Source organism: Bacillus rossius, chromosome 3, assembly GCF_032445375.1.
Source record: "Bacillus rossius redtenbacheri isolate Brsri chromosome 3, Brsri_v3, whole genome shotgun sequence".
NCBI lineage: Eukaryota > Metazoa > Arthropoda > Insecta > Phasmatodea > Bacillidae > Bacillus > Bacillus rossius.
The window spans coordinates 105046908-105545304 of NC_086332.1; the positions used below are offsets into that span (position 1 = coordinate 105046908).

The 498397-nt window shown below is 38.7% G+C and overlaps 2 protein-coding genes across 3 annotated transcripts; both read left to right on the top strand.

Moving 5' to 3' along the window:
* Positions 1-44075: 44075 nt before the first annotated feature.
* LOC134531104 (eukaryotic translation initiation factor 5B) lies at positions 44076-386908 on the top strand. Its single transcript, XM_063366652.1, has 23 exons — positions 44076-44277; positions 52223-52297; positions 55111-55282; positions 57273-57965; positions 58702-58849; positions 60786-61000; positions 62788-63034; positions 63387-63548; positions 78266-78495; positions 97381-97465; positions 102173-102306; positions 107633-107850; positions 108434-108557; positions 112680-112847; positions 143997-144173; positions 145703-145784; positions 157547-157728; positions 259817-259893; positions 261128-261335; positions 262697-262792; positions 327472-327633; positions 382635-382755; positions 386566-386908. Exons 1-22 carry the CDS (start codon positions 44231-44233, stop codon positions 382740-382742), a joined length of 3810 nt encoding a protein of 1269 aa, XP_063222722.1. The 5' UTR covers positions 44076-44230; the 3' UTR covers positions 382743-382755; positions 386566-386908.
* On the top strand, positions 283797-291304 carry LOC134531105 (uncharacterized). Of its 2 annotated transcripts, XM_063366653.1 has the most exons (4): positions 283797-283920; positions 284286-284712; positions 285499-285672; positions 288419-291304. In XM_063366653.1, exons 2-4 carry the CDS (start codon positions 284497-284499, stop codon positions 290345-290347), a joined length of 2319 nt encoding a protein of 772 aa, XP_063222723.1. In that variant the 5' UTR covers positions 283797-283920; positions 284286-284496; the 3' UTR covers positions 290348-291304. The 2 variants fall into 2 exon arrangements, with proteins under 2 accessions (XP_063222723.1, XP_063222725.1); XM_063366655.1 differs by lacking the exons at positions 283797-283920; positions 284286-284712; positions 285499-285672 and adding an exon at positions 285681-286472.
* Positions 386909-498397: the final 111489 nt, after the last annotated feature.

The following is a 498397-nucleotide window of genomic DNA, read 5'->3' on the forward strand; positions in this document are numbered from 1 at the left end:
GCGGGGGCGGGTCGCCGGTGAAGCGGGTTGAGATCTGATCTATGATTCATTCATTACATGTGTCGGACACACTATAATGTTCCATTTTTATCTAGAATTTTGCGCACCAACTATTTTTTAATATTTATTTAAAAGAAAAACTGCGAAATCACTGACAGAGCTCTTTATAACGTTTGTTTGTTTACATACGAACAGCAACATCGCATCACGCCGCGCCGCCCGGCGCGCGCGTGCCGAGTTGAGCGGCACTCCTTATTATGTTAAATACTCATACAAAATCTTTTGTTTCACGCGTCGGCCCGTGTCGATGCCTCTCTTTCGCACTCATTGAATTTAGTACTACGCATTGTACTGTAAAGTTTGACCTTAACCCAGGGCAAACCAAACAACTTCCGCAAACCGGGACACAGTAAAACTCATATATTGCCCCGTACCGCGAGCGCAGGTAAACCCAAAAAAATATTAAAACCCAAACTAATAGCAGGCCTAAAAAATACTAATAAGGTTGCGAACAGTGAGAGGAGGCAGCAAGTTAAAAAGACACAAAATTTATATGACAACATTTAATATATATATATCATAAAATCGTTTCATCACAAATCGGTGCATCCATCATAAAATACATACCCTATTACTACTTATAAAAATAGCTATATAATAATACTAAAAAAATACTTTAACAATTCCCCCGAAAAATTATAATTTGATCATATACTTCGGAGCTCCGAAAATTAAATATAATTACCAAAAAGGCGTTAAAAATATATAAGAACATAACTCCGATAGACTATCAAACTTGACTATATTGTCGATTGAACAAGAATTGGCTGCTAATATTGATTTTGACAAAGTTATTTCTGACTTCGCTGCTCATAAGGCCCGTGGAATCCGCTTGTAAAACAGCTCATCCTATTTTAACTTCAATAAAAGGTACCTCATTGCATGTGAAATTTAATTTTAATTAAGCACCTATAGAATGGGGGCGGCAAAATGGGTTTCCCGCCCCAGGCGCCGAGATGGCACGCTACGCCACTGTGTAGTAGGTCCTTGGCTCCAATTCACAAACATGGGTACTAAAACGTTCAGGACATCAATTTGCATTAAAAACCTTCTCTAAGACGCCTTTCTGCCTGGAAATCCGCACATTTTGGATCCTACATCTTTAAATCGAATGCCCCACTCATTAATGCCGCACATTTCGCTATGCACGTCATCTTGGTTGTGTATGACATCATCGTTGCACTTTTCGTTACGGATGCCATCTTAAATTCTCTTAGGTTGCAATTTTCGTTATGGTTCCCATCTTGAATTCTAATAACATGTCCGACATCTTGGATTTAATTTCAAAGCAATTTTTTCGTTTGTGACATGTCAGCCATCTTGTTTTCGTCTGCTAGTGGCCGCCATCTTGGATTTTTGTTCTGCTGAAGGCCGCCAATTTTGATACCAACATATCTGTTTCTGCTGTTTACTCATCACATAAGGTCGATGTTCCATTACCTTCCAGAGCTATTATGGGAAGCGCTGTGATTCGAACCATCGAAGCTCTGACCTCTATGTTGGAAAACATATGCCTTTAAACGCATGGCCATCGAGACATTTTCCAGACTGAGAATTAAATAATGTATATAAAAAAATTCGGACTTGTATTTTTTTTAATTTGAAGGAATAATAGAATCGACTGTTCAAGACAGAAACGTCATCTGGTTTTCAGTACTCATTACCAGGAGCGCTGGTTAACACACATGCGTCTGCTAGAGAGTGCTGTCGCCATTTTGTTTTCAGTACTTGTTACTAGGAGCGCTAGTGTCACATGGTACACATGCCACCTGCTAGAGTGTATTGCCATCATATTAGTTTAATTTTTATCCGCTAGAGATTAGTAATTATTTATTATTACTGTGGTGTCCCCCATCTTGACATTCGACTGCCATCTTGAAAATCCATAATTTTTATGCTAGAAATTCGGGAAAAATTTCGAAAGTTAATGAAATTAGTTTGCAGATAATATACTGATTGATTCAATTAGTTACTGTCCATGGTTCAATCCTTGTTCAATGCAAAAAATAATTTTAATTAAATATCACATCAATGTAACATAAAAGTGATAGGTTCGAAAAAAAAACTTTTTTTACAAATACAATTTATTACATAGATCCTATACTATTACAGGAACACTTGATAAAGTTAGCAATTCAATAAACATTTAGTTCCGCATTGGCTTGAACTGGTTTATTTTTAGCTCCAATCGGTTTACTAAAGACAGAGACCAGCCAGATCCTTTGCATACATTGTCTTTTTCTTCCTGACAGAGTTTATCGATAATGTGTTTAACAGACTGCTTCACATCGTCGAAATTGTAAATGAGAGTATTCACTGTCTTGAATGCACACTACTTCACTTTGTCCTCGAACGGATATGGTTTGCCATTTACACAGTCCAACAAAAAGTTATATCTTTAAGGTCCGTATGTAGCTACTTCATCAGTAAGATGAATGATATTGTTCTGTCTGGTATCGTCAAGAAAAGTACAAATGTCTTTCGACTCACTAAACGTATTTAGATAATAGTAGTATTTCAATGTTCCACGAAATACAGATTTCACAAGTGAAATCCGTTATCATTTATCTGTATTGCACCAAGCACAGTCTGAGGCTTACATTCATGTCCAGGCCTCATCACATTCGGTTGCTGAACAATATGTTTTTGTGCTTGTACGCATACGAGTCTCCAATATAAAGCGAGGAGTCGAAATGTCTGCAGGTAGTTCATCAGTACGCATCCAGACTTCACCTTTGCATTTTTTCGCATGCCGTTGCAAACTGTCAATACTTGTAAACCAAACATGGCACTCATCGCAGCAAAATATCGTACGAGAAGGACTCTTTACACATTTGCTCCTCTCATATCTTCGTGCATCATGGGAAAATGCGAATGTCATATCAGAGTAGCTTCAAAGATGTCTAGTTGATAAAGATGAACCATTCAAACCCAAACCAGAAGATGTTGCTGCAGTTGTATCAATTCCCGGCGTACTCTTAAGCGAATCTATCAATCGCTGTTGCAGCGAAACCTTTACTTTCTGCCACGCAGCAGGACCTTTACATGTCTTCAAGCGTCTTTTCAACTTATGACACGCAAATTGCTTGCGACATTGGTTACAGTCAAACATTTTGCGAGGAGGATTCTTAGCACATTCTCTCTTCTCGTGTCGTCGAGCATTGCTTTTGTTTGAGAAAATCTTGTCACAGTAACGGCATCGATGCTCAATAGTTGTTGACGAATCACCAACCCTTGAAGTCTCCATCGAGAACCATAAGTCGTTCATCGTGGTTTCCCCTGCAGCCAGCACTGTAGTCATTAAGCTCTCTTCTGCTGGTGGTACCACAACTGTTGAAGTCTCCTCTAGTGTTGTCGTCGACTTTGCCAACAGGATCTGCGCTACCGTCGAACTCCCTGACGCCAGGGTTCCCGTAGACGATGGTACAACCTCCATCAAGTTCGACGTTAAAGACAGTAAAGATGCCGTAGAGTTTACAAGAACAGGTAATTACACAACTTATGCATGGGCGTCTCTGGCAAATAAATTTTGGTGGGGACATAAAAATTTTTTTTAATGCTGCCTCTGTCAAGTTTCAGTTTGAACCATAAATTTTTGTTCATGCGACAATCTGTGGTAAAGTCATGTCGTAGCTGTTTATAAATTGAATTCTGTACTCAGATAACAAACTTAGAGGAATAATAAACTCAAATACGTATCACATCTACTGACAGGCACTACTGAATTGTGTTAACATATATCACTTCACTTACCTATTTTGACATGCTGATTGGACCAAAGATTGTCACTGGCTGCAATAAATCTTGCTTATAACTCTTCCCGGTTGAAAAGGTCTAGCAAATCTTGGTGTTTGTGGCAGATGATAACATTATTTAAACGTTTTTGAGTCATGCTGTTTCTTAAATATGTTTTTAGTCTTCGTAGGGAGCTAAAACTCCGTTCAGCTTCGCATGAAGAAGTAGGTACCACAATCAAGAGGCGCACTAAGTTTTCAACATTCTTAAACCTAGCCCTAACTTCTGGCGACATTTTTCGTAATATATTACGAACATCACTGACACACGAAACACCATACTTCTGTAGAAACATTTTCACCTAAACTGAAAACTATGTGACATCTATTTCTGAATAATTTTGAAGTAGACTGGTAAGGTTTTATCGTCCATACTTGATAACAATGTATCTTCTAATTTCCGAAGGCGCAAGAGATCGACCTGAGCAAATGTCGATTCTAGACCTTTCAGAGCTGCATCAATCATGGTCAAATATTCTTTCCTGTAATAAACATTGATATCTTCAGGAACCCAATCTTCTCCCGAACCTATGTACTTTCTTGGTATTCTCTTCATTCTTGGCAATGAAATGGGATTCAAATTATATTGTTCTATTTTTTCATTCGCTCCTTGCATTATTTCCTCAAAACTTGCTTCGTTGCGAAGGTTTTGAATACTTTCTGAAACAATTTAAACAGCCTTAATCAATCCTGATATAGTTTGCTGCCGACTTTGAAATGACTTATTCAGAAACTCCAACATGTCAATTATTTTCTTCTCTAATAATAGACCCAATGTGGTTGTGCCGCATTCGAAGTGAGCCAATAGACCAGGAGCACTTGTAAGCTGCTTTTCGGTTTCAGAAATTTCTTGTAATTTTTCTAGTATAATGTCATATTTATCTAAAATTTCTCGAATTCGGTTACCTTTATACAACCATCTTGTAGGGCAGAGCAGTTTTAATTTACTGATATTACCTATTGGACCTTCAGATTTAGATTCAACTACAGAAACAAACCTTCCTTGTGCTTTAAATGAGTGAGAAAACAAGACACCTAACTCATGAGCCCATTGCATTGCATTTTTAGAACAGGCAGAGACTTTGCAACTTTCCCTTATCACCATATTCACACAATGAGCACCACAATGTACAAATAGTGATAATGGCTGCCTCGTTTTAATTACCGATTGCACTCCATTATATATACCGCTCATATTGGCAGCCCCATCATACGTCTGTCCCCGGAGCATACTGACAGGTAGATTTAGTCTAGTTATTATGTCCAATATAGCAGATGCTATAGCCCTACCTGTTGTGTATGTTGTGCTGTAAAGTCCCAGAAAACTTTCATGTGGTTCAAGATCCGCGTCCACCCAACGAATGCAAATACTTAATTGCTCAATACCACTTATATCGCGGGTACCGTCGGAGATTACGGAAAATATTGGAATTCTTGTGAACGAACACTGTTACAAATACACCTAACAATTTCATTTGCCATCATACTAAGCATCTCATTCTGAATTTCTCCAGAAGTAAACTTCTCTCTCTGTTTATTAATCCACCCTTTCAGATCAGGGACATCCTCTGATCGCAGATTTAATAAGCACCGTAGGTTTCCACTGTCCGACACATGGCCCTTTTATTGCCAAACCTTGCCTCCCTAAAAATCTTATAGAGCTCAATATTTTTTGAAGGCATTCTTTAGCTATTTTCTGTTCTTGTTAGTAGTATAGGAATGACGGTCCGAGATCAGGCTCCAGGGTGTGGTGCCTGAGGTGCCGACCGCCATATTGGATTGTGACGTCACGGCGGCCATCTTGGATGGTTGTGACCTTGACCTTTGACCTTGACCCCGGCGGCCATTTTGGATCCGCCATCTTGGATCCGCCATTTTGGATGACGTAATTGTGTGTTCTCGAAAATTCCGGCAATGTGTTATCCGCCATTTTGAATTATGACGTCACCGTTGCAATTTTCGCTACGGTCGCCATCTTTAACTTTTTTATTTATTATCCGATTTTAACGGAAAAAAATTAAAAATTATAAAAAAATTCACTTAATAAAATTTTAATAAAATATTTATAAAAAATATACTTTTACGACACAGAGTTCAGAGTCCTCGGTTCGAACCCGACGAGTGCAAAAAAATAAAAATGGCGACCGATCCTTCCCCCGTGGTGGGTGCTGGCAGACTGACCCCCACCACTTATGTCAAAGTATATATCTTCACCTAGTATGACGTCATGACCGCCATCTTGAAAATCCGTAACTTTTATGTTAGAAAAACGGGAATTTTTTTTAAAATCATTAAAAAAATTAACTAATCATTTTAACCATCATCTCTGAAAAAAAATCGTTGGTAGAAATTACTATGAGTGGTAATTATTTTAGTCGAAGTGATAATTTAATAATACACGTAAAAATTATCTTGAATTTTTTTTATGTGTAAACAAATCATTGATAGGATGGATTTGTATGTAGAACTGGTGGTATACCACATCTCTTGAAGAACACTGCATGGTATATAATGAAAGACTCTTGGGCTCAAGAAACTAAACTATAGGTGGAAAGGATGATGCGGTTCCTAAGATTAAATGTAAGAAACTTTATTGATTTTTTTTTCTATATACGAAGATTATTTAATTGTGTTTGGGATGATGGGTTGAAGGATTAAATAATAAAACTGGACACATAGGCTTTTAAAGAAAATGAGAATGGAGCTAACCATGTCTAGAAAACATTAGAGAATATTGTAAAGCTCACAAGATCATAGATTGTGGTACGTCTCTGACAACAGAAATGTGGAAACGATATCATAAAATGAGTGATATTGATGCAGCTCCTGGTATTATAACTGGTAGCTATGGTGATGATGCCTTTACGTCTGTGATAGTGACACGGACGCGAAGATTTTAAGACTACTAATAATAACATATATGTAAAGACGATGGAAGCCGTAGCACGCGAGACCAAATTGATCATCGAGAGTCAATCCAAATGATTGGAGAATAGGCTAAAACTTCTACTTGGTTCGCAAAATGTTGAAAATGTATACATCCTCAAAGAAACTTGAACTAAGAAATGCAGGGTTTATAGAATGGAACCAACTTTTTTTTTATCAGATGTATATTATTGGGAATAAATATACAATTTAATATGGGTTTTATTAGATCTCATTCTTACGTACGTACTTTCATGCTCTTGGCGTCTACAGTGTTCATAAAGTATATTAATTATTTACGTACCTGGTTCTTCGTTTACCATGTATATTTTGCATTTTTAAATTCGAATTTGTTAACGATCAATGGCTGAAATGATGTGCGTTATAAACTATAAGTCCTTCTATAACTGGTGTGATTTATAACACTGTGTAATTTTAAGGATAGTATGACCAATAGGATGTTAATATGATGTGACATTGGCTTGGTACTTCGCTTGAATGAAATTTAAATGTTAACTTTGTGATGAAAGCTGCTAGTGCGTGCATTGCGTGTTAATTTCATTTGTCGAATTTGCTTCCAAATGTGTTACCTTATTTTGGTATGCTTCTTTTTTAAATGATGTTTGAACTCGAGTATTATAGTAATTGGTTCTTGATTTGACTAGCGTATTATTCCAACCGGTGCATGTATATAAGCGAGTCCTAGACAGAAGGTCGCTCAGTTGTTACTGTCGTCGACGGTGTAAGGATCCCCTATTTTGATTAATCTGGTGCATAAATCGCGCAATTGCTTGTTTTTGTGAACTCGATGGCATCTTTACCGACTTTAACGTCGAACTCGGATGTTGTACCATCGTCTACGGGAACCCTGACGTCAGCTACGGTGGAGAAGGTACAGATCCCGTCGGCAACGACGACGTCATACAAGAGGAAACTTCAACAGTCGCGATACCGTCAGCAGAAGAGACTTTAATGCCGGTGGTGCTGACTACACAGGAAAACTCGACGAACTGTGTTTCGCCCTCGATGGAAACTTCAATGGATGGTGATTCGACAAAGACTAACGAACATCGGTGCTGTTACTGTGACAAGATTTTCTCAAACAGCAGCAATGCTCGACGACACGAGAAGAGAGAATGTGTTAAGAATCCTCCTCGCAAAATGTTTGTTTGTGAGAAATGCCATAAGCAAATTGCCAGAAAAGATAATATGAAAACGCACATGAAGACATGTAAAGGTCCTGCTGTGAGGCAGAAAGTAAAGGTTTCGGTGCAACAACGATGCATTGATGTTCTTAAGAGCATGCCTGGAGATGTCGTAACTGCGGCAACGTCAGTATCTGGATCGGGTCTGAAAGGCTCGTCTTCATCATCCCGGTATCCTTGCAGCTACTGTGATATGTCGTTCGCCTTTGCTCATGTAGCACGAAGACATGAACGGAGTAAATGCAGGAAGAATCCTTCTCGTATAAAGTTTCGCTGTGATGGGTGTCATGTTTGGTTTACACGTATTGATAGTTTGCGACGACATGCGAAAAAATGCATCGGTAAAGTCCGCGTGTCCACTGAAGAACTACCTGTAGAAATTTCGACTCCTCGCTTTATATTGGAGACTCGTAAGCGTACAAGCAAGAAAACCTATGTGCAGCAACCGATTGCTATAACGTCTGAACATGAAAATAAACCTAAGACTGTGTTCTGCGCATTACAAGTGAATGATAATGGGTTCTACTTGGCGCAGTCTGCATTTCGTGGAACATTGAAAGACTACTACTATCTAAATACGTTAGGCGAGTCGAAAGACATTTGTAATTTTCTTGATGATATCAGAGAGGACACAATCAATCAGCTTACTGATGACGTAGCAACAAACGGACCATTAAAATATAACTTGTGGTTGGACTGTATATATGGAAAGCCGTATCCATTCGAAGACGAAGTGAAGAAGATTGCATTCAAGACATCGGCTGCAGTAATTTACAATTCTGACGATGTGAAGCAAACTGTTGAAAACGGTATCCAGAAACTCTGTCAAGAAGAGGAGGACTATGTCTGTAAAGGTTTTGGCTGGACTCTTTCTAGTATAAACCGATTGGAGCTGAGAATTAGTCATTTCACGCCTATGCGGACCTAAATGATTAAAATATTACTGACCTTCGCAAGTGGTCCTGTAGTAAAGTGTAAATTATGTAATAAAGTTTATTTTGTGAAAGAACTTGTGCTGATTTATTTCTCGAACCTGCCACTATTATGTTGAATTTTTGTTATGTTTAATTTTTTTAAATCTTAATTCCGAATCGTACCAAGGGCCTTAGTCAATCTAATTACTCATTTTATTGGTTGTAAATTTATTTAGTTAATTTTGAACTGTTTCACGAGTTATAGCTAAATAATTACGAATTTCCAATATGGTGGTCTTGATGTCTGATAGGATGATGGTAGTAGAGGATTTAAAGTCTCTTTAAGAATGTTGAACTTGGTTTATTGAAATTATTATTTTTTTACATACAATTAAACTATATTGCATCGATAAAGTATCGATCTAGGGACAGCAACTGAACGAATCAATATGTAAATTGATGAGTGATTTTTTTGATGAATTTTGGAATTTTTACCGAATTTCTAGCTAAATAATTACACGATTCCAAGATGGCTGCCGTAACGAAACATGCAACAGTAATGGCATTCAATATGGCGGTCATAACGTAAAGTGTAACGACGACATTGTACTCAACCAAGATGGCGGGCGTAACGAAACATGCTACAATTATATAATCCAAGATGGTGATCGTAACGATATGTGCAACAGTGGTTTTTAAGTATTATTTTATTTAATTTTTATTATTTTATTCGATTAGTTAATTTTTTTAATGATTTTTAAAAATTTTCCCGTTTTTCTAACATAAAAATTACGGATTTTCAAGATGGCGGTCATGACGTCATACTAGGTGAAGATATATATACTTTGACATAAGTGGTGGGGGTCAGTCTGCCAGCACCCACCACGGGGGAAGGATCGGTCGCCATTTTTATTTTTTTGCACTCGTCGGGTTCGAACCGAGGACTCTGAACTCTGTGTCGTAAAAGTATATTTTTTATAAATATTTTATTAAAATTTTATTAAGTGAATTTTTTTATAATTTTTAAATTTTTTTCGTTAAAATTGGATAATAAATAAAAAAGTTAAAGATTGCAACGGTGACGTCATAATTCAAAATGGCGGATAACACATCGCCGGAATTTTCGAGAACACACAATTACGTCATCCAAAATGGCGGATCCAAAATGGCCGCCGGGGTCAAGGTCAAAGGTCAAGGTCACAACCATCCCAGATGGCCGCCGTGACGTCACAATCCAATATGGCGGTCGGCACCTCAGGCACCACACCCTGGAGCCTAATCTCGGACCGTCATTCCTATACTACTCTTGTTGCTTAACAGAACTCAGTTGCATTTCGATAGGCTGACTTAACTAATGATAACTTAAAACATCTTGTTTATGAGAATCAGATTTTTCGTGAGCTCGAAATCTTTCCAGAGCTTTCTTCCAATTCTTGAAACCGTTCGTTGTGAATGAATTATCCATTTTCTTCACAAGTATTTTGTCTGGATTTAAATGGCAATATCGATTGCAGTAGAAACAAAAAATACCATTTATGTTTCGTTCAATACTTAGCCATTTGAAGTCTTTAAACCACGAATCTGAAACTGCAGGGTTCGTCCTTTTAGGTTTTGAACAGGAAAGTTCACTGGCAGTTGAAGTGGTTGATTTGGAAACAAATTCTTATCTGCATCATTTAAAGTAACACTAGAGCCAGCACTTTCAGGAATACGCACTGAAGTTCGTACTTCAACATTACTTTCATATTCATTTAAATGTGTACTTGTTGATTCTTCCTCACATTTACGCTTCTTAATTTTAATAACGAACTTATCCATGTTTTCATTAATATATATAACACCTAAATTCGCGAGTAACTAAAACCAGAACCACTCCTACAGTTGGAAGTTTTGGAACTGGCATATTGATATGTGTGTAGGCGTGTGTGTATGAGCGGTGTACTATTACTGGAAATGATGTTACTGGTGTGTAGGTACTTGATTACGACTCCACGTTGAGGTAGAAAAATTTCTCTCTGTACTGACATTGAATATGGTACTGATACTCGTTGTATTTAGATCTATTACTGTTATAATTATAGTTGGGCGCCGTTTTTCTTCTGTTCTATCGGTACAGATTTACTTATAGTGTTGTACTGTGATCGTATCAAGATCACCAGGGGATAACATCCATAAAATTGATACAGCTGATATAAATTGCTAATAAATACAAATCTGAGATAGGTTGAGAATATAATAAAATATGTTAATGGTGTGGAAAAGGTATAGGTAATATATATATATATATATATATATATATATATATATACTGTAGTAAAAAGGTCTTGATGGTTTGGGGCACAGGACTCAAACACATTTAATATAATGATAACACTACACTTACACATGCATATACGCTTACAATGACTGAAGAACTAATGTATACACAAGAACACAGGCGTTGATGTAGTTTGCTTTGGATTGACAAAAATTAAAATAAAAAATATGATGGTTGTTTAGTGTGATTAAGGCAGACCTGGTGATGTGTAACTGGATCAAATTGACAGGAGATACGGTGCGATAGATCATTTCAAAAGTTATTTACTTGCGTTCGAAATTAAAATAGGTCCAGAAAAAGATTAACTCAGCTTTAAATATTTCTTAATTTATCTTTATGCAGTTGTATCACAATTAATTATTATAATGTACCACAGCTAGTTAGTTCAGGGTGAACGATGATTACTTGACAAAACAGACCTCTGGTATATTATTCCAACTTACGATGTCCTCGAAATATTAATTAAAAAACTATAACTGATTTAATTACAATTATCTTCGATATGTAGCACAGCTAGTAATGCAAAACAAAGTTACCACAAAGTTACTAAATTGGTAAGTGGCATTACTAAGAGAAGCGTGGCTTTAATGGCGATGGCTTAGGCTTCCATCGAAATATTGAAATAATTATGTACAACATAGTTACTTCTTGCCACATTTACTCACGGCACGCCTTAGTATAGTGTAGATTCTGATGCACAATATATTATCACAACACGTAATAAATAATTTATATAATATCAAAATTTCTACACGGCGGCGTCGGGCTAAGCCTTACGATGTACGCCTCAGACATTTCTTTCTTCTATTCTAATACTTCCTCCCTGTTGAACAAAAGTCTTATTGTTAACTTAAAATCTGGTTGCTGATTGGCTGCTGTAAGAACATAACAGGAGGCCTTCGTACATATGTAAGCAGCAAGATACAGGTACCTAAGTGATAATAATTAATAAACTTACAATAAATGACAGTTAAATAACAAAATAACATAAAATAATTTAAAATAAATCAGTTCAGGATAGATTTCAACATTATGTGATGTAAATGCCGTAATGTATATTGTTGATGTAATATAAATAAGAGTTTAGATTGTTCGTGGCTGGATCTCGTAGAAACATATTTTACAATAGCTATAAATTAACTCTTACATTACAATACTAATATCTTAACATCTAACAATTAATTTCTCAATAATAAGTAAACAAAATCTGAACGAAAACCATGTTATCGTACAGCGGATTGAAGGGCGTCGGTACATGTTACTGGAACGTATAGATAACGATAGCAGCATCTCATGTTCTTATTGGCTTTCAAAGTGCCGCCCGTCGAACATTATACTCCTGAGATACGCAGTTATTCTCCTACGTGTTAGGTTTTTTTTTCGAAGAACGCATTTCTAAGAAAAGAAGGGAAAATGACTTACTTTTTCAATCATATGCTTTGTGTGTAGATATTAGCTGACACATGATATACTAATTTATTTCATTAATGTAATCACAAGTATTTTATAAAAATTAAAATACTATAAAACTACTGATTGTACTAAAAATATTGGGGGGACGTGTCCCCCGCGTCCCCCCCCCATTCCCCCCCCCCCCTTCCCCGCCAAAGACGCCCGTGAACTTATGCACGAGATGAGACAAACTAGGTGATACTTACACCGCCGCAGCCAGTAACAAACTGTAAGTCCCGCCGCCGCCGCCGCCGATCCATGATATTGCCATCCGGGGCAGTTAGTGTGTGCGAGACCAGAAACCGAAGTTTCTATAACTCGCTTAGTGCATTGTAAATCAGGTGCACCCCACACTTTTGTAGAATCACTTGGATCAACGGGTGGGGCGCGTGTCTTGTGGGATAAGTTTGGCACACGGGCCTGTGTGTGCGCTGGTAGGTTGTGTAATGCTATATAAATTACGTGTACCTAATTCGGCGGGGGAGAGAAGCTCCCCACCAGCTAGATCGGCTAACTGGCGTGGTGTAGTGTCGTGTTGGTGTGCAATAGAGGCTTGTCGGTGTGCTGTAATTTCAAGTGACCTAGTTAAATTCGGGTGTGGCGTGTAGTGTAAAGCTGTGCAAGCCGCTCCTACGAACCCCTGGGAACACAGAAACATGCTAGGGTAGTTAGCCCATCATTGCATGTAACAACAGGTAGTTCAGGCCGTCACTCGCACAGGCATATCATCGTGTGGTCGTGTTGGTGATACGGTAAAAGAAATTACATAGATTAGTAAACCACTGGCCGCCTGAAGGACCCAACTATTGCGTTTGCCGTCTGGGGACTCGTTTATATACACGCAACCGGTCAAATAATAATATGCAAATCAAAACACGGTTCATTTACATTAACACACTAGTCAAAACACCATTTAAATAAGAAGCACATTTGGAAACAAATTTGACAAAAGAAACGGGCACGCAATTCACGCACTGGACATGCAATGACTATGAAATGACCACGCAATGTACACACCGAACACGCAATGCCCACTCCGAACACATAATGTATAAACAGGAAACCCATTTAACGAAAAAGACGCACATTTGGACGAAAATTGGACAAAAAAAAAAAGCACATTTAACGAAAAGGACACACATTTGGACGAAAATTATACAAAAAGGAAGCACAGTTAACGAAAAGGACGCATATTCGAACGTAAATTCGAGTAAAAGGAATTACATTTTAAAAAAAAAGGACGTACATGTGCACAAAACATTCAAATCAGTATGTGGCGATCGTCAAATTTACGATAGGAGTAGTATATGAATGGGGCTCCTGGGATAGGGTCCAGGGTGTGGAGCCAGTGGAGCCGACCGCCATCTTGGATTCTGACGTCACGGCAGCCATCTTAGATGAGTGGGACCTTGATCTTTGACCTTGACCTTGACCCCGGCGGTCATTTTGGATCCGCAATCTTGAATCCGTCATTTTGGATGACGTCATTTTGTTTTCTCGAACATTCAGGAATTTTATTTTCTGCCATTTTGAATTATGACGTCACCGTTGCAATTTCCGTTATGTCCACCATCTTTAAAATCTTTATTTATTATCCGATTTTAATGAAAAAACGTTAAAATTTATAAAAAAATCAATTAATAAAATTTAATAAAAAAATTTAAAAACATACATTTACGACATGGAGCTCAGAGTCCTCGGTTCTAACCCGGTGAGGGAAAAAAAATGGCGACCGATCATTCCCTCACAGTGGCTGCTGGCAGACTGACCCCCACCACTTTTTTCATAGCATATATATCATCAGGTATTATGATGTCATGTCCGCCATCTTGAAAATCCGTAATTTTTATGCTATAGATTCGGGAAAAATTCCAAAATTCATTAAATAAATTTTTAATTAATATTCTGATTGATTCGATCGATTCATGTCCTTCGTTCAATCCCTGGATGATGCAAAACATTGAATTTTATATAAAAACTAGCTGACCTGGCAAACGTTGTTTTGCCATATAAATTACTAGCTGCCCGACCCGGCTTCGCACGGCTATACTAATGGGAAAAAATTAAGCCACATCTCCCTTTTACAGTAATGGTAAATTAAAAAAAATTCAGTGAAAATTTATTACAATGCTGTATAATGTACCGGAGAGAAAATGAATAGCACCGATGGTTTCCCGACTCGTGCACTCAATGTACAACTGATGTACCCGTACTTCGCTATGGCAGTCTACAGGCAGATCACTCTTGCGCCGCTCATTATACATGCCCCTCCTTGTGGGTACGACACTGCCGCGCGATGCCCGTTGCCATGGAGACGCAGAAGGCATGAACAATGCAAAATCCTGTTCTCATGCAGACAAAGTACCCACTGTTGCCTGGTTTTAACCACCCATGGGATCTAATTTTCGGAAAATGTCATCCTGCGTAACTCGAGAAAAATTATTGTGTACAAGAGTATGTAGTAAACTACATTTCTATATCCTAAGTGAAAACTTTTAGCACCAAATGGGAAGTGTTTTACTTAAATTAGGACAGTTGTGTTAACGTTGGATCGTGTTGGATGGGAATTCGAGCTCTTGGAGTGTGTATTTACATGAAATGTCGTCTTGTTCATCATATGGGTGCACGAACAGGAGTGCAAAGAAGGGGGCCGAACAGCTGAAAGTAGAAAAATAGGAGAAAATAACTTTTCACAAGTAAGTTTAATCATTGTCCTCAAGTGTTCATGTTAGGTAAAAACATGCCTCTTGGTTGGGCCTAGTATAAATATATTTTAATACTGGATACAGAATATATACATACACATTTTTGGCAAAATAGAAGTAGGCCTACTTTTAAAATCATGGTCATGTAGTTTTGCATTTCTATTTTTGTCGTTTTGCATCACAATTTTGATAATAAACGAGATATAGAAGTATGTAGGCCTAGTTTATGTTTCATTAGAAGTGTACTATAGATGACAGTCTTATTGTCATTACATTAATATGAGCCAACCAAGTTAATTTAACATATTTTACAGACCTAACCAGAAATTTTTTTATTCTGTATTCAGTTGTAACATTTGTTTAGAAAAAAAGCTACAGTTTGGGTTTTATTGATATCTAACAAAACCATTTGCAACAAACTATTCTTGATCTTCATGCAAATAAGTATTAACAATGTCATTTAACCTATCAAGATCGAATAGTATGAACATTTATAAGATTGGTAATAGAATAAATAATATGACTTGATATCACATTCCTTGGAAGATCATTAATTGTGTTGTTTAACAGCAAGGGCGCTAAACATCCTTGTAGTTTACCATACGTTAAATGTTCTGTCTCAGGTCTTTTATCATTTATAGTGCTTCTCCCGTAGAACATACCACTCCCTTACAGTTCTCACAAGCATATTATATACAAGCATGTTATATTGAATACCGTGTCATTTATCATTATGGTGACTAACAAAGGTCCCAACACACTTCCTTGCGGTACTCCTGGAAAGTCCCCAATTCATCTCACCAACGACTTATCCTCTAGCAGATCATCTACCTTCCTCATCAACATCGCATGAGACACCTTGTCAAACACCTTTTCAAAGTCTATGAAGCACGCATCTACCGGTACCTGCTTCCCCTCATCAACTTTCTGCACAATATCCTCTAAAAAAAACCTGCCAACTGAGTCACACATGAATAAGCCTTTTCTGAAACTATGTTGGTACTCCTGAAGCCAATTACTCTCATTCATAATGTTAACCACATACTGCACCACTAATCTCTCCTTTACCTTCCCCATACATAATATGAGACTCTCAGGTCTGTAACTTCCAGGCCTTCCTTTATCCTCATTCCATTATGTTCCCTAAATAATCATGTTTTGCCTGCTTTATTTTACTTTCTAGCTCCCTTCCCATCTGCTTCATACATTCCCTGGCTGTTGTCCTACCACTACTTTTCCACTTTGCATGTTTTTTTCTACATTTCCTATACAATCTATACATAATTGCTTTCATAATCTTCCAGCATACTCTTAATCAGTGCATCAATTGAACTTGCACCCTTTCTAAGACAAAACCTTTCAGCAAAGATATCATTTTTGGTTTGAAAATAATTGTATAGGCTTACCCCTTTGTCGATGATAGTTTTCAACAGTTTTAGAGAAAATAGGAAATAGATTACTTTGGTAGGTCTGCTAGCATTTTTTGAAAGCTAGCATTACATAGAGTTGAAACTACCAGTATTGACCATTTTAATTTTTTTTCAAGAAAACAAATTTTTGTCCCTTTAATTTTTAAATGCACATTTTATCTTGAAATCTCGACATTCTTTGTGTAAAGCTGGTTGGTGGCCCTTACTTACTGTTGCTAACAAGTGCAATGGTATCTTTTCGAGTTTCCGAAAGACTTGGAGAAGCGACAGCAGTGGATAAAAGCTGTGCGAAGGGAAAACTGGGAACCATCATTTGGGAGTGTTTTATGCTCTTCTCACTTTGCTGACGAGTGTTTCGACAGGACATATCTGTGCTATGAGAGACTATGGGAGAATGCTCTTCAAACTATATTTCCTGCTTTTCCACCTCACTTGCAAAAGGTTCTGTAGCAACTGCTTTTACTGTACCTACCTATGTGTTGTTGAAATTGCTTCCTTTACAATTTTGCTTCAGCAGTTCTGACAACTTAAATCAATATTTTGCTTGTATGGCCCTACTTATCGATACAAAAAATTATTTTATGCAACAATTTTTTTATTGTAATGATGGGATCATAATTTAATGAGCAGTTTCAATGTTTTGGGGTTTAGGTAACTAACTTAAGGAAATGTATTTTTGGTGACTACACCAGTTGTCGTAATGATGAAGTAAATATTAAAAACGTACATAGATTATATCAAATGAAAGTTTCTTGTATGTTAATATATAAACTTAGAATGCAAATTTAAATATATGTTAAAGAGGTAAAACCTAAGAGATACTTCTTGCATTTATTTATAATAATAGTTTTACACTCACAATTCCCTCACAGTCTTTACCATAATAGACTGTTTACCCCTCTCCGTACTCTTCCATACCTTTAAAAATTAAACCTAGGTATAGAAACAAATTTCAAAAACTTCAGTAAGAACAGACATACTATTATCAACAAATAATGTAGATTAGTTGTAACAAAAATAATTCCAATACCTTCTACAATTTTTTTGCAGGAATTACCAAATTTGCATCTGAAATCACGAACTTGGTGTTTGATACTAAGTAACACAATAGAATAATTAATGTATTGTCTACTGTATTTGGAAATTCCACTTCAGCACTAGACCACAGCTAGTATCAAATAATTGTAACCTATTTTAAAGGTATCTAGAACAGTATTTAGTATAGTAGCCTTCTGTAGTTTTTAATTCTCTCTAACATCAGAATTTTTAATAAGTTGTCGATCGTGTCCTGCAATTGGCCTCGGCCCCCTTGTACGAGTGCTACATGCTCATCCCTGAAACAAACATGGCTGCCCCGACACCACAGGGTATTTTTTACCTAATCTCTATGCCTAAGCTAGTTATCCTGTAAGATGGTGATCCACCCGACGCCAATAGATGGTGCCTGCTGCAGAATGTAAATAAGTGGGATTCATTGTGGCATTACTCAGAGAAGGAGCGGGCTTCCTCTCGTGTTGGGAGCATCCCGAGAGTCAGGAATTAGCATATGATCAGGACAGTCAGTGACATCTTATAGAGCATGCTGCAAAGGCTAAATCTGTAAATATTGACTGTAATGATAATGTAACCGACTTGTCTATAAGCTTGACTTGACTGTACCAGTCAAAGATTCTTATTGCAGAGAAACCTGGAAAAATACAGCAGGTATCTAGAAATGAATGAATTACCTCACCCTCTCAGCAATAACAACAAGATGTCACTTTACACAGTCAATGTCAAAGACCACACCTACCTATTTGACACACTGACAAAACAGGCTACCAGCCCTCCACATTCCTCCGCCCAAAGAAAAATGCGATTGGGTGGTCATTAAGCGGCTACCCCTCGCCACCACATCCGACGAGCTGGAGGAGCAGCTTCTCCACGACGGCTACCCGGTATCCGCAGATGTAACACTGCGGATGGGGGCCAATGCCGACATCAAGCCATTCTTGGTGTCGACACACCACACGGGAGAGGCTCCCCAGCTACTGCAAATCAGGAATCTTGGCGGCTGGGTGGTCAAGGTGGAGCGGTACCGCGGGTCCAGCCGGGTCCCGCAGTGCTACTACTGCCGGACGCCCGGCCACCCCTCCTACCGCTGCGAGCGCGAAGCCCAGTGCTTCAAGTGTGCCAGGCCGCACTGGTCCTGGGAATGTACTGCTGGCCCGAGAAGAGGAAGTGCTGCCTCTGCGGGGGCCCTCACATCGCCACCTCACCTGACTGACCCAACCTGATTGCATACACCAAATGCCACCCCCCCACACCAGATGACTGACGCACCTGTTCCCACCCCAACTGCCCCACCACCCAACACCTCATCTGCTTGCTCCTTCCCTCCCATCAAGGGAAATGTCTGGTCCAAACCTCCCACAATCACAAACCCACCCCTCCCACCACCAAGGTCCACCAATCCACCAACAATCAACTCCACCACAACCAGCACTGAACACACCTCCCTCACCGACACGGTCCATGAAATCTTCTCCTTTATCAAAACAGCCCTACCCACAATCCACCGCACCATGACAGCACTCTCCCTTGCCACCACTCCTGCAGAAAAGTTCGAAGTCCTACTTCAAGCATTGTTATCCTTCTTCGAATGAATCCCCCCTCCCCTCAAACTCATTATATGGAACTCCTCCCTCCTTCCCAAGCTCCCTGACCTCCTTAATCTCCTCCAAACCCACTCCCCCGATGTCGTGTTCCTTTCAGAGACCTGGCTGTCCCCCACCGACCAGCTACAGATCCCCGGCTATGCCATCCACCGCGCTGACCGAGACGGAAGGGGCGGGGGCGTGATACTGCTGCTCCGCACCGAATTCTCCCACCACCGCCGACACATCCAAATCTCCCCCGCGACTGAGGCGGTCGCTGTGCGACTGCACAGAGGTCCTTACGCCCTTACCCTAATATCCCTCTATCTCCCCCCACAACACCCTTTACCCACGGAGGACATTGTTGCCCTCGGCGGGCTGGACGCTCATGTCGTGCTTGCCGGGGACTTCAATGCCACCTATCCCTTCTGGGGCTGCATGACCGCTAACCGGCGTGGCAGCTCACTCCGTCAACTCCTCAGAACCTCGCACCTCTCCCTTCATGCTCCCCCACCCCCACCTTTTACCCTGCACAACAAAACCGACACCCCAGCATCATCGACTTCGCCTTCTCCTCGGCTCTCCCCCTCATCACAGACCTACGCACCATCACCTCTGGCACCTCAGACCACATTCCAGTCATCGGCTCCCTCCACTACCTCCCACACACAGACCCCCACCTCCCCCACTTTGACTTCCCGAAAGCCGACTGGTTCGCCTTCCAGAATACCCTCTCAGACTCCCTTGACTTTTCCCTCCCCTTTAACTCCCCAGCAGATATTGACACCAATACCACCATCCTCTCCCAAGTGATATCTGCCGCAGCTCACTCACATGTCCCTCTGGTCCTGCCATGCTCACTCATCATTCCCTTCCCCAAAACCATCCGAGATGCCCTGTCCCTCCGAAACCACTTCCGTGCTCGCTGGCAGGACAACCGGTCCCCGTACAGTAGGAGGGTCTACCTCTTGCTGTGGGGCTGGTGCCGTCGGTTGACGGCGGGGTGGAGGGCAGGAAACACAGCGCCTTGCCTCCCTTTCCGCGACCACCGGATCCCTCTAGTCCTACCTGAGATGCCTCAAGGCCACCCCCTCCACCATCCCACCCACAACCACTCCCAGGGGAGTTGCGGAGACTGCCCAGGAGAGATCCGAGGCTGTGGCCGCATACCTCCAAACCACCTTTCCTTCAGCCACAAACACCTCCCTGTCCTCTGACTCCTCTGATGATGAGGCCCCACACCTCTCCAACCACACTACCCTCCCTATCCTACCAGATGCCCCACCCTTCCCCCTGGTCACACCCAGGGAACTCAAAAATATCATAGCCCACTTCCGCCTCACAGCAGCCCCTGGATCTGACTCAATCCCCACACCCCTCCTGCGCCAACTTCCACGGAAAGCCCTCGTCTTCCTGACCAAACTCCTGAACTATATGTTCCTTCGCTGTCATTTCCCCTCATCATGGAAAACAGCCATCGTATGCCCCATTCCGAAGCATAACAAACCACCCACTCTCCCCTCATCCTACCGTCCGATATCTCTCCTCCCCATTCTCTCCAAGGTCGCTGAGAAGGCCATCCTACAGCGTCTCCTCCCCACCATCGCCTCCCACAACCTCCTACCTAACCACCAGTTCGGCTTCCACCCCCATCACTCCACCTCCCACACTATTGCCCGGGTGGAGCTCCTGGTGGTACAGGGTTGTGCCAGGAGACAACACACGGGCATGGTGCTCATTGACCTGGTCCGAGCCTTCGACTCGGTCCTGCACGCCCAACTCATTCGCCGTCTCACAGCCACTGCAATCCCCCCTCACCTGGCCCGTCTCCTCTGCTCCTTCCTGGAGGACAGATCCTTCCGGGTGAGAGTAGAGGGTGTCCTCTCCAACCCAAGATCCATCCAAGCCAGCATCCCCCAATGAGCCATTCTAAGTCCCCTTCTCTTCACCCTCCACATCGCCGACTTAACCCCCCCTCCAGGCACCTACCTAGTCCAGTACGCGGACGACACCTGTCTCCTGGCCTCGTCCATCTCTGAGCAGATGCTCGGGGACCGCCTCAGCCGCGGCCTCACCTCCCTGAACACCCAGTTCCTGGCTCACGGCATCGGCATCAACCACACCAAAACAGACTCAATCCTCTTCTCCCGCTACCACTCACGCCAAGACCATCCCCAAGAATTCTCAACCACCCAATCCCCTGGTCACCCACAGTCCGCTACCTGGGAGTCACACTGGATGCCTCCTTCACCCTCCTACCACACCTCAACAATGCCACAACCAAAGCCTGTGCTGTCATGGGGCAACTTGCCCTAATCCTACGACCCACCTCTGGAACCTGCCTCCACAACCGAGTCACGGTCTACCGGTCACATGTCATCTCCCACCTCACATACGCCTGCCCCATGTGGGCTCACTCCTCCCTCTTCAACCTCCGACATATCACCCGAGCATATTTCCTAGGCACAAGACTCATCCTTGGACTACCCCGTGCCACACTCAGACAAGAACTCCTAAGGCAAACCCAACTCCCTCACATCCATGAAATCATCCACAAAACTACCACCAAATTCCTTTCCAAATGACTCATCGTCGATCCACCCCCCCCCCCCCAGATGCTCAACACCCTAGATGCCCCCTCTTCACGACCGACTATCTACAGGAAGAGGCCTCCGCAGACGAAGATGAGGATGCCGCCGGAGGGGCCGGCGGATAACACGGGGGACCAGCACACCTACAAGATGCACTGCAGGACTACGCACGCCACAAATGCCCCCCATCTACACTTGACCACCCCAACGCACTCACCGATCTGGACACCGACCGGCTGAGCGGGCCTAGGCGAAATGGGCCTGCTCACACCCACTATAACAGACATCATCACCAGCACATCACCATCACACACATGAATCATCGGCCCCCTAGGACCTTGTCGTCGGGAGGGGCCTCACCCAGTGTATATTATATTGTATTGTATTTTTCTATTTAATCAATATACTCATCCAGTGTTTCCAATCATGTACCTTGCTGACTCAAATAAAGATGAGTGATTTTTTGGCGGGGTGGACCCCCTGGGGGGGGTCCCCCATTAAAAAAGAACTTTCTGCTCTCCTCTTCTCTCATCTCATTCTTTCCCTCTCTTCTTCCTCTGGAGCGGCCTGCGGGATTACGCTCTATCATCCCTCTCCTCCTGGAGTGGCCTTTCGAGGATTATGCTCTATGACTCTCCTCCTGGAGTGGCCTTTCGAGGATTACGCTCTTGGACTTTTCTCCTGGAGCATCCTTCCGAGGATTACACTTTAGGACCTTTCTCCTTCCTCGTTCCCTCGCCCAGCAAGAGGGCAGGATGCAGGCATCTCAGAAAAGCACCAACATCCGAGAGACAAGGAGCAGCTGCCAGCATACCAGCGGGCTTTTCATCCCACCTCAAATCACTCCAGCACTGGACGCTGTTGCCGGGACACGTCAAAGTAAATGAGTGTATGTATACGCAAATAATTACTTTTAAGAGAACATGTATAGTTAACAATTCAGAAATAATGCTATATTTGTAAAGTATCTATTAATATGTTTATGTATGTTATAGTAGTGAGTAAAAGTTGGCTTAGGTCTACTACATGTTTTTCTTCCAGTTCAATGACGCAAGTAATATTGTAGATTGTGTAACTTCTGTAATTATATGAGTACTATTGTCAATTTTGTAACATCTGTAATTATACAAGTTCTTGTATTTACTGGGAAAAAAATCGTGTGTACATTTGTGTACTATAATATCATAGCTGATTTGTATGTCTGGACGTTCAAAAATTATAAATTAAATTTATGTGGAAAGTTGACAATGTACTGACGTCGTCCGGCCGAAGGCCACCCTAAAGCCCGACCTGCAACCCCCAGTATCCGACCCCACTAATGAAACGCACCCCTAGCCATGGCCCACCCGAGTCAGGCGAGCACCGGAACAAAAGGTAGAATTAAAGACCATTCCCTAATCTACCAGACACCACAATTCCTGTACATTATAAATTCAACGTAATTTAATGATAACATCACTTTTAATTAAAAACCCCATGCAAAGGAAGTGCGACGTAGGAGTGCCCGGGTCACTCACGTGTGGATTTTTATTAATACATTTGTGAGTACTCCCCTTGCGGCCTTCAGCCTAAATTAAATAAAGTAGTGTGTGACTTAATTATAACCGCCCCAATTTTGGTGTATCATTCGCCACTGGAGCAGTCAACAAGTGACTAACAGTCTCCAGTGTGTCTCACATTATTTAAACGTAATTAATGTAAACTTGTTCAATCCAATTCCTAAAACGTATCTGTGTATTAGATTAATTTTATTATTTATGTGTGAATTTAGAGCCACTTTCAATCTCTTTTTAATTTAATAATTTCCGAATAACAGAACTTTATAAACTTTAGCGTGAGAGGGCCAGACACCAGTACCGAGCGACTCGCGGACCGGGACGGACGTGCGTCCCACGGGGAGCCTTCAACCATTGTCTTCACCGATTTCATTCCTGGTAATTATAGTCACTCTCCAAAACCTTTTTGTAATTTATTAACTCCCCGTGTGCGCCCGGTCCTTTTACAGTGTAGGACCTATCCCAGCCGCTTAAACGTAAACTCCCCGCACAACGCATTACGCGTGGCAGTGCAGCATATGGCGCAGGCCGACTCCCGCAATCGCAGACGTTTGGTTAATCACCGAAGTGCACATGCACCGGCCACAGCGACTTAAAAACTTTTAACGAATTTCATAGCGAGCCGCGGTCCACACAGGTGGGCCCGGGCGTCGCCGTTCGCAATTTATGGGATTGCCCAACTCCAATTTTGAATAAGTCTCATTTTTATTCCCATGCCTTACCCGGGACTCGAACCCAGAACCTCTCCCACCATAAGCCGGTGTGCATCCGACTACGCTACGGAGGTCGGCTGCCGATTTACAACACTCCGCTCGTCCGTCATAATATTTCTCCATGTCAATGCTGACAACTGTTGAGAAAACTTAACAATTTGGGGGGAAAATTATCATATGTAATTGTATTACTTAAACAATTATGTAAAATAAGTACTTGAAACTCATTAAACTCAGAGTGTTTTTTTTTTCGGTATGTATTTTCACTTTTCCAAAGTTACCATACGTAATTATAATACTTCCGTGACTCCCCCCCTCAACCACGACTGGCGTGAGGACTTAATATTAGTGAAGGCGCATCAGAGCGCCCAGTGTCAACCTAGTGCAATTTGTGTAGGGAAAAATAGTGAAACTGTAACTGCCAATTTCAATTAAACGTTCACTCCGCACACTCCGTGCGCGATGTGTATACGACAATGCAAACCAGACTCATGTATGTTATTTTGTGAACTTCCCCCAATCCAGTTAGAGATCAGCGTCCTATGCTGTGTAGGGCCAGTAGTGTATCAATAACCAGGGATCCCTCACACCACGACCACCGCCACCGTTCCTAGCGGGCCACGCAGGGACATTCGCACCCACCGACCCACCTCGTGGTTAGCCACAGAGTTAGCCTGGCGCCCTCCCAGACACGTTTTCCGTAAAACACCAGCCTTCTCACTAGGAACTACGCCGGACCTCGAACACGAGAACCCGGACGACGGCAGTACTGTCTGTCATTAGATATGGTTTATCATAGGCGTACCCAGGAATTTTTTTCGGGGGGTGTTCTTCCAGATTTCTAAGAAAAACTGCATAAACATAAAAAATTAATTATTTCTTGAGTAAATAAATATAATAGTCTCAAATTTCAATTTTTAACCTGGGCTATTGTTGATATGTAATTTTTCTATCAATTAACTTAAGTAAGTTCACATTACAATATTAAAATACCTACAAAAAAAAACAAAAAGATATATATATGTATAAATTATTAGTTAAATTAACGAATTTACGTACACACTTTACAAACTTATTCCTAATAAGTTGACAGCATTACAATAGAATAATTGCTGTATAATTTGATTGTAAGGGCGTTAGCAACTAAGGCCGGAATTACAATAGCCCGTCCATCCGTCATCCTGTCAATTACGTGACCTGCACCCAATAAGATGGACCGAAAAATGTCATCCACTCGTCCGTCTAAAGCTTGGTAACTTTATACTTTTGACGGGTGAACGGATGAAACTATAACCTCCTAATGTCTTCTAGGTGTTTGCATATAAAATATTATATTAAAATGTATTAAAGTTTGTTTAATTGTTTAGCTGATTCCTTATGTTTAGACACATTTCGAAAGCTCGTTTTTGAAACAAAAATGGTCTAAGTCACGGAAGTATTATAATTACGTATGGTAACTCTGAAAATGTCAAAATACATACAGAAAAAAAATACACTCTGAGTTTAATGAGTTTCAAGTACTTACTTTACATAATTGTTTAAGTAATACAATTACATATGATAATTTTCCCCCCAAATTGTTAAGTTTTCTCAACAGTTGTCAGCATTGACCTGGAGAAATATTATGACGGACGAGCGGAGTGTTGTAAATCGGCAGCCGACCTCCGTAGCGTAGTCGGATGCACACCGGCTTATGGTGGGAGAGGTTCTGGGTTCGAGTCCCGGGTAAGGTATGGGAGTAAAAATGAGACATTCAAAATATACACTTGCGATAAAAGATTATGAAAAAGAATAATGAAATTGATATTTCTGGCTAAAGGGATACCGCTCAAGGCCAAAATCCAAGCAGTGAAGTGAAGTAAAGTTGTATGTCGCTTGGCGGCTGACGGACGAACGGATAATGGACGGATGCGACGGGCTGTTGTAATTCAGGCTTTACAATTCAAGTGTAGCAAAACAGAATTAAATCTTTATATATAAAAATCTCATGTCACGATGTTTGTCCAGGCTAATTTCCGAAACTACTGTATTGATTTTAATGAAATTTCGCACAAATATTTGTAACTTTGTCCAACTTTATATATAGGCTACATTTTATTTCGATTAATGACAGCGTTTTCCGAAAATCATATCCCAAGGGTGGTTAAGCACTGGCAACAGTGGGTACCCCATCTCCATTACAACGGGATTTTGCATTGTTGATGCCTTCTGCGTCTTCATGGCAACGGGCATAGCTTAGATCGATTTTTTTTCAATTCGAGGCATATTTATGTATAGATTTAATTATTATTTTATGTAAAATTATTTAAATTTAAAAATGTATTAGTGCGAAATACCACTGACTGACTCATTACGATTGACTTGAAATCTTTCAACCGATTGAAACTTAGCATAGTTACTCATTTTGTGATGTATGTAGACGCTCACTAAGATATGATTTTCCGAAAATCAGCTCCGAAAGGGAGTTTTGGGGGTGTAAAATATCAAAATTCCAGTATTTGGTAGAAAATCACCATGGCAACGGCTGTTGCTTTGTTGATGCTTCATTCGTCTCTATGGCAACAACTAATTCACTGTTAGTGCAGTCCTCGTCACTGTTGAAATTTTACGGAGACTTTAAATATCAAAAATTGCCTTTTTTTTTCAATTTTATATCCTACAGACTTGAACTTGACAGTGATGTTCCTCATGTTATGCAGGATGACGTTTTCCGAAAATCAACTCCCAAGGGTGGTTAAGCCCGCGCAACAGTGGGACAGCGGGATTTTGCATTGTTTATGCCTTCTGCGTCTCCATGGAAACGAGCATTGCTTTGATTTTTTTTTCCATTCGAGGTGCGGCAGTGGCGTACCCACAAGGAGGGGCATGTATAATGAGTGGCGCATGTGTTCTGCCTGTAGACTGCCGTAGCGAAGTACGGGTACATCAGTTGTACGTTGCGTGCTCGAGAATCGGGAAACCATCGGTGCTACTCGTTTTATCTCTGGTATATTACAAAGCATTGTAATAAATTTTTGTCGAAATTAATTGCATTTTATTGAAGTATCGTGAAGGGGTAGGGAGTGGTCCACTTCTCTTTACCTCAATTACATTGACAAATAGATAAATACCAAAAAAGCATTGGCCCTAGTAATAGGGTCAGGTAGAGTGCCAGACGTGTTGTGCGGAAAGTTAAGCCAAAAACCCCAATTGAGAAAAGCATTAATATCGTGGCAGAAATACACAACTTTATTATCATTTAACTCAAGCCCCATATGAATATGGAGGAACAACACATGACAAGTGAACTGCCAATAAAGAGGGAGCAATGTCAAGTACAAATTACGTAAGTACACGTGATCAATACAAGTAGTCAATATACAATTTACGTGCTATCGTTATTAAAATTCATACAAGAAATTACAGAGAAAATGCTGTCTGTCCGGACGTGAGAGGTGCGTCGGAGAAAATGGCATACGCCCCAACAGAAAATGGGTCAGAAGCAAGTAACAAGCTCGAAGTGAGCACAAGGCAAACAAGAAGGCCGGGAAAAATTTAACCTTAACAAAACACATGGAATCGAAGAGAATATAAAAAAAAATAACTAAGGAAAGCCAAATAATGCAATTTAGGTAAAACACACTGGCAATGCAAACCAGATAATTACGAAATAGAGTCAGTGTCCTGCAAGCATTACTTTACGAGCCCAAAAGAAAAAGAAGGCAAACATGGGCGCAGAAGGCAAACTACTGAACTATCAAGAAAAAAAAAATAAGACACCGACCAGAAGGCACATCCTAGCCATGCGTAGCATGGCGCAACACCGAAGCACCCCTCATGGCGATCGCTCCCGGAACAGAACAGAACGAGCAAATGAGAAACAGCCCTATATATAAAAAATCCAGATGGTGCTAGTGTTGCATTCAGTAGGCCTGGAAGGAGGTGCCTACGTCACGCGGACATCAGAAGGGATGGCGGGAGGGGGTTTTAAGGGGAACGAGGGAAGGGGAGGAGCCGGCGGGAATCTGAATGCCGGCGCGCACGTTGTATTATTTTAATTATTATTACTGTAATTGGGATATTTAGTCTCATTTTGTCCCCAATAGTATAGCCTTGCGAAGCTGGGTCGGGCAGCTAGTATATATTATATATATTATATATATAATTATATTGTTCTATTACAATAATCGCTAAAAACACCTACACATTGAGTTGAGGCCATTAAGCTACTGACTCAAACACAACTTCACACCACGTTGCACTCAACGAGGTCCCTTTCATCTGAGGCGAGAAATTTACATTTCTGCTTTTCAATGTTTGTAACAGTCATTTAAAATTACGCACCTTGCGATAATCAAACTTTTTTCTTCGTGTTATATACGTACAGATGTACAGTATTTAAATGAAAGTACCTGACTTGTCAAAACGACCAAAAAATGTCCTACCCCCCCCCCCCCCCCCCCACTTTTAAATAGTTTTATAGAGTTTTGTATGAAATTAGGTCGCAATCACTAGGTACTGTTACTCAATGCCCAATTCTACTAAGCAAATCTAAAACATAATCAAAGTAGAGTTGAACTGATTATTCCATAGACCAATCACCGCGATTTGAGAATTTGGACTGACCTATCATGAACCAACCACTGCAATTCAAATTTGTTTACGTTTACTTACCAATTGGGCTGCTTGATGACGTTATTTCTCTCGTTGCTCTGTGTTTAGAAATTGAGCTCGAATAACAAGAGTGTTCATAATTTTCTTGCCTTATTTCGGGGGGAATGGGGAGGGTTGAACCACCAAAACACCCCCCCTCCCCTTCCCGGGTAACCCTATGGTAACGAGTACTAATTGTTATAGTAACGAATACATACGGGTACACTTTTTTTCGTTACTTTTACACCTCTACCATAGAGGTAATATTACCTCTATGATATAAACAGGTCTGGCAACTTGCATTCATTTACTGTTGGTTTAATGAAGCTCGCGGTGGTCTGAGAACTAACGGCGCTTGTATTAGTTAAACCCAAAATTAACATTGTGTTAAATTAAACTTTCATTAAAAATATTATATCATTCCTTATTTCACCTTAATATTTGAAAAAACATTTTCATTTGTTTGGGTGCTTGGTAAATGCCTAGTCTGTACTAATACCTTAAATTGTTTCCGAATTTGTTAGTTAAGTGGAAGGGATGTTTCAAGAACATATTTTAAAATGTTATCAAGTTGCGGGCGTGGTGCAATGGTCAAGCTCTTGGCCTGGCCATCGGCCCACTCGGTTTCAATACCCACTGGTACTTTTTTACATTTTCATTTTTTTACTAAATTATATTATTAAGTACTTTAATTAGATATATTTAAACATTCAAATGTATATATTTGATACCAGACGCTGGTGCTCCCTCTGGGTCGCACAGACCGTTATGTCCCAACAACACTTACTCGTAAGTGCAACGAACACACCCGCACGTGATGTCCACCGTGTGAGTTAAAGTGCGCCGCGACGAACAGTAAGTCGACTACAGTGCCCGGCCGGGTGTGGCAATGCGCTAGTGTGTAAATTAAATAAGTAATTCCTTTTTTAAAAACCAAAATAATAACAATTAAAAGATACTAAAATAATATGAGAATCATGTGCGATTGTAAAATATTTATGTAATATCAAATTTAACAGCTAAGTCCAAAACTGGTTGGGGCTGTTTTCCCGCGCTACCTGCATCTAGACGCGAGGTCGTGCGGCGCTCTAGCGCCAGTTGCCTTCTGGCGCTCGCCAGGGACGATCGCTCCGCACCCTTCGCGCAGACATCATCGCACCAAAACCAGCATCAAGGCGACATGACGTAAGAACATCATAAGTAAGGACTTTTGTATTCGCAATCCAGCCACGTCACGGCGATCGGCGCTCCTTCCCTTCCTACTTCCCCCCCCCCCCCCCCTTCTCTGCGTCTAGTGCTGTGTTTGACTTCCCCTCGTGAGGTGTCCGCGCATGCGCGTGGCGCCCTCTTTCTTACTTAAAACTAGATGTATTGCCTTGAAGGCTCTTCTTGTTCGTTAGCACACAGTCGGTGCTGGTCGTGCGGTGCTGAATTAAGCATGTAGTCTGTTAATTGCTTTAGAGAGAGAGTGTGACAGCGGGGAGAATGCACGTAAGTGTTTTGTAAGGTGGTGACCCTTACTATCATGTAATCGGTACTTGGTAATAGCTGTACTATAAATTCTTATTTCGGCCGTCACCTTCTAAATTCTACTTGGCATTTCTTTTTTTTACCTTGCTCGTTTTTGTATTAATACCACGTATAGTTTGTTTGACGTTTCTCCCCGTCATGTCTTCACTCTTGTTTTTACGTAATGTATTTAATGTATTAATTTGTGAGTTTTCTTTTTATCATGCTTTACAGTAAGCTTTATACCGCCTAGTGTAGGTCAGGCCGCGGTCGCCTGCATGTTCATTTAACGTTTTTTGTATTCTCTAATGAGGCATTTGACTGTATTAACGACATTCATTATCCCTGTGTGTAAGCGTTATATTAATTGTAAAACTTCTATCCATCAAGTATCTATCAAGTTTCTATCATGTATTCTATCAAGTATTTAATCTTAAAGAAAACTTAGATATGCGTTCACGTATTTTGCCGTGGCATTTGTACCGCTGCTTTTTCTTGCTATCAGTATTAATAAATATTCAGTATTACTTTTGTATGTGAAAGAATGATGAATTTGTACAAGGATTTACGTGAGGCTTTTGCCCAGGATTAAACGAAATGTATTAATTTCATTACTTGCTAATTTAACCTTTGCATCCATCCTTGGCTATAATTTATTAGATTGAACACTGTTTACTCAGCTTAATTTATTTTAGTATTTTTAAGGATAGTGCTACACGCAGTTGAAGGTTCACGTGAATGTACTTCACCTGTTGACACTTTCCTATGAAGCTCATGGAAGCTTTCAAGGTTCATAGTTTATTTGACATTATTATATTTCATTTGTGTTACAAATTCACAATCCAGCCACGTCACAGCAGTCATCAGTAACAGTCACGTCTCGCAGTATATTTTCACGTATATCTAAACGTATTTGTAATCCATCACGAACTTTGACTTATAAATATATGTAGTTGCATTCCTGTTTAAGAAATGTTGATCGTGTACGTTTGACATTTCGTATTCAATTTCAGTCATAACATAAATTTAGTTGCTACTTTTCAGTGCTGCAGTTGACTTATCCCCAACTAGGGGACATGACTGGAAGTCTCAGGTGGGGGTGAAACCCTCCCTGGGCGAAGAGTGCTGACACGTCGTCGCCGAACAGCTCCTGCAGGCGGGTAGCCCACCTGGCTGAGGGGCTGCGGCTGCGGGTCTTCGGGTCGGCTATCAGCATTCCAAGGGGGGAAGGGGGGAGGGGGAAAGGCAGGAATCCTAGAGCGAGCTCCCAAAGGTCGCTCCAGGGGAAGGGAATCTGGAGCGAGCTCCCGGATGCTGCTCCAGAGGGAGGGGAGGGGAAAGGATTCTAGAGTGAGCTCCCAAAGGCCACTCCAGAGGAAGGGGGGGGGAGAACTAGAGGTGGGTCGCAGAGTATCAATCACCTACTTTGTAACTGATACACGCCTGTATCGAGTACTGCAAACATGCAGTACACTATTCAAGTATAGAATTCACTTGGAACAACACTACGGCCAATGTGGGCAGAACCCGATCGCAGATGGCGGTCACTTGGGCGGAGCTTGTGAAAGGGGAGGGAGCGGCACGACGAAAAAGGGATAAAGAAGGGAAATAATGTAGGGGAGGAAGCGCAGGGGAAGGCATTGAAGGAGAAGCCTAAGATGTACATCAAGTTCTGTCCCTGCCCGAACACGCACGAATATTCACCTTCGGCCAACCTCGGGTTTATTTATATATTTATTTTAATATCCTGCGCAAAAATAAAACAAATCCTGAGGTTGGCCGAAGGTGAATATTCGGGCGTGTTTGGGCAGGGACAGAACTTGATGTACATCTTAGGCTTCTCATCAAAGTACGCTCAGTGCGCGGTGCGTGCTCCTTGCAAATATTGAAGACTCCGATTACGAAAGGCGTGGAAAGAGAACACCGATACCTTTTTTCGACTACGAAGAATGTAGAATGAGAAATCTGATACCTTTCTACGACTACGATTAATGTAGAATGAGAAAACGGATACTTTTTTACACTGGTGATGACGGCACGGAGGATGTGTAAGGGTGGTTCTGAAATTAAAGAGAATTTGAGGAGGCGAAAAAAAAATAAAAAATATAAATAGATAAAAAAATTGAAATTTTACTCTTATAATGTTATTTACATGTATAATAATCTAGCACTTCAGAAAAAGGTCAAGGAAACATATTTAAAATAAAACAACAGTTTTCTCATTTTCCTGAACATGGAGGTTACATTTCAAGCCACGGAGGTTACAAGTGACACTTTAAATGATAATATAGCAGTATTAAATAAAACAAAATAAGTAACTTAAAACTGTAACAAAGTCATATTCAAGTTAAAAGATAATTACATATGAATAACTTTTTATAAGCCTATTAAACACGAGAAATATCTATTTTTAAAGTACTATTTTATATTTTGCTAAATTTCAGGAAACTAATAACGACATCTCTTGTTCAGAATTAGTTGTTACAATTATAAAATTATAGATTTAGTTACAACATTAAAAACATCATATTTTGGTGGAAACATAAATCTATATCTTGTCCAAATTTCCTTAAAAAACTAATAGTACCAGGTATGGGCCCCGGGGAAGGAAGGAGGGCAAGGGTCATTGCTGGTAAATGAACATTTACATTTTACAATTTTAAATTTAAACGTTATATTTTTCATCTTGGAACGAGCCATGACTCATTTCCCGCTCCCTGGGCACACACCTGACAGTAATTAGTTTAAACATATGTCTACAGTGGCTATTAAAGTAAGAATATCAAAACAGTTTATCTGCAGTTTTACTGCAACTGATTGATAAATTAGATTATAAATCTATAAATAATTAGGCCTATAACATAACTTTCTGTAACCTCCATTGTTAACTGTAACCTCCATGGTTAACACAACCCATGGAGGTTACAAATAAGTAGGATTGCCATGCTTAAAAACCACGGTCTAAGAAGGGGAGGTCTGGACACTCGCCAGATAAAAGTGACCACTTACTGTCTCCATAGTTCGTTCGACGTCCGCTATTCAACTCTAGCGCTAGGTGTCTTGCGGTGGAAATATATCATTAGGCGTTATGATGATTTTGTCAATTCTCGTGAAAAACAAACAAGAGGTAAATAATATACGATACAACGATAGTTTAAAATCATCTCATCGCCGGAGGACGCACAGTAACGTGATAATCGGGCATAGGGCCACATTTCCGCAACCTAATTTGTTAATGTCTATAAAACTTTAAAAAATACACTCGTTTAAAAAGGTAATTTTTATGCAAATTACTGGAAATATCGCAATGCCGTTTTGCAGAATGATCAGGAATCATGTAAGGAAGTAAAATAAGTTTTGTTTTTACTTATTTTATTTCCATGGTGGCCCTATACTCCATAATTACAAACGTAGAGAGTTACGACAGTATTTGATGCACTGCAATGAATTTTAATATAATTACACTATATTTTAACATTTAAAATTAAAGGCTGAATCAAATTACATAACTTGGCTGATTTACGTATTTGAATAACAATACCAAACCTGCATTTTCAATACATTATTTGCTACACAAATAAGTGCCATCGTCAATGTTTCGTGTCTCATGTCAAGTGTTGACGCTTCAGCTTGGGTGCATAGTAGGGACGTATTTTTTTTAATTCTTTTTATTTACATTGCCTTACAATATCCAAATAAAAAATATATACGTTTTTATAAGTTGTCGAAAACAAACAAGACGCACATACACAGCAAACAAAAATAATTATGATAGCCGCATGAATGCACAGGTATTGTAATGTAAATTACAAACTGCTATTACTCCTAAACGAGTTTGAATTCCGTATCTGCGCCTTTTAAGATAACAAAGGAAAGTTTAAAGCACTGAATAAAAGTATTTTGGGATTTTTATAATTTTTTTAAGGAAGAGATCGCACTCGTTTTGCAAATTTTGTATTTTAATAAAAAATGGTGTATTGTCAAACTACTTACAAACAGGTATTATCAGGGTTGTGCTGGTCATTAATAAAATTCGACATCATACATTCCATTTTTAAAAAAGTTGGGCCTATACAAAAATAAGTAATCTTTAGACTACATTCATACAAATAATAAAAATTAACTTACTATTCCAATGACGTTTCCGAACTGATCTTTGTGTTCCTTTTTTTGTGAGAATGTCGTCTTCCACAAAATGTTTTTCGCATACATAATGGGATCTTTTAAGTACAAACTTGTCTCATGGAATTGCTTTCTGCCACAATTGCCTAACATTGTCATCATTGGGAACTCGGAATATTGCAACTTTCTCGTCCGACTTTGCCTGATAATTTGTTTTGCACCCAGGTGCAACACAAAGTTTAGGCATTTTCACAATTAAAATAATATACGCTTATTCTCTTTACTAACAATCAATGCTCCTTGCTCACAATGAAGTTCCCGCCAATGCCAATGTGGAAACTATACTTCGTAACCTAATTGACCTAATTTATGAAATAATTCCCAAACTTATAAAAAATAAACACATCCAATTTAATACTGTATCGATATCTGGAGATTAATGCATTTTAAACATTTAAATGAAAATTTAAATGATTATTATGTTGAGTTGTTCATAACAACAAAGCTTAAAATACCACCGCAGAACAACCAGCGCTACACGTCAGATGGTGGAGCGGAGCGGAACTACGGAGACATTAGGTGTGCCACTTTTGCATGCTGGCCTGATTGAGGTGTGTCCAGACCTCCCCTTCTTAGACCGTGTTAAAAACTAACCTAAAAGATTGAGAATTAACTGCCTTTGTTTTTAGAGAGAAAAATAGCTATTTAATAAGAGTTAATTAAAAAAGTATGTTTAACACTATACCTATAAGGAATAATGTTAGTAAACACATGGAGGTTACATGAACAAAAAGAACTCACTTGGTTTTCAAGAATTGAAAGGCTTTTTTCACAAACAAAATAAAACTACACACATCCAACATCATCACCAGACAAAATGGCTAACGTGAGATTCACTTCACCTCTGATAAAGAAGACAGTGCTGCTATCTAGTGGGATTTAAATCAAGTTTAAGTTATTCCACAGCAGTTACCTCAGCACTCCGTAGACAACTTTAATGTTTAAAATTAAGCAATTAAATAAACTAAAATTGTTATTTCTTTGTGAATAGTAAATTAGTTATACAAAAAATAATAAATAAATAATGTTTAATCAAGAGTTTTACACAAAAACATTATTAATCAGGTTTATTTCTATAGTTAACACTAAAAAATGTGGGTGGGGACATTCCATGGAGGTACATTTCGCATATATAGATTTTTTTTAAAATATAAATTTAAATAAATATGTGAAATAAAAACTGCAAACATTACATATCAACTTTCTCCTACTGAATACCAGCTTCCTCATTTAAAATAATAATTGTTAAGCCAATAATATCCCTGGGATAAAAAATTCCCCTTAATTTCAGAACCACCCGTAACCTGTAACGAGAATGCTGATACCTTGTTGCTTCCTGGGATCACTACTGCTTAGCCGATACAGAAGTATTAGCTACTTGTAATCAGTAACTGGATGGAACAACCCACCTCTAGTTCATGCAATTCCCCTGCTGTCAGAGGAAAAAACTAGAGCTGTAGCAAACCGTATGTATTCGTTACTGAGTAACGGGTGCGCCGTCTAGTAACGAGTAACGAAACGTTACACACGGCTGCATTTCGTTACTCGCATTTTTCGTATGTTTCACGCATGTGCGCGCATATTCGATTAATTTACGTTACAAAGAACGATGTTTATTTATTAAGTAAAGTATAATTTGAAAATTCGTCGTCCAAATTTTTTACTGTTTATTAAAGGAATTGTGTGTGTAGACAAAGTTTAAGCTTGGAACAGAAACAATGTAAGAAAGTTTTTTTTACAAATTAGAAATATGTATGTTTTTGTTTTTTACTATCGCGAATTTTCACTTTTTTTTTTATTATCTTAAAAGAGATAGTATAATAAAATCGCTCTAATCAGATTTAATTGTTTCTTGGTTAACAAAAACTGTTAATTATCAAATATACGACTCGATTCGTTCCTGCAATATAACATAGCATGTTATGCGGTATCAGAAGTAACGAGTAACGATACGATAGTAACGAATACATACGGGTACACTTTTTTTCGTTACATTTACACCTCTAGAAAAAACCGAGCAGTCAGCTTGTTCCCCCAATGATGTGCACACCACGAGAACTACCGAGCGAGCCAAGTCAATCTTTTTTTTTTTTCCTAGCCTAAGTTAATTCTAAGTGTAGGGGAGGGTCCAGGTTAGGGGAGGACCTAGGTGTGTCTCAGGCCGAAGCCTATACACTCTACCATGCGGGTTTTTAACCATGCGGGAGAAGGGCGCGTGCATCGTGTGCTTATTGGGGTTTACTGGCCAGCCATGGCTGCAATTGGCGCCATGACTGACGCCCCATTTGTCGCCTAGCTTAAAAGCTAGCTAATGTGACCCAGGTAAAACCTGCATAGACACAGGGAAATCCCTGGGCCGGTTCATGCGGGGATCAAATAACATGCATTAAGCAAGCAGGTAACTACTGGACAAGAGGGAAGAAGGGTCCAGGTAAGAAGAGTTGGAGGGGCTGAAAAATCAACCATGCTGGAGTTGGGTGCTTGGGCCTTGCGGCCCGAATTTAAAGGTTGGGAACTCCTGGGTTATTACTAACCAGGGGCGCATGCGCCCCCAGGGGCGGGCGACTTCACTCGTCGACCCAGCCACAGCTGCCCAGGCAGCCACAGTTAAGACAGAAGTGGGCAGTCGAGCCAGTAAACCGGCTCGAACTGCGGGCGCACGGAGCGAAAGGCAGCCTGACGCTGCACCATCTTCATCTTCCTTCTTCAGGTTAACAGCAGTACTTTTCAAGCCAGGGTGGGGGGAGGGAACCAACCTCACCACCCAAAATCCCCGAGACGGTTGAAGGTCGCGCCGCTCGAGGCTACTACTGCCAGACCTACAGTAGCCCCAGCTGAAGGTTCCTAATGTCTTCCTTCAGAGTTCCGATGCATTTCAATTCCGTTGCGCGCGCAGCAGTTCACAGCTCCGCAAGTTTAGCCCGCAGTTTGTCTACACTTCGCTACTATGGCACATCGAGCTCCCCTGCGGTGTCTTCGCCGACGAAGCTGCTTCCTGCCGCACGCCGAGCTACATTCAGGCTACCTTTCACCCCGATAGCCGTAATAACGACTCCACAGGCCGGCCATTGGTCTGCGGACTGCTTGGTTATTCACAGCCACCCCAGCGAGATTGCAACTCTCGAGCTGGGCTCCCGTATCCGCCACCCGCGGGACGCGGTCGGTAGCAGTTGGCACTGCTAGGCCGCCCCCAGCACGAAACAAATCCCCCGCGCACTACCAGCCTTCGGTTACCCAATAGGGCGCAGGGAACTCCCAGCCAACAGCCCGCGAGAGAGATGCGCACGCCTCGAGAGACGACCACCGACCAAGTCAATCTCGCCGCCGATCCATCATATTGCCATCCGAGGCAGGTAGTGTGTGCTAGACCAGAAACCGAAGTTTCTATAACTCGCTTAGTGCATTGTAAATCAGGTGCACCCCACACTTTTGTAGAATCACTTGGATCAACGGGCGGGGCGCGTGTCTTGTTGGATAAGTTTGGCACACGGGCCTGTGTGTGCGCTGGTAGGTTGTGAAATGCTAGAAAAGTTACGTGTACCTAATTCGGTGGGGGAAAGAAGCTCCCCACCAGCTAGATCGGCTAACTGGCGTGTTGTAGTGTCGTGTTGGTGTGCAATAGAGGCTTATCGGTGTGCTGTAATTTCAAGTGACCTAGTTAAATTCGGGTGTGGCGTGTAGTGTAAAGCTGTGCAAGCCGCTCCTACGAACCCCTGGGAACACAGAAACATGCTAGGGTAGTTAGCCCATTATTGCATGTAACAACAGGTAGTTCAGGCCGTCACTCGCACAGGCATATCATCGTGTGGTCGTGTTGGTGATACGGTAAAAGAAATTACATAGATTAGTAAACCACTGGCCGCCTGAAGGACCGAACTATTGCATTCCAATATAGTTCGGTCAAAGTTAGGCTAAACCAGTATTGCTGTAGCTAGCCCCCAGGCTGTTGTCTTCTAAACCTGAAAAATAGAAAGTGAAATTAATAAATGAAGGTCGTCCTATTCTATTATTGTTCGAGCAGAGAGATGCCCTCGTCCAGTATTTTTTTTATAATATTTTTTTTATTTTTTTTATTTTCATCCTTTTTTATTATTATTATTATTTTTAAATCTAGACTTAAAGCTACTGTACATGCCCCCAGAGCCCTGCCCTGACAGGCATGCATGCCTCTTGGCCCGGATCCCCAGCGAGGGCTGGGTCAGCTCCCTCTACCAGTTCACCTGCATGATTCTGCCTTGACAAGGTGCTACGACGTGTATGTGGATTGTCGCGCGTGTTGTAGTGGTGTGACTACAATGTTACGTACTCCGGGGAAGGGAAAATAAATATTTATTAGGTGATGATAGATTTACGGAACTAGCTTTGTTAATTCAAAATCCCATGCCTTCCGAAACGCGGCCGGCACTGGAGGTGAAGTCTGCCAGGCGGGTCTCGCCCTTCAGGCATAGGGAATCAACCCTGGCAACACAGGCAGTGAACCCGAGGGGGTTGTACATACACCTGCGTGCTTCAGACCATTTTGAATTAGCTAGGAGAGAGATTTGCAGAGAAGTTAAGAGAATTAATTGGCTATTATTAAGTGGTGAGGTAGGAGTGTATTTTATTATTATGATTCAAAATCCCATGCCTTTCCGAAACGCGGCCGGCACTGAAGGTGAAGCCTACCAGGCGGGTCGCGCCCTTCAGGCATAGGGAGTCAGCCCTAACAACACAGGCAGTGAACCCGAGGGTATTGTACATACACTTACGTGCTTCGGACCATTTTGAATCGAAAGAGGTGCAGTTAGTTATGCTGAAGTTATTGTAACTTGTATTTATTATTATTTTTTAAATATAATTTTATTATTATATATACAAATTATAATTATTCCACAATTCAAAATCCCATGCCTTTCCGAAACGCGGCCGGCACTGGAGGTGAAGCCTACCAGGCGGGTCGCGCCTTCAGGCATAGGGAGTCAGCCCTAACAACACAGGCAGTGAACCCGAGGGGGTTGTACATACACCTGTGTGCTTCGGACCATTTTGAATTGTATAGGCAGTGTAAACTTTAATGATAAACTGTAGGCTCCGCGCGGTGTGAACACGCCCGGAGCTGGAGTGCGACTGCCTTGGGGTCGGGCGGAAAAACAGTTTTGTTTGGAGGCCCTCAGCGCCCCGACCAATCAGAGAGCTTCTAGGCCTGTGATTGGCCGGGGCCCCGCAGGCCCCCGCACGAGGTGTTCGGAGAGCTATTTTATGTAATTTTAAAGTTTTTGAAGACTTTTTAAAAACTGAATCCATGTCGCTTTTGTTTTTAATATTTATTGTTTTAATTTAAACGAGGTTTTTTTATGTTTACGTTGCTTGGACGGGTCGTAAATCGCTATTGAATTTATCAGTGCGTTTTCGTGCTATGGTAAATCTAGATACATTTTATTATTATTCTTTGATATTATTTCGCGGATGTACGGGATTTTAAGTGCGTTGTGAATAGTTTCGTTACTCGTAAATCTATTGCAATCTAAAATGGCCCTTAGGAAATTATTCTGTTTAACTTGTAGCCGATTTATATGGTGATTTGCAGCATAGCCCCAGACCTCGCATCCATATAGCAACTGCGGGCGTACAATTTGAGTGTAAAGTTGGAGTTTTTTTCTTGTGTGGTAAATTAGGTGCTTTTAACATTGGATACAGGCTTCTTAAGAAGTCAATCTCGTTTTTTTTTTCCTAACCTAACTAATTACTAAGTGTATTTGGGAGGGGTCTGGGTAGGGAAGACTCTAAGTGCGTCTCAGGCCGAAGCCTATACGCTCTAAGCATGCAGGTTATGAACCATGCAGGAGAGGAACCATAACTTTATACCAAGCTTATATACAATTCCCCATATAATAATTACTGATACAAGAGAGACACATTACAAAAAAAGGTCATCATCTGTCACCCAGCAACCAAGGTCATTATTTAACAATTCAGACCACATAGCCCTGTCAAGCATTTAACATTGTACATCAACTATACAATGTATACACACTGTAACAAATGGCAATAACGATTGGTTCTATCTAGGTATTGACGCCACTCCCACTGCCTGGTTAAGTTTTTAATTAAATATTAGCTTTTGAAAGGATCTCAGGGGTTTTAACGGGGGTTCGGCCTCGTGACTGCAGGCAGGAGCGCGTCGTGGTTCGGAACTTACCTGGGCTGTTCAGGCCACCCAGGACGCCTTGTAAATGATTGGTAAACGAATTACAAAACACTGAACTTTATTCAGCATTGATACACTGATTGGTCCCAGTACTGGCCGCGTCCGTTGTCGGACCGCTGTGACACGCGTATCAATGAATGTAAACGGTGCGCGCGACCAGGGTAGGTTGCAAAGTATTATCACCGAGCTGAAATGGTGGACACTCGTCCCTATGAAAGATTCGACAGAGAATTACGGAACTGGTGTTGCAACAACTTATGCAGATGCATTAACACGTAGAGAAAATCCTATGTTCAGGATGGTTTGCAGTCTAGCCTATGACGAATTATTACTGCCTTTAAAATTACGTAGTCACGCCAACGGGAGACGTTCACGTTAAAGTTTCTTGGAATGAAAAGTTATTCACTTAAAGTACACGTTACAAATTACACTGTTAGAACGGAGAAAGTTATGAGACAAAAGTTAGTCAGTAGTATTCTCAACACTCGTTACAAAGAACCCGCGATGATGATAATTAATTGGCTAAGAAGCCGAAACTGCATACCACTATTACGCTGTCCTTAAACTGGACATGGAATTACGTATAAAAGTAAATTTCCCTGTTGGGATGAATTTAATAAGTTAAGAGTCGCACAAAATATCGTGCGACTGGGTTGGGGTCGGCGCCGAGCTGATTAAAAGATTTACAAAAACTTACACTATTGCTGAAATGTTGAAGAGAGGCTAAAGTTGATGGCCCGACGTTCGCGGAGCGCCCGACCCCTGAGAGCTCCCGACGGTAACTGCGCGCGAGACCGCCCTGCGGCCTCGCACCTAAACACGTGGAACGCGGGAAAACCGACCCGGCCAGTTTTGGACTTGAAGACAAGTTACACAACATATGCTTATAAGACAATTAGACATAATTTCCCTTACATGAATCCTCTTTTAAATTGTTATTAATTTAGTTGTTTTAATTTAACAAAATCATTATGTGATTAATTAGGCGCATTGCCACACCCGGCCGGGCGCTGACGTCGCTCTGGTGTTCGTTGCGGTGCACTTTCACACACTCCGCGGTCATCACGCTTGGGCGTGTTCGATGCACTTCGGGGCAAGTGTTGTTGTGACATAACGACCTTTGCGGACCAGAGGGAGCACCGGCGGTTGGCGTCAGTATGGTTGTGGTACCAATCATCGCCTAGACCACAAGGCTTGTGGAGAGAAGCCTGTGGGACACTGCTTGCTTTGGAGAGGCGGCCATGTTGGTATCAAAATTTTTTCTCTGCCTTGAATGTCGGCTAAGGCCATAATGGTGGACATGACACAGAGTTTCGCCGCGGCCTTAGTTTGTCAGTGCCGGCCTCATGATAGAACTTCTACACGCGTTTGCCGCCTAACCTGTTCGCGCACAAAGTCGGTGTATTAATCCGACCGTGTAGAGATGGTCTGACAACAGACTCGGCCAGGGTTGGACCAGCAAGTGTATCAACCTTAATAAAGTGCAGTGTCTTTTCAGTCAGTTTCCTTTTATTTCAAAGTGTCCTGGGTGGCCTGAATGGCCCAGGTAGTTCACGTGGACGACGCACTCCTGCCTGCAGCCACGAGGTTGAATCCCCCTTTTTTTTTCCCCTGAGATCATTTTCAATTTAATATTTATTCAAAACTTAATCAGGCAGCGGGAGTGGCGCCATATTTTAAATTTATACTGACGTCGACCCAAGTGTCTCCTCGGCTCCCTCAGGCCGTTATGCCTCGTCAACGTCCTCCCTGTGTGTCCCCAGTGGAGTGCGACGGCCAGGGACGCACCCGCGTGCGCCCTAGCATGCCAGTGAGGGTTATGTCTGTGTATATATAGATTTGCAAACGATCAAGGGTCGTAAATGTAATTAACTTATTTTATTTATTAATTATTGTGCAAGTTCGCTGTGTAATTAATGTCTCGTGTATGTCTTTGTAAATAATTCAATAACTGTTCTGAAGGGTTTCGCCGTAGTATGTAATTGCAGCCTGGCGCGCCGCGGGACGGAGCTCTCTCCCACGCCGGCCGATTTTCCCCTCCCTCCCCGCCACCCGCGGGCGCCGGCCCGCGGGCGAGCGGGGAGAGGCAGTCGCGTCCTGGTCTCGAGCGGAGACAGACGTGTTCGTTGCTCCGCGAGCCGCGCACGTTGCACTCGGGATTGAACATTCGCTCAGTCCGCAGTTGGTCATGGCAGCTGAGCTGCCACCGCGAATCAGTTTAGCATTGTTAACTTACGAGTCATCGGGAGACGTGTCTAGCGGGCAGTTTCTACAACGCGAACGTGGTGCTACGAGTCTCTGAACTTTTCGCCGTCCACGGAACATTACGTAACGGGCCGCGTACGTACAGCGCTCCGTCTTCGGGCCCTCTCTCACTGGGTCAGCTTAGCATTAATAAACTTTACGATTCGCGCCGAAACGTATTTGAGAACCGCTCAGTCATCAGGGAGTCCGTGTCGCCGTGGTAGGGCACTTGTTCCGCGACGGTTCCGCCAGGCTGCGGCAGGTCTTTATAAGCGTTAATAAAAGACGGCTCGTGAAATTCGTTAATGCCGTGTTCTGCTTGCGACAACCTACCAACATTCCTCGCAATCACTTCACTCTCCCTCCAGGTCCCGCCTTTCCCGGTCCCGGCCACGTTGGCCTGGACCCACACCTCTCCGACGAGGGCAGTACGGGCATAACAGGACATTTATTTCAACGGGAAAACGGGGACCAGAAGCCGAGGGACGTCAATACATTTAATGATACAGTTTTAAGTGTATGATCTGTAGAGTGGGAGTTCCGTTTTTATTTAAAATCTCACACAATTTTTGTAATTTAACTTTTTTTAACATATTTATGTTATGTGATTAATCGTTCAATATTGTAAGAAAATTTGAAATTAAAAAAAAAAAAACCGTACCAGTAGGTATGAAACCCTAGCTGGCAGATTGCTAGGTCAAACGGTTGACCTCTGCGTCACACCTCATAATTGATTATACTTTAAAATATATTCTTTAAGTTTCCCTTTCACTTAACTAACAAATTCGGAAGAATTTTAATGCGTTGGTACAGATTAGGCATTTACCAAACACCCAAACGAATGAATAATAACAATCTGGGAGAAAATTTCAAAAATTGAAACGTAATTAGGAATAATATAATAGTTTATAAGAAACTCTTATTTAACACACTGTTACTGCTGGATTCAACTACTAATAGCGCCGTTAGTTCGTAGGTCGCCACGAGCTTCACTAAGTTGTCGATACACGCCAAGGCAAGGCTAGGGAGTTACCAGATATATCTATATTACCGTGATCTCCATCATATGGTCGGTCGGTGACTTGTTTTAGAATCACGCATTGAAAATAAACACAGTAGTTTGATTTGTTTTAATGCTTAAGTGAACTGCAATTTGTTAACGAAGCTTGTGTTTTATCATGGGAAAAACAAAGAAAGGAAAAAGAGAGACTAAAGACGGAGATGTGTAAGTGAAAACTATTGCAATCTGGACCTTGCGGCCTGCTGATTTATGAATTCAAAGTTATGAATTTCGTTATTGTTTTTGGTTTCTTGCCATAGTACCAAATCATCTATGCCATTATTTTGTGATTGCATTTATCTATTAAGTCTTGACTGCTTTATTTTTGCAAGTAAAATTTAGGTTAGAAAAACAATTTTGATTCCAGGTTTAGTTGTATTGAGTGTCTGGGTGCCACAGCAGAAGCGCGGCTTTTCACAAAAAAAGAACAAATTTTTTTAAAACACTGTTTCTTAACATTACAAGAGTGTCTATTCACCACCTCTTACATATTTTCAAGTTCGCTCTAGAATCTAAGAAATGCAGTTGTCAGTAGGGCCATGAAGGGGAAGGAAATTTTGTGGTAAAATTAGTTCAACTGAGATGTGGAAAATTAAAAAAAAAGTTAAAACTCTCCGAAAGTGGACAGATCCTTATTTTATTTCTAATCATTGTGCGGAGGTGCATTCTGATATTTCAAGAACTTTACATAATTAACCAGTTTAACATTCGCCTGTGCAGTAATGTGTTTGTCGCCATGCTTGAGTCTCCACTGTACTTGAATACAACTTGCCTCAATAATGACAGGGCCCTTAAAATCCGAACCTGTCGCGTAGTGACAGTTATCAAGTGATGTAACAAAGATAGGTATACACTTTTTGCAATTTTCTAATCAATATTTTTCTTCTTTTTAATGTCTACCTCACAGTTTCCTTCGACTTCATGGCCATGTCACTAGCAAGTGTCTGAGAACTAGTACATGTGTGTGCTCAAAAGCACTTTTGGTAAATATTTACTTGGGCGGTATTTCCGAAAAAAAATGTTAAAAATCCGAAAATACCTTTATTTTATGCTCTTCAACTTCCTCTTTTCATTAAAAGTGGCGGAGGTAAGAAATTCCAAATACTTTAGGAGATATCGAATTTTTAAATTTCATCATATGTAGTTGAGCGGTATTTGCAAAAAAAAATGTTAAAAATCCGAAAATACCTTTATCATATGCTCTTCAACTTCCTCTTTTCATTAAAAGCGGCGGAGATAAGAAATTCCAAATACTTTAGGAGATATCGAATTTTTTATTTTTGCAATACAAGACCTGTGGAAACATTCGAGCGGCGCCATTTTTGTTATTTTTCCGTGTTCGTGAATACGTGAATCATGAATACGTAATTAATAAAATGGTTGATTAGGTCAGGTCAGTTACATTATTAATACTTTCAAATAAAGCCGACATTAAAAATTATTTTGTGAATTAATTTTAATGGCTGTTTAGTTTTAAAATATTTATAATGTAACTGACCTGACCAACAAACCCGGACAGAGGGTGAACAGTAAACTAAAATGGTCGATTAGGTCAGGTCAGTTACATTATAAATACTTTCAAACTAAGGTGATATTAAAAATAATGTGAATTAATTTTAATTATTCTTTAGTTTTAATTATTTATAATGTAACTGACCTTACCTAACAAACCCGTAACAAAGGATGTACAGTAACAACTCACGTAAATTTTTTTGTTACTTATTACTTGCGCAACAATATCAAAATAACAAATAAGACTTTAAAATTAGAAACGTTAAAAACTCACCTAAGTTGGAGGCGGTAATTAAACACCGTTTTAAACAATAATTGAACTAAATAATCACGTATTAGTTCATTTGAATTCTGGCCTATCACGAACAATCACGTGACATCATTATCCAATAAAAAAAAACAGATACTCGTACGTAAACAAGAAACAATGGTGCACCCACGCCACAGGAATGCGCTGGTTTTGTGCTGAAATTTAAAAATTCGATATCTCCTAAAGTATTTGGAATTTCTAATCTCCGCCGCTTTTAATGAAAAGAGGAAGTTGAAGAGCATATAATAAAGGTATTTTCGGATTTTTAACATTTTTTTTCGCAAATACCGCTCAACTACATATGAAGAAATTTAAAAATTCGTTATCTCCTAAAGTATTTCGAATTTCTAATCTCCGCCGCTTTTAATGAAAAGAGGAAGTTGAAGAGCATAAAATAAAGGTATTTTCGGATTTTTAACATTTTTTTTCGGAAATACCGCCCAAGTAAATAAATACCGCACTTTTTTTTTTGTGTTAAAAAACTGTCAAATGAGGACACAGTTTTACAGGGTTTTTTCTCTGAGCACTACAGACATTAAATCAAGCCCATCCAGAATACTGTGCAACAGAACTTAATGAATCAACCAAAGAACTTTCAAAAATAAACAGAATGCAAAAATTTATGTTAAAGCTTAAAAATTATTCGTTTCTATTTAAAGAAAATTTAAGTGTTTGTTAAAATAGTCTAATCAAAAACTCATGCAACAAGTTCTACATGCAAAAGTTTACGATAAAAAAGATGAAAATTAAAGTAACTCTTCCGGGGTCAGTTTTGAAATAAATTATTCTTTTAACACCGAACACAATTAAGCTGTTTGTTTACCAATGAAAGCTAAAAAAAGAAACAAACAAAAATTATCAGTGCTGTATCAGAACTGTTTGAAGATGTGTGCTATGTTCGTTAAAAACATGAGTTGGATATTTCAGACCAGTGTTATTAAGTTTAATTTAATATAAACCAGACAGTGTTTACATAATTAAATAAAGAGGGCTACCTATTGTTTATATTATTGTAGGAATTAAATTTAGTTCAGAGTTATTTCTGTAACTAAAACTTCATTTAATAAATTGTGAAAAATGTTCGTATAATGGGCATAAATTACAAAAATTTTTCAACATTTCAACTTCAGTGTTTTTCACAATTGGAAGGCTCATTGATCCTGGTGGAAGCCACTTGCCAGAACACCAGCCAAGCGCGTGCTAGTGCCTGGGAGATGGCCACAGCAAAGGCATGCAAAACACATGCATTTCAATATTTTAACATACGTGTGAAATACGTTAATCATTTTGGAGAGAAATTGTGTTCATATTGTTGCTATGTTCTTTTTATTATTTGTAATTTTATTATTGCATAATGCCCTTTTAACAATCTTTTTGACTACCTACTCTGCTTATTCTGATTTTCTCAAATTAACCATTCTAAATAAAATAAAAACATTTTTTTTTAATATACTAACTGGCATTAGTATATGTTAAAATTGTTCATAAAAAATCCTCAATATTAGAATATTTGTTACTCTGGGCAATTGCAAATTTCATAAAAACTGAAATATTTTTGTTATATTCAAATTAATATGTTTAGAATAATAAGTTCACATATTTTATTTAAAGATTACAAGTTAGCATAAAATAAGCTTTACTTAACTCGACACATTTGTGAGCTTGCTTGCGTGAATATTGAAAGAATTGCAATTTCTGTTCACTATTCTTAAAAGAAATAAATAGCTCCAAAACTTAAAAATTTAATAAGTTTACCATTCAAGAAGATTTCATAGAAATAGGTATGTATTTTATTTTATGATATGGTATGCACAAAAAATTGTGCAAAAAAACTGATGAGTTAAGTACAATCATAATTTTAAAAATTCAGATAATTTGTCATAATAAATGTAGGTTATTTGACCTTATCTTTGATCTAGGATCATAGTAAACTACGGCAGTGTAAAAGAAATCAATACCTACAAAAGTTGAGAAACAGAAACACGAGGAAAAGATTACAAATTTTCGACTATTTCAGAGGCACTTTATATACTCTTCATGAATCATATTAATGCTTGTTAGGAAAAAGCATGTAAAAATTTGGTATAATCCTATCCTAATATATTAAATGAGAAATTTTTTTGTTACTAAATCACAAAGGGTTTTCTCAATACTGCCATAAACCCCTACAACAGAATCGTAGAAGTACCTTAATACCCATTATATTTCGCCTTCTCCCACACACCAGTCACTTCATCTGCATTGCTCTGGTTTCTGCCAGTCCACGTTTATAACAATTGCTCAGCTCACCACAACAGGCCTTACAACCTACTAACAATATTTACACACACACACACTACTTCCACTTCTACTATTAGAACAGTACACAACACCTCCTCATTCTTTAAGTTATTCAACAACATAGCTTGCCGTTGTATCACATGTCTGCAAAATGTTCTCTTCCTACACTGAACCTCCCTTGCTAGATGAAACATCGGTACGTACTTGATCCTGGACTCACAACTTGACTTGTCTCTTTCTTGTCTAGCACTGGTGGCTGCTGTCTGGTTCTCTTGCTTGTCCATCCCATGATGCTTATCATCGTTGAACCCTGCTGAATGTCAGTCTGCTTGTACGTTCTCCATGACTGGCCGTCCACCTCCTAAATCTTCCAGGCCCTGAATCAAAGCACACCCTAGTCACACCAAAGTGCCTACTGGTACTCTTTTGTCCTTGTTGTGGGATAGTCATTCCTTTTCTATGTTAAAGTTGGTCTACATATGTGCTGCCTGTATGATTCTCCATCATAATCTGCTATTTCATATATTAGTCTCCCTCAAACAGCCTTCACAACTCCGGACAGCCACTTTTCGTTCTCACTATAGCTATGGAATAGCACTGGATCATTAATGTGGAACTGTGGCAAAAGCCTCTGGTAATAGCTGGGGATGAATGACCTGTCTGTTCGCAGCAGCCTTCCCATTAACATTTCAGCTGGAGTGGTTTGTGTTCCAGAACTCTCTGTTCTGCAAAGTGCAAAAAGGGTATTGGCTTGTCTTGTCTGCCAATCTTCGTTACACAGATTCTTCAACCTCCCTTTAACTGTCTGCAACATGCGCTCAACGTGCCCGTTACTTTATGGGTGGAATGGTGTTGATTGGACAAGTCTGATGCCATTTTGTTTTGCAAACAATCTCATTTATAGCGATACAAAATCTGTACCATTGTCTGACACTATACACTCCAGAATGCCATGAACACTAAATATTCATGTTACTGTGTTATCACTGCAGCATATGACAATGATGACACCTCAGGCCATTTTGAGTATGCACCCACAAGTATCAAAAAACCTTTCCTTCAAAGGGTCCAAAGAAATCTTTGTGTATGGGCCAGTACAGCACCCAGCCCATATTCTGAAGCAGACTTCTTTGCATCATAATGCATGAGCTCTGCCTCTGACTGCAGAAGTTCTTTAGCTGCCCTGGAACCCTTGTCACATCCTTGTGTCCATTCCCACACTTTTCCGTGGTTCAGCAGCCAATGTAAAGGTTCCAATATACTTGTTTTGCCTGGTAAAGTTCAGGTTGAAGAAAGTCTGTATTTCTTTCTTAGAGGTAGGCTCTGGAGCCTTGTGGATTGCTTTCACTTTATTATCCATCTGGTATATACGAGTACTATTTACTGTGTAACCTAAAAATGTTACAGAAGTGGATGCAAAAACATACTTAGGTTGCTAAAGCCGTACCCGTGCTTCCTCAGTTCGTTGTAGCGTCTGTTTCACACTGTAGCCAGTGCTCTTCATTTGGTCTTGTAACTAGTATATCGTCCAGCAAGACCAACCCCAGTAATGACATGTACTGTCAGCAAGGTTAACATGAAACGCAAAAAATAGCTGGCGCATTACAAACCCCAAAATGTAATCATTTTACCTTAAATAACCTTTTCGTGGTATACACAAACTCTGGGTCATATAACCCTGCTCCACTTTTGAATTTTTATATGAATTTGTCTACTGCTTTAGGGTCCGCTGAAAGTTTCTCGCCACTTAAATCTAACTCTTGAATACCTTGTCTTGCCTTGAAGTTCTGTAGCCACCCATTACTTGCTTTAAATGAAGATGAAGTGTCAATTTTCCTGGCTAACAGTTTTCCTTTTACACAAATAATCGGCCCAGAAAGAGGGTTGCCCAATGCTTGCTGCTGCAAAAACCACTTGAAACGTGCTCATCAAGAACTTGTTTTCTGCTGTTTTCATTGCTTTTCTAGATGAACTACCATCTACATTCTCAAGGACAGACACAAGGTTTAAAATTGAAGATTTGTTTGTTTTAATGTCCAAAATTTTTGCTGTTCCAACGCCAAACTCCTTACTTGTCAGTCTTTCCTTTATCCACATGTTGAAGGATTTTTATTTTGTCAACCAATGATAACACAACACGTTTTCTTTTAGATGACATTATGAATAGAAAAATAAAGCAAAAACGACATGGAAGATGGAACGAATAGGGACAAACTAGTCTGGGTGAAGGACACAGACAAACATATTGGCAACTGGCACTGACAAAATAAACAGTGCTCGCTTGCTGGATGACTCATTGTATGCATATGTAGGAGCCGGTATAGTACACTCACTTTGAGGAGAGTCCAACAAAGCGCTCATAACTGATCGTACAGTAACAACTAATAACTGTCAAACAAAACTACATATCTCGTTGGTTTAATAATATTAAGTTTTTTCTCAAAGCAATCCGGATAGTTGGCAATCCAAATAGCTTGAGTACGGATAATAGGAGTTCTGCTGTATCTTTAAAACTTACAAGTCTGTTCCAAGACTCTTTAAATGTATTTTTTTTTTTAAATATTTATTTTTTTTAAATTTTGCTTATTCCAACTTTGCTATTTGTTTAACAATAATGTTACTCAGCTGATATGTAGTAACTTAATTCCATTTTGATTGCTTCTTTGTGAGTATAGATTAGAGCAGCAAAATGCAACTTCTTAAACTAATGGAAGCCACGAGCAGCCCAGACATTGGTTTTGCATCCAGGAAATGGATGTAAACAATTAGTGAAGAGCATCTGTAAGGTTTATTGAAAAGCTCAAGGCTGTCAGCTCAGTAGCTTGAGTGACTGGATGTGCACTGTTGTCAAGGAATGATCTGCTGTTAAGTAATAATTGATAGTTAATGTGTCTATATCATTCCTGGTATTTTGATAATTTTTAAGGAGCAGAGGCCAAGAAATTATGACATCACGATGCTCATCATGTGCCATGTCACCTGTACTGGCAACGCTCTAAATTATTTTGCTTTTTATGCTACTATAGGACTTAACTACCAATTATCTGCGAAATTAAGTGGCAGGGCCACCGCGGATAGTGAAAATTGTGGATAATCCGCAAAAGAGCCGAAAATGGGAAACAAAAATGGAAACATTAATTTCAACTTAAAAATCTAAACATTTATGTACAGTAAAAGTTACAATTAAAGTACAAATTTTTTAATGATGCTATAATTTTAGTATTTTACTGAGTAATTAACATACAATACATTTCAGTAATGTAAACATAAAAGTGTTCAACCATACGACTAGAAACAAAGTGCGACAGAGACAAAAATAGCAATGCATGCCAGCTTACTGAGTGAGTTCCGAGAAGGCCTGTGGCATTTTACTGTATACTGCACACAATACACTCGTCAGTAGAGTTAAAATTTGCTCACTTGTAATAAAATACAGATTTACATATGTGCTGTATTTTTTCGTAGCATGCGCGGATAATCCGCACCGCGGATCATCCGCCCGCGGATAATAGGGAGTTTACTGTACCTAATTTTAAATTTACTAGTGGAAAGGAAGCACCACAAAACTTTATTGTAGGCCTCAATATTATATTCAGTTACATTCAAGTGGTATATTTTCAGATAGAGCAAAATGAAGTTAATGTGCCTTTGAATGGCAGGAATGTAGGTATGTTTATAGTGTAAAATTTTAAAATTTCTTGTTTGATTTTTTTTTTATAGATATGTCAATCTTCTTTTCATTGGAAAATATACTTCAAATAAATATAGCAGTTTCCTGTTAAACTTGTATTTCATATACTCTGCAGCAAATCTGGACACAAGACACTCATGATGTACTTGTGTTCCGTCGCTACTAAATATTAGTTGCGTTAAAGATAAATGTCACATCCCTGCTGGTGAGGATAATCCACGATTGATTGTAAAGCTTTGGAAAGACAGCAGGTGTCCTGTTGAAGCTCACCTGGTTTTACCTGTGTTTCATGAAGGCTGTGCTTTTTTATTTTGCAGAGATGACGACCTGGAGGTGGAAACCTCTGTCGCCAATGACCTAGCTCCAGACAAGGACAAGAAAGGAAAGACGAGGTACGGACCATTCCCATTCCGCTGTTCCTTATTTGTTACCACATATTGTATCCATCTTTATGTCAGAAAATTGTTACTCATGTAACATTAAAGAATATGCTCACTTAGGCTTATGCATATTTTAAAAAAAATAAAGTATGAAATATTTGAAATTCTATTATGCATCATGTTTAACATGTGCAGCATAAGTAGTAAAGTTTTCGAAAAACAATATTCCTGTAAGAAATACATTAATGCTACGTGTACATGCTTATGTACTTGTGCAGTAACATACTTTTGCTATCACATGCATACTCCTGCTCTCACATACTTGCTCACTTGCTCACCTGCATACATTCTCAACCAGCATAATTTCTCAATTTACATACTTGCTCACTCTTATACTTATGTACTTGCATACAGGTACACATTCTTATATACATGTATACATTTACACTTGCTTACTTGCACACGTGATTCAAATATTTGTGTACCCTACAAATTTGCTATCTCTCTTATATGTGAAGTTTCACTTCTGACATGTGGTGGCCACTCACTAATTTTTGCATGTGAGAGACATGGCAGATCTTCCGGTGAGCTGGTCAGTTTTCTCGGGCTTCTGCCGTTTCCCTATGGTGTTTTCCACCAGCACTGGCACCCCTCTTGGCCTGTGATGGGCCAGATGACGTCCAGGAGCTAAGCCATAATCATCGATTCCTAGATGGCTGGAACTGTTAGGTGTCAGGTGCTGGCGTTGTGGAGGGTTCTTCAATGTGAGTCAGTGCTGACAGCATGACAGCATGCTTCTGGCAAGGTTCCAGACAGAGCCAGAGGATGGCTGAACATACTGTTAGGCCCCAGGGCACGAGCGAGGCTGTTGTTTGGACCCTAGTTCCTTGCGAACTGATAGCCAGTACATTATTGTAATTAAGATTGTGTAAATAAGTGCAAGGTAATAAGATAGCATGGACTGTTCATTCAGCAAATGTTTAACCTCCTTGAACCAAGGTAAACATTGGTGGTTCATTGATTTATGATGGGAAAAATCAGTTTCATTTCCCTTCTCCTTTCAAACACGAAATAACTATTCTTTATTGTAGGGCACAGTAAATATCTCTGTCTCTGGCAATAATGTTTAATCATGAAAGTAATGATAACTGGCAGGCACTTTGATTTTTTTTTTTTTTCCAGTTTTATCGAAAATAGAAACTAACAAACATTTAAGGAGGACATTAAATATAATGTTTTTTTATTTATTCTAATAATTTCCTCGTAGACAACAGAAATCATAGACAAGCTCACATTAGTGTTTCCTTCTTTGAAATGTAGTTCTTAAGGTCAGTTGTGTGATATTCCTTATACAGGTTTCTTATTGCACCAGTTTTGTTTGTATACCATTATGTAGAAGTTTGTCGTATGTCATTGTCAAACTAAATTAAAAAGTAAATTTTATTACTGATGGTTGCATCAATGTTTCAAGATAGAGCTTAAATATAAGTTTATTATGTGAAGGAGGGAGGGGGGTGATAATGCAGATAATATATGTATTCTTTTTTAACAACATATGTTGGTATTCCTTTTATATTTATAGTAATCCTTTTTAATGCTAGGTTTGCAAGTATTGTAGCCCTTTCATATTGATCCATTTAACTAATTGTTTATTTCTGTGGACGTAATATTATAATATAATTTCATGCAGTATTTGGCAGATGGGATTGTATCTCTGTGATCCTTACTTTCTTGTTTTATTTATTTATTTTATTATTTATATATTCTGTTGAGTCTTTGATTATCATAGGTACCATAAGACTATCCAAAAGCCTATGACTTTGTCTCTGATAGAGCTGATGGGTAGTATGGTGATACCACAGTACTGAAATTTTGTTTTGATGCATGCCACTTTCTGTTCATTCATTGGCCTGTAGCCCACTTTGAAAGGATTTGGAAGCAGTAACACATCCCAGGGTTGATGCTGGCTTTTAATAATAAATTAAACTATTTGTGTCAAATAATGTATTTTGTAAATGCTATTTGGTTTAAGGCCTTGTGCTTGAAGCATACTGACATAAATGCATGGGAAGATAATTTTTTTTTAGAGTAGGAGCTAAATTAATGTTTTGGTTACTGATTACTTCTGGTTCAAGACCTTGGCGATTGCGACGATAAATGGTCTCCATGAATTTGCATACAGGATTGGTCATCAAAATGGGATGAATAATCTAGTACATCATTTGCTACCTTGATGTGTCTTTAGATGCAGTTTTAATGATAAATATTTTACTTATTTTTTATTGTGTTCTTATAGGTGGCTAATAAACTTAATTAATGTAGCTTATATTTAAAAATGACATTCATCCATGCATTTCCAGGGATTCGGCTCAGGCCGTTCTTGCGTGAAAGTTGACTGGTTAATCAATTGTGCCATGAGAAGTACCTGCTACATAGGGCATGCCTGTAGTATTTATGTGAAACGCTTCAAATTGTTGTGCAAATGCTAAGAAACTTGCAGTGACGAATTTCAGTAGTGAATTCCAGTGGTGTTGGTGGTGGTTAGAGGACCTGAGTTCAACTCCAGGTGTTATTCATCCGTATTTCAGATTTACTTACTTTCCCGAAGTTGCTCCAGGCAAACGCTAGAATTATTTTCTTACCACAGGCCATGACAGATTCCTTATCAACTTTCTCTGCTCTGTGCTCTTTGAGTATGTGTGTCCTTCCCTAAAGACCTTGTTGTTGGCAAGAGTAAAGACCAGATAAAGAAAAAAATTGAACAAAATTTTTTCCTGTGTTCATTTATGTTTGGAAAATGTTAATAATTTTAATTTATTTTATAGAAAGAAAATTGTTGATGACACCAAGGTGGAAAGTAGTGACGATGAGAGTGATGAGATAGTTAAAGAAAAAAAAGGCAAAGGAAAGACTGAAAAAAAAATGGAAGATAAATTATCAGAACAATTGGAAGATCTTACAATTGATACAGGAACAAAGAAGACAAGATCTAGCAAGGTGGGTGTACTATGTGCGATTTTAGTTTGCCTACTGTCTCTTTAATAAATTTGTAAGATAATCTTGTATTATTGCTAACTTTTACCTTGCCAAAAGACTATTGTATATTGTAAACTTCTTCTGTTGATGTCTGAATCAACGTGTATGTAAAGCTGATATTATTAGTTCTATTCTTTATGATAACTTGGGTTGCTTGTATTATTTGGCATTTGTTTAAAGTTGATTTATTTTATGGAAGTACATTCATTAATATGTATTCTTTAACCAGGGTTATTTTCAACTAAGCTATTGAACTTTTTTTTTTGTTTTCTTTTCCATATTTTGCACTTCTACTGTGCTGCATTCTCTTGGACAGGAAAAAATTTGAATCTGTTTTTTTTCTCTTACAGTAGCTATTATTAATATAATTTTGTGCTTAGTTTCAGATTGTTTAGTAGACGTACTGTTAGAATTATGTAACTGATGACTTAGTAATTGATAATGAAAAGTTATAAAGTTTTAATTTTTGTTAAAAACATTAATGGTATGTTGTTATGATATAAATGTTAAGTCAGAATTTCAACTGTGTGTGCTAATATTTAATATACATAACCATAATAATACACGTCCAGCAACAACATATCAGCTGATATATTTTTTACTATCATTTAAGTGTCTATATTCTGCTACTTTTGGTTACAATTAATGCCGGCCAGATTTCACTGTAGTGAAACAGAAAATGCCTGACCCAATATAGAATTTTTCACAAGTAGGAAATTTTCTGATTTCAGGGCTGTTATATATATCTACCTGCATACACATTCCTTTGGTGTGTTGCAGCATCTTTCCAAGACTAGAATGTGTGAAGTAGATGAGGTGTTCTAGATATGAGTAGATGATACAATTAGCATAGGATAGGGGAATGTGGAATGCTACTATTATATGCTTAATGCCTGATATAAATTTGTTACATTCTGGTCAATAATTCTCAAACTTCATTATCCAATTGATGTCCATTACATTTTATTCATTTTTTATTTTTCAGTTGTTTGAACCACCTATTTTTGCCACTGATTTTGTTATTATTTTTGTCTAAATACTTAAGATATATAAATTATGGCACAGAATTGTATTGCTAAGTTATTCACGTTGTTGCTGGTCTGTATTTAAGTATAATCATTACACATTTGTTCTCCCTCCCTTTTTTCCTCTAATAATTACTTCAAAAAAATTACATTGCCAGTAAATTTTCAAAAGAAAAAAAATCAATCATTCAAAAAGTACAAAATCACCCTTTTATTTTTTGACTGCATGTACTGGATACTGTGGGGATTCTGAAAAAAAATATTTTAATTGCTTGATATTTATTACTTATACTTAAAAAAACTCAAATATTTGTATTTCTTGCAAAATAATTTTTTTTGTAATTAATTGTTTTGCTTGGTTTTTTAATACATACAGTGGAGTCCAGCTAATCTGAAACTCTGGTTAATCCATAAATGTTTAGGATAGAAAAAAATGTATACTAAATTAATTAATTTTTGATGTCTTGATCTAATTATTTACATGTTTAGTGATTTTGTGCTTGAAAATTTTTATAAATTGTGCTTATAGAGATGAAGTTTACTACATGCTGTTGCATTACGGCAATTATTCTACTAATTCAAAAATACGGTAATCCAAATAGGACTTTGCCCCAATTAGTTCAAATTAACGGACTCCACTATTCATATAAAAGATCAAAAAATTAGTGTTTGCTTAACATTTAAATGAGTTATATAGCTTGAAAATGAGGTAATTGTGATCAGTGAGCAAAGTTTGTTTAAAATTTAAAGGATTAAATTAATTCTCATTTGTTTATTTTGAATAAAAAAAATTTAAATAAGAATATATGTAAGTGTTATTTGAGGCAGTCTTATAGGAAACTTTTTTTTAACAATATCTGTGTTTTTTTCGAAGTTCATGGTTTCAGATTAATTTATGTAAAATAACCCGCATGTTTGTTTTATAGAAAAATAAAACGAAAGCAGCAGAAGAGTCAAGTGAGGAGGAACAGATGGAGCGTGCCCCTGTGAAAGGAAAAAAGAAAGCTAACTTTGAGCTGGTGGTGCAAGACAGTGATAGTGAAGAAAATGATAAAGTGGTTTCCCGGACTAAACCGTCAAAAGTTTCTGTTGTCAAAAACAAGGGTTTCTCATTGCTTGAAGTGGACGGGGACAGTTCAGATTCAGACGTGCAAATGAAAGATACAAGTGACGAAGATCTAGAAACTAAACCGACGCGTCCGGAAAGCAAAAAGGGTGGTGGTGAAAGGACAGACAAAAAAGAGGAGAAGGGGGGCAAAAAGGGCAAAAAAGGGAAGAAGAAAAAGCAGGATGATGATGATGAAGACATCGAAAAAGTTCTGGCCGAGCTGGAAATGGAATATTCGGGGATCAAGAAAGAAGAGGCCCCGGTTGCAAATGAGGTGAAGGAAGTCCCAGAAGTTGTAGCTGAAGAAGATAATAAGAAGGATAAAAAGAAAGCTAAAAAGAAGGGTTTGAAAGCAGAAGGTGATACTGCGGAAGGTGGTGAAGAGGTTCAGAACACAGCCAAGTTAGTGGTTGATGGAGAGGAGTTGGAAGGCACAGTGAAAACCGCTGCTCAGAAGAAGAAAGAGAAAAAAGAGAGGGATAAGCAGAAAAAGCAGTCTCAGAAAACACAGGTGAGTTAGATTGTGACCTTAATTTCAAAACAGGATCTTTTCGTAAAATTGCTTGTTTTTGCTTCGAGTTGTAGTTTGGTTTTGATAGTGTTCTTAATACATGCTGTCTGAATGAGAAAGTAAAATTTGTACGAATCCTTAAATCTGATAGATTTAAAATAGTAATTTTTTATCATGTTATGTCTACTGTTATACTATTACAATAATGCGAGGTAGTGTGTGTATTCTGTTGTAAAATATTTCTACTTCAAACTTGTTACATGCAGTAATTATCATTTTGATATGGAAATAGTATCCCTCGTGTAAATATGAAAAAACAAAACTAATTTTGATGTTGAAGACATCAGACAAATAAGTTTAGTAAACATTAATAACAGAAGTATCTGTACATTAAAAATGATGATATTACATGATATGATATTTGGTTTTACATTAATTTTAAAGTTTGTGACCAAAATACCACAATTATAAAAAAGTTATATGAAACAAATACAATTATTATAATCATTAATATACACATACATGGAAATTTTCCAATTAAAATGGTCTGGTTAAAGTTCACAGTTATCAGATTGAGTGTTGTAAAAAAATTTAAGAATTTTGTATTGATTGTTTTTAATATTCAGTTACTAGTTATTTTAAGTAAGGAAAGGACAATAATTTTACATTGTTCAGATTGTAATATATATATATATATATAATGTATGTGCATTGTGTTTTATTGTTAATACATCAGGATCCCACAAAGAAAGAGGATAAACCGGAGAGTGAAGGGAAGGCTGACGATGCTCGTGAGCCCGCTGAGAAGACGACGACAGCGGCTGAAGCAGAAAACAGTAAAAAAGAAAATGCTGCGGACGGACAGGAAGAGGGAGCTGCTGAAGGTGTGTTTGCCAACAATCATGGCTTCATTTTGTTTGGATCATATTGAAGTAAAACTTAAGCAGTGGTAACAAGAGTTTGCTCAGGCAATGAAAGAAGGAGACCGGTGAAGCATCTCTCCAAGAAACTGTCATTTCTCCTTAACAGTTAATGTTCTTGAAACATTTACTGTCAAAAATAGTACTATAAACAACAGTTCATACCTGTTCTCTGTATGAGTTAATTTAATTTAGTTGTTATTAATGATGTTTTACATTAAATGTTTCAAGATACAGTCGACTGTTATGGAGAAAAATAAGTGTTATGGTGAAACCAAATTTTTGCGAATGTAATTGTTTTTGGACAGATGAGAAAATTATTTTATATGGAAAACAACTTTTTTTTAAAGGGGATAGATTGTAATTATTATTGATAGATGGCTCGTTCAACCCAAGAATTTTTATCATTTGAAGAACTCAACTTTATAAGTTAAAAGACAATGGTGTTTTAGCAACCATGTAAGACACCAAAATAAACATTGCTGTCGAATGTTCTAAAATATTTATTTTTCATTAGTCTAAAATGTTTAATTTGTTATTTTTATTTTTTAAAAAAAGGAAAACACATTTCAGGTATGATGTAAGCTGGTGTCTTTTAGTTTTTTCAACGTTTTTGTGTCTGATAAAAAGTTAAATTTAAATACATATTTAACTTTCATAAACCATGAAAACAAAAATAACTTTTGACTTTTTATTTTTATGCATACACAATTGCAACTGCACTTGTGTAGCATTAAATACAATGCAATGAATTATTAATGCAATGACTTAATAATGTGACAAATCAACAAATAATATTTTACTTTTCCTCAGTACCTATTTGCCTCCTTCATTGCATAATTATTTCCGACCAAGCGCAAGTGTTCAGCAAACGTTTATATTCCAACATCAAGGATGTCAACAGCAGCTCTGGAGAGAAAAGCCGAAAGCTTTCAGGGCTTGTTTACCTTGCGCCACTAGGATGCGCTAGTAGCAAATGTGCTAGTAGCAAATCATGGCAGACACATTTAGTAAAAAACAGTGTCTGAAATTATGTTAACAGGTTAAATAAACTTTCTAATATTAGAAAATGTTAAATTAATGCTTTTTAAATTCTTATTAGAACTGAAATATATCTCCTTTACCAATAACATTATTAGTTTGTAACTCAGAAATGTTGGTAGCACCTACATACGAAAAAAAGTGTTACGCCCAAGTCCTAAACAATGCAGTACGTGAATTTTAAATTTAATTTTAGTTTGTTTACACTCAATGTTATTTAACATTTCTTTAAACGTACTTAAAATGTATTTAGATACATATTAGTACTGCAAATTACTTTTATGGGAGTGGAGTCTTGATTAAAATACTCCCTTATGGAACAAAAGTATGTGGCTAGCGCTGCTTTGATTAGCGCTCTGTTTTACTGGAATGAATTTGGGTGTTACTTTGAGGAATAGGTGTTAAAGTATTTGTCAAGATAGTCGGGATAAAAAGAATTAAACCCTTTTTTGACATTGCTTTGACCGAGTTTTTCGGTTATCCTCAGGTAATCGGGAGTCTACTGTAAGTCTAATAAGAATATCAAAGATAAATTGCATTCATAGAGTACAATATTATTTAAAAGCAGGTTTAGTAAGCTCCTATATGGCCAGAAAAAATACACTTAACCACTGAGTGCACTTGAAACATGAGCAGCGCAGTGTGTGACCTGTAGATCCACTTGCAAACATCTGAACACAAGTGGCTCAATCACTGCAGAGTTACCAATTACCTATGCTGAACCTAAGAATGTCGGATGGAAGAGTGCCAACTGTACTCTAAGACTAGATTCTGAAATCATTTTCAAATTGTTTGTTAAACCTATAGTGATGCTCAAAGGACATAAGTGTTTTAAACTTTTTCATGCTTTATGCAACAGATGAAGAAGATGATTCTAGCAAAAAGAAGAAAAAGAAGAAAGGAAAACCTGATGAACTAGACAAGGGGAAAGACAAGAAGGGTCCGGGCAAGAAGATGATAGCTGCGATGCAGGAAACATTGAAGAAGCTGCGAGAAGAGGAAGAGAGGTTAGCACGAGAGGAAGAAGAGCGACAGCAAAAACTGGAGGAGGCAGAGAAAGCTCGTCAGGAACAGGTAAGTTATGGCATTTCTGTGATCTCTGAGATTCTTCAGAATTACAGCGTGATAGTAAATAAAATATATATGTGCATAGAGTATCTTGAGTTTCTTCTATTTCAAACCACTTGCACCTTATCTAGAGTGCTTTGGTGTACATGTGCGAAAACATATAATAAGGTGAAATAAACTTGAAATGTGTGTCTCTTATAAATGAGCTTCCACCTGTACAGTTTAAAACCTTGAGTTAGTTTTGATTAACAAAATACCTACCATTTGCTGTATGATCATTAACATTTAATTTGTTGTTTACATAAAGTGAAAAAAAAAAAAATGTACAGAACTGAAAGTACACAAATACTGTTTGGTCCAGTTAATTTTAAGTGGCAAGACCCAAAACACAGAATGATATTTATTCCATCTGTACAAAGAAGCCAATCTAGCCAGCCAAATGTGATCACAATAAGCCATTTAAATGTTAGGTACAATGATCATAGTTTAGAGTGATTATCATTATTATTCTTTATTCCTGTACAAGTTTTACACTACTACTTATATTGCAGTTCAATTTTTAAATAATTTTAGCATTTTAATGTAACTATTTTAAATCTGCACTACTATTGCCATATTTTTCTGATTGGTTTAGTGGTAAGTAGAAAATGTGGTTAACACGGAGAAGTGGCCTGTTGGCTTTGCTCAGTTTACTTCCGGTTTCCCTCCAAGAGCATTCCTGTGCTGTTCTTCTTTGCCTGACTCACCTCATCTGACTCTCACCTCATATGACTCTCACCTCGTCTGGCCCTCACCTCGTTTGTCCCTTAGGCTGCTGGAATGACCCTGTTGAACTGAAGGCGTGGTGTGGTTCCAGATTGGGGCTTCGTTATCTTGTCAATTTGGTTGCTAGTGTGTGGTGTACTATCCTTTTTTGGGCAAGATCCCAATAGTAATGCCTATGGTCATGTACTTTTCACAGAAAGTTCTCGAGACCAACTGTGTATTAAAACACTGTAGCATCGTTGTTTCGTAATTGGTCGAGTTCCTTGGTTACTGTCGATTCAATGCCGGAGCTAACACTTCCTGACTGGCTCGGCCAAATAGGGCAATGGCTTCTCTGCAGATGGCCACCAGTTAAAGGGAAAAAATTGAAAGTTCTGGCATACCTTATTGCAGTCTAATGAGCGATCAGATTTTTACAAGGAAGGTACCAACCCCTACCATTGTCTCATGGTAGGTCACTCAACCTATTAAACCTCGCTGAGGTACAGCACCAGAACATTACAACTTGCACTTTGATAGTAATGTTTTGCCTACAAACTGAGACAGATGATCCCTGCTCTTTTTTTTTCTCTGAAACTCATTCAACAGTCATTTTCACTAATTAGTGTGTATATGTCAGTGTCTCCCACTTAACAGGTGCCTCTTAACGTTTACCCAAATATATGCAGTTTGTAGACAGAAAATACAAGCCAGTAAAATTACTAATCTCCTACCATTTCTTGATCTTTCGAGAAACTTTCCTCTCCAACTCTAAAGAGCGATTAATAATTTTTTTTTGTTAAATTTAATTGAATTGAAAAAATTAATTGTGAATGAGGTATAATTGAACTAAGTTATGAAATATATCTAAAAAAAAAATTGCTTGAATGTTATGTGTGTACGTGTGTACTTGATTAGACTGGTATGAACGATATATGTATCTATAAATAAAGTGAATGATAAATATGAAATGAATTGAAGACAGTAAATGTCGAGGTTACAGCAAGTGAAGCGAAGCACATGAGAATGGTGTGTGGTGTGGGGTGCAGCTGCGGCTGGAGCAGGAGCGCAAGGAGCGCAAGAAACAGAAGGAGCGGGAGAAGAAGGAGCGCCTGAAGGCGGAGGGCAAGCTGCTCACGCCCAAGCAGCGGGCGGAGAGGGCAAGGGCACAGGCCATGCTGGAGGCGCTCAAGGCACAGGGCATCGACATGCCGGGCGTGGGCGAGAAGAAGGCACCCCGGCCGGGGACCAGGGTGCGCCCCGGCAAGGCCAAGCAGCAAGCCAGCGTCGAGCCAGGTCAGTCGCTGACGGGCTCGCTGTTCCGTTGTTCCGTTTTCATACTGTCAGGCCATTATTTTATTGAAACTTGGTCTGTTTTTCTCATGCAGCTTTGCCATGCAAATTTTTCAATACAATTATTGTAGTCCAAATGTAAGAATTTTTTTTTTTTCTACAAAAATTTATGAGCATTGTTTGCTAACCATATACAACACAGTATTAAAGTTTTTGGAAAAATTAGATTAAATTTTTTGAATGAATGTTAAAAATGAATTTAATTGCAAATGCGGTAAATGCATACCCCTAGTTATTTGTAAAGCTTGTTAAGTGTATAGCACAGCTGTTTCCACACGTGTTTCCTTGGCTGCAGAACAAGCCATTGAGGAACAGAAGGTGGAAGTGCAGATAGTCGACTCCGTGCAGAAAGAGCCGGAAGCTCAGGAGCCAAAGGACAGTGGCATCAAGGACAGCTGGGAGGAGGATGAGGCCATCAAGGACAGCTGGGATGCTGAGTCTTCCGGAGCTGAAGATGGTAGGAATGTTTTGATTCTCATGGGTAGTGCCAATGATAAAGGGTGCAGGACGATGTTTCTGGAGCCTGGTTGGGTTTCCAGATTATTTTTATTCATTACCTGAGTGTACCATGATGATAAGGAGGAAATTACTTCCCTTTTGCTTGTAGAATTCATTTGAAACTTTACAAGATACAGTAAAACACCGTTTTAAAGAACTTCATTAGAGCGAACAATTCATTACTACAAACTATGCATTTGGTCCCGTCAGACGTCCATATAACATAACGTAAAAAAAATTTCACTAGTACGAATTTTCTCGCTCAAATTTTAAAAATATTCTATAAATATTCATTTGAAAGTACACTTTTCTGCCCGGCACGGTAAACGACAAACGGATAAAATCATCGCCATTCACCCACAAACTGCCATCTTATTTACAGTAGAATCTCGTTATAGCGAGCACGGTAATAGCGAGAACACGGCTATAACGAGGTATTTTTGAGGAATTTACGGCGTGAGAGCTTGAAGCGCGCTTTTGTTATTTGTCTGCTTTATCTCCACCCCTCTCGCTCGCCATTAGACATCTTGCCGTTGACGCCTGTCACATTCTTCAGCCGTGCAGTCGCCACCTAAGTGCGTGGCTTTAAAAATAGAATCCCGTCCTTTCTTTATTTTATCAAACTTCCGTTAGTTATCTGTAACGTGTGTAGACAAAGTTTGATATTGGAACAGAAACAACGTAATTTTTACAAATTAGAAATATGTATGTTTTTGTTTTTATAATCGCGTATATTTTCACGTTTTTTTTGTTATCTTAAAAGAGATAATATTAAAAAGCCGCTCTAATGAGATTTAATTGTTTCTTGGTTAACAAAAACTATTAATTGTTTATATTCTATTTATTATTATTTACGCGACGTCATACTGTACGCGTACGCAATACGACTGGATTCGTTGCTGCAACATAACATAGCAAATTATGCGGTATCAGAAGTAACGAGTAACGTAACGATAGTAGCGAGTACTAATTGTTATAGTAACGAATACATACGGGTACACATTTTTTCGTTACTTTTACACCTCTAGTAGGCACTACCGTATTTATTTCCCAATCGCTAGGACAGTTTTCTTGTAACTTTTGTTTCGGTCAGTTGTTGGGGTATTTGTCCGGGAAAGGGGTGGTGATGGTTTGAGTTTAATCCCAAATTTATTTTCTAAAAAAGTTGACAGGTTTCTTTAAATGAAAAAGTATAGTTTTCCAGCGACTATTTCATTTGAGGCGTACATGCGTTGCCGCAGCCGCACTCCTGCTATTTTGCAAGGAATTATATCGTCGCGCTACACTAGCACCACCTGTTAGCAACATCCCGAACCAACATGGCCGCCAGCAGACAGCCCGCGTCGGCAATAGATAGCAGGACAATGCTGCGTCGGCCGCGGGCTGAGATGCTATACTTACGTGGCGTGGTAGGGTATTCTGGTTATTTTGACGCAATCAGTGATCGCATCCGTACTTATGGGGTATCGTTTTAAAGAGAATTCACACATCTGCTCACAGAAATTAAGATTTCGTTAATATAACCTGTTATTTTCCAGTTATACAGGTTTAAACACAATTTTTATGCTATTTTCGGTTAATTTTTATTTTTTGTGGGCCAAAATTTGTCCAATTCGGTTATAACGAGGACACGGTTATAGCGAGGATCAAACCCGTAACCGTGACACCTCGCTATAACGGGACTCTAGTGTATTTTGATACGCGCCATAGATGACTGCAATGGACGAGTGTTGAAACTAATGCACAAAATAGGTGTAGCGACTAAAGCGCTGCATTTTGGTGATCGCTGACATTACTCTTTGTTCTATGCTCGCACGACGTGTTTAACCGATGCGAAGTTCTACATCGTACAGTATTGCTTCACACACATCTCTGGTCGTTTCCTTGTTTATTGTTTGAGAAATGTGGCTATACTACGAGTACAGTAGAACCTCGTTAATTTGTGATGGTCGGGACCGTGATAATCACGGATTACCGAATTTCACGGACTAGCGATTAAAAGCCAGGAAGGTCTTGTCAAGCTTCTCAGACACCGGCATGCAGCTGGGTTAAGGCCAAGGTCATATGACGTAACATCTCCCGAGGCTTACTGCGCCTTGGCAGCAGATGGATAAAAAATAGTAAACTCCCCATTATTTGTGTTAATTGGGACCCGCCGATGCCCAGATAATTGAAATCCTATAAAAAAAATAAACCCGGATAATCCGTTCATGGTAAGGGCCGTCTTCGAATTAGTGTCTCAGCTTAAAGAAATACGGCACTGCCTAGCCATTAGTTCACGGTCATTTACAACAGCTGAAAAGAGAAAGATAAGATCGTGCTGACCTTGCACACATAAATTTTGGGTAGGCCCTGCTCCCCCTCCTTCCCTTCGCCCAGCCGAATGCCAGCCAGACACGTCACTCGCCAGGCGCCTGCCGTGCGTTGGCGGTAGGAAAGTAACTCAGCAGCACGTAAAACAACATTCAAACAAATGGGAGACGGGAAGCAGAAGTCAGGACATCCCCCTTTCAGTTTCCATTAAATATTTCAGGAAAGCGTTTATCTTCATTTGGGACTTTTAACAAATGTCAAGTTGGTAACTACAAAATATTGTTCCGTCGGATGTTGAATTTCGTTTTCCGATTTCCGTGGATACATGAATCACTGTACTCACAGATAATGCCTGAATGCCGTAAATCCACCAAGTCGGATTCTACAGCAATTGATGAAGTGACCAGATTCTTACGAGATCCTACAGTTAACCCAGAAATAGACATCCTCGAATACTGGAAAACTCAGTCTGCGTGTTCACCCAGGCTACATAAACTGTCCAAAAAATATTTGTGTTCACCACCTGTGACAGTGTTCTCTGAACGTTTGTTCAGCAGTGCAGGAAACATGTGACCAAAAATGGAATTTTCTTGATCCAGACCGTGTCAAAATCCTTGTTCTTTTAAATAAAAATTTAAAGGGTTAAATAATTCTGCATAATGTTTAATTTTTTCTCTTAACTTATAAATTATTTTATAATTAACCCTTGAAATCTGGATTTGGATTCGAGGGGTGGATTTGAGGTACTGTTTGGGATTCAAATTCAAGATTCGGATTTGGGAAAAATGGGATTCGACCCATCACTAGTTTAATCCGACAGGTTTTAATTTTTCATGATGCCAACAATGTCGTTTTCTCCTGCTATTTACTTCCTATGCTTGTAACTGCAACATTTAATGTTGAACAGTGCCTCCACAGCTCCACAATATGTGCACATATTGCTGCATCCCTCTATGATTTATGGAAACTTTCTTGCGTTAGGTCCGTGAAAAAGCACGCCTCAGAGAATTGGTATATTGAAGTGCTACTTATATACTCTTCCAGTCTAGCGCAAGTTTCTCTGACCGCTGAGAGGTAGAAAAATTAAATACAAGAAGGAGGGGGGGAGAGCAGTGTGTGACTGCCGCTTCTCCAGCTAACTGAGGAAGACCGCTTGGCGACACTGTGCCGTATTGTTTACGGTCCAATAAGCTGAGAGACAGTTCACAAAAACTTCACATGTTTTAGGATTCTTCTGAAGATAAATAAATATATGGTGCGGCCCAAATTCAAGGATGACCCTTACCGTGAAATGGATTGTCCAGATTTTTGCAGCGGATTTAAGTTATATAGGCATCAGTAGAGCCTAATTAACCTGGATAATCAGGAGTATACTATATATGATAATTTTGAAATAATCAATATAAAAACTTTTGTTCTTTAAAATTTTTTACTAATTATATACTGAAATCTACATAGGAAGACATTAACACAGTAAAATCTCTTTTTCTAGAAATTGAAAAGACAGTTATCATGATTTTGGCCCCTAAGGAAATATATTTTGAGCACATTTGAATGATTTTGGTTCTACTTGCACCAAATTTCAACATGATAACCCTGACCAGATAGTAAAATAAACTTCTGTTTAGTAATGTTAATTGGGACCAACCGATACCTGGATAATTGATATCTTGTAAAAAATCCCGAATAATCCGTTTCACAGCAACGACCCCCCTCGAATTTGGATCACCTTATATTTGTCTTCAATAGAATCTAATCACAAGTGAAGTCTTTGTGTACTGTGTCTCAGCTTATTGGAACGTGAACAATATGACACTGTTGCCATGCATTCTTCCTCCGTCTGCTGGAGTAGTGGCAGTCACCTGCTCCCCCTCCCCCATATTTATTTTTCTACCTCTTGGCGGCAAGTTATTTTCCTTCTCAGTTCCTTGTCCTTTCATAAAACTAGCACGCAGAGAAACTTGTGCTGGACTGGAGGAGTATATAAGTAGCACTTCAATACATCAATTCGTGCGAAGTCGTGGTTTCTGTGTGTGTCATGAAATGTTGCAGTTACAGGCGTGGGAAATAAATAGCTCGAGAAAATGGTGTTGGCATCATGAAAAATGAATACCTGTCGTGATAAACACATGAAGATTGCCTCCACGTTGTTAGTTCTCGTTCATTTACAACAGCCGAGGGAGGGAGGGTAAGTTAACTCACAACTGCTCAAGATAAGATCGTACTGATGGTGCACACATAAATTCTGGCTAGGACCCCCCCCCCCCCTCCCCTGTCCCCTCCCCATCAATTAGCCAAATGCTAGCCAGGCAAGTTACTCACCAGGTGCTTGCCGGGCCAGTAGAGCGGAAAATAACATAACGGTACATGAAATAAACGAGACGGAGACTGGAGACGTGAAGGAGAAGTCGGAGCATCCCCTTTGGATTAAAAATGTGACAGCTTCTTACAGTTCGTTATATACACAAATAAAAAGATGTTCTTCCTTATTTCATTCGAGAGTTATATTGTCCGAAAGACGATACAAACGCATCCAATCACTTCCAATGTTTTACTCACTCATTCAACACATATATTCGCCTGTCGAATAATGCTCGCAGCTCGGGTGATGAAAATTAACGAAAACAAACGTAGCTGAAGTCCTTCAGTAAACTCTTACTGTAAGTACATAAAAACAGTGCGACCTCAAACAGGGCCGCACCCAGCGAAACCGAATTTCGCCGCGAGCCAAACACCGACGAAGGTGATCACAATTTATAATTAGAATGGCCGAATAAACATATAAAAACAATTAGGTTAACTGAAACTTGACATGGCTCTGACCACCAACGTTAAATTTTCTATCCTGCTAATTCTCCTACATATTTTTGCGAGAAGCCACCGAACGCGCCCTCCTGGTGCAGCGATCGACGGACAACTGATGAAGTCATGCCACCGTTTCCTCCACGCAGGGAGGAGAAGTCACATGACCTCACCGACCAATCACACGCACGCTTTATTCACACTACCCATCACAAGCCAATAAGAACAAACGACATACATTGAAAACATTTTTCAAGAAAATAATAAATTGGCAATGCATTTATTAAACCCACTAAAATGTTAAGTTTGAATAATGTTTTTTTAAAACCAATTGTTACATATAAAAAAAGTATGAATTTTGTTGCAGAAAATAAATTCAAGTATCTCACTAAATCTTAGCTTCATACACGTTACTTTTTTTCACTAATTATTTTTATGTGAATGAGTCCCATTTAGTGTATATTTATTAATTATTAGTCATGAATTATCAAAAAAAAAAAAAATATTTAATTTAAAATTTTGAATTAAATATCAAATTATTCAGGGTATAAAATATTTTTCGAATACTCGCACACCCCTGGTGACTAGATCGACGAGTAAGCTGCTACTTATTTTAAATGACATGTCTCTATGTGGCAGTACGTACAATACTTTCTGTATCATGGAGTCTGCAAATCCAGTGGTGCTTGGACTGCTGTTGCACTTACCGTATTTATGCAGATATAGGCCGCACCTTTTTTCCAAAATTATGATCCCAAAAATTAGGGTGCGGCCTATTAGTGAGATAAAAATTAAAAAAACATTTTTTCCCAAAAAAAATTTTAAATTTGTCAATATACAATATGATTAAACTAATTTTCAATGCATGAAAGTCTAAAGTATAAACAAATAAGTACTTACATGTAATAAAAAATAAAGACACGACTCACCTACAATGTAAACAAAGAATGGGCCGCTGCCGATCGTCCCTAACCTCTCGTGATGCACCATAGCAGCAGGCTGGCAACTGCCGCTCACAAAATAGTTTTCTTGAACATTAGGTAAAGTAGTATTTACAATTGTAAATACCCCACCTTTTTTTTAACAAAGTTTGGAGCTGAAAATAAAGTAGGTCCGGGTGTTTACACGTAGACGTCATTATTTGCGTGTGTTTTTTTTTTATGCAAATATTTTGACTAGAGATGCATTACTACTGTGAGTTTATAAAAGAAACCATTAAACATTATAAACTTACTTGGAAGTAAAGTAAATAAGCTATAGAAGCAGACCTGCAAGTCCGCTTTGTTTACAAGTGCCGTGCACAGTGCGCTACTGAGTGCCAGGCGAATGTTGTTGCCAGCATCTGATGCGCGCGCAACTACCTAGGTAGCATCTAGGCTCTAACAGGTGGAGTGTGGGGTAAGGTGGTGATTGCGATGTTGCCAAGTGAGTGTTGCCGTAAATAATTTTTAAAATCTGCAGTTGTTGAATAACTACAATACCTACTATAAAGCACAGTGCACATGCTTTTCTTTCTGTATGTATAACAGTAAATCAAAAAGCTGACACTACAAACACTGATGAAATTTACTTACCGTAAAAAGAACACACTACATATACCGTAAATCTTAGGGGAAAAAAAATACTTTACATATACCGTACGTACATCTCTTTGTTAAAAAAATCCAATTTACGCACTCTCACTGTCACTTTCCTCATCATTGTCTTCTTCTGGTTCATTTGGGTCGCCTGCTTCGACTTCTCGCGCATCCCACAATGCGTCATCTTCTGAGCCGTCCATTTCCGACGAGATACCTGTAACCTTGAAACTCTTCTTCACTAAGTCTTCAGAAATGGATCGCCAGGCTGCAAGGATCCACCGACACACTTCTGCCAGCGAAGCTCGTTTCGGACGGCCTGATTTTGTTGTCTAGTGATGGGACCGGATCCATTCGTTGTACAAACGATGCATGTGCACTTTGAAGGGGTGGTTAATGACCACGTCGAGCGGCTGCAGCATGCTTGTCATACCGCCTGGTATAACGGCCAAATCGGTTTTTCCTTCCTGGATCTGCTTCTTTACACCCTCCGTGAGATGGCCTTTGTAGCTGTCCAGAACAAGCAATGATTTCATACGCAAAAGTCCCCCTGGCCGTCGACACCACACACGAGAGCCAGTCCTTGACCAAATCTTCAGACATCCACCCTTTTTCCTGGACCTGCACTATAACTCCCGGTGGAAATTTCTCCTTTGGCAAGGTTTTGCGCTTGAATACTACATATGGTGGTAGTTTTCTGCCATCTGCCGTCACACATAACATGACAGTACATCTTTGCTTGTCTGCTCCAGTACCAAGTATCTTCACCGAGCGAGAACCCGAAGGCGTGACTGTCGTGGCTTCCGGCATATCAAAATATACCGGCGTCTGATCAGCGTTTCCAATTTGCCCTAGTTGGTAGTTGTGTTGCTTTCTCAAATTTATAATAAACCTCTGAAAACTTATCAACTTCTCTTCATAGCTTTCTGGAAGTTTCTGAGCAATGGATGTCCGTCTCCTTAAACTGAGTTCTTTTCTGTCCATAAAACGCCTCGCCCACCCATAACTAACCTTGAATTCGGTGACGGGTATGCCATGTCTTCTTGCGATTCTGCTGCCTTCGAACAGCAACATTTCAGTAGTAACAGCGAAACCATTTTGCCTTGTGCTGAGGACGAACTGGTACAATTTATCTTCCACCTCCGGATATTTCGGCTTCTGTTCTCGTAAGGTACATTTATTTTTTTTTATGCCTTGCAACTTCTCTTTCTGTATCACCCATCTTCTCACGTTCTTCTCGTCCACTCCAAATCTCCTTCCCGCCTCTCTCTTACCGTGCTCCTGTGCATACTGTACCACTTTCAGTTTGAAGTTAGCCTTGTAACTAGCTCTGTCTTTTCCCATCTCCGACACACGCAAAATATAAATAAATATAAATAAATATAAATATTTAACTTTGTAAAAATATGACTGAAATTTCCAGTACACGTTTACGTAGGTAGCTATGCAGCATGACTCTCGTAAACAACGGTGGTAATTACTGGTACGTGGAAACAAGGATGAACAGGGAGGGGAGAAGTGGGCGACACAGATAACGAAACTGAAAGAATGCAAGGGGCGAGGCGGGGGGGGGGGAACTACAAGGTCAACAAAGTCCGCTGCCTGTGTATGGCTACCAAAGCCATGGAGGCGGGGCGAGGGGGCGGGGGAGGAGGAGGATAAACTATACACAGGATGCAGACAAGGTCAAACTCCGCTGTTGCCAGCACGCTCTTATCGATGGCACGTAGTTGCCACGATCGCTCTGTGAATAGGTACGTACTTCGTGATTGCCGCTCATCAGCATTTCAGTGCGGCCTCTTTTTGAGATATTAATTTGTTCTAAGACTTTAATCAAAAATTTAGGGTGCGGCCTGTATCCGGACGCGGCCTATATCTGCATAAATACGGTAGTCTAAATATGGTACAGTAGAATAGAAGGGAACGAAGGATGGGGAAGAGCCATTTGTAGAAAGACTGGACTTGTGTAATTCTCTCATGTAATGCCACTCAGAAATGGTAAATCCTATTTGAATATTTGAATTATCATACCCAAGAGCAAGTTGCCTAACATCTCAAGAAGGTACAAATTTTATGTTCCAATGTGCATTATTGTAAAGCTAACCTCATCTTATATGCCATGTCGTCTTGCATGCCAGAAACTACAGCAGATCAGGCAAGCAAGAAAACTGACTCTTGATTGGGGTGGAGCTCAGCATTATAACTCCTCCAGTTCTATTGACTTTAGAAACATTATGTATTAAAAATGAGAGTTCTGCCTGTAAGAAATAGGTATGTATTAATGACATTTTACTGTGCATACGAGGTGTGGCTATTAAATAATGAGACTGGTACTGTAAAAATGTAATGTTGATTTCATGCATATTTACTTATTATCACCTTCAATATACACCTCTCTTCAATCTCTAAATGCTCCATGCGAATCTTCCATTGTTGGAAACAGTGCTGGAAGTCTTCTTCTGTCAGCTCCTTCAGGACACTTGCCGCTGTTTCTTTCACAGCTTCAACGGACTGAGATCTTGTTCCTTTTAATACAGATTTCACCTTAGGAAACAGATATAAGTTGCACGGTGCAAGATACAGCGTATTAGGGATGTGCGAGTACCCGATATTTTCGGGTATGGTTCGAATCCACAATTACCCAAACCCGGAATCGTTGTACGTACATGGATTCGAACAGTATTATGAATATTCACAAAAGTTATAAATTAAATTAATACGGCTCAAAAATACTAGCAGTGAAAAATAAAATTAGGCTACTATTACGTAAGTATTTATAATATGATGTATCAAAGAATGATATGTAAATGAAATAATTAACACAGTGACATTAAAAGAATTTCGAGATTTCGAGAGCTTCAACTATAATTACGAATTTCGTCATATAGCAAACTATAAACTAAAAACCATTACATACCTACAAGAAAAAAAAGTCTTGGCTATTTATTGGAGAAAAAATGGTTTCGTTTGCTGAAATGTTTATAAAACTGAGATTTCCCTGTGGCGTGCAGTTTATTACGATTGTGTTGAAGAATCGAATATGTTTTGGTTTTCGTATTTTAAAGTGTTTATTATTAATTAAGTTTACATAATTATAAACATTTCAATCTATGTGTAATAAATAATTGCCAGTAGTTCCAGTTAGAAAAAAGAGAACACTCATTATTTTTAAATTAATCAGTTATTTTTAATTATTCTGTGCTTAATATTCGGAATCGGATTCATATCTCAAATATTGCCAGGGATTCGAATCGGATTCAAACCGAACTGAAAATCAAGGATTCGCACATCCCTACAGCATATAAGGCGGATGGTCTAACACTGGGATGCTGTACTTGGCTAGAAACCTCTTGACAGACAAAGTGGAATGAGCCGGCACATTGTCTTGGTGGAGAGCCAATGACTTATCCTTCCACAATTTGGGTCGTGTTTTCCCTTAAACTTTCGTGGAGTTCTGCAAGAACGTGTAGGTAGTAATATTGATAACAGTTTGACCTTCAGGAACCCAGTGAAGGTACATAATCCCATGAATATCAGAAAAAAATCATAATTGCTTTGAATTTTGATTTACTCATTCAAGCTTTTTTGGCTCTCAGTGAACTTGGGGCTCTTCCAGTGCATGGATTGGCACTTCGTTTTAGGGTCATAAGTAAAAAAACCACGGTTCGTCACATGTTATTATTTTTTCCAATAAGTTTGGGTTACCGTATATACTCGTGTATAGCGCGCCCTTTTTTCCCCTCAAGTAAAGGAAAAAAATAAGGATGCGCGCTATACACGGGAAAAAAAAAGTGAGTAGATGCGGCGAGTCGTTAACTGCCGGGTGACGGGTGACGTTTCTGGCCAGCCCCCCACACATACGCACAAGCAACAAGGCCTCTCTTTCACACACACACACACACACACACACGCACACAACCTGGTCTCTCTCACACACACACACACGTGCGCGCGCAAGCTCGCAGGTCTCTTGTTTATTTTTAGACCTCCCCCTCTACAGAAAGCCAAAGCAGCTAGTAAAATAAAAGAGAGAGAGAGAGAGAATGTTGACACCAGTCCCCCCCTTCCACTTCCTTCGCTTTGTCGCAGCTGCTACCGGTGAGTCATCTAGTCGTCCGTGTCACATTCCTGCCTGCCTCCCTCCCTCCCTTCCTCTCCCTTCCTCCCGCCCACGTACCAGTTGTGACGATACAGCGCTTCATTATCTTCCGTCTACACAGCAGAGTTTAAGTATTTTCCTGACGCATCACCACACATCAATTTAAATTATCATTTGTTTCATACGTAATTACTTAACAGGTACCACAAAATGTTAGTACAATTTATTTACGGGAAAAACAATTTTTTTTTCTTTGGAATTTGTTGCAAAAATCGTGGTGCGCGCTATACACGAGGGCGCGCTATACACAAGTAAATACGGTAGTTTCAATGGCATTCAAAGTGCCAGTACAAACATGTTTGCGAGCTTCTTGTTGTTGAAACGTAAGAATTTTAGGAACCTCTTTGGCACACACTTTTGCATTTTGAAATTATGTAAAATTTGCAGTACGGATGCTTTTTCAATTCCTTCAGTTTCAGCAATCTCACAAATACTTAAATGACTGTCAGATCAAACCAGATTACTGATATTTTTCGATATTTTCATCTGTTTTTGACGTGGAAGAGCAATCCGGGCATGAATCATCGTCAACATCGTCTGGGCCATCTTGAAAATGCTTAAACCACTGAAACACCCTTGCATGCAATAAACATTCATTGCCATACATTTCCTTCAATAAATTATAAGTTTCAGTAGCAGATTTTCCAAATTTCATGAGGAATTTCACAACAATTTTTCCGGCGAAACAAAAAAAACAACATCCGGTGCAAACGAAGGCTATACTGATTTCTTTACAGAAGCGAGGGGCACTGTAACCATAGGGAAAGCTTCACACTACACGCTGTCAGTCCCTGGCATCTGGCGCTTGCATCTTTCTTCTGTAGCAGCGTCAGTCTCGTTATTTAATAGCTACACCTTGTAGATATCGCCATGAACATCCTGCATAGCTGTCAAACCCACTACGTTTACTTGGCAGCCATTTTCTTGATTCTAATTTCAAGTTTTTAAAATATGTAGTATGTATTCTCCCTAAAAAGTGTTCTCACATTACAACATTCCCATTGTACTATTTCTTGATAGTGTCCATGATTAAAGTCTTTGTTAATGTTGTGGGTCACTATCCTCACTACCAAGTACCAAGTAGTGACTCATGTCCCCACACCCTACTAGGACAGTTTCTTTCAAAAGTTATGGCCATAGAATTACTAACTGGAGCTGTACTTTCACCATAAGGGTGTGCGCCAAAACATTTACTATATGTTTAATGATTTGAATTTCAACAAACAATTATTGACAGATTTACATTCAAGGAACATAATAGTGGTAGTAGGCTAACTCAATAAAATTCAGAAGTAACTCTTAGAAGCATTTAATTAGAATTAACATATTTGATAAGCATCATTCTCGGAATACAATGGCAGTGAACTGTAAATATATTAAAGGCACAAATGTATGAAAAAATAGCTCTACAACTTAACTTAAATTATGACTACTTAAAATATACATATGTCACACTCGTGACTAAACATTATCTTGACCATTAATAAATATATTTATATATAAAATGCTAGATACCTCATTTGCCAACATGAATGCAAAATATCGGTAAGAATCGCGTGTTCATAAAAGGATAGCCCAATTAAAGATTTTATTACACACACAGTTTAATTGTAAGTGACATAAGTAGTGGCAATAAATAAATCTTCTAAAATGGCAAATTAATTACACTTAAAGAAATGTCTCTTCCCCGTCACTTGTTTTCACGCACCGCACACATCGCTGGGCCGCACCTCTGGCGCAACTCTCGCCGCAGCACCCCTCGTGGACCTCCGCCACGGGACTCCGTCGCCGCACTCCGCTGCCGCCGTCGCACCTCCCCTTCGCCGAGATTCCACTCGACGTCTCGCTCGGAACTCTGCCGCGCCCGCAATACTATCACCCGAAACTGAACTCTTCGCCCTGGAACCTTCGTCCAGGGACTTCGCCGCTCTATCGCCCGGAAACTCTGCCGCGGGAAAACTCCCGACTTCACTGAACTGCCCCTGAGGTCGGCGTCCTCGTTTTATATCACAGACGCCATTTCTATAACTCACGAGCGCGGCTGGGGCCTGTCGTGTCATTCCGCGCCGACTCGACGGCAGAAATTTCTCGAAACACATGTCGGCGGCTTGCGTAACTCCGCAGCTGTCAGGTTTCGGATGTCAAACTATCAGTGCCGCGTGGGAAACGGAGGGAAGGAGGGGGGAATCGGCGACCCAGATGCGCGCTGCATGTCTCATGTTGCAATGGCCACCTGTCAGCCAGCTAGCGCTGCACCTGCGCTCAGCAGCTCTGCTGACGTTCGTAATAATATTATAAACTATGTAAACATTTAACAAAAAATATGTAAGTTATAAAATGTTATATAAGGTTTTAAGCTTTTTGTAATTATTTAAATATACTTGAGTTGTAGAAAATCAACACTACAGTTAATTTTTTATTTATTTTTTAAAATTATTTTAAAAGGAATACAATTTTTATGGCTGGCTAACTTTATTCTTTATCATTTAACTCAGGAGTTTATTATTTAAATGGTTCCGTGCACTGTCTTCTTTGAAACAGGGGAACAATATACAAGTCGGGCTGGAGATTCCAAAATGTTAGTTCATAACGGGGATCCGGCTTTCCGAAGTTTATCGCAAACTGCATATAAATAAGGAGGTGCCGAAGTAGGTTCGCAGTGACAGGGTCACTTGCTTGGTCCGATGCTGCGCTCTCCTCCAGGTTACGTTTGTTAGCAAAGCAAATTGCCTTTAGAAAAATTTCTTCAGAACTTCGACAAACCGCCCAAGGTAAATTTTGGTACAGTTGCCAGGCAAAGCTACTGGCATTGACGTTACAGACACCAACATGAAAGCAATTAACAGCTCACAGTAGCCGCTGATGAAAACCTCGTAGACACTTTCTTGATAATATTCTTCACAGACACCACTCAACACTTGTAATATTTTGTAGCTAGTTTCACTTGAATTGATTTACCTTGGCTGCCGCACGAATTCCCGCAACCTTCACTCCATATTGGCTCCCAGCTGACTGCCAGTCCAACACATTTCACCTCTCTTTTTTCTCTTTCCCTCCTGGCACGCTGCTCACTGTCCAAACACTACACCATCATCCTGCTAATTTAACTTGAAGAAAAATTAAATATTTATATGCCCACTTACAAAATAATAATCCTCCAGATATAACTCAATTAAAAAATCCTCGTAAAACTACAGTTGAATAAAATACTGTTTAAAATACCAAACTGAAACTTTGTTTATCTGCCATATTCTAGCCCTTTTCAGCATGGCTTTCCAAGTTCTTACCAACTGTCACAAATGTCACCTTAAGATTAACCAGTACCCTTAAATAACTACCAATCACTATAAAAAATGTAAAAAAAAATTGTAAATAAATCAGAATAAAAGTAAAAATAAAAAAAAATATAACAAGTCATTGATCTAGGAAGTGACTACGTCAAACTGCTTTGGTGGTATTTATTTTATATGCTATGATAATTACTACTAACCATAGTAGGCAATCCAACTGCAATTTCATTTGAACTTATTTATTGGAATTTAACTGCTATGATTTACATCAAATGTTTTATTGGCATACCTGATAAAGATTATGGGAGGGGATTAAATATTTTATTTAAATTATTTTGAATGGCTTTTTATATTACCTACATATTATGTACATAGTTTTTGCATTTCATGTACAATAATTAACTTTTTTCATTTTGGTGGGCTCAAAAGTGCAAGGTTTTCTGTCCAGTGTAATCAAATAAGTGATTGAACACCTATAACCAGTTAATAGAAATGTTGGCTGAAGCCAACTGTAACTCATGTTTGTTTTCTGTAGACAAGTCTGAGACATCGAAAGGGGGCAGCGACACTGCAAACGTGGTAACAAGGCAGAAGAGTCGGGATGACGAACCAGAGGAGGACCAACGACAAGACGAGAACGCAGGGGACTCCGAAGAGGGTACGGATTCTGAGAACGAGGACAGCGGCAGTGAGAGCGAGGACAGTGAGGATGAGCACAAAACAGATGCTGAGAAGAAGAGGGAGCGTGCATTGGAGAGAATACGGGTATGCTTGTTGTGTCTGCCGGTTTTTCTCACAGCCTAGTGATTTTCATGATGAAGGATTAGTCAATTATTTCAGTAAACATGTCTTTTCAATAATATAATACTTTAGAAAGTTACACATGACTTGACATTGTCACCAGAAATAGCTTAAATTGGTGTTTCATGTCATAAAATTAGAGATGGGCTAAGGCGTAGCTTCAGTTTGACAGTTGAGTTCATCGTACTGTACAGAAAGAGACTCAACAGTAGTTTTCTTAAATCTCTCTGAATATTTTATATGTGAACAAACATAATATCACATACTGCTATTTTTAAAATACTTAACAGTGAAAATTTGTGTTCATATTTTTTTATTTACATTTTCAAACAAATTAGGTAGGTTTCTTAAAGTATGGTTTATTTTACGTACAGCAAAACCCCTTATATACACAAAGAATAAACTGTAATTGGAGAGAAAACTCTAAGAAACTCAACTTATACATACGTTACTTCAACAAATACCTAATCTTTACATTAAAGAAATATTTAATGTATAATAGCCTGCTAAAAGGTATTACTTATCTATACTCAAGCCATTCCCAAAATGCATCGCACAAAAAACAACAAAAAGTTTATATTTACTATTGACTAAAATAATTCTTATTTGTATTATAAGGTTTAATAACAAGGACAAGTGTTTGAAATTTCCGAAAGAGAATATCACATTAGAGCTGTGCCGATACAAATCAGCAAAAGCTGATTTTGCCGATATTTTGTTAAATCTAGGTTTCTGCTGATTCCCAATACGCTTGTTAATTTTCAGCCGATATTATTGTAAAATGAAAGTCTGTCATAACCTAAAAATCCACCAGTAACTCTTTTCACTTTTTGTACTACTACATCAAACTCGCAACATTTCTTAGCTACGTGTGCCAGCCGTACATATCAAACTTAAACATCCTATGTTTAATAACGTTCTTGAATCTAGGACATCATAAGTAAATATATCAACACCACTGTAAAGTTAGATAGAACAAAAACTTGCTTTATTTAGAGCATAGCTACCACTACAAACAACGGAAAATACCACTGCCTGAATTGCAAAGAAATATTCGTAATATTGTGACGGAGACTTTTTTAACTAACTTAACTAAAGATTTTAAAACTGAATAAAAAAAATAATAAAATAATATACTACTTGATATAGCGTAAATCTTTTACTGTTTCCCTTGCAAAGCAACCCCATGAAACACATTTTCGAATAATTGTTTGGTACCGTAAATTTTCGCTGCTGTGTGCGTTAAGATGCATTGGAATTCCCGTTCTTGGATTGTAAACATGAACCAAGTCTCACAATTTTGCACATTAAATTAATTTTTTAAACATTGTATTTTGTTATCAGAATATTTCATAGTTGCTATTATTAAATAATCTTATTTTAAATAATTACTTATTTAATAATTAAATTTTCCAGCCTCCAATAGTAAATTCAAATAATTACTTATTTAATAATTAAATTTTCCAGCCTCCAATAGTAAATTCATGTTTCATTATGCAGTTAACGTGTCGTCAACAATCAAATGAAAACAAGCTAAATTTATAAAAAAAAAAAAAAAAAAAGTTACTTTTTGTTTATGAACTGAAAATGTAGAAAGTTTGTTTTGTGACAAGACTAAACACAATTATATAGTTACGAATATCAGTGTTAGAGAAGTTAATGCAAATAAATTTATTCTGAACAACAGAAACTATGTCTTTTTGCTGCAAAGTACCTGTATGTACCTGCTACTAGTGATACATCTAACAGACTTTTAAGTCTCTTGGACGTGGAATTTTTTATGGCACTAAAAGAAATTTATTGAAAAATTAATGCAGTAAAACCCTCTTAAGAAAATATTGGAAAAACAAACAAAATGTGTTTCTTAAGCAGTGTTGTGACTGAGAGTAGCAGCTCGAATTCCGGTGAGGGTACTGGGGAATAGAAAAACAATTTATTATCTGTTATATTGTAAAATAATATGAAATATTATAATTTTGTAAATTTAAGATCTAAAAAATAGTTTGTAGTAATTCACGTGGACAAGCAAACATGCAGTCTGCAGACTGATGTGTAGAGGATGTTTGTATAAACCTTGCTCAACGTATGCTGACATAAAGGAACCATGCATTAGCAGCCATGTCAATAAACATGTGTACTTGTTCGATGCCCTGTGCATACGGGCGGATGAATCTGCGTGTGTTCCAATGGAACCATGGGAGCTTCGAGAATACGCTGGCCTCGCAAGTGGGGCAACCCTCTGAACTTTGTTTGGTTGCGAGTGGTCGCCAGGAGGAGGCTGGGAGAGGCTAGGGAGAACACTCTGGTTCTGGGCCTGACTGAAAGCAGACATGTGTTGTAGATGTCCTGTAACCATACTGTAGTTAGTAAATTAAACTGAAGAATAAATGAGAGTCTTCAGGTTGATGACAGCATTTACTTCTCGGGGGTACAAATCTCTAAACTTGGCAACGAATCAGATCCGCTTGGTGTTTGAACCCCATGTAGTCCGGCTGCGACCACATTGTAGTTTCAACGGCAGCCGGACACAACAGCAGGAAAACTTATTAAAAGGATAAATAATAAAAATAAATTTTCGTGGGTTAAATAGTTGCGCTGTTCGTAAAATGTGCACTATTAAAGTCTAAATGGAATGCATAGAAGGAAACAATTATTAGTGAAACATATCTGATACAAATCTGGAGAAATCTAGAATTTTATATACTTTGTAATTGTGATATTTTTAGTAAACGTTCAGAAAATGTATTTAGTTGATGCAGAAATGATAAAATAGGAATTTGTTACAAATGAATGATTTCAGCATGTGATGCTATTTCATTCTGTCATTACATTATTCTTTATTTAAAATCTGTGGCTGGGATGTGATCCACAGGGGTGTAACTCCTAAGGCTGGTTGAACAGGTGTTACAGAGGGGCATATGAAGGGAAATACATCTTACCAGGAAAAGGGCTAGTAATGATATAGATATGCCAAGAACAACTTAAGAATGAGAGCGATAACATAACGGTTATTAACTCTATCCTCACCTTGCCCTTGAAGGCTTGTGAGTGAGGGCGAGTTGATAGAACAAAGGAAGTTTTTGTCTTGACTGCTGAATGCCTGATCATCACAGGCCATCGAGATATCTGGTTATCTTTCCATTATGCGTGGCCAAGGACATGCATGTTTGGTTTAATCACATTTTAAACTTTACGTTCCATTTCTAATAAGTTTTACTAACCGCAGTTCTTTTCTTAAAGATTAATAATACATGCGTAAACAAAAGTGAGATATTATTTTTAAAATCGTGTCTGCAATTAAGAAAATAATGACATAATCTCTGCCTCCTGCTGCCGCTCAAATCAGGCCAAGGAACTAAGGTAATAATCTTATACCCTCACCTGCGTTGCCGATCATCAATTTAATAATTATTAAAAAGACTTGGTGAAATGACTAAAAGTTCTTGAATATTTTTGAATGGATATAAAAATTTGTGAATACAATCATTTTCAAAGAAATTCTCAAGTTAAAATTTTCCTGGAATATTTAACTTGCATAAAAGCTCATTTCCCACTGTTAAATAATGTTAAGTAATTTTTCTTGATTTCACGAGAGACAATTTTTTGGGGTCTCTACGTTAGCGGTCATTTAATGTATCATCCTTATAATTTTGTTTACGTTAATATAGGTTAGCGAAAACTAAATTATAAGAATTTAAGAGTACTCTTAACTGTTTCTCAAAATGGTGTACAAATATCCGTATCCACATGAACATAATTATTTTGTACCATACATTATTAAAAAGTAACACGTACGAAATACACGTCTATTATATACCGTCAACCTAGCTGAAAATGGTGCATGACACATGGGAAGTGAAAATAAATGAACAGCAAGTGACAAATATACTCGGACAAAGTGCCATAGTTACCATAAATGGCCAGATATATTTTGAGCAAGTTGATGTTACAGCATTGCTTGACGTGCCGAGCATCCATGTAATTCCAAACCTAAATTTTGTGTGCAAAACAAATGGTCACTATGCTCAGAATGTGTTCGGGCATGTAATGGGTTGAGATTTATGCTATAAAACAAAGATTTTTGGTGTTGATTTAGTGCTTTTTAAGTGGGAAATTCTAATAACCCCAAAGCGTATTAAACTAATGATGTTAAGGTTAATGGCATGGGAAACTTTTGGTCCTATATTAATCTGACGTTTTAAGCAGATAATTTCTTAAGCCGCATCATCTTAAACAGGTTTTACTGTAATGTTTATTGATAAAAATCTAGGAATTCTTTTATTGGTGCAAGTTTAGTTAAATTTTTTCTATAATGAGCCAATGTATGGCTATGTAAATTTTTTTAAATTATTTACATTTGAAAAAAGAAATCCCATTCATTTCATCTTAGGTTATCTTCCTCTTTAATTAATTTTTTTTTACACAAACTAAAATACATGTGCATTTGCATGGCATGCATTTCTTAGAATGAGACATTTGGGTAAGTATGTAAATTTATAAAAATTAATAAAACCTAAATGTGTTTTCCCACGTTTTGGAATCTGTTGGTAAATTAAACAACTCTGGTACTGTCATTTTGGCAAAATTTTCTGTATTGGTACAACTCTACTATACCTCAAACAAATATTTTAATTTTGTGTTTAATTTAAGTTTTAGTTGACTCCATAGTACTAGTCATTAAATATTATGAAACAAAAACATTATATTTATCAACTTAAAATAAACATAACAATAAGAACCGTGTACCAAATGCATGACGGAATTAATGTAGAGTACCGATAACTATCGTTGTAGTACACACTAACCATGAAAGAGTCCGGGCTGTAAAATCTAGTTCACTTTCCATGAGAGAAAGTGCGTGCGCTGAATGCAATCGACGAGCTATCAATATCGTTACTCGACTACATGCACGCACTCTATTCAGGCATTAGCCTAACTAACCATGATGCCAACTGGTGCTTGCTACCTTTTCGTACACTCCATACAGAGGAAATGAAGCAGATAATTGAAAACGTGTCTGAAAGAGAATTAACTCATTGGACAACTTCGTATACCTGTTAATTAAATAAGTGAGCTATAATTTACTAACAAATAAGGGATTTCAACGTCAAATTTTTTTTATTATGGAACAAAGTTTTTGGCTAACTTCGACATGAGAAAGAATAACTTACATTGTACATATTATGGAGAAAATGGAGGGACTGAACCATTTGATCGAATTTGATGGGAAAACGTATTGTGTGAGAACTCTTAAATGAGTTTCACGTAAATAAAAACCAGTTTTTACTTCGTATACGAGATGTAAATAGTGGGAAGAAAGTAACTTCCAGGATGTAATTTGAGAGAAAGTATTGCATTTCATTTCAAGAAAATGTAGTCAATTGTGGGAAAACGTAAATTCTGAGAACGCAAATACAGGGTTTCACTGTATACACTGCCCGCAAAATGTATGTTTCGTTATTTACATCTCAAAACATTATAAATCAACATCAATTTGGTATAAACCTGACAAACAAACTTTAAAAAGAATATACACACACACACACACACACACACACATATATATATATAATTTTTTTTTTTAATTGCAGCATCAATCAGTTGTTTTGATGTTCATTATACTTGTATCTTCATATCTTTGATTATTTATTGAAAATGTGGGTTGGCTTTATTTTTCTTTACAACATAGGCTCCTGGGCATTTGCTTATAGATATTTATTTTTTTCATTTGGAGTTTCATTTGAAAATGGGAATGATGTTGTCACCAGAAAATGGTGGGAAAGAAGGGAGAAATAATGTCAGATTCAACCCTTTCCCCATTGAGTTTATATGTATAATTTCGGTGAAATTTTATGTTTATAGTCCAGTTTTTAAACACATCCATTGTAGTGTTAAAATAAAAGTCTATTAGGTTATTTAAAAGATGCAAAAAATATCATATTGGCTGTAAACTTTTTATTGATAAGATAGTCCTAAATTAAAAAGCATACTATTAAACCTAGATGCAGATAAAATTCTGCTAATTTATTTTACTTCGTACCAATTTGGAGCTACTCTTTCAACATTTACCAAAACATTATCAGTATTAGTAAGTTTCTGCATGCTTTTATTTATTTTGACCCTTAATATTGTAGCGTAATCCATTCTAACATTCTTAATTTTACTCCACATAAAAAAAAACTTCAGCAACCTCTCCAGCTCAATTAAATTTTTTAATACCCGGATAAAAATAATCAAGTTTGGACTTAAGTCTGTGACTGATCTCGGCTCGGCTTGCCTCTACTCAAAAAATTTGTAGACTTGACCATTTCTACTTTCTCCTTTTTACTTTTTAATTTTTTACTTGAGAAACATTAATTTTCAAAAGCAGGCTTTTCCTAAATGTTTGTATAACTATGACACGTATCTTCATGTTTCTTACACGAATTGTTTTTAAAATGTTTGTGATGTACAGAACATGATAATTGATCATTGATAATTATGTTAAAAAAAGGAATTACTAAAGTACTCAAGTTTTTTTGGTACATTATATTCACAAAATGTTAAATTGTCTTAGTTTAAAAAAAAAAAAAAAAACAATTTAGTGAGTATTTTTTATCCTTCTTGCACGTGAACATAAACATTTACTTCAAAACACTTCATGAACCATAGATCCTCATTCCTTAGCATGTGGACCCAGATGATGCCGCGGTGGTGAAGCTGCAGAGCGTCTGGAGTTTTCATGGTAGATTGATTATGTGGGGTTTGCCATTGCCTCCCATGGTACAGAGGTGAAGCTACAACACAGTACCTAGTCCTTAACCCAGAAAGGAAATTTTTCCACTAGTGAAAAATGCCCATATGGACCATAAAATTTTAAAACTCTAATATTTGTTTCGTTCATCAATCAGAAGCTCTAATTACTGAGCCAACTAGATGGTAAAACCTTGGATATAAATATTTGTGTGGGAAAAGTACATAGCACCGGCAGTCCAAGAATTTCACATGCCTTACAACTTTTGTCAGTCTCACAAGGCATTTCATTATATTGTGCATTGAGTGCAAAAAAAAATGCAACATATTTTCACCATTGTTAAAGTTTTGCTTGTGTACCCTTTTATCTCTTGATGTTGGTTATTTATTTTCGTTACATCCTGGACACATGAAATGTGATGAGGCTGTTGACAGGTCATGTCTGCTAGGAAGGAAAAAAAACAATGAAATGCATTGTGCCATGATGTCATCTTTGAACCTGCTTTACAAAGCGAGTGAAGGCAAAAGTGGTGCTACTGGTATCATTCTAAACTGCCTCGGTTTTTTTTCTTCTATATTGTTGCATACCAATGATGAGTAGTGACAAAATACTCATGCTGAATCACTGTTAGGTAGCAAGTTTTATGGTTCAAATTGATTGCGCTTTAATATCTTTTTGCTAGGATTTCTTTAGAATTACGTAAGCTCTGTATTTGCTGTGAATAAGCTACAAAATGGATAATCCACCCGCGGGTAATGGAGAGTTGAGTCATACTGGTATTACATTGACCTGACGATAAAATAGATTTTTAACTGTGCGTCAGCATGCAAAACTAGTGAAAATGTAAAAACAGTTACTCGTAAGGAGCACATGTCATCGCCATCACTAGTACAGTTCAACTCAAAAATCATCAAAGCACTTTAGTAACTGTGTAAAAGCTTACACATTTAGCCTCTTCTCTCTCCCATGTCATCCTTCTTTCCTGCATGAGAGATAAGCTCATGATCAGAGAATTTTCTACTCATCTGAGAAGACCAGATCTGATGTTGCCTGACCCTTTTAGCCTTAAGAATGGATGCAAGCTGGAAAGAGATGACTGAGCATGTTAGGGATTGTGTATACAGAATGGGAGCCCATGTCTGCCACAATTTTCACCTGATGATTTTTTTTAGCTTATGGAGCTTCTGTCAAATGGGGTCTAGAATTGAATCATGCTTTTGTGGACTCACTTAGCTCGTTTTGGATCCATGAATTGAGTCTGAAGCCAGGTCATGGACGTTACATTATAGTAGTCTTCATTTCTCTGTATAAGTATTTTGCATTTTCAGATATTTTGTTACAGTTTTGCAGTACAGCTTCTATTTTGCATTTTTGTCGTAAACATTTTTTGAATTTAGCATTCGTTTACTGGCGTAATTATTATGACATTTGAAATTACCCTTGTAAAATAATAAGTACCGTATTTACTCGCATATAAGTCGCGGCAATTTTACCAGATTTGATGAGAAAAAAATGAAGTGCGACCTATATGTGAAGAAAAAATTTTTTAAAATTTTTGAGAAATTTATTTTTGCAATATTTTGCTTTAAAATGCGAAAAAGAAGTTTATATAGGTATAGGCAAATTTACTTACAATGTACACATACAGTGAAACCCCTTATATACGTTACCGCTATTTACGTTTTCCCGTTATTTGCACTATATTCTTCAGGTCCCGTTTAGTTCCCATTTAGTCCAATACAATACTTTCACGCAAATTACGACTCAAAAATCGAATCCATCCCGCTATTTATGTCACGTAACAACCATAAACAACCAGAAAATACCGTGGGTACTTTAAGAGTAGATAAGATTAGCTAGTAGGCCTAAAAACACTAAAAACATCATGCAAAACGTAACGTTTATAGTCGGCAATAAACATTTTAAATCTCAAAATATACATAGTTTATAACATGAAGAGTTGCTTTTATTTCTAAACATGTAATAATCTAAGCCTAGGCGTGTAAAAGTCCGAGTAATTATAGCAGGAGACAATCTAAAATGCACGAGGGAAAAACGTAAACTCACGAATGTATGAACGTGGCTGATTGTTAATTTCTGATACTGTATTTATGTTACAACTTAGCCGAAATACTGGTACGAGACAAACTTCACAAGATAAAATGAGCGGAGTCTTGGTAACTGTTTTATACGTATTTTATAATTTCGGAAGTATTGTACAGTTGACGCATATTTTTTAAACTAACAATTTATTTCTGGGGATCGTAATTAATTAATTATTGGTATCAAGACATCAAGATGGACCTAAACTTGACACATGTCATGACAGCGAGAAAACTGGTGTGTATACCAATAAACTGGTATTAGAACTGGACAAAATTGGTACACGGGAGGTGGAGCTTGTGCTGAAACATGACTGTCATACGCACAGAAAGTGCTTTCTTTTATTTAAATAACACTTTTTAATTATTATTATTATTTATTAACATTTTATGTTTTGTTCTGTGTTCACGTCTTTGGACGTATCTGCAACTACCATTCTCTATGGTGTAATATAAGTGACGCCGAAGCTCAATTAACAAGACCCCTCTAGAGAACATAGGACCTAAAACGGCAAATTGAACTTTTTATTTAATAATGACATAAGAGATTTTCCATTGTTGTAAAATCCTATTTTAAATTTAAGGAATTGTGATGTATTAATTTGTTTTGTTAATTGTCTGTGAGTGATTTTGAACGTGTAATTAAGTCAACAATTTTAATGATTCAGCCAATCAGCGACGTTGTTACTTAAGATAAGCGTCACTACAGAATTAACAGTAAAGGAGTCTGAAATTAACGGCGATGATGGCTGCATAGGCCGGGTTGAAATTCCCTTAAAAACCAATGAAGATGAATAGCTGGATAGGTCATCCTACAACCAGGATGTTTTGAAACGTCGTTTACATCTTAAGTATATGTTATTTAATTAGGGCACGTCATAACTGACGTGTACTGAGGTGTGTTTTACCGTGAGTAACCAGCGACTCATGATGCTATGCTAACTTAAATGGTTTCTACCTACCTACATCGTGATTTTGCCGACGGACTATCAAATATTACGTTTCATTGTTGAGCTATTCTAAAATCATATTGAGATAAATATTTTTATTAAAACAATCACGCATCCTGTTTTCCATACTTGACTTTTGTTCAATCACCCAGAGGTGAACTGAGACAGATGTCTCGAGATGCTCTACCGCAAATATTCAATGAGTTCAGCCGCGGAAAATAAACACCAATTTTAATAACGAACATTTTAAATAAATATTATTTTCTCACGTAAATAATTTATTATAAATCGAGATTTTCAACAAACATTATTATTTTGAACCATATGAACTTTTGGTTTCATGTTACCATGTGTGCAACCTAACTCCTGTAATTTTATCAAATATAAAACAACATACCACTGGATTGATTAGAAATAAAACATACTTTTATTTAATTAAAGAATATTTATATTAATCGTATGTTTATATGTTGTTATTTTACAGTGTATGTGTATGTGTCCTTCATAATTCTAATTGATTTGTTTGTCTATTCCCATGCCTTGTGAAGGTTTTTATAGTGAGAGAATATTTAATATTTCCCTTGTGTATCATACTACATGATCTTTAAACTATTAAGGAATTTACATAGTGCATAAGGGTGGCGCCCATATCTGAATTCTGAGAATTAGTTAAAGAATATATTTATTTTCCAGAGCCATAACCATCCATAAATAATTATTCATTATTTAAACTTCCATATTTAAATGACAAGTATATATTGTTGTTATGTAACGATACCACACACTATCTGTGTATTTGTGTATATTTATATAACTAGCACACCACAGATAAGTGGCTACCACTACGTGGAGCCCAACACACACTGATTCTGTCACTTGTCTAAGTACAGAAGAGTGGCGCCCAATGTGGGGCCAAACACTACACAGAAGAGTGGCAACCCAACTAGTGGGGCCCGAGTTGTTTATATCAAGGCTAATAGGTTTGTTTACATACAAACAAGTATTTCATTGAACTGTCAAGTAAGCAGGGTATTTGTTGTGATTGTAAATTTTAATTTGTTGGAGGTCAAACACAATGGCTCAGCAAACATATAATTTAAGAAGTAGGGCCAATAGCATATGTGAAGAGTGTCCTAAAAATCACAGCTCTGACAGCGACACATTGTCGGCCATGGAGGAATGTAATTCGCCAGAGACAAGAATAATGGATGTACCCACACGCTTGCACACGCAGCATAGTGAGAGGTTAGGGCGGCCAGTGTCACCTCTTCCCACAGGAGGGGTAACACCAGAACAGGACAAAACAACAACTGCACCGGGAACATCCACATCGAGTCCTGACATGACACTAATGCTACAACAGGTGTTACAACAGCTCGCCAAACAGGCAGAACACACAGAGCAGTCTGAAAACAGGATTATGTCTCGACTAGCCAATCAGTCCGAACACACAGAGCAGTCTGAAAACAGGATTATGTCTCAACTAGCAATACACACCAAGCAGGCAGAGCAGATGGAGACAAAATTAGACCTCACTTGTTCCAGTGTACAGAGTCTAGAACATAGTATAGAGGAGAAGTTAGTGCAGCAACAGAGGGAAATTAACCAGGTCGTGGAGAAGGTGACTCAGACAGTTGAGCGGGTAGGAGAGTTGGAAACGCAACTACTAGCCATTCGTGAGAATGTGACCCTAGAACAACATGGTCTGAGGGAGTTTTGTCAGCGCAGTCAAGTCAGCATGAGGGACGAGCTGCATGGACAGACTCGACGACTCGAGGTCAGGTTGGAGGACATAGAGGTGGCGACCTCTAGTCTACGAGATTGTTTACAGAATCTGACTGTAAGTCAGAGCCCTACACCTGACGCAACTGGTAGGACACGGCGAGAGGCACCTGAAGTACCTCCTACTAGTACATGTAGACCACTGGACACCACACCTGGGTGCAGTTACAGCACCTATCCTACAGAATCACTACCCAGGCAGACTGTAGAGACTAGGGCAGCAGTTGGACCTAGGGCAACTACCACATCAACAGAGCGCCATCTGGACCCGGTAGCTCTGATGCACCATCCAGCAAAGTTGTGGGCAGAGGCCATGCCTACTTTCGCAGGCAGGGCAAATGAGAGTCCTATGAGATTCCTCAGAAAATTCGAGGAATATGTGACTATGTTTAACCTCACCGATGGAGATGTTCTGAAATGTTTGAACAACGCATTGAAAGGTCAGGCATTCTATTGGTGGGAGCTGACCAGCACCAATACACACAGTTTCACTCAATTTAAGGAGCTGTTCAGACTGCAATTCTGGAACATCAGAATCCAGAGTAATCTGAGGGCACAACTCCACACAGAGAAATACGACCCAAGGAAGGGCACATCTCTGGAGGCACATTTGTCTAACATGTATGACAAAACAAGGTATTTGGATCTCCCTATGACCGATGAGGAGTTTGTGGCTGCCATGTTGACACAGCTGCCACTGAAATACCAGAAGCAGTTGTCTGGCCTACACTATCGTGATGTCACTGAGTTTCGTGATCGACTGCTAAACTACGATAAGCTCGAGAAACTGGATCGAGTAGCACCCAGGACAGAGGAGGCAGAACGAGCACCACCTCATCAGAAGCAGCACCAGATCAACCCTTACTGGCAAGGACGTGAGGGTAAGCAGAAACCAGAGCGTCAGGCCGCAGTGAACTACATAAGTTGGCAAGCAAGGGGGGAAGCACCTCGTGGTAACGGTGGGCCCTACCACAACAGATACAAAGGGGCACACTACAACAGGAAGCGTACCTGGTGGCCCAGCAACAAGGGATACCACAGTGGTGAAGAGGGGGCAGAACGAGCCAGGAAGAGTGCCTGTTATGAAGAGAGAAGGCGGTCCTACTCGCCGGACCAACGGCCACCCAGGGAGTCCCACAAATACGGTCGTCGTGCCTCATCCGATGATGAAAGGGAATATCACTACAACCAACACCGTAGGATGAAGGAGAAACAATACCACGACCAGCGTGAAGATTCCCGCCTGCCATACTACCTAAGCCCCAAGACGACAGACAGCGGTGGAGGCAAGCCCCACTACAGCCACCCGTCTGAGCAACCGGCGTCGCCCAACAGGACGTTTCGCCAGAGCCAACAACCTGAAGTGACTAATCAGCATGGAGCACGTCCACGCTATCTGCTGGAAAACCCTGTTGCAGCAGAGTTTAAGTCCGCAGTACAGGAAGCAGCTGGTACCAGTACATGGTACAATAATAACATAAATGTGCCAGACTCGCAGGATGTGCGAGTATCAGCAGGCACATTGTACTAACTGGATAGGTCTTAGGCGATCGACCCTATCTACCTGCCCCGACTGAGTCAAGAGCAAGAGGAGGAAGTGTTACCCACTGGTGAAGAGGTGGAAAAATTTATAAGAAAGAAGCTTACAGCAGAAGCTGCAGTCCGCAAGAGAAGGCACCCCGCATCTAAATTAGCAACCTTCAAAATTGGTGACCTAGTGCTCAAGAAAACTAATCCAGTGAGCAGAGCTTGGGAAAATGTAACTAAGAAATTGTTTTTATTATTTGATGGTCCATATGTTATTACTGGATCCACTCATGAGAATTGCTATGCTTTAGCCGAGCCATCAACAGGCCAGTCAATAGGCCGTTACAACATTGCACAGCTGAGGGAATATAAGAACCCTACCACTGCAAATTAAATGTTGGTCGAAGCACTAATTAATGTTTACCTCATTGTCATGTGAGCGAGTAAGCTGGAGTAACAGCTGAGAGCAGTCTGTATGTGATGGCTAGCACAAGAGCCATGTAATCCCCGTGTTTATGATGTGTTATGTTGTTATGTTTATGGTACGCCAGGAGAGGCGTAATATAGCCGTTGAGTATACCCTTGCGTAAGAGCGGAAGTGTAATTCCCGCCAGTGTCCTGTGACGAGGTGAAGTGACATGCCACCCGCACTGGGATTTTGAGTAGCCGGTGAAGCTATTATGGGTATAAATTATTTATGAAGTATTGGAGTATTTTACGGCTAATGTATTCTTCGATTTGGGTACTGACCCACTAACACTAACACATATTGGGAAGCACTAGACTCGCCCTATTTACTGTGAAGAGCTATGTAATTATCTAGCAAGTAGACAAGAGTGTAACTGTGCTCGACAAAATACATGTGAGATGTTATTTCACCTAGCTGTGTACACATGTGTAAACACTGGCAGGCAAAGCAGTTCTACAAGCACAAAACACTTTGCAACTACAAGCAAAATTATTCTAGGTTACCTTGTTATAGGTTATTCCAGTTGATATTTCGTTGCACTGTAACACTTTTCTTGCAGAGATCACCACAATTTAAGATGAAAATAGATATATTATTTTTGGTTTGATATGAGAATACTAATGAAATTGGAAATAGTATTATTTTTTTTCTGATGTTTTAGGTTGGTATCACTTGTGGATACTGATTAGAAAAGTATGCATCCATTTCGCATACAAAACCAATCTGTTAGTAGTGTTGAATTTAATTAGGCTTTTTTCCTATATTTGTTATTAAAAGAAAGGGGTATGCTGATCTGCTATGAAATGATAACAAGAAAATTTGCAGAAAACATCTATATGAAGTTTTATTTTGAAAAGGACCCTATACAGAAAATTTATAAATTTTCATTATATGAATCACTCGATTCTTCGAAGTTTGTTTATGAATTTTGGTTTCTTTGAAAAAAAAAAAAAAAAAAGAAAAAAAAATCTTGATATAGGCTGACCTGAAAAACACTGTGTAGAATCCTATGTCGCGAGATAACACGCTCTTGCAGTGAGTGTCCACAAGCCTCAAGATAAATCAACTTCAAGTTAAACAATCCTCCAAGCAAAAGAGAAAAATATTCAAGAAAATATAAATTATTTTCAAAATATAAATTCAGCTCTGAGAAAAGAGAAAATGAATAATGTACTACTCAACAGGAGCTGTTGCAAGCTATCCTGAAGAACACATGTTTTGTTTACAATTGATAATATAGCAAGTTGCTATCTACACTGAGGCTAGGAGCCTCAGATACATTACAATGCTCAATTCCTGTAAGGAATATAATTGTGAAAAATGAACGTGAATTTCCGACCCAGCGAAGCCCGCTGCGGGTCGGTAAAACACCATGAAAATGAGAATGAAATGAAAGAGCACCGAACAGCTGATCTGCTCCGATAGTCGCCAGAGTGAAATCGGAGACCACCAGTCAGATAAAAAAATGTTCAAGTTACTCACTCGCCGAGACGACTGGTATAAGATAAGAAAAGAAAAAAAGAAAATACAAGAGAATTCGTCTGTTCCTGTAAGAAAAGAGGCGGATGAAAAGTAAGCAAGAAAAGGAACATATGATGTGATTTCTTTCACACAGCCTTGTTACCTAGCTAAAAATTACTTTGTTTAGCTGAAAACAAATTTTGTTTAAAGAATTTAAAAAACCCTTTTAAAATGTTATTAAAATCAGGCTATCATAATAACATCCTATAACACTGTATATAAATGTAATGTAAATGTTATGTTATGATATTGTGAATTGTAAATTTTATGAATTGTTAATGAAATGTAGCTGTAAGATTACATGAAGTTGATATGTGTAATGGTATTGTGAAACATACAGGCAGCACTAGGCTTAGGCTGCATGCAAATGAACATTGTGAAAATCACATTTTTACAATATGAGAAATGTATTAATTTTTCTAGTTAATTACTGCAAAGTTATGGTAACTTGAATTTAAAACTTTCAAGAAATATGTTATTCATGGTTAATGAGCTTATTGTTAATTAAGCTAATATATTGTTCTTGTTATGAAGTTACAAACCGAGATCTATCTAAATGATTTTATTTACATTTAAGCGTTAATATTTTGAGTATCTTTATTAATCCAGTGGTATGTTAGCGGCAAGAGAAGAAGTTGATAGGCCTGCAGACACTCGTGCTTGCAAGTGCACGATCACACATGTTTTAATTGATAAACTTTGATTTACGAATGAGAGGTTTAAGTTAAGTGAGTGCAGTGATTACACTCAACAATAGGAGCAAACAAAGACGCGAATTCCTTCGGAAGTGTACCTAACAATGACGTGTGCTGCGAACGATGCGCTGGCGCCGCGGTGCTCCGCCGCGTCACGTACTGGGCCATGACCAGGGCGGCAGGTGTCGCGCCGAGACACTACCCCAGCAGGAGCAGGTGGCTGTGACCCCGCTTGCTGATCCGTCGCCGCCGCGCGCCTGTGACGTCAGCCGACGTCTCGCGCTGATTTGGTCGGCAGGGCTGTCCAAGGGCAGCTGAATCACCACCCGGTGATGTAAGGTCCCAGGTTCGCCTTCCACAGGATGCTGCCAGCACCACGGATGGAGGCCGATCCACTGCTACAGTGATGACCTGGATAAAGTCCCATTGTTATGCCACATGTACATTTTTCTCACACATTTCCCTTGTGATTGCGACGAATACTTACTGTAAGTATTATCCTCCGAGTGCCACTGCAACCCAACTTAGTTCCAGGACTGATGATGCTGAGAACTTCAACAAGATTGCAAGTTTTCCCGCGAAAATACACCGAAGACCAGCGCAGGTCTGAACTCTGTGACGGAGTGCCGCGTACTGAGGTGCTAGTTCACGAAGCAGGAGAGGGGTGCGGGACAGGTGTCCTTTCTCGCGCCAAAGTTTTTTTATTCCCCCTCTTTCTTTCGTCGTTTTGTGGTGTCGCGCGAGTCGTTGCCTGGCAACTAACTTTTTTTATTCAACTCGAGCAGCGAGTGTTCAACTGAAAAGCACACCGTGTCTTGTTTAAAAAATTTGAAAACTGCAACACACTATGCTTATCAAGGGCGGCAATTCTGTGCTGAAACATGAATGTCATACGCACAGAAAGTGCTTTCTTTTATTTAAATAACACTTTTTAATTATTATTATTATTTATTAACATTTTATGTTTTGTTCTGTGTTCACGTCTTTGGACGTATCTGCAACTACCATTCTCTATGGTGTAATATAAGTGACGCCGAAGCTCAATTAACAAGACCCCTCTAGAGAACATTGGACCTAAAACGGCAAATTGAACTTTTTATTTAATAATGACATAAGAGATTTTCCATTGTTGTAAAATCCTATTTTAAATTTAAGGAATTGTGATGTATTAATTTGTTTTGTTAATTGTCTGTGAGTGATTTTGAACGTGTAATTAAGTCAACAATTTTAATGATTCAGCCAATCAGCGACGTTGTTACTTAAGATAAGCGTCACTACAGAATTAACAGTAAAGGAGTCTGAAATTAACGGCGATGATGGCTGCATAGGCCGGGTTGAAATTCCCTTAAAAACCAATGAAGATGAATAGCTGGATAGGTCATCCTACAACCAGGATGTTTTGAAACGTCGTTTACATCTTAAGTATATGTTATTTAATTAGGGCACGTCATAACTGACGTGTACTGAGGTGTGTTTTACCGTGAGTAACCAGCGACTCATGATGCTATGCTAACTTAAATGGTTTCTACCTACCTACATCGTGATTTTGCCGACGGACTATCAAATATTACGTTTCATTGTTGAGCTATTCTAAAATCATATTGAGATAAATATTTTTATTAAAACAATCACGCATCCTGTTTTCCATACTTGACTTTTGTTCAATCACCCAGAGGTGAACTGAGACAGATGTCTCGAGATGCTCTACCGCAAATATTCAATGAGTTCAGCCGCGGAAAATAAACACCAATTTTAATAACGAACATTTTAAATAAATATTATTTTCTCACGTAAATAATTTATTATAAATCGAGATTTTCAACAAACATTATTATTTTGAACCATATGAACTTTTGGTTTCATGTTACCATGTGTGCAACCTAACTCCTGTAATTTTATCAAATATAAAACAACATACCACTGGATTGATTAGAAATAAAACATACTTTTATTTAATTAAAGAATATTTATATTAATCGTATGTTTATATGTTGTTATTTTACAGTGTATGTGTATGTGTCCTTCATAATTCTAATTGATTTGTTTGTCTATTCCCATGCCTTGTGAAGGTTTTTATAGTGAGAGAATATTTAATATTTCCCTTGTGTATCATACTACATGATCTTTAAACTATTAAGGAATTTACATAGTGCATAAGGGTGGCGCCCATATCTGAATTCTGAGAATTAGTTAAAGAATATATTTATTTTCCAGAGCCATAACCATCCATAAATAATTATTCATTATTTAAACTTCCATATTTAAATGACAAGTATATATTGTTGTTATGTAACGATACCACACACTATCTGTGTATTTGTGTATATTTATATAACTAGCACACCACAGATAAGTGGCTACCACTACGTGGAGCCCAACACACACTGATTCTGTCACTTGTCTAAGTACAAGCTTATATTTATTTCCGCTAAGCTCGCATCTATTGGCTGGCTGCTGATGCAAGGTCACGAGTCTGGGTGGAGCGTTGAGTGAGTTATACTGCGCATGCGCAGCTCAGTGAACAAAGAGAGCCAGCAGGCGTGCCGTAACAGCAAGCAGCTGTTCGAGTACTATGACCTTTCTCCGCGCACGGCGCACGGCACGGTAATGAATTACCGGTGCGACCTATATGGGGGGAATCTTAAATACCAAATTCAAGACCTCAAATTATGGGTGCGACCTATCTGCGATGGCGACCTATATGCGAGTAAATACGGTATTTTCTTCACTCTGGTTCAAGATTTGAGCCTATTAATTACTTTAATGTAGCGATGTGTAAAATATAAGTAATTAATTGTTTGTCTTGTGATGCCAAAAGTATGGATAAATAGTTCAACATTTAAATATAAGAAAAATTTAAAACTTAAGATGCCATTATTATTCACATTCATTGTTATACTTACTCTGCTGTACAATCAACAAAAGCCATTAAAGTTACAAATGTGCATCCTGATAAATACAGTAATAACAAAATTTGTAACTAGCAGACTTTTCAGGTTGCTTCTAATATTGTACTGATGATGAGGACTCCTTTGAGTAACATTAACGTAATGTCTTGATTCTCCGGCAGAAACGAAGAGAGGTGGCAGAGCTCAACATGACGGTGGAAAACCTGCGAGCGGCCGTGGTGTGTGTTCTGGGTCACGTGGACACAGGTGACTCCCAGTGGTTAAATATGTGTCATTTTGGCAGCAACCAAACCAAAATTATGGTCAAGTGTTAATTGCTTGTTGATACACCAAATTCAATTTATCAGTCATTATTTAGGGTGGCTATCACCAAGAAAAGTGTAAAACGGAGAAAGCTCAGAATTTAAAAAGTCACCTGGAAAACTCTGAATTCTTGAGAAATTAAGAAATTGGTTAGAGATGTTAAAAATACAGAAATTTTATTTGCAAAATTTGTGAGTTTATGATTAGTAGTTACACAGTATTTCATGGGTTGTATGACAGCTGAGGAAGTTAAGTTATTGTCTTATAGGATCACTAATATCCTTTTGTGGTAAATATTGAATATTCTAAATTACATTAAAATACTCAAAGCAATTATAGACTACGTTTTGTAACAATCCCACAGGAACTCTAGGTATGTACTTACATTTTTACAGAATAATTATCCTGTGTTATTTCAGGACATAAAAGTATTGACTATGCTTAAATAAAAAGAAAAAAAAAATCTGTTCAGCAATAGCAGAATGATTTATGTCACTATCCTACAGGAATTACACATTTTTACTGAATGAAAAGTACCATGTGTCCTATTCCAGGAGCTTAAGTAATTATATACCAAATTTTAAAAAAAATCTGTTTGGCCATTAAGGAGCTGAGTGGTAGCAAACAACTCGTACTAATATTATAAATGCAAAAGTTTTTGTGTGTATGAGTACATGTGTGTGCTTGCACGTAGTTGTAGGTGCATGTGTGTGTGTACAAACACACATACATTCACAGAGATATATTGAGAGAGGTAGACATATAGAGATAGATATAGAGATATAGATGGAGAGAAATAGAGATCAACTGGAAATTACGAGAACTAAGGCTAAAGTAAACGTGATGTTAGGCTGCACAATCAACAGATTCAATCATCTACAACAGTGTTGTTTATTTGAGCACCAACATAGTCTAATTATTATGATGACTAATATTACAGAGCATAAATGACTGTTTAACTTTCTTACAACAATTGACCATCATCATTATTTCTCTCATTTACCTATTGCAGTTGGTTGTAATATACCCATGTCTGTAGGCTGACAAGATAGCAACTAAAGCACAAATCTCCTTTAAAGGTCATTAAACGCGTAAAACAAAGCCCTACAAGTAGTGCAGGCGACCTAAATTTTGATTCTGTTACGAACAGTGCACGAACACAGCTGTTGTGCATTGAATATTCGTTAGAGCCGTATAATGCTAATTGCGTCACAGTACAATTCATATTTTATAGTTAGTTACTGTCCACTCGAACATCCAGCCCGATTCTCGGCTAGAGCACTAAAGCGTGCAGGCCTTTCTTTAATAAACTCAGCACTGGTGCTCATCGCCATGCAGTTGCCAATCCGCAGTCCGGGCTCACACAGGCTGCAGGCTGAACTTCATTACATCCCAGGTTGGCCCGGCTAAACAACCCTGAATAATAACAAGACACTTTAATCACTTGAAAAGTTTACATACAATTGTGTTGAACTTTTGTTTTTAAGTTCGTTTTGTTGCCAACATTGAGGATGAATTATTCCTTAGGATAAATAGTTTATATTTAGTTGTATTAAAAATAAGAGTTTTTTAAAGTATTATTTAGTTTTTTTTTACTCCTCAAAAAACAAAAGCAGATCACAACTTTCACAACTCATCCGGACGATGTATCACATATTCACTGTAGCTCGTCGCTCGATCATAAAAAAATTTAAGTCCCTTTTATCTTTTGAGTAAGGGACACTATTCCACGGATATGTCCCGGAAGGGTGACGACAGTCACCCTGGGTCAATGCTGATGCCTGGGGTCACATTTCTAAACAATCAAGTTCAAAAAATATAAACAAAAAAAAGTTAAACTTCGGCCTTGCCCCGACCAGCAGGCATTAAATTATTCCTTCACGACTTCACATGATAATTTGGCGAGTTGCCGACGACATGATCACACTTGGCAACAATTGAGCAACAACTAGTTGAACAACGAAGTTATCTTTCCTTACAAAAGTGAAACAAAGGAGAGGGAACCCCGAGTTTCAACTGACCAATCACAATACAGAACCAGAATCATCACCATATATGGAATAATATGTTGCTGGAATTTTTTTCTGAAAGTTGGAAAGTCACGTCATACCACCTCAAGATTCGTTCTGATTGGCTCGCGATACAGCGCCCAGTGAAAATTCTGGTCTATTGCTGCACAGTTGTGCGCTTAAGTGCTGCGTTTACCCCACCACGCACTAACTTGAGGCGTGAAAAATAACTTACTGGCAACAGAGTGTCGCACTCGTGTCTCGCCAGTGTCTTCCAACGTGAAGAAAACAATAGTAACATAACACATTCTCAGTTAGTGGTTATTAGTAGCAGGTGGCAGGAATCATGTTATGTTACAGCCTGTAGTCATGAACATAGAAAGGAGAAACAACGACCAGCTCCCATGGCTGCCAGGGTAGAACTCGTAGTAGTGAAGTGGGCAGGAGCAATGTGACCAGCTCCAGTGGTTGCCGAGGTAGAACTCCCTTGCAGCGAAACATGGCTCTGCCTCGTTGCGCTGAGGCCAACGGTGGTGCCTCCCCGCGCCTGGGAACAGATCAAATCAGGCCTGATACTTACGGTATACTCACAATGAAAAAGTCAACACTGGTACTTGGTGGCACGAGTTAGCAATGAAATTAAGTAGGCCCGAAAAGATTTTAAATACTATAAACCATATGTAACATGAGCCAAAGAAATTAATTTAAATACAAATAACACTAATCACAACATAAATAAGCAGGAAACGTTGAGGCGTAAGGGGTGCCTCAGTATATATAGTTGTCTTTGAAACACAAAATGGTATGTGGCCTGTTATTTTGTTGTGTACAAACTAAGTCTGAGGGTACATAGGCAGGCCTGTAATTGCGAGGTTAAACTTGAACTTAGTACAATTTTTTTGAAGTTTTTGTGAATGAATAAATTAGAGAAACACAGTTTAAGACACAAATTAATTCTAAATATGTTTAAAAACTGGGAAAACACAAGGAATTTGAAGTATCGTGAAGGGGAAGGGGGGGGGGGGCGGGTCCACTTCACTTTACCTCAGTTACATTAACAAATAGATAAATGACAAAAAAGCATTGGCCCTAGTAATAGGGTCAGGCAGAGTGCCAGACGTGTTAGTCGAAAAGTTAAGCCATATACCCTTAACGAAAAAGCATAAATATCGTGGCAGAAATACACAACTTTATTATTAATTAACTCAAGCCCCATATGAATATGGAGGGATAACACATGACAAGTGAACTGCCAGTAAAGAGGGAGCAATGTTAATTACAAAAAAATTACGTAAATACACGTGATCAATACAAACAGTCAGTATACAATTTACATGCTATCGTTATTTAAAATCCATACAAGAAATTCTGAGAGAATGCTGTCTGTCCGGACGTGAGAGGTGCGACGGAGAAAACGGCATACACCCCAACAGAAAATGGGTCAGAAGCAAGTAACACACTCGAAGTGAGCATAAGGCAAACAAGAAGGCCGGGAAAAGTTTAACCTTAACAAAACACATAGCCTCGAAGAGAATATAAAAAAATAACTAAGGAAAGCCAAATAATGCAATTTAGGTAAAACACACTGGCAATGCAAACCAGATAATTACGAAATAGAGTCAGTGTCCTGCAAGCATTACTTTACGAGCCCAAAAGAAAAAGAAGGCAAACATGGGCGCAGAAGGCAAACTACTGAACTATCAAGAAAAAAAATATATATAAGACACCGACCAGAAAGCACCTCCTAGCACCTCCATGCATAGCATGGCGCAACACCGAAGCACCCCTCATGGCGATCGCTCCCGGAACAGAACAGAACGAGCAAATGAGAAACAGCCCTATATATAAAAAAATCCAGATGCCGCTAGTTTTGCATTCATTAGGCCTGGAAGGAGGTGCCTACCTCACGCGGACTTCAGAAGGGATGGCGGGTGGGGGATTTAAGGGGAACGAGGGAAGGGGAGGAGTCCGCGGGCGTCTGAATGCCGGCGCGCACGTTGCAAATTCCCGCCCCCTGGCGAAGCCTTTCGCAGGACGATGAAGCAGATGAAGGCGATGATACGAGGAGCGACGAGTAGAGTATGTTGTATGTGGATGTTCGTTCTTTGAGATAATTAGTAGAGTGAGTACCAGTTGTAAACACAAGTAAATGTAATTTGAAAAATAGGATCTATATTTATGGGTTTTCGTGCTTCAAAATTTTTGTCATCAACTATCAATGAAATCCATAAATAAATAGGCACTATTGAGTGAAAAATTAGTGTTTACTCTATGTAGTCTCTGTTATGAGTGTTACAACACCTTCAAGATTCGTTTATTTTCAGTTTATATGAAAAGAAACATATAATTTTGTCATTGATGTTTAAGTACAAGTATTATAACTGTTTATTTCCTCTGTACATATTATCGTAGTCATGTAAAGAAATGATGTGTGGGCTGTAATATATCAGTTTCACATTTTTTTCCAAAAGAATGTTTAATACATGTTTACTCCTAAAAAGCAAAACGCACATACTTAATGCAGTTTTTTAATGTTTTGATTTTATATGTAACTATACCTTTTGATTGTAACATCTTGGTACTGTGGTCTTGTGAGCATAACTATGGTAGATGTTTGTTATTTTTTTTTTTTGCCCCTTAGGTAAAACAAAGATCCTAGACAAACTGCGGAGGACGAACGTGCAGGATGGTGAAGCTGGGGGGATAACACAGCAGATTGGAGCGACCAATGTTCCGATTGATGCCATCAAAGAACAAACTAAAATTGTCAAAGAAGTAAGTGAAACTGTACTTTAAGAGACTTTCAAAAACTTCGTTTTATTTGTAGTTGGCGAATATGCAGAAGTGACTTCTTGTGCATCATATCTTAGGAAATGCTTTTAAATTAATCCTTATTTTACACCCTGTTTAATGTTTTTTTTTTATTATTATTCTTTGTCCTGCTAGTTTTATAACATATTGTATACTATTCTACGTATTATTGCAGTATTTCTGCACGTGAAAGTGAGATATATTTTAGTAATTTACCGTGTTTTATCGCATAATCGTCGCACCGTTATTTTAGGACATAAAAATTTGGAGAGAAAAAATTTCTCGCATAAACGTTGCATGATGTTTTTCGATTCCGAGCGCTTTGTGTAGGTAGTTTTCCAGTATAAAACAATGTATTTTAAAGTTGAAATCTAATATTCATTTGGATGTTACCCCATCTTATTTACTTAACAGAAATACGAAGTTGTCTGATGTGAAGATTTTCTTTTATAGATGTTTTCAAACGTTATAACTCTTATCTTTTCGTCTTCGTCGCCGCTGTGTACCTCTTATAAAAATGTAGCCAGCACTAGTTGGTATAATTCATGTTTGGTTATGTTGATTGCCATATAGAGCGTGCGCACGTAGTCGATTATCGATACAGATAGCTCATCGATTGCATGCAACGCGCTTACTCTGTCTGGGGCCGAGTTAACTACATTTGATAGCCCACGCTTTCTCGTGGTGTGTACTACGATATTTATGCGCTCCAACTCACGTTCGTGTCACAGTTTTTGTTTTTCTATTTAAAGTTGAACAAAATGTTTTTTTTGCATTAATTATTACTTTAATTGTTTGGCGTGCTTTTGTATACTCTACTTTTTAAATGAACATACTTTCCTTGAATTAGGTTTTTTTTATGAATAACTTTACCTAACAAAAAATGCATTGTTCACATAATCGTCGCACCCCTACTTTTCAAACTTGATTTTAGTATAAAATGTGTGACGATTATGTGATAAAACATGGTAACTAGCAAAAGTTATTTTGAGTGTTAAAGGAATGTTTAGGAGCGGTATATCTGCCAAAACAGTGTTCCTGACTTTGTCTTGCAGAAATCTGGATCAATTATTGTAGTGTTAATTCACACTATTTCACAAATAATTATTTAATATTTATAACTGATAGGAATCTGATACTCACTGTGATGGAAAAAGATGATGGTGTATTGATTGCAGTCAATAAGCATAAATTTTTATGAGTATAGTCAATGCAGAAGTATGATTACCCTGGAATATAAGCAGTTTGGATCAAAATTAAAACTGCTCCAAACAATTTGTAACTCTGCAATATCTGTCTTCCCCCAAAAACAACTGCTAATATCTATGCTATTTATTTTGAAGCCCCGAGAGAAAAGCTTGCCAATTATCATGATAATCTGATAAAATTCAGTGACTTTAATGTACCTGGTATCACGTGCTCAAATAAAAGCCAAGGTGCAGAATTTACTTGATTTTACTTCAAATATGGGCGTATTACAGTATAATAAAACACTATCCTCAAGAAACCTATTGGACCTCTGTTTTTCAAATCTACCACAATGTGAAGTGCTGAAAGCAACTGAAATTCTTGTTAATGAAGATTTATTCCATCCTACCCAGACTATCAAAACCTTCATTGATGTTACTTCTACGAATAATACTACAGACTTGAACTTTAGGAACTATAAAAATGGAGGTTATCTTGATCTATATAATTCAATAAAAAAATCATAACTGGTCAGAATTCTACAATACTTCTGATGCTGTAACGGTTCGTTACATACAAAAATAAACAGATGTTCAATGCCGATTTTAGTGTTTGTTTTATTTTTTCAAACTAGAACGCACAGACGAATCCAAACACTTTTACAGTTTTACTCACTCGTTCAACACGTAAATCTGCCTGTCGAAAAATGCTCGCAGCCCGGGCGATAAAAATTAATAAAAAAATATAATTTCGCTTAAATCTTTTCAGTATCCAAAATCTGGAATTATACAAAAATCAGTATGGCCTCAAATACGGCCGCACCTGGTGAAAAACCGCGAGCCGCCGAAATGCGGCCTCGCCTGGCAGCGTTCGCCCGACGACTGGCTGAAGTCCTGTCACCGTCTCCTCCACGCAGGGAGGAGAAGTCACATGACCTCACTGACCAATCACACGCACGCTTCATTCACACTTACAGATACAAGCCAATAAGAACACAGAACACATATTGAAAACAGTTTTCTAACCATAGAAACAGGGACTTTACATTCTCTTTCTCTCTCCCACACCGTGAGACAACAGTTATCACACATTTCCCACGACCAGTGGGGAATCCCAGCTTTTATCTCAGTTAGCGGGGAATCACAGTTTCTTTCTCACTCCCACTTACAGGCTTCTCATGCCTCTCTTTTTAATCATCACATCAGACACAGTCCCGTGTTCTAGAATCATTCCACACGTTAATTAAAATTAAGAACAGCAATCCCAACACAAATTACTTGACAAAATTCAACTTATTTAGAAAAACCTGGAAAAGTAGGCCCAAACAGGCAAAAATCTAGTACAACGGCTCATTTGTGAATAATTACATAAAAAATAGTAATGATCAAAAATGTCTAATGAAATACAAAATACCTCCTTAAAACACATAGCAAGTGAAAAATATCAACCTTAAAATATATAACAAATGGTAAAATATCATTAGAAAGACTTTTTAAGAAATATTTACATGCATAAAAATAGTTTAAAAGAAAAAAATATTTAATTAGGAGGGCAGGGTTCTTGCAACGTTACAATGTGAATGCTCTAGTTGAACAGCTAATTGCTTGTGTATCCAACAAAATTAATTAAAAAAAAATAAAACCTCTAATTCTACCTATTGGTTTTCAGGAAAATTAATTTGAGACTTAAAATATTAAAAAAAAAAAAAAAAAAATTAATAATTCTACATAAGATATAAAAACATTCAATATTATACTTACTTTTCATATTACTGTAAAAAAATTGTAATCAAGTGTATAAATGTGAAGTGATATATATATTTACCATCAAATATTTCTGCTCATTATTTTGCAAGTGTCTATATACCTTCCACCAACAACTGTCAATTTACAGAATCAAAAATGAGTCTTGACACTATTCGCTATTCCTGTTTCTTATATTTCTGATCCTTTGGGGCATAAAATATTTAAAATCTACTATCTCAACAGACTCTAATGGCATACCAAATTTCATCTTAAAATTATGTTTTAATCTTTATTTAATATCTGTACTGCAACAAATTTTTAATATAATTTTAAAAAACACAAGTTTTTCCATCTAAATGGAAAATAGCAAAGGTTATTCCAATCCACAAAAATGGAAGCAAATTCAATGTTTTAAATTATAGACCTATCTCATTACGTAATGGTTTTGAAAAAATATTAGGAAAAAAAATATTTTTAAACAATTTAATTCCCTAATAAAAAAACAGATTATTTTTCAATCATCGTACTTTCAGAAATGGTATGAGGGTATGACTACCACCACAAAGTTACTCACTTTCCTCATTCCAATCTACAATAATGTTATCAACAGGGGTCAGTTGATGCCTGTTATTTTGATCTGGCTAAAGCCTTGGACAAAACCACTCTATTTTACTTGTTAAATTATCAAACTTTGGCTTCAGAGATGATTACATATTTGCTTTACTGGCTACTTTGAAGATTTTTTTTTGTATCTACAAACAACCAAAATTCTTCTTTGTATTCTGCTAGTTCTGGTGTTCCTCAAGAAGGTATGCAATCTCCCCTAATATTTAATATGTATATTAATTATATAATTCAGGTTCTTCATCATACTTCGGGTCTCTTGTTTGCTAATGAGCTTAAAACCTACAGAGAAATTAATTCCTTAAATGATTGTTATCTGCTCCAAAGTGACATTACTGAAATTGACCATTGGTGTAAACTCATTCTTGTTTCTCTTAAACTAAAACTAATTATTTCCTTCGCTAAGAAAATAAACCAATTAGGCATTATTATTTACTAGATAACACTCAAATCTCAGTAACCCTTAGTATAAAAAAACTTGGTGTTATCTTGGACTCTAAATTGTTTTCATTTTCATGTCAAGTCTTGTATCCATTTCTCATAGAAGACTAGTTTTAATTAATTATATAACTTTATATGCTTCAAATAATATTGATTCTAGTCTTAAACTTAACCTAGCTTTAGTCAGAAGTAAATTAGAATAATGTTCAGTAATTTGGAATAATATTAATAATTCTGATAGAGAAAAATTAAAATCCATACAAAACAAATTTTTTGAATATTGTAAGTCTAAGATATTATCAGTTACCTAAATTAGTTTCCCTTTCTGATTATAGAACTTATTTAGATTCTCTTTTTGTATACAATTGTTATAATTCAAAACTTATTTGTAAATATTTCCTCGACAATACTGCAATTAGAGTTCCCCAGATTCACAATTGCCTACAATCTATGTTATGCAATCTACTTAACAAAATCAATTTAATTTATAGAGATATTTGTAACATCACTAAATTTTATAAAAAGTTTGTATTTCAATCAAATTAATTAATTTATAATTCTCCTCTTTTTCATTTAATTTTTCTATAATTGCTCTTTTCTGGCTTTTTAATGATAAATTGTATTTTCGTTATTTCATTTATTAGTTTTGTATGTTGTGCTTTATTTTACTTTCATACCCATGTTCATGGTCACATATTGTTATTATAATATGGTCACTGCTTGTGTGTGGTGCCTGTTGTTTGTTGTAACTGCTTGCCTGAGGTGCACATGTGCGAGGTAGTGTCCACTTACACATAGTTGATCTGCCTGTGGGGCCTGGCCACTTTTAGCGCCTGCATTTTTTTGTGTATTATTTGTTTCTTGTTGTATTTTGTAATTTCATCATTTGTATGTGTGTATGTTGTGCCCAAAATCAAAGTTACAAACTGTCTGTGGGCATGTCACAAATATAAAATAAAAATAAAAAAATTAAAAATAATATTGGGACATCTGTTTATTCAACAAGTCATTTGGGAGCAGTATGATTCTGGTCTGTGTGCTATCACAGTACATACTTGATTTGTACAGTAATTAAAGCATATGAAACCATTGAGAAACTTTGTGCATCTCATATTCATGTAATGAACACTTTTGTGAACACATTACAAGCCTTGGCTCTGTGATCCTCCTCAGGACCATTCTGTCACATATATCTCTGAGGCCAGCTTGCGCGTTCATGACGTGAGAACATTGTCTTATTTAATGGACCTGCGAAGGCGTTGCTCGTGTTTTCCTTACGTGATGGTGCTCAGTTTCCAGAGATAGACTTCCGCATCCCGGGCCTGCTCATCATCGACACTCCGGGCCACGAGTCCTTCAGCAACCTGAGGAACCGTGGCTCGTCGCTGTGCGACATCGCCATTCTCGTGGTCGACATCATGCACGGGCTGGAGCCGCAGACCATCGAGTCCATCAGCCTGCTCAAGTCCAAGAAGACACCCTTCGTGGTCGCCCTCAACAAGATTGATAGGTGTGTCCCTCCCTCCCGCTTCTCTGTCTGCCCTCCCTGAGCTACGATTGCAACACTGGGCTGTAACAACAGTGTGTTCATCCACCAAAGCAGTTATGTACATGTACTTGAGGACTGAAGTGTTTCGTTGCCATTGATAGGTTTCCTCTGTTCCTTCACATGGAAAGTACCAATGAAAACTGAATTTCCTCAGACTCAATTCTTCCTCAAAATAAATTCTTTCAATAGCACTAGGAGAACATTAGTTTTCATTTTTAACTAATTTCACAGTGAATGCAATATGGCGTTTGAAACTAAAGAAATGCTACCCCAAGGATTGACTAGATGTATGAGAATTTTTTTTAATGCCTGAAAATAAATGTTGGTTATAGTCATTGATGTGCCTTCCTCGATGCTTGCCTCTCTAATCAGGAGCTGCCTTCCTCACTGTAACATATTATTTTAATTTTTATATAAATCTGATCAATGGTTTTCTTGTTGTATGATTTCTTTTACAGGTGTTAAGTTGACTTTATAGAGTGGTTCTTTTAATAAAGTACTCATTCTATTCTTGTAAGTTGATATGCTTCTACGTGGTTTTTAGGTTGTACGACTGGCAGACCATGAACAGGAAAGATGTACGGGACATCTTAAAGAGCCAGGCTGCAAACACGCAACTTGAATTCCAACAGCGGACCAAGGAAGTCATTGTGCAGTTCGCAGAACAGGTGTTTCTCTTTTCCTAGTTTATTACCTTTGTGTTTTTGACATCTAAACAAGAAAAATAGGCCTACATTAATTTTTGTTGTGGCTCAGATTATATATTTTCAAACTGTTGTTTATCAAGTTCTATTAGCTATTTGCTAGAGCTGGGCAGTATCCTAATGTTTCAGAACAAATTGGTAGGAACAAGATTATATGTTGAAATGCGATAACACAGAAAATCATGTCAATACACCATATAACACTGAAATTCAACTTAATACACCACAAAGCACTGAACTGCAATCAAAATAATAAACCAAAGAAGCATTTTCAATCAAAACTTAACTGTGTTGATAAATATGTAAACTTTTACATATTTTATTCAATGAAAGTAATTTATTTAGCATGAAGTTTGTACCACAATTTATGTAAAAACAAAAAAAGTAGAGCTGTGCCGATACGAATGGGCAGAAGCCAATTTTGTCGATATTTAGTTGATTTGGCGTTTCTTCAGTTTCATGGTAGGCTTGTTAATTTTCCGCCGATATTATTGAAAAATGAAAAGTGCTTGCCATAACCTAAAAATCCACTAGTACCCTTTTCACTTTTCGTACTACTGCATCATTTCTTAGCTACGTGTGCCAAATGTACATATCAAACTTAAACATCCTATGTTTTAATAACTTTCTTGAATCCAATACATTGTTTGTAAATAAATCTATCACCACTACCGGTCAAGTTAGATAATAGAATAAAAACTTGCTTTATTTAGATTATGGCTACCACTAAAAACAACGGATAATAACCAACAGCCTTAACTGTAAAGAAATATTTGTAATATTGTGACGGAAACTTTTTTTAATTAACTTAAGTTAAGTTTTAAAAATTGGATAAAAAATAATAACCAAATAATTAGGGATGTACCGATTCGAATCCCGATCAACTGTAATCGCCCGATAATAGAGAATCGTTAATTAATCTTAATCTGCAATATTTCAACCGATTATTTACACAAAATTGTCAACATTTTCTCATAAGTATTTATCATAATTATCTCTTAGCATTATAAGAAAAACATGCCAATGATGCTAATATATTCTTTTAACGGTATAGTAAACTCTTTTAAGTTTAATTCATGAAACACCGTTCGGACTGTAGGCCTACACACGCGCTGAAAGTTTCAGAAACTTCATTGTCTAATAAATTAAATATACTCTTATTTTATTCAATTTGACGATTTTCTTGTAGCATGTATGGCTAGTATTTCAATTATTGTTAGCTCCATGCATCAAACAACTGCGTTGAGTGCCGCTTGTAATAAAATACAACACATAAAACGATATAAAACACAATAATATTATTTGAACAGCATCATCACAAGATCTACATTTTACATTTAGGTTACGCACGCAGACTTGCCAACCTTTACGATTTTTTCGTAAAATGTACCAATATCACGTCCGTTTTACGATTGTACGAGGATGTCTGCATTTTTTACGAATTTTAAGTACGAGACGTTTATTAAAACTTTAAAACATGTATTTTCCGTCCACCTTAAATGTTTTATTGTATGGTTTGTGAAAGCTGTTGCCGTGTGTTGTTACTGTGGAAATGAGTTCGGTAATTGAGTTATATTATTGGTCGAAGGCCAGCGAACCACGTAATTTTTTGTTCTATTGTATATCTTTCCTTATTGGCCGCCTGAGTTACATTGATGCGCTTACAACCAATCACAAACCAGTTTAAATATAATTTTTAGTTTGGCAAGATGGTGTCGTGCATTAGCGTATGTTGTGATTCTTCAGTTAAAGTTGAGCCAATTTTGAATTGGCACAATGCATCACATGATAAGTATATTCACCTCGCAGTGGCATTGTGAGGGAGAGGGAGATACAGGTGCTGACCCTTTAACTGTCTAGAAGCGTGTCACGATATAATTGCCTCAACCGTTTTGTCAATTATGTAGAAAAATAAGTATGACCCTGTTTAACTTATGTTAGTAAAATTATTGTGTTATATAAATCTTTTTATAGCCCAATGGATGTTGGGAAAAAAAAAGCCCTCATATACATATATCTAATCAGTCTGATCAACAAAACATTTTTCAATCTTAAAATTTTACTGGTTTAAATAATGCATTGCCAAGTTTTTTTTTTATTTTCTTGCATTTTTCTTCACTCTATTATGCATTCAATTAATTTGGATTCCTGTGAATTTGCAGAAAAAGTTTACTTTATGTTCAAATTTGATTTTTTAAATATTACATATTTGTTATTAACTTGGTATTCAATTTGCAGGTCAGTTGGAATAAATAAAACAGCATTTGTAGAAGCCTAATAATTTACAAATTAAAATTTGTGGGACTGTTAATTATTATTAATTTAATTAATTTTATCATTAGAGTAGTAATTTTGTGTTGGTTTGGCCCAGGTGTTGGCAGGCCAGAATGTCTCATGGGCCATGGCTTGGCTGCCAGTTCACTGGTGTTGGTGTGGCCCAGGTGTTGGCAGGCCAGAATGTCTCATGGGCCATGGCTTGGCTGCCAGTTCACTGATGTTGGTGTGGCCCAGGTGTTGGCAGGCCAGAATGTCTCATGGGCCATGGCTTGGCTGCCAGTTCACTGATGTTGGTGTGGCCCAGGTGTTGGCAGGCCAGAATGTCTCATGGGCCATGGCTTGGCTGCCAGTTCACTGATGTTGGTGTGGCCCAGGTGTTGGCAGGCCAGAATGTTTCATGGGCCATGGCTTGGCTGCCAGTTCACTGATGTTGGTGTGGCCCAGGTGTTGGCAGGCCAGAATGTCTCATGGGCCATGGCTTGGCTGCCAGTTCACTGATGTTGGTGTGGCCCAGGTGTTGGCAGGCCACAATGTCCCATGGGCCATGGCTTGGCTGCCAGTTCACTGGTGTTGCTGTGGCCCAGGTGTTGGCAGGCCACAATGTACCATGGGCCATGGCTTGGCTGCCAGTTCACTGGTGTTGGTGTGGCCCAGGTGTTGGCAGGCCAGAATGTCTCATGGGCCATGGCTTGGCTGCCAGTTCACTGGTGTTAGTGTGGCCCAGGTGTTGGCAGGCCAGAATGTCTCATGGGCCATGGCTTGGCTGCCAGTTCACTGATGTTGGTGTGGCCCAGGTGTTGGCAGGCCAGAATGTCTCATGGGCCATGGCTTGGCTGCCAGTTCACTGATGTTGGTGTGGCCCAGGTGTTGGCAGGCCAGAATGTCTCATGGGCCATGGCTTGGCTGCCAGTTCACTGATGTTGGTGTGGCCCAGGTGTTGGCAGGCCACAATGTCCCATGGGCCATGGCTTGGCTGCCAGTTCACTGGTGTTGGTGTGGCCCAGGTGTTGGCAGGCCACAATGTCCCATGGGCCATGGCTTGGCTGCCAGTTCACTGGTGTTGGTGTGGCCCAGGTGTTGGCAGGCCACAATGTACCATGGGCCATGGCTCGGCTGCCAGTTCACTGGTGTTGCTGTGGCCCAGGTGTTGGCAGGCCACAATGTCCCATGGGCCATGGCTTGGCTGCCAGTTCACTGATGTTGGTGTGGCCCAGGTGTTGGCAGGCCACAATGTCCCATGGGCCATGGCTTGGCTGCCAGTTCACTGGTGTTGGTGTGGCCCAGGTGTTGGCAGGCCACAATGTCCCATGGGCCATGGCTTGGCTGCCAGTTCACTGGTGTTGCTGTGGCCCAGGTGTTGGCAGGCCACAATGTACCATGGGCCATGGCTTGGCTGCCAGTTCACTGGTGTTGCTGTGGCCCAGGTGTTGGCAGGCCACAATGTCCCATGGGCCATGGCTTGGCTGCCAGTTCACTGGTGTTGCTGTGGCCCAGGTGTTGGCAGGCCACAATGTCCCATGGGCCATGGCTTGGCTGCCAGTTCACTGGTGTTGGTGTGGCCCAGGTGTTGGCAGGCCACAATGTCCCATGGGCCATGGCTTGGCTGCCAGTTCACTGGTGTTGGTGTGGCCCAGGTGTTGGCAGGCCACAATGTCCCATGGGCCATGGCTCGGCTGCCAGTTCACTGGTGTTGGTGTGGCCCAGGTGTTGGCAGGCCACAATGTCCCATGGGGCATGGCTCGGCTGCCAGTTCACTGGTGTTGGTGTGGGTAGTCATGAGGGAAGCTTGAGTGCTTGGCTTGTCTGTAGGGGCTGAATGCAGCCTTGTTCTACGAGAACCCGGACGTGCGCAGCTATGTGTCGCTCGTGCCAACGAGCGCCATCACGGGTGAGGGCATGGGCAACTTGCTGGCGCTGATCGTCGACTTCTGTCAGAACAAGCTTGCCAAGAGACTGATGTACTCCGAGGAGCTTCAGGTACCAATCATGTGGTTCCTCTCTGATTCCTTTCACATTCCAAGGAGTCAGCTTTAGAGTTACTTTTTTATTTAATGTAGTTACTGTGTTCCAGATACGATTCTTAATAGTGTAATAGATATTGGTACTGGCGCAAGACGTTTTAAAAATGTTTCAGTATAAGTAGTATATATTTTATCCAGATTCTCCACTGAATTAGACTACCTAAATCAGTATTATATAAAAAAGTTATTTTTTTATGGCACCTACAAATTGTTTTATTTGAACCAGAATGCAAATTGCTTTCTGCTGAAAACTTTGCCGTATATAAATAAAATAAGTGCAACTTCTGTAAGTTAAAATGTAAGGGATTCTTCATACATAATTTAAAAAATAATCTTAACATCCTGTTTCCTGCTTAAGGCTGTTCAAGGGTAAAAAAAAGTCTGAAATTTAATATTTACATTGTCCTGTCTGGAAACCATTGATTAAATAGTACATCTGAAATAACACAAAGTAATTAAAAATATATTTATTACTTTTTTTTAATATTTAATCGTTTTGACATTATGTTTCCAAAACGGCAATACCGTCTAGTTTTTAAAGGTGAATTTTTTTTATAATTGAAAAAATTGTATTTCTAATATGCCAAGAAAGTTTTGTGTAGTTTCGAGAAGTCGTTCTCAAGAAAAAAAAATATACTTGTTGGCAAATTTGGTATCGAAAATTAGCAACATTAGTAGTACTCTAAAAACAAAATCAGTTTAATTTCTATCGAATATTACATTTTTAACACATAGCAGCATTCTTCCTGATTACAACGATACCAAGTTTATAGCAATGCGAGCTTTCTATTCATTCCGGTGCTGTTCCAAAGCAGCACGTGCTCATCCTCTTCTGCGACGCGAGAGCTGTCATGGCGAGCGGCCTCTGCGTCGTTGTTACCTACCGGTGAGGTGGCGCTCCTCGCGCCACCTCTTGCAACTGCGTGGGGTATTTGAGAGGTGTCGGGGGCTCGCTTGCTGTATTTATTTTTCGCGGGCTTTTTGAGGTGCAGTGTTGTGATTGCAGTTGTAGCAAATAGCGGTATAGAAAATTAGGCTTTTCGTTGTCCTCGAGGTGTTTAACGATGTCAAAGGCTCGGCGACGGAAGCAATCACGGCCTTACAAACGGAGTAAAAAATCTAAAATCCAACGAGCTCTCTGGAAGAAAAAGAAATTAGCCGAAAATCAATTAACAAGAAACAATGAAGTTACGAGGTAAGTATTTTTTTTCAATCGGCTTAAAAATTACTGCATTATATATACATAATGTGTATTTAACGTGAATATTGTCTTCAACGTACTGGTTATGGCTGAGCATTTATCAGTAAAGGTTTTACTACGATAACAAAGGTTAAATACATACTACCGTATATACTCGTGTATAGCGCGCCCTTTTTTCCCCTCAAGTAAAGGAAAAAAATAAGGATGCGCGCTATACACGGAAAAAAAAATTTTGGGGGGGGGGGGGGAGGCGGGGAGGAGTGGAAGTCGTTAACTGCCGGGTGACGGGTGACGTTTCTGGCCAGCCCCCACACATACGCACAAGCAACAAGGCCTCTGTTTCACACACACACACACACACACACACACACACACACACACACACACGCGCGCGCGCGCAAGCTCGCACATCATGGTCTCTTGTTTATTTTTAGACCTCCCCCCTTTTCAGATAGCCAGCTCAGAAGTAGTAAAAAGAGAGAGAGAGAAAGAGAAGAGAATGTTGTCACCAGTTCCCTCCCCCCCCCTCCCCCCCCCCCGGCCAGCTTCTTCGCTTCCTACATTCCTCACCGGTGAGTCATCAAGTTCTCCGCGCCAGCTTAGCAACGTAGCGCGGCACGCCTCCCTCCCTTCCTTCCTTCCACGTACCAGTTGTGACGATATAGCGCTTCATTATCTTCCGTTTAGACAGCAGAGTTTATGTATTTTCCTGACGCATCACCACACATCAATTTAAATAATCAGGTACCACTAAATGTTAGTAAAATTTATTTATGGGGAAAAAAAAAAATTTCAATTTTTTTTCTTTGGAATTAGTTGCAAAAATCGTGGTGCGCGCTATACACGAGGGCGCGCTATACACGAGTAAATACGGTATTTATTCCTTGAATCGGAAGTTACAGTGTTGATAAAGATATCTGGATTCAAACTCTTTCGTTGCCTCATTTCAACAGTGATGTTATTTATTATTGTATTAATATTTTTAACAATTTTATATATCACCATTTTTAATTGCCTATTTCAGGTAAAAATAGTTTATATATAGTTACAGTCTAGACTTTTTATAGTGTTACAGGCTAGGATGAAATTTAATATGAATTTCGATGCAGGAATAATTCTGCCGATGACAAACCATGGACGAAACCGAATACTCATTTATAGGATTTCTGGATAGATATGTATATCGGTATGCAACGTGATAGAGCTCTTGAATTGTCTCAAATTTTCATGCAGTAAAAAAACGTAATTCCCATTGTAATAAAGCGTAGCTCTTTGTAAAGCGAAATTAGGACAATCAAAGTGAATAATTCAAGAGTACGTCAGAAATTGTTTTTTTTTCATATATTATTTTTTGTAATAATAATGCATCTTAAAATATTGCATACAAATTAATAGGGTTGTGCGAATGTTCGGTATACCGATACCGAAATCGAAATTTTGCTACTTTCATTTTCGATTTCGGTAAGAATTTCATCTGTCGAAGTTCGTTTTTAGCGAAATATTTCGAGCCAAACGAAAGTTCAATAGCTTACCGAAGTTCGTTTGTTCTAGTTGAAAAAGAAATCGTAATTTAATAAAAATGTACAGTAGAATACCGGTACAATAACGTACCTTATTATAAAGTATATTTCACTTAACGAATTTTTTTAAGTGCCCGCCAAAAATCGTATCTTCGCCATGCAAAACGGTTTCAGTTTAAAGTATCATATTTTCACTATAACGTATAAATTCTACTAGTAGCGTGGCATTACTACACCAAAATTTACTTAAACTGGTAAATAAATTTTCAGCTAAATGATTAATGTAGTAGAACAAAGATACACAAATACCACCGCAACGTATTTTCTAACCTCTAAATTCTCAAAACAAAGTTAACAAACAGTTGCGCGCACAACCATAGATTATACCGTACGTAGTATGCGACATGAGCAACACAACACCATTCGATACATCGAAAGACGGAGGTTTGAGAGAAGTATTAATTATTTAGACAAAAGTGTTACGCTACGCTAAAAATACTGTTTGATGTCTGTGCCGGGATTGTTTATTGTTATTGTTGAGTTTATTTTCAGGTTACGTTATTTAGACACCGCATTATATTTGTGCTACAATATGAATGATCCTGGAGATAAAAAGAAACGAAAGCAATTCACGCTTAAGGAAAAAGTGGATATACTCAGAGAACTAGACAAGGGGAAAAAAGCAAGTCGCAGTTGCGAATACATATGGCATTGCGGCTCTCCTGTAGCTATTTATTTATATATTTTTTTCTCTTTGTAAAGATATGTATGCATGTTTCAGTACTAAGTACAAAAACTTGAGGTACCTGTAAGTACTTAGCACTGGGATTCTACTGTAATGTCTTTATATGATTTGCTTGTTATTACTAATAATGTAATAACATATGCAAATCATATAAAGACATTAATTAGAAAAAAGATTTCCATTAAGATTAATTTACGTGGTGATGAAAAAAACTCACGTTAATGAAAATACGGTAAAATCATAATTTGAACAAACATAATACGGTAAAATCATAATTTGAACAAACATGGCAGATAAAGTAAACAAAATTCAACCGTGATTACAGTAGGCCTAGGTATCAAAACAAAATCATGCAATATTTGAAAAATTACCTGATTCATTTGCTTTCAAACAGTAGTGTAGGTACTATATTCGTAAAACATACATTTCAGAACTGTTAGTACACTATTTAGTATTTACCGTATACACATAAACAAAGAACGTACCTACTTTTATTCGCGCACAGCCAAACAAAAACATTGTCGTCTGCTTTATTTAAAATTTACATACTCTGACTGGCATATAAAATCCTCATAATATACAGCCAATTAGACAAAAAGGTCAACAAGTCACTTGGCAGCAACCATTTGTTATGTTTTGTTTTGACCATGTCCCTTGCCTGGTTTACAGCTTCCTGAGCTAGCCATGTGTGACAGTGGTGCAAGATGACGGCCGTTCCGCAGTAGTCACGTGTTTTTTCATCAGTACCATGCACGTGATAAATATATTATCATAGACTGCGACATTACGACTGTAAAGGAAATAGTCTGTGCGCTGAAAGATCTGGATTGATTCTTGAAATTTACGAGTGACATGGGGCTGTGTTGTGTGGTCTAGGGCGGATGTTGACTATATTAAATAGTAATATTTATATATACATCAAAAGGTACAAAAATGATTTATGTAATAGAATTTATTACTGAAGAGCAAATTTTGGGGCACTTTTTTTCTTTGTTAATTAAAAAATTTCGCTTAACTTTCGTTAAGAAAATATTTATCTCATAGAAAAATTCATTTTCGTTTCACTTTCGCGAAACTTGATAAATTTTCTTTCACTTTCATTTTGTGTGGATAAAGTCACTTTCGCACATCCCTACAAATTAATTGTATTGTTGATGCAGAACAATATTTCTGAGCGAAATTGTATGCATTTGTGTTTAAATAATCATGTGTGGCAGTGATGTTTCTATTTCATCACAATTTCTTGACTGCGAACAACTTGTTTCTTGCGTTAGATATAACAAATATTAGTTTTTAAATTACTCTTTCCCAGGGAATTGAATACTCCAGCTATCATGTACGGGAGAGTGCGAGAACAGGATGTTTTGCTTAGATACAGCGATGTGAAAGGCGTAAAAGTTTACCCGTGTGGCATTTTTATTGGTGCTGAGGAACCCTTTAGCTCATCGCACACTACAGCGCGCCGCGCCGCGCCGCGCAGTCCTGAAATAATTCCGGCTCAACACTCGCACACTATAGCGCGCCGCGCAGCCTTGCGGAAATTTCCGATGGTTCTGGAGGGGGTCGCACACTACAGATGCCGTTTTCTGATTCCGCGTACTCAGTTCCTTCAATTGTGACCTACAGTACAGGAGTACCGTGGGGCTAGTTTTGCTTCCGTTTAGTTGTGTTGTTGGTTTTCAGGTTTAGTTTACTATTTAATTTCAAAGTCATGAGCAGTTCTGAGGAGGAAGATATGTTTCTATATTGTTTACTGGAATCGGAAGAAGAAGAGACAGAGGATGATGTGGGTTCACCCGATTAACGAGAAGAGAGATTTGCATGTTTTAGTTTCATATAATTTCATATACAACGTGACCCATCACTAATTTAAATTTTCGAAACTTAGGCAACATTAAATTAAAGGCCACAAAAAGGAGAAGGATAGCTTTTTGACTGATACGTTAGTTTGAGGTTAAACAAAATCTACACTTCTGTTATCTCAAAAACTTTTTGTTTCCCGACCTGTTTATTTAAGTTTGAAAATTGAATCAATGGTTAGCCCATTTATATAGTTAAATCAAAGATGTAAAATAAAGTAATCTATGCTTTAACTTACCTAAAATAGTCTTCTGTGTACACTAGATACTACAGCCCATGTGCAGGTCTCATAAAACCCGGCACCCGAAGGTTATCTCAGCCCATATTATCTTCCTTCTGTCACCAGACACGATAGCGCGCCGCTTGGCGCCTCGCCTCGCCCGCCTCCTTGGCGGAACAATTCCGCTCCGAATTCTCTCGGGAGTTCCGGCGCCGGAATAATTCCGCGGCGGACAGGGCGGCGCGGCGCGCCCAAGTGTGCGCATCGTCATTGCTTTACATGCGAAGAGTTCGGCCGGAATTTTTTCAGGGCGGCGCGGCGTGCTGTAGTGTGCGATGAGCTTTTCTCGCTGCAACACCGGATGGTCTGGTAGAAGATGATGGGTTGGTTGAGGTCAAATGTTTACCATCAGTGAAAGATAAGCTCCTAATGGAAGTTGCTAAGGAGAAAAAATCGTCACTCTGTTTAGAAATTATTAACGGAAAACTTCAACTAAAGAAAACCCACAAATATTATTACCAGGTGCAAGGGCAGCTAAATATCACTGGCAGACGTTATTGCGATTTCATTATTCTCACGGAAAAAGATTTTTACATACAAACTATTGAGAAAGATGAACTCGTTTGGAAGAACGTCATGCTGCCAAAGCTAAAGACATTTTATTTACAATGCATGCTCCCAGAACTGGTAGACAGCAGAATAAAACGAAAAATGAAAGTCAGAGATCCACCTTATGTACTTGAAGCACAGAGAAAAGTTAAAAAAAAAAGAAAGAAAAACTCAATAGTAAAGTTTAAAATTTATTATACATAAATTATCCGAAACTCATAATTAGAAAACCACACGGAACTTAATGCAACCATTATGCTATTAGATCTTTTGTGTAGCATACGGTCACTGCATAATGATATATTATGTACAGTTGCAGGGACACACGTGCCAATTATATGCTGACAATACACCTTCCTCAGATCGAAGTAATAAGAAAATATTATATTAAAAACTATGTCATTAAGGCGCTGTAGTTTTTCATAGAAAGTCATACCGATCACATTTAGAAAGGTTACCCTTGGTTATATATACATATATACACACATACATTTGTGCAAAACTAATTTTTTTTTAATTTTTTTCAAAGATGTGAGAATTTGTGCAGTCATATCATGTACAAATTTATGTAAGCGATTTTCAAAATTACGCAACGTTTGTCCACAAAAATATTTTGCTTGATTTTAACCTATGTTTATATTAAAATTTATGATACTTCATTTGAAATAAAAATTTCAAAATAGGTGAGGTATTGTTATTGATAAAGGTATAGTGGCAAAACATATATTTTTTTGTTGACAAGAGTATGCAATTCCGGCATGCGTACATACCACGAAATCCAGTATTAATATAAAATACTAGCTGACCCGGCAGACTTCGTACTGCCTAATTAAATTGCAATAAAGTCCTGTCAAAATGATTTGTAATGTGACATTTTTTGTTCCTACATATTTTATAGTCGAGGCAAAAAATTCTCCTGAACAGAACCGTCACCCTGGTGATAGGGTGTTGTGAATAAGAAATATAATTAAATAAAACATATAAATAAAAAGATAAATAAAAAATAAGTAATCTCTTTATTGTTAATCATGTGAAACATAATAATTTTTATTTTCATTGTAGTGCATGATTAGATAGGTAATTAGCTTGGTTTGTAGCATTTCGGGTTCTTCTACCTAAATTGATTCGTCTAATAGGAGGCATATCTATATTATAGATTATTTTGTCACATGCAATAATTAGCGATCATAGGTAAATAAACACTGCACAAAACACTATATAGGTAAGAATTTGTTTCGTGTATAAGTTGACAAAAGCAAACTCATTAGGGTAGGTAACCTAAAATCCAAGAAAAAAAAACACTGCCATTGACAGTTTGTTGTTGTTTCAACTTTTTTTTTAAATTTGATATGACTTGGAGTCAAATCCTTCAAGCTGTTTTTAAAATAGGGAAAATGAAATAATAAAAACTTAAACTTATGAAATACTTTTGGTAACGCTGGTTTTGTTTGACTGGTGTAATGACTTGAAAACTGATGCATTTTAAAGTAAAACAAATGAAATAATATCGCGAAGCCGACCAAATTGAACTATTCATTTCGGTTTATTAATTTTTTTTTGTTTATCTGTGCTCCAACGCACACTGTTTTGATAGATATGATTGAACTTTGTACAGAGTTAATGAAGTGCAAATTTACTCTTTGACGTTAGGAACATACCTACATTGTTTAAACAACAATGAGTGCTCGTTTTAGTTAGAAAACGTTTGTATGGAAAAAAGAAAAGGGCTGGTTTTAGGGTTTTTCCGGCAATTATTCGAATTTTTCTCGCCGTAAAAACCATCTTTGAACTTCAACGAACATTTAAAAAAAAAAAAAAAAATTGGCCAAATTGGTCCAGGCATTGTTGAGTTATGCGCTTACCAACACATTTTGCGATTCATTTTTATATTATAAGATGAAACTTTATCGAACATTGTTGTTACAGATAAATTGAGTATTAAAAATAGATCGTTGTAAATTACCATGGAAATTTATTTTTACTGAACGTCATTATTTGGAAATATAATGTGTATGCGCACGTTTTGGACTGCCATTTACTTTTATTTATACATATATTCTTTATATATTATACTTTACATTTTTCTGTGGTGATTTCAAAATTTTATACATTGCAAATCACTACAATGTGCTAAACTCGGCTGTTACTTTTTTTGCTTCTCTGAGTTCTTTTTCTGTAAGCGAAACCGCTGCAGTGTTGTGTGAACGAGATACATTGTTGCAAAATTCCGTTCCTGTTACAAGAATTTTTCAAATTACTTTTAAACATTATAGATTCATTTACTATATTTGCAGTACAGATTATAAACTACTTGGAAGAAACTCTACTTATTTGTATGCATTTTGGTTACAACGGTTTTTTACATTCTTTTTGTTTACATTAAAGCCATAACGATTATTATACATTTTTTGGTACAACGTTTTAGACTGATTTTGTTTTCTTATATTATTTTGAAAGCTTTGTGCCTGTAAGCCAACACTTTAACTGCTGGTGTGAACATTTTATATTGTTATTTTATATACTATGTGTTTGTATATTTTTAATCTGTATAGTTGGTGAAGTTTTGTTCTTATAGTGTGCATGGTCGTATGTGTACTATGTTCATTTTTTTCCCACCAATTACTCTATTAATTCGTCTATTAGTAGGAAGTAATTAACTATCAGTATTTTGTTTTGGTACCTTCTGGTAGTGTTTATGCATGAAAGTGATTTTATGACAAATAAATTCTACTTCAAATACAAGTTATAAAACAATTAACATCTTGTATATGTTCGTAAGTTTGTCAGCAGTGAAAATGTATAGTAAACCATGGTCGATCCGCATTAGATAATTTATTTTTAATCAAACCCATTATATTTTCTTTGACTTAATTGTAATCATAGAAACGTATATCATGAAGTTCCAAGTCATAGTCAAACAATAAATGATACGTTTAACATATTTAACAATTTCCACGATTCGGTGAAACATACCGTGAGTAGTGACAATAAACAATTACGCTTCTTTTCGCAGGCAGAAAAATATATTTTTAGGAATTATTGTATAATTCATTATTATTACTATAATATTAAATTATATTTTCCGAGCAAAAGCAGTTTCTCAATTTATTTAATGTTCACAAATTGACTATATATGTACCTATATGTAAATATGCATGTATATATACTACACACATCATAGATCTATATATAACATATTGATAAACGGTTTTCCATTTGAATTCGAACTAAAATCATCATATACATAACATTAATTGTCTTATTTGTTTTGTCATAAAATATGTAATTTTTTATCTCTTGTTTGTGCCTACTATGCCAGGATAAGATTTCTTGTGTCATGCTGTTCCTTTTTATTGTTTTTTGTTTCGTAGAACAATAAACCAGGAAACAAATAATACTCAATCCGTGTTTTTTAAGCCCTCTTTTGAGCTATGAATTTCGAGGTTTTTGTACGCTGCACTGAAAAAATGTTTGTAGGTAAAGTATAGGTATCTATGTCAAAATTTAGCCAAGAAATGTTTTTTTTTTTTCGTACTGAACTGAAAATCTTGTGAAATATATACAAAAAGAACGTTTTCATAATCAATTGAATCAACGAAACATTTACTTTTCCGTAGACTTGTAGTAAATACAACGCAAAGGTATTTATTGTCGACGCACGTGTTATTAAACTAGCAGTACATAGTGCTATAGCATTGGTTGTTGAAATGGACCCAGTAGCTGATAACCTGTCGCAAGCAGAAGGGTTTTTTCGGAAGTGTTACGGGATATTTCCAGGATACGTCAAACACTGCAGCGCTGGTTTGCTGCCGATGTCACACCTGAATAGATACCTTGTTTGTTATTCATAATACACACAGCATATTCATATTTCGTTTGAGTTATGTGTCGAATGTTTTGTATAGATAATCAAACCTCAATAGTTATTTTGATTCTGATAAAAATATTTTTGGATTAAAAAAAAGCACGTGTAAACTAGCAGGACACCATCAGCATTAAAAATTCACATTCCCATTGTAAGTATAAAATCAATTGCAAGCTAGAAAGGATCAAAACTCAAGCCAGTAGACACTCCCTCAGATATCCCAAGGAGAAAGCGGGCACCTAGTTCCGTGGTCTGTGTTCTCCAGGGCCATTCATGAAACCAGCAAAAGTTATTTATAAGCCAAAAAGTAAAACGATGTAACTATAAATGAATAACTTATTTGACTGCTCACCCCACAACGGCGCCACCAGCTTGACGAGGCGATTACAATGCCATCTCGTGTCGGGCAGTCCTACTAGTTTTAAAACTGCATAAGAATTCTACTATGGCTTGGAGACTTCTATAAGAATTATTTATATTCAATGGCAATACGTAGTATTTTACCATGTCTGCAATTAAAGTGTTACACAGTGACTATGTTATCAGTTAAATGTCACAATTTTAATATCAGTTTCGAAACGTTAATGTATGTAAGCAATAACCCAAATTATTATTTTTCAACCAAAATAATACTCAACAATATACATACGAGCAATGGAGATCATGGGCCTCTCTGGCATACCTATAATATTTGGTGGGGACATCAAATAAATGTATTTAAATGCTAGTCTGGAGCTGCTGTCACTAAGTTCCAGGAACATGAATTTTCTGGGACTCTTCTGTGAGCTCATACAAACACATGCTGGGCATGATCACTCACCAATTTAGTGACAAAATGCAAGTTTTATTTAGCGAAACATAAAAAATTCCACTTGTTTATTTAACAACACTACGGATGTTGACTATTAATATAGTGTGTCTTTTTCCCAATACTATGCTTTGTATGTAGTTTTTTATTTGACACGTAATTAACTACTATATTACATCACTGTAATTACAGGTATTTCATAAATATGAAAAAAAATACAACTTTAGGATGAACTTGGAAATATTGGGGGGGGGGGGGGGGGGGGGGCTTGCCCCCGACCCCCCACCCCCCCCACACCCGCCAGCGACGCCCGTGATGGAGATAGTGTACAATTTGACTGTATACTATGTGGATCTGTCTTAGTGATATTTTAATGGTCTCAGTTGCCAGCTGTCAGGTTTTTATTTTTACAACAAGATTACTGATAACAATAATTACATGATGACGTTTATTTTATTCCAAATTATTTGTACCAGCATGATATACAAAATAAAATATATAGGTGTTAAGATAATTTTATGGAAATACTCCGGTTAACATTTTAATAGTTATTACCATAAAATGTACTCGAAAGTATGATAATATCGTTAGTGGGAGTGGAAGTGTTAAAAAAAAAAAATTATAAAAGTTATTACTACACAAAATGTTTTTCTCTACTCAGTGTCATAAACTTTCACACACTGTAAATAGTTGTTTTATTTTTGTTGGTTGTATAATTGTATAAACGGTTTTGTACTTTTCCCAGAAAAAACAACCATTTAGTCTATATTTATCTTACCAGTTATCCCAAAATAAGCAGGAAACAACTCAGTAGCACAATTTGCAAGTATGATCACCGTTTTCCACGTGCAGCACACCTATCACTGAGGGGAAATGTTGAGTTGTCTGGTGCATTTATTTTTTATTTAAAATATATTTTCTTACTTAAAAAATTTGTCCATATGCCACTCTTTATCAGTGTTGTAGTAACGAATACAAAGAACTTTAATATTTTCAAACCGTCGTTGACGTGAGGGATAACTGAAGAAGACTGGCTCAGACTCACAGCGTTCACCGCATCTCTCAATCACCAAACATCTCAAGTGGTATTTGTCCGGAAACCCGGATTGCCGTGGAGAGATGTTGGCGTGCTATGTGTAACCAAGTGACTGACACATCAATGATATCTATAATTACTTTATTACATTAAATATATAATGTACTTTCGTGTCAGTTTGTGCGCCGGCCTCTAAAAATAGTTATTGCATAAATCGGGTAACGTTAATAAAACATGATTTTTAAAAAAGTCATTAAAAGTATTAGCATCACCCTGCTCACCTAGGCTACATGCGACGGCATCTACAGGGGTCTAGTGGGCTGTGAACTACTTGACAGAATAATTTCAGTCTTGCTGGAGATAAGTTTCGAAACAACGCAGCTTCGGCCATCTCGCCGCATTTTAAATGAGTCTTCTTTTGTTTTCAGAACATGAGGCAAATGACAGTAAAACTCTTTTGGTTTTATAAAGATCTAACAACAGATACTGAATCGATTTATAGCCATTGTAGCTTGCAGGTTTCGTAATGTGTTTCATGTGAATAGTGCAATAAAGTTTACTGGTGGGGAAAATCAAGGAAGTATTAATAAAGTAATTTGATGCAAAAATAGTCACATTGTTAGCCGTGTGATTTAAGTCTTGAATAATGTTTATTCTTAAATATAATGAAACAGTTCAATCTTCCAATCCCCCTTGGACAAGGATAGTATTTTAAAAAAATTATTGCAGCAGGTTTTGTCTTGGCTAATAAAATACAATAATGCATATTGGAAAATGTTACGGCTCTCATTCTGCAATATAAATGTATATTGATTTACTGTATTATTAGATGTAGACAATAAGTAAATAAAAAATTTATGCCTCTATAAATTACATAAGCTTATCTATTGCACAGGCCGAGCGCATGTGGATGAAGCAACATTATAGAAAATCTAGGAAGTATATGCGAAATGGTAACTGTGGCAGTATGCCATTGTCTGCGGAGCAGGAACACGTGTGACGCCGCGCCCTGCTGGCCTGTGAGCCGGGCAGCGAGGACCGTCCGAGCCCGAGCTGTCACATCCTCCCCCTTCCCATAGTCCAAAGGGCGCTCCCACAAGCCAGCGCGACTACCTGCTCCGGCCTTCAAGCAGTTAGGTTTCCCTCCGCTAGGAGTGACACTGTCCATTTTCTTACGCGCGTCGCCTTTCCATTGTTCGGGAGCGGAGCGATACACCCTCCCCCTTTGAAGGCTGTCTCGCCACTGAATGCCTAGCGGCGCGACCCTGAGTCTTATACAGCGCTGTCAGGGTGCTCGGCCATCATTTTTCATGCTATTGTGAGTGATGTATCAGTTTGAAGTCATTCTGAAGTAGGGACGATTTTTGGACCTCTTGAACAGCCTTAAGGCCGTCCCTGGTCCAGCGACTTGATAGGGAATTGTAGGTTAAAAAGTGTTTTCTACATCTTCTACAATTTTTCAGATAAAAATTTCGTACTTGGCTTGTTTGCTGCAGTTTTACAACAGAAATCATCTGTCAGATTAATATTGTAGAAAAAATATTGATAAGTATTTTATTTTACGTTTTTAAAATTAAGGAAAACAGAAAAAGTGGTCTAAAAAACAGGCTGTAAGATATACAAATATTTAGAGTCTGCAAAATTTTTCCTTTTAAAGTAAAGACAAAAAAAGTAAGCGGTGGCATACTGCTAAATTTATTAGAACAAGAAATATTTCGTATTTTGCATTTTCAGCTATTTTTTCTGGCCGCGAGTAGGTTCACTTGCGCCTGTCTTGCGCGCGGGAGCGTGCAGCCGGCTGCCGTGTTGCAATTACTTCGGACCCATCCTCGGCTAACGGAATCTGACCCCACCTCCTCCGTGCCAGTAAATAATCTGAATGGTGCGGAGTACTGTGTCAACGACGAAAAGAAAGCTAAGAACAGTGCTATCAATTCAGAGACGCATGGATGTGCTGCGAAAAGCGAAAGGTTTGAAGAGAAGGTGAACCCAAATTTTTTATAGTTTAAATTATTTCTTCCATTTACTGTAAAGTGTGTTTGGGCAAAAAATATTTTGTGCCATAATGTGCTTTACAAAAACTTCCAATTTTTTCAATTTGAAATGTGATCAAGTGACGCTTTGCAAACTAAACTATCCTGATTCAAGAAATGTGTTTATTTTTATGTAAGTATAAGTTAGGCAAAAAATCCTCAGTTTAAAAGTAAGAGTAAACAAACAGTTCTACGTGGAAAATTAGATTTGGTAAGCATGTAAACAAGTTAATTTTCAACCGACTTAAAAAAAGGAGGTTCTCAATTCGGTTGTATTGTTTTCATTCACGTGAGTATTATACTGTCCAAGCCAAATTGTTAGTTACAATTAGCCAACTTTTAAATTAATTGCTGCTTATAAAAATATTGTGCCTTACAATTCAATATATATTATTTCAGTTCCTATGTGTAAGACTTAAAAAATTAACATGGCTACGTTGGGGAATTAAACCCATATTCAGCGGCAAACTTAATTTCTTAGCACCATTCGTTACTCCGTCAATAATTTTTACTTAATTCGTCTACCCTGAGAATCTCAGTGCACTAGCTCTGAGATCTCTTCCCCCCCCCCCCCCCCCCCCTCATTTTTTGTTGGAGTTCAAGACAATGTGAACCAAAAGTGGAAACTTGAAACTTGTACCTTAGATAGGTTAAATATTTTTTACATATTATGGAACAGCTTAGATCCGCTGTGCGAAAAGTTTCATAATGGATTTCATACTTGCATGCTAAGGTTTACATTAAATAAAAGGCTCAGTAGATTAAGCAGCCAGTAGGTACATATACCATTGTATTATTACATAACATTTTAAGTTGTTCTGGTCTTCGGAGGAGAAAGAATAATTGTAAATTTTTAGACGACTTTCTGAATGTAATTTAAAGATAAATCCCTTTATCAGGCATTATTTTGTTTTTACTTAGGAAGCTACATTGAATGAATACACATAGCAATGAGACAACAGTTTGAAAATCTTATTAGTTGCCTAAAAATGAGTATTTAATTTAATTTTAGTATACCAATATTAGTCACAAAAAAAATGGAAAATGTATTGGGGTGTGCGGTTATTCGTAAACACGAATAGTTGCGCAGTTATTTATGAACTATTCACATTCGGAAGTCGAATATCAAAGATTAAAATTGCTAATATTTACAGGAACATCTGTAGTTGCTGGTTGTTACTCAGGTGAAGCCAAACTTCTCTTTTTTTCATAAGATATTATAGTCGTCATTGCTTATTTGCCGATATACAGTAGACTCTTAATCATACGACACTTCACGATTCCAGGTAAAAGCATCGTTATTGTCATTTGGACTAGTTTTGACCATCCCCGATCTAACCTAATAAAAAATGTTTTTTTCTCTTGAATCCGTATTCAACCTTCTCTAGGACGAAAATAATACACTGTTATATCTAACTATTTATTTCCCTTAGTAGATGGCTGTCTTATGAAAAAAAAACTGATAACCTTACAAGTACATGTAGGACCTGAATTGATACCAAAACAAGCCGTGACACGTGACCGTTCGTCTGGCAGCTAGCATCTACGGGAACAATATCAGCATTCAAATAATGCAGGGTATATTTCACGCAAAGTTACCCAGCACACTGTGTGTATGGCAGTCCTCACCGCCGCTATGTGCCCAGTCGTATTGTGACGCTCCGCCAAAAAGGTTGCTTTTTTCGTTATGATAATAACAATACGTGGAAGTAAAAATGGCAGTTACAGTTATAGACTCTGGTTTCTACCTACTTATTACTTTTTGGTAACCAATGAACGTTTTAAGATAAACACGTTTTAAATAGCGAAACTAAACAGATTGACATACAAACACATTTATAAATATACGCGTTACAATATGATAACACCATCTCTTAGCACTCGCCGCCCACGACCGTGATACCACATTCGTGAAATCTCAGCCTTCACGTGACACTCCTGGAAAGAGATCTACAGAACTATCAGGAGATTGCCGCTACTTTCGGGCAGCTGGAGGAATGTCTGCCTCAAGTGGTGTGGGTATGTACGTGTGAGGACGCTCAGTGACAACACGGAACGAAGCGCTGAATCTCAACAGTAGGCCGTCGACCTTGGGTAGCTAACACAAGCTGGCTGGTAGTAGGGCCTATAGTTCTCTTGAAGAGGATCTCAACACGCGGCACCCATGAGTGCAACAAGTTATTTTCCAGCCTACTTCCTTCAAATTTTACAAATTCTCAACTCCCCCCCCCACCCCTCCGTTATTCATTGCGGTCATGGAATTTGGATTTTAATTTTAATTTTAAAAAGTACAACACTGCACTTTTTAATATTTCTATCTGAGAAATGTGCATATTAATGATGCTTACATTGCTTCAATAGTTAATAAACATGGTACAATTTTCACTTTGTCTGCAAAAGTTAATATGGTATTACTATTTTCACTACATGTGTTCTGTATTGTTATGTATCTATCTAAGTGAAAATGTAAGATAATTTTTTGACCTTGAAATTATTCGCAATAAATTTAAAAAAAAATCCTGTTCGATTCAAAATTTTCGACCACCAAAATACACTATTCGCACAACCCTATAATGTGATAGATTTGTGTAGTGAAATATGTGTACATGTGAATTGCATACGTTTTCTTAACGTTACTACTACGATGATTTTTTTTTAAATTTAGTTTCGGCAAAGACAACTTTCCAAGAAAATGTTAGAGAATGGAAAAAAAACTAGCTATTGCCATAGGGAACGTAGAAAATAATACACCACATATTAGTGTCGTAGGGGACGGCGGCTGGAATAAGAGGACTGACTGACATAGTTTCAATTTAAGTGGAGTGGTGAGTTATCTTCCTGTTTACACCAATGCTTCCTTTATAGTCTGTTGTTCTTAAAATAAAATATTTCAGTACTTACAACATCCAGTCAAAATGTGCATTTTAACATTTTTTTTTTTTTTAAGAATTGCATTATTAGAGCCGAAACAAACCAACTCTTGTACCTGGGAGTGAAAAGGAAGTATTGCTTCGCATGCGAATTTGCAAGACTCAAAGACAAAAAGGTGAATGAACATCTTTGCTTTAAAAACTATAGTGGTCCAAGCACTGTAATGGAACAAATTTAAATAGTAGAAGGGTTCTGCGGGAGTGTTGAGCAGCACTTGTTAAAATACTTATTTTGGTGACGGAGATTCAGTGTTTACTTTAGAATAAAGCAGCGAGTTCCTTACGGAAGGGAAGTCATAAAAATTGAGTGTGCAAACCACATTGTAAAAAAAAACCATTTTCACAAATTTTCCAGAAATATGTCATTTCCACCATCTGCGCGTCGTTTGCTTGAATCAACAATAGTAAGATTAAAATCCGGCGCTAGAAAAGCAATCGAAATTGCTGGAACATCTCTTGTTGGTACATCTATCGTTCGATTAAAACTTGACATGAAAAATGGTCCTCATCATGTATTCGGTTGTCACGAAAACTGCCGTGTAGAATACTGAAAAAGAAAAAAGACTCGTACTTAACAAAAATAAAAATCAGGTTGAGCGATATATGAGTATGTTAGCTAAGTTTTCAGGTGGAAAACGGGTAAACTTTGCTAAAAGAGGCTCTTATCACGCTCGTTGTATGGGAGCTGGACTGGCCCATGTCAGAGGTCCTAGGTGGCACTTCATCCCATGGAAAAACAAATTTGGTCGAAGCCCAGGAAAATACTTCCAAACAGTTTTAAAAATTAACTGTCTCCAGTATGAAGATGGCCCTCCAAATAAAAAGAGACGACTAAACAACACTCCTGGTCCTGATTTGGAGTATGGTCCAAGTGCTGAAGACATTTTGTGTCCTGAAGACGTGTTGAGTCCTGAAAAACTTGATACAAAGATGAAGTTTATCCTGAAAACCTGAATCGGGATGCAACAACATAAAAAAATATTCATGAGTTGGAAAGAAGGAAGTACTGTTGGTCAACACGAGAACACTAAATGGAGGGATGCTTCTATGAACAGACTTACAGCATATAGTTTCGGTTTTGTGGTAAAAAGAACACATAAATCCTGTCACTGTCTAGTAAAATAAATTTTGTATCACAGGGAGATAAATTCCAAAGCCGTTCAGTTTGGACGAGTTAACGAAAAATGTGGCTAAGAATATGTAATCCAAACTAAAAAATGTCGAAGTCGAAGATTGTGACTTTTTTTGTGCACCCAAGCTTTTCATTTCTCGGAATATCTCCAGATGTACTAGTGGCAGACGATGGTTTGCTGGAAGTTAAATGGTTATTTTCAGCTGGTGACGATAAATTAAAGGACTATATTTCAAAAAAGGAAAAAAAAACGTGTATCGAAGAAAAACTTGGAGATTTGCGTCTAAAGAAAACCCACTTTTTTTTTTTTTTTAACCAGATTCAAGGTCAACTTGGCGTCTGCAGTAGAAATTATTACGACTTTGTAGTTCTTACGAAAAATGATTTCCATGTTGAAAGAATTTTGTTCGACAAAGAAATTTGGGAAAAACTCATGCTGTCAAAGCTACAACATTTTTTTGCGGAGTGCTTACTTCCAGAGATAGCAGATCCATTAAATACCCGAAGACTAAATACGCGAGAGCCAGACTTTGTAAAAGAAGCTCAAAAATCACTAAAGAAAAACATAAAACAGATTACTTCAGTTTTGGTTTCCTAAATGTTATGCATGTTTTCTTCTGTTTTTGACACAGTCCTAATATAACAGTGTAGATAATATTATGATCATATTTTGATTGTAAAAGCAATACGATTTTTTTTTAGAATTTAGGTTATCAAAATATATTTTATGTTTATTTGTAGATTAAATTCGAACTTATTATAAATTTATATAGACACCTCTTTTAATAAAGTAATATTATGTGTATCGTAGCAGTGAAAGTGCTTGAAAGACTATAATTTCTCTGTTTAAAAACGTATGTCAACATGTTCATTTCAATCTTTAATGTTATGCTAAATTATATGTAATTAATATATTTATTTAAATAGTACACATATTGTATAACTTTTTTAATGGTGTCTTTCAACGGTATCATTAATGTACATACATAAAAACTATCTTTGTGAACTCTCTGTAAAATTACACAAAAAAATCTGGCCAGAGTATCATTGTTTAATACAGCATTAAATTTTGTATAGTGTTTGTTCCTGTACATTTCAGGATGTATTTAAGACATCACTTTATTAAAGTATTTAGTACAATTAAAATAAGTTATTTCTTATCGAGTGAAAGGTTTTTTAGTCGATTAGAGTTATAAGACTGTGAATTATTTTTTTATTGTTTTCGGTTTATGCTCGAAATTAGACCACAAAATCATACCCGGGCCGAGATTATACATCAGAATCTCTGGCTATAAGCCACTCTTCAAATAGTAACTAAATCCTAAATAAATAAATTGTTTCAGCGAATAAATTGTAGTTGACAACTGTTTAATTGAAAAGGTATGTAAAATAACACGTGCCCATATAACGCGCACAGCATGTGAAGGTCGTGGATCCTGGCGGAGCTGGTGTCTGGCCGCGAGGAAACATATCGGGTGGCAGGGAGGCAGATAACCAAGGCACTGAGACAGCGGCCAGCGCGCGACTGACGACTTGGCAACCCCGCGCGCGGAGTAAGCCTCGCCGCAGCCAAACGCCGCACATTCGCGACACCCGCGCGCTCTATCGGATAACGACTGACAGGACTGGCTCTTGTATCCCGTTAAGGGGCCCGCCTACCTGGTCACACAGACGGTGTGCAGAGCTTCAGGAAAAACAACGCAATTTCAAAACTACTCAAGATATCCGCGTGGGGCCTATTTACGAATAGCATTTAAGAGTTCGCTGAGGACCGAAAAGTACTTTTAATTTCGGATTAAGTTTTTAAACTGTATTTTTAGAAGCGTTAAAATGCCTAAAACGCGTGTTTTCAGAGTAATTTTTAGGCATAAAACAATCAGTACAGATTCTTGAAAGCACTTAAGGGGCTTGCATAACACCTTTATCTTCATTTCTCCGCCATATAATGTTACGGTCACCGCTCAAATTTCACAGTTATCCTGTGACGACGAGACGAATGCGCGCCAGTTCAGAGACTTGCGCTTAGAGGCTATACCGCGCTGGAAGCACCAGCGAGCGTCGCGCTTATCATCCCGCCTCACTAACACACATACACCCCTGACGAGGCGGGCCCCTTAAGATAGGGACAACTTTGTTTGAAAAGAGCAAAGCCTACTGCTTTCAACAGTTCTGGTCCAGTTGATATTCTTATGAGATGTAATGAGGGAGGGAGTATCAGTGAAGTGATATGAGAGTGGAAAACAAAAGAACTTAATAACCTACAAGTGTGTAAGTGATTAGAGTAGCAAATGCAATATTAAGAACCACCATTCAAGACATTCCTTTCTCAATGAAGCATTGAATCAGAGCAACGATCCAGCATTGAGAGATTAGTGACATAACTACATACTTATGGTAATTTTGCTCATAAGACTAGGTCAACTTTCCAGTTATGAAACCTAAAAAGTTTATCTGCACCTTCATGTAAGAGGTGAGACTACTGTCACTTGTCTACCAGCATGCATATAAAAAGTGATAGTATCATGATGACTAATACAAAACTCCAACACTTAGAGGTTCAAAGTATTGCTAGAAGGATAAAGAACATGCTTAAGCTAGTTGGTTCATTCTAAAAATAGTTCTTCCCTATTGTATTTCTTAGTAAAGATAAGGTTTAACCTTGTACAGCAATGCACAAATTCTTAAAACGACTGGTCCTCCCAAGGTTATAAACCAATCCCTCACTTAGCACGTCCTCATATTGCACAAATTCTTTTAGTGTGATGTTAATTTTACTGCCTCAGTCTTCAATAGCGTATCTGTAAATTTCAGTTAGCATGAAATCGCCACAGGCAAATAAAAGTCTGGCATGATGCCACAAAGTCTGTTTCAACTCGGTAAATAACAGATGTACAGTGGCATACATTTAGCCATATGAGGGGGAAGAGATGCGTGCACAGGTGTGACCACGCTTTTGCCTGTTGTACAAACATCAGCTATGGCAAGTTAAGTTGTGGCTGTGGAGTGTAAAGAACCAAATGTTTTTACATCCTCTCATATGCTGCCGTGCTATACCATTGTCGCCTAGCCACAGACTAGGCCATGATTAACTCAGTATAGTCAGTGGCAGGGAACTCGCATGCACAATGCCCATTCGTCTGCAGGTAACTGAGCGTGCGCAAACACCTGCAGTTGACATCTTAGTGGAATCATGGCTTCCAAGTGAGAGCATTATGCATCGTGTTCAAGTATTTGAAACAAAACTAGAAGTATTACGGCATGCAGAATGTCATGAAGGCCACACTTATGTTGGTTGCAGTTTAGTTTTAAGCAATTCAACTGTGCACACCATAGGCGTACCCAGGAATTTTTTTCGGGGGGTGTTCTTCCAGATTTTAAAGAAAAACTGCATAAACACCAAAAATTAATTATTTCTTGTGTAAATAAATAGAATAGTCTCAAATTTCATTTTTTAACCTGGGCTATTGTTGATATGTAATTTGTACGGAATTTTTCTTTCAATTAACTTAAGTAAGTTCACATTACAATATTAAAATACCTACAAAAAAACCCAAAAAGATATATAAATATAAAAAATATATAAATAATTAGTTAACTTAACGAATTTACGTACGCACTTTACAAACTTATTCCTAATAAGTTGACGACATGACAATATAATAATTTCTGTATAATTTGATTGTAAGGGTGTTAGCAACTAAGGCCGGAATTACAATAGCCGTCCATCCGTCATCCGCCTGTCAATTACGTGACCTGCACCCAATAAGATGGACCGAAAAATGTCATCCACTCGTCCGTCTAAAGCTTGGTAACTTTATACTTTTGACGGGTGAACGGATGAGGCTATAACCTCCTAATGTCTTCTAGGTGTTTGCATATAAAATATTATATTAAAATGTATTAAAGTTTGTTTAATTGTTTAGCTGATTCCAAAATCATTTCTTAGCTTACGTTTAGACACATTTCGAAAGCTCATTTTTGAAACAAAAATGGTCTAAGTCACGGAAGTATTATAATTACGTATGGTAACTCTGGAAATGTGAAAATACATACGTTAGGTGCCGAAAAAACACTCTGAGTTTAATGAGTTTTAAGTAGCCTACTTACTTTACATAATCGTTTAAGTAATATAATTACATATGATAATATTTTTCCCCCAAATTGTTAAGTTTTCTCAACAGTTGTCAGCATTGACATGGAGAAATATTATGACGGACGAGCGGAGTGTTGTAAATCGCCAGCCGACCTCCGTAGCGTAGTCGGATGCACACCGGCTTATGGTGGGAGAGGTTCTGGGTTCGAGTCCCGGGTAAGGCATGGGAGTAAAATTAAGACTTATTCCAAAATATACACTTGCGATAAAAGATGATGAAAAAGAATAATGAAATTGATATTTCTGGCTAAACGGATACAGCTCAAGGCCAAAATTCAAGCAGTGAAGTGAAGTGAAGTGAAGTTGTATATCGCTTGGCAGCTGACGGACGAACGGATGACGGACGGATGCGACGGGCTGTTGTAATTCAGGCTTTACAATTCAAGTGTAGCAAAACAGAATTAAATCTTTATATATAAAAATCTCGTGTCACGATGTTTGACTGAGCTAATTTCCGAAACTACTGCCTTGATTTTAATGAAATTTCGCACAAATATTTGTAACTTTGTCCAACTTTATATATAGGCTACATTTTATTTTGATTAATGACAGCGTTTTACGAAAATCAGCTCCCAAGGGTGGTTAAGCACTGGCAACAGTGGGTACTCCAGCTCCATGACAACGGGATTTTGCAATGTTTATGCCTTCTGCGTCTTCATGGCAACGGGCATCGCTTAGATCGATTTTTTTTTTCAATTCGAGGCATATTTCTGTATAGATTTAATTATTATTTTATGTAAAATTATTTGAATTAAAAAATATATTTGTGCGAAATACCACTGACTGACTCATTACGTTTGACTTGAAATCTTTCAACCGATTGAAACTTAGCATAGTTAGCTACTCATTTTGTGATGTATGTAGACATTCACTAAGATATGATTTTCCGAAAATCAGCTTCCAAAGGGAGTTTTGGGGGTGTAAAATATCCAAATTTCAGTTTTTGGTAGAAAATCACCATGGCAACGGCTGTTGCTTTGTTGATGCTTCATTCGTCTCTATGGCAACAACTAATTCACTGTTAGTGCAGTCCTCATCACCGATGAAATTTTACGGGTACTTTAGATATCAAAAATTGCCCTTTTTTAATTTTATATAGACGAACTTGACAGTATAATGTTCCTCATGTTATGCAGGATGACGTTTTCCGAAAATCAACTCCCAATGGTGGTTAAGCCCGGGGAACAATGGGACAGCGGGATTTTGCATTGTTTATTCATTCTGCGTCTCCATGGCAACGAGCATTGCTTTGATTTTTTTTTCCATTCGAGGTGCGGCAGTGGCGTACCCACAAGGAGGGATGAGTTGAGGCCATTAAGCTACTGACTCAAACACAACTTCACACCACGTTGCACTCAACGAGGTCCCTTTCATCTGAGGCGAGAAATTTACATTTCAGCTTTTCAATGTTTGTAACAGTCGTTTAAAATTACGCACCTTGCGATAATCAAACTTTTTTCTTCGTGTTATACGTACAGATGTAGGGGAGACCAGGGCAATATGTTCCCCAGGGGCAAAACGATCACCCTTGGTTTTAAAACCTGTAGTTGCTGCTATCTAGCTGCTAGCATACACACTACTTGTCTTTGATAGAGAAGCACTGTTGTGAGAAGTTTCGTGCATTCCGGATTAACCATGCAGCTGTAGACAACAGAAACCCATTTTATTGGTGAGCTGATCTAAGGTAAGCACACATTTCAATAATTTTTTATTCTTAGCGTATTTGCTTCGTATTGCATTGACTTGTATTGTCAAAACACGCGGGGAATATACATTTAATAGACAATAGTATGAATAAAAAAATCTGTGACGGTTGGATGCAGATGTCCGAATGAAACAAAATGTTGCGCTCCGGGGCAAAACGATCCCGCAGTGGGATCGTTTTACCCCGCGGGGATTATTTTGCCCCTGACATTTAATAGGTTTTACTTGTGTATTGGTTATCTGTCTCTGTGTGTGTACAAAATGAATTACACGTGAGCTACTTGAATATTTATACTTATTACCCATTTTAGAATTGAAATTATCTGTTGTTTTTTTATACAAAGGCTAAAAAATTACTAAAAATAATTTACTGCATTTTTACGATTATAATTAATTTTAAGTTTAAATATTTTAATTTGGTTTCGTATATTTTAGCTTGTCTGCATCAAAGTTTTGTTGTAGTGAGTTAGCAAACTGTAGACCAATGAAATTGTAGAACTAAAAATATTCATTGTTCTTAGAAAATTTAAATAATAACCTTTAAATACGTCAGCCTATAACACTTTTATTACAAATCAATTCCAAAATTTTCTAATTTTTTAATGTTTTGGATATATTGCTAACACATTTATCATAGCATTATTATTATGTTGCATAATGTTTATTTTCAGGATTACATTATGGTGCGTACCTACAAACGCAAAACTACTCGCCAAAGCTGGGGAAGTGAAAACATGTCAAGTGCCATTGAAGCTGTACGAAATGGCTTGGCTGTAAAGATAGCAAGCAAGCGATTTGGTGTCCCCAGAATGTCACTGAAGCGCCGAATCACTGGTAAAAACATTGATGCAACATCAAATAAAAAAATGTTAGGTAGGTTTAGACAAGTTTTTAACGAAGAACAAGAACAAGAGTTGGTGAGTCACATACTTCAGATGGAAAACACAATGTATGGTCTAACTACTCGTGATGTGCGCAAGTTAGCATTTCAGTTGGCAGAAAGGAATTGCATTGTACACCCTTTCAACCGTGAAGAGGGCCTTGCAGGAGAAGACTGGTTACTTGGTTTCCGACGTCGTCATCCAGAATTATCATTAAGGGTTCCTGAATCCACATCTGCTGCCAGAGCACGTGCTTTCAATCGGCCAGTTGTGGAGAAATTCTTTAAACTTCTTGGGGATGTGAACTCAAAGAGACCTTTTCCGCCACATAGAATTTTCAATGTTGATGAAACTTCTATTGGTACTGTTCCAAGTAGAAATTCTGCAGTATTGGCTCAGAAAGGAAAGCGTCATGTTGGTAGGATTGTATCTGCTGAGAGAGGCGAGTCGTCTACAGCTGTTATGTGTGTGTCTGCTAGCGGTGCTCATATTCCCCCCATGATCATATTCCCTCGCCAACGAATGAAGGCGGAGCTGACTGATGGAGCTCCTCCAGGTTCAGTATTTGCATGTAACAGCTCTGGGTGGATGAATTTGGATGTGTTTTCTTCTTGGTTTGATCATTTTGTTCACCATACAAAACCAACCTGTGATGATCCCGTTCTTTTGATTCTGGATGGCCATTTGAGTCACACAAAGAACCTGGATGTCATAGAACTAGCGAGGAAATGTTATGTCACAATCTTTTGCTTACCACCTCACTGTACACACAGGCTCCAACCCCTGGATGTTGCAGTAATGTTTCCACTGAGTGAGTACTACAATGTAGCCCTTCAGAAATGGCTGAACAATCATCCAGGCCGAGTTGTCACCCTATACCAGATAAGTAAATTGTTCGGCGAGGCATATTTGAGAGCATTTACTCCTGTCAATATTATAAATGGTTTTCAGAAGTGTGGAATTTACCCATACGACCCTGATGTGTTCCAAGACTGTGACTTTACACCTGCAGAAACAACAGATCAAACTGAACTTCAACCCTGTAATTCTTCTATGCCTACTTTACCTGTTTCTCGCCCTGAGACCTCTTCTGCAGGTTGTTCACAATATCAGGACATTGCAAGTGCAAATACAGCAGCAGATGGACTGCCTCATAATTTGGTTGATGTCCCTTCATGTAGACCTACTGTACGCTTAAGTGAAGATTGTGCTTATGTGTCGAAAGTGTATTCTGTGGTTGACGAAGGTCAGCCAGGTTCAAGCAAGTGTCAGCATCCTTCAGCATTTACAAATTCACCTCCAGGGGACATCTGTCCACTTCCCAAAATCAGCGGCCCAAGGTGTAACACCACAATAAGACGAAAACGTGGAGCTACAGCAATACTGACAAGCAGTCCCTACAAAAATATGTTAGTGGAAGAAAAGAATAAAAAAGAAGACAAGGAACAAAACCGAATGCTAAAAAAGGGCAGGCCTACTAAGTTTCAGACCAAATCAGTTCTCAAGAAGAAGAATAAGGGAGGCTGTTTACAAAACAGCATCCCTAGTCAGTTTCATGTGGATATGCCACACCAAGATAATAGTGAGGATGACGATGATCCATTATGCATTTACTGCACTGAAGCATTTCTTAAATCTGTAGCAGGTGAGCCTTGGGTGAAGTGTCAGTCGTGCAAACAGTGGGCTCATGTAAATTGTGCAGGCATTGAAGAAGATGATACAGTTTTCTGTTGTGATTATTGTCCCCATTAAAAAGGGAATGTGAGAAGGATTCGTTTAATGGTTAAAACATTATTTTGAAAATGGACTTAACTCTAAAAACCAATATGTCATGCCAGTTCTATGGTGAAAATATATTTTTCTTGATGTTTATCAACATAATTACAAATGTTGTAATATTACTTCATGTCTTTGTTATGCTGCATAATTTGTTAATTTATTTTGGTTTAAATTCACCTGTGTATGTGTAAATTAAGTTAAGGATCATTTTGCCCCATACTCCGGGGCAAAATGAGCTTTTTGCATAATAAGATTTAATCACTCTCAAGGATTTTAGTTTTCATGTCATAAATATTTAAAAAAAATCGTAAGTGTTCATTGATTATGTCTTCATACACAAACAAATCCTCACATTGCTTCATGCACTGATAAATTGGGAATAATGCTTCAAAGCTTAAGGGGATCATATTGCCCTGGTCTCCCCTACATTATTTAAATGAAAGTACCTGACTTGACAAAACGACCAAAAAACGTCCCCTGCCCCCACGTTTTAATAGTTTTATAGAGTTTTGTATGAAATTAGGTCGCAATCACCACTGTTACTCAATACCCAATTCTACTAAGCAAATGTAAAACATAATCAAAGTAGAGTTGAACTGATTATTCCGTAGACCAATCACCGCGATTTGAGAGTTTAGACTGACCTATCATGAACCAACCACTGCAATTCAAATTTGTTTACATTTACTTACCAATTGGGCTGCTTGGTGATGTTTATTCTCTCGTTGCTCTGTGTTTAGAAATTGAGCTCGAATGACATGAGTTTTCATAATTTTCTTGCCTATTTCGGGGGGGGGGGGGGGGGGGGGGGGGGGTTTGAACCCCCAAAACAACCCCCCTGGGTACGCCTATGGTGCACACAATTGTACAAAATAAGCACTCTATCAAACGTTTACTTAAGCCTGATACTGTTGGTTGTACTAGCAGGATTATATTTGATATTAGATACCGGAACAGAAATGAACAGATGATTCACATGGAAAAGGTTGTTAAATGAATGGTGCAATGAAAAAAAAATTCATGGCCCTGATAGGATTGATGTGAACCAAGCAGTGATACCAGAATACACACTTCAATTTTTTGAATAATTAAAATGTAAATATCTGTACATTAATATCGGTTTCACTTCCAGTAAAGGATGGTTTGGAAAGTTTGCGGAAAGTTACGCGACATGGATTAAAGGTCACGCCCAGGCGGGCAAGTCAACCAGCCGACTGACGATAACTATCTCCCGTTACATGGTGTCATATTTGTCATACAAAGTATTTGATGATAGGCTTATAAAGATAAATGGTGTGACATATTTATAGTTGAGTGTTATTCTACCCATTTATATTATGTAAATAATATTTCCCTACACATTTTTGAACACATTAAGTAAATTAGCCTTGCTATTTCAGACCTGCCAACTCTCACGATTTTGGCGTGAGGCTCACGGTTTTAAGGTCCATCTCACGCCCTCACGTCAAAATAGTGTTTCCTCACGATTTTTCGGTGACCCGAGATTTATTTTACTACATAATTATATTGCATCAGCAAGGGGGAATATTAGTGGCAACATAACTGTGAATAAGATGTTCAGGTTGCATTTATTTTGAGGTTCAGCTATGTAAATACTATGATTTATTTGTGTTAACTGTAACAGTATTGTTATATTTGAACCTGTTGCTGATATTTTACACGGCTACGTTTCGCCTCCGGCCAGGCCGTGCCGAGCTCATGCTCTTTGTCTGAGCCGGGCCGTGCTGTTTGGCGTAGCGGAGCCACATACCATGCTCTTGCCGTGTTCAATAGTCGATAGTCGATAGTAAGTGAGTAGTTGGTGTCGAAGTCGAATTTTTATTTTCGTCTTGCGCTGCTCCTTTTGTTGTTTGGCAAATGGCGACGGTGTTTGTTCGTCTAGAGCAACGTGAACATGTCTGATAGAACTTTATGTAAAAGTTACAAAACAAGTTTTACGAAAGCTTACAGTAACGAGTTTCCATCAATACTTGAGTCATGTAAAGGGAGCAATTTCGCGTTTTGTAGCGTGTGCCGTGCTGATTTTTCTATCTCGCATAGTGAAAGAGAAGACATTGTGAAACATGTCGCTACAAAAAAACACAACGAAACTGTGAAGTGTATTGCTTCGAATAAGAAACTAAATTTTGCTGTGAACAGTGATAATAGTGTTACACGAGCAGAATGTTATTTTACATCTTTTTTAGTTGAACATAATTTAACGTTGTCGTGTAGTGATCATGCAGGGCCGCTTTTTAGAAAGATGTTTCCCGATAGTGACATTGCCAAAAAATACGGCTGTGCGAGGACCAAATCTGCAGCAATATTGGGACAAATGGATCAAAGTTCGCATGAGAAACTTGTATCTGTGTTACGTAATACACCATTTTCCATCGCAACCGATGGCAGTAATGAAAGTGATTGCAAACTTTACCCCATTGTGGTTACTTTCCACAGTAAAGACAAGCTCAAAATTCAAAATAGGCTCTTGGCAGTACCAGTTCTCAAAGGCAACTCAACATGAGTAAATATTGGTAATCTTTTACTTGATACCTTAAAAGAAAACAACATCCCGTTTTCAAACTGTTTGGCGCTAAGCGCTGACAATGCGCCAGTGATGATGGGACATAAAAGTGGTGTGGCTGCTGTTATGAAAAGTAAAATCGAAAATTTGATTACTGTTGGTTGTCCATGCCATTTGATAAACTTATGTGCTGAAAAAGCTGCTGCTTGTTTCCATCTAAAGTGGAGGACATTTTGATTGATATATTTTACTACTTGGAAAAGAGTGTAAATAGGAAAGAAAAGCTAAAAGAATTTCAGATGCTGCATGATGTAGACCCTAGGAATGTCCTCAAACATGTGTGTATACGATGGCTTTCATTAGGAAAATGTTTGACAAGGTTGGTAGAACAATGGCAGCCATTAACTAGTTTTTTTTTTAATAGAATGTCGGCCTGAATTTGCAGATGAAAGCAGGAGCACACTTCAGAGCTACAAAATCCCCAAACTAGTTTCAAAAATAGGTGAATGTTCAATTCCATCCCAACAAAGTAGTCAAAATAACCTCACAGTTTTGTCTAGTGCCAAAAACACAGAAAGTAGTAGTAGTACAAACAGTAGCCATGCAGTGTCTTCAAATGATAAAAAAAAAAAAAAAAAAAACATCCTTTCCAAGTTAACTTTTTCCAGTAAAATAGCTTCTAAACCCGACAGTTCAAAGAAGCGCAGTTCTAAAATGGATGTGACCGGCTCAAAGAAAATCAAGTTAACACACAGACCTAAAATGAAAACATCAGTTCCTCAGGTACCAGCAGAAAAAGGTGGACCCATGTCATCCCAACTTACTAGAGAAAAGAGGCTATTCATGTTTTTATCTAGTGATTTTAACAAAGCATTTTGCATGTTTCTCTTAAATGTAATCCCTATGTTCGACAAGACCAATGTACTACTACAGTCGCAAGAATCTCTGATTCAGAAACTGAAATCCACACTTTACGACCTGTTGCGAAACTTGATGTCAAAATTTGTGTGTGCTGATGTAGTAAAATCATCTACTTCTCTTTTGGAGATTGATTATCACACTCATGATAATCAAAAAAAGTATAACAATTTGGTTATTGGTAGTGCGGCATTCAAAATTGTGGGTGGCTTGAGTGTTGAACAGGGCAAATTGTTTTACAGTTCAATTAGGCAGTATTATGTGGCTGCATGTGACTACATAGTACACAAATTTTCTTTAAAAAGTACATTTCTAGCTCATGCAGAAGTAGCATGCATTGAAACCATAAGCCATGCATCATTTTCTAGTGCAAGATATTTTGTTGATAAATTTCCAAATATTATTATTATGGAAGGACAAGATATGGATGCTGCAATTGATGTTTTGGAGTCACAATTTTCTTCATTTCAAATAGAAGATATTCCTGAGGAAATATTGAAGCAGGAAAGAATTGACTCTAAGTGGTCATTGATTGGACAGATGAAGACTACAGATGGGAGTTTGAAGTATGACAAGTTAGCTCGACTTATGCTAGGTATTTTATCCATTCCTCATAGTAACGCTGAGTGTGAGAGGATCTTCAGCCAGGTAAAGAAGACAAACACCCAATTCAGATCGTCATTGTCGGAAAAATCACTTTAAACATTGCTAAAAGTAAAATCTGCACAAGAGGGCGTGTGTTACGTACAACTCTTCGATGAAAAATTTTTGAAGGCTGCAAAATCTGCAACCTATAATTTGTTGAAATAAATTTTGAAGCAGAGACCATGTAACATATGTACAGATATGTCACTTAAATTTAAAGATTCTCATTTGTTGTTTTTTATATCTAACGTGTATTTGTGGGCCTAAAAATTTTTATCGAGGACCTCATGATTTTTTAAATTTGAATGTTGGCAGGTCTGCTATTTATGAAGACCAGTGCTTCAGAATACACAATTTCAGATAACATGAACATTTTTAGGAATGCATTAGTCGTGCTAAGTGAGGAATTGGTGTAGTTATAGTTGATAATTCAGCCTATGTTTCTCTCTTGATATTAAAATCGTGTTTGGACTGCAGTTTATACAGACAGGAGCTTTGCACATGTTGGTAGAAAGACTGCATGAAATTGTGTTGTTGTGTAGGCAACAGTGTTGGAGGTAAAAGCCATCCCAGGTCTGGGGACGACCATCGACGCAATCTTGGTGAACGGGAAGTTGCGTGAAGGAGACACGATGGTTGTGGCTGGCACTGATGGACCTATAGTCACACAGATCAGGTCCCTCCTGATGCCACAGCCACTCAAGGAACTGAGGGTGAAGGTAAGAGGAGTATTGCAGCATGCTTCATAACTTTCTCTGGTAGATTAAATCTCACAAGAGCTGGTGACTTGATGTAAGTTTTTGGACATACGCCATTGCTAAGAACTTTTTCTGTTGAAGAAAAACTAATAAATAAAATAATTAAATAAAAATAAAAATACTCAAAAAAAGATACAAAAAACACACAAAATTAAGCAAATAATTGCTGTTGTCAACAAGGATATGAACACCACAAAATATTCCGAAACAGGAATATGGTCAGCAAACAAAGAAAAAACAAAGAAAAATGTACTAAGAGAACGAAAAAACGAAAAAATCCCCACAAATGATGACAACACAAAAATATTGAAACCCAAAATAATTCAGCACAACAGTTGAAGCGAGACAAAAAACATGACAAAACGAAAAAACAAACAAATACAATAGTTTTACCTAAACAGAAACAAGCGACGTTTCGGGAACTGCTATCTGCTCCCGTCCTCAGGCAGAGACGCACATGGTACGGAAACACACACTGTTTTTTCGTTTTGTCATGTTTTTTGTCTCGCTTCAACTGTTGTGCTGAATTATTTTGGGTTTCAATATTTTTGTGTTGTCATCATTTGTGGGGATTTTTTCGTTTTTTCGTTATCTTAGTACATTTTTCTTTGTTTTTTCTTTGTTTGCTGACCATATTCCTGTTTCGGAATATTTTGTGGTGTTCATATCCTTGTTGACAACAGCAATTATTTGCTTAATTTTGTGTGTTTTTTGTATCTTTTTTTGAGTATTTTTATTTTTATTTAATTATTTTATTTATTAGTTTTTCTTCAACAGAAAAAGTTCTTAGCAATGGCGTATGTCCAAAAACTTACATCAAGTCATGCACTCCCATTGCACAAATCTTTTAAAGATAAGAGCTGGTGAGTTATTGTAATTCTGTGACCAGTAAAATTAATTGTATTTTGTCATTTTGTCATTTGTGAGGAAAAAATTAAGGTTTTCTCGTGAAAATGTTTTAGTGATGTATCAAACCCACTTTTTTCTCAAATCTGAAACTCAAATTTTACTCTTAAAAGAGTGTCCTAAATTTCAGTATGATTCTCAAGTCAGGAATAAATAATACATGAGAAAAAACACAGAAATTTTAATTTTAGAGATGAATTCAAGTCATTTAATTTGTGTATTTGAAATAAAAAAGCATATTTACATTTTAAGATAATAAACCATTTCTTAATATTCGGTTCCTGAAGTACTAAACAAACTTTATTAGAGCATTATAACCAGTTACAGATACAAACATTTCTTAAACAGCTTCTTTAGCTATAAATAATGAAGTCCTTGTCAATTTCACAGATGCTAGTATTTAAAAATTCAATTTTTCTTCTGCAAATATTTTTCTTATATTTTTCCTTGAATATAAATCTTTTGATGACTAAAAATTGTATGGTATTTAAGAATTTGATTGGCTTATCCCTAAAATTTTTGTTTGCTTTTGTGAACCAGCTATTGTGAGGCTAGATAATTATATTCCTCATGTTTGGTTTCAGAATGCGTATGTCGAATACAAAGAAATAAAGGCTGCTCAGGGTGTCAAAATTGCAGCAAAAGATCTGGAAAAGGCCATTGCTGGTGAGTCCTTAAATTACATAGAGTATTGTTCAAATATGTAACTGAATTGAAAAACTTCTGATGTCTTGTAATCAAAATAGATGATAGTCTTCTGCTAACATTCACTGTATGCACACCTGCCTTATAAGATAATGTCAAAACACCATATAATATTGAAATTCAATCTATAGCATGGAAATTAAACAAAAAATATTTTGCTGATATTAGAAAACAATTAATTTAAATTAGCAGATTTCATCTTAATTATCATTGAAAATTGAAACACATGTAATAATTTGTACATATCAAGCATATTTTCATTGATCACCTGCTTCAACAATTTGTGGTAAGGCACTTAAAATGTGTGCATCAAACAATACTATTTTGAGATTTAAACAAACAACCTAGACTCATATTCAAATTTAATATTTATGTTCCTTAGTTCAGGAGAAAGTTACTGGTTTTTAAGTGAAAATATGAAGTTAAGCTTAACATTTGTTCTTTTCATTCAATATTTAAAATTTTATATTATAATTAGTTTCATTGGGAAAATTTTAATATGTTTATTTTTATGGAAGTTGTACATATGTAATTATTGTTACGAGTGGGGAAAAATGGGTTCGTAAGGATAGACCAATTAATTTTTGTACAATTTTAATTACTACTAATATTTACATTACTAATTAAATCACCATACTTAATGTCTGATCATAAATCTCTCGCACTTGAAAATGTCTGTTAACAAATCACCAAGTATCTGTCCAGTCCACAGTTCGCACTCCTCACTGGAGCTAGGCTCAACAGTGGTTCGCCCCTTATCATGCACCTGTCCACACACACAGTCTCACGCCACTCGGTCACACACGCACGGCCCATCGTGTCGTACTGCTCGCAAAGGGGGTTCTCTTTTCTTCTTCACCGAACTTGCACTTCACTCTCTCGCCTGTAGGAACTCTCGGAACTCCCGCGGAGGCCGGCGTTGCCGCTTTTGTACCCTTGGCAGTCATTCTGGAACCAACTGGAGAGGTGGTGACGTTTTACTTCATCCCGGGCCGAATCGATGCTCGTAGCATCCAGAACAACGACGCTTATTCATGCCACTCCGCGCAGTGGACCGCGGAATTCCCAGGCCACTAAGGGTTAGATAACAGCGCTGAGGAAGGATGGCGGGGTGGAAGGCTGCTATGATCCACGAAGGTATGCCTGTAACATTAGTGGCCATGCGGGGCCACCAGGCTGGTCAGGTAACTGACGCATGTCACACCCTTGCCTCCTACGTTCATAACACTATTATAGTGCAATTGTTGTATATGTTACATTTTTTTTGTATCAAAACAAGAAATTATGTTACTGGAACTACTAAACCATTCTAGCTTAGGGAAAAAATACTTGATTGAATGCATGATTTAAATATCTTTCTGATCCTTACATTGTTTTGAATTAACATTGTTTTGAATTTACATTTTCCTTTTTATCGTTGTGTTTCTATTATAATGCTATTATTATGCAATGTAGTGATGTCAAAGTCTTTTTTTTTTTAATGCTCACGATTCTGTAAGTATTGACTAAAGAGAATTGAGGGAGTCAAACTTTTTTTCTTTTGATACTTTGTCAGCTGTTATTTACTAAAAAAAAATTTTCTCTCCAACTTATCTCATTTTTGACACAGTTGTTCACTACCTCGCCCACAGCATCAGATGTGAACAGATAACTAGCTTCTGCTACAGTGTGTCTATTTCTTCCACTAGTTTTCACCCATCGTAAATGACTGCAGACACTGGACAATTTTAAAACTACAGGCGTGCAATGATAATTGTTTTAACACACAAATAATTAGAGGAACTCAATGGATGGAAAACCCTGAAATAGTCATTCACGTAACATACTACACTGTTAATTGATGCTAGGATTATTGATTGTTTTCTATTATTGTTTTAATATGTGCCAGATGTAAAGCTAATCACTCTGTTTTCAGCAGTAGGCATTCTCTCTAGAACCATTCTCATTCTTTTAGCAGATAATAAAAAAATATTAATTCCTGTCACTTGAAAGGGTTTTGAACTGGTGGCTACAGGGTTAGAAGGAAGTGGAAGTGTGGCACCAGTTTAGATCATGTGGTGTTTAACTTTTGTTGAAATTATTATCGTTTTAATTAATTTAGTTTTTTATCCAAGTATTTAAGAAAAAAAAATTCTATTCTTTCATAATGGGTGAAAGATTTAATGTAATTTAATTGACTGTGCTGATTATTCTGTATTCTCAATAGATCAAGAGAGTTTTAGTGATTGCCTTAGCAGTAAATGACATTTTGCAGACAGAAATCACCAGATCACTGCAGTTATGGTAGATATACTTCTATCACCATAACAGCTGCCTGCCTGCTTGATTTCTCCCTCTCTTCGTACCTATCAGATCTTGCAGCTGCTCTCCCTCAGAAATCCAGTTGCCTACTTTTGCTTCTCTTACATTCCTTCTTTCACATGGCAGAAATGAAATCTGCAACAAAAAAAAAACAACGAATTACATTAGTTTCTTGCCCAGTTCTGTACCCCAGGAGGTGCAACACTAGATGGTAGTGTTTAATAATGAGCGAGAGAAGTGCTATGCATAAATATAGTTTTATTTTCAAACTAAATTTGGAACAAACATAAACATTGAGCATGTTCTCTAGTTCATACACTTGGTCTTGTAGTACAGATGTACTCATGAACGACTGACTTTCTGTGAACACAAAATAAGACATACTTACCACACCTGCAAATGTATAATTTAACACTAATTATTTAAAAGGCCTTTGCTTTAAATATTATCTCTACATGACATATTCTGACAACGTAATTAAAGCCATACAATATTGTATTACAGTTTACCTGAACTTAATTAAGACCGAACTGTACTAAATACATCGGCTGTTATAAATGTATACACAGCAAATGAGTTAGTGACAGTGCAAACAATACTGTGTTTTATCGCATAATAGTCAAACATTTTATACAAAAATCAAGTTGGAAAAGTAAGGGTGTGACATTTATGCGCAAAAAAAAAAATTTTTTTGTTAAGTAAAGTTATTCATAAAAACAAAACCCATTCATGGAAAGTACGTTTATTTAAAAGTGGAGTATACAAGAGCATGACAAACAATTTAAATTAATAAGTCGTGGAACAAAACCCTTTTTTCAACTTTAAACAGGAAAACAAAATGTGAATGCGAGGTTGAACTAACACATAACTATCGTCGTGGTACACACCACGAAACAGTGCGGGCCATCAAATGTAGTTAAATCAGCACTCGACAGAGAGCGTGCGTTGCATGCAATCGACGAGAGATCAATATTCGACTACGTGTGCCACTCTATACGGGAATTAACATAACCAAACATGAATGATGCCAACTAGCACTGGCTACATTTATGTAAGTGGTACACCGCAGCGACGCAGACGAACAGATAAAGGTTATAACGTTTGAAAACGTCTTTAAAAGAAATTTTACACATTAAACAACTTCGTATTTCCGTTAAATAAATAAGTGGTAATGTCCAAATTAATATTATATTTCTACTTCAAAATACCTTCACAAAGAGCTCGGAATATAATAGTGGGACCAAAAAACATCATGTGTCGATTATGTGAGAGTTTTTTTAATATAAATTTGGATGCTCCAAAATATAGGTGCGATGATTATGCGATAAAAGAGGGTATTTAAAACTCTTACAAATTTACTTCATTATAAACAATTTTACTAAATTATAATCTCCAATTGATTCCTCGCACCTGAGAAAATTACTTATACGTAGTTAAAATTTCTGCAAATTGCAATCTCAAAAATTATAACATGAAATCTAAGAAAACTTTTAATAGCTTATAACTGCCCTAGCTTATACCCGCTCGAAATAGTTCGTTTAAATGAAAAGTCACATGCCTTCTACTACGTTGTCACAGTTGTGGGGCTGTGCAGGTAAGTCCTCACAGTAAGTGGGGCACTTGCTGGCTTTCTGTACTCGTTCCGCAATTTCCTCGCTGCGTCGACCCCGCTCGTCGCTGCAGCACCCGGACTCTCCTGCTGCGCCTCGGCTGCTGACTCGCTCCACGATCTAGGGGACAGCGAGTAGAACTCGCAGCTGCACAGTCTCCAACTAGTCCAAGTGAATTACCTCGTACATGACGCTCGTGTTCCGTACAGCAGCGAACACAACTCTTTGGAAAGCAACTTGGTTTGTTCGTCACTCGTGCTATATCAATCCTGTGGTTAAGAGAATACCTTAATATTTTAGCCACCCGCACCTTACGCCCGCATACTTTATTTACACAACTGCTCATGTTCCAATGCTAAATGTCACTTAAATTAAATTTTACTCTTTTCCAACAGTCTTGTAGCAACAAACTGTAATACTCTTCATTTGCTTACAAACTCTGTCACTGTTAGCTTGGCTTATTTGCTACCAAGTTCCCAAAGTCTAGACGTACTGCACATATTCCTTGCTGACGTATCTAATACAACTTCACACTTGCGTTGCTCAATACCTCTTCAATACTGATGTGCTCGTTCCAGGTTCTGCCCTCGTCCTTGGCGAAGATGGGCTATGTCCTTGTTGCAAATAAAAATTGGTGTCTTACCAGACGTTGATGGCTTAGTCCAGCAGTCCTCGACGTCCCTTCGTCAGGCAGCATGGCGTCCCGTGGCAGCGGCCAGGTGGCAGTCAGTGCTGTGTGAAGGCAGCTTCGGCAGTAGCTTGTACTCGGTCAACAGGCACTTCTGCTTCTTGGTCTACCAGCAAGCCTCATAACGAACATGTATTTCTATAATATCCCATACAGTAGTCGCTACTTGGCCGGTGCAGGCAGCCAACTTTTGTGTGTAGCAATGGGCCTGCGCGGCAATGGTAGAAGTTTACAGGTGGCCTGGGCCACCAGGCGGCAATGCCAGGCGTGTTGCCTGCCTCCAGGCAGCAAGCAAGGCGGCTAGCCTGCCATCAGGCGGCAATACTCGGCGCACACAAAAATGTATATAAAACGTTGCACACATAACAAGTTCTAGCCTATTTATGTTATGCATTAGGGAGATTGTTATTCAAACTAAAATACATGATCAATAAAACAAAGCCTCACTAATTTATAACTCAAATTTATATTTTAAAATAATTTAATAAAATTAAAAAATTTATAAAAATTTTTTGGGTAGTCTGTCACAATGTCAAGCACTTCAAATCACAACTTTTGTATATGATTTCTTTCCATGCATTTAAAACAAAAAACTTCTGTTACACAGGCATTTTGCTACTCAAAATTATCTTTGACAGTAATAATTATAAAAATAAAATACTGTACTACAGTGCAGAGAATGAGACTTACCAGACTTCAGAACTCCAGGATGACTTGGTGATTTATGCAGCAAACAGCCCATAGGAACACATGCGTGTTTATAAACTTACCCTGGCAAACAAGTACATACAATATGCAGAAGCTATGTTTATTTGTAATAGTTTGTAATTATTATTTTTATATCATTACAATTATTTCAACCACTTGTATCTTTAAAGGTCTTAAAAACGATTCCCTTAGGTATTGGTTAACTGCGAGTAAAAAATATGAAGTTTACCTAATAAATAAGTGATGAACTATGAATTTCAATAAGTATGCTATGAATTTATGTTTAATAATAATATTAAGACATTCACCAACAGAGTTATAAAGGTTTATATTTATATTTAAATTATTTCTTCATGTACTGTGCATTAATTGTTAATGTTGGTTTTTAGAATCAGGTATCGGGGAATAAGTGATAGTAGTATCAGGGTATCGGGAATTGGTATGAGAAGTAGAGGTATCAGAAGAGCTCTAGAACAAATTCATTTTATTTTCATCCTTAATCTCTTATCAAATAATTTTATTTACGTTACTTGCATTATTACCATGAAGTTTCAAGTTCAGCCTTACTAGCAAAGAACAAGAATAACATGTAATTTGGCCAAAGACATTTTAATATTTATCATATATTTAATATAAGTGCATTTATATTTTATAGATTATATTTTCCCCTTACATTTTATTTTTTTAATGATATCTGTGCTTATAATTTCAATAATATTATAACTACCAATCAGCATTTATTTTACGAAATGGTTTTCCATGAGTTTGTGAATTTTAACGTTTTATTACAAGTTTGGTGGACTAGCAGTTGATATGGACAGTATCCAAAGAACTGAAGCAAGTATTCACATTATTTAAGTAATCCAAAATTTGTTTTATTAAGTATTTTCAACCTAAAATATGTAATGTGGTGAACTTGTAAGCCAAACATTGATTCGTCAATTCACTTTAATTGAAGCATAATGATTCACCTGGATTTCAATTTTATGTTCAAAAAATAAACATGAGAGTGTCGCTTTTAGCAACGGACAATTCGGTTTTCGTTTGGAACTTTTGGCAGTTGAATCTTGAACACAATATGGTAGAGAAGTGTTTCTGCATTGTGTCGTAAGGACAAACGTAATTTTATAGCACAACCGTCAAAATACGGATAAAATCTGCTTGCGATTGGTAATCTACTATACATATTCCAAGAAAATAAGACTTGTGTGATGATTGTAATAAGTAACCGTCGTCGACTAATATTAAATCACATATTGAAAATATTATAGAACATATTTTGTTTAGACAATTTCAAATATGTACACCAATCACTCACGTAGCACGTCTTCAAATTGCACAAATTAATTTATGGTGATGTTAATCTTACTGCCCCATTCTTGAATAGCATGTCTGTAATTTCAGTTAGCACAAAATCGCCACAGACGAAAAATAAAGTTGGGTATGCCACCACGAAGTCTGCTTCAACTCTGTAAACAACAGATGTGCTGTGGCATACAGTTAGTTATATGAAGGAGGAAGAGATGCGTGCGCAGGTCTGACTAGGCTACTGGCTGTTATACAAACATCAGCTGTGGCAAGTTCAGTTGCGGCTATAGAATGTAAAGGATCAAATGTTTTTACGTCCTCGCGTATGCCGCCGGGCCGTACTGTTTTTTCTCAGCCACATACCGGGCTGTGATGAACTTCAGCCTAGCTAGTGGCAGGAAACTCACATACATAAACACAACGCAACGTCTGCCGGTAACAGTAGGTGCGCAAGCACCTGTAGTTGGAATCATAATGGAAACATGGCATCCAGGTGAGAGCGTAATGCATCGTGTTCAAGTATTTGAGATAAAAATAGAAGTATTTCTCTGTGCAGAATGTCATGAAGCCAGACTTATGTTGGTCGCACTTAAGTTTTAAGCAAGTCAACTGTTTACACAATCGTACAAAATAACCACTCTAGTAAACGTTTATATAATCCCGATGCTGTTAGTTGTACTATAGCCCGTCCCACTCTTAGATTGCAGTACACGGCTTATGGCGCTCGCTGTTGTCAAATCTCTAACACATTACGAATTTCAGGAGATGCGTGTCTTTGTAATTCGGATCGAACAAGAAGCATTTTAAGAAATCATATCGTAATTTATAATATTTGATACTATTACACATATAAATTTGTAATAATGCCATTTTTATGTAAATTTCAAATAAAAACTACCTATTGTAGACGAAAATTTCTTATAGATTTTTTTATGTATATGTTTATGTATGTATGTGTGTGTATATATATATGTGTGTGTTTGTATATATAAACACACACATAAACATATACATAAAAAAAACTATAAGAAATTTTCGTCTACAATATATATATAAAATTTTCATGGGCCCGATAAATGCCGTATTTTTGGACAAGTTATGACCAAAATGATAAATAAAATATGGTAATGGAAATTCTCGGTCGAGTAAGTTATGGGAAAAATCCGAACAATTGGTTCGAAATGGGGAAGATTTTTTGAAAAACAGAAAAATCGTAACAACTTCCATAATATGAATAATATTGAATCCGTTTTAACGTATGATAACTCTGAGTACCTAATTCCGAAAAATGTTTTCTAAATAAATTTTTGATACGACCAGCCATAACTGCATGGGTTCGAAAAAAAATTTCATCTGACAAAAAAAAGTAACTGCCTTAGTAGACACCTTATCAAATCTGTTTAAATTGTTTGTAAATATCATAATTATTTTCCAAAACTTTGTCTAAAACAATGTTTGATAAGATGCTTGGTGTTGAGAAGGATAGAAAAATAATTCAATATTTTGTACCATGATCGCTATTAAATTCCTTCGTATTTATTTCATACATTTTAAATATTATGTTCAAGAATCGATTAAAATATTTTTGTTGACTAAGGAAGCCATGTATTTGAAATTGCTTGTAGGACAGAACCCCACTTATCTAAACACACGACCCTGTTTCCTCTTACGGCGGCAGCGCGCGCTCCTGTACTGATAAGACACATCTTTAACAGCTATTTCCACGGAAACTGTAGAAGCAATTGAGATGGAACTGCTTTTAAAAACTAATTCAATTCATTGTGAACATTTTTCACGCTTTTGTCCCCCATCTATCTTTAATAGAAAAAAAATTTTCAGCTGGTCAACTTTTTGATGTGTCAGTTTGTGAGAAAATGCATTTCAATATATTAAAAAAATTATTGAAGTGAAACCTGTACAGTTTTTGTCTTAACATTTGTTCGGTGGCATCCTAAGGCATTAATTTATTAATAAAAAAAATCTGAATGAAATACACATGTAGGTTTATTTTTTTTTTGATGTGAAACATATCGGAATACTTCAAAACAGTTCGCAGCGAATAAGTTATGTTTTTTAATTTTTTCGGACACTTAAAATATTGTTAAGTATTCAAAATAAGCATTGCCTGATGCGTATTTCGATGCTATACAATATGAAAAAAAGCTTGGTCCAAATATTAAAATTTTAATTTCGTTTGATATTTGGCAACAACGCACGAAGAAACAAGGACAGTGCTAACGGCAATCGGCGTGTGTTAGAGAGAGAGAGAATGCGCCCATTTACTTCCACACTGCAATCTAAGAGTGGGATGCTCTATAGTGGGAATATATTTGGCATTAATGCCAGTACAGAAATGAACAGATGATTCACGTAGAAAGGAATGTTAATGAATGGTGCAATGAAAAAAAAAATCATGGGCATGATAGGATTGGTGTGAACCAAGCGATAATATGCTAATAAGCACTTTAATTTTTTAAAATTTTAAATTTTAATATGTATCTGTTTCAATGCCAGTAAAGGATGATTTGGACAGTTCGTGGAAAGGTACGTGACATGAGTTTAAATTCACGCTTGGGTGGGCAAGTCAATCAGCCAACTGACTGTAACTATCTCCTGTTACGCAGTGTCATATTTTTCATACAAAGTATTCTGTGTTAGCCTTATAAAGATAAATGTTCTGACATATGTATTTATCGTTGAGTGTTATTCTACACATTTATATTACGTAAAGAATATTTCCCTACACATTTGGGAACACATTATGTAAATTAGCCTTGCTATTTATGGAGACTGCTTCAGAATATGCAATTTTGAATAACACAAACATTTTTAGGAATGCATTAGTCGTGCTAAGTGAGGGATTGGTGTACAGCATACGTCAGTGGAGGTATCGACCTAATACTGAAACTTTACGAAAAGTAACTACAAGTGCCAAATTATAAAGGCAATAATTGTAGCACATAAGGTCAGAAGAGCAACTGAAATCAGAGATTTTGTAGGAGAACCACCGACATGTAGAAAGTGGACAAGAAACGATCCAGTCCACTTCCAAGGGCAACGCCAGCACCATAGTCCAGTTCATGAGGCGGAAGATCAGCAGATCGAGTCTGTAGTTTGGGAGTACAGAGTTCAAGAATGTGGGTTTAGGACTATGAGAATCAAGATCATCAGAGACATTCTTCCCATGGGGTATTCCCAGGATTTAGTTTGGAGGTTGGCCAAACACTGTTTAGTCTACCAGGATAAATAGAAATCTACTAGATATTCACTCTGAAGTTGGTTGTCCTAAAGTAACTATTTGTTCGCTGATATTGTTTTATCATAGTATAAAGTAAACATATTAACATTTTCTTTGTTTACAACAATATTTTATAGATACTATTAAACACAGCTAAAGTTGGAATCACATATTCTAGCTTCAACAAGCACTTTGATTAGTTTGGTAGTTTCTAACCCAAAAATACATTATAGTAGATTATGAAAACACTCAAATGCTTGCCATTACGTTTTACTGTCCTGAATAAGTCTGCCGTCGACATATTAATAATTAAGTATGATATTGGAAACATGTTTTATGTATAATGGTGAAAATTACAGTAATATGTTAAACAAAATTGTATTAAAGAACATTTTGGTACCATATTTGTTAGATAATAAACCATCTTTATAAATACCCAGTATTTAAAAAAATACAACTATAATATCTCGTTGCAATACTCAGAAATTAATTGTTTATCTACATTTTTACATTTGACTATTGTGTGAACATAAGGTGGCACCGTGGCAACAGCGTAAATCCTGCCAATATTGTGGAGAGAGATCCTGGTATCGTGGAGTAAGGAACCAATGGCTGTGGCATCAACAGCATGGCGCTATGCCAGTGACATTCTGCAGCTGCATGTGGTACATTCTTTCAACAAGACAGTGCTCATCTAAAAGTGACACTTTTCCTATGAACTGACTGAGTCATGTGGAGGTTCTCTTTGCCGTTTCCTGATCTGTCCCCTTACTGAATGTTTGTGGGATCAGCTCGGATGTCACACCTTACACCCAATGCCTGTTCGCAGGATATTGAGGACTATAAACAATTGCTGTGGGAGACTTTTACCACAATAGGATTAAATATGCTAATTGACTTATATGCAGCCATTATATCCTACAGACATGAGACTGAAAGTTTGCCCATACTGTCAACATCATTGTCTGTTTAATTTTGTAAGCATCACAATACAGACCTTTCACCACGTGCATTTTCTTTTTTTTCCACCAGAACGTTTTGGTGTTTAAAATGTTTGGTCAGTCATTATAATTGGAGCACAAAGTTATATCTTTAAATTTAAATTTAGATTAGAAGATGTAACATCTTCTGACTAACTTCAAATTCAAGCTATTTGTAACTGGGTCATAATATAAACTGAAGTCTTGAATCATGTACTTACAAGTCGTAGAGCAGGTCATAAGGTCCCAATTAATCAACATTAAAAGTTAGTCCCATTAATTGAAAGTATTTCATGATCAACGTTTAGATATAGTGAATATGGCTTGATTTATAATTAGATGTGATGTTAATAGAGGTTTATCCAATTTAAAAATGACGTATACCATTTAACCAAAACTTAATGCAAGGCAAATAGCAGCAAATTTATACATTCGTCTGTCAATTTAGGATATCAATAAATGTGTTCAAAAATCAGAAAATTTACTCATAGCTTTTACGGGTTGCTACTTTTCAATAAAACCTCAAAAAGACAGGGAATTATAAAATGTTTGGCAACATGTATAATAGGGGTTAAGTAAGAAACTCACATAATACTAAATTGTAATATAAAATGGAGTGTTACATTAATAATTCCTTCAAAACTTTTGACGTATTTTTAACTACAGTGGGTGTCAATAAAGGAATTGGTATCCAAATTATAAAAATTATACTTAAGAAGAGAGAAAAATGTTCAAGTATTTTAAAATAAAACACCTTAATGTTTATAATTTTAGTGAGCAAATTTTGTGGAAATAGTAATTGTTTTGTTTGAAAAAGAGGTTGAAACTAGTGAGTGGAAGGTGCAAGAAGACAGGGTAGTCCTGTAGTGTCCGTGGTTGTGCCTGACCAGGCCTGAACCTGCTGGTGGCCCAGAAGCCCGACGAGGTGGAGATCTTGCGCAGCGAGGTGGGGCGGGAGCTCAAGTCTGCCCTCGGCAACATCAAGCTGCAGGAGCGGGGCGTGTACGTGCAGGCGTCCACGCTGGGCTCGCTCGAGGCACTGCTAGAGTTCCTGCGCACCTCCAAGATACCGGTGAGTGCTCGCTCCTCACCACTGTTCTCCATTCCTACAGTTATCAAGAGTCTCGAAACAACTTCTGTGTTTGAAGTTGTTTTTCTGATACTTTTGTTTACTTACATTAAAATAAGATTCAACATTATAGCAACATTTTTTTTTTTTTTAACAGTGCTCAACGTATGTGTACTGTCACTAAACTCGTGACAATGCTTTTAGGCTTACAGAGGAAGGGTAGTGAGTGTGTAGATTTTAGGCAGGGCTTTCAAAAACATTCATTTATTCTTTTATCTACATAGATAGAGATAGAGGAAATTATATAGAGAGAGGTAGAGGTAGAAAGGAAGATACATATGTAGACAGTAATAGATAGAAATATATTTAATAGAGATGGATGAGTCTGCAAATTTGTGAGTCAAGTCAAGCCGAGTTCAGTAATAATACTTTCGAGTCCAGCCGACTGAAGTTCACACTTCATAATTTTTTAGTTTGAATCAAGTCTTTAAAAATTGAATCAATCTCAAGTACTTGCAGAAATGCAGAAATTTTAGAGAATTGTTTTATTTTTCTTGTGTTTATTAGCATTATATTAAAGTTTATTTATGTCTTCAACAAGTTTATAATTTGTGTCATAGGAATAAGTTAAATTATACTTATTTATTACTACTTTTAAAATTGAATATTTGATTCTCAGTGGATTCTGGAAAACTCAGTACTTATGAAGAAAAATTGTGTGGTGTAGTGAATTAAATAATGAGAAAATAATGATAGTAACTTTAAAATTTTTTTTCTTGTTTTAAATTATTTTAACCCTACAATATTTAGATGGTAATTCTGAAGGAAATCATATTTTCTAAGGTTTTTTTAAATTAACTTCCTGATATATTTTCAAATTGTTTTCTAAGAGTGTGTTGTGATACAGCAAGTAGTCTACCAGCAGTTAATCATTCTAACTAGTGATTAGGTTAAGTTAGCTAAATTATAAAGCAGGGGTCGGCAACGTGTCGATCGCGATCTACTGGTAGATCACGAGAAAATATTTAGTAGATCACGAGCGTTATTGAAAATTCACGATTTTTTCCACCCACTACGAAGCACTGCAAGTCTTAAATGAAATTTAAACATCAAGAATGTAACAATTCTTCAATAGCTGATTGAGGAACAATTAAAAAAAAAAAAAACACTTGGTTCGCGAATGATACCGGTCATTTACAAATATTTTTGAGTAGGTATAAAGCTGTCGCCACCAGTACAACAAAAAAATGTGTTATTTTGCATAACTGTTTTTGTTATGTAACGAAAATATAAACAAACACGATACTCAGTTCAACAGTGTAGCCATCTTGATCTCATCTTATAGCAAATGTCACGCATGTGGGGCTACATTTTGATGTTTTCTACATGCTAACAGAAAGGAAATTATAGTAGCAGAAAATGTATTGAAAGCGAAATAAGAAATACATATTGTGTTTAGGAAGTTATAATAAACTCATTTTCCGAATTAGATATTTTCATGCAATGTACTTAGAGAATTTTTGTGGGTACATATATGTTGGCAATCCTGCCAGAATAAAACGTAGTTTACAAGTCATCCTTGTTTACAACGGTTAATAACCTCAAAACCATCAAGTATGTAACGAAAATAATGTCTTTAATCGTGATGTTTATTTAACGAATGACATTTAAAAATACACAGCCACAGTTTATACATACGTGTATGACGAACCGATGTTAGAAAATAAACGAGATTGTTTTTTGTAAAACCAGAGTCGTCTTGTGATGACACCTCTTATCCCTGATTGTATTACAGCCGTTGATTTATAACGCCAAATACTCTAAACAGGACACAACTGCGTGTAAATATTGTTTTCTGATATTCACGTGACAATTGTTGGCCGTGCAACAACGTTTACTATTACATTTGTTTTAAGCCCGCATTTCTTAATTATTGACTGTGGTGTGATAAGTTAATCACTTGTGATGAGTGCACCAAAGAAACAAAAGACTTACAACTTCCATGCAGAATGGGAGCATGACTTTTTTGTCACCGAAACAAACTGCAAGTGCATTTTTTTTACTGTGAAAAGTAAATATTGCATTCGTGAAAAAGAGTACTGTACAAAGACATTTTGAAACAGTACATTCAAACATAAATAAAGAGTTTCTCCCGAACTCAGAACTGAGGCGAGAGAAAATTAAGAAACTGAAAAATTTGTTGTCATTACAACACATGTTTACGAAAGTGACAGATAAGAGCACAGCAGCCACAAGTGCTTCTTATCACATTTCTTATGTGTTGGCAAAACATAAGAAGCCATTTGAAGACGGGGAGTTAATTAAAGAAGCATTTTTTGAAGCCGGTGATGATCTGTTTGAAAATTTCAAAAACAAATCTGAAATAATGGCAGCTATTCAGTCCCTGCAACTTTCAGCTAGAACTGTCACAAGAAGAGTTGAAAATATGGCAAGTGATGTCATATCTCAAATAAATAAAGATTTGGATGCATGCTGCTACTTCTCTCTCCAGCTGGATGAGTCAAATGATGCAACTGGCATTGCTCAGTTGCCAATATTTGCCCTACTTGTATTCAACGACTTATCAGTCAAAGAAGAATTTTTGAAACTGATTCATTTGAAAGGCCATACTAGAGGTGAAGAAATTTTTTTTGCAGTGAAGCAGTTTCATATATCTGACAAAATTCCAATTCACAAGCTTGTGAGCATTACCACTGATGGAGCGTCTTCCCTTATTGGTTCAAATAATGGCTTTTTGGCTCAGTGTCGAAGAGATAAAAGCTTTCCAAAATTTTTGTCATATCATTGCATCATACATCAGCAATCTCTGTGTGGAAAGTTCTTGAACATGAATGAAACCATGAAAGTAGTTGTGCAGATTGTTAACAAAATACGGGCTTTTCCTCTCCAAAGACGACTCTTCAAAGATTTGTTGGATGAATTACAACTGCATTATGGAGAGCTACTTCTGCATTGTGAGGTGCGTTGGCTGAGTAAGGGCAAAGTTCTTCAACGATTCATTCAACTGCTACCTGCTATTACAGCATTTTTGAAAGCACAGGAACACTCCATGGCAAATCTTGTTGAGGATGCAAGGTGGCTTCATAATTTAGCTTTCTTAGTTGATCTCACAGAAAAACTCAATGATTTGAACATTAAACTTCAAGGGATGGATAGGGAAATGGTTGAAATGATATCTGAAGTAGATTCTTTCATTGAAAAACTTAAAATTTGGTAGAAAAATCTAAGAGGAGGTGATTTAAGGCACTTTCCTACCCTGAAAGCTCAAGTAGAAGCATTGGAGACCCCATATGAAATAGAAGAACATGTAAAACTTTTGTCTCATTTGAAAAATGATTCTGACTCCAGATTTTCAGAATTCAAAACGATTTTTCTGATATCCCAGTTTGTCTCTTTTCCATGGTCAAACCTGAATCTTGAGGAGTGTATTTCCTCACTGGAGACGATGTTCAACTTTGATAGAACAGCTACAGAACTCGAAATTATTACATTGAAAAATGAATTGCGTGTGAAAAGTGTTGCAGAGCCAAAGACCTGTTGGCAAGTCATTCCTCAAGACAAGTATTCAGTGCTCACTGATGTTGAACTTCGAGTGAGAGCCTTGTTTGCTTCAACGTACCTATGCGAGTCTTTATTTTCCAATATGAACTTCATCAAAAATAATTACAGGAGTAGGATAACTGATGAACATTTGGAATCATGCATTCGTCTCAGTGTAACCAGCTATTTACCAAACATCAAAGCTATTGTTAAGTAAAGTTCCTGCCAAGTTTCCCACTAAGTGGAGATATTTTTCAATGTTATTGTAATTTTTAGTGTTTCGTCTATAACTAACAGACCTCATTTAATTCAGTTATTTGTATAATTATTTCTTTATGCACTGTAACCATAAAAAGTAGGGTATTTTAAAACTACCAGGAAAAAACCAAATAGAGTGACTATTTTGTAAATGTGTGAAAGTAAACTTGTTTATGTATAATCGATAAAACAGAACAGTAGATCATTTCAACATGTGGCGACTTAACAGTAGATCACCTACATTTCCAGGTTGCCTACCCCTGTTATAAAGGATGAGAATTGAGTTAGGTTAGCTACATTTAAAATAATTTAAAATATTTTGGAAAGTGGGTTATTAAGTTAAGCTACATTATAAATACTGTAAAATTGTTTGCATATTATGTGAGGTTAGATTAGCTACTTTAAAAATACTATAAAAAATTAAGGACAATTGTTCAAGTTAAAATAGGTACTATCTTTGAAAGATTTGTGCAATGGGAGTGCATGACTTGATGTAGGCTTTTAGACATACGCCATTGCTTAGCACATGTATGTCTGCAGAAGAAAACTACAAAAAAACACAAATGACAAAAAACACAAAGTAAGCAAAAAATTGCTGTTGTCAGGATTTAACGCCACACAATATTCCACAACAGGAATATGGTCAACAAACAAGGAAAAACAAAGAAAAATGGACTAACAGAACAAAAAAAAAACACAAATGATGACAGCACAAAAATTCCGGACCCAAAAAAATTCAACACAACAGTTGAAACGAGACAAAAAAAAACACAGCAAAACGAAAAGACGAAACAAACACAATAGTTTCCCAAAAAAAAAAAAAAAAAAGAAGAGAGAAACGAAAAAAAACCCACAAATGATGACAGCACAAAAAAATATTGAACCCAAAAAATTCAGCACAACAGTCAAAACGAGACAAAAACACGACCAAACGAAAAGACGAAACAAACACAACAGTTTTCTAAAACAGAAACAAGCGACGTTTCGGGAACTGCTATCTGCTCCCGTCCTCAGGCAGAGACGCACATGGTACGGAAACACAGGTGCGACTGAGAAGGGGCTGGAAAAATGAGGGTATTTATCAGAAAATGGACTGCATCTTGCTCAGCCAATGGCAGACAAGCTGACTCCTCATTGGCTGTGCACCATGGAGTTAAAGCGGATTGGTTATTGTAGGTTGAGTATTGGCTATTGTTTTGTGCTGCAGGGATGTTTCTCTATTGATTAAAGGGATCCACATATTTTTTAATTCAATGCTCTGCTGGCTGAAAATATTTTTATTGCTAATAATGAAAGCTGATTCTTTGATTTTCCTTTTTATTTTATCTGGTTCCTGTATGAGTGGTGTGGAGTCTTCCCAGAGAATTTTGTGGCTATTTTCCCATGTATGTTCAGCAAGTCTGGATTTTAGGGTTAACGGAATTTTTGTGCTGTCATCATTTGTGGGGTTTTTTTCGTTCTGTTCGTCCATTTTTCTTTGTTTTTCCTTGTTTGTTGACCATATTCCTGTTGTGGAATATTGTGTGGCGTTAAATCCTGACAACAGCAATTTTTTGCTTACTTTGTGTTTTTTGTCATTTGTGTTTTTTTGTAGTTTTCTTCTGCAGACATACATGTGCTAAGCAATGGCGTATGTCCAAAAGCCTACATCAAGTTAAAATAGGTACCTTTTAAATTTATAGTTCCTAACTAACTTAATTTAATTCTAGTTAAAATGTATCTACCTACACAGTCATTAAAATGGTTAACTACTTGTTTTTTAATGCCTAAGAGTAGAACTCGAAATCATGTCTGGGAGAACAACTAGATTTGAACTTTTACGGACAATTAAATTTTGTCTGTCGAGTTTTTTTTTTCCTTTTTAAGAAACCAATCTTTGAAGAAACTGTTCTTTGTAGAATAATCTAGCAACATTAGTACATACTCAAAAATACATACACTTTTCAGAGTTATTTTTTTAATTTTCCCCCAAAAAATTGCTATCTACGTCTTCAAGTAGTTTTTTTTATACCATTAAATGGACGTGCCTAAAGAATGATTATAAGCTATAACTTTACTGAAATATATAAAAACAAACAGAAAATTAACTTTGTATTAGTTTTCTTTTCTTCTGCCATTTTCTGGTTGGGAAAAAAATGTCCCAACTTCAAAAACAGCAATACTTAGGCATTTTCAAATGTTATGTCAAGCAGAGCTTATCCATATTTTGAAGGTTGTACTATAAAGTTATGTTTGTCCTTGACACAATGCAGAAACACTTCTCTACCATATATCCTGTTCTCATCTCATATTTGGAAATCACCTTGTTTTCGAAGCTTGTATGCTCTTCTGTGGTCATCATATACTCCATGTTTGTCTAAAATAGGAAGTGATCTTAGATCATAAGTTTTCTTATTGGTAAGTTAAGATCATAAATATTTTGAACATATATGTAGTGTTTTAAAATTTTTGAAAGTAAATCAATTATATAAAAAAAGTTATTCTTTGTTATTGATTGCTGGTGGAAGTATGGGTGAAATTGAAGAATTTACGTATCTTTTACATTATGTTTTTAAATTAACCTTTAAATAAATAAAAATGTAGACATTTTAGCTGTGAAAGTGTAGTGACTGCCTTTTATTTTGGTTTGTAAACAGTTAACAATTTTGTTTGAAGTTGTTTATGGCTATGTTAGCCAAGGTTACATTATCCTTCCTTTGATTTCTTGTTTAGAATTAATTTATGTACAGTATTTTTTATAGCTGCCTAAATATATTGAAATTTGCCATAAAGTTACTTGAAGGATAAGTTTAAATAACATAATTTTCATCCTACTTGAGCTAGAGGGTTGGTTAAGATCTCATTTGAAAACTTAAAAATTTTATTTATGATATTGTTACGGATGTAGTGGGAGCGCAACTGCCTAGCAGTCATCTGGCCCAGCAGTTCCCCGGGTGGGACAGGGTGATGTGCCGCTCCTCGCATGCCTCTTCAGATTACAAGATCCTCGCTGCCACCCCCTCCCCCTTCTGGCTTCCCGAGCCTATCCTTCCCTGGCGTTTTATTGTTATTGACCCTTTCAGAATCTGTAGAATTCTAGGCTTGTCGCCTCGGGGGATGGGCGAGGCTTGAGTCATCGGGTCAGGGACACTTGTGATGTAACACGCGGCTTCTGGTTGCTTCCACGTCTGGCCTCCGCGGGTATGAAAGGACCCTGCCTCCGAGCAGAGTGGAGAGAGTGGGAGTGATACTTGCGACACCTGCGCGGTGACTGAAGGCCTGGCCACTGTGGATGAGTCTCTCCGGTAGCGATACCAGCGATGGTGACCCGCGCGAGAGAGCCTCGAGAACCTCTGCGGTAGCCAGTCAGGTGCGACGGTGTGTGTGAGTGGTGCAGGTAGTGGTCTAGGACTGTGGTGTGTGGACAGACTGACAGAAGAGCAAGCAACTGGCGTGCAAGGCCCAGTGTAAAGTGTTACTGTTTGACTGATCAGTGTAAGACTAATTGTAGTGGACAGAGATTTAACTGTGGTTCCTTGTTAAATTTAATTAGTAATGTAAATATTAGTATCGAATAAACTTGTATTTATTTAATTGGGCTATCCTTACAAGCCTGTTTTCCCCACTGGTAACAATATTAATCATGATAGGGTTACAAGCAATCACATTTTCCGGGTAAGAAGTAATTTTTTTAATAAAAATTTTTTTTTCTGTTTATGTGACATTTTTACCAAATAGTGAATTGAAAATTGGATCTATTGAATTCATTTAACAATATTATTTTACTGATAGTGTGTTAATCTATTTTTACCATCAGCATGTAGGTAGTGCCTTTATAATATGTAAATCTAATTTTTTCAAGTGGATGTATTTTATTGTATTAACTACAATTTAAACATGGTTGTATACCGGGGGGGGGGGGGGGGGGGGCAAAGCTTCCCTCACCCCCTCCCCAATCTCTTTCTGAAGCGGAGAAAATAAACAAGGCGCAAAGCTCTGTAGTTATTGTTAAAAAAATATTTTATAAATAATGTTTTTCGTTTTATTGAAAATGAAAATAGACGTGTAGTTTCCCACCTGAGAAGGGTCTATATGGAATGGGGCTGACACTCATAGGATACGGTTTCCCTACTCAAAGGATAGACCAGTCGTTCCGGTGAGCCTGGAGAATGCGTGAGGTGAGATGGTGTATGGAGCAGCCACTGATTGAATTGGTGGGAGAAACGGGAGTACCCCGAGAAAAATCCCAGCCTGCCATGTTTCCCATGTGCCCAGGAATCAAACCAGATTCCCTTGGTCGGAGGCTAGTGTCATATCACTCAACCCCACACCTCCACTCTATGGAAGATGTTGATTCCTGGAAAATACCCCCCCCCCCCCCTTTTTTTTTTGTTTTGAGATGGATATGCCCTTACATTTAAGTGTACCTTTACTTTTATTGTTAGATTATGTGTTACTAGTTGCACATGTGCAAAGCATGTTCCAAGTGTTCTAGAGCAATTACTTAGCATTTATGCATGTTTCACCACTTCTGTCACTTTTGAGTTATTGTTGACAGCCTTACTCCTGATTACTTAAAATTTATTTCTGGATATCCTTGTTAGCAGCTTATAGACTCTTACTGTTGCATAGTTAAATTTTGATATTAGTCTTACTAATGTTCTATAAACATGAGATAGCATTTATATTAGAACAAAATTTAAGGTAGATTTAATATTTATTGTGTGAGTTGAGAAGTTACTTAAATAAAGGGTTGGACCATCATCAAGCACAAAGATCGATTTTTTTTTTGTTACAATTCACTCAGTAAACCATAACATGACCATCACAAGGTGAATTTGAGACTTGAGAGCAGTCATTTGTTAGAAAAGTTCAGTTGAAAAATTAAGCTTGGTGAGAAAATTATTGACAGATGTAGTAAATTACTGTCAAAAACTGAACATATTTCAGACAACTGAGCCTTGCTTAGGTGATTCAGATGATGATCTGTCGCAGGAAATGTGTATTTATACCCCTGAAAGAAAGGAAGACCAGACCTCTATGGTTTCAAAAGAGCTAGTGAAAAATATAGGTCTAATGCCCTGCAAACCAACATAATTTCCAGCAGTGATGAAAAAACTTTCCCTAGTGATGAAATGTATCACCAGTTAAAAAAAAAAAAAAAAAAAGTTTTTTTTCTACCATAAACAAATGTGTTAACATGAAAATACTTATGACATTGTCTTTAAGCTGGACAGTACAGAAAATTCAAGATAATAGGTTTAGCTAATTACACTGCTCATAATGTGAAGAAGCTCCAAGCAGAAAAAAGAGTTATGTATTGCCCTGATCTAAATGTAAGCATAAAACTTACGTATGAAATGAAGTTGTGATGTAGTATATGGAAGTACACTTCAAATCATAATTTTTGTATCTCCACCTTATATTATGATGTATTGCTTTAAAATGATGTTTTTATACTATCCAATTAATTACTGGTTTAAAACTTTCCATATCTAAACAGTATGTCAGTTTAAAATTTAATTTTTTTTTTATATTTTTAAGGATACTATTTATAAAAATTTAAAAAAAAATGTCTTGCTGTAATTTATTGTAACACTATCATTATACATTTCATAAAAACGAAAAATTTGAGTTCTTTCAAATGAGATATTTCCCAGCCTTGTAGCCCAAATGGAATGAAAATTGTAGTGGCATATTTTATCTTATGGCACCTGTAAAGAAAATAAACTACACATCAAGTAATTTTAATGATTAATTTTTTTTACTTACATAATGATAATATTTTATTGGAGAATTCAAATATGTATTATTTTTGGTTGATTTGACGGGAATGACGTACGAGCAAGTAGCCTTCCCGTCATTTGTCTGGAGTGAGATTAGAAACCATGGAATAGCAAAGTAAGGATATTGCCTGGGGTTCTCTGGGATCTGAGTCAGATTATAGTCGTCTATAGTTTTTTTTCAACAATAGACTGTTGGGGAATGTGGTGAATGGCAAACAAAGGTAAGCAGGGTTGTTTATTTTTTATTGTAAACTACATCTCGCCACAGACGAGGCATATTGCTGAAGAACGCGAGTACCGCTGGCTGATTGGACGCGGGGCTCGGCGGGAGGCGGGGCCCGAAGCGCGGACCGCGAGGGCCGGCGGGGGAAGGGGGGGGGGGACACCGGAAGTCGTGAAAGTTATTTCTACATCGACGCCCGCGCAGGAAGCCCTCGGCGGCGTGGGGAGTCGACGGCCACGCCGCGTGTGCCGCAGCGGCCTTGAGCTGCGACCCGCTCAGTCCAAAAAACTTTCTGGTGTGTTATTAGGCATAGGCGACTCTACCGCTGTACTTAAAATTCACCCTTCGGCAATTTTTTTTAGATATTCAAAACCTTTCGTGGAAGCAAAATTCGCCCCCATCCCGATCGAACAGCGTGACCAAGTAGATGTCGTTTTGTTTATTACCTAATATTTATTAGTTAACATGCAGCAATTTAGATGCCTGTCCGCACACAAATCGCACTTTCGTAAGTTCACAATTCACGTCCCCCACTGCAGCTCGACTAGACAGTGGCTCTCTCTACTACTAGTTTCTTACCGCTCCCTTCTGTCGCAACACACTGCCTGCACTACTCACTCGTCCGCGCACACTCGACACCACTTCGATGCACCAATATTCGCACGCGTAACCCGTCGCTCGCAAATAATAATAGCACTATGAACGCACCCGTTTCGCCATCTTCCGAAAACAAAATTCTGATGTTCATTTCAGTAACATGGCGCCCTCCGCGCTGGTGATTCCAGCAGTATACTCGTTTCAAAGTAAAACTAATGCTCGTCGATATTTAAAAATAATTGACACATACCCTTTCCCAGATAAATTACTTCATATGTGACATTCATTATATATATATATATATTTTTTTTTTTGCAGATAACGTTTCTGGTTGGCTGGTCCGTCAAACATTCTGCATGTATCAGAACCAGTATGTACAGTGTACACCATATTTCATGGAAAAATAAGTCATCCCACTTGACTAACAAACATGTCTTCGTTTTTGACGTATTCGGTGCCCTCATAAAGCTACAGCATTATTTTACCAATTTAACTGGATACTTTTTGGCGAGGAAATTTAAACACTATTAACAGTTTGTCACAGAAGGGGCGTGACCTCTCTGATTCCGTACACGAAACATTGAACATGTGAAGATATTGTTTCGAGCGCGAGAGTCAAGACGGAGCTGGCTGGCGGCCCTGCACGGCTACTGGTGTTACGTGCCGTACACTGACGTAAGTCATGCAACGCGTGCCTGGCTGGATTAGAAGGGTCGTCGCTACCCCTGACCCAATCCTCTTCCCGTGCATCGTCCTTCCTCGGTGCTGTTATCTGTCGCTGAACGGACTTGGGAATTCCGCGGCCTGCCGCGCGTAGTAGCGAGAATGGACGCCGCCCTTCTGGACTGTTCGGGCGTCGGGTCGGCCCAGGATGACGCGACTCGTTACAGTCGGTTCGAGAAGGGCGCCTCAAGTTCCTTAAGTAGTGAAGGGAAGTGCGACATCGGCAAAGAGGGTGAGAGACAACCTACCCCCCCCCCCCCCCCCCCCCCCATTTTAAAAGTGACGCGACGCGGAGTTCGACTGAATCGTGAGAGTGCGGTGACTGAGTGGCGCAAGACTGTGAGAGTGGACAGGCGCAAGGTAAGGGACGGACCATTGTTGAGCCTAGCTCCAGTGAGGAAGGAGTATGAACTGCGGAACTCTGTCAGACATTGAGTTACTTGAGAATAAATAATTTTTACGTACCACTGATTTGTGATGAGACATTTTTAAGTACAATTATTTGTTATTAATATAAACATTTGTAATCAATACAACTGTAATAATAACCTTATGAATCCAGTTCTCTCCACATAAGTCGTTACAGTATATATGTAGGCCTATAAGCTATTTTTAAAAATATTTTCAATGCCAATTTAGAAGTAAAAAAAAAAAAGATAGCCCTAGTGACATCTATTTTGGTTTCGAAAATTAAGTTTTGTAGTGAGTGAATTGGTAGGCGTCCATCACCCCCGTATTGTTGAACCCTTTCGCAAATTTATTCAACGATAGAATATTACAAACCATAGCAAATGAAGGCTTACAGAATCATCTTGATGGGTCTTCTGCCACTCAAGTCGAGTGTCGTCCATCACTTCTCGTGTGAAAGAAAAGAATTTTTTTTTAAAGTGCTAACAGACGGGACCAAATTCAATGCAGCTTATTATAATTTATTTTAAAAGTACAGTTGCGTTATTAATAAAACGTTATAAGCCACCAAAATGAAAGCGATGCATTTAGTTTGACAGTCATCAAATCATTGTGCATAATTTTTTACGTGTAGTGACGTAATTTTCTCGAAAAGAATCATAGGTATATCCGTTGTATTTTTATAATAAGCATTCAATGCAACTCTACTCTCTCTCTTCTTTCTCTATCCTCCTTCGTCTCTTTATCCTTCCTACTATTCCCTTTCTCCCCCTCACCCCCCTGTCGACTACCGACTGCCTAAAATAAATGCATTACACCATAAAACTTCCCAGGTTGAAAGCCAGTGTTACCAATTATGCCTTGAATTTAGTAAAAGCCCTTTAATCCGGCACGTTGGCGACCACTGCCGTTCCGGATTAGCGATTTGGCAGGAATATCAAACGTCAATATAATTTTAACTGGAATACCAAATAAAACTTTTACAGTACGGTGATATTTAGAACAAGTCTGTTATGGCTTGCCTAATGTCCAGAAAAATTAAACATGAGCTTTACTGAAAAAAAAAAAAAAAGTCTCTGCAATTGTTAGAGATTGTTGAAAAACTCTAGAACCCGCCCGGGCAAAGACAATCCGAACGCGATTGGCTCTCTCGGTGCCGGATTAGAGAATGTTCCGAACACAAGAATGGTGGGTGAAAGAGAACTGCGTGGCCACGATGTTGGATCTGCAAGCTTGTGTCCACGCACCTGGCTATAGTATGTGACGTCGGCTTTTCACCTTGGCCTTAAAATAATAATAATTATAATGGAATTATTTAGTTATTTAAAAAATGCTTTCAGATAATTACGCGATCCACCAAGGTGGCGTCTTGGATTTGTGTGTGTGTGTAAGAAAGCGTGTATACCTGTATATATAATTACAAAGCAAGCTATCGGTGACGCGCGGCCCGCTGACGTAATGCGTGTAACTAAGGAGTAGCCGGGTCCTCGCCACCCCCCTCCCTCTCCCCGCTCCATCCTTCGTGCTATCTGGAGGTCTCTGCGGGCTTCTTAGAGGCCGCGCGTGGAGTGTCGTGACTCGACTCCAACGCGTTTCTGGATGCTTCGGGCGTCGGAACGACCCCGGAAGACGCGACACGTCACAACCACTCCAGTCCGTCACAGAAAGGCGGCCAACTGGTACAAAAACGGCGACTCCGGCTTCCGCGGCAGTTCCGAAAGGAGTTGCGTGGAGTGAAGTGCGAGTTCGAAGAGGAGGACGAGAAGAGAGACCCCCTCCCCCCCCCCCCCCCCCCTGCGAGTGGCGCGACGTGGAGTTCGACTGGATCGCGAGAGTGCGGCGACTGAGTGGCGCGAGACTGTGTGTGTGTGAACAGGCGCGAGGTAAGGAGCGAACCACTGTTGAGCCTAGCTCCAGTGATGAGTGCGAACTGTGGACTTGACGGATATTTAGTGATTAATGAATATACATTAAGTGTGGTGATTTAATTAGGAATGTAAATATTAGTAGCAAATAAAACTGTATAAAATTAATTGGGCTTTCCTTACAAACTCGTTTTCCTCACTCGTAACAATATAATTGTAGAAAACAGAAAGAGTTATTTATAATTTATTTCAAAATATGGAGTTGTAACTTTACATCGCCGACTTCGTTGCCTGGCGTCGACTCGCAATGTGCGCATACAAATGGACATGGACTGCCTGGAAGTCCGTGGGCCTGTTACAGAAGCTCGGAAATGAGGGTGCTTAAATATCGCACTCTTTAGCTTTAAGCATTCTAATTGTTTGCGTGCCTATTACACACACACACACACACACACACACTCTCTCTCTCTCTCTCTCACTCTCACTCTCACTCACTCACTCACACTCACTCACTCACTCACTCTCTCTCACTCACTCACTCACTCACTCACTCACTCACTCACTCACTCACTCACTCACTCACTGGTGCTTATGCTGCCAGTGTATTTATTTATTTTGTCTTGAGAAATAACATAGCTGTTTTCGTGTGTTGTGTTAAGTAATGTTGTTATTGCCTGTTATCAGCCAGCTGTGCAGCATTTACTTTTAACACGCACGCACGCACGCACGCACGCACGCACGCACGCACGCCCCTTCAAGGAGGCGCAGTCCACGCGGGTGGAGTCGCTAACATATTCCGGCGAGCCTGGAGAATGGATAAGTGATGAAGAAGGGGAGGGGGGCGGCGGAAGTAGCAACACTAGGAGAAAACCCACGCTACTTCACTGTGCACACCGTCCACTAACTTTTCACCTCGTCTGAACCAGGAATCTCACGGATTCCCTTAACCACTAAACCAACCCTCTTACACGTATGTTCCGGTTACAGTGCTATTCGTTTTTTTTTTTTCTCCCTTCCATATATCAGACGTTCAGGGCCACATATTGTTATGGGCCTACCTGGTTTATGAATGTATTTGCAGTGTATTAGATTTCAAAGAAATAGTACCTATTGTTGCCGTTACCATGGGCGACTTCCGGGAAAATTTTTGTATAGTTTTTCTTTTCATGGCCCGTAGACCCTAAAACCATCTTCAACTCAAAAATGTATGTGTGTGTATATATATGTGTGTATATATATCACAATTTTGTGTACACTATAACTGCCGCAATTTTTCACAAATCACTTCCAAACTGATAAAAAAATCTAGTCGTGAAATCTCTCGGTCGAGGTAGTTAATGGGCAATATCCAACAAAACGGGTAGAAACGGGGAAGGTTTTTTATAACTCGTATGAGTTACACCAAAATATTTTGTCTTAACTAACTTTTTGATAACCATACCATAACTGCAAGCGTTTAAAAAAAAAAAGTTTGAGGACAAAAAAAATCGCAGTTCCCTTCGTGGGCACAACATCGAATTCGTACAAATTGTGTGTTAATCTTATAATTTTTATCTAAAACTTTTGTCTGAAACTGTTTTTGGTTATGCGAACCATTTATTGCTGCAAGAGGTTGAAAAATATAGGGGTAGGATTTAAAAAAAAATGTATCAAATCCATTCAAATTGTTTGTAAATCTTATAACTTTTATCTTAAACTTTTGTGGGATACAGAGACGAACCATTTTTGCAGGGAGTTGAAAAAATAAAGGGGTATAATATAAAAGAAATCATAATTTCCGTACCATGTACACTATTAATTTTTTTTATTGTAAAACCTTCAATTATTATCTGAAGTATTTTTTATACGCCCAATCATTATTGCAAGGGGTGGAATAAACAGGGATTGAATGACAAAAAAATTCATAACCATCAAATTCGTTTAAATTGTTTGTAAATATTGTAATTTTTTTTCCTAAAACTTTTCTCTGAAACAATTTTTGATAATACAAACCATTAGTGCAAGGGGTTGAAAAAACCTGGGCTTGTAAATAGAAAACAAATAAAACTTCCTTACCGTGTACTCTATTGAATATATTTTTTTTTACTTTCTACTTTTTAAATATTGGTGAAAACTTTTGCCCACAGTAAATTTTATATCACAAATCATTACTGCAAGGGATGGAAATAACGGGGGTATAAAGACAAAATGTTATTACTTTTTTAATTGATATACTATCAAATCCAGTATAATTTATTGTAAAACTCCTAAACTTTATCATGAACATTTGGCTGGAACATTTTTTGATGAAACGAACTATTAGCGTAAAAACCGGGGTTGAACTAAAGAAAAACTTTATTAGTATAAAATTCAACTGAATTTATTAATAACCATCTTATTATTACCTTAAAACCTGTCCCAAAACAAATTTATACTACCAAGTATTAGTCCAAGGGATGAAAAATAGTGTTCGGAGGCCAACAATAATAGCATTACAATCTTAGTAGGCATAATGTGAAAGTCGTTACGACATTCAATTTTGGATGCAGTAAGTTAAAAACATTAAAAATATTTTTGCTGCAAGGAATGAGAATATGTTAAATGAATCTATTTTGATTATTGGCGAACATATAGGATGTTATGTAGGCTCATTAAGTTCTTAATATGTCCGAAATCTATGTTGACTTGTAGGCTGTGCCAAAAGGGATTTTTTTTATTTCAAGGTTTTATTTTAAAACTTAGACCAAGATATTAACATCAAGCAAACTTCAGGATGGCGTGATGTAAAATTGTCATTTATTTCATATATTATTAATTTATTTCATATATTATTCTTGGAGCTCAAGGACAGGATTAAAATGAGTGACGTTATATATTTATATATACATAGATCTGTATGGATCGATGTAGATGTGTGTGCCTGCGTTTAATATCTGGTCTGCTCATTTCTTTAGCCTGCTTTACAAAGGAAGGTATTTATGTATGTTTGTGTGTGCCTATCACAATCTATCAATTCCCGTTTGATTTATAGGTATAAAATAATTTTTTTTATTTAAGAATAGTTTCATAATATAAATTTGTACATTTCATCATTGTTTATATATGCCAGCATTTTCAAGATATAACCTGAAATTAAGTGTTAGGTTTTTTTTAGGAAAATATGCTATGGAAAGTTTATTTTCATGATAATTGGTTAACTAAATATATTAGTTCGAAACAAGTATTTTTTCTAAATGTTTTTTTATAAAAGTATGTTATTTATTTGTCATCAATTAGGTTTTTTTAATCATGCACATCTGATTATACGTATCATGGTACATATCCTTTTCAGATGTTGTGTTAAATAATAATTTCAGCTAGTAATATGCTACAGCTGAACTCGTTTATAAATAGACTTTACCATCCTTGTAGTCGCAATTACACAGCATACAGAACCCGGTTACGTTTGATTACAATAATTTCTCGTGGGTGCAAGACTTTAAGGAACTTTTTGAAGTATTCAGCAATGTTGTTTCGCTTTATGTGATGCGGCTGAAAGGAAACAGGGATGTAATTGATTTAGTAATATAAATACTGCATCCTATTTCCGGATGGAAGCGTTGAGGAGGGGATGTGTAATCCCCAGTACTTCCTTTTCTCCCCCCCCCCCCCAACCCCTCATTTCTCCAGCGCGTCGGTGGAAATTGGAAAAAAGCGGACTGGCGCGCGATAATGATTTTGAACCCAATATGCCCTCTTCCCCCCACTAAGCCGGGTCGAGTTTTTTCGTTTCGCCATCCCGGCACGCCGCTTGTTGTGGCTTCCTGTTCCAGCGAACCTGTCAGTCCGCCCTTTGAGTCACTCCCAGCTTCCAATGAAGCACTTCCTCCTTAGTCCGCCCCTCCCCTGGCGGCAGGATACAGCTCGTTGCGGGAGCGAGCGTGGCGCTGCGGCTCCCCTGGTGGCGATTTGCCTAACCACAGTCCCTTACAGCTCTACATCACTGCATAACCGCGACGTATGCCTAATTGTATTCCGTCATGTTGCGTTCCAACTGTATGCGTTTTGCCGAGCAGAATTTTGTTTAAAGTCTTTACGCCTAATTTTTTTTTCTGTCGGATTGCATTTCGCCACACGTGTTTCAAACTGCGTTTTGCCTCAATGTTGTTGTTTTTTTTTCACGTTAGTATTGAAAACCACTTGAAATAATTTAAATAAAACTTAGTTGGTTGTATGTTATAATTTGTAATTCTTCGCCTTATTAACAATTGTAAAGATGTATTTTTCATTGCAAAGAAATAATAGAGGAGCTTACACCATCTTATTCCATACAACAGTTTTTGCCTTCCAATATCAAGGGTAACTGACGCTGTTTTATATGATATCATAAACAAACACCTCTCTCCTATCGTGACTGTATGGGTTGTTTCCGCCTAATAGCGCGCGGTAGTTTCATCGGCTGAAACGCCTGGGACATCAGCAAGACTTGTTGCACGCAGAAGTAAACACGATAGTTGCGACGGGGAATCACACACCCATGAAAATGCACAATAGGTGTAACGTTTTATTGATGTGCGTGCATTTGACAATAGTTGATATAAAATACGTTCACGGTGGGTTCGGCAGCGCACCACAAACCTCTACGTTGGGTGGCCCATGGAAACTAAGCGGAACTCCCGCCGTGGTTTTCCAAGCTGGCAGGGTTAACTGTAGCCTGTATTATGCAGAAAAACATTTCATAGTAAATACTGCACGTTTGTTATGTTTGGGGTGCGTCTTTCTTCTGCATGATCCCGATCACTTGTTTGACCTGAGCGACGTATCTTTAGCCATACTTCCCTGGTACTTAAGTTACGAACGCGGGAGAAAAGGCCGTGACGCGCGCCAGGTCCGGAGCGGGCTGGCGGTCCCTCGCACGGCCACTGGCGTCGCGCGTGCATACCTTCGGGGCATTACGCGGCCCGACCGCGCCAGCCCCCCCTACCCCCGTCCCTCCTTACTCGGCGCTGTCATCTATCCCCGAGTGGCCTGGGAATTCCGGCCGCCGCGAGGAGTGGCGTGAACAAGCGCCGCATTTCTGGATGCTTCGAGCTTCGGGTCGGCTCGGCTCGGGATGACGCGACACGTCGCAACCACTCCCGTCCCGTTTGAGAAAGACGGCAAACAGGTATAAATGTGACGACGCCGGCCTCTGCGGTAGTTCCGAGAGTTCCGAGAATGGAGTGAAGTGCGAGTTCGGTGAGTAGTACGGGGAGAGCAGCGCGACGGGAGCGACGGGAGCGACGGGACCATGCGAGTGCGGCTGAGTGGCGCGAGACTGTGTGTGGGACAGATACTAAGTGGTTTGTGAACAGACATTGTGGTTATTTGGTTATTTAATTAGTGGTAAATAAAACTGTATACAAATTAATTATGCTATTCTTGACGAACACGTTTCTCCCACTCGTAACTATGTATATGTGTGTGTGTGTGTGTGTGTGTGTGTGTGCGTGCGTGCGTGCGTGCGTGCGTGCGCGCGCGTGTGTTTATCTTAAATTGCCGGTCCTCGGAAAATACTATGGTCCCGTATAGGTGCGCGCGCGTGCTCGTGTGTAGGTTTATAAGGGGGAGAGATAAAGTGAGCGAATGTGTGAGATGCCAACATTTTTGCTCGAATTCTTGTGGAAGTAGTTTCAACATACTCATCTTTATCGTTATTACTCCTAGACAGTGATCTTCCTCGTGTTTCAGTGGTCAAGTGTGCAAAGTTTTATCACAACCGGATGAATGGTTTAGGAATGGATAAGGGACAAACAAAAAAAAACATTAATGTATATAGCTATCGCAACAGACTAATGTATTTAATATAAAATAGGATATCAACTTATTTATTTGATAACAACTGCGTAAAAAAAATGTACGTAAAATATTTAATGATAATAATAATATGTGCGACATTTGTTTCGTGGAAACACAACCTGAAGTTAAGTTTCTTTAGATCATACCTCAATCAGTTGAAAATACGCATTTAAATCGTTATCACACAATCATATATATCAGTAGTATATAATAGTAGGTAGTGCACAGGAGTCGTAGTGTGGATTGTGGATAAGGTCCTCCAACTTGGACGACCTTGACATTGATCGCCAAATTGGATTCCGCCATTTTGTTTTCTAGAACTTTTCGCATATTGAAATCGAGTGCCCACTCAAAACGTGGAACTTTTTGTTACAGTGACATCATCGAGTGCCCCACTCATAAATGTTGCACTTTTCGTTATGGTAAAACATTAATAAATTATTATATGTAAGCCATTTTGAATTATGATGTCACTGTTGCAATTATCATTACGATAGCCATCTGGTAAATCTGTAATTATTTCGTTTAAAATGAGAAAATTTGTTTAAAATCTATAAAAATATTATTTAAATACAATTTTATGAAAAAATGTATATTTTTTATATCATAATACATTTAACATATGTTACTATACAAGGTAAATTCTGCTGGGTAGATTCAGATGGTTCATTTTAATGCACGAATACTCTTCGAGTCATTAACTCATTACGTGATACAACAACTGTTGGTAAAAAGAGGAACTACTTAGCCATGCATTTTTTTTAATGTAGAGTATAAATAATAAGGTCATTCCAGCAACCGTGGCCAGTTCTAGAAAAATGCAATTGAAAGAAGTTGAAGCCAAAGGCAGTTAGAGCCAAATGCAGTTGGAGCTGTGGGAGTCAAATGCATCGTATCCTACAGTATCCTACTATGGTGTCTTACGATATCATGTGATATCATTCTACGTGTCATCCTATCGTATTCTGTGACCGTATCCCTATGTTGGGATTGTGTCCTACCGTATTCTGCAATAATATCCTACCTAGTTAAATGTTCGTGCAAATGTATGTCCTTTTCGTTAAATGTGCGCTATGAGTCTGCAGTATCGTATCCCTACTGATGTAATCGTATCCTACTGAGTTGAATGTTCATGCAAATTAATTTTTTTTTTTGCTGTGTCCTATATGACGAGTGTATGTCTTTTTCGTTAAATGTGTGTCGTGAAGTCTAATCAGGACTGAATATTTAACGTTTTAGTCTTGTAGTAAGCATAAAATACATATTTAAGCGATTCTTGGTCGTATAGTTAGCTCAAAAACTTGGTCTTTGTATACGACGTTTTTTTTTACCTATATGTTTTTGTAGACATAAAGCTTGCATTCATATAGCCTTGTAAACATGTAGACTTGTAGCCATGTTCGAATTTGATTCGTTAATCTTAAATTCATTTACATTAAGTCTATTATATTAAAATAAAACAAATAAAAACTTTCTATTGTATTGACTCGCGTGTTAATGAAAATGCGTATTGATTTGACTCGCACATAATACCAACGATTGAGTGTATATAAGCACAGCGCAGACAATGGTGGTCCTGAGTTTATTACTGGCTACGACGGTGTAAGTATCGTCTAGTTGTATTGTCTGACATATAAGTCTAGTAGTCGTCTATTATTGTAAACACGATGGCATCGTTACCATCATTAACTCAGAACTCGATGGGAGTTGTACCATCGCCGGTGCATACCCTGATGATGCCGTCAACAACTGCGCAGAACTCGATGGGATGTGTGCCATCGTCGTCGGGGACCCTGATGGCAGCGGCGACGACAGCGACGGAGATTCAGATGGAAGGCAGGGCCGCAACTAGAGTCTCTGGCACCCGGGGCATGAATAAATTCATGCGCCCCCCCCCCCCCCCTCTTTTTTTTGCACATACCACACCAATAAAACGGGGGTCCGGTGGCCCTCCCACGGAAAAATGGCGCTATTTAAGCATTTTCCATACCTACATGTAACAGTTTCTGTGCTACTGTAACTTCCATGCATGAACCCACTATGTCCATAAAGTAGTCCGTATAATCACTAGACTTGTTCATTAAATATGTTGAAACGTTATATTGTAAATCAGATTAGACATTCCTGGCATGCAAGTTAAAAAAACTTTTTACCAGTTACCAGTTGTAGTAGGAATTACAATGCAAGCGATTTCGGCGCCCCCACAGCTTTGCGCCCGGGGCGTATGCCCCGCTTGACACCCCCCCCCCCCCCCTAGTTGCGGCCCTGATGGAAGGAGTAGCATCGACAGCGGAGATCTCGATGGAAATTGTAGCATCGTCACCGATAGCGCTAGAGGAGACTTAAACGTGTGCTAGCTCGTGTTCAGAGGAAACGACTATGTCGTTATATCGACAATGGTGAACCTATCGACGATGGCTACTGGAGGAGCTTCGAGGTCTTCTGAGCACAAATGCCGTCACTGTGGAAAAATGTTCTCGAACAACAGTAATGCTCGTCGACACGAGAAGAGAGAATGTGCTAAGAATCTTTCTCGCGAAATTTTTGGCTGTAAAAACAATGTCGCAAGCAATTGGCCAGAAAAGATAAGTTGGAAGACACTTGAAGACATGCAAAGGCTCTGCTGTGCGGCAGAAAGTATGTAAAGGTTTCGCTGAAACAACGATGCATCGACGAGCTTAAGAGTACACCGGGGATTGTACAACAGCAGCAACATCGTCTGGTTCGGGTTTGAACCGGCGCAATAATCACCACCGGAAAACTTAACAGCATCGTATCACTTGCTACGTTAGCTTATTTCCCGCAGCTCGTCTGCGTATTCACGTAACACAAACGTGACAAAGTCTTCATTATACCGGCACCGATTCCCGACCCGGCGCTCGATACGTGTCTGTAAAACATGGAGCTGCGGCGACCGACATGTCCACTCGACACCAATCACGTCGCGCCCTCTAGCGCCTGGCGTCGCTCTTGTCTTGCAGAGATTAACCATTTTAGGTCTATATAAGATATGTCAAGCCAATTTACCAAACAGAAAATAGTAAAACTAACTTCATAAAAACTATGACAAACATTTTGAAATAATTATTAAACTTTAATCAGGTAGCACAGCATTCTCATAGCTTCTGGAAGTTGTGGCCTTCAGTCGGAGGCTAACAACCAACTCGAAAATTAAAGAGTAAATAAACCATCTAAGAATAGAATCTTAAAAATACAGGTTAAAACATCACAAGCCATTAGCGACCAAATAATTAAATTTAAATAATATGAGTGGCTTAACAAAAATAATGCAATTTTAAAAATCACCTACGGCAATGGAAGTTTGGTACAAACCACATAGTTAATTTCATTTGCAAGCAGTATAAGAGTTATTCCACTGCAAATACTCCAGAGTTGAACGGGACCACTGAGAATTATATATTATCACTATAGGCACAGTCTAGTTTGTCAGTTATATTGAGAATGAAGTTATATTTAAATCTTGACACGACTGAGATACATCCTTATTATACACAACTAATTTACATCAAACTAGTGCGATTAATATAAAAGATATGAATTTCTTTTCGTTCGACACAAACTAGTGAAGAAAATACTGTGATCAGTTCTAGTAATAGTTATAAATAAAATTATATCACTTGGAGAGTTTCCGAAAAAGGTGACAAAATTAAGTCAATTAACGACCAGAACTTTCACACTGGACAAACGTCAGTAGAGGCTCGACTTACGAAGGCGATGGACAGTAACTTACAGTTGGTAGAGTTCATGAAGGTCTCAGTACATTATGGCTTAAATTCATTCCAACTGCGACGAGGTGGGTCTGCACACGGGTAGTCATTTTTCGGATACACCAGCGAAGACGTTCGGTAGCTGGGTTCGTCCTTTGTACGTCGAGGTGATTCAGCACATCGGCGGTCTACCTTCGGGTACGACGGCCACGAATATACGTAGTGTGGATCGTCCTTCCTTCATACGGTTGGGACGGAATCAAAACAACTTCTAGCTCCAGAAACTCAGTAGCTAATTTGGCAACTTGACTTCTTGCAGTCTCTTATCTCTTCTGATGTTGTAGACAACTACTATTAATAATAACTTCAACGATGTTTGGACCGATATTCTATGTAAAATTCAGACTATCGCTCAGTTCGTCTTCGACACTAGATATAATACGTCCTTCACCAGTCAGATCGGAACTGATCTTTTTTTGTTCCAGAACGTTTTTCGTTAGTTGGTCGTCGAAGCCCTTGTTTTCTGTTTTTGAAACATATGACGAAACTGCTGAGGAATAGCTAATGTTTTAAAGAGGACCAATCACAGCAAACCTTACTAATTTGTGACTATTTCACAAGTTCTTCTGCGCCAGTACCGACTTTTATATACTACTTATATCTCATTTTCTCTTGTTAAAATTTTTAGGTTTTGTACGCCTATTGTTTTCGTCTTCGAATATCACCTGACACAGTTCTACGGCTATTCTGCTGTCTGCTAAACTTCGGGTAGGAAGTTAAACGCCCAAAACAGGGGGAGTAATTTTTAACTCTAGGCATCTATCTAAAAACGGGAGTAAATTTTTGGTGAAATGTAATTCGTTACTAAAAATACTTAAGTGTTCTTTGCGCAACTAAAAATCTTAATCGTACGTGGTGAAATTGGCCCCAAGACAAACTGTATGAAAGTCATATATCGGCTCTACAGCTACGTATCCCAGAAATAATTTAAAAAAAATTAAAAAAAAAACTGTTACAAATATATAATCTCGTATACCTACCAAAATAAAATGTATGTCACTCGTTCTGTCAGAGTTCTAGAAAACATGTTGGAGTATAGCTAGTAAAAAACTTTAATTTTTTAGTAAATAATATTGAATGTAATTTCCGAAAGGGTACGGAAATATCCCGGGAGGAGGCGGTCGCTCCAACTGGGGGGGGGGGGGGGGGGGGGGGGGCAGGACGTGTGACGGCGACCGTGTTGAAGGCACGGCTCACGGTAGCCGTGAATAGCTCGCTGCAAGCGTCATAAAGTGGCAGACAGGAATATAATAGATAATTATTATCGTTGGTTATGAAATTAAAACTAGATAATAATGTAAACGAGGTGTTTATTAAAACCTAAAACACATGCAGTACATATAGTTAACTCTCTCCCCACATACGTACTAACTTTTTGATCTGTTTTAACGCGCTTTTTTTAATGCAGTTCCTTTTTTATTATTGTAGACCATAAGTATCACTTTAAAAGGAAGCATTGTAGTATTTACAATTAATTAAAATTGGAAAATATACCATAATTACTAAAATACTGATTTGCAGGTGAATAATATTCACATACATTCAAACTAAACCAGGTTCAGCATTATTTTAGGCATCCGTAATTGCCTGTACAGAATAGTATTTCCCCGAGGAAGTATGCTTATTTTCGGGTTGAAAAGTACTATATGAGCTAACTTTATACCAATTTTTAATCAAAATCGTGTTGGTAGTAAATACATCATTAAGACACTGTAAAAAATTGTTGTACCTTTACAAAAAAAATTCTTGAAAACTCATTTGCCAACGATATTACTTGTAAAACTGCAAGGCAGAGCTTTGTAAAATAACAAATGGTACAAATCGGTGCCTTGCAATTTCCAAGGGCATTTCTTGTAACAGTGCAATTTTTTTACAGTGTACATATTTTTGCAACATAGTAAGATGTTTTAATGTAGTATATTAAAAAAATTCCGTTTGATTAGCTTCAGAGATATGATTATTTATGATAAAACTAACTGCCCGCTATTTCATCTGCTTATCGGTCGAATTTCGGAAAATGAAAAGGACACGCCACGTAAATCTTTGTGTGTGTAATTCATACTTTTTTTCTTATTTCTCCTTTAGTAGATTAGATTAAATTAATTTTTTTAAAAAAACTAAATACACCCATTTTTAAAAAAAATAGGGTTATTTTGGAAAAGGGCAAAGAGAAGCTTGAAAATTGTGTTACTTATTCACAGCAGATTTTTTTTTTTTTTTTTCGTGGATCCTACATTTTGTTGAATACTCCATGATATAAAACATGTCAATAATTACACAGTATACATGTACACATAAGCTCAACCGACAAAAAAATTAGTCACCCTAGTGCGCACGCATAGAGGGGTCGTTAAGCCCGTACAGATGGCGCAGCGATCAACCACGCGCGCTCTGCCTCTACTTGAGCATAAGTCAGTAGTAATCAGTGAGACATTGATGTTTCAAGCGGACAGTGCACGTCAACAGGGGTAGATGTAAGGATGTGACAGAGTGGCTGGTCCATGGCCATACGGCGCGTGAAGTTGCTGGATGTGTTTGTGTTGCGCAGCGGACTGTTCGACGTGTCTACAAATCAGCGGTGCACTGCACGTGGCCACGAAACACGACGTCAAAATCGTGGTCGGAAAAAGATCCTGACTGAGAGGGACCGGAGACGCGTTTCACGAATCAAAACCCGACAGGGATTGCTGCGGTCAGTGAGTGAAGGTCCATCCCAACCTGTTAGCGAGAGAACATTGCGACGGGAACTGCATGCAATGAACGTTTGTAGTCTTGTCACCTCGCAAGAGGCCATAAACATGAACAAGCACATGAAGCTGCGCCTCTTCAGTGACTTCGAACGTGGGCAGTAGCTGACTAGCGGAATGTAATATAGTGTGACGATTTTTTTCCCTGTGTTTCAATGAAGCACGTCGTCGAAGCCAAATGAGGCATTTCAACCTGGATGTGTGCAAGGCCAGGTTTAAGCCGGAGGTGGGTCTGTGATGTTACGGGGGTGTTTCTCGTATCATGGATGAAGCCCGCTCACTGCGGTGACCACTAACATTAACCAGCGTGTTTATTTAAACATTCTGCATGATCATGTGTTGCCTTCCAGTCAACATCTGCATGATGAGTGTACCCCGATTTTTCAAGATGGTAACAGCAAAGTTCATCGGGCTGGACGCATACGTGACTGGTTTTATGAACACTCCCCCACCATATTACATCTCGATTGGCCCGCATTGGAAATCTTGTGGGACATGTTGGAACGGCGGGTGAAACGCCGACGTCAGCATCCCCGCAATTTGTTGGAACTGCGCAATCAAATGCTCAGCGAGTAGCTGAACCTGGACGCGAAGTGCCTGCACGACCTTGTGGACTCACTTGCTGACCGAGCCCGAGCGGTCGTCAAGCCCAGAGGCGGAGTTGCACGGTATTAAATGATCGGTGTAAAGATTTGTCCAGGGGTGAGTAATTTTGTCCTTGAGCTTATGCACTAATATTGATAAAACTTCAACAATACAAGTTGGGGAAAATGCATCTACTTTCTTAAAATATAATACGAAGTACATTTCTTAAAATATATTTGTATCGTATGTAAATAATAAAGGTGTGAATTAAGTCTTGGTCACATTTTTATAAACTAAATTTTAGTACTTTTGAGATTAGTATGTGTTAAATATCATGTAAAATTAACCAGTCCTACTTAGCTACCGTTTATTAAACTAATAAATGTATCGTAGATGTCTACATATATAAAATAGGATGTTGGTATGTATGACGTCGATAAACTCCGACACCGATTGACCGATCGCCATAGAAGGTCGGTGGTCGTCTCTCGGGGCGTGCGCATCTCTCTCGCGGGCTGTTGGCTGGGAGTTCCCTGCGACCTATTGGGTAACCGAAGGCTGGCAGTGCGTGTGGGTTTTGTGTGCGTGCTGGGGGCGGCCTAGCAGCGCCAACTGCTACCGACCGCGTCCCGCGGGTGGCGGATACGGGAGCCCAGCTCGAGAGTTGCAATCTCGCTGGGGTGGCTGTGAATAACCAATAGCAGTCCGCGGACCAATGGCCAGCCTGTGGAGTCGTTATCACGGCTGTCGGGGAGAAAGGTAGCCTGAATGTAGCTCGGCGCGCGGCAGAAAGCAGTTCCGTCGGCGAAGGCACCGCAGGGGAGCTCGATGTGCCCTAGATGCGAAGTGTAGACGAACTGCGGGCTGGAAGTTCTGGAGCTGTGGACTGCCGCGTGCGCAACGGAACTGAACAGCATCGAAATTCTGAAGGAAGAGATGGCGGCGCCTTCAAGTTGGGGCCCTGTTGGAGCCAGTGGTAGCCTGGGCGGCGCGACCTTCAACCGACCCGGGAATTTGGGGGGCAAGAGGGTCCGACTCGCAAGATACTTCATTCGCCTGAACGACTTACCCCCACCCTGGCTTGAAAGGTCGTTGGCTGTTGACTGGAAGAAGGAAGATGAAGATGGCGCAATGTCAGGCTGCCTTTCGCTCCGAGAGCCAGCAGTTCGAGCCGGTTTACTGGCTCGTCTGCCCGCTTCTGTCTTAACTGTGGCTGCCTGGGCAGCTGTGGCTGGGCTGACGTGAAGTCGCCCGCCCCTGGGGGCGCATGCGCCCCTGGGTAATAATAACCCAGGAGCTCCCAACTTTAAATGCGGGCCGCAAGGCCCAAGCACCCAACTCCAGCATGGTTGATTTTTCAGCCCCTCCAACTCTTCTTACCTGGACCCTTCTTCCTCTTGTCCAGTAGTTACCTGCTTGCTTAATGCATGTTATTTGATCCCCGCATGAACCGGCCCAGGGTTTTCCCTGTGTCTATACAGGTTTTACCTGGGTCACATTAGCTAGCTTTTAAGCTAGGCGACCAATGGGGCGTCAGTCATGGTGCCAATCGCAGCCATGGCTGGCCAGTAAACCCCAATAGCACACGATGCACGCGCCCTTGTCCTGCATGGTTAAAAACCCGCATGGTAGAGTGTATAGGCTTCGGCCTGAGACACACTTAGGTCCTCCCCTAACCTGGACCCTCCCCTACACGCTTAGAATTAACTTAGGCTAGGAAAAAAAAAATTTTTAATCGCCATAGAAGTTGGCACTTCGAAGTGTTTTTAATGGAGAAGGTTTTTATGTTATCCATTTTTTTGTCACTTGCCACTAGATGGTGCTGCAGCGCATAAACTTCTAAACCGTTCAACCGATCGCCACGAAAATGGGTATACGTTGATATTTGAACGCGGGTAATACTTTGTGATAAGTCGTCACTAGATGGCGCTGCAGCGCACCAACTTGTAAACTGTTTAACTGATCGCCTTGGGTAAACCGAAAATCATAGGTCATAGACATACAAACAGCAATTGTGACATTTCTTTATGTCAACCATACTGTCATATAGCGCTATCCATTTTGCTTTAATTCGCGGACAATATATCACCCTCTGTTCAGCCCCGGCTATGCCGGGTACTGTAGTTATGGAAATTAGTACGTTGTGATTTTTACTGTCTTTAATATTCAGTAACAACAAAGTGATTGTTTCTGTGATTAGTACTTGGTTAGCTAGTTTAAATTGAATACCTTTTTCAAACGCTTCATAAATTCTAGATTACATACAAACCATCCATTTTAGATATATAGAGGTAAATAAATAACCCATGACAGAACAACGTCTACCGGGTTTGCTTATATATATATAATATTATATATATATATATATATATATATATATATATATATATATATATATATATATATATATATATATATAGTGAGAGTGAGTGTGTGAGTGAGTGTTTGGGTGGTCTAATAAAACCGTGTTATTTTGTAATTTTTTTATATTGGTAAAATGTTTGTATTTGTTATATTTGTGATTTATACGTATATAATGAAGATATTCTTCAAATTGTCTAGTGTTTTCAATATTCTGTGATTTTGGGTGTTATATAGGTATGTAAATATCTATGTTTTTTGATTAGTTTGTTTCCTTATGGATGAATATCACTATTCTTAGAATCTGTAAGTAAGGATTTTTTATTTTTCCTTACAGTTAGTGGTTATTTATCTCGTGTTTTATCATTTTATAACCTTTTAAACTCCTATTAATTATCCTCAAATTTCAGTGCTATACGTCATTACCGATGGATATGAACTTAGTAAATAGTTTTCAATGTTTCTAAATGGACTTATTCTGCCTGTCGTCTTGGTACTTGACATGAGACATTAATACGACTTGCGATGTAGTTGTCATGCACAGTAAAGTGTTGAAAATGAGTTGGTAGTTGTTTCGTTTGTATTATCGATGCCCGTCACACTACCGCTCGATTAATTGGCTTAGTATATGTGATTGTTATTACACAAACAATATTTGGCCTTGATGGGTGATAATGCGGGGTGCTGGCATGATCTCCGAAAGGGAACTCAAAGGAGTAGAATCCTAAATTATTTTATTTCCTTAATTTAGTTTTTTTTACTAATTAATTGAAATGAATTTATTTTATAGTTTTTAGAAAAAATTAAAGGCCAAGTTATATGTTAACCCTAGCATGAACTATGAGCATGTAATCGTCTGATTTATAGGTATGTGGGAAAACCATTTTTTTAAAATTTATTTATGAATGATTACAAAAGTTAAGTTATACACAAAAAAGGCTACCACAGATGATTAATTAGATACTCTATCCAACACTATTACATGCTCATGCTAGGTAGGGTTGACATAAAAAGTGGCCTTTCAGTATCTAAAAACCATTAAATAACAACTTATTATATTTATAACACATATTTGAACTAATCAACGATAGTATATTATTAATTTACTTAAAATAATGTGCAAAAACATTGTTTACGCTCACTTAGTCGACAATCTGACATCGAGATGATATTAGAGTGCAAGTGGTCGCGCAGTTATAAAGTGGTGCACAGTGGAGAAAGACAAATAAGGTATTGCAGTGATGTGACAACGGAGCGAAAAAAAAAAAAAACCTGGTTTTCTTGTGAAATCAACCAAAGCAAGAGTCGGGAGGTACACTGATGTTAGTGAGATATCCATCCATGAATACGAGTAGTAAATAAATAAGACGATAACAGATCTACAAGCAAGTTTATGCCAGCTGTTGTAACCATCATTGCATGAACTAATATCAATTATCTGCGCGTTGTTTTTATGTAGTAAATGAACTGCTAGTGTGTCGCATGCGACGAACGACAGACGCAACACCTGTGTTCGTGCGACGCTGTCGGCGTATAGGGACCCCACGGCCCCGTGTAGGTGTTTCATATTTCACACAATTATATCAATAAAACGTTAATTTTGTCAATCAAACTAAGTTTAATAAAAATTATAAGAATCAACAATTAGTAGTACTAATAGTACTCTGGTAAACAACATAATTTTAAGTAGTTTGGCGTCTTGTTAGGTAACTGCAAAACACAACACATATCTACTTATATGATAAATATAACTTTAATCAAAAATTATTTGTAATTATTCAATTCTCTTTTTGAAACAAATTATCTTAAAAAACAAATGCATACATTGTGTTTTCTCCCAATCTACTTCTTAAATAATTACTTATGTAGCCACCGGCATAATATGCTTTTTCCGCCTCTACACTTGTTGATTTGGGCGTCAATAAATAGTCGTGCATCAAAGTCAAGTGTTTTCCCTTCACTACATCCGTTTCGTGTGCCGCCCTTTCTTTTTTCTTTTTTTTTTTCTTTTTTTCCAAGTCGATGTTTTAATGGTTCCTGTCTGTTTAATGTAGTCTTCATTGTCTTGCTTTATTACGTTTCTAGTTCTTCTTGTAACGTTAAATTATTTTGCAAAGAGTTTATCTGTAATCTGCAGCCGCTACAACTTCTGCTAATTTTTTTTGCACCTTTTATAGCTCTGCATAAAACTTTTTTTTTTCATTTCTTGTTATATATATTTTCTATACAGTGATTTGTTTTGAAATTCGTTTTTTAAGCCAGAGGTCAAACGTTGACTAATTTTAAAAAAAATTGAGAAGACCTGTGGCGTTTTGCTTTCTCGCCGCCTTCAGACTATTTTAAATAATGTCATAAACCTTTTCTTTATTATTCTGACCAATATTCTCCTGATTTGGTTTTGAAAGAGACATACTTGAATATTACCAGCAATTAAAAAAATAGGTTATTTTTTGCACGAATTAATACATTTTATGCGAATAGCTAAGAAAACTATTGTTCTAAAAAGGTACTACAATATAATGAAATTGTCTTAAATTAAGGTAAAGACAGTGATTTTATTAATTTAAGAAAACCAAAGTATATTTTACTTACATGACGACGGATTGTCCGCGAAACCACACACTTGGAGCCGTGAGTCAACTGTCAACTGGCGAGTAGACGGCGGCGCGGGGTGCAAAGCGACGGAGCGGCAACGTCGCACCAAGCAATTGAAAGGGCGGCGAATTTGACTGGATTTTGCGCGATTTGTCGACAGATTCGCGCTTTTGCAAATCGGCAAGCCAGTGCGGGATCCCCCAGGCTTTCATATGAGGCTGTATCCCGCGGACTACTTGCTGGGTTGCACTCCCTAGTGGCGCCCACTGTGGCCGAGTGGTCGTCTCTCCTCGCAGCGACGCGGGTTCGAACAAGGACATTTTTGCCAGTGGAAACGTGGCGGACGTTGCATTGCGCTGGTGGCTTATTCTAGAGCTTCTCTCCCCCACCACTTCCCAGTGCATTCCGCCAAGAATTTATTTTCGCTCTCACAGTGTTAATCTATTAGGCAAAATTAACGTTTGCGATTACCATTTTGCATAAAATGTCTAATAAAATCCACGGGAACTCACATTATAGCTGAATTCGAACCATTTTTTTTAAAAAGTCTGTTTTCTGTCTGCGGGGTTTACCTTTACCTGTGCCGCCATAGACAGTTTCGATGATCGGTGGACTTAGCGGTATTGTTTTACAAGTTGAAGTGATTTCTTTGTTTTGCTGTTTAGATTATCACTATTATCATTATCACCCCTCGTCTCTAATTACTTCGATGTAGATGTGACGTGAAGCCCATTAATTAATTTATTGAAACCTTTGATAATCTGAAAATCATCAAAACTGGTAGTTCTTTTAGAATAACGCCTAACATGGATTGTACTCACCTTATATAATGGTCCAAAATGTCAGGTTATTCACTAATCTCATTGCAGTTGATTAAAGGAAAAACAAATATATGATAAAAAAAAGTGTGAAAATAGGTTTATTTAAATATGATTTTAGGATAGTCAAAATTAAGCACTTAAATTATTGAAAATTAAGTCTATATATTTGCATATCAATACTTACACTTAGCAGAAATTCACCGACTTATTAAAAAACAATTTTAAATAGATGCGTTAATTACGGAATGTGGCCATGATGTCATTCGCCTGCCTCCATCCATGCTGATTTGAACTTGATTGAGCTGGTATGGGCAGAAATCAAATTCTCTTCAACGCTAGATGATAAAAGAAAGTTGTGTGACCATTATTGTTCAACAGCTGTTCTGTGGACAAATCGAAAGAGTGTTGCGGAAGAATTGACATCGACATTTATAAAAAATAATAATATTAAATGTCGGATGTTCAAGTGACAGGGACACTGCAAGCGATACCGACAGTGGGTAAAGCAGTCTTTGGAATTCGGAATAAATGAGTATTTTATTTGTTTGCTACCTTTTTTCCTTGTTTACGCACAGTGGCAATTATCTATGCCTGTTTCAATATTTTGAAGTGGGACATTAATCTATAATGAATTCTAAACCACTTCGATTTAATCTCGACATATATATATTTTTTTAGCCACCTACGCCGTAAATTAGTCCCGGTGCATCTAAGTTTCATCATCTTCAGCCTTTAGAATTATATGTATATAAACAAAATTGAAATTTTTGTGGCCTAAACAATGAATCGATACATACATTTTCAATCAAAACATCAAATAAAATAACACTCTGCCATGAGAGCCATAAACTGTTTGCACTGACTCCATCTGATCCAGAAAAAACATTTTCAAATTTTTGGGACGTGATTAAATAGCCCAGATTGTGGTCAAACGTTGAAATGAAATTCAACAGTTAACGCCGTTGCTTATCGTGCAAGACGGACTCAGGCGAGACGGTTTGGTTTGCCACCCCTCCTTCCCCTCCGTAGTAGGGGAATACTGTTGGTGCGCACAAGGACGTCGGATAAGGTTCTTTTGCTTCTTGCCGCATTAGATGTACCTTAATTTGAAATAATTAAATTTGTATTATATAATGTTAATGCTCCCCGAGTGATAAAGTTTTCAATGCCACTGCGACGGTCACCACCCAGCCCGCCGGATGCACTCGGCCTGGTATCCTCCATGAGCGGATGTGGCCGCAGCCAGCGCGGCGCCGCGCCTCTCGGGCGCCACATCCTCCGAGGCCCCGCCGCGCTGGTTGGGTGGGGGGGGGGGGGAGGAGGGTAGCAGTGACCTTGGAAAGGTTGAAGCTGGGCCGTCTGGAGGGAGTGTGGGCGCGGATTGAGAGAGAAGGAAAGGCAAGCCGGCGGGCGGGTGTTGGACAACAATGCGGCGCACCTGGTAGCAGCCGCGACGGGCACTCGTCGGCGCGGGTCGCGCTAGCAGCGGTCCTGCCATCTTGCATTAGTCCCTTCACGACTGAACATGCTTGTGCGTAAATTACCTTTCACGCCTGAAAGTTTGTCTATTGTTACAAAATTACTCTCCAAATCTATCCTACAGGAACCGTGCATTTTTCCGGAATTAAAAGTAGCCTATATCTCTCTCCGGCCCATGAACTATCTGTATGCCAGAAATCATTTGGATACGTTGCTCCATTGCTGCGTGAAAAGACAGACCAACAAACACACTTTCGCATTTATAGTGTTAGTAAGGATATATAATATATATAGTGTATGCTGTGTGTTCAATGTGTGTACTGTGTTTCCGTTGAGTGTATTGTGTGTCCTTTTTTTTTGTTGAATGTGTGTCGTTTCGTTAAATGTGCGTAGTCGAATCTGTAGTAGCTCTGAATATTTACTGTTCAAAACCACTTGGTCTTGATAAAACATTTTTCAGGGAGGGATTCTTGGTCCTTTAGTAAGCGTAAAATATGTTCCTTTGGTCTAATTGCTTGTGATTGATTTTATCGATACTTTAGGTCTGACAGTTCGGAGGCTTTGTGTTGACTGCTTGAAATGTGTTTAATTTGTTATCAACGAAGAAGGCCTTGTGGTCCGGAGACGTCTGGTCTGTACGCCTGATATTATACATGGCCTGTACTCGTGGTCCGAAGATACTATATGCCTAACATAGTACAAGACCTGGTTGAATAGTATTCCAAGTATCGAAAAATTATACTTCCATGATAGGCACAGCGACAACATATTTATTTCGACGGGCAGTTATCTCGTCTAGAGTCGTTTTTCGCAGAGAGGATGATTAGTAAACTCCACGAAAGTTAATTGAAAACATAATTTAAAATATTTTTTTAAGCTTTAGTTTCTCCTCCCACTGGCCGGGAATCAAACCGAGGAAGGAAATCCATCACTAAATCTTTATTTTAATGAGTAATATTTTAATCAAAATTAGAACAATTTTCCGAATTTCTGGGTCAATAAATACAAATTTACAAGATGGCGGCCAATATGTAATCATCGGCTTACTGGAGGCTGGTAGACTAGGAACCTAAGATGCTTTTATTGAATAAAACAGGTTATGTAAAATTTATTTATTTTGCATCGATCAAGTATTTAACCAAGGACAGGAACTGATCGAATTAATAAGTATATCGATGACAGATTTTTTAAAATGAATTTTGGAATTTTTCCCGAATGTATAGCTAAATAATTACTTATTTCCAAGATGACGCCCAAATTTCAAGATGGTGGGCGCCACAGTAATAAATGATTACTGCACTCTAGCGGGTAAAAATTAAACTAATATGACGGCAGCATCCTATAGCAGACGAAAACAACATGCTGGATCCAAGATGATGGTCTCCAGCAGGCGAAAACAAGATGGCGGACGTGACATTCTAGCTGGCTATATATATATATATATATATATATATATATATATATATATATAGCCAGCTAGAATGTCACGTCCGCCATCTTGTTTTCGCCTGCTGGAGACCATCATCTTGGATCCAGCATGTTGTATATATATATATATATATATATATATATATATATATATATATATATATATATATACCTCGGCATTAGTGGTTGGAGGTCAGTCTGCCGGAGGCTTCTGTGGAGGAAGGATCCGTCGCCATTTTTATTTTTGCCTTACCGAGGATATCATGATTTAATTGCGTTTTTTATTGAAATTTACTAAAAAATATTCCTAGTTACTGGCATTAAAAATACAGATTTTCAATATGGCGGACAGTTGTCAAAATGGTGGAGTAATATTTTATTAATTTTTTTATTATTTAATTTTTTATTAACTTTACAAATTGGTTGTTAATAAAATCAGATAATTACGGATTTTTAAGATGGCGGCCGTAATGTAAATTGCAACGGTTACGTAACAATTTAAAATGGTGGCCATGGCATCCTAATTGTCAAGATCATGACCTCGGCGGCTTATGGCGCCTTGTAGATGTGGACTTTAAGCCTCGTCCAGTTGGTAGCTAGGAATGTATATTCAGTAGCCAGGCACATAATCAGCAGCCAGGTACATTCAGTTTAAGGCCGACATGTCCAGTTATCATCTGGGCTTGTCAATGATCAGGCACGATGCTTAGAGGACTTTTTATTCCACTGGCAATTTTGAGAAAAATTTTCCCTCAAAACAGGAATTTTTCCCTCAAAATATGAAAATTTAATTTTTTTTTTTTTTTTTAAGATTTTTGGTTGAATTTTTTCCTTTAAATTTGGAAATTTTGGTGAATTTTGAGTCATTTTTGGGTCATTTTGGCAAATTTTGAAGGTAAAGGTCAAATGTCAAGGCCATACAAGATGGCCGCCCCGACGTCACTTTCCAATATGGCGGACTTCGGCTCCAGCTCCACACTCCGACTGCAGGCGCAGAAAATACTAAAGCATACTACTACTGTCTGTACCTCTGTCGGATGGTGTCTGTGGGCGCATTGGAGACGAAACAAAGTACCCGGGCCTTAGTAATAGGCATTACAAGAAGATGAAAAAACCAACCGAGCCTTAAAGTCGATTAAAAAACTGAAAACATATTTACCATAACGCCGTAAATACAATTGCTGTAAAGCCTAGTTCCTCGTTGCCAATATTTAATAAACTGCTTACAATTGCTGGAAACTGTGAAGCTGACGAGTTTGCATTTTGCGAATTTGGTAATTTTCTTATGAACTAACAAACAAATTGTTTGCAGCCGGCAAGAAACTGTCGTTAACTGCCAACTAGCCTAATTGTGAAGACTCAGTGTATGTAGTATTGTGTGAGGCTGAATCTATATTTTTAAATAATAAAAAATAAATGAGTTTATCAATTTTAATACTTATTACCAGAACCGGACTTAGTAAGAATTACTTTTCAGCTGTAACAAGTGCATTTTTTGAAGTGTAAACATCTTAGCTCTCGGTATACGGCATTTTTTAGGCGTCATTTCGTAAAAATGGAATGGAATTTGAACAGAAACGTCGGACAAAGATGGCGGAACCACGTGTAGCAACATAAACCCGTATATAGACATTTTCGTACAAATTAGGTTACATACCAAATGTATTGGTGTGCCGAATGAAACTTTATGATAGTTAAACTACCCTGGGATATTTATAATTGTTGCGTGTTTTAGCTCGTGTGTTGTACCAACAATGCTGTTTTGTATGTATGCCAAGCTTTACAAAGTAGGCCTAATCTGAGTTTAAAGAAATCCTTCCTTTATTCTATTTTTATGTCACGAGTAAATTTTATTTATTATTTGTGACTCTGGCATTAATTTGCATGTTTTCATGTATTATTTCATACTTGTCAATTGTTTACATGAAAAGTACTGTGCTTTCATATTTTTCTCTACACAAATATTATATGATTTTGTTTTTCGCTGAACATTGGGACATGTTTGAGTAGAAAGTCGCATGGCATTCAATAACAGAATAAAGCCAACTGTACCAGCACAACTTGCCCACACCATGCGCACCAAAGCATCGTAGCTGTTCCGTAACTACCTGTAGCGCATCAAGTGCACTGACTTTACTTTTTGTTCTTTTAAGCCACCCTGCCTGCACAAGCGCATGAACTGCATCATATCTGTTCCGAAACTACCCGAAGCGCATAAAATTCACCGACTTTGGAAAAAAATTGTAGTAAATAAATAAAAATTAGTCTAACCTATTTGGGTTGGGTTATGTTAGGTTATTACCATCTTGTTAAACAGAATAATAGTTAATTTAAAAAAAAAAGGGGGGGGGGAAGTGTACTGTTTTTCCTTAAAATGAATATTTTTCGTATATTTATCACACTCGGTATTCTTTTAAAAATTCTACGTTAAATTTCGTTTCCGAGTTTCGTATTATAGGTTTATTTGCAACATGAGAACACATGAATCTGCTCGTTACCGAGTTTTGATGTTTACACATCACTGGTAAGTACTGAAAGACTTGCTAGCATTTTTTTTTAAATTTTAGTTACTATCATAGTCCTCGTCTTACGAACTAAATAATTATAGAACCTCTCATACTCGTGGTGTATCTCTAATCCACGATTCCAGAGCTATCAATACGATATTCTTATCTCTCTAACTCAGAGTTGGGCTGTTCGACTCCGGATACTTAAGCCGCATGTTGTCCAGCCGTTCCACATGTCGGCATCGTGGTCAATTCTCGATTCTGCGTTATGGTCATTTCTAAATAGGATGTTGTGCCATTTGTTCTGATATTTTTACGTTGTATTGAGAACATTTGGAGACTACAGTGTAAATTTTTACTTAGGTGTTGTGGTAGCCACACTTTCTTGCCTCTCGGTGTTCGGTCGATTTGCCATTCGGCGTTTTGGTTTCCGGCATACTAGAACATTCGGTGGTGTGATGCATGGCGGTGGCGAAGGTTTGTTGTACTTACTAATATTGATATAAAATCCTAGCATTGTGATTTTTTGCTTACAATTCAACTGTAGAAAAGAATTTTAGCATTTTAAATATTTAAGCAATTTATTTATCGATTAGTATATACCACACAGATACAGTACAGAGTCAAACATTCAGAATTATGTAATGAAAGTTTTTATTTGTATTGAATATTTAGTATTTAGTAAAACGTTAAATACAAACGGTGTATCTGTTAGTACTTCATGAAGTCAAGTGTGTTTGAGGCAATGTAATTAACTACAGTTTATCCGCGCTAGTGTCAACATTACTACTTACTGAACAAACCATAGAGATAATTCGTAAGTTCGGACCTTGATGAGGAGGGACTGTACCATCGTCATTAAAAACTGTGACACAAATACGAGTGGTATACTTGCCGTCATCCACGCTGTCTTGCTAAGGGTTACGCCTACCTTGAGCTGTATTGTTCGTTTGATCAGCAACACGGCCCAGTCAGGGTCGAACAAGTGTTGCGCTTGCCCGCTACGCACGGCCGTGCTGCTGGTTGCGGACGCGGGTTTGGCCAGGCGCCGCTCCCGCGCAGCTTGAGTGAGGCAATGTCTCGGCTGGGAAACAATGCTGACGCGAGACGTAGACCCATCCTCTCTACGTGTGTCAAGTTGGCGACCACACATTGGAATTTCAAGGTCAAAATTTGACACGAATTAGTGCTCAATTTGTGCTAATTTGTGCCGTAGAAATCAGAATTTGTGCTGCATTACGTAAAAAGTTATAGCAAATATTAAGGTGGTCGCCAACTTGACGTCAAGTTGGCGACCACCCAAAGAAAATATCAATTTTTTGGAATGAATTTTATGTCACGAATTAGTGCTCAATTTGTGCTAATTTGTGCCGTAGAAATCAGAATTTGTGCTGCATTACGTAAAAAGTTATAGCAAATATTAAGGTGGTCGCCAACTTGACGTCAAGTTGGCGACCACCCAAAGAAAATATCAATTTTTTGGAATGAATTTTATGTCACGAATTAGTGCTCAATTTGTGCTAATTTGTGCCGCAGAAATCAGAATTTGTGCTGCATTACGTACAAAGTTATAGCATATATTAAGGTGGTCGCCAACTTGACGTCAAGTTGGCGACCACCCAAGGAAAATATTAATTTTTAAAAATAAATTTTATATCACGAATTAGTGCTCAATTTGTGCTGCAAGATGCCAAAATTTTGTGCTTATCGCAACGTAAAATAAAAAGTTATAGCACTTGATATGTTTGAAGCGAATTGACAGCTGGCGACCACACATTGGAATTTCAAGGTCAAAATTTGTCACGAATTAGTGCTCCATTTGTGCTAATTTGTGCCGTAGAAATCAGAGTTTGTGCTGCATTACGTAAAAAGTTATAGCATATAGTAAGTTGGTCGCCAACTTGACGTCAAGTTGGCGACCACTTAAGGAAAATATTAATATTTTGGAATGAATTTGATATCACGAATTAGTGCTCAATTTGTGCTGCCAGATGCCAAAATTTCGAGCTTATCGCAACGTAATTTAAAAAGTTATAGCCCTTGATATGTTTGAAGCGAATTGACAGCTGGCGACCACACATTGGAATTTCAAGGTCAAAATTTGTCACGAATTAGTGCTCCATTTGTGCTAATTTGTGCCGTAGAAAAAAGAGTTTGTGCTGCATTACGTAAAAAGTTATAGCATATAGTAAGTTGGTCGCCAACTTGACGTCAAGTTGGCGACCACCCAAGGAAAATATCAATTTTTTGGAATGAATTTTATATCACGAATTAGTGCTCAATTTGTGCTGCGAGATGCCAAAATTTCGTGCTTATCGCAACGTAAACTAAAAAGTTATAGCACTTGATATGTTTGAAGCGAATTGACAGCTGGCGACCACACATTGGAATTTCAAGGTCAAAATTTGTCACGAATTAGTGCTCCATTTGTGCTAATTTGTGCCGTAGAAATCAGAGTTTGTGCTGCATTACGTAAAAAGTTATAGCATATAGTAAGTTGGTCGCCAACTTGACGTCAAGTTGGCGACCACTTAAGGAAAATATTAATATTTTGGAATGAATTTGATATCACGAATTAGTGCTCAATTTGTGCTGCCAGATGCCAAAATTTCGAGCTTATCGCAACGTAATTTAAAAAGTTATAGCCCTTGATATGTTTGAAGCGAATTGACAGCTGGCGACCACACATTGGAATTTCAAGGTCAAAATTTGTCACGAATTAGTGCTCCATTTGTGCTAATTTGTGCCGTAGAAAAAAGAGTTTGTGCTGCATTACGTAAAAAGTTATAGCATATAGTAAGTTGGTCGCCAACTTGACGTCAAGTTGGCGACCACCCAAGGAAAATATCAATTTTTTGGAATGAATTTTATATCACGAATTAGTGCTCAATTTGTGCTGCGAGATGCCAAAATTTCGTGCTTATCGCAACGTAAACTAAAAAGTTATAGCACTTGATATGTTTGAAGCGAATTGACAGCTGGCGACCACACATTGGAATTTCAAGGTCAAAATTTGTCACGAATTAGTGCTCAATTTGTGCTAATTTGTGCCGTAGAAATCAGAGTTTGTGCTGCATTACGTAAAAAGTTATAGCATATAGTAAGTTGGTCGCCAACTTGACGTCAAGTTGGCGACCACCCAAGGAAAATATCAATTTTTTGGAATGAATTTTATATCACGAATTAGTGCTCAATTTGTGCTGCGAGATGCCAAAATTTCGTGCTTATCGCAACGTAAACTATAAAGTTATAGCACTTGATATGTTTGAAGCGAATTGACAGCTGGCGACCACACATTGGAATTTCAAGGTCCAAATTTGTCACGAATTAGTGCTCAATTTGTGCTAATTTGTGCCGTAGAAATCAGAGTTTTTGCTGCATTACGTAAAAAGTTATAGCATATAGTAAGTTGGTCGCCAACTTGACGTCAAGTTGGCGACCACTTAAGGAAAATATTAATATTTTGGAATGAATTTGATATCACGAATTAGTGCTCAATTTGTGCTGCCAGAAGCCAAAATTTCGAGCTTATCGCAACGTAATTTAAAAAGTTATAGCCCTTGATATGTTTGAAGCTAATTGACAGCTGGCGACCACACATTGGAATTTCAAGGTCAAAATTTGTCACGAATTAGTGCTCCATTTGTGCTAATTTGTGCCGTAAAAATCAGAGTTTGTGCTGCATTACGTAAAAAGTTATAGCATATAGTAAGTTGGTCGCCAACTTGACGTCAAGTTGGCGACCACTTAAGGAAAATATTAATTTTTTGGAATGAATTTGATATCACGAATTAGTGCTCAATTTGTGCTGCCAGAAGCCAAAATTTCGAGCTTATCGCAACGTAATTTAAAAAGTTATAGCCCTTGATATGTTTGAAGCGAATTGACAGCTGGCGACCACACATTGGAATTTCAAGGTCAAAATTTGTCAAAAATTAGTGCTCCATTTGTGCTAATTTGTGCCGTAGAAATCAGAGTTTGTGCTGCATTACGTAAAAAGTTATAGCATATATTAAGGTGGTCGCCAACTTGACGTCAAGTTGGCGACCACCCAAAGAAAATATCAATTTTTTGGAATGAATTTTATGTCACGAATTAGTGCTCAATTTGTGCTAATTTGTGCCGTCGAAATCAGAATTTGTGCTGCATTACGTAAAAAGTTATAGCAAATATTATGGTGGTCGCCAACTTGACGTCAAGTTGGCGACCACCCAATGAAAATATCAATTTTTTGGAATGAATTTTATATCACGAATTAGTGCTCAATTTGTGCTAATTTGTGCCGTAGAAATCAGAGTTTGTGCTGCATTACGTAAAAAGTTATAGCATATAGTAAGTTGGTCGCCAACTTGACGTCAAGTTGGCGACCACCCAAGGAAAATATGAATTTTTTGGAATGAATTTTATATCACGAATTAGTGCTCAATTTGTGCTGCCAGAAGCCAAAATTTCGAGCTTATCGCAACGTAATTTAAAAAGTTATAGCCCTTGATATGTTTGAAGCGAATTGACAGCTGGCGACCACACATTGGAATTTCAAGGTCAAAATTTGTCACGAATTAGTGCTCCATTTGTGCTAATTTGTGCCGTAGAAAAAAGAGTTTGTGCTGCATTACGTAAAAAGTTATAGCATATAGTAAGTTGGTCGCCAACTTGACGTCAAGTTGGCGACCACCCAAGGAAAATATCAATTTTTTGGAATGAATTTTATATCACGAATTAGTGCTCAATTTGTGCTGCGAGATGCCAAAATTTCGTGCTTATCGCAACGTAAACTAAAAAGTTATAGCCCTTGATATGTTTGAAGCGAATTGACAGCTGGCGACCACACATTGGAATTTCAAGGTCAAAATTTGTCACGAATTAGTGCTCCATTTGTGCTAATTTGTGCCGTAGAAATCAGAGTTTGTGCTGCATTACGTAAAAAGTTATATCATATAATAAGTTGGTCGCCAACTTGACGTCAAGTTGGCGACCACCCAAGGAAAATATCAATTTTTTGGAATGAATTTTATATCACGAATTAGTGCTCAATTTGTGCTGCGAGATGCCAAAATTTCGTGCTTATCGCAACGTAAACTAAAAAGTTATAGCACTTGATATGTTTGAAGCGAATTGACAGCTGGCGACCACACATTGGAATTTCAAGGTCAAAATTTGTCACGAATTAGTGCTCAATTTGTGCTAATTTGTGCCGTAGAAATCAGAGTTTGTGCTGCATTACGTAAAAAGTTATAGCATATAGTAAGTTGGTCGCCAACTTGACGTCAAGTTGGCGACCACTTAAGGAAAATATTAATATTTTGGAATGAATTTGATATCACGAATTAGTGCTCAATTTGTGCTGCCAGATGCCAAAATTTCGAGCTTATCGCAACGTAATTTAAAAAGGTTATAGCCTTTGATATGTTTGAAGCGAATTGACAGCTGGCGACCACACATTGGAATTTCAAGGTCAAAATTTGTCACGAATTAGTGCTCAATTTGTGCTAATTTGTGCCGTAAAAATCAGAGTTTGTGCTGCATTACGTAAAAAGTTATAGCATATAGTAAGTTGGTCGCCAACTTGACGTCAAGTTGGCGACCACTTAAGGAAAATATTCATTTGTTGGAATGAATTTTATATCACGAATTAGTGCTCAATTTGTGCTGCCAGATGCCAAAATTTCGAGCTTATCGCAACGTAATTAAAAAAGTTATAGCCCTTGATATGTTTGAAGTGAATTGACAGCTGGCGACCACACATTGGAATTTCAAGGTCAAAATTTGTCACGAATTAGTGCTCAATTTGTGCTAATTTGTGCCGTAGAAATCAGAGTTTGTGCTGCATTACGTAAAAAGTTGTAGCATATAGTAAGTTGGTCGCCAACTTGACGTCAAGTTGGCGACCACTTAAGGAAAATATTAATTTTTTGGAATGAATTTTATATCACGAATTAGTGCTCAATTTGTGCTGCCAGAAGCCAAAATTTCGAGCTTATCGCAACGTAATTTAAAAAGTTATAGCCCTTGATATGTTTGAAGCGAATTGACAGCTGGCGACCACACATTGGAATTTCAAGGTCAAAATTTGTCACGAATTAGTGCTCAATTTGTGCTAATTTGTGCCGTAGAAATCAGAGTTTGTGCTGCATTACGTAAAAAGTTGTAGCATATAGTAAGTTGGTCGCCAACTTGACGTCAAGTTGGCGACCACTTAAGGAAAATATTAATTTTTTGGAATGAATTTTATATCACGAATTAGTGCTCAATTTGTGCTGCGAGATGCCAAAATTTCGTGCTTATCGCAACGTAAACTAAAAAGTTATAGCCCTTGATATGTTTGAAGTGAATTGACAGCTGGCGACCACACATTGGAATTTCAAGGTCAAAATTTGTCACGAATTAGTGCTCCATTTGTGCTAATTTGTGCCGTAGAAATCAGAGTTTGTGCTTCATTACGTAAAACGTTATAGCATATAGTAAGTTGGTCGCCAACTTGACGTCAAGTTGGCGACCACCCAAGGAAAATATCAATTTTTCGAAATGAATTTTTATCACGAATTAGTGCTCAATTTGTGCTGCCAGATGCCAAAATTTCGAGCTTATCGCAACGTAAACCAAAAAGTTATAGCCCTTAATTCGTTTTGCACATGTGTCAAGTTGGCGACCACACATGGGAATTTAAAGTTCAAAATTTGTAAAAAACTACTGCTCAATTAGTGCTATTTTGTGCCATAAAAAAGATAATTTGTGCTCCATTACATAAAAAGTTTTTGCGTATAGTATGTTAGTCAAGTTGGCGACCACCCATTAAAAATATCAATTTTTTTGAAAACACTCTATGCCACGAATTAGTGCTCAATTTGTGCTGCCCGACGCCAAAATTTTGAGATTTGTGCAATGTAAACCTAAACGTTATAGCCCTTAATTCGTTTTGCACATGTGTCATGTTGGCGACCACACATTGGAATTCAAAGTTAAAAATTTGTCAAAAATTAGTGCTCAATTTGTGTTAATTTGTGTCGTAAAAAAGAGAATTTGTGCTGAAATTCATATAAAGTTATAGCCTATAGTATGTTCGTCAATTTGGCGACCACCAATTAAATTATCAATTTTTTTGAAAACACGCTATGCCACTAATTCTTGCTCAATAAGTGTTGATAATTGCCAAAATTTCATTTTTTCAGCTGCATTATATAAAACGTTATAGCATATAGTACGTTCGTCAATTTGGGTACCACCCATTAAAAATTTCAGTTTTTAAAATAATTCTATGTTACGAATTAGTGCTCAATTAGAGCTTATCACATCCAAAATTTCATAATTTGTGCTGCATTACATAACAAGTAATTGCGTATAGTATGTTCGTCAAGTTGGTACCACCTAAGGAAAACCAATTTTTTGAATGAACTTCATGTCACGAATTAGTGCTCAATTTGTTCTGCCATTCACCAAAATTTTGCGATTTGTAAACAAGTAAACCTAAAAGTTATAGCCCTTAATTCTCTTTGTACATGAGTCAAGTTGGCGACCACACATAGGAATTAAATGTTCAAAATTGTCTAAATTAGTGCTCAATTTGTGCTAATTTGTGACGTAAAAAAGAGAATTTTTGATGCGTTACATAAAAAGTTATAGCATATAGTTTATTCGACAAATTGGCGACCACCCATTAAATTATCATTTTTTTTTTAAACATCCTATGCCTAGAACTAGTGCTCAATTATTGCTGATCAAAGCCAATATTTCATAATTTGTGCTGCATTACATAAAATGTTATAGCATATATTATATTCGTCTAGTTGGTGACCACCCATTAAAAATATCTTATTTTACACTATTCGTAATTCAAATTTATTAAAATATATTTTCTATTTTTTTTAGTTTGGTTTTCTATATAAAGCGTGTTTTTGTTTTTGAAACTATTATTTATTACCATATCATTTAGCTGCACTAAATAGTTACTGAACGTTTTTACAGGTTTCTTATCTCGCAGCATGGCACACGTGTGTTCAATAGGCTGAGGGAGTTGTGCTTGGTGTTGGCTTTTATCTGTTTGCACCACAACACTTCTCTGACTTCTACAAAAAATGTCTACCACTGATCGTTCAGGAACTCATTTAGAATCTCCTTTTTGTCTTTAAAATGTCAGGAAAAATATTTTTGTACAGCTAGAATACCTGAACTCCACACTGTGGTTGTTTATAGTTTCATGTGAAACGTTACAGATACCAGAGCTAGGGGTGACAGCAGCAATAAACTACTTCGGTTTGGAAGATAAGGTTATAACTGTAGGGGTCTCTACCCTCACTTTAAACTCACATGTGCTGTCCAAGCTTCTGGGAATAGATGTTCGTTTCTTGCCCTAAATTCCCGTGAAAAATACAGAGTTATGGAAACGCTATCTGCTTCTTTCCCGTCAACAAAGAGCACGATAGACAAAATAACAGGGTATATTCTTTGTTTATTGTGCGCGCCGCTTGTGTGTTAACATCGCCCCATAAATAAAGCTCATTTTGTTGGTATTGGATTTATTCTATATTTGATCATATCTGCTCTGGGATGGTTGTAAAAACGATCATTATTTTATAAATATATACAAGATGTTCTTAATTTAAATACATTAACATTTTTTTTAATGTTTTTAAAGATGATTCATGTTTAAAATTGAGGGAAAGAAATATTTTTTCAAATTAGTTGTATGTAGATCATTAATTCACGGTGTTAAACAACTATGCCTTTATTAACTCCTCATACTCTTCACTGTTAGCTAAGAAATAACTATCTGATATTACGATTGTAAGTCAGTCGTACCTTAAAATCGATTAACATGTATTGTACGCTCTTTAAAGACACGACAATTGAATATACTTTCTAATAATTTTATATAGCCTACGAATTATCTATCTTTATGCACTTCCTTTAATCACACAATCATACTGGAATGCCTTAAGGAACTCCATTGAGAATATAAGAAAAGTACTTGCCACAATTATTTATCATACTTCAGTGTTCTTTAAATGTACTTGTGTAATTCGGGCAGCAATCCTGTATTCACTGCAAGTAAATTTGATTGAGATTGAATACATTACAGTAAAATTTAATCTTCTATTAGTTGTTTTTGTGACAGTTGTAAGTTAGGTTATAACTTCTAAATGTTCGTGGCCAGTGATGGTGGTGGACAGTTGTTTGTAAGTCCGGTTGACTTTCGTTTGTTGGCTATTGCTGGTAGTTAGTTTTAATGTTAAACATATTAAGTTTTGATCATCGGCTATTTCATCGTAACTGCCATTGACATATAAGATGCTGTAGGCTCTTTATGTAGAAAAAAACCACTCTGATATTCGTTTTCCCACCATATTTTGTGTGGGTTGAAATTTTTTTAGTGTTACTTGGGAAGTAAAACGAGTTAAACACTCATATACACTGAGTGAATCTTTCATTCTTTAATTATTTATAGCTTTTTCTATTTCATTATTGTTTTATATAAGTAGTATATAATAGGGGCTCCTGCGCCAGGATTCAGGATGTGGATGGTGCGGATTGTGATTGTCGGTCCGCCATCTTGGATTGTGACGTCACGTCGGCCATCTTGGACGAGCGTAACGGGACACAGCGTAACGGGACACGGTGTAACGGGACATAACACAACGGGACAAGTAGATCACGGCGGCCATTTTGGATCCGCCATCTTGGATCCGCCATCTTGGATGACGTCATTTTGTTTTCTCGAACTTTCCACCATTTTGTTTTCCGCCATCTTGGATTATGACGTCACCGTTGCAATTTCCGTTACGGCCGCCATCTTTAACTTTTTTATTTATTATCCGATTTTAATGAAAATTTTTTTAAATTTATAAAAAAAATTAAATTAATAAAATTTTAATAAAATATTTATAAATATTGAACTTTTTAGACACGGAGTTCGGAGTCCTCGGTTCGAACCCGACGAGGTCAAAAAATTAAAAATGGCGACCGATCCTTCCCCCTGTGGTGGCTGCTGACAGACTGCCCCCCACCACTTTTTTCAAAGCATATATATCGACAGTGAGCATGACGTCATGTCCGCCATCTTGTCTTCGATGTTGGAAACCATCATCATTGTATCGGCGGCGAGAGTGCGCTGACGCCTAGTTAGTTTGATTCTTACCCGCTAGAGTGCAGTAATCATTTATTACTGTGACACCCGCCATCTTGAAATTTGGCCGCCATCTTGAAAATCCGTAATTTTAATGCTAGAGATTCGGGAAAAAGTTCAAAATCCATTAAATAAATTTGTAATCTATATACTGATTGATTAGATCGACTAAGGTCCTTGGTTTGATCCCTGGCCGATACAAAACAACTTTAATTTAAAAAAATACTAAAAAAGTGACAGGATTGAGAAAATAAAAAACACCGCAAGTACTTTTAAAAACTTTTATTACATAAATTCAATACACTACTACAAGCACAAAAAATAATACACAGACATAGAACTAAAGTCTTGTGGATTTCTCGATTCAAACAGTCTTCCTATTGTATGGACTAAGTCCTTTACATGTTCGTAAATGTCTATTCAGTCTATCAGGTCGACATATTGGTACACTACAATTTTCACACAAAACCGAATTATCGACTTCATTAAAAGGACAGTGATATATTTCATGTTGTTTAGCACTTCGAATAGTTGTAAATGTTTTGTTACAAAATATACAGCTTGATTCTGATGAATGTACAGCCAGTCTATTACAATTCCTGAGGTGTCGTTTTAATCTTCCATAGTGTATAAACTTGCTTAAACACCTGTTGCACTGATATTTAATACGATCAGAGTTATTATTACAATTGTGTATTACATAATCACGTAATTTCAAGTTTTTGATCTTCTCACAGTACGTACAGTTGGGCGATGGAACACCGTTGGATGCTCCTTCCTTTATCAATGACACTGGAACTGTTGACAACCATTGTAACACTGCTGTCATGTTAACTTCGGAAGCCTTTGAGGTCTGCTCTGCAGAAGATGTTGCACGCGACGAAATCTCCTGCTGTGCTGAGAGAGCAGGTGTAGCTGTAGACGACGTAGTCATCGTGGTCTGCACTGATGATGGTAGACCTTCGATCCAGGTCGGTGTTGATACTGGTAAAGACGCCATCGAGGTCTCAAGAACAGCTAGTTTTTGGTCTATTATTCAAGTCTAACTACCCGATGCGTTCATCACCGCAGCCAGAGACGGACTAAAGTTCATATCACCAGGGTCTCACTTATATGTTCTCATCAGCTGGTACAACACATGAGTCAAAACAATAACCATGTTCATTATACTTGCACTTAACTGTCTCGGAGCATTTTATATAATGACGATGTAAGCTGTCGAGGCGTGAAATTAGTTTATTACACTTATTGCACTGAAATTGTATTGGTTTCAGTAAATTATTCGGACAACTGCTTCTTTCATGTCTGCGAGCGCTTGAAGTGCTAGTAAATGATGCGCCACAGTATTTGCACTGATGCGAAGTACGCTCTTCATTAATTGAAGTCTCCTCTGCAGTCGGTATCGGGATCTCCGCGACTGTCGACACCGCAGCCACTGAGCTCTCCGCTGTCGTGGTCTCCTCTGCATCCGGTATCGGAATCTCCGACTCCATCATCATTGCTGTCATCGAGGTCCCCGCTGCTGACGGTAAACAGTCTATCCCGGTCTACATAACTAAATCTCACGAAATTGACTGAAGAGAGCAGGTCCGTACTGCACCGCGGTCAGAGGTATATTGAGGGTCCACTCGTCTGAACTTCGCTTATATACCCGCGGTCTACTGGAATACTACATTAGTCAAAATATTGTCTGTAATTAAAATTAATTTTTATTAGGTAGCTAAAAATTGTAGAAATAAAAAACAAACACAAGTTCAGGTTTTACACATTTATTTATAAAAAAATTACACAAATGCATGTTAGGTTAAGGAATTAAGCATTTTCGCAAGCAAAGTCTTTAATGCCGCACGAACTGCCTCTTCGACTCCGGTTCCAACTGGTTCGCAGGTCACGGGATCAGGAACACAGGTTTCCAGCTGGTCATCTTCTGCGATGTCGTCATCTCGAGCGAGACTTGGTCGATGACGTCTGTGACCACGTCTGCGCCTTGGCTCTACTGCAGTGCTTGTTGGGACAGATTCACTGCCTGAACTTCGACGACGTGACGCACGCCGTTTGGAAGTCTGCGTAGAAGCATCACAGGTAGCAAAAGGTTGCAACACGCTCATGTTTGGTGTTACACGTGCAGACGAGGCAACTACCTCAGCGATGCTAGCAGGAAGGATTGTGTGCGGTCTCATGTGATAGACGGCACAGTTTCCAGGTTCGCAACAATCTAATAGCTGCTGAGTCGGTTCGTAGGACACAGGAAAGTGAGCAAACCGCCAATGCTGAGCATCTCCATCACAGGTTTCTGTATATGTACGTAGATACCCGGAATCCCAGTAGCTGTACTCGACACTGCTGAAGCTAGGTCTTGCGCTCACGTACACGTTAGCAGGATGAAACGTAAACATCTTCTTGCAGGTTGAACGTCAACTGAAGGCATGTACGTAGGTACGTCATTTATATATGCAGGCTCCTACTAACACTGTGTGTGCCATTTCTGCATTAACTGCGAGTTTGTACAGGCACAGACACATTCAAACTTGTCACGTAGCTGCACGTCGTATATTGCACTAAGCTTGCGCAGGGAAGGACAGCCATAGTCGGTCTGTAAGTCTACAATTTCAACTGTTCCGTCGTCACATAGATCTCGTAGCCATTTTTTCTGTTCAGGTCCGGCAACGTATATTGTTTCGTTTTGAACTAGTAAATCTTGAAGTGTGTTTTTCACTTGGTGGTATGGGATTTTTCCTTCGTCCCACTCTAGTCCGTGATAATATTTGCATAGCCATTCGTTCGAGCGTTTACTTTTTTCGTCTAGTAGTTTCCAAGGATACGGAGGTCGGAAGCTGCGGGTTCGAGTCTTGTCTCCAGAGGTGACTGCAATTTCTTTGAGAACAAAGCCGTTTTGGCTCTGAAAACCTTGCAGGTTGCAGTACATCTTGTCGCTAGCAATGCTCGATCGTAACTGAATTATTATCGCAAACAAAACAGTATTTAAGTCAGAATTTTCACAAGTTTGTCTCGACAATTGTACGATGCAAGCCGATCGTGAAGTATCAGACAAAAGGCATAGGTGTTTGGTGGAATATTTCCGCTAGTCGTTATCTCGATCCTACAGTCGATGATGTTTGAATTTAATCGATCATCCTGTTTGGAAACGTCAAACACCATTAACGGAGCCTTGTTCTTGAAACTGTCGGGACTCAGTATCGGTGACTGTCTCCGTCCATAGTAAGCTTGCTGAAACTTGGCATACATTTGATATGCGAGAAGAAATCTTCCACTTTCAAAGTCCATGTTCATATCAACGTACGGATAACTTTCGCTGTTTAAAAATATTTTTACATTACGTAATTGACAGTTATCGAATAAGGAACGACTTACTCCTGCATTGAGCTGTCTTCCGGTCTGAAGCCCGACGATGATGTATCTTGGTTTTTCCGTAGCGAAGCTGGACTTTACTATCCAATTGATACGCTGACTATGAGGCAAGCCAGGATAAGTTTCCAGGCTCCAGGATCGGAATGGCACATCGAAGTTCTTACCATTTTCTATGTTCTTCAACATCTTGACTCGTTCAACGGTGCTCACTTGGATGTGGGGCAGCATCCACTCGATAGACTGTAGTGTTAGCGAGACATCTTGAGGGTTTTCTGCAGCGACGACAATTGCATTAATGTGCGTGTTGGCTAGAAGCAGTACGAGCTCTTGTTTCGAATTAATGATTATATGCCTGTAGTCCTCAGCGAATCCAAGAAGCATGGACAGAGGAACACAAACTTCGAACTTTCCTTCGGCATAAATTGGAAGCTTATATTCATCCTCGAGAGCCCAACCGGCCATCTTTGCAGCAGTCAGTTCATTTGGCGTGAGCGAAAGGTAATTTTTCATAGCAGATGTTATGCCTACATCTCTTGTCTGGTCTACCTCGACGCCATTGAGTACATAAGTAATGCGCTCGATGAGGTGAAGAATACCATTGCAGGATATTGACGTCGTTGTCGGATGCGTACCATCCGCCTTTGTAAGCATGCCTCTTATACGTAGAAATGACTGTGAAGGTAAAGTACAAATATCTTGGTGCTGTACAGCAATGCGTACTTCCGATGGAAGTGCGTACGGTCCGAGCAGGAAAGGCTGGTACTCGTGCAATTCCATTTTCGTAATGCTGTCATCAAAAATTACCGGATCTTCCACGTTGAGGATTTCGTCTTCCATATTTATTCGGCACTTGTCCAATACTAAGAAGATACTTTATGTTGTCAGGTGTTAATGCACCGATGTCTGGTAGAGAACTGTTCTTATTCACGTCAATACGACTTCTTTTATAACTGTTCGGTGTTACGAACTTTATGCCCATCGCTTCAAGTGCAGCCGTAATGTAATTTCTTCGTCTTGAAAATTCATCAATCGTCCTCGCTGGTCAACGATTCTGACGACGACTTCGTGTGCACACTTCACGACGACTGGAACGTAAATGATACTTTGCGGTACTTCGACCAGTTTATATCCTGGCGGGACCATCGGCGAAAATTCGTGCAGCATGTTGCTTAGTCTTCCGTTGAGATACGTTCCACTTGCCAAATTACAGTTTATTCTTATGACATTCACAGGCAAAATGTTTACTGCGCGCGTAGATTCGTACGTTCTTCCTGCATCATACACCTTTGATTCGAATCCGAGCATAGAACCTATGGACCCAGGTTTCGTAAAGTCGACAATTTCACTGCATGTTAGAATGCTTTTTTGAGTGTTTGGATTTCCACGCAGTTGAAAGTCTACATCCTGCGGTAACATATCCCTGATGTAATTTGCAATGTCGTCAATTTCGTAAGATCCAACAGGTAACTGTATTTCATGAGCGGTCCCATCGCTTTTCAGGAAGCAGATCTTGCAGTTTTCTTCGTCGATATTCGGTATGGCATTATACGTTTGAAAATCTACGAGTCCGATACACCATTCTCCGTCTAAATCCAGAGGAGGGAAATGAACCGCCCGCAGCTCAGATGCGTGACCTGTCAAGGTAAGTGTTATCGACATGACTAATAAATTATCATCACTGCACAACCTTTAAGTAGCAATTTTTATTTGTCAGCTAAATTATTTTTTTAGTTAAAAAGCGAAGACACAAGTGACCGCAGTTTGTTTGATTAGGCTTCTGTTCCGTTTCGTAATTGTAGAACAATGTAGTGGATCGGCCCAGGTACCGCCTAAGTTCAGGCGGAGGTCTCAAATTACCGAAACTGTCGTAGTAAGTAGCTTTTTTTCCAGACTTTATGTACGCCACCCAGTGCGTGCCGCGACCTGCCGATGTGTCTAAATTAATTATGGCGCGTTCGTGCGTTTTTGGTTTGCTGGGCAAAGTGTCTCGCATAAACACGCCGCGGAAATTTGGTATTTTCAATTTGCGTGCGTACTTTATTAAATCTACGTTGGTGAGCGGACGTTTCGGCAAAGAACTTAGGATTTTCGTTTCTTTTTCATGCCTCGGCCGGCCTTGTGAGGACGTAAGTACAGTCCTGCGCCGTTTTTTTTACCGATGGCAATGGCTTCCATGCTTGCATTATGTCTACGTGCTTCTTTTAACTGCTTTCGCTCATTCTTCGAAGTGTTGACTGCCCGCACTATACCGCTCGTTGCACCGATAAGGCCTCCGAGAGCACCCAATGCAGGCAAAAGCAAAGGAAGAAATCCTCCTATAATCTTCTTGTCGAGAGTCTGTAATTTTTGCTTGGCTTTTTGTATGCCTGCTCCAGTCTTGCGTTTGGTCTTGCGTGAGTTAGTCTTTGACTTGATGGAGCTGGCTCGACGAGCACCCAGTCCTAATTTGGTCTTTGCCTTCATGATTTTAGATACGCCCCAGGCCGCGATTTTTTCTCCTAGACCCGCGTGCGACGATTTACTAATATATTCAGCTTCCTGTGCCAATGTCTCGTCGGCCTGGTGCCTGGATTCTAGATCCTTGCTGAGGGAATACGTAATATCGTGCTGCTTGCACTTTTCGTCGAGAGAATTAATGCCCACGTCACCGCGAGCTAACCTTTTCGCTAGTTTGGTGCCGGGGCCGCAAAATCTGTATCCGGGAATGTGTAGCTCGAATGGCAGATTGTTTATCAGCGAGTTCACGAGTCCTGCACCGCTGTGTTTTTTATTCTTACCTCTTCGAGTCATTACGCGCAACTGACCAGAAAGTATAAATGTGTTTGATTATATACAATTTATTTAGTACAATGCAGGTCGTCAAGCAAGATGTTTGTTTGCCCGTGCGCATTACGCAAAACGATGAAACTAGCGGTCGCGAATCGCGACATGGCTTACTGTTGCCTTCTGCTGTACGATGCATAATGACGGGACCGTCAAACTGTGGCAAGACGTGCGTTCTACTGAGTTTACTGGAGGAACCAAATGGTCTTCGGTTCGAGAACGTTTACTTGTATTCCAAGTCGTTGCAACAGCCAAAGTACCAGCGCCTAGCAACTCTTCTACGCTCGGTGGAAGGACTGGAGTATTTTCCGTTTAGCGATAATATCGATGTGGTGTCTACCGACGAAGCAAAAGCCAATTCCGTGTTTGTTTTCGACGATGTAATGTGCGAGAAGCAGGGTATTATACAAGAGTACTTTTCCATGGGCAGACACGCCAAGGTAGACTGCGTATACCTGTGTCAGACGTACAGTCGTATTCCAAAACATCTCCTACGAGATAATGCGAATGTTATAGTGCTTTTTCGCATGGACGAACTTAATTTACGTCACGCCTACGACGACCACGTAAACACCGACATGTCGTTTCAGGAATTCAAAGACATGTGTTCCTTGTGTTGGAAAGACGAGCACGGATTCATAGTCATCGTAAAGGACTGGCCTCTATATAAGGGCAGGTACAGACGAGGTTTCGATCAGTTTATCGTCAAACATGAGTCATAGCATTTCGAAATTCGGTCGTAGCAGCAGACATACTGTATGCCCCGACTCTGATATCCGCAAATACATTATACTACTGTCTCAAAAAGTAGAAAGTGTGAAAAACGAAATAATAGAGTATCTCGTTGCCATCGACCTGCGTGTGGAACCCTCGGATTCTCGCATTCGCGACATGATCGAAGTATCGAATGCACAAAGACGTGACGATTTGAGGACTTTTCAAAGTAGTCTGAAAGCATCACTATCTCACTTGTCAACTAATTAAGATTTTGCCACACACAAGAAAGAAGTTTCTGCGAATGAATAAAAAAGTATATAAAGAGGACTTGCAATACGTTTTCAGCCAGTACAATGTCAGACCTGGCCAGTGACCTTCATCGAGCTATACAGTCTGTTCGTGAAAAATATTTACTTGCTAGACGAACCAGACTTGCACGTGAGATGGAAAATGAGGAGATATTTAAACCAATCACTAGTCGCCTCGACGAACTTAAAAACATGGAAGAACCAGCTATCATTGTGAAGACAGAAGTTGAAGATGAAATGCCAACTGTAAAGAAGAGAAAGTATGAACCAGATCGAGAAGAAGAAGACTTAACAAGTACAGAGACCATGCACAAGAAAAAAATACCGAAAAAGGGACATCAAGTGAATGCAATGGTCCGACCATACCTGATATCGTTTACGAGTCGGAATAATGACACGACCTACGGAGTGTACAGAAAACATAATAAGTGGTTCCTCGGTGCTAAAGAAATAGACTTTCTACCAGGAAATATCGTTCGCGTAGAAGAGTTCAAAACGCGCGGGACTCCTGGTCTGTACGAATTGCTGTTTCGCAGGGAGCCTAAAGGATATTCTCACAAAGACTTACAAGAGTACAAAAAACTGCTAGAGCTAACCAATGCACATTTTCGCGATAACGATCCAGATAGTGGTGTATATAAAGACGTAGATCATGAAAAAATCGACATTCTCGCTAATCTCTTCAGTGAACTAACAATACATGGCGAAGGTTTAAAAAAGCTAGAAAGTGGTCAGATATTTGACTATGTATATTGGGACGATCCTAATGAATTAGTTGATCGCCTTAGAATTCTACATGCTTCGCTTAGCGTAGGAAACTATTCGCACATCAACGAAATAGTCTCCATACTTGAAGAACTGAGGGAAGCCGGCTACATACAATGAGTCGAACCGGAATCGCTCACGAACTTCATGCTCCTGCTAGACGAAAATACCTTCGTCGCAAAGTCATAGTTCGTGGAATTGATGATTTATTCCAGGCGGACCTTGTTGAGATGATACCGTATTCCCGAATGAATAAAGGTTTCAAGTACATGTTGACAGTCATCGATGTTTATAGCAAGTTCGCTTGGGCTAGACCTGTCAAATCAAAGACTGCAACTGAAGTATCCAAGGCCATGAACAATATTTTGTGTGATGGACGTGTACCGTCGCACCTGCAAACGGACCTCGGGAAAGAATTCTACAATGCAACCTTCAAGGCTTTGATGAAGAAGTATGGCATCAAACACTACTCTACATTTAGTAACGTCAAAGCCTCCGTTGTCGAAAGGTTTAACAGAACTTTGCGTTCCAAGATGTGGCGGCAGTTCACGGCTAACGGGAATTACAAGTGGCTTGACATCTTGTCGAAACTAATAAACGAGTATAATTCCGCGGTGCATTCTACCACGAAAATGAAGCCAAAGGATGTAAGGGACAATCGCCTGCTTCGAACAGTGTTTTCCAACATGAAGAAGAAAGATCCACGAAAGCGTAAAGCTAACGTCGGTGACATTGTGCGAATCTCCAAGCAGAAAGGTATCTTCGAGAAAGGTTTCACTGCGAACTGGAGTCCCGAACTTTTCCGTGTGACACATGTTCGTGAATCAGAGCCTAGGACCTACTACCTCGAAGATTTGGACCACAAACCTATCCGTGGCGGCTTCTATGCCGAAGAGATTCAGCCTACGTTGTATCCTGATATGTACTTGGTGGAGAAGATTATAAAACGAAGAAACGGACTGTCCTACGTCAAGTGGTGGGGCTTTCCACCTCGCTTTAATTCGTGGGTGGCAGATGCAGACATCGAGAAATCCACAAGACTTTAGTTCTATGTCTGTGTATTATTTTTTGTGCTTGTAGTAGTGTATTGAATTTATGTAATAAAAGTTTTTAAAAGTACTTGCGGTGTTTTTTATTTTCTCAATCCTGTCACTTTTTTAGTATTTTTTTAAATTAAAGTTGTTTTGTATCGGCCAGGGATCAAACCAAGGACCTTAGTCGATCTAATCAATCAGTATATAGATTACAAATTTATTTAATGGATTTTGAACTTTTTCCCGAATCTCTAGCATTAAAATTACGGATTTTCAAGATGGCGGCCAAATTTCAAGATGGCGGGTGTCACAGTAATAAATGATTACTGCACTCTAGCGGGTAAGAATCAAACTAACTAGGCGTCAGCGCACTCTCGCCGCCGATACAATGATGATGGTTTCCAACATCGAAGACAAGATGGCGGACATGACGTCATGCTCACTGTCGATATATATGCTTTGAAAAAAGTGGTGGGGGGCAGTCTGTCAGCAGCCACCACAGGGGGAAGGATCGGTCGCCATTTTTAATTTTTTGACCTCGTCGGGTTCGAACCGAGGACTCCGAACTCCGTGTCTAAAAAGTTCAATATTTATAAATATTTTATTAAAATTTTATTAATTTAATTTTTTTTATAAATTTAAAAAAAATTTCATTAAAATCGGATAATAAATAAAAAAGTTAAAGATGGCGGCCGTAACGGAAATTGCAACGGTGACGTCATAATCCAAGATGGCGGAAAACAAAATGGTGGAAAGTTCGAGAAAACAAAATGACGTCATCCAAGATGGCGGATCCAAAATGGCCGCCGTGATCTACTTGTCCCGTTACGTTATGTCCCGTTACACCGTGTCCCGTTACACCGTGTCCCGTTACGCTCGTCCAAGATGGCCGACGTGACGTCACAATCCAAGATGGCGGACCGACAATCACAATCCGCACCATCCACATCCTGAATCCTGGCGCAGGAGCCCCTATTATATACTACTTATATACATATATATGTATGCAAAGTGCGTAATATATTTAGCTATTATTTTTCCAGCGCCATTCAAATGTGCAACGACACCCTTCTCACATCAATAAACATCCGCCAACATACACTTATATCAACATAAAAACCTTCTATGACTTGTGCCGTAGGTTAATGACTTCTAGCCGGAAGAAAATATTATTCTGTTGTTCGTGAGAAACAAAAATGGTTGGAATTATATATCTATAAAATTATTATGCCACATGAACTTATTTTACTTATTACGAAACTACATTCAAAATACTTTTACGAGAAGGAAATGATTATCAGATAAATATTCATATCAGTTGTCTTTATTATATTTACGGAGGCATTTCAGTGGATCTCCGCGCTTGTTGGTACTGAGATAGGCGAGGCTGTTAGTCTTCAGTACGTGGAATCATATTCGTGTCTGTAGAGGCGAGTCCTTAAGGGCCCCGCCTACCTGGGCACACATACGGTGTGCAGAGCTTCAGGAAAAACAACGCGATTTCAAAACTACTCAAGATATCCGAGTGGGGCCTGTTTACGAATAGCATTTAAGAGTTCGCTGAGGCCCGAAAAGTACTTTTAAGTTCGGATTAAGTTTTTAAACTGTATTTTTAGAAGCGTTAAAATGCCTAAAACGCGTGTTTTCAGAGTAATTTTTAGGCATAAAACAATCAGTACAAATTCTTGAAAGCACTTAAGGGGCTTGCATAACACCTTTATCTTCATTTCTCCGCCATATAATGTTACGGTCACCGCTCAAATTTCATAGTTATCCTGTGACGACGAGACGAATGCGCGCCAGTTCAGAGCCTTGCGCTTAGAGGCTATACCGCGCTGGAAGCACCAGCGAGCGTCGCGCTTATCATCCCGCCTCACTAACACACATACACCCCTGACGAGGCGGGCCCCTTAATAAGGCAGTTGCTTCGCTTGCAGGCGGCTACCAATATTACAAGGGAACAGTCCAGTGGCGATATGTGGGTTGATTGAATGTGTAAGCAATGCATTAAACCATTTTAACTTAAATTACTAAATCATTACGAACTTACTACTAGGAGACAGTTCAGAAAACCAACATGCCTAAGGAATAGAGAATTTTGTTTTAGTAAAATGTTTATAATGTTTATTTACTAATTTATCACGAGTGGATGTAAATCCCTGCCATAGTAGATTAAACTCACCCTCAGATTTGATGAGCCTGGTACTGGTGGTGAAACGCTCCGCCAAGATGGACGACGCTCATGTACTTCATTCTCTGTGTCATGAAAGGAAAGCTATGCACTAATGTTTTTAGTTCTAAAAATACCAAACGTAACCCAAGTGTTCAGTCACTACTTATATATAAGCTGATTTCGACGGCCCTGCTTCGCAAACATGTTGATCACATCGTCGTAAAACGTATTATTTTTGTTAGGTCTTACAATACCTTTTTTTTTTCAATTGATAACAAAGACAATGCTGAGACCCTCGATTGCCCTTGAGAGTTACGGAAATACCTGTATATGTTATTATCTTCAGGACAAGGATCTTTCTGCAGATGAAATAGTGGTCGGAATCGTCAACACCAAACAAATGTTTCTATGCATCGGGAAGAGTTTCGTGCAAATCATTCAAGTACAAATATTTATGTAACTCGGCCACGCTGTTCTTGTGAAATTCTTTTGAAGAATAAACCACGGAAAGTTCGCTTCTCAGTCTGGCATAATCGAAGAATTTTCCATAAGAAAATTTTAAGGACTGGAATAGTTTTTCGGGAAATGATCGTGAATAAACAGAAAACTCAATGAAATTGAGCAAACCAATGAAGAAGAGACTGCCAATATCACCAAATCTTTACTTATTTTTTCTTTAATTGTGTCTATGATTTCAAAATATAATCGTCTGTAACAAGTATTCTTGTCATCCGAAATGTCATCTATCTATTCTTTTTTTGGGCTGACTATCTTCTGTCAAGCTACCAAATTATTCTCAATTTTGCACCAGAAATCATCGAAACTATCACGTAGTTTCTCAAGATATTGCTGAAATTGTTCTACCCTTTCAATGCATTTTTAACACCACATAAAATTAAAAAAAAATGTCTAAACCTTGTTCCTGATGCGTTTATAATATCTCGCACTTTAACCACGTTTCAATTATTGACAATCGCTGTACGTTACATGATTAAAACAAGAAAGCTGTTGACAGGACAATCATGGTGCTAAGATCGTCGTAGAGGAGAGTTTCCCCTTTCCCCGCTTCGATAAGCGGTGTCTGAATTTCCAGTCGGCTGATAGTGGCTGCAAGCAGGAAGCTATCTGCTTACAGCGTGCACGGCTGGGTTGACAACTTACAGGCGGATGGTAACGGGATGCCCAGCTGAGCGGACCTCCGCCCTCCCTCTGGCACGCACATTCGAGGGAGGGGGTGACGGTCTGGCCAATAAGAGCTCACAGCTGCCTGTATTCAAGAGGAGAAGTGCTTACAGAGGGGTGTCGCGCTGCTGTAGAGGGGTGAGGGCGAGTAGGCAGCTCGGCCGGCTTCAGCCAGCCTGTAGGGATGCCGTGCGGTTAGGGAGGGGTGTCCACGGTCTAACAATTACAAACAGCGAGGCGTCAATGAGGCGGTATGATAACAGACTGTGTTTTAGCTATTCCAGCATTTATCATTGATAGATGCCACTTCAGAATGCATTACCACATATGTAGGACATTTTCAAACTGTAAGCGCTGCTTACAATGCTTATGTAGAATATTCGCCCCTGAAACAGTCGCTAGTGCAGGCATACCTTATTGCAGTCTAATGAGCGATGAGATATTTTTTTTTATGTGAAAATGCATGCACGTTTGTATAACTTAGCTGTTAATAACATAGTCTGTGTAAATTACATAGACTACGAAGATATATAGATATGAAGTCTCATTCCCAGATTTTATTGGGATGGTGTATTGAAATTTCCGGTGCCCTTCCCACAAGTGAACCCTGTAACCGCTCCTGCGTATCTGAGGTCTAAACTAGTGACAGCGCTAAGAGCCCTTTCACGCTGGATCACTAGTGTCCCATACCGGCGCCATCACCAGTGTCCGGTCCTGCAGGTACATCGCTTGTAATCGGAGCGTTCGCGCTGAGAGACTACAGCTCCCACAGTTCCGACAGCGACGGGCAGTCGCTGATCCAGTTGCATAGTAGTCTCTTGGAGCGTTCGTACTGGTACACACGTGATTCACAGGTGAACTTTGTCTTTCGGGAAAATTTGACTGCCTCTAAGAAGACTCACACCATTAAAGTGATATATGTATATAATGTGTACGTGTGTGAACTGAGATCGTTGTTAAGACCGTTGCATGATTGTATTTTGTTACACAAGCTCGTTTATTTACTTTTTTATATCTCAGTGAATTGACCGATTGGTCCAATCAATGCTGTTTGATGGAGGTTTTATTTTAATGTAAAAATTGGCATCTTTGTTTTGCACAATCAATTGTATCACATTGTAAAAATATCTATAGTTTACCTAATATGTTTGAGTGTAGAGTGGGTAGAGTAAAAATAGTGGACTTAAGAAAGTGTGATTACTTTTTGGACATACATTAAAACTATTGTAATTACATAAAAAGTGTAAATATTAACTTATAAATATATATACATTAAAATAATCTACTCATCCTGTCCGGATCTGTACTTTACACACTCTTAGCAAAAAGTAACATTATTCAGTGGAGAGAAAAAATCCTGTGCATCAAGTTACTTTGCTACTGTTCTGGCACTGTGAAAATATATCAAACTTGTAGAGATTCTTTTATTTCTGGCTATGGTTGGTGAGATGTGCTTTTTCACGCTTCACTGGAGCAATGATAATGAAGCCAATGCTCTACCGAACGTCTATTATTCGCCACATAAACCGAAGTAAAATTGCTGTACCAAACATAAAGGTGAGAAAAATAGCTTGGCATAAAACATTTTTCTGCAAAATATGTGTGCCTCTACTCATAACCTATAGGAGCAAGTTACATAGTGGCATTAATTTTTTTTAAGTGGCCTTCATTAAAATGATGTGGCACAGTGATAACTTAAAATTTATAAATTCCTATATATCATATAAAATTAAAAATCACATGAATATGAACACTTAAAATGATTGTACAACGCTCATATTTCCTATTTTCAAATGAATAAATACATAAACATAAAAAAAATTAATTCTGAACAACACATGATTAATGTTTCTTTAAAACAATTTTTTTACTTTTACTCAATTCTGAAACATTCACTTTTATTCATACCTTACATGATATATGGTTACATAAATTCAAGTCTGTAAAACAAAGCAAAAGAAGCGTGAAAAACAAGTATAATTAAACGTTCTACTATTTTAAAGAAAAGAACTTGACTCATAAAGCTTCTTTTTAACAAGAAAGGTTGTAAAACCTTTCCATGGCCTTTTACCAAGTATTCGAGGTATACTATTTTATAGTATGAAATATTGAATCATATACGTTTTATTTCAGTTTTAATTATTCTTCACTTTAGCGGAATGTGTTAAGTTTCCTCGTAAGTTACATACTTACTAGAAGTATAAATATGTAGGCATGGCGAGATCATAAGTGTAGGCCTATTCAAAAAACTTAAATTTCTTAGGAAAATAGAGATGGCTACCTAGGAAAGATAGTCTTAACAATAAATCGTTAGCCAAGTTTTCATCGGTGTTATTTAAAAGGGCTAGTTAAAGTTATACAAATTAACACATCACTACACATGTAGTATTTTATTTTTAAAAAAGTAATAGCAGTTTCCTTATAAAAAGTAAAATGTATAAAGAGTTTTTCTGTTACATCTTTTGAAATAATAATGTTGCTTAAAATGTTATCAAAAGAAAATCGTTGTTCTTTTTTTTAAGGAAATAAATAGCTGACTTCCTTGCTAGGAGTGCGAATTTTAAATTTTTTACTTCATATTTCAGAACACTTTATGTTCTAAATCATACATTGGGTGTTCAGTGTCCCACACATGACATTGAAAAATAATCTGTAACTTCTCAAAAACCTTTTTACTTTGGTTTTTTTCGTACACTTCATGAAAAAGCAAACCATTTTGAAGATAATTGTAAAAATATCAGATGTTACCGATCTCTTTTAAAATTGCTTATTTATATCCGTTATAAGTTAGAATAAATTGTAGTTAATGCATGTCACGCACGAGATTATTTTTATTTTCCTTATAAAGAAAATAAGGTATTTTATAAAAATCCTTTTATGAAATTACTGCATTGTGAAATATTCCTGTTGGTATTTGATGCTCTAGATAAAATGTAACTAAAAATAGTTCGACTGTCAAAGACGTGACGGTGTCGTTACATTGGCGATTACTACTATCTTCAGTGAACAGTAAGATAATAGCAATAACATTATACTGCCTAAAGTTGTAAGCTAATCTTTTTTCTAATTCTTAATAATAGTTTTCCATTTCTTAAATAAATAGCATTTAAAAGCGAATGATGGAAATGGGCGTATAATAGAAACGTTGATTAATTTGATTAATAAAGATAACAATAATATATAGAGTTACATATAATTTTTTGACGTGACACCGTCTAATAAATCGATGAACGCTGGCTGCACGCACGAAATTGTCCCACTACGGATGTCCCTCCCGCCGCGCGCCGCTTGTCATCACTGGGGCGAAGCCCCTCAGCGCGGGGGAGGTACAAGTCCTGTGAGGGGCTCTTGTCCTCCCTTTTAGTCATCTTACAAGTGCGTGAGGGGTTAGAGGAATATTCCCCCTCCCCCTCTCGTCAGTCAGTGGTTTTTCTGGGTAGCGAGCACACTCCCAGCAGTTATCTAACAGGAGAAAAGTGTTGGCAATTTTCCCCCGGGTTACTTTTTGTTTTTCTCCCCCCCCCCCCCCCCCCCCGCACAATGAGGATGAGGGAGAGTGCAGGATTACCCTCCTGCACATTTTCCCTAAAACAGTCGTAATTTGGAATATTGTGGGTCTTTCGTACGTGAGTTTAAGCATTTAGCCGAAATTATTTGTTGCAAGTTAGTCTGTGATCGTGGAATACGACCATGTCTCCTATATAATAATAAAATTTGGTAGTTAATTTTTAATTAAATAATATATGAATTAATTAATTTGTGTGGAATTTAATTAGTTATTAATGGCCGGACGTTTGTCGAAGTCGGTGCTTCGTCAGGTGTGAAAGGGAATTGGTTCTGGCCAATTATTTGCTCAGTTTTTCTGACTTAACATTAATTTAAACTGCGTGCGGATTTTTAATAAATTTTTAATTCCTGTGTATTTATTACTATAAGTATTAATATTGTGTATGCGAGAAGTACCGCGTGTTTTTGAGTTGAAAAAACTGGCTAGAATTCGTCGAAGTCGGTGCTTCGCTCTGATTGGCTGTGTGTATTTGGCTCCAGCCAATCACAGCTCAGTCCGCTCTGCGGGCTGGCCGCGGTGTTTTCCGTGGATTGATACGCGGTGCGGGATTCCCGTGGCGTAGGAGTAGGTATTTACGGTTATTTCAGGGAATTCACGACCTTACTCGCAGCCCGTGAAGGTTGCCAGGGCCTGAACCAGCAGGAGAGTTTTCATGGAAGGATCAGCGACAGTATTGGCGAGGAGCATGAATGGTTTTAGGTGTGCCATGAAGGAAGCAAAATTGGTTTCGCGAAGGAATTTTAGCAGGTCTTGGAGATCGGAGAGTGCGGACGGAATGCCACCACAGTCGCCGAGAGAGGATGGCCCGGGGGAGTGGCAGGGAGTTTGGGGGGGGGGGGCGGTGTGATCGCCAGTTTTCGTACTATTGTTAGCCACCTGTGCGTAATAAACTGTGGGCCGAACTGGTTTTGTAGGTGGTACTGTTGCGAAAAGTGGGAAGCTGGCTGGCGTGATCTGAGGGACACTGCTTAAGTTTTTCAGCTCGCGAGTTCGCGGAATCCTGTCTGGCCTGGACATGTTTGAGGTACACTGGGCAAAGTTTACAGTTTCCCTCATGTATTCCTTTCCCTTTGCAATTGGCGCAATTTGGGTTTTTGTCAATATTTAGGCAGGCGGCGTGAGTGTGGGGCCCGGCGCAGTGTTTGCATCGTGTCGCCAGGCGGCAGAAGTGCAAAAACTGCCAGCATTTATTGCATTGGGCGACATCAGAAACTCGTTTTTTGTATTGTGTGACAACGACTTTCGTCATATTGATGACAGATAGTGTCGTGAGTGGCGGCAGTGTGTCATTTTTACTTGCAGTTACACAGAAGCGGGGAAGGGGCTCCTCCCAGGAGTGAGTGGGATCGACAGGGTGTGTGGTTCGAGCCTTGAACTGGTATACATCGAGGACTGAGTACCCGCCCGCCTCGAGGTCCTCTTTGATAGCAGCTGTGGGTGTTTGTTTGGCCATTTTTATTACCACTTTTTGTGGCAGCTCTGATGCCGTGCTGAACGTGTAGTACGAAATGGGGGCAGAGTCGAGAAATAGTTTGATCAGTTGGTAGGCCTGCTCGTGCTCGCAAGCGATCTGAAGTCCCTCCCGCACAAGAGCGATTTGTGCGCCGCCAGGGGCCAAGGCTCGCACGCGAGTGACGAGCTGGTTGTAGAGAATGGTATCGGGGATGACCAGCCTCAGAGCATGTTTGTTAATTTTCTTGGCGCGCGGGGTGGCAGGCTGTGCTGCAACGCCCTGTATGCCAGGGGAGGCTGCTGTGTTTTGTGTTGTCACTGTCTGGGTGGTCGATGCAGCTGACACAGGCTCGCGTGTGATAGCGCTGTGTGTGCGAGGCGCTGACTCAAGTACTGACCCTGTCGTGGGGGGGGGGGGGGGGGGGCGCTGTGTCAGCAAGTGGCGCGTAGCGGTTCGAGTTCGAGACCGTGGTCGCCTGCGGAAGTTTCCGCTGCCTTTTTGTTTGCTGTTGCCAGTCTTGGGTTTTCTCGTGTTGCTCCCTCTCCCACCTTGCACGATCCCGCAAAGATGCGCTGTACGATTCAGCTGACACTGTGATGGATTTTACAGAGGACCTAGAAGACCTAGATGCAACAGATTCGCAGTCTGAGTCTGGGTAGTTTGCCGTATCCATGGTTGTATCTGTATTGTCCTGGGAGGAAACGAGTAGAGTCAATGTGCTGAGCTTGTCGGGCTGGAAACTGCCGCCAGGATAGGCTGCACCGGGCGGTATTTGTTCTGGCATGGACCTAGCTGGGAGTCCCTGCTCGTTCATTCCGCTGACCCCCCTCAGGGCCGGTCCAGAGGCTCGGTCGTGGGAGGGGTGGGAAGCCATGGGAGAGTCCTGTGTTCGGTGTTTGCTAGGGGCAGTCTGAAGTAAATGTTGTAGTGCTATCTCGGTGTAAGAGGACTCGCCGCTGATCTAAACGGGCTAGGCTCGAGGTGACCTTTTGGGATTTATAACCTCTTCAGGCCGGCTGTAACTCTTGTGTCCGCGGAGCTAACGAGGCGAAGCGACGCGCAGAGAGGAGGCAGGGCCGCACTCCGACGATGCTCACGACTCGGTAGCTAGGATGGAAGTGGGATGTCCCGCCCACGATTTTTTATTTTTTTTTATTTTTCCTAACCTAAATTAAATCTAAGTGTGTTGGGGAGGGTTCCGGGTTAGGGAGGGAGACAAAGTGCGTCTCAGGACGAAGCCCATACGCTCTAATCATGCAGGGTATTAGCCATGCAGGAGGGGTAGCATGCATCGTGTGCTAGGAGGGGATTGGCCAGCCATGGCAGCGATTGGCGCTATAGCTAACTCCCCTCACTGACTATACTAGGCTAAAACTAGATAAGTTGGGCCCAGGTAAAACCTGCATAGACACAGGGAAAACCCTGGGCTCTGACATGCGGGATGCAAAATTTCATGCATTAATATCAAGCAGGAGGCTTACGGGAAAACAGAAGGATGGATCTGGAAGATGAGTTGGACAGAGTATAAAAGAGTCTACCATGTGGGGGGGTTGGGGGCTTGGACATTGCTGTCCGCATTGTTTTGGGTGGCGCTGGTTGTTTCGGGGGCGACTTTAGTCGTTTCCCGCCAGGCTGCCAGCCAGCCCAAAAATTACGAAGAAGGAAAAATTTAAGTTAATTAATTAATTTAAGCTGTAATTCAAAATCTCATGCCTTTCAGAACACAGCCGGCACTGGAGGTGAGGTCTGCCAGGCGAGCTGTGCCATCAGACATGAGGGTCAGCACTAACACAACAGGTAGAGAACCCCAGGGGGTCAACCATTCACCTGTGTGCTTCGCACTGTTTTGAATTGGCACTGTGTGTCCTTATCGCTGGTGGTGTTGTGGTGTGTTGATTTCGCATGTTTAACGCAAAATGTTGTGTACTTAAAGCTAGATGCCAAAAAAACTAATTTTTTTTGACACCTATAATCTAGATTGTGTGTGTTGTTCAGGGGGCAGGGGAGGAGTTTCGCATGTTTAACGCGAAATTTTTAGTGTGATAAAAGCTAGTAACTAAATCTATCTATGACGAACAGCCAGCAATACAAGTGTATGTGCGAAATTTTCCCACCAGTCCGCACCCACGTAGTTGGGGTCCGGCCTCGGCCGCCGCAGGCAGCAGTGATTGGCCGGCTGCTCGGCCAATCGCGCATCGCTACGGGGGGCGATGCGCGAGGATTGATTTCGGACCGTTTGTATTTTTGTGTTATGTCTGGATCATAATTCCCAAGTGATGAAACATGCGGATTTAAACTGTTAAAACATTTATCGTAAAATGTTTGTGTTGTACGAATGTAAAAGTCTTGCAAAGTTTCCGTTTCCGTTTCGCGATGCAAAGCTTCTACAGGACAATACACTGGGGCGTCTGTAGCGATTCGAAAACATTTGTTTTGAATTCGCTGTAGTTTCGGCAAGTGTGTGCGAGCTGCGGTTGCCCAGACAGGGGCTGCATATGTTATGATGGGGCGGATAAGGGCTTTGTAAAGCAGCAAGCCATTTTTGACTGTGCTGCCGCGTCGCCTACTCATGACTGGGTATAGGGCACTGATTCTAGCCTGCGCTTGCGTTCGTTTGGCGTCTGTGATTGCGCCAAAGCAGTTTCCTGTCCATTTATACGCCTTAATATTTGACTACATCTTTGTGAGGGATGTTTTCGTCAAACAAACTAATGTGTGGCCTGTTTTCGACAGGAGTAATGCGTTTGCGGGTAAACACAATTGCTTCAGACTTAGTTGTATTTACTTTGATTCGCCAGGTCGTGCACCAGTGTTGGAACTCGGTCAGTGCGACTTGTAGTCTGTCTGTGGCTAGCTGGAGGTTGTGAGACCTGCTATACAGCACCGTATCGTCTGCGTAGCAGCCTAGTTTGACGAGGCGGTGTGTGGGGCGTGGCATATCGCTTACGTATATGTTAAATAAGACAGGGCCTAGGATGCTACCTTCTGGTACTCCTGCTCGTATTTGTTTGATGTCTGATAGAGCTCCTTCTGTGAATACTCTGAATGTTCTGTCTGCTAGGTAGGACGCGACTAGCTTGATGTAGCAGTCTGGAAATCCTGTTTGATAGAGTTTACAAATCAGCCCCGCATGAAAAACTCTGTCGAAGGCTTATTCTACATCTATAAACGTTGCGACTACATAATCGTGTGCGTTAAATGCACTTGTTATCTCTTCTGTGAGACGCACTAATTGGTGTACTGTTGAGTGAGTACTGCGGAAGCCGAACTGTTCATTAGGCAGTATGTTGTTATCGCAAATGTATCTGTTGAGACGATTTAGTATAATGCATTCTGCGACTTTCGACACAGTGCTTAAAAGGCTGATTGGTCTGTAGTTTTGTGGTAGTGTTTTGTCTTTACCCGGTTTGTGGAAGACTATAACTTGTGCTTCTTTCCACTGAGAGGGGAAAATATTTAATCGAAACATTGCATTTATGCATTCCGCTAAGTATTCAAGTGTTTCGTTTGTGAGTTGTTTAAGAACAACAGCTTGTATGCCATCGTTTCCAGGAGCTTTGCGCGGCTTCATTTTTCTGATTAGATTGCTCGCTTTATTTCTTGTGCTTGTGTTCGCAAGGGCTCAGAGACTGTGGGCTGTCGCAATTTAACACGAAGTTCGCGGTAAATTTGTGCGGTGAATTGCCTGTCGCAGGGCTGCATATTAGGCTGGAAAGCTGTTTCCAGTGTGTCGGCGAAGGCCTGTGCCTTGTGTTGGGGCTGAAAAACTACGCCGTTGTTTGTTTGTAGGGGCGGGATTTTATCCGTTTTGTTTAGAATTCGTTTAGTCAGGGCCCAGGCACTGTCGTCCTGGGTCTTGAGTTTTGATATTTTTGTTTCCCACTGGCTGCTGCGCCAGACTGAGATTTCGTCGGATATGACTGTTTTGAGTTCATTGATTCGGCGTTTCGTCTGTTGTGTACGGCGCCGCGTGTATTCGCGCCGCAGTCGATTCTTTTGTGCGATCAAGCTGCGGTTGTACTCTGGCAGTTCGTCATGCGCTAATCTAGCCTCCTTTTCAGGGATGCACTGGCTGATACCCTCCTGGATTTTTACAGTTAATTCAGTTATCGCAGAGTCTAGATTTTCACAATTTTCAATATTAATTTCGGCCGCGTCAGGGAGATTAATCATTAAGTAATGTTTAAATCGTTGCAATCTGCGTTCTTGTAATCCCTAACTTTGCGCGGTGGATTTTTATCTACAGTTGCGTCATCGAAGATTAAGTGAACAGGGAAATGATCTGATGACATGTCGTGTACAACCTCGAGTTCGAATCCCGTGTTGACACGCTTATTTAGGGCGATATCTAATATATCGGGTATGCTATTTAGTCTGCCAGAGTCATGTGTTGGCTCTGAGGGAGCATGTACATGATAGTTTTTACTAAGCTGGTGAGTGTAGAGTAATCTGCCGTTCGCTGTAGCGCGCCTGCAGCTCCACTCTATGTGTTTAGCATTTATGTCGCCTACAGCGAGGAAGCTCGGGGCCGCACCATACAGAGCGTCCAGATCCGCCACGCTGAGGGACCTACCAGGGATCGCATACATTGAAATGAGGTTTATTTGTTGGCGGTTAATAGTCAAATTAATACCTATTGCTTCTAAATTTTGAAAATCGGGGAGCTGGCAGGCAGAGTGCCTGATACTGTTGTGTACTGCCAGGGCGACTCCGCCGCCTCTGGCATCGCGGTCGCGCCTGTAGATGACATAATTTAAAATGGTTAGCCTATCAGTCGGTTTTAAGTGCGTTTCACTTATCGCTGCTATTTTTATTTGATATGTATACAGGTGGTTTATTAATTCCGTTAATTTATTTTTAATGCCACGTGCATTCCAGAATAGGAGGGAATTTAACTTAAAATTACTGGCCGAGTTTGTGTTGTGAACCGGGGCCGCATTATTCATCGCCGCCATGGATGGTGTCGGCGAGCGCACACACGCAATCCATGGTTGCACGGATTTTATCGGCCATGGATTTCGCTGGGTCGAGCCAGATTGCCATCAGTTGGCAAAGTGGGCCGATGGCACCGCGCAATTGAGTGTTGGCCCTTAAGGACTTATTGTTCAGGAGGAAGGATTGGACATCCTCCAGGAGTGGCACCTGCGTGTCGGTGGCGGGTGAGGGTGGGGGAGGTGGTGACACAGGTGCTGTGTCAACAACCATGGTCTGGGCAGCTGCTGGTGGCGTCACTCGTCGCGGGGCCGCGGCGGGTTTTTCCTTGGCCGGGGCAGCTGGGGCAGCTGGGGCAGCTGGGGTCGGTTGTTGGTGTTGTTGTTTTTGCTGTTGTTTGCCATTGCCCTTCTTGTGGTCCGTCCAGTTTTTCGTTGGCTGCTTTTGTCGCGGCCTGCGCTGCCAGGGATTGTTGGCGACGACAGGGAAGTCCAGCTCGTTGTAGCTGGGTACACCGTGGTGTGTCAGTGCCTCGAACCTGTTGTTGGTGAACTGCGTGAAGCCCGGAGGCGGGTGGTGCCTCGGGGGGCCCCATGGTTGGGGGCCTGGGGGACCGAAGAAGCCCGGTGGGGGTTGTTGCTGGGGCGCGGGCTGTGTCGCGGCTCGTCTGTTCTCGCGGATGTCGCGGCGAGACTGCTGTTCGCGCGCTTTGCGGACCTGGGGGGGAAGGTGCCTGCGGCTTTCCTCTTTGTAGGCACTGCAGCCCTTGTAGTTGGCGCAGTGCTGCTGCTGGCAGTGTGTTCCTGTTGCCCGGCCAGAGGGCAGTCGGGGGCGCGGTGCGGGCCACTGCACCACCTGCAGACTGGGGCGGCTCTACAGCCCTTGCCGACGTGGTTGAATCGCTGGCAAACACTGCATTGACTAGGGCCTGAGGGGCGGTGGTAGTCGTCGACGCGGATCTGCATGCCAGCAAATTCTGTCAGGGCGCGGATTTTCTCGGCGTCGTACGTCTGCGGCACCTCTATTACGAGCACGTCACATTTTTCGCGTTTCTGCCGGTTTTCAAGAAACCAGAAGTTTTGTACCGGCAAGTTGGCTGCAGCGAATTCCTGCTGTAGGGAGTCGTTGGGCGTGTGGCGGTGCACGCCACGCAACACGAACTTCTGGGGCGTCTCCTCCCGCTGGAGCAGGACGGAGTGCTGAGCGCCGATGACCTGAAGGGCCTTAATGGCGCGGTGGTACTCCGTGATATTGGCCGTATGGACCATGAGCTCATCGCGGCCGCGGTTCTGGCAGACAAACTTCTCTGCCAGGGCTGATTTCAGGGCGTGATAGACCCTCGGATATTGATGCCCGGCATCCAGGAACACAAATAATGGCTTCATTTTGGGAACCTTGGTCGCTGGCGCTGAAGGCGCTTGGGGGGCGGGAGTAGGGGCGGGGCCCTCCTCGTCGCTGTTGTCCGCACTTCTATCGCCGTGGGCACGCTTTGCCCTCTTGTTGGACACTGTGGTCCAGCCTGGCTGCTCGCCACTGCCTGAAGGGCCTTCGTCCATGTCGCTGATGTCACTCAGTCCTAATCGCTCAGTTGCACCCACTGACCACTGCCCGGGGCTAGTTAGCCGTGTTCGTGGCTAGGCTACAGGGGTTCTAACACCCCGTGTGTCGCTGAGTTCGTCGGTCGTCAATACCTTTACCTGTACAGCTACAACTGTTACCGCCTGTGCGCACTAGGCACACAGGCACCTTTATAGACTGTCTGCTGTCGGCTGTGATAGCACTGAGAAGTGCTATCAACAACTAAACAAGCGAGACTGCAGGAGCTGCTCCGGGACACGTCCGTCCACCTCCGCAGCGCAGGTACGCATGCGTGGCATCTCTCTGGTATGTGGCGGACGGTACAGAGAACTCGGCCGGCACGTGGCGGCAAACCAAGGTTATTGTTGTACACCACGCCTCGGGAGTATATTCGCAAGGAAATGACGTTGTTACAAGTACGTATTATTTTAATTACTAGTGTAAATCAGTATATTTAAACAATTTTGTATGAGTATTGTTTTAGCTGTGTAACTAAATATTTATTGCTGGTGTGATACTTTTCACGCTTTAGTTTGACATTGGTAATTATTTGTCATGAGTTATTATTTGATCAACTAAATCACACACCGTATTATAGTTATGAGCCCACGAGCGTGTAAATATTTCGAGTCCAACAGAGAATATGCTAGTTAAAAGAAATTCAAACAAATATCGTGCGTGGAATGATTTAAATTTATACTATCTGTAATCGATATCTCAACATGGCTTCGTGGCCGTGAGGTTAGAATGGCTAATTTACAATCCAAATATTGTCGGTTCGGATCCCGGCAGCTGCGAATTTTTTTTTGTACTTGTAAAATAAATACGGCGCACGCAACATTTCAAAAGTAATAAATATATTTCAATTAATTAATGCAAAAAAGTTAATTTATTAATTAAATTGTAGATTTCATTTCACTCCTTTGTATCCATACAAAATAGTGATAATAGAATAAAAATGATTCAATTTTATTCATAAAAGGTATGCATAGGTAGATTTTATCATACAAAACATAGAAAAATTAAAAAAAATTCTTCCTCAAAGAATATAATATTTTTAATGCCCAAATGGTTTGGTTGCAAAAACCTATTACGGCTCAGTCTCAGGCCGAATATATTTCCTTTTCTTCTGGATCAATCATTTCATCAATGTTTTGTTATAACGTTGTCACGTTAAACTATCGTCCGTAAACCGACTTTACAGACAACCAATTTTTTTTTGGCGCGAAAATTTATAGTTCATACTTGTTCACGTATTTTAGGCATCACGTAAAATATACGTTACACAAAAACTAACAAAATGTTGAAGTTTACTTCGCGTATGACGTCACATCACGACCACCGCCGTCCTACCCCCCCCCCCCCCCTCTTACCTTCTCCTCCCTTGGTTCTCGCCGCCCTTCTCCTTTCTTCCCCCCTCCTGATCAATGCGCTTGCGCGGTGAACCGGGTGATAGGGTATTTAAGCCCCGGAGAGCTTCGAGTTGTCCATAAATAAATAACAAAAAATACTGGACGAGGGCATCTCTCTGCTCGAATAATAATAGAATAGGACGACATTCATTTATTAATTTCATTTTCTATTTTTCAGTTATAGAAGACAACAGCCTGGGGGCTAGCTACAGCAATACTGGTTTAGCCTAACTTTGACCGAACTATATTGGAACGCAATAGTTCGGTCCTTAAGGCGGCCAGTTGTTTACAAATCTATGTATTTTCTTTTACCGTATCACCAACACGACCACACGATGATATGCCTGTGCGAGTGACGGCCTGAACTACCTTGTTACATGCAATAATGGGCTAACTACCCTAGCATGTTTCTGTGTTCCCAGCTTTACACTACACGCCACACCCGAATTTAACTAGGTCACTTGAAATTACAGCACACAGACAAGCCTTATTGCACACCAACACGACACTACATCACGCCAGCTAGCCGATCTAGCTGATGGGGAGCTTCTCTCCCCCGCCGAATTAGGTACACGTAACTTTTCTAGCATTACACAACATACCAGCGCACACACAGGCCCGTGGCCAAACTTATCCAACAAGACACGCGCCCCGCCCGTTGATCCAAGTGATTCTATAAAAGTGTGGGGTGCACCTGATTTACAATGCACTAAGCGAGTTATAGAAACTTCGGTTTCTGGTCTCGCACACACTAACTGCCCCGGATGGCAATGTGATGGATCGGCGGCGAGTCGTCCATGTTAATATTTAAATTTCTTGGGTACGATGCAATATCTTAAAACAATTTGAACTAAAAGTTTCAAACTAGCAATAGTTATAATAAAGGAATAGCCCAGTCAAAATTTGCTAAAATTTCGCTCGTAGTCGAATTAAATCTGATATTTTTGTTACACTTTACACGTATTTAGTAGTGTCCAGGGGAATTAAAACAAAAAGTCCTGATGAATAGGAAGTGAGGTAGAGTCAGAAACTAGAAAGAATTATAGAAAAAAGGCATTTCTTTTTATTTTTAAAGAAATATCTCGTAAATGATTAACCTTAAAAGAACACTTTATTAATAAAAAATGAAAGAGCATTAAAAATCCTATAAAAGATTATTTCACTTTTTTCATATCTCCAAAATTGTTTGAAATGGTCTCACTTAATTTTTTTTTTTTTTTTAAATTTTATCTCAAACATTTTTCCTATAGCCACTGACCTATTTATTTCTGAACCGTGCCTCTCGTATGCCAAATGCTGTCACTTGACTTTATAAGACATGTTTAAGCTAGAGTCCATGATGACCCCAGAATTCAAAATTGTTGCATATCAGGGTCTTTTCTCAAAGAAAAGAACTGATAGTGTTTGGTCAGACAGACCAAAGAACCGACTTAAATTTGTAACATGAAAATTGTTGGGAGCCTCACACGAGGACGAGGATTCACTGATAATTTCTTGAGCGAGTGGACCTTGGGTATGACTGCAACTGCATCTGCTCATCATTGAAGAGTTATGCGGTATTCATTTTATATCTTTGAACAACTTGATTTCTGACAATCTCGAAGAAGTAGGGATGCCACAGATCAATATAAGATCTCTGCTTAGCTAAATAATCACCCACCATTTCCTGGATCACAACAAATCATGTCTATAGCAACTGGACTAGTAGGGGATGCCACAGTTACCTTTTTCAATGCTATAGTAATTGGCAAGCAATCAATACAGAGTAATGTTGGAAAAATTCTAATCAAGTATTGTCACGAAAAGATCAAGCTCTCACTCTGGCGAATATTAGCTACACTATTACTTTCAATTGTAATAGCTCATTTATTTATAATTTGTTAGTTTTCCAGAGGATAACGATAAGTTAAGAAAAATAGGATGACTTGATCATGTATATGCAGTATGAGTTGGCTCCATTTCATTTAGCTCTCTTTGACGAAGCTGGGATACGCAAAACCAAGAAAGCAACCCCGTACATGTTTCATGTGACAAGGGAGAATTTGGACTTGGAGAACGCTGACTTTGTTCTTAATGGTGGATTCTTACTACACAGTCATAGCCGACAAGTGGTACTGATTCATCTATTTGCCCAAAATATGTCAATTACATTATCATTTCCTATTTATCATGACTGTTGATGTGACATTCCGTGCAGACCACTGAACAACTGTAACACAAAATCATAAACATCGGATTGAATTTGAGCACATGATTTACTTTGACTGGGCTAGTGTCTTCCATGCTAATTTTTTTTCTGTATACATAATAAAATATTTTGGAATTTAAATTGTTCATAACTTAGGTAACAACAGTAGAATTAAGCATTTTAAACAGTTTTAGCTACTTAAAAAAAGTACTATGGTGGTTGTGTCGACCAATTTTTACCACGTTTTTGTTTTTATTTTTGTATAAAACTAAAGTTCGAATTTATGTTTTTCTTACACTAATCCACTTACAAAGTACGTTCTGTGGTAAATAAACGCAAAATTTTTCACCTGACCTTTTTTAACAGCGATCATTAAGCTACTATAATCTTAATATTGTAAAGTAATAAACAAAAAAATACTAATGCAGCTGCAGTCTATCTACTCACAAATAATTATTGTTTAGTTATTTATTAAGTACATTTTGCAATCAATCTTAAAATTTTATTTGAAACGCTTGCCAAACAAATGCATTTTATGTGAAACAGACGACGTGTGTAATACTTGGCTAAAACTTTGCGCTTATTGAAATTTACATCGAAAATTAACTAGCGTTCACTCGGTTTTAGTCAAAATGATGAAATTAAAATTATGTGTTTGTTGTAATCTAATTAGTTTTTTTAAGTAATTAAAACGTGGATATTTTAAATATAAAAGAAAAGAAATCTATACTAATTCATATTAAATAATTAGGACCTTCCTCGCATACTCGCGTCAACTTTTTCTTTACACAGTATCTAACTGATACATAATGTAAAACAAAATTGGCAAGTTATAATTAACAACTTCCCTGTCCTTATTCTTAACTGGAAAACGGAACATTAATGTGCCTCGTGAACTGATCCTCGTATTCTGACAGCCCGTGTACGCACATTTCTTACCCGTCAAAATGTTTGGCACTATAAAATTATCAATGCGAAATAAAGTTAAAATAAGTATGTATTTAACTTTTTAATTAAATAATATTTTAAACTCAACACTGACTGTAGGCCTGATACAAAGTTCTTAGCAGCTAATTTTCATGTTACTAGGGTACACAATCCCTCCATACAGTGATCCCAGTAGTGATGGGTCGTTCGTGAACGATTCGTTCGAAAAGAACGAATCTTTGAGAGAACGAAATCTTGCGATTCGTTCGCGATGTAAAGAACCGGCTCACAGACTGGTATTTGAGCTGAAAAGCTGGTCAAAAGTCAAAAATGTCAACTTGAATGATTAGCTTTGGCCTTGGGTCCCAAAACAGGCAGATAAATATGACATCATGTGGCAGTGTCCCCAACTCAGTAGGACTAACCAGACTTCTGTACAAGCAGTTGGAACCCAGCACTCGCGTGGCATGGTTGTCTTTGTTCGCGGCATTACAGTATGCTAACGAAACTGTTTTGTGTTGTTTTCGTGTTATGAGTGGTTTTGGTGAAATAATTTACTATGGATGTGTTTGAGTAAGGTATTTACCTTTTTACTGACCATTTTTTATTTATTTAAAACTGTTATTTTTAATGTTCATGCCATTCTACAAACCTCACAAAAATTACGTAAATTTGTTTCGTGATTTTTACATAAGTGAATGTTTTTAAACATGTTGTACTCATTTATACTACTTCAAAGTTATACTTTATGATACTTCAGAATGTCTATTTTCAGATTGAGAAGTCAAAGTTGTCCCCAATTTTCACAAAAAATAATAATGACCATTAATAGATAAGATTGCGGTTATTCATTTATTTTTATTTTTTGATTATTTTCAGGTTCTCAGGCTTCAGTGATGTCTATGACTCGAAAACAACTACACGAGCTTATAAGAGGAAGTGCAGAAAGGCTCTTTGATGCAAAGCTCAAATAATTAGAAAAAAAATAGCTGAAATTATAAAGTGCCCTTCTGAGAAATTATCGGAATTGACAAACATCATTAACAGTTTTAAGATTGTTTACAGGCGAAAATGGACTGCATGTAACAGTACAGAAAGTCGTTTCTTGGAAAAGGATCGAGACTGGTTAAATGAAGAAGTTTATTTACCTACTGCCGCAGATCCTTTATTAAAAGGGCGACCGAATAAATAATTCGGGGAATCAAGTGATCGATCAAAGCGCCGAAAAACAATAGAACTTAGAAATAATGTTCCTGTAGATGAATTGACTTACGCAGCGCAAATGAGTAATCGTGCGGCAGGCAATAAAGATGTGGTTAAAGTACTTAAACACATAACAAAGTCTCCAACCAGAGCAACAAAGTTTCGTAAAGCAGTCGCTGCTGGTAGTCAATGTACTACTACCAAAAAACACTCGCCGGAAGAGGCTTTGGCAATATTTGTGGAAGCTAACTTATCAACGAGTCAGTACGAAGTTACACATCATGCTAACAAAGATGTGTACCCCTGTTATAAATATGTTCAAAAAGCAAAACAACATTGCTACCCGAAAAAAGATTGTCGGTGAAACGTGTGCTGAAGTAAAATTGCAAGATTTGGTGGATCACACAACAATTATTAGATGCCTAAAGTCATGAAGTAACTAAAGATTTTGTGCTAGTCTTTAAGTGGGGATGTGATGGATCTCAGCAAAGCCAATACAAACAAAAAATTAAACATAATGAAGACAGTTCCCTTGTGCCTTTAAGATTAATGTCTGGTAAAAAGGTCATCTGGCAGAATCCGTGTCCATCGTCACCTAGATTCTGCAGGCCTATTAGAATTAGATTTATTAAAGAGAACAAGGACATCACAAACGAAGAGATTGAATACATAGAAAATCAATCAAAAAATTTGATAGCAACAAATATCAGCAAAAAAATAAAAATAAAACTCTTGTTACTTCCCACAATGGTGGACGGAAAAGTGTGCAACGCAGCCACTCACACTGCTATATATGTGGTAGCACGTCAAAAACTTTTAATGATTTATCAATAAGAAGCACGGAAGATCCGGAGACTTTCAAATTCGGATTATCCATTTTGCACGCTAAGATTCGATTCTTTGAATTCCTTTTACATTTATCGTGTAAGATAAAAGCAGAAGTACACAAAGGTCACGTCACAACTAAAAATGACAAAGAAAAAATAAAAGTCGCCAAAGAATAAATCCAAAAACAATTTAAGGAAAAAATGGGATTGCTGGTTGACGTACTTCAAGTTGGTTATGGCAATACAAATGACGGCAATACATCCCGTAGATTTTTCGGTGACGTTAATGTAGCAGCTGCCATTACAGGGATAGATCTCGAAGTGATTCTCCGATTTAAAATAATATCGGAGGTGATATCTTCGGGTTACGACACAAATGTCGAAAAATTTGGTACATACACAATGGATACTGCAAAGCATTATGTATAATTTTATGCCTGGCAACCTATGACAGTCCACAAGATATTAACTCATGCTCCGAGTATTATATCGCATGCTTTGTTACCAATTGGTCAGTTGTCGGAAGAGGCTGCGAGGAACAAACATTTTCGCCAGTACAGAGAAAGCTTCTCCAGAAAATTTTCCAGAATAGATTGTAATGAGGACGTTTTAAATAGGCTCTTGTTAACTTCGGACCTATTTTTGAGTGGGATTAGATCTAACTTAAAAAGAAAAAGGCAGACAATATAAAAGGAAGCCTTCGTTTTTTTACAACCATCAGCCGGTTCTTTTGATGATAGTGATAATGATGATGAAATGTTGTAAGTTGTATTATTACTTTTGATAACCTGCGTCTGTTTAATATCTATTAATTTATGTACTTTAAAATTAATTTTTTTGGTATACACCCAATCAAACATGAAAGCAGTTTAATTTATATGGGTTTTGCTTGAGTAATCAGCCAAGAGTATCTATATAACTATAACTATCGTGAGTTTATTGATATACATAAAGTTGTATTGTAACTTTTGTTAACCCGTGTCTATTTAATATATATTAGTTTTGCACTTAAAAATTATTTCATTATATATTTTTGTTATACACCCAATCAAGACTGTAGCCAGTATAATTTATATGGTTTGCGCTTGAGTAAACAACTGGGCTATATGTATGTATATAACTATAACTTTATTGATATAAATCGTTTTTAATTGAGTAATTAACACCTGGGCACAAAAACCCAAAAAAATATTTTTGGCCAGCTTTTTAGCTCAAATACCAGTCTGTGCGGCTCTTTGAGAGCCGGTACCTTGAAAGATTCGGAAGAAAGAAAACGCGGAGAGAACGAGAGAACGAGAGAACGAGATTAGAGAACCGGCCACGCGCCCGGTCTGATTCGTTCGTGAAATGATTCATGACGTCAAGAGTCTGAAGAATTAGTAATCACAACGTGCGCATGTTCACAAGAGCAAACGATAACTGATAAAATAAAACAGGGTAACATGAAAAGTATCTATACCTGAAAATGTCAACTGTTAAGTAGTGGTTTAAAATTGCTTTTTCATATTCACATACACAAGTTTGGAAATAAAAAACTAAAAAAAACCGTATGAATTAAAAAATAACAGGGAAAGTAACTACAAATGATCACACTTACCATTTTTGGGTTAATTAATGTACTTCATTTGTTTCTCTTCATACTGAATCGCAGTAGTAGTATTGAATTTTTATCTTTTTTCCCTAAATGTGTTGGTCTACATGTAAACACTTTACTGTCACTAGAGTGTAAATAGCCTATATATTAATATTTGTAACTTAAAAAGTAATAAAATATAAATAATCTTGTTTCATATACGCAACTGTGATTCACTGGCTACGGAAAGCAATGTTCAAATTCAAATACAAAAACACGTACGTAATACTCTAAAGGATGAACGAGTTACGACACCTGATAAAAGAGCCAGATCCCATACACAGAAAAGAACGAATTGACCGAGATGAACGAATCGTTCTGGACGAATCATTTCACGGAACTGATCCAAAAGAACCGATTCGGTCAAAAGATCCGTTCTGCCCATAACTAAAAGACAGTGGTAAGGAATACTTATCGTCAAGGTCGCCGAACTGTGCTGATACCAGCTTCCCGTATATGGGAGGGTGAATGGCTGGTTAACCTAGTACGCCCTAAGACCGCTAGGGGCGTGCGCTGTCGATACCCAGCGATTGAAGCGATCGCAGCGGTGGAGCTTGGAACTACAACAATTCTTCTGAGAAACCGGGCAGAAAAATTAACCTGGGCTCGCGACTTCTATACGTTACATATATTCAATGCTAAAGCTCAAATACCCCTATCAGCACAGAGTTGTTTCTTCTTCTCGTACCGACATAGAAAACATAATACCCAGCTGTTTTACTCGTGGGAAAATAATGGGAATATGGCCTTTATCAAATATACGCTTATTGTTTTTGCACAATAATTATAATTAAACTTATAATAATCTTGCTGTATATAAAGTTTACGTTAAGTTTAATTTTGGCTGTGATTAGCATTAATTGAGCACTAACTCGTTACATTGAATTTTTACAAAATAATTGATATTTTTAACGGGTGGTCCCAAATTGACGAACGTACTATACACTATAACGTTTTAAATAATGCAGCTGAAATTATGAAATTTTTGCTATTATCAGCAACGATTGAGCACTAATTCGAGATATAAAATTGATTTCAGAATATTGATATTTTTAAGAGTGCCGCCAAATTAAAGTTAAGTTGGATAGTTACATACTATATGCTATAACGTTTTATGTAGTGTTGCACAAATTCTGTTAATTACAGCACAAATTAACACAATTGAGCACTATTTTTTGACAAATTTTGAACATTTAATTCCAATGTGTGGTCGCCAACTAGACACATGTGCAAAACGAATTAAGGGCTATAACTTTTTAGTTTACGGTGATATAAACTTACTATATGCTATAACTTTTTACATAATGCAGCACAAACTCTGATTTCTACGGCACAAATTAGCACAAATTGAGCACTAATTCGTGACAAATTTTGACCTTGAAATTCCAAAGTGTGGTCGCCAGCTGTCAATTCGCTTCAAACATATCAAGGGCTATAACTTTTTAAATTACGTTGCGATAAGCTCGAAATTTTGGCATCTGGCAGCACAAATTGAGCACTAATTCGTGATATCAAATTCATTCCAAAATATTAATATTTTCCTTAAGTGGTCGCCAACTTGACGTCAAGTTGGCGACCAACTTACTATATGCTATAACTTTTTACGTAATGCAGCACAAACTCTGATTTCTACGGCACAAATTAGCACAAATGGAGCACTAATTCGTGACAAATTTTGACCTTGAAATTCCAATGTGTGGTCGCCAGCTGTCAATTCGCTTCAAACATATCAAGGGCTATAACTTTTTAAATTACGTTGCGATAAGCTCGAAATTTTGGCATCTGGCAGCACAAATTGAGCACTAATTCGTGATATCAAATTCATTCCAAAATATTAATATTTTCCTTAAGTGGTCGCCAACTTGACGTCAAGTTGGCGACCAACTTACTATATGCTATAACTTTTTACGTAATGCAGCACAAACTCTGATTGCTACGGCACAAATTAGCACAAATTGAGCACTAATTCGTGACAAATTTTGACCTTGAAATTCCAATGTGTGGTCGCCAGCTGTCAATTCGCTTCAAACATATCAAGGGCTATAACTTTTTATATTACGTTGCGATAAGCTCGAAATTTTGGCATCTGGCAGCACAAATTGAGCACTAATTCGTGATATCAAATTCATTCCAAAATATTAATATTTTCCTTAAGTGGTCGCCAACTTGACGTCAAGTTGGCGACCAACTTACTATATGCTATAACTTTTTACGTAATGCAGCACAAACTCTGATTTCTACGGCACAAATTAGCACAAATGGAGCACTAATTCGTGACAAATTTTGACCTTGAAATTCCAATGTGTGGTCGCCAGCTGTCAATTCGCTTCAAACATATCAAGGGCTATAACTTTTTAAATTACGTTGCGATAAGCTCGAAATTTTGGCATCTGGCAGCACAAATTGAGCACTAATTCGTGATATCAAATTCATTCCAAAATATTAATATTTTCCTTAAGTGGTCGCCAACTTGACGTCAAGTTGGCGACCAACTTACTATATGCTATAACTTTTTACGTAATGCAGCACAAACTCTGAATTCTACGGCACAAATTAGCACAAATTGAGCACTAATTCGTGACAAATTTTGACCTTGAAATTCCAAAGTGTGGTCGCCAGCTGTCAATTCGCTTCAAACATATCAAGGGCTATAACTTTTTAAATTACGTTGCGATAAGCTCGAAATTTTGGCATCTGGCAGCACAAATTGAGCACTAATTCGTGATATCAAATTCATTCCAAAATATTAATATTTTCCTTAAGTGGTCGCCAACTTGACGTCAAGTTGGCGACCAACTTACTATATGCTATAACTTTTTACGTAATGCAGCACAAACTCTGATTTCTACGGCACAAATTAGCACAAATTGAGCACTAATTCGTGACAAATTTTGACCTTGAAATTCCAATGTGTGGTCGCCAGCTGTCAATTCGCTTCAAACATATCAAGTGCTATAACTTCTTAGTTTACGTTGCGATAAGCACGAAATTTTGGCATCTCGCAGCACAAATTGAGCACTAATTCGTGATAAAAAATTCATTCCAAAAAATTGATATTTTCCTTGGGTGGTCGCCAACTTGACGTCAAGTTGGCGACCAACATACTATATGCTATAACTTTTTACGTAATGCAGCACAAACTCTTTTTTCTACGGCACAAATTAGCACAAATGGAGCACTAATTCGTGACAAATTTTGACCTTGAAATTCCAATGTGTGGTCGCCAGCTGTCAATTCGCTTCAAACATATCAAGGGCTATAACTTTTTAAATTACGTTGCGATAAGCTCGAAATTTTGGCATCTGGCAGCACAAATTGAGCACTAATTCGTGATTTCAAATTCATTCCAAAATATTAATATTTTCCTTAAGTGGTCGCCAACTTGACGTCAATTTGGCGACCAACTTACTATATGCTATAACTTTTTACGTAATGCAGCACAAACTCTGATTTCTACGGCACAAATTAGCACAAATTGAGCACTAATTCGTGACAAATTTTGACCTTGAAATTCCAAAGTGTGGTCGCCAGCTGTCAATTCGCTTCAAACATATCAAGGGCTATAACTTTTTAAATTACGTTGCGATAAGCTCGAAATTTTGGCATCTGGCAGCACAAATTGAGCACTAATTCGTGATATCAAATTCATTCCAAAATATTAATATTTTCCTTAAGTGGTCGCCAACTTGACGTCAAGTTGGCGACCAACTTACTATATGCTATAACTTTTTACGTAATGCAGCACAAACTCTGATTTCTACGGCACAAATTAGCACAAATTGAGCACTAATTCGTGACAAATTTTGACCTTGAAATTCCAATGTGTGGTCGCCAGCTGTCAATTCGCTTCAAACATATCAAGTGCTATAACTTCTTAGTTTACGTTGCGATAAGCACGAAATTTTGGCATCTCGCAGCACAAATTGAGCACTAATTCGTGATAAAAATTCATTTCGAAAAATTGATATTTTCCTTGGGTGGTCGCCAACTTGACGTCAAGTTGGCGACCAACTTACTATATGCTATAACTTTTTACGTAATGAAGCACAAACTCTGATTTCTACGGCACAAATTAGCACAAATGGAGCACTAATTCGTGACAAATTTTGACCTTGAAATTCCAATGTGTGGTCGCCAGCTGTCAATTCACTTTAAACATATCAAGGGCTATAACTTTTTAAATTACGTTGCGATAAGCTCGAAATTTTGGCTTCTGGCAGCACAAATTGAGCACTAATTCGTGATATCAAATTCATTCCAAAATATTAATATTTTCCTTAAGTGGTCGCCAACTTGACGTCAAGTTGGCGACCAACTTACTATATGCTATAACTTTTTACGTAATGCAGCACAAACTCTGATTTCTACGGCACAAATTAGCACAAATTGAGCACTAATTCGTGACAAATTTGGACCTTGAAATTCCAATGTGTGGTCGCCAGCTGTCAATTCGCTTCAAACATATCAAGTGCTATAACTTTTTAGTTTACGTTGCGATAAGCACGAAATTTTGGCATCTCGCAGCACAAATTGAGCACTAATTCGTGATATAAAATTCATTCCAAAAAATTAATATTTTCCTTAAGTGGTCGCCAACTTGACGTCAAGTTGGCGACCAACTTACTATATGCTACAACATTTTACGTAATGCAGCACAAACTCTGATTTCTACGGCACAAATTAGCACAAATTGAGCACTAATTCGTGACAAATTTTGACCTTGAAATTCCAATGTGTGGTCGCCAGCTGTCAATTCGCTTCAAACATATCAAGGGCTATAACTTTTTAAATTACGTTGCGATAAGCTCGAAATTTTGGCTTCTGGCAGCACAAATTGAGCACTAATTCGTGATATAAAATTCATTCCAAAAAATTAATATTTTCCTTAAGTGGTCGCCAACTTGACGTCAAGTTGGCGACCAACTTACTATATGCTACAACTTTTTACGTAATGCAGCACAAACTCTGATTTCTACGGCACAAATTAGCACAAATTGAGCACTAATTCGTGACAAATTTTGACCTTGAAATTCCAATGTGTGGTCGCCAGCTGTCAATTCACTTCAAACATATCAAGGGCTATAACTTTTTTAATTACGTTGCGATAAGCTCGAAATTTTGGCATCTGGCAGCACAAATTGAGCACTAATTCGTGATATAAAATTCATTCCAACAAATGAATATTTTCCTTAAGTGGTCGCCAACTTGACGTCAAGTTGGCGACCAACTTACTATATGCTATAACTTTTTACGTAATGCAGCACAAACTCTGATTTTTACGGCACAAATTAGCACAAATTGAGCACTAATTCGTGACAAATTTTGACCTTGAAATTCCAATGTGTGGTCGCCAGCTGTCAATTCGCTTCAAACATATCAAAGGCTATAACCTTTTTAAATTACGTTGCGATAAGCTCGAAATTTTGGCATCTGGCAGCACAAATTGAGCACTAATTCGTGATATCAAATTCATTCCAAAATATTAATATTTTCCTTAAATGGTCGCCAACTTGACGTCAAGTTGGCGACCAACTTACTATATGCTATAACTTTTTACGTAATGCAGCACAAACTCTGATTTCTACGGCACAAATTAGCACAAATGGAGCACTAATTCGTGACAAATTTTGACCTTGAAATTCCAATGTGTGGTCGCCAGCTGTCAATTCGCTTCAAACATATCAAGGGCTATAACTTTTTAAATTACGTTGCGATAAGCTCGAAATTTTGGCATCTGGCAGCACAAATTGAGCACTAATTCGTGATATCAAATTCATTCCAAAATATTAATATTTTCCTTAAGTGGTCGCCAACTTGACGTCAAGTTGGCGACCAACTTACTATATGCTATAACTTTTTACGTAATGCAGCACAAACTCTGATTTCTACGGCACAAATTAGCACAAATTGAGCACTAATTCGTGACAAATTTTGACCTTGAAATTCCAATGTGTGGTCGCCAGCTGTCAATTCGCTTCAAACATATCAAGTGCTATAACTTTTTAGTTTACGTTGCGATAAGCACGAAATTTTGGCATCTCGCAGCACAAATTGAGCACTAATTCGTGATATAAAATTCATTCCAAAAAATTGATATTTTCCTTGGGTGGTCGCCAACTTGACGTCAAGTTGGCGACCAACTTATTATATGATATAACTTTTTACGTAATGCAGCACAAACTCTGATTTCTACGGCACAAATTAGCACAAATGGAGCACTAATTCGTGACAAATTTTGACCTTGAAATTCCAATGTGTGGTCGCCAGCTGTCAATTCGCTTCAAACATATCAAGGGCTATAACTTTTTAGTTTACGTTGCGATAAGCACGAAATTTTGGCATCTCGCAGCACAAATTGAGCACTAATTCGTGATATAAAATTCATTCCAAAAAATTGATATTTTCCTTGGGTGGTCGCCAACTTGACGTCAAGTTGGCGACCAACTTACTATATGCTATAACTTTTTACGTAATGCAGCACAAACTCTTTTTTCTACGGCACAAATTAGCACAAATGGAGCACTAATTCGTGACAAATTTTGACCTTGAAATTCCAATGTGTGGTCGCCAGCTGTCAATTCGCTTCAAACATATCAAGGGCTATAACTTTTTAAATTACGTTGCGATAAGCTCGAAATTTTGGCTTCTGGCAGCACAAATTGAGCACTAATTCGTGATATAAAATTCATTCCAAAAAATTCATATTTTCCTTGGGTGGTCGCCAACTTGACGTCAAGTTGGCGACCAACTTACTATATGCTATAACTTTTTACGTAATGCAGCACAAACTCTGATTTCTACGGCACAAATTAGCACAAATTGAGCACTAATTCGTGATATAAAATTCATTCCAAAAAATTGATATTTTCATTGGGTGGTCGCCAACTTGACGTCAAGTTGGCGACCACCTTAATATTTGCTATAACTTTTTACGTAATGCAGCACAAATTCTGATTTCGACGGCACAAATTAGCACAAATTGAGCACTAATTCGTGACATAAAATTCATTCCAAAAAATTGATATTTTCTTTGGGTGGTCGCCAACTTGACGTCAAGTTGGCGACCACCTTAATATATGCTATAACTTTTTACGTAATGCAGCACAAACTCTGATTTCTACGGCACAAATTAGCACAAATGGAGCACTAATTTTTGACAAATTTTGACCTTGAAATTCCAATGTGTGGTCGCCAGCTGTCAATTCGCTTCAAACATATCAAGGGCTATAACTTTTTAGTTTACGTTGCGATAAGCTCGAATTTTTGGCTTCTGGCAGCACAAATTGAGCACTAATTCGTGACATAAAATTCATTTCAAAAAATTGATATTTTCTTTGGGTGGTCGCCAACTTGACGTCAAGTTGGCGACCACCTTAATAAATGCTATAACTTTTTACGTAATGCAGCACAAATTCTGATTTCTACGGCACAAATTAGCACAAATGGAGCACTAATTCGTGACAAATTTTGACCTTGAAATTCCAATGTGTGGTCGCCAGCTGTCAATTCGCTTCAAACATATCAAGGGCTATAACTTTTTAAATTACGTTGCGATAAGCTCGAAATTTTGGCATCTGGCAGCACAAATTGAGCACTAATTCGTGATATCAAATTCATTCCAAAATATTAATATTTTCCTTAAGTGGTCGCCAACTTGACGTCAAGTTGGCGACCAACTTACTATATGCTATAACTTTTTACGTAATGCAGCACAAACTCTGATTTCTACGGCACAAATTAGCACAAATTGAGCACTAATTCGTGACAAATTTTGACCTTGAAATTCCAATGTGTGGTCGCCAGCTGTCAATTCGCTTCAAACATATCAAGTGCTATAACTTTTTAGTTTACGTTGCGATAAGCACGAAATTTTGGCATCTCGCAGCACAAATTGAGCACTAATTCGTGATATAAAATTCATTCCAAAAAATTGATATTTTCCTTGGGTGGTCGCCAACTTGACGTCAAGTTGGCGACCAACTTATTATATGATATAACTTTTTACGTAATGCAGCACAAACTCTGATTTCTACGGCACAAATTAGCACAAATGGAGCACTAATTCGTGACAAATTTTGACCTTGAAATTCCAATGTGTGGTCGCCAGCTGTCAATTCGCTTCAAACATATCAAGGGCTATAACTTTTTAGTTTACGTTGCGATAAGCACGAAATTTTGGCATCTCGCAGCACAAATTGAGCACTAATTCGTGATATAAAATTCATTCCAAAAAATTGATATTTTCCTTGGGTGGTCGCCAACTTGACGTCAAGTTGGCGACCAACTTACTATATGCTATAACTTTTTACGTAATGCAGCACAAACTCTTTTTTCTACGGCACAAATTAGCACAAATGGAGCACTAATTCGTGACAAATTTTGACCTTGAAATTCCAATGTGTGGTCGCCAGCTGTCAATTCGCTTCAAACATATCAAGGGCTATAACTTTTTAAATTACGTTGCGATAAGCTCGAAATTTTGGCTTCTGGCAGCACAAATTGAGCACTAATTCGTGATATAAAATTCATTCCAAAAAATTCATATTTTCCTTGGGTGGTCGCCAACTTGACGTCAAGTTGGCGACCAACTTACTATATGCTATAACTTTTTACGTAATGCAGCACAAACTCTGATTTCTACGGCACAAATTAGCACAAATTGAGCACTAATTCGTGATATAAAATTCATTCCAAAAAATTGATATTTTCATTGGGTGGTCGCCAACTTGACGTCAAGTTGGCGACCACCTTAATATTTGCTATAACTTTTTACGTAATGCAGCACAAATTCTGATTTCGACGGCACAAATTAGCACAAATTGAGCACTAATTCGTGACATAAAATTCATTCCAAAAAATTGATATTTTCTTTGGGTGGTCGCCAACTTGACGTCAAGTTGGCGACCACCTTAATATATGCTATAACTTTTTACGTAATGCAGCACAAACTCTGATTTCTACGGCACAAATTAGCACAAATGGAGCACTAATTTTTGACAAATTTTGACCTTGAAATTCCAATGTGTGGTCGCCAGCTGTCAATTCGCTTCAAACATATCAAGGGCTATAACTTTTTAGTTTACGTTGCGATAAGCTCGAATTTTTGGCTTCTGGCAGCACAAATTGAGCACTAATTCGTGACATAAAATTCATTTCAAAAAATTGATATTTTCTTTGGGTGGTCGCCAACTTGACGTCAAGTTGGCGACCACCTTAATAAATGCTATAACTTTTTACGTAATGCAGCACAAACTCTGATTGCTACGGCACAAATTAGCATAAATTGAGCACTAATTCGTGACAAATTTTGACCTTGAAATTCCAATGTGTGGTCGCCAGCTGTCAATTCGCTTCAAACATATCAAGGGCTATAACTTTTTATATTACGTTGCGATAAGCTCGAAATTTTGGCATCTGGCAGCACAAATTGAGCACTAATTCGTGATATCAAATTCATTCCAAAATATTAATATTTTCCTTAAGTGGTCGCCAACTTGACGTCAAGTTGGCGACCAACTTACTATATGCTATAACTTTTTACGTAATGCAGCACAAACTCTGATTTCTACGGCACAAATTAGCACAAATGGAGCACTAATTCGTGACAAATTTTGACCTTGAAATTCCAATGTGTGGTCGCCAGCTGTCAATTCGCTTCAAACATATCAAGGGCTATAACTTTTTAAATTACGTTGCGATAAGCTCGAAATTTTGGCATCTGGCAGCACAAATTGAGCACTAATTCGTGATATCAAATTCATTCCAAAATATTAATATTTTCCTTAAGTGGTCGCCAACTTGACGTCAAGTTGGCGACCAACTTACTATATGCTATAACTTTTTACGTAATGCAGCACAAACTCTGAATTCTACGGCACAAATTAGCACAAATTGAGCACTAATTCGTGACAAATTTTGACCTTGAAATTCCAAAGTGTGGTCGCCAGCTGTCAATTCGCTTCAAACATATCAAGGGCTATAACTTTTTAAATTACGTTGCGATAAGCTCGAAATTTTGGCATCTGGCAGCACAAATTGAGCACTAATTCGTGATATCAAATTCATTCCAAAATATTAATATTTTCCTTAAGTGGTCGCCAACTTGACGTCAAGTTGGCGACCAACTTACTATATGCTATAACTTTTTACGTAATGCAGCACAAACTCTGATTTCTACGGCACAAATTAGCACAAATTGAGCACTAATTCGTGACAAATTTTGACCTTGAAATTCCAATGTGTGGTCGCCAGCTGTCAATTCGCTTCAAACATATCAAGTGCTATAACTTCTTAGTTTACGTTGCGATAAGCACGAAATTTTGGCATCTCGCAGCACAAATTGAGCACTAATTCGTGATAAAAAATTCATTCCAAAAAATTGATATTTTCCTTGGGTGGTCGCCAACTTGACGTCAAGTTGGCGACCAACATACTATATGCTATAACTTTTTACGTAATGCAGCACAAACTCTTTTTTCTACGGCACAAATTAGCACAAATGGAGCACTAATTCGTGACAAATTTTGACCTTGAAATTCCAATGTGTGGTCGCCAGCTGTCAATTCGCTTCAAACATATCAAGGGCTATAACTTTTTAAATTACGTTGCGATAAGCTCGAAATTTTGGCATCTGGCAGCACAAATTGAGCACTAATTCGTGATTTCAAATTCATTCCAAAATATTAATATTTTCCTTAAGTGGTCGCCAACTTGACGTCAATTTGGCGACCAACTTACTATATGCTATAACTTTTTACGTAATGCAGCACAAACTCTGATTTCTACGGCACAAATTAGCACAAATTGAGCACTAATTCGTGACAAATTTTGACCTTGAAATTCCAAAGTGTGGTCGCCAGCTGTCAATTCGCTTCAAACATATCAAGGGCTATAACTTTTTAAATTACGTTGCGATAAGCTCGAAATTTTGGCATCTGGCAGCACAAATTGAGCACTAATTCGTGATATCAAATTCATTCCAAAATATTAATATTTTCCTTAAGTGGTCGCCAACTTGACGTCAAGTTGGCGACCAACTTACTATATGCTATAACTTTTTACGTAATGCAGCACAAACTCTGATTTCTACGGCACAAATTAGCACAAATTGAGCACTAATTCGTGACAAATTTTGACCTTGAAATTCCAATGTGTGGTCGCCAGCTGTCAATTCGCTTCAAACATATCAAGTGCTATAACTTCTTAGTTTACGTTGCGATAAGCACGAAATTTTGGCATCTCGCAGCACAAATTGAGCACTAATTCGTGATAAAAATTCATTTCGAAAAATTGATATTTTCCTTGGGTGGTCGCCAACTTGACGTCAAGTTGGCGACCAACTTACTATATGCTATAACTTTTTACGTAATGAAGCACAAACTCTGATTTCTACGGCACAAATTAGCACAAATGGAGCACTAATTCGTGACAAATTTTGACCTTGAAATTCCAATGTGTGGTCGCCAGCTGTCAATTCACTTTAAACATATCAAGGGCTATAACTTTTTAAATTACGTTGCGATAAGCTCGAAATTTTGGCTTCTGGCAGCACAAATTGAGCACTAATTCGTGATATCAAATTCATTCCAAAATATTAATATTTTCCTTAAGTGGTCGCCAACTTGACGTCAAGTTGGCGACCAACTTACTATATGCTATAACTTTTTACGTAATGCAGCACAAACTCTGATTTCTACGGCACAAATTAGCACAAATTGAGCACTAATTCGTGACAAATTTGGACCTTGAAATTCCAATGTGTGGTCGCCAGCTGTCAATTCGCTTCAAACATATCAAGTGCTATAACTTTTTAGTTTACGTTGCGATAAGCACGAAATTTTGGCATCTCGCAGCACAAATTGAGCACTAATTCGTGATATAAAATTCATTCCAAAAAATTAATATTTTCCTTAAGTGGTCGCCAACTTGACGTCAAGTTGGCGACCAACTTACTATATGCTACAACATTTTACGTAATGCAGCACAAACTCTGATTTCTACGGCACAAATTAGCACAAATTGAGCACTAATTCGTGACAAATTTTGACCTTGAAATTCCAATGTGTGGTCGCCAGCTGTCAATTCGCTTCAAACATATCAAGGGCTATAACTTTTTAAATTACGTTGCGATAAGCTCGAAATTTTGGCTTCTGGCAGCACAAATTGAGCACTAATTCGTGATATAAAATTCATTCCAAAAAATTAATATTTTCCTTAAGTGGTCGCCAACTTGACGTCAAGTTGGCGACCAACTTACTATATGCTACAACTTTTTACGTAATGCAGCACAAACTCTGATTTCTACGGCACAAATTAGCACAAATTGAGCACTAATTCGTGACAAATTTTGACCTTGAAATTCCAATGTGTGGTCGCCAGCTGTCAATTCACTTCAAACATATCAAGGGCTATAACTTTTTTAATTACGTTGCGATAAGCTCGAAATTTTGGCATCTGGCAGCACAAATTGAGCACTAATTCGTGATATAAAATTCATTCCAACAAATGAATATTTTCCTTAAGTGGTCGCCAACTTGACGTCAAGTTGGCGACCAACTTACTATATGCTATAACTTTTTACGTAATGCAGCACAAACTCTGATTTTTACGGCACAAATTAGCACAAATTGAGCACTAATTCGTGACAAATTTTGACCTTGAAATTCCAATGTGTGGTCGCCAGCTGTCAATTCGCTTCAAACATATCAAAGGCTATAACCTTTTTAAATTACGTTGCGATAAGCTCGAAATTTTGGCATCTGGCAGCACAAATTGAGCACTAATTCGTGATATCAAATTCATTCCAAAATATTAATATTTTCCTTAAATGGTCGCCAACTTGACGTCAAGTTGGCGACCAACTTACTATATGCTATAACTTTTTACGTAATGCAGCACAAACTCTGATTTCTACGGCACAAATTAGCACAAATGGAGCACTAATTCGTGACAAATTTTGACCTTGAAATTCCAATGTGTGGTCGCCAGCTGTCAATTCGCTTCAAACATATCAAGGGCTATAACTTTTTAAATTACGTTGCGATAAGCTCGAAATTTTGGCATCTGGCAGCACAAATTGAGCACTAATTCGTGATATCAAATTCATTCCAAAATATTAATATTTTCCTTAAGTGGTCGCCAACTTGACGTCAAGTTGGCGACCAACTTACTATATGCTATAACTTTTTACGTAATGCAGCACAAACTCTGATTTCTACGGCACAAATTAGCACAAATTGAGCACTAATTCGTGACAAATTTTGACCTTGAAATTCCAATGTGTGGTCGCCAGCTGTCAATTCGCTTCAAACATATCAAGTGCTATAACTTTTTAGTTTACGTTGCGATAAGCACGAAATTTTGGCATCTCGCAGCACAAATTGAGCACTAATTCGTGATATAAAATTCATTCCAAAAAATTGATATTTTCCTTGGGTGGTCGCCAACTTGACGTCAAGTTGGCGACCAACTTATTATATGATATAACTTTTTACGTAATGCAGCACAAACTCTGATTTCTACGGCACAAATTAGCACAAATGGAGCACTAATTCGTGACAAATTTTGACCTTGAAATTCCAATGTGTGGTCGCCAGCTGTCAATTCGCTTCAAACATATCAAGGGCTATAACTTTTTAGTTTACGTTGCGATAAGCACGAAATTTTGGCATCTCGCAGCACAAATTGAGCACTAATTCGTGATATAAAATTCATTCCAAAAAATTGATATTTTCCTTGGGTGGTCGCCAACTTGACGTCAAGTTGGCGACCAACTTACTATATGCTATAACTTTTTACGTAATGCAGCACAAACTCTTTTTTCTACGGCACAAATTAGCACAAATGGAGCACTAATTCGTGACAAATTTTGACCTTGAAATTCCAATGTGTGGTCGCCAGCTGTCAATTCGCTTCAAACATATCAAGGGCTATAACTTTTTAAATTACGTTGCGATAAGCTCGAAATTTTGGCTTCTGGCAGCACAAATTGAGCACTAATTCGTGATATAAAATTCATTCCAAAAAATTCATATTTTCCTTGGGTGGTCGCCAACTTGACGTCAAGTTGGCGACCAACTTACTATATGCTATAACTTTTTACGTAATGCAGCACAAACTCTGATTTCTACGGCACAAATTAGCACAAATTGAGCACTAATTCGTGATATAAAATTCATTCCAAAAAATTGATATTTTCATTGGGTGGTCGCCAACTTGACGTCAAGTTGGCGACCACCTTAATATTTGCTATAACTTTTTACGTAATGCAGCACAAATTCTGATTTCGACGGCACAAATTAGCACAAATTGAGCACTAATTCGTGACATAAAATTCATTCCAAAAAATTGATATTTTCTTTGGGTGGTCGCCAACTTGACGTCAAGTTGGCGACCACCTTAATATATGCTATAACTTTTTACGTAATGCAGCACAAACTCTGATTTCTACGGCACAAATTAGCACAAATGGAGCACTAATTTTTGACAAATTTTGACCTTGAAATTCCAATGTGTGGTCGCCAGCTGTCAATTCGCTTCAAACATATCAAGGGCTATAACTTTTTAGTTTACGTTGCGATAAGCTCGAATTTTTGGCTTCTGGCAGCACAAATTGAGCACTAATTCGTGACATAAAATTCATTTCAAAAAATTGATATTTTCTTTGGGTGGTCGCCAACTTGACGTCAAGTTGGCGACCACCTTAATAAATGCTATAACTTTTTACGTAATGCAGCACAAATTCTGATTTCTACGGCACAAATTAGCACAAATGGAGCACTAATTCGTGACAAATTTTGACCTTGAAATTCCAATGTGTGGTCGCCAGCTGTCAATTCGCTTCAAACATATCAAGGGCTATAACTTTTTAAATTACGTTGCGATAAGCTCGAAATTTTGGCATCTGGCAGCACAAATTGAGCACTAATTCGTGATATCAAATTCATTCCAAAATATTAATATTTTCCTTAAGTGGTCGCCAACTTGACGTCAAGTTGGCGACCAACTTACTATATGCTATAACTTTTTACGTAATGCAGCACAAACTCTGATTTCTACGGCACAAATTAGCACAAATTGAGCACTAATTCGTGACAAATTTTGACCTTGAAATTCCAATGTGTGGTCGCCAGCTGTCAATTCGCTTCAAACATATCAAGTGCTATAACTTTTTAGTTTACGTTGCGATAAGCACGAAATTTTGGCATCTCGCAGCACAAATTGAGCACTAATTCGTGATATAAAATTCATTCCAAAAAATTGATATTTTCCTTGGGTGGTCGCCAACTTGACGTCAAGTTGGCGACCAACTTATTATATGATATAACTTTTTACGTAATGCAGCACAAACTCTGATTTCTACGGCACAAATTAGCACAAATGGAGCACTAATTCGTGACAAATTTTGACCTTGAAATTCCAATGTGTGGTCGCCAGCTGTCAATTCGCTTCAAACATATCAAGGGCTATAACTTTTTAGTTTACGTTGCGATAAGCACGAAATTTTGGCATCTCGCAGCACAAATTGAGCACTAATTCGTGATATAAAATTCATTCCAAAAAATTGATATTTTCCTTGGGTGGTCGCCAACTTGACGTCAAGTTGGCGACCAACTTACTATATGCTATAACTTTTTACGTAATGCAGCACAAACTCTTTTTTCTACGGCACAAATTAGCACAAATGGAGCACTAATTCGTGACAAATTTTGACCTTGAAATTCCAATGTGTGGTCGCCAGCTGTCAATTCGCTTCAAACATATCAAGGGCTATAACTTTTTAAATTACGTTGCGATAAGCTCGAAATTTTGGCTTCTGGCAGCACAAATTGAGCACTAATTCGTGATATAAAATTCATTCCAAAAAATTCATATTTTCCTTGGGTGGTCGCCAACTTGACGTCAAGTTGGCGACCAACTTACTATATGCTATAACTTTTTACGTAATGCAGCACAAACTCTGATTTCTACGGCACAAATTAGCACAAATTGAGCACTAATTCGTGATATAAAATTCATTCCAAAAAATTGATATTTTCATTGGGTGGTCGCCAACTTGACGTCAAGTTGGCGACCACCTTAATATTTGCTATAACTTTTTACGTAATGCAGCACAAATTCTGATTTCGACGGCACAAATTAGCACAAATTGAGCACTAATTCGTGACATAAAATTCATTCCAAAAAATTGATATTTTCTTTGGGTGGTCGCCAACTTGACGTCAAGTTGGCGACCACCTTAATATATGCTATAACTTTTTACGTAATGCAGCACAAACTCTGATTTCTACGGCACAAATTAGCACAAATGGAGCACTAATTTTTGACAAATTTTGACCTTGAAATTCCAATGTGTGGTCGCCAGCTGTCAATTCGCTTCAAACATATCAAGGGCTATAACTTTTTAGTTTACGTTGCGATAAGCTCGAATTTTTGGCTTCTGGCAGCACAAATTGAGCACTAATTCGTGACATAAAATTCATTTCAAAAAATTGATATTTTCTTTGGGTGGTCGCCAACTTGACGTCAAGTTGGCGACCACCTTAATAAATGCTATAACTTTTTACGTAATGCAGCACAAATTCTGATTTCTACGGCACAAATTAGCACAAATTGAGCACTAATTCGTGACAAATTTTGACCTTGAAATTCCAATGTGTGGCCGCCAACTTGACACACGTATCCTCTCTCCCTCGCACATCGACCCTGGCTATCTCTCTTCTAATCTCAGGGCTTCCTTCCTGCACTTGCCGGAGGGTGGGGGGGGGGGGGGGTAGCACGTCTCGCTGCTTCTCGCCCCGCGCAACCGGAAGTGCTACCACCCACGGGTCCGGCGCGCGCGCAGGGGTGGCCAAGCCCTCCGCCTCTACCGCCAGCCGCCAGCGAGCCACACCTCCACCTCTCGCGTTCTATTTCCGCTACTTTGTTTTATTAAAAATCGCAATAACATATGTTAACGATAGTTTTAGGTATGGAAATTCCTGTAAATAATTGTGAGAGAAGCTTCGTCCCGTGCCAACAGGAACAGGACGCAGGGTGTCGTGCAGGTAGTTCTGCTATCCTTACAGCTGAAGGACTGCACTGGGGTTCTCGGCGTCTAGCGCGTGGCTAAGGACGCGCGGGATTGTCGCCTGTGCCCGCGACTCGAGCGAGTTCCCCTTGCGCCAAACATCACAGTAACTCGCCTTTCAGACACAGCTTCATTGTTACAGTCCTACATTTCAAACTGCGGCCGAACGGAATCAAGAAAACACGCTTTCTCTTGGCAGTCGGTCATTTAAGTTATTCAATGTGCGAGCGACTGTCTCCCGTATATTTCCATTCGAAGCATTAGACCGCCAGGTTATTGGGACTTCACCATCACTACCGTGTGATAAGGATGATCGTTTGGAATTTTATTAAGACACTCTAGATTTGAGATAATGCGACACTGTTTCACAACTGTGAGTTGGGAATGCAACTTTTTTAAAAATATTTCACTTGAATCTGTAATTTACTTCAATTTGATTCAGTGACTGAACTCTGCGACGGCATTAATTTCAAATGCGCTAGACATTTACCTGATAGCTAGGGATTGTCCAGACCAGCTGTGTGTTAAAAAAATTGTTAGCATTGTCTCTGTGTTTCGTGGTTCGCTGGGTTTGTTTCAGGTGCATGTATATTGTCAGCACACCAATCATAGCCATCCATAACGGAAACAAACTCGTCCTTAATAGCCCCGCCAAAAAATCAATGGTTTTTTTTTCTTGCAGACGGCCGCCAATTACAAGGGAACAATCACTAGCGTTGGCATACTGTATTGCAGTATAGTTAGCGATCATATTTCGCGCAAAATAAATGCACTTAATGATAGTTCAATGCTGACAAGGTTGCGATTAATAATCTAACAGCAAGGAGGCACCACAATATTGTTCTATAGATAAATTCATTTAATATGTTGTTCCTTGGCAACAAAAAATTGTACTTCAAGTAGGAAATTTAAAGTACTGTAGGTTTATTTTCCCCACTAATTTATATAAAAGATTGAAAAATGAAAAATGTCGGTTTCATAATTATTGAACATAGGCATTTTGGTATTCCACCATGTTGTGCTGTGCTGGGAGACTGGCGGCTGTAAGGCCGTGTGTTGGGCCCTTGTGGTCCTACCCGGCGCTGCTGTGTCCCTCCCGCGCCTGAAGTAGCCCTGTCGGCGGCGGCGCCATTTTCTCCTCCGTATGTATTGCTATCGTGAACATCAAAGGACATACACATCCTGTATGCATTAAAAAATAAAACTTTATAACAGTAAAACTATCCTGTATTACGTTTTTGTTATAATTTAAGGTCATAGCAAGAAATAATGATAACATAAAAATACGGTAGAGTGCTCGCATTCAAAAAGTTAACTTCTAACGCGTGTGCTCAGGTACGCGCGCAATTTTTTTCTTTTCATAATTTCATTAAGCGCGACACAGAGAGGTGGCGAAGCGATAAAACGACGGACTCACGATTGGGAGGAGCCGTGTTCTGTTCCCAGTTCAGCCGCCATAATTACAGTGTTCAGTGTTTCCCCCAAATAACTGCTGACAGTCGCTGGTCTGGTTCCTTGCAGCTGCCGTGCGCTGGGCGACCAAGTCGCGGCGGCCATTGTCTTGGATTTGTAACGCGCTATCGTTTGGTGCGTCCGTCATATCTTGCCTAGGGGTTACCTGCCTTCCCACAAAATAAAACTGAAGATTGGCGTCTCGGTTTTGCTGCGCCGAGTTTGTGCAATCAATGGAATTTTAAACTAATAATTTCCAGCTTTTCAAGAGTATGTCCTACAGACTTGAAACTCGGTAGTGATGTTTCTTATATGATGATGTGTGTACCCCGGGCAACGCCGGGCACTTCAGCTAGTAAATTCATAAAGAACTTCCCTTCTTATCTGCCTCCCTCGGCGACCCTTCTTCTTGTTCTCATCCCCCCCTCCCCCCTCACACTCGTGGTCTCGCGCATGAGGCGCCCGACAACACCTCGCAGCTGCAGCCGAGGGCAACTTCCCCGTGGATCTCAGTCCAAACTGTCACAGAGCATAGTCTGGTTTTTATTATGTCCCGTATGCTTGCAATAGTGATTTAATGACATGAAAGTGCTTGGACCCAAAACACTCAATGAAGAAAACAATGGTGTGTGTCAGTCGCTGAACATGTATCTAACGGATATTAAAGTTACTGCTTCGCTCGCGCATTTTCAGGGTATTGCTAATATTTTACCATTGTAAAAAATATATTATTTATTTCAAATATTTTTACTTAAGAAATTGGCACAATTAATTGGCAGGTGTATACAAGATCAGGTTAATAAGAAAACCGTTTAAGAATTGTAGTTACTAAAGTCGTTGTGCATAAGCCTTTTTAAATTTTTAGTATAGATTAAGTACCTATGTGGTTTTTGTAACATGCTTTTGCACGCGACGTCGTCTGCGTGGACTTGAGAATTGGTTACTGAGGGAAATGAATAAAGGGGGAAAAATAATTATAAAAAAAAGTGGAGTCCTATTTGCACTGCAATTTTGCGCTTCATTGATATGGGTAGAGTCGTGGAATTTATATTATTTCTTACTCTTAATTTAATGCATTGTATATGTTTTTTCAACAAAATTATATAATTTATTATTTTCCGCCAGTGTGTATAAGTTTTGGGCATTCGATACTCTTGAACAGTCAACATAGAACTGACCAAGCGAGAAGCGTGGAGTGCCCAAAAAATTACTTCCACTATTTGTTTGACCCTGGGACTTATTGTCATTTTAAATGTTAACTTTAGCAGGAATTGCAGCTTCTTAAATTGTAATGTGTATTTATTGAATATGATCGGGAAATCAACATGCTCTCTCATTTAGCTACTCCGGTCGGTGAGTTTTTTTTCTTCTCCAGCTCTGTGATGCGTAGCCTGGTACCGTTGCACAATTTAGGAGCATCAAGGCTACGCATCAGCAAAACCGCGAAGCTAACTTTCAGCTCCAGTTTGTGTGAAGGCAAATATTCCTTAGGCAAGACGTGACGGACTCGCCACACTATAACGCGTTAAAATTCAAGGCAACGCCATCTATTGAGGAAACCCAAAACTAAACTGTTATTAGCGCCGTTAGTTCGCTAGCTGCCATGAGTTTCACTAAGCGGGCGGGTCTCGCCAAGAAGGATGGGAATTTGCGAGACCCTACTATGTGACCGTGTGACTGACATAGATAAATAACGCACTCACTGTCTGTCTATGACTTATCTGTGAGTTTCCATTTTAAAACTGATATTACGCCTTTTTCACTCTTAGAGAGTTGAAATTTTCATTATCATGTGATCCAATTATAGCCAGTCGAAATAAAAGCAATCTAAGGCCTTTAATGTAAGCCAGTTGTCAACACTCAATAAATTTCATAGTCCTTTAGTATATATGCAATAATGTGGTTATATTGTTGTATCTCCGGCTCCCGACATCGTAGGGACATAAAATATATACCAGTTTTTAAGTAAAGAAATAAGCTTTTAAACACAAAACGTTTCATCAAAATCGGTCGAGTAGTTTTTGCGTGATGCTCGAACAAACAAACGGACAAATACAGTTTTATAATAGTATCTGTTTGCAACATAACAACACTTTAATCTGTTTGTTACTGAAGTTATATCTTACACATCACTATCAAGTACTGAAAGCCTCGCTCAGAGAATTTACCTTTTTTTATTTATTTACGGTATTTTAAAATCGTATCTTACCTTACATTAGCCGTTATTCAATTACAGCCTGTCGAAATGAAAGCAATCGAAGGCTTATTGTCAATATTCAATAAAAACTCGTAGTATTTTTTGCAAAGATTTCACTGTTTTCAGTTCTAGGTTATATGTGCCGAAGCTAGTTAATTTTATTACCACCACATCCAATATTACACCACACGCTTCGTCAGGTCTCGGTTAGCCAACCTCGAGCTAAATACGGGCCGTAAAAGACATTCGTTTTTCAACCAGAGGTTAGCTTAACTTTCGGTTGGCTATCCTTAAGATTTAACGGAAGATCTTTAAACCGATCCTAAAAGCCAGTGCTACTATTATAACTTAGCGAAAACCAAACAGCTGTATATTAAAGTGCAACTTTAAGTTGGAACAATATATGATAGCGCCTCGTTTGTAAATCTTTATATAGAACCAACAAAATGTTAATTATATTTGACGCCATGTTTGTTTCAACACAATTTTCCTAATAATCTTTAATTTATTTCAAGTGGCTATCGTATTCTAGTGAGATAAAATATGTATCGGTTTTTAAGTCTAATCATAAGCTTTTAAACATAAAAATTTCATAAAAATCGGTCCAGTAAGTTTTGCGTTATGCTCGAACAAGGACGTGACGGACGCACCAAGCAATAACGCATTTCGAATTTCAGGCAACGCCATCTATTGAGTAAGTTCAAAACTAAAATGTTATTAGCGCCGTTATTTCACTAGCGCCGCGAGCTTTACTAAGCGGACGGGTCTCACTAAGGAAGAGGATAGGAGTTATCTATGCAAAAATGTGGTTTTTATGTAATATCTCCGACTCTCGACATCGTAGCAAGATAAAATATATACCAGTTTTTAAGTCAGAAAATAAGCTTTTAAACACAAAAGTTTAATCAAAATCGGTCAAATAGTTATTGCGTGATGCTCGAACAAACAAACAGACAGATACAGTTTTATAATAATTCATATTAACTAGAGAAGTTTGCTGATGCAGTCTGTAGATTTGGCTCTTTGTTCTAAGATTGCGACCACCCAACACTTGCAACCATGACTGCTGGCCACGTAAACACACTGGCGCAGCATGGTTTACTGAAGTAACATCGCTGTACACTATTGTCAGCGCGTGGGTATCTTTACTGTTTTACACCTGCAATGCGTGCTTACGTAATATTTATTCGAGTCTATCTCAGCTTGGCCGGGTGTAGAGCACAGGCAACGCCACGGTGACGCCTGCGCTTGCCGGGGCAAGGTGATTCCACACTGGTTTCAGCGTTTGTAACGTGTACAACCCCGTGGTCTCTCAGAAATTTAACATGGATAATTAATTGAAATTAAATCTACTTTTCTCAGAATTGTTGTAGTTCAGATGCTTGCGGCTGTCAGACATATTTGTTGTTTGGTTACATACGCGCATATTCAGATTCAGCATGGAAACTGAGATTATTTGGGCGTTATTAGGTATAGAGCTTCGCGGAACGGGAAATGGTTTCCACTGTAGTGCATCTGATACAAATTTGTGAGTGTGTGTAGAGTATGAGGAATAGTGTGAACTTGGCCTTAAGTGGAATGTATGGTTTATCTTTGTAAACTTCGGAGTATGTTTGCGCCTCTGATGATAACCCTGGTGTTTCTTTGTGTTGCAGTATTCCAATATTCGCATCGGTCCGGTCGTTAAAAAGGATGTCATGAAAGCATCCACAATGCTGGAACATGACAGTCAGTAAGTTGTTTTTATCTTTTATTAAAATTATTTAATTTCAAGTGTTAATTTTAGTATATTACTTTGATGCATTACTTTTAACATTTTATAGCTTTCCAGTTTTTGTAAATTTGAGTATGTTTATTTTAAAGTATATCCCCCGAACGAGTGCGATTTTCTGAAACCTAACTTCTATCAACGTTTTTAGTTGGATGGCTTCCATCATTCATGAGAGAAATACAGGTAAAGATTCGGATAGCCTAAATTATTTTTATTATTTACAGTGACATATCTTTAATCCGGCATTCAATGGATTGGCATTCTGTAAACCGGCGATCGAGCCGCTCGAGTAGAATGCTTCAGGTGGATTCCGGCTGTTGACCGTCGCCGACATGTCGCATTGTTTCAGTGCAGCGCTTCCTTTTTCTAGCGGGTTGCGTTCACATTTCTACTACCGGCATTCCCGTTAAAACTACTAAAACTTTGATAATACAGAAAAATCGCTAATCCGGCATGGTCTAGGCCTGAACGTGCCGCATTAAGGACCTTTCACAGCAGTGATCAGTTTGGAATGACAAGTTAAGGGGCCCGCCAGATAATGGGTGCATTTGTGTTTGTGAGGCGAAATGATAAGTGCGACGCTAGCTGGTTATTCTAGCGCAGTATCGCCTCTAAGCGCAAGTCTGTAGACTACTGCGCAGTATTTTATGTCGTGCTTAGGGCAACTATAATATTTGAGTAGTAACTATAACATCATATGGAGGGGAAATGAATGTAAATATGTAATTCAAGTCCTTGGAGTTTTTATGCCGAAAAATTATTCTGAAAACACTCATGTTTTAGCCATTTCCACTCTTCTAAAAATACAGTCTAAAACGAAATACGAAAACAGCACTAGTCATTCACTCTCAAGGGTATTGTGAAACCCTGATCGTAGTCAGACCCCACAGGGAACGCAGGGGTGTAGCCGGGGGGGGGGGGGGGGGGGGGTGGTTTAGGGATTCAACCTCCCCCCCCCCCCCCTTAGCACCAAATCTTTAATTAATTTTCTTATTCATCACTCAAACAAATTTCATATTAAAATTAATAAAATATTTACCATTACAATATATAAATTTAAGAACCGAAAACTGCTAAAATAGCACTATTTTACACCTTAAAATCCGAATGTTCCCGGGGGAGGACGACCCCCCCCCCCCCCCTGGCCAGCCACTGCAGGGGAGCCGCGGGAAGAGCTGGACCCCCCTTGCCGCAGGTACGCCACCATCCTGGCCTTCGACGTGAAGGTGGAGCGCGACGCGCAGGAGCTGGCCGACACGCTGGGCGTGAAGATCTTCCAGGCGGACATCATCTACCACCTGTTCGACAAGTTCACGGCGTACCGCGAGGAGCTGCGCCAGCGCAAGCGCGACGAGTTCAAGAGCGTGGCCGTGTTCCCCTGCAAGCTGCGCGTGCTGCCCCAGGTGCCGTGTCTCTAGTATCTTGTGCATAACACCAGACACCCGTATCGATCATTTGGTTTCAAGCAATATGATAACATAGTTCAGCATGATGTGCCAGTTCGAGTTTTTGCACCGGGGAGAACAGCGGCGAGGGTTTTGTGGCGGCCAAGCACAGATCTCCCACTGGTAGGTGATGACTGTGTACGTCAATCTAAGACAACTGAGTCTTATGGGTGCTTTTTTGTGACAGAGTACAGAGGGTAGTGGTTTCAGATTCCTAGTTGATTTTTTTTCTCTCGTACACAACATTTTAAAAATGCTCTGAAAAGTTTTTACGACAAAGGTAAACTTTGATTCATAAAACAGGTTATCCTGATACACTTGTGTTTGGTTGTGAACATTTGAAAGGCCTGTAGTAGGTAGATGGACCGGTTCCCTCGTTCTTTTAACAACCTGCTTGCTGCTCATGGATGTATTATGGAGTAGATGTCTGTTCTGAAGTTGAAGTCACCCTAGTTAACAAAAAAAACCGTAGCAGTATAAAGACTAATGCTACAAGATAGGTAGATTCACAGCTTGAAAGATACTTGCTAGGAAAAATCTTAAAAATGTTTTTCAAAACAAACATTCAAGGAAATAGCATTAAACTTCATTATAACAAAAAAAAAGTTTATTTCTCATTATTAACTTCTTATATCATCATAGCTGGTCTTAATAAGCTCCTAGTTTAAAAGGATTTAAAACAGATTAAAAGTAAAAAGAAAATTAATGAATTGTGATAAAAGCAATAACCACATCTCATTGAAATAATTTTTTACATGGATTTGTTTAGAAACTTGGACCGAGACTTTTGTGGTTTTATTTACAAGTAGTTACCTTTCACTTGACTGAACATCATGCACAAAGCTGGGTGTTTTTTCGTAATGGTAGGTGCAAGAATTATTGGTTTTTCTTGTGAAAAATAATTTATCACCATACCTTCAATAGTGTTCAAGGAATTACAAGAGAAAAATTATTTTTCTCAATTTTTTCACACTTAGGAAGCAAAACTGGTGTGAAGCTCAGGCATATTCATTATTATTTTTACCATTAAAGTATTTATATTTTCTGGTGTTGGCACCCTGAACTCCTATTTTACCTATGGTTGCCTATGGATTTACACCTTTGAACTTAACCATTTTAAAATTTCTCGTTACACCGCAGACATAGCACACACATTTAGTATGTGTTCCCTTCTGTTACCTTTTCATAACGAGTCAGTTCATAATACATTATCAAACTCATTCAGACAAACTGTGGTAGTAACTAATGGCTACATTTATCACTTCTTTGTTCTTTCTTGTAGTAATGAAATGTCTGAATAGTGACTATTGACTTTTCAGTTTGTGTTCAACTCTCGAGACCCCATCGTTGTTGGGGTGATGATTGAGGCGGGCATCGTGCGAGAAGGAACACCCATCTGTGTGCCAAGCAAAGAGGTGAGACACTCAGATTTCTTTTCATAATTTACCCCTTAAGTAGTGTTAAGTTGTATTTGGATTCAGAAACCAAGTTAGTCATTTTGTAACCATTTGTAATTTTATAAAAATTTATTTAGCTTGCCGAATTGTCGTTAAAAATCTTTCTTTTAGCATTTTTGTGTGAAATTTTAATGTTCTCATACTAGTTTCTTCAATAAAATATTTGAAGTACAAGGCACATAACAGATTTTTTCTTATACAGGTATTTCTTAAAGTTGTCTACCTGATAACAGGTATATTAAAAAAAAATTATGTTGATTACATTACTGCACAATTATTTTTGTTAAAAAATTTAGCAACATTGTAGGTATGTGGATAATTTTCAATCCACGAGAAAATGTTATCAATGTTCAAATAGCTAGCCATAATTATGGTTACTATTATTTTATTGCACAGGTGTGTATTGTACCTTCAAAACAAAATATAGTTACATATTCATTAAAAGAAGGTCAAATGTATTTAGACAATTCAGATTTAAGTTAAGCTAATGTTTTTGATGTTATTGATGATTGCTGTCCAAATACGTATCTGATATAGTAGGAGGAGGGAATTTTCATGGAATTCAACCTCATTCATTGGTGGAGGAGGGAACATGGAGCTATAATCAATAACAAAAGAACAGCACTTATTATTTATGAAACAATTTTTTTTTTGTTTTAAGTTTTAATTTAAAAATATTTATAACTACACGGCCTTGATCCTCGTTTTTATTCCCCTTCAGTAGGGAGGGGGGAGGGCACCTGCCCCTTTCCCCCCATACAGGAGTATAATGTTTTATACATACATATCAAAGATGCCTAACCACATCTTAATTTTTTTATATCACTGTTCTGGCATATATGTATTTATTAATATTTCTTATTGATAAATATTGTAGGCATTGTAATATGAAAATAAAAAAATAGTTATCTATTAGTTTATAAAAAATCGAATATAGTTGAATACTTTTGGCCAGTATTTTAAGGGAAGGGGAAAATGTTTTTCTGGCCACCTGTACAGCATCCGCACCTGCTGTCGTGCTGTGGGTACTTGCGCCCTTCTTCCACTCGCGGAGCTACCCGAGCGAGTGGTTTTGAAATATGTCGGCAGCATCCCGCCCGGTCCAGGCGCAACAGCATCCTCTTTTTTTTTCGTCCCCCTCCTTGTCACGCACAAAAGATAACCGAACAGGAAATAAGTCGGTGAGCACCGTGAATGGGAGCGCTGGAGGGGAAGGCGAGCGGGGAATGAACCGGTCCAGAAGAAACGCGCACAAAAAGTACCGGATATTGCATAGTAAGCGGCAAGCACACTGGCCACGCCAGCCCCGCGCTGTGCCCCGGGGCGCTCGGGAGGGGGGAGGGGCATTAGCCCTCATTAGCGGCGGTGCTTCCTCCGGGCGTGTTACATAGTGGCGCCAAGTGTTCATAGCCATAGCATTCTCACAGAAATATGTTTCAAATATTTTTATTTTTTAAATTTCTATATTGCTTCTTTGTAATTCTCTTATATTTAAAGTATTTTTTGTAAACATACATTATTCTTGATATATATATATATATATATATATATATATATATATATATATCATCAGGAGCGTAGCCAGGATTTCTTTTCGGGGGGGGGGGGGTTTACTTACACCCTGCCACGTTACTTTGGAGGGGGGGTCCGGGGGCTATTTAAGCACTTTCGTAATTAAAATATTGGATTTAAATAACATAAATTTGTGTCCCGACTTTAATATTTCGGGGGGTGTTTGGACACCCAAAACACCCCCGCCTGGCTACGCCCCTGATATCATTTCTTCACCACATGACACATATTGTATGCATTGTTCATTCTACAGAGTAAGACGACATTAAGATATGTCTCGTTATTTTAAATAGTAATAAAAAAACAGTGGCTACCCTCATCTGTCTGTTCGCTTACTTCCCCGAAACTACGCAATGGATTTTGATGCAGTTTTCACCAGAGACTTTCCTTTAAATTTTTAATATAAAAAGATGAATTTAGGGAGCTTACATTGCTTATGCTGACTTACACATGACTGACTCATCAAATTAATACACTACAAAATTGTAGGTCTTAAAAAGGACTACAGAAAAGTTTGCTATAGCACAGTCTGTCTGTCTGTCTGTCTTCTAAGGCTGAATCACAGCAACAATTTTTTCTTTCAAAATTGGTTAAAATATATTAAGTTATTTGCTAAACTATTTTGACCGGCATAGTACATATTAATCCTTATCAAATTAAATACATTATTTACCGGAAACATTATTTTTTAGATCAAAAGTGTCCTTTACACCATATCATATGCAATCCATCACCTGTGCCTTTTTTATTTCATATTTGACTTATAAGTTCTTACTTATTAAATCTTAGTGATGTCAGTTTAGTAGATAGCATTCGTGCGAAGCTGAGCGGGTTGCTAACTAATTCGTGTGTGTCAAGCCCTCGGATTAGTTTCAAATATAATATTTGGCCTCCGAAAAAAGTGAAGTTGGCCATTACTGAGGTAAGGATTTAGGTTACAATTTCGGTAAGACAGGCTGCACACCTCGACTGGACGAACTGCTCGCCTGGCTGTCTTCACACGCTGCTTGCCCTGGTTTTGGAGCTCTTGCACGCTGCAATGAATAAATGAATGTAGAGTACACCAACTAGGGCTTAACGTGTCGGGGATGTCGGGGTCTTCAGAGTTGGTGAGGGGTGGTGGGGTGGGAATGAAGCACACCGAGGAAACCACGGGCTCGTTTCCTTCACCCGCGCACACGTACTGCGTCTGTGCTCGTGGGCTAAATACCGGGCCCCCAGGAATTATATTAGACCATCTTTTTTTTTTTTGGGGGGGGGGGGGGGAAGCAAGTGCTTCAAAATCGTAATTATGAAACGGAAATAAATGTAATCCATTGGGCTGGCCAGGAAATCCCACAGATTCTGGCCCCTGTTTGTGCTTCTCGTGATTTACCATTAATAAAGTCTTATATTGAAGAGTCTTATTGGTTATATCTTATATTTGTGACACTTCTATGGTTCAAGTATTCGCCAAAATCTCCATTTAAGAATTCAGGGCATTGCTGTAGGGGAAACGCAGCTTCGTTCTTACCAGCTGGTGGGAAATTATAACACAAAACAAACTGCCAAATCTTTGCTTTTAGGTAGATTTCAAAGAAATACTAAATGTTGTATCCGTTACCACTGTGCCACTTTCGGAAAATTTTTATATAGTTTTCCGTTTCATGGTCTATAGACCACAAAACCATCGTCAACTCAAACATTTTTATATATCACAATTTTGTGAACACTATAACTATCACAATTTTTCACAAATCACTTCCAAAATGATAAAAAATATCTAGTCATGAAAAATCTCGGTTGAGTTCATTAATGGGCAATATCCGACCAAAGGAGTATAAATGGGGAAGGTTTTTTGAAAATCAGAAAAATATCTATTTTCCGATAATACGGAATATGTCACATCCGTTTGAAAGTATTATAACTCGCAGGAGTAATACCAAAATCTGTCTAAAAAAAAATTTGATACGACCAACTATAACTGCAAGAGGTTAAAAAAACAAGGGTTGAAGGACAAAAAAAAATAAACTCCCTTTATAGGCACAACATCTAATTCGTACAAATTGTGTATTAAACTTATAATTTTTATCTAAAACTTTGTCTGAAACAATTTTTGATTAGATGAACCAAGGCTGCAGGGGGGTGAAAAAATGAGGGGTTTAATTTTAAAAAAATTCAAAACTCACTTAGTAGGTACACTATCATATCCGTTTAAATTTTTGTAATATTTTTTAATTTTTATCTAAAAGTTTGGTGTGAAACCAGTGTTGTAGGTGGTTGAGAGAATGAAGGGATAGAATTTTAAAGAATTACCAAGGCGTGTCCGGATTCCGTACCGGCGGGGTAGAACCTGGTAGTACTTTCTTAGGTGGCAGGCAATCTTTGCAGTGACCGATAGATTTTCTCCAGGTACTGCCGTTTTCCTCATCCGTTCATTCCGTCAACGCCTTGTTGGCATCTTCGTTTGTAATGACGACGAGACGTTCAACCGAATCCTTTTTATTTCATTTTAATGTCAGTAACATTGTTTGCTAAACTTTGGGAAGTGTAAATGTGGGACTGTGAAAATATTTTTTTTTTTATTATTTACTATGTACTTTAGGCCAAAGGATGCATCAACGATTGAAGCAGTTTCATCTGAGAACAAGTTTGACTAGTTTGGCAGTTTGAAATGTTGCTGTTTCGAAGAATCTGGAACGCGACCGGCACGAGACACGCGTGCGCATGAACAGGAAATGCGGGGGGGGGGACATACGACACGTGACCGGAAGCACGGGATGCCCGCCATCTTGATGAAGTCGCAGCTTTGCGCGGGAGCCGAGGGAGGGGGAGGGGGAGGGCGCGGCGTGGCCCCCGCGGACCGCGACAACACCTAGCACGTCACTTGCTCCTCTCGGGGCCGATCCAACGTCCGCCGCCATCCTGGTGATCTGGCACAGTATTTTTACAACTGGGAGCCGTCATTACTGAAGGATGTTCTGGTCAATCAGGATGCATCGGCTTTGTATGTGTTGAATGGTGCCGAACAAGATTATGATCAAACAAAGAATTCTAGCTATTACTTAATCTGTAGCTAAGGTCTCTGTTAATATTATTGGGGGTTATATAATTTTTTTACGATCAATCTATGGTTGTAGTTTACAATGATTTGAGCTTGGTCAAAGTTGATTGTATGTCCTGTTTCGTTGTAGTGCTGTGCTACGGCTGAGCATTTTCTGTTTTGTTTTATGTCTACTAAATTATCTTTTGACAAATAGAGATTTTTCTGCCATTTGTCCTACATGGTTCTTGTTACAGAAGCAAGGCACATTATAAACCCTGAAAGGTTCTTAGACAGTGCTTTGTTTTTCACAGTGCCTAAAAATACACGGCTTTTGGGCTGTTTTGATGTTGTATTTTATAGTACTTTGGCTATTCTTTCTGTAGTCTCGTTGATGTATAGTAGATGTGTAAAATGTTCTATGTTGTCCTAGTTTTCACTATTACACTTCCTTTGTTTTCTCTTCATGACGGTGAATATCTTTGTCTCTGTACAACTATTATATTCCAGAGACTTTTTTACATACTGCAATGCCTTCTTTATACTGGATGAGTCACAGATGTTCTTTGCTGTACAGATCATTGTGGAGATGATTGCTTTCTTGTGGGCTAGTGATGGTGGGAGCTTGCATTGAGGTATGTCAGTGCAGGAAACCCACCATTATTAATATATTACTACAAGTAAGTAGATACGTTTAATAGGTATAAGGGCACCGGTTCATAGGTCGGGATTCTGGTATTCGCGGTGGCCATCTTGGATTACGTCACTTCCAGGGGGTTATCTTGAATGACATTGACCTTTAACCCCAGAGGCCATCTTGGATTCCGTCCGCCATTTTGTTTTCCAGGACATTCCACCATTGTGATTTTGATGACACGCCCGCCATCTTGAAAATACGTAATTATTAACTTAAAAATTTGGTAAAAATTAAAATTCATAAAAGCGATTATATAATAAATAATATTTTGATAAAAAAACACAATGACATCATCGAAAGTCTCACTCCTGTACATTGCACTTTCCGTTACGATGAATTCATTATCGAGTGCCCAACTGCTGTGTGTTAACACTTTTAATTAAGATGAAATCATCGAACCCCACTCCTGTGCGTTGAACAACATCTGCTGGAGGCAGCCATCTAAGGCGACGCTAGGCGAGACGATGCTAAGCAAGGCGATTCTTGGCTAGGTGATGCTAAGCTAGGCAGTGCTAGGAGAGGCGACGCTAGACGAGGCTACGCAAGTGATGATTGGTTAGGCGAGACGAGGCTAATCAATGTGATGCTAGGCTAGGCTAGGAAGGTGACGCTAAGGTAGGTGAAGCGTCGCTAAGATAGGCAAGGCTAGGTGATGCTAGGCGAGGCGAAGCTAGGTTAGGCGACGCTAGGTGAGGCTACACTGGTCTAGGCATGGTTAGGTAAGGTGACGCTAGGCAAGGTGATGCTAGGCTGGCGACGCTTGGCTAGGTGAAGAGACATTTAGCTAGGCTAAGCTTCTATAGGCTAGGAGAGGCAACATTTGGTGAGCCGAGGCAACGTTGGGCTAGGTGATACGAGGCTATACTAGGCGAGTCGACGCTAGGTTAGGCGATGAGATTTTAGGCGGCGAGGCAGCTCTAAGCTAGGCATTGTGACACTAAGCTAGCCGACACTAATCTAGGCGATGTAAAGCTAGACTAGGCGATGCTAGGCAAAGCAACACTAATGTAGGCAAGGGATGCGGAGCTAGGCGATACTAAGCCATGCTAGGCTAGACGATACTAAGCCATGCTAGGTTAGACGAGGTGTTGCTAAGTTTTTTAGGCTAAGCTAAGCGAGGCGACGCTAATCTAGGCGAGGTGACGTTAAGCTAGGTAAGGCTATGTTAGGTGAGGCGACGTTAGACAAGGCTAGGTGAGGCGATGCTATGCTAGGCTATACTAGGCTAGATAAGGTTATGCTAGGTGACGTTAGACTAGTCATGGCAAGGTGAGGGGATGCTAGGATGGGCGAGGCGACGCTAGGTTAGTAAAGGCGATGCTTGGCAAAGAGATGCTAGCCTAGGTGAGACGACATTGAGCTAGGCGAGGCAACGCTATGCTAGGCGATGTTAGGCTAGGTGAAGCTAAGTTAGGCTAGGTGAAGCTTTGATAGGCGAGGCGATGCGATGCGATGCTAGGATAGGTGAGGAGATGCTTAGCTAGGTGAGGCGGCGCTAGGCTTGGTGAGGCAAGGCTAGGCGAGGTTAGGCGATTTGACAATTAGCTAGGGGAGGCGACGCTAGGCTAGGTGAGGCTACTCTAGGCGAGGCTACTCTAGGCGAGGCTACTCTAGGCTAGGTGACGCTAGGCTAGGCGAGGCCAGGCTAGACGAGACTTGCCATCTTGTGTTTCTCAGCCATAGCCATATTGACATTCAGGGAAATTTTCTGTAATATCTTGAAATTAATTTTATTCGTAATTTAGAGTGTCTTTAGTCTTTTGTGGTTGGCTGATGTGTCCTGAAGACGGTTTGATAATTTTCTGAAATTTTTTAAGCCATATTTGGTGATAAAATTTAAATACATGTCAACCTCAAATGATGTAACTATACAAGCTATACATTTCAATGGTTCAGCAGGACTTAAATTAAGTAATTTTACCTCGTGGGATAAAACAAAACAAAAATGAATCAACTTCTGAAAGAAAATGACATATTTCCCTTTCTATGAACATTTTAAAATTTTCGTCGAATCTGATGATTGAAATACTTTTACATTAATCCTCGAATTAAATAGATTGAATTATATAAATATTTTGTGACGCATGATTGAAATAATTTTACATTAATCCTCGAATTAAATAGATAGAATTATATAAATATTTTGTGACGCGACTCCACCTTTTCTGACTTTTTGGCAATTAGCATCGGCATGCAGAGCAGATTTTTTTCTGGCGCGTTTACCCACGTGATTTAGCTTTGGACACGGGTTAAAGTCAGCTTTCCTGGCTTAGTGCAGGTAACTGTTACGTCATGTGCAGGTGCCGACATAAATAATTAGTTATTTCCTGTCGGTGACGTCATGTCGCAGCCTGTTATTAACAACAGACCGAACAAAGTAGGTGGACTATGCAATGCCTATATAATTAACAACGCGAGTGACAGCAGAGGAGGGGTGTGTGCAAGATGGCGTCGATGAGGCCCGGGGCTTGCGCGCCGGTATTGATCGCCGGCGCCGGCCGCAGAACCGACAACCTCGCAGAAGCGCAGTCTGTTTACCTGACGGGTGAACTCGGCACGTCTCTCGCAGAGACTGACACGAACACACGTGTAGTATTATAAATGTTGGAATTATAGCCTGTCTCAAGAACTGTGGCTCGCCATGTTGCCGGGCAGCACGCCCGTGCGTGTCGTGCGCAACTAGAGCCCACGATGAACGCAGCACCTTCGCTTCTGTCTTTTGTACTTACGGTATTGCGATATAACCGGCAAAACCAGCCGATTTAAAACAACAACGCTGCGTTCGTTTACGAACGGTACGTACTTTTTTTTTTTTGCAAAATTTTCAAACGTATAGTTGTGATTTAACGCAAATAATATTTTAAGTCATTAATCGCGAAATAGTCGAGCGGTGACTTCATTGAAGTTTGGATGCACTGAGTGGTAGTTATGACCTGAACGATGTGGCAACTGTCGCCGTGGCGCGCGGTAGTGACAGCGACCACGGCTTGCGCTGTCACGAGCGGCGCGGCAGCGGGTTGGCTGGTGGAGCGCCGCATGTCTGCCGCACACTCAACACTGTACACTGTACACGAGTACAGAGAAGCTTTGGCTTTACCGCTGGTCTTTCTCATTTTCTTCTGATGTTCCGACGGTGAGATGCAAAAATCAGACGAAACAAAGGTAAATTAAAGCAGTTCCTTTCCAAAGTACTATCTAGAGGTCTATCGGCTCCACGAGAGACGACGAGGACGGAGCGTGGGCGAGAGGAGCTGGAGTGAACACGTAGCGGCTCGCTTGTGAGTGATCCAGGAGTGACCCCGGATCGCCTTGGCGGCAGACGAGAGGCCTGGAAGCTCGACCGCCGCGACCCTACGTGGGGCGTGCGAGACGACGATATTTGCTGCCGGAGATGGATATCTACTGGATATTTTTTTTCGTCCGAGCCTGGATTCGGAGATCATTCAAGCCTAGGTCTCTCTCGCAGGCTGGGTCAGTACTAGATACCAGCTAATAGTTTTCTTTGACTCTATATATTTATTCCGTTAGCTCTCTTGCATTTGACGATGGGTCACGAATTTCCTCACCGAATATTTACTAAACGTTATTTTCGAGATGTAATAGTTCGCGCAAGTAAACATAATTATGCACATGTATGTGTTGCGTGACATTTTTTCGCTATTAGATAATATTTAAATATATAGAAAATGAGAGACGAAATGTAAATATGCTAAAGCGCTGTCTGTATAAATCTACAGGAATAGATCTCAGATAATAGCAGTGACAATAAAATGAAAATGGCGAGTGAGACCTGGCCTTGAGGAGTATTGCGCGTACCTGTGCGCATGCGTGTCGGTTAATTGAATTTTAAAGATTATTCACGCCAGTGAAAAGGTTTTAAGACTAGATAACTTGTATTCCAGAATATCTGATTTTAGATGCAGGTGAAACAAGTCTTTTGTTATCTATCGCGTACATTAAACTTGTAAATCACCTTTAAAGCCCTCTCTCTCTGCGCATGAACGACGATAAGCCTGGACGCCTGTTCAGTGTCCAGAGGCGAGGCGCATGAGCTTGTCGGTGTCGCCCCTACGGCCAAGTGTACCATTAGTGTTCTCATGACCATGGCTCGACCACATTCCCGCTGCACTACTGTGTTCATAGCGCTCAATGAATACCATCGAGAACAGTGGGTCCTGTGCAAAGCCGTGCTGGTTATAGTGTGGGTTACTCTGGGCGAGTCACTAGCTACTCGTCCGCATGTGAGCCAGTGGCGGATACAGGAAAATCTCAAGGGGGGGGGGGGGGGGCGCAGGTCTAACTCTTCCACACACTCCCTTGTTACGTCACCTTGGTTGCTTGGATGCAGCCAGAGATCTGTTTCCAAGCTCTATCCGTTTCATTTACGTCTCGCCCGAATATTAAAGGTAAGTGTATGAATGTGTATTGTATAACATCGGCGGCCGGGTGCGCGCCCTCCCCTTGCCGTGAACTATGCTTGGTGCTGGGCTGCCCGGGTCAAGGGGGGGGGGGGCGCGCCCCCTGCGCCCCCCCTATGAATCCGCCACTGAGTCTAGCTCAGCGAGTGTCGGTCACACAGGGCGAGTCAAACTCCTTTACTCGATTGGGGTTGTATTACTTTATAGTTTTTATTTGTTCTTATCCTTCCAGGCTAAATGAAACAATACCAGGTGTTTTATTTGTTGTATTTTAACAATTTGGCTTTTCAATACTATTTTGCTCTTCGATACTCTCAAACTACCAATGAGAAGACAGCAATGGCAAGCAAGTAGCGAGAAGGCTGCGCACGTCTGTGATTTGAATCGCTGGACGTAAGCGAGTGCGAGCGTGCCTGCACCGAACGACGCAGCGAATGCATTCGCAGGCAAGCAGTTAGCTGCGCTGTTAAAAATCACAGTTAATTTACGGACTTTTGTACGAAGAATGTGCCTGAAATAAACGAAGTGTTATCACGCCCCCCCTGAAGCCAAACCACAAGGAGGAGTAGGTAGGTAAAATGAAAATTCCTCAGGATTGGTTACCGTAAAAGATCGCGGAGAGCATTGCAGAGGACAGTCAGGGAAGATAGACTGGTTTCTGTCCTGGCTCCTTTTTGATTCTTTAGAGCACACGATGAACATACCACTTAAACTAAATACTTAGCGTTTAAAAAATTATCTAGAGTTTGTAGTCGCGAGGTGTACCATGCTATTAGCGCAGTGAAAGACGAGTTAAACATTTAATCGAATTTCCAAATGTTTAAGCAGCAAAAACAAAGAATGTTCGAAGTGCGTGGCGCGATGTAGCGATCCATTGTTAAGGCGCGTTTGTTCGTCACCCAAGTTTTCATAATGTGATTACCACGAAAGGCCCAACTCATAGTCGTAGTTTGCCTTGAAATATCACAGCTAGCATATTTTTGAAATAATGTACATTGGTTTAGTTGCTGCTCAGAGTTATTCATTGAATTAATTTTCAATGCATTTCGTACGAGCGATTTAGTTTGCAACTCTTGACGAAATTGTTAGTCCAGTGTAGCAATCCTGTCACTCAAGCCTAGAAAGGTGTTCCTAGACAACGCAGCGAGCTGCTGTACTTTCGACACAATTACACTAGGCCAAACCACAGAGCAGTCAATAGAGCTCGCGTTGGTCTGGCGCTCTGGTTCCCTGCAGTAGAAGGATTGATTACAGTGACCAGTCTCACTTTGCTAGCACACCCAAACCAAATAAATAGAGTGTAATGCATGAGCTATGATGCGGGCACATGGCAAAGTTCAAATTGAGACGTCAGCCAACAATTAGATCCGTGCCACTAAACTTGCTAAAAGTTGTTCGTTAAAATAGCGACGCGAACGTTCAAAATGCAAATGTAAATGTAAATCTTGCTAAATGTTGGTGTGTCCCCCGGGTCACACACGCTGCCTCGCCCGCAGTTCGCAGTCCGCAGTCGGCGCACGCGCGCACCCCCGCGATGTGGCGCAACACAAAACCAGAGGCATGAACTTTCAGTAGCATGGTACACCTGAGCACACTTGCAGTGCCGCTTAACGTGTTCCATAACAGTCCAGCCAGAAATATGCATAGTGCGTCACATGGTGCACTGTGAATACGAACGTAAACTGGAGAGTTAAATACATTAATCAGAAATTGTCTAGCCAAACTTAAATATCTAATGAATAAAATGTTAAGTGTGAAATAAGCATCATAAAAATGATTACAAACAGCTGAACAAACTGTCACCAGAATTAAATGCCATAAATTTATAAGTAATTGTGTCATGAAACAAATTTAGGCGCTCCAAACGCTTCAATATCTTGACTCAAAAAAATATATATATTTAAGTACATGCACGTACCTCCTTCAGCATACTAGATCAGTACCATAAACTATGCCGGAAACCGAATTCCCTAGTTTTGCATTTCGTTGTTATCATAGTAAACATGCACGGGGAAGGAAGAGGAGTTGTTGTTATGCTGCAGACATAAGAGTTTATAAGATTATCCTTATGATATCATTTAGCACCAGTAAATTTACGAATAAATACGTATATTCACAAAGATCCTTGGGACTTGAGTAACGAGTGAACTTCGTTAATTTGAGATAAAATCTTTTAAACATGTGTATCGCGTTCTGGCTTATCTGGACATTATGAAAAATCTACTTGTGGCTGTCATTCCTGTCAGCAACTGCTTAGGATTAAACTTTAAAGCTTAGCACTTTTTTCACGTTTCCCAACTGACAACATACCCCACTATCTTTGATTCCTATATTTTAGCTTTAACTCGCAATACAGATGCCGTGGCTCTATATACCACGGGACCCTAGCTGAAGTGTACATCGGTGGTCCCGCAACTGCAGCTGTCCACACGACTGCCTGCTGGCCCTTGACGTGCCGGGGCCTGTTACTGCCAGACGTGGCCGTGACTGCTGGCGAGGGTCCTGGTTCGATCCCAGCACCCCGGCGGGACTCTCGTTTGGAAGCACTTTCTCTGTGCCCAAGTGCCCTGCTTACACAGCTCCAGAAATAACCACGCGATTGGAAAACTTGCTCAACCTATCCGAGGGGGTACGCGCTGGGGGTGGACGGGTAGTTCTGTTTCCGTGTATCGTTTTTATTATCTTTGAAAGATTTGTGCAATGGGAGTACAGACATACATGTGTTTAGCAATGGCGTATGACCAAAAGCTTACATCAAGTCATATCGTTTTTAAACTGTAAAAAAGGCTAAAAAAAAAAAACGTGTTTCCATTACAAATTGGAGGCACGAAACACCCAGTACAGATTCTTGAAAGCACTCAAGGGACATGCGGCACACCTTTTGTCTTCATTTCTCCGCCACATAATGCTATAGTTGCCACTCAGATCGCATAGTTGCCCAATGCACGACGAGAAATCTGCGCGCCAGTTGAGAGCCTTGCGCTTAGAGGCGACACCGCGCTAGAAGCACCAGCGAGCGTCGCACGTATCATCCCGCCTCACACAGATACACCCCTGACTAGCCACTCACCTCGTTGGCTGGACTGTGCTGCAGCACGGCAGCCGCGGCCTCGTGGTCCGACTGCCGGATCCGGGTGTCGAACCGCGGCCCGCTGGAGTACATGGCATACAATCAAACAGCGTACTCATTGGACCTAAGGTTCCCAAGGACAAGGAAACACCAACATTACAAGATCCGCCTAATCCGATCACGTGCAATCCGGGCGGAAGGTAAACTGCGGCAGCAGCCAATTGACAATAGACACCAACTTATGTAATAATAGTGTGAAGTTCATTGTGGTACCAGGAAAACATTATAATTTTGCTGGTATATATGAATCGGATTGGGGCTACTTATAATTCCGTCAAAGATGCGAGTAGTTTATGATATCGTTGATTTCAGTTTACTTAAGCGTGGTAGCACTCGGCACTAGAACCGTGATATTACTGTTAATTGTTGGTTGAGGGGCTGAGTTAAAATGAATGAGTTTCGGGAGAGTGGAAGCAGTTTCGGCTGTGCTTGTTTGCCAGTGTGGTCGAGTCGCCGGCAGAATCACGCTCAGGTGGCAGCACTGTCGTCACATTAGTACTACATTTACATTATTATTTTGTATTTGGTCGATAATTTTAATACTTATTAATTTTTTTAATTTTGACTATTTGTAGATTTTTCTAAGACTATAAACACAAATTTTTTTTTATCAATTCTAAACACTAATTATTATTGCACAGTTGAAACAATTTGTGACAGTCGGTCACTATATATAACAATACATTTAATTAGATTCTTATGTACGATGGTCAAATACAGCCATCATTGTTTTTTATATTAAATTATATAAAACAACTCATAGCAAAACCGGTTAAGCCAATATGGCGTGCTTCAGTTACTTTTTTTTAAAAGTAAGAATTGAATATTATCACACGATGTTCTTGATAGAATACGACAGTAACGTGTATTCCGGAGCTCTCATTCCAGAATAGTTGTTGTTAATGTTGGGTGGTGCTTGGGCGCGCGGGAACAAGCACGGCGGCAGTAACACTGCGAGGCTGGGGCGGCAGGTAGCGCCTGAATGCCGCGCCGTTGTGCCGCGCTACAAGGCCCGTGCTCTGTTCCCTATCGCCTCGCTTCCGGCGCCCCTCTACCGCCTGCTCCCGCCAGCCTTGCCCGCTCGTCACAGGGGAAGTCTCAATTCCAACCACAAACTTACCACCATCAAGTCAGTTGAAAACATCTATATTATTTATGCAGGGCCGGTGCAAGGTAAATTGGCGCCCTAGGCGAAAAACCTTAATGCCCCCCCTCCCCCCCGGACACCCCAAAAAAATTGTCCTTGCCTCAAAATACATCACGTAAGCCTAATTTTTTGTCAACAATCTAATGTAAGCAGGCTTGTGTTTTTTTTTCTTTTTTTCTTATTACAAATCATAAACAGGTCACCGTGGACTTTAAATTATTACTTATATCAATATAAACATTCCAAACTGTTACAAAAATCCATTTTTATCTAGTTTCAGTAATCGTTAAACATATTATATCAGCTGTTATGTGTCGTGCTGTGCTGCCCCCAGTTACTAGGCGCCCTAGGCGGTTGCCTAGTTCGCCTATATGGACGCGCCGGCCCTGTATTTATGGTCTAAATGTCTGGTATACCTTGGATTTTAGATGTAGTGAATTCCTACAACGACCGTGAATTTTGTCGCAGTCTTAAAATAATTTAAATATAATAATTGTTGATAATAACGCGTCACACATGTTGGGAAAAATAAATTTGCTTCCCCCGAATCATTTCAGTGACTTAAGACAGCGACAAGTTATGTGTTGGTTGTCGAACTTGTTAACTTGTTTCAATTATAAAATTATTTAGACGTTTAGTTTTCTATCTTGTATACTTAAGCTGTTATTTACAATGAAAATGCTGTTCTGCTTCAACTTCAGTAACGTAGGGCTATACCAGGCTTGGGAAGCACTTTATACAAGAAGTCGTATAGATGTTTTTAACTTATTTTTGTGGTGAGGAACGTGCAGACGTAGTGTGTCTGTCGAATTGAGACTCGCGCTGTATAGCGAAACATGGAAACAAAACTTGCATTTAGGAATTAAAATAAGAAACCTTAGCGAGTCGGGCTGTGCCTTGTTCGGGCGAGGCCGCAGCAGGGTGTGCCGCAAGCTGTGTCGTCTTCACGGCAGAGGCGGGCCTCCGGAGCCACGTGCCACGTGCCACCCATTCCTTCCCTCTGTTAGTGAGTACAGGATTACCGAATGTAGGTGATATGGCACAAGAAAAAATGTGTATGTGACAATACTGTATTGTTTTATGTTAACTGAGCTATGGATCGTACACGCGCTATGGAGCCAGGGTCCGAACAGCCTTCAAACGGCGCTAAGCGAGACGTAACTATCAGTCGACATGGGCCCCATTCTATTATGGACAAGATGGCTAGCAGTTTAGTTAATCAAAAAGTAATTGTTAACCAAAAATAATTGAAGTTTATGTATATTTATATTTCACCATTTATTACAAACTTGTATTTTCGCTTATATATATATATATATATATATATATATATATATATATATATATAATTGTCAGCTTTAAGTGCTTAAATATGCGTCAACATTCAAGCAATATACGTGACAGATTATTTTAAATGAGAATAAACTCAAATAATGTTGCTAGTATATATTAAACATAACAAGATTAAATTATTACATAATATTACCACTAAGAATATTCCATTAAATATGGAGAAACAATATCATTTTAAGGATTAAATCAGACAGCAAAAATTTTTAATAGCTGGTGCACAAGAGACTGGCAATGTATACTGCAGAAAATCCTATCAAAAGAGGACCCAGCACTTAACACTGGAGGCGAATATTATACATATTAAAACCACGCTTTCTGTTTACGATACGTGGTAAATACTGAACACTATACATAAATAGTTCGTAAGTAAGGTAATATAAACGGACCCGTAAAATACAAATACAAAAATCGTGACCAAAATTAGTGTTCATTTACTGAGAGGCACAAATTATCGTTTACACAATAAAATATACTAAAAAAAGGCCAAGCCCTAGCAGTCGCCGTGCTCTCCTAGGTCCTAGCAGTCGCCGTGCTCTGCTGGGTCAATGATGTAGCCGTGCTCTGCTGGGTCCATGAGGAAGCCGTGCTCTGCTGGGGCTTAGCAGTCGCCGTACTCAGCTAGTCCCTAGCAGTCGCCGTACTCAGCTAGTCCCTTGCAGTCGCCGTGCTCTGCTGGGTCAATGCTGTAGCCGTGCTCTGCTGGGTCCATGAGGAAGCCGTGCTCTGCTGGGGCTTAGCAGTCGCCGTACTCAGCTAGTCCCTTGCAGTCGCCGTACTCAGCTAGTCCCTTGCAGTCGCCGTACTCAGCTAGTCCCTTGCAGTCGCCGTACTCAGCTAGTCCCTTGCAGTCGCCGTACTCAGCTAGTCCCTTGCAGTCGCCGTACTCAGCTAGTCCCTTGCAGTCGCCGTACTCAGCTAGTCCCTTGCAGTCGCCGTACTCAGCTAGTCCCTTGCAGTCGCCGTGCTCAGCTAGTCCCTTGCAGTCGCCGTACTCAGCTAGTCCCTTGCAGTCGCCGTACTCAGCTAGTCCCTAGCAGTCGCCGTACTCAGCTAGTCCCTTGCAGTCGCCGTGCTCTGCTGGGTCAATGCTGTAGCCGTGCTCTGCTGGGGCTTAGCAGTCGCCGTACTCAGCTAGTCCCTAGCAGTCGCCGTACTCAGCTAGTCCCTTGCAGTCGCCGTACTCAGCTAGTCCCTTGCAGTCGCCGTACTCAGCTAGTCCCTAGCAGTCGCCGTACTCAGCTAGTCCCTTGCAGTCGCCGTGCTCTGCTGGGTCAATGCTGTAGCCGTGCTCTGCTGGGTCCATGAGGAAGCCGTGCTCTGCTGGGGCTTAGCAGTCGCCGTACTCAGCTAGTCCCTTGCAGTCGCCGTACTCAGCTAGTCCCTTGCAGTCGCCGTACTCAGCTAGTCCCTTGCAGTCGCCGTACTCAGCTAGTCCCTTGCAGTCGCCGTACTCAGCTAGTCCCTTGCAGTCGCCGTACTCAGCTAGTCCCTTGCAGTCGCCGTACTCAGCTAGTCCCTTGCAGTCGCCGTACTCAGCTAGTCCCTTGCAGTCGCCGTACTCAGCTAGTCCCTTGCAGTCGCCGTGCTCTGCTGGTCCCTCGCAGTCGCCGTACTCAGCTAGTCCCTTGCAGTCGCCGTGCTCTGCTGGTCCCTCGCAGTCGCCGTACTCAGCTAGTCCCTTGCAGTCGCCGTACTCAGCTAGTCCCTTGCAGTCGCCGTACTCAGCTAGTCCCTTGCAGTCGCCGTGCTCTGCTGGTCCCTCGCAGTCGCCGTACTCAGCTAGTCCCTTGCAGTCGCCGTACTCAGCTAGTCCCTCGCAGTCGCCGTACTCAGCTAGTCCCTTGCAGTCGCCGTACTCAGCTAGTCCCTTGCAGTCGCCGTACTCAGCTAGTCCCTTGCAGTCGCCGTACTCAGCTAGTCCCTTGCAGTCGCCGTGCTCAGCTGGTCCCTTGCAGTCGCCGTGCTCTGCTGGTCCCTTGCAGTCGCCGTACTCAGCTAGTCCCTTGCAGTCGCCGTACTCAGCTAGTCCCTTGCAGTCGCCGTACTCAGCTAGTCCCTTGCAGTCGCCGTACTCAGCTAGTCCCTTGCAGTCGCCGTACTCAGCTAGTCCCTTGCAGTCGCCGTACTCAGCTAGTCCCTTGCAGTCGCCGTGCTCTGCTGGTCCCTCGCAGTGCTGTGCGCTGATGCCTCGCCTGCCTTTCGGCGCTCTCCCCCGATCCCGGACATCTGGTTTCTATGGCGCCCCGTCTTCCCGCTTCCGGTTTTCACCCTGCAGCCGTCACTTCGCGTCCCACAATGTGACGTGGCTCTTCAGCTGTAGACAAGGAACACAACTGTTCGCTTACTTTAAACACTGGATTATAAAATGCGCAATCGCTTATTATTAGGCGTTTTTAAAAACAATTATTGTAGAGGTATTACTTGGTTGTGGAACGTATATCACAGTCTTCGTCGTAAAAGAGGTTATTGCAGTAGGAAAAATAGAAAAGAATCGGTTGTGGCCTATTTTAAAGTGTCGTTGGTGCCTTTTGATAGTTGTTATAAGTATCAATCATTCTTGTTTCATCTGAGCAAGAATGTTTTTTTTTAAGGTTTTTTAAGGTTCTTACAGCCGTATGGTTGGCATTCGCGTGACGCTAACAAATATTGAGTAAAATTAACGTTGTAATTTTTCATATTTTTTTTTTTTTAATAATTTAGATACTCTCCCTAACACCAATTTGACATCTATTGTAAACAATATTTAGAGGTTTAAACTGTTGAATTTTGAAACCAAGATGGCGGGGGTACCAGCATGAACCGCGGGTGTTGCTGGGAGTCTACTGAACGGGTGTGCTGGAGCGTTGTGTTGAAGGGTCAGGCAAGGGAGGGGGGGGGGAGGAAGAAGGGTTGATGTAGGGTGCCGGTGCAACAGATCAGTCCGGACGGCTTGTTTCCGTGAGGCGCTCGGGGATGTGCGCGGCGGCTGGCGGGCAGCGTCAGCGCCCTCGCCGGTGATGGCCATCAGTCCCCGCTGGCTCCTGTCGCTTCTCACCACTTCATGGCATTACAAGTGTCGCTGACCCGAGTTCAGTGGCGTTTACATGGACGTGGGGAAACCTACCCTCGTGGCAATGTTTGCGAGAATCTTAATACTGAAACTACCATTTCCTGTATTATTTATGGGACTGATCTGACCTAACCTAAGGAACGCTCCAAAAAAAAAAAAATTGATCGAGTCTTTCATTACTCGCCAGTGATGTGTAAACATCTAACATCCGTAACGAGCAAAACGTGTGTCCTCGTGTTCACGTTGCAAATAAACGTATTATACGAAACTTAGACACAAACATAGAATGCTTCGATGTAATGCCCAGCGTGATAAATAAAATTATAAATAAAATAGTCGCTTTTCAAATACAAACATTTCTGTATGCGAATCTCACACATGCTTTCTGCACCCGCCGCTAGAATTCGCTGCTTGAATCGTAAACATTGCTTGCTACCATTAAGGGGATTGGTGCACCAGCATCGTATTAAAAAAAACAATATATTTGTTAATGATTCAGCTGCTAGAGAAGATTTGAACCATTCTAGTGTAAAATTAATTTTTTATTTTTCTATTTTAATTAAGTTATTGCTGATTTTCGGGAATTTTTTTAATTCAAGCTTTACTAAAATAACTATAAAGAATTCAGTGGTAAAACTTTTGCAGATAAATCTTCAGACACGGGAGATATGACTGTGACCATTATTTTATCTGTAATCATTATTTATTTAACGTATTTACAATTTGAATTTTAATAAATGAGCTGCTACGAAATTGCGTGATATTCATTTACGAATTTAATAATATTCGCGTTTTCATTTGTAATTCAAACGCCTACATATCTGTCGGCTGAATGATTGACTTTATTTTAGTCTTTGGCTTATTGCAGTCGGACCTAAAGTAAAAACGTAGCTGTAGAAGTTTGAGCAGCGTGCAAGCTCGGATACGAGGAATTATGAAGCGCGCTGGACAGTAGTGACACCTTGCGACAGTTTCCCAAACTTTTTGTAGCCAGTTCTTTCTCCCGTTCCCACCCTGCCTCAGCTGTCTGCTGTTTACGAAGGGGAGACGGGATTTCGCGGGAAACTGATATGAATGTCAACGTACTCATTTTCAGTAGATAAGAGAACGTGTTTGGTCTAGCTCGGCGTGTAATTGGTAATTCTCTGTTATTATTTAGCTCAGTGATTTAGCTAGATGTTTTTTGTTGTAAGCGTGAGATTTATTCAGGAATAAAATGCCAAAGAAACCTCCACCAAGCAGAGTACACAAAAGAACAAAACTATCGAAAGCCATTAGAGCGCTTAGAAAAAAGAATAAAGAAAGGTAAGAGATTATTTTATTATAGCTTTTTTTACCATATATTTATTTTTCAGAGTTGCGTATGTACGACGCGATGGACGCGATGCGACAACAAAAAGATGTGTTAAAGTGTAAACATGTTTTTTTTCCAGCAATGCGTGAACCATTCATAAACTATACTCAACATGTATACGTATAATTACGTTTGAATTTTTTTTATGACAGGCATCAATGTTATTAAGCCACATTAGACTTTTTTCAGAAAAATAAGTGTAGCAGAAAACACTCAACATAGTCTCACACAAAATCAGTTTACATGAATGCAGTTTTAAGAAGTAAGCTACGTAAATAATATTTAAACATTATTTAATATCTGCTGGTAACGTTTCCAAAGTATCAGCTTTGCCTTCATTCACGAACAATATTCGTGAGCTTATTTATTTATTTTGCTGGCGTTTCGTTGGCAACTGTTAGGACTGGAAAATTAGTAAACATTTTTCACCCTATCCTAAGTTAAATCTAAGTGTGCGCGGTTAGATGAGGACATAGATGTGTCTCAGGCTTACGCCTTTACACTCTACTCATGCGGGGTATTAACCATGCGCGTAAGGGCGCGTTGCCAATGACCTGTAGGATAGTCTCAACAATCCTCTACGGACTCGAAAAATGTCACCTGCTCATTGGCTACTTGACTTGTGACAACGGTTTGTTGTAATACCTGTGATTCATTGTTAGAGACCTGCAAAATTCGCGGATTCATTTCGTGATATGCTACAAATCAAATAATTATACCTTAGCGCTGCTTCTACCACTGGTTCACTGTTAATCTGGAGTAATGACGGCCAATTAGAGACCCTCGCTCAAAGAAGTGTCGAATCACAGACACTCAGTCGAGACGACTCACAAGTCAGCAGCCAATGAACAGGTGGCATTTGCCCGAGTGTGTAGAGTGTAGTAGAGTCTATCCTGGAGGTCATAATTTTGCAGGTCTCTATTCATTGTTGATTTTGTTGAGGAGTTTTCAGTGATTCAGAGCCCCCCATTTAACTGTGGCCGAATTGAAGAAACAGTACAAATGTTACATGCTTGAATTCATAGCGAATCGAAACCACAAATATTTACTGATGTAGTGGTTGGTAAAAAAAAATATTATTCGTATCGCGTCCATTGCTTCGCGCCATGTTAGCTCCTATAATATATGGATTTACAAAATATAACGATTCATTTACGACACTTTAGATAAGGTGTGTAGGATTTTAAGAATTCACTTGAATTAATATTTAAGAACATATTTCAGGATAACTTGTGAAGAATCTCGTACAGACGGCACCGGTTGTGATGACTCATTGTTACCAGAGCAGGGGCCATCTCGTGTACACGAAGTGACATGTGAAACCTCAACACAACTCGAAACTCAGTAAGTGTTACATTGAAATGTTTCCGCTACAAATGTTCAGAAATTATAATTTTGAAATCGAGTAGAAATATTCCTGCAATTAGCATTAGGTATATTTTAATAGACATTGAAAGCTAATCATTAAGTAGCTTCAAAATCCAAATACCAGAAGCTAAAAAGGTTTTATCTTGAATGCGTACTGCCTGAAATAGCTGATCCCAGGCATGTCAGAATGCTGCGAGTGGCGATACGTCATTGGTAAATGCCAGGGGGGTGCGTGATTGTACATTTTATTTTGTAATTTTTTTATGAAAAGGTAGGGTATTACATAAATTTAATGTAACTGCATTTTGATATCACCTCATACTGTGTTTATTACTTTGCAGTGAGTACGAGTCTGGAGAAGAAACAATTCCAGATAGTGATGAATGGTTGCCACAACTAACAGTTACAACAGAACCCGCGGTTGTTGAAATCACTGGTCGACGAATAGTAAATATTAGTCACTTACTAAAACAACTAACAGAGCTGGCAAAACATGGCAATGTTTGCACTCAGGGACAATACAAGATTACTTCAGAAAGGAGGGTTGGCGTGATGAGTTACTTATATTACGAGTGTATAATGTGTGAGAAAACTGTGACTGTAACAACAGAAGAAGATACGAGAAAAGAAGAAGTCAACGACGCTTTCGTGTGGGGTGCATTGTCAGTTGGAATTGGCCATTATCAAAGTCAAGAGATGATGGCCATCTTGGACGTTCCCATCATGGATAAGCGAAAATGGCAAAGACATGAAATTCGTATTGAAGAGGTAAGGAATTTTTAAAATCACTTTATGGTTCAAAAAATTGAAATTGGATTTGACACGCATTTAGTAGGTACATAAGTTATATTTTAGCTGAACCTATCGAAATCATCAGTCAATATATTCTCAAACAGAAATGCAAATACCATTATTTGCCCACGATTAGTGATCAAAGGTTGGCTGATAACATGCGTAATCGAATTACTGTTATTTTACGTGAGATAACAGTTAATATTTGACGAAAGTATTGATAATTTTAACGTATTTAAGTAGTAATTGAAAGTATTATTGAGATGCCTTCGTTAAACTAATTCAATTTACAAATAGCCACTAAACCTATAAAGCCGGCACAAAATAACAAAACTAACCTAAATCTTTCCAAACTTTTTGAAAATGGTATCAAATAAAAAAAACATGAGAAGTTTTCTGTACAATAAATAATATAATATAAATTCAAGTAAGAGAAAATTATAAAAAGAATTATAGTAGACCAGGGTCTATTTATGAATCAAATAGTTAGTAATAATTTTAATTTTAGTAACTATAGATAATCCCTTAAAATGTAATTTATAATTTTAATCTTTAATAAAGCTACATTCATTTTTATTTCCAACATATAATTCCCATAATATTTTATATAAATCACGAAATTTAATATCTTTTCACTCCTACAGTGAAAATGCTAACTTATGATATAATGTTAGAACTAATTTTAAATTTTTACCATACAAATAAATGCATTAGCCTAAATGGATAAATAGCTAAATGTAACTCTAATATGTTTCTCATAAGGTCTGGGAAGAAAAACTGGAGACATACATGCAAAAAAATGGAACAGTAGAGAGAAAGAAGGCCTTGGAAAGAGGCCACGTAGACAACGATGGCGTTCCGTACATCTCTGTTTATGTAGACGGTGCATGGTGTAAGCGAACATACGGACATGCTTTCAACGCAGCATCAGGGGTTGTAAGTATTTTTAAGAAGTACTGCACCTAATGTTAGCACTAATTTGGCTCCAGGATTTGAGTGGATGGGAATGTTGCCGAACACAACTCTAGATCGTACAATTATTTTGTAAATTCTTCGTTTTGATTTATTTCAAAATATTTCATACATACCATTTTACAAAATATGTCTACGTATTTTTTTTGAGTTATTTTAATTCAAGTTATATTTTTGGAATCACTTTATCCTGACATAAAACTAGAAAATTGTGAGCTTTTGTAGTAATTAAAGACATAAGCCGAAGACAAGGAGTTAAATACATAGACTTCATACAATTAACTTTATTTGATTTTACATGGGTTCAGGAATGTTTAGTAAGTAATTTTGTGACGTGATATAATTGCTTTTGAAATTTTCTTCAAGTGGATCATTGGAAATCACCTGTAGGTATAGACATTGCAAGTAGAAAATTGCAGTATATAAATATGTACAGGTTAATAAAAGTGTTTTTATTTAACAGTCGAAACTAAACTATCTTCTGTGCTTTAGTACGCGTGCGTGATAAATATAGAGATTCTTCATTCAACAGTTTTCGTGTGGTATAGTTGCAATATCTAAAAATTTATTGTAGAATCATTATAGGGCTATGTGTAATCGAGAAGGTTTATGTTATTTACAACGGTGCTCAATTACTTCAAAATTCATGACAAAAAGCCCATTAGTTTTAAAATGTAATTAAATATGCAACAAACGCTTGAAATGTAGTTACATATGCAACAAAAGTGTGCTATTCACCCATAGTGTCCAAAGCACATAACATGGTTAGTGAATGTTTGGAAAACGATGTAAATTTAAAATTAGTTTATCTTTCTAGTTTATTTATTAGCAAAGTATCGTATATCAATGGTAATTGTTTATATAAAGTGTTGACATGTAGTCTTGTGACAAATCATACACAGAAAAAACTTTATTTTTATTAATAATCTCAATCAGAGATAGTGATGTATAACAAAACTTTGCACACAAAAATATTAAATTCAGTTCCTTATTACGTTTATAGTTGGGAAAAAAATATTTATTTGACGCGACAATCACACCGCTAATTTGTAATTATTAATATCTTTTTTGACAAAATTATTTCTACCATTAACATATTTTTCTTGGGATTGCTCAGTTCTCTGGAACATATGACTATGCCTTCTAAGATTACATTTGACAGCTAATTACAACGCGGTATTTTAATATGTTATTTTTAACAAAACATTTAACTAAATATAGTTACATATTCAAATATGTTTGTTTTGAATTTTAAGAATATATGTTGTTTTGTGCAACAGCCGACCAATCAGGAGGCAGCTTTCAAGTAATAGACTTAATTATAAAAATTTTAATTTATTGTTCTTCTGAGACTCTCAGCCATGTAATGAAAAATTAGTGTGTTTGTATAAAGAAAAATCAGTGAATAGTAGGTATTAGTAATGTTTAGCATCCATCCTATTTATGGAGGATTTTCTGACCTATAAAGCCTAGGTCAATTCCACAAGTAATTGTGTATTATGAGTGAAATGACATCGATATAAAATACGCAATAAGTGTTGGCTTTTACTGAAATAGTAATTACTACGTAAACCTTCACTGCAATACATTTATTGTGTTAAACAGTAATAGCACGAACACCTACGTATTGTTTACATTAATTGAAGCGCAGTAATCTGTGTTCATAGACTTTAAACTTTGGCATGGATGCTACGTAATGACTTAATGAGGAAAAAACTTAATTTTGACTGTTTAGTTTGGATTTCCTCCCCAGTAGTTCAGGGCTCTTGTGACACGCTAAGTCTAACTAGACGGACATATATGAATAAATACCTACATCAAATTTGAAAGCATTCTCCATAGTGCAACAAATATTTGTATCACACGTAGGACACGTAATGTTACAGATCCGTGTAGGTTCTTAACTAAGGAAAGTTTGACCACCAACTAGGTATAGTATCAATTGGGCCAGACGTAATTTTCAAGGCCGATACCAAGAACCTGGTAGTACATCTAACATTTAATTTCTAATAAGTAATAAAGAATTATAATTGTATTGTCTATGTTTTCCTATTGCTTAGTGTAAATTCAGTAGGTCCAATAATATTTTTCAACGCCATATATGTACAACTTGACAATTGTCATATTTAAATAACGTATACAATCACCTTTGTTTACAGAAGTTGCGTTCTCATTATCTCAGTGAAGAGTGACGTTCTGTTCTTTTCCCCCATAATGCTTGTAAGAAGATAATTGCTGCATTTCTAAACAAAGCTAAAACATTGAATTTTACCCCGTTAGATAACCAACACTACATGTTAATTTTGTAGCTTCACTCCATTCAAACAAATATAAATATATTTATACATTCACAAATAACATAATCAATATCCGTCACGTTTGGTTCCAGTGGAACTTGAAAGCTTTAGATTTTGTGTGTGTGTATATACAATATTATTTTTTCATGTCTTTACCAAAAAATAATAATTTTTCAAACACAAAATAAGTGTTATTTGACATAAATATTTCTGTCAAATATTGTATTGTATATTGACATTTTTTAACATTTCAATGTTTTAACTATCATATTGGCAGCTAGTTATTTATGCCTGTGTTAAAATATATATTGTAGTATGGGAGAAGGTTGCGTTTACGAAGTAAACAGTTTATATAATTGTAACTAAGTGATTTAATATTTTATTAAATCATCGGTTATTCTTTTCAATTTCAGGCATGCATAATCGGAGTTGAAACCAATGGATTGCTATTCATTGGAATAAAAAATAAATATTGCTACGTATGTAATCAGACTAAACCAGGAGAAGAAAGTAAACAACATTTGTGTTATAAGAACTTCTCTGGTGCTTCTACTGCGATGGAACAGGAAATTTTAGTGCAAGGATTTTGTGAGAGTGAAAATATGCATGGGTTACGATATAAATTCATAGTAGGAGATGGTGATTCAAGTACCTACGTAAAAATTCAACAAAACGTAAGCTACGGGAGGCATGTTGTGAAAATGGAATGTGCAAATCACGCTGTAAAAAACTACACAGGAAAACTGCATAAAATTGCAAAGGATACAGTTCATCCTATATCGGGACGAAAGTGTCTGTCTCAATTAATTCCACGCCTTACACGAGCAGCGAGATCAGCAATTTCAAGTGCTGGTCGCAGCAACAGCAACAGTGAAATACTTCGTGCAGATCTCAGAAATGGACCTCACCACGTGTTTGGGGACCACAGTAACTGTCGCGATACTTACTGTAGCCGTAAGGATTACAATGAGGAAGATAAAGTGGCCTTGCTATTGCCAACTACTTTATGGCCGGCTCTTCAGATGGCACTAGATCCATTGGTACAAAAAGCTGATAGATTAGTTGGAAACTACACCACAAATCAAGCAGAACGCTTCATGAGCCTTGTATCAAAGTTCTCTGGTGGTAAACGTACAGACGTAGGCAAGAAGGGACGTTACAAACGGTGTTGCTTGGCGTCAGGCTTGTCTCACGTTAAAGGGCCACATTGGCATGCTTCACCACTAAAAAAAATGTTTGGTCGAAGCCCAGGAGCTATATGTAAAAAAGTGTTCAATACACGAGCTAGAGCTTCAGAAAGGGGCATAAAGAGAAAATCAGCACGTCAGAGTTTATTTAAAGACGAGCCTCCCAGAAAACAAAAACGTCTATCTGCCGGAGCAGATTGTAACTATGGTCCTCAGGCAGCTCAACCTGACATAGAACCAGGAGAAATGGAGAGTAGGAAAAGAGCTGTTCTTGATAGGCTTGAAAACGAAGCAGGTACTCCTGAACTGTGCTCCGTATTGGAGAAAAAAACGGTGGGTCAACATGGCAACATCGCGTGGAGAGAAGCGAGGCTTGATCGTCTCACTGCATCACTTTTTATGAAAGTGTGTAAAATGCGTGATGACACATCGTGTCATAACAACGTTGTAGCTGTTGTAAATCCCCGGGAAATTAACACGGATGCTGTGAAATATGGAAGGATTAATGAGCCAACTGCCATTAAAATTTACGAAAGTAAGTTTGGTGACAGAGTAGCGCCATGCGGGCTGTTTGTTGATCCTGAGCACCCATATCTTGGAGCTAGCCCTGATGGTATTATAAGTTCAGATAGAATTATTGAAATAAAATGTCTTCCTTCTCTTAACCAGCTTAAACTAAAAAATCCCTCAGTAACCACTATCCGGGATGCATGTAAGATCAAAAAGATGGCAGTACACTTAAACAGCAAAGGCGAAATCATTTTGGACAAGAAAAGTTCGTATTACTATCAGCTGCAGGGGCAACTCAACATTTGTAGAGTAAGGTACGCTACTCTTGTTTTGTTTTGTGATTTCGACACAGAATTTATTTCTGTGGAACGAGATGTAAATTTTTGGTCAAACGAAATGCTTCCGAAGCTAAAAAGGTTTTATCTTGAATGCGTACTGCCTGAAATAGCTGATCCCAGGCACAGCCGTGGTCTGAGGTGCAGAGATCCAGATTACATCAGAGAAGCACAAGAAAGAAAGAAAATTACCAAGGGAAAAAATTCAGCATCAACTAGAGATTGCAATACGACGTTGCTGCCAGGGACCGGAAAGTTACTTTTAAAAAGTAACTCAGTTACAGTTACAAATACTCCATTGGAAATGTAACCCTGTTACAACTACAAGTTACACTACTGAAAATAAACCAGTTACAGTTACAGTTCTGAGAAAAGTAACTGTAAGTTACTTTAACAGTTACTTTGTGAAAAACTAAAAATGTGATACGTAATATTGTTATAATTAAAAGCTAATAAAACATATTGTGTTTAGTAAAGATATATGTTTGTTTAAACTGAAATTTTTTAAATAGGTCTTAAATTACATTGAGTAATTAGTTTACAGTAAAAAATTGTTCGCAGAACCACATAAGCACTTCACAATAAGGTTATTTTTATCACTCGACCGAAATTCGAAAAAAAATTAGAATATGAAGGCCACTGCAACGAAAATTCTGGACTGCTTTCTCGGCTTCTCGCTTCATTAGATTCTGTCATTGCTTTCGTGCATGTGCACAGGTAGGTTAATTAATTAAACATCACAGCAGTAAATCCGCATGTCGCAAATATTAAATAAATGACAATCAAAATACGAGCGCAGGCTAGCCAACAGCAGTTTTACAAGTACAAGCAATACCATCGCAAATAATATGCTTGTCGGGATTTTCGTTCTGGGTTTGAAAAAAATAACAAATCGTTGTTGCTCAATAAGAAATACATTAAAAAAAATGTAACGTAAGAAGTAACGACAATTATCGTTACTTTAAGGCAGAAAAATGTAATTCAGTTACAGTTACAGTTACTGAAAACTTAATTTATTGCGTTACCACGATCGTTACCATAAAAAGTAACTGTTACAAATAACGTCGTTACTAGTAGCGCGTTACTTCCAGTCCCTGGTTGCTGCCTTAATGTAATGGTGTAAGATATCTCCGTGCATACTATTATTGATTTGTATGTTGTTCCAATAAATCTAGTGAAGGGCACTTTCACACGATTAAACATTGGTTGAAATAACATTCAATTTGTATAAAAGTCTTTTGTTTTCATGTTTTCATGCGGCGCAAAATAATTTTTAAAGCTTATTTTTTCGTGCTCTTTCTGTGTCTATTTTATCATAATACATTTTCAGGGTTATTGGTAATGTATAATTGACCATATTTTTATTCAGCCTCTGATTTGTAATGATTTGGGTATTATTAAGTTACAGTGTTGTTTCCTAGACATGTTTATTTTGTGGTGAAGTATAGACATGTGAACATTGGTATTTCATTGTACGTAAACTGTTTGGTTAAATATTTTAGAACGATGTTTTGTAACTCTTAATTATACTCATTCATGAACTTCAACAAACAATTTTAATTTTGCAATTTTGTTTGTTATTTGTAAAATAAATTGTTAAATTTGATGGTGTTGTAATATTATAAAAGATTGGGAACTGTTTATTTTAGGGCGATTATATTAATAAACTTTCTTTTAAAAACACACATGTTACATCTCTGTAAAAATTAAAATAGCTTTTTGTTTAACAGTGGTTTTGGAAACCTAATTTCAGATTTAACTCTACAATAATACGTTGAAGTATATTTCGAAGAGTCTACCTATTGCAGTGACCATGGTATGCCTTACGGTAAATGTATGCACAGTTTTTCGTTTCATGGTGGCTGTAACCCAAAATCATAGTCAACAAAAACGTTTATATGTATATAAACTTTTATGTTGCCTATACATATAACGTCAACGGATAATATAGCTGCTGTAATTAATACGTCGTTTAGTATATACAGTATAAAATCTATATTCCAAGTTATTTTAATTTATTATTTAACACTTTTGTCTAAATTATTTTTGATACGACTGTTGCAGCACGATGTTAGGGGGGAACAATCATTAATCCGTTAGTAGACTTGCTATAAAATCAAAGTGGTTTTAACCATTCTAAATATTATGTAAAAAGTTTGGCTGACTAAATTTTTGATACCAATCATTGCTGCAAAGGGTGAAAAATAGGGTTTAAGGGACAACAAACATGTATGCTCTTAGTGCGTATAGTGTTAAAACCCTTTATTATTATTTAAACTTTCCAAATATTATCTAAAACTTTCTAAATATCATCCAAAAATTGTGATACGACAAACAAAAACTCATTGCCAGGGGCGGATCCAGAGATGAGTTTTTAGGGAGGAGGAATCGGTCTTGAGATTTGGGGGAAGAGGATCTTGTGTTGACTTCAATGAAAGGTTTTTGGTAACTAAAGTAGGGTACCTCGGACACTACAGTTGCCAAGCATTTACCAACTTCATATTGAAAAATTCTTCCAAAAAAAGAATAAATTTGGAAAGTAAGATCCACTCAACCATAAATAGAAAAAAAACCAAACAAAGTTGCCAACTTCATAGTGATAAATTCCTCGAAAAATGTATAAAATTCTTATTAGTGGTACAAAATATCCTTCCGGTAGATCCTTTTGCAAATATTTTTGTTTTGATATGAATAAACAGTATTGCATTTTTTCTGTAAGGTTTGGCTCTTATTTGGGGGGGGGGGGGATTTTTTCCCCATCCCTCTTCTTCCTCCCCTGATTATTGCTATGGGTGACCAAAATACGCTCGCAGAACAACACATTTATTACACACTTAGTCAATACAATATCGGACATTTCAAAATTTTTGTAAATCTTGTGAATACAACTAAAATTTTGGTCCTAATATGGGGAAAATTATTGAACTTTTATTTTTTGGAAAAATATGAAAGTATTTATAATGCTTTATATACAAATTTTGTGTGTATGTGTTACATATGTATGTATATAAACACACTTCGGAATCTACCGGCGCCTGTAGGCCAAGCCTAACAGGTTAGCCTATGATAAACTAAATGAGCAGTGATTTGATAACTATTTTTTGCATGCACGCTAATGCTAATTTCATCGGTTTGGATATGTATGTGTGTGTGTGTGTGTATATATATATATATAGCAAAATTAATGTTTATAACTGTCTGTTGAATTGTGAATGATTTGAAAATACAAATAAAAATGATATTAATAACAACCTAAATTGTTTCATATAGTTGTGTCATATTGGTTCAAAAATGTATTAAGACTTCGATATTGTTCTGTGTTAACTGGGTACCTCATTTTATAACTCGAAGGCAGTGGCGTAGCGTGCCATCTCGGCGCCTGGGGCGGGAGACCCATTTTGCCGCCCCCATTCTATAGGTGCTTAATTAAAATTAAATTTCACATGCAATGAAGTACCTTTTATTGAAGTTAAAATAGGATGAGCGGTTTTACAAGCGGATTCTACGGGCCTTATGAGCAGCGAAGTCAGAAATAACTTTGTCAAAATCAATATTAGCAGCCAATTCTTGTTCAATCGACAATATAGCCAAGTTTGATAGTCTAGCGGAGCTCATAGTAGATCTGCCAGACCTAGAAGAAAAAAGGCGTCGACCGTTAGAAAATGACTTAACTGAGAAGGGCTTGTAAAACCATAATTTGTAAATTGCTAAATTTTTGGTATATTTATTTACATGTTAAGGTGTGTCAATTTTTTGCTAGATTTCGCCTATGTTAATTGGTATTTACAGCGGTGATACGCCCGGTGCGTATCTATATTTGTATCTGTATTTGTATTAATATGTTATTATATATTTTTAATGCCTTTTTGGTAATTATATTTAATTTTCGTAGCTCCGAAGTATATGATCAAATTATAATTTTTTGGGGGATTTGTTAAAGTATTTTTTTTAGTATTATTATATAGCTATTTTTTATAAGTAGTAATAGGGTATGTATTTTATGATGGATGCGCCGATTTGTGATGAAACGATTTTATGATATATATATATATATTTATTAAATGTTGTCATATAAATTTTGCGTCTTTTTAACTTGCTGCCTCCTCTCACTGTTCGCAACCTTATTAGTATTTTTTAAGCCTGCTATTAGTTTGGGTTTTAATATTTTTTTGGGTTTACCTGCGCTCGCGGTACGGGGCAATATAGGAGTTTTACTGTGTCCCGGTTTGCGGAAGTTGTTTGGTTTGCCCTGGGTTAAGGTCAAACTTTACAGTACAATGCGTAGTACTAAATTCAATGAGTGCGAAAGAGAGGCATCGACACGGGCCGACGCGTGAAACAAAAGATTTTGTATGAGTAATTAACTTAATAAGGAGTGCCGCTCAACTCGGCTCGCGCGCGGCGTGATGCGATGTTGCCGTTCGTATGTCAACAAACAAACGTTATAAAGAGCTCTGTCAGTGATTTCACAGTTTTTTTTTTAAATAAATATTAAAAAATAGTTGGTGCGCAAAATTTTAGATAAAAATGGAACATTATAGTGTGTCTGACACATGTAATGAATGAATCATAGATCAGATCTCAACCCGCTTCACCGGCGACCCGCCCCCACGGGCTGCCGCCCGGGGCGGGCCGCCCCCTCCGCCCCACCCACGCTACGCCACTGCTCGAAGGATAGGAGAGAATAAAATTTTTAGAGTTTATGTCTACGTAAATAGTGATTTTTTTTTAATGTATGGATTGTGGAAATCTGTGTCAAGCAATCTAAATACATGACCTCATTTGGCATGAAAAAAAATTACTCGATCCAATGTTTTTTTGTAAAAAAAAGTAACTACATTTATGAAATATATTATGTAGTATAAAATAAAATAAAGTGTTTTGCAAAAGATATAACATTAAGTAGGACATATGCTTGGTAGATAAAAATAGCATAATAATTGTTAAGGAATTATATTTATTTGCATTGATTACATAACATATTTTGCCAAGTAAACACGAATGTTAGTGTGTTAATGCATAGTATTTGAGTAACAATAACTGACCAGTTTTGATGTCATTTTACAGCAAAAAAATTGTCACAACACTTGCAAATGCTTTATAGTTTTTCATGATAGCTCTTATATGCGAAGTGCAGGGGGAAAATATTGGAAGGGTGTAGAACAAGCCTGGTTGGAAAACAGAATTGCCTATCGCTATTAATTCAACGCCACAATAACATTCGATTCAATATCAACATCTCAGAACTTTACAATAAAATAAAGTTAACTAAGGCAAATATTTCTCGCGCGTCTGGAAATATATTACAACTCCTCGAATTTTAAAGAAAGCTTGTAATATTTCATTAATAATTCTTGTGGGAACTGCATCCTCTGCTAGCCTTCCCTTGTCCTCTCCAGATGTATTACTGTATATTAGCTCCATGGTTCAGACACATGAAAGTCTACGCGGGGAAGGGCGGCTACCTGATCCGAGAATGAAGGATAGGGTGAGATGGGAGGAGAAGATAAGAGCTGGTTATCGCGGTTCGCTTTCCTTCCAAGAAAACCTGTCGGGTGTCCGTGTTGGAGAGAGAAAGAGAGAGAGAAAGGCGATATTTTGGAAGACCTTCGAAAGATTCCCGCTAGATGGCAGGCCTCAGAGCTGCAACATTCGACAACCTCCCCTCACAGAAGCTCTCTCGCCACTAACTTGCCAAATCTCACCCGCTAGCTTATATACGTGCTGGCTGGCCTTACAGTAGTAATAAACAAGCATTTATGAAACACTTAAGCTCATTTCCAACAAATTCTGACGAATGACTGTTTTTTGTCCTGCACCAATCCCCTTAAGCGCAAATAGCTTTTAACAGCACAATACAGGAAATTTTGAACTATTAGAAAGCTATCCGATTAAACCCCAGCTTTGGAACTGATTTTCGACAATAAATTTTATTAAAATACTGCCTACCTTCTTAACATTCACTAAACATTTAATACTATAAGGTTATAGTTCAATTTCTAAGTTATACTTCTATGGAATCTGTAAAATATTAACCTAAAACATATTAAAACACTAAGTATGTGTTTTTTTCCTTAAACGACTGAAATGAGTCCGTAAATACTTCCTACAAACAAACTTAGCATTAATAAACTGATACAATATTATTTTATTATAATTTTTCGGTCGACCTTGCAATCGCCACTAGCAGCTAGAACCCAGAAGCCAAGCAACATCAGACAATGGCCGTGAAAGCCTGCGACCCTTAATGAAGGTTACTATTGCATCCAACACACATTCACAAACATTCGTTTCTGCTTAATTATTACAAGCGTAAAATACTCATTTGACGCGGAACATTCTTTTATAGCCCTGGTAGTGAAATATCTAACACGTAGCTACTGCAGTGACACTCAGACTTACCCGCCGGCTGTGTCCCACCATGCCACGCGTCTGACCGTTCTGTTACAAACAAGCATTGAGGGCCTCGTACCAGCTCAGTTTACCTGTCAGTTTTTCTGTCAGTTAACCTAAGTCCAGATCGGAAGAATAAACTGAACTGTTTCGAGCCAAATAAATCTCAGCTTTTGCCCAGTACCTCAGGTTTTTTCCTTCAGTTGTGTCGATGTTCTCCCGAAAGATACTCTAACATTATTATTTTTTTGTTTAGTGCTTCACAATTGACATGTGGTTCAATTACTTTTAACTTCTCCTCGAGTGTATCGTATGTGACCTTGTTCTGCAAGTCCCGCGGCCCGGCCAGGGATCCGGCTCCCCTTCCACGCGGCCACCGCGGTATGTCCCAGGCACTATGCCTGCTGCGCGGCCTCTGCGCTGCTCGCCGCACGCTTCAGTTGCTAGTTCAGACGTGACGTCACAGACAAACAGCCTGTCTGCCGGTCATAACACTTTGTTAAGTTTGCCTTATTTCAGTTTAGAGTCGCTCATACCTGTGGGTTCAAATAGTTGAAAATGTTTTAGCGTGCTAACTTAATTACTGCGTTAATGCGAATAGCAAATCTAATTCGTATTTCATTTACTCATGTTTATTATATATATATAGGGGGAGAGGGAGAGAGAGAGAGAGAGAGAGAGAGAGAGAGTCACTATGTTATCTATTAAAGAGTTGTCAGAAAATTCTGAACAGGTCTTAAAAAAATGCTTGCATGGGTTCATCAGGTATTTGTAAACTCCCTGTTCAATGTTGGGGCCAATGTTTTTTTTTTTTTTTACAGCGCAGCTTGCACGCGTATATCCATCACTAGTCTTGTTAAGATTTTGGTATGGTGCATTGAAGCATCCAGTTAGTTGTATTTTACTCCGACAGAAAATTGACAAGTTTCAGGTCGTCTTGCATCCTTGATTTAACATCCATGTAGTAATTAAATTTTAAGTAAATAGTGTCTAGCAACATGATGATGCAACTTGAGTGGCCCGCCTTTCTGGCCAGTTTGAAAGCAGACCAATAATAACCTGTTAAATAGAACACTAGCTGTTTTCGTACGTGAAGAAAACGCATTCCAGGCGATGACGGAAGTCAACTTCAGCATTGTTTTGGACTCACAAACGTTCTTGAAGTGACTTCTTTACAGCCAGTAGGGTAACTCGAGACGATGCCAAGTTAGCGTAACGAAAGTGTAACGCTCCGAAGGCAATTTAAATAGCAACATGCAGGAGTGGGGTGTTCAATGGCGATCTACAGCACGCTTGCATTATATCACACTTTCATATTTGCACACTTGCATATTAGGTCACAGTCATACTAGCTCACTCGCATACTAACTCACAAAACATATATGCTCACAAACATACATGCTCACTCGCATACTTTCATAAATTTTCAGCTCTATACTTGCTTATATCTTTATTTGTAAAATTTCATGTATAACACACTCCAATTTTATTTTTTTTACTCCCTGGAACATATATCAAAATAATTTAAGAATTTTGTAAATGTAAAAACCTTATGATTGAATGAATTCAAGCATAATCTGTGTTCTACAGACCACAAAGTGGAAGACGCGCTGTGGAACGAAAGAATGCTCGCTAATTCAGAGCGCTCAGAGGCATTGCAATGGCTAGCATCACCAAGTTTGATCTCATTCGCCCAAAGCAACCTTTCAGCGGGCGGAATGGAAGACTTGAGGTACCCGTCCTCTGACGTCATGGAGTCGCGCGACACACGAGGAGAGGGGAGGAACTGTGGGAAGCGAAGCAGTAGCTTCGCCGCCTAATGCTGCATATGGCCACAAGGAGGCATTTTTTTTTTTTTTTCCGTTCAAGCGTTTTGATAGTGATACAATTACGTTTAGTCCCTCTTTGTAAGATTTCATGCTTTACGCCTAAAATAGCATTTCACGCCCTTAAAAAAAAAACGAATGTTTCGAATAATGAACATTAAAGTTTGCAGGGACGATCGCTCAAGTACAATTCTGGTGCACGTACGTGAGTGTTCTAATCACTTCGTCGCCGCAGATTACGGTAAAGTTGTTTGCTTCGTTAAATTCTTAAATAGTCCATTGAAAAGTTACATTTGGGGTTGCGTTTTTTAGAGGACGCAATTTTATTTTTTTGATGTGTAGGGGGTCAGTGTAAAGCTAAAACCAAGTTTTGGGGGTCGCCACCCTTGTCCCACGGCTGCCATCTTGAAAATAGGGGTTGAAATGGTTTTTACGATATATCTCTTAAACTATTTATTTGTTTAAAAAAAAATTATTTTTTGTTACAAATTAAATTCTCTACAACTTTGGTCAAGTAACTTTTTGTCGTAGAACTATAAATAAAAAAGTTATAAGCGAAAATCTTCAGAAATTCGAGAAAAAAATTTATATTTTTCGATATAACTTTTTTTTTATATACATTTTACGAAAAATTGATATCTGACCATTTTTGTAGATAGTTTTTTGAGGAACAACTTTCATTCGCATCATTTTTTCATTAAGTCAATAGCTAAGGTTTTACAGCGCTCCGAAGTGAGTACTATTTTTCAGTACTCTTAACTATACCTATATTATACGTGTGTACTAATAATATGTCATCAGTTATTGTTTTTTTATTTTGTTATTATAACTTTTTTAATTACAAATTTTGCAATATTATTAATCATTAATTATTGACTCTTTTTCCCCCACCACCCACGAGGTAGAGTCTAGAGGCGCGTTTTTTTTTTACATGGTATCCCCAATAGGCATAATCCACGGTGATTTTCTAAATTAGAACTACTCCGTCCTCAGTCGTTTCGATGGACCAGGCTGCGGCTCAGCATCTGATCGGCTTTCTGAATTAAATACCAGTGGGAGAACTGGAGAAGGAAGGGGTGTTAATGTCGGCGGTTCATCATCAAAGTCATTTTCATTTATTATTTCTGAGAGTTCCATTAAGTTGCTGCAAGTCTCTCCAGAACAATGGAAGCACACTGCAGAACATTTCAGCCCTGCTTTTCGACATCCACACATCGCTCCACAGTTTCCTTTGCATTTGCAAAAGATCAATTTTAGAAGCTCAGGTGGTGCTGGAGGTTTAGAGTTCTGCACTGGCATCAATAATTTTCCACATTTTTTCCAGCCCCAGTCTTCAGGATCATTATAATTACCAAGCCACGACTGGACCTGATGGTAGACTCGGAAAGTATGAAAGCGAGCTGTGTCTTGTGTTGGAGGAAGTGAAGATAAGTTAAATGTACTATTTGTCACTGCCTTGGCGAATACTTTGTATCTTAGCCTGTCAAGAGAATTATCATCTTTATTACCATCGTATAAAGAGATAAAAAAAACGTTCACCAATTACAGTGAGCAAAGCAGGGTCAACTCTCTTGTTGGGAAACAAAGCCGTTCCACTTGCAAACTCTAAATGTTTTTCCAGGTTTTTCACAAATTTCATTTTACCGATATTGTAAGGAGCTGAAGTTGTCACATCCGGAAAAAGCATGAAGAAACAGAAAGTTATCCGCAATGACATTTCCGTACATAAAACCTGACGCACAATATAATTGTTCTGCTGTTCGTCCTTTTGATGGTTTTAAAAAAAATACATTTGCTTGTTTTCTGCCAAGTGCTGTGAGCAATATCAGTATGTCAATATCTTCAGCTACAATAGTAACGGTATTAAATAATGGAGATGCAGCAAGAGCAGTGCGAACGATAAGAGCGTCTGCGTCTGATTCTGCTTGGTCAACAGTGAAACCCATTTCCGAGAATACAGTTTTAAGAAGTATAATAAAGTTAGATTTGTTCTTCTCATTACCAAGAAATTTCTCTTGTGATAATGTCGGTATGGTGTTCTTGTCAAATTTTACTTCTGTCGACTAGTGTTTTTTCGTGCGGCGCAAACGTTCCCAAGACTTTGTTCCTGCGGCATCAGGGTCGTCTGAGTAACCGTCAAACACAATGCTTCCAGAGAACCCGAAGTTTTCTTGTACATATTTGACGTATTTTATCAAATAAATAGTTTAAGAGATATATCAGATTTAAAATTATTTTAAAAATCAATAATTGTTAAATCCTGTTATGGAGTGAAAAAGAGTCAATAATTACTGATTAACAATATTGCAAAATTTTTAATTAAAAAAGTTATAATAACAAAAAGAATAACTGATGACATATTATTAGTACACACGTATAATATAGGTATAGTTAAGAGTACTGAAAAATAGTACTCACTTCGGAGCGCTGTAAAACCTTAGCTATTGACTTAATGAAAAAATGATGCGAATAAAAGTTGTTCCTCAAAAAACGATCTACAAAAATGGTCAGATATCATTTTTTCGTAAAATGATAAAAAAAAAAGTTATATCGAAAAATATAATTTTTTTCTCGAATTTCTGAAGATTTTCGCTTATAACATTTTTATTTATAGTTCTACGACAAAAAGTTACTGGACCAAAGTTGTAGAGAATTTAATTTGCAACAAAAAATAATAACAAATTTTTTTTTATTAAATAAATAGTTTAAGAGATATATCGTAAAAACCATTTCAACCCCTATTTTCAAGATGGCGGCCGTGGGACAAGGGTGGCGACCCCACAAACTTGGTTTTAGCTTTACACTGACCCCCCCTACACATCAAAAAAATAAAATTGCGTCCTCTAAAAAATGCAAGGTAAGGCCTAAAAAATGTAACATTTCAATGGACTATAAAAATATAATACCGTTTCCAGTGCCTTTACATTCACGTCGTCTAGGAAACTAGTGATGTGTCGTTCGTGAACGATTCGTTCGAATTCGTTCAAATCGAAAGAATCTTTGAGCGAACGAAATCGTGAGATACGTTCGTGCTGTAAAGAATCGGTTCTTTGAGAGTCGATTCCTTGAAAGCTGAACACGAGTCGGAATAACGGGACGAGAACCGGCCACGCGGCCAGTCTGATTCGTTCCTTGGATTCGTTCGTGAAATGAATCATCGACATCGAGTGTCAGAGTAAAGCAGTAATTGCTGCGTGAGCGACAGCAAACGATACTTGACGAGTAAAATAGGGTAACATGAAAAGTATCTACACCTGACAATGTCAACGCTTAAGGACTTGGTTCAAAATCACGGTTGTGATTCTGTCCCACTGGAGAACACTAGACGTGTGCGTAGTAAGCCCTAACATAACCTAACCCCCCCTCCCCCCACATAAGTACATAAATGACAAATGTTAATATTTGATATAATTGAGTATCATTTGATTAAGTTTGATCAACCATAAGTACTATTTGATCAATCATATTTTCAGAAATATATCGGTTTATAAAAAAACTAAGTTTGCTTACCCTCCCCCCCCTCCCCCCACATATGTATATAAATGGCAAATGTTAACATTGGTTATGATAGAATATCATTTAATCACGTTTAATCAAACAAAAGTACTATTTTATCTATCATAGTTTCATAGATATATATATATATCGATTTGATAAAAAAAATACTCATTATTTGCGCATCCACGTGACAAGGGTGATTCTCGCACTGATGCCTTCGAAGTGTTGAAAGCTGTTCAAATTTCTTTTCACATAGTTCACACTGATGTGACCCTTCACGTTAAGGTTTTCTTTGTCTTGGACCGGAATTAATTGTAAAATTACATTTAGACCCAGTCTGCGTAAAGTAATGTTAACTTCAAATTGTCTATTACGGCCAGAACATGAAACCATGTTGTTTCGGGAATGTTTTTCACAGAAAAACCCCGAAAAAATCAACTATGTTTTTCTAAATGACAACAACATTTATAAATAAACTTTATTTCGCAATATTATGTCATTGTTTTCTATATGCCAACAACATTTAAAAACAAACTTTATTTCGCGAATTTACAACACCAATAAATATTATAACTAAAGACGAACACGTAACTCACATATTCCTGTTCAAACGTGATCTGCAACATGCCACTCACCACCAACTTTTTTTTCCCATTCCCATTAAGATACGTGCTCTCGTGGCCTCCACCCCATCCCCTCAGAATCTCAGGTCTTCCCATCAACACCCCCCCCCCAACGAGGGCTGGCTCATGTTACGATCCTGTCTAGGCGCGCTAGTGTCGCCACCGCCGCTCAGTTGACAACTGTTGAATTCGAATTAAGGACGTTACTGAGTGAAACTGAAGTTCTCTGCTGACTTTGTGAAGAAGCGTAATTAACATTTTATTTAAAACTGTTCGTAGATCGTATTAGCATATAATGCAAGGTATTTAGAAATTACATTTAACTAAAATGTTTAGGAAATAATTTTACCTGGCAACTGTTTTATTTAAGTTTGTATCTTTCATGCCTTTGCGTTTCTTACCACTTTAAACACGTGTAAGTTGGGTCGGTTTACAATTTGTTTGATAGAAGTACAATTGAGAAGATTTTAAAGCAGCGGAATAACATCGGCTTTTGTATGTTCACGAACAAGTAAGTATTGCCAACAATGTTAACTATTAAAAATAATATGTCAAGTAAGTCATAAGTGATCAAGTTCACTAATGTCATCCCTATTCTAATGTTTTAAGATGTTTTTTTTCTTTTAATGTTTTATTTTATATCTAACTGTCTTATGATTTCCCAAACATTTCACCGAATTAGTGAAATATTGAACTTTGTTTCATACTGTTTACGTTTTAAGTGTATCGTATGAAAACGGTTTTCAAATTTAAAACGCACGTTTACTCTGTAGTAATAATCCATACTAATATAAATTCGAAAGTAGCTTTGTCTCTGTCTGTTTGCTACATGTTCACGGCTAAACGACTGAACCAATCTTAATGATTTTTTGCAAAGTAATATTTCTTCATACGAGGATGTTCACTGTCTGGGTAAAATTTCAATAAAACCAACCCTTACAGCCGAATTAAATTTTTATTGATTAAATTTCGCCATCGCATTGTTGATGATTTTTTCGTCTCGACGTGCTTTTGCATTTTTAATGCCTTCTCCGTCTCCATGGCAACAGGCATTGCATTGCTGTTTTGCTTTTTGTTTTTTTTTTCATTCGAGCCGCAGCAGTGGCGTACCCACGAGGAGGGGCATGTATAATGAGCGGTACGAGAGTGTTCTGCCTGCAGACAGCCGCAGCGAAGCACGGATAAATCAGCTAGTTCGAAATAAATAGCTCAGTCTAAGTATGTTGGCTTAATTTTGAAGGGAAATTTACTTTAACTATTTTTATGTGAAAACTTGTAGAGGAACACTTTTTTTTTATTTTAGCTTTAAATTGTAACACGGCCCCGAAATTTTATTTCTGGAAAATAATTCTTTCAAAGATGATCAGAAAAAAAATTAAATGCCTCAATATTTAAAACAAAATTATAGTCATTGCATTAAAAATTTCACACAAATAATCTATAATGTGTCATCGGGTGACATAAATGAATTCGTCAATAAATTCTTATCAACATATTCAGTTCTAAGTCAATAGTTCCAAATATATTTTAATGTGTTAAGTTTTTAAGTTTTAAGATGCATTGGTTCTGTATGTAAAAAAAACTGGAGTTGTATATGCACACTTTACATCAATTTCTGGTTTAAAACTAATACATTTTAGCCGAATCTGTCTGCACCATATGTAAGATAAAGTCCTACTATTTGTTGAAAATAATCAAAGTTACCTAGAGTCTCTACACATTTAACAATGGAAAAATACTCTACTTATGTTGGTACAGTCTTCTTATAAGTATATATGCATACACTCCCATAGTATGAAGATTATCACATTCGTTTTAACGATTTATGTGTCATAGTAGGAACACCAAAAACGTTTCTAAAATAATTTTTTGATACGAACAACCATAACTGCAGGGGGTGGATGATAAATGGTTTGCAGGACAAAAAATTTCACAACTCCCTTAAAGGCACACCATCGAATCTGTTCAGGTTGTTTGTAAACCTTATGAATATTATCTAAATCTTTATTCAGACACAATTTTTGAAAAGACGAAACATTGCTGCAAGGGGTAGAGGAAAACAGGGGTAGACTTTAAAATAAAATTCATGGTTTATGTAACATATTGTCACGAATTATTAAAACGAAATAATAATCAGCACCCCTCGTGGACCTCCGTCGCCGCACTCCGCCGCCGCCGCCGCCGCCCTTCCCTTCAACGAGGCCGCTCGACGCTTCGCTCGGGACTCTCGCCGCACCCGCGGCACTCTCGCCAACCAACTATCGCCGAGAAACTCCGCCGCACCCGCGACACTAACGCGCAGACTCTCTCGCCCCGGAACTCCGCCGCACCCGCGGCACTATCGCCCGGAAAACTTCCTCTCGGAGGCCAGCGTCCCGGGCTTATATAGGTCCAGGCGCCACTTCTAGAAGTTACGAGCGCGGCTGGGGCCAGTCACGTCATCCCGCGCCGACTCGACGCCAGATTTATCGAGAAAGGCGCCGGGATCTCGCGCGACCGCAGGCGGAATTCCCACAGCTGCCAGGTGTCAGGTTAACAGCGACGCGCGGGGAGCAGTGGGATGGAGGGGGGAAGCGACGACCCTTGTTATCTACCAGTCGCGCGCGGCACGTCTCAGGTTGCGGCGGCCACGTGACGTCAGTGGCTGTGCTGGGCCAAGTGCTGGGCCGCCAGCCAGCTCCGAACATGCGTGCGCCGCGGCCCTGATCACGTTCGTAACAGTAGTATGTACAGCTTTTGCCCGAATTTTTTTTTCATGCGACCAAACATTACTGAAAGGGGTGGAAAATAACAGAGGTTTAAAATATATTATTTTTAAAAGGCAGTCATGGGGACTGCCGAAAGAAGTGAAAACTTAAAACTTTGGAATATCTGTGTTTTCTACATAAAAATATTAGCATATTAAGTACTCGCTTCTCTACTGCAGAGTGATTCTACAATTAAACAATTAAAATAATGATCTAAAACACTGTTTAAACAATACACAATATAAACAAATTAAACTTTCCACGTGGTCAGTTTAACTTCACATACTGCTACTGCTTACTTGCTGCTGCATGTCGATGACGCGAACTCACAAGATTTTACCCATCCAAAAAAAGTCGAACACGCACATGATACAGTGGAGTATACACAAACGTTTGTAGGGACGATCGCTCAAGTACAATTCTGGTGCACGTACGTGAGTGTTCTAATCACTTCGTCGCCGCAGATTACGGAAAAGTTGTTTGCTGCGTTAAATTCTTAAAGTATAATACCGTTCCCAGTGCCTTTACATTCACGTCACCTAGGAAACTAGTGATGTGTCGTTCGTGAACGATTCGTTCAAATTCGTTCAAATCGAAAGAATCTTTGAGCGAACGAAATCGTGCGATACGTTCGTGCGGTAAAGAATCGGTTCTTTTAGAGTCGATTCCTTGGAAGCTGAACACGAGTCGGAATAACGGGACGAGAACCGGCCACGCGGCCAGTCTGATTCGTTCCTTGGATTCGTTCGTGAAATGAATCATCGACATCGGGAGTCAGAGTAAATCAGTAATCGCTGCGTGAGCGACAGCAAACGATACTTGACGAGTAAAATAGGGTAACATGAAAAGTATCTACACCTGACAATGTCAACGGTTAAGGACTTGGTTCAAGGTCACGGTTGTGATTCTGTCCCACTGGAGAACACTAGACGTGTGCGTAGTAAGCCCTAACATAACATAAACACCCCCGCCCCCCACATAACTATATTAATGACAAATGTTAATATTGGAGATGATATAGTATTACTTTATTAAGTTTTATCAACCAACAGTTATATTTGATCAATCATAGTTTCAAAAATATATCGGTTTAAAAAATGAAATTAGTGGTTAGAAACCCCCCCCCCCCCCCCCCCCCCCCCCTCGCCCCCCCCCCCCCACATAAGTATATAAATGACAAATGTTAATATTCGATATGATTGAGTAATATTTGATTAAGTTTGTTCAACCATAAGTACTATTTGATCAATCATATTTTCAGAAATATATCGGTTTATAAAAAAACCCAGTTTACTTACCCTCCCCCCCCTCCCCCCCCCCCCCCCCACATATGTATATAAATGGCAAATGTTAACATTGGTTATGATAGAATATCATTTAATCACGTTTAATCAAACAAAAGTACTATTTTATCTATCATAGTTTCATAGATATATATATATCGATTTGATAAAAAAATACTCATTGTTTGCGCATCCACGTGACAAGGGTGATTCTCGCACTGATGCCTTCGAAGTGTTGAAAGCTGTGCAAATTTCTTTTCACATAGTTCACACTGATGTGACCCTTCACGTCAAGGTTTTCTTTGTCTTGGACCGGAATTAATTATAAAATTACATTTAGACCCAGTCTGCGTAAACTAATGTTAACTTAAAATTGTCTATTACGGCCGGAACATGAAAACATGTTGTTTCGGGAATGTTTATTCACAGAAAAACCCGGAAAAAATCAACTATGTTTTTCTAAATGACAACATTTAGAAACAAACTTTATTTCGCAATATTATGTCATTGTTTTCTATATGTCAATAACATTTAAAAACAAACTTTATTTCGCGAATTTACAACACCAATAAATATTATAACTAAAGACGAACACGTAACTCACATATTCCTGTTCAAACGTGATCTACAACATGTATGTATATATGCGTATACATGTACACAGGCCGCTGCGCGTCGCCAGTCAGGCGCAACACGTCACTAGCATGTCGGTGACGCGAACCCGTAAGTTTTGCCCCTACCGAAAATCGTTCAATATGGCTAAATAAGTTTTCACTTTTAAAAAAAGACTTAGTACACTATCAAATCCGTTCAAATTTTAAGTAAATCTTATAAATATTATCTTAACATTTTTTCAGTTATAATATTTAATATATACAACCATTGTTGCTAAGGGTGGAATAAACAAGGGATAAAGGACAAAAAATAATAATCTCCCTTATTAGATTAACTATAATCTCTATAACAATTGATTTTAACAAGTCTAAAAATTATCTAAAACACTATGAAATACGTTCTTATTTATTTTAAACTTCCAAATCATTGTCTAAAATGTTTTTCTTAGGCAAAATTTTTATGTAGCCAACAATTACTCTAAGGGGTGGAAATAATTTTGACTCGATGAACTACTAACGTAAAAACAGGTGTTCAAAATATCAAACCTCCCTTACTATCAAATTCGTTCCATTTATTATTAACCACCTAAATATTATCTTACATACTATATGAAATGTTGGATGCATTGGCTTAAAAAAAAATTCGGATTATTTTCGCTGCATGGAATATGGAAAAATATTTAATCGACAGTTTTGGAATATTGGATTACAAATATGGTGGTACCAGTGGCGTAACTAAGGTGACTGCCGCCCCTGGCCAGAATTGAAAATAGCGCCCCCTCTTGGATTAAAAGTGAAAGGGGGGAGGGTTCAATAACACGAAACCGTCGCGGCGCCCCCCCCCCCCCCCAACCATTGCTCCGGCGCCCCTGGCGGGGGCTATCCCTGCCACCTGCTTGCTACGCCACTGGATGTTACATAGTACAAACGTTTCACCGGTTATAGAAATACACTGGCTTTACATCATATTCCGTAAAACATAATCTTTAAAAGAAACCAAGGTAGATGGTTATATGTTATTTTCTTTACCGTTGATGGGCATTGTTCAATAAGACATAATATGTTTGTTTGGAAACAGCGTTATGCTCTAAGGCTTGACCAAATACTTTTATTGGTTATAGAGGAAAGTGCCCAAAAGTGGACCCACATTTTGTTTTTTTAATAAAAACACATAGAATACTGTAAAAAAATATGTTTTTAAAGCATGAAATATTTACTTTGTTAGGTTGTAAAGCATTTACATTTGTAATTTTAGAAAATATAATGAAAAATTGCTTTAAAAAAATTATTTACCAAATCCTTACACTTTGACGATCTTAAAAATATTTGCCTAAATTGGACCCCTTGTAAAAACTATCAAAATAACATAGAGTAAAATAACAAATAAGGTATTAAATCAAAGAAAACATAATATCTATAGTTTCAAAATATACGTAATATAAACAGTTACTGATTAAGTTTCAAATAAACCTACAGAGTGTAAATATACAGAAGTTATAAACAGAATTACACCATTTAGCGACAAAAGTCGCAAATATAAACGTCCTGTTCAGCCCCTGCACAATCTATATGGGCCCACAGTAAGCACAAACACACATGACCCAAAGGTTCCCTTTAGAATCCTCCATAAATTTCCTACATACACGAAGCATCATCATCTTTGGATGGGAAGACTCCCGGCAGAATGTCCAATTCGGATCTTCCAGAGGACATGCTGTTTTCATCTTCGGTGTTTGATTCTTTCACATTTCTCTCAAAATTCAAACGCCTTGTCACGAGCACTTTTCATTTTCTTGATGGCTCTGTTCCTGAACCACGTCCCCGGCCACGATTCCTTTTGTGTCCTTGACCATGATTTCGTTCTTGCTGTTCTGCTTCCTTGGCTTCTTTAGCTTTTTTAGCTTCCACTAATTGGGTTTTGTAAGTAGTAGATGTAATGACCGTAGAACTGCAGGCCTTTCGTCCTCTGTTCGAGGTCCTCTTTTAAATTTTTGGGATGGGAGTGATGTCAAATGGGCTTGTCTTAGATGATGTGGAACTCTGAGGATCCAAGTTGTAGCTGATGGCCGCGGAATACAATGACCTGCCAAAGACGTTGATGGTTGACTTGGTTCAAACTCTACAATAATTCGTGGTTCCGCTGTGTTATGTGCTTCTCTGCTCTCTCGATAGCTCTGATTTTCTGCAGTTTGTTTCTTCAACACAGATTCATAGAAACTTGAATCTCGTTTTTTGTTTGCCTCTTCAATGTATTCAGCATCAGAGAACAGCTTCTTGTTCAAGGGGTATATGCCTGTTACTTTAAATCCATTGATTGCTATTTGAGCAGTTCGGCATCTAATATAGGCTTTGCCAAACAATTCCATTACATCAAAAGGACTGACAGCGCGCTCATAGTGCCCTAACCACTTCTTGATTTCCTCACTGTAATAAGCTTTGAAAGGACCCATGAAACTTCTATCCAGCGGTTGTAGTTTGTGCGAGGAGTGAGGCGGCAGCGACAGAATGGTAACATTATTCGCTTTTGCCAAGTCGATCAGATCAATATTCTGTGTGTGGCTAAAGTGGCCATCCAAGAGCAACAGCACAGGTTTTTCATTCGTAGGATGGGCAAACTCGATGAAGTGTCGAAACCACTGAGTGAAGGAGTTGGTTTGAATCCACCCTGAAGGGTGCGCTGCAAAGATTGTTCCTGGTGGAGCACCCTTTTTCAACTGTTCACTCATATTTTTCCTCGGAAAAATTACTAAAGGTGGTACAAATGAGCCACTAGCATTCATACAAGCAGCAATTGTTATAAATGCCCCATATTCTCCTGATGTCAAGGCAGCAACCTGTTTTTTACCCTTAAGACCAATTACTTTTGCTACTTTACTTTGTACCACTGTAATTCCACTCTCATCAACATTGTAAATTCTGTCAGGAGAAAGTTACCTTTCTCATTAATATCTTCCAGAACATTATAGAATTTATCTGTATTTTCTTTGCTGAACCCAAGAGCCCGGCTGTAGGATGTTCCAGTAGGCTTCCTTTCTGACAGTTTGGTTTTGTGGCGTTTAAGAAAAAGTTTTACCCACTTTTTCCCAGCAATTCCGTCTTTGAAATGATGTTCATTGTTATTTCTCTCTGCCAATTGTACAGCCATTCTTCGCAAGTCATTACGAGTAAGTCCAAAAAAAGAAGCTCCCATAGCAAGACAATAATGAACAAGCTCATCTGCAAGATCTTCACCCAAAACTGTAGGTCTGCCTCTTTTTGTCATTACTGCTTCCGCATGTGTACTGTACTTCATGTTGGACAACCTCATTAGTGTGGTTTTCGGAACATTAGACTTTTTACTGGCCTTCTTCCAACCCATCTTCTTTTTCCGAACTGCATCAATAGCTTTAGTCATTTTAGATGGAATCCACTTTCTTTGATCAATTTTCCCCATTATCCTTTTGGAATCTGCAACAGAATTCCAAAAGTATAAGAGTATATACAAATAGAAACCGACATAAGACATGAATATGTAAGGGGTCCGGTTAACGGAACAAGGGGTCCGGTTAACGGAACAAGGGTTCCGGTTTAGGCAAATTAAGGGGGTCCGGTTTGGTAACAAACATTTACAGTACACCTTACCATTAAAAAATGTATATAGGTCCAAAGGCTTACCTGCCAATATCTTGGAGAAATGATTAATTATGTAGCACACTGCAAAAACTTTTTACACTGCCACAACACACAATGGCGGGTGGACACGCTAAAAGTGAATCGAGCAAGGTGTGCGTTCCGCTACAGCATGGCAGAAGCCTGGACTACTGTTTGCACTCGGTACCGCTAGAGTTCAGGAGAATGCAGAGCCAGGAGACCGGGGGTCCTTTTTAGAGGGGGTAGTCCGGTTTTGGGCACTTTCCTCTAATATTAGTGTATTTGTTAGTTGTAGTTATTTTGTTAATTTTGTATTGTTTCTCTTACGCAGCAGTCAACACAATGCCAAGGCCAGCAGTTATATGGAAAGAAGTTCTTTTGGAAGCTGAAATATAATGATTATTTCTCGGAAAATGGGTATTTAAGGACCACTACGTCTCAAATTTGGAAATATGTATGCCAAGACAGTCTTCTACGACTAAACAACAAACCCATCTACAAACCTAAACAACTCCACGACTATGTGCAGCAGAACAGACATAACTTGCTTGACCTGTTGTATGAAAAACTTGGCAAAGAAAAGATCTTGGATGACTCTGAAGCCGATAAAGATGGAGAAGAAGGAAGTTCTGATGCATCATCCAATTTTGAAAGCAAAAAATTACATAAGTACGTTTTTAGGATTCCTTATGAAGATTACTATTCATTCAGGCCTGAAGAAGTGCAATATGCAGAGGGCAACAAATTAAAAAGGAGGGTTCTTAAGGGTCAGATATGGGCTGGAGCTGTGGCAGCACACATTTATGAACAATGTGATATTCCATGCGCAATAAGTTTTAAAAGGTGCAAAGTTCGAGTGAATGATGGTGGTTTGGGGCATTTCATTACAGCACATGCAAGATGCTCCGTGTCCGAATGTGCTATGGTAATGAATATCATTGCAGATGATGAACCCATCATAAATCGCCCATTAATTCTAACCATGACAGTTCCTGATCGCAGAAGTGTACCCCACTGCAAGAAAAGACAGTTGCATGGGACACAGCGAGTCAAATATGGTAACGAAATGTTACAAACAAGAGTGTGTAACTGGCGACGCGAAAAAGACGAACTGATGGAATTTGGAGATCCAGAACCCCCTCTCTTACCATCTCTTAGTACATGCCGAAAGACACGAGAAGAAGCAAAAGAACGTGAATGGATACAGCAACCATTTGCTTTTGGCTAAATAAGTGGTTCAAAGAAGTTAAAACTCCTCGAAATGAGTGTGTAATGGACTTTTCATTTGCATTGTTAGGTGCTGTAGCAAGATCGTTTAGTGACATGAGTTTTAAGTAGATATCTGGAAGAGTGTTTCAATATTGTAATGCACAGAAATAATGTTCTACCAAGATGTTCTATTCGTGATGATGTTGCTCACCTCATTAAAACCGTATGCAGGTGGAAATTTTACCCAACAAATGGAAGACTGGTAAGGAAATTTTACATTCGATGTGGTGTAGCTTTCATGCTCAAAGCCAGTACATTTGAAGAACTCCACAATATTTCTTTGGCGACAATGACTTTGTCATCTTCAGAAACTTGTGGCATTTCTGTGTCAGGAGAAAACGAAATTTCAAACAGTGAAGGAGCAAAGAAGTTTCTTGGTTCTCTGCTATCAACACCAAAGCTAGAAGAAATCATAGCGATTGTAGATTCTTTAGACGAATCGCTGGAAAACTTAATTAGTCCTGATGAAAACATGTGTGAAGAACCCGATGCAATGGGGAAAAGTAACATTACACAGTGGGTGGAAACCATCAAAACTCAAGTTAAAGAGAGCTCACAAAATGCTGGACTGGACCCCAATCCGTACTATTGTCCACAATTTTCGGATAAATTAACTCGATTGCTAAAATATTTCCCACTATGGACTAATGTTATGTCACAAGCATTTCGGTCACCCAACAGAGTTGCCACATCAGCACCAGTTGAAGGGGATTTTTCGTTGCTAAAAAAGGCAATCTTGATGTACGAATCCCCACCTCTTTCCATACCTAAGTTCATTGCAAAGCATATTCAAGCTCTGAGTGGTAGCACGAAAATAGCTCATGCTGAGCAAATAAAATCTTTTGAAAGCAGGTCCAAGCAGAAAGACACTAAAGAGTTCCACACCATTTCAAGTCAGGAGTTGATGTACGTAGAGAAATGGAGTGGTAAAACCAATTCCGAAACAAACTCACCTAAAATGAGTAAGTAATTCATGAACTAATGACCATTTTTAATTTTAATGATTTTATTTTTGAATGCAGTTACATTAGTTGTTTACATACCCTTTTTTTCTGAAATAAAATATGTTTACACGTGGTTAAGTCTTTAAGAATTTGATGTTGAACTTATAATCACAAAAATTCATAGGTTCCAAAAATAAAATTATAAAACATATGAGACATTAAATAATAAAAACGTGACCGGAGAAAAAGGTTAAATAACCTCTTCAAACAATTCTGAAAATTGTTATAAGGTGTGTTAAATATTTATCGTTTAGTTTCGTACACATTACAAGATTGATGATTGAGCTCCTGAAATAATGATTAAAGTACAAATAAATATTGAGTATTTTTCTGGATGGTTATGTATGGATAGCTAAAAATAAGGTATTGAAGAAACACTGTTAAACAAACATATTCCACTTTAAAAAAATTTAAGATATAAAATGAAAGTTAATAATTTATTTAAAAAATCAAAGAGTTCGTAAGAGAAATCAAAGTCGATGTTGAATGGTTTTAAATATCTGGGAAGTAAATAAATACATACATAAAAATTTTATAAATAAATGCTTGCCAATATAAAGTTTGTTGAAATATCATTCGAATCCATTCTTCTGTTAAGGCATTATCATGGAGAACATTAACTACTGGATTTACTAATTTTTGTATGATTTTAATAAATTTGAATTTACAAATTGTAAAGTTATCGGTGAATCTCATTTTGTTTATTTAACATTCAGGATAAGGAGAAAATAAATTGAAGTGTTTTTACTTCAAAAAATGCCTAGCAGTAATCTGAATGTACTTTATTATGCAACTGGTACGTTTACCTTAATTTAAAATTAAGCTATATTACAATAATAAAATTAATGACTCACAATTTGTCTCCTATTGTATTATGTATATATTTTTTAGTTAATACAGTTCCTGCAGATCTAGAACATACGCTACCACTAAAGAAGCGAAGAACGTATCTTGAAGTAGAACCTAACATCCTGCTTCATTTAGATGATCCACTGATGTGCAAGGGCTCTGTGGGTATTCTACAGAATGCCAACTGTTTACGACCTATAAAGATAAGAAGTTCCTTCTACCAATTTAATAACAGCTGCCCATTCGATTCCGTTTCCCACTTGATGGCCTGCATGTCTCTGGATCACGGTGGGTATCGAGAATTCTTAAGAAAATCTGGAAATGCATTCGGAGAATTCGTCGAGTGTTTCCTGATAAATGGAGCAAATTCAAGGACATACCAGAAACGAGTAGAACTTCTCTATCTATACTCCTCATCGCCATCTCGTCTTTGTAAAGCGAAACGTAGGTGATGCCGATGACTCAGTTGGTGCATTTATCGCCAAGGAACTGAATTCCCTGGAAAGTGTTGTTACTTATTGTTGCTGCTGTTTAGAAGGATGTTCAGCAATAAGTCAGGTAAGAATGGATATGTTTTTGAATATAAACTACAACGACATTGCTAGTGGAATCCATAATCTTTATGTTGCGGTGACCAAAGCGATGGTGTATACAAATAAATTATGTAACACTTCACGTAACTTGAAAGTGACAAAAAAAACAATGGATCATGTAATGTTAGAACCCTGTGTAAGAACCTGATACTGGCATTAGGTTGTCTGAAGTTCCTACTTCTCTAGACATTCAGGGCAAATGTTATGTACTAGGAGGTGCTATTGCCCTAGTGGGAGGGAATCACTTTGTATCTTACTGCTTGCGCAAGGACAACTCTTGGGAGCTGTACGACGATCTGACCCAAAAAGTGAAAAAAGTTCGGGATAGCAGTGAGTTTCAAAAACTAGAAGTACTATTCTATGTTTTAAAATAGAAGATGAATATTGTGATAATTTTAAATGAAAGTAAAGGTTAGGCTGATTTTAATTATTTTAAAGTTGTGGCAGCTCGTATTTTAACCTTTAATTTATTTATTTATTTCTACGAGGCATTTCACCCAACGATTCTCCTCTTAACCGACTGTTCTCAAATACCATAGTGCTATCTAAAGTATCATAACCGATGTTAATAAATTAAACCAAAGCTTTCATTTATCAGCAGAGTTTTGAACACTAAAACCTGCCTGTGGTGTTACAATGGGAATGGGCCAGTGTTTATCCGATTAAAATGTTACAGCTCATCCTCATTCATATTTTTTTCCATTAATTGGTTTCAAAAGGAACATTTATTCATAGTTTTATGACCTGAATTTATTCTAAGATCATGAGAAGCAATGGAGGATTAAAGTTAATGTTGGCCAAGGTAGTGCTCATACCTAGAGTGTGGAATCCTATTTCAGTCATTGGGGGGGGGGGGGGGGGGGGAGAGATCATTGAGGCGCAATACTAGGCTGAAAAGCGCATATGTGCCTCGTTTCGGACCCAGTTGTTATTTACATGGTCAATAAAGCTTTCTACCGTACAGCTTAAAGGCTTTAAAAAAGATCTTTACTCTTGAGCAGTTTGCTGGTGTAGAACAAAAGAAACATGATTACTTAAAATTATTATTTAAACATACTGTAACAAAGGTACTTGGGAATGTAGTTGTTAAAACCGCCGCCGGACTCCTCACTGTGTCGCGCGCTCATCACTAGCGATTTCACGCACGCAACCAAAATTTTTAAACGCTATTTGATGATAAAATATACGACGTAATAGCAGCGATCCGAATCACACTGAATTCGTGTTATTGGCTTAGCTAGGTCTATCATAATTCTTAAATAAACAATAAAAAAAGTTTGATAAAAAATACGTTCATGAAAGGGCACTTCTGAAGTATACATTAAGACATAGCTTATAAATCGTGACAGTCGTTATAGTCATTAGTAACTGACGGCAAAAAAAAAATATTATTAGACTACAATTTTCTGCTCATTTCATTTGCAAGCAGAGCATAAATTAGAATAATTGTAGTTCCAAAATTTCGTTGTGGTGAGCTGACTTCATAGGAAAAAAACTTGGTAAACTTGGGGGAAGGTGCTAAAGGGGGTCAACACAACATAGACTTACTTGTGGAGTGAAGAGTGCAGGATCGGGCGGCATCTAGCTGGTATGTATGGCCTCGGTTCTCGTATAAAATTGCTCCTATAAGAGCGACAGTTATAAGCGTGCTAGAGACCCTGGGTTCGAGCCCCCGCCAAGGCATGAATGCCACCCTACATGTGTCTATCAGCTAAAATAACTCTAAAATCATAGACTATGTCAAATAAAAAATTCTTCTAAGCAAAAGTAAATCATTTATGGTGGTTAATAATTTTTTACCAACGAACCAAACCTTAAAAATAACTAAAAAAGGTAGCAAAGTCACTTCTAAAATGAAGACGTAATTTCAGTCACACGTCAGTAGCTCGTTTTTTTTAAATTATTTTTGATTGTATAGATTTTGAAGGAAAAATTTTTAAAATGCAATTTTAAATGTTCAAACCGGAACAATTTCTTGATGATACATTTAAATTAAATAAAAACTATGTATATCAATCTTACAACGCTCCTTTAAAAATTATTGTGCAGTAGTTGCAAAAAAATTATAACTAAGTACATCAGTCTTAATATTTTATAAACTGTAATTTTGTTTTCAGAATTAAAAAAAATGTTTTATACGTTTCATTAAATAATTGAAGAATTTGGAGTCTTAAAAAACATATATTTGAAGTAACTTATTTTTTTTTAATTTACGAATATCACTTTTTATGTATTTATTGTGTAGAAATATTAATAAATTTAGGACGTTCATATTAGCGTCAATTATTTCATTTTTAAAATTAAAAACAAATTGGTCTATTGAGGCCAAAACATGCGCTAAAACATATTTAAACTTCGGAGTCAGCACTTAACCTAATTTACTCTCTGTAATAACATTATTTTAAATAGTTTATCAACTAATTGTGAACTCAGTAAAGAGCTCTACAGGCGCAGGCATATTTATGTACTGTCCACGCAAATGCAGGTTTATATACCCATGTTCTGAAACATTTATGTACAAAGCACCCCATATGTTCTCTGGAATGTTACAGATGAATCGATCGAACATATTTGATGCAGTCAATACTTTTCCGAAATTTAAAATTTACAAGAAGACAAATTACTGAGTTATGTAGTCGATTCCGTGAACACTAGTAGTCGTGTGTGGTTGAACACTCGTTATCACAGACGTATCATCTTCCCGGGCATCGCTTTCTTCTGGTTTTTGGGAAGGAGGGGCAGCACGATACGATACGCGACGTTGCCATGTGACGCTCGCACCTTGTGCCGTAGTTCCACCAGGAGTAAGGAGTCGCTCTTGTGGGCTGTGGGCTACTGAAGGCCGGCAGTTCACCGGCTGCTTGGTGAGCTCTCCGAGGGCAGCTGAGCCAGTGTCTTGTGCGACCGAGCGCGTCCCGCGGGTGGCCGATGCTAATTACTTTGCTGGGTTCACCATGAATATATCGAATACTAGTCCATGGACCGTCTGGAAACCTGAGGGGAAGTGCAGTTCGGTATGGTTGAGAAAAAAATTAATAAATTTGTTAAATACCAAATTACATTGAAATAAAGAAGTAAAACCAAAGGGAAAAATCCAAACAGAATCTATTGTAAATACTCTCCTGAGAGAATAGTCAATTAAAAATTATTTTCATAAAGTATAAAACTTTTATTTTTCAATGCTTTCGTTTTTGGCATGCAATTTTCTTATAACCTCAGTCGTAAACTATTTTTTTAGTGTCCTAATATTACGATAATATCTTACAATCTGCATGGCAATAAATATTTGTTACATTCAGCAAAATCCATGCCGATTGGTTGTAACTAGTGTTGCTGTAATTACATGCATTTTAAATTGTTCTGTATTAGTTTATCATTGGTTTAGAATAATACGTTAATTTGTGCAACAAATTATAATTCTTCAGTGCAATATCTACATATCCAGGTTAAATGTTTTGCCACCAATAAAAAATAAATATCTTTGAGGCATATCGACTCGAGGTTTTTTTAAGACTTGATTTTTATGTTATCAAATCATGCCGTAATAAAAATAAAATAATTTTTTTTTTGTATTTTTTATACAGTAAGTTTTTTTTTCCATTTCATGTTTCTGGGTTAGAATAATATTCTAATTCCTTGCCTAATCTTATATTTTTTACCCAAGTGATATGTAGATTGGGTTGCATGTACTCTGAAACCTTTTTCTTATAACTGTCGGACGTAAAAAAAAGTTTCCATCATTGTTTTAGACATACCTCCATTTTCACAGTCATTCTGCTGGAAAAGTGTCATTCGACTTCTGTTAACGTAGAGATGTTCTCACGTGTATCGTTACATTACTCCTCTCGTGCCGCAGTTTTCCCACCACTTGCCGGACGACATCAAGAAAATACAATTCGCAGTCGCAATCAAAGCAGTTTGTTTTAATTAACATTTCTGTGCTTCTTCAAGAGAAAAGTAGGTTGTTTGTGTTTTACTTCTAATTTTACAGTTTAGAAACAATTAAGAAATTACTGTTCCAGATAAAAAAAATCATTACATAGCTTTAGAAAAAGTCTTATTTCATACTTTTTGACGTGAATACGTCTTTAAAATTGCTTACATAGTGGGAGGCAATTCAAAAAACGAATGATAACAAAGTCGGGGGATACAATTTGTTGTTGCAGCTACATATCTATCGTCTCCATCCAAAATTTAATTACACCACTGGATAGCTAAAGGATCAAAGAATTCGTTACGCTAAGTGAGGACTGTGACGCATCGCGCGCGGAGGAGAGGGAAGCGCCGCCATTTTGAGGTAATTTTGCTGTGTTTCGAGATTTCCATTTAGTATAACTTTTGACTCGGAGAAGCTACGACGTTCGTTTACGTTTCAATCGTCAGTTACATTGGATATATATGGTGTTAAAATAAAAATATATAATAAAATATATATAATGTCGGCCTATACGCTACTTCTTAGTGTTCAAACATGATTATAACATACATAGAATAGCGTATTTTATATTTTGTATAGAAAATATTACATGTTACGTACACGTATCCACGTACAACACACGGCCGTGTCCATGAGACAGTCACCCCCCCCCCCCCTTTTTTTTCTTCTTCAGATTTTAACATGGTCTTCCATGTATTGCATTTTTATATTGTGTGCGCCTGCTTGAATTTCTGGGTACTATTTTGGTAAATTTATTTATTTGTGTTGATTAGTGATCCAAAGTACAGTAACCTTATGGTAGAATTTAAATAACTTTTGGGTATTAAATGCTTATACATATTAAAAAAATTCATCAATTAATGTAATCCATAAAAATACACTTTCATGTATATCTTTTTTTTTTCCTAATAAGGGCGAACAGCGTGCGCTTCGAACGTAATTAACAACATTTATTAACTTATTGAATAGTCTGAAATAAAAAAAAAAGACTGTTCAGTTTACCTATCTGTGTACATGCTTAAAATAGTTGCTCAATTTGTCTCGCTTTGCATGTCTTTTGGATGTTACAGATTTAGAATATAAATTCATACATAAAGAGGTTAAAAATAAGCGGTTACTCATTACTGTTCAAGTCAAATGTCATGGCGACTCGTCCATCTAGTTGCTCACTCATTGGTCAACAGAAAAGCATGTATAATAGTATCTGATATTGTTAACATCTCGGTTGTAAGCAAACCGTTACCAAAATAGCGACGGGACATTGAGTCAAGTTCTCAGATGTGGCAATGAAGTTCCGCCCTCTAAGAAATTAGGTGCAAACTATACAGAGGATTCTGAATAGCATTGGTAGTGAAATGTAGTCGCAGGTGAGTGAGTCTCTAGCCACTATTTTATAAACAAATATTTTATAAACAAAACAATCTTAGACTTCATAAAACAAACCATGGCATTTATTTTATATTCCAGCCTCATGAATCATCAAAAATTGTATAAACACATTTGGCAATCACTGGCTACTCACGCTTGAAGCTTATGGCACCTTCCCTTCCTTCGTTGCGGGTTGTACAGCCACACCAAATCACCCTCCTGAAATCCGGTTGAGTTATCCTTCAGATCGTACCTCATCTTATTTCGATTCGTCTCTAATCTAAGATTTTTGCGGGCTTCTTCATGTATAAGCGCCATTCTCTCTAGAGGATTCACATAATCAGTGTTGCTGTTCGGCTCCCTGCAAGGACGATCGAACTTTACTCCTGTTAATGCTTTGCTACAACCATAGCAATGTGTTCCTCGAGTTATGTTGAACCTCTTCACCATGACATCGTACTGAGGATGTAGGGCTGTAGTCCTGGTTTTATTTATTTCCAACAACCTAAACACCTACTGTAATATTGTCGACTCGAAATTGCGGCCTTGGTCTGAGTTGAGATCAATTGGTACCCGAAATCTGCAAATGAAGTTGTTGACTATTTCATCAGCAATGGTAGTGGCTTCTTGGTTAGGAAGTACATAAACCTTTGGCCACAGTTGAAATAATCCATTGCTACCAGAATATACAAGTCTTTAGTCTTGAGAAAGGTCCAGCTATGTCGATGGCTATCCTCTCAAAGGGGGCCCCTACATTGTAGGCCCTAATTTTCCCACGACTCCGCTGTTGTGGCCCTTTTTTAGCCGAGCATGCTTCCCATTATCTAAACAAAGTCTCCACATCCTGGCGACACCTCAACCAATAGTAGCATTAATATATCTTAGCTAGAGTTTTGTTCATCCCTAGATGACCACCAGAGGTACCATCATGGATTTCTTTTAACACTTCTGCCACTAGACTCTTTGAAAGGGGTGGTTGCATGATAAATACTTTTCCATTTATATTTATCCATGCCCTCATTAGCAGCCTATTCATCCTCCTCAAGGCCTACTGTGCCCAGTAAGCTTTCACAGCCCTTCGGTCACTGGAGATTTCATGCCATATTGGACGTCCAGTACCATTCTCTAGCCAGGTTATAATGGGTGCCAAGTCAAGATCTTGCCGCTGCACTACTTTCAAGTTAGCATTTTCCCATTTATCTTCCCATTAGTTATCGTTGTTTGCCGAACATCTTCGATTTTCTCATTTTTCTCTGCCCTATTGCAATGGTGGCAGTCTACCTTGCAAGGGTTATGGGAGAGGGCATCAGCATTGCTGTAAATTCGGCCTTTCCTGTGTTCTATTCGACAATAATATTGCTGTATCTGTTCATTCCACCTAGCAAGTTGTCCTTCTGGATTCTTGAACTGTAGTAGCCACTTAAGTGCGTGATGGTCAATGCATAAAAGGAATTTTCTCCCATGTAAATATTTGTGGAAATGTTACAGAGACTTCACTACAGCCAAGAGTTGTCTTGTGATGCAATAGTTGTGTTCAGGCTTAGACAAAACTTTGCGTTTGTATGCTATTACTTGTTCATTTCCATCTTGAACCTGGGAAAGTACAGCACCCAACCCATCTCCGCTTGCATTTGTGTCGAGGATATGCTCTCCATGTTGACGGGGGTAGGCAAGTGTGTGGCTAGTATACAAATATTCCTTAAGGCCTTGAAAGGCAGTCTCACATGCTGCAGTCTATATAACTTGTATTTTACCCTCGGTCAGCTGACGCAATGGTTTTGCGATTGTCGAGAACCCTGTCATAAACCACCTATAGTGGGTACAGAGTTCCAAGATAAACCTTAATTCATGCTTATCCTTAGGTTGAGGCCACTCTTTAACAGAACGGATCATTTTAGGATTTGTTCGCACTCAATCCTGCGATACAATATGTCCCAGGAATGTTACCTCATGCTGGAAAAGAAGCATAGATTTCGCAAATGTTTATTTACTGTATTTTCCACCACGATAATGTCGTCCAGGTATACTAGGCATTTTTTCCAAGTCAAATGATGCATCCAAGTTCCATCAATCTTTAAAAAAATTGCAGGAGCATTACATAACCCGAATGGTAACACAGTGAACTGGAACAGCCCACTCCCTGTTGTGGAAGCAGTATTCACATTAACCTTGGGGTGCAGCTCCACTTGCCAGTAACCACTCTTTTGGTCCAGTGTAGAGAAATATTTGGTGCCAGAGAGTGTATCAAGTGTGTCATCGATAGGTAGGAGGGGGTAGCTGCCCTTTGTGGTGACTTCATTCAGCTTCTGGTAGTTCACACAGAACCTCAGTTGGCCATCCTTCTTCGCCACTAAACCCAAGGATCACTAGTGGTTCTATAACACCACCCTCCATACCTGCGATAAACTTCTCTGCTTCTTTCTATTTGGCTAGAGGCAGCCGCCGCATTGCTTTGATTGGCTCCGCATCAATTTTGTGTTGGTAGACCAGGTTTGTTCTACCGAGGTCAGCATCCCCTAAGGAATATACATCCTGGTTGCTTACCAGAAAATCTTTGTCTTCTTCTATTTCTTCATCTGTTAGATTATTTCGGCATCACCTTAGTATATTGTTGCGATCGCGGGTTCATAAAGGATAGCCCAATTAATAGATTTTAATACCACACAGTTTTATTGATGGCCTATACTTATGTCACAAATAATCTTCTGAAATGGCAAATAATCAATTGCACTTCAAAAAATGTTGCTTCCACAGTCACTCAGTTTCCACACACCACACACCTCGCTGGGCCGCCCCTCTGGCGCAACTCTGGGCGCAGCACCCCTCGCGGACCTCCGTCGCGGGACTCCATCGCCGCACTCCACCGCCGCCATCGCACCTCCCTTCGCCGAGGATCCGCCCGATGCCTCGCTCGGAACTTCGCTCGGGACTCCGCCGCGCCCGCGTCACTATCGTCCGGAACTGAACTCTTTGCCCTGGAACTTTTGTCCAGGGACTTCGCCACTCTGCTGCACCCGCGGCACTATCGCCCTGGAAACTCCGCCGCGGGAAAGCTCCCGCCTGAACTCTGACTCCCCCTGAGGCCAGCGTCCTCGTCTTATATACTTATAAGCCCAGGCGCCTTCTCGAACTCACGAGCGCGGCTGGGGACAGTCGCGCCACTCCGCGCCGACCCGACGGCAGAAATCTCTCGAAACACGTGTCGGCGGCTCGAGAAACTACGCAGCTGTCAGGTTTCGGATGTCAGCTAACAGCACCGCGCGGGGAGCTGAGGGCTGGAGGGAGGTGAAGCGGTGACCCAGGTGCGCACGGCACATCTCATGTTATGGCGGCATGTGATGTCAGCCCAGCTAGCTCTGCACCTGCGCGTGATGCGGCCTTGCTCATGTTCGTAACAATATGTTCTATATTTGGCTTCAGTGGTTGCACGGCATGTCATAATGGGTGACGAAGACTCACACTGGCCTACCCAAGAGACTGGTTCACATTAGGTCTCCCTGTTTAAGAACCCTTATTCGAGAATTGAGGTTGGCCACACTGACTGGTACAACCTCGAAAAACATTGCAATGCTTCGGGTGACTAGGAGCTTCTTCAGTCCTAATGTCATATCTGTCTCAATCATGTAGCTCATGTTGCCCCTAGGTCTCCCACAATCCTAGCTACTCTTATCTGCTCATGATTTGCTAGAATTGAAACAGATTCGCTAACTACCACTTTCATTACAGGAACTTTCAATTGGTCGGGGTAAAGAAGGCCACCTCTTCATCTTTAATATGCAGTACTTGTCCTTCCATGTCAATAACGAATCCGTATCGATTAATGATGTCCACTCGTAGAATTACCTCATCGGTGATATAAATAAGAAAGTTCTGTGATCATGTCCATGTTCCAATCCGTACCTCCAAATCCAGCTGTCCATGCACCGGTGAAGTGTTTCCGGTGGCGGTTTTGAGTATATGGGGTGGATGTTATCTTCTTTTCTCTACTTACAATGCGTGTGCCAATTATAGATGCCGATGCCCCTGGGTCAACAGTAAGTAACACTGTCTGCCATTGATCCATCCATTAAGCCACAAATTTTCATGTTCTCTACGAAATACATGTACGGGAAAAACCCTAGGGGTTACCATTTCCTGTAGAGCTGGCATGCGCCCCTCACATCATCTATTGCTCGTTTCTCTGTTGTTCTTCCTGTTTCTTTTCCTGCTGCGATTTCTTTCTACGTGTAGGGCAGTTCCACTGGATGTGTCCTGGTTAATTTGCAGACGAAGCACCGCGGGCATTCTCCTGCTCTTCTGATCTGGTTACCTGAAGTGTCATTCAGCAGCTTCTTCAATGACCTGAGAATATCTACTTCATTAGTGGTGTTTCTGGCATTTGCTCCATCGTAGGTATGCTGTTCAGCTCACCTTGTCAGCTCGCCTTGTCCTGATGGTTGTGTTTCTTGAGGCACTGCGTGCTGCCTCGATTTCCAGGGCATGGAGGAAGGCCTCGCAGGTCTTCTTGTGCTGGGCGAAATGAAGAGTTTGTTGAACCTCCGCATCGCTGAGTCCATCTATAAACGCACTGATAGCTAGCTGCTTGTGTAACTCATTTGGTGCTTCTGAGTAAGGTGCACGAATCCCTCAATGTCGGCATCGAATTCTTGTAGTGTTTCTGAAGATCACTGTTGGCATGTCTTGATTTATGTTCTATACACTTCCCTATGTGTCGGTCGCCATACCTCAGCTCAAGGGCCTCTACTAATATTCCATAGCCTTTCTGTCTTGAAATGGTATGGTCTGCAATAGCTGTAGTGGAGATCCTCTCAGGGCCAAAACGTGTGCCATAGACTTTTCTTCCTCGCCCCATCCATTTACTTGTGCAGCTGCCTCAAACTGTCTTCTGTACACTGTCCACGAAGACTGACCATCGAATGTGGGTGGCTTTAATTTTGTGAGGCTGCTGGAAGTGCCCTCCACCTTAACCTCCTCGGAGTTACTCTTCCAGTTTGCAGCAGCTGTAGCATCCTTATCAACCGACGGCACTCCACGGTCACAGCTTCTACGCGCCGTTCGTTTGCCTTTTCAAGTTGAATTAACTGTTGTTACTGTCGGTGAAGTTGCTGTTCTTGTTGTACGAGTTGCTGTTCTTATTGTTTAAGGTTCTGCTCCAAACTAAGCACTTTACCTTCCAACTGGATGCTGGTTTCATCTATCTTTTTCTTCATTCCTTCTTGTTTCTTCTTGGCCTCTATCTCGGTCTTCATAGCATTTCTTACCTCTTCTTCTTGGCCATTCTTCATTTAATTCATTTCCTTTTGGTTACTCTCGATTTTATTATTCATCGGCCGCCATATTTTTGTCCACATACACTAACAGCCTATCACTACTGTAATATCCTGTACGAGCTAACATAAACCCTTACTAAAAACCAACACTTTTACTACTTCTGCTGCTACTGCTACTACTACTTCACTCAGAACTACAATTCCTAAACTAACCCAATTCTCGAATAGCTAAATTTGTAATAATGTTTTACCTTTTTAATTTTAATAAAAGACACCAAAATGTTATGAGTAAAATGTTGGGAGGAAACTGGGTTTGTAAGGTATAGCCCAAATAATTGGTTCAATTTTATTTATTACTAACGTCTACACCATAAATTTAATTAATGCGCTTAAGATCTCTGTCCACAAAAATTAGTCTAACACTGGTCGTTGGAATATTAACACTTTCCACTGGAGCGTGGCTCGATAATGGCTTGCTCTTCTGTCTGTCTCTCCCCGCTTCCTTCGCACTCTCACCCACACCGCGCCGCAGTACAGTCCCCAACTATCGCTCGTCGCGCCCGACTGGCTCGCCAGGCCTTCACTCGCAGGTATCGCCTCCCGATAGGTCCGGTTCGCTCACAAGGGCCACTTGCCCTCTTCACCCCTCATTGATCGCACAGGTATCTCCAGTATCACTCCCCGAGGTACAGACTCTCTAAGCTCTTCGCTCGGAACTCTCGTGAAGGCCGGCGTCGCTGCTTTTATACTCTTGGAAGACTTTCTGTAACCGACTGGGGTTTGTAAGTGTTGCGTCACCTTGGGCCGACCAAACGCCCGAAAAGTCCAAAAAGGCGGTGTTTATATTCGCGCCACTCCGCGCGGTGGCGGGAAACCTGGAGAATTCCCAGGCCATTAAAAGGGTAATTGGCATTGCAAGAGGTGGGACGGTGCTATGGGAGTGGTATAGGGGGGAAGGTAGCGAGGACCCTCGTAATCGGGCCAAGCACGCGTGGCATGCCAGTGGACGACGCGTGACGCCAGTGACCTTGTGGGGATGCCAGCCAGCTCCGAACCTGGTTCACGTCGCGGTCCTGTCTGCATTCTTAACAGTATGTACTTAAGAATAAAATAAAATATATTTTAGTTCTAAAAATATCTTTATTGTAGAAGGCATACAGGTTTTCTGAAATATTTATTGGTGATTTATATTGCAATCAGGTATATATATTGTTTTTAATAAGCCAACAGTTTCCATATAATCAACACAAACACTAACATTTATACACAAAACGTAAATCAAAACTATGTGCCCTCCTTTAATGTATAGTATTCGTGCGGGATTCCATTAGCTTTTTCCTCTCTACGAAAATAATTATATCCGGTCCTTTCATTCTTTGCTGTGAATAGCAATATGCGTTCACAAACACGTCCTTACTTCGTGTCGCTATACACACATCATTATAATACATAGGAACTTGAAAACTTTACCTTGCTTTTAAGCCTCTTTCTTCCCAAGTAATTGACACAGCTTAATCTTTAATTCAGCTTTGAATGAATTCAAATTAAAAAAAAATGTTCTATGTCAACTCTTTTCATCATAGCTTATTCCATTATTAGTGGATGTTTGTTTACATCCTGTGTCCTACGGTTACAGTGCCGCTTCAACCGGCCGTTACTTGAATTTCTTGACTCCGCCCCATTTTAAGTCGTCCATTGCGTGGGTCATAAATAAATAGTTTGATCCAAACGTTTAAGGGGTTTGCTTACACTTTAAACTGCTAATGATTTGGCCATATTTTGACCACTGAAAATAAGGAAACTCGACCAGGCGGAAATCACGCGTAAAAACAGAAACAAGCCTAGAACATGCCTTAAATGAACTGATTTTTCATGAATCCTCCGGCCCCGTTGTTTTCGTGCGAGCTGAGGCTTCGGAGGTTTCACACTTGTCAGCAGCGACCGAAAAATAAGTTAAAACGAACAGAACGAATAACCGAATGGAACCGAATATGTGTGAAACATGCCCTAGGATTGTTTTGTAAGGGTCGAGGTCGTGGTGGGTTTGGCGCGAAACCTACAAAATGAGGGGGCTCAGGAACATAGTGGTGATAGCGGTGGAGGTCGGGAATTTTCCAGATGGAGTTTGACATACCATAATTTAAACGTTTCAGATTGTAATCTGTAGCTAACTGAAAGCTTTTTTTTTTAATTTTTTTTTTACTTTCATCGCTGTATTCTGGAGCCCCTCAAATATCACCTGTCTAGGTGGAGACTCGCACAAAAATTGTTGATTGTTTTATATAAACTGAACAGAATTAAATGCTGTGACCATATACCCGTTTTTCGACATGGTATTGTGTCGAAAGCTGTTGCCAAGTAGATAATTTCAAATTAACTTATATTCCTGCAAAAAAAATTAGCTTTATTCGCGGGGGTTTTATTTTATAATTTAGTATGTAACACATCTGTGCTAAAACGTGCGAGGAAAGAGAACTGGTCGCCGTGAGCGGACTGAGGCGGGACTCGCGGATGTGCGCGGTGCTTGCAGTTCGTGGACCTGGGCGTGGTGACGAGCATCGAGAACAACCACAAGCCGGTGGAGAGCGCGCGCAAGGGCCAGGAGGTGTGCGTGAAGATCGAGCCGGTGGCCGGCGACTCGCCCAAGATGTTCGGCAGGCACTTCGACGAGAAGGACTTCCTCATCAGCAAGGTGAGTGCGCGTCATAGCAGGGTTCAGCGGGCATGACGAGGATTCCCGTGAGGAGGAGCGGGCACAGCTAAAATACTAAAATAATATTTTTTGTACATCATTTTTTTTCTTTTGGGAATTGGAGGTGGGGGGGGGGGGGGGGTTGGCAGCATGGGGACTTAAAGAAAAAAGTCTTCAAAAATATTATTTTCTTGAATTTAATGATTGTCTGAGATATTATTGTAATGATTCAAATTTGAAACAAAAGTTTTTTTTTTTTAATAAAATTGCGTATTTTCACTAACGAATAAACAAATGTGACCGGTTTCTTTGCTTACGACATTATCAACTTAAAATATAAACTTAAGAGTTTAACCGTGTGTTTTGATTAATGTTATATTTTATATATTCGTTGATAATATCGTGTGTTATAACAGACACCACTTCACAAGTATTTATTTATTAGTGAAAATATGCAATATTTATTTTAAAAATAAATGTTATGAGTTTTTTTATACTTGTTTATTTATTTTATTTATTCGTCATATTTTTACATGTGGCAAATTGGCTTATAATTAACCACACATTAAAATATAATCATATAACGTTTACAAACAAAAATAAACATTAAATAGAAAAACAAAGAAGCGATCACTTAAAATAATGACTAAACTAAGAAAATAGCTAACACTTAAACCGCGAAAAAATTTATAATTAGGTAATTGCTTTTTTTTTTCAGTATGTGCTCTTAAATGGTGGTCTTACAGAAAAAAGCACACGATATAAATATAAAATTAAAAGAAAATATAAATAAAAAATAAACTATCAGTAGTATAGGATAGCCGGAACTGGGACAGGCGCCAGGCGCAGGATTGAAGATTGTTTACATTGTGACGTCACGGCGGCCATCTTGGAGGAGTGTAACGGGACACATCGTAACGGGACAAGTTCGACCTGGAATTTGATCCTCAAAAATCGCCAAAAATGACCAAAATTGGGCAAAAATTGCCCAAAATTCCTCAAAAATCGTCCAAATTTCAATTTTTTTGAAAAAAATTTCCGCCAAAAAATCTCAAATAATTCCACAATTCAAAAATTCGGATTTCGAAAATCCTCAAAAGTCGTTTTGCCCTAGAAAGAACCCAAATTCCTAAAAGAGGCTTAAGCATCCTTGTCTACAGCCTCCGATAAGCCTCTGACGTCATCTAGGATTATGACCGCCATCTTGGATGGTTGTGACCTTGACCTTGACCCCGGCGACCATTTTGGATCAGCCATCTTGGATCCGCCATCTTGGATGACGTCATTGTGTTCTCGAAAATTCCGGCATTGTGTTTTCTGCCATATTGGACGATGACGTCACCGTTGCAATTTACGTTACGGCCGCCATCTTTAACTTTTTTATTTATTATCCGAATTTAATGAAATTTTTTTTTTAAATTATAAAAAAATTTAAATAATAAAATTTTAATAAAAAAATTAAAAAATCATACATTAACGACACGGAGCTCGGAGTCCTCGGTTCGAACCCGTCGAGTACAAAAAAAATTAAAAATGGCGACCGATCCTTCCCCCTAGGTGGGTGCTGGCAGACTGACTCCCACCACTTTTTATCATCATCTAGTATGACGTCATGGCCGCCATCTTGTCTTCGATGCTGGAAGCCATCATCATTGTATCGTCGGCTAGAGTGCGCCGATGACATGTTAGTTTAATTCGTATCCGCTAGAGTGCAGTTATAATTTATTACTGTGACACCCTCCATCTTGTCATTTGGCCGCCATCTTGAAAATCCGTAATTATTTAGCTAGAAATTCGGGAACACTTTCAAAATTCATTAAATAAATCACTCATTAATTTACATATTGATTCGATCGATTCCCGTCCTCGGTTCGATCTTGGATGATGAAAAAAAATTAAATATAACATCAATTTAACATAATAGTAACAGGTTCGAGGAATTAAACACTGCAAGTTCTTTTACAAACATAATATTTATTACATAATTTCTATTCTACTACAGGATCATTTGAGAAAGCCAGCAATCTTATAATCATTTAGTTCCGCAGCGGTGTGAAATGACTAATTCTTAGCTCCAATCGGTTTATACTAGACAGAGTCCAGCCAGAACCTTTACAGACATAGTCCACCTCTTCTTGACAGAGTTTCTGGATACCGTTTTTAACAGTTTGCTTGATATCGTTAGAACTGTAAATTACTGCAGCCGATGTCTTGAATGCACACTTCTTCACTTTGTCATCGAACGGATAAGGCTTTCCATATATACAGTCCAACCACAAGTTATATTTCAAAGGTCCGTTTGTTGCTACATCATCAGTAAGCTGATTGATTATGTCCTCTCTGATATCATCAAGAAAATTACAAATGTCCTTTGACTCACTTAACGTACTTGGATAATAGTAGTCTTTCAATGTTCCACGAAATGCAGACTGCGCCAAGTAGAAGCCATTATCGTTCACTTGTAATGCTCCGAACACAGTCTTAGGTTTATTTTCCTGTTCAGACGTCATACCAATCGGTTGCTGCACATCGGTTTTCTTGCTTGTACGCTCACGAGCCTTCAACCTAAACCGAGGAGTCGAAATTTCTGCAGGTAGTTCAGCAGTAGGCACACGGACTTCACCTTTACAGTTTTTCGCATGTCGTCGCAAATTATCAATTCGAGTAAACCATTCATGACACTCATCACATCGAAACTTCATGCGAGATGGATTCTTCGTGCATTTGCTCCGCTCATGTCTTCGTGCATCATGGGAAAATGCGAACGACGTATCACAGTAGCTGCAAGGATACCGTGGTGATGAAGACGATCCTTTCAGACCCGATCCAGATACAGGCGTTACAACACTAGTACCATTTCCAGGCATTCTCTTATGCACATCGATGCATCGTTGTTGCGACGAAACCTTTACTTTCTGCCGAACAGCAGGGCCTTTGCATGCCTTCATGTGCGTTTTCATATTATCTTTTCTGGCAAACTGCTTATGACATTTCTCACAAACAAACATTTTACGATATAGGTTCTTGACACATTCGCTCCTCTCGTGTCGCCGAGCATTGCTGCTGTTTGAGAAAATCTTGTCGCAATAACAGCACCGATGATCGCTAGTTGTCAAATCAGCATCCATTGAAGTCTCCATCGAGGTCGTATCGTCGATCGTCGTGGTTTCCTGCACATCCAGCTCAGTAGTCATTAAGCTATCTTCTGCTGGTGGTATCACATCTGTTGAAATCTCCTCCAGTGTTGACATCGACGTTGTCAACGGAATCTGCTCCTTCTCCGTCGTAGCTGTCGTCAAGGTTCCCGTAGACGATGGTACAACCTCCATCGAGTTCGTCGTTAAAGTCGGTAAAGATGCCATCGAGTTCGCAAGAACAGGTAATTACATGATTAATGCACCAGAAGAAACAAACTAGGTGATCCTTACACCGACGACGTCAGTAACAAACTGAGCGTCCTGTTGTCTAGGACTCGCTTATATACATGCACCGTATGGAATAAAACGCTAGTCAAATCAAGAACCATTTACAATAATACTAGAGTCAAAACAACATTAAAATAGAAGGACCATCAACGAAAAGGCAGCACATTTGGAAGCACCGACAACGAAACGGCAGCACATTTGGAAGCACCGACAACGAAAAGACAGCACATTTGGAAGCACCGACAACGAAAAGGCAGCACATTTGGAAGCACCGAAAACGAAACGGCAGCACATTTGGAAGCACCGACAACGAAAAGGCAGCACATTTGGAAGCACCGACAACGAAAAGACAGCACATTTGGAAGCACCGACAACGAAAAGGCAGCACATTTGGAAGCACCGACAACGAAACGGCAGCACATTTGGAAGCACCGACAACGAAACGGCAGCACATTTGGAAGCACCGACAACGAAACGGCAGCACATTTGGAAGCACCGACAACGAAAAGGCAGCACATTTGGAAGCACCGACAACGAAACGACAGCACATTTGGAAGCACCGACAACGAAACGGCAGCACATTTGGAAGCACCGACAACGAAACGGCAGCACATTTGGAAGCACCGACAACGAAACGGTAGCACATTTGGAAGCACCGACAACGAAACGGCAGCACATTTGGAAGCACCGACAACGAAACGGCAGCACATTTGGAAGCACCGACAACGAAAAGGCAGCACATTTGGAAGCACCGACAACGAAAAGGCAGCACATTTGGAAGCACCGACAACGAAAAGGCAGCACATTTGGAAGCACCGACAACGAAACGGCAGCACATTTGGAAGCACCGGCAACGAAAAGGCAGCACATTTGGAAGCACCGACAACGAAAAGGCAGCGCATTTGGAAGCACCGACAACGAAAAGGCAGCACCATCATCAAAAAGGCCGCACATTTGTCATTGGCTCCAATATTCATTGGCTCCAATATTCATTGGCTCCATTATTCATTGATTCCATCAGTCTATTGATTCCATCAGTCTAGTGACTCCATCTGTCATTGGCTCCTACAGTCATTGGCTCCTACAGTCATTGGCTCCAACAACTGTCTTTTGTCTCACCAACTCCAAATATATATATTTGGCTAGAATTCTACGAGTCTAAGAGACTATGAGACCACATGGCTACGAGTCTAAAATGATCTAGCTGGTTACGAGTTATACATGGCTTGCGAGGCTACAGAGCTACGAAGTTTCTAGTACACAGGTTTACATGACTGCGAGGATACAGGACCACAAGTCTGCAAGAGTACTTGACTACGAAGGTACTCGTCTACATGACTCCAGTTACCGCATCTGTCTTTGACGGAATTTTCTCTTTTGCTCCAACTGCTCCATCAGCATTATGTTATAAGATTACAAGGCCTCTTGCTTACGTAGCTTCAAGTCTACAAGCCTCCAATGCATCATGACTGCGAGACTACGATCAATGAGGTTACGAGTCTACGCGATTGCGAGTCTTCTAGGTTACATGATCGCGAGGCTATAGGACTACGAAGCTTCTAGAACGCATGGTTACGAGACTGCGAGGCTACAATTCTACGAGGTCCCAAGACATCCAGGCTACGCGACTACGAGCCATGAGGTTACGAGACTACGTGACTACGAATCTTCAAGTTTACGAGACTGCGAGGCTACAGAGCTACGAAGCCTCTAGTACACAGGTTTACGTGTACTAGAGGCTTCGTAGCTCTGTAGCCTCGCAGTCTCGTAAACTTGAAGATTCGTAGTCACGTAGTCTCGTAACCTCATGGCTCGTAGTCGCGTAGCCTGGATGTCTTGGGACCTCGTAGAATTGTAGCCTCGCAGTCTCGTAACCATGCGTTCTAGAAGCTTCGTAGTCCTATAGCCTCGCGATCATGTAACCTAGAAGACTCGCAATCGCGTAGACTCGTAACCTCATTGATCGTAGTCTCGCAGTCATGATGCATTGGAGGCTTGTAGACTTGAAGCTACGTAAGCAAGAGGCCTTGTAATCTTATAACATAATGCTGATGGAGCAGTTGGAGCAAAAGAGAAAATTCCGTCAAAGACAGATGCGGTAACTGGAGTCATGTAGACGAGTACCTTCGTAGTCAAGTACTCTTGCAGACTTGTGGTCCTGTATCCTCGCAGTCATGTAAACCTGTGTACTAGAAACTTCGTAGCTCTGTAGCCTCGCAAGCCATGTATAACTCGTAACCAGCTAGATCATTTTAGACTCGTAGCCATGTGGTCTCATAGTCTCTTAGACTCGTAGAATTCTAGCCAAATATATATATTTGGAGTTGGTGAGACAAAAGACAGTTGTTGGAGCCAATGACTGTTGGAGCCAATGACTGTAGGAGCCAATGACAGATGGAGTCACTAGACTGATGGAATCAATAGACTGATGGAATCAATGAATAATGGAGCCAATGAATATTGGAGCCAATGAATATTGGAGCCAATGACAAATGTGCGGCCTTTTTGATGATGGTGCTGCCTTTTCGTTGTCGGTGCTTCCAAATGCGCTGCCTTTTCGTTGTCGGTGCTTCCAAATGTGCTGCCTTTTCGTTGCCGGTGCTTCCAAATGTGCTGCCGTTTCGTTTTCGGTGCTTCCAAATGTGCTGCCTTTTCGTTGTCGGTGCTTCCAAATGTGCTGCCTTTTCGTTGTCGGTGCTTCCAAATGTGCTGCCTTTTCGTTGTCGGTGCTTCCAAATGTGCTGCCGTTTCGTTGTCGGTGCTTCCAAATGTGCTGCCGTTTCGTTGTCGGTGCTTCCAAATGTGCTACCGTTTCGTTGTCGGTGCTTCCAAATGTGCTGCTGTTTCGTTGTCGGTGCTTCCAAATGTGCTGCCGTTTCGTTGTCGGTGCTTCCAAATGTGCTGTCGTTTCGTTGTCGGTGCTTCCAAATGTGCTGCCTTTTCGTTGTCGGTGCTTCCAAATGTGCTGCCGTTTCGTTGTCGGTGCTTCCAAATGTGCTGCCGTTTCGTTGTCGGTGCTTCCAAATGTGCTGCCGTTTCGTTGTCGGTGCTTCCAAATGTGCTGCCTTTTCGTTGTCGGTGCTTCCAAATGTGCTGTCTTTTCGTTGTCGGTGCTTCCAAATGTGCTGCCTTTTCGTTGTCGGTGCTTCCAAATGTGCTGCCGTTTCGTTTTCGGTGCTTCCAAATGTGCTGCCTTTTCGTTGTCGGTGCTTCCAAATGTGCTGTCTTTTCGTTGTCGGTGCTTCCAAATGTGCTGCCGTTTCGTTGTCGGTGCTTCCAAATGTGCTGCCTTTTCGTTGATGGTCCTTTTATTTTAATGTTGTTTTGACTCTAGTATTATTGTAAATGGTTCTTGATTTGACTAGCGTTTTATTCCATACGGTGCATGTATATAAGCGAGTCCTAGATAACAGGACGCTCAGTTTGTTACTGACGTCGTCGGTGTAAGGATCACCTAGTTTGTTTCTTCTGGTGCATTAATCATGTAATTACCTGTTCTTGCGAACTCGATGGCATCTTTACCGACTTTAACGACGAACTCGATGGAGGTTGTACCATCGTCTACGGGAACCTTGACGACAGCTACGACGGAGAAGGAGCAGATTCCGTTGACAACGTCGATGTCAACACTGGAGGAGATTTCAACAGATGTGATACCACCAGCAGAAGATAGCTTAATGACTACTGAGCTGGATGTGCAGGAAACCACGACGATCGACGATACGACCTCGATGGAGACTTCAATGGATGCTGATTTGACAACTAGCGATCATCGGTGCTGTTATTGCGACAAGATTTTCTCAAACAGCAGCAATGCTCGGCGACACGAGAGGAGCGAATGTGTCAAGAACCTATATCGTAAAATGTTTGTTTGTGAGAAATGTCATAAGCAGTTTGCCAGAAAAGATAATATGAAAACGCACATGAAGGCATGCAAAGGCCCTGCTGTTCGGCAGAAAGTAAAGGTTTCGTCGCAACAACGATGCATCGATGTGCATAAGAGAATGCCTGGAAATGGTACTAGTGTTGTAACGCCTGTATCTGGATCGGGTCTGAAAGGATCGTCTTCATCACCACGGTATCCTTGCAGCTACTGTGATACGTCGTTCGCATTTTCCCATGATGCACGAAGACATGAGCGGAGCAAATGCACGAAGAATCCATCTCGCATGAAGTTTCGATGTGATGAGTGTCATGAATGGTTTACTCGAATTGATAATTTGCGACGACATGCGAAAAACTGTAAAGGTGAAGTCCGTGTGCCTACTGCTGAACTACCTGCAGAAATTTCGACTCCTCGGTTTAGGTTGAAGGCTCGTGAGCGTACAAGCGAGAAAACCGATGTGCAGCAACCGATTGGTATGACGTCTGAACAGGAAAATAAACCTAAGACTGTGTTCGGAGCATTACAAGTGAACGATAATGGCTTCTACTTGGCGCAGTCTGCATTTCGTGGAACATTGAAAGACTACTATTATCCAAGTACGTTAAGTGAGTCAAAGGACATTTGTAATTTTCTTGATGATATCAGAGAGGACATAATCAATCAGCTTACTGATGATGTAGCAACAAACGGACCTTTGAAATATAACTTGTGGTTGGACTGTATATATGGAAAGCCTTATCCGTTCGATGACAAAGTGAAGAAGTGTGCATTCAAGACATCGGCTGCAGTAATTTACAGTTCTAACGATATCAAGCAAACTGTTAAAAACGGTATCCAGAAACTCTGTCAAGAAGAGGTGGACTATGTCTGTAAAGGTTCTGGCTGGACTCTGTCTAGTATAAACCGATTGGAGCTAAGAATTAGTCATTTCACACCGCTGCGGAACTAAATGATTATAAGATTGCTGGCTTTCTCAAATGATCCTGTAGTAGAATAGAAATTATGTAATAAATATTATGTTTGTAAAAGAACTTGCAGTGTTTAATTCCTCGAACCTGTTACTATTATGTTAAATTGATGTTATATTTAATTTTTTTTGCATCATCCAAGATCGAACCGAGGACGGGAATCGATCGAATCAATATGTAAATTAATGAGTGATTTATTTAATGAATTTTGAAAGTGTTCCCGAATTTCTAGCTAAATAATTACGGATTTTCAAGATGGCGGCCAAATGACAAGATGGAGGGTGTCACAGTAATAAATTATAACTGCACTCTAGCGGATACGAATTAAACTAACATGTCATCGGCGCACTCTAGCCGACGATACAATGATGATGGCTTCCAGCATCGAAGACAAGATGGCGGCCATGACGTCATACTAGATGATGATAAGTGGTGGGAGTCAGTCTGCCAGCACCCACCTAGGGGGAAGGATCGGTCGCCATTTTTAATTTTTTTTGTACTCGACGGGTTCGAACCGAGGACTCCGAGCTCCGTGTCGTTAACCCTTTATAGGGCAAAAGGTTGGCAAAAAATATTTTATGTTTATATTCAGGGAACATCTTCATTGCTCCCTAGATCCTCAGACAGATGCTACAGTCGTCCAAGCTACTGTGGCTTTGTATGCTATCTGTTGGTTGCCAGAGGAACTTGGAGGAGCTCAATAAATTATTTTACCACTAACAGTTTAGCTGGTAAAGATGGTGGTAAATATATATACCAGTAACCTATAAAGGGTTTTAATGTATGATTTTTTAATTTTTTTATTAAAATTTTATTATTTAAATTTTTTTATAATTTAAAAAAAATTTCATTAAATTCGGATAATAAATAAAAAAGTTAAAGATGGCGGCCGTAACGTAAATTGCAACGGTGACGTCATCGTCCAATATGGCAGAAAACACAATGCCGGAATTTTCGAGAACACAATGACGTCATCCAAGATGGCGGATCCAAGATGGCTGATCCAAAATGGTCGCCGGGGTCAAGGTCAAAGGTCAAGGTCACAACCATCCAAGATGGCGGTCATAATCCTAGATGACGTCAGAGGCTTATCGGAGGCTGTAGACAAGGATGCTTAAGCCTCTTTTAGGAATTTGGGTTCTTTCTAGGGCAAAACGACTTTTGAGGATTTTCGAAATCCGAATTTTTGAATTGTGGAATTATTTGAGATTTTTTGGCGGAAATTTTTTTCAAAAAAATTGAAATTTGGACGATTTTTGAGGAATTTTGGGCAATTTTTGCCCAATTTTGGTCATTTTTGGCGATTTTTGAGGATCAAATTCCAGGTCGAACTTGTCCCGTTACGATGTGTCCCGTTACACTCCTCCAAGATGGCCGCCGTGACGTCACAATGTAAACAATCTTCAATCCTGCGCCTGGCGCCTGTCCCAGTTCCGGCTATCCTATACTACTACTATCATTTACAAAAATATTTTGTAAACCATACTTTAAAAGTAAAAATTATTTATTAATTAACTCTACATATTAATATAATTAACTTATCAAAAAATGTATATTCCAACCCCACACGCACGCGCGCGCTTTATTGAATTTGCTTAGAAAAAGTAAGATTTTTTTATATATATTTAAAAACAGACCTTTAAACTGAGTGTGAAATTTGTTGCCTTATTGGCTCTAAGTGCATTCCAAGCACACGCTGCAACTCCAGAGAATGATTTGGAACATGTATTGGAGTGATGTGAAAGACCCAACAAATAAAAGTTGCTTTTAGAACGAGTGCCGATATTGTCATAGTGAATTTAGGAAGTGAAATCTTTTAGCTAGATACGATGGAGATTTTTATTGAATAACATTTTTATTTTCTGAGTCATGAAAGTTATATTCACAAGTGTAAATTTACAAGTAGGTAGATTTTATAATAAGTTTTTACTTTGCATTATTAACTAGTAAGAGCCATTTTGAATTTTTTTTTTATTTATTTGCAAAAAAAACTAAATTGACTGTTGGTCATAAATATTATGTTTATTCTTCAGTTGAATTTTCACAAGAAAATATGAAATTGCAGACTTTTGACAAAATTCAGTATATTAAAAATGCAATCCTTATATAAACATTGCGTTTACTTTTGCGGATGATTACTGGTATTGCCGGGAAAATAGGAAGATTTTCATATGTTTTTTACATACGTAACCTAACCAAACGTCCCGATGATTTGCGATTTATGAGCTAACCGCTAACCAATACATGTTCACTTACAATATGCATTTAGAAATGTATTTATCTGATCTTAAATAGCAAAAGAGCGGGGCGTTAAAGGTTATATCGTAGTTTTACCAAGGGCAAACAATTTGGACGCATCGCGTCTTAGGAGATGAAGTAAATAAAATTTAATACTGATGTTAAACCAATTTAAAAATTGATATATTTACTATCTTTTACTGATAATTACTATCTTTGTAAATATAATTTTTCCCATTTTAACTGTAGTTTCTAATTTTCATGCTACAAGCCTTTAAGCTTAAAAAACTACTTTTTTTTTCGCATTATTACTTAAGGTTTTCAATCGAGTCTACCATCTAATCAAGCAATATAACGTTAAATGGTACACTTATCACTTAATTTAAAGAACGTTTTAATGCCCATCACATCCACAAATAAAACTGGTGTTCACCTTGCTAACGCACAACGTACACGCGACGACCATACAACTGATTAAATTCACATTCAAGTAACCACCGAATCATCGAGTGTGAATGTGTTAAAATCACCATGTGCAAACGACCGACAAAAGACAACGTATAGATATAAATAAATGTTAGATAAAAGAAATAAAAGTTTTTTTTTATGCTGTACTAAAAGCCGCAATGCGACGAGACAAAAAGCCAGCAACCTGTGCAGGCCCTAATGTCGCTGTGCGATCACATTACGGGGGCGTTAAGGCAGGAGACGGGGTTAGTCACGCACCTGTTGGCTAGCCGAGAACATGGGTGGCGCGAGGTTGTAGGCTGGCAGTCACAGATCCGATTTACGGCAGACATACGTGTATTATAAAATAAACGCAGTTATAAATTAAACGCAATTAAAACAATTGGCTTTAAATATTTGTATCTAGGGAAGGGGTTACCCCTCCCCTGTCTACGTCCCTGATGTGGGGCATTATGGGTATAGAGTGAAGTTCTGAATTTCGCCTGCTTTCGCAACAAAAACATTTTAAATACTAATTTACGTAATAATTAGAAAACCTAAGCACAAATGTTAGATTGTTATTTTTTTAATCGCTTGTGTGTTACGGATTAAAAAAAAATCAAGAGTACCTTTTAGATATTAATGGTTTAAGTACCTACTTTGCACACCTTTAATAAATGTGTTAAAAAAAATTCCCAAGACAACTAGTATAGTAAGGTAACTTATTTTTGTTTTGTAAGCATGTATCCAAGAAAATGTTTAGCTTATTATAATAACTGTCTTGTTTATAAACTGAGATGATACCGTTTTCCACTTTAGTGTGTGTATTCCACTTTCAACAAGCTAATAAAAAATATGTAGTAAAGTACTGGTGTAATGACATTTCATTTTCAGTCTTGTTCCTAGTCACCAGATATCGTGAAAGAGAACATTGGAACTTACTGGTTAGATAGCTATATATACTCATTCATGGCTCTCTGAAACTAACAATGGATACTGCACCCCAATCTTCAACGAATACTTTATGTAGCTATATGCTCGATTTTCTGTGCCTGGTGACTGTACCAATAAATATAAACCAGGCAATGCTCCCATCTTCCCAGTCAATGAAGGAAACCCCAGCTTTCGTTACACACAGGGCTAAGTTACTTGAACTCTTTGGTAGCCATTTACGGGAAACGACTTGATGCGGTGTTGCTGGTAATATTACCTACTCATCTGTTTACACCGTCTATGTATCGGGTTTTAAATGATTATTATTTCCAAGTTGGATAATGTTTAAAGAATATTAAATGAATTGTGTTGAAGATCCTTGTTACATATAGACAGTACAGTAGTAGGAAGTGTAGCACCCTAGCTGAACCTCATGCGTGATTCCAGGATCTAGGTGGTGAGACTTCCGGTGTCGTATAGCCAGTACAGTAGTAAGAAGGGTAGTATACTGGCTGAACAACAGGCTTGATATCAGGATCTAGGCTCAAGGGTAGTTGTCTGGTCAACTATGGAGTAAACTAGTGTTCTACGCTTATTTTTTATATATATCCTCGTACATGTTCTCAGTTTTATTTTAATTCCTTGAGGAATACTGTGATAAAGCAGGCATATAGGTACTGTATTTTATACATTATTACTTGGACCTGATACTGTGGTAGGCCTTTGAGGCCTTCTTACAATCAAAATAGACCATTAACTCTCAGATTACATCTTTGGTCCAGTATGGGTGTATTCCTCATTCCGACTTCTTCACCAGGACAACAACAAAGCTATTCAGCTCCTTCCTGCATTGACTGTGTTTAGGATGGAGATTTTTTTTCGGAGACTCGGTTAGTAACTTCAGTCATTTTGGAAGCTGCGAGAACACTGCGGCAGTGAATCCATAGTCAGTCTAGACGGTCGATAAGAGAGAACTGGGGGGCTATTCTTGACGCTGTTGGAATAATTCCGCTAGCGGAATGATCCGCTACTGTCATTCCGATAGACAGCTAAATGTCTATTCTTAAAACTTCTATAGCGGCTTTCGAAATCAACATTTCCGGGTTGACGAAAAGTCTCTATGGAAGTATGGCAACGTTGTTTTTAGTGTTGACATCACTGGAATCAAGGACATTCACATTGAGGGAAGGACCATTTGCTCATGAAAGTGTGTTAATTTTTTTCATTATGTTCATCTTTCTTCTTTAGTTGATGGACGTGGAAGTTAAGTGTATAAATACATAATTAATAATTTAAAATAAGTTGTAAAGCTACGCCCGAGAAACGGAACATTCTACGACTTATATGAAAAAAAAATAAAAGTGTTTTAAGAAGTAAAATAAGTACTATTGTGTAATGCAACTGTCAACTTTATTTCTTGTAGGGAAAAGTACTACTTAAACACAAATATTTACGAAAATGTTTGCAGATTCATGGTTTTTTTTTAGTATTTAAGAAATACTTACCACTTAAAAAGACACCCTTTTTTAGTCCATAGTTTCTGATTTAATGGCTCCAACTCGTGTCATATTTTTGTGTATATTTTAGGTGAAAATACATTTCATGCAGTATTTCTTGCTTCAGCAAATCATTTTTGAATGTGTCCATTAAGATTTTTATAATCACTGTAAGTCCTTAACAAAAATATAATTTTTATGGACAATTTCTTGGTAATTATTTTGAACAGAAATTTTTTAAGTGTTTGGATTAGGGGTTTCTTGGAAACAATCTATGTATTTATCAAAAAATCTTTAAGCAACTATCTTTTCTGAATTTATTTAGTTAATAATACTTGTGTGGGTTTTTATTGGTGTATGTTGTTTTCAACGATATTTTCTGCATGGTAGGTCTGTTGGCTAGGTTTTTCAGATAGGGAGGGGTAAAACGGATAACCTTCATTTTCACAATCAATTGTAGTTGAGCGAAATTCATATATAAATGGATTCATTTCGAGTGCATTTCAATCCCGGAATAGATGTACTTTTTTTTTACGAATAAATGTGCATATCCTATATAAGCCTACCACTCTAGTTCTGATCTAATCAAAACATGACATATTTTTGCAATATTTAGTGTGAAAAACGAATTACGTTATACGGAAACTAGGTAACAGTACTTATCACAAAACACAACAAATATGTATCAAATGTCTACACAGCGAAATTTTCCATGTTTTTCATGTACCTACAGTAAGTAAAATGTTAACTAACGAAACTTTGTAAATATTAACTTCCGTTAATATTTAAGAAACTGACATTGCCAATCACAGAAACAAATGTAATATTCTTAGACTTTAAATTGTAGTTCAATTACAAGCTATTTCTCGTCACGAACACACGAATTTTAGAGGTTGGAATAGCACTCGTGTTGCAATTTTTAAATGCAGTAAATTGGACATATTCTACAATCCATCGCATATGAGTTTAAATAAACATGTTTTTGTTTCCTTTAGATATAAATTAAATTTCAATTAAATAACGTATGAGTCGGTGATAGGCCTACCAACAGGTATCACATCGTGTATGTATATCTGAATATACACTACATAATATAACGAGGTGATTAAGTTATTACTGGTTTTAAATGTAGCTAGCCTAACAACCAACCATCCACACGATTTTAAAGTATTTCAGAACCACAACAGAGTCCCATTTCCAACAAATCGAAGTTCCAAAGAAAAGCAAACGTTCAGATCTCTATCGGAATTATGATTCCGCTAACAAAGGAGGTGGCGCAATAATTCCGACAGTTTGTGACATCATTCCGATACTTATTTCCGAGTGATCAAGAATAGGGTTTAGCAAGTCTCTGTCGGAATCAAGTCATTCCGCTAACGTCAAGAATAGGCCCCTGGTCAGCTGGGCAGATCTAGGCATTCAACGGCACTGTTTGACTTTCCATGATACCTGCGAGGTTTACCAGCTACATTCCTATTTGCCCGTAACCATATGAATAATGCACAATTTATGTAGTTAAACCTTGGGCGAATCCATGGGCAAGGGGGGCAGATTCAAACACCCATCCTCCTTTCAAAATTAAAAAATAATAATTAATATAACCAACAATAAAAGTCCTGTCCTATCGTCATAAACCGTTGTTCAAAAATATTTTTAATAAACAAAAATGTTATTCTTTTTGCTGTCGTTTATTATTGTATGATCCCATGGACCCTTCCATGAAGGAGTTTGAATTCTGGAAAGTTCCCTTCTGTCAGATTCCAAGAAATGCCTCTCTCTCTCTCTCTCTCTCTTTCTCTCTCTTTCTCTCTCTTTCTCTCTTTCTCTCTCATTCTCTCTCTTTCTCTCTCTCTCTTTCTCTCTCTCTCTTTCTCTCTCTCTCTTTCTTTCTCTCTTTCTTTCTCTCTTTCTTTCTCTCTCTCTCTCTCTTTCTCTCTTTCTCTCTTTCTCTCTTTCTCTCTCGGGCCCCTCCCCATGCTGGATACGTTCTTGATTAAAACACTTTCGAATCAATAAAATAATTATGTATAAACTCAGAGGAGTAGAGTTTGTATTCGTTATCGTATGAGTCTCGTACATACCAGACTCAGATCTCAGATTTACTTACAAGGTGCTGATAAATGGTCGGACGATGCGTTAAGCATTACAGTGTTCAGGTGGTATCCGTCCACGTCGAGGTCATAAACAATGAGGGTTGACGAGATGAGAGTTTGGCGTAATGGGTGGGTGGGTGAAAAGAGAGTTCCTCCAGAAATATCAACATGTTCACTACAACGTCCGCCACGTTTCCCACCTTGGGTTTTGCCTCTCCTGGGAATATAACCCTTATTGCCTTGTGGGAGGCGAGTGACTTTGCCTCAAGCTTCGTGGTCTCGTTAATTCGTTAATATTTCACGTGTTATCCTAATTTATCTCTGGTCATAATTAATGCAGATGCGTGTGAAGAAAAACCGAAATTAAGGTAATCGAACAAAAAAAACGTTAAAGCTAGGCCATTCGAAAAAGAAAAAATCTGGAATCTGACCGCTGGGTCAAACAGGCTTTTTTAATTGCTACCGATTCAAAAGTTCGAGGAATGACGTGGGACGCACATTTTCAATAAATATATTTTTCTCCCCAGTCTTTCAAGGAAAATTGTATTTGACCCTATCCAAAGTTAGGATCAAAACTGAGGTGGTGACCTTTACCCACTCAGGCCCCTCGTCCTTGACCTGGAAACTCTTGTTTGCGTGTTTAGGTGGTTCCGTGCTCGAGAATGGCGTGCGCCATCTGGGCGGGTTCATTCACCAACCGCAGCTCGGCCCATTCACTTGTAGCAGCTCGGCCCATTCACGTGTAGCAGCTCCGTTGGCCGTGCGCTTGCCAGAAAAACCCGTCTTCCGTCCTTAGGTCGGGGTTTCATTGTCGTATAAAACAAATAATAAAGATATTTCTCTGTGGAAGATGATGTAGCTCTTCATAAGAATAGTCTAGTAGCTATTCGTGGCACCCATCAATTATATTTATTTCCATTTTCAGTTAAATTAGTTGCTTTTCAGTTGACTGGATTAATTTGCCACCAAATAATAATTTTTTTTTGTCAGCAGATGTGTGTTGTAACTTAAAAAGTATATCATATGTTTTAGAAAAACTTTCAGTTTAGTAAATAAATTTAAAATAAAGTACATGAGCATATTAGTTTGTTTCAAAAGCATTGAAATTGGGTGTTTATTTAATTTTACACACCTAAAGATTAAGTTAATTGACGTGTGTTGCCCCTGTATTATAGAATAATTGGGTGAACGAAGCCCGGCGACAGCGTTAAGTCATTCGGAATACACAAGTACATTTTCCTGGTCGCGTTGCCATGCGGGAGGACGGTGGATTGTCGGTGTTTGCTCGGCCACTCGGCGCGGCGCGTGGTGCCTCCACCCCCGGCCCTGCGCCCGCGGGTTCATTCAGCGAGAGTGCGGGTGACCCAGTTCCCGCCCGGCACGTGTCGCGCCGCGCTATCGACCCGGCGAGAGACCCTGGGTCTCCCCCCTCTCCCCCCTCCTCGGTGCACGTGTGCCTGCCCGCCTGCCTTCATCTCGCCAACAACCACGCTTTCATTGAGCCCGAGATCGGAACCCGGGACCCCTCGCGCGGAAGTCGACGCTCCGACCAACTGAGCTGCGGAAGTCGGCGCCTCCATAAAAAAAAAAATTATCAAAATCGATCATCCGGACTTCGATGGTCTCGAAGTGGTTTCTTCCGAGCCGCGCGACATGATACCCGAGTTACTGACGGCCAGGGGTGTAGCCGGGGGGGGGGGGGGGGGTTAGTGATTCAACCACCCCCCCCCCCCCCTCCGTAGCACCAAATCTTTAATTAATTTCTTATTCATCACTCAAACAAATTTCATATTAAAATTAATAAAAATTTTACCATTAAAATATTTAAATTTAAGTACCTAAAACTGCTAAAATAGCATTATTATACACCTTAAAATCCAAATTTTCCCGGGGGAGGCTGCTTTAATACGGGAGGGCCATGCTTCTTAACACCCCCCATACACGAATCCTGGCTACGCCACTGCTGACGGCACACTAAACAAAGCAAGCAGATGCATGAAGTTATCACGAGCCCTCGTTGCTCGGACCCGAGCCGGCGACCCTCTGCCTCCAGCGGCGTGGCGGGAACACGAGCAACCAGCAGGCCCGAAGTTGAACCTCGAGGCGTCAGATCATGTCGGAGGATTTTTTTCATTCTGTGCTATGTAACAACAAAAAAGAAGTTACAGGAACAAGTTGACTGATCCAGAAGGGAAAGAATGTCATCTGAAAACTTTACCGAAGAAAATTAGATAACGTGAGTCGCAAGACAGCAGAAGTGAGGCTGCCACTCCATTAATAACTTCGTTTATTTTTTTTTATTTTAACCCGCTATGCTTGGTTATTGCATTTCGTGTCTTTTTTTTTTTTTTTCAATTATTTCATGTGTTTCACTGTATAGCCAATTTTTGTGTAATTTTCTTTGCCATAAGAATGCTAGAGGTTATGTGCTAATTGTAAAGTCAGAAAAGTATTTACAATAAAAACGTTTGTTTTGACTAATTGTCAAGTTAATGTTCTGTGTTTCTGCGTAAGGCACACAACTGTAACTTCTATAGTTATGTATTACTATGTATTTATACATCAAAATTATAAATCAACAAAAATAAAATACAAAAAAAAAAGAGGTTGCCACATGCCACCTGAAAAATAAAATTATTCAGTAATTGGCTTAAACGATAAAACCGCACAATTGCATGGTAAATGCTACCATGTGTACGAAACGTGCAGCCGCGATACGGCCCGACTGTTTGACTTTGTTTCCCGCGGGATGTGTCCACTAGGAGCGGCGGTCAGCAGGACGAGTAGCAGTGTAACGCTTGCCCGCGAGCGGGGAGTGGGCGCCCATAATTCCTCCACCCCTCTTCATCATCATGCGTTGCGCTATTAGTTACTCTGTTATGAGTCATATCCTCGACTTAGGAACTAAACATGGCGGGTGATATGGAGCTTATCGGCAAGACTCTTGTTCGCTGTGGTGGAATCAATAGAGTTGGGGTTCGCGCGGTGCGTTGAAGTCTCCGTGTGGGCGTGCCCGCTTCGATCCGGTCGTCGCCTTGCCTCTCGCTCTGCTCTGGGCCTGCGCTTCCCCGCCGCGCCTTCTAGTCCCGGCCCGAGTCGCCGCCAGGAACATGCGGATCACACTCGTGTCCGGAGGATTACGATCGTCAGTCGACTCTGCAACACTCTTTCAGCTACCAAACAAAATTACCTATCCATTAAATAAATAAAACTACTTTGCTGAGGGGGCTACAATTTTCGAGCTTTACGAAAATTCCGCTCGTATGAGGGGAGAGGGGGGACCCGGAAGAGGAAGAGACGGCAAGGGAGAGGTAGAAATGACGCAGCATGCTTGCACACTTAACAAACTTGCATAATTTCACACTTGCATACTGTAAACTAGCACATTTGCGTACTTGCGCAGTAGCATAATTTAGCGCTCGCTTATACTTGCATATATTTTTTGTTTTGATCTGCGACCTCAGCAAAAGAGAATTATGTTTCCTATACCTAATAATATAATAAGCAAGATGTTTCACTTATTTTGCGCATGGACTCCACGCGCGCATTTTTTAATGTTATTCTCTTTCTGCGTTCTTTCTTTTTTTGACAATTTAAATAATAATCATGTAATTGTTTCCAAAAATAAAAAATTATAATTAGTAAATAAAAGGTAATTATGTGCCAAGTGTCCCGTCGTTTTGTAGTGAGCGAAACAGCCATATTTATGATAAGTATATTATCGTATGATTGGAAATTTATTGTTAAACTTCGCCGTGCATCGTATTTCTGGCGTGGACAATTTCGCTCTAGCTTCAGGCTGGCGATCGTGGAACGCGCAAGAAATGTGAGGATGCAATGTTATTTGGACTCATGCTTTTTTTTTTCATCTTGTCCGGTTTGTTTCAGAAAAATGTTGTTTTATTTGTACGCTAGTTTCGATGAATTTTGTAGGACTTGTGAATCAATTGTAAGATCGTGTATTCTTTTCAAATATTCCTTTTTACTTATATTCCTTCTTTTAAGTAAAAACATTTCCGTCTCTGAAAAGATCAAAATGATTGTTGGCTTTTGTGGTTATGTCATATGTAATTAACGTATTAGTATGCGAAGAATTATAATGGGGGTAAATTGGCGCGTGATGGACGCCTCAGAATGGTTGCTGGTTTTTGAATGACTCATTCAACCTGAGCGGTGGCCGGTGGCAGAATCGCCCGGGGAAACGCCGCAAGAGGCCGGGAGGCGGGAAGGGGTGTGACCTAGTTCGGAGGCCTGCCACGTGTCGGAACCCACCCCCATTGAGCGAGGCTGCCACGTGCCGCCCGGTCAGCGACCCCTCCTCCCCTGTGCCACCCCCGCGACTGCCACGTGTCGGGCCAACCATGACGTCAGCGGCCCATTCAGTTCTCCCCTCACCGCCGGCGAAAGACGTCACTGCTTCCCAGGCTCGCCATTGGCGGGTAGCCTCGCACCTGGCCCCATTCAACCGGCCTGCGCCATTCAGCCGCCCCATTGAGTTCCCGGGGCGACTGCGGCGCGTCAGTCGACGGGTACCTCCGGCGCGCGGCGCTCGGCCATGTACCTCGCGCTTCTGCTGGTCTACGTCATGATCAAAATGGTGTACGTGTTGTCGCGCGATTGCGTCCGGCTGGCGGACAAGGGCAGGGCTGACGAGCAGCGCAAAACCCCTTGATCGCCGGACGCTATGGCTTCCTCAGGTAAGAATGGCTTAGTCGTGTCCACGTCGGTGTAGTTACAGGCGGGTGAGATGGCCACGGGAGCAGCCCGAGGAAACCCACCTACCCACAGCAACATCTGCCTCGTTTCCCTCGCGATCACACTGGCTTTCCCCCGCCGGGAGTCGAGCCGTGTGCGGTGGCTGACCGCAGGATTGCCTAGACTTGCCACCTCTTAGCGTAGGCCTGTTTCACACACGTGCGGTTCCATTTGCTTCCGTTCGTTTGCGGTTGCGTTGATTACTTTCTGTTCGCTGGACACGTGTTCGTACCTTACAGGAACCTGATGAAACCTGTTTGTGTCGAGGGAGTATTCGGTTCTCTACTGTTAAGTACCGTTGGCAGCGATCGAAAAAGAACCGAAATGAAGCCCCATATGTGTGAAACAGGCCTAAAGCTTTATTGTCTGGTGGCGAGGATCGTGTGTTCAATTCCAACTTGCGGCATTACTCAAACTTAAGACTCGTCCCGTATGCATATGTTCATGTTTCTGCTTTGGACTACATTACTAATTTGCTAACTTCCTGTCTTTTGTCTTTTGATCAGTCTTCCCTCACATTTTCCTGACTGTCTCTCTTAATTACGTACAAATGTAACCCTTTCCCCCCCCCCCCCCCCCAATTCTTTCCTCTATTGTGTATTCTCTTATTTTATATGCATGATGATTTTGTGATTGCCAAAAAAAACTCTTCTTTTTCTTACCCTATTACCTTGCAAACCTTCACAGTGGCCCTCAATGTACCCTTCGTCCGATATTTCCCTCTCTATATCTTATCCTCTCCCACCCCCACCCGGGTGTCCTCTTCTCTAAACTGCACACCTTCCAATATCGCCCCCGCCCAATCCCAATACTGTACCCCTCCCAATTCGAACTCTCTCTCTCTTCACTCTCTCTTTTTTCTATGCGTCTTCCTCTGGTATAACTCTCGAAATCCTTCCTCTATACCACCCTTCCTCGCTATCTCCCTTCCTCTCTACCTCTCTACCTCCCTTCCACTCTACATCCCTTCATCTCTACCTCCCTTCCTCTCTACATCCCTTCCTCTCTACCTCCCTTCCTCTCTACCTCTCTTCCTCTCTTCCTCTCTACATCCCTTCCTCTCTACCTCCCTTCCTCTCTACCTCTCTTCCTCTCTACCTCCCTTCCTCTCTACATCCCTTCATCTCTACATCCCTTCCTCTCTACCTCCCTTCCTCTCTACCTCTCTTCCTCTCTACCTCTCTTCCTCTCTACCTCCCTTCCTCTCTACATCCCTTCCTCTCTACCTCCCTTCCTGTCTACCTCTCTTCCTCTCTACGTCTCTTCCTCTCTACCTCCCTTCCTCTACATCCCTTCCTCTCTACCTCCCTTCCTCTCTTCCTCTCTACCACCCTTCATCTCTACCTCCTTTCCTCTCTACCTCTCTTCCTCTCTACCTCTCTTCCTCTCTACCTCCCTTCCTCTCTACATCCCTTCATCTCTACCTCCCTTCCTCTCTACCTCTCTTCCTCTCTACCTCTCTTCCTCTCTACCTCCCTTCCTCTCTACATCCCTTCCTCTCTACCTCCCTTCCTCTCTACCTCTCTTCCTCTCTACCTCCCTTCCTCTCTACCACCCTTCATCTCTACCTCCTTTCCTCTCTACCTCTCTTCCTCTCTACCTCTCTTCCTCTCTACCTCCCTTCCTCTCTACATCCCTTCCTCTCTACCTCCCTTCCTGTCTACCTCTCTTCCTCTCTACCTCTCTTCCTCTCTACCTCCCTTCCTCTACATCCCTTCCTCTCTACCTCCCTTCCTCTCTTCCTCTCTTCCTCTCTACCACCCTTCATCTCTACCTCCTTTCCTCTCTACCTCTCTTCCTCTCTACCTCTCTTCCTCTCTACCTCCCTTCCTCTCTACATCCCTTCATCTCTACCTCCCTTCCTCTCTACCTCTCTTCCTCTCTACCTTCCTTCCTCCCACCTCCCTTCATCACTATTTCCCTTCCTCTCTACCATCCTTCCTCTCTACCTTCTTTTTTTTTACATCCCTTCGTTTCTACCTCCCGTCCTCTCTACCTTCCTTCCTCTCTACCTCCCTTCCTCTCTACATCCCTTCATCTCTACCTCCCTTCCTCTCTACCTCTCTTCCTCTCTACCTTCCTTCCTCCCACCTCCCTTCATCACTATTTCCCTTCCTCTCTACCATCCTTCCTCTCTACCTTCTTTTTTTTTACATCCCTTCGTTTCTACCTCCCGTCCTCTCTACCTTCCTTCCTCTCTACCTTCCTTCCTCCCTACCTTCCTTCCTCCCTACCTTCCTTCCTCCCTACCTTCCTTCCTCTCTACCTCTCTTCCTCTAGACCTCTCTTCCTCTAGACCTCTCTTCCTCTCTTCCTCTCTACCTGTCATTCCTATTTTTACCACGCTTGACCTGTATGGACGAATGGACTATGTAATAAAATCTTTCCATTCAATTTTTACCCACTTTTCGACGTCCGAATGTGTTAAATTTTGACATACATATAATGCCAATACAATATTTTGATAACTTAAGACCTTATATTTAAGGGAGAGTGTGGTGTCAGAGGGTCAAAAACCTCTAGTTTCGACCTATGGGTAATAACCAAGGTTTTTTGTGTATCCATGTGGTCGGGGTATGGTGCGAATTTTCCCGGGGGTTGACTGTGCCCTAGGGGGGAGGGGGTTAAAGACGCATAATTTCGAAAATTTTAAAAATCAATGTTTTTTCGATTTGGTGTGTTTCCGATCCAAAAGGTCGGGTTATTGTGGAAAATGTGCCCGTGGTATTGGGGGAGGCGTAATGGCCCTTAAATTTCAAAAATTAAAAAATATTTTTTTTTCTTTTCGATTTAGTGTTTCCGAGGTCGGGTTATGGTGGAAAACGTTCAAGCCTGTTGACATTTACTTGAAAGACGTTACATAAATTTCATTTCACCTAGGACTCACAAATTTAGATCAGTCTTCCATTAAATTAGTTTTTAAAACCATAAACTTTTGTTATTTAATTTCATAATTTTTAACTGGCAAGCTAAAATGATTGTTTTATTTTTTATAAATTGTCTGCAGTTCTGTGGTAGTGCTAAGTGTATTGAATATTTTCTGCATCGTTGCCAAGTATTACTGCCTATTATTGTCTCAATTCGAAAAATATATTTGTGTATTTTTTTTAATTATTAATAATACGTGTATTCACGTAAAATTGAAAAATCATAAATTCACAATGTTCTTTTTTTTAATCTGCAACATTTACCTATTAACTTCTGAATTTAGAAATAGTGTGGATAAATAATAGACTATTTTGAGTTATCAAATGGCCGTAGTAAACAACTGGTAACAATTTAAGAGTTTAAACGGTTACACAAGAGATGCTGGTTGTGAGAGTAAATGATACCGTTTTACCGCGTATATCTCGAGAAAGAGAAATTGGAAACTGGACTGGCCATGCTAGGTAGTTATAACAGCAATAATTGAGTATGAATTGGTCTCTACTGCTTGTGCAAGGAAACAAAAGCGCTAGTTCTGGAAGTTGGGGAACTTGCACGACGGTCAGGCAGGACCTGAGGGTGGAGTGACCTGGCCTGGATGAGGACGATAAACCACCTTCTCCCCTCCAGTCGAGGGGGAGAGGGGGGACCACTCGCCTCCCTCGAGGAAGACACTGTCGGGGTAGTCCCGTCTCCCCTCGGTGTCTCTGAAGATGGCGACGGTGACGAGGCGTGAAGCACTCATTCGTTCAATCATTATAGCCGGGTGGAATCCAACCCACGTCCTTGCGAACGTCTGTGAGGCATGCTTGTCGCATTGCCAGACAAGATTAACGTCGAAACTGTAGTGCACTTATGATGTCCTCTTCATATACATATATGTGTGTGTATATGTATGTGTGTATGTGTATATATACACGTGTGTGTGTGTGTGTGTGTGTATAGCTGTAGGCGACCACGATGAACTGTGCCCATGAAAGCTGCACTATAGAAAAAAACTATCGGTGTTCCGTAACATTAAATGGATTAAATGGAAGGCTTATGCCTTGCATGGGAATTTTACCGTTTTGTAAATTTCCTCTGGCTTTACTTTATTATTTTCTAAACATGTGAGTGTGACAACAAGAATTTGTAGAACATATTTTTATTGTTTGTAGCATTTTAAATTTGCCGAATGATTTGCTGGTCTGACGATACAGCCTCGATTATTTCGGAGTGTTTAGATACTTGTCGGTGAAAAAAAACGATACCAACTCAAGCGAGGGTCGGATTACACAGCACAGGGCTAGTAACACTATCTTACTAGCCCACTGGGGGGGTTTCGCAAGGGACAGATTCTTATTTTGGTTCACATTAGTGGTTTGGCGATAAGCATTACAATGACATTGTTATATTTTGAACTACTTCGTACTTGTACTTACAATAGGCACTTGTGCGACCAATCGTAAGATAGGAGCGAGGGAGGTAGATGCGTGCGCTGGCGTCGAGTGACGGAGTGGAGGCTGTGGTCTCGGGCCCGCCAGGCGCCCACCGGGGTTGTCGGGGTGTGCTTGAACCCACTCGTCCCCCCGCACCTAACCCCCTTTTGTCTCTAGCGAACTCGATTTTCACTAGGCGTTAAGGGCCCCGCCTACCCGGGCACACACACAATACGCAGATCTTAAGGAAAAGCACCGCGATTTGAAAACTGCTCAAGATATGAGAGTGGGGTCTGTTTCCGAAAAGCATTTAAGAATTCGCTGAGGGCTGAAAAGTTTTTTTTAATTTCGGATTAAGTTTTTAAAATGTATTTTTAGAAGTTAAAATGGCTAAAATGCGGGTTTTCGGAGTAATTTTTGAGCGTAAATCAACCGGTAAATATTCTAGAAAGTACTTAAAAAGAGTCTTGCATTACATCTTTAGCTTCATTTCTATGCCATATAATACGGTCACCACACAAGTATCACAGTTGTCCTGTGGACGACAAGAAGACTGCGCGCCAGTTCACGGCCTTGCGCTCAGAGGCGACAGCGAGCGTCGCGCTCATCCCGCCTCAGTAGCACACGTGCACCCCGACTGACGGAACACATTCAGGTACTGACGAGAGACGAGGAAGTGGGATCAGCAGAAGCTGAAATGCCCGAGGGTTGGGGAGTGGATACTTGTGCTGTGGTCCGGGTGTTATTGCTGCTCGAGGCGATGTGGCAACCCTGCTTCTCTTGGAAGACGTGTTGGTGAGCAGGTACTTGCTGTGGGGAGTCGGTGGCGAACGAGTTATGATCGGAGAAGAACGTGCGGTCCGCTTGTAAAATAGTAATTTGCGTACAGACATGTGTGTTTTCATCACGCTTTATACGGAAATCAGTTCAACTATTATTCACCGCAGCAGATGAAGAAATGTGGCATTGGCGATTGGGGATAACTGACAGCCGCGAGAAAACCCAACGGCCTACAGCAACGTCCGCCACGTTTCCCACGTGTGCGGTATCCGGGTGTGAACCCGCCGAGACGGAGGCGTGTTGCCTGGCTCAAGCACCGAGGTCCCTTTCACTTGCGTTTAAAGCTGTACCATCCTCAGTAAGCCAAACGAAAATGTGATTCTTATATGTTTCCTCCATCTTCCAGGAACTTTGTGTCTACAATTTTAAATATCGTGTGAACTTTTCCGTTGTTCTTCTTCCTGAGCCTATTTTGTGTGGAAAGAGCAAGATTAGATGATAGGATATTCGCACAATATGTTTAAAGCATGAAACCATGATTTCCATCAAGTGACAAAATATTCAGCCAATGCGCCGCTGAGTACTTACTTGCAACACGCGTGTGCTGGTAGCCGCTAAGGTTGGGGTTTTACTTTTTACTTTATCTTTTTATATTTATTTTTTCAATAGATATTCCCTTTATATTTATTTTGTTTTTTTTTATTTGCGGGACGTCTGTCTTCGTGTTTTATATATATAATTTACTTAAAATATTAATTATAACTTCTTTATTATTATTTATAAAATTTTAGAATATACCATACATATTAAAATACCCTAATAATGCCCGGGTCGATACCAAGGTCGTAAAAATATTCATCTATCTGGCCCTAATTCTTTTGTCAATTGTCTAACTTCCTCTTGCAATCTTCTATCTCCGTAGGTCTTGAGTTTCCTTTGCTTTATCTTTATTCTTCATTCATTATATCCTTTTACCCTATACTCTCTCTCATTATGAGGTTGTCAAGGATTTATTTCTATCTTCATAACCATCTTCACCTCTCTTCTTCTCCATGTCACCTGTTATTTTCTTCTTTCTCGCTTCTTTTCTATTAATTATTCTTTCCTTTTTCTGCCTTGTCATGTCATTAATGTCTTTCATGTCATGGTTTCACTATTCTTGATTGTATCTGTAACTTTATTCTTTCCTTTTTATTATTTTCTTGTAAATTTGTGTTCTGTCTTCAATCTTCTTCCATGCTTTTTTAGTGATATATTCTTCTTTCTTCACTCTTCTCTCTTTTCAGTGTACGCCGTATTTCTTATATCTTATTCCATGTCTGTCCCGGATGGTATATTCTGTTCCGAACTTATCTAGAACTTTATTTTTGTTATTTTTCTTGCAATTTTGACGTATTTAATCATGTTCTGCTATTATGCTAAAGGTCCGTGGTTGAAAACTCGGCGGCAGGTATTTTTTTAATTTTTTTTATGTTTACTTCTTTAGGCGCGTTATGAAAAAATGATGAGAGTGAAATTTTAAGATGCGCGCGCATCACTGTAACACAAAACTAACAAGTTGAAGCTGCCCGCTAAACAGCATAAAACCTCTATTAGTCGCGCATTTGGACGCTCGTCGCCTGATCACTGTTTTCATATTTATAATATTTATCCACATGTTTCTAGTTTCTACATTGACAACACGTGTTTTAGTTTCATACAAGTGCGAATTATATATGTGCTAATAAATTATATTCAGTAGTGATTTAAATTGAATATTTTGATTAATATTATTTGCTATTCGTAAATATTAGTAAAAAAAATTGTGCCTTTATACTTTTTCAAGTGCTCCAATATAATTGAGGTTAACTATCCGTATGTATTATTTATTGATATAAATTAAAATATTATTAGTTATTTAATATTTACAAAATAAAGAAATAAATTTAATAAAATATTTGTGATAAAAATTAAAATCGAATATCAAATTAAAATATTAATTTTTAATATTTATTATTAAATTGAATAAATAATCAATATTTATAAAAATAAATGAACAATTTTAATAAAAACTTTTTGATAAAAATTAAAAGTGAATATTAAATTGTTAAGAAAAAAATATATATTTAAAAAATCAATAAACTTAAATTAAATTTTTGAATTTATTATTAAATTTAATTATTTTCTTTTGAAATATTAAATAATCAATAATAAATATTTAAAATTAAGAATCTTATAATATTTAGTATAAATTATATCATAAATTTATTATTCTCCAAATTTTATTTATTTAATTTTTCAAATTCAAACTGAACTTTATTGACTCTGTTGACTATCTTTTTTCAGCCCTTTTATTATTTTGTTGTAATTATTTGCATGTAATTAGAAACTATTCTTTAATGATGCCAAATAAGTATAAATTCTCACGCCCGTAAATAAGTACACGCACCCAATTTTTTATTAGTACATACTAAACATTAAATATAAAACAAACTGAATCACGCACAAACATTATTTTATTTTAATTATGTTTACTAAGAGTACTTGGGATTCTTCTGAAACTAACCTGATCCACAGTAAGAGTTTTCTGCCCAAATATCAAGCAATGCGATAGGCCTACCTATCCTTCAGTGACAACACTACGCCCAACATATTGACTGAATCTACGATATTGTTCCCAAAGTCAGCCCACATTAATTTGAGGATAAAACGCAGATTTAATTCCGATAGACTTGAAAATTTCTTAATAAATTAATTTTTCAAACCATGTTCTAATGAGATACTTTTTTGATACTAAATACAATAGTTTATATTTTTGCGATTTATTTATTTGACGTCAATACGACCCCTAGGGTAGGAAAGTGTATAATGAACTTTTCGCTACTGTTGATTTCCTAAAAATTTTAATATTTTCAAATATGTAACAACTTATTTTAGTAACAAACGATATTTGCGAAGTAGCATCCTGTCCGAGAATCCAGTTTTAGTACAAACATTCTTATTACTACTACTTTTAACCATTAAAATATTATGTGGGAGGAACACACTACTGTTGAATATTAACGATTAACTCTTTTAGCACTAATCTAAGTTACTTTTTCTTTTATTTTAATTTCTTATTTCATTTTTTTTTAATTGTCCGTTAAAAAATATTGATGTGTAATCAAGTGCCCCAATGTCTACTACTCAGTGAATATGTTAGCTTCGTCCGCAGTTACTTTCTGTGATCATTATTTTTTTGAGGTTGAGTTTATAAGTGTTCGCATAAATGCGCATTAGTTAAAACATGCACGACCCCCGAGGAGCCTGGGGCTCGTTTGCAGTGGGTCCAGGTCCTGCCCAATGTATTCGTGTTGTTCACGATTATTTTGTTTTTAATCCGTCCCTCTACGAGTTTTCTAAACATGAATCTTGTGAGCTGTTTGTTCACTCAACGGATTGCTATGATCCCCTTTACCCTACACTGCCCTGGGCAGGGGTGCGTCGAGGTGCTTGTGGTACTGGGTACTGGGTACTTGCGACCCGCCAGAGCCGGGTATCTTGTTACTCGCCGGACGGCGCGCGATATTGATTCTCCCGCGCGACCGTGCGCCGTGCCTCCCCCGCCTCCCCTGTTGCCCACCTCCATCTCCTCCATCTCCTCCACCTCCTCTACTTCCTCCCTTTCTCGCCCCTCTCCCCCTCCACCATGGACTGCCGGTAGTTTATACAGGACGTGTCACTCAATTCTTCCATCAGGTACGACTAGTCGCGTGAACATTTACAACTATTATAATGGCGACTGCTAGTGTTCCAGTAGGGCGAGTTTACTTGGCTTGCCCTGTATTTTGCATTTATTGTATGCTGTATACTATAATTTAATGTATAATGCAAGTGTACGTTAAGAATAGTAATAATAATACTGGATACTGCGAACCCTCGCCCGAGAAGACCTACCCGGAACCACCACGTGGCACTTTATCAAAGACTTTGTGTATGCCACAGTAAACACAATCTTCCTCGCCTGCTTGTTCCGTGCCACAGAAGCACACGGTTGTAGGTCGAGTCCAGCCTCTACAGAGTAACAATATACAGCAATAGCGCGCACCAAACATTCACTTTTGGACTTCCCCTGGTGCACTCCATCACCTCGTCAGGGGGCTGTGAACCCCAAATGCGCACGTTATGGCGTTTCACTACTCCACTGACAAAAAAGGTCGCCTCGTCAGAAAAGGCAATTCGCTGGAGATAGCCATTATCGTCCTCCATGCGTGATAACATTTCGACCGCAAAGTAATATCGACGTGTACTGTCATTGGGCAACAGAGCCTGAACGATTTGCCCTTTTTATGCACGAAACATTAAACGTTTGTGTAAGATATCGTGGCGAGAGTTTTTTGGCATCTGTAATTCACGTGAGGCCCTTCGCACCGATTTCTTCGGACTTCGCAGAAATGACTCTCACAGCTTCCACCCTTTCAGCTGAGGTTGAAGGTCGACCAGATTTCGGAAGGTCAGCAACCGATCCTGTGGTCTTAAACTTCTCATACCACGTCTTAATGCTCTTGATATCAGGGGGAATCTTTCCATATGTGGTCTGGAAGTTTCTCTGCACTGTTATTGGTGATAATGTCTCGTGGTACCACAGGACACACTGCGCTTTCTCCTGATTGGTAATCATGTCCGGCTTCCTGGGCACTACACCTCAGACGCTGCACACCGACTGCGAACCTATTACAAAAATAACTTGAGTTATGACCTAACATTTGGACACCACTTTAATATTTTTATCGTACGTCTAGCCGAAGTTATAAGTTTGTGTAATCAGGGAAATACTTTTCGGACACTTTGTATGTTAGTTTTTTTATTTGTCTGGGCATATGTGTAAAACAACACATGTTAGTGTTGTGATTTGTTTTTATTTTTTAACTATTTGTACAAAATGGACTTATTTTTCCTTAAAGGTGGTGGGGGGGGGGGGGGATTTTTTGTGTGTTTAATATTATGATAATTCGTGAAAATCGCCTGAAACTTGTTAAATACATCAAGACCAGATAATTCTGTAAAATGAAGTCTAATGTAATGCCCACCTCGAACGTGTAAACAACAGTGGCTGGTACTTATTATCTTTCAGTAAGATATTCACAATGAAGTACTAGTATTGTTTGACGGAAAATTATATTACAAGAGGCTCAAACTAAATGCGTGTATATTTCAGTTTTTTTTTGTTTGTATAATGGTTGTTTTCCATGCTTTGCTTTCGCGCATAGTTCAGGTAGATTTATAATTTTCCTTTGTAATTAATTTAACTTTCCTGCAAGATAGTAACGATTTAAAAAATAAAATTTCATCAGCAATAAAATTTTGAAAAAAACTTCTAATCGTATCCGCTACTTGTTTTCGTTTGAAAAACGTATGCAAGATAAATTGGGAATGCAGTGTTAGGGAAATTGCATTTTGCACACATTTTTTTCTTAGAATGTTTAACAAGGCAATTCGTTGAACTTTATTTCATACTTTACAACCAGTGCAATTGTATTAGACGGGTTGTTTTCTGTTGTAAGACCTCGCATGGTTTCAAGCCCTTACGCTTAATAGCGTTGAAGCATATTTACTTAATTGGGCATTGTCACCTTTTTTGTTACTTTGTTTTTTTTCTTCAAATGCTTGTTTTTTTTAAAGTGAAAGTAATAAAAAAAATCATTCAACTCGATACCACGATCAGCTGTAGATGATAGTGAAATAACCAATTGAATAGTTTTATATAAATACTGTGATATAGGTATACTTAAAAACACTCATTGAGATTTTTCTTAATTTTAATATTTTGGTTCTCTAATTTAAAGTAAAAAACACAGCTTAAGTAATATGTGTGTTTTTATCATACCAAAATTTACAGTGATATCAAGCACAGCACGCGATCTTCAGTTAGAAAAATATTTTAGACACAACAGAATCTGTTTCAATAGTTACAACCTTACTCATGTAAAAGGACAGTATGAAATGGAACGTTTTGTAATTACTGAAGGGTTGAGATTTTACTAAATGTTTCCTAGATTAGCTCGATTTTTTTCAGTGATTCTTGCGGGGTTGGTATTTCATGTATCGAATAGTGCAATTGTAGACTTAAATGAAAAATATACAGGTTGAGTCTGAACTCGATCGACAAACTTCTACTGCAGGTTCATCGCGACAGAATAAGTGGAAAACATGTATACGATTTATGGTCTAAAGTGCTTCCCAAGGCTGGTATACGTCTTTGCAGTTGCAACTGAACCACTATTGTATTGTAAATAACAAGAAAGTATCTATAATAGAACACCAGGCGCCTGGATTATGTTTAATTGAATGAAGTTCTACAACCACCGCGAATTGATTAATTACACAAAAATATTTTTATTGAAATAATTGGGGGAAACACCTTTATTTTTTACAAAAATTGTGACATATTACCACTCCCGATTTTTTCAATGACGTAACTATGCGACAGCGACAAAATTCGCGGTGTTTGTAGAACTTGAATTCCAATCAAACGTACATAAAGCCAGACGCTCAGTGTTTAATCTCAATACTTTCTCTGTTATTTACAATAAAAATGTTGATCAGCTCCATCTTCAAAGACGAAGACCAGCCTTGGGAAACACTTTAGAGCACGAGTCGGATATATGTTTTTAACTTATTTTGTCGTGATGAACCTGTAGTCCAGGTTTGCCGGTCGAATTCAGACTCGCTCTGTATATAAGTATGCTATTGTAGATATAGTGTTACATGTTTTAGAAAACCTTTGGTTTGACATAAAACTTCACAAACAAATTTATTAGCTGATATATTTAAGTACCGCGTAAATAAATAAGTCGCAAGAAAAAAAGATAGCGAAACACATCAGGACGAAAAATGAATAGCCTAAACGAAGAATTAGTTGATTAGGATATTAAGTATCGTCGACATCGAAGTCATTACATCTATCAATGATAATAAAAGAGTCTGCCTTTCGTTCGCATAGCGCGGACGATAAAGTCTAGAATCATGACATTTGGTATGTTGATTCTGCATTTGTGTTTGTGTGTTAGAGGTGAGCTGGGAGGGGGGGGGGGGGTGGATGTTCTGTCGTGTGCACCTGAAGCTACTGTTTAAACATTCTATTTATGTTATTATTAGTTGTTGTTTTTTTTTAGCGATTTTACCCCCATCATCGTGTGTGAATAACATGTTACAGCTAAACGAATAAAGTAGAAAGACATTTTAAACTCGTTGCAGGTTTTTGGCGCCGTTTTTGTTGGAATTATTGTGAAATTATATTTGAAGCATATTTCACTTTTACAGTTTATTCCTTTCTTTACTGCAGCGTGTGTGAATTATAACATTTCAGTTTCGATTCAAGTTCGGAATAAAATAAACTGCTTTTTAATGCTTCCTCTTTGCTATTTTTTGACGTGACGTCTAATAAATCGATGAACGCCGGCTGCACGCACGAAAAAGTGTCCCACTACGGATGTGTTCTGTTTGCTCATTGTACGCATGCGTGGCTCTCTCTTCATGCTCATTGTACGCATGCGTGGCATCTCTCTTCCACTCGATTGGAACAACCATCGATTTAACTTTTCAATCATATTTTCGTCGTTTGAATTATTAATATTATGTAATTTAACGATAGTCCACCGATTTTCAGCACAATCAGTACGGTCATTTAAAAGTAATGTTGAAAATTCAAATACGTTTTGGACCAACAATGGTGTTTTACAGTTACACATAATAATTCAAATTACACCCGGGATCTTTTGCACAATGTTTTAAAAAATATTGTAACACATTATAAATAAGTTTGGTGTATTTGGGATGCGTATTTGTTATAAAATCGTGTTAATATTATACCCCTACCGTAAACAAAGTTTATATATATATAACATTTGAAACTACATTATCTTAGTATGGTCTCGTGGGCGTGTGGTTAGTGTACCAAACTCTTATTCTAAAGGTTGTCGGTTCGAAACCCGACAGTTGCGAAATTTTTTTTATACTTGTAAAAATAAATATGGCGCACTCAACATTTCAAAAGTAATAAATATATTTGAATTAATGAATGCAAATAAAAGTAAATTTATTAATTCAATTGCACATTTCATTTCACTCCTTTGTATCCATACAAAATAGTGATAATTCAATAAAAATGATTCAATTTTATTCATAAAAGTATGCAGAGGTAGATTTTATCATGCAAAAGATTGAATAACTAAAAAAAAATTCTTCCTCAAAGAATATTATATTTTTAATGCCTAAATGGTTTGGTTACAAAAACCTATTACGGCTCAGTCTCAGGCCGAATATGATATTTCCTTTTCTTCTGGATCAATAATTTCATCAATGTTTTGTTATGACGTTGTCACGCTAAACTATCGTCCGTAAACCGACTTTACAGGCAACCAATTTTTTTGTTAATTCCACTATATAATATTATAAATATGAAAGTTTGGATGGATGGATGTTTGTTACTCAATCACGCCAGAACGGCTGAACGGATCTGGATGAAATTTGGCCTACAGCGAGCTCATAACCTGGATTAACACATAGACCACATATTAATATGAAATTCCATCCCTAAGGGAGTGAAAAAGTGATAATTTCATTTTATAACAGAAAAAAATCATAGGCCATAGACATACAAATAGTGAGTGAGTGTCTTTTCTCTGTCTGCCACACAATCATACACATAGTAAGGTCTGGCAAATTCATATTTTTCTCCTTGGTGAGACCAGCCCGCTTAGTAGAGCTCGCAGTGGCTAGCAAAATAAATGCGCTAATAACAGTTTTGTTCTTAACTCCGTCAATAGATAGAGTTGCCTTGAATTTTAAACGCACCATCGTTTGATGCGTTTGTCATGTATTTAATTTTCGTTTGTTTGTGTCGTATGCCTTCCTATACCATTCATCCGATTGCGATGAAATTTTGGTGAGTTGTTATGCACATGCCCGTGAAGGTTTCTGAGACGGTATAACTATTTTGTAATAGTTGGAGCACGAATCGTTTCAAAAAATGTGTTTATTTCATATTATATAGCTGAACTTCGTCTGTTTTTGTTGTATAAGTGCGCACGCATGACACAATTTATTTAAAATTATAAAAGAGAGACAGAGATAGAGTGATATATATCACACTCTCTCTCTCTCTCTCTATATATATATATATATATATATATAGATAGAGAAAGAGAGAGAGAGAGAGAGAGAGAGAGAGATTAGTTGAGATGGAGCGAGGTATAGCGAATGAAATGGGTTAGATAAAGAGATATATAGATGTATAGAGAGCTATATAGAGATTTATATATAGAAGAGATGGAGAGAGTGGGAGGTATGTATGTATATATGTAGATATAAAGAGATAAGTATATATATACATATATATGTAGATATAAAGAGATAAATATATATAGAGAGATACATAGATATATATGTAAATAGAGATAAATATATATTTAGAGAGATGGATAGATTATTTGTATATGTGTAACTACTTCAAACATTTTACACAACAAAACTGAATGAGCCATTGCAATGCATGCCGAGCATTAGCAGCTAGATAATGGAATCTTTTCAATATTAGTAATATCTTATTTTTCAGCTTTTTTCTATAGTGCTTTATAGAGTCTAGATTACATACAGACCACCAATTTTTAGATATATACAGGTAAATAACTATACACTGGCAGAACAATCGTCTGTCGGGATCTGAAAGATATAAATTATTTTGCATACTTGACATTCAAATTAAGAAGACAAATACTACGCATGGTTACATCGGGTGATGATTATTCAGCGTATTCGGCAACAGTATCTAATGCAGCAGCTCGGTAACAACAATGAGCAACGGAAATTCATTGGCATGTTCGACACACAAGTGTAGGTACTGTGGAACGTATTTTACCAAAGCATATAATGCTCGCAGGAATGAAAGAACCCGATGTCAGAATAATGTACAAAGAACATTCATTCAGTGCGAAAAGTTCAGTAAAAAAGTTGGATGCCATGATAGCTTAAATCGACATGATAAAATGTGCACTGGGCCAGTTTGTGCAAGCGAGAACCTTTGTAAATTTTGCTGAAGAACGCTTATGCTAGTATCCCAACTAGACATAAGACTGGAACAGTCAAATGAACAAGCCCTTCTAGCGACATCACGAATATTTGGTAGTCTATTTCAAAGCTACAAACTGAAATATAATTGGATACAAAGTGTCTTATAACTGTTGTATGTGAATATATAAATGGGTTCCTTTGGTTGTGACTCTCGGTTAGTCTTTTTTTGTGGAAGAGCGAGGACAGACTCTCCTGACAGTTATTCACCAGTGTTAATCCTTACTCGGACTTATAGCTGTAGTAGCATCAACGACAAAGACCTTGATGACACCTGTACCACCAACAATTGAAGGTTCTTCGGCTCAGTCTGACCTATCACCTACAACAGTAATGTTAACTTCATCATCAACAGAGATCCTTGTGTCAGCGATGCGACGAGCATGGATATCTCGCATGTAGCAGCAGTTCCAACGTTTTCTACCATCTCAACAGTACTGGAGACTTCAACAAATACAGTTTATTATCAGCAGCAATGAAATCTATAATCAAGGAAGCAACAAATAAATTGGCAGTGTTCCATCATCCAACTGTGTCTACTGTGACATCAAAAACCTACAAAAAACGCGAGAGTGTAATACACGATTGTAAAAATAACTCTAAATGTGTTAAATATCAATGCAACAGGTGTTGTAGTCAGTTTATACACTATGGAAACTTAAAAATGTACATCAAGAATGGTGAAAGGGCTGGTTGCATATTCAATAGAACCAAAATATATATTCTGTGGCAAAACGTTTGCACACATGTTCAGTTCAAGGTATCATGAAATATTTCATTATCTTTTTAACAAAAAAAAATAGAACTGTCTTCTTTGGGACATGTGTGGTGACGAACTGGCATTTGTAACTGCCCTAAAAACCATGAAAGATATGCAAAGGACTCGCTTTACACTCAAGGAAGACTGGAGGAATAAAGAAATTCTAAAGATGTTAATAGTTTGCTTTGTTGTACTTATAATAGTGTATCATTTAAGTAGTAAATTTTATTTGTAAAAATATGTTTATTTCCAGAATCTAGAATTGGCCTTTATGGTGAAATGTTAAATTGAGGTGATATTCTATTAAATATAATTTTTAACCTAAGATTAATTTTTTTTAATAGACCCAGTATTGAACCGAGAACAAGTATCTATCAAATCACTATAATAATATGTAATTAGTTAATTGATATTTATGAATGGTTTCCAAATGTTTAGGTTGTTAACCACATATTTCCTTGATCATAACCAAGATGCCCGACAAAATGGCGATGCTACGACAGCAGACAATTTTATGATTGACACTCCTGCACTCTAGCGAGTAAAACTTAAATCTTTATGGCGGCAGCAAACTCTAGCAGATGAAACAAGATGGCCGTCATGATGTATTGGGTAGCATAATATGTATGTAGCCTATATATTCCTTTATTATTTGTGGGGGTCAGTTTGTTGGTAGCCTCCATGAAGGAAGGACCCATAGTCATTTTGAGTAGAATGGCCTCACTGGGTTCGAACCGAGGTCCATAATGTACCTAAGTGCGTTTTTTAGTAAAAATTTTACTAATATTTTAGTTAAATATTTTTTTAATTTAAATTTTTCTTATTTTCTTTTCTTGATAATAATTACGAAATACCAAGATGATGGATGTGATTTTATAATCCAAGATGGCGAAAATTTATCGGAAACAAAATGGCGGCTGTGACATGGTCCAATATGGAGGAAAACAAAATAGCGGAATCCAAGATGGATGTTATATTATAATCCAGTATGGAGAAAGGTTGTTGAAAATCAATATGGCGGCTGTGATGTAATAATCTGAGATGGCGGCTGAGGTCTATTTCAGTGGTCAAAGTTCAAGGCCATCCAAGATGGTCGCCATGACGTTGTAGTCCAAGATTGCGGACTGCAATCCCAATCCTCACCTAGAACCCAGAAACAGGACCGGCTATTATACAACTCGGGAAATCAGCATGGCCACTGTGCTGAAGTCGCATCAAGGTTGAAGATTGATCATTCGTAGATTCGGTTGAAATTATTTAGGCTGCTAGGTTGTAGCCGTAGTTTCGATAAAAAAAATTAGCTAGGCTTCTGGGTTGAAGCCGCGTCAAGGTTGAAGAAATACACTCCAACGCTTCGGTTATAATTAACTAGATCTGTGGTTTTTAGCCTCAGTTAGGTTGAACACTTGTCGTACAAAGTTTCTGTTGGAATTAGTTAACTTTGTGGTTGTAACCGCGTCATGGTAGAAGAATTATTACTGGACGTTTCGGCAGGGCCGCTGAGAGAATTTGTGGGCCCCTGGGCAGCTGGGGTAGTAGGCCCCCTTTCTTTTTTTTTTTTTTGCATACTACTACTACGTAGGTCTATACCATAAATATATATCATATATGGTATCGTAAAATTGCATACATAAAAACATAAAAACATACATAACGATTTGATTTCCTAGTTACGCAAAAAAAAAAAAAAAGAGCATTTGCATGTATTATCTCAGTGCACTTTTACATTGTTAATCCCATCAAAATACAAATGATAATTAATTTTGATGTATATATTGCTAAAACAAACTAAAAAAAAAATCTTAAATGGTAATCAGAAATTGCATTATTACATGAGTGTTTAAAATACATAAGTATAATAATTTATTCTGAATGTAAATATTATTAAAATAATGTAAAGTAATAATCAATTTTATTACTTCGAAAACATCAAACACACTGAACCACGTTCATTACATTGGAAAATAATACATATTAATTATTTATAACGTTCCAGTGACGTCGGAACGTTTTCATTAGGGGGGGGGGGGGGGGCGAACAGATGTATCACACTTACCTCAGGCATAGAGTGGGGGGTCCGGGGGCCCTCCTCCGGAAAAATTTGGAATTTTAGATGCAAAATTGTGCTATTTAATGAGTTTACGAACCAAAATATTAAATATACTATTCCAAGAATTTTATGACGTAGTATGTATTTAATACTACTCTGACAGTAGATGTAGTACAATTTAAATAAAACCCCATCTAGGAATTTGCAATCATTTTACAGTATACCGACAATCATAAATTTGATTTTCTAATCAATGTGATCACCAATGCAACGTTTGTAACTACTGGTTGAGAAAAATACTACTAGGACTTAACATGAATTCTGGGAAAAGGAGGGGGGCGAAATACTACTCTCGCCCCCCCCCCCCCCCCCCCCCCCCCCCGCCATGCTAAACAGCACGGGGGCGACTCGCCCCTGCTGCCCCCCCTGTTCCGACGTCCCTGTAACGTTTCCATTTCTGCTACTACGCAAGTATTTTGGTGTGAACTGAATGTTACAAGTACCTACTGCTCGGTTAGGTTATTGGTTATCGACTGTAGCTTTAAGAACACACAAAACAATTATTTATATATATATATATATATATATAGTACAAGATGTTTTAATAGCAGGGGGGAAATGTTTTTCCAGCCATTTATTTTCCAATTCCCAGCCGGGCGCCCGGGCCCCTAAGGCTACCGGGCCCCTGGGCATTTTCCCCTTTTGCCCCCCCCCCCCCCCTCTCGGCGGCCCTGCGTTTCGGTCGGAATTTGTTGGTTTGTGGGTTGAAGTCGCTTCCAGTTTGAGGTGTAGCATTGCACGTACTAGCGAACAGAATCCCTTCACGAACACCGAACGGGGCCAGCGCGCAGCATGTTCACGTGTGTGGACGAGACTGCCAGTGTTGTTCGACATTCTCGACGCGCTCCGATCCGCCCGGAGTCTGGTTCCGTCCCTGCATCCAAGTAATTCTCCGAGCGGTGGTACGCGTGTGATGGATCTTTCCATCCAGGAGCGTACGCTTCCTGGTGGTTTCTTTTTGTCGGTGAGATTAATTTATAGGATTTCTGAAGGTTTCGGGTGGAGTTATATTTCCTCCCTTGCGTGCTCCCCTGTGGACGGCTGGCGACGACTCCGCGCCGCCGCGTGGGGAGTGTTCGGGGCGGCTCGGCTCGGCAGCGCTAGTGCGCGCGAGGGTCCGGCAAGGGCAGGGGCGAGTGGGAGTGTTCGCGGCGCCCACGCAGCCGGCGCGCGAGTCGTGTGCGGCGGACAGTCTGCGTGGGCGACGCACACAGGGACACGGGTTGAATGAAGTATTGATCGCGGCTTGCCGGGCCCCGCCCATTCAGGTCGTCTGACTTTTTTTTTTTTTCGAGAGTCGTCGAGACACATGCATGAGGCTTTCCGCGGATGTACGCTCGAGATCCTAAAAAAAAAAAGCTATCATTCCCACCAACAAAAATAATTTGAAAGCAAACAGCGAGCAAAGAGGTTAAACCCCCCACCACCACCGCCGCATACGCTGCTGGTGCCCTAGCAGGCGTGCCTTCCACGGGCAGCGCTAACCGCATAGTGACTGCAGGCGCAGGCTGCCAACACGTGGCACAGACCTCATCAACATCAAGGAATCATGCCGACTCTTTGACTGGCTTTTTCGTGTTAGCATACAACACAACTCAGCACGAACGTCGAAACTGCTTTTGAAATCACTTTCATCTCACAGTTGCATCTCCTCACAAGAAACGATATCGAGGAACACAGCACACCAATAAAACAAGTTGTAGAAACCTGTACGTCCCCTAATATCTTAATAACTTTGGCTCTTAATCACTTTAACCTCATAAAAGGGAGGGGGCTATGTTTCGTATGCACGATGACGTAGATATTGGGCGTGGTGCGCAGCAGCACAAACTCTTTATATATATTTCCAAACATTGCTGTGCCATCCGTTACTTACAGCAACTACCATTATTAACTGTTTCATACTTACATAGAGTGTTGCTGCGCTCTATGAAGATGTAGATTTGTCCTTAGAATTTGAATATCCATGCATTTTTTATTCAATTCTGTTGAATAGGGAAGTTTTCATAAATCATATTTTTGAATTTATACATCTTTAAGCGTATTGTCGCGCAACATGAAATTAAATTTTCGCACGAAGATGGCGGACCCACGTGTATGAACATTAACCCATACATAGTCACTTTCTTAAAAAATGTAGTTTGCCAAATGAAACTTTATGATAGTGAAACTACCCGGGAATATATTTTGTAAACTAAAATAGTCATAATAAAGAGTATTTTCAGTTTTTAAAAACCTAAGGATACTGGTATTACAATTATCCTACTTCCTACTAGTCTTATAAACGCGAAAGTTTGTAAGTATGGATGGATGTTTGTTACTCTTTCACGTAAAAACTACTAAATGGATTTGAATGAAATTTGGCCTAAAGCTAGCTTATAACCTGGATTAACACATAGACCCCATATTAATATGAAATTCCATCCCTAAGGGAGTGAAAAAGTGATAATTTCATTTTATAACAGAAAAAATTATAGGTCATAGACATACAAATAGTGAGTGTCATTTCTCTATGTCTGACGATCATACACATAGTAAGGTCTGGCAAATTAATATTTTTCTCCTTGGTGACACCAGTCCGCTTAGTGGAGCTCGCAGTGGCTAGCAAAATAAAGGCGCTAATAACAGTTTTGTTCTTAACTTCGTCAATAGATAGAGTTGCCTTGAATTTTAAACGCACCATCGTTTGATGCGTTTGTCAGGTCTTTAATTTTCGTTTGTTTGTGCCGTATGTGTTCCTATACCATTCATCCGATTGCGATGAAATTTTGGTGATTTGTTATGCGCATGCCCATGAAGGTTACTGAGACGGTATAACTATTTTTCAATAGTTGTAGCACGAATCGTGTCAAAAAATGTGTTTATTTCATTTTATATAGCAGCACTTCGTCAGTTTTTGTTGTATAAGTGCGCACGCATGACACAATTTATTTAAATATAAAAGAGAAACAGAGATAGAGTGATATATACATATATATAGAGTGAGATAGAGACGGAGAGATAAATTGAGATAGAGCGAGGTATAGAGAATGAAATGGGTTAGATAAAGAGATATACCTATAGATGTATAGAGCTATATAGAGACTCATATAGAAGATATAGAGATAGTGGGAAGTATATATGTAGATATAAAGAGATAAATAGAGATAAATAGAGATAAATAGAGATAGAGAGATACATAGATGTATATAGATGTAGATAGAGATAAATATATATAGAGAGATGGATATATGATTTGTATATGTGCAACTAATTCAAACATATTACAAAACAAAACGGAATGAGGCATTGAAATGCAGGCCGAGCATTAGCTAGATAATGGAATCTTTTCAATATTAGTAATCTCTTATTTTTCAGGTTTTTTTCTATATTTCTTTATAAAGTCTAAAGTACACACAGACCAGGTAAATAACTATAAACTGGCAGAACAACGTCTGTCGGGATCTGAAAATGATATAAATTAATTTGCACACTTGACATTCGAATTAAGAAGACAATTACTAACTACACCCTGTGTTCAGCCCGGGCAACGCCGGGTATTGCAGCTAGTAATACATATTCTCCTTGTACTCTTCTGTTAGGCTTCGTAGCGCAGTTAATAGGCTGAAGGAATGTGGTTCAAAACTTGGCAGTGGAATTTTTTTTTAATTACAGATTACTCGATTATACTAATTATGCCTTTATCAAATATATATGGATACAATTTCTTTGTTTGTCGTTAGCTATAATATTATTAAATACTTAGCTCAGTTCATTGTTGGATTATTTCATACGAGGTAGTCCTACATACTATATTTTTACTTAAAGTAATATTAATTAATTAAGTTAGGAAATGAATTTCCATGAATTTGCATAGATAATAAAAAACTTTATAATATAATTTAATACTTAATCATTTATAGTCATCTACCATGTTTGGAAACTGTTTAGTATTAATTTTTTTAAGAATGTTAACAAGGTTGGCAGTATTTTAATCAAATTCCTTGTCATAAATCAGGCCCAAGCCAAGGTTTAGTATTTTTTCAAGTCTTTTTTTCGTTTTTATCAGAGACGTTTCATTACATAGTTTACGAGGGTTCATCACAGCTCTTGAACCTGTGTAATTTATTGTCTCGAAATTTTCCCAATTATTTGCATCTTTCTTAATATTTTTTTTAAATATAAAAACTACTTAAAAGAAAACTAAATAGGTACCCATTGATTATTGTCAACAAGATGTTATAATTTTTATGTTTAAATCACTTTCATTCTTTAATGAAAGTACTGTTTGTAAGCTATATTCAAACTAGTTTTCGTAAGTTCTAGTTAAATATTTATATAATTAATTTTTATAAAATCATAGTTAATCCCTTTATGAAACCAGGGTTATGTCGTTGTCGTCCCTAAGATTTGTAAGAATAATTAATATTTGTAGAGCAATGCCCACATTGCTGGGTGTATAAAAGCAGGCCTAGAGTGCCGGGGAAACACGGTGGGGGCCAGGGAAGAGCAGGCAGGCGGCGGGACCCCCTGCTGGGCCTGACGAGAGGAGAGTGGCACTGCCTGTGGAGCTTCCCCGAAACTGAGCTTCTTCGCTCGGTGATCCATGTTTTTTTATGTCAGTAATCTTCAAGCATTTATCTTGTCATCTTTATTGATAATTTTATGTCTCTATGACGTAGTGAAACTGACAATTCAATGGACGACTTTCGAAATAGAATGTTTGGATTTGTTTTTGTCACAGCGTGTTTTTCAACTTGTTTGTTTGGATAATTTTATGATACTTTTATGATTTTTCTGAACATTTTGAACTATAAGAGTGTTCATGTTTTAAGCGTTGTGTAATTTTATTTGTATCGTCGTAATGGGTGCGACCCGAATAGAACTGATCATTGTTAAATATTGTTAAATTGTTCTTACTAAAATCAAGAAAATAAGACTCGTCCTTTCTGAAGGGCTTAGTAAGGTCACGATTTCAGCTTTGCCGAAATTATCTTCTAAATACGGCGTTAATCCTAGCCATTGGGAAGTATTTTTAACAGTTCTAGCTGCGTGAAGAGATTTTGCCTACAGTTAAATATTGTTTGGATTGGCATTCTAAATAGTTTTTACTTCAGTGAAATGTTAGTATTAACTTCAGGCAATGTTGTGGTGAGTACATATAGGCCTATGAATATTATTAACGATGCCAAGGCAATAACAATTTTGTTAACCTAGTCACTCAGCTCTCAATGACTTAATTGATTAGCCAATTAAATAAACTGTTGAGCTAATTAAAAGTTAATAAATTAATTTATTTGTTTAAGATTTTACACTGACATAGGGTTTCAATATACTCTTAATGCATTCGGAGCATTATTTTATATAATTTAAATATATATAAACACGTTTTATTTAAATATTTTTATGATTTACGGTTTTAAGTTATGTGTCAACAAATAAAATCGGGTAATGATTTTTTTACAAGACAACTATAATTGCTTTATTTTTATTTACATGGTTTCACATCTAAGGGTCTGGTATTTTATTTTAAAAATCTGTTGATATCCTTTCTTTGAGAAACATTTTTTAACTCGGATAGTGTGCACTACCATAGATTATGTATTTGGTTTTAATATTGTACATATAGTTTTTAAAACAATTAGGGATTATTTATATAAATAGTTTATTCAATCAAATTGTATATTTATCTATTTATGTTCAGTGTTGTCTTTCACAGTTGTGTGGGCTATTATAAAGTTTATCTGCAAGATAGTGTATTACCTGTTTCTACTACAAAGGGTTCGATAATGCATTAAATCTACATAATTTGTATGAAACAATGTTTTCACGTTTTTGTTTATTACCTCCTCATGCATTAGTGATCAGAACATGACCTTTTGGAAAGATTTGAATGCTTCGCGAATTTATTTTGAACAGAGATAACAAAAAATGGGAAAGAAAAATGATAAAGGAAGACGAGAACATTTTATAGTAGAGCTAAAAGACATGGACAACATTTTATCCACAATCGTGAGAGTTCAAAATGGAGTCATTTGATAGCTACAGCGATTCAGCAGCTGCAATATATTGATGTAGTATGCTTTGCAAGATGGACAGAACATGTTTTACAGAAATGAGAAACATAAACTAAGATAGAAACTATATGTACTAAATAATAATGTGGTCATGAAGTAGAGCAGATATCTTTGAATGCTATTTTGAGACATATTACCTATTTCAATATCCACCTTGCGATATTCGTAATTAGCTGTAGCGAATCAACAAAAATTGAATATATATATATATATATATATATGTTTGTATGTGTTTTAACTCATTTTTCTGAAAACTACATTTATTCCTGGAAACAAATACCAAAAGAGGCACAAACCTGTGAAAAATTTGTCTAAAGCTGTATTTTGGTTCAGTGTTAGTCAACTATGCTTAATAACATACCAAAGGTTTACCGTTAACCTTGTGGGTCATGCTTAAGACTGCAGCAAAGTACCTTATTACAGCGTCTTATGGCCATCCATTAAAATGTATTCCAAAAATTAAATTTAAAGAAAATACAAAACATTTTTGGCGCTTGCTAGAATTCTATCCTTGCTGAACAAAGGAGAAGTTCACAAGTTGACAGAAGTTGTTTTGTATTTTTTTAAATATAATTTTCGCGATTCAATGAGTTTGATTTACAAAGACATATGTTTATTTTTTTCCTTGTGCTCCTAAGAATCCACGTCCATTTTTTTCCCCTTCCTTAGTGTGCTCTTGATTATTCCTAGCGAGACTTCTCCTGATATCCTCCGAGTGCTTCTGGTTATTCCTGAGAAAATAATCCCTGCATGCATTTTTTATGTAATGAGACAAACATTTTTCTTCAGGTTTTTTTTTTTAATTTGTGTATTCCTGTTACTAAATCAGCACTTAAATATTTTAATCAGGTGGCATTCAAACAAAATACTCAGTCGATTATTATGCTTTGAGATAGCTGAAAAACACTTATCATGCAAGACGATTTCCCTTCCCCTTGATGTCTAGCGAAGCCCTCCTTCTCTTGCGATCGTGAGTGAGAGTGACCATCCCGCATCCCACATAAAACAATAAATAATTACCTCCCTGCTACATGTGACTACATCTGTGGTTGAAAATCAGAATTACTTGGCCATACGTCTTTCAAAATGGAAAAATAACTCTCGCTATTTGATTACTCAAATTCGTATTTAAGTATCTCTTTCTAATTAAAAGTCCCAATATGTGTCTGGTATTAGTCTCAGATGCTAACATGGATCCTAGTTCGATGCCTGAAACGTTATCGAAAGGACACGTGTAAGTTATGCAGCAATGAATTTATTCTGAAAAAGAATGCTAGACTACACAAGAAGAATGACTGTTAAAATGATAAGTTATGTTCGGTGTAGCAAGTCGTTTACGCAAAGAGAGAGCTTAAAAGAACATGGCAGAACTTGTAAAGCTAAGCCTACTTACAAGGTAGAGGAAAATTATGAAGCTACTATTCTAAAGGATAGTGTGCTGCATGGCATCAATAATTTTCCTTGTCTTTAATGCGATGTACGTAGCTCTCCTGATATAGACAAATAATTTAATTTGATGGATGTTGATGATTTAAAGAAGACTGAAGACAATGTAAGTATCATCACCATGGAAAGTGAGAATACATTCAAGCCGAATTCAAATAGATACTCTCTACTTTGTAAAACCGATGTACTCTTAAAAAGGAAGCTTGTCGATGTAGCAGCATCGATTACAAAGATTTCAAATACTTCAAGTAATCCAGGTGAAGACACTGACTTATACGAGTATGGTGACAGTGACTTTGAAGCTGGTGATAAGACCAAAGTCTGTGATGGAGCACATAAAGCTGACGAGATCGAGGACTATAATGGCACTTCTGGTAAAAGTATGTATAAGCAAAAGTTTACCAATGATGATGGAAGCAAGTCCGATGCTAATAATTTTGTTATTTCAATCGTTCCACTTCATCTTGTATCAAACGGCCAAAAAAAAAAATACACTAGACTTGTTGTATGGAAAAATCCTAGACCGTTGTCGACATCTGCCCGTTTTTGTAGACTAATTAGGATCTTTTTTTTTTTCACGAGAGTCCTGAAGCCACTCGTGAAGAAATGGAGCATATTAAACAGCAACAGAACAATTTTGTCCCTTTCAAAAGATCAATGATGGAAAATAAATCCTAGTTTCTTGCCTACTTGCTTTCACCATGATGGACGGTAAAGTTTGTAATGCCATTACGCATAATGTCTTCTCAACGATGGTGATTATGCGAAACAATTCAAAAAACTTTAACAATATCGATGCAATGATATAAAAGGAAGTCCCGACCCGAGCGACTTCTGCACCGCCGCAGTATACCCACTACACAGCTCTGCACTGCCGCAGTATACCCACTACACAGCTCTGCACTGCCGCAGTATACCCACTACACAGCTCTGCACTGCCGCAGTATACCCACTACACAGCTCTGCACTGCCGCAGTATACCCACTACACAGCTCTGCACTGCCGCAGTATACCCACTACACAGCTCTGCACTGCCGCAGTATACCCACTACACAGCTCTGCACTGCCGCAGTATACCCACTACACAGCTCTGCACTGCCGCAGTATACCCACTACACAGCTCTGCACTGCCGCAGTATACCCACTACACAGCTCTGCACTGCCGCAGTATACCCACTACACAGCTCTGCACTGCCGCAGTATACCCACTACACAGCTCTGCACTGCCGCAGTATACCCACTACACAGCTCTGCACTGCCGCAGTATACCCACTACACAGCTCTGCACTGCCGCAGTATACCCACTACACAGCTCTGCACTGCCGCAGTATACCCACTACACAGCTCTGCACTGCCGCAGTATACCCACTACACAGCTCTGCACTGCCGCAGTATACCCACTACACAGCTCTGCACTGCCGCAGTATACCCACTACACAGCTCTGCACTGCCGCAGTATACCCACTACACAGCTCTGCACTGCCGCAGTATACCCACTACACAGCTCTGCACCGCCGCAGTATACCCACTACACAGCTCTGCACTGCCGCAGTATACCCACTACACAGCTCTGCACTGCCGCAGTATACCCACTACACAGCTCTGCACTGCCGCAGTATACCCACTACACAGCTCTGCACTGCCGCAGTATACCCACTACACAGCTCTGCACCGCCGCAGTATACCCACTACACAGCTCTGCACCGCCGCAGTATACCCACTACACAGCTCTGCACCGCCGCAGTATACCCACTACACAGCTCTGCACCGCCGCAGTATACCCACTACACAGCTCGGAACGCTTCAACTGTCAGATTGTACCAGACACTCAACAAATATACCAATTGAAAGTTTAATAAATATTTAGCAACTTTTTCTAAAGCAATTTTCACGTAGAGCTCGTCATATTTATGTAATTTGTCTTTATATTTTCATAAAAATTAAAAAAAAATGTATTCTTAACTTTAATGAATTAACTGTCTATTAGATGGTAAGATATTGCAACTTGGTACTTTTTATCACTATTACCATGCAGGGAAATGTTTCTAGATTATTTTAGTGTCCATACTGAGAGTCTACTACATAAATTGCAGTTTAGAAAAGCATTTTTGTTGATAGTTGCAAGAAACTATCATTTAGGACTTAATTGCACATTTTTTGTGTGCGGAGGCAAACGTTTCACATGTTGCTAGAAAACGTTGATATTACCACTGTACTAAATTTCAGTTTGGAGAAAATTTTCCAGAGATTAAAAAACCTCGATTTCGTGATTGCGGTTGTAACACTGTCGCAGTGCGCACACCATACTGCTGCGCTCTGAAAGTTCTAGCGATGCAAAAAATTACGCTAGCCTTTGAAAACCGTCATTTTAAAGCTTAAGAAACATGCAATGTTATGTGAAATATGTTTTTATGTCCTTGACTGACATAAAAAACTTATTTCATTAATTAATCGATTTATTTCTTACCTGTAATATTTACACTCTGGACTTTTTTTCAATATTAATGTAGGCTATATAATATCGTTTCTAGGTTATTTTAATAAGTTTATGGAAAGTCTACGTTTAAAAGTGTGTAAATGGGAAGCATTTTAAAGGACTGCTTTAAGTCGCACGTTTTTAGTGCTACGCATAGGGTCTACAGCTGTAAACTTTCGGTATGTTATTAAGCATAGTCGATTCTGTGCGAAAATTCAGCTTTGGACACATTTTTTTTGAGGTTCTTTGTTTTTTGGGATAGTAAAAAAGAAAGGAACCTTTCCCCCCTCCCCCTCCCATTCCATCTTCGACCAATTTATACTTGTCATTGTGACATTGTCGAAACCTACATAATCCTCGTCCTTTTCAGACCACCTGCTGGTTAACATCTCCTCCTCCCCTGTCTTCCCCACTGGGAATTCTTAACCTTCCCTCCTCCCCTTTCCAAACAGATACGATGACTAGCGGAAAGGCAGAGCAGAAAAATGTTCCCTATGATGAATCCTTTTAACCTTTCGCTCTGCTAATCGAATGATTCGATAATCGACGTAGCTGCTCCGGTAGCGAATTCTAGCGGCGGGTGTGAACTACATGTGAGTCGCGTTCAGAAATTTAGTGATTGATATGGATTAGGGGTTCGTATAATTAAAAACATTTATTTATTGGGAATATTAGTGTTAGAAATTGTATTTATAAACTATTTCGGGTGTATTTATATAAGTGAGGTTATACGTTTAATTTAAAATAGGTTACTTGTGATATATATTGATAATGGTAAAATAACATGCATTTAAATTCATAGTGATAGTCCGCCTCCACATGTTCATCTTAATAGTTCAAATTGTCAACGAATAATACCTTTTTACTATAGGTTAATTTAATGTTAGTTAATTACTGTGTTGTGTAACTTTTTAGGGTTTAGATAAATTTTAATAAACCATTAGTTTTTGCAAGTCATAACCTAAAAACAAGTAGAGTTTTAAGATTATAATGAAATAATAAACTAAAATCTTAAGTAAAAGGAAACTACCTCGCATTCCTATAAATTGTTAGTTTAAACATCAATAATAAATGGACATTCACTTCCTTGTAAATTTATTTCAGTTACAAAGTTAATATAAATGTATATACATATTTTAATAACTTTTAACAAACTCTCAAATTCGTTTGGATTGTTTCTTAACATTTTAAATATTATCTAAAACAAGGAACCATTATCGCCATCTGGACAGCTTCTGCTCGTGGATATAGTGCACAAGAAGAACGCTACTTCCAAGCTTTAATAGTAGTGGTATCGCCTAGTTGTCGGCAGGCGGGTAGTCGTGACAAGACGAGGCTAGTGCATTTAGAATGAGCCCCGGGTAGCGACCGCCTGCAGTCCGTCAGCACCTGTGGACGGGACCGCGTCTCTGGACCAACCACGAACATCGTCCAAACAGTTCCGTCACATTACGGGAAAGTTCTGGTGAAAAGTTCTTTAGGAATAAGGAAAAATTACTGAAATATATCCGTTTTTCGAAATTACGAACCCGACTTACTTTAAATAAAATGTAAAGTTTTTCGTGGAGATAAACTGCCTGGTCCACCTTTAGTATGTGAATGAATTGTATAAGGCAGTTAATGATAGACAGTTTGTAATTATAATCTCCAAATACGATACGTTTCTACGAGAGGCATATACGAACATTTGGTAAGCTTCACTTAGTGGTTCGTGCATACATAATTCACGTTTTTATCTATCAGTAGGTTTTTACGGTGGGACAGGTGCTCTGCACTGACTATGTCTATAATTTTTCACCACTTGCATCTACATACCTTTAGGTAAAAGTCCTTATAAAAAGCCAAAACATGTTATACAGTAGGTCTATGAAAGAATGCCCCAGTTATAAATTTTAATGGTATCAGCTGTAAGCATTGTAGTGTGTAGGTTCAAGGTCACAATTAAAAGAGTAACTCAAGCAGTTTTATATAAGCGCATGGGAAAGTACTGCTTTGTGGTCTCGCTTGCAGCGCGAAATAATGGCTGATCCCCCAAATAGTAGAGGGCGAACCTGTAAACTTTATTTGGCAGCCGGACGGAGCCCTTCCCCATTTGAATCTCTTTTTACAAGAGTGGTTGAACTTTCGACGTCCCTGACCGTTGAATTGGCCGTAATGGTCGAGACGACAGATCTTTTTCGCTGCCCTCCATGTTCATCTGACATAACGCCATGTGATTTTTTTTTTCTTTTGGGGCTTCATAGAAGATCGTGTCTGCGTTCCGCCGCTCCCTGTGATTTGCCAGAGTTGAGACACAGAATTGAAGAGGCTATTACTTCCATTACTCTGGACCTTTTAACCAAAGTGTGGGAAGAATAGGACTTTAGGTTGGATGTGTGCCGCATATCTAAAGATGCACATATTAAACCTTGGTAAACAAAACTAGGTTAGTTGGCCTTCAATTATATGTATGATATGTTGTAAATAGTCTAAATTAAACTTTTATAATATACCGTCGAAACTGGGACATTCTTTTATGGACACCCTGTTCGGGTAACAAAGTTTCGCCTCATTATTTTACATTTATGATTGTTGTGGATCTGTTTATTTTTGTTTCTACTCAATTCTAAACCACTTCAAGAAGTCTCATCACGTAACTATAAATTTTTATTTTTTTTCGGACATTCATTTTCTAAACCATAAAAACATTAAAATCGCAAGGCAGCTACCTAAATTTGTTTAAATTCACTGGACGTTTTTTATTTTTATTTTTCATTATTTTAGGTGGTGTGGAGTAATTTTTGCCGGTACTTCTCCGTGTGTTACGGCAGTTTGCTCGCCTGGGCTCGTGGTCTCTCCCCCCCCCCCCCCCCACCACCCCCAGCGGCGCGATGTGCTGCTGTGCGGGCGGGGTACAACAAACAGGAACACTATCCACTCGTGAGGTGTCACTCGCTAGTTCAGACAGGCGGACTGGACCTGCTGGGGTCGAACTAGGACTGCCAACGTGCCTCCTCCGAGGACGCTATTCTACAGCAGCTTATTGGGGCAGTGTCAGTGTCATCTTTTGGACAGTAGCAAAGAAGCAGCATGCACACCAAATGTACATTCACCAGCATATGCAAGGCATTGAAGCGAGTTTGCAGTCTTCACGTCATGATGCCTGTACTTATGAGTTGACACTTTAATTGGTAATACGTTTTTAATTTAATAATAGAGGACATACGCCGTTGCAGTTTTGTACTCTTTGTCATGGAAAAAAACTACAATGCAAAATAAAAATAAAACAAACCCACAGACAGCAAGCCTAAATCAGCCAACTTCGTACTTTAAACATCAGTCAGCACAGAAAATTCAGTTGAAGGAATTTAGCCATGAAAAAAATAACACAGCGAATACGTTACAATGACATGACAGTTTCAACAAGAACAGTAAATACAGACAGACAACCATCCTGGTCAACACAGCAAACAAAGGAACACAATTATAAAACTAAAGTATTTAAATTTTGACTTGTTCGTCTGTGCTGTTGTTGTGATGTTCATAATACCCTTTTATTTGCACTTTTTGGTTCATTTGTTCGCCGTCCAAAGTTATTTGTCTGTATTTACTGTTCTTGTTGAAACTATCTTGTCATTGTTAGCCCACTGAGTTCGTCTGTGCTACTGCTTTTTTTTTTATATATGACTAAATTCCTTCCACTGATTTTTCTGAGCTGTCTGATAAGTTTGACACGAACTAAATTTAGGTTTGTTGTCTGTGTTTTTATGTTTTAATTTTTATTCTTTATTTTACATTCTTGTCCAAAGAATTGTATTAAATCACTAGCTGCCCGACCCGGCTTTGCACGGCTATACTAATGGAAAAAAAAATTAAGCCACATCTCCCATTTACAGTAATGGTAAATAAAAAGAAATGAGTGAAAATTTATTACAATGCTGTATAATCTACCGGAGAATAAATGAATAGCACCGATGGTTTCCCGACTCGTGCACGCAACGTACAACTGATGTACCCGTACTTCGCTACGGCAGTCTACAGGCAGATCACTCTTGCGCCGCTCATTATACATGCCCCTCCTTGTGGGTACGCCACTGCCGCGCGATGCCCGTAGCCATGGAGACGCAGAAGGCATGAACAATGCAAAATCCTGTTCTCATGCAGACAAAGTACCCACTGTTGCCTGGTTTTAACCACCCATGGGATCTAATTTTCGGAAAATGTCATCCTGCGTAACATAAGGAACATTGTGAAGTTTCAAGTCTGTAAAATATATATACTTGAAAAAAAGGGCAATAAAAAAAACAAATTAAACACAGAGAGAGGAAAAAAAACAATAGTTTAGGTTTGCGATTTAAAGTGATAAAAAGTATTTAAATACTAATTGAACTCTTATGAGGGTACTGATTGCTTCGTTGTTAATATCACATGGGTGTTTTTTACTTGTATGGGAAAATTAAGAATGATAAGGCATCTAGTGCGTGGCAACAATGTTAATAGGCAATAGGAAATAAACTTCTAGTGCCTGCGGAATTGTCAACACACACTTCGTACGTGTACTGCATGTTGTATCTAACCCCCTCCAACGCATTTGATTCTAAATTGGACTTTTAGTAAGGATCCCTGATGTTATTGATAATGTAATATAGCCTATAGCCTTCCTCGATAAATGTACTATCCAACACTGAAAGAATTTTTCAAATTGGACCAGTGGTTCCTGAGATTAGCGCGTTCAAACAAACAAACAAACTCTTCAGCTTTATAATATTAGTATAAATTTAACTGGTGACACTACAATTTTATAGTTGAATAGTGTAACAAAGTTCACTGTTCACACTTCAGTGATTGAGTGGTTTTTTACATATCCAATTGAAAGTTTTAATATATAGCCGTGTGTAAATGGAAATGCTAGTGGACATTAAGATTTTTTGTCAAAAACAATTGTAAATTCATTAGTAGTTTCCTGTTTAAAATGTATTTCAAACCCCTTTCAGCAGAATTTCACAACAGTTTATTTCATAGAATAGGTGCTTATCTTAAGGGGGGGAAAATAAAACTCAGAAAATGGTTATTTTGAATTCTTGTATCCTAAAAAACACTTTTAAATGTTTTTAATGTCGCCAACTTAAAATAACCAACCATTTTAAATGTAGCTAATCTAACTGTATCAACTTTTCAGAACAATGAACTATTGGTAAATTACTTAAAATATCATAGTGCTGTTTGGCAGTCATCAGATAGAATGAGAGGAACTCATAAATACCATTTTGAGAATTTTATATTCTTTATAAGAACACTTACTCTAGAAAATTACCATTTAATATTTACAAAAATGCTTTTAAAAACATTATTATACATAAAAAGAATAATGTTTAAAAGCATTAAATGTTCCAAATTGAGATTTGTTTCCATAAAGGTTGTAGACATACTTTTTTTTTCCACATTAAATGAAGTCAGAAATATTCATTTTATTTTAAATGGCAGTTGTGCAAAATTCCACCAAGAAGTACCAAAATTCCATTTTAAGGGGTGGGGAAGAGTAATGAGGGTGGTTTTTAGGAATATTGTGTAGGCTGTGTGACATTCTACTTATTTTGAAGGTCAAGTTTGGAATAAAAATTTTAATTTGTATAAAAAACAAACATAAACTTTCTTTATATTTATGTATTTACACATATTCACATATACCCAATCAAACATTTTGAATGTTTATAAGATTTATTTTTATTGTAAATAAATAATAAATGTTATATTCCTTCCTAGTGTAAAATAACCAAACCAACGGATTGGGCTGTGTATTTAAAGTTATTATTATAACAATTAATTATATGGTATTCTTTCATTATTCTAATCATGGTGTTAAAATTTAATAATGAGTCATATGAGCAAATGTATAAATTAAAATTGAAACAAACTGGTTTCAAACTCTAGTACTTTAGATCATCAACCACGCATATTATCGCAGGGCTAAAGACATACATTATAAATGATTGTAAAATATTCCATTATTAATATTGTAATATTAAAATTATAACATATTTTTAAATTTGCAACTATTTATTAATGTCACTATTAAAGTTTATAAACTGTATTCCAGAACTTTTTTTGCTATCACAGACATTTATTTGGCACACCGATACACTTGATATGTCCCCCGGTGTTCATATAAGCAAATATATATAGGTTAATGCAGACGACTTTGGCACCAATGGGCATAAGGAATTTTAACCAAATTTAACTTTAAAAATGCTTTTAAGCCGTTAACAACATAGTAATTGTTGCAATCAAACATCCAACAAACTTTTCCAGTCATAATAAATAACTACAAATAGAGAAAATTTGGACAAAAACATACATTTTAAACAGCTAAATAACCTCACAAATGAGCCTACGCTGTTGGATCAGGCCATGCCACTAGAATGTGCTACACAACGTGTTTTTTTATATATAATATTGTTCTACTACAATATATGTAAATACCTACTTGTTCTTTACTATTACCGCTAGGATAGTGCCACTTTCTCATTTTTCTATTCAAACTTTTGGAAAAATGGTGATTGTGTCAATATGTGATAATAGTTTTATCATTGCTCATTTACTGAATTACAAAAGAAATTGTGTAGTAAATGTGGCTAGTTTGTAACATGCATTGGATTATGTTGAATTTAAATGTAATCTCTTGTAAAGCATAATGTAACTTTTGCCTTCCCATGTTTTGTTACAGATCAGTCGCCAGTCGATAGATGCGTGCAAAAATTACTTCCGAGACGACCTCGCGAAGACAGATTGGCAGTTGATGGTGGAGTTGAAGAAGCTCTTCGAGATCTTGTAGCACGCAGTCTGGGGTAACGTATCTGACTTTTGTTTCTGTTGTGTGCTGCACCAAAAATCATTTTGTACTGTTACTGAAAAAGATTTGTAAACTATTCTTCATTCTGCAAGCATTTTAACTAATTATTGCTGGTGTTTTATTTAGTCTAAGGTTTGTAATTGACAACTGGTGTCAACATTATACAAACTTAATTTGGTTGCCAGTTTCTGTGTTGAGACCATGGGGAAGTTAGTCATTGTCAGGAGTGGTGTTATGACCCAGATACAAACTTATGTGTTGTTAAGAGCAACAGTACCTTTTGAGTTTTTTGTAAATACTGAATTTTGAAGTTATATATTTTAGATACATTATTGAAAAAAATTAAAAGAGTGAATATTTATGATACGCTTATACCATTCAACGACTTTTTCACGGGATGAAAAAAAAAGCTACATACAGTACAAATAAAAATTATATATTTGCTTTTAAATATTATTGTTTAGTGATATTGAATACTGGTCCATATCATTAAAAACCTTTATTTATTGTGAATATTAGTGATAAGAAATTGTGCTGGTAGGGAGTGTCCGTGGAAATTTTAGTAGTCTCCTGGCCATTTTTGTGGATGTTTTTGTGAGGTTATGTTCCCGTATGTATAATTGATTTGCATTATAAATTCTTACATTATTTCATAAATAATTAGAATTAATAAATTAGAATTAGAATTTACCACATTTATTATTTTAAATTTATATAAATTATTTTACTAAATTAAATAATTGTTTACACATGTTTATATTAATTATGAATTCTGAGTAATTATTTAAATTTTTTATATTCATTGAATTTATATTTTACCAGTCGTATTTACAATATCACTCCAGTCATTTTATTATTTTATTTCTATTAATTATTTGCATGTAAAATTGTTAGTTTTTTATTATGCCAAGTAAGTATAACTCTTAACGTGCGTACACCCATTTTTTTTTATGTTCTGTGCAAGTTTCAGTTATTAAAAAGGGCACTAACCAGCAAGTTGTTCCTAAATATGGAGTTAATTTATCACCATTTATGTCTAACTATGGTGCATCATAGATACTCATATTGTTTAACAACATGGCTTTGAAGTACATTCATTCATATATACTTCTCTTGTAAATTTGGCACTGCTTCATTATTGGCTGATCTAATGCCAGAAATACTATCCAGCATGGCTCTTTTTCTGTGTGTGCCTATATCACCAGAATTGGGCTTTACAAACACAAATATTTTTTTTTTTTTTTAATTATACTCTTGTTATTGACAAAGTGCAGTCTTAAAAATTTGTAAATGTTGTACTATGTGGTAACTAAAAGTAAAAAAATTAATGGTTTTTATTTTTATCACCACCAATATTCAGTACCATTTTGAACCTACAGTAGGTACTACTTGTGTTTTTGCCTGCATATTTCTTGTGCGTTAGTTATTATCTGTTTAACCTTTTTTCTAGAAAATCATTACTTATTTTAAGGACACCCCTTAAAGTAAAAACAAATGTTCAATTAGTCAATACACTTGGTTGGCTGTGTGGTTGACTACAACTCCTCAACTCTGTAAGTCTTTGTTTTGGTTCCATCTTAGAGGGATCTCAGTTCTTATGGGAGGAATGCAGTGAAAATAATAAAGTATTCCCTTTTTTATTTCTGTCCCTGTCACACTGTTGCTGCCCCCAATCTTGCCTCTCATAGTGTATCTAATGTATTTAATTTGGTTTTACATTGTTTCAATAGCAATTATAGATGGTCTTACGTATCACAAGTCAGGGACTATGGGGAAGAGATTGGTCATGGTCTATTGAAAGAACGTGCCATTATTTTCTTGTAGTGATTATGGGAAACCATGGAAAATCAAAACTATGAAGGGTGGGAGGTTTCAAATCCATTTCCTCTTGAATTTGAGTGCAGCGTGCACTGAATGCAAGAGCAGTGTTCATAAACAATGAACCTAGGCCTTTATGTATAGCAGCTGACATTTATCATATGCATTTTCGTACAGGTTTCTAACAGTTAAAAAAGTTTATTTCAGGACTTTACGCAAAAGGGTGCTTAGGAGTTAGTTATAAAGCCTCCCTCCGCAGGTTGTGAATTAGAAAGAATTTACTTCAGATAAAATTAAATGTGTAATAAAATGCTCATTATTGTAATATGCTGAGCAGTACCTCAGCATAAGTGTGAATATTGAATATAGCTTGGGTAGTTTAGTGAAATGTATATCATGCTTGCACTTGTCAAGTTGAAACTGTCGAAAAGTTCCTGATGCAAGCATATTTAATATTCTGTGTATACTTTGAAAATTAAATCATTAAGTGGACTACATGATTTATATTATTAGTTTTGGTTTTTTCATCAAATTACATGGCAAAAGTGTAATTTATTTTACTATGTAATAAAAATGTTTTGTAGTATTTTCTACATGAACATCGTAACTTTGATATATTGGGTAGTTTAATTGGTAATTAATTCATTATATCTGTCCATAAAAAGTGTAATTATTTCCTATACTTGTGTAGAACCATGGTTATTTTGCAGTTATTTGGTATGATGATAATACAGTGAACGTTCAAATTAGGACGGTGCTCTGAAATATCTGAATTTATAATTAATTTAGTGAGAGTTATGAAATTACCATTTAATAGTTTCTTTTTATAAAAAATTACTAGAAAATTTTGAGAACTTCACCGTAAACACAATTAGTGGTTATTTATATTATTGAGTGAGAAATTATTGTCATTAAGATAATTTTACTTTAATGTAAAAAATTACAAAAACATATTGATTGTTTTCAAGCCAGTATGTGTGTATCATTGTTCTGTTGTCTGCTTATTTTCAATGAATTTGTATATTTTTAATACCCAGAAATAATATAGTAAATATTTGAGATTGTATCAAGTAAACTCTACAAGGTTTTCAACCCTTCATTGGTATTGCCTTGTATTCTTTCTCTCGTTCTTCCCATTCTTCCTCCATTATACTGCAATCTCTCACAATTGAAAGTATTTTATATTTTTATGTTGAACTGGGTTGCCCATGTTTCTTGCTTTCTGTAGAAGAGTTTTAGCCCCTTTCTCCACCTATTATTTTAACTTGGCCACAGCGTGTCTTTATTTTGAGTCCCTTCTTTGTATTTCATTTTTTATTCCTCCGATCTGGATACCATATCTCGGGAGTCTCCCGAGGGTTTAGACATCATCGCTGCACATTTTGCAAACAGCTGATTTTGCCAAATTCAACGGCCCATAAACAAAAGATGCCAAGTATTTAAATCATAATTTTTTAAGGATACCACAGCAAGTGCTGTAGAAAATTAAGATATAAAAGATAGGTGACAGCTGCCAAACTTGAGCAGTATTCCTGCTTTTGTGGCACCTTGTGGCAGAACCTCATCTTCACACCCCATCCTACAATCATATCACTCATTTTCTTTCAAATAAGTTCGTCGCTCTTGAATACTTCCAGGCTGTTGAAACATTGTAAGTAAAAATTGTCTAGGTCATGTCTCAAATAAAATAACTTTATCAGTAGCAAATGATTGCATAAATATGTATTAGATCAACTCTACGCATGCCTTAGTAAGCTAAGTATCTGAATTTCAATGAATTTATTTTATAGGTAAGCAGAAATTTATTAATTTATTACTACAAAATTAATACAGGGCAGATATTTTGACTATGAGAGTATTGGGCAAGTAGTTGATGGTTTCCAGAGTGCAGGATTGCTAAGTTACATGTGTTCTTTTTAATTGTAGAGGTGCTCACGTTTTGTAGTTGCTGACTAGGATGGGCCTCTTTCTCATTCTTGTGGTGTAGAGGGACTAGTGGCAGCCTCGCGAGTTGATTCAGAGCCACGTGATGCCGGGCAAGGCGGAGCGAAGACAACTTGGGACTGCGAAGCGCCGTGTCTTTGTGCGGGCAGTGTCCTGCGATGTGTTGAGGATACTCCTGCGGACTGATTCCTACGCTTCCTAACATTGTTGACAAAAAAATTAAAACTGGTTTTATAAAATGAATATACATACTACGCCTTGAAACTATTTCCTGGTGATTTGCTGTTTCTGCAATGTGTATGTGTGTGACTATATTATGAATCTACGTGCATTAGTGTCTGTATTATGTGGCATGAGAAAGAAATTGTATTTTCAGTTTTGATTAATTTTTCTTTCTTTTTACTTTGATTTATCTCAGAAACATCATTATTGTAACATATGTGAACATTTATTCTCATTCAAAATGAATCTTAACTCTTTTAACTGATATAAAAATATGATTCTTAAAGGAGTGGATAACACACATGCATTTTGGAGAAGTTTTATTAATGCAGTTTGCTGGAAAGAACAGAAGCAGACACTTTTGTGATAAGATATTAGTATGCAAGATGCTATGGTTAAACTGTGATTAATGGATGAGTAACTTAAGAAAGTAATGTAATATCAGAATTCCAAAGAAATTTACTTGCAAATCCTAGAAGCAAATGCATGTAAATGGACAAACTATTACATATACAATCTGTTGTTAGTAATGCTCTCAGTTTTATCTTCATTTGATATCACAGATGAAAATATTTAAAAATATATACATTAATTTGGAGGTAGTGGCTCTCCTAAATGATTTTTTAGTCATTAATTTAAAGCAGTATGGTACCTTCTCGTTATAATTTGCCATTGGCCAACCACTGGTTTGCAAGTATTGACCTCAAAGATTCTGGGCTGTTGTGAACCATGCATAAAGAAACCTGTAGTTATTAAGCCCTGTGATAAAGTGGTTACGCCACATTAAAAGATTTCTTTGGATGATTTCTTGAAACCTTCCATGGCCACTGTAAATGATTGTTCTGCAGAAGTTTTAATAGCCTGCTGGTTGTTTTCTTGGAAGTTTTCTTTCAGTGTGGAAAATTTAGTCAGTCAATGTCTGTTTGGTGACATTCTTAGTGATAAAAGGTGACGATAGTGATCAATGAGGTTTTGAATGCTGAAAAAAGGTGATCTCTTTGAAATACAATATTCTTATGCAAAAGTTATCTTAAATATTTATGTCTTTGTGTAAATAGATGTCCTGCAGTGTTAAAATCATTTTCGGCGGCCCAGATGCACTAAGTACGTGTGAGAGTAGCTCCAGAACTGTGCTGTGGTTGGTCTCATATACTGGGAAACTGACATGCATGTCAGTGTTGAAACAGCAAAAAAAATCACCATTCTTTATTTTGTTTTCCTTGAGTTACAAATTAAAAAATTAAAACACCTTTATTTCAATGTAATTTATTCTGCTGTTTTGTGCAATACCACTCACCTTTGTGGTATATTATAGGTGAACTACAAATTTATGTGTGCATGATCACACATGATTGATGGCTTGTGTCTGAACTGATCTTGTCTTGCACCAGAATGTAGTTGTGAGCCTTATGCAATGCACAATTTTCTTTCTTTAGCGGGTTTTATGTATTGGAACCCAGAGAGCATATTGTTGTTTACTGTGAAATTAATTTTGTATTGTACACACAGCAGAGAACGTAACATCAGGCATGTCAAATGACAGCTCGCTGAGCTAACTAACTCACTTATAACAGCTGTTATTTTATAGGTTCAGTATTTCTGTTCGAGGTTTCTAAGGTATTTTGTGCTTGCGTTTTCCATTCTCGGTTTTCAAAATGTTCACCTTTTTATATATTTGTGTTGATATTTTTTTCTAATGATTTGACAGTGGTGGCAGTGGTTGCATCTTGCTGTTTCAGAAATCTGCCTCTCTGTTACCAAATCCTTGTATTTGTAAATTTAAAAAAGAAAATTCTTAATACATATTTAGTACATTTCCTTAATATATATATATATATTAGTTTATTCTTAAAAATTGCATTAATTATTTTTTTTAAATTTTCATGCCACCTAGTATTTACATTACATATTTATGATTTTATTTGTAATTTGAATACAACTGTAGTGCAATAGGTTGTAAGTATTGTGGCATTTGTTTGTGGAGATTGTTACAGTGTAATGCAGTGATTAAGTGTAAGTGGTGGTGAAGTGCAACTGAAATGAAGTGCAGTGACAATATTTTGTAATTACTAAAAGTAATTATTATTTTTTTTTTTTTACTATTTTTCGTATGAATTCATTTTATTAAATATCACATTAAAAATTAAATATAAAATTTCTTTTTTATGTATTTTATTTGTTTGTGAAATACAGTGGTAGTAATGAAACAATTTTAATAATCACACTTGTACAGGTTTTTTTGGTGATTTTTTTTTGTCACATACAATTATCACACAAATTTATTCTAACAATATCCTGCTTCTTTGTGTTTTTGAGTGTTTTGAAAACTAATGCTGTAAAATAATTTTATTTATAAAAACTCTAGATAAGGCTGATTTGTTTTTATTTATTTTGACTTACCCTCATCCTTGCACAGCATACTTCCTACAGTTCTCATGTATTATTGTGTATGTTGACATGTGGGCTAGAAAAATTAGTTTGCAAACAACCTCACTCTTTAAGAAAAGCTAAACACTGGAGAGATTTAATTTTACTAAGTGAATTTTTGTCTTACCCTGATCAAAAATTAACCATGTTTATAAAAAGGGTTTTACTTTTTTATGTATTAATTTTGTCTCAGTAATATATGTTTTTATTTGTTATTTTAAAATAGTTCATTGTTTTTTATGGTTTATAAATAGTATAGGTACACGCACAAATATATAAATACACTCCTGTATCAAACACAACCCCAAGTACACATTATCAGAATATCTGAATTCCAGGACAACCCATCTGTCTTTCATCAGGTAAGAGCAGTTGGACTTACATGTTTTAAAGCAAGAAATTGGTTGTTTTTCAACAACCATGTTTGGTGACTCTTGAGTTTTTAATTAAAATGGCTATGTAAGTTTTTGGTAAGGCTGTAGAGTTTGAAACGGAAAGGTTTATTTTTTTGATAGGAAAAAAAAATTAATGAAAAATTGTAACCAACCTAGAGAATGTCATGTATAGATTGTCTACTTGCACAAAAAAAAATGATTTCTGTATGATTGATAAAATTGTAACTGTACAAGGTTATACATAATCACTGAAAACCTTTAACCACATATACAAGTGTATACATTCATTACTTAAGATTATTTTCAGTGCAGAAATGACTAGATAAAGAACAGGTCTATAAAAACCGGGAAAACCAGAAGTTAAAGAAATTAAAATTGTCGGGGAATATTGGGAAAGGTCAGCAAAATCAAAACATATTTCTGGAATTTCTTCTTGTGCTAACAGAATTGAAACGGAAAATACTGCTTTCATTGTAATTTAGGCACCTCAAAAATTATAAACTGTTTGATATCACAAAAATTTTCCTACTATTTGTGAATTCTCTGGCTTTTTACTGGAAAAACACTGTTGAAGAAGGGAAAAAACATATGTACGCATGTTTACGTACAATTTTGATAGCCTTTATTCTATAGTTTCAGGTGAATCAATAGCAATGATTTACAAAAAAATATATATTTTGATTTCAAACTACATTTATTTTACTAAATTGCCATTATTTTGATGGGTCTGTATCATTTATAATTCAACACAGATTCTATTTACAATAATTCTGGAGATTGCTGGCTTCTGTAGATTAATAGTAATAGTTATGAAGAGTTATTCAAAAATAGCAGAATAGTTATATCACTTGCATCAAAATTTCAATTAATTTCTGTTATTGTAAGAAGATGTGTTTTTAAGGAGACTGTATCTGTTATTTCTGCAATGTCCGTACTGACTGGATGCATAGGTAGGGCATAAGAGTTTATATACATACCTATATATTTTTTATGCCACTAGGGAAAAATTGGCTTCAGGGATAATTTAGAAATTCAAAACTAAAACCAATATGCTATGAAGTGTGGCATGACCATAATCAGAAAATCTGTAAGGGCATCGGCATGAAATCAGTGATTCATTAAACTAGCTTTCAAAATAAGGTTACTTCAACTTAGGTAAATATGATATAAATCATCATAGCTTATATTATTTGTAATTTAAATTATATTACAAATTTGGTTATACATTGCATTAAGTGACTCCTACTTCAGTACTATTGATTTTTCCTTTTTTACATCAAATTTTGCAGTTGGTTAGATTAGGCTAGTTATAATAGATAATTCATAACCAATTGTTAGATACATTCAAAGTGTTCTTAATATATCTAACCTAGCCTAACCAACTAACTGTCATTTTTTTAAAATCTTTTATATGTAGCCAACCTATTCCACCTGATTATTATATCACAGTGACTGTAATATATAAAAGATAATCAAACCCCTCTGTATTAAACTACTGATAAATAACTTGAATGATTGGAAATTGTCAGGGAGTAAAAAAGGGCAACTTAGGAATTTTTCAGAAAAGAGGCCTCCCTTCAGAACTGTCAATAATTAATTTCAATAGGGTCAGTTCTATGGAGCAAAAACATATTAAGGTATAGTTGATGTCCATTACTAATGTTTTCTTCTGAGAAAAGAGGTTTTGTCATGTAAGTATTAATTTATTTTGGTAGGCATGATATATTTTAAGATTAAAATGGCACATACAAACTTTTCCTGCAGAAAATTCGTCAACATCAGGTGGCGCCACAGGATTGTTTATACCTGAAAGGTCAGGGAAATTTTTTTTATTCATGTCTGAAAACCTGGAAAAGTCAGGAAATATTTGAATTCCAAGCTTTTAGCTACCAAGAAAGAAGTTTACCGAGTTCAGTGTTAAGATTTATACTTAGTCTACTAGCATTTTTGATTACAAATGAGCTTAAGTAATGACATAAGTTTTCTTGTGTTTCATTGAGAGTCTGGTGAATTAAACATGGGATTTAAGTGGGAATTCTGTTTATGAAGTTCCGTCTTGGCCAATTAATTACATACCTGTTTGACATTAGAATATGGAATGAGGCAAGTATGGTATGCAGGTTATATGCATTTAGATGTTTCAAGACTTAGTAATCCCTGTAACACAATTTTTTTTAATGGATCAGGAAAGATAAAAAGAGTGAATTTAATGGTATATGAAAAAATAGTGGTGTAAAGATAATAGAATTTTAAGAAATGGGCATTTAAAAAATTTGGTTTATTTATGTCATGATGGACTACCAGTGTTGCTTACTACCACCAATCATAAAGGGATGACGCCCAGCTAGGTAATCATGTTCAGTCTGTGATGGTTCTTTCATGGATATTTGCTTATGCATTCCATCATCAAGTTGTTGGAAAGCCATATTAGGTTACCTTTCAGTGGATAACAGTCCTTGATAACCCGGACCTTAGGTTAACTCCATTCAGCTGTTAAAAGTCTCTTTCAATGGGACGTCCTATGTTTTATATGTGGAAAAAAAACCATACATGGATATGGTGATGAGGATTATGGTTATTCTGCCCAAAGATTGGTCTGTACATTGCATGTTATGGTGATTTTAACCAATGCATGTCCAAAGCATACTAAATTAGGAATGATTTTTCCATAGTTTGCCATTGCCTTCCACATCATGGAAGTGAAAGAGGTACAGCTGCACCATACCTCTTCTGACCTGGGATGTATGTGCACGGCTACTATATATACTGTTTCCATTTAGGTATAGGTGAGTTAAAGGAAGGCTGGTCTGCTAGGTAATGCCAGCCAGCTTATTTATTGTATGAATATTCTATACATTTTTTCTTCTGTGCCACTGTAACCTTGAATTGCAAGTAGCTTCATGTAACAAGTCTTCATAAATGTCCTGCTAATGTACTATGTTGTATTGTAGTAGTCATTTTGAAAATTATAACTTAATTCTCAAAAATTTTTCTTTTCTCATTTTTATCTCATCTGGTACTTTACCCAAACTACAAAATTTATGAGTTAAATTTTTCAAATTCATGTGTTTACACTCACTGGTACTTAGATGTGGATCCATTAGAAGAATAAATAATAACCAATATCAATATGCCTTTCACTATATTACTTACAGGCCAATTAATAAAAATTGTTGCCCAAATTATAGAAAGAAATTTACACATTGCATGGTTACAATGAATGTGTTTGAACATTGATTGTGGACATAATTTTCTGTATTAGTAAATAAAATAGAACAACATTACAAAATTTGTTTAGGCCTTCTGTAATTGTCTAGAATGGTTTGCAAATTAACTAGTAAATTCAAAGTATCATGTTCTTTTTTGGCACAGAATTAAATATTAACAATAATTATATATCATTTCATGCTATAGTGCATCACACTAAGATGATTGTTTGGTCAAAGTGGTTGATGGTGATAACACTGTCTTCTGCCAAGGCATCCAGGTTTGATTCTTGCGGGGTTAAAAAATATATTTTTTTTTACAAGTGGGAAAAACAGTGCATCTTGCTGTTTTTGCTTCCCATCCTCCCGCCAATGTATTCTGACTGCAGTAGCTGTTGTCAGATTTTTACTGGCTTTAAAGATTTATGGTTTACTGAATGAATAGGTTACCGGTACATTTAATTTTGTTTTCATTGAAATTTTAATTTTGTAGGTTCTATTTTGTATTTATGATATTAGTCTTGACATGCATTTGTTTAACTTTGTGTATGTGTATATATGAACACATTGAACATAACTAGCTTTTTTTTAATATTAATTATTGTTGATAACTATAATAGATTATCATTACTAACTAATTGTAAAGGGTAAGAAATATGAATAGTTTGGAACAGTATTTTGCCACGACAGCTTCTTCTTTTTTTATTCATATTAAGTGGCTTCCAAAAATAAATTAGGGTCCCGCATGCTGGGAAAACTAAGGGAACTGAAAAGGTGTCTTCAAAAACCTACAAAGCATAGGGAAATTGACAACATGTGAAAAGTAACAATCAAAAATAAATGGAAATATTTTTATACAGATTTATTTGTGATTTATGAAAATACAAATAAAAATGCCTTATTTTTCTACAGAGTTTCCTTGAACAGAAGAAATACATTTTCTCCATTGGATTTGGATAGGAAGATTTTTTAATTCCTTCATGAAAAAAAAAAGATGGTTGCCCCAGTAGCCAATTGCGCACTTGCTGTTTGACCGCAGCTAATGCCTCCTCCAGTGGACCAAACATATGATCATATGGACGGAATATTGTCTTCATTGATGCTGGTTACCGTACGCCATTTAAGGCTTTGATTTTTCAATTTATCACAACCATTTCAAATCTTCTGGACCCAATCGAACACCTGGGTTTTATTCAGAGTATCATTACCGAACTGAGCTTTGAGTCTCGTCAAAACTTAACTCGATTTCACAAGTTCGCTGGTGAGAAAACGAATAATAATAATGCGTGACGCAACTGACGCTGGTGCCATCACAGCGACACTGACATGGACGTGAGAGTGAGTGTGAGGCGTGCGCTGCCTGCCCCCTCTCCACTCTCCCGTCACTCTCCCGTCACTCTCCCGCCACTCTTCAGTCGAATCAACCGAATTCCGGTTTCAACTTGAATGACCCTCGTAGTTACTAAACTGCATTCGTAACTTTTAAACTTTAGTGTGTGCCTTTAATGTATATAAACCAGTGTGTATTTTAATGATAGTTCATGTGAACTTGAAAAATTAAAACTAATCTGTTTCATCATTAATTAAACGAAAAATAAACAATGAATCATCTGTATTGATATGATGTTGGTCATGCACTCAGTATGTTATACCTATATTGTTTCAAATTTTGAAAAAAATAATGTAGTTTTATAATTTTATATTACAGACTGACAACGTTGGTTGTATAAAGCACACGGGAAAAACAATGTATTGAGCAGAATAAATATAGTTTAAAAAACTAAAGAAACATGCTTTTAAAGATTATCAAACTAAAAAGTTAAAAATAATTTTAAAATTTAATTTATGACAATAGTATATAAGCAATACTAGTATAAATGAGAAAAAAAACTTGAGGCGCTTTGTGCCATATTTTTTGTATATTAAGCGCCCCATGCTTTTTTCTCATTTATACTAGTATTGCTTATATACTATTGTCATAAATTAAATTTTAAAATTATTTTTAACTTTTTAGTTTGATAATCTTTAAAAGCATGTTTCTTTAGTTTTTTAAACTATATTTATTTTTAACTTTTTAGTTTGATATTCTTTAAAAGCATGTTTTTTTTAGTTTTTTAAACTATATTTATGTATAATTATCTTAGGGAAATGAGTTACCGACACTACCTATTACCATCTGAGATAACTATTTGAAGTTGCAACGTCACAAAGAAATAGTAAAGTCTCTCCGAATCATTTACAGTTAGATGTATGGATATAATCTTAGAATTTACCAGGAAAAAAAAAACATTTTTTTTTCGGCGTGGCCGGTAGTAGAACCCACGATCGCTAAATATCAAATATTGTAATAGGATAATATGGGAAACTCCGGCCAATTAGCATTGGCGAAGCGCGAGACACCAGACTGCAGCGCATTCTATCGGCGTGGACTGAAGAAAGCCCCGCGTAATTCAATTTTACGTGCATATTAAAGGCAACATGTTTACACAATTAAGTGCTGTTTTTACCAAAACTAGAAATTCAAACAAATTTAATGCTATTATTCATACAGAGATGTTCTCAGGCTTTATTTAAAGGTATGTGTCAAAGATAGATATGTAATTATGTGCAAAATATAATCTATCAAATTAACTGAACAAGTAGTATGTAGTATCTAATTGGTTTTCCAGCTGTTTTATTTTTAAGGAAACAAGAACAACTAGTTTTAGTAACGGAAGTAAATTGCATGTATGAAATTAATTTCTCACCTGAAAATGTGACTGCATTTTAAATAAAAATCCTTAATTAAACCGAAAGAAACTGCTGTAAACAAATCATGTTACAAGAATGGTAAGGAATTATAATAAATAATTACTTTATAATAAGAGACAAAAATATAAAACAAAGGGGTTAAAATTGTGAATGCACGAAACGCGAAACACTTACTGCGTTGGGTCCGCTGGAAATCTGAAAAAAAACTTTGAGCAGTTTGTAACGTTGTAATTTTTGCAGCCAAACACCGCACAAATATTTCCGGCCATTCTGAATTACTGTTCACATAATAATGTGTTTATTTATTCGCAAATAGAACCATCATCTTATAGCACCAAACACACTTAAATGCCTTTTACCGCCGTTTCCAAAGCGTAGGTTCAGTCCACGCCGCCAGGTTCGCTGAACAACATGTCTCGCATTTTTTTTGTCTGTTTCCCATATTATCCTATTACAATATTTGTAAATATGAAAGCTGACGTCTCAGAAGTCGCGCGCCTTAGACCGCTCGGCTAACGAACGTATTGAAATTGTTGGGACATTTTACAGTCATGAGCCACTCACTCTTAGTCGAAAGAGTTACAGACTGACAGACAAACATACAGGTGAAGCTAATATAAAGCATGTAAAAATAAATTTTGGTCAATTTGACATGTTATGATGGTTGAAACTTGTGTTGATTAATATTTGTAGTGTTTTTTTTTTCTGTTTATATTATCTTTCAAGATCGATTAGACAAAAATAAACATTCGTTAGAAATTGCAAAACAAGAAAAACTCAAGGAATTTGTCAAGGGTGAAAGATTAGGAACTATGTGAAGAGATGGTAATACTGTGTAAAATGTGGAAATAATATGTGTAATACTATGTGAAATGTGAAACTAGGATGTGTAACTTTGACATGTGGACCTAAGATAAATAACCTTGTGTTACATGTGGACTTAATATGTGATATGTGGATCTAGGACATGTAACTCTGTATGACACGTGTATCTAAGATGTGTAGTACTGTGTGACATATGATCTAAGATGTGTAACACTGTATGGCATATGGACCTGTGATCTGTAACACTGTAACATGTGGATGTAGAACGTGTGTTTAATGGCAACTGACTGCTACACGTCTGCGGGTCTGGCATCGCCCTCATGCCGCGGGACTCCGCGTCACGAATGTGTGTGCCGCCTGACCATAGAAACCCGAGTAGGGTAAACCTACCCAACTTCGTGATACTAACGTATCGAACTTCAATATTAGCAATATGTTAAACATAGTAATTCTTCTATTATATGTGATACATTGGTTAATTATTGCCTTTTTATTTTCTACATGAAAGATTAATATATCTTAAGTAAATAAAAACTTATATGAAATAAACAAATGGCATACACACATACCTAATTTCGTGATACCCTACTTAATTCCGTGACAACATATACTTTATTTCGTGACACATGTATTATGTTCATTTGTAAAACATTGCCACGACTTTAGTCACTGTTGCTGTCTGCCTAATCACTTCTCGCACACAGATTACACATGAAAACTGTTGGTGGCTTGGCTGAATCAATGGATTGGCAGTTTTCGTAGAACCATTTCAAGGAGAAACAGCACTGAATCCAAGGACTTTTAATCTTGCCAAGCGCATAGTCCTCGTTACACGTCGCACATACGTATTCACTCTTTTTTTCTAGCTTAGGGCATACTCTTAAGCTCCTTCGGCTGCTTCTTTGTCACTTTCTTCCATATCTGGCTCCCACTTGGCTCAGGTGCAGGCTGAATGCTACAGGTGGCTGAAGTTTCGTCTTCCTGAAGTTCAGGTGTAGGGTTGAAGTAAACTTTGGCACGTTGGTCCTTTTTATTTTTTTGTTCAGGATTTTTAATTTGTGGTGACGTAAGGCGTAAAACTGGCAGTCTTAAAAGATCGTCAAGTGACTTTTGTGCAAGTTTACTGTCTGATGATTTTGGACTAAGCCTATCCTCTTAATTAGACCTAGGTCCACTGGCATTTGGTAATGTGCTTCCTTGAGATTTGTCGAGCCCTGTGGGCGCTGTTGTCAGTGCTTCATCCTGCACTGCTTGTCGATTTAAAGGGAAGATGCCAGTCTTAGTAAATCCAGAAATTGTGTTGTCCAAAAAAATGGCTTTCAAGAATGCGGTTTGAACATAACATGAAAGTCAAAACGTCCTTGTCTGCGAAATGGATTACCTTCTTTAAACTGCTTGAGAGCTGCATTCCAAGCAACTTTCAGAGGTTGATAAACAGAAATGTCAAGGGGCTGGAGGATATGACTGGTGTTGGATGGCAAAGCTACAATAATATTTCATTTTGTGATGCTATTTCCATAACTTTGGGCGTGAAGGGGCTTGCATGTGAGTCCATTATTAAAATCACTGGTTTGTCTGATGTGCATCCTTTATTGAACATTTTGAACCACCGCATAACCAACTCGGAATTGATCCAACCACTTGGAGACAACCCTACAGAGAAATTAGGAAGGGCACCTCCCTTCAGTCCATCTGTCATCGTGACCCTTTTGAAAATAACTAGGCCCAAATTATCCTACAAACATGATGTCGAATAGCATCATTGTAACTGAAACAGAAGGAAAATTGTAAGGAAATATTTCATCTTTGTAAGCTTATTACGAAGTAAATAAGAGTAGAGAATATTGTCTAATACCATAAATTAACAGATTAATGCTCTCGCTTTACGTTGAAACTATAAAACATGCGATATTAGTAAGAAAGTACATTTATTTACCTTTTTGTAGCGCGTGCTGCACAACTTGAGTGAGATGATACGTGTATTGAACGAATACTAGCAGGAAAAGTGTGCTGGTAAACACAAAGGACGCGCCAAGCCATGCGCCGAAACTAGACATGCCTGCTCTTTGTTGGTAACTTAGTGAACTCAGTGTAGGAAGCCTACCCAACTCTGTGATGCCCGCAACGTTGTTTGTCACGATATAAGGTATATAACGGTATTTGGTCGGTTTACTATACTTTTTTTCGCGTTATCGGTTTCAGGCTCGCGCTGTTCACTTCTTGCGGGTACTTGACGGTAACACTGTGTAGCAAACACACTATTAGTTGACAGTTCCATGTCGTAACACTTTCTTAGGGGCGTAATTATTTGTTTAATTGCTCGCAACTAAACCAAGCCTGTTATAAAATAGTCAGAGTAGTAATTAAGTAAGTAGGTGCCAGTGTTTCAGTGCTTGCCAGTGCTGTGAAACCATCTAACCTCAGTAACGAGCGAATTCATATGTTCTCAAATTGCAAATAAACGTATAACACAAACTCGGACATTAAATTTAAAGTAGAATTCATAAAAAAAAAAATATGCTATACGTGATAAATCTACTGATAAATAAAACATTCCGTTTTAAAATATGTGCCAGAATTTCTAGACGCGAATCACACACGTACAATCTGTACCCGCCGCTAAAATTCGCTGCCTGAATTGTAAACGTTGCTTACCACCATCACGCGCAGATAGCAGCACGAAACAGACAGAAATTTTTTTAACTATTAGAAACAGCTCCGATAAAACCGAAAAATATTTTAATAAATCCTAAACCCCAGCTTTGGACCTAATTTTCAACAATGAATTTTATTAAAATACTTTCCATCTTGTTAAAATTCACTAAACTGTTGCTATTATAGTTTCAGCACATGTTAGTTTTTCTTCTATGGCATTACTAAAATATTAATTTGAAACCTTTCAAAACACATAACAATAAGTATATATTTGTTTTTGCTTAAACGACTGAAATCAATTTAACCACTTCCTACAAATAAATCCTAACCTTATTGAGCTGATTTAACATTTTATAAATATATTATGTTATTAAAAAAAGTATTAAAATAGTGACGCGGATTGAACCACATCAATAATTGCCTCTTGAGCATAGCAACGACCTGTTCTGTCACCGTGCTATTGAGACTTATTATTTTGAAAGTCAATGCATTATAAACAGTGTAATTCCAGTTTTATAACGTTTTTGGAGACTTGTGTTTATTATTTATTATGACTATTTTAGTATATCACGTATATTCCAGGGTAGTTTCACTATCCCGAAGTTTCATATGGCACACCAATACGTTTGGTATGAACCCTAATGTTCACAAAAGTGACTATATACGGGTTCGTCCGCCATCGTGACGACTTCGGCACCGTGGTTACACATTTCCGTTCATTCGACTTCCAATCCACCCACGGTACTATTATTCCTACGTAATGCCATGTAACGAAAGCTAAGACTTTTGCACATCAAAAATATATATCCGCCTGATAAGAATGCTCAGTGGCTGACGCAAGGTGAGGGGATTGGGAGATGATGCATCCACCCGCCCTTGAAGTTATGAAAATATTGCTATATTTAGGTGAAAGTGGAACTTTATTTTTGGTGATGCAGGGCGGCTTCAGGATGTATGTTTCGGGAGGGGCTATCGCACAAAGAAATGTCGTAGATGAAAAAGATGAAATTAAATAAGTCATATACTGGCCTTGAAACATTATTTACAAATTTATGGTCTCAGTTACAGAACCTTAATTGTTGATAGCTCCATTTAACTTTTGATGAGATAGAAGTTTAACACACGAAATTAAGTACCTATTTAAGTAAACATAGATAAATATACACTCATATACAGGTACACTCCTTTCTGGAGCCGCGCTTGTGTGCCAGAACGCCTGGAACAACAAGTACACAGGAAGTTACTCATAGTTGAGATTGATTTGGTAACAGTCCAAACCCCTTGTCCCCTCCCACCCCCCTGTACCCGCCACTGGGACTACTAGTTATAGAAGCCATGTTGCGAGCGCGGGTGGACGAGACTCGGCGCGGCGCCTGTCGAGCCAAGCTGCACCGAGTGCGCTTGCCGCGGACTGTGGGGTCCCGCCTGGCAGTGTTGCTGAAGCAGCCAGGATAGAGCTTTCATTCGCTGTGTATGTTGCCTGCACGCAACCACGCGCTCGCTCTGTAGGCGGTATGGACCACGCTCGCTGGTGCTTCTAGCGCGGTGACGCCTCTAAGCGCAAGGCTGCGGGCTGGTGCGCAGTCTTCTCGTAGTGCGTATGGCAACTATGACATTTGTGTGGTAACCATAGCGTTTTATGGCTGAGAAATTAAGATAAAAGGTGTAATGCGATGCCCTCGAGTGCTTTCAAGAATTTTTACCGTTTGTTTCATGATGTCTAAAAATTATTCTGAAAACATGCGTTTTAGCCTTTTCACACTTCAAAAAATACGAGATATAGAAACAGAACTACTAATCCGCCCTCATGGCATTCTTAAATGCTTTTCGTAAACAGACCCCGCTCGGATATCAAGAGATTTTCTTTTAAATCGCGTGGTTTTGTCTGGAGTTCTGCACACTATGTGTGCCCGGGTAGGCGGCGCCCTTAACAAAAGGCGTTTGGTGTTTCAAGATACATGTACGTAACGTTCGGACGACAACGAGGTCGCTAGAGGCGGTAACACGCAACGACACAGTTCAGGAATGATGGTAAGGTATCTGCCCGGTGGGAATTCAGGAAACCGCGGAGGACTGAAGTCAGGATGGTTGCATCGGGAATCGAACCCCAGTCCTCCGGAATGCGTGCCCGTTTTCTTGATCACTTGACAAAACAGTGTGAAGTGTCAGGCCACCGCAGATGAACGGTAAGTTGGAGTGTTCGAGGTGACGAGGGATGTACCTGCGATCGCGAATACGCTCACTTGCTGGCAGGCGCGTAGCTGGGGCACTGTTCACTGTTCACTGTTCACCCCCGCCGCCGTCCATGTGCTTGGCAGTGTTTGAGTGAGCAACTGTATTTATAGCAATATTATAATGTTCAAGGTTCATAGAGAGAGAAAAAATAAACATTATTACAATGTTAAAATTAAAATTTCAAAAAACATTATTTGACAAATTACAGAAACGTAACTTAATTGTTGTATTGCCTAAATCTGATACATATTCAAGATCGGTAAAAAAAAAAAATGTCGGCCATCCTGCGCCCCCTATAGCAAGGGTGGAGGGATCCGTCTCTGGGCTGCCACGCACGTTGCCAGTGAAACCCACTTGAACGATTACTGGAGGCTCACACTTGTAACATTGCGCCGAAGAACCTGCAGAGTCCTACGCTTATTTGACACTCATAATTTATTCATTTGTAGCTGTAGTACGCGGCGTTGCGCATCGTGATGAGGCTTCTTCTTTATTGAAGGATATATTGCATATATTATATATCATAAGGTCCGAAAGGGAATAAAGTATTAGCGATGCAATAGTTGCTGTCATGGAGACTAAGAAAGTATCAACAATGAAATAGTAGAATTGTATCGTCGAAATGTACCGAGATTCTGCTTCGAGGGTTATGGGAATAAGTGATGGGGTTGGTTTTCCAAAATCCTATGTAGACATTGAAATGTAAAGTGTGCAATATTTCATCGCGATGGGAGTAAAACCTTAGATTTGTATCAGAAACAAACTAATATACACACACGCGCGCGCGGTGTGTGTACGTGTAGTTCCCAGTGTGAATCGCACGGTGGTTTTTTTCTTTAATTATCATATGTAATAAAAAGTTACCAATCTTCAAATAGTTATTTATCGTGGTAGAATAATTAAATTATATTTATTTATGTGGTACATAGTAGTAGTGGTATAAATAGAAGCTCGCCTTATATTGGTTGCTTTTGGTTGTGGGAAAAAAAATGTTTTTGTTGTATCTCCGGCAACCGTCCTCGTAGCGAGATAAAATATACACCAGTTTTTAAGTATAATCATAATCTTATAAACGCAAAATGTTTAATCAAAGTCGATCAAGGAGTATTTGAACGATACTCCTACAAACAAACAAACAAACAAGAATTGATAATAATATAGAAATTAAAACAAATAAGGCAATGAACTATTTTAATTCAAACCATTTTTAACTTTATAATAATAAAAATATGAAATTAATGATATCAAAATTGTATGCATTAACTGCGTGGTATCTTTCAAAAAGAAAGAAATACATTTTAGTTGTTAGTGCAGTCGTGAGCGCTACAGTTACAGTTCCGGCCTGTCATGCCTGGACTTGCCCTGTGGCAAGGTGCGTGCTCTTGCTGGAATCACAACAGGCGGCGCGCATGAAGTAATTCTCTAGCCAGTCACATCCAACACATCAGCGTCGGTCGCAGACGAGTCAGACCAGTGGCGTAGCGTGGGTGGGGCGGAGGGGGCGGCCCGCCCCGGGCGGCAGCCCGCGGGGGCGGGTCGCCGGTGAAGCGGGTTGAGATCTGATCTATGATTCATTCATTACATGTGTCAGACACACTATAATGTTACATTTTTATCTAACATTTTGCGCACCAACTATTTTTTAATATTTATTTAAAAGAAAAACTGTGAAATCTCTGAAAGAGCTCTTTATAACGTTTGTTTGTTTACATAGGAACGGCAACATCGCATCACGCCGCGCGCGAGCCGAGTTGAGCGGCACTCCTTATTATGTTAATTACTCATACAAAATCTTTTGTTTCACTCGTCGGCCCGTGTCGATGCCTCTCTTTCGCACTCATTGAATTTAGTACTACGCATTGTACTGTAAAGTTTGACCTTAACCCAGGGCAAACCAAACAACTTCCGCAAACCGGGACACAGTAAAACTCCTATATTGCCCCGTACCGCGAGCGCAGGTAAACCCAAAAAAATATTAAAACCCAAACTAATAGCACGCTTAAAAAATACTAATAAGGTAGCAAACAGTGAGAGGAGGCAGCAAGTTAAAAAGACGCAAAATTTATATGACAACATTTTACATTTTATATATATATATATATATATATATATATATATATATATATATATATATATATCATAAAATCGTTTCATCACAAATTGGCGCTTCCATCATAAAATACATACCCTATTACTACTTATAAAAAAATAGCTATATAATAATACTAAAAAAATACTTTAACAATTCCCCCAAAAAATTATAATTTTATCATATACATCGGAGCTCCGAAAATTAAATATAATTACCAAAAAGGCATTAAAAATATATAAGAACATACTAATACAAAACAAATACAAATATAGATACGCACCGGGCGTATCACCGCTGTAAATACCAATTAACATAGGCGAAATCTATCAAAAAATTGACACACCTTAACATGCAAATAAATATACCAAAAATTTAGCAAATTAGAAATTATGGGTTTACAAGCCCTTCTCAGTTAAGTCATTTTCTAACGGTCGACGTCTTTTTTCTTCTAGGTCTGGCAGGGATTGGGTGAAACACGCTGAACGTAAAATCCCAGTTTCAGGTCTATTAGTCCGTTAATTTAAATCCCAAAAATCCACAAATTATAGTTTCGCACCAGGGGTCAAAGGGGTCAACGGGGCAGTGGCACGGCTGGCACTTACTTGCTTTTTGACGTCGTGATGTCCAGTCACCAAATACACTCGTTTGCTCACGAGTGTTTTTAATGGCAAACCCTTGCCATTATACATTACCGTAGCTGCAGGTAATTGTACGGATATGACGAATCCTTCGCCATACCGTCTTGGAGTTTATTTCGGCCCACATAATTCATCCTTGGAAAATCCTCGCGATATTCACACACGCCTCACCAACCACTCGCGTTCATCGTACCAAAGCGTTCTAAATTATATAAATGAACCCCGTTCATATTCAAAAAGGAACACTCGTATACAGTTACTTCGATGTGGAACCATCACCATGGCCAACCCGCGTTTTACTTCACGTGCGCGCCCGCCTGGGCCTACCAGGCGACTCCGCTCGCCCGTCTCACCTGACGTCACACAATCAGCTGTTCTGCTCGCGCGCCGTCTAGCGCAGCGATTACCAACATATTCGGTAGTGTCCTCGAACTTTCCAGACCAATTTAATAACTTAAAATCTTAAACTTAAAAATAATAAGACTAAATAAGAATTACAAATTTCTTTTTTAAAACAACATATAACAAACTTAAATCTAAAATAACGCGTATTACCAGGGCATCCGAAAGATTAATAAAATACGTTAACCATTTCTGCCAACATAAACATTATCAAAGGTAGCAGCTGTAGCACACATGCTACAGTACTGATCTTTGTTTGTTTTAGTGCATCGTGAAGTACCGTTACGCAATCACGCTTTACTCGTATGTTTGTTTCGCGAGAGTTTCGGATACGGAACGAAAGTCATTTTGATTGTGTTTCGATCTTTTAAATACTGTCGAATCTTCTAAAACTAAACATTTAGAACTTTACTCAATCTTTGAACTAGTTTTTGAAAATGAAAAGAGTCAAAGAAAGCGGTGTGGAATTCCGCAAAAAAAAAAAAAAAGGCTAAGGAAGAAGCAGATGCGAAGAAGTCTCAAGGTGCATTACTGAAATATTTTAGTTCCAGTTCTGGTTCGAAAGCCACGTTAACGTCTTCGGTGGCATCCTGCAGCAGCGGAAGTGATTCCAGTGTAAGAAGGTATATGATTCCTCCATCTAGAATCATGCATGGCCTAGAATTACTCCAGTTATTTATTATTATTTATTTATTGTTTACAAAAGTTACAATATTTCTTACATTAGTCTCGCAAACCCTATTCACCTAGGTTTGTCTGCGAGTACGGAGTCACACTCGTTCATTAAATCTTATTTTATAATACACTTAAAATTGCTCTAATATCTGTTTGAACATTGATTATTGTTTAAAAAGTATGGAGTATATTAACATAAATTACATTGAGTTAAGTTACATCTTTTTAAGTTTACGACTGAATTTTGTCCTCCTACTTGAATTTAAAACTTCAATAGGGGATGTTTTGTAAATCTAGTAGTAGTCAAAGAATATTTTTGTTTTTGGATAACTTGATTATTTATCGTACCTGTCATACAAATAAAACATAATTTTTCATTTAGCTCAAAAATGGCGCCAACGATTTTTCTCAAATTTCTCGTCATTTTATCTTTTAATAACATATATAACATGGCTTACTCAGTCAGTTTTTACCGGGAAACTCTAAAAAAGGTAGCTGCCATACAAAATCAATTTTGGTTGAAATTTTTCCTATAAGCCCGGCAAACCGCGCCGTCACCAAAACCACTTTTGTTTTGTGATAGATAAAATACTTATTTTAAATTCTAACGTGTCCTCCGGCCAATATTCATGGGGATACATAACTTATTTTACAGGTACAAGAAGAAGACGTACCTGCCGTCGCAGTTGGAAGTAGTTTTGGTCCCACCACAGAGCAGGGTCAAGACGAAGTCGACTCATCAAAAGTACCTCAAGCATCTAGTCATAAGCCTGCAGGAAAAGTGAATGTTGCCAAAGAAGACATAATTGAAATCGTGCCTTCTGCTCCTGCCGAAATCAAAGATGTGAATCTCGACGATGTAGGTTGCTGGCCTTCTCCTATGACCGACGAAGTAAGAACGCTTCTAGTGCGTCGCGGATCTGACTCAGTACAGCACATCGATTCCAAATTTGCCGATGTTGTTCGCTCAGGGACTTCAACGAAAGGCGGAACCCGAAAACTAACCAAAGAGCGGTTCTACAACCATTATCTAACGGCGAAAATGTTCTCCGAACATGGATGGTGTACTCGCCTTTGAAGCAATCCTTGTATTGTTTTTCTTGCAAGCTGTTTGGCAATTCCAGCTCTAACTTCGCATCTGAAGAAGGATTCAACAAATGGTGGAATCTAAATCCAAGAATAGGAGACCATGAAAATAGCCTGGGCCATGAACAGAGCTTCTTGAAATGGAAGGATTTGGAAGTTCGCCTGAACTGTAAAGCAACCATCGATCAGAAACAACAAGATGTTTTCGAAAGTGAGGAGAAGTGGAGGGATGTACTGTAGAGGTTGCTGAATATTATCCAGTTCCTAGCCAAACAGAATCTGGCCTTCAGAGGACATCGAGAAGACATTCGATGAGATGATAGTGGCAATCGCGGGAACATTCTGGAGTTAGTGCACCTTCTAGCTAAATACGACCCTCTTCTAATGGAACACCTGACAAAGATAAAGCTGGGAGCAATAGTCTCAGTTTCGTATCTATCTCCAGAAACCCAGAATGAATTTATAAACTTACTGGGACAGCAAGTTCGATCCACCATCATCCGTCGTATTCAAGAAGCTAAATATTATTGCGTAATCTTCGAAAGTACACCAGACATCTCCCACAATGACCAAATGAGCCAAGTTCTGCGATACGTACATATCGAAGGATAAAAAGTCACCGTGGTAGAATCTTTCATTGACTTCTTCGAACCAAAAGGAAAAAATGCAGAAGATCTCAGCAACGTTATAATCGCGAAGATAACATCAGACGGACTGGACATTCAGAATCTGAGAGGACAGGCTTATGACAATGCTGCCACAATGTCAGGGATACACAATGGAGTTCAAGCCCGGATTAAAGCACTGAATCCGAAAGCTATATTCGTTGCATGCACAAACCACTCACTAAACTTGGCTGGGGTACACGCTGCTTCTGAATCAGTGGATTCCGAGACGTTTTTTGGAACTCTGGAGAAGCTGTTTGCCTTCTTTTCCGCATCAACTGTTCGATGGAACGCTTTGGTTGCCATCACAGGTCAAGCAGTAAAACGAGTCACTGAAACGCGCTGGAGCGCTAGACATGTAGCTGTCAAGATGCTTAAAAATAAGTTTGAGGTAGTTCTTGAGGTACTGGAACAATTAACAGATTCATCTCAAACTTCCGAAACAAGATCGGGAGCCAGTCTTCTCCTGACAGCCATGCAGTCATTTAACTTCCTAACTTTTCATGGCTTTTGGGCTGCAGTGCTACCTAAAGTAGATGACGCACAGATTTACCTGCAGCAATGAGGACTAAGTGTGGATAAGTGTGCTTAGAAACTCTGCGCTTTGAAAACCCTCTTAGTGGAAAGTAGAGACCGTTTCGTGCAAGAAGCAATTGACTTTGCTAAGACTCTCTGCGAAAAAATCGGAATCTAACTCAAAACGAGAAGAATTGGTAGGAAAAAACGCATGCATGGCGATGAATCTTCTGAAGATGCAGCTTTGTCTCACGAACAGGAAATCCGTCGAGAGACTATCGCATCATTCGACAAGATCATTCAAGAAATGACGACTCGGTTCCAGCAAATTCAAGAAATATCGGACAAGTTCGGATTTTTGATGCCAGCGAAACTTTTGGACAGCAAGTTCGAGTGTGATCTTTCCCATGTATTAGAAGACATCGACAAGGACGAGTTTCAGATGGAGCGGAAGCGTCTTCAGCAGTTTGTTGTTGTTGCCTGTTCTGAATCAGAGGAAGATATAAGTGGTAAAGGACCACTGGAGCTCCTCCAGTTCATTCAAAAACTGAATCTCGGAATTTCTGTTCCAAATATAGTCATCTTGATTCGTATATATTTGACTTTGGCGATTAATCTTGCAAGTTGTGAGAGAAGTTTTTCGAAGTTGAAGCTAATACAAAATTACCTCAGATCTACTATGAGTTCCGCTAGACTATCAAACTTGGCTATATTGTTGATTGAACAAGAATTGGCTGCTAATATTGATTTTGACAAAGTTATTTCTGACTTCGCTGCTCATAAGGCCCGAAGAATCCGCTTGTAAAACCGCTCATCCTATTTTAACTTCAATAAAAGGTACCTCATTGCATGTGAAATTTAATTTTAACTAAGCACCTATAGAATGGGGGCGGCAAAATGGGTCTCCCGCCCCAGGCGCCGAGATGGCACGCTATGCCACTGAGTCAGACATTCTTATTAGAAAGTTTTTTATTTTATTTCCTTCGCGTCGCGGGCGCGATGTTATTGAAATGAGCGTCAGAATTTTGTTTTCGAATTTCTGTAAAACTGGTGCATTGGTAATACAAACCATATTCGTATTTTTTGAGGTTTTATGTAGGTCTGCTACATTCGTTTATGAAATAAATATTAATATTAATTTAATTTTTCTCAAACAGATCCATTGAAACAAACGTGTCAATATTTTTAGCGGAAAAATTCGCGGATTCATTTCACGATATGATAGAATCCAAACAGTAGTATATAATAGCCGGACCGAGGACAGGCCTCAGGCGGTGGATTGAAGATTGTCGGTCCGCCATCTTGGTTTGTGACGTCATGACGGCAAAAATTCCTCAAAATTCCTCAAAAATGCCTCAAAATGATTCAAAATTTCCCGTTTTCGAGGGAAAAATTCCCGTTTCGAGGAAAAATTAGGATTTCAAAAAACCACAAATGTCTTTTGCCTTAGAAAGAACACCAATTCCTAAAATAGGCTTAAGCATCCTTAACTCAAGCCTCAGTTAAGCCATTTCTAGGAATAAGGATACCATGACCTTTGACCTTGACCCCGGCGGCCATCTTGTATCCGCCATCTTGGATCCGCCATTTTGGATGACGTCATTTCGTTTTCTAGAAAATTCCGGCATTGTGTTATCCGTCATTTTGAATTATGACGTCACGGCGGCCATCTTGGATGAGCGTAACGGGACGTAACGTAACGGGACATAACGTAACGGGACAAGCAGATCACTGCAGCCATCTTGGATCCGCCATCTGTAAATCGAGCGCCCCACTCATGATGAAATGTTCGTCTCTGTAGCCATATTGATTTTTTTCTGTTCCGCTGCAGGCCGCCATCTTGGATACCGTCGACTTTGTTTCTGTTGTTTGTTCCTAGATAGCGCCAGCGTCGCTCTTGATTTTTTTCTGTTCCACTGGAGGCTGCCATCTTGGATACCGTCGATTTTGTTTCTGTTGTTTGTTCCTAGATAGCGCCAGCATCGCTCTTGATTTTTTTTGTTCCGCCGCAGGCCGCCATCTTGGATACCGTCGACTTTGTTTCTGTCGTTTGTTCCTAGAGAGCGCCAGCGTCGCTCTGTCTCATCACATAAGGTCGATGTTCCATTACCTACCATAGTTATTAAGAACCTTATCGACATTTTAAATTTTATTTTTTATGAAAAATATATTGGAAACGCTGTGATTCGAACCATCGCAGCTCTGATCTCTAGGTTGGAAAACATACGCCTTTAACCGCTCAGCCATCGAGACATTTACCAGACCGAAGATTAAATAAGGTATATATAAAAATAACATGCATGTTTGGACTTGTAATTTTTTTTAATTTAAAGTAATAATAGCACCACCTGTTCGAGACAGACCCACCATCTTGTCATTTGGCCGCCATCTTGAAAATCCGTAATTTTTATGCTAGAGATGCGGGAAAAAGTTCAAAATTTATTAAATAAATTGACAATAAACATAATGTTTGATTATATCGATGTACGTCCTTGGTTCGATTCCCGGCGAGTCCAAAAAAAACTAAAAATGGCGACAGGCTCCTTCCTCAACGATGGATGCAGGCAGACTGACTCCTAGCACTTTTTTCAAAACATATATATCGTCAGCTGGTATGACGACATGTCCGCCATCTTGTCTTCATCCGCTGGAGACCACCATCTTGTTTTCGTCTGCTAGAGTGTGCCGATCCCATGTAGTATAATTATCTGGTCACCATACTTTTGTCCTCAACTGTTGACATTGAACATTGACCTTGAAATTTGACCTTGACCTTGAAAATTGACCCTAACCTTGAAATTTGACCTTGACCTTAGCCTTTGGCCTTGACCTTGAAATTTGACCTTGACCTTGAAATTTGACCTTGACCTTGAAATTTGACCTTGACCTTGAAATTTGACCTTGACCTTGAAATTTGACCTTGAAATTTGACCTTGACCTTGAAATTTGACCTTGACCTTGAACTTTGACATTGACCTTGACCTTGAAATTTGACCTTGACCTTGAAATTTGACCTTGACCTTTAAATTTGACTTTGACCTTGAAATTTTACTTTGTCCTTGTCGACCATCATGGACCCGACATTTAATGTTCAGTACATGCTACCAGGAGCGACCAACTGCTGGAGTACGTCATCTTGTGTGTGTACTCATATTATAGAGTACATTTACATCTGGTTAATTTTATTTTAACCTGCTACAGTGCAGTAATCATTTATTACCGAGGTGCCCCCCGCCATCTTGAAATTCGGACGCCATCTTGAAATCATGTAATAATGTAGCTAGAAAAGCGGGAAAAAATCCAAAATTCATCAAAAAAATCACTCATTAACTTACAAATCGAATCGATGGATCCCTGTCCACGGTTCGATTCTTGACCAGAGACAGTTGTAACTAATTATTAAATAAATGTTAGGTTCTGTTTTCCATTACCTTTCGCGGAGTTTATTAATCATTCACTCTACGAAAATCAACTCAAGTCAATATACCGGACCAACGAATTAAATCAGTGCCGATTAGCCTATTATGAAAGTCTAATTTTTCAATAATCTGAATAACATATAAGCCGTTCATGTACAAAGCCACACATATAGATCAATTGCCTTCAGTCCATGAGACCGAGTCATGTCATTATCAGACGTATAGGCTAGTCATTTCAGGACCACATGACCTTCGTAATCCATCGTGACATTTTTATACATTCTAAAGGACCAAGTAACCTTGTAAAATATTTTAGTAACACCAAGAGGTGATAAACTAGTAAATATTCAATCACTACATTTTGTACTACGCGCAATCAACAAAAAAGGAAGCACCAACAACGAAAAGACAGCACCACCAACGAAAAGGCAGCACATTTGGAAGCACCGACAACGAAAAGGCAGCACATTTGGAAGCACCGACAACGAAAAGGCAGCACATTTGGAAGCACCGACAACGAAAAGGCAGCACATTTGGAAGCACCGACAACGAAATGGCAGCACATTTGGAAGCACCGACAACGAAAAGGCAGCACATTTGGAAGCACCGACAACGAAACGGCAGCACATTTGGAAGCACCGACAACGAAATGGCAGCACATTTGGAAGCACCGACAACGAAACGGCAGCACATTTGGAAGCACCGACAACGAAACGGCAGCACATTTGGAAGCACCGACAACGAAACGGCAGCACATTTGGAAGCACCGACAACGAAACGGCAGCACATTTGGAAGCACCGACAACGAAACGGCAGCACATTTGGAAGCACCGACAACGAAACGGCAGCACATTTGGAAGCACCGACAACGAAAAGGCAGCACATTTGGAAGCACCGACAACGAAAAGGCAGCACATTTGGAAGCACCGACAACGAAAAGGCAGCACATTTTGGAAGCACCGACAACGAAACGGCAGCACATTTGGAAGCACCGGCAACGAAAAGGCAGCACATTTGGAAGCACCGACAACGAAAGGGCAGCGCATTTGGAAGCACCGACAACGAAAAGGCAGCACCATCATCAAAAAGGCCGCACATTTGTCATTGGCTCCAATATTCATTGGCTCCAATATTCATTGGCTCCATTATTCATTGATTCCATCAGTCTATTGATTCCATCAGTCTAGTGACTCCATCTGTCATTGGCTCCTACAGTCATTGGCTCCAACAACTGTCTTTTGTCTCACCAACTCCAAATATATATATTTGGCTAGAATTCTACGAGTCTAAGAGACTATGAGACCACATGGCTACGAGTCTAAAATGATCTAGCTGGTTACGAGTTATACATGGCTTGCGAGGCTACAGAGCTACGAAGTTTCTAGTACACAGGTTTACATGACTGCGAGGATACAGGACTACAAGTCTGCAAGAGTACTTGACTACGAAGGTACTCGTCTACATGACTCCAGTTACCGCATCTGTCTTCGACGGAATTTTCTCTTTTGCTCCAACTGCTCCATCAGCATAAAATTCTGGCTTGTACTAGAACTCTATCTTTGCTCAGCAATGATAAGTTTACAAGCTAGCAGAATCTATTTATGTATTTTTTGTTTTTATTTTAAATTTTTTTATTAATTTTTTTTATTTCTAAATATTTTTTTTCTGTAATTTTATGATATCAAAGAAAACATGTGTCGTTTTTCTCCGTGTGCTCCTGATTATTCTTGCCAATATTATGATGGTTTTCTCCGTGTGCTCCTGATAATTCTTATATATATTTTGATGGTTAATCCGTGTGCTTGTGATCATTCCTGCGGTTTCGGTCAAAGGTCAAAGTCACACCCATCTAAGATGGCAGCCGTGACGTCGCAATCCAAGATGGCGGACCGTGAGTAATCTGAGAAGCACTAGCAGGAAGGACGAACTTCCTTCTCCTTGAAGACTATCGATGCCATTCTTCTTATGCGATCGATAGTGAACAACCCGCATCCTGCATAAAATAAATAAATATTATTTTACCTGCAAGCAAAACGTGACGTCATCTGATGTTGAAAAGTGGAACTGCTTGCAGCAAGTACCTTTGCATGAAATAAATTAACTCTCACCACTGAATAGTGCTATTGTAGTCAGTTAGAGACATAAAGTTTCGTAGCCATGCGGCCAATTAGTCATGCATTCTCGTAACCATGCGTTCTGGAAGCTTCGTAGTCCTATAGCCTCGCGATGACGTAACCTTGAAGACTTGCAATCGCATAGTCTCGTAACCTCATGGCTCGTAGTCTCGTAGTCATGATGTATTGGAGCCTCGTAGACTTGAAGCTACGTAAGCAAGTAGCTTTGTAATCTTATAACATAATGCTGATGGTGTAGATGTAGCAAAAGAGAAAATTCCATCGAAGACAGATGTGTCAATTGGAGCCTTGTAGACGAGTAGCTTCGTAGTCAAGAACTCATGCAGACTTGTATTCCTGTATCCACGCAGTCACGTAAACTCGTTTTCTAGAGGCTTCGTAGCTCTGTAGCCTCGCAGTCTCGTAAACATGAAGATTCGTAGTCACGTAATCTCGTAACCTTATGGCTCGAAGTCGCGTAGTCCTGTATCCTCGCAGTCACGTAAACCTGTGTACTAGAGGCTTCGTAGCTCTGTAGCCTCGCAGTCTCGTAAACTTGAAGATTTGTAGTCACGTAGTCTCGTAACCTCATGGCTCGTAGTCGCGTAGCCTGGATGTCTTGGGACCTCGTAGAATTGTAGCCTCGCAGTCTCGTAACCATGCGTTCTAGAAGCTTCGTAGTCCTATAGCCTCGCGATCATGTAACCTAGAAGACTCGCAATCGCGTAGACTCGTAACCTCATTGATCGTAGTCTCGCAGTCATGATGCATTGGAGGCTTGTAGACTTGAAGCTACGTAAGCAAGAGGCCTTGTAATCTTATAACATAATGCTGATGGAGCAGTTGGAGCAAAAGAGAAAATTCCGTCGAAGACAGATGCGGTAACTGGAGTCATGTAGACGAGTACCTTCGTAGTCAAGTACTCTTGCAGACTTGTAGTCCTGTATCCTCGCAGTCATGTAAACCTGTGTACTAGAAACTTCGTAGCTCTGTAGCCTCGCAAGCCATGTATAACTCGTAACCAGCTAGATCATTTTAGACTCGTAGCCATGTGGTCTCATAGTCTCTTAGACTCGTAGAATTCTAGCCAAATATATATATTTGGAGTTGGTGAGACAAAAGACAGTTGTTGGAGCCAATGACTGTAGGAGCCAATGACAGATGGAGTCACTAGACTGATGGAATCAATAGACTGATGGAATCAATGAATAATGGAGCCAATGAATATTGGAGCCAATGAATATTGGAGCCAATGACAAATGTGCGGCCTTTTTGATGATGGTGCTGCCTTTTCGTTGTCGGTGCTTCCAAATGCGCTGCCTTTTCGTTGTCGGTGCTTCCAAATGTGCTGCCTTTTCGTTGCCGGTGCTTCCAAATGTGCTGCCGTTTCGTTGTCGGTGCTTCCAAAATGTGCTGCCTTTTCGTTGTCGGTGCTTCCAAATGTGCTGCCTTTTCGTTGTCGGTGCTTCCAAATGTGCTGCCTTTTCGTTGTCGGTGCTTCCAAATGTGCTGCCGTTTCGTTGTCGGTGCTTCCAAATGTGCTGCCGTTTCGTTGTCGGTGCTTCCAAATGTGCTGCCGTTTCGTTGTCGGTGCTTCCAAATGTGCTGCCGTTTCGTTGTCGGTGCTTCCAAATGTGCTGCCGTTTCGTTGTCGGTGCTTCCAAATGTGCTGCCTTTTCGTTGTCGGTGCTTCCAAATGTGCTGCCGTTTCGTTGTCGGTGCTTCCAAATGTGCTGCCTTTTCGTTGTCGGTGCTTCCAAATGTGCTGCCATTTCGTTGTCGGTGCTTCCAAATGTGCTGCCTTTTCGTTGTCGGTGCTTCCAAATGTGCTGCCTTTTCGTTGTCGGTGCTTCCAAATGTGCTGCCTTTTCGTTGTCGGTGCTTCCAAATGTGCTGCCTTTTCGTTGGTGGTGCTGTCTTTTCGTTGTTGGTGCTTCCTTTTTTGTTGATTGCGCGTAGTACAAAATGTAGTGATTGAATATTTACTAGTTTATCACCTCTTGGTGTTACTAAAATATTTTACAAGGTTACTTGGTCCTTTAGAATGTATAAAAATGTCACGATGGATTACGAAGGTCATGTGGTCCTGAAATGACTAGCCTATACGTCTGATAATGACATGACTCGGTCTCATGGACTGAAGGCAATTGATCTATATGTGTGGCTTTGTACATGAACGGCTTATATGTTATTCAGATTATTGAAAAATTAGACTTTCATAATAGGCTAATCGGCACTGATTTAATTCGTTGGTCCGGTATATTGACTTGAGTTGATTTTCGTAGAGTGAATGATTAATAAACTCCGCGAAAGGTAATGGAAAACAGAACCTAACATTTATTTAATAATTAGTTACAACTGTCTCTGGTCAAGAATTTAACCGTGGACAGGGATCCATCGATTCGATTTGTAAGTTAATGAGTGATTTTTTTGATGAATTTTGGATTTTTTCCCGCTTTTCTAGCTACATTATTACATGATTTCAAGATGGCGTCCGAATTTCAAGATGGCGGGGGGCACCTCGGTAATAAATGATTACTGCACTGTAGCAGGTTAAAATAAAATTAACCAGATGTAAATGTACTCTATAATATGAGTACACACACAAGATGACGTACTCCAGCAGTTGGTCGCTCCTGGTAGCATGTACTGAACATTAAATGTCGGGTCCATGATGGTCGACAAGGACAAAGTAAAATTTCAAGGTCAAAGTCAAATTTAAAGGTCAAGGTCAAATTTCAAGGTCAAGGTCAAATTTCAAGGTCAAGGTCAAATTTCAAGGTCAATGTCAAAGTTCAAGGTCAAGGTCAAATTTCAAGGTCAAGGTCAAATTTCAAGGTCAAGGTCAAATTTCAAGGTCAAGGTCAAATTTCAAGGTCAAGGTCAAATTTCAAGGTCAAGGTCAAATTTCAAGGTCAAGGCCAAAGGCTAAGGTCAAGGTCAAATTTCAAGGTTAGGGTCAATTTTCAAGGTCAAGGTCAAATTTCAAGGTCAATGTTCAATGTCAACAGTTGAGGACAAAAGTATGGTGACCAGATAATTATACTACATGGGATCGGCACACTCTAGCAGACGAAAACAAGATGGTGGTCTCCAGCGGATGAAGACAAGATGGCGGACTTGTCGTCATACCAGCTGACGATATATATGTTTTGAAAAAAAGTGCTAGGAGTCAGTCTGCCTGCATCCATCGTTGAGGAAGGAGCCTGTCGCCATTTTTAGTTTTTTTTGGACTCGCCGGGAATCGAACCAAGGACGTACATCGATATAATCAAACATTATGTTTATTGTCAATTTATTTAATAAATTTTGAACTTTTTCCCGCATCTCTAGCATAAAAATTACGGATTTTCAAGATGGCGGCCAAATGACAAGATGGTGGGTCTGTCTCGAACAGGTGGTGCTATTATTACTTTAAATTAAAAAAAATTACAAGTCCAAACATGCATGTTATTTTTATATATACCTTATTTAATCTTCGGTCTGGTAAATGTCTCGATGGCTGAGCGGTTAAAGGCGTATGTTTTCCAACCTAGAGATCAGAGCTGCGATGGTTCGAATCACAGCGTTTCCAATATATTTTTCATAAAAAATAAAATTTAAAATGTCGATAAGGTTCTTAATAACTATGGTAGGTAATGGAACATCGACCTTATGTGATGAGACAGAGCGACGCTGGCGCTCTCTAGGAACAAACGACAGAAACAAAGTCGACGGTATCCAAGATGGCGGCCTGCGGCGGAACAAAAAAAATCAAGAGCGATGCTGGCGCTATCTAGGAACAAACAACAGAAACAAAATCGACGGTATCCAAGATGGCAGCCTCCAGTGGAACAGAAAAAAATCAAGAGCGACGCTGGCGCTATCTAGGAACAAACAACAGAAACAAAGTCGACGGTATCCAAGATGGCGGCCTGCAGCGGAACAGAAAAAAATCAATATGGCTACAGAGACGAACATTTCATCATGAGTGGGGCGCTCGATTTACAGATGGCGGATCCAAGATGGCTGCAGTGATCTGCTTGTCCCGTTACGTTATGTCCCGTTACGTTACGTCCCGTTACGCTCATCCAAGATGGCCGCCGTGACGTCATAATTCAAAATGACGGATAACACAATGCCGGAATTTTCTAGAAAACGAAATGACGTCATCCAAAATGGCGGATCCAAGATGGCGGATACAAGATGGCCACCGGGGTCAAGGTCAAAGGTCATTGTATCCTTATTCCTAGAAATGGCTTAACTGAGGCTTGAGTTAAGGATGCTTAAGCCTATTTTAGGAATTGGTGTTCTTTCTAAGGCAAAAGACATTTGTGGTTTTTTGAAATCCTAATTTTTCCTCGAAACGGGAATTTTTCCCTCGAAAACGGGAAATTTTGAATCATTTTGAGGCATTTTTGAGGAATTTTGAGGAATTTTTGCCGTCGTGACGTCACAAACCAAGATGGCGGACCGACAATCTTCAATCCACCGCTTGAGGCCTGTCCTCGGTCCGGCTATTATATACTACTCCAAACAACTACCTTTAAATTGCTTCTCTGGTTGGCTCACAGTTTATCTGAAGGACTTTGAGCCAATGAAAAACCTTCAACCAAAAAAGTATCGAATCGCAAGCGTCCCAGTTGACAGGTGACACGAGTCAGTAGCCAATGAGCAGGTGACATTTGCTCGAGTATGTAGGGGATGGTGGAGTCTATCCTGGAGGTCATCCAAAGTGCGAATTTTTCCAGTCTCTACGTATATGTATGTAGTGCGAATGTAATGGTTAAAAACAGTTCTAATATGGCTGTGTGTTTCTGTTTGCCACGTGGTTAGACACCGCATGTTGTATCGCGTTATTCGCGTGCTTCTGTCGCGCGATTGTGATCGCAGTGTGACACGGCCCGGTTGTAGATGTGCCCCATTGACCGCCATTTGGCCAGCAACACTCGCTCTCTAGCCTTGGGTGCGCGCTGAAGTCATCCAGAGATGTGTTGGTCACGCATCCGTGTTCAATTGCAAACCTCTGTGGGCTGTTTGACACACAATTCCTTATGTTTTAAAAGAAGGGAAGCTGCAAATATGGGAAGCCTACGATTCACTCGTCCTTCTGGACATACCCGAATACTCACGTTGGCAAGCCTTCTTTCAACAGACGAGAGAGCCAAACGCCCGATCGTGCATCTTAGGTTTTTTTTTTTTTGTTCATTGTAACTCATGATAACTAATGGTCAGTTAGGTTATGTTAGCTACATTATAAATACTTTAAAACATTGTGGACGGTTAATTTGGTTAGGATAGCTACATTAAAGATACTATGAAATCATGTAAACGGTTTCCCCCAAATAAATACACCTGTTGCGGTACGGAAAAAAAAGGCGAGCATGAACTTCGGGGAACTTCGGGTTTGGTTCTCTCGTCTGTGAAAAGAAGGCTTGCCAACGTGAGTATTCGGGTATGTCCAGAAGGACGACTGAATCGTAGGCTTCCCCTACAAATATAGCGTCAACGATACACATATCTGTGCAATGTTGAAAACTATTCTTTTTTGTTCTGGTGGCAAGGAAGACTCCACCAACTGTGTCGCTAGTCAAGTCGGTGTCGCGTGTTCATTGGCTGCTGCCACATTGCACCTTCTCTCCGGGTCGCACACGACTCGGTCTCTTGCGTGTATTTGATTGGTTCCTAGTCCTCCAGGGGTGGCAGTCGCTCCGCAATGCCGCAGTGGGTGTTTGGCGGCAACTGGGTCGACGCCAACACCAGCTCCCAGATCGAACCTTTGTCGATGCAAAAAAAAATTAAAATTTTGGTTAAAAATTATATTTCATTAAACATCGCCTCAGTATAATAGTTTACCAAACAGAGTGACAGGTTTAAGAAATAAAAACAAATGTTTTACAAACAAAATATTTATTACGTAATTTCTACTCTACTACAAGTACGAAAACAAACAAATAACTAGCATTTCTCGAGTTCTGCATCTGCCACCCGCGAATTAAAGCGAAGTGGGAAGCCCCGCCACTTGACGAAGGATCGTCCATTTCTTCGTTTAATAAACTTCTCCACCAAATATACGTGTCGTGATACGTCGTAGGCTGGATCTCTTCGGCGTAGAAGCCACCGCGAATTGGCATGTGGTCAAAATCTTGACGTGGTAGGTCCTGGGCACAGATTCGCGCATTTTTCTCCAAAGAAAATTTAACTAGACATTAAGAAAATCAGCATGAATAACTTGCACAATTAGTAACTTGTGTATTTTTACTTTTTTTTAAAATTCCATAGCAAAGGGGTGAAAGTAGCTATGTGAATTTTCATAGTAATAAATAATACATACCTTCGAAGCAAATCAAGTGGGAGATAATTAACTGAGCATGAATAGTGTACGTTATGAGTTAAGTATCGTGTTTTTTTTTTACTGTTTTATTTTCGAAATTAGTCTCCCAAAAGGGTGAACAAGGTGTATGTTAAGTTTTAAACTAAAAACACTTACTTCTTAAACCAATTAAGTAAGCGGTAATAAAGTGAGGACAATTAATTAGTTACGAAGGTTTTTTTTTTACCAATTACAAATTTCAACTTCAATGGTAATGAAAAGGGTAAGGATTTAATTTTCATAGTAATAAACTGTATTACCAAGGAAATCAATTGGGAGCTAAGACATTGAGCAAGAATAACTTACACAATGTCTTGCGCAGCGTGTTTTTATAAGTTTTCGCAAATTGACAGAAAAAAGGGGTGAGTTTGTTTTTTATAATAATGTATCACCTCCCAAGAAATTAAAGCAAGCTATAAGAAACCGATCAAGAATAGCCTACATAATGAGTTTCGTAGCATTTTCTTAACCATTTGTTTTCAATATTCAACCGCCAAGAGGTCGAAAAGCGGTTTTTTTTTATTATAAAAATTATATTTCTGAAGATAATCAAGCGGGTGGTAAAGTATTCGATCCTCTAGCCCCGGACAGTTTTTTTTTGTTTATACTAATTAAATAGTTATAAAAAATAATTATACTCCAGACAACATCCAATAAATCTTTAATAACATTATTGAGTCAATAAACAAACAATCTTATGCAATCATTTAAAATACTGAACTAAAAAAAAGTGAGTTATTTTATTTTTGCTCGAGACTGGTGGGTAGTATCGAACGTTGTGTACATAATTTAATTACTGTCCATATACAGTACCATAATACATTTAATGTGTTTTGAAATGTCGGTAACACACATTAACATTATGCTAGACCTTTTTAAGCAGTATAAAGTTTAAAAAACTGCACGAATTGAATCAAATTTAGAATGACTATAAATAAAATACTATTTATACAATAACTAAATAAAATATTTCTTAATTTCACAGAATTTCCACCATAATTACAACCATCAAAAGCAAATTAAATAATGTCTCTCAAAGTTAAAAACACCTATCACACTTATAAAATAATTGCGCCCCTTCAACATTTGCACAGTTTTCATGGGCCCGTTTTTTCACGCACACACAACATGGGATCCAATATTGAAAACTTTCCCCACTCAATATGCCGGCAGTTTCCTTTACACTTGAATGTGATGATGTTGCACAGGCATTGCATTAAATTTGAGTGATTTCTTGTATTTCAGACGCGTTCTTGTTTCCTTCTCAACTGCCTCATTGTGCTTAGCATACAGAACTTCTTTAAATGGATTTGAAGTTAGAATTTCACTTCTCTACGTCTTTCTTTCCCTACATTGAATTCTACATTTGCTGGAATCTGGAAGAGGTGAGAATTTTCCAAAATAGCCAATGGATTGACTAGTCCGCTTGGACCTGTAGTTGGTTCCACATTGAATTGTGCTGGACTGGACTGTGTGGCATGGATTCAATTTTCTTGGCTGGTGGATGGATTTTCCACTTCATTCATTTGGAAGGTAGAAAATCCTAATCTGTAAATACACCCGAGTTTAATGGATGAACGTCTGTGCACGAGAATCCTTTCAGGTCGATCTCCAGGCGACATACCTTGGTGTAGGCTGAACTTGCCAACTCAGAAATGTTGTATTCATTAATATGCAGTCCATGATTCTTTCTCATCCATGCAGACTTCTTCGTACGCCTCTTTAAAAGGTTCACGAATGACCTGTCGGAGTGTACAGCCTATGAGTGGTGTGGATATGCTGCGATCTAGCAAACAAAATGGCATCCATTTACTTATGACTGTAGTGGCCGTCGAGGACTAATAGGATGGGACTTTGCTCCGTCGGATATGCATGCTAACAAAGTGCTTTAACCATGCTTGAAAATGTTATGCATTTATCCAGCCATTCGACTGAGCGACTCCAAAGCTCTCATCAGGAGCACCAATCATAAGCCTTTGATTAATTTTTTTGTCGAGGAAAGATAAACATAGGCGGAATGTAGTGCCTCATAGAACTCATGCAGAACATTAATGTTACGTTACATTCTCTCTCACCAGAAGTTTTTCCCCATTTAAATCAGATAATAATTACTGATTTTCAAAATGGCGTATATAATGTAATAACATAAAATGATGGAACTTTTTTAAAATTAGATTGTATGATTTATTTTATTAATTTTAAAAGGTTTCCTTTTTCTAGCATAAAAGTATGTATTTTTAAGGTGGCGGCTGTGACATAATTTAAAAATGGCATAATGTTTTTATTAATATTATTAATTTTATTTATTTTAACATTTTTACCGATTTTGTAGCTTATTATTTATGGATTTTCAAGATGGCGGTCGTAACGAAAATTACAACGATGATTTCAAAATTCAAAATGGTGGCCGTGGAATATAAATTTCCCAGATCATGCCCTCAGCGGTTTATGTTGGCTTGCCCATGGAAAATTTAAGCCGCTTTTAAGACATTTGGTTTTTCCTAAGGCAAACGTCTTTTGAGGTTTTTCGAATTCCAAATTTATGATTTTTTTGCGGGTTTTTCCTTTGAAATACGAAAAAAGAAGTAATTTTCCTGTTTTTTAAAAATTTTTGGCGGAATTTAAAAAAAAAATAGACTTTTTGGCGGGATTTTTTTTGTAGCGAATTTGGGGTATTTTTTGGCAAATTTTTAATGTTAATATTAAGGTCTAGGTCATCCAAGATGGTGGTCGGCTCCTCAGCTCCTCTCTGGAAACTCAGCCGCAGGACCTGCATTTATATACTACTGACGGAGTGTGCGGAGACCGGTGCATCGGGACTGTGCTGTGTGCGGCGGACGAGAGAATAGTGCGAGGCAGTGTGTTGCGACAGAAGTGAGCGGTAAGAAACTAGTAGTAGAGAGAGCCACTGTCGAGTCGAGCTGCAGTGGGGAGAGTGAACCGTGGACTAAACTAAAACGTGATTTATTTGTGTTCAGGCATTTTACGTGTTGTATTTTCATTAATACTGTAAATAGTAGTTGATAAATAAAACTGTTTTTAATTGATTGGGCTATCCTTTTCGAGCCTGTTTTCTCACATGTAACATTCTGTATCAAAAGTGGGATAGTCCTTAGTAGTATATTTAAGATTCAGTATTTTAATATAAAAAATAAAATATGTTATAAAAATTAAATTTAGATAGTCGAAATTAAAGTTTGTGTTTGAACTGTAGTTAGTTTTGAGGGTAATAAATTTGTTGTAATTTTGAATAAATGTTTAGGCTAGCTCATTAGTTAGGATTGAGTGCGGTTAATAGGAATAAGTATTTTTAACTTATTTAATTAATTAAAGTGTTAGAGAGTGATGGCTACTGAAGAGGTTAGTATTTAGGATCTCAAGATGGTAAGAGCTGCCCTGGAAGAAATATTGAATAACATGAGGGCATTGAACACCGATATTAAGAACTTCGCGAAAGAAGCTACGAATGAAATGAATATTGAGAGGAAATACCACTGAAGAAAAGAAGAGTGTGAGGAAGAACTGCTGTGTATAAATGAGTCATAGAGGAAGATCTGCCATGAAGAAACTTAGAATGAGATGAATAATTTCCTAGAGGAATTGATGACTGAAATAAACCAGAAGGAAGAGAAGAATAGTCAGGAAGACACAAATAATTAAATTAAGAGTGACATGGAGAACAGTTTTTATCGAAAAATGAAGTTTAATCAAATAACTGCCTAGAGGAGACGAAGGTTGGCCAGGAAATACGAAGAGTAACCAGAATGCCACAAAGAATGAAATTAAAGCGCGAAATAAAGAACAACAAAGATGATGTGAGTAATACGTGCTTTAGAATTTTCCTTTCTTTAAGCATTATAAAAATATCTCCTTGTCTTAGGTAATTTTTCTACTGTGGTTGTAAGTTTGATTTTCATGTGCCCATAGCTTCGGTTAATAGCTTGTTTAGAAATATTAAAAGAAGAGAGGCACAAAATGTTCGTATAAATGAAACCACAGCTCTCCGCATTCCTCTAACAAAAAAAAACTCAATAAAGTTATGTTTATTTATTTAATTAATTGCTCGTGTAATTTATAAAAATTTAAAATTATTTTTGTTTTGATTAATTAGAAGAGATATCTGTAGGGGCGTGTATTTTTCGCGAAAAGTTTTCGAGACTATATGAGAAATAAAACACTGTAGCATCGTCTGTGTCTCGTGATTGGTTGGGTTTCTTTCAGGTGCATGTCTACTGTCGGAACACCAATCAGTATCAAACATGCATAATTCTTTCTGTTGTAAAAGCAGTTTTGCTAAATGTTCACTTAGGCTTCCCTGTGGGAAAAGAGAAGAGGTGTGAATATGTCGTGTGTTTGTTTCCATAATAAGCATAATTATGTCAATGGCAAACTAAATGCCCGCCGGGGTCAAGGTCAACCACTATGGACGCCATGAAGTCACAATTCAAGATAGCGGACCGGCTCCACAACCATGAACTATGCTCTTTCACGGTCTAAACAGAAGGAGGGTTTCGCTACACCTCAAGGATAAGGGAAATCGTCTTGCATAATAATGTTTCTCAGCTGTTTTGAAAAATAGTAATAGCCGAAGTAATGATTATTTTTCTAATTACAAACGATTAAAATATTATAATTATTTGATAGTAGTATAGGATAGCCGGTCCGGGCGCACGGGTCCTGGGTGTGGTGCCGAGTGCCGAGCCACATCTCTGACGTCACGTCCATCTGTGACGTCACGGCGGCCATCTTGGATGGACGTAACGGGAAACAGCGTAACGGGGCAAGTAGTACATTGACCTTTGACCCTCAAAATCCGCCAAAATTGGGCAAAATTTGCCCAAAATTCCTCAAAAAACGCCAAAATTTCAATTTTTTTTAAAAAAAATTCCGCCAAAAATTCTCAAAAAATTCCTCAATAATTCAAAAATCAGGATTTCGAAAATCCTCAAAAGTCGTTTTGTCCTAGAAATAACCATAATTCCTAAAAGAGGCTTAAGCATCCATGTCTAAAGCCTCCGATAAGCCTCTGACGTCATCTAGGATTATGACCGCCATCTTGGATTAAGTCGTCACCGTTGCAATTTCCGTTACGGCCACCATCTTGAAAATCTTTATTTATTATCCGATTTTAATGAATTTTTTTTTAAATTTATAAAAAAATCAATTAATAAAATTATAATAAAAAAATATTTAAAAATTTACTTTTACGACACGGAGATCGGAGTCCTTGGTTCGAACCCGGTGAGGGCAAAAAAAAAATGGCGACCGATCCTTCCCCCCCCCCCCCCCCCCCCCGTGGTGGCTGCTGACAGACTGACTCCCACCACTTTTTTTCAAAGCATATATATCGCCAGTGAGCATGACGTCATGTCCGCCATCTTGAAAATCCGTAATTTTAATGCTAGAGATTCGGGAAAAAAATTAAAAATCATTAAAAATTAATCAACCTAATTAAATAATAAAAAAATCCTTAAAACTACCGTTGCACTTTTCGTGACGGCCGCCATCTTGAAATCACCCACTGGAGATCAAAATCTTGTTTCGTCCGCTACAGTGTGCTGATACCATGTTAGTATAATTATCTGGTCACCACACCTTTGACCATGACCTTGAAATTTGACCTTGAACCTTGAACTTTGACCTTTAACTTTGACCTTGAACTTTGAAATTTGACCTTGACCTTGAAATTGATCTTGACCTTGAAATTAGATCTTGACCTTGAACTATGACCATGACCTTGAAATTTGTTTTTGTCCTTGTCGACCATCATGGATTCGACATTTTATGTTCAGTACATGCTACCAGGAGCTACCACCTGCTGGAGTACACCATATTGTGTGTGTACTCGTATTATAGAGTACATTTCCATCTGGATAATTTTATTCTAACCCGCTACAGTGCAGTAATCATTTATTACCGAGGTGCCCCCGCCATATTGAAATTTAAACGCCATCGTGAAATCGTGTAATAATGTAGCTAGAAAAGCGGGGAAAAAAAACCAAAATTCATCAAACAAATCACTTATTAACTTACATATTGATTCGATCCGCTCCAATCCTTGGTTCGATACTCGATCGATGCAATAATGTTAAATTTTATGAAAAAATAATAATGTCAATAAACCACGTTCAACATTCTTAAAGAGACTTTAAATCCTCTACTACCATCATCCTATCAAACATCAAGACCAACATCTTGGAATATTCGTAATAATTAACCTAGAAATTCAGGAAAAAGTTAAAAATTCATTAAATAAATTTGCAAACAATATACTGATTAAATAGGTCGACTAAGGTCCTTGGCACGATCCTGGACGAAGCTAAAATAAATTTAATAACCAGAAAAGTGTAAGGTTCGAGAAATAAAACACCACAAAGTCTTTTACAAACATATTACACAATTTCTATCCTACTACAGGATCACTTGCGAAAGCCAGCAATCTTATAAACATTTAGCCCTGCATAGACGTGCAACGACTACTTCTTAGCTCCAACAGCTCCAAATGCTCCAACAGCTACATATGCTCCAACAGCTCCAACAGCTCCAAATGATCCAACTGCCTTTTCTTTCAACAGCTCCAATGATATTGGGCTACAATGCTACGAGTCTACAAGGCTACGAGTCTAAAAGGATCTAGCTGGTTCCGAGTTATACATAACTGCGAGAGTGCATGACTAAAAAACCGCATAGCTACGAAACTACATGTATATGAAGCTACATGGATACAAGTCTACTCGGCTCCAACACGCAATGTACACACAGTACACACAGGAAACGTAACGTACACACAGTACACACAGGAAACGGAACGTATACACACAGTACACAGAGGAAACGGAACGTACACACAGTACACACAGGAAACGGAACGTACACACAGTACACACAGAAAACGGAACGTACACACAGTACACACAGGGAACGGAATGTACACACAGTACACACAGGAAACGGAACGTACACACAGTACACACAGGAAACGGAACGTACACACAGTACACACAGGAAACGGAACGTACACACAGTACACACAGGGAACGGAACGTACACACAGGAAACGGAACGTACACACAGTACACACAGGGAACGGAACGTACACACAGTACACACAGGAAACGGAACGTACACACAGGAAACGGAACGTACACACAGTACACACAGGAAACGGAACGTACACACAGGAAACGGAACGTACACACAGTACACACAGGAAACGGAACGTACACACAGTACACACAGGAAACGGAACGTACACACAGTACACACAGGAAACAGAACGTACACACATACAGTAGCGGAAACACACAGGCTTAGTTGGAAATCAGAATACAAGAAATAAAAACATTAAATTTTTACTTTCAATATTTAATTACTTCTCAACATTACACAAATACAAGTAAAAGAAGCCATTATTGTATGTAGCCAGCTTTCCTCAGTTCTTTGAGTATGAAGGATATTTCTTTGATGCACGAATAGTTTCCTGCACAAAGCGAGCCATGTAGAAGTCTTATCCGGTCAACCAATATGTTTGGATCTTTCCATGATGTGTAATCAATCTCTTCTACCACCATCTTACTTGCTTGTTTATTATAAATACTTTTAATATCACAATCGTCCCAGGGATCATAATAAGCATTATCAGATCTATTTATTATAACACGACGTTTCCATCGTTTCGGTCTCAGGACATCGCCACATTCTTCGATCTTGTCAGCTCTAGGTGCTTCATCACAGTCTATGCCTTTGTCAACAGCCTCAGAGTCACTGTAACAATCACTGTAGAAGACATCCTCTTCACCCAGATTACCGTATGAATTCGCTATCGATGATGTCGAAGTGTCTTCATCGTCTTCATGCTTCCTTTTTAGGAGTCCATCACTTTTACAAAGAATGGAGGATCTACTGAATATAGGCTTGAATGTAATCTCACTTTTCACGGTGTTGATACTTCCATTAGTTTCAGTCTTCCCGAAGCCATTAGCATCCTTCAATTTATGTTCTTCCTCACGATCGGGTGAGCTAATACAATCACGCTCAGGACAATTAAAATTATTGTCGTAATGCAGATCACTCTTCTTTAGTCTAGTGGATCCATCGGTGTCCTCTATGCCGTAAGTAGTCTTGACTTTACATGTTCTACCATGTCTTTTTAAGCTGTCAATTCGTGTTAACAACCTGCTACAACGATTACAGCTTAACATGTTGCGTAGTGGGTTTCTAGCACAATCATTATTCTCATGACGTCTAGCGTTCCTTCTCATGACAAAATCCTTGCCACAGTATCTACAGCGGCTTCCTTCCGATTCAGCTGCAGATAACAAACCATGATCCATGGTAGCTTCTGTAACTAATGTTAGATACGAACTGTCAGTTTTCTCCAATTGGAACCATTTCTTAAATATAATTTTTTAAATATTTCATCAGCGAGAGTTAAGTTATCTAATGCAAAGCAAATTGATGCAAGTAGTTCTGGCTGTCATCAACAGATGTCGCCACGTGTTGCTTGCAGGTAAATAATATATATTTCATTAATGCGGGATGCGGAATGCTCACTATCGATCGCCAAGGAAGGTTGGCTTCGCTAGACTCCAAGGAGAAGGAAGTTCGTCCTTTCTGTTAGTGCTTCTTAGATTTCTCAGAGATTATTATTATTCGACTGAGTAATGATTTTTTTTTAATTTCCACCTGATAAAATATTACAAGTGATGATTAAGTAGCAGAAGTTCACTAATTAAATGCAACCTTGAATAAAAATGACATTCCTCATTAAGTAAAAAAATCCTTCATGCAGAGATCAATTCCTCATCAGTAACCAGAAGCACTCGGAGAAAACCATCAGATGTCTAGTCAGGAATAATCAGGAGCACACGGAGAAATCCAACATAATATTGTCAAGAATAAACGGGAGCACACGGAGAAAACCACCATAATATTGTCAAGAATAATCGGAAGCACACGGAGAAATCCACCATAATATTGTCAAGAATAAACGGGAGCACACGGAGAAAACCACCATAATATTGTCAAGAATAATCGGAAGCACACGGTGAAAACCGCCACAAGTTTTCTTTGATATCATAAAATTACAAAAAAAATTAATAAAAAGTTAAAAATAAAAACGAAAAAAATACAAACATTCTGGCTTGTACTAGAACTCTATCTTTGCACATCAAAGATAAGTTCACAAGCTAATCTAAGAAGCACTAACAGGAAGGACGAACTTCCTTCTCCTTGGAGTCTAGCGAAGCCAACCTTCCTTTGCGATCGATAGTGAGCATTCCGCATCCCGCATTAATGAAATAGATATTATTTACCTGCAAGCAACACGTGGCGACATCTGTTGATGACAGCCAGAACTACTTGCATCAATTTGCTTTGCATTAGATAACTTAACTCTCGCTGATGAAATATTTAAAAAATTATATTTAAGAAATGGTTCCAATTGGAGAAAACTGACAGTTCGTATCTAACATTAGTTACAGAAGCTACCATGGATCATGGTTTGTTATCTGCAGCTGAATCGGAAGGAAGCCGCTGTAGATACTGTGGCAAGGATTTTGTCATGAGAAGGAACGCTAGACGTCATGAGAATAATGATTGTGCTAGAAACCCACTACGCAACATGTTAAGCTGTAATCGTTGTAGCAGGTTGTTAACACGAATTGACAGCTTAAAAAGACATGGTAGAACATGTAAAGTCAAGACTACTTACGGTATAGAGGACACCGATGGATCCACTAGACTAAAGAAGAGTGATCTGCATAACGACAATAATTTTCCTTGTCCTGAGTGTGATGGTATAACTCACCCGATCGTGAGGAAGAACATAAATTGAAGGATGCTAATGGCTTCGGGAAGACTGAAACTAATGGAAGTATCAACACCGTGAAAAATTAGAACACATTCAAGCCTATATTCAGTAGATCCTCCATTCTTTGTAAAAATGATGGACTCCTAAAAAGGAAACATTAAGACGATGAAGACACTTCGACATCATCGATAGCGAATTCATACGATAATCTGGGTGAAGAGGATGTTTTCTACAGTGATTGTTACAGTGACTCTGAGGCTGTTGACAAAGGCATAGACTGTGATGAAGCACCTAGAGCTGACAAGATCGAAGAATGTGGCGATGTCCAGAGACCGAAACGATGGAAACGTCGTGTTATAATAAATAGATCTGATATTGCTTATTATGATCCCTGGGACGATTGTGATATTAAAAGTATTTATAATAAACAAGCAAGTAAGATGGTGGTAGAAGAGATTGATTACACATCATGGAAAGATCCAAACATATAAGTTGTCCGGATAAGACTTCTACATGGCTCGCTTTGTGCAGGAAACTATTCGTGCATCAAAGAAATATCCTTCATACTCAAAGAACTGAAGAAAGCTGGCTACATACAATAATGGTTCTTTTACTTGTATTTGTGTAATGTAGAGAAGTAATTAAATATTGAAAGTAAAGATTTAATGTTTTTATTTCTTGTATTCCTAATTTCCAACTATGCCTGTGTGTTTCCGCTACTGTATGTGTGTACGTTCCGTTTCCTGTGTGTACTGTGTGTACGTTCCGTTTACTGTGTGTACTGTGTGTATGTTCCATTTTCTGTGTGTACTGTGTGTACGTTCCGTTTCCTGTGTGTACTGTGTGTACGTTCCGTTCCCTGTGTGTACTGTGTGTACGATCCGTTTCCTGTGTGTACTGTGTGTACGTTCCGTTTCCTGTGTGTACTGTGTGTACGTTCCGTTTTACGTGTGTACTGTGTGTACGTTACGTTTCCTGTGTGTACTGTGTGTACATTGCGTGTTGGAGCCGAGTATACTTGTATCCATGTAGCTTCATAGACATGTAGTTTCGTAGCTATGCGGTCTTTTAGTCATGCAGTCTCACAGGCATGTATAACTCGGAACCAGCTAGATCCTTTTATACTCGTAGCCTTGTAGACTCGTAGCATTGTAGCCCAATATCATTGGAGCTGTTGAAAGAAAAGGCAGTTGGATCATTTGGAGCTGTTGGAGCTAAGAAGTAGTTTTTGCACGTCTATGCAGGGCTAAATGTTTATAAGATTGCTGGCTTTCGCAAGTGATCCTGTAGTAGGATAGAAATTGTGTAATATGTTTGTAAAAGACTTTGTGGTGTTTTATTTCTCGAACCTTACACTTTTCTGGTTTTTAAATTAAATTTATTTTAGCTTCGTCCAGGATCGTGCCAAGGACCTTAGTCGACCTAATTAATCAGTATATTGTTTGCAAATTTATTTAATGAATTTTTAACTTTTTCCTGAATTTCTAGGTTAATTATTACGAATATTCCAAGATGTTGGTCTTGATGTCTGATAGGATGATGGTAGTAGAGGATTTAAAGTCTCTTTAAGAATGTTGAACGTGGTTTATTGAAATTATTATTTTTTCATAAAATTAAACATTATTGCATCGATCGAGTATCGAACCAAGGACTGGAGCGGATCGAATCAATATGTAAGTTAATGAGTGATTTGTGTGATGAATTTTGGTTTTTTCCCCGCTTTTCTAGCTACATTATTACACGATTTCAATATGGCGGGGGCACCTCGGTAATAAATGATTACTGCACTGTAGCGGGTTAGAATAAAATTATCCAGATGGAAATGTACTCTATAATACGAGTACACACACAATATGGTGTACTCCAGCAGGTGGTAGCTCCTGGTAGCATGTACTGAACATAAAATGTCGGATCCATGATGGTCGACAAGGACAAAAACAAATTTCAAGGTCATGGTCAAAGTTCAAGGTCAAGATCTAATTTCAAGGTCAAGGTCAAATTTCAAGGGCAAGGTTAAATTTCAAGGTCATGGTCAAAGTTCAAGGTCAAGGTCAAATTGCAAGGTCATGGTCAAGGGTGTGGTGACCAGATAATTATACTAACATGGTATCAGCACACCGTAGCGGACGAAACAAGATGGTGATCTCCAGTGGGTGATTTTAATATGGCGGCCATCACGAAAAGTGCAACGGTAGTTTTAAGGATTTTTTTATTATTTAATTAGGTTGATTAATTTTTAATGATTTTTAATTTTTTTCCGAATCTCTAGCATTAAAATTACGGATTTTCAAGATGGCGGACATGACGTCATGCTTACTGGCGATATATATGCTTTGAAAAAAAGTGGTGGGAGTCAGTCTGTCAGCAGCCACCACGGGGGGAAGGATCGGTCGCCATTTTTATTTTTTTTGCCCTCACCGGGTTCGAACCGAGGACTCCGATCTCCGTGTCGTAAAAGTAAATTTTTTAATATTTTTTTATTAAAATTTTATTATTGAATTTTTTTATAAATTAAAAAAAATTCATTAAAATCGGATAATAAATAAAGATTTTCAAGATGGCGGCCGTAACGGAAATTACAACGGTGACGACATAATCCAAGATGGCGGTCATAATCCTAGATGACATCAGAGGTTTATCGGAGGCTTTAGACATGGATGCTTAAGCCTCTTTTAGGAATTAGTGTTCTTTCTAGGACAAAACGACTTTTGAGGATTTTCGAAATCCTGATTTTTGAATTGAGAAATTTTTTGAGAATTTTTGGCGAATTTTTGGCTTTTTTGAGGAATTTTGGGCAAATTTTGCCCAATTTTGGCGGATTTTGAGGGTCAAAGGTCAATGTCCTACTTGTCCCGTTACGCTGTGTCCCGTTACGCTCATCCAAGATGGCCGCCGTGACGTCACAGATGGACGTGACGTCAGAGATGTGGCTCGGCACTCGGCACCACACCCAGGACCCGTGCGCCCGTACCGGCTATCCTATACTACTTTTGGTAACAGGAATTCACCAATAAAACGAAACTCTGAATACAATTGCATATCTCATTCCGAAAAAAAAAAATGCATGGAGCGATCGTTTACTCAGGAATAATCAGAAGCACCCGTAGAAAACCAACAGAAATATGGCAAAATCCAGCTCAATGTATAAATTAATAAGTATGCTTGCTTATTTAATATAATATGCTTAACATATTTATGTATGTTTTATGCATATGGATATTTTTACAGATATATGTGCTTAGCATATTATAAATTGGTTATCCATATGCATAGTATATATATATAATAATCATACAGAATGAATTTCTAAGAAAATTTATTTGTTAATGAAAACTTTCGCTATCTTAAACACTAGACATTATGTGGTTACAAAATTCCATCACTAAAATGTCGGATTAAGCGTAATTAATATGTTGTAACAGTAATTAATTATAAATCCTAAGCTAATCAAGCAAAAGTTAGGTAGTTGGATATAAATATTAAATATTCAATAATTACCAACTTTATTTTACAATCATTTTGAAGTTCCACCCCTAAAGAATGTGGGTGGGTTAGTTTTAGTTTAATGAAGTGAAAAATAATATCTACTAATCTACCAGAGCAGTAGGTAAGAAACTAAGCATACACTTCGCTGTATGGTTATAAAACAATATTTCCTTTCACCGTATTAAAAGCAACAATGCGTTTATCATGTGTCTTATCTTGAACGCCAGGCATTTTCTAACCACATATAAAAATAAGTTTTTCTTTCAAAACTATTAAACATTTCAACCCGGTCTGATGATAAAGATCTGATACCGTTCCAGACAAGATTATATACGTCGAAGATTTTCCCTTCGAGGAATTACTTCATTTTCATCGAGTTTTTAAATCTCTTCATCTAGTATTGACAAACTGATGCAGCGTGATTTGTTGATATGTGCTGCCTGTTCAGTGATACAATGTCACAAATAGGGTTTCCCCCCTTTTCTTTCTTGACCCAGCGCTCTTAGCCGTGAGGCCCTACCGCCCTGGGGCCCCCATGGGCATGGATGCGGATACGCCGCATACGCAACCGGGAAGAGCGTTAGAGCTTTTGGCTATGCAAAGAGACTGAGGCTACCCATCCCAGCTTATGCACCACCTCCGGCCTCCTACTCCACTCAGCTCACCAGCAAGTTGGATGCTCCCTTAGCCCTCTGGAGTCATCACTTCTGGCGCCTGCCCCAGTCTCCCGCCCTGTTCAGTGATACAGCACGCTCAGAAGCTCAATGTTGCAGCGCCGCTGAGCGAAGCGGACTACTCCTGAAAGCAGGCCTGGAGTCTAGTGGGCCTCGCCTAGTCTCCGGTCCTCGTGGGTCCATGAGCCTCCAGTGCTCTGCCTGCAGTACTCCAGAGTCTGTCTGCCTGTCTGCAGCTCGCGTAGCGCGGAGGCGACGAGGCTGGAGCCGTGGAATTGTGGTTCTTAGACCCTCCAGAAAAGGTCCTTTGGCACCACCAAAATATTTTTTTTTTAATTCGTCTTAGATATTTTTTTAAATATTTTAATTTAATAGATTTTGGTACACATTTTTTCTGATTGCATTTTTGACGCTTCTGTCGTCTCCGTGGAAACGGTTATTGCATTTTTGATGCTTTCTTCGTATCCTGTTGATGACTCATTCACTTTTCGGATCATATTTACGTAATTATTTTATTTGCCATCATACGAACACGATAGTTTTGGTTAAACAAATGCTAATCTGAACGCCTTCAACGACTTAATCAAAGATGGTGTCTTTAGTTTATTTTTCTTCCCGTTTATCTTATTCTAACAATTTCTTTTTGTTTCAATAGTTGATTTTAAAAATTCGATTCAGTTTTTTTTCCCCACTCGAGGCGGAGCAGTGGTGTACCTCGGAGGAGGCGCGTGCACAGTGAGCAGTGAGCAGTGAGCAGTGCACAGTCAGCAGTGAGCAGTGAGCAGTGAGCAGTGAGCAGTGAGCAGTGAGCAGTGAGCAGTGAGCAGTGAGCAGTGAGCAGTGCGCAGTGAGCAGTGAGCAGTGAGCAGTGAGCAGTGAGCAGTGAGCAGTGAGCAGTGAGCAGTCAGCAGTGAGCAGTGCGCAGTGAGCAGTGAGCAGTGAGCAGTGAGCAGTGAGCAGTGAGCAGTGAGCAGTGCGCAGTGAGCAGTGAGCAGTGAGCAGTCAGCAGTGAGCAGTCAGCAGTGAGCAGTGAGCAGTGAGCAGTGAGCAGTGAGCAGTGCGCAGTGAGCAGTGAGCAGTGAGCAGTGAGCAGTGCGCAGTGAGCAGTGAGCAGTGAGCAGTCAGCAGTGAGCAGTGAGCAGTGAGCAGTGAGCAGTGAGCAGTGCGCAGTGAGCAGTGAGCAGTGAGCAGTGAGCAGTGAGCAGTGAGCAGTGCGCAGTGAGCAGTGAGCAGTCAGCAGTCAGCAGTGAGCAGTGCGCAGTGAGCAGTGAGCAGTGAGCAGTGAGCAGTGAGCAGTGAGCAGTGAGCAGTGAGCAGTGAGCAGTGAGCAGTGAGCAGTGAGCATCAGCTGGCAAATGAATGGAAGCAGCTTGTCTCGCCCGTGACCCATGAGGTCCCCCGCGGGCCGGATGTAAGCCTGGCTGCAGACGGCTCCGGCGCTGGGCGCTGCTGAATGCGCCTCGTTCACGCGCCCACGGCGACCCCAGCGCGCAGTTCACCCAAACACCATTCTCGCTCACAAGCCCTGCTCGAAACGAGTATATGGGCTTTATTTAATGATAATATATCTCGTATAAGATGAGTCGGTAGTTTGAATTGGTTCATCCTGGTCCTGGTTCATGGTTGTGGAGCAGTGGAACCGTGTGACTTTACGGCGGCCATTTTGGATGACCTTCACCCCGGTGGTCATTTTATATGTACGTGTCATACTTATGCTTATAATTGAAACAAACACACGGCATTTTACACATCTTATCGTTTCCCACAGGGATGCTTATGCAAGTTTATAACTACAGATTTAGTAGATACAGTTATGTTTTTTTTTAATAAAACCATTATCATCGAGGTTTTACTAAAAATCAATTTTGTATGAAAAAATTGCATCAATATTGTTGTATGTGGGAAAACAGGCTCGAAAAGGATAGCCCAATCAATTAAAAACAGTTTTATTTATAAACTACTATTTACAGTATTAATGAAAATACAACACGTAAAATGCCTGAACACAAATAAATCACGTTTTAGTTTAGTCCACGTTTTACTCTCCCCACTGCAGCTCGACTAGACAGTGGCTCTCTCTACTGCTCGCTCTTACCTCGCACCCCTGTCCCAACACACTGCCTGCACTACTCTCTCGTCCGCCGCACACAGCACAGGCCCGATGCGCCGATCTCCACACACCAAGTCCGTCGCTCGTCGTCCGCCTTCGCTCGCCCTCTTCACTCCACTGCCTCTGAGGCTGGCGTCGCTGTTCTTATACCGCTCAGCCGCCTTCTGGAATGCTCTCGCATCCCTCTGAAGTGTCGCGTCGTCAGGGTCGACTTGAGGCCGGAAGCCCCCAGAACAATGGCGTCCCAGCTTCACGCAGGCGGGGCTCCGGGAGCCGGCAGAATCCCCCAGAGACGAGATGTACGTAGGGGAGGGGCGAGCGCCACTGTCTCTTGCCTTTCAAGTGGAGGGGGGGGGGGGGTCCCTAGGTATCTGCCTGGCCTGCGCGTTGGTCTGGCTGGGCGGACCTTGTGTCTTATATATTAGTTTTTATATATCTTGCCAAATTTACCATATAGTGATTTAATGGATGGTTTTCATATTGTTGTGCTCTGAGCCCAACCCCCCGACCCCCCAGTCCTACCTTTGATGTGTTATTCGTTGTCTTGTACTACATGTTCGAGTGTGCGCGCCGCTAGGCCCAGGGGAGAAAATAACCTTCCACTGAAGAGAACGGAGTGGACGTGGCCGGAAGGCGGCTGCCGCGAGCATCTAGGAGGCTGTGGAAGAATAGTCTAGGCTCTGGTAGCGGCCACGCCTGTGGGTATTTAGGCCCCCAGCTTGGCCATCAGGTCCACGCCTGCGAGCAGCAGCTCGTCAACACCTGCAAATACGACGCCCGCCGTAGCGTTACGCTGCGGGACCGCCGCCAGGTCTGCGGAAGAAAAGGTATGACGCCGATACATCACTACCGTTTAGCGTTGAAAATTTTTGAGCGAGAGTGGAGATTTGTGATATAAATATTTCGAGATAGTCACAGCAGGTGACTGAAATATTTCCAAGTTCGGCTGGGACGTGGTCATTATCTCGCTCGCATGGTAGTAACGTGGGGGTCTGACGTAACGTATGGACGTATGGACTTTGAGCGTTTAAGTAACGTTTGCAGCGGCTGTGGTCGTCGAGCTTGTCGGTGCAGCGCAGTGACGTCAGGTGTTAGCATAGACTTGACCTTAATTTACCAATATTAAAGGAAACATAAGAAACATAACGAGTTTTACGGTTACGTCAACTGGACACGCGGTACCTTTGATTCGTTTCTAGACATTGTGGCCGTAAAGTGAGTGATGTTTACACTGAGAGAAATGTTTGTTTGCCGCAAAAAATATATGTTTGTATGTGGCGAAATAAATATATTTTGTTAATTCAAACAAATATTTTGTAGTAGGAAAGATTCCGTTGACCCAACAAAATGATGTTGTCAACTGAAATGTATATTTGGTTAGTTGTAACAAATAATATTTGTTTCTTACCGAGTTTGGTTAAGCTAACAAAATATTTTCCACCAAGTAAATATTAGTTTCGCCATATATAAACAAATATTTGTTTGGTTCAAACAAACCTTTTTCTCAGTGTAGAGTGTCATTTGCGACTTTGCACTCATGTGTGTTACGTAGAGATACGTGGCTTACGTATGAACTGTTGCTCGGCCTGTGAGGCATCAGAGCGAATGAAAACAATTGTATTGGCCCGTGGATGCATTGTCGTCGTTCCCCGAGGATCATTGTAGTCAGTTGTGACCCGCGAGAACACGCGCACTGAGGTCTGTGCGGGCAGCGGCTGGTTGCGGACACGTCGGCCGAAACTCAAGCAGCCTCCGGCGTGGGGCGGCGGGTCCCGACGCCCTCACAACTCGCCTCCTGGCCGGCGAGTCCCGGAGCGAGTAGCCGCGGTAGCGAGTTGGCGCTCGGGACGGACGCGTATGCAATATCGCCGCTACCGGGTGGTGTTTAACGTCGAGTGTTTGGCCCTGTAATTTTACCTGCCATTTTCTATCATTCATTTTAAATGTATTAAAAGTTGTAATGACAACTATTGTGGATGATGTATTATTTATTCACCCTGTTCTTTATGAAGTTAGCTACGGTTAATCTCTGTGGATGTGGTGTTAATTAGTACTGTGGCATAGAGTTATATTTGTATATCTATGTTTTCATCAGAGTTCAGTATTAGTGTTGCACTATATACTGTGATCAATTATCTCGTTAATATTATGAGCTTCAATAATAATTATCCATTTTGTGAATGATTGATTAAATTTAAATAAGGGATGAACTGGGTATGTTACTATGAAAATACCGTCAGTTGTTTTACTCTGCCTCTCATGTGTTGTACTAAACATCACCAAGTTTGTTTACTAGTTTCATCTAGAAATGTGAGATACTCGAGCAAGACCGTTATAGTATCGAGTGTCATGTTTATAATTTGTGTGTCGGCATTATTTATCCTTACTAATCCTTACTGATATTATAAATGCGAATGTGAGTTTGTTTGTTTGTTTGTTTGTTTGTCTGTTTGTTACGATTTCGCGCGGAAACCACTCAACTGATCATCATGACATTTTGTGTGCATATTTTCAAGGGTATACTAAAGGACATAGGACACTTTTTATAATAAGAAAAATTGGTTGTCTGTAAAGTCGGTTTACGGACGATAGTTTAACGTGACAACGTCATAACAAAACATTGATGAAATGATTCATCCAGAAGAAAATGAAATATCCAATTCGACCTGAGACTGAGCCGTAATATGTTTTTGCAACCAAACCATTTAGGCATTAAAAATATGTTATTCTTTGAGGAAGTAATTTTTTTATAATTTTTCTATCTTTTGTATGATAAAATCTACCTCTGCATACTTTTATGAATAAAATTGAATAATTTGTATTGAATTATCACTATTTTGTATGGATACAAAGAAGGAGTGAAATGAAATCTACAATTTAATTGATAAATATACTTTTATTTGCACTCATTAAATCAACTATGTTTATTACTTTTGTAGTGACGCGCGCGCCGTATTTATTTTTACAAGTACAATAATGATAGTACCGCGGTGGCGTGGATTCGATCCGTCAACCTTTGGATTGGTAATCAGCGATGCTAATCGCACGGCCACGAGACCAACTTGGAAATAGTAGTTTCAGATGTATATATGATGTTAAACATTTTGTTTTGTGTTGTGGAAGTTTTAAAAACGTATGCAGTCCGCCATGTTTATTTCTTATAGTGGTAGGCGGTAAATTAAAAATATATTGTCGGCTGCTAATCGGCCGCCATGTTTATACTAACTTCAAGATCGTCGAGAATGTTTTACGCTTTTTCGCAACTACACATTTAACGACGAAGTTTGTTCGTCGTGAAATTAAACGTAGAATTTAATAAAAATTCCCATGCAGTTAATAAAATAAGTATTAGTAAGTTTAAGAAAGAATTTCGGCTGTAATTTCCAACCCAGACGCTCTTGGTGCGCTGGGACCGAGATTAAAATTCGTCGAGAATATTTTACGTTTTTATGTCTTCCAGTGCTCAAAATGATATGCAATTGTGGCCCCGGGCACGAAATTGTATTTATAACTCATTAATAATAACGCCCCTCGCGATGAACAAAGGAAAATATGTCTATTAACGAGTGCCTGGTTGCCGGGGAAAACAATGAGCGTAACGGGACACATCGTAGTGGGACAATGTGCGTTACGGGACACTTTTTCGTGCGTGCAGCCAGCGTTCATCCATTTATTAGACATTGTCACGTCAAAAACCTTTTTTTTTTCCGAAGGGCAAAAAAATTTATATTCGTATGTATGATAGTTTGACTGAGAGTTTGAGTAATTTGAATTAAATTTAACGTAATCTGGCGTTTCAATAAGTAAACTAAATAATTCGCCACTCTAATACCGGCGGTAAATTCACTATTCAATCAAGTATAGCATCTGTTTCCACATTTATTTATATTTTTCTGTCACCGCCAAGCAATACTTAAAAATTTTATTTTTGAAGTTAGGTGACTGTTTATTTTCTTCGGTGATAGTTGTTTGGACGTTGATACTGAAGGCTGTATTTTACTTTCAAGAGAATTTTGTAATTTAGTAGGTGATGTGAATCTGATTACTCAAGTTTTCCCGGACTTGCAACAAAATTTGAATAGTGATCAGTGGTTGTGCGCAAGAGCAATTTTGGCGCCAAAATATTATATCGTTAATAAAAACAAAACTTATATTTTTAAATAGGTGCAAGGAGAAATGAAGGAGTATTTGTCAATAAATACAATCATCGATACAGAACAAAGTACTTCATATCCTGCGGAGTTTTTCAATTCACTTGAACTTTCGGATGTACCCTCACATAAACTTCAAATGAAACTAAATGTACACGTTATGCTTATGCGAAATCTAGATGCTCCTCGACTATGTAATGGAACGAGGCTTTGGATCACACAATTGGAGCAGAATATACTTGGTGCCACTATTTTAACAGGTATCGGTAAAGGGGAAATTGTTTTCGTACCTCGAATTCCAATTATCCCCACTGAAATACCGTTCCAATTCAAAAGAGTTCAGTTTCCCGTCAGGCTTAGTTTTGCTGTTACCATCAACAAAGCGCAAGGGCAAACATTGCAGGTAGCAGGGGTGCATTTGGAAAGCCATACTTTTCCCATGGCCAACTATTTGTAGCCTGTTCGCGTGTGTTCAATTCCCGAAATCTACACATTTTTGCACCGGACAGAAAAACATATAACATAGTATACAGGAGAATTCTAGAATAATACTCTGATTTAAGCTCTTTTAAAGAAAAATTAATTTATTATACGTTAATACTTTGAACATTTAAAATGTTTGCATTGTAAATTATTTATTTTTTTCTTATAGTGAAACATATTTAAATAAAGAATGTTTTCAGTTTTTTAAGCTAAATTGTATGTCATAAATTTTTAATACTGATGATCCCAGTCACGCAATAAAAAAACCCGTTACCATATTATTTTATTTTATTTGCAATGATTGTTGATACTTATTTAAGGACATCAACGCGAGCGAATGTGGGTTTGTTTGAATATTTGGATGTTTGTTACTCAATCACGCAAAAACGGCTAAACGGATTTTAAAGATGAAATTTGGCCTACAGCTAACTCATATCCTGGATTAACACATATACCACATATTAATATCAAATTACATTCCCATGGGAGTGAAAAAGTGATAATTTCAGTTTATAACTAGAAAAAAATCATAGGTCATAGACATGCAAATAGTGAGTGAGTGTCATTTCTCTATGTTTGCCACACGATCATACACATAGTAAGGTTTGGCAAATTCATATTCTTTTCCTATCTCATTGTATAAACCGGTGTGGCATTAAATTTTGCGATCGGTTAGGATAGGTTAGCTACATTATAATTACTTTAAAACATTGTGGAAGGTTGGTTATATTAGGTAAGTATAGCTACATTAAAAATACTGTAAAATCATTTTATGGTTGCTTAGCAAATAACTTTTTAATATGTAGCTATCCAGGGCTAGGAAACCGTTTACATGATTTCACAGTATCTTTAATGTAGCTATCCTAACCAAATCAACCGTCCACAATGTTTTAAAGTATTTATAATGTAGCTAACCTAACCTAATTGACCATTAGTTATCATGAGTTTGAGATGTATATTTATTTACAATGAACAAAAAAACCCGAAGATGCACGATCTTGCGTTTGGCTCTCTCGTCTGTGCAATATACAGGATGTATAAAAATTCATGTTACAGCGCTTGAGGGTAGAAAGCTCTTATTTGCAACCATTTTTGCCAATAAACATGTTGCCGGAAACACGTAGTTAAGCCCCTGTAGCCCCAGAAAGAGTCAGCGTAGGCAACCCGTTGAGCTTTGTGCGAGACAGACGATGCTGTGGTGAATTACGTGTTTACGACGCCGGGCAGCGCTCGAGAGGACTGTACGATGTCGACTGGTGATCCCCGCCCCTTTTTACTTCCGTTGGTGGTGCCCTCACCTCTTTTCTTCCGTTCGTGCCGTGTCATAGCACTGCGCAGTGTGACATCGCAGTGTCGCAGTGTGTTTTGATATCACTGGTGGTCTGTCGTTGACTGTTCTGTCGTACAAGCAAACTCGTGGTGTCATTTCTTTCGCTATGGTTCTGAAAAGGGCGACGTTTTAGTGGAGCTCAATTGAGTACACGTTTAGTGAGTACACGGCCATGCTACTTGTTTACGGGGAAGCTAGACAAAATGGACGAGCCGCCCGTCTGTACGAAGAACGATATCCGGGTCGTAGGATTCCAGCTCACACCATGTTTGCAAGACTTACTCAGCGAATGCGTGATACTGGTACATTTGCCGTCACAAGACCAAATGCTGGTGCTCCACGCAGGGTTCGTACTCCCAGTTTTGAAGATGTACTTCAGAGATTTGAGGAGAGTCCGGATACAAGCACAAAGGCAGAAGGTTCCGATATGGACACTGACAAAATGGCTGTTTGATGGACGCTGACAAAATGGCTGTTTGGCGAGTTCTTCATGAGCAACTCTTGTACCCGTACCACCTTCGAAAAGTGCAACACATGGGTCCGGCGGACTATCCTCTTCGCATGACCTTTTCTCGTTGGTACATTCGAAGATTATTGAGGAACCCCGAGTTAGCGGTTTTATTCAGCGATGAAGCCAAGTTCACTCAAGACGCTATTCTCAATTCGCACCACAGTCATGTTTGGAATGATGTCAATCCGCATGCAACGTGTGTTACAGCTCGCCAGGAACGTTTTTCAGTTAATGTGTGCGCCGGTATTGTTGACGGCGTACTCATCGGGCCTTTTTTTCTTCCGCCACGACTTACCGGCGCCGGATACCTCCACTTCCTTCAGAACGAACTACCAGGTCTTCTTGAAGAGGTTCCATTGCATGGTACCAACATGACGGGGCGCCACCTCATTTTTCCCAGCAAGTGCGAGAGTATTTAAATAAACATTTCCAAACCGATGGTTTGGACGAGCGGGCCCTGTCGCATGGCCGCCAAGGTCACCGGACCTAACTCCGTTAGATTTCTTTCTGTGGAGTTACGTAAAAGGGCTTATCTACGCTACGTTAGTAGAAACGGTAGAAGAGCTTACACAGCGAATCATTGAAGCGTTCGAAATCACAAGGTCGACTCCACACATGCTCCAGCGTATCCGTGAAAACATGATTCGCCGTTGCCACCTCTGTGTCGCTCAAGGTGGGCGTGTTTTTGAGCCGTTGCTTTAGACGGTCACGTTGTTAAAACGTATGCAACAATTTCAATGTTGTAAAATAAAGCCGAAGCTGTGATTGATTTCAGAGTGAAATTAAAATCTATGCCACGATTTAAAAGGTTATTTCTCTACTCGAACGCCCGCACATCCACAACATAACACTCTACAATGGGTTGCCTACGCTGACTCTTTCTGGGGCTACTGGGGCTTAACTACGCGTTTCCGGCAACATGTTTATTGGCAAAAATGGTTGCAAATAATAAGAGCTTTCTACCCTCAAGCGTTGTAACATGAATTTTGATACATCCTGTAGAATGTACATCATAGGCTTCCCCTTCTCCTTCGTGAGACCAGTCCGCTTAGTGGAGCTCGGAGCGGCTAGCAAAATAAAGGCGCTCATAACAGTTTTATTCTTAACTTCGTCAATAGATAGAGTTGCCTTGAATTTTAAACGCACCATCGTTTGATGCGTTTGTCATGTCTTTAATTTTTGTTTGTTTGTGCCGCATGCGTTTCTATACCATTCATCCGATTGCGATGAAATTTTGGTGATTTTTTATGCGCATGCCCGCGAAGGTTTCTAAGAGGATATAACAATATTTGGAGAACGAATCGTTTCAACGAATGTGTGCATTTCATATAGTTAAGCTGCAGTTCGTGTGTTTTCAGTGTATGAGTGTACACGCATTACAGAATTGAAATGATTTAAATAGAAACAGCGATAATTCACAGAGTTGAACTGAATAAAATACAAACAGAGACATTTCAGTTCGTGTGTGATATAAACAATAGGTAGCCCGAGAGTCTTTTCAACAAATGTGTTTATTTAATATTATATAGCGGCACTTCGTCTGTTTTCGTTGTATAAGTGCGCACGCATGACACAATTTAATTAACATATAAAAGAGAGACAGAGAGAGAGTGCTAGATATAGAGTGAGATAGAGAGATAGGTTGAGATAGAGCGAGGTATAGTAAATGAAATGGAGTTAGATAAAGAGATATATAGATTTATAGAGTTATATAGAGATTGGTATATAGAAGAGATAGAGATATTGGGAGGTATAGATGTATATATGTAGATATAGAGAGATAGATAGAGATAGAGATATATATATATAGCTGTAGATAAATTATATATATTTAGATAGATGGATAGATGATTTGTATATGTGTAACTACTTCAAGCATATTACCAAACAAAACTAAATGAGGCATTGCAATGCATGCCGAGCATTAGCTAGATAATGTTATCTTTTCAATATCAGTAATCTTTTATTTTTCAGCTTTTTTCTATAGTGGTTTATAGAGTCTAGATTACATACAGACCACCAATTTTTTAGATATATAGAAGTAAATAACTATACACTGGCAGAACAACGTCTGCCGGGTTGTGCCAGTGACAGAGATTATTTTGCACACTTGACATTCAAATTAAGAAGACAATTACCGACTAAATCTTATTTCGAAAAAGGTCCCCTTCACCCTGTGTTCAGCCCGGGCAACGCCGGGTACTGCAGCTAGTTGTGAATAAATTTGTGTTTTGGGTTAACGCACCACCTTTATCATTTTCGAGTTTTTCACCTAACTCACCCCGTTGTCAGGTTTAGACAACAATGTTATTCTTATAAAACAAAACTCATTTCTGTTACAATTTTAGAGGTGAAACTTTTGATAACAATAAAAAAGAAAAGTTTTTTTTGAGAATGTAAATAAATATTTTATACTATCTTAAATTCAGTTTTATTAGGTCATTAGATAGGAATTTTCATGATAAGACCATATTTATACATTTTCTACATCCTTAAGAATAGAATTCCAGAAAGAGGTAAAAATAATTAGTAGATTTTGTATGTTTTTATTTCACACCGAGTACTTTACCTCCCGCTTGATAATCTTCAGAAATGTAATTTTCATATTAAAAACAGACCATTTTCCGACCCCTTGGTGGTTGAATATTGAAGACAAGTGGTAATAACATGCTACGAAACTCATTATGTAGGTTATTCTTGATCGGTTTATTATAGCTTGCTTTAATTTCTTGGGAGATATGATACATTATTATAAAAAACAAACTCCCCCCTTTTTCTGTCAATTTGCGAAAACATAAAAACACGCTGCGAAAGAGATTTTGTAAGTTAATCTTGCTCAATGTCTTAGCTCCCATTTGATTTGCATGGTAATATGGTTTATTACTGTGACAATTAATCCTTACCCTTTCCATTACCATTTAAGTTGAATTTTGTAAACGGTAAAAAAAATCACTACGTAGGCTAAGTAGTATGTAATAGGGCATCCGAGCCCTGGAGTCGGAGTAAGGATGTGAATGTGGTCAATGACTGACCGAACGACCTCTGACATCACAGCGGCCCTCTTAGATGACCTTAACCTTCATAATTTGTGAGAAAAAAACTCAAAATGTATCAAAAAATTTGCCAAAAAATTCGCAGAAATCTCCAGTTTTTAAGAAAACATTTATAGGACTTCATGACGTATGTGCGTTTTTTAAATTACAATTTTATTAAAATTATATTTTAATAATTTTTTATTAAATTAAAATGTTTTACAAAGTTTTAGATAATAATTACAGATTTTCAATATGTTGTATGTGAAGTCATAATTTCAAAATGAATGATTTTTTTATTAAAATTTTATTAATTAATATTTTTTCTATTTTTCTGATAATAATTACGGATTTTCAAGATGTCGGTCGTTGCAATAATTGCAACGATGAAGTCAAAATTCAAAATTGTTGGTCTCCAGCAGACGACAACATAGTGAACCTCGGTGGCTTAGGCCGGATAGACGACGGAGTAATTAACCCACTATGAGGATTTTGTTTTCTTTCAAAGGCAATAATATTTTGAGATTGTTCTAATTCCAATTTTATGAATTTTTTTCCAAGTTTTTTAAATTAAATTTTTGTATATAAATTTTTTTTGGTGTAATTGTTTCCTAAAAACAGGATATTTTGGCAAATTTTGAGATTTTTTGCAAATTTTTAAGGTCAAGGTATAAGTTGAAGGTTATCCAAGATAGCAGCTGTGACCAAAAAATCCAATATTGTGTCCCGACACCTTGACACCTCAGCCTGGAACCTGGCGCAGTACCGGCTATTATATAGACAAGATATATATATATCTATATATATTATATATATAATGATGTGTAAAGATCTTAGCTCTGAGTAAGAAGGTAGGAGTAATTTCGTGAATGAAACGGAAATGCTGCCATCTGAGGATGTCTCAGAAATTTCGAAAATGTGGTGGACCCGCGTGATTCTTCCCTATGCAATGCTTTCGTAAACATAGCAGAATTTAACCTTGCATAGGTGTTAAAAAATGAAACTTTATAATACTACAACTATCCTTTAATACTTTGTTACAATTTATAATTATAAAAAGGTATAACATGGAAAAAAAAGCATTACAATTTTGACAATCCGTAGTTAACATTAAAATATAAAGATAGCGCACCATTTTTATACTTAAGACACAAGAAATTGTTTGCTTACACATTTGACACCATGGAAAATAAAAGACTTTCATGGTGAAATTTTTACTGTTACATATTAAATGTTGTATCACTTCATTACGAATAAAGTTTTTTTGTAGGACGTATTTACAGACAAATTTCGGTCATTTTAGCAAAAACAATTATACATACTATTACGATTTATAATGTGGGGAGAACTGGGTTCGTAAGGGATAGCTCAATTATGTTTTATTGCAGTTTTATTAATTGCACTCATAAATGTCCGATCACAAGTGACTAGCACTTAAAAAAGTTTATTCTCAGGTCACTCAATGTTTGTCAAGTTTCGCAGTTCGCACTCCTCACTGGATCTAGGCTCAACAGTGGTGTGCCCCTTACCACGCGCCTGTCCACACACACAGTCTCGCGCCACTCAGTCGCCGCCACTCTCACGATCCAGTCGAACTCCGCGTCGCGACACTCTCGGGGGGGGGGGGGGGGTTCTCTCTCACCCTCTTCGCCGATGTCGCGCTTCCCTTCGCTCGGGATCAGCTCGGCCGGCGTCGCTGCTTAAGTCCTTGAGGCGCCCCTTCGCGGCACCTGACGAGTCGCGTCATCCTGGGCCGACCCGACGCCCGAACAGTCCAGAAGGGCGGCGTCCATTCTCGCTACTACGCGCGGCAGGCCGCGGAATTCCCAAGGCCGTTCAGTGACAGATAACAGCACCGAGGAAGGACGATGCGCGGGTGCGGAGGGGCCAGGATCGCGTGGCATGCCTTACGTCAGTGGACGGCGCGTGACTCCAGTGGCCGTGCCGGGCCGCCAGCCAGCTCCGAACATCTTGCGTGTCGCCGTCCTGCGGTCGTAACAATACATATACTTAGTGCTGTAATATGTGTTTTCAGATGTTTCCGGTTAATTTAGTTATAACGTATCTTTAATGGAACTTCAACATTTAGTTTTAAAAATACTTAAAAGATAGCGTCGCGTTCGTAATTCTATAGAGAATTAATAAATTTTATAAATCTTTGCTGCCATGTTTGTTCCAAAATAATTTTCCTGGCTAATTTATTAATATCAGTGTTGCGTTTATAACATTTATAATTTTTCAAGTTTACACAATTATTCCAGGATAATATCACTGCCATAACGTTTTCTTTGGCACACCAATACGCATAGTACATCCACTGATGTTCGCGAAAGTTAGTATATACGGTCCATGTTGCCACGCCGGGATCCGCCATCTTGACTTCTTCGGCTCGTGTCTATAGCATTTTCTGCACGCATTTGCATTGACCTTTCACCTTTCAACCTGTTAAATTGTCGTCGTGTAATGCGCGCTTATTTCATAGCATATCTGGTGCACACAAAAAGTTTTCTTATTTTAATCACGTTCGACATTATTTGAAAGGATTCTACATTAAATTTTGTGTCCGAGTTTCGAATTATAGTTTTATTTGCAACATGAAAACACTTGAATTTTCTTTTACCGAGATTATATATGTTTACATCTCTGGCGAGTACTGTAAGACTCGCCCACCATTTTATCTCCCTTTTAAAAGACTGATTTTGAAAAATGTAATAAATACAGTAATTTTCTATATATGCATGTTTTTCATTGTTAGTTTCTTATCTATGCATCTTGTAAATTTGAAAGTATGCATTATTCTTTTTAAAAACCAAACCAACCTTATTTACGCCCCATATGGGTAGACTTGCAAAATGGTAAAAAGAATATTTAGTTTTATTATGTTTAATATTTTTACCCAATATTTTACGTCGCAAATACGATTAAGTTTAAATAAAAAAATCCTCAGTTTAACCTCCTTAACGGACAAATTTCAAAAGACAAAAAAAAAAAAAACACAATACTTAAGTTTACTTGCATGCTTCTGAGTTTCTTACGCCTATTTATAGTAGATTCGGATGTATGCAATTTTTTTAGTATAAAACTTACCCATTTTACACCCCTTAAGGATGATACTTCATAAAATGGTTTAAAGAGGGTTGGTAATTTTCGTGCTTTTATTATTGATGCCCAATATCTTTTCTTATGCTTGATTAGGTTAAAAACCATTTTACCCCTTTTTCACACCTTTAGGGGTGGAAATTGTAATTAAATATAGCCTAGTGTTTAGGTTAGCCAAAAACTTACTAAAACGTTTATCGAAATCCTTTAGTTAGTTTTCGATTGATGCTGGAATATACAAACAAATAAACATATAAATAAAACCTACAAACAGACAAACAACTATGTTATGGAGTTTTAAATAATGTAATTAGCTGTTTACAGTAATCTTTTCATAATTGCATCTAATATACAAACTTTTTGCCATGGAAAGTTTTATTATTGATATAGATAGGGATAACTTTTTTAATATACGAAACTGCTGTAATTTTGCACAAATTCATCCACATACGGTGGGAAATGTAGGTTGAGTTTGATAATGTGCAAAATCAAACAACATAAGTAGAAATAGGAAGGGTTTTGTAAAACAACTAAAAAATTACTATAACTCCCTTAATATGAAAAATACTGTATACAAAAGTAATATAAATTTATCCTAAAAGTAGTACAAATACATCCTATAAGTAGTACATAAAAATTTTGTTAGAAAGGTTTTTTAATTCATAACTTTTACAGTAGGCAAAGTATAAAATTCTAACATAGTTATTGTAATCCATTTAAACACTTTCCATATTTTTGTCTGAAGTAATTTTTGACCAAAAATGTCAGTTGAAGGGCAAAAAAAATTATAACTCCCTTTGTAGCAATCTGTTAAAAGTTATTTTTTATGTACAAAATATTATTTAAAACTTTGACTCAAACAATAATTGATATGACCAATTCTTACTGCAAGAGGTGGCCAAAATTAGGTCGCAGAACAAAAATTCATTACTTCTTACAGTGGGTATCCTACGATGGAAGGTTCCTTGGAAGTTTCCATGGCAGTTGTTATGGATGGTTTAGCAGAACGCTGGCCGTTTTCGTGGTTGTTTGGGTTATGGATCTTGTTCAATTTTTGTGGAAAGTTTCAGGGAATGTGGAAATTTCAGCCAATCAAATTACTGATGATGTCTTAATTATTTTCTGTGTTAAAATTTGTAAATGCTCATCCATTTTCGATCGATTCCGGATGTATGTAAGGCTACTTGATGTGAGCTTTTAATAAACATCTGACTAGGCCATTTTTATGTACATATACTTTAATATTACATTATGTATTCAAGCATTAAATCTACTCGATGTGATAATTTAGACACGCCTATCACCAATTCTTTATTACATTTGTTTGAAATTTAATAATTTATCACAATATGTAATGGCTTATATGTAATTGCTTAAGAACACATGTAATTTACAGCATTTAAACATTGCAACACAGTGTCATTACAACCTTTAAAATACGTTTGTTCTTGAGATATTATGAACACACACATCCAAGATAAAGTTAAAGTATATTATATATGCTTCTGTGACAGACATAAAGTCTGAAGTATTAACGAAAGAACTAAAAACAATTTTATGTTTATGTCTCGTTGTTTTAAATTTTAAATGAATAATGTGGAAATTAACGATAAGTGGAATTTTGACATGTATTAGTGAATTAATATCTATTGTAGCCGTTATGGTTTGTTTTCCGGAAAATTTGTATGTACTTTTTCGTTTCATGGTCTATATACCCCAAAACCATCGTCAACTAAAAAATTATATATGTACATACATATAATATATGAGTACAATAACTGCCGTAATTTTGTACAAATCACTTCCAAACTGATAAAAAAATATAGTAATGGAAAATCAGGCTTGCGTTCGTTAATGGGCGAAATCGGACCAAAGGGTTAGAAATGGGGAAGGATTTTTGAAAAACAGACTATCACTATATCTCCCATAATATAATAAATATTGCATCCGTTTGATCGTATTATAACTAGTAGGAATAATACCAAAAACGTGTGTCCAAATACAAACCATAATTGCGTTGGGGGGGGGGGGGGGGAAATCAAGGGTTGTAGGACAAAAATAAATTCTTAACTCCCTTAGTAGGCATACCATCGAAACCGTAAAAATTGTTTGTAAATGTTATAATTGTTTTCTAAGACTTTTGTCTGAAATAAATTGTTTAAGACGAACCATTCCTGCAAGGGGTTTAAAATCACAGAGGTTGAAATAAAATAAATAATAAAACTTCCTTACCATGTACACAAAATAATCCGTTCTTTCTTATTTAAAATTTTAAATATTGTATTTAACATTTGTCTTAAGTAAATTTTTATGTAATCAACCATTACTGCAAGGGTGTAAATAACACGTGTTGATAGATAAACAAAATATAACTTGTTTGGTAGACATACAATCAAATCTTATAATTTTTTACAAAAATTCTAAACATTATGTAAAACCTTTGTCTGAAACACTTTTCAACAAAGCGAACTATCATCGTAAAAAGGAGGTTTAAATAAAAATCTTACTATCAAATATATTAGAATTTATTTTAAACCATCTTAATATTATCTTAAACATTTGTTAAAAGTAATTTTTTATACGATCACGTATTAGTGCAAGGGATGAAAAATTGTATTTTTAGGTCAAAAGTATTCATACTACCTTAATAGGCATAATACTAAATTCATTCTAAGCTATTCAATTCTAGATGCATTGAGTTAAAAACATTCGAAACATTTTCGCTGCATGAATATGAGAAATTGTTTTATAGATCATTTTGGAACATTGAAACACATATATAATATCGTGTACATTAATTTCTTAAAATGTTCCAGAATTTTATAGAAGTTTTGAGAACATTTCCAGAAGAAATAGATACTTCGATATATACCTACGCCTGAAGGCAGTGCCGTAATGGATTTTTGTGTTTTGTGATGACTGATACATAGCAGTTACTCAAATGTAGTTTCCGAAAATCCAATTGGTTTTTCACAAGCAATATTGTTTCATGTTATTCGTTGTAGAACTGGCGGTGGGCTTATACAGAGTTGGTGTGTTTTCCACCGACGAACTTCGGCTGCAATTTCATTACGACAAAATGAGTTTGAAAACATCTTTACGAATTATGGTCTAAAGTGTTTCCCGAGGCAGGTATACATATTTGTGGTTGGGGCTGAACAACATTTTTATTGTAAATAATATAGAAAGTATGTAAGATGAAATACTGAGCGTTTGAATTATGTTGAAATGAATAATATTCTACTAACACCGCAAATTTTGTGGCTGTAGCAAAAAAAAAATATTGAAATAATATAGGAGTAATACCTTTATTTTTACACATATTTTGGTGAACGTGTCAGTAGTATATGTTGGCCGGTCCGGGGACAGACGTGATCCGGCACAGATGGTTTAGAGCCGGACCCCGCTCTACTGCCATGTCGGCAGCGAGTCGCTGGAAGTGGCTTCGTGGCTTGTATAGTGTTCCAACTGCAGATTGTGTTCACCAATCGTCTCATGACCTGATCCCGTGCGCAAAATATTGACACATTTTGTACTTTCATATTTTTTGTCTAAAAAGACTTACAAAAATATGAATTTACTAAATTACAGATGTTTTAAACATTAAAAATAGGAAATCTTCTGTTATCAACTTAGAAATCAGGTTTTCTCATTGAAATAAGTATTTTAAATTGTAAAGACCTATAATAACTACTTGTTTTATTTAAATGTTTACTGTTTTTATTTCATTTGAAAACAGTTTAAGCTGGTTAAATATTTTTATTTTGATATATTTTGAGGCGTTTAGAAAACAACCATCAAAAATAATAAACGATCTTGGTTGTCGAGGCTTAGTATTTTTAAAGTGGTAGGTTTTACCGACGGTTCGCCCAGAATTGCAGCAAGCGTCTTCAGGGTTTAGAAATTAAATGAATGGAATTCTCAACTCGATTATGCCTTCACTTCATGGCTGCTCAGCCTCAAAAACCAAGAAGGTCTATTAGACAATGGCCGCGACAGCCTGCGATCTGCTTTACAAAAAAACTAAAATTTTGTTTTAAATAAATTATGTATTTTTTTACACATAATAGTAGTACATAAATCAAAGTATTCCCACAAGTGTGAAACAATTAGATAGTAAATGCATGCGAATTGAAACACACAAAATCACAAAATACTGAATCACTAATTGACTAATAAATTCTGCACGGCCCTAACAGAATCTTTCGCTGTTTTGGGAAACAAAGTTGTTAAAATATTTAATTTTACTACTATAAATAAAAACTTTGCTGCATATTTTTTTACACATTGCTATGCTTGTTCAAATAAGCCAATTGATTGATATATTTCACAGGAAAGTATTGTACCAATTATTTGTTGTGTAATATTTTGTAAGACATACAAGAAATAATTTTGGCACCTGGTCTCCACACAATTTCTCACTAAAATTAAAAAAATATATTTATTTTTTACTGAGTAATATATGCCACTGTAGTTTATACAAGTCATAAATGGTGTACGATATACTCTTTTCAATATAATGTGTAATTTTATGGCATGTTTTCCAGCTAACATTTTGATTTTGACAGCTGAATACTTTTATTAAACTAACAAAATAATTTATTCTACGTAATAAGCGAGTCTGAAGCTACATAAATCTGTGTTGGTTTTTTTTATTATGCCATAATAGTCTGTTGCCACAGTCTGAATGTTCCTGGAGCACATATAAACATGACACTATCTTGAACAGAGTGTACCATCAGCTCATTACTTTGTGTATCTGCCAAACACTGTTCAGACGTAGATTTATATCACTGCCTGTTCATTGTTCATGCATACGTTGAGATTTTTAACACCAATTAATAGCACACTAATTGCTTTGTTTCTATAATATTACATTTTTTTACATTAATTTTTAAAAATAATTTAATAAGCACGTATTGTGATAGCTATTGACGTGTTTCAGAATCAAATATTTCTGGTCTGCTTTAGCAGTTTCTTTCTTTAAAATATTTTCACAAAAAATTATATTCCTGACTTTTACTGCCTCTTAAGTAAAAAAATTACCTAGGAATGTAATATCTGATGAAAATAACAACGTACCTATAATAGAACCTGGTTTAAGAGCGATGTAGTGTACTTATTTGAGAAGTACCTGAAAGCTTGCACTCGCCATTTTAAGTTTTGATTTTTTTAACATATTTTTATGGTGATTTCGACAGATGTTTCACTATTTAAACGTAAACATGATGTACGTACTTATGTTGGTGAGATATTGTTGAAATTTAGCTTATATTTGTAACAAGCCAGGTAAGTGGTCAGATTTTAAATTTTTTTTGCGTGACTAATTGCGTCGTGGTCTCACTAAAAATTCGCTATCTGTGCTGCCACAGTTGTGTTACACTACTTATACCTTATACCTTATACCTTATACCTTATACCTTATACCTTATACCTTATACCTTATACCTTATACAGTATCCTCTTCTCAAGGCTCGTCTTTACGCGGCATGGATCCACGGTTGTTTGCTGATTGCAGATCTTAATGAAATACTTGTTAAAGGGGTTCGTGGAGGTAAAACTGTATGCCTCGTCCAGACGTGGAAACACATGATTTTTTTTAAAATTTCTCGTCTTTTTTAAAAGTAGTTTTGAAAATTTAACACTTTTCCTCCCTTGCATTTGTTATGTTGTCGTTAATATTTTCAACATATATTATAATAAGTATAAAAAGTCGCGCAAGTGATAACTACCAACACTTGTGCGGTTTTAACATCCACTATATTACTCTTAGTGAACAGCTGTTGGAAATGTTAGCGACGGAGCTACAAATGCGAGTGGGAGTTCTTGTTAAAATTCAGAAGTAGTCCTGAAATAATAGAAACGACGAGAAAATTAAAAAATAAAATCAACATGTAACGTGATACCAAGCCTTGCGGGGCCGTCTAGTCAGCGGTGCACCTGTGTTTGTAAAGCGAGATGATAAGAGCGACGCGGGCTGTTACTTCAAGCATGGCATCGCCTCTACGCGCAGGGTTCTAATATGGGGCGCAGTATTCTCACCGTACATAGGCCAACTATGAAATTTGTGCGGTGACCGTAACATTAGATGGCGGAGAAATGAAGATAAAGGTGTAATGCAAGTCCCTTAAGTGCCTTCAAGAAATTTTACTGGTTGCTTTATGTTCAATATTTACTCTGAAAACATGAATTTTAGTTATATTAACTCTTCAAAAAAAAAACAGTCTAAAAATTTATTACGGAAACAAAACAACTTATCAGCCGATTAAAAATGTTTTTCGTGACCATACCGTACTCGGATATTTGGATATCTTGAGTAGTTTCTAATCGCGTTGTTTTTCCTGAAGCTCTGCGCACCGTATGTGTGCCCGGGTAGGCGGGGCCTTTTATGAGTGAACAAGATTTTAAATATGAATATTTGTTGTGTTTTCTATAATATCATGAAACTTTTAAGATGTATCTGACCAAAAAATGAATGAAAAAAAGTAATTGACACTGCTTGTATGATTGTGACGTTAACTCGCAAGAGCGCAGCGTGTGTGGCGAGTGCGGGGGGTGTAGTGGCCGCAAGGCACTAGGCGTGGGCCGTGGGCCGTGGGCCGTGGGTCGTGCCGTGGGCGGCACACCCTCGGTGGGCGGTGCCCGCGACGGACCCTCCCTTTGGGCGTGGCCACGGCTCCGGAGCCCGGAGTCTGCGCGCGGCGAGTCGTCCCCGGACTGCCCCGCACTTCCCCGCACTTCCCCGCACTTCCCCGCCCAAAGACGTCAGCGCTGCGCCGACCAACCCTGTGCTCACGCCATGTTCAGACGGGAAGGGGAATAGGGGAATTTCGGAAAGAAAATAGAAAAAAAGTTGAAAATATGAACACGTGTATCCAAAGAAACTTACGTTACTATTGACATGAACACGCTGACGTATGAGATTACAGGAGTAGCCGTTGGTGACGTGGCTTCTCACACAGTCACATAATGTCTTTCTTCACTGATATTTTGAAATGTTTCATGACTGAAGGGTGGGGGGCGGTATATCCCCCCACCACCTTTCGTCTAGCACTGAGCACCGCGATATGTTGGCGAGAAGAGTACGATTTTAATTAAGGAGCTTAAAGACAAAGCGAAGAAGGGTGGGTGGCAGGAATAACCTTGAAACTGACATCCAGAGGTATAATTACTAATAGTAAAAATGTGTAATGACAGCAGGTCACGACGTCTCCCCTCATGCGGCTGGTGGGAAGAAACGGAACAACTGCTGGCGGCACTAGGCGGTACTTGTACGGAAGCCGATCCAAGCGTCACTCCTTCGGGGACCTAAGCTCCAATGCCACGACACACTTTCACTTGCCATGCCCTGCACTGGCCTTGCCCTGCACTTACCTGGATCTGCACTTGCCATGATCTGCACTTGCCTTGATCTGGACTTTACTTGATTTGCACTTAACCTTATCCTGCTCATGCCATGCACTGCACTTGTCGTGCTCTGCACTTGCCTTGCCTTGCCCTGCCATGCCCTGCCCTTATCTGGATCTGCACTTTCCATGATCTGCACGTGCCTTGATCTGGACTTTCCTTGATCTGCACTTATTTTATCCTGATCATGCCATGCACTGCACTTGTCTTGCTCTGCACTGGCCTTGCCCTTTACTAGCCTTGCCCCGCACTTACCTGGATCTGCACTTGCCATGACCTTCACTTGCCTTTATCTGGACTTTCCTTGATCTGCACTTACCTTATCCTGCTCATACCATGCCTTGCACTTGTCGTGCTCTGCTCTTGCCTTGTCCTGCACTGGCCATGCCCTGCACTTTTTGTGCTCTGCAGTTGTCGTGCTCTGTACTTGCCGTACCCTGCACCTGCCTTGGCCTGCACTGGCCGTGCCCTGCACTTAACTGGCCCTGCATTTGCTGTACCCTGCACTTGCCTTGCCCTTCGTTTGACTGGATCTGCACTTACCTTGAATTGTATTTGCCTTTACCTGTATTTGTCATTCCCTGGAACTAACATGCACTGCACTTGCCTTGCCCTGCACTTGCGCAGTACTTGCCTTGGCCTGAACTTTCCGTGCCCTGAACTTTCCTTGCCTTGCACTTGCCGTGCCCTGCACTTTACTGGCACTTTCCGTGCCGTGCACTTGCCTTGCCCTGCTATGTCTTGCGCTGTACTTGCCTTGACTTTAAATTACTGTGCCCTACACTTGACTTGAATTGCACTTGCCTTGCATTTGCCTTGCCCTGCACTTGCTGTATCATGTACTTGCCCTGCACGTGTTGTTTCCTGCACTTGCTGTGCCTTGTACTTGCTTTGCCCTGCACTTGCTGTGCACTGCACTTGCTATTCCCTGCACTTGTCTTGTCCTACATGTGCTGTACCCTGCACTTGCCATCCCTGCACTTGTTTTGATCGAGTCCCAACTAGGGACTATGCTCGGTGTTGTCGCCTTTACCTTGGAGCACCAGCATAGTTAAATCGAATAGCCAACAATTAGGAGTATGTATATTTTGCGTAGTAATGTGTTCGCTCATTAGCCTGAAAAAAGGTATTCCTGTGACAGCGATTGTTCCCTTGTAAATGGCTGTCGTCAGCAACAGAAACCATTGCTATTTATTCGGGTTATTCAGGACGCGTTTGCTTCCGCACTGAACGGCTGTCATTGATGTGCTGACATTAGACATGAGCCAGAAATAAACCCAGCCAAACACGAAACTAACTACTAAGTTTTAGACACAGCTGGTCTGAAAAACCTTTTTTTTTTTAATACATGGTTCTACCATTAAATAAAAACTTGAGTGCGAACTTGGAATCTTATTATATACATGGTCTGTAATTCCCCCTCCCCTTTTTTCTCCATTTTGCACCACGTCCCGAAGCTAGATGGACTGATGGCAGAATGAGCGAGGGAATGACGGTGGAATAGCTGATGAATTGGTGCTTGAATGGATACACAATTGAATGTGTGATCAGGTCACATAGCCAGCTGGAAAGACATATAGGTATGAGTGTAAGGGTAAGGAAACGAATGGGCGCAAAAGGACAAATTGATGGTTGTCCGAGTGTAAGGTTGGGGAAATGGATGGATGGATAGATTTATAGATAAGATAATGAATGTGTTTGTATATTATTGCTAAAATGATAGTCGAATGGAGGACGAACTAGTGAATTGATGAACTAATGAGTGATACGGAATGGTTGATGGATGAATTGGGGATGGATGAGTGGTTGTTTGGATGGAATGATGGAATACGAGACTATGGATGGGAAATGTCTGTGGTTAATTTTGTTTTAATTCATATATTGGACTGCAACTTTTAACTTGAAAATACGTTTAAAAAATAGCGCCGCGTTCGTAATGCTTTAGAGAACCAACAACATGTTAAATACCTCTGACGCCATGTTTTTCTGGCTAATAAATTATAGTTAATTTTTTAAGTTGCTATTATATCGTGTTATTAATGTTCAAGTTAACATAACGTATATCAAGATGTTTTCACTACCATAAAGTTTACTTTAAGCTTAACACATCTCCCGATGTTCGCGAAATGTAATATATACGGATGTATTTTGCCAGACGTGGACCCAAAATCTTGACGACTTCGACTCGTGGCTATAGCAGTTTCTGCATGCATGCGCATTGGTATGTCAACCTGTTAAGTTTTCGATATGTAATGCATGCTTATTTCATGGCATTTCTGGTGGATACTAAGACTTCGCCTTCAACGCGCCTATAGAAATATAACTTCCAAAACGCAGGCGATGATAATTCCGGTTTTGGGGGAAGGTAACAGGTTTAGCGTTGAGACATTTACAAGCGACGCGTCCGTTACGCCTGTTGTTCGGCTAGCATCGTGTTCAACAGAATTATAGTTAGGGTTTAAAAAGGGAAAAAGTTTTACCATTTTTTTCTAAACTGAATGCTTTTCGTTTATTTATCACGCTTGGCATTATTTTTAAGAATTCTACATTATACTTGGTGTCCGATTTTTGTGCTGTAACTAATTCAAACATGAGAACACATGAATTTGCTCATTATCAAAGTTAAATGTTTACACATCACTGGCGAGTACTAAAAAACGTGTTAAACATGTATATTTGTATATATTTATTTCATTCCTGGCTGCAAAGTTTTGACGAAACAAGATCTCTTTCTTCCTTAACAATAATGCATTGAAAGCGGACTGAAGTTACACATTAAACTATAATTCAAACCAGTCTCCACGCCTGTTTCTTTTAATAGCTTTTTCTTTTTAAACAAACGTACTTAGTAAGCAAATTACAACAAAATATAATGATTTCGTTTATGCTTTTAGTGGTTTCAGCTTGTATGCCAGGTAGTTTACTTGCAGTGTCAAAAACATGACAGTTCCTTCAGAGATCAACGAGGCTTGGGATTTCATGCCGATTCATTTGTTCGTGGGCTGTTTCTTTCATGACAAGTGTCGAATGTGTTTCGCATGATCAGGTGTTTGTAATGTTAAAGGCTTGAAATGAACTCTTAAAAACCGCAAGGTCTTGCCGGAATACCTTCGGTCCATTTTCGGACTATCGAAAGCTTAAAGAAGTTGAGGCGTTCCCCAAAATTTTTGGATCACGGAATCTTAACAATAAACTGCTGAAATCGGCGTGCACTATGCATATATCTTAACATCATTTCTACAATGTCGTTTTCCTTCTGGGTTTCAAATTTGTTTTACCTTTATAGTAAACATTCACCAATTTTATTATATTGTAGGATTCGATAATGATTATGTTATAAATTGAAATGAAATACGTACATAAAGATTTTAAACATAATAATGTATAAATTTTTATTTATGAAAATCTTGCAGCATACCTACAAAGGTTTCGTGACGCGCCGGTATGGCTGATGCTGTGTCGCAGCCGGCAGGCTGGTCGCTGTCGTCGTCTCTCGTCGCGCGCTAGAATCTCCACTGCCTGGACCACTGGACCACTCGCTGGAAGGCGAGGTCGCGCAGCCCTGGAGCGGCTATCTCGGCATCAGCAGGATCAGCAGGATCAGCAGGATCAGCAGGATCAGCAGGAAGCTGCTACTCGAGCCTAATGGCGCAACTCTAACCGCAGTCCGGGGGTCAAAACTTATCGATGAACACGGTGTAGGCTAAGCGTACGTATGGATACGACACCTCTTAGACAGAGTAGCGATAACGAATGAGGAAATAATACTATTAGGATAATTATCAACAGAAAAAAATGTTTACTGCCGAGTTTTTTTTTTTTTTTACGAAAACAGTTTCACATCAAGAAGAAAATTAATTCTACGTAACTAATTTATGATACTTAAAAATAATTTCAATTAGCTTATTTACATGTTCTAAAGTTCTATAGTTATTATAATTTACCATAAACATATTATAGTGTATTTTTAAGTGAAAATGTAGGCATTAAAAATTCATTTTGTAACTCATACCAATTATTAAAATCCTTCGCTATGGTTTTCTTTTTTTAGGCCCATTTGATGGCGACAATTACTTATTTTTGTTATAGAATTCTGTAATTTTAAATAAAATTCGAATAATTTAACTATCGTTTGTACAATCCTGTAAGACGTCATGTTATGTGTGTTCCAATCCTCGGCACGAATGTATAATAGTTGTAAGTCCACATGTCACAAAAATTATTTCATGAATGTTAACTTTTGTATCTTGGTACAAGTAAACCTATGTCCTTGCTTAAAATTAGCATAACGTGATATTTTTTAAATCTAGATATGTGAATGGGTGGTTTCTGGTACTTCCTACTCATGTTAACGTAAAACATTTTTCAGGATTCTAAAATCAACACTGCCGTTCACTTAGCGACGTGTGCCCATGTGCCGACCACTTTGAATGTTAAATTGATAGAAACACAAATATTTAACGATAAGTCTAATATGACGTATAAAACAAGATACAGCTGATTTCATTCGACATTGAATGCTTGTAACAAGGAACAAAACAGCTAAGACCGAGTATCCACTCAAGTGTGTATTTTCGCTCATTCGCTCTCCTAACGAACTGGCAAGTATTCCTTCCGCTGTGACCTCGTGTAACCCCTTCTGTGAGCAGAAACAAGTAAAAACTGCAAAACAACCAAAATCTAAAATAATTAAATAATATTCTGCAAACACCACTCGGGTTACGGATGGAAGGTAACAGGGAGCGACATTACTTAAGCTTTCATTTATGAGTACCACGGCTTCGTTCTGTTTCCACATCAAAGTTTTATCACACGAATTATATTTGACAAAGCACAGCAGCAGTAAAATGAAAATCTCCAATTAAATGTGCGCAGCATAAATATAAATGGCGGAAACTAAAATATATACTTAAGAGTATGTACACCAAATGTTCCCTCTATTTAGGCTTAATGAAATAAAAATTGTGTCTCACGAAATCGTTGCAAAATAACTAAAGTTGAATGTTACGGAGCAAATGCAGCGTTACAAAACATGTCCAGACTTTCTGTTCTCTGACAGAGATTTTCTGGGCACTGACAGAAAAAGGCAAAGTTCCCTTGCGAATGACAAACTTAAGTAAACACCCCTCATATGCTGGAGCGAAATTTCCGTAAGTCCTTTGCGAAAATATAGTTAAACAGTTAAACTATTCGAGCTAAATGCAGTCGCGCTCGAACATGAACATAAGTCTGTGGAAATGATCACTGAAAATTTTAACGGTGCTTTTCTGACATCACACACCGCAATGTTATGTCCAAAGCCTCGAGGCTCGAGGTGTCGCTCAGCCACAGGTGTGGTCTAGCTGGTGGTGGCAGCAACTGCCACGGGTGTGGTCCAGCTGGTGGTGGCAGCAACTGCCACGGGTGTGGTCCAGCTGGTGGTGGCAGCAACTGCCACGGGTGTGGTCCAGCTGGTGGTGGCAGCAACTGCCACGGGTGTGGTCCAGCTGGTGGTGGCAGCAACTGCCACGGGTGTGGTCTAGCTGGTGGTGGCAGCAACTGCCACGGGTGTGGTCCAGCTGGTGGTGGCAGCAACTGCCACGGGTGTGGTCTAGCTGGTGGTGGCAGCAACTGCCACGGGTGTGGTCCAGCTGGTGGTGGCAGCAACTGCCACGGGTGTGGTCTAGCTGGTGGTGGCAGCAACTGCCACGGGTGTGGTCCAGCTGGTGGTGGCAGCAACTGCCACGGGTGTGGTCTAGCTGGTGGTGGCAGCAACTGCCACGGGTGTGGTCCAGCTGGTGGTGGCAGCAACTGCCACGGGTGTGGTCTAGCTGGTGGTGGCAGCAACTGCCACGGGTGTGGTCCAGCTGGTGGTGGCAGCAACTGCCACGGGTGTGGTCTAGCTGGTGGTGGCAGCAACTGCCACGGGTGTGGTCCAGCTGGTGGTGGCAGCAACTGCCACGGGTGTGGTCTAGCTGGTGGTGGCAGCAACTGCCACGGGTGTGGTCTAGCTGGTGGTGGCAGCAACTGCCACGGGTGTGGTCCAGCTGGTGGTGGCAGCAACTGCCACGGGTGTGGTCTAGCTGGTGGTGGCAGCAACTGCCACGGGTGTGGTCCAGCTGGTGGTGGCAGCAACTGCCACGGGTGTGGTCTAGCTGGTGGTGGCAGCAACTGCCACGGGTGTGGTCCAGCTGGTGGTGGCAGCAACTGCCACGGGTGTGGTCTAGCTGGTGGTGGCAGCAACTGCCACGGGTGTGGTCCAGCTGGTGGTGGCAGCAACTGCCACGGGTGTGGTCTAGCTGGTGGTGGCAGCAACTGCCACGGGTGTGGTCCAGCTGGTGGTGGCAGCAACTGCCACGGGTGTGGTCCAGCTGGTGGTGGCAGCAACTGCCACGGGTGTGGTCCAGCTGGTGGTGGCAGCAACTGCCACGGGTGTGGTCTAGCTGGTGGTGGCAGCAACTGCCACGGGTGTGGTCTAGCTGGTGGTGGCAGCAACTGCCACGGGTGTGGTCCAGCTGGTGGTGGCAGCAACTGCCACGGGTGTGGTCCAGCTGGTGGTGGCAGCAACTGCCACGGGTGTGGTCTAGCTGGTGGTGGCAGCAACTGCCACGGGTGTGGTCTAGCTGGTGGTGGCAGCAACTGCCACGGGTGTGGTCCAGCTGGTGGTGGCAGCAACTGCCACGGGTGTGGTCCAGCTGGTGGTGGCAGCAACTGCCACGGGTGTGGTCCAGCTGGTGGTGGCAGCAACTGCCACGGGTGTGGTCCAGCTGGTGGTGGCAGCAACTGCCACGGGTGTGGTCCAGCTGGTGGTGGCAGCAACTGCCACGGGTGTGGTCTAGCTGGTGGTGGCAGCAACTGCCACGGGTGTGGTCCAGCTGGTGGTGGCAGCAACTGCCACGGGTGTGGTCCAGCTGGTGGTGGCAGCAACTGCCACGGGTGTGGTCCAGCTGGTGGTGGCAGCAACTGCCACGGGTGTGGTCTAGCTGGTGGTGGCAGCAACTGCCACGGGTGTGGTCCAGCTGGTGGTGGCAGCAACTGCCACGGGTGTGGTCCAGCTGGTGGTGGCAGCAACTGCCACGGGTGTGGTCCAGCTGGTGGTGGCAGCAACTGCCACGGGTGTGGTCCAGCTTGTGGTGGCAGCAACTGCCACGGGTGTGGTCCAGCTGGTGGTGGCAGCAACTGCCACGGGTGTGGTCCAGCTGGTGGTGGCAGCAACTGCCACGGGTGTGGTCTAGCTGGTGGTGGCAGCAACTGCCACGGGTGTGGTCCAGCTGGTGGTGGCAGCAACTGCCACGGGTGTGGTCCAGCTGGTGGTGGCAGCAACTGCCACGGGTGTGGTCCAGCTGGTGGTGGCAGCAACTGCCACGGGTGTGGTCCAGCTGGTGGTGGCAGCAACTGCCACGGGTGTGGTCCAGCTGGTGGTGGCAGCAACTGCCACGGGTGTGGTCCAGCTGGTGGTGGCAGCAACTGCCACGGGTGTGGTCCAGCTGGTGGTGGCAGCAACTGCCACGGGTGTGGTCCAGCTGGTGGTGGCAGCAACTGCCACGGGTGTGGTCCAGCTGGTGGTGGCAGCAACTGCCACGGGTGTGGTCCAGCTGGTGGTGGCAGCAACTGCCACGGGTGTGGTCCAGCTGGTGGTGGCAGCAACTGCCACGGGTGTGGTCCAGCTGGTGGTGGCAGCAACTGCCACGGGTGTGGTCCAGCTGGTGGTGGCAGCAACTGCCACGGGTGTGGTCCAGCTGGTGGTGGCAGCAACTGCCACGGGTGTGGTCCAGCTGGTGGTGGCAGCAACTGCCACGGGTGTGGTCCAGCTGGTGGTGGCAGCAACTGCCACGGGTGTGGTCCAGCTGGTGGTGGCAGCAACTGCCACGGGTGTGGTCCAGCTGGTGGTGGCAGCAACTGCCACGGGTGTGGTCCAGCTGGTGGTGGCAGCAACTGCCACGGGTGTGGTCCAGCTGGTGGTGGCAGCAACTGCCACGGGTGTGGTCCAGCTGGTGGTGGCAGCAACTGCCACGGGTGTGGTCCAGCTGGTGGTGGCAGCAACTGCCACGGGTGTGGTCCAGCTGGTGGTGGCAGCAACTGCCACGGGTGTGGTCCAGCTGGTGGTGGCAGCAACTGCCACGGGTGTGGTCCAGCTGGTGGTGGCAGCAACTGCCACGGGTGTGGTCCAGCTGGTGGTGGCAGCAACTGCCACGGGTGTGGTCCAGCTGGTGGTGGCAGCAACTGCCACGGGTGTGGTCCAGCTGGTGGTGGCAGCAACTGCCACGGGTGTGGTCCAGCTGGTGGTGGCAGCAACTGCCACGGGTGTGGTCCAGCTGGTGGTGGCAGCAACTGCCACGGGTGTGGTCCAGCTGGTGGTGGCAGCAACTGCCACGGGTGTGGTCCAGCTGGTGGTGGCAGCAACTGCCACGGGTGTGGTCCAGCTGGTGGTGGCAGCAACTGCCACGGGTGTGGTCCAGCTGGTGGTGGCAGCAACTGCCACGGGTGTGGTCCAGCTGGTGGTGGCAGCAACTGCCACGGGTGTGGTCCAGCTGGTGGTGGCAGCAACTGCCACGGGTGTGGTCCAGCTGGTGGTGGCAGCAACTGCCACGGGTGTGGTCCAGCTGGTGGTGGCAGCAACTGCCACGGGTGTGGTCCAGCTGGTGGTGGCAGCAACTGCCACGGGTGTGGTCCAGCTGGTGGTGGCAGCAACTGCCACGGGTGTGGTCCAGCTGGTGGTGGCAGCAACTGCCACGGGTGTGGTCCAGCTGGTGGTGGCAGCAACTGCCACGGGTGTGGTCCAGCTGGTGGTGGCAGCAACTGCCACGGGTGTGGTCCAGCTGGTGGTGGCAGCAACTGCCACGGGTGTGGTCCAGCTGGTGGTGGCAGCAACTGCCACGGGTGTGGTCCAGCTGGTGGTGGCAGCAACTGCCACGGGTGTGGTCCAGCTGGTGGTGGCAGCAACTGCCACGGGTGTGGTCCAGCTGGTGGTGGCAGCAACTGCCACGGGTGTGGTCCAGCTGGTGGTGGCAGCAACTGCCACGGGTGTGGTCCAGCTGGTGGTGGCAGCAACTGCCACGGGTGTGGTCCAGCTGGTGGTGGCAGCAACTGCCACGGGTGTGGTCCAGCTGGTGGTGGCAGCAACTGCCACGGGTGTGGTCCAGCTGGTGGTGGCAGCAACTGCCACGGGTGTGGTCCAGCTGGTGGTGGCAGCAACTGCCACGGGTGTGGTCCAGCTGGTGGTGGCAGCAACTGCCACGGGTGTGGTCCAGCTGGTGGTGGCAGCAACTGCCACGGGTGTGGTCCAGCTGGTGGTGGCAGCAACTGCCACGGGTGTGGTCCAGCTGGTGGTGGCAGCAACTGCCACGGGTGTGGTCCAGCTGGTGGTGGCAGCAACTGCCACGGGTGTGGTCCAGCTGGTGGTGGCAGCAACTGCCACGGGTGTGGTCCAGCTGGTGGTGGCAGCAACTGCCACGGGTGTGGTCCAGCTGGTGGTGGCAGCAACTGCCACGGGTGTGGTCCAGCTGGTGGTGGCAGCAACTGCCACGGGTGTGGTCCAGCTGGTGGTGGCAGCAACTGCCACGGGTGTGGTCCAGCTGGTGGTGGCAGCAACTGCCACGGGTGTGGTCCAGCTGGTGGTGGCAGCAACTGCCACGGGTGTGGTCCAGCTGGTGGTGGCAGCAACTGCCACGGGTGTGGTCCAGCTGGTGGTGGCAGCAACTGCCACGGGTGTGGTCCAGCTGGTGGTGGCAGCAACTGCCACGGGTGTGGTCCAGCTGGTGGTGGCAGCAACTGCCACGGGTGTGGTCCAGCTGGTGGTGGCAGCAACTGCCACGGGTGTGGTCCAGCTGGTGGTGGCAGCAACTGCCACGGGTGTGGTCCAGCTGGTGGTGGCAGCAACTGCCACGGGTGTGGTCCAGCTGGTGGTGGCAGCAACTGCCACGGGTGTGGTCCAGCTGGTGGTGGCAGCAACTGCCACGGGTGTGGTCCAGCTGGTGGTGGCAGCAACTGCCACGGGTGTGGTCCAGCTGGTGGTGGCAGCAACTGCCACGGGTGTGGTCCAGCTGGTGGTGGCAGCAACTGCCACGGGTGTGGTCCAGCTGGTGGTGGCAGCAACTGCCACGGGTGTGGTCTAGCTGGTGGTGGCAGCAACTGCCACGGGTGTGGTCCAGCTGGTGGTGGCAGCAACTGCCACGGGTGTGGTCCAGCTGGTGGTGGCAGCAACTGCCACGGGTGTGGTCTAGCTGGTGGTGGCAGCAACTGCCTCGAGATGTCGCTAAGGCTAAGGCTAATTGAAAATATGATTATAGTTGTAATCATTCTCAAAATCGAATTAAAATCTAAACGTTAATTATTTTACAAGAAAATTATTCGAAGAAGTGAGGCTACTCTAGACATTCTATTAAACTGTATTCTATGCTTAATATAAATCAACATTTGAAATTCAAATTTATCTTGGCCTTAAAACTGTTGAATCCAAGATGGCGTGTGTCTGATACTGTTAACTCCCTCCTCCCCCCCCCCCCCCCCTGCTAATGGTGGCCAGCAGCTTGTAACTGCCAGCACTGCGCGGGGCGTGCCCATCCAGACACCAACCGTCCTTACGCACTTAGGACCTAAACCCCACTATACATATCAAAACATGTGGGCGAGTATTTCAGTACTCGTCAGAGATATGTAACATCTAACCTCGGTAAAGAGTAAATTCGTATGGTCTAATGTTGCAAATACATTTAAAATAAGAAACAGGGACACAAATTGTAACGTAGAAAATTTTTAAAATAATGCCGAGTGTGATAAATATATATGCATATTGTGTTTTAAACTAAATTTTCGGACGTGAATCACACGTAGTTTCAGCACTTGCTGCTAAAATTCTTGCCGGAGAAGATACGTCGACTACAGAATCATTTGATTAGCAGAACGAATTTTTAAACTATATAATGAAAAAAAAAAGACTTGAAAAAATACTAAACCCCGACTTGGACCTGATTTTCGACAATGCATTTTCTTAAAATACTACCCATCATGTTAAAATGAATTAAACAGTTAACACTGTAAAGTTTCCCTTTGGATTTGTAAACTCTTTGTAAACTTTGGTTCGTGCCATCCGCCGTAGATAGCAGCCCGTGATTTCACATTTCTGTTCCTTTACTTAAATCACATTCGCGAAATTACTCCAACTAAATGCCGTACACGAAGAGCTAAGAAGTTACAAATAGAAACTAAGGTAACTAGAGTTGTGAACAAACAAGTTAGCACGTGCTGTGACGTGATTCGCTATTCACACGTGGTCTCTGGCGAGTCTGCCCCGGGTCTCGAGCCCAGGACCGCAGGCGCCCCCCCCCCCCCCCCCCTGGGCCCCGCGCGCGCCGAGTATTGGCGACGAGGCATGGCGCGCCGGATATCCGGACCGCGCCAGCCGGAAGTCGTTCATGTGCTGCCGGAAGTGCTGCTCGCGGCACTTCCTGCCCCTCCCGCGGGTCTGCCGTCGCCTCGACGACTGCGAGGCTCCCGATGGCCGCGGCTTGCCCCGCGCCACGTCTCGCTGTTACACCGCCACGTCTCGCTGTTACATCACGTGGCGGGAGTGGGCCTGACCCTGTCGCCTGAGGTGTCGCTGTTGCCGGCTCTAGTATCCGAGACATGATCCAACAGGTTCACGGAATGGGTGCAAGGACGCGAACACATAGCCTCTCCGCACCAAGTGGCAATCCTCTGCCTCCACGTGGGCACCGCTGTTAGGGACGAATCGTGGTGACCATGTTGGGATGGGCAGCATCAACCTCTGGTCATAGCATCGCCTTATCTAAAGAGGATAATGCCGGGCGTAACCCTGCCGCAGTGCATCCTCAATTGCATGTATGGGACCAGAAATGGTGAATTGGCTGAATCTGCGGGCAACAGCAGATGCGTTTGAAACCTTTCTGGGGGGTTCGACTGCCGAGCCTCGGTGTCTCGGTCCCAGGGCTCCATAGTGAATGGATCAGGCCTGTGGTAATGGAAACGACTGAGAATAGCGCCGGCGCGTTCGGGGGCATCAGGGCTTAAAAAAGAGCTGTAAACTGCTCGACTAGGTGTGATACGTTCCCCTAGACTAGTGGTCGGGGGAGGTACCGAGGCAACCCCGAGTCCCTCCAGCATACGCAAGGCTGGTTGTCATTTCTAGCCAGGGCTTCCTGTGGTAGCCGCCGGATGAGTCCAGGCACGTCCGGGCCTTAATCGGCTGTAAACCTGCTGGGCCGAGGTACGGCAGGTCGGAGGGTAGCCCGAGGAGATGAGGACATCCAGTGGAGTGATTCTGAAGAGCGGCGGTCGGCTAGCTTGTTGGCGAACGGTTTTTTGCCGCATAGACACCAAGTTGGTAGTAGTACAGGAAGAATCCATGAAAGATTGAACGGTGTCCCACTGAGGTTTTCTCCAAGGCCCAGGATTCTGATTGGGTAGGACTCGTACTTGGTGGTGGTGCTCCGATCGCTTGGAGCAGACTCCAAGGGTTCTCTAGCCCTATGCAGAGTCGACGTGGTGAGCGACGACACAGCTCCGGTACTAGCCTGGACAGCTAACAGAGGTTGGATAGGCCTCCACCGGACCACGGGTTCACTGGGTGTTTTGAGGCGTCCCAGTGTGATGTGGGAGATCGGGGAAGGCGCCAGCAGTGCTGATAAAGTCTTAGGGCTCAAGACACAGCCAACTGTCTGGTCAGTTGAGTGAGGTACGGGGCTGAGGCGGTGACTATGCTGGGTTGGTGGCCCTAGCCGCTGGTCATTGCCGAATCTCTAATACCCTCCCGATCAAACAACAGGGTGTGATCCCTAACAGTTCTGTTTTAAATAAACTCTGGAATGTATATAAAACTAACTGGAAGTTTCTCCCACCCTACCCTTATAGGGCGAATATGTGGGAGGGGACTGTGAGAATGCCGGCCGTAGGTCGGAATAATCTGTTACATCACGTAGCGGCTCCTTCCACCTGGGTATAGCAGTAGTATTAGGAGCGTTCTGGTACACTTCCATATCCAAGGGCATTCCTAGTAATTTTTTTTCATTAATACCTCGGACCTTTTACTGGATTGTATACAAACTAGATGTTCTCCGTACGTTTCCCATGTTCACCCCTCCTTTTTAACATTTAGGATTTTAATCCCTCCTTATTAACACATTGGATTTTTTTTTTTTTACACATTTCAAATTTTCATAAGCAATTTTTCAGAATGTATGACATTTATCAGAAAATATGACATATCAACAATGTGTGGAAATGCAGGCTGGTGAGTGAACGTGTTGCAAGGTTTTAGCTATGAATACTTGCCTGATGTTATTTATTTCTAATAGCGGACAACTTACATATTTCTGAGGAAACATGACACGCAGTGCTGTCGCAGTAGACAAGAAGGGCAGCAAGCCGAGAAGGCGGGAGCCCAGGACCGCCAAGCCGCGGCCGCGCAGAGGTGTCGGGCTTCGCGCTGCGGCACTCGCACTCAGGGGCGCAGCCAGGGGGGTTTTAGGGGTTCAACCCCCCCCCCCTTAGCTCCAAATCTTTAATTAATTTCTTATTCATAACTCAAACAAATTTCATATTAAAATTAATAAAATTTTTACCATTACAATATTTAAATTTAAGTACCGAAAACTGCTAAAATAGCACTATTTTACACCTTAAAATCCAAATTTTCCCGGGGGAGGACCCCCCGCTTTAATACGGGGGTGGGGGGCCATGCTTCTTAACACCCCCCACACACAAATCCTGGCTACGCCACTGCTCCCACTGTCGCCGGCCCGACAAGGTCACCGAGTGATCAGGACTGAAGCGCTGTGTGCCGCTTTATAGGGGGATATTGAGTGCCCACTTTAGGTGTATCACATGAACAACACCTTCGCAAAGATTCGTTCAAACCTTGGTTTTTTCAAGCCTTGCATCAATGGTTCGTATTTTAAAAAATTGTTTCAGACGAAATTTTTAGATAAAAATTATAAGATTTACAAACAATTTGAATGGATTCGATGTGTCCACCCATTGTCTTTTAACCCCCTGTTTATTCCACTTTTGCATCAATGTTTGTTTCTAGCAAAAATTGTTTCTGACAAAGTTTTAGAATTTATTTATAAGTTTTGCAAACAATTCAAACGTATTTAATAGCGTGCCTACTCAGGAATTTGTGTTTTTTTTTTTGTTTTTTTTTTTTTTGTCATTCAACCCTTGTTATTTTCACCCCTTGTAGTAATAGTTGGTGGTACAAAAGCATTTTTTGGACTTATGTTGTAGATAATGTCTTTTAGGTTTTAAAATAAATAAGAACGGAATTAATAGTGTACATGGTACGGAAATTATGATTTTTTTTTTTTAGTAATACCCCTGCTTTTTCCCACCCCCTTCCAGTAATGGTTGGTCGTATAAAAAATTTATCCAGCCTTTTTTTTTTGTTTTACTCCCACCAGTTATAAAACGTTCAAACGGATGAGGTATTTTTCATGTAATGGGAGTTATATAGATTTTTTTTTGTTTTTCATAAAAACTTCACCATTTCTACCACTTGGGTCAGATTTTACCCATTAACGACATCGACCGAGAATTTTCATTAGTTTATTTTATGTACCTATCAGTTTGGAAGTGATTGGCTCAAAATTACTCAAAATTACTTTTTTTTTATCTCGTCGGGTTCTAACTGAGGACTCCGAGCTCCATGACGTAAGTGTACATTATTTTTTATAATTTTTTTAAATAAATTTTTATTAAATTTTAAAAATTTTCCCGATTTTCTAACATAAAATTTATTGATTTTAAAGATGGCGGACGTAACGGAAATTGCAACGGTGACGTCATAATCCAATATGGCGGTCATGTCATCCTAAATCCTAGAAACGGCTTATCGGAGGCTGTAGACATGGATGCTTAAGCCGTTTTTAGGAATTTGTGTTCTTTCTAAGGCAAAATGAATTTTCAGGTTTTCTAAATCCTAATTTTCGAATAGTCGAATTTTTTGGGATTTTTTGGCGGTATTTTGTTTCCAAAAAACTGGAAATTTTGGCGAATTTGGGGTAAATTTTGACAAATTTTGGCAAATGTTGACCAATTTTGGCAAATTTTGAAGATCAAAGGCCAAGATAAATGTCAAAGGTCAAGGTCATCCAAGATGGCTGCCGTAACGTCACAATCCAAGATGGTGGTCGGCACCTCACCCAGAACCCGGGCGCCGGAGTATTTATTATATACTACTATAATACATTATATATATATATATATATACACACACCTTTGAGTTGACGTTGGTTTTGGGATATGTGGACCATGAAACGAAAAACTGCATAACAATTTTCTCGAAGTTACATAACAGTAACGGCTACAATAGACAGTCTTTCTTCGAAATCTATCTAAAAGCACAGTAATATTATGTTATATGAAGTTATATCAGGGGATCAGGAACACAGTGGTGTAAGCAGGGCCGCAACTAGGGGGAGGGGGGGGGCAAGCGGGGCATACGCCCCGGGCGCAAAGCTGTGGGGGCGCCGAAATCGCTTGCATTGTAATTCCTACTAGTGGGTTCATGCATGGAAGTTACAGTAGCACAGAAACTGTTACATGTAGGTGCCGAAAATGCTTAAATAGCACCATTTTTCCGTGGGAGGGTCCTCAGACTCCCCACTTTATTGGTGTGGTATGTGCAAAAAAGAGGGGGGGAGGGGCGCATGAATCAATTCATGCCCCGGGTGCCAGAGCCTCTAGTTGCTGCCCTGGGTGTAAGTTAAACAAATTTTTGAGTTGAGTTAGCGACACATTTCACTTCTGAAAAGTTGAAATTATCATTTAGTATGAAAACTCCAATATGTGAAATTGTTTACTTGCACTGGAGCCCCTCTTACGTTAAGTGTCTGCTACCCACTGTTGTGTGCAGGTAGTTGTTTGTTTCATCCAACCCCCCTATATTATTCAATGGTCAATAGTACCTTTAAACTATTTGGTTTTATTAAAGTTTATGCCATTACAATCTTGATATTTCATGATAGATATAAACTTTCCCGCTCATCGTTACCGTATGTTTTTTCACCATTTGTTCACATTAACAATGAAAAATGTAAATAATGCCCATTCACTAAAAACTTATAGTTCAACAACTCTAAAATATAACGCGTAGTGAATAAAGATCAAAGTATTACTAAGACATTAACTGATTAGTTTGGTGAAAAGCTAATTACAGCGGAATGTCCGGTGATATGAGGTTTTTTATATTTATATATTCACTCGATACCCTTAATAAATATAAGAATTCTTCCAGGGTAAAGATAGACTGAAGAAGCCTTTGCCAGTCCTTCTGAGTCAGCCAGTGAAAACCTTTCACTGGATACGGAGAAACACTTATAACAATCGCAAGCCTTGCTTCATGAAAATAAATAAATCAGCAGGGTTAATGGCTTATTTTATCTAATTAAAACCATCTTGACCAGTAAAAATAATTTAAAATATAAGTATGAAAAAATTTTAATAATGAAAGCCTTATTAGAATATGCGAGTATTAAAAAAAGAGTAAGTAAACTACTCGGTGACTAAAAAGTAACTCTTTTAGTTTATACTATACCGGTATTATGTGTTTAGGCTACCTACTGAAATATGTTTAGGTAGATTTTGAAGAAAGATTATTAATTGCAATATTTACCATGTCGCTGTTTCCAAAAATTTCTACTTACTGTTTCATTTCATAATTGCTAGACCCCAAAAAGCATCGTCAACTCAAAAATTATATATATTTTTTGGTCAAGTCTTTTAATGATAAAAAATGTGGAAGGTTGTTTCAAAAACATAAAATTAACTCCCTTAAAAAGAAAATATGTATGCGTTTGAAGTAAATATACATCTTAAAGGTAGTTTGGAAGGTTTTTGTATAACACCTACCATTAACTCAAAAGGTGTAAATAATAGGGCTGAAAAAACCAAAACAAAATTCATTACTATCTAAATAGGCACAGTATCAAATCCATTCCGAGATATTGTCAACTTTCTAAATTTTATCTAAAATATTTTGTCAGAAAACAATTATTTTTGATACAAATAACTTTTATTGCAAGGGGGTTGAATGACCAAAAATAAAATAAAATATTAAGTCCCTTGACAGGCGTAGAATATAATCCATCAAAGTTATTATTGTAAGGCTGTCAAATATTATCTTAAAATTATCTGAAACGTATTTTGATATCTGTAACCAAAAGTGCAAAGGGGGGAATAAATATTTGTTTTAAGCCTAACTGATGGGAGTAAATGGGTGCGTTATTTTAATGGAGGTTTTCAGTAGCGGCACACCCACCTGCCTGCGTCTGGCACAGTGACCAGCTTATGACCGCGTCCTTCTTATCGAGAATATTGTTACGAGCGCGACAGACCAGACCGCGATGCCGGCTTCAGAGCTGGCTGGCGGCCTTGCACGGCCACGCACGTCTGGCCGGTATACAAGGGTTGTCGCTACCCCCATTACCCCTCCGCACCCCGCGTATCGTCCTTCCTCGGCGCAGTTATCCATCTCTTAGAGGTCTTGGGAATTTCGCGGACCGCCGCGCGGAGTGGCGTGAACAAGCATCGTCATAGTCGATGTTTCGGGCGTCGGGTCGACCCGGGATGACGCGACACGTCACAGCCGCTGAAGCAGCGTCGCCTGCCTCCACGACAGTTCCGCGACGGGTGCCGCGTGAGTGCTTTGATGAGTTCCGAGCGAGTGCGGTGACAGTTCCGAGCGAGTTCCGAAAGTTCGGAGAGTTCCGCTTGAATGGAAGTGCGACATCGGCGAAGAGGGTGAGAAACTCCCTCGAAGTGGCGCGACGGGATCGAGAGAGTGCGACTGAGTGGCGCGAGACTGTGTGTGTGGACAGGCGTGAGGTAAGGGCAAACCACTGCTGAGCCTTGCTCCAGTGAGGAGTGCGAGCTGTGGAACATGACTAATGACAGACATTGAGTGACTTACGTAAAAAAAAAAATTTAAGTGGTAGTGATTGGTGATCAGTCATTAGTTACGTACAATATTTATTTAGTAATGTAATATGAGTAATTAATAAAACTGTAATAAAACGTAATTGGGCTATCCCTTACGAACCCAGTTCCCCCACATAGGTCGTAATAATATTATAGAAACTCTACGAAAATGGTAGATGCACTGAAAATAAATTATTTAAAACATTTTTGTGGCATGGAAAAAACGAAAATGTTTCATCCATTCTTTTAGGATACTAGTAACATGTTATGATTTAAGAATTTCCCGGGGGAAAAATGACATTCAATTTTCACCTGTACTTATAGGCCGGACCAAAAGAAAATTGTTTTTTTTTTCCCCTATAATAATCAAAGTTTACGTTTAAATTTAGTACAAATTTTAAAATAAAAATGTACAATGTGGAATGTAATAGTTCCTCCGGGAGGAGGGACAAGATCCGTGAATGTTTGGATGGGGTCCATGACCGACTGCCATATTTATTGTGACGTCATGGTGTTAATCTTGAATGAATTAACTTTTCCCCTTACCCTAACCTTTTAACTTGATATTTTGACCTAGTACTTGACCCTTTTACTTTGACCTTGTCCTTGGTATTTGACATCACATCTTGAATTCCGCAATCTTGAACTCGAGTTCTTCACTCACATATGTTGCACTTTTCGTTACGGTAGAACCTTCTGCCATATTGAATTCTGATGTCACATCCACCATCTTGTTTGGTCTGCTTGAGGTCACCATATTGGATGATGTCACAACCGCCATCTTGTTTTCGTTTGCTGGAGGTCATTATCTTGGATACCGCCATCTTTGTTTTGCTGTTCTTTGCTAGAAAGCGCCAGCATTGCCCTGTCTCGGGCATGTAAGGTCGATGTTACATTGTTACTAATGTTGTTATGGTCATTATCGACATAATAAATTAAATTTTTTTTTACAAAATAATTAGAAGCGAGGTGCTTCAAACCATGACATCTCGGACCTGTGGTTTGTAAAACATACGCCTTTGACCAACCAGCCATTAAGACATTTACCATACTGATAATTAAATAAGGCATTTAAAACACACAATTTCCGACTTGTAATTTTTAAATATGAAGGAATAATACCATCACATGTTGTAGGCTGAGCCACCATCTTTGTTTACGATACCTGCTATGAGGAGCGCTTGTGTCACTAGTGCATACATAATCTGCTAGAGCATGCTGTCCCCATCTTGTATTCAATATTCGATACCAGGAGCACTAGTGCCACATAGAACACACATCATCTGTCAGAGTAGGCTACCAACATATTGGTTTAATTTTTATTCGCTGGAGTGCAGTAGTATTTACTATTATGAAATTCGCCTTCTTGACAGCTGTCTTGGACACCATCTTGAAAATCTGTAATTATTAACCTAGAAATTGGGAAAAATTTCTAAATTCATCTAAAGAATTACTTATCAATATAATGGTTTACTTTATCTATTGTACTCCGTCCTAGTCAGTGAAAAATTATAATTTCAGGTAAAAAATATTTAATTAAATATCATCTTATTTTTCCATAAAGTAACAGGTTTGAGAAATAAAAAAACTACAATATGTATCTAAACAAATTATTACATAATTTATACATGTACTAAAACAAGCAATTTACTAGTGTTTCTCGATTTCTACAGTCTTCCTTGAGTGCGAAGCGAATACTTTACTTGTCTTGGCATGTAATTTTAGGGCTGCTCCAAATGACAGTCGATTACCACATTACTCACACACCACAGAGTTCTCAGATTTGTTAAAGGGACAGATATATTTTACGACCTCTTGCACTGAACTTGTATTCAAATGTCTTACCATATAAGATGCAGTTTGATCCTGATGAATGTGCAACCAGTCCGTCAAAATTCTTGGTGTGCTTTCTCAATCTTCCGCATCATATAAACTGACTACAACATCTGTTATGCTGATATTTAACACATTTAGAGTTATTATTACAATTATGTACTTGTACTGCATAATCGCGAAATTTCAAGTTTTTTATGCTCTCACAATAGGCACAATTAGGTGATGGAACACCGGCAGTTGGTACTTCCTTAGATATTGTTTTCATTGCTGCTGAAGACACTGCACACTTTAAAGACTCATTTAGTGCTGTCGGTGATGAAGATACAACTTCAGTTGGAATCTCTGGAGTTGTCAGCATCGTTGATGCTGGAGTCTCTGCAGCAGTTGGCATCGCTGTCATCGTTGCTGCAATCGCTGTCATCGTTGCTGCAGTCAGAATGTCTGTTGATGGAGTTGTAGGTGATAAGTTTGACTGAACCAAAGGACCGCCAATTACTGATGGTACAGATACCATCGAGGTCTTGGTCGTTTCAGCTTTCAAGTCCGAGTAAGGATTTACACTGTTGAGTAACTGTCAGGAGAGTCTTTCATTTCTCTTTCACAAACAAAAACGAACTGAGACTCACATCCAAGGTAAGCTAGTTATTTATTCATACACAACAGTCATGTGAAACTATGTAAACAATCAAATTTTATTTTTTTATAGTTACAGTATTTGGACTTTACTATCAAATAGTTACGACCTTAACACAAGACACCACACCATTCGCATTGTGACGAACTAATTGACTTGATGATTGAAAAGTTCCAGTCTTCATGGCATCTAATATGCTGAACAAGCATAAAAATGTTGCCACATAATTTACAAACAGGTTCTTGCTTTCACTTAACTGACCCAGTTCAGATTTTCTAATGTCAATTTAGGCTATATATTCGTGAAATTAGTTTACTACATTATATGCACTGAATCATTGTTATTTATGCATTATTCTGGCATCTGCTTCTTTCATATTTGCGAGCGTTTGAAGTAGTAGTGAATGACATGCCCGAGTATTTGCACTGGTGCATCGACCATGTCGACCATGTCAATGAAGTCTCCGAGGTTGCTGTCAAACCTTCAACCCCGACAGTATTTGCTGCCACCGTCAGGACCTCTGCGGTTGACAACACCGATGACATTGGGATTTCCGCGGCCGTAGGCTTCGCTGCCATGGAGGTCTGCACCGTCGATCAAGGTCAGCATTCGAACACCAACTAATTTCAGAAAAAATACTGAAGAGAGCTGATCATAACTTCACAGCTGCCAGAGGAGTATTGAGAATTCCAACATATGGTCATCACTTTTATATTCTCAGTGGCGGTACACTACAAGAGTTGGAACAATGACTAGCTGATTTTTGTATTAATTTAAATAAATGGTTAAATACCTTAAAACTCTAGTAATAAAAAACCCACATTTCAAAATCATAAATTTATTTTTAAAAAATACACAAGTACATTTTAGCTTAGATTATAAAGCATTTTCGTAAGCAAAGTATTTAATGTTGCACGGACTGTCTCGTCGACACTAGTTACTGCCTCGATACTGACTTAACTACGACGAGATGTATGCCATTTGGGCGTTTGCATAGATTCATCGCAATTGGTAACCGGTTGCAACAAGTTCATGTTTGGTGTTGCAAGTGCAGACGAAGTGACTACATCTTCGATGCTGGCTGGAAGGATCTTATGCGATCTCATGTGATAGATAGCACCGTTTCCAGGTTCGCAGCAATCTTGCAGCTGTTGAGTTGGTTCCTAAGCCAGAGGAAAGTGTGAAAACCTCCAGTGCTGAGCGCCTCAATCACAGGTTTCCGTATATTTGTGTACATATCCGGAATCCCAATAGCTGTACTCGACACTGCTGAAGCTAGGTTTTACGCTCACGTACACATTGGCAGGATGGAACGAAAACATATTCTTTCAGGTAGGAAGACAACTGAAGGAAAGAACCGTTGCACGCCTTTTATATATGCAGGCTCAGAAAAGTCTACTCACATTGCAAGTGCCATTTCCGCATTAGCTGTTAGTTTGTACAGGCACATACTCATTCAAACTTGTCACGGGCTTCAGGATGGTCGCAATACAGTGCAATAATCTTGTGCAGGGAAGGACAGCCATGTTCAGCGTGCAGGACTAAAATTTCAACTTGTGCTTCACACAACTCACTCAGTCATTTTTTCTGCTCTGTTCCGACAACATACAATATGCAACGTGGGTTCTGCAGTAGCAAATCTTTAAAGGAGTTTTTCACTTGGTTGCATGGAATTTTCCTTTTGACACACTCCAAGCCATGGTATTATTTGCATAGCCATTCGTTGGTCCTCTTAATTTTTTCGTCCATTAGTTTCCAAGGATACAGAGGTCAGAAGGTGCGGGTTCGAGCTCTGTCGTCATAGATGTCAGCAATTTCCTTGAACATGAAACCATTTTGTAATCTGGAAACATTACAGGTTGCAGTACATCTTGATGCTAGCAATATTGTTCATTACTAAATTAATCTCGCAAAATACCAGTATTTATGAGAGAATTTAACAAGCTTGTCTCAACAATTACACGATACAAGTCGATCATGAAGTATCAGACAAAAACCGTAAGTGTTTAGTGGAATATTTCCACTCGTCGATATCTCGATCTTACAGTAGATGTTTGCATTTATTTGATCGCCCTTTTTGGAATCTACAAACACCATTAATAGAGCCTTTTTTTTGAAACTGTCAGGACCCAGTACTAGTGACTGTCCGCGGCAATAGTACATTGGCTGAAACGAGGCATACATTTGATATTCGAGAAGAAATATTCCGTTTTCAAAGTCCATGTTCATGTCATAGCTTTCGCTCTTTAAAAATATACTAGCTGCAGTACCCAGCGTTGCCCGGGCTGAACACAGGGTGAAGGGGAACTGTTTAGAGATCAGATGTAGTTAGTAATTGTCTTCTTAATTTGAATGTCAAGTGTGCAAAATAATTTATATCACTTTCAGATCCCGACAGACGTTGTTCTGCCAGTTTATAGTTATTTACCTGGCCTGTATGTAATCTAGACTCTATAAAGCAATATAGAAAAAAACTGAAAAATAAGTGATTACTAATATTGAAAAGATTCCATTATCTAGCTAATGCTCGGCATGCATTGCAATGCCTCATTCAGTTTTGTTTTGTAATATGTTTGAAGTAGTTACACATATACAAATAATCTATCCATGTCTCTAAATATATATTTATCTCTATGTACATCTATAGTCCTATATATCTATGTATCTCTCTATCTGTATTTATCTCTTTATATCTACATATATACCTCACACTATCTCTATGTATTCTATATGAGGGTACTGATTGCTTCGTTGTTAATATCCCACGGGTGTTTTTTACTTGTATGGGAAAATTAAGAATGATAAGGCATCTAGTGCGTAGCAACTTCTAGCGCCTGCGGCATTGTCAACACACACTTCGTACGTGTACTGCATGTTGTATCTAACCCCCTCCAACGCATTATCTTTTTTTTTAGTAGCGAAGCTAGACTTTACTAACCAGTTAATATGCTGACTTTGAGGCAAGCCAGGATACATTTCCAGGATCTAGGATCTTAATGGTACGTCAATTTTCCCATGTTCTACGATCTAAAGCATCTTGAAATTTTGACCGTGCTTAGACGCGAGGCATCATCCACTCGATAGACTGTAGTGTTAGTGAGACATCCTGAGGGTTTTCCACTGCTGTCACTATTGCAATAATGTGTGTGTTGGCTAAAAGCAGCATGAGCTCTTCTTTTGAATTAAAAATTATATGCTTGTATTCTTCAGCGAATCCAAAAGCATGGATAGTAGAACACAAACTTCGAACTTTCCTTCGGCATAATCAGGTAGCTTGTATTCATCCTCGAGGTCCCAGCAGGCCAACTTTGTAGTAGACAGTCCATTCTGCATGAGCGAAAGTTAACTTTTCATAGCAAGTGTTATACCCACATTTCTCGTCTGTTCTACCTTGACACTATTAAGTACATATGTAATAAACTCGATAAGATGAAGAATACAATTACAGGAGATTTCGTCATTGTCGAATGGTCCTTTGATCTTTGTCAGCGTGCCTCTTATACGTAGAAACGAACTCGAGTGTAAAGTACAGATATCTTGGTGCAGTACAGCTATGCATACTTCATACGGTAGCCAATACGATCCAAGCTGGAAAGGCTGGTACTCGTGCAGTTCCATTTGCGTAATGCTGTCATAAAAAATTACCGTGTCTTCCACATCACAACAAAAAAAAATAATTAGAAATTAAAGTTTAACCACAACATATCACAGCAAACATTTACAATAAGGCTTTAATTGGCTAACATGTGTTTTATTTACTCTAAAGGTATAATGTTTATCCTTCAATAGGACCGTCATTGGTCCTAGATTTTTTTATGACATAAGGCCTAGAAAATGACTTCTCCAACTTTCCATACTGAAAATTCGCTTTATTGATGAGTACGTACTGCCTTCACAATTTTTCCTGCTCAACGGTAAAGGGGTTTGGCAATCGGCCCTTGTTATACTTGGAACTTACTTTACTCCGCGCGCCTTTTCCAAATCCTTTCTAGCGACCTCGGACTGTTCGCCTGAAATCTCTCTGGGTCTAACTCCCTTGACGAGCTCTTAGAAGTTCTACGTCTGGTGCTGCAGAAACTTAGAGTATCGGGGTTTACTGTAAACCCGGAAAAGATATGCTGGGCCCAACATGAATTAAAATTTTTGGGTTTTTATTGGTGAGGGTGAGATGGAGATGGACCCCGAGAGGATTGCATCGATAGTAAATTCCTCCCCCCGCCCCCAGAATGTAAAGGGAGTGATGCATTTTCTTGGCATGTTGGGTTTTTTCCAGCAGATTCATCCTCGATTATGCCACATTGTGTGCCCCCCTTTATAATTTTAAAAAAAAGTAGAGTTTGAGTGGAGAATGAATAATTTCAAGCTTTTAATGAGTTGAAGAGGGCAATTATACATTCTCTTGCGTTAGCTTTGCCGAATTTCGAAAACATTTTCTTGGTCCAAATAGATGCTTCTAGTTTAGCACTAGGTGCCGTACTTCTGCAGGAAGGGAATTTAGGATTGCAGCCGATTATGTTTGCTAGTAGGATCTTAAATAGGAAAGAGCAGCGATATAGTTTCTATGAAAGAGAAGCCTTAGTCTCTATGTATACTGTAGAGAGATTCGAAACATTCCTTTAGCACGCAGATTTTGAATTATGGAACTACAAACAGGCCCTTAAGTGGTTGTTCTCCCATCCCCGACAGTTGGGAAAATCGGGAGATGGATTGTGAATCTCAAAAGTTTTAAGTTCTAAATTTAATATATATATATATATATATATATATATATATATATATATATATATATATATATATATATATATATAAATCAATTGCCGCATGTATGAAATATCATCACTTGAGAACTGCTCGACCGATATGTTTTTTTTTGTGTTCGTAATTGTCAAGACAAGGTTTGTATGAAAGAATTTTTTTGGAAAATCCACCGGAAAGTCCTGAAAATTTCGTTCAGTTTGAGAGTTATGCTGTCACAGATTTTCATAACTACAACACATTCCGCATTAAATATTTCAATGTTAATCATGGTTATCATATATTTGGTGCATTCAAAACCGTAACATGTTTTCATAACATAAAATAACCGTTAAAAATATTAAATCGGCACATTCAATTGATTTCAGTTCGTAGGTAATTGATGTAAATGCCATCAGTGAGGCATCGAAATATCGGTCGGCTACAGTACAGTACTGGAATTTGGTATGTATGTATGACATCGTTAAACTCCGACACCGTTTGACCGATTGCCATGAAAGTTGGCACATCGAAGTGTTTTTTTTTTCCATGGAGAAGGTTTTTATGCTATTCATTTTTTGTAACTCGCCGCTAGATGGCGCTGCAGCGCATCAACTTCTAAACTTTGCAACCGATCGCCACGAAAATTGGTATACCTACATAAATATTTAAACACGGGGAATATTTTCTCGATATCCATTTTGTTATAACTCTTCACTAGATGGTTCTGTAGTGCATCAACTTCTAAATCGTTAAACCGATCGCCATGGGTAAAAGAAAATCATAGGTCATAGACATACGAACAGTAATTTTGTGTCATTTCTCTATGTCCACCACACTGTCATATAGCGCTATCAACCTGTGTTCATCCCGGGCAAAGCTGTGTACTGTAGCTATGAATAACTATTGTTCTTTTATTTATAGGCAAATGATATTTGTATTACACGCAATTAAACTATCTTTGAATGTCTTATCTGTCAATAAATATCAATTATTTTTGTATCATATTCAACTAAACTATCTTTGGAAGTCTTATATGTCAATTATTTAAACAATATCTATTTTGCTATAACTAAAGGAACACATGGCAACAAATAATAACAAATACTGATTGTGACTGTGATAATTAATTAGGGAGTAAGTTTAATAATAAATAGTAATTGTGATTGCGATTAATTAATAACTGGTACGCAAGTATAAAATATAAGTGCTATATGAATAACTATTTTTCTTTTAATTGCACGAAAATGAAATTTGTATCATACACAATTAAACTATCTTTAGACATCTTATTTGTCAATAAACATAATTAATAGCAATTTTTTGAAAATAAAATAAATATTCACAGGCAGGACAACGTCGGCAGGGTTCTGCTAGTAGCCCTGGCTCTGGCTTGTGGTGCGAGGTGCCGGTCAGTTACCGACTGCTCTGACGTCACGCAGCCATCTTGGATCACTTTGACCCCGGCAGCCATTTTGGATCTGCCATTTTTGTTTTCGCCATTATTGGTTTCTAGAAAATTCCACCATTTTGTTATTCCGCCATTTTTTTTTTAGAATATTCTGCCATCTTGGATGTGTATGACATCACTATTACACTTTTCGTTATGGCCACCATCATGAAAATCTGTTATTTTTAATTTAGAATTTCCAAAAAATTCTAAAAATATCAAAAAACTCATCCCATTAAAATAATTAATTATTCAGTCGATTACAGTGCTTTCTTTGATTCTTGACTGATGCAAAATGTTTATTCTAGGAAAAACACACTTATTTAATAAATCATTTTCAAATATTTAAAAGTGGCTTGAGTTCCTAATCTACCAGCTTCCAATAAGCCGATACGCCCGCAATATTGGAAATTTATAATTATTAACCTAGAAAATCGGGAAGAATTCCAATATATATATATATATATATATATATATATCGTCTATAAGGACCTTAGAAACAGTGGTAGGTAATGTAAAATCGACTTTCCTTGCATGAGACAGAGCAATGCTGGAGCACTCTAGGAACAAACAGCAGAAACAAAGATGATGGTATCCAAGATAGCGATCTCCAGCTGAACTAAAACATAAGATGGTGGCTATGATATCATCCAAGATGGTGACCTACAGCAGACGAAAACAAGATGGTGGATGTGACATCAGAATTAAATATGGCGGAAGGTTCTACCATAACGAAAAATTCAATAGGCCTACTTATGTGTGAGTGAAGTACTCTATTTCAAGATGGTGGAATTCAATACATCATGTCAAAGACCAGTGTCAAGGTCAAAGGTCAAGTTAGGTCAAGGTCAAAGTCATCAAATATGGCCTCCGTGACATCACAAACCAATATGGCGGTCGATCCTTATTCCCATCCAATCAATCACGAGCCTTGAATATGCCACATAGGAACTATTATATACTACTGTACAAGTAAGTTAAGGGTAAACTATAAGAATACATAAGCTTTGCAATAAATATATACAAGTTTTTGTAATCTATACTAATATTATAAAGCTGAAGAGTTTGTTTGTTTGTTTGTTTGTTTGAACGCGCTAATCTCAGGAACCACTGGTCCGATTTGAAAAATTCTTTCAGTGTTGGATAGTACATTTATCGAGGAAGGCTATAGGCTATATTATATTATCAATAACATTAGGGATCCTTAATAAAAGTCCAATTTAGAATCAAATGCGTTGGAGGGGGTTAGATACAACATGCAGTACACGTACGAAGTGTGTGTTGACAATGCCGCAGGCACTAGAAGTTTATTTCCTATTGCCTATTAACATTGTTGCCACGCACTAGATGGCTTATCATTCTTAATTTTCCCATACAAGTAAAAAACACCCGTGTGATATTAACAACGAAGCAATCAGTACCCTCATAAGAGTTCAATTAGTATTTAAATATTTTTTATCACTTTAAATCGCAAACCTAAACTATTGTTTTTTTCCCCTCTCTCTGTGTTTAATTTGTTTTTTTATTGCCCTTTTTTTCAAGTATATATATTTTACAGACTTGAAACTTCACAGTAATGTTCCTTATGTTACGCAGGATGACATTTTCCGAAAATTAGATCCCATGGGTGGTTAAAACCAGGCAACAGTGGGTACTTTGTCTGCATGAGAACAGGATTTTGCATTGTTAATGCCTTCTCCATGGCAACGGGCATCGCGCGGCAGTGGCGTACCCACAAGGAGGGGCATGTATAATGAGCGGCGCAAGAGTGATCTGCCTGTAGACTGCCGTAGCGAAGTACGGGTACATCAGTTTTACGTTGCGTGCACGAGTCGGGAAACATCGCTGCTATTCATTTTCTCTCCGGTACATTATACAGCATTTTAATGAATTTTCACTGAATTTTTTTTATTTACCATTACTGTAAATGGGAGATGTGGCTTAATTTTTTTCCATTAGTATAGCCGTGCGAAACCGGGTCGGGCAGCTAGTAATTATATATAGTGATTTCCAAAAAACAAATCGTATGAATTTTATAACTTATGTTAAATGTGTCAAACATGTAAATTCTTCGAGCTCATAGGCACTTAAGCAAGTAATAAGTTGTCTGTATTACCTGCGCATCACAATATTCACAGACTGTACAACATTTCAAATGCTGAACATTCAAAGTTAGAAAATTATGTGAAAAATGAAAGAAATGGGTGTACAAGATTTTGCTGTGACAAAGTGAACACACCCTATGATATAGTTTTGTAATGTCCATATTTGGAATTTTGAATGTTATAACATGATTACTTTACACTCAATACAATTTACTGAGTGTTCTTATGTACATTTTTTATTGTTTTTATAATACTCTACTACGTTTTCGTGCTGTCATTTATTTCTACTGTTGTGAGTTGGAATCATTTTACAGCGAATAAGTTTATGGATGGTTGAGCAATGATACAGTTTCGTAATATTTTATTTTACCATGTTTAAAGTTGATTAACTATTATGTCAATGCATTTAATGGTTGTTTGGTTTCTGTCAGCAGCATTTATACCCTAAAATAATTTGGCACACAGTTAGCTCATATCCTGGATTAACACATGTGCTAGATTTATTAATGAAATTCCATTCCCAAGGGAGTGAAAAAGGAGTACATTCAGCTTTGTAATAGAAAATCGTAGGAGGAAAGTCATATACACACACAAACAGTTAGTGTGCGACATTTCTCTATGTCCGCCTCTATGGCCATATAGCATGGCCTGGCAACTAATATCCTTCTCCTTGGCGAGCCCCGTCTCATCGGAGCAGTTGAGTTTGAGCGCGTGTTGATTCCCGCATGCCAATAATTCCGAATAATTTGCCATTTTAATTTAAGAGGCTGCAATTCCCGCTAATGTTAGCATTTACAATGAAAATCAACCAGAAAGTGGCAGTAATTCATTTGGGCACCTTATGCTTTTCGCATGGTCAGTTCTATGTTGGTTGTTTAAGAATATCGAGTGCCCAAAACTTACACATAATGGCGAAAAATAATTATTCATATAGTATAATTGTCTAGACAAATATATCGCATTAAATTATTAGTGTCTAGAAACAATATAAATTTTGCCGCTATACCATGTCAATGAAGATCAAAATTACAGTAGAAATCAGAATCATCTATATTTTTTTACAGATCGTTTACCCTCTGGATCCAATTCTGAAGTTCATGCAGACGAAGTTGTGGGCAGAAAAGTGTTATATAATCAGATACTTAATGTATATTTAAAATTTAGAAAGGCTTGCCCATAAATATCATTCTTAAATGTTTTTATTATGAATTATATTTTTTATGCACCTGGCAGTTTATTGTGTATATTTATTTTGTAAAACATTTTAAAATAAATTACATACTTTTCTTACAGTGTTAAAATTTCAGCAATATGTGAAGCCGTGGGTTATTATCTAGTAAATACTAAAACTACAAACTTATATTTTTACACTGTCATAACCTTACACCACTAAAGGGGTTAAATTAGGTAGTTTGGTTTTATAATTAAAATATCAAAATTGCCGAATCTACTAAATGGAAAGTTAATCAACTAAGTATAAAACACACACAAAGAGTAACATAATGAGTATTTGTTTCTTTTTTTAAAAATTCGTCAGCAGACGAAAACAAAATGGCGGACATGCATCGGAATCCAAGATAATGGAATCAAAGATGGTGAACGTGACGTCAGCATTCAAAATTGTGGATTCCAAGATGGCAGGAAGTTCTAGAAAACAAAATGGTGGGATCCAAGATTACGGCTGGAATCTAGGTCACACAAAATGGCTATCGGATCAAGGTCAAGGTCAAAAGTCATGGTCAAGGTCAGCCTAGAGGACCGCCGTGACGTCACAATCCAAGATGCCGTTCGGCTATGTCAACCCGCACCCAGCACCTATGGCCAGGACATACCAAAGTATAGGTACCACTAAAATAAATTTTCAAGCATAATAATGGTGAATACACCAAAATATTCTACGTGATAAATGGAATTTAAAGTTGAATACTAGTTTTAAAGTTTATTTAATATGTGGACGTTGGAGAATTGTCGTTATTTTAATTATTGCCATGTTGCCATTACTTCACCACGAAAAGATATTCCCTTTATGCAGGTACGCATAAATCTCATTTGCCTAGCCTGCCATTGCGTAAATGAATAGGTTATTGTAAAAAGTTACCTGATGGCCATTTAAAAAGTTTTAACGATAAAAAAATGTGAATTACTTATTTACAAGAAAACTGTGGTATTCGTTGGCTTTGATGACTTGTAAAGTTGATAAGTCAACACAAAAAAATATATATATAAATTTATTTTATTCCAACCTGTTTTCTTGGAAATCAGTATTTCACATTTTTCTCACAACTTCATAAATAGGGTACATTTTTACAATAACCCTTTCAGATGTTAAACTACACTGCGGCTGCTGCAGGCTGTTTCCATAACATCAGGCCGAAAACCGCGGCTCCGTCACTGGCACGACAAGCCACGAACTGGCGCTATTGAAGTCACTCACATGTAACAGTTATCAAACGTAGCGCCAGTGGTACCACAACTACCGCTTGCACAGAAAAATAATTGTATAATATTACAAAAGATTCCTTTGTAAAGAAGTTGCCACGAAATAGTTTGTAATACTGCAAGTAAGATATTGTAATTTGTAAAAAAAACATGCTATGGTTAGTTTTGCATAATTGAACTACGTTTTTCAAGATAATACTAATATTTCTTACGAAAATTGGCACGTCATTTTATATTTCAATTGATGTTTTATTTAAGCATTATTTTTTTAAACCTCGGGAAAGACAATAATATGAATTTATTTTTTTATTATGCTTATTATGTGCGCAGTTGATACTGGAAAGCTATTCAGGGAAAGGTACTGGAACAACACAAGGCATAAATCTCCGGGTAAATTCCGAACCCAGTATTACTACGAACACTATTTTGTAGTGATACAGTTGTTTCATGTAAAGGTAAAAACGTTCAAATATCTGTAATTTTACATGAGTGCAGTAGAACCTCTCATATCCAACCATAACGGGACCGGGCCATGGTCGGAACTGCCAAAAGGTCGGATATCCGTAGGAGCAAAAAAACGCCTTTCTCAGCTATACAGTATGTACAGTAATACAAGTTTATTTGTAAAAAAATGTTGCTGTATACATTTCAAACATTTACTGTTGTTAAATTATAAATGAGAAGATGAATACAATGTAAGCATACCTTATTTAAAGAATTCAGTAATGGATTTTTGTTTCAGTTTTGTCAATCTTGATTTTGCGGAAGTGAACGTCCACTTTTTTTGCCCACAATACATCCATTGGGGTTGCTTCTGGAAGGTGCTCGATGTATTTCAGCGCAACTTTAAAGGCGTCCTTAGCAGCAGAATGACTGACTACGATGTCACTGGCTGTTTCGTCTTCATCCGAGTCGATTTATTCCTCGGCTTTGTTCTGCACAACAGCAATGATTTGGTCGTCGTTGAGATCTTCATTGGTAACTTCCGAAAAATCAGCCTCAACAAGCCACTCTTCTAGATCTCTGTCATCTGGATATCACGCTGAAACACTTGTAAATTTTGTAATGTTTCTGTTGTGTCTGTCTCAACTTCTGTTTCTGTCGAGGTCGGCTCATGATCAGTCTCAGGTTCTTCTTGTTTCAATGATGGCCAAAAAATTTTCCAAGCCTTCTGAAGGGTGGTTTGTTTAATTTCGTCCTAAGCTGCAGCAACGGTGTAGATAGCGTCTTTGATGTTTAAACTTTTCATTGCCTCAAAAAAGTTACATCCGTCTGTTTTGTCCAACAGAGAGCCGACATATTTTCTTCTGTATCTACTCTTTAACCAGCAATCAATGACGCCCTGATCCATGAGTTGTATTAAAGGTGTCACATGAGGTGGTAAAAATATAGCCTTGATGTTTCCTTTCTTTAGTTCACATTCAGAGGAGTGACTGGGAGCGTTATCTAAGAGCAAAACAGCACGAGCAGGTAAGTTTTAAGATTTTAAATGTTTTTTTACTGCAGGGACAAATTCATCGAAAAACCACTCCTTAAACAATACAGCATCCATCCGAGCTGATGATTAATTCCGATAGTAAACTGGAAGTGTTACCATGAATTATGGATGCTCTTGGCTTCTTGGATTTTCCTATGATGAACAACGGAATTTTGTGGCATTCGTTGGCATTGCTACAAGTTGCAATTGTAAGTCTGTCTTTAGCCAGTTTTGTTACTAACACAGGTTCAGTTCTAGCAGCAAGAGTGGTTTTCGGAAGCATTTTGTAATTTAGGCCCGTTTCGTTTACATTGTAGACTTGTTGAGGTACAAGATTCTGTTCTGTAACCAACTGCTCAAATTTGTGTACAAATTCTTCAGCAGCATAATCATCAGCTGAAAGTTTTTCCCCCGCAATTATAACATGTCGTATGCCATGACGCAACTTCCATTTATGAAGCCACCCTTCGCTAGCGCAGAACCTTTCTAGATCACCTACCAACTTTTCATATAATTTGATGGCTTCCTTTACGATTGGTCCTGACAAAGGCGTTCCCTTACGTCTTTCCTGACAAAACCAAACCCATAACGTTTCATCCATAAGTTCAAGTTTTGTTTTTTTCAACATTTTTTCTACTTTTTAACGCATGATCTGTCTCAACTGTCATTGAGTACGCTTCCAAATCTTTACGGTTCTTTTTCCAATCTTTTACCGTAGTTACCCCTACATCCAACTCAGAAGCTAGCTTAATAACAGACTCACCTTGGTCCAATCTTTGTAACATGTCAAGTTTTTGTTACAGATAAACACAAACACGTTTACGTTTTTGAGTTGTCATTGTCACACACGTAACCCCACAATAAAGCTATGCGTAGTCGTGAATAAACACAAACAGTATTGACGTCAAAAACATAGAACAGTACACGCACATTCTACACCAACAATTACGGCTGAACTGACTGTTTGCGACACGAAAAAAAATGTATATGCGTCACTTTTTCAAGTCTGAACAGGCTCGCCAACCACGGAGACTAGGGCTGGTATTTATAGTCGCATCTTGAGCAATGTCTTGAGACCGTCTTGACGAAGACGGTCTTGTTTCTCAAGGCAGCGATTTCAATCTCCATGTTTCATAGTCCGCGAACAAGACGAGCTTCATGAAGACTGCATGCTCAAGCAAGAGCTTGTTTGCCGTACTTATGGCTTGACAAAGCACTTACTTGAGACAGCCGAAAAGACATGAGCATACACGAACTTTGGCGATTGAACTGTTTTCGTTAAATATTCTTGTACTATTCACACCAAGCACTGAAACCCCAGAATTTGAGGCTATTTATAGTAACAAGATTTAGTGAATATATATTACTACATTCGAAGTGCGTTTGTACGTTGATGTGAGGAATTCTTTTATTGTTTTAATACTCTCGAATCACACATGGAAAAATTGATGTTTTGCGACCACAAATATGCACACCTTCTAGTACATCTCAACTTGTGTCACTTGAGATGAATGAAATTAAGAACTTTATAGACTTTTGTCTTTCCTGTGCAAGTTTAACATTAAGAAATCATGTATCTAACAAATGTAATAATACCCTTTCAACAAAATAATGCAATAAAATTAAGTTAGCATCTTCAGAACTGTTAATACTGAATTACTACTTGTTTAAAAGCTACTTGTCTTTACAGAATTATCAATAAATATTTCCGGCAGTGAAAACATTTTTATTTGTTGAGAAAATGTCACTCTGCTTCAGCTTCAGGATAATGTACAGTAAATGTTAGTTTAATAAAAATTCAGATTTAACTACACAGTAAAAGAAAAATTTTAATTTAAGTATGAAAAATGTATGTTTAGAATTATAACAATAAGTTTGAACGAATCTGATAAGGCTACATAGTAAGGAACTTAAAATTTTGTAAAACCCTTCATAAAGTGTTTGCTAGTTCATCAATAATATAAGACATTAATTTCCTCATATAAAAGGTTAATTTTTCTTGTTCAAGTTACTTGTGATTCTATAATTTAATCTTATTATAAGTAAAATATATAGACTACAATATGTCTCAAAGCCTACTGCGTATGAAATAACCAAACCAATAAACTGAGCTATGTATTTAAAATATATTATAACAATTAGATTTTATAAAAATAATCTAATAAAATTTCTCTTAAAGGTATATTTGCATTTTTCATTAACTGTAACTATAAAAAAAAGTACTGTCAGTATCAGGATTTGAACCACATTCGTACTTTTTCCTCTACTCATGAACCTGAAACTCAACACCCTAACCAATACACTACCATACCTCTAACGAAACTTCGTGGGAAATTATTGTTTATCAATAGTGTAATGCCACATTTTCTTAAATTATTTTTTATGTGTTCTACGAATATAGAATTAAATTTTCTGATTGTGATATGTACCATTAACCATCATTAAACGCATCGTTTTCCACATCCATTGTACTCGTTCTGTGATAGATATGTAAATAAACGTGTCTGTTTAGCACTTGAAAATGTAACGAATGGTCACAAACAAACACTAAAATCATTTAAAATACATATAAAATTGCTTCAGCACTTCATACAGGATTTATTTAAGTTTAAAAATACGAGGTTCACGAGAATCCGCCATGTTCTACATTGCGATCAGAACAAGCAATTGCTTGAGACATGCCTGCAGTGGTCTTGGCAAAGACGATCTTATTCGTGTTCTTAAGCACGGTCTCAGCGACTATGAAACATGCTTCTACGATGGTGTTCTCAAGCAACGACTATGAGACAGGAGAATGCCCTCTCAGAAATAAGAAATATGGGACTATCATGATGGTCTTCATCAAGATTGTCTTGTTTGCGATCACTTGAGATCATCTCAAGCAACCTCTATGGCACACAAATGTTAAATAAGAATGCATGTAAGAATTTCTTGACGAAGGAATTGCTCAAGACGTGAATATAAATACCACCGTCGAATATCCGGAGGAGTCGGTTGTGGGAAGTTCGGATATGAGGGGTTCTACTGTAATTCTGTACCATTTGCAAAAACATTTACAGCGTGAAAAGCAAACACATTATGTTAGTTTACGAACACTATCACATGAAGGTATTTACAATCACTTTTGACAGAACAACCGTGGCGGAAGGATACGTATCTCATCGGGACTATTTTCGAGAACTGTCAAATGCGAGACAATTACATGAGACAGACTAGGACGTACTCGACGGGAAAAAAAAATACGTAGGCGTACATTAAATTTTACCTGAAACCATGGCTGAGAGAAATTAATTAGTCCTGTCCGCATCTGAAATACTTCCTACACCAAATAATTACTTAATTTAAAAGCAATAAATAACCCAGTTTAAATTGTGGATGAATAATTCAGAACTTTGTGGAACCAATGGTTGATTATGTAATGAAAAGCTCATATTATGATTTATAATATCCAAGCCCTGCTTCCACGTAAGTGGCTCTCCTACAGTCGACATATTACCAAAATTATACGTTTATTGCAATAGTCTGTTGACAACATTAACAATGATTAGCCAGAATAAATTTTGAAGTGTAGTTATCCATACTACGTAGAGGGTTCTTCTTTGTGGTCAAATTATATACAGAACCAACTTAATTAAGGAATAAAACGCTGCTGGTAGACAGGCGTATGCTCCGTTCGGATATTTACTGTGGCTAAACTACAAAATTGAAGATGCTCCTACAAAAATATGATTTTGCAAACCATAACTTGTAATACATAAACATTACAAGCGCTTATAGATAACTGGGAAAACTCCATGCTTTCGTCCATTTGTGACCTGATAGCCGACCGAGAAAAAACTCGAAAAACATAATACCTCTTTAGGTGTAAATGAGTAACCGAAAAAACTCAATTATGGGTATCAAACGTTTCTTCAACTTTATTTCCATCGAAATCAAACTAGCATACATTTCAAGGTTTTGAGAGGAGGTCATTTACCCCCGATTATTTTTCGAAAGTCGTAAAAACTGAAGTACGTTGATTCTGACGTGCTCCCGAGGTCTTGGGGCACCATCGAACCCCCTCGTGGGGGGAGGGGGGGGGGGGTTCAGTTTCCCCCGAAATTTTTGGGACTTTGAAAATTGATTTTGTGGTGCATTTCGAGGAGTACTGTGAAGTACCTGGATGATTTGTGCGAAGTCGGACTTCAGTGTGTCAACCCCCCACCACCACCCGAGGGGTGTTTACTAAGTCACTCTTCAGGTCTAACATTTTCTTTCGTTCGCCGGACCACACAAAAAGGTTTTCGGCAACTTGTGTTGTGTTACACAACTCAGGCAAGGGCTTCACAAACATTTGAGGAAAATACTGAATTTTTTTTTTTTTTTTTGGGGGGGGGGGGTTTATAGGGTAAATATTAACTAAAAAGTAGAAAGTAAAATTATATTCAAAGACTTTAAAAAACACGCTTATTTGTTGTATGAACTAAAAAGTAAAGAAATAATTTTTAAATTTAAGTAATTTGTTCAACAGCGATAGAATAAACCAGAACTGTATAGCAAAATATTTTTACTAAGCTTAAAAAAAGAATCAAATAATAAACAAAACCATCGATTTTAAGGAAATAATAAGCGTGGGGCGCTCTCTTCTTTCATTTCTCATGATGACTTAACGAATAGTCATTAGTGACAGAAAATTTATAACAACTGATATCAAGCACCCCATGCTTATTTCATTATTAAATTTTTAGTTTATTTCTTTATTATTATTTTAAGCTTATTAAAAATTATGTTACACAGAGTTATAGTTCATTCTATCGCTGAAGTACAAATTACATATAAATTTATAATCATTTTTTACTTTTTATTTCACACAACAAAAAAGTTTTGTTTTTATAGTTTTTTAAATATAATTTTATTACAATTGTTCACAGTCCGAATTTAGCGGGAACAAAAATACTTTATTTACTTACCTTTTCGGTAGATTTCGAATAAATACTACTTATTATAGCCATTACCATTGTGTGACTTCCGGAAAAATGTTTATATCGTTTTTCGTTTCATGGTTCTTAGACCCCAAAACCATCGTATATATGTGTGTGTGTCACAATTTTGTGGACACGATAACTGTCGCAATTTTTATCAAATCAGTTCCAAACTGATATATAAAATCTAGTAGTGAAAAATCTCTGTTGAGTTCGTTAATGGGCAATATCTGACTAAAGAAGAATAAATGGGGAAGGTTTTTTAAAAAACAGAAAAATATTTGTATCTCCCGTAATATGAAAAAAATCACATCTGTTTGAACGTTTTATAACTCGTAGGAGAAATGCTAAAAATTTTTGTCTGAATAAGTTTTTGATACGACCAACCATAACTGCAAGGGGTTGAAAAACTAGGGTTCGTGGACAAAAAAAAACTCATACCTCTGTTCGTAGGAATAACATCGAATTTTTACAAGTTGTGTATTAATCTTATAATTTTTATCTAAAACTTTTGTCTGAAACAATTTCTGATTAGACTAACCATTGCGGCATGGGGTTGAAAAAATAAAGGGGTAGAATTTCTAAAATCCATAATTTTTTACTATGACAAGTGTTAAATTCATTCTGTTTTACTGTAAAACCTTAAATTATTATCTACTACTTTCGTCAGAATAATTTTTTATACGTCCAACCATAACTGTAAGATGTAGAATAAACAAGGTTTGGTGGACAAAATAAAATCATAACTCCCTTCGTAGACATAACATCGAATTCGTACAAATTGTGTATTAATCTTATAATTTTTATCTAAAACTTTTGTCTGAAAGAACTGTTGAATATATGAACTTTTGCTGCAAATTGTTGAAAAATACGGGGTAGAATTAAAAAAAAATTTATAACTCCCTTTGTAGGTACACTATCAAATCCGTTCAAATTGATTGTAAATTTTATAATTTTTACCTAAAACCTTTTTCTGAAACATTTTTGATAATACAAACCATTACTGCAAGGGGTGGAAATAACAAGGGTAGAAAAACAAAAAGGCATTTATTTTTTAATACTTTTTACTTTCATTTCCATTATAACTTATTGTAAAACGCCTAAACTTTATCTATTTGGCTGAAACAAATTTTTATGAAATGTACTTTTATCGTAAAAACAAGGGGTGAAATAAAAAATTGTGAATATCAAATTCGTCAGAATTTATTAATAACTATCTTATAATTAGCTTAAACCTTTGTCAAAAATTTATTCGACCACGTATTATTGCAATGGATTCAAAATAGTGTTTCAAGGTCAAAAATAATTGCATAACTACCTTACTAGGCATATTATGAAATTCGTTAGGACATTAAATGCTGGACGCATTAAGTTAAATAAAAACATTTAAAATATTTTCGCTGCATTGAATAGGAGAACATTTTAAATCTATTGTTTTTAAATATTGGTGAACATGAATGATTTATGTTGGCTACATTAAGTTCTGAAAATGTTCCAGGAGTTTATAAAAATTTCCAAAATATTTCCAAAAAATAGGTACTTCGAAATCCACCTACGCCTGTAGGCTGTGCCGAAAGGGATTTTTTGTAATTTTAGTTCTACATGGCCAGTCATATACCACACAGGTCATATAAAAATATAAATATAACTTAATAGGAATATAGTGCTAGATAAGAGACCATATTTTCTGCGATATCCCCAACGTGACGTAATGCGCAGAACGCAACAAGTCTGACCGTGGGACGATCAGGCCTGCATACGTATTTATAACTTAGATGATGGGGTCTCCTAGGAGAATGACAGAAGCCCAAGTCTGATACAAAACTGCTAAATAAGAAGGAAACGTTGAATCAATTGACTTTAAACAACAACAGCTGTATAGGAATGGAAGTAAAATAATTTATAAGACACTAAAGACAATTATAAAAAATCATGGGAAAACCCAAAACAAAGCCCAGTGCTATTATGATTGTAACAAGTTGTTTTCTAGAGCACATTGTTTTTATATAGCTCATACGTGTTTTAATATATAAATTTGCTTTTATTTGACATAATTGTGTTTGAAGAATGTGACCTTAAGCATTCTCAGGATAATATTATACGTATTTCAATGAAGGGTTGTTAATTTCTATAAGATGACGTTTCGGTAAGTGGCCTAAATGTATACATAGTATTTGCTTGCAATGAACGGCCTATTATTGCACATTAGTTCGTTGCAAGTGCAGTGCGGGTCGTCTGCAGGTATTGAGACGAAGCTACTGTCTCTCGTCATACGGCCTCGCACGTGGGGCTAGGCTGACTGCAGCTCAGACTAATAATGAGCTAGACAGCGCTCTGAATAGTCGCTGCTCCAACACTGAACGGCTTGTTTGCCATCATACCTGTCACAAGCTTCAGCTGAACAGTGCTAGGGTTGCAGAGTTTCGCATCTCTTTGTATGTGTATATCCCTTTAATACAGAAGATCTTAGATCTTTCGATAATGATAATATAAAATTTGTACAACGCCAAAATACCTTAGTTCTTAGTTCTCTTAGTACATTTTTCTTTGTTTTTCTTTGTTTTTTGGCCATATTCCTGTTACGGAATATTTTGTGGTGTTCATATCCTTGTTGACAACAGCAATTGTTTGCTTAATTTTGTGTATTTTTTGTTTCTTTATTTCTTTATTTTAGTTTTTAGTTTTTAGTTTTTCTTCAACAGAAAAAGTTCTTAGCAATGGCGTATGTCCAAAAACTTACATCAAGTCATGCACTCCCATTGCACAAATCTTTTAAAGATAACGCCAAAATACAACTATGCATTTAATTACTTTTTTATAAAGCTTGTATGTGTTAAACTACCATTGAAAATAAACACCGATGTCATTATTTACATGCGTTGATTTTGATTGTTTCATTAGAAAAACATAAGCCAACGATGGAACCACGCTCATAATACAAGAATATGACTGTGCGACTTATTAGTTAATGTTTGTATGCGACTTTCAGATGTTTGCAGGCAGAGTGAAAGGAACTGAATAAAGTAATGATTCTTCTTTTTTTCAAACCCAAATAACTTGAATGACAAATGAAATCTGATGGTAAAACTATTACTGTAGCGTGCAATGTTATGTAATGCCACCCTACTTTGCCGCAAGTTAATCATACATTGCGGCTTATTGGAAAGCTAGTTACAACTGTAACAGAATATAAAACTGTTTGGAAAATGAAGTTCGCACACCGGGTTCTCGCGCGTGCTAAACCAGGTCGCAGAAATCCTGTAACATTTTGTTTTCTCAATAAAATAAACGCAACTGTTTCCTAGAATGATGGAATAATTCGATTCGATTACATTGCAGGGTACAAACATAACACAAACAGCTAATCCTTGGTTATTTCACTACAGCTTAATGACTTGAGTAAATTTAATAAATTTACAAACAAAATGAAATACTTTTCAATTAAAATATAGAACCTAGAATCTAGGTCTTTTTAAAATATTTACTTTACTTATTAATCTTTCCAAATTTTAGGTCAACTTTAAGTTATCAAATAATTAAAATAAACAATTTATTGAATTTAAAATGTAACTATTATTTATTAAAAATAACAAGAAGAGTTTGACAAGGGTGTCTGTTAGGAAACCGTTTTCGTTTAACATAGCATACACAGAAAATAAATTGAAATGCGACTCTCGCGTCCTGTAGTAGCTTGTGATGATTGACGCCTTACATGTTGAAGTGAAGAATCAGGGGCCTCTAAACAAACAAAACTACCTTAAAATAGTAACTGGTCGGTATGAAGCTAAGTGAAACCGAGTCTACAATGAATTCGTTGCTATTAACATCCGTGGGAAGCACAGTGATATTCTTAGAACATTAGGAAAATTGTCCACATTACCTCGTTCACGAGTCTTTGAAAGATCAACCACAAACTAGCAAAGTAGTATATATTGGAATGTCCGGAAACTGGGTCCGGGTCGTGTATGTAGATGGGATCAATAACCGACCGACCTCAGTAGTATATAATAGGGCATCCGAGGACTGGGTTCTGGGTGTGGAGCCGGAGCCGGTGTCCGCCATATTGGATTGTGACGTCACGGCGGCCATCTTGGATGGTTGTGACCTTGAACTTTGACCTTGACCTTGAATTTGATCCTCAAAATGTGTCAAAATCCGCCAAAATTGGGCAAAATTTGCCCAAAATTCCTCAAAATACGCCAAAATTTCCATTTCTGTAAAAAAAAATTCCGCCAAAAATTCGCAAAAAATTCCTCAATTCGAAAATCAGGATTTCGAAAATCCTCAAAAGTCGTTTTGCCCTAGAAAGAACCCAAATTCCTAAAACTGGCTTAAAACTCCTAACAGATAGCCGCTTATAAGCCATTTCTAGGAATAAGGATACCATGACCACCATCTTGGATTATGTCGTCACCGATGCATTTTTCGTTACGGCCGCCATCTTTAACTTTTTTATTTATTATCCGATTTTAATAAAAAATTTTTTAAAAATTATAAAAAAAATTAAATAATAAAATTTTAATAAAACATTTATAAAAAACAAACATTAACGACACGGAGTTCGGAGTCCTCGGTTCGAACCCGGTGAGGGCAAAAAATATTAAAAATGGCGACAGGCTCCTTCCTTAATGGTGGCTGCAGGCAGACTGACTCCCACCACTTTTCTTAAAGCAGATATATCGTCACCTAGTATGACGTCATGTCCGCCATCTTGTCTTCGTCTGCTGGTAGCCATCATCATCTTGTTATCGTCGGCGAGAGTGCGCTGACGCCATGTTAGTTTAATTCTTATCCGCTAGAGTGCAGTAATCATTTATTATTGCTGTGTCACCCGCCATCTTGTCATTTGGCCGCCATCTTGAAAATCCGTAATTATTTAGCTAGAAATTCGGGAAAACTTCCAAAATTCATTAAATAAATCACTCATTAATTTACATATTGATTCGATCAGTTTCAGTCCTTGGTTCGATACCCGATCGATGCAATAATGTTTAATTTGATGTAAAAAAATAATAATTTCATTATTCCATGTTCAACATTCTTAAAGAGACATTAAAACCTTTACTGTCATCATCATCCTATAAGCCATCAAGACCAACATATTGGTAATTCATAATTTTAATGCTAGAGATCCGGGAAAAAGTTCAGATATCATTAAATAAATTTCCAATCAATGTACTGATTAATTAGATCAAATTAGGTCCTTGGTACGATTCTGGACGATGAAAAAAATACCAATTTAACATAATAGTAACATGTTCGAGGAATTAAACACCACAAGTTCTTTCACAAACATAATATTTATTACATAATTTCTATTCTACTACAGGATCACTTACGAAAGCCAGCAAATTTACAATCATTTAGTTCCGCAGCGGTGTGAAATGACTAATTCTTAGCTCCAATCGGTTTATACTAGACAGAGTCCAGCCAGAACCTTTACAGACATAGTCCACCTCTTCTTGACAGAGTTTCTGGATACCGTTTTTAACAGTTTGCTTCACATCGTTAGAACTGTAAATTACTGCAGCCGATGTCTTGAATGCACACTTCTTCA

Excerpts from the sequence above, each read along its gene's own strand:
- LOC134531104 (XM_063366652.1), top strand. The coding sequence starts at position 44,231 with ATGGGAAAAACAAAGAAAGGAAAAAGAGAGACTAAAGACGGAGATGT. Across the intron at positions 61,001-62,787 it reads AGAAAGCTCGTCAGGAACAG|CTGCGGCTGGAGCAGGAGCG; the intron begins GTAAGTTATGGC and ends TGTGGGGTGCAG. Across the intron at positions 157,729-259,816 it reads TGCGCACCTCCAAGATACCG|TATTCCAATATTCGCATCGG; the intron begins GTGAGTGCTCGC and ends TTTGTGTTGCAG.
- LOC134531105 (XM_063366653.1), top strand. The coding sequence starts at position 284,497 with ATGAGTTACTTATATTACGAGTGTATAATGTGTGAGAAAACTGTGACT. Across the intron at positions 284,713-285,498 it reads ATGAAATTCGTATTGAAGAG|GTCTGGGAAGAAAAACTGGA; the intron begins GTAAGGAATTTT and ends GTTTCTCATAAG. Across the intron at positions 285,673-288,418 it reads TCAACGCAGCATCAGGGGTT|GCATGCATAATCGGAGTTGA; the intron begins GTAAGTATTTTT and ends TTTCAATTTCAG.